Source organism: Cotesia typhae, unplaced genomic scaffold (assembly GCF_013202065.1).
Source record: "Cotesia typhae breed Kobodo isofemale line unplaced genomic scaffold, CoteBio_Ctyphae contig_27, whole genome shotgun sequence".
Taxonomy (NCBI): domain Eukaryota; kingdom Metazoa; phylum Arthropoda; class Insecta; order Hymenoptera; family Braconidae; genus Cotesia; species Cotesia typhae.
Genome location: NW_027423733.1, coordinates 2,388,600 through 2,965,315, shown reverse-complemented (window position 1 = coordinate 2,965,315; position 576,716 = coordinate 2,388,600). Strand labels below are relative to the sequence as shown.

Here is a 576,716-nt window from a genome sequence, read left to right as displayed (position 1 = left end):
TGCATCTTCTGGCATTGCAGCAACTTTAGTAGATGGAGGCAGAACAGCTCATTCAGCATTTAAGCTGCCGTTAAACATTCAAAATAATCCAGATGCAATGTGCAACATAAAAAAACAATCGTCTATGGCCACAGTGCTGAAACAATGTAAAATTATTATCTGGGATGAATGCACTATAGCACACAAACATTCGCTTGAGGCATTGAATAGGACATTAAAGGATATAAAAAACAACGATAAACTATTTGGCGGCACTTTGTTACTCCTTTCAGGTGATTTCAGACAAACACTTCCCGTTATTCCGTGTTCAACCTACGCTGATGAAATCAACGCGTGCTTAAAATCATCGCGACTATGGCGTAATGTTGAAAAAGTACAACTGACGGTGAACATGCGCGTTCAAATGCTTCAGGATCCATCCGCCGAAACTTTCTCTAAACAACTGTTAAATATTGGCGATGGGAAAGTTGCTGTACATGAAAACACTGGATGCATAAAAGTACAGACGGACTTCTGCACAATCATCGACTCGCAAAACAGTCTCACCGATAACATATTTCCCGACGTACACACACAATATGCAAATCATAAGTGGCTGGCAGAAAGAGCGATCTTGACAGCTAAAAATGTGGACGTCAATGGGTTAAATTTAAAGATACAACAGCTGTTGCCTGGGGACTTGGTGTCATAGAAATCTATCGATGCAGTTTGCGATACCAACGAGACTGTGAATTATCCAATTGAGTTCTTAAATTCATTGGATTTGCCAGGCATGCCACCACATCATTTACAATTGAAGGTTGGATCTCCGATTATTCTACTTCGAAACTTAAACCCACCACGGCTATGTAATGGCACACTATTAGTCATTAAAAAATTAATGAAAAACGTTATTGAAGCCATCATCTTGAATGGCAAGTTTCAAGGCGAAAATGTGTTGTTGCCACGAATCCCTATGATTCCTACAGATGTGCCAATTGAATTCAAACGCACTCAATTCCCAATTAGATTGGCATTCGCTATGACAATCAATAAGTCACAAGGACAAACATTATCTGTATGTGGCTTAGATTTGGAAACACCGTGCTTCTCCCACGGACAACTATATGTGGGATGTTCTCGCGTGGGAAAACCGTCCAGTTTGTTTGTGTTGGCTAAAGACGGACTAACCAAAAATATTGTACAGTCTATTGCGCTAAGAGATTAATTTTTTTTTTTAACTGCCATAATTGATAGTAAAAATATAAATATTTATTTTTGATGTTTAGATAGCTATCAAAGACTTATTTAAAATATATTCGTTACTCTAATAAAGATTTATTTATTAACCTAAATAAAACATACTTTTATTCTTTATAATGCATTCGATTATAAATACTTCCCCGCACACTTATAGTAGATAATTATTTTTATTTAACTATAAAAATGTTTCCTAGAAATAACATACATGGCAAAAAAACGTTTGCCGGGTCAGCTAGTCTATATATATATAAGCGAATTACCACTGACTCGCTCATCACGAGATCTCCGAAACTATTCGCCCGATTGATTTGAAATTTAGCATACTTAATCCATTCGTGATGTAGACGCTCACTAAGAACGGATTTTACGCAATTCCTAGCTATAATGAATTTTTCGTCTACCATCACGTATGCTACTTCCTCCCCTTCCTCTCATTCTTCCCCTCCCCTCCCGTGACTTCTTCGCCCTTCCCTATATCTCTCTCTCTTTTTTTTTTTTAGAAAATGTCATTTCGATTCGCCAATCTAAGAAACCCATCAAGTGGCACCCATCAATTATAGAACTCACCCCCCCCTCTCCCCCAGCGCAACCACCCACACTAATCAACCGTTGCCATGGTTACCGTTGCCATGGTTACCGTTGCCATGGTTACCGTTGCCATGGTTACCGTTGTCACGGTTACCGTTGCAATGGATAAAGTTGCCATGGTTTCCATTGCCATGGTTACAGTTGCTATAACAACTGTTAAAATGAATAAATTGTAATAACAAATTCGGTTGTAAACTAAATTCAGAGGAATGATTAGAATAAAAGTAGAAAGTTACTAAATATAAATATTCTATACAATTATTATTCAACAGTATTATTCTATACAATGTTAGGCAAATACATCGATTTTTATCGATTGATTGTTGGGACAGTAGGAATTCATAATCATACTTTTTTTAAGAAAGAATAGCTAAATCATTAATAACTGAAATAGTTAATATGTATTGGAATGATCATGAAGGATGAACTCCATTATATCATAAAACAGATAAATATAACATAAATATTAATGTTGATATTTTTAAATGATTATACTGATTTTAATGATTAAAATTAAAATGGTAAATTGTGTTTGATGTATGGGTTTAAAAAAATAAAAAAAAAATATAATATATATTTATTTTCATGTTGGTAATTTTTACATGGTTTAGGTCTACTGGGGACCCGCCATGTAAAATAATGGGAACGCATCTTACTATACAGTACCTCATGGGTGATGCGGAAATCTATGTAATGACAGATTTAATGACTAACTGACCCATTGATTGATTGATTGATTATTAATAATAAAATACTTTTCTCATATATTTAATACTTGCTAACACCGGTCATCACAAACAATCACTTTTCTCTAATTCAAAATTTATATTCATTATCTTTTTGAAATTAATCATTTTGTTTATATTTTTCGTCTAGGTTACACCATAAAATTTTATTGTATGCCCAGCGAAGCGGGCGGGTATCAGCTAGTATATATATATATATATATATATATATATATATATATATATATATATATATATATATATATATATATATATATATATATATATATATATATATATACATATATAAACTTTTGAACCATATGTATTTTCTGACTCAGCTCGTCGAGTTAAGTCGGAATATAGCAAAATTTTTCAAAAGTTCCGTCATGAGAACCAATGCAATAGTTAGATTTCTATGAAATCTACTAAAAAGATGTAATGTGTGAATCTGTTGACAGATATTTCGGCAAAATCAAATTTATTTTTAAATAAATCAAAAAAAGAACTTGGAAGATTTTCCCGATTTTCTGTAGTTTAAATATGCCACTAAGTGGCGAGAAATTCTCACTTGGCGAGACTAGTCAAAAAATTGTTAAAAGCAATTTTTATTGACGGAAAAGTCAACCAAGTTTCCCAGTGGTTACAACCTTCCTAGTAGAAGACCATTTACCAGGAAGTAACCAAGGTACTCCTACCTCGTCTCCGATCAGGAACCAGGTAAGTGCTGACTTGACCATTTGGGGAAATTTGGCCACCGCGTAGCCGGAAAGGGTTGCTTTCCAAGCACTCGAACGGGACTAGGGGTAAGTAGGGCCGGAAATGGTTGCTTTCCAAGCACCCAAATGGGATTAGGGGTAAGTAGGGCTGGAAAGGGTTACTTTTCAAGCACCCAAACGGGATTAGGGGTAAGTAGGGCCGGAAAGGGATGCCTTTCAAGCACCCAAACCGAGACTAAGGGAAAAAAGGGCCGCGATTTAGTGTGTAACCGTCGGTACAGTAGGAATACTACTTTGTAAAGGTAGTAGACAGAGTTTGGCCACCAGGCGGCACCAAAAACGAAAAACAAACGGTGTGTGCGGGTTATGTTCGAATATTGTTTAATTTTGACCTAAAGTTTGTATATATTATCCGAACAAAAACAGCTTCACTGTTAAAAATTGCGCCAAGTTCACGTTCATAAAACTCATCTCAATAACATCTGCACTTTGCAAAAAAAATAAGACTCGTTACAATAATTTTCATTCTATACAAAAAAAAGTTAAATACAAAAAAATACCAAGAAACCGTCATAATGTTGAAAAAATTGAAAAAAATTTGTTGAAAATTTAAAAATTCAGAAAAAATTTTTTTATCGTACTTAGCGCGCGTCATTGAGTACCCCAAATTTTTTCAGGATACATGAACATCCTTTTAATGTTTCAACATTTATAAGTAAGTCAACCTATAAAATGCATAAATGTAATTAATGAAATATGATTTTATGATACGTTTAACAAAAGTTAGGTAAAATCAACATGGCATACGTATTTTATTTGAAATTTTTAAATTTTCCGCACATCGTTTATGATTTCAATAAAACGCCCTCTCCGGTTTGGTTATGCAATTTGCTTACAAGTGAATACGCCTGCATACGTTGACTCTATAGTGGAATCACTGCGAAAATTGAGTTGACTAAAAAATAAAACATATGGCCGACTAAATTAAGAAAATGCGGTGTGAATGCCAATCAAAAGGTGTTAATTACAATTAAACGAAGCGCGATCAAGTTTCTTCATGAAAGCTTAATGACGGAACTGAAAAAAATTGAATTAAAAAATTTTGTGTTATTTCAGATATCTTCACCAGACTACCATATTGACAGTTATTTTCACTAAAAATCTGAAAAAAATTTTCGAAACTGATTTTTTTACTGAAACTGATATTAATCCAGTAAGCAGTGTTTTTAATTCATTGAGTATACTTCACTGATGTGAATCAATAAACATAACAATGTATGATATCATATATTATATAATTAGAGCTGATAAGATATAATATATATATATATAGATATATATATATATATATATATATATATATATATATATATATATATATATATATATATAATTATACATATTTAAATTACATAAATTCAAGCGAAATCGTTTTTTCTCTGGTTCAAATTCGTCCGAAAAAATTTGGGGTACTCAATGACGCGCGCCAAGTACGATAAAAAAATTTTTTCTTAATTTTTAAATTTTCAACAAATTTTTTTCAATTTTTTCAACATTATGACGGTTTCTTGGTATTTTTTTGTATTTAACTTTTTTTTGTATAGAATGAAAATTATTGTAACGAGTCTTATTTTTTTTGCAAAATGCAGATGTTATTGAGATGAGTTTTATGAATGTGGACTTGGCGCAATTTTTAACAGTGAAGCTGTTTTTGTTCGGATTTCATATCTTTTTGTTAAGTGTAATTTTTTGCTCGGCTCTTAATACATTCTTAATTTTAAAATTGAACTTTTCCCGCGCAAAATTAGAAATATCTAAATAAATTAATTAATGCAGGTAAAGCTATTGTCATATAAAAGGTTATTTGTTCGTTAATTTTGAAAATCAAATCCTAACAAAAAAATTAAAATTCTGTTTCTCTCATAGTAGCTAGTAACATTAAAAAACTTAACGTGACTGACCCGTGTAAACTCTTCGGTTTCAATCAATTAACTAGCTTATCAATGGGGATTTTAAATTTTTTATGTATATATAGTTAAAGTTTAACATTTTTTTGAATTAATATCTAGATTTAATCTAGGTTAATCTAGATTTAATGCTCTACTACACATTAATTTAACAATAACAATAATTATTTTGGTAATGATAAATAATGATAATGATACTTTTAACATCAATTTATCATTACCGATATAATAAATTTCATTTTTATAATGATTATTATTGTTATTGTTATAATGACATTTGTTTTATAATGTTAATCCCTTTTCGTTATTTTCATTTTTTATAACAATTTTTGTATTAGTATAAATTTTTCGTCTCTAATATTATATGATTTATGATACCCTCATGTCTAGCATACTTTTTGTTTAGTTCATCATTTTTTAGCTTACCATATCTTATGTATCTTGCTTTATTACCTTCTAAACTTAGTGTTGTACGATTGTAAATTCAAGCGGTAATGAGATTCGGGTTCGTTTTATTTTACAACTTAATCCTCTACTCCAAGGTCTTCTAATCCTTCTATTGTAAAATATTTTTTCCCAAAACGCATCTGTTTTTAATTGTTTTATTGCTTTGGTTTTTTCCTTGGTTTCGAGTATTAGTCATTTGTACATCTGTACATCATATTGGCATCTAGTTATCTAAGTCCTTTTTCTCTCTCTAACTCACTCTCGATATTTTCCCTTTTGCTTGAGTCCTTACCTGTACATCCACTTTTCCTAAATTACCAATCAAGGGTCTTGTATATCTTTTACTCCACCCCTTACCCCTAGAAGATCTTAGTAGTACGAAAAATTTGGAACTTGTCATCAAGTTCAACTTCTGATCAGAAAATCAGTTCCTCTTAACAGAGCACCGTAATAGCAACTAGCATTTTTGTTCAAGACGTACCGTCTTATTACCGTTTGAATTACTTTATAACTTTGTTAATTTGCCTCGCATTTAATATTTTTATAAGTAAATTTTAACTACATTCTTGTATAAATTCATACAAATAAATTATTAGTAGAACGTTAATTTGGTCTACTAACTTTATCAATTAATGTAACCTGGAGCTTACAACTCCGAACTCCCAATTTTAGTTATACATTATTTTTTAAAAATACAACATTATTGTTAATAAAGGAGACAATGTATCATACGCATAATTGTAATACCTATGCCCTAAAAATTACAATTATATTTGAAATCCGCTCGATTGAATAACAATGCCACCTACAGGCAACGACTACAAAGTCGTAGAATGTGTACACTATCCAATGAGAATTTCCTAAATTTTGAACTGCTGGCCTGAAGGAAGAAAGTAAAACTCAAACAATCCTTAGCCTGTTGTGTATTTAGTCTAGTTAATAAATGAAATTCAATAGAAAGAATAGGTTTGAAAACCATCCACATATGAAGTTGTTTAATAGTTCGTTCTAGAAATTTTGTATTTATAAAGTATTTTAACATTCTTAATTTCAAAATTAAATTTTTCCTGCGCAAAATTAAAAATTCATAAACAAATAAATTAATGCAGGCAAAGCTATTGTCATATAAAAGGTCATTTGTTTGTTAATTTTTAAAATCAAATTCCTAATAAAAACTTTGAAATTCTTTTTTTCACATAGTAGCTAGTACCATTAAAAAAACTTAACGTGACTGATCCGCGTAAACTCCGCGGTTAAAAGCGATTAACTATCTTATTAATAGGGATTTTACATTTTTATTTATATACAGTAAAAATTTTAACATTTTTTTGAATTAAAAAAGTTGTTGATTTGGATTTAATACTCTAATACACATTAATTTAATAATAACAATAATTCATTCAGTAATAATAATGATAATGATATTTTTAACCTCAATTTGGTATAAACGATATAATTAATTTCAATCTCATAATTTTTATTATTAGTGTTATTGTTATTATGACATTGTTGTAAGTAAATGACACAATACACCACGCGCATAATTGTAAGACTTTTCACCTAAAGATTAAAATTATTTGAAATCCACTTGATTGGATAATAATGCAACCTATCGGCAACGACCACAAAATCATAGAATGGTACACTATCCAATGGGAATAACCTCTGTTTATGATTGTTCATGTACAAAAAACCTTTGTTCCAACTTCAAATTGTTTATTTCTTGTTTAATTAACATTTTTAATAAGCTGAATATTTGTATTCTAAATATTTGCACTGCGCATGCGTCAACTTTACGTTTAGACTTTCAGCGCGGACTTTTGAAAATTATATTGACCAGCACAGTGATTAGAGTAAGTGTATTTTTCTTGTAATTTCAATTATAGAGGTCACAGGACAAAAGAGCAACGTGTAGTTTTTAATAATTTTATAATAAGTTTTATTTTGATAAAGTATTGAAATTTTTGTTAATTGTTATGGATTTTTTTTTTTTTTTTTTTTTAATAGTTCGCAGTATTCATGAAAATAGAATTGATGAAGATAAAAAAAAATGTACATGCATTGATTAACAATTCTCTCGATATTTTTTAAGAAATTTAGAATGAAATGAATATTTATTCGTTATTTATTTATGTACTTAATGACATTGATATTGGCTGACGTCTAACAATTTTTTTTAATTACTAGAAATTCAAATTGCGCGCATACGCGTGCGCTCTAATCTTAAACCAATAAGGAATCAGGGTCCATGTTTTCGATACTAAGCTAACTTCATTGTACCATCAATTTTAGTATAGAGGATTTGAATTAATTAAATAGTAATTCCTAAAAAATTACACTCGTAAATTTTTTAATTTTTTACACATGAGATGTGCTTGTTACTATAATTTTCAAAAGACCGCGCTATGAGTCTATATACGTAAAGTTGACGCATGCGCAGTGCAAATATTTAGAATGCATACATACAGCTAATTAAAAATGTTAATTAAACAACAAATAAAAAATGTGAAGTAGGAACAAATATTATATACATTTTATATATTTTAACAAATGTTAAAATATACATGAACAATCAAAAATAGAGGCTTAATGACCCAAATTGCTACCAAAATATTAAAAAATGCGACAGGGCCCTTGCGACTTTCAAATCATTCTGAAATCAGTCTGAAAAAATTCTGGAAACGTTATGGAATCATGATGGTTCCAGAGTGGTTTTGTGCCTATTTTCCAGCATGAAACCAGAGTGAACCCAGACTAAAGCCAGAGTGGAATCAAAGTAAACTCAGAATTAAATTAAAGTGGAACCAGAGTGAACCCAGACTAAAGCCAGAGTGGAATCAAATAAAAAACAACTGTTACGCTCGGGAATCGAATCTGGGACCTGACGCTTGAAAGACTAATTCTTTACCAGTTTAGCGATGAGAATTACTTGAATATCAGGGTTTTTAACAACTACAAGTAATGCAAATCGTATACACGATCAATGCGTAATGAACAAAATTTTTTATTTCGTTTGTAAATTATTAATTATCAATATACACTGATAAAAAGATTTATTAACTATTAATAAATTAATTTATTCGAAGACAATTATTTAATTGGTTAAATTTTAATAATTTAAAATTAAAATAATTTAAAATTTAACTCGATCAAATATTAAAAACAAATAGTTATATATAAATTATATGTAATTATATGTAGTTATATAAAAATTATATATAATCTTAAAAACGAATATAAGTAGTGACGTACAGTTATATATAAATTATTTGCAATTATATATAGCTATATAATTACATATAATCTTAAAAACAAACATATGTAAAGACATATAGTTATATATAAATTATATGAAATCATATATAGATTATATATGGTTCTATAGAATTATATATAATTTTTTTTTTCCCGGGATCAAACTGATCCCTATGTGAATTTCTAGTATTTTCAAAATAAAATCTTTTTAAGTCATACAAAAATTCATAACATTTAAAAATTTTTAAATAGGGAACCAATTAATAATGTATAATACTAAATTCACCTGTTGACTTCATAATTTAATATAATAAAGATAAAAATAGACCTTTAACTAATTGAAAGTATTTTCAAATTACAAAATTTGTTATCTCTTATTTTGTAGAATGAAATGGTTGTTAATTATGTAGTCGAAGGCTATATGATTATCAATTTATTAACCATTTGTCGTCTAACTGTTAATATAATTAGGTAAATTATGAAAACTCAATACACTACACTCGTGTTAAAGTTATCATAAATATACTAAGGACAAAATTGAGAATTATTCGAATTTACTCTGAAAAGCGCTAAACCCACGTTGAAAACATTTTCAAGACATACTGAAAACACTCTAGTTTCATTTTGAATTTACTTTAGTTTCATTTTGAATTCACTCTGAGATTACTCTGAATTCACTCTGAGATTACTCTGAATTCACTCTGAGATTACTCTGAATTCACTCTGGGATCACTCTGGATTCACTGTGATTTGACTCTGGAAAAAAGGCACAAAACCACCCCAGTAAACAATATGATGTCTTTAGAGGTTCTTGATGAACTCCTATTTAAGATTTGGACGTCGTAATTTTTAACGGAATGGTGTCTCTAAGACGTCTTGAGGACGTCGAATGCGCCAGTTTAAGAGTAATATAAGACTTCCACAAATATTCTCAAAGAGATCTTTTTCTGAGTTCAAAAAAAAAAAAGAGTGCTTACAGAAGTTAGAATTAGGAAGTCTTTTTGAGTTCAAAAAAAAAGATGTCTTGCAGAAATCTGAATTAAGAGCTCTTTATGACTTCAAATAAAAGAGTACTTATAGTAGTCAGAATTGAGAGCTCTGTCTGATTTCATACAGAAAATTTGCAGAATATTATTATTATAAATTAATAAATATTATTTATTCATGCTATAAATTTATTAATATTAATTGTTAAATTATTATTGTTGTTATGTAATACTCATAATAATTATAATAATAATATTGATTTTCAGTCATTTTGTGACTTAATTTAAGTAATTTTTTATCATTTAGTCGCCATCCTTTCGTCCACGAAGTCAGTATTTTTTTTGATACTCCTTGACAAACAAGATGCATGTAATCCACTGGAAATTGAGACACCATACCAACACCAATATCTTCAAAATCTGATTTTCCTAAATGATGATCTTCATTTAAACGATTTATAAAATTCGAGTCAGTGCGTAATGGTGCATCCATATCAAGAAATAACATTCGATGGTCACTATATTCTCCTTCTTGAATGCACTTACCGCAACCATAAAAACCACCATGACCTTTTGTGTAGGTTACAAAAGCTCTCGCTGGTGAATCACAAATGACAGCCCTTATAATTACTTTAAATTTATGACTATCATACTCGAAACCTTCCTCTCTCAGATTTTTGTACTCATTAATGAAATCTTGAAGAAATTCATTAGTCATTTGGTTTGTTCAGTCCATGGTATATACCAATAACGAATGGTACAGAGACTTTTGGAAAAATTTCTCCCAGTATAGGATACAGTTGTCGTTTTGAACTCTTCGATATTGGCAAACCATCAATGTGTATACTAATCTGGATAATATCTGTAATCTGTTTTATATCGACAATTTTTAATTGATCAATTAATCCTTCTTTCAGTCCATAGTGGAAATATTCTCCTGGTGCAACCTCACGAATAGTAGTATCTGTAGGAGTATCAATTAAGGTACGACTGTCATTTGGAAGACTTTTTAACTCTTCTATTGACTCCACATTTCTAATAATTTTTAGTAAAGCACTTGATCCAGCTTGAGTAATGTTAAATTCGCATTTCCATTGAGCTAATTGTTTGGTTAAAGGAATTGGTACTTCGATATCACAATTATTATTATTATTATTATAAGTGATAGAAGTTGTAGTAGTTGTTGCTGTTACTGTTGATGTTGTTTTTGTTGTTGTACAATGAGAATTATCATTATTATCTATGTAAGTCTTTAAAGAGATATCGGTTACGGTATTATCTAAATGAATCGACTGTAAACTGAAATCATCACTGTCATAATTATTGTCGTTGTTCATTACACTGTTATTAATAACTGGATCATTATCAAACGAAGTATCAACCGATGCTTTTGCACGTGCAGTCTCCAAAATTGCCTGCTCACAGCGTTTTTTCAATCTTCGATTTTTCTGACTCTTAGACAGTTCACTGAATCTTTTTCTTTCAGACATCTTGAGAAAAAAATATTTTAAATTAAAAAAATCATAATTTATATTTATTTTTGGATAAATGTATACGTTACCTTTAAAATCGAATGATTTCTCAAATTTATCACTGATAAAAACATGAAATATCATACACAGTCAAATATTAATTAGCTAAGAATATGCACTTACATTATTTTTAGAACTTTTAATTTACAAATTACGAAATCACTGGTTATAAATAATTAATTGATTTCACTAAATTAAAGTTTTGCAATTCGACGATGAATGTAAACAGAAAACGTACCATACACTTATAGGTTATATTTCTATCGTTGTGCGCATGCGCCAATACAATTCAATCCTACCTTAGCAAAAAGACCTCTGAAAGAGTTCATATTCATGACATCTTACGAAGTCAGAAAAAGACCTCTTAAAAAGCTCAAATTATTGATGTCTTATGAGTTCAGTAAGTAAACTACTTGAAGAGCTCATATTTTAGAAGTCTTACAAAGTTTGTCAAAAGATTTCCTGTCGACTTCTTGATTAAGAGTTCTGATTGATGAATTCGTTAAGACATCATATTTAGACTTCTTATGGACGTCTTTGAAAAGACTTCTTCCAGAAGTCTTTCTGATTTGGATGCTGACTGGGACTCTGGATCCACACTGGTTTCAATATGATTTCACTCTGACTCTGAATACAGAGTGATTCCAGAGTGAGGTGAAGGTTGCAGGGGGGGGGGCGAACTTAAAGATACATTATTAATAAATTCTTTTTAAAATAAATAAATGGAGAACGATCAAATGTTGAGAGTGAATAATAAAGAACAAACGAAAAGCTGAAAACGTGATAGAAAAAAAAATCAAAAATTAAAAGAAAAAAATTTGGGGTTCTAACTTCAGTGAGCTATCCCGTTGAATCTACAGTTTATGTAGAAATAATTCCAGTGCACTCTGGTGGTTGTAGATGCAAGCTGTGAATTAACTTTTTTCAGTGTAGTTGCGTATTTATAGTAAGATTACTACACATTTTTATTTTATCTAGTCTGTGGCGGTGACTTTTCTCCATGAAAAAAAGTCAGGATCGAAATTTCTGGGCTTACTATAGTTTGTGCTGATAAAATTTAATAATTTTAAGTGAATTAAATGTTATAATTGATTATAATTAATTAATATCAGTAAAATAGAGTATGACTTACTTTTATGATATATCATTTTGGAAAAAGGAGTACCATATAATTAAATAAAATTTTGCAACCTCGAAATACCATTCTGCTTACAGTAAACACAGTCGGTAGTCTGGCGCTCCGTTTACAACGGAATTTTTGAACGGAACTTGGCCCCAGATTCTACTGTTACGTCGAAAACGCAACTAAAATTTAATTATTTTTATCCTAGCCGTTAGGCTAATAGATAAGGATCTGAAGCTTTATGGGAAGGGGTTGAAGTTATAATATAAGAAAATGAATTCAATTTAATAAATATATTATAAAATTATCATACAAAGATTTGAATTATTAAAACAAACATAAAAATCTTAATTAAGAACTTACTTAGATGTCATTGTTACCGTTTCTTTACATAATTGAAATTTACTTTACTAACAATTGTTTTTTTTTTTGAATCTGACGCGTGGTTTCATTAAAACTTATAAAAACTTTTTCGATGTTAACACTAGGACGTCAGGACAACGAGAGAGATATTTTTTGTTGAAAAATCGTAAAGGTGTCGAATTTTAGGGCGTTACTTATTTTTACTAGATGGGAGAAATAATGTCCAATTATTTTTCTATTTCCTTGAGCCCTTGCCCTCTCTCTTAGATTTTTCTATAATGTTGCATGAGTCCCCTCTACTTGGGTCAGAGTACAATATCGCTTCTCCTTTACTCTTATGCTCTATTATACATCTATGTGTTTGTGTATACGTAAGCGCATTTATGCATAGACAAAGGCATACATGTGTACTATTTTACATTAAATTATTTACTGTGACCAAATTTTTATATTAAATTAGTTAGATAAAAATTAATTTGTGCATAGATTACAAATTGTCATTAGTTTTTTAGATCTAAATTTTTCTTTTTATTTAAGTCGTTATTTTATTCGAAAATAAAAGAAAACATTTATTTATTTTTTTTTGTTTAAACTTAAATTATAGTTATTAAATTTTGTTCCTTAAATTATCAACATATATATATATATATATATATATATATATATATATATATATATATATATATATATATATATATATATATATATATATATATATATATATATATATATATTTTTTTTTTTCTGTTGATACTAGAATTATCATAACATTCCTTTTTATTTTTTTCTTTTATCATTATTTACTTTTATTTTATTTAAACTATTGTTTATATATACATTTATTTTGTTATCAAAAACTTCTATTTCGGATCTCGACAAAGTTTAAAATTCCATTAGGGTATTTGTTCAGGCTCAAATCCCTTAGTATGGTCAGGCCCAACTAAAACTAAATTTTTCAAATAAGTTTCTTTTGAAAATGCTATTGATAAATTTGAAGATAACAAGATTTTAAAAATAAAATAAATGTATGTAATTAGTTGTAAGAACATATAATTATTTATGAATAATTAAATTTTATTTGTTATAAAATAACAATGTCGGACGTTGAGTCCGACATAACACTACCGAATCTGTGGATGACAACGTAGGTAGTGACATCTGAAAGCGACTAAAAATATCACACTGATTTTTAAGTGTAGTCTAAAAATATGAAACATTGGAAATTAGATTTTTAGTTAAGAAGTGTTTCTATGCAGAGATTTTTGAATAAAAAAATTTAATTTAAACAGTTATATTCAACGTTGTCTGAATCGAAATAATTCTGATTTATAAAAATAAATCATTTTTTCATAAAAAAATTTCTCCCTAGCCCTTTTGCTATGGAAAAATGAAAAGATGAATTTAATTTTTATATTTTTGTAATAAAAAGATAATTTTTTATTTTTCATTTTTTATTTCTGTGATAAGAAGAATACTTATCATTCAAAATAAAATATAAACTTATTTCACGAAAAAATATAAGTATGAAATGAAGAATAGTTTATATTGATGAACTAAATTATCAATTAGAAGCTTTCCATTTCAGATAAATTTTAAAAGAAAATTAAGTAACTTTGAATTTAATAATTCAATGATTAATGATTTAATAACAATCATGATAAGAATGGAGATAAATATTTTTATTCCTATTATTTTTGTCATTAATTTAGTATTACCATTATTATTATTTTCAGTATTATCGTTACTATTATCATTATTATTATTATACGGCTCCGTATACATGCGAAGTTTTTCGAGTAAAATTTGAATTTCCTGGAATTTATATTGCTCCGTACACATCCGGAGCCGTATCGTTCATTTGCCGTACCTTTAGGCACATTCAATTTGAATTTATTAATACTTTCTCGCTAAAAGTTTAAAGTAAATCAAAGCAATTAAATAAGAAGGTAATTGTAAGCGAATCACCGTAGTTCATTAGAACATATGTGTGTGAGTCCCTTCAAGATTGGAGTTTACTTGAAGCTACAGTATATGTAGAAAGAATTCCAGTGCACCCTGGCGAGTGTAGATTCAAGCTGCGAAATATTTTTTTTTAACTGTAGTTTCCCATCTATCGAAGGATTACTATGCATTCTCGAATTATTTAGTCTGTGGCAGATCACCTTGCCCATTGAAAAAAAATCAGGATCGAAATTTTTGCGTTGCTATAGTTTGTGCTGATTAAATTTAATAATATTAAGCAGATTAATTGTTATAATTGGATATAATCAATTAATATCAGGAAAATAAGGTATGAACTACGGTTATAATACAAATTTAAGGAAAGAAAGGACCGTAGAATTACAAATCCGAACAAAAACAGTTCCACTGTAAAAAATTACGCCAAGTACACGTTCACAACTCTTGATTTACAAAAATGCCAAGGAGAAATTATCATTTTACAAAAAGATGTAAAATAAAAAAAAAACAGACCAAGTAGCCGTTATGATCTTTCATAATTGAAAAAATTTTGTGATAAATTTAACAAATAAAAACAATTTTTTAGACGTACTTGGCGTGCGTCATTGAGTACCCAAAATTTTTTCAGATGAATCGTGATAACGTGATAATACCCCTCAGGTAACTCATTGATGTCAAATATCAGTAGTTCAATAATCACTTTATCTCCTGTTCTTTCCCTCTTCACAGCATTACTGCATGTCTGATAGAAGTTTGATTAAACATCATTTTTAATGTACAACTTTTAATAACTTTCCAATGAATGAACTGATTTTCAAGTGGCTGGCAGCATTCAACGCCGTTTTTTAAGCCCCGTAAAGAATTTTTAAGTTCGCATTGATCGAACGTTAAAATTTAGGAGTACTTCCGAAAAAACACTTTTTCGGTTTTCTTTCGTTCACGATATCTTTTGAACGAATTAACCGATTTTGACTGGTCAAGCGGCAATTGACGTGATTTTTCAAGATCAAGAGCTGATTAGTTTTTGGAGATAATCGACTCAGCCGTTTAAAAGTTATTCCAAAAAGCAACTTGAAAACAAAAATTTTTCTGAAATTTTTTCACGGTTTTTTGAGATATCTTGAAATTCATCTATCGGAATCGGTAAAATTGTATTCAAAAACCAAGTTCGTTCATGTTTTTTCAAATGGGCCAACCACGATGAAATCGGTAAAGTCGTTCATAAGTTATGAGAGGTTTACACACACACACACACACACACACACACACACACACACACACACACACACACACACACACACACACACACACACACACACACACAGTGACACACAGTGACACACAGTGACACACAATGACACCCTTGTGGGGATACTCATGTAAGTTTTCTGTGACCTTGAAAAAATTTTCAATTTTCTTAGCGGAAGTTCAAAATATACTGGTGGCAAGAAAAATGATTACTGAATTAATTATAAAAACTGCTTAGTAAATTAATGATCAAATTTCGTGATAAAATCCTATTTTTTTTTTAATTTATAGTAGAAATAAATCATACTTTAAAATAGAGCTCCGGTGTTTCTTAAACATTTATTAATGCTATATTTTCTAATGAAGTCAATTTAATTAACATTTCATTCAATTAATAAACTTATTCATTTTTTCTCGATCTGAACGAAATGCTCGGAAGCTATTTAGTTGTACAAATATCAATCTTATCCATGAAATAATGAAAACAAGCATGAATTTCAATTGTTATCGATTCATATGGTTGCATCAAAATGATCATCAGTAGGGTTAATGACTTGGTGAGGAAGGGCTGAAAGAATTGTCCGTAAAATCGCTTTTCATATCAGTTCTCTGGCTCAGTTGTCATAAATGAAAAAATTTTGGGTACTCAATGACGCACGCCAAGTACGTCTAAAAAATTGTTTTTATTTGTTAAATTTATCACAAAATTTTTTCAATTATGAAAGATCATAACGGCTACTTGGTCTGTTTTTTTTTTATTTTACATCTTTTTGTAAAATGATAATTTCTCCTTGGCATTTTTGTAAATCAAGAGTTGTGAACGTGTACTTGGCGTAATTTTTTACAGTGGAACTGTTTTTGTTCGGATTTTACATCTTTTTGTGAAAATTTCTCCTTTTGACGTGATGAGCACTCGATTTTCGAAACACGAGGTAAAACCAATGACTTCACGATTTTTGAAAATCTTTGATTTTCTTAACGGATAGTTAAAAAAATCATCAAAGTAAATTTAAGATTTTTTTTAGAAATTATATTTACATTGAAATTTTTTCTTAATTACAATTTCCGCCATTTAGAAATACAGAAATTACATATTTCATAAAAAACGTTGCATTTGTTCTTTCGTTTTTTACATTCTCACAGAGTATTTAAAATTTGTCCCTTGTAGAGACTGAAAAAAATGGATTTATCAACCATATACATAGGCAGGCTTAGTAGAGGGTTATATTCATAATTTACTAACAAATAGTTGTTACATACATAATATCTCGCATTTTTGTTACAATCACATCTTTTACGCTCTTATTCTCGTTGTACTTCACTGTAAAGAGAGAATGATAATAATTACATCAAAGGAAAAAAACAAAAGTCGAGAAAAAATTACTTACTGATCATCATATTATTCACCATGTAATAATTCACCGTACAATATTTTGCAAGCTTTTCGTGCTTGGTATATATAATCTATACTCGATATCATTAATGGTAGCCAGTAATTGTTGCGCATGATAATTTCCATCGTTTGTTAACTGCGGCAATTTTTCATAATTCATTGTCTTAATCATATTATTATTCAAATTAACACTCGAGAAATCAATAGTCTTATCAGCAAACGAAACAAAATAATGTGATTTAAAATTGATAGTAAATTTTGATTTGTACCTGGAAACACTTAAATGACTTACTGTACGTAATTTTAGTCGACTTATAACGATACAAGTCATACAAATAGTGTATGTACATCGGTATTAACAAATAATAATTATTATTTTAGTATAGCATCCTTCCCCTTCAAGGAATAAGGTTATAAATATAATAATAAAATTTTGATTGAAATTTTGAAAATTGAATTTTCGCGCGCTATTTGGAATAAGAATGAATAATTTTCTTAATAACTAATAATTTAGCATCCTCTTCTAAACAGGAAGAATTATAATTGCTATTATTATTATTGCAATGATAATAATAAAATTTCATATGAATTTTTAACTTTAAAATTTCCGGCGTTTTTTGAAATTATAACTACAATAATTTATATTAGTCTTCGCGATGTGTTTACTCAAAATTCCTTCGACTGAGGGCCGGATGTTAGATTAATTAAATAATAATCTTCATAACTATAACAATAATAATAATAATAATAATAATAATAATAATAATAATAATATCTCTATAACAATAATTATGATAAAAACAGAAATATACAAGTATTAAAAAAAATAAAATAATAAAAAGTTTTCTAAAATAAAGTTGTGTTAATTATTTTACAAATACATGTAAAGAAATAGTCAATGAATTTAAATTCAAAATAACAGCTTAATTTTTCAGACATGCCAGGTGCATCTAGAAGCAATACAGCTTACAGCTGGGCATATATTAGGATTATGTATGAGTACAATAAATTTGAATTAATTTTAATATAATATTTAAAATGAATTCAAATTCGCGCCTTTCTGGCACATAGTGACACCTACTGGATACATTTAGAAGTATCCCAGTTCAAAGCTGAGAAAGTAATGAAAACGATTCACACTATATACATTTACATAAAATATCTACAAAAAATATTCATTATTATAACAACTTTAAATAATGATAACAATAATATTAATAATAACAATAAAAAGAATCATGAAAATCAAACGTTAAATAGAATAAAATTACAATTTTAGATAGACTAGATTTGAATTAACCGCCTATTTTATCAAACTTTCAATGGGAATGGAACAACTCTGATACTATACAGTAGTATACTATTCTAACAAAATGAAATGTACCAACTTGAAAATAAAAAATCTGGAGCAGAGTAACTATCCGGAGAGGATCTCAGGCGTCAAATGGAAACGAACTAACTCTCATACTCGAAGTGGTATACTATTCGCAGAAAATTGAACAGTACCAACTTCTAAATTAAAATCTCGACCGAAATTAGTAAAATCTCTCGTAGTATCGAAAAACGGGGGAGCGAAAATATTATAAATTAAGATAACGCTAAAAAAGGAAAAAAACTATATAATTATTGCTGTTTTATCGAAAGAACTAATAATTAAACTATTCAAAGCGCGTGACAAGTGTTGACATGTATATAGTAATAAAATAAATCAAGTTGAAAATAGAGTGAGGTTATGTTGACGTCTGACTCGAGAATAGAGGCACTGTAGCTTTACGCCTACACATTCACACACATTTTATGTGTGTTGTTGAACGTGTACTTGGCTTGAGGCACGACAGTGCCTCCGGATTAATCGTTCAACGTTAATAAATAAAGAAATTAATTTATTAATCGTCCAACGTTAATAATTTAATGAATCAAATAGTTAAATTATTATCAGAAACAATTCCAGACATTTGTTGCTTTATGATCTTGGTATATTTTAACAGCTGATTGAGTTCACTGCCACCTAGTGAAATAGTACATAATAACGGAAAACCTGTCTTAGGTTTCCCCTCCAGAATACAATTTCCGAACATTCCGAGATTGTGAGATTCGCATTAATAAAGAAGAGATATCAATAATAATAGTTTTAGTCAATAATAATAAAAATAAAAACAATTATAATATTAATAATCAAATGTGAAATAAAATGAAAATGTTTCATTTAATTATTTTAAGACTCCTTCAGATAACATGGCAATGAAAATTAAATTTGAGCGGGAAGTTAAAAATTTTTATTAAGGAAATAGTTGACTTAAATTCCATACTCTAATGCTCAATAACTTGATAATAATAGCAATAATTTTAATTTAATAATGATAAATATTATTATTAGCATTATTTTCATTATTAATTCATTGATATCATGGAAAATAATATCAATATTATTATTATTATGATTATTATTGTCAACATATGAATATTTTGATTTTCGCTTTTTTTTTTAGAATAATAATATATATTCTGGTTTTCGCTTCTTTACTGGAATAATAATATGTTATAATTATGATAATAAAATTTTGATTGAAACTTTGAAATTTGAATTTACGCGCGCTTTTTGAAATAAAAAGGAAAATTTTTATAAATAACTAAAAGTTTCACATGCTTTTTAAAATAAAAAGAATAATAATTACTAATATTATTATTATTGTTATAATAATAATAATAAAATTTTAATTGAATTTTTAAATTTAATGTTTCGCGCGTTTTTTTAAAATAAAAATTATAATAATTCACATTGCGTTGCATCTACTCAATATTACTTCTACTGAGAGCCAGTTTTGTAATTAATTAAATAATAATAATAATAATTATTATTATTATAATAATATACAAATAATGTGAATGATAAAATAATGATGGAAAATTAAATAAAATAAAGTTATATTTAATTATTTTACGAATACCTGAAATTGAATAGTAAATTAATTTAAATTTGAATTAATCGCTTAATTTGTCAGTCCTGCTGGGTGAATCTAGAGGCAATACAGCTTACAGCTAGACATGTAATAGAAATTATGCATAAGTACTACAAACTTGGATTGAAATTTAATGAAATATTTTAAACGATTCAAATTCGCGCCTTTCTGACAAGTAGTGTCACCTGCTGGATGCATTTAGGCGCATCACAGTATATGAACTGTGTATAGCCGGAAAAGAAATGAAAACAATCCAAGCTATATATTTATAACAAATATTTATTAATTATTATTATCATTATTATTATTATTATTACAACTATATTCTAATTTTCGCATCTTTTTTGGAGTAATAATATGTTATAATTATAATAATAAAATTTTGATTGACATTTGAATTTTCGCGCGCTTATTGAAATAAAAATATAAATTTTTACAAATAACTAAAAGTTTCACATGCTTTTTAAAACAAAAAGAATAATAATTACTAATATTATTATTATTGTTATAATAATAATAATAAAATAATAATGAAAAATTAAATAAAACAAAGTTATATTTAATTATTTAACGAATGTACGAAATTAAATAGTAAATGAATTTAAATTTGAATTAACCGCTTAATTTGTCAGTCCTGCCGGGTGAATCTAAAGGCAATACAGCTTACAGCCAGACATGTAAAAGAAATTATGCACAAGTACTACAAACTTGGATTGAAATTTAATGAAATATTTTAAACGATTCAAGTTCGCGCCTTTCTGACAAGTAGTGTCACCTGCTGGATGCATTTAGGGGCATCACAGTATATGAACTGTGTATAGCCGGAAAAGAAATGAAAACAATCCAAGCTATATATTTATAACAAATATTTATTAATTATTATTATCATTATTATTATTATTATTATTACAACTATATTCTAATTTTCGCATCTTTTTTGGAGTAATAATATGTTATAATTATAATAATAAAATTTTGATTGACATTTGAATTTTCGCGCGCTTATTGAAATAAAAATATAAATTTTTATAAATAACTAAAAGTTTCACATGCTTTTTAAAACAAAAAGAATAATAATTAATAATATTATTATTATTGTTATAATAATAATAATAAAATAATAATGAAAAATCAAATAAAATAAAGTTATATATAATTATTTAACGAATGTACGAAATTAAATAGTAAATGATTTTAAATTTGAATTAACCGCCTATTTTGTCAGACGTCCAATGGAAATGGAATGACTCTGATACTATACATAGTATACTTTCCTTAGAACATTTAATTGTACCAACTTAAAAACTTAAAAATCTAGAGCAGAGTAACTATCCGCAGAGAATCTCAGACGCCAAATGGAAACGGACTAACTCTGATACTAAACATGTACTATCCGCATCGAACTAAACTGTACCAACTTCGAAATAAAAAATTCGACCGAAATTAGTAAAATCTCTCGTAGAATCGAAAAACGGAGGAGCGAAAATTTTATAAATTAGGATAACGTTAAATAATGAAATAAACAATATAAATTTTGGTGTTTTACAAAAAGGACTAATAATTAAAATATTTAAAGCGAGTGTCAAGTGTTGATATGGACGTAGTAATAAAATAAATCGAGTTGAAAATATGATGAGGTTATGTTGACATCTGACTCGAGAATAGAGGCACTGTAGCCTCACGCCTACACGTTCACACACATTTTATGTGTGTTGTTGAACGTGTACTTGGCTTGAGGCACTATCGTGCCTCCGGATAAATTTGCAACCTCTAAAAAACGTGATGCTTACAGTAAACACAGTCGGTAGTCTGGCGCTCCGTTTACAACGGAATTTTTGAACGGAACTTGGCACCAGATTCTACCGAATCTGTGGATCACTTAAGTTTTTGATATTTGTTGTTTTAAATAAAAATAAATAGTGTATCAATTACATTTAGGCTCAAATTTCATTTATAAATTATATAAGCTATCCCTGAAAAGACCCTGGACTTCGGCGAGCAAATGTCGAGCCGGAGATTTGGTGAAAAATAAGAAAACGTCAAAACGGACCCGTTACAAGATGGACGAAGGAGTTGAAGAAAGTCAAGAAACATTTCATTCAATGTCAGACGAAACTTATTGGGATAAGATGATAATTTGTTTTATGAAATCTACTTTCCATGTCGGATGTTGCCGAATAACGTTTTTACTAGCATGATAAGATTTGTAGCAAAATCGATCTTCTATTTAAATTTTCATTATTGAAAACGAATTATCAAAAACTAAAATCTCATCAGACTTCGAGTTATTTTTATTCCGGGATTCAAGATTGTAATCTCAAACCGCAAATCTGATGCAAAATTTAATTTATTTAAACAAGAATTTTAATAAAAACTCGATTAGTTAAAGAAATATCCTGACGAGTAATTCCTCGCCACCTTGAACGAAGGTTTAAAGTAGCTATCTCTCAGTTCGGAAGTTCGGCAATATAATATTACCATTGCGTCACTCAAGACGTAACAGGGAAGTATATTTCCTTAGAAAAGAATATTTAAAATCTCATGGTATGTTGATTTCAGTATAAAATATAAAACTACAGGCAGATTATGAAGTAAAACTACACTGCTTGATTCAGTCACTTTAACCACTTCCATAATACCTCTTTTCTTATTTATTTATTTAAAAATTTTCTTATTTCTAAACTATTCGGCCGATTCAGCTAATTTTCATACCAGATTTTTTTGTCTTTTTAATAATTATTCAGAAATAAACTGATTTACTGAATAAATTTCTATAATTATACGTTGATAAAATTTATTTTTCTCATGTTTCATCTAAAGTAAGGCTTAAGATGCAAAATTGAAATCTCCGACGGCAATATCTGTTTATTTATTAGCGGAATTTTTTGTATTAACTTGTAAAAATAAACTTATTCTCGATGAATGTAATATTAATAGATTATTTTTCCCTCTTTTTATTATATTTACATACCAATGAAAGACTCTTCCATGATAGAGAAGCTATCACTAATTTCAACGTTCAACTTATACGTTATCAACACTTCAATGTAGATTACTATTAATTTTTATGATTGCTAATTTTCATTTTAAAAACTTGACATCAGTCATACTCCTTAACATTGAACTATTCACATAATCTTATAAGATGTGCTTACGAGTAGAGAAAACACTATCTTTTGATTTCCGGAAAAAAATTAAACTTTTTTATTTCGCTATATTTCTTTCGTTACCGAATTTGTCAAGTTGTAATGATGATAAATTTCCAGATGATTTTGTACTCGGTGTTGGAACGTCTGCTTTCCAGAGTGAAGGTGCTTGGAACGTATCGAGTGAGTAATAGAATTTTTAAATATTTTATAAACGTAAGTTATCATGAAAAATTTATTCTTATGTCATATTATAAAGACAAAGGCGAGTCTATTTGGGATGTCTTGATTCACGAAAAACCAGATATCGTGTGGGGGAAGGCTAATGCTGATGTTGCAGCAAATTCTTATTACTTGTACAAAACTGACGTCGACCTTGTTGAAAAAATTGGAGTAAATTTAATAATTTTTATTATTGTAAATAATGCACAGTAAAAAATTTTGCATCAATGCGCTAAAAAAATTTGTGTTAAATACTTCACACTTATTTTGTTAATTGAAGAGAATTAATAAAACTGTCAAATAGTTTACGGCAAAATTTTTTACTGTGTGAGTTTTCTGCATAGCTAATCAAAACAATTAAAAAAAAAAAAAAAAAAAAAAAAAAAAAAACGAATTTAAATTTTCAGGCCAATGCTTTCAAAATATCAATATCATGGCCACGAATTTTACCAAATGGGTTCAACAACGAAATCAATTATGATGGAATCCAGCACTATCATGACGTTATTGATGAAATATTGAGTAGAAATATTACTCCGTATATTAACATGTATCACTGGGACTTGCCGATAAGACTACAGGAATTGGGTGGTTTAGCTAATCCGTTGTTTGTAAATTGGTATCTTGACTATGCCGAAATTTTATTTAGATCATTTGGTGATAAGGTAATCTCTTGATTTCTATTAAAAAAGTTTCATGTAATTATGTGCACTTAGAATTAACTGTTTTTAACCACCTAAAAATAAAATTGAGATGAAATGTATGTGGCATCAAACTATTCGTAACGTGATTGGTCGAATATATCATGAGCATGAAAATATATGCAAACGCTATAGTAAGGCGCGCACTTGCGCGCGCAAATTTGAATTCTAGTATATGATAACAATAATCTAAATTTTCAAAATTTTCTGGGTATTTAATTCGGAATATGAATTGTCACGGGGCTCCTTCATTACCCGTTGAAGGTCCTCACCCTAGCCGCGGTTAGTTATCGACGGATCACGGAGCGCTGTGGTCTAGGATGCTCGCGCAGTAGAAATAAAATTTACATAAGTTCCGGGGCCTAGAAAATAAGTGTTCCGCGGATGGGGATAATCCCACACGAGGGACGAGTGAAGTTGCCGAACGGAAAAACGACATTGTGAAGCCGGAGCCCGAGCAACCAACACGAGATTTTGGAAATACCAGGTAAATATTTATATTCCTCTGAGATTCCTGTGGAACCTTCAGAGCGATTATTTTAACTTATAAAATTGATAATTACTGCTAGGCATTTAGCCAGCCTAATTATCCAATAAAACTGTTCTAACTATCCTGAATTTCCAGATAAAATATTGCTAAATATCCCGAGCTGCGACGCAGTGAACCCGAGTACCGAGAACACCGTGATTTTGGCTGACAAAGTTACCTCTATTAGAAGTCAACGAGAACAACAAAGAGTTTAACCTCGGGAAATTATTGCGTTGTCCCCGGAAACTCTAGGCACAGGCCAGGTTCCGTCTTCCAATCACCCTACTTGATTAGTTAATTAATTATTCGAATTAATTAAAACATCTAAATTATAAGTCGAGGTTAAAATTAGTTAAAATAAAATTTGAACAGATAGAAAATTCAATACGTTGGAAAAATTTTAAATTAAAAATAAAAGAGGTTAAACTTAGAATTAATATTATTATAAAATTGGTCAAATAAAGTAAGATCAAAATTTACAAATCAGAAATTTTGATATCTACAATTTTGAGTTAACTGCGTCATTTATATAAGCGATATTCTGTCGATTAAATTATTACAAATTGGAAATTAAAATAAAACTAAAGGAAACTAAAATTAGAAAATTGTTCAAATTAGATCAAAATTGACCAATAAAATCAACAAGTAAAAATGAATTAAAATTTAAATTAAAATGGAAAATTAAAATTAATAATTAAAATTTATTTTTGGAAAATTATCAAAAATTATAAAGTAAAATTATCATAGACACAAATTCCTTAATTTAGAATATTAAAATTGTTAAATAGTAAATTAATTTATAAAACAAAATTACAATAGAAAACTATCGACAAAAGAAAATTTGTTCAATAAACTTCGATAAATAAATTTGTCAAATTCCAGTACGATGATTTCAAAATTAATCAACATAAAATTTAGCCTTGGGAAATTTTTACCAAGTTGAAGACTAAGTCTCAAATCTTGACTGAAATTCAAAATAGACATAAGCCGATTATTCAGGCAGTTTGAATTCGAGTAAATTTTAATTAATCGAACATTTTGGTTGAATAAAACGCTACTGTGATATTAATAATTAAGCAACCAGGATTTAAATAAAATTATTTATCGAAGTCAAGTTAGGGACCGGGAAGTTTGATTCTCAGAAAGTTATGTTGTAAAGAGTATTTTGGATTTTAAAGTAATTGTAAATTAGAGTCAAGTGCGTATTAGATAAATTGTTTTATTGAGAATTGTGTGTGTGTGTGTGGAAAATATTTTACAGTATATACTCCTCGTTCACGGGCTGTCGAGGAGGTTAGAATTAGCAGGTTGTCGACTAGTGTCATGGTATCCTCCTCTGTCCTAGTCGACTTCAGGTTCCTTAGTCCCGTAGTGAGGGTCCTGTGGACAGCGAAAGGGCTAAGGACGGTATGTACCTTGGGCAGGGGTCCGGGCGACCACCCAGGGCATATCTAGAGTCTTAGAGAGTGAGGGTCCTGTGGACAGCGCGACTTAGTTAGAAACTGCAGTATAGACGCTCCTTATGAGGGTACTGTCAGGAATAAGAACCTATGATAGAAACTACGATATAGACGCTCCATATGAGGGTATCGTAGGAATAAGAAACTTTTATAGAAACTGCAGTATAGACGCTCCATATGAGGGTACTGTCAGGAATAAGAAACTATGATAGAAACTGCGATATAGACGCTCCTTATGAGGGTATCGTAGGAATAAGCAACTTTTGTAAGTATGAGAGTGTGTGTGAGCATTAAATTGAGATTAAATCATTGTCAGTTTGCCAAAATAAATTGATAATTACGTCTATTTCAATAAGCAAGTAGAAATTTTAACGACCTCTCTCGAATGATAAAATTTTATATTACATGTGAATTGATTATTTAAGTTGAATACTACGCAATAAAATTTTACTGCTGATAATTATTTTAAAAAATTTCATTTATCAACAAGTAGTGAGCACTGGCAGTGCTGCCGTACGCCGTTAAGTTCGTTTCAAACATATAGTCTACTTTAAGGTAGTACCCTCGCCAGAGTTGTTTTCTTAGGATTTTTTTAACTTTCCGCTAAGAAAATCGAAGATTTTCAAAAATCGAGAAGTTATTGTTTTCACCCCGTTTTCCGAAAATCGAATTTTCATCAAATCTCGACGTTTTAAGGGCCTATAAGCTTCCCCGAATTTTTTCGTGATGTGCGTGTGTGTGTGTGTGTGTGTGTGTGTGTGTGTGTGTGTGTGTGTGTGACCCTCTTATAATTTTGGAGCGGCTTGATCGATTCCATCGCGATTGGCGCCATTCGAAAGGGCTTGACCAAACTTCAATTTTGAATATAGTTTGAATCGATTCGGATCAGTAGATTTTGAGAAATCTCAAAAAAACTACAATAAAATTTTATTTCAAATGTGGTTTTTTTGAAATGACTTTTAAACGACTCTACTGATCAATTCCAAAAACTAATCGGCTCGTAACATCAAAAAACCACATCGATCGTTACCAGCCCGATCAAAACCTACTGATTCATTTGTGAGTTATCTTTGTCGACAGAAAACCGAAAAAAGTGTTTTTTTGCAATTACTTCGAAATTTCTAGTTTAATTTATTTGAACTTGAAAAGACATCACAAAGCTTAAAAAATTGCGTTGAATGCCGCCAACCGCGTGAAAATTGGTTCATTTATTCAAAAGTTATTGCGGTTTGAAAATTCCAAATATAGTGTTTTATCAAACTTCTATTAGATTTTTGAGCTTGGAGAGTTCAAAATGACTCGAAAATTATATTTTAGAGCTCGTAGAGCTCAGAAACGTAAGAAGTGAAATTTTGAAAACTTAAGAATAAGCGGGAAGTTGCAGGGATGGCCTTTAAGGTCAACCGTTTTTCTAATTTTTTTAATTATAGCAGATTAATATTCATATAATTCTACATTGATTGACGCAAAATGAAAATTTTTGACCATCTAGTTTCAGAGATATTTAATTTCAAAGTTTGAGTTTTTGAATGATCTTATACAGAATGGTATGTGGGATATCGAAAAGTTTACCTACAAATATTTTTATATCTCAGATACTTTTCTGAAGATCTTCTTAGAAAACTAGATTAATGTTAACTATCAACTAAACAATTTTTTTAAAATAATTTCATTGACAACTACCTCACAGTTTCAGAGATATTTATAATTAAGTACACGGAAAGGAAAATATCGTTAGAATAAAGATACGAATCGAGATACTATAACTTTTATTCAGTTTTAAAATCAAATATTATCAAATTTTTAGGTTAAATATTGGTCGACATTTAATGAGCCAGGTTTTAATTGTGTCATGGGTTACCAAGGATCTTATGCGCCTCTAGTTAATCAATCAGGTATCGGTGAATATTTTTGCCTTCATCATTCATTGTTGGCTCACGCAAAAACTTACAAGATGTACAATGAAAAATTTCGTGAAAAACAACAAGGTTTATCAATTTTTTACGGCTTATAATTTTTTATCAAGAAAGATGAAGACGTATTAACAAATCAAATAAAATGTTCCTTAGGTAAAATAATTATAGCTTTTGCACTTACATGGCCAGTCCCTAAAAATCCGGAAGATATAAACGAATTAGAGCTAGGTGAGCAGATGCTGAAATTTCAAGATGGATGGCTTTTGCATCCGTTATTTTCGAATGAAGGCGACTATTCAGAGTTCGTAAAAGATAGAATTGCTCGACAAAGTTCACATCAAGGCTATTCTCGTTCGCGTTTACCAGAATTTACAAAAGAAGAAATTGCATTGATTAGGAATTCAGTTGATATACTGTCTGTCAATTACTACCATGGCTTGGAAGTCAAGAAATTTTCAGCTGATGATACAAAACCCATTGTTTCTCACGATGCAGATATCGGTATAATAATGCAGATGCTGACTAGTGTTTATGAAACTGGAAATAACAAATGCAGTATCGAAAGAGTATGTGAAGATGATATTATGTTGGTTAAGGGATCATTGTGGTTCTGGAGCTTGAAAAAAAGCAAATATTCAGTTTTTCACACAAAAACTATTATAGATATTGAGATAAGGTTTATTCAGTTCAACACATACACTCTTAAATGTGTTAAACGCGTTCATTGTTTTTTTTAATTAAAAAAAACCTTACCTAAAGTCAATTAGCGATGCCGGCATTGTACAAAATCTTTTCAGTCTGTTTAAAAATTTGATTTTCTTTCACTCGCACATTCGCATAAGCATCGTAAAATAGTATATTACACCCCTAGGGAAGAAAAGTAAGAAATGTCTCAGATCACATGCAATTATTGGCCGAGGCGAAGCCGAGGTCAACAAACATGTGATCTGAGGCTTTCTTATTTACTTCCCGAGGAGTGTATACTATTTTTTTCCCCGACAAAGGCGTAAAGCGGAAACTTCGTTTAACGCAGCGGGGCTCTATTAAATTATCTATCGATTAATGCGCAAATTAATTGGACTACGTGGATTACCAATCGTGTAATTAATTAAGTAGTTACGAAACCGAGCTAAAACAAATTATTTGATCGTGAAGCACTATCTGATGCTTCGCATATGTCATGCAAATTCGTGCAAAAATGATTTTTTCAAAAGTTACAAACGAAATTGATCCCTTAAATTAATTATTTATGATCTTTTTCATGATTTGATATTAAAGTATATATCTGTTTCAGTGTCATCCATGGGGTCTTTCAGCGATTATTCGTCGCATAACTGCAAAGTATAATACGCCAACAATAGTAATCGGTGAAAATGGCTACCGAGATGAAGGTCAACTGGATGACATTGATAGAGGTCAATTTTTCTACTATCATCTTAAAGAAGTTCTCAAGCTTGTGAAAGAAGGTTTTAACATTCAAGGATATTTTACTTGGACACTTTTCGATATTTTTGAGTGGACACAAGGTTATGAGCACCGATACGGACTTTTTTCGGTAAATTTTACGGATCCAGAACGTCCAAGAATACCTAAGCTGTGGTCGGCGAAAGTTATAACCGACATTTACAGAACCAGATCGATACCATCATCTTTTGATTCGTTCTCACAACGATAATTCAGACGGAATAGTAATTTTTAACTTCGATAGACTTTATTGTAATAATTCGAAAGGTGGGATTTGACATACAATCGCTTAAATTGCATAAAATAAAAACATAAAATATTTTTTTTCTTTAATTATTCTAAACGATGTATTAAAATTTATTTACTGGTTTTTGTGTTTCTAAATTTATTTAATTGACGATATATAAATATATCATAGTACTTGTGTGACTGTAAAATTGTTTTGTATCTTTGCCACTCGGCTTTCGCCTTGGTATGTAGTAAAATCAATAAATATAATAAATAAATGAATAAAACATTGAATTAGACATTGAGTACAAGAAGAAAATGGTCGATTTATTTGAAGATAAGATAAGTCAGCTAAATGTAGCGAGATATAATTTTTGAAATATAGAATAATAATTGCAGAACAGATAAAAAAAAAATCAAAGAAAAAAAAAGGATCAAATTGAAGCAAAACATTAGGAAAACGGTTGACCCTAAAGGCCATCCCAGCAACCTCCCGCTAATTCCATATACCTAAGCATTTAAAACTGCACTTATCACGTTATTGAGCTCTTCGAACTCAAAAATATAATTTGTATTGTTTTGAGCTCTCTGAGCTCAAAGAATTAGCTGTACTCAGTTTTTGAGCTCTTCGAGCTCAAAAGTTTGATAGACGTTTAATGAAACAAAATTTTTTGAATTTTCAAGCCGCAATAATTTCTGAATGAATGAATCGATTTTCACGCGGTTGGCAGCATTCAACGCAGTTTTACGAATTCTATGATATACCTTTAAACACAAATTGATCAAACCTGAATTCCGGTGTAATTCGAAAAAATCAATTTTTTTTTATTTTTTTCGTCAATGATAACTCACGAACGAATCAACCGTATCTACTGTAGCTATCCCCACTTAAGTAACTGTTTGATTCTTACTAGATCCATCTAGTAGATCGCTCTGACAGGAATACTTTGTAACGTTGCGGAAGGCTGGAAGGCCTCACCCCGAATATTTATCGAAGTTTCCTCCGGATGGACAGCTCGCCAGACCCAGAGTTCGTTTGGAGGATCACACAACTACAGCTAACTTTACTAATTTTAATCTTAAAATATATCAGAGTCATGTTTTTATTACTATAGGACTGGGGTTTATTCGACAATCAAAAATAATTCAAATAAAATAAGATGTTATTTTATTAAACATTAGTGATTAAAGATAAAAGTGATAAAAAAAAAAAGGTTATTTTAATCTCGCAACTTAGACACACCTTACAAATTGAGAACTCATAATAATAATAATAATAATAATAATAATAATAATCAAATGATAATAAACAATATATATACAACAATATATACATAAAACCTTTATACACGTGTTTATGAGAGACGAGCCGCGACCTATGTACTTGGGACTCACGACGCGTTCCACGATAGACTAACCCCTACTCGATTCTAACGGACTTGTACCCTTCCCTCTATCTACAGAGTTAGGCCCTGTAGCCAAAAGAGTCACGGGAGACGTAGGGAATACCCACGATCTGTCCGCACCCACCTGAGTACTTCGACTGGGAAAGCCAATCCAGGAAATACCCCGCCTAGGTTTTGGTCAAGAGACGCGATAATGGAGATACGTCTGGAAATGCCTCGACGTAATCTCCAGCTACAACACGATAAAGAGGTACTACCTCGGTGAGCGTGATACCGCCCTCCTCGGCAACCTCATCTACTAGGGTGTATATTCGATCGCAGGGAATACCCACGACTAGAATATACACGGACATTCGGCGGTCAAAAAGAGTGAAGGGATACTGGAGCACAATACTTGTTTCCGTCGATCCACGACACTCTGCCACTGTTCAGCGAAAAACACCACACTTCACAGCTCAAGTTAGAATGACCAAACCGGCCGAAGAAATCGCTCTTAAGTACTTGGTGAGCCGCTCCACCTTGGGACGGCGCGAACCCTAATTGCGACACCTAGCGGCAGGTAGTGAATTAATTTTCGCTTTCTCTCTCTAACAGTGGCGCGCGCGCGCCAGCTCTTATCCCTACTCTTCTTGATCCTTCCTCTTCCCTTTCGTTCGGTACGCTGGTCTCTCTGGTCGCTCATGGCTCGTCTTTTTATCCTTCTCTCTCTTTTATTTAAAAATAGATAAAATATATATATTTCTTTTTCTCTCACAACGTTTAAAATAATAACTAAACTTTTATTAAATAATAGAAAATTACGTGCTCGCCACACCCCCCTTTCTTAAGAAAGAAAAAGGCTGTGAACCTTTTTTCGAACTTTTTCTTTACTATATTAATAATGACTGGGGTAAATCAATTTTTCGTTCGTTGTCAAAATTCTTTATTATAATAACTAATTTAATATCACATGACCCTTTCCTTTTTTTTTGTTTTTAACTTAGATTTAGCTGTTAATCTCTCATCATCTTATATTTTACAGTAAGGTAATACTCTTAGTATATCACGATACTTAACATCTAAAGTACAGGTACATGAGATATTTTTTTCTTGCTTCTTATGTTAAACACGCGAAGAACAATAAATAGAATAAAAGGAAAATACAAAATACAAAATAAAATAAATAATAATAATAAAAAAAAATATAAACTCTACGCAGTTTTTGGGACTACGGTTTCCTTAAGCTGAATTCCTTCTGTCGTCTGCTGCTTACTTGGGCCATTTTCGTACTCCACTAGAGTACCATCTCTTCTGAGGTACGACTGGATTAGTACACCATCTTCCCTCACTCGGATGTGGCGCTTTTGACGGTTGGAATGAGGCTTTCTTTTCCGTTTCTTGCTACACAGTGTTGGTGGTCTCGGATCCGAATCAATAATAATTGATGGAGGAATTACTGGTGGATTCATTCGATGTGGAGCACTTAATGGAGTCGGTTCATAAGTTCTAGCTTCTTGGAACCGTTGCGTGGGTATAACGCCCATTACTAAACCCGATCGAGGTAGTAAATTTAGAATGGGTTTACTAAGCGAAAAGACAGCAACTTCCTTTACTGACAACTGACTAAGTGGATCAACCTCCATCACTTCAACTTTGGCTACTAGTTCCGTGACATCCTGCATTTGAACAGATGATTGAGTGTGCTCGATGCGTCCTGGATTTACCTCTTTCAACAATTTGGCGGATCGTTTAGTTCTTGATGGTAGAGGCGGATTATGGATTAAAATCGCCTTCTTCCCTGATGCAGCCTCATTAATCGGTTTACCAACCGATCGTTTCTGGACCGGTGCTGCGGACACGGGTTGGAGAGCACATTTGTCGCGCCTTCGGTCTGTTTGGACGATGGTAGCATGACGGGTGAAATCTTTATTCTTGGCTGGGGCAGATTCACTCACTTTCGGCTCTTTTGGGGCCTTTCGGTCCTCGGCTATCTGCTGTAACCGCGCGATAGTTTGCGCTAAATTCTGGGTTTTAACTGACCTCTTGCATTTATGTTCCTCAAGACGCTGGTTGACGCGGCGTTTGAGGATTTGTTTCTGCTGCTCCCATTTGTGATTCGCCAATTCTTGTTTCAAATTTTTCTTCTTCCCGTTTTCTTTCTTTTTATTAACTGATTCGTCGCTTCCTGCGATACCGACCACTGCTTCTAAAGCCCTCATCTCCTCCTCTAATGATCCTCCTTTGGCCTCCGTTGGTGAATTTTCTCTGTTCATTATGCTGTTTCGTATTTTAAATCAAAGAAAAGCGAAACACACAATAATACAAGCAATAATAAGAAAAATACGAGATAATTATTAACAAAAAATGGTTGTGTCTAAGCGCTTAAAAATCGCTTTCAAATGAATCTAAAATAATCAATGGAGTCTCTCGTTCAACGAACGGTTTGAGATCCTTTATATGTACTACGTGTGATTCCTCATCTTTGGTTACTTCGAATACATTCGGGCTGATGACCCTTTGAACTATAAAACCACCCGTATACTTATTCGCAAGTTTTGCTGAGAATTTATCTACAGCTGATGACAAATGATGCTTTCTTTTTGCGACTAGATCACCTATCTTGGGTTCCCAACAATTATGTCTTTGATCATAATGGTAACTCTGTTTTGAAAATGCTTTGGCTAAGTTTAGACGAACTAAATCCATCGCTTCTGCTAGTTTACTGAGATTATCTTTATGATTATACCCTGCAATTGGTTGCCCTTTTTCTAATCTGTCGCGTAGAGCGTTTGGGGGTGACAGTTCACGTCCGTAATTTAAGTACGCGGGCGTGAATTGCGTTGATTCGTGTTTGGATGTGTTAATCGCGAAAGATAACTCTGGTAACAATTTGTCCCATGACTTTTGATTCTTTTTTATGAATTGTGATATCATTGTACCTACTACTTTATTCATTCTTTCCACCGGGTTACATTGTGGTGAATAAGGTGGTGTTCGTAGGTGTTCGACTCCATATTCTTTTAATAGTGACGTAAATTCTTTACTAATAAATTGGCTGCCGTTATCGGACATGACGACTCTGACTCGACCGAAACGCAATATGACTCTCTCCTTCAGAATTTTTACTACGGTTTCTGCTTTTGCTTGCCTCATCGGCTGTATTTCCACCCATTTAGTAAACTTATCTTGAAGAACTAATACATAGCACATTCCATTTGAGGATCTAGGTTTTGGACCTATTATATCGACCGAGACTACTTCCCACGGGCGCGTAGCATTCACTGTGCCCATTTTGCCTGGACTCAGTGTTTGTGCAGGTTTGTACTCCTGACATTTCTTACAACTACATACGTATTTCCCGATGTCTTGATACATCTGCGGCCAATAATAAGTTCTCGCAATCCTGTTAATTGTTTTTGTGATTCCAAGATGTCCTGTTGTAGGTAGGTCATGATTTTCGTACATGACTTTAACTCTTAAATTTTCCGGAACGCATAACTTCCACACATCCCAACGATCCGCGTAATTTAGGCTGTGGTGTACGTATCTGTACGAGTTACCGTTTTTCAAACAAAATAAAGGGTATTTTTCTGGATTATTCGTTACTCCCTCAATGACCCGGGCGTACCATTTATCTTTAACCTCTGAGAAAGCCATCACTATGGTCTCGTGTAGGTTTTCATTTTCTTCTTCGGTTTGTCCTTCATTGCTTCGAGATAACGCGTCAGCTACTTTATTTAATTTACCCTTTTTATACTCAATAACAAAGTCGAATTGTTGTAAGTATAAACTCCATCTGGCTACTCGACCTGCTGGGCTCTCCAGTGTCGTTAGCCATTTTAAACTCTGGTGATCGGTGATCACGGTAAAAGTATATCCTTCTAAGTATGGGCGCATTTTCTGTATGCCCCACACTACTGCTAAGCATTCTTTCTCAGTTACTGTGTAATTAACTTCACTTTTATTTAAAGATCTACTCGCATATGCTATCACGTGTTCCTCACCCTCTGACTCTTGGGTTAACACAGTACCTAAACCTTCTTTACTTGCGTCAGTCTGTAATTTGAATGGCTTATTAAAATCTGGTGGTATCAAAACAGGAGCAGTTTTTAATCGATTCTTCAACTCGTTAAATGCTGTTTGTTCTCTCTCTCCTCACTGCCATTTCTTACGTTTTTGTAATAGAGCGATTAGCGGTTTCGTCAGATCGGCACAGTTAGGGATAAATCTACTATACCAGGACACCATCCCGATGAACTGTCGTATTTCTTTAATACAAATGGGTGTTTTCAACTCATTTATTGCCCTAACTTTTTCTTCATCTGTTCTAATCCCGTCACCGTTTATTACATGACCTAAGTAAATTAATTCCGTTTCTAAAAATTTGCTTTTTTCTTTATTTACTTTTAAGTTGGCCTCTTTCAGGCGTCTAAAGACTTCTTTTAATACTTTCATATGATGTTCCAACGTATTGCCAATGACTATGATATCATCAAGATATACGAATGTATATGGCTCTAATTCTGGCCCTATTATACTATTTAACAATCGTTGAAACGTCGCGGATGCAGAATGTAATCCGAATGGCATTACTTTAAACTGGTATAACCCCCTACCCGGTACGGTAAAAGTGGTTATCGGTTTACTTTCTTCGGATAATGTCACCTGCTAATAACCATTCTCTAAGTCGATTATTGAAATATACTTAACATTCCGTAATTTGTCGAGGGTAGCGTTGACTTGTGGGAGTGGGTAGGCGTCTCTTTCTGATATCTCATTTATTTTGCGAAAATCAATACAAAATCTATATTTTTTATTCTTTTTCTTCACCATAACTACTGGTGAGCTCCATGGACTACTTGACGGCTCTATTACTCCTTTTTGTAACATTGACTCTACCTCATCATCGATCACTTTCTGCATCGCTGGGTTTCGAGGTGAATACCTGAATTTTATCGGTTCAATACCTGCTTTGACCTTGATTTTGTGTTTTGTTAACATTGTTGGTCCTTTGACCTCTGAATTTTTACATAACTCAGCCTGAATCTCGTTTTTCGCTTTATATATGGGATCCACGAATGTGTACATGCTTACTTCTGGTTGCGTATTACTAATATTATGCTTCAATTTAACACTATACTTGATTTCCCCTAGGTTATCTACTCCGAGTAGGATGTCTCTATTAAATTTGGGCATAATAAGGAATGGTAATATGTGATCCTTATCTTTAACTTCCATTTTTACGTGTGTAAGACCTACGCACTGTACTTCGTGGCCGTCAATGACCGTGGCTGTTTGGTTAATCGGAACGTGATAAGTGTATAAATTTTTCGATCTAATGTAATCCCATAGTTCCTGGCTAATTACTGACTTTGTTGCCCCCGTATCGACAAGACACCATAGCGTTTTATCCCCTACTTGAGCAACAATATGCGGCCGGGGATCTATTGGTTTTGATTCGGCGTTGAATCGGTTGAAGACATTGACGGTTGGTCCTGTAGATGTTGATGGGATTGTTGACTCTGGGATTGCTGGTTTAATGCATGCGGATTCTGTGTTTGCCGGAACGACTGATTTTGATTTCGAGGGATCCACCTTTTTCCTTGCGGTTTCGCGAAAGACTGGCTTGTTTTCAGGTTGTTTTGACGTTCCTAACCACTTGTTTCGTTCTCTTCTCGGTTTTGGGGCCGACCCCCCTGTCTCGTGTCAGCCCTCTGACCGATTCCCGATGGTTTACAGTTACAATTCCGCGGGCTTATCCCTTTTGTACCACAGAAAACACACATCATCACTCTGGGATTTGGACATCCTATCTGTCTGTGTCCTTTTCCCCCACATCTCCAACAATCTGAGCGATGATCGTATTCATTTATTACTATGGGTTCATTCTCTTTACATTTCTTCGATTGACTACTACTGTAACGCGTTTCTGGCATTACTGATTGATTTTTTGGAGGTTTATACGCTGCTTCTTGTACCAATAGTTGCTCGTAGGAGTCACATAGCAACATTAAACCATTAACATTCGTGAACTCTGTACGTTTTATGTACCGCTTGTATTCTGGTCTTAGATTCTGGTATAGACGTTCAATTTTCGTATTTTCGCTCATGTGACCATGTCTGCGCATTAAAATCTGGAGCTTCGTAATGTATTCTTTTGCGGGTTCTTTTAATCCTTGCATTCTATTACGAATCTCTTCTAATTGTACGTCTACACCCGCTGGGATGTAAAACCTTTTAAGGTCTTTCACGAATTCTTCCCACGCTTTCCATTCCCGTTTGTTATTTCTGTACCATAATAATGCCTTCTCTTTTAATAAAATTGGAATACATTTAACTAGTTGATCGCTTTCGATCTCGTAGCTTAGACTGATTTCTTCTATCCTTTCAATAAAATCTAAGATACCCTTACCCCCGTCAAATGCTACTCCCCATTTTCGGATTTGATCGCGAATATCTAAGTCGTTGCGTCTAATTGGTACATAATTTGTTGTAGCCTGACTAACTACCTGCTGACTATTTTTGGAATTGTATTCTTTTTCTAATTCTGCTCTTATCTCTTTTTCTATCCTTGTACGCATTTCTTCTGGACTTTCCGTCTGTGTCTGCGTGGTTTGTTTTGAATGTTTCCCTAGTAACCCTAACAGTTTTTCTCTTAACTCGGTTATCTTACGTTTCCTGTTATTTTTCTTCTTTCTTTCGCGTTCTTCGGCTTCTTTTCTTTCGAATTCTACTCGTAACCTCTTTTCGGCTTCTTGTCGAGCTAACCTTTCTTTTTCTAAAGACTCTTCCTCTTTTCTTACTTGAGCCTCTATTTCTTTCTCTAATTCGCGGAGGGTTGCTTCCTCGTCTTCCGACTCCTCGGAAGAGTAGAATTTTCTAATATCTTCGGCTGATGCTGAGATCTGCGCTGCGTTTTTATTACCTTCTGACCTACATAATACCGGTGTTGACTGTGTTGAATTTGTTTTGCGTGAAACGCGTACATCTATGTTAAGTGGGAAATCGCTTCTATCATCTGTATTGTCGGTCATTGTTTCGTCTTTGTCTACTAAACTCTCTTTACTACCTACTCTGCTACCAGATTTTAAAAAATCGCGTAGTTTTAATTTTAATTCTGCCAGCGTTGCTGCTGGGTCAAACTCTATCTGATGCTTTTTTAATTCCTCGATAATATCTGCTTTTTTCAAATTCCATAAGAAAGACGTTTTAACCGGGGTACTATGTCTGACCGACATTTTTGATGAGTAACTTAGTTTTCAAAAGAGGGCAATCAATTTATTACTTACAAAATCCGTAAAATAAGAAAAATAAAAAAAAAATTTTAATTCCTTACTAAGATTGTATATCTATCTATTAATGTCCCTGTTCGAGTGCCAAAAGTTAACCTGTAACGTTGCGGACGGAAGGCTGGAAGGCCTTACCCCGAATATTTATCGAAGTTTCCTCCGGATGGACAGCTCGCCGGACCCAGAGTTCGTTTGGAGGATCACACAACTACAGCTAACTTTACTAATTTTAATCTTAAAATATATCAGAGTCATGTTTTTATTACTATAGGACTGGGGTTTATTCGACAATCAAAAAAATTCAAATAAAATAAGATGTTATTTTATTAAACATTAGTGATTAAAGATAAAAATGATAAAAAAAAAAGGTTATTTTAATCTCGCGACTTAGACACACCTTACAAATTGAGAAATCATAATAATAATAATAATCATAATAATCAAATGATAATAAACAATATATATACAACAATATATACATAAAACCTTTATACACGTGTTTATGAGAGACGAGCCGCGACCTATGTACTTGGGACTCACGACGCGTTCCACGATAGACTAACCCCTACTCGATTCTAACGGACTTGTACCCTTCCCTCTATCTACAGAGTTAGGCCCTGTAGCCAAAAGAGTCACGGGAGACGTAGGGAATACCCACGATCTGTCCGCACCCACCTGAGTACTTCGACTGGGAAAGCCAATCCAGGAAATACCCCGCCTAGGTTTTGTTCAAGAGACGCGATAATGGAGATACGTTTGGAAATGCCTCGACGTAATCTCCAACTACAACACGATAAAGAGGTACTACCTCGGTGAGCGTGATACCGCCCTCCTCGGCAACCTCATCTACTAGGGTGTATATTCGATCGTAGGGAATACCCACGACTAGAATATACACGGACGTTCGGCGGTCAAAAAGAGTGAAGGGATACTGGAGCACAATACCTGTTTCCGTCGATCCACGACAATCTGCCACTGTTCCGCGAGAAACACCACACTTTACAGCCATAAACGCATCACAGCCACGGGTCAATGTATATGACTGAATGACTCCTATGTGTTAATCGCTTCGGCATTTATTAACGTGTATATCTTCATGTGTGAAGAATACATTTATTCAACACTAATCGACTATCGCAGAGGATTACAGCCTCACTGTAATAAGGGCCTAACGAACCCTCGAACCTCGAGTTAACCCCATAAGCTAAGCTGTACTAACGTGGTGAGAGCTGAATGGCAGGGTGGGTAGATCCCTGTCTCTAACGTAGCGGTGCCGGTTCTGGTTGGCGACCTCCGGTTTCGAGAAACACAAATGCTGGGTGTAAAAGGCTCTCTCTCTCTCTCTATAATGTATTGTCTCGTGGGAACAAAATGGAACAAAATAATAACTCAAAAACCAAAAAACAAAACCAAATCCTCTTAAGGAATCTCAAACAAGTGCGTATTTGCTTAGAAAGGCTTGATGAACTGACTCATTCAGTAAACCAATACCAAAATGGCTTCAACCAGGCACTAGCAGAATCATCAACTGCTGTACAATCATGATATGAAACTAGCAGGGTAACAGTGCTTGAGCAACCAACTTTACCGACTGTACCAGTTACCAACAAACAGGCCAACATGATCAATCCAGATGCGTGGAAAGATCTAAGGCAAATAATCACTGCAGCTGATTACCTGCCTAAACAAGATGCGAATCCAATGCAAATAGAACTCAAAATTGCACAAATAAATATGATGAACAAAGCGACAGTGTGTGATGAGATACATGACATGTCAATAAAACATGGGATAATTGTAGTTGCTATGCAAGAACCATACAGTCACAAGGGAAAAATACCATGGTATCTCCACAAGAGTCACAGAAAGTATACAAAAAGGCAACCGAGTAATGGCAGGCACTGCTATATTAAACAAGAACACAGAAGTACTCAACATAGCACACCTGAACACTACACACTGCATAGTAACACAAATAATACACCAAATTGGCAGAATATATCTCATCAACATGTACTTCCAGCACAGTGAAGACATAGAACCGCATCTTGATCAATTACAAAAAGTTATGGAAAAACTCCATGGCGAGAAACTGCTTATAATGGTTGACTCGAATGCTCGATCACCCCTATGAGATAAAAATGCGATGGACAAATCCAAATCAGGATTTGAACAAATTAGAAGGCGCTCTGACAGGCTGGGCGAAGCCATGGAAGAATTTATTCTATCCAGAGAACTAGTACTACTGAACGATATTGAATCACCTTTCTCAACGTATACATCAAGCCAGCACGAGTCAAATGTTGACCTAACTCTTTGCACAACTAACCTGTTACCACTTGTCAAAAACTGGGCAGTCCATGATAACTGGGCAACAAGCGATCACCGAGTAATTGTCACCACCCTAAGCAATAACATCAACGAGGAACAATGCCCGCAAACTCCAAGGTTTGTTACTAAAAATGTTGATTGGGATAGCTTTAACAGTTCCATCACGAGCAAGCGGATAGAGAGACTAGATAACCGCACAATTGATAACGCGGAAGAAGTGGAGCAATACGCAGGTACGCTAGAAGAAGTGTACATTGAAACCTGCAACGAGCTACTCAAAAAGAAGCACCACAGAAAAACATGTAGACCATATTGGAATACAAAAATCACCCATCTAAAAAAGAAATGTAACAAGGAGCGAAACAAGCTCCGCAAACTAAATAAAATAAAAGACATTATTCCTACTGAGGAACTAAGAGCACAAAGAGCCAAGAGGAAAGGTATCTTAAATGAATATCAAACATCAATCAAGAGAGCAAAATTAGAAAGCTGGGAAGAATTTGCCACATCTGCTAGTAAGAAAAATGCATGGGGCATGCCATACCGAATAGTAAGCGACAAGCTAAAACCAGAGCAAGCCCTTGCCAGTCTGAAGGCTGACCAAGGACACACAAAAAACTGGGAGGAATCAGCACGAATCTTACTCAACGGGCTCATTCCAGATGACATCCCAGAAACTCACCCAGACCAAGTGACTGCAATAGAGACAGTTGCAAACAGAGAAAACCTGGGTCCTAATGCCCATGACTTCACAATCAAAGAGATTGAGCAACTCATGAAAAATCTCACAAATGGCAAAGCCCCAGGCATTGACCTTATTGAAACTGACGTGATAAAATATACCAGAACATCCATGTGCAGCTGCATAACCCACTTATACAACGCATGCATGGAATTTGGAACCTTTCCAAGAAAATGGAAAGTTGGCTCTATCATTACTCTACTTAAAGGACCTGGAAAAGATCCAAGTGATACAAAATCATATAGGCCAATATGCCTACTACCAATACTAGGAAAAATACTCGAAAAAGCGATAATTACAAGATTAAAACCAACTCTCATTGAACACGAGCAATCATCTCCTAACCAGTTCGGGTTTCGACCTAACCGTTCAACCACGGATGCAATTTTCGAGCTAAGAAAACTCGTAGAAAATAAAGATGATAAATACATCTTAGGAGCACTTTTTGATATATCTGGAGCATTCAACAACGTATGGTGGACTAGCGTACTGAACAATCTAATCATCAGACACTGTCCCGAAAACGTCTATAACGTAGTCACAGACTACTTCAGGAACAGAATAATGACTATCGACGGAAAAGGCACTAAAGTAAGCAAAAATGCGACTAGAGGATGCCCACAAGGCTCAATGGTCGGCCCATACTTCTGGGATCTTATCTTCGATGAACTACTAAACCTGATCCGCGAATGCGGTTTTGACGCGCTAGCGTTTGCAGACGATCTTATTGTCATAATCAGAGGTGAGACCAGAGTAGATCTTTCAATGAAAGGCCAACTAGTCACTAATGTCATATTAGATTGGTCCACCAAGCAAAAGCTTAAAATCTCACAAAAGAAAAGTGAGCTTATAATGCTTAAGGGGAAGTTCAAGGAAGGCCCGCATGGGTTAAGACCCCCAAAAATACACATACAAGGAAAACAAATTGCCCAAAAAAAGGTTGTCAAATACTTAGGGGTCAATATTGGCGAAGGTTTAAAAATAGGCCCGCACATAAAAGCAATAAGCCAAAATTGCTCAAAAATTATCGGCAAAGTCACGAGACTCAGAGGGCCTGAATGGGGATTGAAATTTGGCGCTCAAAAAATCATATATAAAGGTCTACTTCTATCAAACATGACTTATGCTGCCCCGAGCTGGGCCGACTTGATGACAAAGACAGACAAGGTTAGTCTAGATCGAACACAGAGAAAAGCACTGCTATGGACAACCCAAGCAGCGCGAACAGTGTCAAATGATGCCCTGCCAGTCATTGCGGGGGTCCTACCAATCAACCTGGTATTACAAGAGAGAAGATGTAGGTATCTTCTGAAAAAAGAAAAACCGTTTACAGTTGGAGACTACAGCTTTGAACCAACCATTGAATACCGACAAAGTGAAGTTACCATGGAAATAGATAAAGCTCTTACTGACCAATGGCAAAACGCATGGACCAATTCAGAAAAGGGCCGTGTAACACATGCATTTTTTGAATGTGTCAAAAACAGAATCAACACGAAAATAGACTTGGATTACTATTCAACCCAATTCATAACTGGCCACGGCTAGTTCAACCAACATCTACATAAGTTCGGAATGGCGAACTCAAGTTGCTGTAGATGTGGCGAAGAAGAAACAGCTACACATATAATCGAAAATTGTGAAACTTATGAAGATGCTAGAGAAAAAATCAAGTCGGTCGCCACAAACGAACAATGGACCGACTTGAAACACAATGTAGGAAAGGGTATCCTACTGCAAGAATTTAAGGAGTTTGCAAAAACTACCTTAAAAAGGAAAAGAGAAGCAGATTTTGACGATTTCGAAGGCGGCAATGGACGCTTCAATAAGTTTCCGAGATCATCAAACAAGGCGTCAAGGAAGAGAACCACCAGCGAGCCTCCTGGCGGCGAAGAGAACGAGTCGGGAATCATGACCCGCAGCAAAAGCAGAAAAGAACGACGCGCAACATAAACAATTCTAATACATGCATAGAAAAATCCACAAATCTCAAATAATGCCAACAAGAGTAATAACAACAGTAGTCGTGCGGCTGCACCTCCCCGTATGGGCCCCGCTGGTAACTGGTCAAGCAATTATAATGTTGACCAGGCTAACGCAGTCGCTGAAAAGAATTGACACAAACAAAAGCTTCAATCAACAGTAAACTTAAACTTAAACTTAAACTTAAATTTCATGAATCTAATATTTATTTATTTTTTTTTTTTTTTTTGTCAATTCTTATCACATTCTGTCCCTTGACAGCTGGAAAGATTGAGGACAGGGTTTTTCCTTGCTCGAATCCCCTGACTGTGGTGTAGTGAAAGTGAAAAGGGTTTAATAAAAATCGTAATATATCCAATAGGACAACATGTGCGGCTCGGAAATGTATATTTTTGATTATATATATACTGTAACAGGCCGCTTTTAGCGACACCTGTTAATAAGTTGTTTTTATTTATTTTCCTTATATTTTAATTTTGAAATGAATATTTTCCCAGTTAGGAAGGTCATTGGTTGGATTCGCCGCGACCGAGTCGCCCTCGCGCGGAAGAAAGATCGATCGAAGCTCAACAGCGCGCGAAAAAATATTTAAACTTGCGGTTAATTATTTAGTTTAGATAATAAGTTAGTTTTAAGTTAAAAAGCATTGTTTGGTACGATAAACGACGACCACTTTACCCGAGAAGAGGATCATCATCATCGAGCATCATCGACGTGGGATCACACCAGGTGCATCACCACCGACGGGAAGTTGACCGAGGATAAAACGACGGAATGGTCAGTTCCCGGCTGAGCGAGCCAATGCTCCAGCCAAAAATATCAATGAGCTGTCGATAATGAAAAATGGGATAGGAAGAGCCATCTTCGGAGAGCCAACAGAATCAAGGGCCAAAAGAGAGGGGAGTGCAGCCAGGCGGACTACAACCACGCGATGCTCTCCCTTCCACGTTTTCCCTCGACAATAGACGGACGCTAATTTTGATTATTTTGATTATTGTTGATTAATTTTTTTTGATTATTACGATTTGTGTAATTGTGACGGAGTTTTGCCAATTGCTGTGCATATTTTTTTTGGATAAGTTTTGATTAATTTTGATTATTCTGATTATTGTTGATTATTGAGAATTTTGTTTATTTGTCGACGGAGTTTGTCAATTGCTGTGCATCTCTTTCTGATTTATTGTTAATTATTGCGACAACGGAATTATTGAGACGCCGTGTTAAATCTACTCGGAGGAAAATTCGCCGTGGGAGCCGAGGGCGACGGAACCGTGCGACCCAGCCAGGAGACTATCTAATTGTTGATTTATTTTGACTGCTGTATTTACCTGGAGAGACCGACGCCTTCTACCAGGGTAAGTGGTCTCGTCTTCACGATATCTCGTGGGATTCACCTACTCGGACACAAGTACGAGTGACTTGATTATTTTGCTTGAAGTTAAAAATTTTCTTTTTTATTTCTTCATTTGTTTTATTCTTTGTTAATTATTCTGAAGATTATCCCACGAGGTATTTCTGGTACCGATTTCATTGTTGTATTGATTATTTACATTATTGAGAGTTTGTGTTATAATCCCGATTATTGAGCTTCGGTCGGGCGGCAAAGCGACGGTTGAGAATTTTGTGTTGACAAAATAAATAAACTTAACTAGCATAGTTTGACGTTGACCTTGTTGGAATTCCGGACTTAATTTTTTTTGGATAATTGTATTCATTGCGACGGTGTCCGAGGTCTTAATGATACTGTAATTTTTTTTATTTAAAGCCTTGTTAATTTAATTAATTGATGTTTAATTTTAATTAAGTAATTAATTAAAATTTATTGAAACCTTTGCGACGATTAATTTATTTAATCCAACTACATATTATTAATTCAACAATTTTGCGACGAATAAATTTTCGAAATTAATTAATTATTATCAACGAATGAAAATTGTATTTAATTTGATCACGATTAAGGTTCGACGAGTAATTTTTTTTTGGGATTTGTTTAATTAAAGTCGATGCTGATTTTGGTTTTTTTTTTTTTTTTTGTTAGCAGAAATTTAATTACGACGTACTAAATTACTTGCGGCATACGAGTATTTTTTGTTGTTAAATTTTGTTGTTGGAGGTTTGATTAATAATTCAAAACGTGTGATTTTTTTTTGTTAATTCCGACGATCATTCATTTTGTTAATAAATTAGAATTAAACATAAGTCGGCGAATCATTAATCCCCAGGTTGTTTTCCTAGTTCCTTTTTTTTTTTTTTTTTTGTTTGTTAGGTCGTAACTTTTGACCCGCCACCCTGACTAGGAGTCCCGGTTCGAGTAATCCGGACACGACGTGAGTGGAGCCTAGCTCCTGGCGCCCAACAAAGAAATCAGCAAGCAGGCCAAATTGTATTTATTTCGGACTTCGTCCTCGCTAACGCACGAGGTCGGAAAACCCGTTATAATACATGGATGAATAGATTACCAAACACTTCGCAGCTCAAGTTAGAATGACCAAACCGGCCGAAGAAATCGCTCTTAAGTACTTGGTGAGCCGCTCCACCTTGGGACGGCGCGAACTAAATTGCGACACCTAGCGGCAGGTAGTGAATTAATTTTCGCTTTCTCTCTCTAACAGTGGCGCACGCGCGCCAGCTCTTATCCCTACTCTTCTTGATCCTTCCTCTTCCCTTTCGTTCGGTACGCTCGTCTCTCTGGTCGCTCATGGCTCGTCTTTTTATCCTTCTCTCTCTTTTATTTAAAAATAGATAAAATATATATATTTCTTTTTCTCTCACAACGTTTAAAATAATAACTAAACTTTTATTAAATAATAGAAAATTACGTGCTCGCCACAACTTTAGTAAGTATTCCTAAAGTAGCTAAACCGTATCGCTGGGAGAGCGAAATGTTGTTGCTGTGAACAGTAAACGCCTCGCAGTCTTGTGTGTTGACATATTTCATAACCTCAAAAATATTTGTTTTCACTGGTGTTCAGTACTAATACCGGTACCTTCCCTCAAACTTGGGTAGGTTTTCTTACAAGTAGAATTATTTGTTGGTCTTGAGAAAGACCGTTTTGGTTAAGACTACGTAGTAGCCTTGAGATGACTTGTTAGTCACACGCTCTTAAATAAGAGCAATGAATATTGAGCTCTGAAAAGAACTGTTTACTATTTAGCTCTTAAAAGAGCTGGTTGGATGATACTCGAACGTAGCTGTAGTTGAGATTGACTAAGTATATCTAAGATAGTCTGAGATGACTGATTAAAGACCTTCAGTTGAGGATAGACAAGCTTTGCACGCTTGCTATCCTAAATACTGCACTGTAGATGGTAAGCCTTGCTCGCTTACTGTAGATATTGGAGTACTTCGTTCTTCTTCTTCTTCTTCTTCGCTCGATGGTTTAAAGTGGACTGTGCTAGTAGGTCTCCTCGCTTCCTCTATTAAACAGTCTGGTGATTTGAGAGGGGATTGGATTATGTGAATACATTGGCTCGCTAGCTCCGATGGACTGAGTGGGGGTTTCGAAGGTAGCGGCCCAATAACAATTTAGAATGATTTCCCACTATGAATAGAATAATTTTCCATTAGCTCTCTCGTTATGGTCCGTGCTTTTGTTAGTACCATGACTAGCTCTCTAGTCATGGTCCGTGCGATTGTTGATGCCAAATGATAATTTTGGGTTTTTTCAACAACTGGTGACTACCAAATAAAATATTATTCATTGATTGATGCAAATTTATTTATTATATGAAGTAATAAATTAATTTTATAGTAATGGATAACCAATAAATTAGTAGATAGCTCGTTTTTATTTTTTCATTTTTAAACAAATTTAAACTTAGTTTAAATAAAAAAATTCACAAAAATTATACTGATATTTTTTTTTATAATTTTTAGACGTTTTTTTTTTAATTGTTATTTTTGTATATAATTTATAACTTTTTTAAAATTGTCAAACTTCTGGTTATAATTATATTTAATGACATTAAAGTTAACAGTCACTTGATAATTTTTTAATTTTATTTAACAAATAAATTTTTTCTGAAAAATTAATTTTCAAAAAATTTATGATTTTTTTAAATTTTTCATGTCAATTTTTTTTTTCATATTTTTACCATAATTAATTTGTTAAAAAAATGCTAAAAATTATTAAATATCTAGTAAATTAATTTTCATTTATCTTTATTAGTGATTAATAATATGGAACCATGTTTTTATTTATATTATAATTTATTATGATGGTTATTGAATTTTTTATTGACCTTTTTTATGTCACTTAATTTAATTTTTTTATTCAATCATAATTAAATAAAACATTTCAAATTCAACAATTAATAAATATAATTTTTGAAATTATTATTTATAAATATTATCATATATTAAAATCATTATTTATAAATATTGTTATTCAGTTAATAAATATTGGTACGTGTGTATGTAGTTATGTTAGATGGCGCCGTTAAAAAATGTAGTTAGCGATTCTAGCTAACTAAAGTATTCCTACCAGAGCCATACCATATTAAAAATGTAAAAATGTAAAAATTTATTGCGTGTGAAAAAATATTTTATAATTATGCTATCACTTTAAGAAAAAATTTCATGAAAATTATAATATACGATTACTTAAGAATCATTCCTATACCAGTATGAGTATCATTCTCAAAATAAAATAAAGAGAAAATCTTCGTGCGGAGTGAGTTCGATATGATTCCTATAAAATATACACGGAAAAAAAAAATTGGGGCGGCCACATGATTTTCAGTAGCTGATATTTTCATGTATGTAGTAATAGTTTTCTTTTTAAACATCCATTAGCAACCTCTAAAGATATTTCCATCGCTTTTTCTGCTTGATCAAGAAAGTTGCTTATCGGCCGAGACCCAATAACTGCATTTGTATCTATTTCAAGACAAGTACCAGTTGAACCAGAAACTGGCCATGATATATTTACAAATGGATCCAATATCATTTTTGGTGTTGGATTACTGGAAAATATTAAAATAATTGTTTAATAAGACTTTTTTCAAAAGTCCACACACACACACATACACACACACAACCGTAAAAATAGTCAGAGAAGATTTCTAGAACCTTTGAACGTCGAGACCTGATGAAAATTCGATTTTCGCATAACGGGGTAAAACCAATAGCTTTCCGAATTTTCAATTTTTCAATTTCGGACACACCCAGCAAAACTAGCACAACAGCGATTTAGATTGTGAACACAAAGAACGTTATCGCCAACAACAGCGAAAATGGATTTTGTTTGGATTCAAACCCCCATAACCTACTTCATGAGCGTCTATCTCTCACCTAATGAAGGGATTAGTGTGTTCCGTCAGAAACTGACAAATATAGAAGATGCCATTACTAAGCTCAACGACAAATTTAATGTAGCTGCTGATTTCAATGCCAAATTCGCTGACTGTGGCTGACACACAACCTTTTGAAGATCGGGGTACCAGGAATCCATCCTCGCCATTTCGCCGACGACTTTAAGGATTGCCAACATGATTGAAAACTGGACTGTATTCAAAGAATACAGTGGCAGTGATCACCAGTATGTAGTATTCAGCGTTTGACTTGCACCTGTTTTGGCTCCACGTCGTCTTCCAACAGCGGAAGTAGAACGCCAAGAAGCTTGATGTAAAAGCATTGCGAACGACATAAATCAACACGTTTTACAACGAAGGAGCTACAAGACACAGCTAAAGCTACGACAGGAAAGGCACCTGGCCGTGGAATACCCAAATATACTTCTGAGTGCTTATAATGCGTGCCTGGCAATTGGCACGTTTCCCGCGGTCTAGAAGCGGCAGAGATTAGTTCTTTTAGACCAAAGTAAGGGAACCCTTGTAACACCTTCGTCGTTTGGACCACTCTGCATATTGAACATTGCCAGAAAACTGTTCGAGAAAACTCATTCAAGGAAGACTTCACAATGACATTGACTGTGTTTGAGGCTTTGCCATCAAGCAACACGGCCTCGGGAAAGGTCGATCGACAGTCGGTGCTATCAGGAAAGTCATAAAGACAGCAACACAATCTTGGTCTGGTAGCCTCAAAGCTCGTAAAGCATGTCTTCTCCTCACACTAGACGTTAAAAGCACCTCTAACAGCGCAAATTGGGGAGATATTTTAGATGCTCTGAAGCACAAATTCGACGCGGAGTTAGAAAATCTGGCAATAGTCGACAACTACCTTGACGAAGGAAAGCTAATAGCAGAAACTACGGAAAGTCCACAAGAATATGCTATAACGGCTGGCGTGCCGCAAGGCTCAACATGGGACCTGGCTTATGAACCGCGGACTACGACGAGCTCCTGAAAATTCCGTTGCTAAAACAAATAGAGCTAACGGGCTTTGCGGACGACGTTGCGGCCACGATAATAGTAGACAGCGTAGAATAGGCCAAATTACTGGTTCGGGGAACGATTCACGCTGTCGAAACTTGACTTGATAAACACCACCTGAAACTCGCCAAGCATAAAACAGAGATGGTCATCCTGACACGCCAAAACCATTCGCTGTTGACATAGCAGGGATAATACTGACGTCAACAAGGGCCCTGCGCTATATAGGGGTAATGATCGACGAGAAACTGTCTTTCCGCGAACACCTCAATAGTGCATGCAGGAAAGCCAGCAAGACGGCATCTAGCCTAGCAAGAATGATGACCAACACTATGGGACCAAGAACCGAAAAAAAAAAGTCCTTCTAGAAGCAGTCCATTCAGTACTGCTTTATGGAGCGGAGATATGGGCAAATATATTAAAGCAGAAGACCTATCGGTGGAAGATTAGAGCAGTGCAGTGGCGGGGCGCTCTCAGAATTGCCTATACCTAACGCACGGTTTCCGAAATTTTGAATTAAAACTTTCATTATTTAGATAAAAAAAAATTATTGAAAATATATATATATATATATATATATATATATATATATATATATATATATATATATATATATATATATATATATATATTTTTCAAAGTATGTCCATGTAACCCCTTAACATTGTATCGCCAATTTCAGCGTACAAACATTTCTCACTTCAATCGGTTGCATCAAAAATAACTATTGTAAACCGAAAATACAAATTGAAAACTGTAAGATCTTATTTGTATGAAATATAACAAATTGATACCTATATTTGGCAAAATTCGTCCACATTCTAACAATCTTGCCTCGTTGAATTCCTATATCACTTAGCGGATCAAGTGACTGATTTTTATTTGGCACCCAAAATATGTGAGCGATATCATCAGCATGGGAAGTTCCATTCAAATTTATACCCCATAATTTATGTAGTGATTGACTATAATCAAATGAGTTTCGATAATAATAAACTGGCGCAGTATTACCAGCAGCTAGGAACCGTTCAGTTCTGTCAATTCCATAGTTGAAAAGTATATCAGATGAAATATTCAATATTTGGTACAGATCACTATTGGGAAGATTTATGATACCTTCAGTTTTATTTCGTATTTTCTGCAAGTATTGTATTTCCTGCGTTTCTAACAGTTCTGAAAAATTTTGCACAGCTGCTAGAGTACCATCAATTAATTCTATTCGTGACATTATATCTGTTGAAAAAATGGGACAATTATTAAAATTACTCCACAATGATTTATTTTTGGTTATTTTTCGAATGAAAATATCTTCAATTTTAGAAAGAACGATGGATGATGTTCACTGGAACTTATTAAAGCTCTTGAACTTAAGCTACAATATCTTATAATATTATAAACATCTACAGGTACGAACCCGAGTCAAAATAATGAATCTACATGAGCCTACAGGAAAATTTTTAATTGTTGTAATCGATATTTTTATCTTTAATTATTTTGATTGATCAATGTTACCTAACAAAATACACTCATACTAATATTAAATAGTACATTACAAATAAATTCAAATAATAACTAAAAATTTATTGATAAAAAAACTTAAAAATTTAATTTATAAATTGAGTAATATCGATCAAAACCATTGAAAATTGTTCTGTAAGCTCATGTAGGTTCATTATTTTGACTCGGGACAACTGTTCACATTTTTATATACTCACCAAGACCAACGAATGATAAGGTTTCAACGTTAACAAATCCAATTATTATAGGAACATGATTAAAATGACCTGTTCTGAATTTCTTAACTGTACACTCGGTTATGATCGGATTTACAGCGATTTCAGAATTTTCAATTGTTGGAGTCAGGAAGGGTACGGAGGGCTTAAAATGAAAAGTAACTTATGATTAAAATAATTTGACTGATGAGAAGAAACAATAGATTACAACTCTCGGAATGCTCCATTTTAACTTGTTTAGTTTATAAATTACTTGATATAAAAGATTATAATCTTTACAAATACGTACAGTTGATAGAAAGGTAGCAGCTAAAGTAATATGATCAGCAGAAGCATTATACAATTTCTCTAAAAGAAGTGATGCATTAGTTGTTTCAATGCCCATTGCATTGCCGATAGAAAAACTGCGAGCAATTGCTTCAGACATATCGAGAAACCCCCAGGCATTCAACGGAGATCCACTCACAGCAATCGCTGATCTAAATAACCCTGAAAAAAATCAATGTAATAATCCATGTTTGTTGTGATGTCTGCTAAAATTTAAAATTTTTGCTTTTCTTTTAAATATATGTATCTTCTTATATTTAGTTCACAACTTATCATACCCTTGAAGTCTATGTAAGAGAAGTCCGGCCCAATATTCCCACAATTTGATGACGTTCATACGAATCACCCAGATCTCTTGGTATTGATCAGGATTTAACGACTTTGTTTTTTTAACTTTCAAATTTGTAATATGGTGATGTCACCATCACCTTTTCCGCTTAAAGTCGTAAAAGCAAAACCTATAAGGCAATAGTTCAAACTACGCATAGATTTATCCGGGTTTTCAGAAAATCTAGAAAACACGATGAAGCTTGTTTTCGGCAGATACCCTTGAGCTCTCTTTCATTTTTTTTAATTCGTTTACCTATGAGTCCCATACAATCACCGATGTTGCTAACCCCATATAAACTGCCCGAAAATCATTTTTAAGTAGTTCGATTTAGACCAGGATACCACTGATTAGCTCTGCGTTAATCGGCTCCGGGCAAATAATTCTTCGGAAACACAAAAGACTCCGTAAAACACGATTTAGTGCCTTGCTCGTGGTTAGGCTGCATTTAGTAACACTAACATGGTAGATTCATCGGCTATTCAATATATGCCATAGTCATATTCCGATTTTTCTTTTATTAATTTTCTGCCATTGAGCGTTGACTTTTTTCACGTAAATCGCGAACCCAAATTATAACTGACTAACTGGTTTGTCTCAATAAATTCAAATAACATAATAATATTCTTTTTACTTTGAATTACATCATATAATAAAATAAAATAAGATATCCATTACCAATAAAATTACAGTTAAACAATAGAATAGGCTACTCGTTACCGAAGTCAGCAAGGATCCATCATCCTTACTCTCTAAGTTAACTCTTAGAGACAACGTTCGAGGTTATGTACCTTTCCACAATCTAACGCAATTTTCAATTCAGCTCCCGAATGGACAAAATGACCACTTTCGGATATTTGAGAATCCTATTTCATAAGTCCTTATGCCCATCACTCCGTTCGTGACATTGTGAACAAAAAAAATAAAATTTAAACCTTAAATTATACTGTTCACTTAAATAATGACTTATTTCATTGCATGTGAATCAACTCATTTCAAAAATCATTATTCTAAAGTGAAACTTTCTTGTAACTGATTTCGAGCATATCAGATCACTGTCCCGGCAACCCTTATAATAACCACAGTTACAATAAAATATGTTATGATGAAAGTAACCGACTTATTTCTGCTGCTTCTATATTCTTCTGAATAGAGTTTAAATTCAAATTCAAATTCAAAAATGTTAAAATTTAAAATTTTAATAATTCAGTTACGGATTTCGTCGAAAATAGTTTACACGCCAGGGAGAAAATGAAATATTTCAATACGCGTGTATCCCACCCTTGCCTTTGATTCGGGAGTCAAAAGCAAGGTTATTTTACACACACATAAGCTTTCTTCTAGGAAATTTTAAAGCTGAACGTCATTAGCTGAGAAACATTATGTGACCTTCATAACTCTTTCTCAATCACTAAGACTCATGGATGATAATTGGTCGTAGTTGCTTATTATTATTATTATTATTATTATTATTATTATTATTATTATTACCGTTTGATTGATCTGAAAGAACATGATACAATGTCGCAACACTTCCTGCACTTTGCCCAAAAATAGTGACTTTCATCGGATCACCACCAAAATGTTCAATATTCTGTTGTACCCATTTCATTGCTAAATTTTGATCTTTCAACCCAGCGTTTCCAGTAGCATTGCTGTGGTTGAGAGATAAAAATCCTAAAGGTCCTAAACGATAATTCATTGCAACAACTACTACATCATCTTCAATCAAAAAGTCCGGTCCATATAATTCGGGGCTACTAGACCCACTGTCAAAACTTCCACCATGAATCCAAATCATTACCGCCCGTAGTCGTATGTCAATAAGATCTACCTGTATTAAAATAGAAGATATTAAACAAATAATATAATAAAGATTTTTGACAGCTGCCAATTACTTTTGGTGTATACACATTGAGATAGAGACAGTCTTCATTCCCCATAGGGAATTCATTAACAGGATTTTTTTGAAGACATATATTCTTTTCTTGTGTTGCTTGATAGATATCCTTCCAGGCATCGACGTATTCTGGTGGCTGCAATGATTTCATTTTTATCATGATTAAATAAAAATTACCACAGTAACTACTTGGCATCAGATTTTTATTTATTTACTAAAGTAGCTTACTATCAATTTGAGAGACGCAGTTTAGCAAAAACGTTCGAATATAACAAGTGTCTATTAACTTAATGTCAATTGACAGCAACAGTCAATTGATTACCTCCAAAAAAAGTTTCATACAGGCATCCGTCCGTCTATATAAACTTTTTTTTTTTCAAAATAGCAACATAAAATGATTTTTTAGAAAATATAAGTTTAATTATTTGGTGTTTTTTGGATATGTGTCTATCTATATTTACAAATCAGTTATGACAGCTGTTTATGACCACAAAATAGCTAGACTTTGACGTGTTGAGAGATAAGAATTAGCTTTAATGCGTTGAGGTTATGAAACGCAAAATAGGCGCAAATATGAATTAGAAATAAACTATAAATTTTGAACAACTAACATTAAAAATCAAACTATAAAGAATAAAATACTTCTATCAACATTTACATTGCAATATTATCAGCTAAATCATTTTCCACCGAGTTGTACTTATACCAAATCGTTTAGACTTGAGTTTTTTAGACACCAAGTTATTTTGATATTGAGTTATTCGGACTGAAGTTGCAATATCACCGAATTGTTATGACAAAAATGATAAAATGGTGAATATTTTTAGCCTGCGTGTACGTAAACTAACAGCAAGTATTCTTTTTCTAACTCTTGGTTTCTATCAACATCTCAAATCGATAATAAACTATATTGAGGAGGTTCGAGCAAATCTAATGTAAAAAATAATTTCCAACTTTGAGCTTTCAAATTAAGTATATTGGGAAAACTAAAATTAAAAAAAATTTCAACATTATTTCGACTCATTAGTTACGCTCGAACTTCCTTAACAAATTGACATAACTTTCTCAGCATACCTTTATAGAACATGTTAAATACCTGAAATCTTCTATACCCAACAGGGGGTTTTGCATAAGGTATTCCTAGAAAACTTGAATATTGTAATTTTTTTCCTATGGTATTCACGATTTTACCCTGAACTAATCCTATATTAGTTTTCACAGGTTTCGTCAACTTATATGCAGTCAAGATGGAAAATTCGAAAAGCATGAAGAAAACAGTTGTTTGAATAATTGTGAAGAGTAGTTTCATTGTAAGTGAGCAAAAGAAATAAAAAATAATATATAACTGGCATGAAAAATATAATTATGCGATTAATAATTCAACTTATTTTATTAAGATTTTCTTAAGATCACTGCAATTTAAGAAACCAACTTAGCTATTCATTACTGACTAATGAAATTTTCATTCAAGTAGCAATATGAAATGTCACTATAGTCAACAAAAAAGTGTTCAATGTTTATAATGTAGTGATAATTTCCGATACAGAAAGATTAAGGTACATTGATATCGAAACTTATTTCATTGATAATCAGTTATTGTTATTCTTATCTAATTATCTATTATTATTAAATATATAAATTTCTACTTAAAAAAATATCGATAGCATCTTAATTTCTGGGTAATTATAGCAAAGAAGACATGTAAATTATCAAATCGATCAGTTAAATGGCATTTATTTTCATATATTAAGCTAGGTCACAGTAATAAGCCAAAAAAAATCACTAACAACTGAACGCCTGTGCATGAATATATGATTAATTTGACAAATCCAATATATATCTTTCATTTATACCAGGATAAAGTCTAATCGACTAGAAATAGTTTGTTTGAAGACCTAAATATTTATTTTAGCTTAAGTACTAAAACCAAAAACGGAGAAACTATCCAGTGCGGGAAGCTTTGAGAACGATTGATTAAGAAATTGTATACTAGGGCAGAGGCGTAGCCTCGGGCATCATGGCGCACAGTTTAGAGCTCTCAAACTTCTGCCCGTGTGGTGTATACTATTTTTCTTTATAACCGGTCGAAAGTACGTAAATATTATAATGTACTGGATCGAAAAAAAATTGATGCCTGCTCCCTACATTTGCGGCACGAGCGAAGCGAGTCCTGCTGGTCGGGGAGGCAGGCATCAAATAAAAAAAATCAATGTAGATAATTGACCAACATTTTATTTAAAACGTTTTGAGCTGAAATTTTTGGAATTCAACAAACATAAAAATAAAAAAGACGAGCACATTAACTGAAAATTGACAATAATTCATAATAATTAAATAAAATTTTTGTTACTGCGTACATTTTTTTCTCATTTTCGCCATGGTTACAAGCATAATAAAAATTGTTTATTATGTCACCATGAAACACGCAGTTTTGAAATAAATTAGGTGGATTTTCATTATCAGAAAGACATTATGATTTTTGCTATCCCGAAGCCTAAAATTATAAAATTTTATAATTTTTGACGAAAATTCAAGTTTTTTAAAAGAACTGTCGTTGCTCTGACGAAAAATATTACCTGGCATTCTGAATCCCGAGATAAGGTAATAATTGGAAACTTTGATTTTGATTTCTTGCTTTCATTCCATTCTTAATTTAATCAGTGCATCATCTCCTTGAACCTAGTTTAAGCAAGGCGAGCTTTATTTTGTTCCGTTATACATACCTACAAACTACCTTATGATTATCAAAGGATCAAAAGGATTATCAAATTGTACATTCTCTAATGGTATGGAAAATAAAAAACATTCATTTATTTTATTTATTAATTTGACAGGCTAAAATTTGGTAAAACTGCAACTCTAGACAAAAAAAGCACTTAGCTCTGATGGTATCCCGACATCGGTGATCAAGATTATAGTCCTGGAATACCCAGACTTACTCCTGAATGCGTATAATGCATGTCTGGCAACTGGCACGTTTCCCACGGTCTGGAAGCGGCAGAAATTGGTTCAATTAGATAAAGGCAAGGAAGACCCTGTAACACCTTCGTCGTTTAGACCATTCTGCAGGTTGAACATTGCTAAAAAACTGCTCGAGAAGCTCATACAGGGAATACTTCGAGGAGCTATTGGGGAGATACCCTTGAATACAAATTTGACACAAAGCCAGAAATTCTGGCAATAATCGATGACTACCTCGCCAAAAGGACGCTGATCACAGAAACCATGGAAGGCCAACAGGAACATGATATCACAGCAGACGTGCTGCAAGGTTTAATTGTGGGGCCCGACTTATGAAACGCAGACGACGACGACGAGCTCCTATGAATCCCGTTGCCGAATCAAGTAGAGCTCACGGGCTTTACTCAAACAAAAAGATAACTTGTCAGCTGTCACAGCCTACACGTAGCATTTTAAAAGAACAAATGGCTGAAAGACAGCAGTAATCAGAAGCAGGCGTCGTGAGACGGAACACGAACTGGATTAACCTAATGCTAAAGCGGATCCGATCCAATTTTCTGAGATTAAAGTAAATTTCCGTCTCACCGGTCTCAGCTGGGCGTCCTCCTACGTAACAGTCTCTTTAGCTTTCGCTCTTTAATTTTATATGTAACTCAGTCTTCTATTAGTATTTGATTTCTGTAAGTAATCGGCACAATGAATAATGAAAAATTGCTAAATTTTTAACTTCCCGCTAAGAAAATCGAAGATTTTCAAAAATCGGGAAGTTATTGGTTTTACCCCGTTTTGAAAAAATCGAGTTTTCATCAGATCTCGACGTTTTGAGGTCCTAGGAAGCTTCCCTGACTACTCCTGCGATGTTGTCACTGTGTGTGTGTATGTGTGTGTGTGTGTGTGTGTGTTTAGAATAACTTCTAAATGGCTTGACCGATCATTTCCAAAAACTACTCCGCTCTTAAACTTGAAAAATTACGTCAATTGCTACTAGTCCTGTCGAAATCGGTTCATTCGTTCAAGAGTTATCGAAACCGAAAAATTTCGAAGAAAGTGTTTTTTTTTACATAACTTCGAAATTTCTTTGTGGATCGTTTTTGATGTAATGAAATAATTATTAGAACTCAAAAAACCACGTCGATCGCCACCAAGAACGTGAAAATCGGTTGATTGGTTCGTGAGTTACCATTATCGAAAAAATTAGGAAAAAGTGAATTTTTCAAATTTTTTTAAGATTTTCGGTTTGGCCAGTTTGTATTCGAAAGTATATTCCAGAATTTAAAAAACTGGGTGGAATGCTGCCAACCGCGTGAAAATCGGTTCATTCATTTAGAAGTTATTGCGATTTGAAAATTCAAAAAATACTGTTTTATTAAACTTCTATCTGACTTTTGAGCTCGAAGAGCTTTCTGGTCCATTAGCTTTCACAAAATTAATAAAGCCAGTAATAAACTATCTGCGCTTGCAAGGATGGCTCTCAGTGGTTTACTTGGACGACTTCTTATGTTTAGGTCGTTCAGTGAAAGAATGCAGTGAAAATCTGACTCAAACCATTGAGCTACTCGTTAAGTTAGGATTTATCGTTAACTCCTTTTCCTAACCGGGAGCTCCGCAACCGGAACTGAAGTTACCTTCCTTTCATGATCGGCCTGAATTATGCATTGCGCAAACCTTCAATCGGTATTTATCGGTGACGAAAAATCTTCGAGGGAATATAGATTTTCTTTTTATTTCTTTCAACAAACCGCATAATGTCGTTACGAGTGAGACAGTCAGCCGTTGGATAAGGTCAGCGTCAGAACATTTAGGAGTAGACAAAAGGTTTACTGCGCATTCTACGCGACATGCTTCAACCTCCAAGGCATGTGAAAAAGGTGTAAGTATCGCAGAAATTAAAAAAGTGGCTGGTTGGTCTCCTGATTCAAAAGATTTCGCTGATTTCTACCAACAACCAATAAATATTGACAGCAATAATTTTGCAGACTCAGTAATATCTATTGGTACATCTGGATAATTATTGTAATTTTTTGTTAAGTTAAATTACTATTATTCTTATTTTTATTATTCTGATTAATTCATCATTAATTTGATTTTTATCAATATTCCATTTGTTTGATAAAAAATACTTGATTTATACAGAAATCTATTTTATTTTTTTTCTTTCATTCTGTTCTGTATTATTGAAATAAATATTTACGAGTAAAGAACGATTGCTCTAAACAACTACCTTCGTAATCTCGAAGTGCGAGAGACGAAGGATAATTGAAAGATCTCACGAGCCTGCCGAAGGCAGGCGAAGTTTAATCTCAATTATTCGAGTGTCTCGCACGAGAAATTTCCACCCACATATACTAACAAATATTATCCGCCCTCGATTAAAAAAAAAAAAAAAAAACGGAAAAGCTTTATACAAAAGAGTGAACAGTTGCGGGAAAGCGTCACGGTAACCAGGTAACGCTAGTGTTATTACTTTTTATAGCTCTGAACTTGTGGTCAAAAACATAGAAGTAGTGATACTACCTTCATAAACTCGTGGGCGAGACACTCGAATAATTGAAATCAAACTTCACCTGCCTTTGGCAGGCTCGTGAGATCTTTCAATTAGACCTTCGACTATTTTCTATTTTTAAAGTTTTCTTAGTTTTTATTGATTTATGTGCTGATCAATAATTGTTCGTTGATAATGATTAAGCTAAAAAATGAACAATTATTTTATTTTTTTGCAAACAATAAAAATCACATTAAAAATAAAACAGTTTTCTTGAAGCTCGTGTAAACAGGTTGTACACAATTATAATTATGATTCGATTCAATTTTATAGAAATATTTTAATTTTTGATAATTTTCAGTAATTGTCTGTGAATGTAATTGTACGTAATTTTCTATAACTAGAATAAATTTTATATGGTACACCCATGGCTCACTTTTATCATATACCTAATCTAATTAACTGGGATCGACAATCTAACTATTTTTTATCAAAGTTGACAGGGTTAAAATGACCCAGGGTAAAATCAAAGAGTTTGTGATCGATTTGTTTACTTACTTGAACTTCTGGTGGGCATGACGATAGAATAGAAAATAGAAGCATTATAACAATAATTGCAAGTAGAAGTTTCATAATTGTTGTATTCGAAATTAGTAGCCAGATGAATGGTACCTGAAAATTATGTTTTTGATCAAAAAATTTAAGCCCAGGTCGACAATTAAGAGATTGTAAAAATCCGGGAATTTAGATGATTAGTAATTCAGAGAAATTTAGTAATTTGGAGAAAATTTTGAATTAAGTTAGCGTCCGGTGGGCGATTTTTAAATGGAATTTAGTGAGTGCGTGTGAGTACAGTTACTTAGGAAACGTTGTATAGACGCCCGAGTCCGGGGGGGGGGGGATCAACGGAATAAGTTAAGAAACCGCTGCGTAGACGCCCGAATCGGGGGCGCAGTCGGAAATAAGGTTTTAATTGTAGTTGAGATATTGTTTGGTAGTCCGTCAGGTTGACGAGGTAATTTTTGGTATTTTATGGTATTCCGTCTGATTGACGAGGTTTAGAAAAATAAAGAGTTAAATTATATTTAGTTGTAAGATTATCTGGCAAGTGCCTGTGTAGGTGAGAGGTTTTCACGATTAAGATAATTTTTGAAGATTTGTTAATTTTATTATTAAAATTGAATAAATAGTTTTATTATTATTAATAAATTTTCTCAGTATTATTTACAGCCTTCTCGAACTTCTCACGACCTTGTCTTTCCCCTCTCATGCTTTCCCGATTTCTGGGACACCGTATCTAAAATCCCAGTGGCGCCCTTTTCAAAGAGAAAACGGGTAACCAATTGGACCAGGATAAACACCCTGGATACAAATTTCTCGAACCGATAGTTCTGCCTCCTCACTGCAATCTACTGTTATTGAAACTATCGTCAACAAAGCCCATAAGCTTAACTTGTTTCGGCAACGGGATTTCTAGAAGCTCGTCGTGCTCAAAAGTCTGATAAACGTTTTATGAAACACTATTTTTTGAAGTTTTAAACCCCAATAATTTTTGAATGAATCGACCGACTTTCACGAAGTTGACGGTATTTGACGCAGTTTTTTAAGCTTCATTAAGAATTATCAAGTTTTAACTGACCGAGCTAGGAATTTTGAAGTAATTCCACAAAAAATACTTTATTTGGTTTTTTTTTGTTCACGATATCTCACAAATGAATTAACCGATTTTGACCGGTCTAACGGTGATCGACGTGGTTTTTTAAAGTTAAAAGCTGACTAGTTTTTGGAAACGATCGGTAGAGCCGTTTGAAAGTTATTCCAAAAAAAACAATTAAAAAAAAATTTTGTTTTTGAGATTTCTCAAAGTCTACCGAACGGAATTGGTTCAAATTTTCAGAAAATTTAATGGCTTCGATACTTTTTGGATCGCCACTAAATTAGTTCTGATCGGTCAAGCCGTTTCGTAGTTATAAGCGGTTTATATACATACATACAAACACACACACACACACACACAGTCGCATGGACCCACCGTAAAAACCATGAGGAAAGCTTCCTAAGACCTCAAAACGTCGACATCCGTTGAAAACCACTCGATTTTCGAAAAACGGGGTAAAACCAATAACTTTTCGAATTTAAAAAAATATTTAATTTTCTTTAGCAGAAAGTTAAAAATCCGAAAAAAATCTTTCAAACCCCTCCAAAATTTTCGGTCTGATTATTTTGTGGATACGTTAGATAATCATTTTAACAATACTTTTTTTTCCTTGGAGTGTTTTATTAAACTTCTATCAGACTTTTGAGCTCTTCGAGCTCAAAATCATAGAACAGCTAACTCTTTGAGCTCGGAGAGCTCAAAATACACATAAATTAAATTTTCGAACTCGACTAGCTCATAAGGGCAATTTTAAGCGCTTAGGTATGGAGTTAGCGGAAAGTTGCAGAGATGGCGCTTAGAGTCAACCGTTCTTCTAATTTCATTGTCTCAATTCGATCCCAATTAAGACAAAAAGTCAAAAGTAAGCCAAATGTTATAGAAATTTTACATTCATACAAGAAAATGAGTAAGTTGAAATCTAAGGATTTTTACTTAAATTTTAGGTCAAAAGATTTTTTATACACTCGGGAACTGACATGGTTTGTCGTAAGATATTAGCCATGGTTAATAAATGCATTTCAATAATCAATATAGTGACACACATAAAAGAACTTACCAAAAACACAAAATTTTAGAAAGGAGAATCAGTTCTAGCTTTTGAAATATGATATTTCGTGAAAAAAGCCAACGTGATAGTAATGATTCATTGTCGCTTAAAAAAATTTAATGACGTACAGTGATAGGCGAGTTATTATTAGATAATAATGACCCACCTACATGATAAGAATACTATCAGCAATTTTTGAGTTTGCTTTGCCACGAACAGAGTAATGGGCGTAAGGACTTATGAAATAGGATTCTCAAATATCCGAACGTGGTCACTTTGTCCATTTGGGAGCTAAATTAAAAATTGCGTTAGAATGTGGAGCGGTACACAACCTCGAAGGTTTGTCTCTAAGAGTTAACTTAGAGAGTAAGGATGATGGATCCTTGCTGACTTCGGTCACGAGTAGCCTATTCTATTATTTAACTGTAATTTTATTGGTAATGGATATCTTATTTTATTTTATTATATAATGTAATTTAAGGGGTTATATCCACTTGTAAATTCGAAAAAATATGTTTTTTTGTTAATTTTTTCTGGAGAGGCTTCTTATTGAATATGTACATAAAATATATGAACTGTAACCGTGGTGTTTAACCAGGTCCAGTTAGCTACCCCTTTCCTCTTTAGAAAGGGCGCCACTGGGATTTTAGACACGGTGTCCCAGAAACCGGGGAAGCATGAGAGGATAAAGACAGGGTCGTGAGAAGTCCGAGAAAGGCTGTAAATAAACTGAGAAAAGAACTAATTATAAAAATAAAATTGATTTAATTCACCAAATCTACAAACTTAATAATTTCCTTAAAACTAACTTAATTGTGAGAACCTCTCACCTACGTTGACCCTTGCCAATTTATTCTTACAACTTAAACTAACTTAATCGTGAGAACCTCTCACCTACGTTGGCCCTTGCCAATTTTTCCTATAACTAATTAACCAATTTCTTCAACCTCGTCACTCCGACGGAATATCCCAATATCTTAATTTCCTCGTCAACCTGACGGAATACCATACAATACCAACTAATTACCTCGTCAACCTGACGGAATACCAATTAACATAATTTACCTCGTCAACCTGACGGAATACCAGTTAAAACCTATTCCCGACTGCGCCCCCGACTCGGGCGTCTACGCAGCGGTTTCCTAACTTAATCCGTTGTACCCCCGACTCGGGCGTCTATACAACGTTTCTAAATACTCACTAAATTCCATACAAAAATCGTCCACCGGACGCTAACTTAATACACACTTTCTCTAATTACTCAAATTTCTTCGAATTACTAATTATCTAAATTCCTTAAGTTTTACGCTTAACATTTCTTTAATACAAAATACCAAATTCACTAATTTAATTCATTACCAAAATTTCTCAACTAAATTCTTTAACAGTTTTCTCAAAAATTAATTCACTAAATTTACTAAATTAATTAAATTCAGCCCAACGGCCTAGAATTAATTTTACAAAATTTCAAATTTCAAATTCTACAAGTTTAACAAGCCTCATTAAATATTCAAACTTCATATATTCCAAAGTGACCTTGACTATCTAAATTACACAATTGCTTCTACTATTTCAACTTAATCAAATAATTTTAACTAAATAATTTCCCATAACTAAAAGGCTTGTAACAACTAATTAATTGACATTTATGAATAATTTACTTATAAAAGAATCTACTAAATTAAAAGTGACATCTGAGACAATAGCGATCATTAATTGACAAATTTTATTACAGTTAATTCGGCCTCTCAATTTCCAAATTCAAGCTCGGCCTGAAATAATTGTAATAATAATACCTGACTTAACTTTTACAACTCTCCAAACGTTAAGTGAAGTCCAGGTGGAAACGGGCGAAATCAGCGGCTGATTGGTCTCTCTCTCTCGTCTTCAATGAACTATCTGACTCCAAGTAAAGGGTTCCCAATCCCGGATCGTCCATTGACTTCCTTCTTGATGGTCCCAAATCTTGATGACAGAATTTACTACACAGCACTACACTGACTCACTGTTTTGCCAAAAGCCTCACTGTCTCAAGGCGTCACTGGCTCAAAAGCCTGGCTCAAAAGGTGTTACTTGCCCCAGGGGCTGGGTCAAAAAGTGTTACTTGTTCCAGGGCCTGGCTCAAAAAGCCTTGATGTTTCTTTTGTCGGATCTTTTATAACCCTTGACTCCGAGTTCTCGAACTTTCCTATTGTCAACCCCGCTTCGTTTTTTGGGGACAGCAGTGGGGACTTTCGATTTGCACGCCCGGTGACAAGTCTGAACTACTTGTCAAAATCGAACGGTAAGGGAAAACCCTCATTTATCGAGGCGTCAATAAAGTGGTCGATAGCGACCATGAGAAGTTCAGTTTTCCCTGTCACACTCCCCCCTGCCAGACTTTCGCCCGGGTGTATGCAACAGAAAGGCCTGACACCCACTTCAGGTGGTCAGGGTGCGGCCAGTTCGTTCAAGGGTTTATTACCGTCTAACCAGCTTCCGATGAGACCGCTCCTTCGGCTCATCCACGGCTCTTTAAATGTACTTGGAGCTTTAACCAATCTATAACGCATTCGAAGCCACTCAACTAGCCCTCGTCCTTCTCCAGAAATAGCGGTAAGGGGGATGGACTCGGGGCCCACACGGACTTGGTGGTATGCTTCCTTTCGGTTCCTTGTGTACATCCAGCTTGCTTCGTGAAGAGCACTCGTTATTCGTAGCACATTTGGTGGTGAATCCGCTGGAAGTGTCGTTGTCTGATAGATTGGTCTCCAATCTTCACAAAATCTCCAAGTATTGTTGTCCTTGGACGCTATGACTGGAAAACACGTCCATACTTTATCGCTCGGTTGAATAAACTTTTCCTCCTGGAGCTTGTCGATCTGTTTATCAAGTTCCTCACTTGGATTCCCCGATCTGGCCTGATCCTTATCGGAATAGCCTCGGGTTCCAATGCTATCTTATGTTCAATAATATTCGTGAGTCCCTGCCTTGACAAACCTTTGGACTTTTCTAACTCATGTCTGAAATATTTCTGAAAGTCTTGGTCTTGCTCTGGGATAATTTCGACACAGTCTGAGAGCCTCTCTTTACAGGAAATCAACTCAAATGGGTAGAACTCTGAACTTCCACTGAATCGCCAAGTCCTGTTTTTGCTGTCAATTATCACTCCAAATTGGAGAGCGAAATCCATGCCCAAGACCATTGGATGACCAAGATCATCCAGTACACTTAGATACTGTTCTCCAGCAACAGAGCCGATCTGGATAATAAATGACGCACCACCCCGACTTTTACATTCAGTCTGATTTGCCAATAAAATCCATCGTTCCTGGGATAGATCCATCCTAAGTTCACCCGAAGCAAGTTCTTTTATAGCCTCATATATCTTGCTATTAATATACGATCTCTCACTGCCAGTATCTAAAATACCACTCAGAGTAACTCCACATATCCACACGGACACAGGGACCCTAGCCGTAATGCTTGGAGGCTTGGGACCTGTTCCTGGAATAAAAAACTTTCCTTCAGTTAGCTTGGAGTTGACCCTCGTTGACAAAAATTCACTCTGGAGTGTTTCAGGAATGAAAACTGCCCTCGCTGTCGTTTCCGGTGTGTTATTCGGGGCCTGTTGATCCGAAAACCAGCCTTCGAGGCCTGTGTTTTGGGACCACAGCCGGGTCTTGTCCTCTTTAACTTCAAAACCTCGGTCCGGTTCATCTTCCCATGAAGTTCCGGATTCATTATTCTCCTGATTCACTCCTGAAGAAAATAAATTGCAATTAGTATAAGTCTTACTATCAGTGTTAATCATAGTACAACTAGGATCATCAGATACCCTAATACCCTGTTGGAGAAATGCTGGTTGATTTTCTGGCTCAGGTGATGTTCTGGTCGCAGAATGATAGCTGTGCTGATCATTTTCGACCCAAGAGATACGTTGATTAAAGTTTCCTGTGTCCGTAGACAAAGTCGCGGTCGATATTAATGGGCCTACTTCAGAGCAATGTTGCTCAAAGGCTTGTCCTGGTTCTGAGCAGCCAGATATCTCATTCTGTATTTTATCATTACTAGACCCCAATGTTGCTCTTTTAATGACCTGGACCGACGGGGAATTCGGGACAGGTGGAGTTAGTTTTTCTTTCTCCTCTTCAATCCTAGGTTCATTCTTATGCTCACTTGATTTTGGACTAGTCTGAGGACTCCTTGAGCGAATATCATTCGAGAACAACGGACAATTCTGTCTAGTATGACCAATCTCGAAACAGTTATTGCATATATCTTGTCTGGAATTAGTGCAGGTATCAAAAGTATGTCCCAGGAGACCGCAGTTGTGACATGGTCTAGGAAATTTTAGGGACTGAGGCCTATAAGGCTGGCGATAATCGTTCTGGTTAGCTCTGACTCGAACCCCATACTTATTATTGTATGATGTGGTCGGTGATGCCGAAGCGTTGCAACCTAGCAGTTCCAGCTCTTTCTCCTGGTAATTATCTTTATCAACATCCTGCCCCATTATTCCAAATCTGGATTTGTCCTGGAGTTTTACTGATTTTTGATTCTGAAAAGGCTGTGCAGCCTCTTCAAGACACCTCGTGGCTTCGTGTAGAGCGTACAAAAGATCTTTATAGGAAAAGACCGGCCTGGAAAAGACCAGAGTTCGTAGTTCGTCCGTTAGGTGGTTTATAATATTTGCCACCTGATCCTCTACAGGTGGAGGTCTTATCATGGTCAAATATTTTTCTTGAAACTTAAACACAAACTCTGTGACGTTCTCTCCAGGTTTCATCCACAGTTTACCAATGTCATGTATGATTTGATAATCTGTTGACGCACTTCCTAAGGCCTTACGAAATTCTGTTTTGAATTGCATATAAGATCCCCATCGCTCGTAGTTGTTATCAAACCAGCGTGCCGGAGTTCCACGTAGCATATATCCCATGGAGCCCAGGATTTCATCCTCTGTCCAACCCTCGCGGTGTGCTCTGCTCTCCACTGCTCGGAGAAATTCTTCGGCCGAAATTCCATCTTGTGGGAAGATCAAGTTACCCACCTTCAAGCTTGATAAGATGTCCTTCCGCCTTCTTTCGTGCAGGAAATACCTGGTACCCATGTTTGGGCTTTGGTATTGACTTTGGAACGGAGATGGAGTCATCCCCGGCCCTGTGTTTTGGCCTTGGGAGTCTTTGCCTGAACCTCGTCCAGAGTGGTCTTGATTATTAACCGAAGAGTCGCCTCGTGTATCTGTTTGTTGTTGATTCCAGGACAGTTGAAGCTGATTTAGTTGCTGTTGCAGGTAATTGATCCTCTCTGCTAAAGGAATCGTTTGGTCATCCTCAATCCTGACCCTGTTATTCTCCGATTGATTTCTTAAACTAGGCGGTGGAACCGTTCCTTCCCCCCCCCCAAACCTTGACCCGGAGGGGCCAGGGTTGTACCACGTAGCTGAAAATCAGTAGCGTTGAAATCAACCGGTGAATGTGACCACACAGAATTGTCACAACTGCTGAGCTTGTTCATCAGCTCCCGTTGGGAATGAAACATCTCTTCCAGCATTCGCGACAAACGACCTATGACAAGATGATTTTCTTCATTTATTGTCCTTTGGTCCGTGCCCATTTGTCGTACCGCATCTGATGCTCGATCCATACGGTCGAAAATTCTCTGCATATCCGGAGGTACAACCGTTTCCTCTGAGCGATGATCCACTGGAGGTTCAAGGTATTGATTGTAGTTATGGACAGCGCCTCCAGCCAGAGTACTCTGTGGAAGTGACTCATTATTGGCCTGTGAGGTGTGTTGGACCATTGAACTATCAGAAACTTTACTACTCATCGTAGGTTTGACTGTTGAAGTCGTAGTTGTCGCTGTTATCAACGTTGGAGTTAGTGGATACATGTCTGTCGAGCCTGGGTTAGCCATGGCAGTATGCCGGCCTTGCCCATGGCCTGCAAACATTCTACATCCATCCCACTGTGTCTTTGGCATGTTTGAATTGATCATTATCTGATGTCTCTTTTCAATCTTTTAAAAGATAATAATAAAAATTCTTAAAATTGTTTGAGACTAATTATTATCAAATTTTAATTTTAAGTAAGTGTTATAATGACTCTAATTAAATATTTTGTATTCAAAATTAATCCCCAAATATTTTAAATAGAGATAAATTATCTACCTTGAAAATAAAAATTTTACAAAATTAATTTCTAAAAGAGATTTTTCAGAGGATTTGTGTCCATTTAATATATTTTACGAAATGACTCATAACTGTCGGCAAAATTTATTTCAAGAATTTTAATCTCTAATATTTTATTTTTCACTTTTACTTTTACCAATATTACTTTCTTTAATCCCTAACTTATTCGGTTTTTCTCTTCTATTTTTATTCACAACTAAAATTTTCTAATCTCTTCTTTCTACTTATTTTCTTTAATTTTCAACTAACTAGATTTTTTTTTCAAAAATTTTTCTCAGAAAATTTGTAACCCTTCCCAAACTTCTCAGGGGTTGTTAGAGTAGTTGGGCGCCAATGTAACCGTGGTGTTTAACCAGGTCCAGTTAGCTACCCCTTTCCTCTTTAGAAAGGGCGCCACTGGGATTTTAGACACGGTGTCCCAGAAACCGGGGAAGCATGAGAGGATAAAGACAGGGTCGTGAGAAGTCCGAGAAAGGCTGTAAATAAACTGAGAAAAGAACTAATTATAAAAATAAAATTGATTTAATTCACCAAATCTACAAACTTAATAATTTCCTTAAAACTAACTTAATTGTGAGAACCTCTCACCTACGTTGACCCTTGCCAATTTATTCTTACAACTTAAACTAACTTAATCGTGAGAACCTCTCACCTACGTTGGCCCTTGCCAATTTTTCCTATAACTAATTAACCAATTTCTTCAACCTCGTCACTCCGACGGAATATCCCAATATCTTAATTTCCTCGTCAACCTGACGGAATACCATACAATACCAACTAATTACCTCGTCAACCTGACGGAATACCAATTAACATAATTTACCTCGTCAACCTGACGGAATACCAGTTAAAACCTATTCCCGACTGCGCCCCCGACTCGGGCGTCTACGCAGCGGTTTCCTAACTTAATCCGTTGTACCCCCGACTCGGGCGTCTATACAACGTTTCTAAATACTCACTAAATTCCATACAAAAATCGTCCACCGGACGCTAACTTAATACACACTTTCTCTAATTACTCAAATTTCTTCGAATTACTAATTATCTAAATTCCTTAAGTTTTACGCTTAACATTTCTTTAATACAAAATACCAAATTCACTAATTTAATTCATTACCAAAATTTCTCAACTAAATTCTTTAACAGTTTTCTCAAAAAATTAATTCACTAAATTTACTAAATTAATTAAATTCAGCCCAACGGCCTAGAATTAATTTTACAAAATTTCAAATTTCAAATTCTACAAGTTTAACAAGCCTCATTAAATATTCAAACTTCATATATTCCAAAGTGACCTTGACTATCTAAATTACACAATTGCTTCTACTATTTCAACTTAATCAAATAATTTTAACTAAATAATTTCCCATAACTAAAAGGCTTGTAACAACTAATTAATTGACATTTATGAATAATTTACTTATAAAAGAATCTACTAAATTAAAAGTGACATCTGAGACAATAGCGATCATTAATTGACAAATTTTATTACAGTTAATTCGGCCTCTCAATTTCCAAATTCAAGCTCGGCCTGAAATAATTGTAATAATAATACCTGACTTAACTTTTACAACTCTCCAAACGTTAAGTGAAGTCCAGGTGGAAACGGGCGAAATCAGCGGCTGATTGGTCTCTCTCTCTCGTCTTCAATGAACTATCTGACTCCAAGTAAAGGGTTCCCAATCCCGGATCGTCCATTGACTTCCTTCTTGATGGTCCCAAATCTTGATGACAGAATTTACTACACAGCACTACACTGACTCACTGTTTTGCCAAAAGCCTCACTGTCTCAAGGCGTCACTGGCTCAAAAGCCTGGCTCAAAGGTGTTACTTGCCCCAGGGGCTGGGTCAAAAAGTGTTACTTGTTCCAGGGCCTGGCTCAAAAAGCCTTGATGTTTCTTTTGTCGGATCTTTTATAACCCTTGACTCCGAGTTCTCGAACTTTCCTATTGTCAACCCCGCTTCGTTTTTTGGGGACAGCAGTGGGGACTTTCGATTTGCACGCCCGGTGACAAGTCTGAACTACTTGTCAAAATCGAACGGTAAGGGAAAACCCTCATTTATCGAGGCGTCAATAAAGTGGTCGATAGCGACCATGAGAAGTTCAGTTTTCCCTGTCACAGAACATTTAGCGAATTTAACGTATTCTAAGAATTCATATTTTATTAATAAAAATATTGGGTTCCGTTGTTCCTGTAGAAGATCTCCTGAAGGTTCTCCACAAAAAGGTGTCTGGCGGTGAGGAAGATATCTCTGATCCAAATTATTTGAAATAAAAAAAACCAAAAGGATTACTTTTAGGATAGATAAATACAGGTAATGATCGAAGAAATAGTCAAAATTTTGATTTTAGACAAAATGGCGGCTTCCCAACAAAAAAATCTTTTTTTGCACGAAAATTTACACTTTAAAGTGACTTAAAAAATCGAAATTTTTATCAGAAACTTTATTCCTTCGACCATTACCTGACAAAAGTATCTAAGAAGATCCTGTAAAAATTTCAAGTCAATCGGTCAAGCCGTTTCGGAGAAATATTCCTCACCGACTTTGAAAACATCGTTTCGAGAAAAACGCATTTAAAGTTTTGGCTATTATTTAAAGTTACGGTTCCGCCTACTTTCAAACGCTCGGAGACGTCTTTACAAATACGCTCATCACTCCGAAACTATTTACTGGATTACTTTGAAATTTACAGACAATATTCTCGAATATATACATTCAAAATATGCAAAAAACAATTTTGCGATTTTTTCAAAATTACAAGTGGTTATAACCCCTTAAAGTAAAAAGAATTTTTGTTTTATTGATTGAATTTGTTGAGAAAAACGAGTTAGCACATTACAAACGGGTGTACAAATTATAAATGATAAACAAAAATTGACATAAAATGAACATAAATGTTAGATAAAAAATATAAGTTTAGAAAATAATGTTTTACGCTTTCCCTGGAAATCTGCTCTTTAATTAAAGAGTGGCCCAAGTTTTATGGGCCTTTCACCCTCTATGGGTATTGTTCACTACCTAATTATCGTATCTCGAGTATCCCGGAGAAGTTAAGTAATTGAGATAATGAATTTAAAATATCATCAACGCTTCTGCGGAAATATTTCAATAAATGAAACTTTTTTAGCATTTTCTGTGAAAAAATTGCACTCTACTTGAATTTTCTGTTATTATTCACTTATAATTAATATTAAGTTATCTGTGTTACGAGATCCCCAACCAAGCCCTGGACTACGACGAATTAAAGCACGGGGAAGTCGCATAAAAACGCGGCGAGGTTTTAATGTAAAATATCATAATCATGTCAATAATATTTATATCACTTTACTCTCCTTCTGTGAATATACAATCTACGATAATTTATTACAATCATTATACCATTATTTCTTAAAAAGATAAGAATGAATTCAATATCATCCAAATTTATCAATTTGACGACCCATAAATGATAAATTTTGTAAAATAGTTCATTTTTATGTGTAATTTATTGAAGAAGGTTAGAGCGAATTTATTTAAATTGAAAAGACAAAGATAACAAAGTCATTAAAGGCTGACTGCTTACCATGAAATCTTAGCACTTCAAACGGTAGACGGCTTTATCTTCCTTAGGTTCCTCGTGGTTTTCCTAGCCACTGTGCTAAATAACACAGGATACGCGATCGTACATTAAAAAATTATTTTCTTGATTTTAATTATTTTTTTCTCTGTCTGGGTACAGTGAAATATAAGTCAGCCACTGCTGCGACGGGGGGGGAAAAAAAATATTTATGTATGCAAATATCGAATGTCAGAGTGATGCAGACTCGTGAAATGGAGGATAATGTAAAAACATTTCTTAAAAATTAAAAAACGCTCCAATAATTTGAATTTTAAAAAGTAATAGCTATTTAAAAAAAAAAGGATAAAAAAAAATTGAAAATATTTTGAAAAACTTTCTTTATAGCGTAGGAAAGGAAAAAAAATTTCAGCCAAATTGAAAAGGGTCAGAGTCGAAAATAGTTGATTTGACGTAGAATTGTACATACACAATTTCACAGTTATAAGTATGCCACTTAGTATACTTATAGCTGTGAAACAGTGAAATTCCACTGATTCATTTTTCGCTTTGACGCACCTACATTGACCTATGCCTGAGTTAATGCTGGGTATTCAATCATGGCCAACCCAATGATTACTCGAGCTTGGGCCAGGACTGGAATCTCCAGCCTTGGCCATTCAATGGCAACCCAAACTTGAGCTAGAATTGGGCAACCTAGTCTTGGCCAGTTAATGAGAAACCCAAACTTGGGCCAAGGCTGGGTAGCCTGGCTTAAAAAAGATAGTGCTTATGATATATCTTGACTCAAATACACAGAAAAAAAGGTTCACTTGAGCCAAGAAAATATTTTTCTTCCTAATTACTTTCTTGAGCGAAAGCGGCATGATGGCCGAGCGGACTAAGTCATTATCCCGTTAGTTCATCATGCCGTGAGGCGAGGGTTCGAGCCCCGACGGTTGTTAGAATAGTTCCAACACCAACCGTCAGGGGTCGCTCCAGTAGCCGAACTGTACTGGCAAGGATTTTCTCTGTGGTTTCCCCATCGCCACTATTCCAACAACCGATCGAAAGGGGTGAGGAATAGGGTAAATGCGGTACAGAAAGCACAAGTCGGTTCACAGCCGCATGGAGAATAATGAAAGATATGTGCAGGAATTTGAAAGTGAGAGCAGATATGTTGATAATAAAAAAGTGGAGAATATATTGATAATATGTGATTATAAAGAAAAAGACGTTGAATGTAGTGAATATGTTGATAATAAAAGTGGAGAATATATTGATAATAAGAGCTGAAAGATTGTGTTGATAATATAAAGGCGGTGAGCATACGTTGATAATAGAGAGTTTAGAAAAAAGACTATATGTGGAGACGCTGAGACAATCAGCCTTGTAAAAGCCAGAAATGGTATACAAGTAAAAACTCAAATATATATATACTTTCTTGAGCGAAAAAAAAATTTTTTTTTGATACAAGAAATTTCACTTATTCCAACAAAATCAATTCTCTTGTTTTAAGGAATACGTATCTTGATCTAAGAAAATTTATTTAAGCCAAGAAAATCTTTTTGTTTTGAGAAAATTCAGCCTCTTGCTCCAAAAAATTTAGTTCTTGATGGAAGTAAATTTTCTTGTCTTGAGAAAATTTCTCTTGCTCTAAAAAATCAAATATCTCGATAAAAGTAAATTTTCATTAATATTTTTATTGATTAAAATGTAAAATGGGAAGATCAAATAATATTGAATCATTTTTTTTCATTCAATATGAATAATTGCACGCTAAAATAATATAAAATGGGCATCAAATATTCAAGAGAAAAATTTTCTCAAGGTGAAAAAATTTTTGTCTTAGCTGAAGTAGGTGGCGCTGCTTCCCTGAAGTATCTAAAAATCTTGGTCAAATATAAATAGTATATTACACCCCTAGGGAAGAAAAGTAAGAAATGTCTCAGAGCACATGCAATTGTTGGCAGAGGCGAAGCCGAGGTCAACAAACATGTGATCTGAGGTTTTCTTATTTACTTCCCGAGGAGTGTATACTATTTTTCTCCCCGACGAAGGCGTAAAGCGGAAACTTCGTTTAGCGCAGCGGGTCAAGAAATTTTTCTTTCTGTGTAGAATTTTGAACAGTAAATATTTACTGTTTTTTGAATATTTGTTAGCAAATGCTAAAATTGAGAATTTATAAATTAATAAAAACAGTTGCACATCGTTAAAATTGATATGGTCTGAAAAAATTAATGTAAATTAATTTACAGTTTAATTTTTAATATTGATAATTTTCAAAATTGAAATTTATAATAAGATATTAAAAATATACAGAACGATGTACAAAGTCTGAAGTAATGTGAGAACTTGACTTTTGCATATTTTTAATTAATAAACATTTGTCAAAAATAGCTAATTTTCATGAAAACACAATATTAAATAACATAATTTATATAAATAATAGATCGTCACACTCAGTCGCTGTATAGATTTAGCTTATAAGAATAATGAGATGTGCTTCAACTATCGGTCGTACAGCGTAAGGGTTAGTTATCAGTCTGGTAAACGCGCGTTTCGGGTTTGAATCTCGATTAGAGCAAATGCGATGTTCACTTTATTTCTATAATTAACAAAAGGTAAGTCTAAATTAAGAGTCAAACGGCCTAAACTTGCGTTAGCGCTACATCAAAATTAAAACAAATTAATGACAACCAAACAATTCTTTTTTTTTATCACTTCAACTAAGAACTATCCATTTTGTACAAAATAATTCAACCCTTTCATAGAATTTTACTATTTTATTTCAGAGGATTCAATTTATTCCAAGTTGGGTAATTAATACTAATTTGGCTTAACATAAAACAATTAAAATCTGAATATATCTTACAATCTACTTCTTCTAGTAAATTCTATAGCGGTGAATAAGCCTGGGCTGGTTTTGGTTTCAAAACTTGAGCGAGTTCTCATTAACAAACTTGGACTAGTCTTGATTATCAAGCTTAGTACCCTGTTTTCAGTCCAGACTTCTACCAAGGCTGAGCGAAAGCTGGTTTACACAAAGCTGTAAAACATAAATGATTGTGATACAATTTAAACACTTATTTAAAAAGAAAATTTCATTTAATTACTCTTTTTATTGGATTATTAATAATTATCAACAGTTAAATTTGTTATTTGATTGTAAATAAAAATAATGAATTTTAATAACTATTAGAAGAATTTAGAATACTAAAAAATTAAAATCACTATTTTGACTCATTAGTTCCGCTCAAACCTCCTTATGAAAAAAAGAATATACTTCAGAGGTGACTGATAGTCTGAACAGTGCATTACTATAAAGTAAATGATAGATATACTCGATAACTTATTGAAATGTATAATGTTATTATATATTTGTTTAAGAATATAGAATATAAGATATTCACAATCTGAGCATTTCTTGTTTCATAGTTAGGTGTAATTGATAAATTGGGTTTACATATCCAAAAAACAATCAAAGTCATAAATGTGTATTATTAACTTCAATTTCTTTTTTTTCATCGTTAATCATACTTCAATAAGTCGACTGCTAACGAAAAAGTTTAAGTACAGATACACAGACTTTAATAGTTAAATCCAACAGTCCTGAAACAACACACAGTAAAAAAAATTAATGGTTCTAGAATAAATTTTCTCTACTCAAGAAAATATTTAGAAAGAAAAAATTCATCTCAAATTGAATTAGAATTTCTTAAACCGAGAATATTTTCTTGTCACAAGAAAATTTCTTCTTACTCCAAAGCAACTTCGGTCTTCCTTAAAATTTTCTCGGTTTAACCCTTTGTAGGTTGCGTGATTTTACCGATCGATTTCCGTCGCGTGGTGAGTGTTACCCTGCTGTGTGATTTAAATGGGACAGCAGTTACACTTATTCATAGCAGAATTTAGAAGTCTCTATCGTTCACTCACACCGTACATCACGGCGCCAACCATGTTGAAAAATCAATTTTAAATATTTTTTAGAACATTCTAAGACATATTTACTGCTTTTATATTTTCAGAAAGGTTCAAAAAAACAATGACATTTATTTTAGAATTTTCTTTTAAAATATTATTGATGAAATGTAAAAAAAGCAGCGCGACGCTTATTACGCGACCTACGAAGGGTTAAAAATACTTTTTTGTCTGTGCACCAGAAGCTGTTATCTAATTAACGTATTTTTTTTGTGCTTATATATTTTTTTTAATTGCATCACAGATACGTCGTTGTTTTCAAGAATAAAAAATTCAATGGAATTAAAATTTTTTTAATAAAATGTATTAAACTTTAAAATTGCATTTTATTAATATTCAATATTAATGATAAAATTAGTTTCTTTGCGATTATGTTAAATAGACATACACATTCAACATTGCTAATTACTAAGTAAAGTATAACATTCAATATTTTTCAACGGATTTTTCTCTTTTTACGCATTTCGCTTATTATTACAATTAATCATTAAATAGTTGATTTCGATAAATATGATATAAATATTAAATAGTTATAGTTCTTCAATATGAATTTTTTCGTTTAGTTATAATTTACAATCATTTTTTAAACATTTTACGCAGAAATTTGTCACGAAAATATTATTTATAAAATAGATAACATCAACTTTTTTTTAAAATATGTGGAATTTTTTTTTTTTCTTATGCGTTTTAAAAAAATTGGAAACAAAAAGTTAATACGAAGCATATATTTTCATTTTTTTCAATACAGTAGCATATCATGTTATTTATTTCAATTACAACTATTAACCTCAATACTAATTGTACATTGTGTAATGAGGTACAAAAAATTACGCATGGTTAGCGTTTCGAGTTATACTTTAAATTAACCACAATTTTCAGATTTTCACTTCAAGTTAAAATACTACTATTTTATGTTCGTAAACTTATACTGCTATCATGTAATAAACAGTTATTATTAATCTCAAAATTGGTTTTCAAGACGAAATAGTTAATCAAGACATACTTTAGGGTGTTATGAAGAAACGGCAAAATTTCTTTTTGAATCTTCTATGAAAATATGTTAGTTAAATGTGTTTTTAAAATACTCTCCGAAAATCAGCTAGATTAGAAAATTTTTAGAAGTCACTTCTATTACCGAATGAATTGTTCCTATGTTAACATAGTAAAAATCCCTACGTCAATGTAGGAATTTTTTCGATGTTATAGAACTACTTTTGCAATGCTCGTGTGGTAAAAATTAGTAGGGGAGAAAGGGGTCTATTGAACCATGGGGCAATTGAACCACTCGACTTAAAAAATCGAAAAAATTGAAAAAATGCTTCATCCTCTCAGAATTAGATTCTAATATGTTAAACGCAGATATGATCAAAATTTGAAATCATTGCGATTAATAAATTTTGAAAAATTGAGATTTTTGTATTTTTAGGTATGTAAACTTTTTTTTCGGCTAGTTACAAATTGTTTAATAATATTTCAATTTTTGAATTAATTGATAAAGTTTGAATTGTAGTCGTTGTATATACTTTTACTTTATAATCCTCAACTTTGCTTATGGTGATATAATAGTTTATTTATTTATTATTTACTATTAATTGTTATAAAATTAGATGGGATCAATTGAACCAGCAGTCCCGGGGATGATTGAACCTTCCTCCCCTATATTATAATAAGAATTGTTCTTTTCTTATTTCAACGGAGTATAAATTTATATTTTTAGATAAAAATCTCTCTTATGTTACATAGTTGTTTTTCAAACGCTGGCATTGTAAAATTTAGTTGTAAACATAGGAATATTACCAATAAAAAACAATTTTCTTTTCCGTATTTACGTACTTAGTATAGATTAACATACTAAAAATTGAGATTTTTATCAATTAATTGTCTTAACGTCCGATAAACCTTGAGCAACCGATATAAATTTTTTAACCAATTTTTTAAAGTACTTTAAGAACATAATAAACTGACATTTTTTCCAAGGACACAAATTAATCGGTTTTTTGCATCGCCGTCATAAAGAATAGTCCTACTGGAGGTATTGAAACTCAAAGTTCCATTCGAGAATTATGTTGAAAAAGAAACATACAACTACATCTGCGCAAAACGCATAGGCCACTGAAAAATCCATGTAACATTTATATAACAAAGAACATTTGCTTTTTATTAAGCATCGACAAAGTTAACTGCTATAAATTTAACTATTTATTATTATTTTCTTTCATTCAAAACTCAACTTTGTTACTGTTAAAATATTAGATATGTAATTAAAACAGGTATTTTTATTGGTTATAGTTCCTTTTCATTTTTCTCCTAATTTTCATCGAATATTGTTTTCATTTAAAACATTAAATATCCTTACTAATTTTTTTTCATCTCATGTTATTAAAACCGGCACTCATTTGTACTTGTGTGCCACTTGTTTTGTACGAAACAAAACGTGGCAAAGTTAGCATTCTCTCTCCACTAATGCCAGTAATTGAGTACTACACTTGTGAAAAAATAATTTAGGTAACGGAACACATTTTAAAATAAGTATACATTTGTATATAAAATTTTATGATGATATAAAAGTATCATTAATAAATGATTATCATATTAATATTCACGTTAACTTTTTAAAATTAAGTTTAATTTCAATAACTAGACTAAAAAATTCAAAATGCCATGACGCTAATTAATGAATTCATAAATTCAATATCAGAAAGTTTCAGTTTATAATTATAACATTCCAGTATTATATATTGCGAATCACAAAGTTTATTTTATTTTGGTGTACTATTAATATTTATTAAGAGAACAAGATTTTTCGGGTTGCATCGGTGGATAAAAAAAATGAAAAATAAATGTATTTCAAATAAAAAAAGTATGAAAAATTGAAGAACAAATTTAAGCGCTAACGATTTAATCGTAATTTTCGGATTCTTGTTGAACGAGTTTAAAACGCCGTGGACTTTTAACTGCCATCGAACCGTGTCCTTCTAGTGACAAGCGACCTTTTGTTTGCAGATACTTGGTAATGTATCGTGACACTAAAATTTGTGGTCTCTTCTGCCACTCTTCTAAGACTTCTTTCGGTGCCATAAGCTAAAAAAAGAAAAAAGTGAAAAATTAATGTACAGAATTACGAATCTCTATTGCACACCTCAGTAGATATTGCATACTCAATAGATTGTGTTTGAATGAGAATGTTTTAGAAATTTCTAGAATGATCTAGAAAGTTCGAAAATCCACGTTATTACGATTTCTAGTATAAGTCTTTAGTCGTAATTTGTTTGTTTATATTTACCTGATCACCTTTCAGTCTATCTAGCAAAGTAACACATACAATGGCAGATCTAATACCAGCATGGTGCGTAAGCGCTGCAAAAGCAACAGCTTCCATTTCAATATTAACAACACCCGCTTTCTGCAGCTTTTGAAGATACTCCATTTTATCATTTTCCGTAAACTCGCAGAATGCACCATCAAGACGACCTTGGCCTTCATAAAAGTCGTGCGTACACATGGTTTTTCCGATTACTGTGTCGTACGGATCCTCTGGATGCGCCATTGCGTTCAACTCCTTAACCAACTGTTTGTCCAATTTAGCTGGTCGTCGAACCATTTTTCCCAGTATTGGCTGTAAATTCGAAACAAAAAAATATGTATTGCCATGCTCAAGGGATAATAAGGAAAAATTCGCAATTTTATTCCACTTGTTACTACCTCAACTATTTTCAATCATAGCAATCAAATTTTCCAAATAGAAATTATTTTCTAAAATTATAAATAATTTTGTTGGATGCCTCAAACGCGAGCGCGAAGATGCATACTTTCTTATCGCCTAAAAATCAAGATCCCAAAGTTTTTAGCACATTGAATCGTTCCTGACAGTCATATACATGGTAAAATAATAATAAATATATATTTAAAAAGAAAAAGAAAAATGATCGCTGAACTTGTCGAAGAAATTTTTTTAATAATTAATTGCTATTTTACGTAAAAAAAAAAAAAAAAAAAAAAAAAAAGTTGTTGCAATAGCTTTTAGATTGGATTTCTCAAGTCTTTATGAGAAACTATGGATAAAAATTTATTTTTTAATACACCTTAAAGACATTTAATACTATAGTATATACACTCATTTGTTTTGCGGCAACAAAAGAGTAGCCAACATGTCATTGGAAGGTTCTGGGTTCGAGTCCCAGTCCGAGCTATCTGAATTTTTTTTTCCATATTCTATTAACTCATTAAGGTCTTTTCCAATTCCTTTCTCAATCCCTATTTCCCCATATTATCTTGTTACGTGAATGTTGGAACGTTTCACGTAATAATTACCGGAACTCCTCTTCTTTCCCACTTCATATCATTATTTAATTTTTCGCTTATTCAGCCATGGCTGACAGCCGATCATATAATCTTTAATTGGATCTTTTTTAATGATTCTTGCATCGGAATGAGAGACGGCGCTCCATTTATATAAAAAAATATTTTCCCTAGAAAAAATTTAGACGAGCTTTAAATTGAATTTGAAATAAAATGAATTTTCTTGTAATTAATTTGTAATCAACCTATTGTTAAAATTATTTTTGTCGTGTACAGTAGATAATTATATTTCTTACCTACGTTTGATATAAAATTCTTGTAAAGTTCAAAATAACGTTAAGGTTGTTAGTGAAAAGTTTTTGAATACTTAAACTTTACTTTGATCAATTTACGTATGACACGAGCGCTTAAGGCATGCGTACTTGGATTTACTAAAATTTTTTTAATTTCTTATCAACAGATTCGGTAGAATCTGGCGCCCAGTTCCGTTCTTAAGCCAGACTACCGAGTGTGTATATACCATAAGCAGAATCGTTTTTAGTAGATTTCATAGAAATCTAACTATTGCATTGGCTCTCATGACGGAACTTTTGAAAAATTTTGCTATATTTCGACTATACTTGTCGAGCTGAGTCGGAAAATGCATATGGTTCAAAAGTTTATATATGTATGTATATATATATATATATATATATATATATATATATATATATATATATATATATATATATATATATATATATATATATATATATATATATATATATATATATCAGATATAACGCGGCTTGTCACGACGATAGCGTCGCCAATTTACGTCGGATCTTTACCAAACTCAACATAATTATTCTACAGATAGATACCGAAGTCAAGTTCGTAGATGAACTTAATCGGTCAAGTAATTTAGAAATGCCAGGATTTTGAAATTTTCAAAATCATAAAAATTTATATTTCTTCACTTTCTTGCTCGAATAACTCTTGAATGGAATAACTTGTCGAAATTCTGTTAATTGCATCTGAAAGCTCTTCAAATAAGCTTTAATTTGAGTACCATTTCATATGTGTAGACTTGAAATTATTCAGAAATGCTAGGATTATAAAATTTTCAAAATTATAAAAATTTACATTTTTTTACTTTCTTACTCGAATAACTTTTGAATGGGATAACTTATTGAAATTCTGTAAAATGCATCTGAAAGCTCTTTAAATAAGCTTCAATTTGAGTACCATACTATATGTTTTATCTCAAAAGTAGGTCCTATTCCGCTATACCAAATATGAAATTTGCTGTTGCACTCGTTTTACGAAACGTCATCCAAAACTTTAGATTTTTACATTCATTTTCATGAAATCTACTTCCATTTCGGCTGCCGAATGGCCTTTTTGAGGTTACAAGTTTTTTTTCAAATTTAATTTGATTTTTTTTTTATATGATATTTTATAATAGTAGTTCATGCTTTTTATTACGGGTATTACTTGATTATTATCAATTATCTTTATAATTTCTATTTAAAATTATTAAAAATAATCAGCACAAACTATAGCGACCCAGATTTTTAGATTTTAACTTTTTTCTTATGTAAAAAGCGGACGGCCAGAGACTAAATAATATAACGATGCATGCTAATCTTATAGTAGATGGAAACTACAGTGAAAAAAGATATTTGACAGCTTGCAATTACACACGCCAGGCGGCGCAAGAATAACTTTTACATGAACTATAGCTTAAAGGGGATAGTTTGCCACCGGAAATGTATTAAATAAAAATTGTCAATTTTTATTATAATTACAAAAAAAACTGAAATCCGAACAAAAACAGTTTCACTGTAAAAAAATCGTGCCAAGTCCACGTTCATATGACTATTAAGAAAAAAAAATTTTATTTCTTTACAAAAAGATATAAAATAAAAAATTAAAAAATCCAAGTAACCGATATGGTTGTATATGATTTTCGAAAATTAAAAAAAAATTTTTGTAAATTTAAAAATTAAAAGAAACAATTTTGGAACGTACTTGGTGTGCGTTATTGTGTACTTCAATTTTTTTTTAAGTGTCCTATTAGATACAATCCGAACAAAAACAGTTTCACTGTAAAAAAATCGTGCCAAGTCCACGTTCATAAGACTATTAAGAAAAAAAAATTTTATTTCTTTACAAAAAGATATAAAATAAAAAATTAAAAAATCCAAGTAACCGATATGGTTGTATATGATTTTCGAAAATTAAAAAAAAATTTTTGTAAATTTAAAAATTAAAAGAAACAATTTTGGAACGTATTTAGTGTGCGTAGTTACGAAATATTTCACTTTTTATGAAATTCCTAAATTGTATCTACTAGGACACTTAAAAAAAAATTGAAGTACACAATAACGCACACCAAGTACGTTCCAAAATTGTTTCTTTTAATTTTTAAATTTACAAAAATTTTTTTTTAATTTTCGAAAATCATATACAACCATATCGGTTACTTGGATTTTTTAATTTTTTATTTTATATCTTTTTGTAAAGAAATAAAATTTTTTTTTCTTAATAGTCTTATGAACGTGGACTTGGCACGGATTTTTTACAGTGAAACTGTTTTTGTTCGGATTTATGGTTAGCAAAATAGCGTTTGTTGTTGTTATTATATTAATATTAGGTTCTCTTTGCAATGATTTGCCAACCGAGAAATAATCAGCGCCATTTAATAGTAACTATAGTACTGTAATACGGAAAAAAAAGGGAGAAGTAAACTTTGCGGCCTAGGTCGTGGAAAAAAGGCGGTATGGTAGAGTCTCTAAAAATGAGAATCTTTCTGGACGCCACGCAGCGCTCGAAAGATGAACTTCCGAATCAAGTATGACAAATAGTGTATTACACACCGAGGGAAGTAAAGTAAGAAATCTCTCAGATCACATGTTTGTTGACATTTCTTACTTTACTTCCCTAGGTGTGTAATATACTATACTATCTCGTCAATCCGCTTGTTGATATTAGGTATCAATTTTAATCGGAAACTTACTCATAAATTTGAACAGTTTTTTTTTTTTCTTATGGTTTCCCCAATTAAATATAAAAAGAGGAAGCAAAATATTTTTAATATACGTTGACACTAATAAGCTACGTTGAATTATACATGAGTAATTTGACCTCTACAAAAAATCTGCAATATTTTTTATTTAATTGCCTGTCTGTGGAATTTGGTGATTTTTTTTTTTTTGTCAATTGTTGTTCGTAACATGTCAACCGAACTCGTGGTTGCAAAAAAATGGGACATTTAATTTATTTCGATCTTTTTTATATTCCAATGCTTGAAATGATAGTACAACGAATTGTTGAAATTGATTTGATAAAGATTTAAATGATTTAATTATTTTCATCTATAACATACAATTTTTTAGTTGCAAAATAATTTGGTGAAAGTTAAACCGTGATAAAATTCTAATCAAAATATAAAAAAAGATATTGATCTAGTCATTTTTTATTATTAATCAAATAATAATAATTATTATTTTTTATATTGATAAAAAAATTCTGAATTTTTATTTTTTCAGTTTGATTTTTTAAAAATTAAAAATTTTTAACTATTTTTCAATATTTTCTTACAAACTCGCCAAATTTCTCAGAATGTTACTTATAAAACTTTAAGTTCTCTCAAAACAATTATTTTATAATTCTAAAAAATAAATGTACTAAGAATATAAAAAGTAAATATAATACATCTATTATAATATTTTCCATTAATATATTGCTTATCTAATTATCTAAGTTGAATATTAATAATAAATAAATAACATATTTTCAAAAATTGTAAAATATAAATCAAAAAAATTATATAGTTTAGTATTATTATTCTTTTGAATTAATAATTAACAGCGCACACATTATTATTTAAAACCTCAAACACTACCTCAAGTACACAAACAAATTAAAGTTATGTATATATATATATATATATATATATATATATATATATATATATATATATATATATATATATAAATGTATAAATAATTATTTATGAAAACAAAATACGTTTACAATAGCAAGAATTCAGTCACATGAGGCTAAGTGTCATTTGTAAGATTAATTAGAAATATCAATGGTCTTTTGTTGGCCTAAATCAAACAAATTGCTACTCTGGTATTTTGCAAGAATTCATGCAAGCTATACATGACCATGACACATTTTTAGTATGTACAAATAAAGAAAAAACAGTATCTCAAATTAAAATGTATCGATAAGAAGTTTATCATCAATCATTTTAACCATTAAAAATTGAAATACTAATGATAATTAAAAAAATAATAAAATAATGTTGAAGATAAAATATCAAATGTCATTAACGTACTATGTAGAAAATTATGAATATATATGTACATATAATATAATCAATCATAAAACAATTGTTTTATGTATGCTTTGCCTGACAATCTGATGATGGCAGTTAATAAACAAATAAATTAAAATTAATAAGTAGAGCAATTATTAATATTAATAGTGATAATAAAATTTAATATGTCATAAAGTATCTCAATGAGAGTACTTATATCATTTATTGATATTTGTAGCGAAATAAATAACTCCCTGGCGGATCTGAAATACCGTAGAATTACGGTATTGTACGGCAAAAATACGATCGATATACCGTATGGCCACCGTAGATTACAGTAGCATTCTACTTGCACAGTAGAAACCATAAAACACCGTAATGTACAGTAAAGAACGGTGATAATACGGTAGCGTACGGTGAAAATATGATAGAATATATACTTCTGAACTTTCCGCATTACCGTATCTACATAACCGACAGTTATTGACAATCGATAAGTAATGAAACGAGTAATTTTTCCCTGATAGCCACCTTACCTATAACTTACTGTCAATCTACGTCCGCAATTTGAAGCAAATTTGACGGAAAGAGTTGGCAAAGCGAGCGATTACCTATTAGTTACCTATAACTTACTCTGCAAATAGACGTCAAAACTTGCTGTACAAGTATTTCCTTCAAATTGTAGTAAAGTTGAAAGGAAATTTAACTACAAGTTTGATTGTTAACTTGTATTCAAGTTGCGGCCGTAGATTTCTGTCAATTTGCTTACAACTGTTGTTGAGTGAAGAATTACCGCCAACTTGATGTATAACTTAACCGTAACTGCTGGGAGTCAACACTTACTGAGAAAGCGCTGGCTATCAGGGGACACTTTCCATTAATTTTTTTTTTTTTACTATCATTACGTTTTCCAGCGAAGAGCTTGATGTATTACTTGATTTGTTACAATTTCTAAACATTACTTAAGTAGCAAATGATTTTTTAAAAAATTGTGTTGTATTAAGTATCTTTTTGTAAATATGATAAAGCTTAATAAACTACATAAATTAGTATAAAATGTTATTGAAGTATTATGCTGTTGGAATAATTATCGATTTTTTCTGAAATTTCAGTTAAATATTATGTAAGTTAAGATGTTATCTGTTTATAATGTACCAAAAAAGTAATAGAAATTTGTTTGCATTTCAGTTCGCATCCAGTTGACGATCAACTAGTTATTATTCGATGATTATCATCAAGTTAACGTAAACTCTGTGTCAACATTAGACCCTAAATTAAACATCTGATTTAAAATTACTAAAAACAATTTGAAACAATTCAAAATGATTTGAGTTGACTAATATATAAGTATTCACTGTGCGAAAATTGAATAGTCTCATTTAAAATAAGACTTTTTAATCCGGGAAATTTGAAACATTATGAACTCAACTTAGTCAGTAAGTTGACGTCAAGCTACTGCCGGAGATAAACAGAAAGTTGCTCACAAAGTAGCAATTAAGTTCACATTAACTCATTCATAAGTACATTTGTTGCTTGAATTCCTATTCCAGTCGTAACTTTATTCTATATCAAATCGACCAATGATTGAAATCAATCCCTTTCAATTAGCATGTATTTTTGGTCAAAAGTCTTCATCTATTGTGTATAAAGTTCTACCAAAAATGAAAATAAAACAATTTCTTTCTTTCGAAGATTTTAATTAAATTGTTTAAAGAAGTTTGAAAAATGCAAAAGCGCACGTCTCAACACTTATTTATCACAAAAAAAAAAAAATTAAAATAACATAAAACTGAGATAATCGGAAGCGCCCATGTGTAGCCGAAGATTGAACTATTTTATTTATAAATACATATGTATAAGATAAACAAAAAAGACTCTTCACTGTTAATGAATTTATTCATTTTGTAAGTAAATTACATTGAATTACACGATAATTTTAAATAGGCTATAGATATCAATAGCTATTACTTGGAATCATATTGAAGCGAATGAAAGAAAAAATGGGCTCAAAAACTTAAGTTTTTTGGGCGTGATTGTGACTACATATATCATCCACGCATAGGGACAACTCGACGTCCACTGAAATATTTTTCCAAAACGGTATTTTTTATACTATCTAGACAAAAAAGTGTTTTCTAAAGTATCTACTGTCATAAAAAAGTGTTATTGTTGATATTAGTCCACTCATTTAATACTCAAAGTGCAAAAAAGTTCGGATGCAAGCAATTTAAGCAGATAAAAGCAATTTAAAATAAGCCGAGGTAATTGCTTGACGAGAGAGTGAGAGTAAAGCTATTTTTTAAAATAGCTTAAATTTTAGGCCGCTGGATCACCCGGTCCCCTTAACGAATAATTTAAACAGGGAAAATCAGAAAAGTGATGGCGACAATAGTTCTCCGTCTCAATGGTCCGAAAATTTCATGCGAGCACACATAATCATACTGAGTTTCATATAGATTCATTGAGTTATATCGGAACATATCACTATATTAAGCCAGACGCATTCTTATTACGACCTAATAAGGTTTTTTTTTTTTTTTTTTTTTTTCCAACTATTTAATTTTTTTTTTTCGGTCCCATTGTGAAATTTTGTTGCAAGTACCTAAAACAAAATTCCCTGAAAGTTTGAGCCCTTAATATTAATATTAAGTCCTTGACCAAGGCGGGTAGAGATCTTATCTCCCATTAAGAAAACATAGAAACTCTGATTTTTTTATCTTTAAATTTTTATATCTCCGTGGCATTTCATAGCATCGTTTTGACCATAGACGAATTTTTTTCAGAATTTAATGTTCTACTAAAATGTTCGTTGCAGCTAAGCTGATAAAAATTTTAAATTTCAAAAAATTTATCATTCAATATCTCCGGGAATATTGATTTCAGTGACTGGGTGCTCAGGATTTTTTTCGTAAAAAATTAAATTTTCTACAAGTTTGTTCTCTGCATTTTTTCTGTAGCTCTTGTCATTCACGAAATAAATGCGAAAAAACGCGAATTTGATGGAAAAAGTTAGTTTTAAGGCCCTGTACTACCAGCTTAGCTGCAACGAACATTTTAGTAGAACATTAAATTCTGAAAAAAATTCGTCTATGGTCAAAACGATGCTATGAAATGCCACTGAGATATAAAAATTTAAAGATAAAAAAATCAGAGTTTCTATGTTTTCTTAATGGAAGATCTCTACCCGCCTGGGTCAAGGACTTAATATTAATGTTAATGGCTCAAACTTTCTGAGAATTTTTTACCCTACATGGAATGGATTCATTGGTATCCTAAAACATCAATAATAATATATTCCTTTACTAGATCATATCAGGCCATATATAAAAATACGGAATTTTTTGTGAATTTTCGCACGAGAAATTGAAATCATCTGCTTTGAATACATCAGTGCATATCATTCACGAAACACATATACAACATTCTGTAAGTAAACAAGCATTGGATATTCCACCAATAATTCATAACTTAACTTACTATACCTTTTAACAAAATACCGGTAATTCCAATGATTAAATATTAAAAATTCCACGTGTAATTAAATGAATACTCGCGAAAATGTTATCACGGAGACAATTAATGTTAAAATTATTCAATTTGGATGTACTTAGCATGCGTCATATGGAACAAACAAACCGTGTAATTATCATCCATTCAATCAAATAATTATCTAACTTACGAGACACGGAGTATTTCTTACCTCAGATGTTTTTGCAGTAACGCTGCGGGCATCTGATAAGCAGTCAGGAATATTATTGTATCTGTTTCGAGCTTCGTTATATTAAGCTTTTTAGTTAAGATATGGATTCATTTAAATTTTGGCGATGGCGACGTATAGTGACAAAAGAACAAACAGTTAAAGCACATCCTAAATTAAGGAGATTGATATCAACTCGCGAGTAAGTACTCTATTATTTTTTTCCTTTCACTTTTGTAATTAATACTCACTATTTGCTAAACCAGAACTCGGTGTGAACATTATTTATGTTCATTGAGCGTTTCAAAGAATAGAGACAATAATAAGCAAAACAAAATTTTGTATTAACAGGCATATCACGTACGTAGATTAACTGTTGAAAATTCAATTATAGCTTTATTAAATTTCCTGGTAATGTGACATAAAAATATATTTCTTTCGCTATAGTTCATGACATTAAGTTTAATTTTTTTCTCCGTAGAGAAAATTAATATTTTTTTTTAATGGCGAAAATACGTGACGAATTTTAAGAATTTTTTGTTAATTCGGTTACTTGGATTTTTTAATTTTTTATTTTATATCTTTTTGTAAAGAAATAAAATTTTTTTTTCTTAATAGTCTTATGAACGTGGACTTGGCACGATTTTTTTACAGTGAAACTGTTTTTGTTCGGATTAAAACTTTATGTAATTATTTTCAGTTATGACATGTCTTTGTATATAATATTTCAAGCTTAAGTCAATAAATAAAATCTCTATTTAAGAAAATAAAATTTTTGCTACAAAAAATCCTGCAAAGATTTGATAAACAAAATTTAGATTGTAACAAGTTATTGATATGTTATAACAACAAAACAATTTTGTTATTATAGCAAAATCTTTAAGTTGATTCGACAAAATACTTTAGTTGATATAAAAAATTTTTTTGTTGAAACAACAAAATTATTCTATTAACATAGCAAAGAGAATTTATTGGAGTAACAAAGTCATTTTGTGACAGCAAAAAAAAGATTTTGTTTGAGCAAAAATTGATTTTGTAATTTAACAAACTGGTTTGTTAGTATAACTTGAAACATTTTGTTAATGCAACTAATGGATTTGTTACTCATTTGTTACCACAACATACATATTTTTCAGTTATCCCGTCTTTGGTTATTTCAACATAATCGTTTTTATGCATGTGATAAACCGAGTAGCTAAGTACACAATATATGGAATGAAAAAGCTCTTCATTATTAGTTTTCAAAATTAAAGTATATTTTTGATAAATGGTTAATAAAACTTTCACTTTTTAAAAACAAAAAATAGCAACATAAGAAAAAATATATTAAAGCGATAAAATGAAACAATGGATAAAACAATAGAATGTTTTCTTACCACTTCATAGTATGATTTGAGCATTCCATCTACCGCCTCTTCACTGATAACAACAGTACCACCTTCAAGGCCAATTCCACCGCATGTTCCGATTCTGATGAATATAGGATCGCGAACTTTTGCATGATACATGAGTTTGATAACTTCGTGCAACAATATTCCGACAGACGGTATCCCCATTCCATGCTAGAGAGTATAAAGTATCAATATATTATTATTACTAATTTTGTTCTTACAATAGAGTAGATTTTAAAAAAGAGCAATACTTGAATCAAGTAAACCGGATTTATTTGAAGTCAGTTTGTTCTTGGATTGAAAATTTTCCTTCTAAGGTAAGTATTATTATTATTTTTTTTTTTTTTTTTTTTTTTTTCCCAGTGTACCTTGATATTTTTTTTTTTTGTAAATTTGGATTTGACATTTTTTGTAAATTTGCTTTCAATTTTTGCAATATAGTGAACTGTGTCTTTTTATCTGAGTTGTTTTATTCACACCAGCAATGAAATGTTAATTTGAAATTCACACGCCTCAATGAAATTCATTAGTCAAATTTGAATATAGATTGCTTTCAATTATTTACTCAAGAAATTTAAGAACGTATTATTCTCAATTCTAAAATGTGTCAAATTTATAAATAAAACAATCTTTTACAATAATATTATTAGCATTCTCTTCAATTTGTTTATCAGCTTCGTCTTAGATTATGGCGTTATAAAATTTTACGATAGTAGGTATTGTATGAATTAATATTATATTACACGTGCGAGTTTGAATATATCGATAAAATAAAAGAAAAAAAAATAGATATAAAAGTGCAGATATCATTTCAATTAATATAGTCATTTCGTTATTATTCAAAGTGTCAATATATAATGGCAATTGAAATACTTACGCTGATTGATAAGACTGGACCAACTTTGTACATAGAGTAACGATAAGAATATTGGCTGATATCCAGTAGAGTAGTACCAGTCGGAAGCTTATGACCTATTTCTTTCATAATGAAATTGGCGAAATTCTCTATCCGCTTTGGTGTTCCTCCCATGCATACAAACTGTGATTCAATAAAAAATAAAACAAAATTAATTTTTTACATCCAGTATCAAAATGTATTGATTTATCTTTTTTAAAAGCGAAATTTTTATAATTCAGTTTTATATTTGATCGTTTAATTGATCTTAAAGCTATAATTAATTTTCTCTTCGAGCTCAAAAACAAAACTTTTGTACTTGAACTCTTCGGGCTCGAAAATCTCACGGTTGTGGTTAACATATTTTTTTGAAAAATTTTAATAGCGATATTTTCCGATTGAATCGATTGTTTTTTATGGGGATTACCGTTTTCGATGCAGTTTTTTAAGCACAAAAAGATTATTTATTACCTATCAAACGATTCGACGTGAACTTTTAAAATTATGTTAAAAAATCACTTTTTTCATCAACGATATTTCAACGTAATTTTTTTAGGTTAAAAATTAACTGAATTATGGAATTAATCGATACAACAGCTTAAAAATTATTTTGAAAAAAATAATTCCACCAATTTTTTTTTCGGTTTTTTTCGAATTTCTATAAATCTATCGCACTAAATTCGTTCAAATTTATGTGGTAGTCTAAGTTTCGTTGAACTCTTCCGAACGTCTTCAAGTTCGTTCAAATCGGTAAAGCCGTTCAAGGGTTAGCTTCGAGAATCACAGTGAAACCACTAATTTCCCGATTTTTGAAAATCATTAATTTTCTTATCAGGAAGTAAAAAATGATTTAATTAATAGATGTTTTTATCGTATTTTCAAGATTCATATATATTACGTTCCGAGAAAAGTATTATAGACTTTTGAGATTTTTTTTTATAAGGTAAAACAAATTTCAAAAGATTACAAAATTAATTTTGGTTAAATTATCACTTTAATGGTATGCTAACTATTTAGGTTCTGAGAATCAGCAAATCGAAATAATTAATGAGAAAATGCGAAGAAAATTTTTAACTTCCCGTTAAGAAAATTGAAAATTTTCAAAAAGCGGGAAGTTATTGATTTCACCCCGTTTTTCGAAAATCGAGTTCTCATCCGATCTTGACGTTTTGAGGTCCTAGGAAGCTTTCCTGAATGTTTTCGCGATGATGTCCGCATGTGTGTGTGTGTGTGTGTGTGTGCGTGCGTGTGTAACCCTTTCATAACTTTTGAACGGCTTGACCGATTTCATCGCGGTTGCTGCCATTCGAAAGGGCTTGACCAAACTTAGATTTTCTAAGAATTTGAACTGATTCGGACCAGTAGATTTTGAGAAATTGCAAAAAAACTACAAAAAAAAATTTTTGAAAAGTGGTTTTTTTGGAATAACTTTTAAACGGCTTTACCGATCAATTCCAAAAACTAATCAGCTCTTAACATCAAAAAACCGCGTCGATCGCCGCCAGTCCGGTCAAAATCGGTTGATTGTTTCGTGAGTTATCGTGAAAGAAAGAAAACCGAAAAAAGTGTTTTTTCGGGATTACTCTGAAATTTTCGGTTCGATCAATTAAAACCTGGAAATAACTGATAAGGATAATAAAACTGCGTTGAATGCCCCTAACCGTGTGAAAATCGGTTGATCCATTCAAAAGTTATTGCGGTTTGAAAATTCAAAAAATTGTGATTTATTAAACTCCTATCAAACTTTTGAGCTCGGAGAGCTCAAAACTACACGAAAATTAGATTTTTGAGCTCGAAGAGCTCAAAAACATAATAACTGCAATTTCGACCGCTTAATTACGAAAGTAGCGGGAAGTTGCCGGGATGGCCGTCAGGGTCAACCGTTTTCCTAATTTTTTTTATAAAGCTTTCTTTAATGCTTTGAATAATAAGTCGTGTAAAATTTAATAGTAAATAAAATATTTTTTCCAAAAATGAAAACTTGAAAAAAAATTAGACAAATAGAAAATTTAATTTTATATATTTCAATAATTTAAAAATTTTCAAAACAACTTTTTCGTTTCGATTTCTGATTATTCTTTATAGAAAGTCAGTGACTTGAAGAAGAAATAAATATAAGAAATTCTAAATATTTAATTCGATATTCTGTATCTCTTATTAGTGAAATCAGTATTAATGCGATAACACTAAACTCGTTATTGCATACTATATCATTATTATTTTAATTTATCGCAGTTTATTTATTAAACTATTGGTCGAGGCCACTTTTGAATGATGTCAGATAAAATTGCGCTAACGTCTTTATCGCAATTAAAAGAATTTAATCTATCATAAACAGATTACAATTAACAAAATGAATTAACAAAATGAATTATCGACATATTCCATTCATCTTAAATGCTAATAAAATTACTTTCAATAACTGAATATTGTACCTTAATGTCGCCAAACATTTCAACTAGATCATGAGAACCACTTCCAAGAGCTAAATGGTAAAGAATGTCTTGGTCCATTAATTCAATGTTAGGATTCCTTAGCCGTACTGATCCATCGCTGTACCTTAGATAAACATAAAAAATTATTTAAAAACTTTTAAAATAACATTATTTAATAGGTAGCACAATTATGATGAATTTCTGTAGATTGCATTTCATTACAAATAAATGGATACCTTTACTTTCATTGCATAAAATTTCACTTATTATTACACTAAAAATAAATTACTTGATTCAAAAGAAATTTTTATTTTAAAATTTCACTCTTGCTTAAAGATATTTTACATTTGAATGTATAAAAAGAGTTCACTCTTAAAGAAACTAAAAATTCTACGAAAAAGTGTTATTTTATATCTTAATTAACTAAAAAGTCTGAATACAGTTCTGAAATACAGTTCAAAATATATTGAAGCAGAAAATTCGTTTTTTTAAACAATTTTCTTTTGCTATTTCAAATAAAGAAACAAATTCTTGAACCTTGAAGCCAAAAAGTCAAAATTCGTGAAGGACAACAACGGATTTTCTTTATAAGTAGTTTCTTGGAAAGAATGTTTATTTTCAATCCATCAGAGTTTTCTCCATCAGTATATCATAAGAAATACTACTAATTCTAAGATTTCTTAAAACTAAAAACAATATTTCGTTTATCTATCTACATAAAAATGAATTTCTGTGCGTTAGTATCGCTAAAACTCAAATATGGTTTAACCGATTTTAATAATTTTTCTTTTGTTTGGTACGTTATAGTTCAAGGATTCAGTATTATCAAATTTTTACGCTTTAAAAAATCGGCAACAATGGCCAAATCAACGTATAAACAAGTTGTTTTTTTTTTTTTTTTTTTTTTTTTTTTTTTAAATTACTTACTTTTAATAAATTTTGTGGAAAAAGAATTTTAGGCCTAAAAAATCGTTTTGTATAAATTTAGTCGGACACCTGCAAATATTATGGTTTTCAAAAATTTTTACATTTAATTATTAAACTTTGAAGATTTGTTGTCGATAAATTCACAAACTGATAGAAAAATTAATTGGATTCAAGAAACAGAGTTTTCAACCAAAAAAGTCAGTTTGACTTTTGATTCTTATGAATTAAATTAATGATCGAACGAAACTAATCAATTAAAGGTAAAAATTTTACGATCGGTATTAGTAATAAAATATTCTTCTACTATAATAAAAAAATTAACTCGATTTAAGGGGAAAATGTTAAACCAAAAATGTCTTTTCGAAAATTACAATAATTTTGAATTATGCAAGAAAAAAAAAAGAATTGTTCTCAATTCAAATAAATTTTACGTGGTTTAAAAATTGTTCTCTTGGATCAAGTCAATTTTTTGCGAGTGTATTACTTGAATATCCACCTGAGTAAAAATTACAAACTCATACCTAACACTACTTTTCAACATCTTTAAGCCACCAAATTCATTTTTATTTGAATCAGATTCACAGTCACTTGAAATTTTAAGCTGACAGACATGATTTGTTAACTCATCTTGAGACAAATTTTCGCACGTGCAAGTTGACATTTTTGGTCGTGAATAATGAAGCTTACTCTATTGAAAACAAAATTCACATAAAAATCACAAAGTTTATGATAACTTATATTCACAAGCACTAGATTTGAAATTCGAATAAAACTTGGAAGTTTGTTTTGGTTGTATAATAATTCAAACTACAAAACTAATATTCTGAATGCACTGCCCTGGTTAAAAATATTGATTGAAAAGGATTGAAAATGATGAAATTAGAATACTTTTGAATAATTTCAATTCTTTTTCATGTATATATAGATATACAGTTCACATAGGGTGACTGATTCCCAATCCTTTTCAATCAATATTTTTAATCAGGGTGACGCTCTCCGAATGGACTGATTCGATTGTAACAGCAAGTCTTATGTTACCCCACCTTTTTCAATTCTTTCGTCCTTCACTTCTTCGTAATTATCTTCCCCCACTGGTTTAGCTACTGACTTTTTTTCCCCTCGGAGTTGCATCAACTTTTTTTCGTTCGACATTCCGATCACCGATCACTCGAAAATTTTACACCTACAGAAATTTACTGGATTTATTGTTAAAATTATATATACATATTTATATATGTATATGTATATATTTTTTTTAAATACTCCCAAGATTGTATTTATCATCCATGGCTATAAATTACAACATGGAGACAAGTTTGCATTAACAATTGACCTGATTTAAAAAGAGCCTCAATAATGCGGGCACTAACAAAAGCTCATTCTCTGTATCAAGATTCAACTTCTTGACTCGCTTGGAAATTTATACTCCTTACAGTCGCTGGTGCTTTGAAAAGTTTATAACTTTCATAGAGTCACGAAAAATTTCATTTATTATGTTTATTGTGTACACGCATATTTACACACTTGGCTAGATTCTAGGTGACAGAAACTATGGTGCTATTATGAAACATGTTACGATTAACTTTATAAATAACATTATACATTGGATTCTATATACAATATTTAAACAGGTAAAATAGAAAGCAATTTTTATTATAAATTATAACTTATAACCATACAAAAGTTTGCTGACTAATATTAAATAAAAAGTCTAAAATAGTTTCGAAGATTAAAATAGAAAGATAAAAACCGGAAGATTAAATTAGAAAATGATGAGTTATCTTACTTTAAGAACTTGACATTTAAATTTTGAATGAAAAATTCAAAATATGGAAATTAGAGTAAATCAAAGCACAGTTGATCAATAATTTATTACTTTTATGTTTATATATGATCTAATTTATTTTTATTCTTAAATAAACAATATATGATAGATAAAAACATATTTTTTATATAAATGTCACGTTATAGTCTTATAAATAAAATATTGAATATCACAGATGCAGGTAGAAGGAAGGACAAAATGAGGTACTCCAAAATTTCATAAAGAAAATTTTGTTCTCTTAAAAGCTTATAAAATGTTTAAAAATATATCCCAGCGTCATTTTCCGTTATTAAAGAAAAAAAAATTTTTTTCTGTTCTAAAATATTTCTAAAGAAATTTTTAACAGTATTATACATCATAATAAATTTTTTTCTCAAAACACCGTTTTTTTTTTTAGATCTTTCTTAAGAAACTTGAATGAAATATTTTCATTGAGTCTTTTTTAAAGCAGGCGTTGGACAATGTTTGAGGAGCAAATCTTAGTCCTTTAATTCTTCATGAGACTTTTTTCAATCGACTTAATAGTATATTACACCCGTAGGGAAGTAAAGTAAGAAATGTCTCAGAGCACATGCAATTGTTGGCAGAGGCGAAGCCGAGATCAACAAACATGTGATCTGAGGCTTTCTTATTTACTTCCCGAGGAGTGTATACTATTTTTCTCTCCGACGAAGGCGTAAAGTGGAAACTTCGTTTAGCGCAGCGGGGCTAAAGTTGACGCTTTACGCCCGGAGGAGAAAAAAATATAATACTTACAGTTGAATTTCTAATATTGATTATTTTAAACATTAAAATTTATAATAAGATATTAAAAATATACAGAACGATGTACAAAATCTAAAGTAATATCTCTGTTTAAAAATATTGATTGAAAAGAATTAAAAATGATGAAATTCAAATTTTTTTCAATAATTTCAATTCTTTTGTTTGTATATATAGATAAACAGTTTGCATGAAGCGACCGCGGTACTGGCCCAAGCCTGACCTCTTTGTCAACTCTGGGGGTTTCCTGCATGGGCGCTTCTCAATTCTTTGCAATCAGTATTTTTAACCGGGGATACTTAAGAACTTAACTCTTGCATTTTTTCAACTAATATACATTTATAAAAAATAGTTAATTTTCATCAAAACACGATATTAAATCCCTACAATAAAAATACATGAGAAGGTGAAATTAAGGAGATCCAAGTACCCTCCTAGTGTAAAGAATGTCTATAAAAAAATAATATGTAGAAATACTTTTGTTATGTATCTTAAAATGAATATTTTAATTAATTAATAACATTTTTGCGGAAATTTCCGAAAAATTTACTTATTAAATAATTATTAACATTTAATTGACTAATAAAAAATATAGCACTCTGAATTACCGGTATACACTTGGCAACGCCGCAAGAGTTCGCTAGCCTTAAAATTTATTTATATTTACTGTCTAACTAAAATGACTAAAATCTTCTAGCATTTAAAAAACCGCGGTTATTTATGCGCCGAGTAACTGCGCAAGCGGTGTTGCCAAGTCAAATGCAAGACTTTTAAGAATGGAAGTTCCTTATTGTGATTTTTCATAAAAAATATATAATATCTCCGTAATACGTTCAGAAACCTACTTTTTGATTATTTTGATTGAAAATTTATAATTTTCTCAATCAAATCCAATGAAAATAAAATTTTTTTAAATCATTAATTGCATTAAATTCTTAACCAAACACACGGCTGTTGGAATCTCCATTGACCTAGATGTAAAAATTACAATTTTCAAACCTAATTATTTTATTTAATTTCTCGGAAACCTACTGTTTTTTAATTTTTTTATTAATTATTAGCCTACGTTAATTGAATTTACAAGTTTTAAAAAGTTGGCTACTTCGCGTGGATCTCTTTAATCAATAGTCGAACTTAGCAAAAAATGAGACCTGATTCCTTATTGGTCGGAAGTAAGGCAGATATTTTCATGGATATCATCGCATTCAGTAATTATTTCAAGACGAATCATTAAAAATACGATAGTTATCATTTTTTAAGGAACCTCCTTCCAGTATAGTCAGAATATATTCTGTTGCCAGAAATTAAAAGTCTCGGTACACTGATACTAACACATACTGTCAAATATTCTCGATAATAGTGACCTGGCAACGTTGCTTTGAGCACAATCATAATAAAGATAATGTAAACCTGGCTTTTACCATTTAAGATTCAAAATTATACTTTACGCTACGCTAATCGAGATGACGGTGCGCACAACATTGCCAGATCACTATAAATCATAAAAATAACTGTAGAGTTGTAAAAATAGACTGTAACTTATTTTTTTTAGTTTTATGATCACTGTAGAGATTTCACTTTTGTAACCAAGGGTTTAGGGTATCGTAAATTATAAGATTTAAGTAAGTACGTCGAACATGCTGTTTGCAGATGTTTTGACAGATAGGTAAGATTGTTGTAAGTAAAATTGTGAGAGTGAATTTTAAAAGTATTTTGGAAATGCGTGGGAACTTTAAGTTTAAGTTAGTTTTGCGCATTGTAAAAGTATGACTGAGTGGGATGAGAGGCCCAAGTAGTAGGTAGAGTAATTAAGAAAAAGGACTTGAGAAGATAGTCCTGAAGAACTATTCATTGTAGACAGACCTCTGTATTCTTTCCTAATAAACACAACACTTAAATTACCTGACCTGTGATATCCTTTTTAGATATTAATAACATCAATATCCTATCCAGTATTTCTGATACTACATAACTTATTGAAATTTATCAATAAATAATATTTCACATTATTATATCTCAAAAATAAAAAAGCAGAGCGTTAATTTTTTTTATTTATTAATAAAACATTTCGTTGATTTGTCTTTACTTTTTTTTTTTTTTTTATAATTCTATTGAGTAATTTTTTTGAAACAATCCAAAATAATTCAGCGAAATAGAAGGTTTAGATGCTTGAAATTAAAATTGACCTCGACCATTGCAAACTTTGATATCAAATATCTTGCGTTCTCAATGAGCAAAAAGTTTTGTAACTTTGAAATTTCATATTGAACATTATTGATCGACTATAAAAAAACAATGACCAAAATCTGTGGTAAAGTGAGTTTACCCCATAACTGTCTTCAAAAAAACTAATAAGTCAATATGTAACGTTTCATTAAGATTCATTAAGAATTTTGAAAATCATTTTGGACAAGCTCAGTAGGAAAATAGCAAAATTTTTAAAAAGTTTCGTTGTAAGGCCAATGCGATAGGCGGATTTTTACAAAATCTACAAAAGAGATCAATTAGAATAATAATATGGGTATAAAAAAATTTTTTTTTGCTTTTTTTGTAATTATTGGATAAGACAATGTTTTATGAAAAAAACTCTTTTTCTAATAGGTTTTATTGAAAAAAAACAAAAGTGAGTGTTTACGTTATGCAACCCTTACAATAAAAAAAAATACATGAGAGTGGGAAGTTGGTCGAAACTCGCAAAAAAATGGAACCTTATTCCTTATTGGTCAAAATTAAGGCGCGCGCCTAGCGTGCTATTCAAATTTCTAGTAGCTCTTAAAATATATGTTTATTATATCGTATAATTAAGGACATTACGTTCATACGTCAAATAATTCAGCAAGCAATGATATTTGCATTACTAAAAAATAGTTTAAAACACAATTTATTGTTAATTTTAAGTTAACTGCATTAGCAAAAATACCACAAGTTATAGTTGACTTCTACGATTTATTTTTACCGATCAATACTTATCTGCATATGGTATTTTTTCAGTCGATAATTTACTCAGAACCAATACCAAATGAAATATCTCCCGATGTATTATAAATTTTTTTCCCCTCCGGGTGTAAAGCGTCAACTTTAGCCCCGCTGCGCTAAACAAAGTTTCCGCTTTACACCTTCGTCAGGGAAAAAAATAGTATACACTCCTCGGGAAGTAAATAAGAAAGCCTCAGATCACATGTTTGTTGACCTCGGCTTCGCCTCGGCCAACAATTACATGTGATCTGAGACATTTCTTACTTTACTTCCCTCGGTGTGTAATATACTATTTTGTCTTGCACTCAGGTCATAAAAAGAGCTACTCTTTATTCACCCTTATTTTGAAAAAAAAAACGTTTTAGTTGCGACTGGGATAAAATGTGTCGTGCTATATGTAATATATTTACACATGCTAACATATAGTAAGGGTGTGGCATACTTGAGAAACTTCTTTTATTAAAATTCTATGAGAGTAGAAATGACCGAGCATAAAAATGAGGGTTGTGCGTGAGTTTCTCAGTATTTAATTTCCTCTTTCCCTCTTGTAGATAAATCTAAAAATATTTTACGTTACACGCTTTCATTATTGAATAAATTAAATATAAAATGAAATAATGGTCTATAAATTTTTTCTGTAAAAATGAAAAATTTACTCGATATAGAAAAAAATTCTTGTTACAGTTTTTCTATTGAATCAATAGAATTTTTTTTGTAACCGAAAATAACTTAATTTAGACTTTATTATTACGCAGTTAATGAATTAACTACGTAAACATTGTTTATTTATACCCATATAGCTAAAAGCGCAACTTTCTCGTGGCTTATAAAGAAGGGTATTTTATAAAATACATTTTTTTTAAATTAAAATGTATTTTATAAATATTTATAGATATTTTTATATAATAAATTTTATTTTCTGTATTTAATGCATAATATTAAAATAAAATTAATCTTTTTCATTTGTATAGAGGCTCGCTTTACTAGTTTAATAAATCTGTAATGAAAAATTAGATATTTTAGTAGTTTATTTGTTCAATCTTTCTTATTAATTATGAACATTATTACAAATATTTAAGAACTTTGTAACCCATTTCACGACAACCAACGACTTTCACAAAATCTGTTTATTCTTATAACTCATTTGAACTTTATAAAACGTTAAATGGTTTAAAAGTCTGGGAGCATTAAACAAACCCTTATTAATAGACTCTGATCGATTGGAAACTGTTGCCAACGAATTGATTCAAGCTTTTGTTATTTTACATTTAACTTGTGGGATATTTAAAAAGAATATTTTCTTCTAATTTATATAAATTCATTTGAATGATAATTTATAATAGTGAATTATTGAAAAACATGGTAGAAAGTTAATAAGCTTCTTTAATTTTTAAATTTTCAAAAAAATATAAAAATTTTAACATAAGTTAATTCCATCTAAACTCGATTTTGTTCTTAAATAAATAATCAAACATAAAATAAGACATTGGAAAAATAATTGTTTAAAATACAAAGCTGTCGACTTGAAAATATTTTTAATTTAACATCTTTATAAAATTTTTTCATTTCGCAATGTAAATAGAAAATGAAATACCAATAAATGATAATACAATGAATAGGAATCAGATCACGTCATTGTGAGAAATATCTAAAAGCATTGTGATATTTGTTCAATTTCTAACACTCGACTTTTTAAAAATACATTTATTTAATTTACTTAGAAATAAATTAAAAATTTTCATTCTAAGACTCCTTGAAAATTTCAAATTGTGTTTTTTAGAATAATTTAATGCAATAAAATTTTACTAAATGAGTATTGAGACAGAATCCCTTGTCAACTAAAAGGCAGATAAAAAGTTACAGAACGTACTAAAATTATCAATAAGAAACACATTTTAAAAATTTCAATAATATTACAAAAAAAAAATGAATGAACAATAAAAAAAATGTCGATATTTGACATGAAATTATTCTATATTTAATTCACTTACTCGTCAACTTCATCTTCTTCAAGTAAAAGACTCATGGTTTATTTATGAATATAAACAAATTCTTGAACAATTCAAACTAAACTTTTATTTTTTTCTTGACGGAAAAATAGAAAATTTTTATTCAAACTGGTCACGTTTTTGGCAGTGAATTATTTCATCGATTTTATTTTTAGTGTTAAAAATTAACGATAAAAATACAGAATTTGTTTGTTATAAACTTATATATTTTTATTGTTTGTTGATTTTTGCAATTAATTTAAAAACAAGAGTTGCTTAAAGTGATATGACTTTCCGAGAAAATAGTGTTCATGAGAGCAGTTTGTTAAAAGTAATAAAGAGCTTGTGTTATATTAACGAAGTGTTACAGTCACTGCATTGGTAGGTAAGGGTAGTTGTATCGAGAATTAGAGGATATGTAAAAAAAGTTAGCGCATGCGTTGTTGAAATCTTACTGGAATCCGCATGAGCAGAAGAAAAGCAGGAATAAAGATTTAGGTTTCTCACTATACTGCTATGCCTTAATTTGTATTAAGGTTGTAAACTAATCACCGTATTATAGTTTTGTAGCTAAACAAACTATTTTTATTCAAAATATTGCTTTTTTCCAATGACATAACAACTATAACAATTACTCATCTTCTGTTGAGAAATATAGAAATTTACGTTGACGTAATATTTAAATCAATAATTTTTCGCGACTAATGGATCCTATAGTTTTGATTATGTCTACAGAAATAACGCGGGAGTCTCGAATGATTGAAAAAATATAAATTTAATTAATTATCATTCTTAGTGATGACGATTTATGGTTTTAACACGCTTTTTTGCTTGATCTGGATTTATATATGAGCGTATCTATATTATACAGTATCAGAAAAAAAAAAATTAGGAAATCAGTTGACCCTAAAAGCCATCCCTGCAACTTCCCGCTAATTCTATACCTAAGCGCTGAAAACTGCACTTATGACGTTTTTGAACTCTGTGAGCTCAAAAATATGATTCATGTTATTTTGAACTCTTTGAGCTCAAAAGACTGATAGACGGATTGTAAACTTTTAAGCTTAAAAGCCTGATAGAAGCTTAATAAAAACTATTCTTGAAATTTTCAAACTGCAATTACTTTTAAATTAATAGACCGATTTTTATGCAATTGGCAGCATTCAAAGCAGTTTCTCAAATCCGATGATATACTTTTAAACTCGAATTGATGAAACTGAAAATTTTAGAGAAATTAGAAAAATTCACTTTCCGAATTGCAAATCTTGATTCTTTAACAATAAATACAGAAAAGCCCATGAAACACTAGAGTGATTGTTTGGACATGATAATTTGTGAGACTCCATCGGTGCAATGTAATTTGGATGGATGTAACAACTGTCCAGGGGTATATGAGTTGAGTAACATTCTACTAACATGTTTTGAGAATCAGGAGATCGAGAATATTACGTATAAGTATTGGATATCAAAACCGAAAAGTAGTTTGAAAACTTTTATCAAGCCTACAGAAGAATTTGTTGAAAACTTTTGCAGTGAACTAAAAGTTCTTTTACCTCACTCATTTATTGCTAAAGAACAAGCCAAATTTTTGAAAACATTGAAATAAACACGGAAACCAAATGAATTTGTCATTATTTGTGATTTTGCAGAGAATTATGCGTTCGTAGTACAAAATGCAGCATCTGGTTTTCACTGGAATAATAACCAGGCAACAGTTTTTCCGGTGGTTATTTATTACAAAGTAAATGATGAACTTGAACACAAAAGTTTAGTAATTATTTCAGAATGTAATAATCACGATGCCATTGCTGTTCATGTTTTCATCAAATTAATAACTGATTATGTAAAAATTCTTCCTGAATGCTGTAACAAGATTTATTATTTTTCTGATGGGACTCCTCAACAATTCAAAAACTTTAAAAATTTTGTAAATTTATATTATCATGAAGATGATTTTGATATTCCTGCTGAACGGCATTTTTCTGCGACTACCCATGGCAAAGGTCCGTGTGATGGAATTGATGGCATCATCAAACGACATGCAGCAAGAGCAAGTTTCCAACTTGCAGTTGATAAACAATTTACAACACCGATAGAATTTTTTGAATGGGCTTCTAATCCGAAGAACTTACCAAATGTCGTAACTACAAGGGATCAGATCTGGGGAGACATGTCTAGCCCCCCACTCCTCGACCCTGGCGCCGGTGTTATCTTTCCCCCTCCATTGGGCCCAGGGATTTTCCCATCTCCTCCAGTGGTTTAAAGGAATTTCCTGGTGTAGTCAGGGCATGGGTCCTCTTTCACACGCCTAGGGTGGCTGTTTGTTTAGGCGCTAAGTGGCGTCTTGAGATGTATGCAGGTGTAGCTTGGGGGGTAATAAACATTCTTATAGGTCATAAAATGATTTGAAAATTTTTGTGGATAGGTACGGGGGGTCTAGGATGGTTAAACAAGAATGATAAGATTGATATTTCGTTTTTTTCTTTTATTTATCAATTTTCTTCACGCACACATTCATACTTATAAAAACAGATATTTTTTTTTAATTTTTTTAAAAACTACAATTATAAAATAAGAAATTACATATCATAAATTTGTTGAAAAAAAAAAAGTAAGTTATTTATTTCTTTATTATAATTAATAGGATACATCATGGTCATCATTGTTTACGCAGTAGGTGTCTTGGTAGTAGTTCATGGAGGTGGAAGGAATAAAATATTTTTCAATTTCCTTGTGTATATCTTGAATTAGCCCATCATGGAAATATAATAGCTTCCAAAACATTGAATATCCTTGATCGGCCATATGGATTCCTATGGTTGAGCTTCTTTCACAGGATTTGAAGATATCTTCAATTTCATACTCGATGCATTTTACCAGTGTATCGATCTTTGGTATTTCTCTACTGTTTTTCAGCGTATTATTTGTTAAGTACGAAGCGATACTGGTTGTAATTGATTTTTTATAATTATCAATAGGAAGGTTCTGTATGTAGTCCAGTCAGTGGTTGACTGCTGCGATAGATGATTTTAATAATAAGACAGTACTCGTCAGCAAAAAAATTCTTGTATCTTGATGATACAATGCTATACAGCGCTCAGTCTTGAATTCACAAAATTGTATGATTAAGCCTTCAAAGTGTATTTGAGAATATTTACGATACAAGTTTTTTGATATTTCTTCGATACAGTAATCATTTATCATTGGCAGAGAATTGCAGAGTTTCTTCCATTCTCTTACATTTAAATTTATTTTATTTCGAGATGCAGGACTATTAATTTTAACTACTGGCTTGAAACTATTTTGGCTATACCACTGAATGGACTACATACAGAACCTTCCTATTGATAATTATAAAAAATCAATTACAACCAATATCGCTTCGTACTTAACAAATAATACGCTGAAAAACAGTAGAGAAATACCAAATATCGATACACTGGTAAAATGCATCGAGTATGAAATTGAAGATATCTTCAAATCCTGTGAAAGAAGCTCAACCATAGGAATCCATATGGCCGATCAAGGATATTCAATGTTTTGGAAGCTATTATATTTCCATGATGGGCTAATTCAAGATATACACAAGGAAATTGAAAAATATTTTATTCCTTCCACCTCCATGAACTACTACCAAGACACCTACTGCGTAAACAATGATGACCATGATGTATCCTATTAATTATAATAAAGAAATAAATAACTTACTTTTTTTTTTTCAACAAATTTATAATATGTAATTTCTTATTTTATAATTGTAGTTTTTAAAAAAATAAAAAAAAAATATCTGTTTTTATAAGTATGAATGTGTGCGTGAAGAAAATTGATAAATAAAAGAAAAAAACGAAATATCAATCTTATCATTCTTGTTTAACCATCCTAGACCCCCCGTACCTATCCACAAAAATTTTCAAATCATTTTATGACCTATAAGAATGTTTATTACCCTCCAAGCTACACCTGCATACATCTCAAGACGCCACTTAGCGCCTAAACAAACAGCCACCCTAGGCGTGGGAAAGAGGACCCATGCCCTGACTACACCAGGAAATTCCTTTAAACCACTGGAGGGGATGGGAAAACCCCTGGGCCCATTGGAGGGGCAAAGATAACACTTTGCGCCAGGGTCGAGGAGTGGGGAGCTAGACATGTCTCCCCAGATCTGATCTCTTGTAGTGTCGTAGTTAAGTTTTCTCCAGAAGAAAATTATAATACAGCATTAACTGATTTAAATGACAGATTTTTGAAAACGAAACCAATTGTAGAAACTCAACAACTACATTGTATAATTCCGAACAAAAATGGTTGTTTGTATGTTAAAAAATTTTCAAAATCTAATGAACTCAGAATTTGTAAAATATTGAAACACTAGAGAGAAAATTAATAAATAATTTTTTGTATTGTTTTTGTGAAATCATTGGATATTAACTGTATTAATCATTAAACTTAGTCATTATATTCGTAAATTAAATCTATAAATTGAGAATTATATCATAAAATCATTGAATTATATTTATTCTATGATAGTGTGGGGGTCATATCTTCCACCACTCTTTTGTAATTTAACTCAATTATTATTATCATTATATTATTTAGTTATTATCATTTATAATTGTTTAATCATCACTATTCGTTAGTATAGTGCATTAAATAATATAGTTAATATTTTATTATTTAAGTTGAAGTTTGTCTACAACGCTATTAAGTTGGAAAAGCGTGAGTTGTATCGCATCACCATAAATTATACCGGATTATAATTTACTTGGGGATGCCAAGCAGCTAATAGAATCTCGTCCGCTACAAGGACATTTTGGGAAATTTTATTTTATTGTAATTGCATTGCAAGTAATAAAATCCACATCCGCAGCTGGCGAGACCCTAATAAAAGTATTGTATTAGGATTAAAAATAGGTATAAGGTTGTTTGTAAGAAGTTTAAGGGTTTTTCCCAAACCTTCCCATAAAATTCCAATAACCTTTCGTTTTCTAAAAAGCAATTAAAGGATTGGAAACTTATGTCGCATGGCCAGCGACCGGGTTCTTGAGTCCACTGATTGCTTTTACATATACTTCTACCGATATTCCTCAACTATACTTCTACTTCTGTAATTTTCCATACCTTCAGAATATACATCTATACTTATACCTACTTGTACCTAGACCCATACTTTCGTACAAGTAAGTACTCCTACCCTTAACTTACTTCCTCGATACTTCCATCGAGTACCCCCTACCTCTGGAGAGGTCAGAGGCCTAGATGGACACTTGGAGAAAGTTAGTTAGTCTTGGAAACCTATGAGCTTCACCTCGTATCTTAAGTTACACGCGTGTATTAATAGTCAGGTTGTAACCGGGGGGTTTTAGCCCAGGTTCAGTTAGTTACCCCTTTCCTCTTTAGAAAGGGCGTCACTGAGATTTTAGACACGGTGTCCCAGAAACCGGGGAAGCATGAGAGGAAAAGACAGGGTCGTGAGAAGTCCGAGAAAGGCTGTAAATAAAACTGAGAAAAATTATTTATAAAAATTAAACTGATTTATTCAACCAACTCTACAAACTTAACAATTTCCTTAATACTAACTTAATTGTGAGAACCTCTCACCTACGTTGGCCCTTGCCAATTTTTCTTACAACTAAATAACCAATTTATTCAACCTCGTCACTCCGATGGAATACCTTAAAATCTAATTTTTCCCCTCGTCAACCTGACGGCATATCAAAATTCTCAATTTTCACGTCAACCTGACGGATTCTCAATTAAACCTAATTCCACGTCAACCTGACGGATTCCTTATTCTATCATTTTTCCTTACTTATCTATTACATCGTCCACCGGACGCTAACTCAATCTCTCTAACTTTTATTACTTCTAAATTCTCCGAATTTTAATTCCAAATAACAATCAAATTTTTCCTACAATTCTTAATACAAAATTTTCAAATTCACAAAATTTATTACTTGTCGATTTTCTTAATTTATTCATTTCAATACAATCCTAATCACAGAATCTACAGAATTACTTTTCCAAATTTCTTCAACTAAATTTCACCAAATTTCACTAAATATCTTCTGACAATTTTTTCTTTAATAATTTCCTAATTCCCAAATTTCCTCAAACTCAATAATTAAAATTGCTTCATTAAATTTAGCCAAACGGCCTAAATTTATCCTTCCACAATTGCCAAAAATTTAACACATGACTATAAATGACCTTTATCCTAAACTACGTACTTATTCAAATTTATTATCAAATTTTCTGAACTAATTTTTAAATAATTTTTTGATAATTATAAACAAAAGACCGAATTGAATTTATTTAATTTCTCATTTGCAGTTACTTAATAAATGTTTTTAGTTCTATTGTCTTAATTACTAAATGACCTTGATGAACTTAACTCGATTGGAATTTGCTAATTATGTAAAGACTACTCGAGACGCTTATTTTATTCTCAATAAAAACTTAGATTGGTTAATTCGGCCTAATGACGATTAGAATGGCCTGAATAACCAATTTACCTGAAGTTCCAATTATATCTGTCAACGATGGAGTTGTCCCAGAGTAAGTAAAATTTTGCGAACAGCAACTTCCTTCAGCTTCTCGAGTCCGTAAATTCCTTTCCTCGTCTCCTCGATCTCAATTTTCTCTCGTACAAATTATCTCTGTAAAAGCCGATAAATAAATAACGGATCAAATACAAATTCGTCAGCCTAACGGCCTGACGGAATGAAATTTTAATAAAGAATTAGAATATAACGGCTCGCTTCGTTCCTCTTTCGTGAAGCCTCGAGCAAATTTCTACTTACGTTTATTTTGATGGTAAGTCACTGAGCACCGTACAACCACAAGTCTCGTCCGCCAAAAGGTCCTGTTTTCGTTTTCGCCGGCTCTTTTATAACCTCTCTCTCAGGCTCTCGAATTTTCCCATTATCTCGTTCCCGCTTAGATTTTCTGGGGGACAGCGGTGGGGACTTAGCGACCCGTACGACCCGGTAACGAGTTTTACAACTAGCTACTCACGCTCAGAAGGTACGGAGTAGTCCCTACTCACCGCGACAAGATAACAGTGACACAAGCCCCGCGCGGGAATTCAAATTCCCTGTCACAAGGTTTATTTAAATAAAACTTCTTAAACTTAAACTTATTAAATATTTCTATTCGCTCACTCACTAGCCCGAATCCCAAAATAGAAATAAAATTTACGGAAAAAATTTTTTTTCCACTTTTGAAAATTTGACAATTTTTTGAATAAATAAAAAAAATATAAAAAAAAATCGGCCCACTCCCGGATTAGCGGGGATAGTTGTCAAATTAATCGAAGTTTTTTTTTAGGAAAAAAAAATAAGAAAATGGCGGACTTCGAAAAAATGATGATTTTACTCAAAAAAAACCGATTATTTTATATAATTGATCATGTTAAATTTTTTTCGTGTATTTTTTCGAAAAGTTCATTCAAAAACAAAAATTTAAAAAAAAAAAAGGTACCCAAAAGTCAATTTCTAAAAAAGTTATGGCTATTTGAAAATAAAAAAGCCATTTTTTTGAAAAATTCATACCTTTCTTTGGGTTGGACAAAAAAATTTGAAAAAATTCTCAAAAGTGTTTTTTAAAGGGTAGAAAAGAATGATAAAGTTTCAGCTAAATCTAAAGGGGTCGAGTTCAAAAGTGGTCGATTTGGCATGGAATACCCTATATATACTAGAGTGTGCCAAAATTCTATTTTCGTGAAGGACCTTTTAAAATTGAAATTTTGAGTTCTGCTTTCAACAGAAGCTGTGTTTGGGCATTTCCTGAGATATTTTAAGGTGAGCCGATTTATTTGACTTTTCAGAATTTTTAACAAGAGTTGGACACTTGTAACGGGTATTTTTCCGGTTTTTATCCAAAAAATAGACTTTATTACTGTTGTGTTACAGTCAAGGCTTACCTCTATATCTATATCCCCTAGCTCGAATGAAATCTCGTCGGAGTCCAGGATCTTTTCAGGGATAGCTTATATTACTTATAAATGAAATTTGAGCCTGATTATAATTAGTACTCTATTTATTTAAGACAACAAACAACAAATATCGAAACTTAAGTTATAAAATTTACAAACTTTATGTCAAACTTTACTATATCGCACATAACCCGTACAAACCGTTTGTTTTTCTGTTTGTCGGTGCCACCTGGTGGCCAAACTCTGTCTACTACCTTTACGCAGTAGTATTCCTATTTTACCGACAGTTGCGCACGGCCCTACCTGCCCTTAATCCCGTCTGGGTGCTTGGAAAGCAACCCTTCCCGGCCCTACTTGCCCCTAGTTCCCTCTGGGTGCTTGGAAAGCAACCCTTCCCGGTCCTACTTGGTGGCCAAATTTCCCCCAATGGACAAGTCAGCACTTACCTGGTTCCTGGTCGGAGACAAGGTAGGAGTTCCTTGGTTCCTTCCTAGTGAATGGTCTTCTACTGGGAAGGTTATAACCACTGGGAAACTTGGTTACTTTTTCCGTCAATCAAAATCGCTTTTGTCATTTCCTAGACCTTTCTCCAAGAGTGAAAGATCTTGGAAAATTATCGCCATCTATCGCTCGTCATCAAACTTCAGATTTTTCCATTATTTAAATCTGATCAAATATCAAATTTATCCATCAATTTCAATAAATTTCAATAAATTTCATACAAAATCAATTCCAAACAAAAGTCGTTCGGGACTTAGAAAAAAAATAACATTTGCCAAATAATAATTTTCACCAAAATAATTTCCCATACTAATTTCATTTCTGGGACTTAGTACAAACAAGTTAATTCACAATGAAAGTAATTAATTAAATAATTATTCAGATATTTTGAATCTGTTCGAGAATTCAATTAATTCTTTCTTTCAGGTAAAATAAATTTTTGTTCTTTAAAAGAACAAAAATTATCGCCACGCAGTTTCGCTTATATTAGCTCGTCGGTTTTTACTGCAAACGAACGAGCGGCGAAATTCTTCGCCATCTCTTGCCGCGGTGGCGTACTCAATAGGGTGGGTCAAAAAAATCGAATAATTTATTTTTGACTTTATACTCTGAAAAATAGGTTCGTAGACACCTAAAAAGAATTCTCTCCAAGTATAAGCTCTTAATTATAACGGGAAGGTCCTCCGCTTTGCGGGTTTCTATTTTTTTCGAATAATCAGATAAAAAAATTTATATCTCGCTTCCAACTGCTTGGAAAAATATTCCGTGGCATAGATTTTGTGAGAAATTGAATGCTTTACAAAAAAGGTCTCTTATGACTTTTTCAAAAACTCAACCGATTAAAAGATATTCATAGTTGAAGTTTGGCTATTTTAAGGAAAATATTCGTTTTTATTATGAATTTTATAAGTCGATGAAAAAAATTATTTCGGATTGCGGAACTCATGATTTTGTAGGAAATTTACTGCTCTACAAAAATGGTCTCTTATGATTTTTTGATTAAGTGAAGCCGTTACGAGATATTCATCGTCAAACATTAACGAATATCAATATTTCCAGTTTTTGATCAATAATTCGATAAATTTTAATTTAAACTATGAGTTTCAGGAAAATTTACATAAATTTGAGTTTCGATCGATAAAGAAATGTTATAATAAGTTAGATAAAGAATTATTGGAATTATCATTGATTTTCCTTGGAGAAATGCCTCAAGAAAAGATTTCTTTCAAACGTCCTGGTGCTGTTCATCATGCTAGATGGATGGCTAAGGCCATTTATAGTTTGAAAATGTATCTATTCAGAGATGAATTCAAACTCTCTCAGAAAGAATTGCATGGTCTTCGTCATTTCTGTATTTTTATAGTCACATTGTATTTAAAAGCTTGGTTTTCATCAACTTCTGCAACAACTGCTGCTTATCATGACTTGCAGTTTATGAAAAATTTATTGGAGTACAAACATATCAATCCTTTGATTTCTTCAGCTACGTGTGAAAAAATGATTTCGCACTTATGGTATTTGAGCGATGAACTTGCCATTTTATCACTGTTTGACGATGGCGTTCCATTAGAAGTAAAAAAAAGTATTGTTGAAGCTGTTAATACTCGTGAAGGTACAGATTCTAAAGCTAAAAGATTTGTAATTGCTAAAAAGATTTGAATTCATTGGCGCAGAGAACTCTGAGTGACTTTGTGTCTAAAAAGTCATTAAATCTTTTCAAAATCTTCGATCTACCGTATGACTTTCTTGATGTCGATGTTGAATTATGGCCTACTAATGAGAGTTATCTCGAAAATAAAGAATACTTTCAACAACTAAAAGTTGTCAATGATTCAGCAGAGCGAGCTGTTGCATTAGTTAGTGAATATAATCAATGCTTGACAAAAATGAAGAACAATTCCAGTACTTATTGCAAGTTGTCAAAGAACATCAAAAACATTCCCAAATTGTAATAAAAGAAATTATTTATAGTAATAGCGTACTGTTATGTTAAAAATATAGACAATTATATTGCAATTGATAATTCAATAAAAAATTTATCTATAAAAAAGTTAAATACTGGTTGTTTCTCACTTGATTCAATACTTTTCATATTAAATTTGACAAAGAAATATGTCATTCACTTCAAATTAAACTAATCATTGGCTATATGTCGAAAAAAATGCTCTAATTTCTTGTTTTAATGCAATCAAACAAGCTCAAGACTGAAAACAATATTAAAAAAATTGTTTATAACATTTCTTTATCGATCGAAACTCAAATTTATGTAAATTTTCCTGAAACTCATAGTTTAAATTAAAATTTATCGAATTATTGATCAAAAACTGGAAATATTGATATTCGTTAATGTTTGACGATGAATATCTCGTAACGGCTTCACTTAATCAAAAAATCATAAGAGACCATTTTTGTAGAGCAGTAAATTTCCTACAAAATCATGAGTTCCGCAATCCGAAATAATTTTTTTCATCGACTTATAAAATTCATAATAAAAACGAATATTTTCCTTAAAATAGCCAAACTTCAACTATGAATATCTTTTAATCGGTTGAGTTTTTGAAAAAGTCATAAGAGACCTTTTTTGTAAAGCATTCAATTTCTCACAAAATCTATGCCACGGAATATTTTTCCAAGCAGTTGGAAGCGAGATATAAATTTTTTTATCTGATTATTCGAAAAAAATAGAAACCCGCAAAGCGGAGGACCTTCCCGTTATAATTAAGAGCTTATACTTGGAGAGAATTCTTTTTAGGTGTCTACGAACCTATTTTTCAGAGTATAAAATCAAAAATAAATTATTCGATTTTTTTGACCCACCCTAGTACTCAACCATTCGCGCGCATTTTCAAATAAATCTCAGTCAAGTATTTAAAACTCAATAAACTTTTTCATTAAACAAAAATAATTCGTGATGTTGGATAAACATTATAGTTAAATGATAATTATTTTTAAACAAAATACAAAAGAAATGTAAATGAACAAAAAAAAACATTTTTAGTATATTAAATACGCTCCGGTATTAATAATGATAATAATAATAGTAATAATAATGATAATAATAATAGTAATAATAATGATAATAATTATAGTAATAATAATGATAATAAAATTAACTGCAGTCGCTGCGTTTTCGTCTCGCTCGCACTCATACTCTATACCATCACACACTTCCGGCCAAATTTTAAAGTTTCAGCGGAAATGCCCAAAGAAAGCTCTGGCAAAAGTTTAGAATCCCGGGAAAATTTCGTCTTCAAGGAGTGCAAAAAGTACTTATCGATGTTCTAACCAATCCAGGATAAGTGCTCTCTGTGGTTGTCAAGGTAAGAATTTTTACCTGACAACTTCACTGCTGGGAGACTTACCTTTCTGAGTCACTACGTTTATTTATTTGGTATGTATTAACCCCCAAGGCCTGATTAAGTTTGAGAAGTTTCTCACCACTGGCCATCTATCGCCGCCTATGCAAACTTAGGAAAACTCATTTTTTTCCCATCAATCTTTTGAATAGAAAATAATTATTTTTCGTGCGAAATTTTGCCACGATTTGAAAAAAAAATACTCACATAAATAATTATTTCGTCGATAATTATTTTCCAAAAATGTTGGCAAGATAATAATTAATAATATTAATTATCAACATAGTTAGTAATAATGAACGAAGTAGTAATTAAGAAAACACAATAACCGTAATCTTAACTGACAATAATAATCGTAGTAATAAACAATCGATAATTGATAGAATAATCATAAAAATAATAATCACAATAGCCATGATAGAGTCCAAAAAAACAATAAATAAATCGGTATAAATAAACAAATTCCGGCGATCTCGGCTGGCAAAGTATCAGGCGAACAAAAACTCAGAAGAGCAGGTAGCCACTAACTTTCCTCTCTGCTCCGTCGATGCCCCATTTTACGGGCCCCACTTAATGCAGTCCCTTCTCTATACGCTAGTTCTTCCTCTCTCCCTCACAGCTTTTTCATAGCAAAGTAATAGTCTTTACTCAGCATATTATTGAATGGAATAAAGTTTTGTGAAAGGAAATCAATAATTTGATCATTACCAGGTATGATGATATAATTAGACTAGAATGTAAGAATTGAATATTAAAATTCAAATTTAAAACTAAAAAATAAAGATAACAGTATCCGATATCGAAAAATAGATTTATAAATTTTTCTTGATATAGTAAAAATCGAAATTCAGTTGATGTCGGGATTCTAAAAATAATACACGGAAAAAAAAAAAGATTTTGTTAAAATGACTATCCAACGTATCCTGAAATGACGTTTCGTCAAAATAACAATCCGGTTGTCTGATTCAAGAATTAATTTGCTTAACTCGAGCATATAGAGAGTAGCTCTTGTTAGTACATTTATTTTCATCAAAACAGGTAACTGTTTTGTCACCGTGAGGATCTGGTGTGGGTAAGTCAACTAAATATAACCCCTAAAATAATAATGCGGATCGTTATTTTAATGATCCGCTGTACGACAAATTCAGCTACTCAGCATATATCTTTACAAATGACTATACGGTGTATAGTCAGAATAACGATGCATATCCTTATTCTTACAATATTTTTCACTCGGTGTAGGATTAAAATTATACGTTAATTTGATACCATTTAATCACTTGACCAGCAAGATTAAAGCAGTTAGTCCCTGGTCAGGTTATTTGACCTTCTAGCCCGATACTAAAAGTGTTGCGCCAGTGATTTTCCTGGACGTTCATTAACAAGCTTAATTGGTTGAGAATGTGTGCATCGTATAATGAAACATTGTTATACGAAGGACCAGCAGTGATATCACCTACATCAATTATCCGGGCATCGCACGAAAGTTTTGTTCAATGTGTATTCGATAATGCTGATTACGATGTACGCACAATTGATGGAAGAAATACCTTTCATTACACACGAGGTATTGAATTCATTACTCCTGCTGGTTCAATAAAAATAAGCTTGAGTATTAAACGTTTGAACCCATCACCGCAAGCTTCAGCTATTGCAAATAAGTATAAAGTAAAAATGTACGATTATACAGTTCCTGATGTTCGAGGATTTAGCAAGACAAAAATAAAGGATGTACGTGCGTTGCGATGTTTGCAGAGTGAAAAAACTATTTTTCTTCATACCTCAGAAGGCAGGAAAGAAAGTTTAACATGTACTCCCTGTGAGAAGTACACGCGCGCCCTCTGTAACGGCGGGAGGAAAGAATTTCTCATGCGTAATTACACTTATAACTAGGGACTGTTTATTCCGTCACTATAGCAAATTCTTAACCGCTGTAATTTCTATTGCTACCTCTAACCTTAAAAATATTTATCAATGTTGTTTTGTCATCTGTTAAATAAGAAAAATTTCTGAAAATAATGTTCCTACCAGTAAACTATCATCAGAATACTCATCTAAAAATTTTAATTTGAATAATCAAGTTATGAATTATCAAAACTGTATACTCAGTGGAGATATAATTTTTAACTGCTCCAATATCAAGTTTGAAAACTGTGTATTTTATGGAAGGATTATTAATAATTGCGATCATTCAAGAGAAAATTGAAACGATTAAAAAAAATGCAATAAGAGTTTTTCGCTTATAATATGTTTTGTTTGATAAATTTTATAATAACTAATATACACTAGTCACAAAAATTAAGGGATATAAAAAAAATTCCAAATTTTTTGGTGATTTTCAGCGAGTTGTAACTCCGAGGAAAATGATCACACAGAAAAAAAAAAAAGCAAATTGTAGCTCCAAGTGTCTAGTTTTTAGATATGACCATGAAAATTTTTTGTCATCGTCAGGTCTGGAGAAATCCTAAGAAAACTACTGAAAAAAAATTTTTCGAAATTTTTTTTCGTCTTAAAAAAGGTCTACGGGCTTCAAAAAAATTTTTTCGATTGTTTCGTTTAAAAGCATTTTTAGTAAATTTAATACCTTTTAATTTGACGTAATCAAAAGCCTGTACGATAATTTGCCGCGGAGTTATCGTCAATCAAAGCAAAAAGTTTTTTTGACTTTGGAAATCAATAACTCTGGAAATAATGACCGTATAGGAAATCGAAGGAGGGTTTTGAAAACTACACAATATTCTCTATAAGAAAACGTAAACCGCTTTTGAAGAAAAATTTTTTTGAATTGAAAACTCGGACTGAAAAAAAGACAAAAATTCGCATAATTAAGGATATTTGGATAACTTGGTATAACTTTGGATAAAATGGATGAACGAAGGATATCGTTGGTAATTTTTAACTTCAAAGTGTCCCCTAAAATCCCTAAGAAATTCAAAGCGCTGCGATTTTTTGTTCATAGTGCCCAGAAGCTTCAAATTCTGTGTTTTCGCAAAAATCACCATTATGAGCAATTTTGTGATTTTTATTCATTTTTCCATTGAAAAAATTTTTTTCAAAATTCTTTATTTTTCGATCAAAGAGATTGATTTTTCAAGAAATTTGAAAAAAAAATTTCAATTTTTTTCGAAAATTTTTTCGAAATTTTCTCAATTTTTTTCGACTGTTGTTTTACCGCCGGCATTAGCGTTACCCAAAGCGTACCACGTGGAGGTTGCTCGGTCGGATTTACGCTTCTCACATACACGCGCGCGCGCGCGTGTGTGTGTGTGTGTGTGTGTGTGTGTGTGTGTCTTTGTCTGCGTGTTTGTCTGTTTGCAGCTGCCGAATGACCTCTGTACGCACGGCAGTAACTGCTCAGTACCGTGTATTGCCACCTCTGTTCCGAATCACAGCTCGTAAACGCTCTTACATGTTGATGCATCGTCGAATATCACGTTGCGAAATTCCTTGCCAACAACGTAACAACGCTTGAGTCAACTGATGAAGATTGTGCAGTTGCGGATAGTCTCGCCGCAATCGACGCCCAAGCATGTCCCAAACATGCTCAATTGGGTTCAAATCAGGACTCATCGCTGGATGATTAAGCGTTGTTACGTTGTTGGCGCGGAGAAAAGTTCGCGTACGAACTGCAGTGTGAGGACGAGCATTATCCTGCATCAAAATGAACCGTCTTGCCCCCATGCATGTGCGCATAGGCAGGACGTGTGGCTCCAGAATTTCGTCGACGTACCTATCGGCAGTCAACGTCCCACGAACGATGACCAACGGGGTTCTGGTATTGAAGGACACGCCTGCCCACACCATGACTGATCCACCATTGAAAGCTGTAACTGGTCTCGTAAAACTATCCCGATCTCGTTCTCTACGACGGCGCCAAACGAGAGATCGTCTATCGCTGCCATGAAGACAAAATCGAGATTCGTCAGTCCATAATACACTGGTCCACTGTCTACGACCCCAATGGTGATGATCATGAGCATAGGCCAATCGGGCTCGGCGATGTCGTGGAGTGAGCATAGGCACGCGATTTGCGCGTCTAGCGCGTAGTCCTTGCTCTCGAAAGCGATTTCGAACCGTCGATGCCGATATGTGTTGTTGGGGAGGACGTTGTCGACGATTGCGAAATTAATGAGCGATCGTGTGGGCATGCGCAGTAGGGTTTCGACGAGCTTCTCGAATGATAGCTCGATCATCACGCTCGGTAGTGATTCGTAGTCTACCTTGACCCGGACGACGATCGTAACTTTGAGTCGCGTTAAATCGGGCATAGGCCCGACTGATAACGGACTGGCTCACTCCCATAGAAGCTGCTACTTCCACCTGACTGTAGCCCTCTTGAAGGAGGGTAACAATGCGAGCCACATCTGTGGCAGCTAAATGTCGACGAGGCATATCAAAAGGTGCTTATCAAAGAAAAGCTTACATAAAATTCACGTAAGGAATTTAGGCTAAAAAAGAAAACGTAAAATTCAAGTTTTGTGTGAGGAAAAGCCGAACTCCGCGGGGGTATATCAATTTGTTTTTATTGAATTTTTAAAATGAGATTTAAAACTAAGGCAGTTGTAGCGGAAAGAAAAAATTGAGTTAATTTTTTTGAAAATAGTGAAGCATTATGAAAAAGAAAAAAAAAAAAAAAAAAAAAAAAATTTTTGATAAAAAAATTTAAAAAAAATTTTCGAAAAAATTGAAAATTTTTTTTTTTTTTTTTTTCAAATTTCTTGAAAAATCAATCTCTTTGATCGAAAAAATAAAGAATTTTGAAAAAAAAAATTTTTTTCAATGGAAAAATGAATAAAAATCACAAAATTGCTCATAATGGTGATTTTTGCGAAAACACAGAATTTGAAGCTTCTGGGCACTATGAACAAAAAATCGCAGCGCTTTGAATTTCTTAGGGATTTTAGGGGACACTTTGAAGTTAAAAATTACCAACGATATCCTTCGTTCATCCATTTTATCCAAAGTTATACCAAGTTATCCAAATATCCTTAATTATGCGAATTTTTGTCTTTTTTCAGTCCGAGTTTTCAATTCAAAAAAATTTTTTCTTCAAAAGCGGTTTACGTTTTCTTATAGAGAATATTGTGTAGTTTTCAAAACCCTCCTTCGATTTCCTATACGGTCATTATTTCCAGAGTTATTGATTTCCAAAGTCAAAAAAACTTTTTGCTTTGATTGACGATAACTCCGCGGCAAATTATCGTACAGGCTTTTGATTACGTCAAATTAAAGGGTATTAAATTTACTAAAAGAGCTTTTAAACGAAACAATCGAAAAAATTTTTTGAAGCCCGTAGACCTTTTTTAAGACGAAAAAAAATTTCGAAAAATTTTTTTTCAGTAGTTTTCTTAGGATTTCTCCAGACCTGACGATGACAAAAAATTTTCATGGTCATATCTAAGAACTAGACACTTGGAGCTACAATTTGCTTTTTTTTTTTTCTGTGCGATCATTTTCCTCGGAGTTACAGCTCGCTGAAAATCACCAAAAAATTTGGAATTTTTTTTATATCCCTTAATTTTTGTGACTAGTGTAGTTTGTTAAACTAATGAAAACAAATACATCTTTGAAAAAATGAAATTAATTTATTTTTAAAAAATATGACCAGACTTGACTCTTCGAATGTATTTGATGCCTGCCCCCACGACCAGCAGCACTGGCTTCGCTCGTGCCGCAAATGTCGGGGCAGGCATCAAGACATACTTATCTGCACTTAAAGTTAAAAAAAGTAAAATTGATAACGTATTTTCAACCGGCTATGAAGAAAAATTGTATACACTACACAGGCCAAAAGTTTAAATCTCGGTCCTGCGCGTCATGGTGCCCTCGGCTTCGCCTCAGGCATCATGACGCGCAGGGCCGAAAATTCAACTTTCGGCCCTAGTAGTGTAATATACTATTATTACCTGGAGAACTATTGTGGGTAGCAAGACATTTATTAAGAGTACCAGAACATCCCGGCTGGAATGACTTCATGGAATGTTTTTTTTTTTTTTTACTTTTAATCAACAATTTTATATAAAAACACGGGAAATTTTGGCAGAAATTCAGTTGAAAGTTGTTCCATGTAACAAAAATATAGATCGTGTATTTATAAGATTAGGTGGTTTTCACCTCATCATGTCCTTTCTTAATTGCATAGGCAAAATAATGGATGGTAGTGGACTTGAAGAAGCTTAGAGTTTAGTCTACGCTGAATAATCTACTGAAAAAATGATAATCGGTAAGAATTATGCTCGTGCTGTTCGTGCTTATTTCTCTAATTAAGTGATGATGAGAAAAAAAATTTGATTTATGTTCTATCGATCGAACCTCAAGAAAATGAATTCAAAATAAATCGGGATGAACAGACAGTTCTTGAAAAACTCGAATCTAATCCGACAGTTTAACAATTTTTGAACAAAATAAAAATAACGATGAACACAATTGCAGAAAAAGGGAAGACTGCGATGCTTTGGATACAATACATCAAAATGGTGCAACTATTCAATTACTTTGTAAAAGGCTGAAAGGTCTGGCGATTTTGCTCTTCATTTATCAACTATAATTAAAATGCTTCCGTTTTTCCATAGCTGCAATCATTTCAAGTATACCAAAAGTCCCCATTGGTAGGTGCAGAATCATTTAAAATTAGAAGAAAAGTTGATTCACCCGAAGAATTTAAGCGCTACGTAATCGACCGCTATTTCACTATACGCAGAAGTGATAAGTTTTTCAGTGACATTAGTTCGGATATGATCGTCGAACAAACATTGATGCATCTTAGTTTAATACTCTAAATTGTTCAGCTGATATGAATGATGACTTAGAAGAATTCTGCCAAATTGAAAGTATTTCTAATGAGCAGCACAAAGATTTACGTGAGTCAACAATGTTGAAAGATCTATATGATTTAAGAATAATGCGAAAATGGTATGAAGAACATTTTCCATTTATTATAAGCACTCAAATAGTATCGTTATTAACAGGAGTAACTAGTGAATCAGATGTGAACTGTTACAATGCCGAATATTTTGGTCTTCAATCGTACGAGAAAATTATTCCAACTTTTTCAACTGGGCCCGACGGAAATGTTACTGTAAAAGAACAATATTTTGGTTCTGTTATTAATTAAGAAAAATGATTAATTGGAAAATTTATTGTTAATATTGGAAATGGAAAATAGTGTGTTTGTGTGTGAGTAAAGAGTCTGCCTCGGTTTCATGGTATACTCCTCTGGCTTCGGGGTAGGTTTCTTAGAGTAATGTGAAAGTTTGGGGGACAGCGTGCACTGTGTGGACAGCGTGTGCAGTAATGTGAGGGTCCAGCGCAGTGACGTGAGAGTCCGTGAGACCATGTGAATTAAGTTAGAGTAGCGGGATGGTCCAGGAGACAACGCGAAGTAGATAGAGTAGTGTGAGAGTCCAGTGGACAGCGGGCACTGCAGCCACATAAGGGTGCAGCTGCACAGCACGATATATACCGTATGAGAGTGGGGTGTGAATGTGTCTTATTCCATGAAATTTTATTAATTGTTATATTGGCCTTTATTTCAATTGTAAAAAGGATTGGAAATATATAATTTTGTAAAACGGATTTCTATGTTTAAAGTTTGGTTCCTTTCAGTAATCTCTCACGACCCTGACCTATATTACTCCATGTTCTGGTACAGTTCTGGGTACTGAGTCCAAAAATCCAATGGTGCCATTAATAAAAAATTAGGAAAACGGTTGACCCTGACGGCCATCCCATTTTGCTACGTGCTACTTGCTCGTTGCTACGTGCTTGTTGTGATTTGCTACTTGCATGTTGTGATTTGCTACTTGCTTGTTGTAATTTCTTGTAATTTATCACAAGTTTGAGATCAAATACATTAGAGATATACTTTTTTCCGTGGGCCATATTTCACAGCTGGATTTATCGATTATCAACAAATTTAGAGAGGAGGAAAAAAAGAGAAGGGGAAAGAGGAGACATACTCAGTGGGTATCACTTTCAGTTTCTCATTACTAGCGAGCCTTCTATAAGAACCTTTATGTAATTTTATGATTTTCTTATAATTTTATAAAATCATATGAAATAATATAAATTTTTCTTAGACTTTAATTTCACACAATTCTAGCACTTAAATTTTATGAAATTCGAGAATAACTTATAAAATCAGTATTTCCCGTCACTCAAGCCTTAATATATCAGTTAGCTGTCAGAAGTCATTGTTCATGATTTAGACGAGTAAGCAGCGATTCAGACTTTGATCCGAGGGGACCCCAGTTCGAACCTACCATATTAAGCCTCGAAATTTTTCATTAAATTTACATATAATTCTTGCTTCTATATTTGTAATGAGCCTCTGACATAATATTCAATTTCGGAAATTCGATCGTTTAATATTATTTTTTTGTTGTGTGAAACGGGATGTCTTTTGCTCGTTGGTCGCCCCTTTTATTAACTTCCCGCTAAGAAAATTGAAAATTTTCAAAAATCGGGAAGTTATTGGTTTTACCCCGTTTTTCGAAAATCGAGTTCTCATCAGATCTTGACGTTTTGAGGTCCTAGGAAGCTTCCCTGACTATTCCTGCGATGATGTCCGTATGTCCGCGCGCGCGCGCGCGCGCGTGTGTGTGTGTGTGTGTGTATGTGTGTGGCCGTATGTAAACCTTTCATAACTTTTGAATAGCTTAACGGATTTCATCGCGGTTAGTGCCATTCGAAGGGGCTTGACTACAAATTGAATACAATTTGGACCAATTTGAACCGGTAGATTTTGAGAAATCTCAAAAAAACTAAAAAAATAATTTTTTTCAAATATGGTTTTTTTGTAATAACTTTTAAACGGCTCCACCGATCGACCCCATAAAGTAACCAGCTCTTAACATCAAAAAACGACGTCGATCGCCGCCAAGCTGCTCAAAATCGGTTGATCCCTTCGTAAGTTATCGTTATCGAATGCCGCTAACCGTGTTTTCACACGGTTTTCATTAAACGATTTTCATCGGTTCATTCATTCAAAAGTTATTTCAGTTTGAAAATTCAAAACATAGTGTTTTATTAAACTTCTATCAGACTTTTGAGCTCGGATAGCTCAAAGTGACACGAAAATTATATTTTTGAGCTGGAAGAGCTCAAAATCGTAATAAGTGCATTTTTAAATGCTTTAGTATGGAATTACCGGGAAGTTGCAGGGATGACCTTTCGGATCAACCGTTTTCCTAATTTTTTTCAATTTGATCTGATGATAATGAATAATAATAAATTAAATAAATGAATAAAAACTTAATGAGTTTAATTGAATAATAACGATAGATGATTTTTAATGTAAAATAAGGCTTTGAATAATATTTCATTAGATATGATAAACTATTCGACTTAGATTGATGCTATTGGTTGCATAAGGTTTAAAAGTTTGATTTATTTTATTATTTCTTTTTTTATTAATATTATATTAACAATAGGTAAATATTAACACCACAAATCAGTGTATTATACACCGATCAACACCTATATAACCATAAATAAATCATAAATTATGCAAGTATTCTCTTAGTACGTCTTTTGTTTGGATTAGAAATATTTTATGATTTCACCTTTATTTTTTATCAATTTTTTTATTGTTGTGTTTTCCAAAGTATTTTTTAAATATCGTTTTACCATTGAAAACCACAAATGATTTCTCAGTTCGGTTATTGTAGGGAAATAAATTTGTTTACCATTATTATCGAACTGTAGAGAATACCAGCTATGGGTAGCGCGCTGGCTAGTTTGAGCGAGCGCAGGCAGTGAGCAGTTTAAACCTTCATACATTGTATGGTAATTTTAATTAATTAATTAATTTATTATTATTATTATTATTATATAAATACAAAATGAGCCAGAAACATGCGCCTTGTACGTATTCTTAAGTCTGATCCCAGTTAATTATTGATTTATTTTATTTGTTCAAAAGATAACGCACTGGAGGCTCATGTCCCTCTCTGATGATTCGCAACACACACATACACGCACACACACCAGTGATACAGGGTTTTTGAACTAAACAATTCCTAATTTATTAGTAATAATTTTACTTTTAATTTACCGAGGAAAAATGGTCAATCAGAAGTTTATTTCATTGAAGTTTATGATCTTGAAGTCAGCTTCACTAATTTAGGGTTTTCTTCAACTTATGAATAAAAAAAATTTACAACAGTGGATGAAATTCAAAGATTTTTATACGTTAGTTAACTTCAGGATCATAAAGTTATACATGACTATATTTATTAATATGTGATCCCTCAAAATTTTTAAAATTTTGAAATCAAGATAATTGGATCATTTCAACTAATAATATTATTTTCACGGAAGGATTGTTATATTCTTTTAAAGTAATTATTTCACTACTTTAGAAAATTTTTAAACTTCATTTCTAGTTATTAATTGGAAACGGAAAAATTTTGACAAAAATATGACCAAACAAACAATCAAAGACCCTCAAAAGTGTGTCTTAATTGGGGAGTTGAGTTTCAAAACGGTATCTTTTCATTTTTGATTAATCGAGACAAAAAACTGGTTATCTTCAATTATAAATATTTTTATTGAACTTTTTTATTTTAGCTACAAGGTGCTATCAGTTTTGAAGCTACCATTCGATTTTTATCCCGAAATCTTTATAATTCTTGAAGTAATTACTATTAAAAAGTTCAAAAAACTGCTCTTTTAAAATATTAAAATATACCTCTTTGAAAATTAGCTCCTCAATTAAGTAAAAAGATAAAAAATGTTGATATAAATATTTCTTTGTAAAAACAGTTAATTATAATCATAAAAAAAATATGCAATACTGATATTCCTTCCTTATTTATATTCTAACAAAAAATATCCACATTACTAGAAAGTCTTAATTTCTGTAAGATAATTTTCAGGATTTTGAAAAAATTGAAGAAACATATATGTAACAGCAGGACCAGAAAAGTGATTTTTTTTCTATTTCATTGCATTAGAATTTTTGGAAGTCTTCCGTTGTTTATCATTAAAAATACGACGCCTCAAAGGAAGATGAAATTTTTTTTGAATATTAAATTGTATTATTTAAATTGTTCAAATGATATTTGCTTGCAAAACATCATTCATAAAAATAAGAGAACGGCTTGAATTTTTTTCCTAGAGATAAATCCCACACAATTTTACTACTCAAAAATAATTTTACTTTTCAAGATGACCCAATTATATCATTTGATTATCAATCACTTCTTCGATGAATAATTTTTTTTGCATTATTAATATACTCATCAACCAAGAATTTATGAAGTGGCTTTACCAACGCTCGATTCCTAAAAAATTCTTTTTCTATCGTTGATATTTAATTTTCTTTTATTAATATTAATCTATTGAACTTTATATGTTTAAAAAAAATTTTCGAAATGGTTTACTCTAATTAGGAATACTAAATCAATAATTAAAATTTATACAAACTAAAAAAAAATAAATATCTAAAAGCTTATAATTATTTTTCTATTATATAGACAATGAAATAGACTTCAAAATGATTTCATAGAGCTTAAGAAAAATTATCCAAAAATCTTTCAATTAAAAATTACAGTGCTAGGTCAAGATTAATAGAAAGCACAACGATGACAGTAATTATTTTTACGGTTATCAGATATATAAATGTTACGATTGCGGAAAATTTACTTGAACATATACTCTCTTTTTATTTATACTAACAATTATTTAGCTTTAAATGTAAACGTTTAATCAATTATTAGATTGTCTTTGTGAGATTGATTTCAAAATTTTACTCATTATTTATTATTAATTGAGGTTGATATTCATTTTTATAACTTGTCATGTATCATACGATTGTTTTTAATTAATTATTTATTTCAATTTTAAAAACACTCATGTTCCGTCTTTTGCTTATTTTTGATAGATGAGTGCATAAATATTTGCTTGGTAATATTTTATCATGAAATTAGCGATAAGGTAATTTGAAAGCAACTTTTATTTTGTTAGATTCAAATTTCTTAAACACTTAATAACTTTTGAGAATGTTTTTTTTTATTTATGTTTATTATTTCAGTAATAATTTATACGTCTAATAAAATCAATACTTTCAGATGAAGGAATTGTTAAAAAGTAAATTTTTGCAGACATAAAAATGAAATTAAAAAAAAAAAAACATGCCGTCCAAAACCCTTCATATGATAAAACCACAGTTTTTAAAATAATTTTTCATGTTATGAAAATTTGTAGAAAAAATTTTTTTTTCATTTTTCTTTAAAGTTTGTGACGTAATTTTTGCAATGGGTCATTTTTTATTTTTCAATTCCACAAAATTTTTAAGTTTTTCCAAATTTTATTTGTCAAGAACCTTTTGGAAAAAAAAGAAAAAAAAAGAAGGGGACCATAAAATTTCTTAGGGAAAGTTTAATTTATTTGTGTAATTTTAACTATCAATTCGCATGCTTTCAGAAATATTTTCAAAAAATGCATAAAAAAAACTATTCACGGCAACGCGTGTGGCTTTCATAATTTTATTCTGATGAAAAATAAAGAATAAATTCATTTTTATTCTGTGATTTATGAAAATTCAATTTTCAACAATTCTATAAAATCAGGATAAAATAAATGAAATCTGAATTTTTGATTCCATTTAATGTCTAGTCTTATGAAAAAAAAAAAAAAAAAAAAAAAAAAAAAATATTAAGTAAATGATGAACGTTAGATTCAAAGATTCAATAATATCATATCACATTTAAAAGTTTTCGTTTATTTTTGGCTATATTTCATGTTGTAATCAACAAATCTTTTTGGTGTTTTCAGTACAAAGTTTAAATTAAATTTAAAAAATTCATCAAGCATTTAAAGTCATTAAATTAATCCTTCATTTTTTTCAGTTAAAGAAAAATGATCAATTACAGTTTGTGTTACTTAATGCTACGAATAATAAGTTACAATCACTTAAAAATAGTTCTGAGGTATCGAAGAAATTCAATAAATTTACTTTAAAAAACAGTTTCTGGTAATATTTTTTCAATGTCAGGTAAAGAAATAACAAATATTTTTTTAATACAATAAATATGCAAACAATGAGTTACAAAAAATTGTTATACAAACTTTATCTTACTCGCTCCGAGTTCAACTCATAAATTAACATTTTCTTCATATGATCATGATCGGTCATGAAGTTCCGTCTTTTTATGCAGAAGTCAAGTCTTATGAAAAATTATATGAAAATTACTGGAAGTGAAGTTCTCGGAATTGCCACCTCTGGTGCTGTTGCCTTCGGAGCGAATAAGGAAGATAGATTTTTGTGCAATCATTTGATCACGGGACACGACAAAAATATGACAAAACCTTTAGAATTTGATTAGAAATATCTCTGAATCATTGAATCTAGCGCTTGTCCACACAATTATTCACCTTTAAATAATATTTTTACAAATGATAAAAAAATGGCTTTACAAGAAATTAAATTCGCTTCTATATTTAAAGAAATTATATAAATCTTTGAATATGTTCTTCAAAATAAAAATTAATAAAAATTTATAACTGAGATATAACATTCTTACATTAGTAAATTTTTTAAAGTATAATGTGAAGATAATTAAAATGCTATTTTAAATAATTACAAATGAGAAATGCTACATTGGTAAATATAATCCAGAAAAATTAAAAAAAAAAAAAAAATTAAAAAAAAACAATAAATAAATAAATTAACAATATTTCTTATCTTATTTTTAAAAAGCACTTTAAACAATTTATTATTAATTATAATATTGTTTTCTAAAAAAAAAAGTTACCATACACACTTATATTTGATTGTATGTGACAAATTAGTCAAGTTTATAATTTATATAACTAAATTTACGCATATTATATAATTTTATATATAATTTTCCTATACACGTATAGTATTATATTCATATCCATAATAATAACTGTATTTCATCGCACAAGTAGTATTATATTTGTGCGTTGAAATAGTGAATGTGTAATGTCCATAATAAAAATGAATAATCATCATTAAAAATATGTTCAGGGATCTACGTCCTTGTTATTATAATAATAAAAAAGCCTGTGTAAAATTTAACCTTAAATATAGGTCAGCCGTTTGTCGGAAAAGCTCAACCATTATAAATAATATTACTAAATTTAGTTTCACATACGTTTATAAATATTTACATATGAGCATATTTTACAATTTATAATTATTATAATTATAATTAATAATAGACTATATATAAATATAATCGTATATTATACTTCGTATTTTAGATAATACGTAAAAAACAATTATTAAATTGTTAAATTATGTGATCAATTGATTACACATGACCATTTTAGCTCGGATTCAAAAGACAGCCCCTGATTACACATTTTTGTGCAGGTCACCATGAAAATGGGAGAGAGCAGTCTTTTTTATTTTCTAGTCTCTCTCATCTTCTAATTATTTTATTACATCAAATAGATGATTTCTAATTATTTCGTAATGTAAAAGATCATTATTATTATTATTATTATTATTATTATTATTATTATTATTATTATTATTATTATTATTATTATTATTATTATTTTCATTATTATTATTATTATTAAGGGCGGGGTGAATGAAATATTTATATTCGTCACAATCTTCATAATCTTGATTTTCTTCTCAATCTTAATCTTTATTTCCTTCTGTTAATCTTCATTGCTGCATACAGACATGCTATTCTATGTTTCATTTGTTTTATATATTAAATATTTATTTGTTTGACTGGCAATTTCTTAAATCACGTTTATAAATTCTTAATCTTATCTCAAAATGTGATAAATTGCATAAATATAACAAATATTCATATAACTTAAGTAATACTAGTTATTGTTATCAAATAAAACGGATGTAATATATTTTTATGTTCTGTTATTCATTTTTTATATTACTTATAATTATTTTATATTAAGCGTCCTTATATTCATATTTATTAATTCACAGGCGAAGCTAAACGATCCAGCAGTGTTCATAATGATTACTTAAAGCAATCAATGAAAACTGTACTTTTATCGTGTCTGAAATATACATGCTATATATGGAAATTATTGTTCAGATTATTTAGAAAAATAAAAAAACAAACAGATGTTTGGCTTATTATTAAGACTCCTTTCTAAATACTGAACGAACTTATTATTAATATTTCATATTATAAATTATAATTCAATTTTTTATGAGAAGTTATTAAATAAAAATTTTTATGTTAAAAATTAAATAATAAAAATATTGTTATTGACAAAAACAACAATAACATTGTTAATAATGATAATAATAATTAATAAAAATAGACTGATTGCACTGAAGTCGAATGAATTTTATTATTTTAATGCAATTTACCATTTTTTGAAGTAAAATTAAAAATTTAAAAAGGTGTGTAAAAAAACCATTCTAATAGTTATTAATATGACAATATTTATAAGATGAATTTTAAATTTTAGTTACATGCAGAAAAATCAATAATTATTGTATTGTGTTTCAATTTTACTTATAAAAAAAATAGTTATTAACAGTAACAAAAAACACTTTGGCTTGGCATTTAATGCACAACTGCAATAAGAATAAAATTAAAAAAAAAAATAATAACACCACACTAGTAAATGGCACTAATTGTTCTCACTTGTTGATAATTTACCAACTAATAATTAATAATTTAAAAAAGCTCATTGTCTATTAATCGTTTTATTTTTATTTTAATTATTATTTTGTATTTTATCTAGCTCACAATAATTTATTATTTGTAATATTTTTTTTTTTAATTCTATACGAGCTAAAAAGTTTCGAGTTTGAGATCTCACTGTTCGTGGCGACAGGTATATATATATATATATATATATATATATATATATATATATATATATATATATATATATATATATATATATATATATATATATATATATATATATATATATATATATATATATATATATATATATATATATATATATATATATATATATATATATATATATATATATATATATATATACGAATCTCATATCGAGTTCAATGTTTTTTTCATTTGTTTATTCAATTTTTACTTATATCATATAGCTTTTAATTATTCATTTAATGTCTTATCATTTATCGTTAATGGTATTAATTTCAATTTGTTTATTGTTATTATTATTATTTTTTTTTTATTATTATTATGTTAAAATTGTTATATAAAATTCAGACAATGTCGCATACAAACGACAGGCTTGATCGACTAAGCTAAGCTATAAAAAGGTAACAAATTCAACAAATAGAGTTTTAAATAAAATCAGTTTTGTTGGTATCGACAGTGAAAAATTTTATTTAGGAAAGAACATACGTTCTGATTTTTTTTTTTTTAGGTCTTTATTTAAAAAAAGAAAAAAAAACTTTAAAATATCTTTTTCTTTTTTTTTTTTATTTTCTTGTCGCTAGAGTTCCCGTATTCATTATTATATATATGTATTTATATTTATGTATGTGTTTTTATGTATAATAAATCTAACTAAAATTGGTACACTCGTATGACAAATTATGTAAAACAACATTACGAGTCAATAATATTCAGCATTTTATACTTTTCAATCGTTTTACTTCCAATTTTTGAATTATCTTCGCTTAGTTTTTAATTTTTATTAAATGTATTATTACCACGGAACATTATTATTTTTTTTTTTTTTTTTCATTATCTTATTACTCTTATTAGTTTGTTTTATTATTATTAATTTTAGTTTCGAACTCTCAACACCGTTCATATATTCACACATTTCATTTGTGCGTTTTGAGGGTCGTATAAATAAAGTTGAATAAATTTTTAATATATCACAACGGTCATGCCTACACCAAATTATACTCCTTTAAATTGAATTGAAGAATTGTATCTTTCACAGCTGCGAACACAAATCTTATGTTTTCGGTATCTGTGGATTAAAAAAAAATACGATATTATTTTAGTATTATATAAATAGCTTATTTAAATGTAATAAACTAAATTATTGTTATTTCATGATAGTTTTGGTTAATTAAATTCCACTCACCGATGTATTGTAATTTCTAATATTTTTTAATTTTATTAAAAAAAATCAATTTGTCATTTATTATAATTAATCAAAATTTTATACTGATTACAATTTGTTATATTCATTACAGTAAGTGATAATAGAAATTAATTTTATTTTTATTTAATTTATTTCTTGGAAACAAATTAAATTAAATATTAGTGAACTCTTGTGCTAATTGGATACTAATATAGTTTAATTAATTCTTTAATTTCAACATTAAATGACTTGATAACTGCCGTAATGATCACAATTAATTACTTTTATTAATAAATCTTCAAAAATTTATCTTTTTTAATGCAATGTATTTCATAGGAAGAATTTTTTTTTTTTTTTTTTAATTCTTTCCAAGTATTGTTAGTAAAATGACAATGAAAAAATATTTTATGCAATTTATACACAACGCGTTCCAGGAGCCAAAAGGGTTGGTGATTTTTTTTCTGGAAATCTTTTTTTCTTCAAATAATGCATATGTTTTGAACGGTAACTTATTTAGTCTCATGATTGAAAACATTTTCATTATTATGGTAATGAATTTAGGAAACACATTTCAATTTTTAGATTTTTTAAATAAGTAAATTATTTAAGGAAAATGTTTATAAAATGTTGCGTTCGTAATTTTTTCAAGCTTCTGAAGGTTTACATTTTTTTAAATATTATTTTTTTCATAAGTTGATTGTCAAGGAAAATTTAAAAAAAATGTCAAATTTCAATTGATTTGTGTATCATCAATTATAAAATAAATTTTTCTAAAAATCAATTTAAAAGAAGAAAATTATTTATTAACAAATCAGATAGAAAAAAAATTAACCTCTACTGCAATTATTAAAACCCTTTAATAAAAATTAAAAAAAAATTGAAATAGTAAAAATAATGTTGACATTGATTTTTGCTCTTTTTTATAAATTATATAAGGAAAAATTTTCTTTAACATTTCAAATAATGAAATTATCTTACAACTAATTTTGACCTTTTTCTATATACTTATAATTCAATTTTTCACCTAATTTCTGCATCTTTTAATATTATTCTGATCTAAAAATTGTGAGAAGTTTTATTCCAATTTTTCGTACCAAAACTTGAATTTTTTTTTTAGTTACCCTTTTGACTACTGGAAAGTAATAAATTTTCGATTTGTATGAACTCACCCATTTTGATAATTGTTAATTATTAAAAATACAATAAAGATAATTGTTTCTAAAGAATAATTTTTCTTCATGCAAGTCCAATTCTGATTTAGAAAATTATAAATTTTAATTAATAAATTTAAATTATGATGCATGCATTAAAATTGAAACAATAATTCGTAAGCGTGCATTTAAATTTATTTCTTAAAGAAAAGAAAAAACACAAATTTTTCAAAATGATGACTTTAATATTTTAGTGAAAAAAAATTAGTAATTAATTTGTAAATAATACATGCGATATTTAATAGTTATCACAAATTAAAAATTTAAAAACTAAAAATATTCAATTAATGTTTGGTGTTTAATAATTCGATGATTAATTAATAAAAACATGCTGTAAATTAGAGACAAACTATTCAAAATCGGAATAATAAAATTAATTAAATAATTTCAATTAAATGGCAGTTTAAATTTTTATTAAAATTAATTGCTTAAATAATTTCAATAAATTTATGTTAATGTGATGACACAAAAATTTATTTATTATAATTCTTTTTTTCATAAGCTATAATTATAATAAATAATTAAAGTTTGTGTTAAACATTTATTTAAGCAAGATTGAATTCTTTGAGTGCGCTCTGCATAATTGTATCTTTAACAGCGCAAAACACAAGCTTGATGTTCTCAGTATCTGTGTTAACAATCCAAAGGTAGGCAGCATGCAAAAATTTAAAAATTATGTTCATTTTTAAAAATTATAAAAATAATCACAGAAAATCAATAAATTCCCAAAATATCAGTTTATTGGTTTTCTTATTTTTATTATTACCATTAATTGCAAATAATTATTTCTTACCGCAAGAGATAAAAGCTTTGTAAGTTTCAACAGCTACAGATATAAACGATAAAAGCATTCACAAATAGGATTAATCATACAATGCATGAAAAAGTGATTATTTGATTTAGCAAATAGCCTACCTGTGGCGCATGTGAAATGAGAATAAATAATTTTTTCGCTATCGGGATTTAAATCGACAAACATCCTTAAAATGAATTCTCTAGCAGCAATGGCTTCTCTTTGTGGGCCTGGAAAAATTCGTGTTAAGGATACAACTTGGGTTTTTAAATATTCATTTTATGATTATCTGTATTATTAAGTTAATGTTGAAATAGAATGATAATCATTATGATTAATTAATTTTATTACAGCGATAATATTTCGATACGAGCTTAGGGTTTGAGACGGAAAAGTTCGAAAAGGGTGTAATTTTAACGTCCGAAGTGAAGCCGGGAAAATGAGACTACACAGAAAGAAAAAAAGTCTTGAGTCAAGCGTAAATTTTCTTAAATCAAGAAAATCTTAAGGAAGATTGAAAATTTCTTAAACGAAGTTAAATTTTTTTAATCGTTCAAGAAATTTTTTTTCTGTGTATGAGACGTGCATTTTTGGATTTTCCAAACCTTTTTTTTTTTTTTATATTTAATATACAATTTTTTTTTTAAATTGAGTTAATTATAAAAAAATTTATTTTCTTAACTTTTTAATAATAATACTAAACCTTTCAATTGCTACCAGTGATCAAAATAGCCTTTTCCGACATTTTTACTTTAACTTTACGAAATATCATTCTCACAACCTTGTCGGCGATGTAAAATTACGAAAAAATATTCAAATAATCAAAGAATTTTTTCTACATATAAAATTTTGAAATAGATTTGTTATTTTGTATAAAAATTTTAATTATTTACATAATAATAGATATGATATTTATAAATAAAATGGAATTAAATAAGAAAGATAACTATAAACAATTGGATAAACAATGTGAGGTAAATGTCCCAATCATTATCGAAACCTAGTACTGACAACATTGTTTATTTTTTATTGTAACACAGCTGGTTAAATTATTTTAATTTTTTAATGATTACTGTTCCAAATAATTCTTTACACGCTTATTTAAAATCTGTTAATAATTTCAGAATTATTTTTCTAACGATTACAAAATTATTAGCAGTAAGTTTTCTAGTAGCTGACATGAGATTTTCTAAAAAGATTACAAAAAAAATTAATTTAAAACATCGAACAAATAGTATTTAAAGAATAATGATGATTAATTTTCAATTTATGACTTCAAAATCACTAAATAAGGTCATGATTTCATTTATAAAATAAATTATAATTAAAAAAATAAAAATACATTTAAAGAATTGCGCTGATATTTTTTTTTAATTTCGACAAGTAAAATTTATTTAAAATAAAATAATGAAATGATTGTAAAAAAGAAATTTAGGATTTAGCGTAAATGGTGAAGCCTTACAATTAATAAGTGAAGATATTTCATTATGAATACATGTGAATTGTCAGATATTTTAATGATAAAAATAAATTGTTTCGAAGGACAATTTATTGTATTAGCTTTAATACAAATCTATGAAGCTTTATAAGAGTATAAAGTTAACAAGCTGTATATTTTACGTAATACTTGAGAAAAATACTCGGAAATCCAAATATCACTGCATACTTCTACTTTTGTTAGTTCTTTAAATATGTCAATTTAATTACGAACAAATATCCCACGATCTAACTATATTTATTGGATAATTATTTTTGTTTTCATCAACCAGACCTGTGGCAGTAGTAAAATGCGAGTAACAACTTCGATCTGGATCGGGATTTGACGACAGATAAATTTTTAAAATGTACTCTCTTGCTGCTACATGATCCTGTTTTGCGCCTAAACCATTTTAAATTGTATTGCCATTGTTTTTTATTACAATACTATTTCAACGATTATTAATATTAAGAAAATTTATAAACATAAATCGGTATGTGTTAATGAATTAGTTTTGTATCAAGTATATTTTATAAGAAGTCGTAACTTACCATCGTATTCGGGAAAATAATCGACAAGATGAGAGTACATTATTTTTTCTTCGAGCAAATCCTTCTTATTTAAAAACAAAATTACTGAAGAATGTTGAAACCAGGGATATGTGATAATTGTTTTAAATAACGCCTTACTTTCTTCCATTCGATTCTATGAAATTTAATATTCAATTAATAATTATTTAAAAATATATAAATGTTTATGGTGGCACAAAAAAACACTTTTTTTCCTCGAGTTTTTTCTTGATCATTAATTTAGATTAATTTATAAAATTAAAAATTAAAAAAAATTTTTTATCTTTCAAAAATATGAGATTTTATTAACATGAAAACGAATAAATACCATAAAATTTTTAATTGTTTTTTAAGTTTACAATTAAAAGACAGAAAGACAATTGCTTCTACTGCATCACATAGTTCACTTCTTTTTCAAATCTTGATTGATATTTATAGAAAATATAAAAAAATTTTTGAAAAATTAAGAAAATTCTTCATTTGTAAAAACTAAAAATAAATTTTTTTGCAAAATGGCAAGTCACAAACAAACCTAATTTTTTGCTTTTCTTCATAATGGTGATCATGAATCAAGATTTTATTTTTTTGAATCAATTTAACTTTATTATCAGTGGAGGTATATAGAGAAAGTTCATACCAAATTTCAAATGAACCAGTCGATTAAAACTTGTGATATTATTTCATCCATGTGAAAAAAAAAATATATTTTAAAAAATGCTTTTAAGGTTTGTATTTTCAATTATAAAAAAATTTTAATTTATAGTTTTTATATCTGGTAAATAAAGGGCTCTAAATTATTTTTAGTAAAAAACAAACTTTGTACAACTTCTATAAATAATAATATCAATTTGCAATTTTTTATACAAAAATCAGTCTTTTTGCGCCACCCTGTTGAATATTTTACTTGATCTTAATATTTACCTCATTCTCAGATTCAAACAAAATTTGATCATATTCACTTAAAGCTACTAAAAATATGATTGAAGTGACGTTTTCAAAACAATGAATCCATTTTCTTCTTTCCGATCTCTGGCCGCCGACGTCTACCATCCTAATAATACAACAAAATCATTTAATATATTAACAAATTCATTTAAAAATGTAGAAAAGGAACTTGCAGGTCGATAAATAAGCTGTGTTATCGCTTTTGCAGAAATTCATTATTTCAAATTATTTATTTGATTTGTATTTTTAATATATAAAAAGCACAAAAAACTCAGGCAATAGAAATGAATAATTGAATTTTAAAAGCTTGAAATTTAATGATTCATTGAATGTTAATTAAATTCAATTGCAAAAAAAAATATTTTCCATTGTCGAAAAGTGTAAAGAAAGTATATAATAGTTATTAGAGATCATAAGCATTCCATATTATTGAAATATTGGATGTTAGTTACACACAAAAAACATTAGAGATAATAGAGTAAAGAAGAAATATAGTTACTAAGTTTTTTAATACTATTGAATATTTTTGGTTTAGTGTTTAGATTTAAACATTTGATTTTTTTTAATATGTGTAATCTACAATAAAATTTTACAAGACAAGAAATAATATCGAGACGATACTTGGAATCGTTTAAATTAAGATTCCCCGAACTGTCATTAAAATACTACTAGTATTATTTAACAATTAACTAAAAATTAATTGGCAACGTTAAAAATATATTATCAGATGTAAAATTAACGATTACATGTACTATATTTATTAAATTAGAGTTTTGTGGTACTTAAAATTTCTTTAACAGAATAAATACTTCATTATAAATTATACAAAAAGGTAAGTATGTGTCACATTAAAACCAAACATAAAATAGGTATGTAGGTCATTTCATAAAATAAATTTATTATCACAGGTGCGACTCCCATTGATCTTTTGAAAACTTTAGAAAAAATACAAAAAAAAATTTATTGGAAATTTAAGCATTTAATATTGAACATAATTAAAAAAAAATATGACTGACTCACTGCTTAGGTCTTCCAAGAAGCCAATAAAATATTCGGTCATTTTACACAAATTAAGACTTCTTGTGAAGTGGATAATTTTGTTAAAATAAAAATAAAGAAAAAATTTTAGCACTGTATTATCTTTTTATGATATTAATGAACGTAGAAATATCTATTAAAACGTTTTGTATCTTTTGGAATCCGAATATTGCATGAATTTCTTTAAAAGTCTGAAGATTAAATTGAATTTTCGATTTCGCAAAATTTATGCCCAGAAAGTTATTGAGTATTATAAAATTTAGTAAGAATTATTTTGAGTTTAAAATTGTATAGAATTTCTTGAAAATTTTAATGTTTTACTCCAAGAATAATATTTTATGACTATTTTTCTTAAGAATATTCTCAATCAAATCAACGTTTGAGTTTTCATAAAAATCAACGTCATATTCGAAATTTTTTACTTATAATCCACGCAAGAAAATGTTACTTTGTCAAAATAATTCAATGAGATAATGGAAAAATAACATAGCGCTGACACTTTTCATTTATTTGTATTCGAAAGAAAAATGTATGCATTCTGCAAAATAGTCTTATTTTGTTCAAGAAATTCTCGATATTCATAAAAAAATGTCCAAATTCATTTATATAACAGCAAGGCAGAAAAATTGTTACAAAAAACTGTATTGGTCATATTTTTGTTAATATTTTTTCTGTTCGCAAAAAATAACTAGAAATAAAGTTTGAAAACGATCGAAATAAATGAAATGATTAATTTAAAACAACTCAATATGAAGAGCTCAAATTTCAAATGAATTATTTTTTTTTGTATTGTAAATGTTTGTTCAAAATTTAAAGAAAATTAACAGGAGTTCTTCCGTGAAAATAATCTTATTTATTGGAATGACCCAAACATACTTTTTACTAAATTTTAATAAACGGCAAAAAAAACTTGATTCTAGAAAAATATTCGTAATCCAAGTAAATCATTTGGAAGAGAGCCAGTTGTCTTGATTTAAGAATTTTTTGTTGAACTAAATTTTTTAGCTTGAGAAATTTAAAATTTTCGGTCAAGAGTATGCTTATTGTCTTGTTCAGATATAACCAAATTTTTCATTGAAAAACACAATTCTCTTAAACTAAGAATAATTTCGTTGTCTTGTAACAATTTTATTTTCATGATTTAAGAAAAAGTTTCGTCGTTTAAAATACAAAAAAAAAAAAAATTTGAACAAAAAAATTTCTTTTTTCCAAGTCAATCTCCTCTGAAACATATTTAAGGCTGTTTTTGATAAAATAAAGACTACTATAAAATTATAATATAATGAATTAATGTTACAAGAAGAAAATTTTCAGGTAAAAATATTGAATGAATTAATTAAATTTGTAAAATTATAGCATGAAGAGCTTTTATCTTCATCCTCGAATTTTGTTATCTTGATTCAAAAGTGAATTTTGTTAATTAACAGAATATGATAACGCAAGAATGGATTTTTTTCAGAAATATTATTCTTGAATCAAGTAATTTTTTATCAGTGTCACGTATATTAGTACCTAAATATGATGCTGTCCAAATCAAAAGGATATTCAATAATACCAGTTGTAGGAGCTCTCGCTCGAAGAATGTCTTGTTCGGAAGGAAGATATTCCGGTTTACTAATATTGTCTAAGTCAGAAAGATAGCTGCAAAACAAACGAATACCAGGTGATAGTGCATGCCATGCATTAAAAGATTTGTTAATTAAAAGAAGAATTAATAAAATAATAAAATAAATAGAAATAAAAGTACAAATATAAAGTTGATTAATCAATAAAATTCCACTCCATTGCAGACCACAGCCGTGCATTGTCACTCAGCATTCCGATTTCCTAAAAAACGAATAAATCTAATTTGGATCTAGTAAGTATATTTTTTTATTAAATTAAATTAAATAAATAATTGTGCAAAGAGTGGAAAACACGTATTAAAATATTAATGAGAATTAGTAGCGATAACAAATAGAGATGCAGAGAGACAAAAGAGAAGAAAAAGAAGAAAGAAAAGAAACCAGGCGAAGATAACCAAATGCAGATCACAGATGCAGACAGGCTGATCCTTTCGATTTGTTTGAGTCATCTGACATACCTAAATCGAATTTCTTCCAAGTCAAAGGGATATTCAATTATACCCGTAGTAGGCACTCTCACACGCAGAATGTCCTGCTCTGTTGGAAGATAATTTGGTGCCGCCACTCGGTCTATTTCCATAAGGTAGCTGTAACAATATATTCTCAACATCTGCTTTTTTCACTCTACATAAATTATCAATTTAATTATATTATACATATATAAAATAGATATAATAAAATTATTAATTACGATTTTAAAATTGATGATACATAATTGTTTATATAATTTCATCTTACAATAAAATTAATTTGATTTTATTAAAAATATTCAATGATGAATCTTCTCAAAAATATATTGAAACTGTACAATGTATTTAATATTGCATGTCAAAAATAATTTTTTATTCAAATAAAATAAAATATCTTAAATTAAGACAATTTTTTTTATATAATTTTATAACTGAAAACGGCAAGTTTGAAATAAAAATAAAATTTTAACCCTTAACTAACATCTTGGGATTAATGTGATTCTAACTAAAAATCATTAATATGCAATGAAGATATTTAATATTCAATATTTTGCTTTAAAATTTGATTTGAGTAGAAAAGCGTGACGTCTCCTTGGTCATCTAAGATATGAAACTTAAAAATTATTAAAATTATTTCTATGAAATAAAGAAAAGGAAATTATCTTGTATTTTGAAATCTGGAGAACTGGATTCACTAACTCAAAAATCTAGGGGTAAAGATTGATAAAATTATTTTAAGAACTGAAAAAATAATGAGTATGACCAGGATGACCTTACATGTCGAGTCACCCCGGTTACGATTAAGGTAGTGCCTTGGGTTAGAAATTTACCGTTTAGAATTTAATGAAATTTGACGTTTTAGTAAAGTACAGAAATAACAGTTTTTATTTTATTTTATAAAAAATGACTGGAGAAGGCTATGTATAGAATATTTGACACTTGTAGTATCTGTAGTACTACTTTAATTTTATTGTGAAAATTAAACAATAAAAATTGTATCAGATATAGCTTAATTTTGATAATCATTCTAACTCTAACTCTAATGTAGCTTTATTATCTCTACTTATTTTCTGCCCTAGTCTTTTTTTGGTCAGCTGTAAAGGTCTTTTTACCTTCAATATCAAGTTTTGACAGAGAATTTTTTATAGTCTCAATATAGCAGTGGCAAGAATTTTAGTTTGCTAATTTCTACACTCGTTTTTCGTATTCGTTTACGAGGCATTGACAATTTATTTGATTACTTAAATTTATGTGTATAAATCAAAAATATAAAAAAAATTACATTATGTAACTTTTTTTTTATTTAAAATTTTAAGAAAGCTTACCTTAACTAGGGGAGAAAGGGGTCAATTGAACCACTCGACTTAAGAAATCGGAAAAATTGCTTCATCGTCTTAAAATTGAATTCTAATATATGTTAAACTCTGATATGATCAAAATTTGAAATCATTGCTATTAATAAATTTTGTGAAATTGAGATTTTTGTATTTTCAGGTATATAAACTTTTTTTTCGGCTGATGAAAAATTGTTTAATAATATTTTAATTTTTGAATTAATTGACAAACTTTGAACTGTAGTAGTTGTATATACTTATACTTTATAATCTCTAACTTCGTTTATAATGATGTAATAGTTTATTTATTTATTATTTACTATTAATTTTCATAAAATTATATGGGGTCAGTTGAACTTGCAGTCCCAGGGACGATTGAACCACGGAGAAGCATGAGACATGCGCGCGTATCTTGACTTTACGTAAAAAATACTCAGAAAAAAACCTAACAATTTGATGAACTGAATTTATAATGAAAATTATTTTTAAATCCATTCCTAATTTATTTAATATAATATCTGTGCATTAAAAATGTGCAATAGTAATATTAACGAGTAACAATTAATATATTATTTATTAAAAGTGCGGATTTGAGTTTTAAATATTATTGGTTCAATTGCCCCAAGTAGAGGACAATTGAACCACTCGACGCGATTGCATAAATTAATCACTTTTAAGAATTAACGTTGTTTATTGACTAATTTATATATTGATAATGATAGTATACATAATAAGGTACCATTCCAAGAAAAAATTATTATTATTTAGTTCTAATTCGAATAATCAAAAATTGCTAAGCTTTTTTTGATTCAATTGACCCCCTCCACCTCCTCTAATTAATTTTTATAAGGTATATAAGATATCGGTTAATGATAAATACGTCAATACGTCGAAAATCAATTTAATTAATTAACCGATGTCACCCGAACCGATATTTAAAAAAAAAAACTTGAATTAAGAAAGAGGGTTGATAATTACGGTAAAATAAAAATCACAAATAATGAAGAAGTATTTGTAGATTAGATACATATTAATTATGTTTTTTTTTTTTTTTTTTTTATAAAAGATATTAAAAGCTTTACGATAATGATCATGATTTTTAGATCAATTTTTTAGGTATTAATCATTTTTACTAAATGAGTTATCAGCTGAATTTTAAGACGATTAATTACTCGTATTAAAATGAGAGTTTTTCTTTTAAATCACATTTTCCGATGAAATAGAAGAGATGTCAGCTATTAAATTTATTTTTAAAGTGGTTAAGAAATTAAACAATGGATTATTTTTCAGAATGTACTGGAGCGCCAATAACCTTAGTGCTAGTTGAGGGTTCATAAAAAATTTTTTCAACTGTAAGTTAGGTCTATTAGTAGTCGACAAAAAACTGCATATCAATTCAATGCAATGAATGATGTGGGTAAAAATTTTTCATTAAAAAAATTTATTTATTTATATTTTCTAAAAAGGAATCATAATTATCATTGGAGTATCCGAAAACTTCTGTTTCAGCCCCTTTACTTTCTCATTTCGTCATTCAATTAATGGTAGATAATCACATAATAATTTCTCTTAAAAAATTTTTTCTTTAATAAATTCTTGCAGTTAAAAAAAAAAAAAAAAGGCAGTAAGCCGTAGCAAATTTTGGAAGTAATTGCACAATTTATAAAATTAGATAAATAAATTTTTATTCTTCATCACACTTTTTTAATAAATAATATTTCTTAATAAAATTCAAATCCATTAAGTGTAAAATAAATGATGAGAAATTTAATAAATTTGAGCTGTATTAATTTTCGTTTAATAATAACTTTGTTATTTTTCATGAATAGCTCAATTTAGATTTATCATTTATTCTATAAATACAACTGTATAGCATAGTAATTTAACATGAAGAATTTCTATTAACTATGTATTTTCATTAAACAAACATTATCGAACCCGAATGCATTATCAAAAAATTTTGTTCAAGATATTATTACTTATTATAATTATCACCAAAGTAATTCTAAATTTATAACTTCAAAAGTAAACAATATAAAAAAATACCATAGATTTTACTGTTATGAATTTCTATAAACTAAATAATAGTATAATTAATTACTTACTATTTGGCAGAATCCGTAAGTTGGTACTCTCGTCGTCGATCATAACATTCCTGAATACCGGAATCTGCCCACAGATCCTTAATAGCCTCTACATACGGACTTTCAAATGTCGTCACAGTTTCAAAATCTACGCTCCTGACTAACTCTGCTTTTTCCTGAATCAAAAAGTCATTAATTAGCCATGCAAAAATAAAATTAGAATTTAAAAAATATAATGATTTGAATTCATACTTGACTTGAGCTATCACCGTATGAAATTTTAAGGAGGTCCATCGCCCTTATCATTGACTGCATTGCCATAAATATATTTTGGTATACAAGCTTGATAAAGCCTCTTTTGTCTTCGTCCGAATAACCAGAACCGTGAATAATTCTCATTTGTTTGATGAATGTTGATTTCCCTGATTCACCAGTACCTTTAATCAAATAGTTCATTTCCATTTAATTTTTTATGCTTTCAATTATTAGGATGAAGATTACATAAAAATGAAGCTATCAATTTTAATAACTACATGTCGGCATTTGAGATCAATAATCATGTTAATTTCGAAAAAATACTCTTATTATTGATCTTCTTATATGTTAGAGATGATTAATTATGTTACAGTAGGCCTTATCATCAAACTTAAATAAAATAACAAATTTAATTTTCATTGACAGTAAAAATGACCTCTTTTGTTATATTTCACAGAAAATGTACTAAAATAATGATAAATACCAAAATTTGTTGATTAAATTGAATGTTCTTCATTTTCTTCAACAGAGAATTTTGGACTCATTAAGTCTTAAACCAAGAATTATAATTCATTGATAAAAAATTTTGTTTCAGTATAACAGTTACATTTAGTTTTGAGAGTAATTTATTTAACTATTTTTCGTTCACAAGTGTATTCTAATTTAAAATAATGAATCTCTAATATTTGAAGAAAATGATAATTTTATTTTTAGTTTTCTTGACGTCAATTTATTTTATGAACGTCTGTGAGTATTTATAATATTTCTAAAAAGAGACAATTGAGTTATAACATTTACTTCTGAAAAGAAATTTATTTCTTTATAGTTTTCATAATTAAGTAATTATTCCAATATTTTACTTCTCTTGCACTGAATCCTCACCATTTTTCACAAAAAATATGAAAATTCGAGTACTGTCATATTTATTCAAAATTAAAATAAAATTTTTATCAGACAAGTTTTAAGCAAAATTTTTGTTAAAATAGAAGACTAAACATGATCTATTACAAAAAAAAAAGTGCTATTCGGCCACACCCGACATGGATAGGTAGATTTCTTGTTTAAATATTGAAAAAAAAAAAAAAAAAAAAAAAAAAACGTTATTAAAAGGCAATAATGTCGTAAAATTTATTTTTTATTCTATTTTTATAAAAAACGATATGACACCGACTACAACAAATAGATATTTAAAGACATCTACCCAAAAAATAGAATTTGTAACAGATGAAAGTCATTTGATGATAAAAGCTAAAAATCAATGTCTTCTTGATTTTTTTAAATTTTCCCAACTGCGAAATAAATTGAAAAAAGTATCAAAAAGCGATGAAAAATAGCTCAAATTGAAGATAGTTATTTGAATTTTAACATAAATTTGATAGATTTAAACTATCTTTTTCGGCTTAAAAATTATTTGAAAAAAAGGGCCGAAAAACGTTGATGTAAAATTTTTTCAAATTTTCAAAATCACGGAATTAGTTAAAAAAATCCTCAAAACCAGACAAATTATAGTTGAAATTGAAGATAATGAGATGAAGTTTGAGATAAATTTGATAGATTTTATTTATCTTTTACATCTGGAAAATTATTTTCACAAAATATACGAAATTCAAAATTTTTTGAAAAGGAAAAAAATTTTCAAACACCCACAACTCGTAAACTAACCGGTCAATTTTTGCCCACAAAATTTCATATTGATCGTTTGAGAACTGTGGGCGCAATCCTGCTAACATGGCGCGTTATATCACATAAACTTTTGAGCCAATGCCATTTTTCGACATTACTTGATGAAATGAAGCATATTATGACAAAATTTTATTAAAATTACGACATGAGACCGGCTACAATAGATAGATTTCTGAAAAATCTACCTAAAAATCGATAGCGAAATTAACAGTTACATGCAAGTTCAATTATTAACTATGAATTTTAGTTTGGTTATATTGGAACATTGTATTAAATTAAAGTATTAATTAAGTTAGTCCTTATGCACAATTGAAACTAGTGAAATATTGTATCACAAAATCTATTTTACTAAAAATTTGTCTTTCTTTTATAACATTTTAAATTCTTTCAACTTCACAGATCTCAACTTTTAGCAACAAATTATAGTTTCAAAAATACTTGTAGCTTCTTTCGATTGATGCATTACGAGGTATTCTTTGAGCATTTCTTCAAAAAAAAAAAAAAAAAAAAAAAAAAAAAAAAATATCTTTCCATTCATTTCATAATCAAAAAAATGCCTTTCGTTTATTAAATACCGTTGCCTGAATGACGTTTTCCAGAAGGATATCTTAGAAATTTAGTGACTTCATATTTCGAAGCACTACGGGTATCTAGAATTCAGTACAACGACAAAAAGCCACGGAGAGTAAGTCAGACACCGGAAATCAATATCGTCAGATAATTTACCTCTGCACAGAGTATAAGCAAATTTTTTCATAAATTTATTTATTGCACGGGTATAGATATCATAAAGTTATGAAGAATTATCATTCAACACAGTATGTATGATGAAGTAGTTTTCATAATATTGCACGACTTATTGGGTGGAGCAGTAGACACTTTTATGAGAAAAATTTGTCCCTATTTTCTCCTTAATTATTATTGTTATACTACTAATAGTTTTAAAAAACGAAGACGTTTTGCATACTAGCAAAAAAATAAAAAAAACCTTCAACATGATATTCGAATTTCTGAGTTTGGTATATAATTAATAGATATCTAGTCGTAATACTTGGAAACATCTATGAGAAACGAAATAAATGATTTTTTTATGAGAGGTCAAATGACCATTATAAGTCGTGCATTTTTGAAATATTTAAATGTTGCATTTTATTTTTTGTGAATTAAAATCATACAGAAAGTTAGATTTTTTAATTTTTAAAGTTATGTACGATGTCTACCAAAATCGACTTTTGCATGAAAGTAAAAGAAACAAAGAAGATTGCTAATAATCGAATTGTGCTCTAAACAGCATTTCATACTATTTTCCATCTAGCTCGTTCTCTTTGAAACTATAGTTACATACTTGAATCTTACTTTATCTTACACTAGTCTATTGTCCAGGGCGTGTCGCTGTTGTCGCTCGTGCAAAAGCATGAATGAAACTCCACCGTCACGCGTAATTCTTCGATTTTTCTGCACCGAACACAGCTTCTTCCCTCTGACCTCTTTGCCCATCGTCTTCTCTTCTATTCTCAACATCTTCGCACATAACAAGGTATCCATTCTATACACTTTTCATACTCCATATTATTCAATTACTCTTTGCTATTATATTACTTAACACGACTGTGTAAAATTCATGTATCATAGATATATATTTATACACTTATATATACTTCGTGTTATTTTACCGTTATTCTCAGATATAATCATAATCAGACATATAAAATATATTAGTATTGATTGTACTTGCAATTTTTTTTACCATTATCTCTTCTAATGTAATCTCTTGATTACATTACTTTTCACTGTTCTATTATTTTTCTTCGAAAGTAACTTTACAAATTGAAATTACCGTTTTTGTTAACCAATTGCAATCAAATATCAGCAATTGTAATGAATCTTAACAGTCTTCTATAGTACTTTATTTCTGATGACGTTTATATGAAATTTCAGATTTTCTGATAGGGAAAAAATACCGAGGTCATCTAAAAACTGATCGAGGCCTTCGGGTTTAAAAATAATGAAGGCATAATGTGGAAAAATGAACGTACAACAGTCCAGTGCACGCGGGAGATTTCAGGCGAAACGAAATGCGATAAAAAAAATATTATACTAATATTTTTTCTATTATTCTTTGTCTAAGACAATTACATTTTTGAACAAAGTAATAGTCGGATTGTTTAAATAATTTTTTTCATGGTTTAGATTAAAAATTAATTACAGTTTGTTTACAAGATACTTTATTTAAAAAAATTAAACTTCAGAAATTGTAAGCGATGCGGGATTTCATTACGATGGATATCGTTACAAACGGACCGTGAGAAAATTTAGTGCGTTCATTTTGAAGGAGTTTTTTGATCGATTTTTCAGAAACAGTGATCAATTGAAAAGATAAGTTTTGTTACTTTAAGAGTTCAATTCCTGTAAATAAGTTACTACTTAGTTTTCTATGTTTTTTTATGTGCAAGTAATTTTGAAATAGAGCATTAAAAAAAATAATTAGTTCAACTTCAACCATCACATATAAATTTATAGACCATTAACCAAGTGTCACTTCATTAGATAATATCTCTGTCTTATTTTAATACAAAGCATAAGCAACACCATGCGCATGTGTAGTAAAAATGAAAAAAAAATTTTCACAGCCATGTATTTATATGCAAATTGCGATCGATAAAGATTTTTTTAATCGCAGTTATTGTTTATAATAAATAAAAATTTAACTTTATTAGTTTGAAAACTAGAATTGTGAAAAAAACCTGATTCGAGAAAAAAAAAATAATACAGATTATCTTGTACGTAATATTATCACCAACTGTCAAATGTCTTAAATATTTAAAAGATATCGTAAACATGAATTTTTCAAAAAAGTGATTTGTTAAATAAAGTTTCACATATTTTCAACTGATCAATTTTACAAAAAAAAAAAAAAAAAAAAGAAAATACTGCATTTCTTCATTTTGAAGAAAGTAAACTGTTTAAAAAAATTTTTTTTTCAAGTTTAATTATTTCTTGCGATTAGAAAATTTATAACCAATTCTATAAGCTCGGTAAAAACTGATTATTTTTTTTTTTCAAAAACTACTGTTGGTGGAAAATTTCCAAACTATTGTTGCTTAGCTCTAATTAATTTCTACAACCTCATATTCCTTTTATTTACAAGAAATTGGGGCTATTATCATTAAATTCGTAAATTGATGTGGTCCTATGAATTTTTAGTAAAAATATTTAACGAAAAAACAAACCTTAAATTTTCAATTGATTGATGTTTACTATATGATCATTTGCGTTTAAAATTCTGAATCAAACGACCTTTCATCAAACAAAATTATGAGAAAAATGATTTTTACTTTGAGGAGTTCGAAAATTCTAACAAAAAACATTTTAACTATGACGAATGTAATCCTTGAAAAGTCTCAAGAGGCGTTCTTTCATATTGCAGTTTAATAAATTTCTTCTAAGCTTATAAAAATTTCCAGAAAAACGCTCCAACACTTAATAGATTATTTATATGTCTATCTTTTAAGAGTTTTTTATTTTTCTTTTTAAATTTCAAGTTTTTATTTACTGTACAAGTCCAACAAAGAAAGCACGATTTCTCTCAATAAATGCAAGAAAAGATGGAAGAGGTTGTAAAATCTTGAGAATATTTGTAAGTTTTAAAACTAGGCTACCGGGTCAATGATTTTTAAAATGTTTTTCTTTTACAATAATGCATTTCTATATAATCAAAAACTATAAATCGACGACTTTTATAGATATTGTCTCAAGTTGATTTAGACAATATTCTTTGCATGATTTGATAAAAAGAGTAAGTTCAATATCTTTGAAATTTGATCTAATCTTTGGTATGTATTAAGGAATATTTAAGGTAGTATTAAAAAATGAGAAGTAATTATAAATAGAATTATTATATTTAAAAAATGGTCAGAAAATAATATTTAAATAATTATCACAGAGGAGGATTTTTCTAAGTAAAAATTTAATAGTAATGAAGTAATTTTTCACTTACTTAAAAAAACTACAATAAGTTATTAGTAATAATAGTGTGATAAATTATCGAAAAATGAAAGACAAATATTGCACGACACTCGTTATTAATTTTTGATATCATAAAAATTGACAAAAGGAAATAATAAAATCAATACAAAACACATCATCGAAACCGCATTAATTTGGAAAAATCAAGAGAGAAAAAGGGAGGGAGAAAGAGAGAGAGAGAGAGAGAGAGAGAGAGAGAGAGAGAGAGAGAGAGAGAGAGAGAGAGAGAGAGAGAGAGAGAGAGAGAGAAGATAGTAAAATGGATCGATAGATGTCGACGAGCACCTCACCATCGTATCCCCAGCTACAGAGTACAGCTGCCTTGATACTCGTTGTCTGCTTGCTCTAACGCTCCTCTTTTCTATTCTATCCTATCCATATACACTGATAGAATATAACCAGTATACGATCTCTTACACTGTACAATATACACCACAGTGTACTGAAAAATCAGTCGTACAACATGTTCTTCTATTCGTCTTCTCGATTTTACTTCTATTCTCAGTTAACGAGCGTGTAGTCATCATCAATACTACCATAATATAAGACATTCCTCACAAAATCTTCGATAAGTTTTCATTTACATTCATTTTTTCGGATTCTGCGTTCATGATCAAAAATTGTCTAATTATTTTTTTTAACTTGTTTTATTTTTACTATGATCAAACCATTAATAAAATATAAAATTTTATAAAATATCTTAAAATTTTTTTTAAATCCATATCAATAAAAAAAAATCAGTCAAATACTTTCATATTTTTTCATCAATTTCATATGATAGGAACGAAAATCTAAAAATAACTTTGTTGAATCAGAAAGTCAAAAATTTATAGAAATAAACAAGAATTCTTCACCAACGCACTTACATTTTACTAACGTGACAGCAGCTGCTTAATAATAAATTGACTATCTCATTCAAATATTCGGTGTGATTAAATCATTGAGAATTTGCAGAATCAAATCTATTTTCTTCCACACGGAAAAAAAAAAAATAGAAAAATTACAGTATACAATGTAACGTGGCGCTTCGTGATGAAAACTGGAAAAATTACAATTTCAGATTGCAAGTATTACAGATTTTATAAGAATTACATTGTAAAATGTAATATCTACATTAAAAGCTTTGAAAATTAACATTCAAAGTTTGAATTACAAAAATGTTATTTCAAACTGTAAGTTTTCTAGTTTTGAATTCGACGGGACACTTATTACTATTTATCATGTAATTTTTCAAGTTTTCTTTTTTCCATGCATGATACATTTCTTGAAAGAGGATTTTCTCACAATTAATTCTTATTGAAGATCTCCTCAACTCAAGATACATGTTGAGCAATTTTTTATCTCGAAATCATTATTTAAGGACATTAATTTTTTTCTGTACTAGACTTAACACGCTCGCTTCGCTCGCCTTCATTATTTTAAAAATCCCGCCACTATCTCAGTCGACAAATCAACAACCGAATAAAATAGTCACAGAAGTGACGTAAAACGATACGACATCCGGCCATCAACTTTTTAGAAGAGGATTCACTTCTTATAAGTTTACTTAGAAGCCAATTTTCGCAAAAACTGTTTTTGAGGATTAAATATTTAAAAAAAAAACATACATACATGCGAAATTCCAAGTCTCAAGGTGTTTATAATTTTGAATAATTCTAAACATGTTCATTTTTAACATTCTTATAACTTTTTATCTTCAAGAGACAATTTATAAGTAAAAATCTAAGAAGTAAAAGACTTCCCTGCGGTCTCTATTGTCGATCGCTTCCGCAAAACATGTTCTTAATGAATCTCTACTCAATACTGCATGTAAGATGTATATTTAATCAGGAAAATAAGTTGATTTGAATGATCTAATGACCAAAAACGGTCCATCGATATACAGGTTGTTTGCTCATCATTATGACTCATACGGAGGAGATTTTAATACTTTGCTCAAAAAATTCAACTTCAGATTTTATAATTTAATTTTATAATACGTTCCAGGCTGGACAAGAGTATATGCTTTGTTATTGTTATTTATTTGCTTAAGAAAAAATTGTAATTGAAATTTATAAAAGTTTAGTACATCTAAATGAGCATGCTATTAATGCCGTAAGCGCTTTATTCATACGTAAATTGATCAAAATAAGGTTTAAATATAAAAATTTTCACCAATAACGGTAATATGATTTTTAATTTTATCATAATTTTTTATCAAAGATCGATGGAAAAAAAAATTATCTACTGTACACTACAAAAATAAATTTAAAAAAGCCATTCAGCAGCCGAAATATAGATAGATGTTAGATTGAATTATTTGAACATCTTCTGAATCTATTGTAAAGTTAACATATGAATAATAAAACTATTATAACTTAAATTACAACGATTAATTATAATTAATAATTACATTTATAATACATAGATATTTAAAAATTTACTTCTTCACTTAAACAAATAAGAAAAGAAAGTTTATTGAAAAAACAAATGGCAAAACGAATGCAACAATAAAATTTAATTATATTACCATATAGATTAAATGATTATAGGCCTAGACTGATAGTAAGGTATGCAAATAAAAGCTCATTTAATGGGCTTTCATATAAATTTACAAAAAGTCGATAAACTGACTCAATCAACAATTATTTTAGGGAGAAGGGCAAAAAAAGTGGTTTTTGAAAATTTTTTTAATTTCAAAATGCTGTCTTTCCTAAATATATTGACGGATTAAGCTCATCTTCGAATTTGATCTTGGTAATCGTCCAAAATTTAAGAATATTGAGTTCCATTGTGATACGTTAAGAATTGGAGACGTTATCGTCTTTACAAGCGGCGTTATATCGTATAAATATATAAATAGATACATTTGTAAACTTGTGAACTAATGGTATTTTTTTAGACAAGCTCGATGATAGAGTCAGAAAATAGTAAAATTTTTCAAAAATTACGACATGAGGACAAATGCAATAGTTAGATTTCTATTAAATCTACTGAAAATAATTATTATAAATTAATTTTTAATAATTTCAATCAGCTGTCTTCAAGCTGTATTTAAAAATGAATTTTTATACATGACTACTCAAAGAAGAAGAAACTTTTTCCAACTGTCTGCCGAAAAAAAATAATTGTGATTAAACAAAATAATGTTGAGACATAATTTTCATTTTATAACTTCCGATAAATTAGATGATCAAATTAAAAAATAAATTAAGTTAATAAATTGATTTTCAGAAAAGTTATTTCCCCTTCATGCAGACTTTAAAAATCCACACCATAAGCCATTAACACTACTTATTTTCATGTAAAAATAGTAATTTGATGAACATTATGATTCTCAAGTACAATTTAATGAAGCTAAATTTTGGGATTTTTACTTTTAGGCGATAATGGAACATACCTCTTGCTCTGTGCTCGCACTTGAGACATAAAAATATTTAAAATCACTAAAAAATCAAATTCTTTTTTAAATAAAATATTTTAGCAGCTAAATTTAGTAAGATTAAGCTGAAATTTTAAAGTCCACCTAATTTAAAAAGCCTCTTTGTTTTACTACTCAATTTCATACATAATGACATCTCCTTTTCTATTTTTTTTTATTTAAAAGTGACTTTAACAAATGTTCATTTTGCAATTTTTATATTGAGATTTACAATACGTAATTTTTTTCTCTAATCTATTAATAAAGGAAAAAAACTGCAGCTAAATCAACGACCCACACTGGAAAGGTTTCGTCGAAAAGTAATAAACTAACTACATATGTATATACATAGTATCACTTTTTATTATCGATAAAAGAAAAGAGAATACTGTGTTTCATTGTTCCGAACTTATTGATACACGTGTTTAACAGACGAGAGGTACAATGTCGATTTGTGTGGAATATATTCTAATTTACTAAGGTAAAAAAAAATATGACTAAAGTGTGAAGCTATAACTCTTAAAATTTCGATTAGTTGTTCACGGTATAGTATTTACAACTAAAAGAAACGTACTAATGTACGTTAATTTATGAGAAAATTATTCAAAAGCAAAATAAAAAAATTATTTATGAAAAAGGAAATGAATAAAATGGAAACATAAAAATAATTGAATTTTCTATAGCTGGATGAATAATAGTAACGTTATATGCCTGAAAAAATAAGGATTTATAAATTGAAGTCTCTAATTAATCATACCAATTGTGGACTTTTATTTTTTAATATTAAAAAATTATAATTATCACTATTGAAATCTTATTGGATTTAAATTTCATCGTTAAGATTATATCGTTTTTGTTATATTTTGTCTACAGTAGTTTAAATATTGATGTAGCTGTAGCAACTGCATACATACATTGTAGTAAATTGTATAAAGTATGTTCTCTCTATACATCGTTACTAAACTCCACTTGCAGCTCATTTTAGTTTATTTTATTGACACTCGTACTTACGTGGATACGCCCTAAATATTCAGCGTATTCTATAATACCTCCCGATCTATAATATTATTTATTATTTATTACGTATCCGTACCATAAAATTTACTATTACAGACAAGTATATGAGCAGAGCGTAAGTATAATCACATCAAATACCAGTTTGGGTAGAGAATATCCCTTGGAATTATTTATTATTTAATCGAACTACCTAAATAGTTACCAACAAAATTTCTTGAGTTATTAAACTTCAAAAATTATTCTATTTGTAGCAACATTTTATTATTTAAAAGGAAAATAAGAAATATAATTTAGGAATAGCAACCATCTTACAAATCATCATTATAACAACACCATCGACAACTCATTGGAGCAACCTTAAACTCGAATTTATAAATTACCAAACTGAAATCAATTCTTGCTTATTTTACATAATAATATTGTATCAAGCTGCTATTGTACTGTATAACATTGACAGATTGAAACAGGAACAAATTGACTTTAAACGAGACAATGTTGCATGCATTAAGCTTCAAGTGCTAAGATATATTCTTGACACCTAAAAATGAAATCTAATTGATTTCAATACACAATTCGTTTTTAAATTAATCATGTCCGGTTAAACAGTGAAGAATTCATACCAAAACAATTAAAAACTTCAAGCACATTCCTAAAGAAATCACTTTTGTTTCAATCCGTGAAATTTTGAATACACATACTTTTAAGTGTCTTCTATAAGTAAAAATTTTGCTAAATAACCCTTGCGGTACTAAATTTGTTATTATCGACTATTAAAATTTGCATATCTAACATGTGAACTCTACCCCGATGAGTGTTGTAGCTCACATTTTTTTGAATTACAATAGTAATTTTCTTACACAGAAAAAAAGGTTCACTTGAGCCAAGACAATATTTTTCTTCCTAATTATTTTCAGGAGAAAGAAAAAATTTTTTTTGACACAAGGAATTTCACTATGCCAACAAAATTGATTTTCTTGCTTTAAAAAATACGTATCTTGATCCAAGAAAATTTATTCAAGTCAAGAAAAGTTTCTTGTTTTGAGAAAATTCAGCCTCTTGCTCCAAAAAATTTAGTTCTTGATAGAAGTAAATTTTTTTGTGTTGAGAAAATTTCTCTCTTGCGCCAAAAAGTTAAATATCTCAATAGAAGTAAATTTTATTAAATAATTTTTTTTTCATTCAATATGTATTATATTTCATTCAATATGCAATTATACAATTGCACGCTAAAATAATATAAAATGGGTATCAAATATTCAAGAGAAAAATTTTCTCAAGGTAAGAAAATGTCTTTCTTAGCTGAAGTAGGTGGCGCTACTTCCCTAAAGAATCTAAAAATTTTGATCAAATACAAAAATTTATTGTATCACGTATTTATGATAATTTGAATTAAGAAAAAATTACTTCCACCAAGAATAGAATTTAAGAAAAATTTTTTTTTTGGTATGATCTTATAGTTTCCGATTCCTGTATAATAATACTCCCTTATGGCATCTGTAACACGATATATTTTTGTAAACAAAGTTCTCCACAAAGTCGGTTTGCGCATGAAATTTTATCATTTTCAATTAAATTGTCACAACGTGTTAAGGTGTTCAACTCGCAAGATACTTTCTATCTGTGGGAAAATGTAAAAAAACGTAACAAAAATGAATTGTAAAGAAAGTTGATTTTTTAGAATTAAATTATTAAATAAAGTATTTTTTTTTTGTTTCTGCAATGTATAGTAGATCATTTTTATTCTAATTGACGTTTGAAATGACTGAGAAATTATAAGTAATATTCAAGTTTTTAATGAAAAAGTTATGTATGAAAGCATTAATTTAAATCATCTCGTTATGATGACATGGCGCTCAAGTATACTTTGAATTTACACCTTTGAATTTACCAACTTTTTATGAATACTAGGGCCACCCTGAATCAAGTGAAAATTTTCTTGGTTAAAGAAACTAAATCTATCACATTAAATATTAATTTATGTTTGAAAATAAAGTTAGTTTTCATTAAGAAATTGGAGATAAAAATAGTATATTACACACCGAGGGAAGTAAAGTAAGAAATGTCTCAGATCACATGTAATTGTTGGCCGAGGCGAAGCCGAGGTCAACAAACATGTGATCTGAGGCTTTCTTATTTACTTCCCGAGGAGTGTATACTATTTTTTTCCCTGACGAAGGTGTAAAGCGGAAACTTTGTTTAGCGCAGCGGGGCTAAAGTTGACGCTTTACACCCGGAGGGGAAAAAAAGTTGTTATTTATTGTCATTTATTTAAGCTTAAACTGATGATAATTATCCCTTAATTACGACAATTGATTAATTATTGTTAACCTTATTTCGTAAAATAAGTAGCTTCCAAAAAACTGTAATTATTTACAAGTGGGCCATAACTGAGTGAAAAATTAACATTTTCCAATTTTTTGTTTTTTGATTCTGCTTGTTTTCACGGCACATTTATGGTAAAAAATGTCGAGAAAGAAAAGAATAAAGATTTCGATAGCTTTTTGGCCTTAAAAAGTTGGAAAAAATTTTGGCTTTCATGTTTTTGGATAAAATTTCTATTTTATCTTTTTTCTATGTATTTTTTTTTTTTTAAGTAGATAAGAAAACGAACAGTTAAATAAAATTCATCAATTTGATTTAAAAAAAAAAAATAATAATAATAATAATAATTAACATGGCCCAGCATGGGTTGACCCCACTTATGAATGATTGCCTAAAAATCAAACATTATTTATTTCAACATCGTTCATCCCTAATTTGCATTTCACCTATGAATTTCTTCTAATCTTACTTAAACAGGTAAATCTCTTTAAAATTGCCGGACTTTCCATTAAAGTTAAACTCGGAATTCTAATTGATCGCTATTAGCAACAAGAATTAAATAATTTTGCTTTAAAAAAAAAAAAAAAAAAAAAAATCGTAACCTTCAAGAGCCGGGCCCAGCTATTGCAGCTTCATGAATTTCTCCTAAACAGAGAAAAATTTTAGAAAAAAATCTCTGTTACTCGACAGATTATTAAATTATCTATTTTCTATCAAAGCATTTTTTACGAAATTTTCATTTGTTTAAGAATAATTCATGAATCTGTAATGGCTTTACTGTTGCGAGTACGACATAGATAGTACGGTTTTTTTCGATGAGTGCAAGAAGAGAAAAAGATGGAACCCGTTTTTAAAGTAGTTGTAACACCACCCATACTGGAATCCCTAGAATTGAACAACGGGGCTATGCCTGGGACATTATTGGGAAGCCTATCTTGGCAAACCTAAATTGCCTCATACCCGGGCCATAACTGGGCAATCAGCCTTGACCATTTCAATGATGACCCAGGCTTGGGCTAAGACTAGATAACCCAGCCTTGGCCAAATCTAAAGTTACCCTAACTTGAGCCAAGATTGTGTAACCTAACCTCGGCCGTTGGATGGTAACCCTAACATAGGCCAAGACTGAAACACCTGGCCTTGGCCGTTGATTGGTATCCCTAACATGGGCCAAAACTGAATAACCCAGCTTTGGCCAAACCTAGAGTCACCGTATCCGTACAGGAACTGCCAGAAAATAACCCAACATCTTCATTAACCTATGCTTGAATCAAAACTGGGTATTCAATCTTGGATTCTTGGCCAACCGAATAGTTACCTGAGCTTGAGCCAGCACTGGGCAACCTAGCGTTGCGCGCTACAAGCGTGCGGCTCGGATTCGAATCTCGGTTAAGGGAAATGCGATTTTCACTTTATTTCTATAATTAGCGAAAGTTAGGTTTAAATTAAGAGTTAAGCGGTCTAAACGCGTTAATTCTACGTCAAAATTGAAATAAAAGAATGACATTTAAGAAATTCCTTTTTTTTTTTTTTTTTTTTTTCATCATTTCAACTAACAACTACCCATTTTATACAAAATAATTTAACCCTTTCGTAGAATTTTACCATTTTATTCCAGAAAATTTAATTTATTCGAAATTGGGTTTTTAATACTAATTCAATTTAATATTAAGCATCTAAATTCTAAATATATTTTATAATCTACTTCGTTTAGAATATTCTATAGTGATGAATAAGCCTGGGCTTACTTTGGCTTCAAAACTTGAGCCAGTCTTGATTAACAAGCTTGGGCCAATCTTGGCAAACAAGCTTGGCACCCTATTATCATTCCAGACTTCTACAACATCTGGGCCAAGGTTGGTTTACAAGCCAGGGCTAGAGTTTTACAACGTTGCACCAAGCCCGAGCCAAGCTTGGCCCCGTAGTAATTTTCTGTCTGAACAGATGCACTTTTTGAGGAATTTTTTCAAACTATCCAGCATAAATTTTGTGCTCCGACAGCCACGATTCAACTACCTTAAACCTCCCTCAAGTGTTTGAAGCGGTCTATCTAGCAATACGCCTGATTCAAGCAAAATGAATGAATTGACGTAACGCCAAAAAAATCAAGGTTCATCTCTTTATATATTTTCTATGTCATCTTTGATCCATAAATATTATACGACAGCTATAAGCGATGTCAATAACTGTTAAGTTACTTGTTAATTATCAATTATTCCGATAGACTCCGAAGTCATTGACCCGCAAACGTTAGTTTCCTTTTATAATTAACCATTTTAAATAATCAAAAATACAAAACGAGAAGCCCTTCAAAAATGAAAACTAGAATAATTTCTACAAACAGCAAATATCTGCGAATTTATATATTGATAAAGATACGGAAAAATGACTGACGAGATATACAAGTACATAGTTCGTGTACTCAGGAACAAGGTTTATCGACCTGTACTGCAACTATTGCCAGGCTGCTTACAAAACATTCCATGTGAATAAACTGTCGGTCGAAAGTCACGCAATCCAACGCTCAGTAATCGTTGGTGACTTCGACATCCGACCCAAGTTTCACGCCGATCGATCAGTCCAAATTTTTTTCTCTTTCTTCCTGGCTTGCTAGCTCTATTACCCGATTTTAAAGGCTTCATTTTTTGCAACTGTGATGTGTTTTATTTTATGGTTTTCTTTCAAAAAGTTCTTTTTGTAACATTTTTTTTACGCTATTGTATCTCTTTTTCAAAAGATGAAATTCGATAAATGTTGGCTTGTATTGTGAATTGTCAATTGAAGAACTGACAGCGTTCGCTTCTAACTTTTTTCATTTTGTAGACAGTAAAAAATTTTGCGCCATTGCGTCAAAAAAAATTTGTGTCAAATATTTAACACTTTTTTGAGTTAATTTAAAAAAGTTAACACAAAAAGTGTGAAATATTTAACATAACATTTTTTGATGCAATGACGAAAAATTTTTCACTGTGATTGTGTCGAAATCACAAGAAAAATATCGTCTTCATTAATTTTTATAAACCAAATAAAAATATACTCCAATTGTAATATATTTAAACAATACAAAATCAGTATGCTTACGAGCAGTGAGTGCATAAAAATTTATTGAATTTCCAAAAAAGTTTAAAAGTGAGTTTGCTCTAAATAATTTTTCAATAGTAAAATATAGCTCAAATCTAATGAATTTATATTAAAGTATAAATACTATTTTGTTTTTCAAATTTATCTAAGAAATAGGCCTATGCATGTTGGATGTAACCGAATGGCGCATACTCAACTTATTTCGAAAAACATATATTGAGTTCAAGTCGTGTAACGTTTTTTAATTAAAATTTATAACAAAATTTGTAATCACTTAAAAGTAACAAGTGATCAAAATTCCTGCAACAAAGTTCATTATAATGTTTTATAGACTTATTAATATGCTGAGGAAAGTTTGATATTTTAAATGCTATTAATAGTGACTAAGAGGGTTAAAAATATTTTCCAACAAAGTAAAAAGACACAATTGATGGTCTTATTTGAATATATTCAAGTAAAAGTCTGGATTAGGAGTTATTAAAAAGTAAGTTTATATATTTTCTCAGATACTGCTTTTTATTTCAATCTCTAGTACTATCACAAATGAAAATTTTTTTACTACTACTTAAGGGAGTAACCCTGTGTAACGGGGTTTTTCACCTTTTTCCAGGATTTTTTTTTCTTTGACAAAAGATAAAAACATCTCACTTTGAATTTTTATCGTATATTTGTTAATATTTTAACAGTACACAGAAAAAAAAAAATAACCAAGAATATAATTTTGAAGAGGGTAATTGTCTTGAATCAAGAATTTTTCTCCTCAAATCAAGAATATTAAGCTCTTCAAAAATATATACTTGATTCAAAAACATTTTTTTTCTGTGTAGGCAAAAATATTTTGAGATGAAAATCTTTATTACAACGTGCGTTATATCGTTTCAAAAATCTCTAGTAAATATCTAATTATTTTTTGATAATGGTATTTAAATTGAGCTCTCATAATCAATGATAAATGATTAAAAATAAAATCTGACGAATCATTGACAGATAAACCAACAGCAAGAAAACACAAGTTATTACTTGTAACGACACTTAATAGATAAAACGACCTATTAGCATTCCTACCATTACAAATTGTCTATAATGGTGTAATTAAATTGTTGATACGATCAATAGATATTGTGGCGATAACCATACTTTTTTAGCTCATTAATAAAAAATTAATATAATGAGAAAAAATTTTATTTTTAATTTATGATTAATAAAATATGAAGTACTCTTAATGAATTTAAAGAATTGTTATGTTGAGTAAAATAAACACAATTTTTTATGACATGAACGGATACGAGTTATTCCATGAAAACGATATCACTGTGATTAACTATTCGAGATCTAATATCAATATTGAAGCCATAAGACCAAAAAGCTATCAATTATTGCTATTTTTTTGAACTATTAACCAATTAAAATTCATTTTACATATCAAAGAGTTCCTTGAACTTTCAATTTGTATGATATGAAACACTTTTATTATTTTACAGTCAATACATTAGATGGAAAGTTATTCAAATTGAAAGTTGTACTTATGAAAAATTCTATTATCTTTTCTTTTACACCTTTTAAAAAAAAAAAAAATTTCTAGAGCAAAGTATGTTTGATCGAATCAAAGACCTTTCAAAAATTTATCACAAATGCATCCACATTACTGTCTTTCTATAATATTCCGGGTAGTAGTGATGCTAATAAGGCAAAGATACTATCGACAGCTTTTATTTGCACAAAAGCTTTCTTGAGACTCAGGGATGATAGTTGGTTTTACTGTTCATGCATGTAAGATATGCCGGAAGATAATAGTGAAGAGCGAACAAATCTTATGTATCAGGAATAAAATAGATTTATAAATTAAATTTGTTAATTAGTCCAAAATGTAAAAATGATTGATAATTGTAGATTAACTAACTTTTGGGTGTCATTTATTTGAGGGTGTTATTGGGCCATAATCTATAATATATAATTTTGCATTTTTAAAAAAAAGCTTTGAAATTTTAATTGACTGAGATTTTTATCTAATACTATACTGTTTTTAGATGTATCAAACTTCTATAAGCTAACATCACGATCAAGAACTTAGTTCTGGGTAGGTTTGTTTACTAAAAAAAAAAAAATCAGGAAATCGGTTGACCGCGCAGTCCAATCCTAGAACTTCCCGCTAAGTTTGAATTTTAAGCGCCTTAAAATGTGTTTTTCGATTTATATTTGAGGAGTTGAGTTTCAAAGGGGTATCTTTTCATGTTTGATTAATCGAGACAAAAAAACTGGTTATCTCTAATTACAAATATTTTTATTGAACTTTTTTAAATCTAGCTATAAAGTGCTATCGGTTATGAAGCTACAATTCGATTCTCATTAAGAAATCTTTATAATTTTCGAAGTAATTAATGTTTAAAAGTAAAAAAAACTGCTCTTTTAAAATATGAAAAGATACCCTTTTGAAAATCAGCGCCTCATTTGAGCTTTTCAAGCTCAAAGCACCGTTTTCCACATTTCAAGCTCTTCGAACTCAAAATGTATTTATTGAACAGCTGTAACTTTTGAATGCGCCGTTCGATTTTCATTTTCAAAAATTTATTCGATGCAGTTTTTTAAGCACAAAAAACGTTTACGTGGATTTATAATGGTTTTTCCGCATGCTTTAAAGTTATTTTGAAACAACTTAAAAATTCAAATTTTTTTTGGTGTTTTTTTTAAATATCTTCGAAATGGATCGATGGTTTAACTCTCAAATCTAATTAGATCTAAATTTCAATAGACCCTTTCAAATGACGTGTCGTAAAATTCAATCGGTTGATTTATTTATAAGAAACCGTACGACAAAAATTTATTTACACACTCACACACGGCCGGACATCTCGGCGGGAATAGTCAGAATGGCTTCCTGGGACCTCATAAACGTGGAGATCCGATAAAAACTCGATTTTCGAAAATCGGACCGAAATCAATAACTTCCCTTTAGTGAAAAATTTTCAATTTTCTTAGCGAAAAGTTAAAAAAAAAAAAATAGAAAAACGGTTGACCCTAAAAGCCATCCTTGCAACTTTCCGTTAATTCCATAACTAAGTGCTTAAAATTGCACATGCCTTTTTTGAACTCTCCGAGTTATATAATGTTTCACGATTATCGTGGCTTTACGGTAATTTTTTTCCGTGCATTCATAACTTAGTCATTTTTAATTTTTTTGTGTGGGTATCCATATTATGTGTTGAAAGTTGGTGAATTTAATTTATATTTTTGATATTACAATCAAGTATTTTTTTTTCCGTTTAATTATTGATTTAGTTATTTTTTTCCACATTTTTTCGTAATTGTTGACGATAATTTTCCATGTGTAATAAATTTAAAGGTTACATTTAAGAAAAAAAAATTTTTTTCAAGTCAAATGAAGAAAAAACAAGAATCAATTAAAATATCAATAATAACAGAATTGATATTCATAAATTTCTGTTAATTATTTTTTTTAACTTAATCGCTAAAAAAATCATATTATTTTAGTGTTAATAATTCTCGAACCATGTTTTCATCTTAAAATCATTAAATTATTACACCAAAATATGATAGAATCATCCAAGTCACGAATTTTGCGGATGTCTTGAGATTCACCAAATTTGTTAGTAACCCATAAGAAGGTGTGGCAGAACACCAATAATCTCGGATATGTTCAAGTTTTTTTCAAGCTTTTCAAGTTTTCAATGTGGTTAAATTTATCTTAATGCTTTGATTTCAATAATTTAAGTTTTTTTTTTCACGTTCATTTTGAAAGTACATTTATAATAATTTTGTATTAATTTGAACTATCAAGTACCCTAAATTTGGATTACTTTTAATAATTACAAGAATTTTATACATTTTTTTTGTTGTCTTACACAGTAAAAAATTTCGCGTCAATGCGTCAAAAAATTTTGTGTTAAATATTTAACACTTTTTTGTGTTAATTAACGCAATGACGCAAAATTTTTTATTGTATAATTTCTCATAAGACGCAATGTTAAATGCAACAATTTTGTTAATATTTTTTACTGCCTTTAGAGTTACTAACCATTAATAATAAGCACATCATAATTTTTGATAGCTTGTACAATCTTTTACAATTCTCAATGCTAAGTACAATTTGAAAAAATAAAATACTATTAAAAAATATAACTACTTCATAAATAAATTAATCCAAAAAAATTTTCAACCGATGTGCTACTTTTCCGCCATGTGTCGATGGTAAATATTTAAATATTTTTATGACTAAACAAGATGCCGGTAATTTTATCTGAACAACATATGGTTATGAAAACTAAATTTTTTTAAATGTATACATTTAGTATGATTCGTTTGTTGGATTATCATTGTTAATCTATTATTTTAGGTGCTTCAGTTAAAACTTTGTATTCGATTACTAGTAAAGTTCTCACGTTTTTATTTTTTTTTTTTTTTTCTATTTCAAACTACATTCTAAAGGCAAAAATATATTTTACGTTTAATAAGTAACTTAACACTGAATAATATAAATGATTTCATTCAAATAACGATGACAAAAAAAAATTTAGTTTCCACTGTGAAATGAAAAAATAACTTTGTCTTCAATATCATCACTACGTTGAATATTTAATCAATATTTATTCAAATACCTAAATGAATATTTCTAAACTAAAACAAATTCAAATATAACCAGGCATATTTCGACTTTAATGAATAGAATCATTTCGATATTATCATTTATCATAATTGAAATATAAAACAAAAATTAATTGAAATCAAAATTAAATACGTAGCAACTTAACAACCTAATAACTGCCTTTAGGCACACGTTGTTTGAGTGTTCAAACTGACAGAAATAGACTGATTAAATACACAATGTCAAATTTTTATGGTTCGATTAATTAAATAATTTTTTTTCTGTTTCTAAATAACATAATATTATATTAATAAAGTGTTAAGTTAACATGACAGTTAAGTCTATGTTAGATTCGAGAATATAAATTTTGCGGAATTGTCACGGCCTCCGCATGAATCATAATCTCAAGGGCGCCTGATCACGAGATACTCGTTTTTTTTTTTTTAATTTAATTCTATCATCGGTAACTTTAAATATTTAATTCAATAATAAAAGTAATGTAAATGGACAACTTTTGATTTTATTTTTGTTTACTAATACTCAGATATATTTTTAAGCATGTAAATCATAAAAATCACGATTTCTAATCGGTTTGTTGTAATTGTAATCAATTATTCATTGAGTACATAAACATAAAAAAAATTAACTAAATTTTATTTTATTTTCGGTGTTAATTTATGTAATTACTTAAAGTTTTAAAAATAGTATCGAAAAAAGTAAACAAGTTTTATCGTATTTAAATCAATCTGTCAGATACACTCGCCGATTTCATTCAACTCGTTCTATTCTATTATATTCTATTCTATTCTACTCTATTTAAATACGCCGAGTATGGTAATAACAACATCAATAACAACAAAACTTTTAAGTATTAGTACAATAATAATATTTTCTACTTGACCATACATCATTATAAGTAATGAATGAGCAAATAAATATGATTAATAAAAATTCAAGCTTATTAGATCAACCATATCGTAGATACAGTAATTGAATAAATGAGCGATTTTTTTAAATTTATGTACTTATTAGAATAAGTTAATTATTTAAATCATTTTTACTTTGAATTTTTATTAATTTTAAGTGATTTCCAACACTTTTTGTTGGTTTCGTTGGTTATTACGTCACTTATTCAAAATCGAACTTTACAGTGATATTTGAGGAGCTGATTTTCAAAAGGGTATCTTTTCATATATTGAAAAATATTTATTATTTTAAAATTACAGAGCTTACAAAAAAATATTTCCTGATATAAATTAAATATTCTAGAAAATAATTCATAAATGACAGATTAGGTGATCGTTCTTTTATTATGCATATTTTTTAACTTTCCGCTTTGAAAATTATTAATTTTCAAAAGCAGAAAGTTATTGATTTCAGTACAATTTTGGAATACAAGGTTCCATCAGATCTTCATGTTTTGGGGTTCTAGGAAGCCGTTTCGACTATTCTCGGCTGAATGTCCGAGCGATCACGCGCGTGCGTGCGTGTAACTGTGCCTCTCTCCTCTCTCTCTCTCTCTCTCTCTCTCTCTCTCTCTCTCTCTCTCTCTCTCTCTCTCTCTCTCTCTCTCTCTCTCTCTCTCTCTCTCTCTCTCTCTCTCTCTCTCTCTCTCTCTCTCTCTCTGTGTGTGTGTGTGTGTGTGTGTGTGTGTGTGTGTGTGTGTGTGTGTGTGTGTGTGTGTGTGTGTGTGTGTGTGTGTGTGTGTGTGTGTGTGTGTGTGTGTGTGTGTGTGTGTGTGTGTGTGTGTGTGTGTGTGTGAATAAAAATTGTCGTACAGTATCTTCTGAACAAATCAACTGATCGAAATGAGCGATATGGCGTTCGAAAGTGCTTATTGAAACTTCGATCTGATGAGATTTTGAAATCAATCAGTCCAGCCATTTCAAAGATATTCTCAAAATAGAAAAAAATATCATCTTCACAAGTTTTTTCACAGCAACTTTTGAAATATATGTTAAATTAACTCCAGACATCAGAAATAATTTTTTGTACTCAAAAAGCTGCATCAAATTTCGCCAATCAAATCAAAATCAAACAACGGGTTCAAAAGTTATAACAATTTAAAAATTTCAGATTTTTAGTCTTAAATAATCTCATCATAATTTTCGAATTATAAACAATGTTAAGAAATATGGTGATCATCACATTGTTCATTCATCTATATTAGGGTGTGCCAAAATGTAACTTCTCTGAAGAACCTTTTAAAACTGGAATTTTGAGTTCCGCTTTTAACAGGGGCTGCGTTCGGGCGTTTTCTGAGATATTTTGGGGTGAGACAATAAATTTGATTTTCATAGAATTTTTTAACAGAAGCTTAGTTTGGACATTTCCGCTGAAAATTCAAAATTTGGCCGGAAATGCCCAATTGAATCTCCTGTTAAAAATTCTATGAAAATTAAATAAATCCTCTCGTCCCGAAATATCTCAGAAAATGCCTAAACACAGCTACTGTTAAAAGCGGAACCTAAAATTCCAATTTTAAAAGGATCTTCACGGAAGTTACATTTTGGCACACCCTAATCTATATACATGAATATCAATAACTATGTTCAAGAAAATGTTTAAATAATTTATGATTTTTTTATAAAATGTACTAAGAAATAAAACATTCTTGACAACTTAAAGACTCACTTTCTAATTTAAACAAATTTTTGTCAAGTCTAATACAAGAATAAAAAAGATTTTTAATTTTAAGCTTTCAGAACTTCTGTACGGTCATCTTCTGATGTTTAGTTCAAACTTTAAGGGGCTTATGTATGCATATATGCATATATACATACAGTAACTTCTGTCAAGCTTTCTATAAATTACCAAAAAGTTAGAAGTTTATAACTTTTAGAAACTCTGGGTTCATTTCAACTTTCGAGTCCCATATTTAATGGGCCCAGATATTTTTAGTAAACTGTAGACTGAAGAATCGTTAGTCAGACCAAGTTTTTTAAAATTAAAAAAAAATAACTTTATAGCCAATAAATACCTATTAACAGATTTAAAAATTTATATTTTACCAAATTTATGTTCAATACTCAATTAAAATAACTCATAAATCAATATACCCATGATTGAGTTATACTTTTTATAGACCACCTCTGAATAATATTAAAATTATAAACATGTAGATGTATATATTTATTTATAAAAAATAAGTATTAACGATTGTTACTTTAATTGATATTTTATGACAATATTCGATATTTCAAATCAAAAATATTCATCTTTTCAAATTCTTTAAAAATTTAAGAATAACTTTAAGTGAGATTGTAACAGTGGATATTTATCAAGCTTTTTTACTTTCTTTGGTTCCAATTACATTAGTTTTTTTGATAAATCTTATCCAATTGCAGTATTACTATTTAAAGATTCCTTCAATAGTTTTTCAAATTTTTTTAAAAATTAACAGAATCAAGTTAAAAATATTAATTTAAAATAAAAAATATAATAATTATAGTGTTGCGAATGTGAAGATATTTTTTTATATTAAAAAAAAATTATCAATTCAATTTGGAATATTTAAATAAAAAACTATAAAATTAGGTTTAAGAACCTCAAATAAAATATAGGTTTGAAAACTTTTAATAGATGACTCTGAAATCAACTGATAATTTTAGAATTTTTTTCTAAAAATAGTTTAGGTATTATGAAGATAAATTAAAAAAATTTTCCATATCAATGCAATCCTTGAAAATAATTTTTTTGTACAAATTTAGTTTAACAATAAAACTATAAAAATGGTCAAGTGTCTGCTGATTTCAGTTGCCTTTTAATAAAAAAATTTTTCAAGACAAGAAAATATGATATTGATGTCTAAACGAATATTTTTTTTTTCTGTGCAGACAAAAATTACTCATTTTACGTAATCAAAATAAATATTACAACTTGACAATATAGATATTTTCTTTTCTAGAAGTTTCAAATAAAAAATATAACCAATAATAATAATAATTCAAAGTTGACTGAGTGATTATGAATAACAATTAAAAATAATAAAATTTCTTACCAAGAAGCAACAATTTGAGTTCCCGCCTAGCATCTCGCTTGTCCCTTCTAAGTTGTCGCTCAATCTCCTGGTTAATACGTTTTTGTTCCTTGGCCTCTTCCGACAGGCAGCACGCCATGATTTAAACCAGCCAAATCCTCACGAGGAGGTTGTCAAGGTTAATGAGTTTGATGATGATAACAATAATATTATGGATGACAATTATGGTGAGAGTAAAGATGTAAAAAAGGAAGAGGTGAGGGGTAGAGGTAGCGCGAGTTAGCGAATTTAGTGTGCCTGCTCTGCTGCTGCCTGTAAATGTTCAATGCAGGCGGCAGGAGGCGGCTGCTTCTCGGCTGCCTCGTTTCGCCCGATATTATCTTGATGCCACGGTGATAATGATCAATGTCGTCGTCGTCGTCGTTGTTGTTCTCGTCTTTATCTCCGCCTTCCTCGTCCTCGTCGTCGTTTTCGTAGTAGCAACTGCCAGCAGTGCACCTTGTCGTTTTATTCAACACGATTATTTCCTTTTCACTTGTACACTTTTTGTTATTATTATTATTATTATTATTATTATTATTATTATTATTATTATTATTATTAATCCTTTGTCACTTGAATATTAATATTCATTTAATTGAACAAAACTTTGTGTCCATTATCGCGATTCTCTCACTCGCAGCCAACTCCTTCATTTGGATATGTACCACCACGATGACACATCAATCACCCGCGTGCACGAGAGAGCCAATCACTGAAGATAAGAAAAAATATTTCTTTTTAATTACAAATATAATAAACTTAAAATATTATCAATAGTAATAATTAATAATTAAAATATGAAAAATATGATGGTAAATATGAAACAATAGGAGCCCAGGACGAAAAAGAATATTTTTTTTTTAACTATGACGACTACTGCTGCTACTGCTGCTGGTGGTGCTGTCGGTAATAATTATTTACCCACATAATATCCACGTACACTTGACACACATGCATAAATATGTATTGATACACGCAAAATATGGAGTAAAAAATCTAAAATATATGTAAAATATTTAAAAATTGACACTCAAATAAAAAAATCTACTTAAACGGTTTTTTTTTTTTTAATAAAAAAAAGACTAAACTGGATGAGAGCTAAAAGCTGAGGATACGATAAGGACGATGAAGATAGGTACTGGAGAGCGTAAACGCACGCGCGCGTATTTTCACCCCGCGCAATGTGTGTTGCCTCTTGCTCTTGGCTTTAACAGTACCTCTTATTACATTACATACATACATACCATACATATATAAACATACAATCCACCAGCACAATCAAATTCATAGGCATAATCCATATCGCGAAATCAAATGAAAACTCAACCGGTTCAATGCCCATTTAAATAAAACCTCCCTAAAATACTTATTATCACTACATTATGTTAAATAGAGTTGCTAAGAACAAAAAATAAAAACGTAAATTAATAATCACAATAATAATGATGATAATAATAGATAAAAATATTTAGAAATATGAAATAAATGAATAACATAAAATTCAATAAAATCTATAGTTTTAACTTGAACACACAATAACTAAAACTAAACTACACAACACCTAAAAAACACTGTCCAGAGACCCTTGACCACTCGGTGGTCTCTGGGTCCCTCGGTCACTATTTTTTCGACTTTTATTATTATTTTTTATTCACGTAAACTCTTTACTTGTTTTACTCGTCCATTTCATTCGTTCACTCACATCAGCTTCACGTTTACTCGGCTCCCGGCGCGGTTGGGTGTGGTAACCCACCGTGCTCTTGCTCACGCCGTGTTCGTCTCTTTCTCCCTCTCGCTCATTCACTCCCACTCTTTTGACACTACACACATACACGACAATTACATATACATACTTACTACATACGTTTATACGTATAAACATATATATATATATATATATATATATATATATATATATATATATATATATATATATATATATATATATATATATATATATATATATTTATACAGTAGAGCATGGAACGGAGAAGCTAAATGATACTAGCAGTAGCAGCACCATGCAGTAAACGAACACGGTACGTAGGAATACGGGGATAAAGTATCGTGAAACTCGATCACTGGTTCTCCGAACGTTCGTCAATGAGTCGCCTCTTCTATTATAATTGTAATAAATTCATTTTTAATTTAATGAATAATTATAAAATAAATTATGCGACATTAAAAAAACACGACCTATTTGTGAATATAAATAAATAAAATTAATAATTTATTTAAATATTTAACACTTTTTTGCCTTAATATTTTATTTAAAAATAATAATTATTTACTTTACTTAATAGAAACTTGTAACTGGTGGTTTTAACTTTCAAGTGCAATAGCAAGTCGGTGGTACTCTGACGCTGGGTTTTTATCAACCCGGTTGTCCACGCGAATCTTGTTAGCCAAACCAGATTGACAATGAAATGAAGCCCCGGCAGAGTTCTGTGTGATCTGATGGAGTCAAGCGGTGCGCACGTGTTCGCTAACGAGATTAAAATCGCGATACTTGCAACCGCTCCGCTTTATTAATGGTGGGGTAATGGGCGATGGGCGCTGGTGATGATGATGATGATGATGATGATGATGATGATGATGATGATGATGATGATGATGATGATGATGATGATGATGATGATGATGATGATGATGATGATGATGATGATGATGATGATGATGATGATGATGATGATGATGGTGATGATGATAATAATGATGATGACGGATTAATGTTTTTTTTTAAATAATTTTTTGAGAAATTTTCAGATATCTTACATTTTTTAGAATTTTTTGCAACGAATAATTGTGAAGAAAAAAAAATTTACTCATAGAAACTTTAAAAATGATGGAGTTAATAAAAATATTTGTTTTTTATAGAAAAATTCTAAAAAATGGTTAAATGTCTTCTGATTTCAGCATTATTAGAAAGTTACTAATAAATAAATGAATAAAAATTACCCATTAAATCGTTTAAAACCAGAAATTTTATTTGACTCTCACATCTGGTGATATTTATTCATTCCTATTCAATCAATGACAACCTTTACTTCGTTAAAGTTTGATTTTTCTCGACAAATCTGAAACATTAAAATTTTGATGATAGTTATTATCAAAAAGTAAATAATTGACTAATTTTTATGAAATTGATATAGTAGCAAAATCTGAAAATTTTTTGGTTTTTTTAAACAAACAAAATACAATTAAAAAATATTTCTTCTAATTTCTAAAAGTGATATTTTTTGTATAGATAAAAAATTCTCAGATGTCTACTATTCTCAGTCTCAGATATTTAGAGTAAAAATTAATACTGATATCACTGGGCATCTGATTAATTTTTGATATTATTTCCAAGACAAATAAGTATTTAAAAAAATGGCATTGATAGTTTTTATAAATTTTTAAAAGTAGAAGAAAAAAGTAATTTTAAAATTTGAAAAACATCTCTTAAATTCATTGAACTCAAGTCAGATAATTTTCATAATTTTTTAAATAAATTAAGAAAATATTCTATGCATTGAAATTAAAGAAACTATGAACAAAAATTTTTAGCAAAATTATTTAGCTCCAATTGATTTCTTAAAAAAAATCCAAAAATTTTCAGATGTCTGCTGATTTCAGTATCATGTTAATTTAAATTTAATTGTAAAAAATGATATCAATTAAACCATTCAAGTGTTACAGATGCCCATATTTATAATAAAAATAAGTTTCTGTAATTAAGAAAAAGAAAAAAAAAAGAAAAACCCGAAAATCCGGAATATTAATTAATGAAAATGAATGATAAAAACAGTATATTGTTCTATAAGATATCACCTCAATACAACTTTTATATTCTTTTTTATAGATATTGTTTCGCGTGCGCACCATAAATATATACTTATATAGTAAATACTATAAATATATAGACGTATATAAGTATAGCTATCTCTGTTTAAAGAAATTCTTCTAGTAATATTTAATATTTAATATACAATATATAATATAATCGTTAACTATAGTTGTTGTATACTTTGGTTAATCTATTCGTATTTCGTATTCTTTAACTCTTCTCCTGAGCATAGTAGCTAGTACCGTGCCTCTTTCCGTCTCCGTCTCACTTCTAAATTCCCTCTACTCCCTCAGCACATAGACACTAAATAAACGCGTTAAAATCTACATCTCGGTACTGCCCTTCCACGAGCCTAATATCCCAATGGTCTTTACTACCCATCAGATCGGCTGATTAATGGCCTTACCCTCCAGTGCTTTAAAAAACTTTATTTTACTATATTATATTTATTTACGTTATTATTACACACATCTACCGTATATTTTCTTTTCTTTATTATTATTATTTCACTGTAATCCACCGCAGTTGTCATATTTATAACAAATAACACAACACGCAAGTTTATTTTAATATTACTTAATTATCAATAACTATGATTACATATATTAATATATTATATCATTTATTATTTTGGGTAAATATTTTTTCAACAACACCGTAGACTTGCGGCTCCACGGTGCTGCCTCTCCCACGGCAACCGCCTATCGCAAGATGGCGTCTGACATTACTCTTTCCCTTTCCTCAATTCATAATCTATCTCTGTCTACCGCGGGATACTTTAATCTCTCTTTTGATTTTAGTACATACGCATTACACCTTACACATACAATAAACTTTTGCTGTACATATATACAATTATACGTATTATCTGCACTATATTTTCCCTAGAAACCCTCAACACAACTTCAACTTCTAGTTACTTTTTACTTTTGGATTTATTCGTCACTGGGGCTATAGATCGCGCACGCTCACTCTCCGCTTCAGTTTTCTGTTTGTAATAACTGTTTTTGATTGGATACTGGAGCAGGGATGAAGGGATACTAGCTGCGCAGCGCACAGTTGCTTAATAGGCGCTTTTTGTCCATCGTTTCCGGTTCTATTTGAATTTCATAGGATTTTTTTCAAAAAGTAAATTATTGATGACACTTAAGTTTGCAGACGTCTGAAAATTTTTGATTTTTTTTTTATTAATTAAATTACAACTAATAAGATATTTCTACAAAAAATTACACTTACAGTTTTTCAAGTTTTTTTCCAGGCCATATATAATAGCTAAATTTGTCATTAAAGACAAATTTTTGGGAACTGGGGAAAATAAAGGATAAAGAGGAAAGGGGAGGACCTTCACTCAGTAGGAATTTTCGGTAACTGAAAAAGTAATTCGGACAGCCCAGACCCTTTCCCTTTCCCTTCCCCTTTTTTTTAATTATTTAGGAAGTTTTTTTTTTAATTATTTAATTGAAATTTTTTCAATAAAAAATTTCTAAAAATTTTGAAATGTCGACTAACTTCATTTTTATAATTATTGAAAGAAAACAATCCCAAAATTAAAATATTTTTTTTTTAATTTATGAAAAATGATTAAATTATGTGACGCATTTTTTTAAATTTGTTCAATTTTACATCTCTAAAAAAATAGTAATCTACGAATTTCAATGAAAAACGAGACAAACATTTTTTTTTTACTTTAAAATTTTTTCATTGCATTCTTCGTTGCAGCAAAGAATACAACAGAAAAAAACTTCAATAAGTAGAGTTGTCGACTCTTTAAGGTAAAAAAAACGATAAAGCCCTCTTATCTCTTAAGCCGTCTCCATATCTAAAAATTTCTAATGATAAAAATTAAAAAAATTCTATCATCAAATGAAGTTTTAAATAAAAATTTTTTTTAACGATAACTTCAAATAAAATAAAAGAATAATAATTTGAATAATTTAAAATAAAAATTTTCAAATAATATTTATAATATATTAGATTTAAACTATCGATAACTAATTCTAAAAGTAATTTTCATATCATTTGAAAATGTCCATTCGATTATAAATACTTGTTCAAATAATTTACTTGAACGAAGAGAAGCAAATGGAGGCGTCAAGGGAATAATGAAATTTTTCAAATAATAATAATTTTCCACCTTTTGTGGACTGAACTAGGATGATTCATCTTTTCTTTCCTTCTTTGATGTGAATGAAACAAATTTTCAGTTTCTGTGAGAAAAATTTTTTCTCAATGTGGGACGAAGCAGAGTAGTTTTGAATAAACTAAAAAAATCGAAAGACTAATTTTATATGACATAAAGTCGTTTGTATTCAAAAAAAAAAAAAAAAAACTTAATTTACACAAGATTAGAGTCGATTAGAAAAGATGATAACCAGAAAAAAAATTTTCTGTATTTTCAAACTGTCCTCTATGTTAGCCTCTAAATTGTCAATCTAAATTAAAAAGAAAAATTTTTGTATAATGTCAATTTTTCGTGCAAAAAATTGTCAAAAAAAACAGTTGGAATTTTCTAAAATTTTTTTATTCAAAATTGTTCGATTTTTGTAACAGTAAAAAAAATAAAAAATATTCAAATATCACAAAAACTAAACTATAAAAATTTCAAGCATCAATATCAAAATGTCAACAATTATATTCTTTGAGTTAATAATAGATTTTGATTGTAAAAATTTTAATTTTATCAAATAAAATTAATCAAATCATGTATTGTTAAATGCGCCAAAAAATAAAATATTTTTAATTATTATAATTTATCAGTAATTTAATTTTCTGTTTTTTTTTTTTATGTTCAAACGTAATTGGATACTTTGTTACTTATCAATTACCAAAATAAGTTTAGAAAAAAAAAAAAAATTTGATCTAATAATAATTTTTAGAAAAATAGTTTTGACAAAAACAGAAATTCTTCAAATTGCGATATATTCTTTATAAAAATTAGCAAAACACCTGACCCTGAAGGCCATCCCTGACAACTTTCCGCTATTTTCATATCTTAAAGCTTAAAATTGCCCTCTCCGAACTCAAAGAGTTAGCTGTTCTATGCTTTTGAGCTTTCTGAGCTCGGAAGCCTGAGTTTAATAAAACATTCTTCTTAAAATTTTCAAACTGCAATTACTTTTGACTGAATAAACCGATTTTCACGCGGTTGGCAGCATTCGACGCAGTTTTTTTAAATCCTATGATTGGGTTTAAAACACAAATTGATCAGACCTAAAATTTTTGATAAATTTGAAAAATTCACTTTTTCCGAATTTATTCGACAACGTTAACGCACGAACCAATCAACGAATTTCGAGGTTCTTGAATAAAATCGACGTGATTTTTTCAGCTCGTGTAGTGATATCATTACATTAAAAAAGGTCCGAAAAGAAATGTCAGAGTTGTGTTAAAAAAATACTTGTTACCAAATTTTTCGTCAACGATATCTTTCGAATCAATTAACCGATTTTCACGTTCTTGACGGTGATCGACGTGGTTTTTTGGGCTCTAATAATTATTAATTTCATCATAAACGATCCGAAGAGAAATGTCGAAGTTATGTAAAAAACACTTTTTTTGAAATTTTTCGATCATAATATAGCTCGAACGAATCAACCGATTTTGACCGGATTAGCGGCGATCTTCATGGTTTTTCAAGGTTAAAAACCGATTAGTTTTTGAAGTTATTCGATAAAACCGTTTAACAGTTATTCCAAAGAAAATCACAAAAAAATTTTCTTTAGTGTATTTGAGATTTCTCGAAAACTATCCGTCCGAATTGGTTCAAATTCTCAGGAAATCTAAGTTTGAAGGAACTCTTTGGAACGCTTTTTCTTCGATTTTCTTTGTGGGAAGTTAAAAAACTTAAAAAATTGAAAATCCGCTTTGAAAACTATTCGAATTCTCCGGGGGAGTTACAGAAGCTTCAGCTATGAAATCTTTAAATAATTCAAATTGTTTCAATCATTGAAATAATTTTTACCGGAAAAATTCGCAAATCTCAATATTTTCTTCAATTAATAATAATAATAACAGTAAAAATAAATCAATTAGATAGATATATTTGTCCTCGTAGAGACCATGAAGCAGCATTTGGTATTATTTTTCTATAAGTAGATTATCATTTCAATAGTCAATAAATAAGGCTTCATTCGTTTTTAAAAATAAAAATAGAATCCAAATACCACACTTATTTCTTATCCACCTGATTAACTTTACACTTTGGGCAAATATCTTGTTCTATTTTGTACCCTGCAACTAATAAAAAATAACTTTTTTATTACAACTCTTTTATTCGTATGAAAGTCTAGCTCGAATACCTTTACTTAAATCGTGCAATACACAATCACCAATTAATTTGAACAATGTTGCTGTAAATTTAATATCTTGGTCATTGTAAAATTGGGTAATCATTTGCAGTCCTTGAGAAAGAGAAATTAATTGCCTGCACAATAAAATGACAATCAAAATACTGTCCTTTTATTTTTCAGTTTTCATACCTACAGTCGCATTATTTTTGGTAACTCCATGTCCAAATTTTGACGACTGCATTGAAAGATATTTAAAATAGACTCGTATTGCCGAAGTAATTTCTTCATTTGGGAAGAATTTAACTTCGACTTTGAAAGTAAACTTTTGAAGTTTTTCGCCGCAATTATCATGTCTTCTCTTTTTAGTAGATGATTCTTCACCATTGTTTGAAATTTTTCGATAACTGTCATGTCAATCGAACAAATTTCGATTATTTCTTTCAACTGTCGTAACTGTTTTTCCTTGTGTGTTTCTGCCTGGATTAAAAAAATTAAAAAAATGATAATAGACCAAAATAAAGTTACTTTTACTTAAAAACTATTTAATAAGTAAAAATACTTGATGAAGATGATAACTAAAATTCGCAACTCCAGTAAAATTAGATTCTTCAGAAGATGAAGAAGAAAGCTGATGACCTAAATTGAAAATTCTACTGGCAGATAAATGTAACATTTGAAGCGACTGTAGATGATGTAGTAAAGCTTCAAGTATGCTTATTGCTAAATCCAAATGTTGAATCAATGCCATTAGCTTATCGTTTGCAAGTGATTCATCAACTTGACTTGCAATAAGCTGCAACTCTAAGGACTCTTGAAGTCTTTTAGTTTCACCACTAAGATTATTCCGACTTAGATTTTGTACTAGTGGCTTTACTTTTGATTTATTTTTTTCAATCTTCTTCTCGTTACAGCACATGCAACAACCAGCTGTTATTTGTTGCTGCTGTTCAAAGGATTTTGTCATTGGTGATGTTGATTGCGAGTGCCGTACTGATGAAGATTCGTTTTCCGATGTCAATGGCAGGGGTAAGTGACGGTGTAAAACGGGCTCGCTCCAACGTAGATTTTTCGTGTCTTGCATTCGTGACATTCTAATCTACAATTTCAAATAATTTTCAGGTTATGAATTGTGAAAGAAGAAATCATCCTGAAACTAGCAAGTATCTGATAACAAATTAAATTATTAAAATTTTAATTCTTAAAATTTTTTTCATAATTTGATTTTTAGAAAAATCCTTAATTTTATCATGTGTCTGTTAATTTCAGTATCATATAAAATTTTATTTTTTGTACTTAATAATTACTGAAATTTTTTTTATCTAATTTCAAACTATCAAAATTAAAATTGTTGAAATAAATTAGATTTACAAAAATATCTTATAAATAATTAAAGTATTACATTTGATAGTTAAAAAGATTACTTACAATATTAAATTCCTGAAAAAGTATCGTGAAATAAATTTAACAATATTTATAAAATAATATATGATATAAAAATAGATAAAATATATTTATACAAACAATCATCTATTTATTGTTAATTTATAATATAAATTGAATAAAAGGCAATAGAATGAATGATAGACACATTATGAATTATTAATGCAATAATATTTGTCTTTAGGTTATGGTTATGAAGATATGACTTATGGCGCTTTCAAGTAAAATTAAACAACGTGACATTAAAATGACAAATGACATAACAATAAATCGATCCATTGATACACTACATTACAACAGTATTTATATTAAATGATATATAATAATCAATTTAATAAGTTTATTTTTTTTTTTTTATTTTTAGAGGGTATAAATTAATTTCTTAAATGTCAAAGCGACTAGATGTAGCACCGCGAAATCAAATAAAATTATAATACATAAAATATAGTGTATCAATAGATACTATTAACTATAAACAATTATTTTATTTTAATTTTTAACTTGAGAAAAAAAAAATTTCAAATAAAAAAAATGAAAAACACAATCTTTTATCTGTACTTTCGGTCTTCACAAATCAATAGATTATAATTGGACATACAGTTATGTCGAAGCATTGTAAGTATTACAATCTATAATTTCTTTTCTTTTAAATCTATTCACTATTTTAGTATTTTTTTTTTTTTTTTTATTACTACAATTAATTGCAACAGATCAATGAGTTATAGAGTATTCTTCAATAATTATAATTAAAATTTTTTTGTTGGACCGCTATTTTTATAATTCATGTTTTCTTTTTATAAATATGTATAGCGACAATGTCATATTTAAATAATAACTCCATTGTCGGAAGCTCAATTAGTCATGTATTTACTCCATTCCTTTTCATTCATACAGAATGAAGAAAAAATTCCTGCTTACACTTTACTTTAATATTTTTATTTTAATATCGAATTGTATAGTACTTTAGATTGAGCTAAAATTTATTCGCTCCGAGCTCAACTCGTTAATATTTTCTGTGTCTATCTGTGATCGATCATAAATTTCGGTTTTTTTAGGCAAAAATCGCGTTTTATAAAAAATCATATGCAATTTATTGAGAGCGAAGCCCCAAAAATCGCCACCTCTGACGCTAGTTCTGTTGCTCTCGGAGGAGATAATATTTAAAGTACATTTTAGAGCGATAATTATTTTAATATATATATATATATATATATATATATATATATATATATATATATATATATATATATATATGAAAAATATCTATTTTATTAAAACGATTTAATTTTAAAATCTCATTTATATAATACAAGAATTCGCCATAAAAAACTTATTTTTATAAAAAAAAAAAAAAAAAAAGTTAATTTTTTCATCCAACTTTCATTAAGTATTAGTACAATTAATTAATTCTTTTTTACTTCTGAAAACTATACAAGATTTTATCTAAATGATGTGGTAGATAATTAACATTATAATCAATAATAATCAATAAAATTAATGTTTTGAAAATTTTAACTATACAATAACAACATTAAAATAATGAAATAATTTTAATATTTGTTTTTCATAAAATATTGTTTACTTTCTTTTAGTAAATGAATACATTGTATATTTGTAGTTTTATTTATTATTTTATAAATTGGACCATTGTTATTTATAATTTAACTGCATAATCATTGAAAAGGCGATTCAGATACGTTTTTTTTTTTTTTTCAATTTGAAATAATTTAATTCGACAGTATTACTTAAGTGTTATTGGCAATCGACAAATTTTTTTAAAATTACTTAACCGCAATCTTGGCCTCAAAGATATATTTTATAAAATAGTCCTAAAACTCATAATTCATTATTCTATTTACAATCTCATAAAATAATATTTTGTTTAATATGTAAATATTTAATTACATATATTTTAATTTAATAATATTTTGGCTGTTTGAAAAAGAATCTCTCATATCTAATTTAGAGACACACTAGGGGAAATCACCCGATTGATCAAACTTTTCATTAAATAAAAATTATAAAACAAATAAACAAACAAAAGTTATAATTATCATCAGACAAAAACAGTAGCTTAAAAAAAATTAATAATAATAATAAACAAAAAATAATACTTTTATAAAAATTAATTAAACTCATTGCTAATTGCTATTACATACAGTCATAAATAATAAGCTATTTCCCCGCGTGTTAATTTATTCCAATTGACAATTAGTTATGAAAGACGTATTATAAATATTATTCGTTCGCTCGCTCTTTCATACAACTCCATTATAATTTTACTGATTTTTTTATTTGTTCTTTATATCAATTTCATTTATAATAATTAATTAATTAATAATATTAAATAAAAATCAAATACACCAAAAATTTCATTTGATTATCGGTGATGTATATTTGTATATAAATATTTATTTTATTGTATAAGAGGATTATGTGAAAATTATTTTCATATAACCAGTGATTGGCACAGATATTCGGCTGGATTTTTAAGGCACTTTGCGACCGATTAATCGTTAACATGATCCGCAGTGAGCAGCCTCCAGCATTTAGTCCTCTCTTTTAATTTATATATATATATATATATATATATATATATATATATATATATATATATATATATTAATATTTTTATTTTTAAATATAAATTTTTAAGTTGTTCGCTTTCAATTCTCGTTATAACTAATGATTTTTTAATTACTTTTTTTCGGATTTTTTTCAATTATACAACGATACAATTTTTGTTCGTGCAGTTTTCGACGCTTTTTGAATTCACAATTTAAATATTTTTATTTTTTACAGATTATAATATCTTATTATTAAAGACGCTGGTTGTGAGCAGTGGAGTGTACGTCGCAAATTGAGCTTTAGGCTCACAGTGGCTTTGTGAAGTTTGCTGGAAACATTCCTTTTTCATTAGTGCCTTCTTTAATACCCATTAACCATCCTTCCTCCTAAACAAAAGTAAAAAAAAAAAAATTAATTATAGTTGAGTCTCTAGACTAATCATATATATAAATTAATTAAATGTAAAATTACTTTAAAGAAAAATGCAGAAATTGTTTGAATTTACATAAAAATTATTTTACTTTATTCTAATTCACTAAATAATTTAAAAGTTGAAATACAGAGAGCTATTCATCGTCTTGATGTAAGTAGAAAAATTCTTAAACTAAAAAATTTTTCTCGGTTTAAGTAAATTTTACTTCATTAAAAAATTTCATCATTTCCGTTCTCCGTAACTTCATGAATCTTGATTGGAACACGGAAAGAAAAAAATTACACTGCATATCCTCCTATATTATACTTGTAAAATTTTTACAAATTTTACAATTTTTCAAAAAAATTTATAAATTAAAAAAGAAAAAAAGTTGAATATTACAATTTTCAAAAAAATTATATAATCCAACATTCTACTGAGTATAATTCAAATTATATGGGATATTTTTTCGGATTATATCCAGTGTAATCTGGGGTGGTATAATCAGAAAAATTACTTGGTCAAATTGGAGATTACACTGAGTATATAATTATAATAATTATAATACAAAAATAATTTAGTATAATCTGGATTATATTTGATATTATATGAAATTAATTTTCACCACAGATTACACTGAGTATAATATAGGAAGATATGCAGTGTAATTTTGTTTTTTCCATGTACTTTAGCTTTAAAATTTTTATAATTTATAAACTAATGGAGATACGATCAAAATTTCTCGCAAAAGCCTATGAATAGGGTAGTTTTAATACATAAGAATTGAGAATGGAGACTCTCAAGGCGGTCCAACAAGTCATGGTTGGAAACCTGCAAAGGCTCGACGATACGATTGACATCTTCAATTACGAGTAAATGAGGTACTCTAATGAATTGAACTCAGCCTCCGGGAGATAGGCCCTTACCGGGGAAGAAGTAATTTTTAAATTTGTATAACTGCTTTTAAAATTGAAATGAATCAGCCTTGACGTAAGCAATAAACTTTTTTTTTTTTTTTATTATTACAAAAATGATTTTTTTTTAAATTATTGATTAACGATGTAAATAAATATTCTATTAAATGAAATATGATAAATCCTAGATGATACGATAAAAATTATTATAAGAGCAGCCTGTTACATAAATAAAGAAGCGGCATATCGAAAAGAACGGTTAATTATGTATTTCAAACGGTAACATTTTTATTATGTTTTTATGTGCATAACTTTCATGATAGAGGTAAAAATAATTAAAGTGCATATTTTTATAGAAAATTTCACATTTTAGAAAAATACGTTCTACTCTAGTTACTGAATTGAATCTCTTAGGGTAGTCATTTAAAAGTTTTGTTTAAATTTTACCTCCAGATTTTTTTTATATTTTAACTTTAATAAATTTTTTTTTTTTTTTAAATTAATTAACTGAGTAATTAGTGTTAATTAATATTATAGTACATTTTTCTAAGTTGTGAATAAAAAAAATGTTATTTAAAAATACTAAAATTTATAAAAATTCAATTTTTCAATTAGACGTATTTATGATATTAATCATTTTTGTATGAAATATTTATAAAAATTGACCTATGAAAAGTATTTGGTAACTTTTAAATCATCAGTTACTCCCAAGCAGTTATAATTAAATTATCTATTCTCATTAGCTTTGATAAGGAAAATATTTAGATAAATATAAAAGAATAAGTGTTGTTTAATATAACAAAGGTGATGAATCATATCTTCGGATGCACCCTTTCTGTATTAGTCTTATATAATTGTGTGTTTAAAAAATATTTCTTTTACATCAAAGACTAGCTATTTTAAAGATGTAAGGAAGAAAAATAACGAGTATGTTTTTACCAGTCTAATAAAGAATAAAAAATAACGCTGATTATAAATAAATAAAATGATTGAATAATTATGTAAGAAGTAAATACCTGTTCTTCAGGGTCATCGTATTCAACAACTTGTATAATTTCCCCGACGTCGAATGATAATTCATCCATATCTTCACGACCATACTTGTAAGTAGCCTTGACCCTGTACAAAACGCCAGCTGGCAAGTTTTCAGTAGTCGCTCCTATAGAAAAATTTGTACCATTTTCATATTCCACGTCTAAAAAATTTTTTAATTTACGTTATTAGCGATGGACCTGTGATCTGAGTTGTTTTTTAAACCCATCAGTTTCATTGAAACGTTTGTGTAATTATTAATTACAATTACAGTTACAATTACATACATCAACAGTAATCAATTACACGAAATGAACATGCTTTATGCTAATTTAACCATTTAAGACAAAAGTTTATTCTCTCAAATGATTTAAAACTTACGAGCAATACAAGTAACGATTAATAATTAATAATAAAATAAAATAAAATAAAAATCAATAAAACACAGCAAAACAACACTGATACGCTGAAGCATAGGTCCTTCACTAATTGACGATTATAATCTTGATATTCTTGATTTTCTGATGATTACAAGGTCATCAGCCCATCATCATTTTTTTTAACTCATTTAATGCTTACCCACTGGTATATCATACAATTCTTCAACACGTTTAACAGCCACTACTGAGCTTTGTGGTGATACATCTTGACTATTCACTGAATTATCATTGCTGTTAGCATTACTATTTGCATTGCCGTTCAATTGAGTTGTAGGCGATGAATTTCGTTTTTCGATTGTCTTCGTTTCGAGAGCTGCAACACGCCACAAACAACACTCGAAAAATTCCACAAAAATGTTAAAGAAGTCATTTTTTAAGTCCCATTAATGTGAATATTGTTATTATTACTATTTTGTTAGTTTACCCAAACTTATATTACACGGAAAATAGGTATTAGATACAAACACTGATTTATAAAGTTTAACGACGAAAATTTACAACAACAACTAGTTGATAAAAATTAATAATGATTTATCAGCCAATCAAAAATTTGAAATATTTCTTTAAAAAAATTTAATTTATTTATCTTTGTGTGATTACCTACACAGAAAAAAAAATTTACTTGAATCAAGTAAATAATTTTGAAGAATTTCATCTTCTTGGTTTGAGTTGAGAAATTCTTAAACTAAGAAATTTCACTTGGTTTAAGTACATTTTATTTGATTTAAGAATTTTTTGTCTTGATTCAAAACAATGAGCTTTTTCAAAATTATTTTCTTGGTTCAAGAATTTTACTCTTGATTCAAGTTAATTTTTTTTTTTCAGTGTATATTGAATTTTTAATTTGAGAAATGATAAAAAGTTATTCAACTCAACTGATTTGAGTAGTAGTAATACTGTTTTCTATTGAGTAGTCAATCTCTATGACATAAAAAAATCAAATATTATATAGATCAAAAGATTTTAATTAAGACTATTAAAAATTTACTTAATTTTTGAATTTGAAAAAAAAAATTCTTTTATGTATTTGATAAACAAAAAGATCAATAAAACTATGAAAGAAAAAAATTTTTATCGTATTTTAACTGTGGTTTAAGCGAACTTTGTAAAAAATCAACTATTTTCACTACGATAACCAAAAATTTATGTTCCTTAAAGATATTTACTGAGACAGTTCGGTACATTCAAAAGTAATCTATTATTTTTTTTTTTTTTTTTTTAAATTAAGTTTCCAATAATCACGGTACGCATGTGAAATTTTCAAAAAAATAAATTTTTTTACCGATTTTTATTTTCTATACTTTTAGAAAGTATGAAAAAAATGTATGAGAATGTTTTTGAAAATATATTTTTTAAATTTTTGTTTTCAATTTTTATATAGTCTGAGAGGTTTTAAAACTTTTTCGTTTAATAATAATTCAACACAAATTTTCATTACTCCAAAAAAAAAAATCGACTAGTTTTAAATATATTTATAACTTTTGTGATGTATTAATGGCATAATTTTAAAATGTTGTATTTTCTACTCAAGGTCACTTGATATTTTTACAGCAATTGAGTTATTGATCAACTTTTATAACTTAATTTTAAAACATAAAAAGCTAAAAATATTTAAAAAAATTAAAGCTTGCTTTTTTGTGACATGCCCAATTTGAGATTATTCAAGTGAAAATTAGATGTTCTGATTAAAATATAGATATGAAGTAAACGCGCATAGATTTCTTCAGTTCAAACTAGATATGACCGAATATAGTTATTAGACAGATAATTTAACAATTCAAATTCTAGTTCTTAAAAGTTAAGATAATTTTTATTCTTTCATAATATTCGCTCAATCCTCTTCAAGTAACGTAGAAAAATTTGAGAATCAATTTAATAAATTATTAATTATATATTGAATGTAAATAGTTAAAATAAAAGAAATATTTCAAACGTAAAATAATTTATAACAATTGGAAATGTATTTTACTAAATTTTTTTTCCGTGCATTGCTTGTTATTATTATTTAGCACATGCTGGTTAATAGAAAATATATTACGCATTTTTTTTAAAATAACATGAAACGCTTGAAAAAGATAAAAAGTGAAAATTTACCAGGTGAAATATTGTTTTGAGATGGTGCTTGCGTGTTGATTATCAAACTGAAATGAAATAATATCATGATTAATTAATTAATAAATAAAATAAATAAATAAGTAATGATTTTATATAATGATTATATGAAAAAAAAATAGAAAGGAAACTTACGACGAGTTTGCGTTCGGAGATTTTGGTGATTGTGGCTCTGAGTTTTTTTTTAATGTGTAAGAACCTCTTTGACTATCATTTGCAAGTTTATCAACGATCGCTTCTAATTCTGAGTAAACCTAATAAAAATAGAAAACAATTGGCTTATTAATTAAATCCATTTACTATGTATTATTAATATTTCTTATTGCATGGTTGAATAATAATAACAACAATTGTTTATACCTTGGCACTTTCCACGTGGAATACTTGTTCAGCCGCAAAGAGAGTCTGCAAATTGGTGACGAGGAAGAGTACACGTGAATCATAAAGCGCTGGCAATTCATCATGAAGCTCTGAATTAAGTTGCTCGTAAGTTCGTTTAGCCTCATCCAATAATTCTTTAGCTTTCATCACTTTAGTCTCGTCACGCTTCTTTGGATTGCATTGTAATGATTGAAAGTTGTGTCTTTGACCGTCGTAATCTACCAATTTACGGCCACGTTTGTCAATTTTTTTCTACCAATTAAATTTTTGAAATATTATATTATTAACACAACTCAATTATTTAAGTATTAATGTCAAATAAATTAATTCAAATTTCTATTTTACTAAATGTTTGTAAAAATAGGACTACGTATTAAACAAATATTGAAATAACAAATGAAAAAACTACGTAGTAAAGTTATTTTTTGTAGCCAAGGAATAATTTTTTTAAAATTAATAAATAAATTGAAACAAATTATAAATTTGGTTACATTACACTGAAAACATTTAATTTTTTTTTCTTTTCCATAATTTTACTATGGTATCAAAATGCTCAATTTTCTTAATTCAAAAAAACATTTCTTCAACAAATAAATGGAGTTTTTTGCATGAATAAAAAATTTTTAGATAAATTCTGATCCAATAAAGCACTTCATTGTTTTTAGATAAGACGCACATGTTCTTCGTCTCAAAATTACTTTTCTTTAAAAAAGATGAACAGTGATTCTCGGTTTCTGCTACTTTAAATTTATGCACAAATTTTTCATTACTGAAAAATTTTTGTTGAAGTAACAAATCAATCATATGGGTTAATTTCGAATTTTCATCATTTATCATATATATTTAATGACCCTGAAGTTGACATATATAAAAATTTTTTTAGATATTTATAGCAATTAAATTTTTATAACAAAAATTAAATTAAAAAGTTTCACACGGAAAAATTAATAAAAATTACGAGTAAAAATTTTTAGAAGCATTTTTTATTGTAATTGATTTATTAAAAAAAATTTTTAAATTAACAGCTGACTGCTAACTTTAGTATTATTATATTTATGTGTTAAAAAGAACTTTGTCTATAAACAAAGTATATGTAAATTTCTAACTTTTGTTAAATCTCTGTTTTCAAATCATAAATTAAAAAAAATGTTGGCTTGATAAAGTTGAAAGTTTTTATATTAATATATTTATTTACTCTATAAGACAATGACTAATTATTTATAATAATTATAACGCTCTGAAGAATATTTCTTTTTTTTTTTTCCAAAGTAATTTCTTCGTTCTTTTCTATTATCAAAAAGGGATATGTAATAAAAATGAATGTTTTTAATAAGAATAATTAATAGCTAAATAATATAATAATCTTACCCGCATTTCCGGAAATTGACATTGATATGTATTAAGAGGCACAAGGACCTGATCCGCAAGTTTATGAGTAAAGTCTTGCCATAGCACATCTAAACTTTGTGCTTGAACGTACAATAAATCGTGGCCAGTCCATTGGCTTTCATAAATCTCATTAAGGGAATCCATAAGGGTTTTAGATGCTGCTTGGACAGCTGCAAATACAAAACAAAACAAGAATAATTAATATTATTTTGTTACTGCGATGATGATGATAATAGTTGTTATTATTTAACTTGCTTAACTACGTAACCTTTGGTTAAAATGAAATGTCACGATATACGGTTTACAGCTTCAAAGACTCTTTAGCAAACTTCTACAAATTCTTATGTGTTACATAACAACATAAGTTTATAGGTAATTACTTATCAGCCTAAATTTTTTCGAATAATACTAAAGAAAATAACACGACGGAAAATAATTTTCAAGTATTTTCAGTTTAATAGGTTGTATGGTTTCTGTTTAACAATTTATTTACATTTTATCGGAAGAGAATCATTAATTTGACCTACATTGACACTATTGAAAGTGCATTCACTCTTGACGCTTACAATGAAAATATCGTAGTTGATCATGAAAGAAAAAAAAATTATAATATATTACTTGAGTTTCACAGCGAAAAAATTACTATATCCTCAGAAATACACACACAGAACAAAAGGTTCACTTGAGCCAAGAAGATAGTTTTCTTCCTAATTATTTTCTTAAGCGAAAAAAAAATTTTTTTTTGACACAAGAAATTTCACTTATTCCAACAAAATTAATTCTCTTGCTTTGAGAAATACGTATCTTGATCCAAAAAAATTTATTCAAGTTAAGAAAATCTTATTGTTTTGAGAAAATTTCTCTCTTGCTCCAAAAAATTAAATGTCTCGATGGAAGTAAATTTTCATTAATATTTTTATTGATTAACATGTCAAATGGGAAAATCAAATAATATTGAATCATTTTTTTTTTCATTTAATATGTATAATTGTACGTTAAAATAATATAAAATAGGTATGAAATATTCAAGAAAAAAATTTTCTCAAGGTGAGAAAATTTTTTTCTCAGCTGAAGTAGGTGGTGCTGCTTCCCTAAAGTATCTAAAAATCTTGATCAAATATAAAAATTTATTGTATCAAGTATTTATGATAATTTGAATAAAGAAAAAATTATTTCGACCAAGAATAGAATTTCCAGAAAAATTTTTACTTCGGCCAACACAACTTTGGTCTTCCTTCAAGCATCCGAAAATTTTCTTTAGTCAAGAATTTTGTTCTTCAGTCAAGAAATTTTTTTTTCTGTGTAAAGCATTTGCGGGTAACAAAGTTTAGCTAACGGATAATATTATTTTTTAATAAGTAAAAAATACTTAATTTAATAAACAAGTTTTAATTTTATTCATTACTTAAATTCATTTATTATAAAATATAAATAAAAGTATTGACTTCTGCACTGGTAAAAACTAAAATTTGATTGAAGAAAAAAACTCTCTTAAAACAAGAAAATCATTTTTAAGAGTTTCGTCGTTTTGAATAGAGGCTAAAAATTTTTGAATTAAATAATTTTTAGTTCCCGAGTTGAAGAAATTAATTTAAATGAACTTAACTGCTTGAGTGATAGTTTACTTTAAAGTTTACTTTAACATACATAAGTAGGTTGTATTATACATTGCCTGAAAAAGGTTTAATTGGACTCTTAACTTTGATAAGAATGGTAAAAATGGTAAAAATTTCAATGCTCTATACGTCAAATTAAAGGTAATTTCATGAGCTTTCACATGAATTTATCAAAAATTAGCCATCTTTTTTCAATCAAAGGTTATACTTCAAGGAAGTCACCCAAAATGTGATTTTCACTATTTTGATAATTTTGAAGAGCTACCATTTCTAAACTTATTGACGGATTTCGCTCATATATGTATATATATGAATATATAAATTTATATATATATAAATATACAGTCGAGTCGCGTTATGAGCCCGGCTAGTTGTCTTCTTCTTCTAACCAGATTCGCGTTAATAAGAGAGAGACACTAAGAGGGCTCATAACGCGACTCGACTGTATACATACATATGTAAATTTTTTAACTAACGGTATTTTTGAGCTTTACTCTACTAATTAAGAGATATTACGACAAAATTCCGAGTAAATTCCGACATGAGGACCAATGCAAAAGATTGGTTTCTATGAAATCTACTTAAGAACTAGGAAAACTGTTGACCCTCAAGGCCATCCCTGCAGCTTCCTGCTAATTTTATACCTGAGCGCTCAAAATTTCACTTATTTTGTTTTTGAGCTCTTCGAGCTTTTTAAAGATTTTTTCTACTATTTTGAATAAAGAAACTACTTCTTGAACCAAGTTCTTTAATTTAAAGGGAACGAAATAATTCTTAGTTCAACAAAATTTTTGTTGACGAAAAAATTTGATTGTATCATCAAAACCACGTTTGGAAAATTTTTTATTTTAGTTTTTTGAGGATTACTTGAAATCTACCAGTCTAAACCGGTTAAAAATTATAGGAAAATTAAGTTTAATGAAACTCTTTAAAACGCCACTAGTTTAGTTCCAATCGGTCAAGTCTTTCAGAAGTTATAAGCAGTCTACATACGGCCACTCAGACATACAGACATCATCGCGGAAATATTCGGAGAAGCTTCTTAGAACCCTAAGACGTCAACATCCGTTGGAAACTCGATTTTCGAAAAACGGTGAAAAAACAAAAAAACTTCCCGATTTTTGGAAATTTTCAGTTTTCTTAGCAGAAAGTTAAAAATTTCTTAATTGTGCAAAAAAAATATATTCGACAATCAAATAAACATTTGACTAGTGAACTCAATACTGATTTAGTTTTTTCAAATAGCTTTAAAATTATTTCAAAAACTCGCTACATTAGTCAAATTAGTTTTAATTTTTTTATTTTTCAGGCAAGAAGAAAATTCGATATGAATTGAACTGTGACAATTTGAGTATTCCCATCACGATCTAATGAGGTCATGGTGACGCAAGGTTGCTCGCCCACCTTCTTTATCATATGTATAGGTATATACGTATGTATGGATGTATGTATGTATGTATGTCTTTGTCGATATAGTGGCACATAGTCGACTCGTATTTCACGCGGATGTGTTAATTTAAGTTTTGCTCTATTAATACAGACTCTTTTCCATGAGCTATGAGTGAACACATCATCATTATGTCTTCTTATTCTCTTTAGTTATTTCGTAAATTAGGTTTTACTTATAACTTATAACCTATCGATCACATGAATTGTTTAATCTTAATGTTGTGTTCATTTTTTGTTTTTTATATAATTCAGTATTTTAACTTCCCGCTAATAAAATTGAAAAAAGTTTGGAAAATCTAAAAGTGCACGCTTCATAATCTCATTTTTCACAATTAAATTGATTGTTTAATGTTTTATTGCTAACTAAAAGAAAATTGCGTACTTAGGTAATTATGCAGAAGTGGGGTTCCACCTATTTTTTAATGTAAAACATCGAAAAATTGATCTTTTTGAATATTTTTTCTTTTTAAATTGTGGATTTATGATAAAAAGTATGGAATGATGACGATGCTATTTTTTGTCGAAGCTATGGTAACGTAACGATTCATCCGCGGCTGATTGATCCGCACAACAAATGATCATGGTTTTTGTGTGTGTTTATCTAAAAATAATCCACTATATAAGCTTGTTATCGTGTTTTGCCCTTTTTTGCGGATCAATTGTCTGCGGACGAGGGGTCGTGTCACCGCCTAAACCGGCCACTGATTTACTCGAAATTTATATTTTTGAAAATAGACGCTTACAGTAGTGATGTTGTTATTCCAGTTCAAGACCGAAAAATACCATCTCAGCAACTTTTTCTCAGCGGCCTACAGTTCATATTTCAACACGACGATGTTTACTACAGACTTGAAAAAGAGCAAAAAAAATCGCATTGAGATTCAGAATTTCACTCCTGAACTCATCACTAAAATACTGAAGTACTTCTACACTTTCAAAACAAATGCTAGTAGAGATGCCGGTGATGTCTTGAAAATGATTCCAATGGCAGATATGTGTCAGATTGAAAGTTTAAAAAATATCTGTGAAGCTACGATGTTGAAAAAAATAAACATTAATAATGTACTCGATGTTTTATGTAAAGCTGATGAATACAATATTGTTCATTTGCTTAAGAAGGCTATAGGTTTCATGATAAAAATAAATACAATATCGCTTAACTTTCAAAATTTCAAAATTGGTGCTTGACTAAGCCGCAAATTATATATGAATTTACTCACGCTATGGGAACTCTGTAATTGTTTTTCTTGATGATGTTAAAAAATTTTTACACAGAAAAAAAAATTAACTTGATTCAAGACAAAAATTCTTGAACAAAAAATATAATTTTGAAGAGGATAATTGTCTTGAATCAAGACGAATAATTCTTGAATCAAGTAAAATTTCCTTTAATCAAGAATTTTTCCACTCAAATTAAAAATATTAATATTAATTATAAGAATATTAATTATAAGCTCTTCAAAAATATATACTTGATTCAAGAAAAATTTTTTTCTGTATACAAATTGTTTGTTTTTGTAACGAAAAAATTAAAAAATACACACATTTTTAACGATTATTTTCATGAGTGTTAGTTCAATGAATTTTTTTGGACATTAACAAGAAAAAAATTAACTGGGTTCAGAAGAGATAATCTTGAATAATTTTTTTGTTTTGAACAAAGCAAAAAAGTTCTTGATCTAGGAATTTTTTTTTATTCAAATAAACTTTACTCAATTCAAGATCAAGAAATTCTTTAAAATATTCTTATTAGTTCAAGCTGTTTTTTCTAAAGCCAAGTTAATTTCTCTATCAGCTTATGAAAATGACCGGTCACACAATTTAAAATGTAAAGTACAGTTACCATTTTGAATATTTATCTAAAAGACAGTAAAATTTAATTTAATTTTTACATATCATTGAAGTAATGTTAAGTAAGTTCATAACTTTTTTTAATAAAATTGTAATCTTAAAACATTTGGCATAAAAATTTATAACATTCATTTTGCTGCCGATAAACTTGTTGCTGATTCAATTTATTTATAGATACAAGACTTGATGATGTGAAATCTTACTTCATGACTGAAACAAAGCTTACCTTAACTAGATAAGGGTGCTTCTAAAAACTATATCGGGTGTAATAACCTATGTACTCTTTCACACAAAAACATTGAAAATAATGCAAGTAATTAAATGTAAGTGTTTCTCTACAATATAAGTTTATATGATAACAATTATTGACGAATGAAATAATTTGTTAATTAAAATAAAATATAAGTATTTATTGTGCGATGCTGAATAACTTACCCCTAACACATCTGATGTAATTATTGAACTCTTTTTGAAGTCTATTTGCTGCATTCTGTTGGCGTGTAAAGTTTTGAAGATGCTCATCAAATATGTCATCTGCCGTCCTATCTACTTTGCCAAGGTTTTGAAGAAACTGAAAAAATACAATAAAATATATTATAATTTAATTGAAATATTTCCAAATCAACTTAATTACTATTTCAATTTTAGTTTTAATTTTCAAAACATTGAATATAAAATTTGTTGCATATTATATTTTTTATTAAATTAATCTAGACTAAATTTTTTGTCTATTCAGTACTGAAAAACGTATTACAATTTTATTTATTCATTTATTATTATCTTTCTCTTAGAAATAATTTAGGATGAAAAATATAATGATTAATGATGGTTGGAAAGCTAAAAAATAATGATCTTTTATTGATTAAAAAGTTTTGTAATCATGTTTTGGGAGAAAAAAATTTAATGAATTTTAATGAATGAAAGATCAAAGTAGACCATGTGATCCTGTTGATGAACAACAACAAACACTAAATTAAGGAAAATTGCAATTAAAAAAAAAAAAAAAGTACCATTCGGCAGCCGAAATAAAAGTAGATTTTATATTAAATGTAAAAAATCTAAAAATTACTTTGATCGGAAACGACAAAAGCCATAATAAATACAGATCATTTTTCAAACTTAACATACTTATTCTACAGATAAACATGAAGGTCATGTTCGAAGATGAGCTTAATTAATCTTGTTATTTTCACCTTAGGATAATAAGTCTTATTATTATATTTATATTAATATTTGCGGATATTTTATTTATAGTATGAAATTATACAAATTTTTGTTCAATAGTGTCAAATTGACAATATTTTATTGATAATAATTTTTTAACAAAATATTTGTTTCACTGATATATATTTATGAAAAAATATGACATTTACAGATAAATTATGTTGTCATAATTTACTGACTAATTATAATATTTTTTCAACAATTTTTTGTTAATGAGAGATCATTTTTCGATGACTTGTTTCAAAAATTTTCTTTCTTCAAATTAAAAATTGCAGAGATATTAATTATGAAAAGACAAAATTACACAATTTACTATTAAATATCATCAACTTTATTGAAATTAGTTTGTTCATATGAAAATAAAAATGAACTTTGTTTAAGAAAATAATCCTAGAATCAAGAAAATTATTTAGAAGAATATCCATTATCTTGGATTATTTTATTTTCAAATTCAAAAACGCTTGTTTGGATGTACTCTAGTTGTTGTACTTCATACCTAAATTTTTTCCTGTAAACAGTAAGGAATTTAAAAAGCAAAATAATTACATTCACTAACTATGTACTATCTTTCAAAATTTTCCAAAAGTTCCGTCATGAGGACCAATGCAATAGTTAGATTTCTATTAAATCTACTAAAAAGGAAAGGTAAAATACAAGTGTGAAATTAAAAAAGAAAATTAAAAACTTGATAGAGCCATAAATAAAGGAAAGAAATTGAAAAATATATTAATATTATCATTACAAGATCATTTACAAAAAAGTAATTTATTAAGATAAATTAATTATTTTTTCATATACTTGAAAAATTATTGCCTCATATACTATTTGTTTGTTGAGTGATATTTATATTAAACTCGAACTAAATTTTCCTCTTTTTTCTTTCAATTATTAGACTTTACATAAAATTTTGATAATTTATTTCTTATTTGTTGAACATGTTGACGGAATTATAGTTTATTTTATTATGATTGATTTATATTTCATCATCGAAGAAACATTAAAATTTGCCTCATTGTCTATCTAGTAAATCCTGTTCTCGTAAAAGAATATAAAAATGTCGAATCCCATTTTATAGTTCAATATAATCAATTGTTTATTTATATGTTTCTTTTATGAGATAAACCATGCATAAAGAACGAATTTTTATGCACAACTAAAATCAGTTGATTGGTATTAAATTGAATTTTGGAATACATGTTTTATATCGAATGTACACATACTATATGAGCATATGTATAATTGCGTGTACCGTGGTGTAGCATATGTATAGCGAGGACGTGTATGCGATAAATCACCCCAGTCATTTCCTGGTCCCGAGAAAATTCAAAAATAGACAAACCAAAGAAAATATAAGTATGTGGCCAACTTAATCTTAGTTGAGAACTATCTTACGTTATTTGCTGATCGAAATGTTTCAAGGAATATTTGATTTTCAAAATTTTCAGTAGTCATTACTTTATGAATGAGTGTAAGTGAAATTTCGCCTTTACAAATCACGAAGTATCAATCAATAAAAATTTAAAAAAAAATTTATTTAAAGCGTAAGAAATGAAACAAATAGTTTAATCAATTTATAACTAAATCATTAGTTTGTAAAAGTTTATTTTATTGTTATAGAATGATAATACTTTTATATACACATGAATATAACTCAATTGTAGTCATAAATCACAAATGAGATCAAAGTGATAACAGTGTCTTGAACTCTTTATTATTTCTACACTTAAATTCGACATTTACATCTTTTTTTCAATGTTTAATGCTTTAATAGGTAAAATTAAAAATTTTTTAAACCTTGTGAATTTTATATATATTTAAGAAATATAGACAACATCTTAACTAAGTATTATTGTAGTTTTAATTTCATTGACCTTTAATTTAAAGGTACGAGAAAGTTAAAACGTGCAATATCAATAGCCGCAGAAAAGCCTGTAGATACTGATTAAGTTAACCAATTATTTTTTTTTATTTATAATTTATAATATTTATTTGTTAGCATTAATACAAAAGTAAAAATTATGACAAAACTGAATAAACATTAACCAGAAAACCAAACTTCTGATCTAATTATATCATAGATTCTGACGTTACACAAATCTTTTGTGTACACTTGAAAAAAAATGTTAATGAGAATCACTGTAAAGTGGCACGGTTTACAAAAACGTGTTAGGATATCTAAATTTCTGACTTGCTAAGCCTAAAAAAATAAGATGCTCGTGCAAAAAAAAATTCTGATTCAAAATGAATTTAAGATTGAAATTCATATTTTGACAAAAATATGAATTAGTTTTGAGATCAATCCAAATTTTAAATTGATTTGTAAATAGAAATTAGCACGCCTGTAGAAATTTCGATCCTGCTTTAGAATATTAATAAAAACTTGAGAATATTTAGGATAAATTTTATCTATAAAATATTCTGAAGTCTTTATTAAAATTCTAAAGCAGGATCGATATTTCTATAGGCGTGCTAATTTCTATTTACAAATCAATTAAAAATTTGGATTGATCTCAAAATTAATTTATATTTGTGTCAAAATATGAATTTCAATCTTAAATTCATTTTGAATCAGAATTTTTTTTGCACGGTTGAAGTCCCACTTTTGCACAACTATTGAAAAAAAATCAACGAAATTTAAATAATTTTATTATTTTTAAGTTAATTGTTTTTAATAACGAAATTTATACTTTAATTAAACTTGACATGTTCGAGAGCCGAACCGTGGACCTAACGCTTACGAGACCGATTCACTACCTGTTTACCTGACAGACTTATTTGAATTAGATACATTTATAATAACTACAGGTAATGCAAATCGTATAAATGATCGATTCGTAGTGAACAAAATTTTTATATAACCATATATAATGTTTTTGTTTAATTATGTATAATCATATACAATTATATTTAATTTTATGTAATCATGTATAATTTCATATAATTGTACATAATTATATTTTGTTTTTTTACCCGGGAAGCCATAATAGATAAAAATTATTTTTTTCCTTTACAGAATCATGATTTCTTTACAGAACCTTAGTTGTAAGTTAAAAATAATTTTTTTCAAGTTTAAAATTTTATAATTGTATGAAATATAATTATTGTATTGAAGAAAATGCTATGGTTTTTATTTTTATTTTTTTACTAGGTCTTAAAATGTATTTGAAAAAATAATGACGTTGAAATGGATAACAATATCTCTATTTTTGTTGGATTAGTAGAATAGTGATTACTCATTTGATTGATTTTTCCCAATTGATAACTTAGGTATTACATTGGTCAAAGTTAAAAATTTATATGACCGTTTCTTTTATTAGATGTAAGATAACTTTAGAAAAATCAATTATTTGTCATAAGTTGTCCCACTATAAATATATAGATTGGAAAACGATGTATTAGATATCGAAAGACTACACAAAAAAAATAATTGTTGTGGGTGTTAACCGTTTTAAGGATGAGATAATAAATAAAAATGTAAATTTTTTTATCCAAGCTTCACTCTTGAATTGAATGAAGAATATTTCATCGCATGATACTTAATAAATAGTCTCTTTAAATCGATTTTGACTTTTTACTTATCTGGGTATGACGGTGGTTTATTTTTTTATAAAATATTATTAATTTTAGAGAAAAATAAATTGAATATTACAAGAAACTAATCCGAGTATTCAGTTTACAATTTATAAATCAACTTATTGCCCTCAAAATAACTTCAAACATCATAAATTTTTTTTTAATAGTTAAAAGATTGTAATTATAGTACTAATATGTTTTTCTTCAGTTTCTTACACTGTATTTTCATGCATAGTTAAAAATACCAAGTAAATTGATAAAAAGTAATCGTAAGACTATTGAATGCTCTACATTACATTATGAATATACTATAAAAATTTTGCACTAAATTTTACCATCAATACATAGTATCAATGAATTACAAGAAAATTATCAAAAATTTTCCGTTGAAATTTTAAGGAAGGAATATATAACATTTAGAAATGCCGAAAGTTGATAAATATGAGTCATAGTTCTAGAGGAAATAGAAAACTTTCGTTAAAAACTTAACAGTTAAGCACTTAAAAATATACTTCTAATTTATTTCTGAGTTGAAATTGTTCAAGTTGATCAGTAGGATACAAAGTCCTAAGTTTTTTTTTTAAATCCAAACCATCATTAATTTTATCATTTTCATCTAGATTGAATTATAACTATAGGATTAATAACATGAAATGAATAACTTAAGAGACGTGATTATTTGGCATTACCGATTCTTCTTTTCCCTTTAAGTGCAAGATAACAACCTGATGTATGATCAGAATCTACCCCGTGATCATTGTATACTACACTGATAAAAAATATAACTTGACTCAAGAGAAAAAATCTTGACCCAAGAATACCATTTCCAAGGAAATAAGTTTTTTATATGAAGAAAAAAAATTCTTGAGTCAAGAAATTATTCTTCATTTAGGTAAATTTTTCTTATGTCAAGAATTTTTTCTCTTGACTCAAGAAAATCATTTTTCTTAATTTTTAGTTTCAGGATTTAATTATCGTGCAATTAATTGTATCTTATTTATGATATATTTCTTAAGCCCGCCCCTACGAGCAAAACCACGGCTTCACCTCAGCTCTGCAAAAACCAGAAAATCCAACTTTTTTTTTTAAGTTTATTGTTATTTTATCCCAAACAAAAGTTACATACAATGTTCTTACAGATTAAGATTACAATAAAAAGAAATTTTTCCTGATTATAATAACATAATATTAATTTATCTTAGCTGGCTACAATAAATAGATCTCATTAAGAGATCTCATTTTGGAAATTGCATTTATATAGTGTCAGGAACATAAATAATTTTACTATTCGTATTTAAGCCATGTAGTTTTATGAGATGCAAAAGTTGTGGAATATAAAAGAATCTAAATACCAACTTTCTGATCTAGGGTCGTAAGATACTATTCTTCAAAATATTATACTTAGTTCATGAACTAAGTACTGAACATCTTGCAAGATTTTTTTTTTAATGAAGTTAACTTTTTTATCAGTATACATTGTATTTCGAACTATATACTCACACCATTATTAACTTAAAATTTAAGACAATTGTCTTTGCAACATATAATAATTGAATCTATTGATAAGTGACGGTAGTGAAGAAAAAATAAAGAGCGATTTATATAAAAAAGAAAAAAAAAAGATAACTCTCGCGAGATTCTTTCTGATATTACTTATAGGTGTAAGTTATGGTAAATGCTTAACGGGACATAGCTACGTGTTGTGAGAATAAAAACACATATCACCTCTTTTGTATATATATATTTCTTCTGTGCGTGTGTTTGTCTCTAAGCTCTTTCTAAACGGCTGGACCGATTTTAATGAAATTTTTTGAGTCTTCAGGTGGATTCGAAAATGGTTTAGATTCTCAATTCAGTTCACGGGAAAATGTTTATTTAATTGATTTTTTATTTAAAAATTGTTGTTGATCTTAGAATGTTTTACATTGGATCTAGCAGGCAGCGTTGCGATCGCAGTATCGAATATTTCAAAACATTTTATTTCAATTTCAATAAGACCCGGTAGTACACAATGCGAAGAGATTCAAGAAAATTTTATGTTAGTGGTAAAATCAATGACGTACTAATTGATATATTAGATTGTAAACGTTTTAATGATAAATTTTTATCAAAACGGTCCAAACTGGAACATCTTATTCGAATAAGCTTAAAATTTCTAAATTTAAGACGTGTGTACAGAACAACGCTAGTATATTTATATATAGTAAACTAATTTATAAATTATAAATCATTAAATCAATAGTGTTTACGTTTTTGCATTATTTTTTTTTTTAATTTTTGGCATTGATGTCAATAATAAGCTAAAATTATTTTGCAAGTGATACTCAAATTTACTATGTACAAGTAAAATTAACTCTGTAACAAACTTCTTATTATTTAGCATATGTAAAAACTATTAAGAGTTTTGAATCTGATAGAAAATTAGTAACAGAAGAAAAAGTGAGTGTTCAATTGGTTTACTAATAAATGAAGAACGATCTGATAGAAAATTACAGTTATTAGCGCTAATAACTGTTCCACTTCTAGGCGCGAAAAAAAATCGATTTTCAAGAGAAAAATTTTTATAATCAATCAATTTTTCATTAGACATTAATAAAATCAGTCAACGCGAATTTTCGGTCTGACTACTTAATATGAGTCATTTTTATTCGAAAATGATCAATTCTAAACAAATGTATAAAATTGAAAATTAAGCTCAAATGTGAAATGAAGGCGCTCTCTTTGTTTTTCTGATTAGACAATAGACACTTATATGGACGTTCTAATTGGCAAATTGTTTAAATCCAAATATTTTAGGAGGTTTTTCTTCACGATTTTTAATAACATTAGCCTTAATACATATTATTTGGGTAACTTGACTGAAAACATTTTACATATAGCAGATATTGAATTAATTTTTAGATTTAAAAAAATGTTAGTTCGTTGTTTCAATTTTGCATAAATGTAAGATTTTCTGAAATGAAAAAGAACATCAATATTATCTTTAAATTAATACCTAATAATCGGATTTAGCCTAACATTTCATTTAGAATTAATTAAACACTAATTCTATATGATTATTACCATAGTTCATATTTTCATGATGATTAATAAAACAGACACAACTACTTAGTCAGCAAACATTTATCTCTTTGTGATAACTGAATGTTGTGTTATTTTTACGGTTGATAAAAAAAAAAGAGTTAAGATAACCTGGAGCACAATCTGTCAATCGAAATCAATTTATCTAGTGTTAGTAAACAAAGGGGACACGTGAGTCACGCGTTTAAATTTTTAAAATTTTCTTGCTATTTTTCCAAAAAAATTCCGTAACTCATCACATTTAAATGAATTTATTTGCAGAAAAAAAATTTGATGTTTTTATAAAATAAAACTTATTTTCTTCAAAAAACAATTTACAAGTTTTCTTTTTACAAGATTTTCTTTAAAAAATTTTGCCTATTGATATTTAAAAAATAATAAAAGTATTTTTCAATGGCAATATCTGTTTTTTTTGCTTTCAACTGTGTTTCCATTAATAATATTTAATGTCACCATCAACCGCAGTCGCTACTCAAACTTTCTTTTGTTTTTGATTAGTATGCTGCAACTTAAAACGCATACCGTGTACCTATCCTAGATCTCAAGTTTCTTTGACGCAGATCCGGTCAACCTGACATCGTACATTTCCTTCGTTTACATAAAAATAATTTGGCACGTTATATTACATACGTTACTAATGGAAAATAATTCGACATTTCACTATACTGTCAACTCCAAGGTAAATCTTATTTAATTTATCATGGAATATTTGTTATACAACAATATAACCGTATAATAAATAAAAGAAAAAAAAAGGAAGTATCGGGTTTGTGACCCCTGCACTGAAACTCATATCTTACATTGAAAACAGTATAGTGCTAGCTTGAAAACCTATTAATAGAAGAGGAGGTGCTTACATCTATTATTGTACAACTCAGACCCGGTTTTTGCTCGTTCCAGACACTTGCTACATTGCATTTCCTTCTATTTTAAACAGAGAAAGTATTGATACTTGAATAATTATAATTATTGATACTGGTTACTATTTAAAATCAGTTTACCGGAATTTAATACTCATACTGATAATTAACACTAAAAAAAACATTAACTACTGTTTAATAAAAGACGCTTTTGTAGAAATATGTACGAAATTATCAAATAACCAGACTCGTGTTTACGATAAGATTATGGATGATGTTTAAATATTTTTATCGATTGAAATAAAGAAGTTCTTTTACCCGAATGCACCCACAATATCAGTATCTACCTAACAAATGCTTATTCATTAATGTAAGCTTTTTCTATTTATTTCAGCGAGTAACATTGAAAAGATTCGAATAAAAAATAAAATGAAGTTATACACTGAAAAAAAAAAAAATTAACTTGATTCAAGAAAAAAATTCTTGAACCAAGAAAATAATTTTGAAGTTTCATTGTCTTGAATCAAGGCGAAAAATTCTTGAATTAAGTCAAATTTACGTAAACCAAAAAATATTTCTTAGTTTAAGAATTTTTTTACTTAAATCAAGAAGATAAAATTCTTCAAAATTATTTACTTGATTCAAATACATTTTTTTTTCTGTGCATAATTTGATATTTAAAAAGCTATGATTGACAACAATGGTAGACATTAATTTATGCACACGTATCTTATAGTTAAACTGGTATTATTTAATTTAATAAAGACGCTATTGATCAATTAAAAAAAAAAAATTTTATAGTGAAAATAAGATCGAAAGTATAACTTAAAAAAATTGTCACTAAAATAAAAGTATAACTTAAAAAACTAAAATTTTTCAAATAGATCAAAATTCAAAATAAGAAAACTAAGAAAAAAATTGAGGAGTACATGCAGTATATTGAAAATAATATTGTTTAGTAATTGTTAGAAAGTCAGGAATAATCTCTTTCTGGCCATAAATAAACTTAATTAAACTTTTCAACATTTACTTATTGTTTTTTTTTAATTTTAAAGTAAAATAATTATAAGTATAGAATTTCTAAAAAAAAGTCAATTGCCAAAAATTTTTATGATTATTTGGATAATTATATGGATGATCAAAATTAAAAATTTGTTTTTCACTATTTTCATGGCTAAAATGTTAAGTTTGGAGTAAAAAAAAATAATTTGAAAGAAAAAATAAAGACGTTTTATGGAAAAAAATTTTAAAACCAAAAATTGTTGAATAGACAAAAAATTAAAACCGGCGACGTTAGCCAAGTGGCCAAAGGCGCCACTCGAATTAACTCATCTGCCAGGCGTGGGTATCGAATCCCAAGCTGGTCTTAGAAACCATCTTGGTTGAGATTTGACCCTTGCCGCGTAGATTAAAATTTTCATAACTCAAAAGTCCCCAACGTACCACTCCCAAAGTTAAAACCGGCGATACAACCACAGCAATTAAAACCGACTTTAAAAAAAAAAAAAAAAAATGACGCAGATATTTTTTGATAGATTCTGAAAAGTGTTGAAAACTGTAAAATGATAATTTTTGAAATTATTTGATTTGGCGTTGAATGCCCCGTATATAAAAATACTATAATTTTATTAGCGGACTGTTACATAATAAAACTAAAAATATTGGAGTAACTCTGTCTTAATATTTAAATTTATTTTAGTTTTATGAGAATAAAAATATAAAACATTTTATCTCAAGTATTGAACTGAGAAATATATAAGAAAATAGTGACCACCAGGAAGAGACGAAGACTCGGAATGTTGGCGTGAGGTTCGGACATCAACCTCGAGCGAGAACCGGGCCGACTCTGAGAACTGGCCAATCTCGAAGTATTCGCGGAGCATTAAGTACATGTTCGATACCTTGTAAATATTGTATTGTTTATCGTAAATTAAAATAATAATTACTGATTCACTTAACAAACAATATTTCAAATTTGTTGATGTTGCGTTACAACTTTAAACTGATAAACAATAATTATTCAATGTATTAATATAATTATTAATTATATGCAAATAAAGCTAGAGTTATCGTTCTTTCTCTGTTGCAGAGTAATTAACATAACTCGAATTATATTTCTAAGTACTGAGAATCACGTGTTATCGATTAACAGGAACAGAGAATTAAATGAATGTATTAAACGAAAAATAATTGATATTTTAAAACTTTTTGGTTGATTATGTATTCCTTAATTATAGTCTTTAAATTTTATTATTTTTAGCTTCTGATTATTAAAAGTAAGTAGACAAATCAAAATTGAATAATATTTATTTGTTGGACTTATGAAAAAAAGTAACCGACTGAAGTAACGTCTTGGGTACGTTATCGTGGTGGTCGAGAGTTAACGGAACAGGTTGCGTGTACATGTTTATCGTATGAGAAAAGATGTCCCGTTCCGTTTCATTCGGCCAAGAATGCCCGAAACTACATACTTGTATAGGTACCGTTCATGATAAACTACTTATTTTTATAGGTACCGTTTATAAACTAAAACATTCAAATATAGGACAAATAATTCGATTTTAAAAAATTATTATTTCATATTACTATAATTTCAAGAATTAATTACTTATTTTTATAAGTTAAATTGCAATATGTTTTTCATATCTATAAACAAAAATTGAATGGTAATAAGTAGTAACGTCTCAATTTCAATAAAATTTATAAAAAAGTAGTGCTCTTCTATTTGAAAGAAAAATTTTTTAGTTTTTAATTGTCAATAAAACTATTTCCTTTATGTTTATAAACATCTATTTGAAGTTATAGAAATTAAAGTTGATAACTGAACCTTTTTTAGAAGTCAGAATAAAGTAATTTTAATCCGAAATATCCTTATAGTTATTGAATTATTTATTGAAATATTCTTTATTTTTAAGCAATTCAATTGAACGAAGACTCAAATTTTTAAAAAGTTTTCTATAGAGATGCTATGCGACTTCTATATTCTTGATTGATTTTTTATTTCTAGCTACTAAACACTTCAAATCATTCGGTACCATATTGAAATATATATTCAACTGCCATAAAACTTGCACTTCTACTGGCGATCACCTCATTCATTTTAGGGGAAGAAATAGACCGATGTTTATTATTTACCAAAATTTTTTCATATTTTATCTTACATTATTTATAATATACACCGGGATGTAATTTATAATAAATGTTTTCAAGTATCAAGTACACAGAAAGAAAAATTTCTTGACTGGATAACAAAATTCTTAGCTCAAGAAAACTTTCGGGTGCCTGAAGGAAGACCAAAGTTATGTTGGCCGAAGTAAAAATTTTTCTTGAAATTCTATTCTTGGTCGAAATAATTTTTTCTTAATTCAAATCATCATAAATACTTGATACAATAAATTTTTATATTTGATCAAAATTTTTAGATACTTTAGGGAAGCAGTGCCACCTACTTCAGCTGAGAAAATAATTTTTTCACCTTGAGAAAATTTTTCTCTTGAATATTTGATGCCCATTTTATATTATTTTAGCGTGCAATTATACATATTGAATGAAAAAAAATGATTGAATATTATTTGATCTTCCAATTTGACATGTTATTCAATAAAAATATTAATGAAAATTTACCATCGAGATACTTAATTTTTTGAAGCAAGAGAAAAATTTTCTCAAGGCAAGAAAATGTACTTCTATCAAGAACAAAATTTTTTGGAGCAAGAGGCTAAATTTTCTCAAAACAAGATTCTCTTGTCTTAAATAAATTTTCTTGGATCACGATACGGATTTTTTAAATTAAGAAAATTAATTTTGTTGGAACAAGTGAAATTTCTTGTGTCAAAAAAAATTTTTTTTTCACTCAAAAAAATAATTAGGAAGAAAAATATTTTCTTAATTCAGTGAACCTTATTTTCTGTGTACAGTTTTTGAATTATCCTTATTACTTATTTTATTGATAAGTTTAATCTGTATAATAACTAGAGGATCAATTATTACATTGTGTATCGATTTATATTTAAAAAGATAACAGATAAACTTCTTCACTGCTTACGCTCCTAATTTTTGTAACTATTCAAATTGGAAATTTTGACAAATCATTTCTTTTAAAAAATATTTTATTTCATGGCTCCAAATATTTTCTTGAAACTTAAAAAAAAAAAAAATACAACAAAATAAATTTTTTACCACCGACTCTCCTGCGGCTAGGGTGACATTATTGCGCATATCTAAGCACATGTATTCTACTTTCATCTCTAAACGCATAATATACTATTTTATAATAGGCTTGAGGTCTATGTCTCCTTACACCCAGTCAATTTACAAATGATGGAATCATTTAAATATGACTTTCTCTGTAGTAAATCGAGTAGCTAATTGACACGGTATCTATAATAAGAATAGGAAATTGTATTCGCATAAAATAAATGAATAAGAAAATATATAATAGAAAGAAGGAGCGGCTTCATGGACTGACTCTGTTATCGAGGTTTAGGTGCAGCAGGTATCGCATGTATATAAGAACTTTAGACATTCAAGACCAGAAGATCACAAATAAATTTTATATAAATATTTAACCTGTTGTTTAACGTTCAATAATCTATAGCCACTATGATAGGTTAGTTAAATTCAACAGCAGCCTCCAATAAAGGTATGAATAGTGAGTACCGCTAATATTTGTGTAGAATGAACGGTTTAAATTCAAATAAGTAGGATTTACAAGCAAAGAGCTATAAATAACTCTCTGTTGATATAATTGTTGTTACATATGAAAAAATTTTCTGATTTGACCTATTTTTATATCGAGACGAATATATGGCCATGTCTGACTATATATGAAAATAAAAAAATAATTTGTTATAATTTTCTATTTTTTAATTTTGATAGAAATGTATATTTCAATTAATGTTTAGTATTAACCAAAAATTTTTTCATTATTTCATTAAACTAAAGACCAATTTCTTGCAAGGAAAAGATTCAGCGTTCATCCCGCATGGAAAAATATATAGGTGAAAAATATATGCGAATATATATTTTCCATATATTTTTTTGCGCTAAATATATGCAAACTTATATTCCGCAATAGATAATAGAATTTATGTCTACATATACGTTCACATATATAAATATATATGTCAACATATATGCACGCATATAAATGCAGTATATATGTCTAAATATATACAAAAAAAAAATTTTACTTGAATCAAGTAAATAATTTTGAAGAATTTCACCTTATTGATTTGAGTATAAAATTCTTAAACTGAGAAATTTTAATCCCCGGCTCGAAATTTGTTCGCCGGAGTCCAGGACCTTAAACGGGGATCGCGTCAAAATAACAAAACATAAACAAAACATTTCATTTTAATAAATAAATCAAAGAAAAGAAATAGTATATTGGCCTGATGATGTCAATAAATAATATACCTAAACAATATAAATGACACACACGGATAAAAAATTTGACTTGACTCAAGATCAAGAATCTTGAAACAAGAACACCATTTTGAAGAAAATAACACTATCGAGTAAAGAAGAAAAATTCTTAAATCTAGAAATTTTTCTTGAACCAAGAATTATATCTTGACTAGATAATTTTTTTTCTTGACTCAAGAAATTCTTTTTCTTCAAAATGGTGTTCTTGGTTCAAAATTCTTGCTCTTGAGTCAAATTAAATTTTTTAATTGACCATTATATTCAAACATACACGATGGTATTCGCGGTTCAAACTCAAAAACGCGGTCTACAAACACAAGCTGGTTCCCCAGTAAACCCCCCCCCCCCTTCCCCCGAGGGCGATTAGTCGTCAGCCCTGGGGGCCCTAAACTCTACCCCGAGAGCAAGTGGAGAGTATCCTCGTCGTCCCCACCTACACGGCTTATGATCACCTACCGTACCTCAGCTGAAGGTCTTGGCACGGGGGGTCGCACTTTCATCCGGTGGGTCCACGATACTTACCTGGGTCTTGGTCAGACTCCAGGTAGAGTATCATCCTCTAGAATTACTTGGTGAAGAGTACTCAACCGAGTAATTCTCCCGAGAAAGAATTGCTTATCTAAATTTATTTTCAAAACGATACTTAACATATTTTTGAACCACACTACAAAAGAGAAATTTTTCGCCCTCTATCGAGACTCGCGCAAGCTCAACAATCGTCAAAAATTTCTAAGTTCTTATTTTCCTTATTTTCTTATTTTCTTATTTTCCGTGGACCAAAATCTATATAGCCTGATATATTATATATGCGACATCTATTTTTGACATATATATTTCTCCATGCGGTATACGCTATCTATTGGAAATATTAAACACTACCTTTGGTCGAAAAATAATATATAAGCATGTATGAACATTTTTTCACGGGCAGATAATTTAAAATGAAACTTACAGTACGAATTTATTATAACGAGTAATGAATTCTCTAATAATTTTTAAGCCTCAATAAGTACGTCCGTTGGCCGTCAATTTATGACCTTAATACTGTTGATGGATCATTTTTGTCATCGTAATAAGATGACACAAATTTTATCATTTCTGTTTCGTTTGTTACGCATGTAATAGTTTTTTATGAATTTAATTACATTTTTTGAATACATAAAATTTGATTATTTTACAAGATATCAGAAACTGAATTGGTTGTTCGATGAAAAAAAGTTTTCAAGTTTAAAAGTAATTTGGAAATAAAGAAATATTCAAGCAAAATGTTACTTAAAATATTAGAAATTAAATGCTTATCTAACATGAGATAATATCAATAAAAAATTGCAAAAAATTGATTTGGCTCATCTTCGAACTTGACCTCGAATCGTATATACATACATAAATTTTGAACTATGTGTATTTTTTGAATCAGTTTAACGAGCTGAGTCAGAAAACAGCAAAATTTAAAAAAAATTCCGTAATGAGGATAAATGCAATAGTTAGATTTCTATGAAATCGACTAAAAACAGATAAGTCAATTTTTCGATTCTTTATAATTGAATCCCAAGCGGCACAAAAATTTTTTTGGTAATATTTTGTTAAATGTAAGTTGACAATTATTAATTTTTGAATTCTTGTTGAATAATATTTACAAAAAAGTCAACAGTTTTTTATTTGACGCTTGGGATATAAGTGGATCCCCACTATTATGTAATTAATACATTACTTTATTTTTTTAATATTTTAATATTTGTGAAAAAAAATTTAGAATAAATATAACGAATTTGGTAAAAGTTTCATCTGATTTTAGTCGTTTATAAATAGTACAAAAATAATTTGCGTGCGTAAATTTAATACTTTATTTGACCATTCTCAGCCACATTAAGTACATTGCACACAAAGCGTGCGAGAGATAATTTGGTTAATTCAACCAGATTAACGTAAATAAATAATTCTCATAATTATTTCTATTTATAACAAAAAAAAAAAAAAAAAAAAAAAACATTTTTGTTGTATCTTTACTGAAATAACGAAATTGAGTTACATAAAGAATTTTTATTATTAGTATGAAAATAATAATAGTAATAATAGCTATAGTATGCAAAGATCGGTTAAATTATGACAGTACAGTGTAAAAAATAAAATGACTCATCTGACATCAGTCAACTTATAACATTATCATTTGTATTTAGATTCATACTAAGTGAATATTGTAAGCGTAAAGTTATTAACAGTTTTTTTTTGTATATTAAATAAATTAAAAGATATAAATTATATATATTTCTATTGAGTTTCGTATGCTCACGAGAAGTGATTGCACTAAACACAATTGGCAATGACAATCATGAAGGTCAGTACAATTATCTCAGTCTATACACACTCTACCTTTAGTATATGCATATAAAAATTAGATTTATCTTTTAGCGCAACACATATTGCTATTTGTGTGCAGGTTTTATCCGGAAATTAGAATTCTGATCTCGCAAGCTGATTTTATTATTTAACAGAATGTTTTTTTAATCTAAAGAAAAGGAAACCGTTCTAGATATTAAGATTTAATGTATTCTGATTAATTTCAATGGATTACTACTCATTTTCCTAGCAAATTATAATTAACCTTCAGAGATTTTACTGAGATAGAATCGAATTGTAGTCTTTTATTGAATAACGAATAATTCTTTTCAGAAACTAACTTTCACCTTATTGTATTGATTGACTTTTAGAGAAAGAAAAAAAAGTTATATTTTTATATATATTAAAGATCTATTGAACTGGGCGTCTAGACAACTTGCCGAGAATAGAGACAGATCGGTGAACTAGGTCGTGACCTGGTTGTATTAGAATAAAAAAAATAAACTGAACAAGTGCATTTATGACGTGGTAGATATAATAATCATTACAAAGTTTAGATCATTTTTATTGAAAAAAATGAATTTTTGTTAACTAAAAGGGAAATTTTTAAATTATAAAAGATTGTTTAGTTTTAATTTACAAAATTAAAAAAATTGTTTTTTTTTTTTTTTTTTTTTTTTTTAAAAAGAAATACTTTAGAAATTATTAAGAGAAATTTGGATTATAATTCGAGAATCTACATTAATTTCATAATTTATCATCAATTTTATTTATAATTTAGTACACAGAAAAAAAGGTTCACTTGAGCTAAGAAAATATTTTTCTTTCTAATTATTTTCTTGAGTGAAAAAAAATTTTTTTTTGACACAAGAAGTTCACTTATTTCAAAAAAATTAATCCTCTTGCTTTAAGAAATACATATTTTGATTTAAGAAAATTTATTTAAGTCAAGAAAATCTTGCTTTGAGAAAATTCAGCCTCTTGCTCCAAAATATTAAATATCTCGATAGAAGCGAATTTTCATTAATATTTTTATTGATTAACATGTCAAATGGGAAGATCAAATAATATTAAATCATTTTTTTTTTTCATTCAATATGTAAAATTGCACGTTAAAATAGTATAAAATGGGTATCAAATATTCAAGAGAAAAATTTTCTCAAGGTGAAAAAATTTTTTTCTTAGCTGAAGTAGGTGGCGCTACTTCCCTAAAGAATCTAAAAATCTTGATCAAATATAAAAATTTATTGTATTAAGTATTTATGATAATTTGAATTAATAAAAAATTACTTCGACCAAGAATAGAATTTCAAGAAAAATTTTTACTTCGGCCAACACAATTTCGGTCTTCTTTCAGGCACCTGAAAATTTTCTTGAACCAAGAATTTTGTTCTCCAGTCAATAAATTTTTCTTTCTGTATATCAATATACAGATTAAAGAATCTAAAAATTTCAATTTTGAAGTCTAAAAAATTGGAATTTTGGCTTAATTAACAAATTTGAAGAGGTGCATTAATTATTCAGTATTATTATAATTTATCTTCATATTGCAAATCGAAAGTAAAATAATTAAACATAAAATTGTTAACATGTTAATCTTCACTGTCCTTAAAGAATACATTAAATAAAATGAATCGTGAGTTTACATTAAATACTGTTAAAAATAATAATTTTCATCATAAAAATTATTTTTAAATCTCTCAATTTCTATGATTATTTATCAAGTAAGATAATCATAATTGATAAATATACCATAAAATTATTATACAATAATAATTATCTATTTTAGTAGTATTGTGACCACATGACAAATATAATTATGAAATGTCTTATCATTTATAGTCCTTGTAACTTCCTGCTGTAGAATGAATTCTATATGCAACGGATGTTGCACTCACCGTCAATGGCATTGAATCAAATCTTACTCTACACTTGCTTGTATTGCCAGTGACTCGCTTTACTTGTATGTCTACCGTTAGTACGCCAAGTGCAATACGAAAATAAAAAGAAAAAGAACAAACGATAAAGAATTTAAAGTAGATAGTAAGAGCAGAAGAGCACGCAAATATATAGTAATAGGTAATGGTAATGAGTTAGTAACACAATATATACCGAATATTGCTTCCTAAACTTATTACGCTAATTACTAAGCGGATTAATGCTGCTAGTTGTGTTTAATTAAAAATTTTCCGTCTTATTTTCTTCTTTTCCAAAATACGAAACAAATTTTTAAGAAAAATAAAAAGCTTGATTTTAAATAATATTTATTTCGATTTACTATGATGTAATAAGAATTTAACATCCTGAGGATTAGTTGAGTTATGAATTTAATACGTTCGTTCACTACGTAACTGACATAAAAAAAAATCCCCAGTAAAATATCACGAGCAATGTTTCAAAAAGAAATAAATAATTACAAAAAAAAAAAAAAAAAAAAAAGAATTCGCTAGAAAAAAGTTGAGAATTTAGTAGAGAAGGATAAAGTGCTAGAAGACATGACAAGAAAAAAAACTCTCGATGAGAAAAGCTTTCGCACTTTTTGTTTTTCTTTTTGTAACTTCTATGCATTTGTCGTAAGACATTCTGTATTTATATATACGTTTGGTGAAGATTCACTGGAAACCAGCCAGATTCGTTAGACGACTACTAAGAACGAGATTTTCACTCGGTCAATTTTATCAATTAATAGTAAAATAAATTATTTAAGATATTAATTAGTTTGAAATGTATATTGGAAATAAGTAATTTTTTCTCCCAGTAAATTTTTTTTTTCCTTAAAAAAGTTGTTATTTTGTAGGAAAAATACCAAAGTTCAATCCCCACAGCAGTACATATTTGGACCTGAGCAAAGCAAGATTTCACTGTGAAGAAAATACAAAATTAAAATTAAGTAAACTTAGCCTTACTTAATTGACGGATAAATGTTCTTACAATGAAGGTATAATTTTATTTTTAATTAATAAACTATCAAGAATTGCAGATAATTAATTGATAAACATTATCTAACATTTTCATAGCTGTGTGAAGACACATTTTTAACGTCTAACAATTTGTAAACAAATAATCAACATTACTTATGCGATGCGATTATAGTATGGAGAATTAGTCCCAGGATTTAACTTAAGATTGCTGTAGGGATTATGCCAGTTTCTTTACAGTAAGCATGTGTATTCATACTGTAAAAATATTCTTCCAATAACACTTTGTATTCTGGTAGGAAAATGAATTTTTTTCAGTGTACATGAATATATCAGAATATTTAACATTAAAATTATTTATTTCTTCTATAAAAGATTGTCGTTAGTTTTCATTAACGGTTTGCATTTATTCTTAAAAAGTTAATTTTTTTTAGGAGAATTTTTTTTTTTTTTTTTTTTTTCAATTTCTAACGAAAGTAATATATATAAATATATATGGCAAACATGTATGAAAACATACAAGCAATTTATCTTCTCGCATACATTTGATTTTTGGAAAATTCATAAGTTTTTCCTTTTTTTTATATTCGCCTTCATTTATTCAATGAAAATAAATATCTATTAGATACATCCGGGGATATAAAATTTTTATGCACAAAAAAAAATTTATTTGAATCAAGTAAATAATTTTGAAGAATTTAATCTTCTTGATTTGAGTAAAAAAATTCTTAAATTAAGAAATGTTTTTTGATTTGAGTATATTTAACGTAATTCGAGAATTTTTCTTTTGAATCAAGTTAATTTTTTTTTCAGTGTGTGTTTTCATATATATTTTCTCCGTGAAGATTATTGTATAGATTAATAGTATGTATTAATTTTCAAAACATTAAATTTGATCATAATATATCGAGCAGTGATGTTTGATACAAAATTAATAAATATACTACGTCGATTATTTGATTAGGAATAAAGACTAAAATTGATTGAACATTTTATTAAAATTACACCAATCCTCATTCGGAAATCTAATTATAATTATTATTTTTTTTTATTAATAATAATTAATAATAATAAAAAAAGGAATATTAATATCATTTTTTGATCATTTTTTAGTAAATTTAATGAAAATTTTGCTGTTTACAGAGAGTCTAATGATACGACTTATAAAAATTCAAACATGATATCATCAAATTAATCCAGAAAGTACGAAAATAAAATTGGCTCACAAATTTATGTATGTGAATGTATATTAGCATGGAAATAGAAACAACTTCAAGCTTCTGCCTTCCATAAAATTATTAATTATGGATCTATACTATGCAGTAAATATTATAACTTTTAAATCTACACCAAAATTTGAAGTCATCAAAGCATAAAAATGAAATGTTAAATTATTGGAGAAAAAAATGCTGATGTATGCGAAATAAATATAATAATACCAACAACAATAATAACTGAGTCAAGGCCTAAATTAATTTATAACACTAATAAAATAAAAATAAAAGATACACTATCTCGTTAAATAGTTTATTATCATATTGCGTCTACGTACGCAAAATATTTTCTCAATAAAGTGATTTATTTAATGTAAATATTGTTAAATACATAAAGTTATTGTTTACACAATATTTAGACCGATGATGATGATGATGATGAGTATCTAGAAAAGCAACTTCGCTGAAAAAAACTTTCCATTCGGAAACTCTTTGGGGCCATTCGAATGCAACCTTTTCATTTCTTCTGACTAGAATAACAATAAATTGCATTGTCATGGAATAAATCCCTCAGAATTCTTAAGCTATTTGGATTTTGACATTGCAAATTATTTGTAGCAAAAACAAAAAAATTCCATTTTCTTATTCAGAACGTTTTGAATTTTGTGGAAAAAAGATTCAAAATTTCAAGTCGACTTTAAAAAAAAAAAAAATTGTTTTTTTAACTTCAACTCGACTTAGGTATTCAACTTTGTATTTTGTGCAACTGTATAATTTTATCTTTTATTATATACTGATATATTAAGCGTAAGTCAACAATATCTATTCACAAAAAAAAAAAAATTTAATTAAACAAAACTATTGTTTTAAATTTTTTACGAACTCGTTTTTTTTTTTTTCGTTGATCAGAATCAGAAAATTATTATTCTGGATCCAAAAAAACTTCTTTTCATTTAAAAAAATAAAAAAATAATTTTTCCCATTTTATTCAAACGATTGAAAAACAATTAGTTGTTTTATTTGGGCCATCTCAATTAATAAGTATTATCTTACACATAGCGGTTAACATGTCATATTTACAGAGTGTACGACCGGCAGAAAGAGCTTAGCAGATATATTTGCTGACTTGCTGCAGGGTAAAAGCGCTCCCGGGACTTGAGAAGACAAGAATAGTATCGGGAAGCAGTCGAAGTGTGCGAAAATGAGCAGTGGACAAAACTTATAAGATGTCTTTGCATATTTTAACTTGATCTTCGAAAACAGTTAATATTATGACTTTTTCTTCTATCTTTTCTTTCAATTTAATTACCCTCAATATTATTCAATATTCAATAATCATTTTTTAATTTAATGAGTAATCAACATAAAACATCAAACAAAAAAGGGAATATAGAGTAGTGGAAAAATAAATAACTGTATAATTAATGGTTGTAAGAGTAATAATCGTTTTATAAATACGGTTTATAGCTCGTGAATGTACTTTATGTTCTCGAAAACGGTATCTATGATTTTTATTTAAAGTTGAGTCTTATCTAAGGAATGAGACTCTATACGATGCTGAGAGCAAGAAAAATGACCTTCAATTCTTTTTTATTTATGTATTTATTGTGAATATAAATGTGCAATTCGTATTTTTTTATTAATAAATATAATTGGCGTGGTTGTGGTCAGTGTAAAATTTTTTCTTGAATTGTTAATTTTTCATCAGTTATTTATTTTTTGACTCGATTTTGATTTTTACTCTTATTATTATTATTATTATTATTATTATTATTATTATTATTATTATTATTATTAGTGCTTGTGTATTTTGTTTATTTCATACAATTTTCTATAGCTACTAATAATTATTATTATTATACAGAGAAAAAACGAATACCTTGACTCAAGAATTTTTTCTTGGCCCAAAAAAATTTCAGCATTTCGAACTGGAAACTGAAATTTTTTTATGTCGAAAATATAATTTTCTTGCTTTCAAATTTTTACGATTAAGCCAATAATTATAATCTCATACCTCGCTTAAAATAATATTATCTCAATTCAATAAAATAGTATGTAGCTAAAAAAAATTTTCTTCAAATAAAATCAAAAAATTTTTGCTGCAAAAATTAAAAAGTATAATTTAATTGTTATATTTTAAATCTCTTAGAAAATTATTACTTTAGAGTTAGTACAATTTATTAAGTAAATAAATAAATAAATAGTCCGTAGCACTCCCGTGACTAGACACGTTTTTAGATTATTGGAGAAATAATCATTTCTAGTGTATGATTCAACTTTAAATTTCTGATAAAAAAATTATCAATGAACAATTAATATTTCTCAATAATATTATTTCATATTCATAAAGATAAATAAATATGATAAATATATTTGTTATCAAATCCAAAAACTACACTCAATTTATGAACTATTTGATAGGCAAATTGGTCCGATAAATTTATCACTAAAGATAAATCAAATGAAATAAACGAGTGACTTTTAAGTGAAAATATTTAATTAATTTGTTTTTTCGAACTCAAATGAGCTATGTTTGGACAAAGTCAAATCTTCGTAAGTCACGTAATGTGTAAAAACCGTATAAACCGGTTGTCAGTGAACCGTCTTGAGCGACCCGATTATACGTTTTCTAACGGACAAATCATTTTATCACCATCGTGCTCGATTAATGGATCGTGTAAGCAAAACACCATTTTCGTTGCTTATTATATTATCCCATTTTATTCTTTTTAATTCTATCTTGATATATTTTATCTCATAGATATCTAAATATTGTTTTTTTCTTTTTACGATGGGGCTTCCAACTAAGATTTTTAAGCGCTTTCCACTAAAATAAAACTACTTGATTCATGAAAAATATATTTTTTTAATTTCACACTTGCTTTAAGAAATTCAGTTTTTTATTAAATCAAAAAATTAACTCGCAAATCAATAAATTAAAATTTTTGGGTGACCTGAGAATTCTCGAGAACATTTATATTTACTCTAATAAAACACTTTACTAATTAAAAAAAGATGCACACATACTTTGCTCAAAAATTTGGTTAAAAATCAAATACTTACAAGAATGTGATAAAGTGATAATCTTGTTGTTAATGATTTTTTTTTGTATTTTGAAAGTAAAAACTTTTTCCTGAACCAAAATTACAAACTTTTTGAAAGAAAACGATAGAATTCATAGTTGTTGAGAATTTTTGTTGGGTGAAAAATTCAATTACATCGATTGAAGATAATATTTAAATAAATTAAATTACAATAATTTTCAATTGGAGATAAAGATTTCTTATACCAAGAATTCTGAATTCAAGACAAGAAATTCTTGAAACGTGACAACCGATAGTCTTCAAAGTAGTGATTTTTATAAAAATTTCTCTTGAATTAAGATAGTTTTTCTATTAGTACAGAAAATAACGTGATAAAAATATAAGCTTGATTTAAAAGAGAAAATCTTGAAACAAGAAAATTATTTTGAAGGATTTTATTGTCTTTAATCAGGTAAAAAAAAAAGAGTGTGTTCTCATGTACACGCGTTAGAAGTTATACTTCTTTGGCGCATAGAAAAAAAAACTAACTAAAATTCAGTGGTGATTAACGATAAATATTATACTAAAATTAATTAAAAAGATTACATTTAAATGAAAAACGTTTTATTTACGTGAAAATATGACTACATAGTAAAAATATACAATCATTATGACTATGAATTAAATATATTTATAAATATTTTAAATAAACTATTTTATACTTGTAGATTCTTCTCGTAGTGACTGAATAGGGACGTGAGTAACAAGAGGTTTGTGGTAGCTAAAATATGATATAAATAGTCTTGTTGAAACTGTAGATAAGTACCTTGTAAATACACCATCAATAGTGGTGCCATGCCGTGTTGTTGAAACTGAAGTGTCATTATTAATTGATAGATTTAAATCGTCATTAAAAATTTTATCAGTGGCTCAGAAGTCTTTGAATTAAAGTTTATATTAAAGTCTCCACTCAAAATCATAGGTAACTTATGCTCATTTTACCCATATAAGATGCTCCAATTGTTGTGAATGGAAATAATGTTCTTTTCAAAAAAAAAAAAAAATAATGTCTTCAATTTTTTGATTTGGAGAAATATAAATTGCAACTAAAACAATTTTATGACCATCTTCCATTACACACTCCGCTACACAAAATTCACCTACGGTCGACTTTGATGAACTTACAAATTCGGACTGTCTGACTGTCATATCAATGCAAGGAGTAATAATATTTGTAGTATCGTTTGCATTGTGATAAATAGCAACTAAATAAATAAATAAATGTTAAGCTGAGTGCTCGTAATTTTTAGAGTTACTTAATAAAATTTATTTGTTATAATAAGAATATAAAAAAATAATTAAAATATCAATAAATCAAATTTAACGAATAGTTAAGATCAAAGACAGTATGAACACTCAGTATTTAGGGTTTATATAAACATGTATAGAAAATAAATTAATTTTTTTATTTATACTTAAAACTTATTAATGTATCAGAAATAAAACAAAACATAAAAAATTATTTTTAAATAATAATAACGTAATAATTTTTGATTAATGATATAAATAAATTATACATACCGACAATCAACCTTAAATCTATAAATGCACTCAAAATAGTTTATTTAAATCAGTTTTATCACTAATATTCAATTTATATATATATATATATATATATATATATATATATATATATATATATATATATATACACATGTATACTAATAAATTATTAGTATATACTATCACCGTCGTGTATAAAATTGATTTAATAAAAACACCAAAACGTTTATTTATTCACACTATTTGATTATACTGTAACGAAACACGTGTTCTAACTTAGGGATGCACGATTCAAAATCGATTCTTACTAGAATCAATCTTTTCCTGTTGTCGATTCGATTATTTAGATCGATTCTTCAGAGCAAGTTGAATCGACATATCGATTCTTCAGAGTCGGAATCGATCGTCTAAGAATAAAATGGCGACGATGACCGGGAATTTTGAAAGAAAGTATTTTTTAAATAATTTAAAAACTTGATTCTAAAATTGAGATAAAATTTTTTTTAAATATTATAACAAATTAATTGTAGCAGTTAAAATGAGAAAAAATCCCACTTATAGAAATTATTCAAATCAACAAGTGTAATTTTTTAACTCATTTACTATAAAATAAAATACAAATATGGTGAAATATCTAATAAATTCTGTGTCATTGAAAATTTTTATAATCGTATTAGAAAAAAAAATTTATCGATAGTCCTTCTCAAGAAGATGAAAACGCAATTGAGTTTTGAACCGAGAAAAAAAAATCTGCACCAGTTTTATCATAGATAGCCTTAGAACACCTCACGATTCCTGCAACTTCTGTCCCGTGTGAAAGACTTTTTTCTATTGCTAGTCATATTGAAAATGCTATCAGAAATCGATTAAGTGCTGACCATTTACAGCAAATATTGTTCCTTAAATCCCTACCAACAGCGGAATGGTATTTCTAATAAGAAAAACTTAATTTTACTTTCTTTTAATAATTTTATTATTCTTTTTGAAACTAGAAAAAAATATTTATTTTTTTATTAAAATATACATTTAACTAATAATACTTTTTATTTGATTAATATTTAATAGCAGTATTAATATTTAATTAAATCAATTTAATTAATAATTAATTAACTCATTTAAATATTAGAAAGCATTTAGTAAAAAAAATTATAATTCACTGTTATTAAGTGCAATAAAATATTATTTTCAATCTAGAAGAAATGTCTATTTTAATAATTGAAAATGCATTAGTATAAGCCATATTAATTTTTAAATTAGTTCATTATAATGATATGGAATTCTTTAAACTTGAAAATTACGCCTTCATTCAAACGATCGATTATCAGTGGATCGATTCTTTCACACTCGATTTTATCAAGGATCAATTCTTTCGATAAAATTTATCGCGATTCTCGAGATCGATTTTTCTTTTGGAATCGTGCATCCCTATTCTAACTTAGAACTTCTAAGTACAAAAATACTAGAATATACAACTTGAACATAGCTATCGACTTTCATGCCACCTAGAACTAATTTCATACTGTTAAATTTTGGAGTCGGTGTGCGCGCGCATCGTAAAAATTCACCCTCATCAATTTTCTCCAACGCGCCAAAAGAAGTATAACTTCAAAAAATTGTTAGATTAAGTTAAATTTATTTGAACTGAGATAAATTTATTTATTCAAGAATGTTTTGTTTGATTCAAGATGGTCTCATTTTCCCAAATAAATTGTGTTGACCAAATCTTTTCTCTTAAATCAAGTTAAATTTCATGTCAATGTATTTATTAAACATACTTTAATTGTTTCTTTTCGAATTGACTCGTCGAGTTTTGATCAAGTTCGATCAAAACCTCATTGAAAAGTTTATTTATTTAATTGCTTATAATACCTTTACAATTTTCTAGAAAAACATTACTTCCATATTGACTTCGAATAAATATCAATGTATTAAAATTACTTTGTATTGGATACTTTTATGGAAATTTTATGGTGTATCGAAATTCAAAATTTCTTCGCTCTCAGTAAGGGGTGAAAGAGCGTAGTTTAGAGAAGAATATCACTCGAAAAGAAAGAAAAAGAAATCTTTTCGTAGACGCAATAGTGAAGACCGGTTCAACCAGAGAATATGTGTATAAGTTTGTTTTATACACACTAATACACGTTATCCCTACTTTAATAGCACCGTTCTTGCCTTATACGCCCACGAATCACAAACTTACTCAGCAATTTTTATTTTACAACAAATCTTGTTTGTATTTGATCATTAATTAAATGACATTAATAATTAATTAATATTTTTATAATTTTTTAAAAATACGACAAATCTTCAGACGAATTGAACATAACTGCCGGATAAGGTGTGGGTTACGTATATACATACATATGTATATATAGGACAACACCTGAATATAATATGCATAAATAGCCCACGCACTTCCGTTAACAAATTAATAAAAGCGATTCTCAATGATTCTTCTCCTATTTATAAAATCGTCAACAGCTAAATACTTTTATAGTAACTATGTACCATTCATTACAATTTATTTATAACAATATAATAGATATAAGCTTTTGGTCAATATGTACCATTCAATAAAAATATAATGATTATTGTCGCAATGATATGATTTCGTTGTTTTGTTATTAATTAATGGTGAAAATTGTAAAAAAAAAAATTTTATAAATTCTCAACCAGTATTCGCACTGTGGATTTTATTTGTTGATAATACTTTAATCTACTTAAAAGTAATTTGACATACTTTTCAATTCAGCTCTAATTTATTACAGACTGTGGATGTTTCTTTCTATCGAACTGCACATGACGACGACGCAGTCATACCCATATCAATTTTATCATTGGCATCTGTTGGTTTTTTCAATGTTAACACAATACTAATAGAAGTTTAATTTTTTTTTATCTCAAGAGAGAATTCAAAAAACATGGCAATTTTATAAATTGAAAGAAAAATTTTAAAAATTAATTAAAAGAATTTGTGAATATTATTATGACACTGAAGTTGACAGATATAAAAATTTTTTTAGATATTTATAGCAATTAAGTGATTATAAAAAAATTAAATTAAAAAGTTTTACATGTAAAAATTAATAAAATTTACAAGTGAAAATTTTTAGAAGCATTTTTTATTGCAATTAATTTATTAAAAAAATTTTTTTAATTAACAGCTGACTGTTAACTTCACTATTATATATTGTTTTACATTTTTAATATTATTTATTTTGTATATTGCTCATTGAAAGTAAAACAATTTTTTCATTATCAATTTTTTATTTTTCAGAGTAAAGAAATTATTAGACATTTCTCTTACAATTTTTTGAAATTACCAAAATTTTTTCTAATCGAATATATTGATGTGATACTAAAATCAACAAACATGTGTGACAATTTTTTAATTTCTAAGAAAATTAATTTGCTGTTTTTTTAAAACAAAACTTAGATTATCTAACAATTTGCAATTTGTTAGTACTTTTAATTAACAGATAATTTAACACAAAAAAATTTTTTTTTCAATTTGATCAGGTTGAAATTTTTAAAAACTATGAAAGAAAATTTTTCTTGCTCCAAAACAACTTCGGTTTTCTTTATAATTTTCTCGGTTCAAGAAATTTTTTTCTGTGTACAATAATTTATTTCAATCCACTTTCACGGTCATTATTTATATTTACAGTATAGTACAAAGTTTTCAGTAAAAAAATGCACTAAAAGGATAAACTGTCTGTAACGAAAAAAAATTCACATGATAATTCACAAAGATATTAATAACGTCGTTAATTAAATAAAATTTATCAATGAAACTAGTTGAATGGCATTACGTATTAGAGTATCAAGTGTATAGTGGACCAAAAGCTACAATTAAATAAATTCAATTTAAAGATAAAAATTAATATAGCAGACATGTGTTGTTACACTAAGCTCAATCGTGGATCGTAGTTCGCGGTGTCCTCAACATTAACACATGGTCGCTGAATGAAGGATTGCATAAGTAATTGTCATTTTAAATGAAATAAAAGTTTCATTTAGGTGTGCGCAGTGTTGAACATGAATAGTTCAATTATTATGTAATGATAGATATATAAATATATTTTTATTTTTATAAGTGAGACCAAATAATACGACAACAGGAAAAATATTATGAGAAAAAAAAAACATGAATACAGACACGCGAAATAAAAAGAGTTGTGCCTACTATTGATATTAGATTAATGTTGTGTGTATATATGCAATGATGCTAGGAAAAGATAGAGCATATTAATATGAGAAAAAAGTTAAAGAGGTCGCTTCAAATGCCCGCGTGTACACAATTAAATGTCAAATCTTATAATAAATCTATCTAACAAAATTTTATGCTAAATAATTCATTGTTCCGGTTGGAGTTAAAAAAATGTTTACAAATAAACTTAATAAAAATTCGAATTTTTTTGTAAAAAGAATTTTAGAATAAAAATTTTTTCACATAAAATAAGAAGTAAGTGAAAAGTTAGATAGAGCATACATTTTTATTAATTTAATTGTTATTAAATAAATAAGTACCTTCTCTTTTGCTCTGCCTGCATGTTTTTGCACTGTTTTAGCAATTAACGCACCTTTACTTTCAGCCATTTTTGTCACTTACGATTTTAGCTTTTCTATAAATGATTGTTAATTTGTATTATTTTGAAATTATGTTAATTATAGGTGTACTGTTAAATTGTAAACACTAACTCAGAAGAATTTTAGCCGTGTGGTTGCTTAGCACTTAATCATTAAACTGTATCAGAATATAATGCCAACTGTACCGACCAAAGCGCCGAGAGGTACTGATACTATTTTACAGGAATGTCACAGACGTGCGGCCATTTTGATTTAGTTTATACTTTTACCGTTGTAGTTATTCAGCAGTACTTGTTTGGCGCGAAAATTATTTTAATTGGTAATTTTAGAGTAAAACTAAAATTTTTCGATTGAAAGTCAACTTATCAAATAGTTTTATTTATTGAAAAATAAAAGTTATTTTTTTATAAATTTACCGAGAGAATTTTAATAAAAATAAAACATAACACTGTAGTTGGCAGACATTAAAAATTATTTTAAAATTTTATAATAATGCAATTATTAAAAAAAAATTGATTAAAAAGTTTCACATGTGAAAATAAATAAAAATTACATGTGAAAATTTTCGGAAGCATTTTTTTATTGTAATTGATTTGTTATTAAAATTTTTAAAATTGACAGCAGACGGCTAATTTTAGCAATATAATAAAACTTGAATATTCATAAGAATAAAGTATTTATTTATTCATTTAACGGACAATTTTTAGGAATATTTCCTTGTGATGTACGGTTATAAGGGTAAAATCAAAAATCCCTTTTTTTGTTATGAAAATCAAATTAACAAATAATTGATGATTTTTTGCGTTTTTTTTAAATTTGTAAAAAAAAATATTTTTTTCTAGTACAAATTTACAACACTGAAGTTGACAGATATTTAAAATTGTTTTAGAATTTTATAGCAATTAAATTATTTAAGAAAAAATGAATTAAAAAGTTTCACATGTGAAAATCAATAAAAATTTCAAGTGGAAATTTTTAGAAGCTTTTTTTTATTATAATTAATTTGTTAAAAAAATTTTTAAATTGACAACTGACCGCTCACTTCAGTACTATACAAATTTAATTTTCAAATAAGACGAATAAAAGATCAAATGTTGATATTTCCATTATAGTTTACTCACCTTTTCCAAAAATCTTAAATTAATATTTAGAATTTTTAAACACTACTATTGTGTATGATTTATTTCAATATAATGATTAATAATTCCAATTTAGAAAATTATAAATGTTTTAAAATCGAGTAGGTATTTTTTCAATATCTAGGTTGCTCGAAATTTCTTAAATTTTTAAAGTAGTGGACTTGAGATATTTCTAATTGATCAGAATTTCAAAATAGCTCTTTTTGATTATTACAATAAAGATAGAGTTCTAAATGCGCTACTAATAGCTGTAGCCCAAGCGGCACAAATTTTTTTTTGTTAATGTTTTGTTGAATTTCAGTTGATAATATTAATTTTTTAACTACTTCTTGTTGAGTGAAATCTACCAAAAGTCTACATTTTTTTGTGACGCTTGGTAGCCGTTACATTTTGCTACGCTGCAGCTATTGTAGCGCATTTAGGAATGTACGCTAACTTGTAAAATTTTCAAACAAAATCAAAAACTGTAATATTATGAATTATGAAGTTCATTTGTGGTTTTTTCGCGTTTGTGATTTATTTATCAATACAATGAATTAATTGATTTGTTATTCGATACCGAATCAATATTTAGTTGTAATAAATTATCTTTCCGTCTTTTATTTGCATTTGATACGTTATTTCTATTCATTAGTAAGTCCATTTTAAGATAATGACATGAAAATTTTTAAATATTCATGTTCACAGATCACTCGAGAAGTTCGACATGGATTAAAAACTAAAAATCAAATTTCTTACTAGTTTGGAAACTTTTTAGAATCTTAAGCGATCTTTAGAAATTTTTTCACCAAAGGCTAGAAAAATCGTCAGTTTTAAACGTTTATGAAACATCCAGAAAAATTAATCATCTAATCTCAAAATAAAAAATTTCTCCAATGTTATATTCGATTTTCAAACATTTGATTGTACTTGAAGAGCCATTGGTAAACTTTCACTGTACACTGAGAGAAAAAATTTCTTTGCAGGAAGTAAGCATTATTGTGACAAGAAATTAATTTGTTGAAAATTTTAAACAATTTTATTTCCTAGCTAAAAAATTAAAACTTTTTTCACAGTAACTTTCTTGTTGAAGAAAAATTTTTTTTCTGATTTGGAAAAAAACAAGTTTAGATAGACAACTAGCGAACTTTTATCCAAAATTGTTTTTTCCAAAATCTAGAAAACTTATTTAACAAAAAAATTTCTGTGAGAAAAATTTTTATTTCTCCAGCTAAGAAATAAAATTGCTTAAAATTTTCAACAAATTAATTTCTTATTACAATATTGCTAATTTTTTTTCAGAAAAAATTTTTCTATCAGTGAAGATAAATTTTTACTGGGCTTTTTAGTAGATTTCATAGTAATCTAACTATTGCATTGATCCTCATGACGGAACTTTTGAAAAATTTTGCTATATTTCGACTCAGCTCAAGCGGATTCAGAAAATGCATATGGTTCAAAAGTTTATATATTATAGTGATCAGTTAGGGTAAAAAGTTATTCAAGATCAAAGTTCAATTTTTCAAAAATTTGATCGAATTTTGTAAATTACACCGAAACTGTTGGTTTCAGTGTCAAAATAAGGATCAAATTTTTTGTCAAACCTAAATTGGACTTCTGATAAATATTGACCTGATTTGAAAATGTTCTGATGAATAAATATATTAAACTACGTTAAAGAATATTCGTGAAACACGTAGATTATTACACCGAGAAACCTTGTTTCATTTCAACAGTTGAGTGCCGTTTCTTTGATTACCAAATTCCATTTCTTGACTGAATAAATACATAAAATATTTAATCTAATAAATTATGTAATTCTATAAAAATAATTTAAGCCATTAGAGCATTTTTATAAATTTTCTACTGCAAAATTTTATTTGCACATAGCCATCATTTTGAAATCTATAAAAAGGTAAGTTAACCTAAAGCAATAATTTTGCTAAAAATAATCCTTGTTTTGAAAATTGTTTTTAAATATAAAACTGTATTTTTTTTTTTTTTTTTTTCCCAAAAAAATATAATATTTTACTATCTACAATATTAAATCACTTCATAAAGACAAATCAGTTATTATTTCAATGGATACAATAAAAAAAGTATTAATTTACTTATAAGCAGAAGTAGTAGCTTTAATAAACATTCTGAGTTTTCAAAAACAATTAATTGCTTAATTTAAAAGTGAATTATTTATTTTTTTAGAAAAAAATACTCCTTGAATAAAAATTTTTTACATTTCTAACGGAAAATGAACTCACAAATAAAAATATCACTGCATAGATTTGTAAATGGTTTTATTAATAAATTATTCTTTCTTAATTTTTTTTTTTTTTTTTTTTTTTAAATAAGGATTGCTCGAAACAAACTAATTTCTTGTTTACGGTAAAAATTTACATCAACAATTAAAACAAGTAGACAATGGTTGTACTTTATTATGTATGGAGACTATAATATTAAATCGGCTAAAGAAAAAAATAGACTGCCGTACAGAGAAATTGTTCGAGAGAGATACAAAAAAATTACAATTGATAGTACTTATTACAGATTGCGCGGAATTATTATCAGATAATAATTTATTTTATTCTTATTTACTTACATCATAATTTATAATTCATAATATCCACACAAGCTGTAATCAATAAGGGGTTTACAGAATTTGGACCTGTACACGTTAATTATTCATGATACCTAATATAAATTTTCGTTTTCAAAGTCTTGGAAAATTTGGATAAGGCCATAACCAATCTGGCAGCAAGAACGCGCCAGGTCCTCGTGTCTACCACAATATTTTACTTTACTTCATTTTTTTATTTATTTATTTTTTTTATTTATATTATAAAACCAATTCTCTCCTACATTCTCACACTGTCTTTTCGTTCATTCATTTTTACAGTCAAGTAGTTTTAATTCCATTGATTTAATTATTTATTTTTTAAGTTAGTGCCGTCCGTTAGTCGTATAAGTCTTCATTATTTAAATAAACAATCTGTCATATAATCTTTTTTTCTTGTGCCGATTAATCAATAACTTAACTATATATTTATTAATTAATTATTTCTTCTTGAATCAGCAATTATTAAATTAATATTAAAATTGTTTTAGTCAAAGTTAAATGATAGTATTTTTTATATTTTTTAGTTTCCCTCACACACCATTCACAAAGCAGTAGATCAGCGCAAAGAAAAGTTTTGGGACAGAAATTCAACAGTTATCTCCTTTAAAATTTCAATAAATTTTTAATAATCGAAATTTCGTGTCATTAAACCGTAAAAGGTCGCATTGATTGTCACATATTTTAACCGAAATATAAATAACTTCATAATAGATAAAAATTTTTTTGTTGAAAATTATTTTTTTAATAAAAATGTAACATTTAATTACAATTTAAAATTCGAAGAAATTTAAGCTTTTAATCAAGTTATATCTTTAAAATAATGTTTAAAAATGAAGAGTAATAAAATAGGAATATTTGTATTAAGGTGACACAAAAAAACTGTCAAATTTTTTTCGAGAGTCCTATGAAAATATATTATTAGTTGTTTCGTGTTTTAAGAGCCCTCTCTCAAAAACCAACTTGATAAAAAATTTTGAGAACTTCCTCAAGATTTTATCAACATTCAAAAATGCTGGATAAGCATTTTTTAACGAAAATACAATAACAATAATTACTTTTCTGACTTTTATTAATATTTCACATTTTACTTTCATTCTTCATGCTTCAGAATTGCAATTTGATAGAAAACATTGTGAATACTCTACTTTGAAAGTTTAACAATTTTGAGTGACTCCTATAAAATTTTTTATCAAGCTGATTTTTGTAGAAGACTCTTAAAGTATAATAAACTAATATATTTTCATAGAAGACGAGAAAAATTATTCCGTTTTTTACGCTACCCTAATGTATATAAATATAGAAATAAACCTTAAAAATATCAGTTCGATCTTGTAGCGATATTTTTATCTCTTAGACCGAAAATTGCACGTTAATACTTACATTCTCGCAATTAAAATAACAAATTTTTTATTGTCAGTCAATTTCAATATATTTCTAATTTTGAAATAAAATACAAAATAATTAAAAAAGAAAAAAAAATACACAAATAATCTTTGTAAAAACCAAAAATTAATTAATTATAGAAGAGCATTCACTCACTTGAATGATCAATACTTGATTAAACGAAATGATATAATGTATATTATATATAATAGATAAAAAAATATCGAAAATGGAATTATACAATTAGTTTCAAAAAATTAATAATAATAATATTAATAATTTCATTGTCGCTTTGGTAGGCGCACATAAGTGGTCCACAGAGATCACTTTTCATTTAATATAAAACAAAAAGATAAAACAACAACGATAGATTGAGCCTTTTCTGGTTTCTATAAGTTAACAATAACATTCGTATTGTTGCTGACATGATTTCGTTATTAAAAAATTTAATTAAAAACTAATGAACCAATATGACAACGACCGTACAAGTGAGATGGCTGCTCAATTTAAAAAAATTTTAACATTTAATTTATTTAAATAAAATTATTAAAAACAATTTAAAATTATCGTTGAAATATTGATCGAACAGTATTTAAAATATCTATTAATAATAATTATTTCTGTCCCAAAAATATAGTCTCATGCAATCTCTATTATTGTATTGATATCTAATTTTTTTTATTTATCATTTTTTTTTATTTCTTCATTAAACCTGTACAAAAATTGATTCATTTTTTTTTTTTTTTTTTTTTTTTTAATACTTATTTGACGTTATCATTATAATGTATTTAAAATGTAACTTATGTAATCTTATTAACTGTTTAACGACAGCTGCATTCCAGCATGACCAGCCTTTGGTCGACTGGAGCTAACAGACAAATACGCTCCTTCGAGAGTTTAAATCCCGTCTCTATATTATAATCATAACTCTGCATCATATCATTATCATTACATTCAAACTTCGACATTACTATTTAATGCACTGACAACATTTCTAATTCTCTATCTATATACTCTATATAAAATATCGTTAGTGTAACTAAAACGTGTTGGGTCTAGCTGGAATGCAGCCCTTATTTATCCTTAAACAATTCATTCTTACATTTCATTCCATTGTCAATAATATTATATCAATATCAGTTACTTTTTGTGTTTAGTTTTGCATTTACTTGCAATTACGTCCTTCGTCCTTATGTATTTCATTTTTTTTATGTTTTGTATAACTCCACAGACAATTATTTAATTAATTATTAATTTTTTTTCTCTCAGTCAATGATTTTTGTAATTCATATCACTAACTGTAGTTTGTCATTGGTCAATAAAGTTTGATTCCCAGCTAGTCTCACTTGGCGGCGTAATTATTAATTAATAAATTTATATACGAATTTTACACTCATTCAACATTATTTATTTATTAGCAAATCCTTATATCTAGGTTTTAATTCCCAGGCTCACTTCCGTCTTCATGTTTTCTTTTCTTTCCTCGGGCTGGTGGTGATTCTAGATAATGAAATTTAATTTTTACTTTATTAGTTCATTTTTATGAATTATTCTTTTATTATTAAATTAAAAAAAAAAAAAAAAATTTCAGTCTATTTATTGTGAATTTTTGTTAAAATTAATTTTTGTTTTTTTCAACAAAATTAATCAAATTTTAAAATTCAAGGGTTACTTTTGAAAATGTAAAATCTTAACTGCAAAAAAACTAATTTTTGGAGCAAATTGGTAGTCATAACTTGAACTGATAATAATATTGAAATATTCAAAAACTTTTAGTAAATGTATTAACTATAACTACCAATAGAAAAAATTTTATTGAAAAAATTAACAATAAATAAATCGAGATTTTTTTTTAAACTAAAGAAATAATGCCTTTTTTGCATTGTGATCGCTTCATTTTTATTAAAAAAATTTCTTTCTCTTGATAACTTGTTAATTAATTTTCTTTAAATTTTAGAACGTGAATGCGAGTGAAAAAAATAAACCATTCAACTTTTAAAGTATTCAATTTTGTTAAGATATGAAGATTACTTTACAGTTATAAAGTTAATGTTTAAAAAAATATATATATATATATATATATATATATATATATATATATATATATATATATATATATATATATATATATATAGTTGAAACTGTTGTAGAATTTTTCGGTATTTCAATTCATAATTTATTTACTGTGACTATTATGTTATGTTAAAATTTATAAGCACTATGCTTACTCATTTAATTATGAAAATATCACAAGGCAAAATTATTTTTTTACTGAAAAAATACTCCAGATAATAAAAAAATTCAGTAACAATTAGTGATTAACTAATAAACGCACCTTCAATATCATTGCCGTCTTCTACGTCTTGGTTACCTTGATATTCTTCATCATCGTCTTCATCTTCTTCATCTTCATCTTCTCCTCCATATTCGTCATCTACATCACTGTCATTCTACAATATAGAAATAAAAAAATAATTAAAATCGTAAAGAAATAAATAAAATATATCAAGATTTAAATGAATTATCAGCTATCACTTACAATATCTAAACCACCCTCCTCATCATTGAGGTCTTTGTCGTCTTCATCCGACCCTTCACTGTCGTCGTCAGAATAATCTTCATTGGCATCATCATCACCATCATCATTTCCATTTACATCCTCATCTTCACTACCTTCTTCATTACCCTCCTCACTCTCAGCATCATGATCATCCATGTCAAATCTAAAATAAAAAATTCAATTAAATAAAGTATTTATAAAACTGAAAATTTTTTAATTATATTATGTATTACTATTTAAAATTCTTACCCATCCAGAAATCTTAAACTAGGAAGTAATCCGAATACTTTGTCTCTATAGGTATCCAGATTTGTTACACCATTATTGAATAAATCTAAATTCTTGAGGTTTTGGAATTCTTTCTATAGAAACAAATAAAAAACAATCATTTAGTATTTCAATAATTATAATTTCATCATTTTCATTAGGTGGACAAACCGAGCCTCTACATTGATGAAAATTTTACTTTTTGTGATAAAATTTACAAAAAAACATCCAACACCCAGCATCTAAATATTAACTTGAACACAATTAATTATAATCATGAGTAAACAGGATTAACGGATATTTATTAGTGAAAAACAGTTAAGATTTGCTGAGGTTAGTTACTAATGTTTGATTGTCTATTTTATTTTATTTATTATAGCATGTATTTGTTCATAATTATATTCTTAAAAGGTTGATAAAGTTTCAATAGATAGAGATGAAACTTTTTAATGCAACAATTATTTAATTGATTCGAAAAAAATATTCTTTACACCCGTGATCTTGCTTATTTATTAAATAGATCTGGAAGTGATTAATAATTAATAATTAATAATTATTGATACTCATGTCTAAATAAGTTATCAATTATTATTTATGAAAAAAGTAATTCGTACAAATTAATAAAATAAAAATTTTTCCTTTTGATGCATGGCTTGGTGAGTCGTTGCAAAGTTGTGCTTTTAGTAAGTACAGTTGAATATATTTTTGACTTACTAATGGTTGTAGTGTTTCAAGATCTTTGATTTTATTTCCACTAAGATTAAGATGAGTTAACTTAGCGCTTGACAGCAGAAAATTCAAACCTCCGGAGATTCGATTATCACTCAGTTCTAACTGTTGTAAGAAAAAAATACAAATAATTAGTACATTGTAATAAAATTATATAATTTATATAGAATAAAAAAAAAATTTTTTTTTATAATTTATAGAAATTAATTAAGTTATTTATTTTACCTTTCGGAGATTTGGTAATACAGGGAAACCTTTGAGACTTGTTAATCCTACATTGATTAAACTTAAGGTCTTTAATGCCACGAATTCATCTGTTAGACCCACGATATTTGTACTCCGACAATTGTCAAGTGTAAGATCTATTATCTGTAAAATAAAATGTTTATTAGTATTTATTCAAAAAAATCATTAATAATTATAATTTATGTACAACTAAAAATTTATCATCATCATCATCATCAGTTTCATTGAAATGTTTACATTTTAAATAACAAGATTAAAAAAATTAAATGATACATTGAACGACAGAAATAAAAGCAATTATTAAAAAGCATAATGTAAAGTTAAGATGATTAACGAGCATAACGTGTTAGCTATAAAATTGTTAATATTTTATTAATTTTATCTTATTAACTTAAATTCTGAACTTATATCTTGCAATTTTGATTATTTATAACTAGTGAAGAATTTTTTATTATTTTTATTGTTTTCCGATAATAGATTTTAATGCAATTGAAAAATTAAATACGAAACTTGCAGCTTAGATTTTAATTGTTCCCACAACTTTAAATGATCTTTAAATTTCACAGTAAAAATTGCTGATATCGAGTATAAAGTAAATCACTCTGTAAAAAATTTAAAATATCAATAGATTGAATTCTCTTTAAAAACTATGTATTGAATTTCTTAATTTTTAGAAGTCGCTTTAACAAAACTATTGAATTTTTTCTGACTCAACTTTTAGAAAATTTAATCATTTTCTAGATCAGCTTTCCTGGATAATTTTAGAGTATAACAAATTATTGCATCTATGTAAAAAGCAATCAAAAGTAATTATTCAAGTTGAATCTTATGGGAATGTGAAACTGAGGCAAGTTGATTGTTTACATGATAATCAGTTAATTTATGAAAATTATTGGATAAATTTAAATAAGTTGTTGAACAAAACTTTAAAAAAATTACACGTAAAGACTCCTTTGAAATTTCTAAGTGCATTTTTAAAATTATTATTTTTACCATGATTAAATTATTTATATATTTTTAGAAAAATATTTCAAGTCTGCTAAATCAATGACATTAAAGTTAGCTGTCACTTGACAATTTTATAATTTTTTTTAACAAATAAATTTGTCCCAAAAAATTATTTTTAAAAAATTGCATTAGTAGTTTTTTTAAATTTCTAAATGTCAATATTTTTTATAAATTTTCTTTTGCCATAATTTACTTGTTACAGAAATTCTTAAAATTATCAACTATCTGCTAAGTTAATTTTCATGCTAAATCATATTAATTTGTTTTTTTTATATTCCTAGACAGAATTTTTCCTATTTCGGTTGTCGAACGACATTTTTTTCTTCAATTTAATATATAAGCGTATATTCAGATTTTCGATTAAATCTATTTTATTTAGCAAACGAGCAATTCAATCCTTATATTATATAATATAAATCATAAGTTTATTTTTAGTCCAATCATAGACCTTGACATCAGCAAATTCAAATGATATTCTTGTAAAAATAATTCGCATTTTTATCTTTTGTTTTATTTTTGTTTATTATTATTATTATCAAGCTTATACCTATCGGCTAAATAAATAATAAAAAAAAAAAAAAAAAAAAAACTATTGGTCCTATACAATTGTAATAATGATGGCGCTTTTTAAAATAATGAAGACCCCGCGCATTTATTTATTTATTATATACACCACTGGGTCATTCAGACAAAAATAATATATTATTGTAAATAATTTTGTAAGATAACAAAAAAAATTGTTAGATAGTAACAATAATTATCAATAAATTAATATAATTTTTTAAAATACTTTTAATAAATAATGTTAGTATGCTAGCCGGTATACTCGGCACTTGGTAACAAAATGGACTCGTCCAATGTGGCGATCGAGATTCCGTCATTTCACTTGTCACTTAATTTGAATATGATATTACAATATAAATTGTTAACCTAATTGTAAATAAATAAAAAATTTTAAATCAATAATAAAAAAAAACTGAGTAATAAATAAAAGAATTGTCTGAATATTGGGCATTTAAAACAATTTTTTTCAGCTTTTATATATCAAGTTAAGAGTGTTGAGTTGAGTTTGTAAACACCAATATGTCGGCTAGTTTGTGAATGTAATGCGGCATAACAATCACGACGATCATTTACACGCGCACGCTTCTTATATCTAGACGACTGCTCATGGCACACACAAGCCTGTAATATTCACTACACGCTTCTAATTGATTTACATAATACATTTTATTGTTATGTGCTGAAAATTTCTTCCTGAACTGTCTGTTGTACTAATAGTTCATTTTTTTATTCTACATCATTTTCTTCGCTGTCATAAAACTTAAACGCCGAAAAAATTATAAATAATAATAATATAAATTTCATTGATTCAACATGAATATGATTGTAAAACGCCTGATTATTTAAAAAAATATACTTGAAAATTTAGAAAAATTCTACAATTTTTAATTCAATCTAAAAAATTTTCAAAAATTAGCTGACTTTACTAGAAATTAAACTTTTATGAGTAAATTATTACATTTTCAAAGTGTTAATGGGTGTACTGATCGATTTTGGATAAAATTTTATAGCGAATTGTAATTATTACGAAATTGACAAAAATTATTTAGTTATTTTTACGTTGTTACATTCTAAAAACTTTAGATTTATAAACTTAGCACTAAATAAGAAATTACAAGAAGTTAAGTTCAAAAGTTACAACTCTAAGATATAAAATTTATAGAGAAAAGTAATATGTACTTTGAAAGCCATAACTTTTCAATTATTTTTTATCTATAATTCAATCACCTGTGAAATTTTATCTTCAATAATCAAAAAGATATTTATGATTTGAGCCTTTGGAGCCTAAAATCATTAAAAGTTTTTTTTTTTTATTGAATCAATGACAAAGAATGGCAAAAAGTTTTGAATGTAGTATTTAAATACATCGGTTAAAAAAAATATTATTAGAGAATTTTTCAGGAAATAAATCGGTCATAATATAAATGAATTTTTTTAGTGACCTAGTTTCCAGAGTATTAGGACTATATGTCACTTGAGAAAGTGAGCATGTAACTTAAGAAAAGGAGTTAAGAGATAATAAAGAGAGAGAGAGAGAGAGAGAGAGAGAGAGAGAGAGAGAGAGAGAGAGAGAGAGAGAGAGAGAGAGTGAGTAAGTAATTAGCTAAACGTCATAAAACTGTGAATTTTTTATTATTGCAACGTCTTTAATAATTTTATTATCTCCCATTACGAGTTGATAATTTAAACCCTTTATCTATCTCGGTGTTTTATTTATGAAATTAAATAGCTTTAAAATCAGATTTGTTGACACGAATACGAGTTTTATGGCTAAAAAATTGTGATTAACATCAGCTATTCAAAAATTTTTTCATATTTCAAATCATTTATTTGAATATTTAGTGTAAAAATTAAAAATATATAAAAATCTCATTTTAGAATTTCATTGATATCAAATATTCAAAAATTTTTATCTGTTGATACAGTATAAAAAAATTTTTAATTTTATTTACAAAAATGCATATAAAAAATTTAAAAAAATTTGTACATGTATTTTTTTTTTATTTTCTTTCTAAAATATTTAACAATTTTTAAATCCCCCACTATAGAAATCCAAAATTTGAAAAAAAATACAAAGGAATTATTTAGTAATAATTGTTTAGAATCTGTATTAATATTTTTTTTCGGTGCATTTAATAATGGAAGTCAATAAATTTATATAAATTGTAATTTTTAAGATTAAATTAAATTCGTAAACTTGAAATAAAGCACGTTTTTTTTTTTTTTTTAAATTAAAGAAATGGTGGTTTTTTTTTCGAATTTTTCTTCTTGAACTATTTCTCTTCTTCATCAACTTTAAGAAAAAGCTGAATTAAATTAATTTTTTTTTTAGTCAAAACTATTTTTAGTGTTATAAAATTTAAGAAAAAATAATAAATTTTTAATGAAACAAACTAATAAAAATAAAATATTTTATAAAACTAAATAATACAATATCACAATTTTGCACTGAGTAATAAAACAAACAATATTTTGACCATGATAACTAGACGCGTGGCAAGTGTATACTGATTAAACACAAATAAATAAATATTTGCGAGTAAATAAATAAATACATAAATAAAATTAAATATATAATACAAAAGGATCTAGTTTAAAATATCAGCGTGGTGTAGGCATTTAAGAGTAAGACGTCAAGCGACAGAAACATCTGGCAGAATTCTTAACATAATGATAAGTAAACTCGGTATAAATCTTGAAGCTTAGTAGGTACAGGTACAACTCATAAATAGTAGTGGTTGAAAATCTGAAAATGAAATAAAAAGATAATCGAAGAATGATAGCCATTTTGAAAAGAGAAGTTAATATTAAAAGGTAACCACGCCATGGTTGCTCATTATTTAATTACATTAATATTTTATAGTATATTTTGCTGTTGGTATTCTGCACCAGCTAATTCACTCTCATCGTGTCGACCTCTAATAGTAAAATTTACAAAGCCACGCGGTTGTTTCGCGCCCATTAAATTCACATAATTTAACAAGTACTGCTCGACAATGAAATATATAAATTTCATTAATATTAATTAATAATATTAATTTTAGATATTAATATTTATATCTCAACATTTGAGATTTAACTGGAATTACTTGTCTTCGATGAATTGAAATGATCGAGTAATCGCACTCATGTATTTCGTTTGATCTAGACTCACATACATATATTCGCAGTAGTAACACAGAGCAGGAAAGCCGATTGAACACGCACGTACACTCTTCACATACTTCATTGACTTTTAAGTGTACACTTGATGTTAAAATAATAAATATTAGTCAATTCTTTATTAATTGTTTTGATTAATTGTAATAATAATTAATATTTGTGGTAGAAATAAAAATTAAAAAAAAATGATGTGTATATATAGACATACGAAGATGATGATAATAATAATAATAGGAATAATAAATAAATGCAAAAACTTACTTCAGCGGGATTTCTTCCTCGTTTTTCAAGCTCTATTCGTTTCTCCATGGCCGGTAAACCTGCTCTTTAGATATTTAACTTTAATATATTATTACAGCTCGAAACTAAACACACACCGTTCACTGCACCTTCCTGCGTCGCAACAACTATTCGCAACCTTGCTTTCAAACCGGGAATATGACGGAACTGTACACGCTCCGTTTTCTACTGTATCGTGTGTAATTGTGTGATATGATGTTGTACTATGATTGTTTGTGTATGATAGTGTCAATTCACACCACACGACATTTTGATGCCACCACTGTGTTCAGATAAACTACCAACAGTCAATTGACTTTCGTTGTATAAACTGTACACAAATAAACAATATTGTCGTTAAAAATTATTTATGAATTGATTTTTAGATTCATTAGCAGATGGCGTTGCTGTACAAAGCCTGATATAATTTGCGGAGACGCTGACTTTTCATAATGGCGCATCGTTATGAATTAAATTCATATAACATTAAAGTTAGCTGTCACCAGACCAATTTTTAATTTTATTTAACAATTGAATTTATTTTTAAAAAATTGCATTTTTTATTTTTTTAAATTTCTAGATGTCAATTGTTTTTTCTCATTTTTTTCCTATAATTTATTAGATAACGAAAATTCTGAAAATTATCTGAAACTCTTAAAAAAGATAAAATTATTCATTTTTGTAACTACTTAATTTTTATTAATTAATAACAAATTGAATAATTGTCATACATATAAAACCACTATGCAGTTATTTTTCGAAAGATTTAAATTAACAGAAATAATTTTTTTTTAATCAAAAAAGTCATGACCCATTTATTTATAACTAAAACAAGAAAATCTGCAGTAATACCCACACTTACCCTAGCAGCCACTATAATATAATTTTTTAATTTTATTTAACAAATAAATTTTTTCTGAAAAACTATTTTTAAAAAATTGCATTTTTTATTTTTTTAAATTTCTAGATGTCAATTTTTTTTTTTATTTATTTTTGCCATAATTTATTTATTAAAAAATTCTAAAAATTAACAAATATCTACTAAATTAATTCTCATAAATTACACACTTTTAAATAATCGGAATATCAATGTTTTTAATGTTCAATTTTTAGCTTTGATAAATAAAACTTTAATTTAAAAATTTTGCTATCAATATTTGACGATAAATTTGTAAAAAATTCATTAGAGTTCAAAAAACAAACATGTCCTATTTTTTTTTTTTTAATTTTTCGTTTTTGCAGTGCATTGAAAATAAATATTATAAAAGAAGTCAACAATAAAATTTTTCTATTAGTTTTGAATCTTTTAATGATGAAAAGAATTCAGCGTCGGTGAGGAATATTTCTCCGAAACGGCTTGACCGATTGACTTGAAATTTTCACAGAATCTTCTTAGATACTTTTGTCAGGTAATGATCAAAGGAATAAAGTTTCTGATAAAAATTTCGATTTTTTAAGTTACTTTAAAGTATAAATTTTCGTGCAAAAAAAGATTTTTTTTGTTGAGAAGCCGCCATTTTGTCTAAAATCAAAATTTTTGACTATTTCTTCGATCATTACCTGTATTTATCTATTCTAAAAGTAATCCTTTTGGTTTTTTTTATTTCAGATAATTTGGATCAGAGATATCTTCCTCACCGCCAGACATCTTTTTGTGGACCTTCAGGAGATCTTCTAGGAACGACGGAACCCAATATTTTTATTAATAAAATATAAATTCTTAGAATACGTTAAATTCACTAAATGTTCATATATTTTATGTATATATTCAATAAAAAGCCTCTCCAGAAAAAATTAACAAAAAAATACATTTTTTCGAACTTACAAGTGGATATAACCCCATAAGCAAAGACTACTGAAATTGATTCAAGAATGGTATTAATTTGTAAGTGGGATCCTATACAGAATTTTTAGTCAAAGAATCCAAAAGTCAGCGTTTTTATAAATTATTATATTTTTTGGTGCATTTAAGATGAGAATTGATTATTTAAAAGATTGAAATTGAATTTTTACATATCTATCGCATTTAGTATAACAATAGTAATTATTTTTTTAATTCTTCTAATTTCAATAAACTATTCAATAAGGAGAAAATTCGTGAAGAATAAATAAAATCTGTTTTACAAAATTTTTGTTAAAAAATTGCTATAATTAATATTTTTGTTTTAAAGCAAAATCTGGGATGCTCTCAACTTTAAATAATTACCATTGTTTATACTACATTTTCTTATTATTGATAAATTGAGAATCAATATTTTTTTTACTAACAATATTGTTGAGCGAAATATGTCGTATGTTTAAATCAGTCATAAAAGTTTGAAAAATACAATCGGTATATGTTTAGAAACTACTTAACTAATGACAATTAAGACATATTATGGAATAGATTATAGAGCGAAATTACATCATAAAAAAATTATAATAGTTAAAAATTTTCAGAGCAAAAAATTACATTAAATAATCATTTGAATTAAAATATTGATGTCTTAAAAAGTGATACAACAATTAGAAAAAAATGTATCACTTTTTGAATATTCAATTTTTTATTTTTTATATCTTTTAAATAAAAAAATTACGTAAAAATTAGGTATTGTAACATTACTTTCAGCATAAACAGCTTATATGATTTATTATTAATATTATAATCTTCGACATATAACAATTTCAATAGAATGAAACAAACGTTATAGAACTTACTTGAGCGTAATTTATATGTATATCTATATAAGTATATAATATATATTTCAATAATTGCTGAATTTAAATATTAAAACTATAAATATTTTATTGTACTCAAAATTTTTTCACAAATATTTTTAAAATTTTAAGAAGGGTAAAAAATTTACAAATTTATTTAATACAGTATTTATAATAAGTTTTTCCATTCAATTTTCAATTTTTTTTTTGTTTTTAATTAAAAACTTTTATGTGTAACTACCAAAAAGTTTTTAAATTTTTAATGTAAAAAATAAATAGAAAATTTTGAATTTGACAAATTAAAAATTCTATAGAATGTCATTTACAAAAAAATTTTACAATTATCATTATTTAAGTTTCCTAATATAATTACAAAAATATAAGTTATAAAACAAAAAAATTTTTTTAATTTCTTCAGTAAATGACATTTAAACTTTTGTCTCTCTAAAATTTCAACTTTGTTTTTTTATAATACATATTTTTACAAATATTTTTTAAAGTTTAAAAAATAATATATTTATATATGTATACACCATAAATAATTTTTTTTTACGAATAATACAATTTTGTCATCGCTTATGAAAATTCGACCCAATAGTAATTAATTGATCCATCACGGAATTATCGCAACTTTGATAACACTGGGAAGACGTTTGAATTTTAATATGACAAAAAGTGTTTGATGAATTATCATCCATTTGTTCTTGGCTACATTGTTTTTTATTATAAATAGAATCGTATTCAGTATCATTAGTAGCACCAGTTCCACTGGCAGCACCAGGAGCTTTACGTTTAAAATTTAAATTATTTGAATCATGTTTCATAGATGTAGCAAAAGATGATCTTGTTTTGCGTGGCTGATAATCAGGCATTGCTTGCATTCTTTCTAATGCTGCATGAAGTGGCAATAACCCTACAGCAAATGGTATTTCTTTACTCATTGAGTATTCAGGTATTTTAGTTGCACCATCGTGATTTTCAATAACATCCGACATATCACCCCATAATGCACGTTCCACTGATGCTATTGTATTTAATTTAATTGGAGGATACCCATCAGTATCTAGAGGTTCAACTTTTGTAATCTTGCTATTTTTTATTTTATTTTTTGACTTGTCGTCTTTCATTTTAGCTAGACAACGTGAACTACCAGCATTTTTAGATGTAAGTTTTGTATTATTTCTTGGACGTGGATTATTTACACTTTTTTTCGAAACACTATTTTCATCAGAGACTCTTCCATTATTTGACAATTCTTTTGTACGTTTAGCTTTAGTTAATGATTTACTCAAGCTTTTAAATTCAACATGCTTATCCTTAACCTTTTGTGTTTCTTCGCTATTATTATTCATAGAATCATCAGTTTCTAACTGATTAAGACGAACACTGCGTCGTAGTATTGGCATCTGTCCCATAGAAATATTATCATTGTCTACAGAAAACAACTCTTTGATCTGGCGTATACTTTTGTGATTAGGAATAATTGTCCTTTCAGTATCTATTTCTTCATAAACAATCCTTTGCCGATCTCTTATCAATGCATTTGTTTGATTTAATGTGCTACCTATTATATAATGAATATTATCCGTATTCATACTCCAAACTCGATCAGTTGCATTTATATCTAAAGCTAAGGACGGCAAAGTAACAGGTGCTGTATCACATGATAAATCGATACAATCGATTTTATCTGATTTTATTAACATATTTGATGTACAGAAAGATGAAAATTTTTTAGAATTTGTTAATTTTCGCTTTTTGTACGTATAAACTTTTGAACACTCACCGACTTCACTGGGGAGGTCTGATAAATCTAAATTACTCTCTAAATTTTCTAACTTATTATTACAGCTATGTGAACATGTTTCATCTTTATTCTCATTATTATCAATATTGCATAAAACATCGTTCAATATTAAATTATTGTTATCCATAAATAGTGCTTGATTGTCACAATGGATATAATTATTTAGTTTCTTGTTGTTTAAATTATTAACGTTCTCTTGAAACAAATTTGCTGACTTATTTTCATTTGATCGTGTGGCTAATTTGTTTGTACCCTCAATAATATCGCAAAATATTGTAGCTTCATGTTCATTATTATCTACAGATGTATCGATTAAGTCTATTAATGTATCTTCTAATTCTATGACCGTATGTTCTAGTTCCACTTGTTGATTATGTTTTGAATTTTTACAGTCGGATAGTTCAGTTGCTGGTGATGATAGCTTCTCTACTGGCTCTCTACCGCTCAACTTAACTTGAACACAATTATGGGTCACTGAGCTATTATTTGTGTTGCTTGAATCTTGGTCTAAATTTGATGATTTATCGGTATCATCAATGTAATTTTTGTTGACATCATACACTGAACAATGGACTCGAGATCTTTTACCTGTAATAATTAATTGTTAATTATCGAAAGTATCGGATAGTAAATTCTCTGAAAATATTTTTATTATAATATGAGTTATTGTAATAATATAACACTGGTAATTATTAAGATGTGTAACTTAACCGTTTTTTGGCCACGAAAAATTGAGAAATCGTTAATAAAATAATTCAATTAATTTCGTCCTTTCTCATTATGGATTTACGAATCTTTCATTAAAAATTTACAAATTTTTTTTTATAGTTGAAAAATTAATAGGATGTATACTTGTTTTGCTTGTTATTAATATGTTTTAAGGTGGTTTAATATTAATTTTTTTTTCTTAAAGAACATGAACAACTTCAGAAGAAAAGGAATCATGATATCATGTTTCAAACATTTTTTATAAATATTTGAAAAACCGGTGGAGTTGAACATCTCAAAAATTGCCATAGTATTTTTAATATAATAAGTAATATGTAGATGTTTAATTTATTAATAGATTTAATGGATAATGAGTTTATAAAGATGAACTTGTCCATCAAGAAATTAACATGATAAATTTTCGACTAATTCTAATCTATTAGTTAAAAAAACTACTTTAATAATATTAATAAAAATAGACTGATTAATTACGTAATCAAAGCATGAACATAAAATGAAAATTTTCATCATTTTGTAGGCGAAAAAAGAAGAGAAACTTTCCGAAAGTCATAAATGATTTTACCAAATAAAAATTCTACTTATTCAGTCTGTCACATGTCTCACAGATAAATTTTCATTTCAATTAAATATTTACTATTGTATTTATTATTCTACATCTCCAGTAATATTTGTTGTAATTAAAAAATCACATTTAAAATTTCTAATTTCATCTCGTTATAATTAACACACTTTTTGTTATTTCATTTTCTCACCACGGAAGACTAAAAATAGATTAAAGATTCCAAACCAAGAATACAAATCCAGATATTACAGTGAATAAGAAAAATGAATGTAAAAATATCTATTATCATAAAAAAATTTTGAAATATTATCTGAAATGTACCTTCAACATATAATAATTAGCCTCCAATTAATTAAATGCTGACAGGATTACAATTGATACTGCTATGTTTAATCAATTGATTACATCAAAACCTCAATAATCATAATTTATTAATTATTACTTACTTTAAAAACATGGGCAGCTTCTAACAATGGCTTTAAATGGCAATGAGCTATTGTAGTTTCACCACAATACATAAATTCAACCATTGCTTTAAGAATATCAAAGTCCAAGTCTTTCAATAATATTATTGGCTCTTGACCTAAATCTTGCTCCAGCATTTCCTAAATAAACGAATGATTAATAATTATCAGTTATTGTATAATTTAATCAAATATTTGATTAGTTAATAAGTCAAATTATTACCTTTTTTTCGCATTAATAATAAATTAAATTGAGAAGCCGCAGTTCAAAAGTATTTTTTTTCAATTTTGAAACAATCAAGAATTTAGATGAGTGTAAAATTAGCAGACGAATAATTTTTGAAAATTTTTGAGTAATTTTAAATAGAATGGTGGTTAAAAAGTTTTTCAGTCACACAAAAATAGTTTTTAAAAAGTTCCAGGTGCATTTTTGTATTATTATTTTTGTAATGAATATTTATTCGTAAATTTGAAAAGAATTGACATATGTCTGCTACAATTATACACATGGATTAAAAAACTACAATGTTAAGTTTTCATAAGAGAAAGAATTTTAAAGAATTGAATTAACATTACTTTCCGAAAAATTCACCAAAATTACTAAATCATTTTGTAAAAAGTATAGTAATTAGTCTGACGATAAAAATGCTTCAAAAATAAAAAGTTGACATCATATCTAGCCATAGGAGGACCATAAATTTAGTTTGAAGAATAAAAATAGTCTAACCAGATTATTATATAAAATTATTTAAAAATTTTCGCAGATAAATTAATTTTCATTGAAACTATTCAATACATGATGTTGAAAAAAAAAAAAAAAAAAAAAAAAGACATCTTACAGTTTTTAGAACTTCAACTGAAAAAAACAAAGTATAAATAGGAATTTCAACGAGCTATGATGGTAAGTTTTTTTAAATATTTTTTTAGCAACTAATTTATTCTTTAACTAAAAGCAAACAATGGTAAAGTATCTCCTGATTTCAATATCACTTAAATATCGATGAAAGTGAAACCAACAGGTGGATAATAATTTTCTAAAATTTTTCTCAATAAATAAATCATCGAAAACAAAATTCTACTTCTGAAAATCAAAAAAATTTATTTATGTAAATTTCAAAAAAATTTTTCAAGCAGTAATTTATTTACTTAAAAATTAAAAACCAAATAGATATCTGTTGATTTTAATACTATTTACATGTCGATGAGATTCATCCAAAAATTCTCCAATAGTTTAGAGAAAAGTAACCTTTTGAACTTCAGCTCCTCAATTGTGATCATTTAAGTAAAATGAAATATACCTCAAAATAAAGACTACATGAAGCTAGTACTAGTTTATGTACACGTAGTTTTTGTTTTTGACAAATCAAAGTAACATCCACAAGTGCTTGTTTAGCTAATAAACCACTGAATCTCTCGGTGATACTTGCTGCATGGCCGGACCACTGCAAAATATACTCTTTGCTCGTCTCCTTCATTGCTATTTCTGTGAAAGCCTCTAATCGAGGACCACATTTCATTATAAATTTATAAGCATCAATATATATATATATATATATATATATATATATATATATATATATATATATATATATATATATAAAATTATATAAATATATTAATATATATGTATTAAAAAAATTTGCAAATCATAACATACAACTAATCAATTAATTACAGATTTCGTAAATTAATTATCTAAAAATATGTGACGTTATATTCATAAATCTAAAGTAATATGTTATATGTTTTATACTATATTGAGCTGAGAGAATTAATTTTGGATGCAACGAAATCTGCGATTAAAAGATAGAGTAAAATGATTTATATTTATATTGATAGATGTACAATAAAATATAATTTTTTATTACCTGTTAGAAAAGTATCAACTCCAAGTAGCTCGTAATTATTATCACCTAAGGTTGATGATGATGATGAATAATTATAATTATTCAATTAACGTATGTGACAAATATTTATAATCATCGAATGAAAATATTGGACAGTTTTTTGATAGCTTGAAAAATATTCAAGGAACATTATACCAGCTGAGAAAGTTATCTCAGTACTTTTTTATTTTTTTTTTTTTATTTAATATATTTTATATTGTATATGTATGGTCTATACCCTATGTCTACGTCAGAAGTTGCAAATTTCACTGACGATACTGATGATTATGATCATGGTTGCGATAACAAGTTAATAAAGATAATAATGACGACTGTAATGATATTGTTCGATGAAAATTAAGACACGATCTCACCCATTTTTTTTGTATATCATACACACACAATCTGATCATCACAAACAAGCAATTGAGGCAAGCCTTCGACGTTTAGTAAACGATCAGTTCAGTTTCAGTGTATATTCAAGTATACGTATATTTCACTATATATATATATATATGTGTGTGTGTGTGTGTGTAAAAATATATATTGTGGATATTTTTTTGCAATTGTGATTTTATTTAGGGGTTCGAGCAGGTTCAACCAACCAATTTTTAATGATAATTATAATTTTACTGACGTTAGTTCATTTTTTTCATTTTGTATCTACGATTATGCAGTTTTATTTACTGATATATTTTTTTGGAGCAAGAATTTAGGTATATTCATTGTAATAAAAAAAAAAATAATAATAAACATAATAATTATGACAGAAGTATAGTATAGAATATAGAAACTAGAAACTCTCCGACTAGTGACTAGTGAAAGGAAGGAGACACTTCGCGTATCTTCGGCTCTTACCGGAGCGATGCTACGACAAATTAAGGTCAACATTTTTGTTATGGATAGAGAGTATTTCTAGAAAGATAATGGTGGTGCTGTTTATGAATAAAATTTGCGCGCGGAAGTTCAAATAACGATTTATAAAGCTATGACATTAAAGTTAGCTGTCACTTGACAATTTTTAATTTTCTTTGACAAAAAAATTTGTTCTAAAAAATTATTTAAAAAAATTGCATTTTCGATTTATTAAAATTTCTACAAATCCATTTTTTTGCTATAATTTATTTATTAAATAAAATTAAAAAATTGTGAAGTGACAGCTAAATTTGATGACATTCTAAAGCTGGGAATATCGGTGTCCTACAGTTATTGTTTAAAATTATCAAATTGCAATGTCATTCTGTACTAAATCATCTGGTTTTAAAAATTCAATTTTTTTCAATATGCTAGTTTTTTTAAATTATTATTAAAATTCTAAAAGAAGCGTATTTATTTCTTTCAGATATTTGTTTTAAATTGTGATTTCATCGATTTTCGACTATTAAAAATCAAAAAATTATCAGAAAAAAATTTTTTCAAAAATTAAAACTTTTTATTTTCTTTTAATTTATTAAAAATAAAATAATATGTTGTAAAAAAATTTTTCTAAAGGCATTTTTTTTTATTTAAAATAAAAATTTCTTTATTTATAAACCATAAAAAATCAAAATATATTTTTTTGCAAATTGTTACCAAGAATAAGTATATAAGCATAATTTTGAGAATATTAAACCATTTCTTATCGCTATCTCAAATTCCTTTAAAAAATTATCGCTTTTAAAAAATAAGAATTTCTTATGGATTTGATAAAATAGAAACATGATGGAGTTTATTTTTTTCGTGCTGAAATTTTAGTTTAATAAAATAAGCAGCAAAAATTTTTCTATTTTTTTTAAGTAATATTTTACTATTTAGCTGACTAAATTGGTAATCAAACCTAATCTGGTTTAATTAATATATATAGTTTAATACATATATATAGTATTTGAAAAAATTATAATTTTTTATATTTGAAAAAAAAACTTCATATCTTCTAACTCACTTCAATTGTACTAAAAAAATTGTTGTATACAATTTTAAAAACATTTTTTGTTCTACCCTCTGCATCAATCAATTTCAGCGACAGAAATTTCGAATACAACTATAGATTATTTTTGTTTTAAACTGGTCTACGAATTAAAACTCTCAAGTAAGTGATCCTGGTGTAGTCTGATTTGTTCAAAACAGTTTTTTTTTTAATTTTAAATAAATCGTACGGTATACAATAATGATATACGTTAAGTCAAGTTCTGTGAAACTGTTGCATTTGCAACAGTTGACGCGAAGTTTACGTGAAGTTGACATTGAACATCAACTAGTTGATTGCTAACTCATGCTAACTGGATCGACTTCCGAAGTGACAGCGAATTTTCTATTCTTGATCAGCCATGATCTTATATCTTTATTTAAATAAGTTTTAAAATTAAGTTATAAATAGAATTTTTGTTGATGATTTTTTTTCTATAAACGTTTAATATAGATTTTAACACAATTTATATGTATGTAATACAATAATATAATATATATATAATGAGTAATGAGTGCTATAGTACACTTCAAGCAAAAAGATTTTTTCAAAAACTATCTTTTGTATTGATCAGTGGGTTGCAATTCACCGGTAGTAATTGAATCTAACACCCAAAGTTCCTTGGTCCCAGTGGGCCCAATTGTTATTTTAGCTTTCTTAGGATCATCGATAGTCTGTCCTCCAGCTGTTTTTATTAATTCCTTTAATAAATCTCGAGGTGGAGTAGTGTTATTCTGAATATGTATCAAACCACAGGTTGTAAATAATTCGGGAACGTAAGAATTCCCAAAAATTTCTCTGTCTCTCCGATTTTCCTGTAGAAAAAACAATTTATTAAAATAAAATAAAAAAAAAAATAAGAAATAAATAATAATCATTATAAAAAAATAAAATTACTCTGAGAACTTTAGAGAAATGTTGAATTTCATATTCATCAAGAGGAAGCCAGCTGGAAGCTTCAATTGATTTTTAACCCATTCGAATGATATCAGCCAGCATCCTCTTATTATACCTCTTAGTAAATTAATAGTACGAACTCCAGTGGTAACAACATGAGTTGTTTTTTTAGTTACAGTTGACTCCAATTTGGCACTGCCAATTTTTTTATTGCCGCTTTCACAATGTCTTTATCACTGCAAAAAAATCAGTAAGTAAATCAATTAAATTAATTTTATAATAATAAATAAAAAAATCTTACCCATTGCACAGGCCTGTAGCAACAATAATGATAGATTTGTTGTGAATACGGCTTTTTCTAACGAGTCTTTTATTTTCCATGAATACACTTGATCTCCTGGGACTGTCATCACTGCAAACTACTCTTTGACTAGCTTTTTGACTAACTAGGCTCAATAAATTAGTTCGTTTTGTTTTAGTATTTACAATCTTCTTACTTTTTATAATTCTCTTTCTCTTATCTTTTTTGTCATTTTGTTTGTTTTTCTCGTCATTATTATTTTCAATCCTTTCCTCCTGTTGAACTTGTAAATTTGGTTGAGTAGAACTAGACGCCAAAGCTCTTTTTAAATTAAAACTGTTACTATTACTACTATTAATACTAGATTGAGATCTGGTGCAAACTGTAGGTGCAATGGTGACACTTTTTCTGATTCTTCTTCTCTTCACCCATTTTTTTTTCTTGGGACTCAGCATCGGACTCAATCCACTGGACATGGGACTTATCGAGGATAAAGCAACTGGACTACTCTGCTGCGTAAACAATCTTCGTTTCCCTATACTTAATTTTTTCTTAACTATTTCCATAATAAGTTTATTTCTATCAGCATCACTGTCATTACCAGAGTCCTCAGAAGTTTCATCAATTATTATTGTTCCTTTTTTAGAAATTTTATGATTCTTATTGAGAGTTAAATCATCCAGAATGATAGTACTCTCCAACTGGTTACTGTTTCTATCTTTATCTTCACGATTTTCTTTGTTATTAATTAAATAATTATTTTTTGGTGTAAGCAGTTGGGAAATATTTCTTCGGATAAGCAGGTGACTTCTTTGAGTTAATTCTGGCGTACCTTCAACAGCGTCTTCATGATCATTGCTCTCTTTATCACTTGTTGACAATTTATTTACTTTATTTTCAATACTATTATCAATAATTAATCCATCTTCATTTTCTTCATTGATTACTGTCATTTTAGTTTGTCCGTGCTTTACATTTTTATCATTATTATCATCTTCATTATCAGGACTATTGCGATAAATATTATCCAGTGAAGTATTTACGTCCATTGAAAAACGATTAATATCTGATAATTTATTTGTGGAAAGTTTATCATTGTTTGTGTTACTTAAAATACAATTACCTTGAACGGGAGTTAATTCCATTGTTTGTTGGTCAATTATTGTATTTAATTCATTTGAATTTTGTTTATTTAATAAATAATTACAGTTCTGAATATTTATAATTGATGGCTTTGAATTTATTTTATTGGCAGAATTTACTTGTGGTGTTATGTTTGTTGGTGTTGCGGCTAAAGTTCGGGTGGGTGCTATTGTGTTTTTTGATGATGTACTAGGCAAATCATAATTAGTAAATGTTGAACACGATATCGGTACACCGATATTAGATAAATTAAATGAATTGTCACAGCTAGTTAATACATTTTTAGAGAAAGTACGTGATCGTGTTTTTCGAGGTGACAATAATAAATTTTTATTATTATTATTATTCTTGACAAGCTGGTTGCAGTTTTTGAGTATTGTATCAGTTTTATGATATAAGTCATTGTTTTTATCAAACAACTCATGAGTTTTATTCATTATTATTTTTTTTAATTGTGAACAATTTGTACTAAGTACCTCATCTTTAACAGCTAATTGGTTACGCGTCTGTATTATATTTTCGGAATCTGTATCACTTTCAGACAAAAAATTATTATTTTTAACAATTGAATTGTTTTTGTCATTATTTAATATTGATTTTAATTTATCATCTGTTGTTTTATTATTTATTTTATTACATTTTACTTCAAATGACGTTGCTGATGAATCTGATAAACTTTTTACTTTTGTGTTAACATTAATTTTATATTCAGTCACTTTTTTAGATAATTTTGATTTCTGTTTAACATTTCTTCGATACATTATAATGAATTTTATAGATTACGGTTTTAAATTTAATATAAAAAAATGATATAAATAGTATTAAGTAGAATTTAATTTTGTGTTTTTGTTGTTGTTTACTAACATCTAACCTCTGAGTACTTTCAGCATGTCACACAATGTATACCAGTGGTAAAACAAACTTTACTCTTACCAACTTGTGAGAATTTTTTTGACAAAGCTCGCATCGTATTTTTTTGAAATTAATGCGCGACATTTATAATTATTTCTATACAATTAAAATATAATTTACAGTTATTCAATCTTTAAACTACACAAGTTAATAGCACATTTTTCAATAATTGTTTAATTTTATGGTCATATGTTTTTTTTTGCATAAAAATTAACGTTTTGAAATATTTTTATTTTAATTTTTCAAATTATTCCATTTCACGGTGGACTTTACAATAATAATCATAAAAATTTGTAAAAATACATTTTTCAATTAATTTTAAAGCTTCTTAAATTGAAAAAGAATTTATGTCAATTGAAAATCGCTAAAAACTAAGCCGACATATGTAGAGGGGAGTGAGGGGTCACCCCGGTCACCTAAGAAGTGAACTTAAAAACATATTAAAATTATCATTTTCGAATAATAAAAAGACTTTATTCAATTCTTTGACATCTAAAGAACTAGATGCAATGACTTAAAAATATAAGTATAAAGATAAATAAAAATATTTGAGGAGTTATAGAAATAATGAGTTTGACCGGTCAGTATTAATTTTATTTTAAAAAATAGAAATTTCGAATTATATTGTTAAAATTTAATGAAAATTTGAAATTAATCTTTTTATTGAAATTTTAGCAGCAAATAATATTAAATATTGGTAATTTTGAATATTTAAACTTTCTGTTTTTTAACTAATTCGCGTTTTTTAGGCAATATTTGAGATTTATCCGTCGAACCAGTGGAAGTTTTTCGTTTCCTTGAATTCTTTTTAGGTTCTTCTGCTGATTTACTTATTGTTTGGAATTTTTCATTGACATTATCGGGCAGTTTAACTTTTTTTTGTTAATACCTTTAACTGGCTTCTCTTGTGATTTTTTCTTATCCTTCATTTTATTTTTTTTATCTTCTAATTGTTTTTTCATCGGAGAATCAGTCAAAATAATTAATTTTATTTTCGTCTATTAGATTTTTTTGAGACTGGTGGTGTTAGGGCTCTACTTTTATCACTTTCAAAATTTGAAACATCTTCTATGAATAATTTTTTATCAGATTCAACGGTTTTTTTGTAAGTATTCGTAATTAATTCAAGTGATGTTATCATCAGTGGATTCTGAGGAGATTTGGACCAGTTCAACCGGAGTAGAAAAATCAAGAATATCTCCTCGAATCGCATAGGAACAAAAAGGGTTGATTGTAAAGTTATTGTTCTCTTCAGGTGGCAATAGTACAATAAGGATGTCTATTATTTCAATACTTTCCACATCACTGGTTTGTAAATTTTGTGTTGCATTATCGTTTGGAGTTGAAGCTTGCATTAATAAATTTATCGGTAACATATTGTTAGCTTCTTTTAAAATTTTGGAAACTTGGAATTCATCTTTTAAAAATTTATTTCTATTCAAGGGATAAATTCCCTAATCCTTTTAATATTGTTCAATCATTTTAAGTCGATTTTTCTGATTGAGATAATTTCATCATAAAATAGGAAATCATATATCAGCAATTGTGAAGACTAAGTCATAATTAAAATGTATTTTCAGAAATTTTATTGTTCAATCACATAAAATAAAGTTTCGAAAAAGAACTTATGGTTAACTATTGCGAAAGTTTTATAATACTCGATTAAAAAATTTTTTCAAAAATTAAATAAGTAAGAAAAATAAAATTTCTGAAAAATGAATTAAATACCTATGTACGGCCTACCGATAAATTGTTAAATAATTATTTTAATTCATTAAAATGGATAGCCAGTAGTTTAGTTTTAAATTACAACTGCTGCCAACATAATTTTTGTAGGAGGTAATTTATAACCGTGGTAATTCACTCTACTTTCCTTCATTCACAACCATCTGTAGTGCCGAACATCATATTCATATTTCATATTATTTGTTAACCTCAGATGCTTAGAAAAGTTAACTTTCAAAATAAAAGTAACTCTATTCAATATTAATTATATAAAATATTTGTTTTATTACTTGCTCTTAAAAGTTTACTCATTGTATATCAAAATAAAATTGACAGTGGTTGAAAGTTTTTTTGGCTCTATAAACATTGATAACTATTTTTTTTAATATAAGTAATTCGATATTATATATCTTTGATTGCTTCAAGTTATTTTTTTAATAATATATAAAGTAGAATTGAAGATTTTTAGAAAAAAAAACTAACACTATAATCGACAGCTATTTTGAAATTTTTACGTTTTTATTTTACAAATATACTATTATAAAGAAAATAAAAAATTGCTAATGGTAAAAAAAAAACTAAGAATGAAAATTTTCAAAAATATTTTTCTAGTTAAAATTTATTTTTAATATAAAAAAGAAAAATGATCAGATGTATAATTTTTATTTTTATCATTAGATTATCTCATTTAGCAAAAAAAGTATAATCAAAGCGATTAATAAAAAAAATTTTACAAGTTTTAGGTAGCATCCATCAAAATATCAAAAACAATATGAGTACATCAAACCGACCGGTTGAAAATTCAATGAAAAAAAAATTAGAAAAAGATCTAGAACCATCACATTTGGAAATTATTAATGAGTCAGCTATGCACAATGTACCTAAAGATTCAGAATCTCATTTCAAAGTAGTAGTGGTCTCAGATAAATTCAAAGATGTACCTTTAATTAAGGTAACTATCAAAGTGTAATATGGCAAAATGTCATGCTTAATAATATTAAAAATTATTTTCCAGCGTCATCGAATGGTTAATGATTTGTTGAAAACTGAATTGGAAGAAAGTATTCACGCTTTGTCAATAGTCGTAAGTATTATTTTATTCTGTTTATCAAAAATTATAATTTAATTGTACAAGTGTACTTACTAAAAGACATTTTCTTGCTTTTTTTTATTTTTCAAGGCAAAAACTCCTTCTCAATGGGAAGAGAGTAATAAAGTTATCGCACCTAGTCCAGCGTGTAAAGGAGGATTTGGTAAATAATTAAGTACAAAATTATTAAACTTCGGCCGCTGTACATATTAAAATTATGGATTCAATAAAAGACATGCACTTTTATTTGTCATTACTATTATAATATACACGTATTTTTAGCAAATTTCATAGAAATGTAACTATTGCATTTGTCCTCATGGTGGAACTTTTGAAAAATTTTATTATTTCCTGACTCAGTTCATCGAGCTGGTTCAGAAAATACATACAGTTCAAAATTTTATGTATGTATGTATATATGTGATATAACGCGGCTTGTCCGGATGATAGCGTCTTTAATTCATAATGGATCTTTTCCAAACTCAACATACTTAATCTTCAGATGAATACGAAGGTCAAGTTCAAATTTGAGCTCAATCAGTCAATTAATTCACGAGTTATAACATTTTATAGTTGTGAAAATGATGAAAATTCAAACTTTTACTCATTATTTCTTATATAACTTTTGATTAAAAAAATTTATAAAAAATCTGTCAACTCCATCTTAAAGCTTTTTTAATAAGCTTTAATTTGCATCCATCACTGTTATAATTTAGCCAGAAATCATGTATCTTACGTTATAGTTTAATGAAATTTTTCTCTTGCAGTCGTTTCTATTAGATTAAATAGTTTTTTTTTTTTTTTTAAGACAGTCTGTCATTACACAGATTTCCGCACGATTCATGAGGTACTATGTAATCGGACGCGTTCCCTTTCTTTTACATGGCGGGTCCCCAGTAGGCATATATTATGTTGAAATTACTAATACAATTTAAGATATATTCAAATTTTTTTTTTTTTTTTTTATTAATCCATGATATGGGAAAAATTATTAAATCTAAAGAAGAAATCTACTTCCATTTCGGCTCCCGAACGGCACTTTTTAGTTTTGAAATCTTCGGTCAATTAATCATTTACATCTTATACAGGAAAATTTTTTTGGAGTTGCTCGGAACGATAAAAGGCGCCAATAGCGTTTTATCAAACTAATAATAATATATATTTCACTTTTACTGACTGAGAATAATTTACTTAATTTAATCTCAGAGAGAATTGATGCATGTGTTAATAATCTTGAATTATTCGATTAATTTTAAATATTTAAACTCAGTTTTAGAATTTAGATATGAAAAAAATTTCGTTTCATCAGCGAAGAAATAAGATATAATATTATACGCTGCTACTGATTAAAAATATTTATGATTTTCAAAGATGTGTTATGTTATATTGAATGAGTCAATAACTCTGGTTAACAGTTTGAAAATACTTTATATCATTATCAAATCTTTTTTTATTACATATAAAAAGTTATAGTTATTTGTAGAGAACATGGTTTCTGATTTTTTTCGCTGTATATTATATGTTTAGGATATTAATGAGTAATGAAGCAGAATGATTTATTGTTTCTTACAACAAAATGGCATTCTCAAATTCTTCTCTGGCAATACTTATCAAAGCTGACCAATAAAAAATCAAAATTTTGTAGATTTATATTTGCATGGAAAGAACTTTTATATGTTGAAACAATTAGTTTTTCAAATACCAATATAAATATCATAGGAGTTATAATTTAAAAAATTTTTTTTAGATTTTTAAAACTTTTTAGACTTTAAAATTTTTTTCATTGTTTAAATTATACTTTCTTCAATGGTAGAAGATTACAGTTAAATCCACGTTGAAAAATCACACTAAAGTTTTGATAATAAATATTTAAATTTCAATTTGATTATTTATTCATCTTTCAAGTAATGAAAAATGAGTAGCGACGAATTACAAGCTCATTACATGAGTGAATCTATTTTTTAATAATTCTTGTTCGGTGTACTTATACACTAGTAATAATAGAAAAACAAATAAAACTGAAATAAAAAATTCATTAATGTCATAATGTGAAGGTATCTAGTCTCAATTTTCCATCATTTTCATTCAAGTAAAGCATGTCGGCCATTGACTGTTCAATCATTGTTTCTTCAGCTTTATCACACATCTGAAAGTAAAATTAAAAAATTTTTCTAACTCATAAAACTGAAGTTTAATAAATAAATAGACAATAATTACCCCTCGGAAATTAACATTTGAAGGTGCACACTTAAAATTAGGCCCAAAGTTCACAGATACCGTTGCATTTTTATGTATCGATAAAGTCGGATAATAAGCCCCTCTATACATGTCAATAAAAGCGTCGCCTTGACACTCACCGTTTTTGTAAAAAACAATTTTACTTCCATGAAGTGGCTTGAGAGCTTTTAATGCTTCTGGAACTTGATCTTTTTCTTCATAATATAAGTGACTTTTGAATTTTACAAGGGGCTGGTTAAAAAAAATTGTTTAAATAATGATAAATCAATTAGATGTTATCAATATATAACATTACAGTAAACTCACTCTGTCTTTGTAAGGATTAGGTATATGAGACGCGTCATATGTATCTGGCAAAACAATTAAAAAACCCAAAGTATCTCCTTCGCCATATCCTGAACTGTAATGCTTTCCACGGCTTTCATGAAATCTTGTACCTTTTCTATAAAACAAAAAATTGATTATACCTATTGTAGAGTTATCATTATCGTAATATCGAATAAATAATTTTAAAATGTGGCTATTATTCTGAACATGACTTCTCGCTAATTAAACGTTAGTAACGTAGAATTGTATTGTGTATAAATCTGGCCTATAATATTTATTTTCAGTGATAAAGGCAAATAATATTAAAAAATATGTTTATGCAATGATTGTTATTTTTAAGTTTTAACATAGAGATATTATAATCAACAAATCTGTCTACGTCAACTGCAGCTTAAGAATTAATGATAAAAGTTTAGAATTCATAAAAATTTTATAATTATTTGTAGATGAGAGGAATTTTGAAATTAAAATTTTTCGGTTGCTTGTATTGGTATTGGTTGAAATGTTTTAATACTTAAATCTATGAATTTAATGATATTAATTAATTTATGAATCAATTTGACTTTTAACATGTTAAAAACAAATTTTAATCTGATCTACGACTTAAATCACCAGAAAATATTATTAAAATTTTCATTTGTTATGATAGTTACTGTCTCTCTAGATTTTTAAATGTTCATCAATGGCATGTTCAGAAGTACTTTCATTATTTTGAATAATGATTCCGTTTTGTGAATGTTATCAAAAGTATTGTCGTTATATTTATGATGATAAACAAATGAAAACTATAATCGACTTTTTACGAAAAAAAAAAAAAAAAAAAAACGTGATTAAATATTTACAAAATTATCCGATTTGAAAGAATCGGAATTATACTGAGTAAAAAAAAAATTTCAGATAGTAGCTAGTACAATCTATATAGTAGCCAGTATAATCTAGATTACAATAGGTATAGTCCAGATATCACGCAGTATAATCTGGATTATACTAGCTACTATCTAAAAATTTTTTTTCACCACAGATATCACTGAGTATAATCTGGGATGATATCCAGTATCACCTTATTCGTTCCGTGTAGTTACTGCTAAATTTTAAGACTTGATATTTTCAGTATTATTGCATTTCTTATTACTTTGAGTACTTTTAAAACTGATATTTTTTTTTCTTAATCTTTTCACAACATTTCTTCGATTAATAAATTGAGTTTTTTTTATCCATCTTAAAATGTATTTTTTTATAAGAAAAATTTTAAGAAATCTAAGAATTTTTCCTCAAAATAATTAAAAACTAAAATTTTAATATTTTTAACTATTCTATTTTTGATTAACTTAAAAAACAATTTTAATTGTTTGAAATAAATTTTGAAAATTTTAAATAATCTTACTATAAAAGTGCATTTTTGGATTTCACAAATTATTTAAAAAACTCAATATTTCGATTGTTTACGGCCAAAAATTTCAAACAATTACTAAGTTTTTTAAATTGTTCATCATCACTTTAAAAACATACCTTGATCTCCAAGAATAACCAAATTTGTCATAGCCAAGAGGAGCCTGCAGATTAGCATATTCTTGTCCCCAACCCAACCTCGTAGCTGATCCTTCGGGCATTTCTTCAATAGTTGCTTCCCAATACCAAGTACCACGACTGACAGAATGCGTACTTCTTACCATGCAGTAACCTTTGTCCCCGGTTGCAGCTAAGCGATCTTCTGAAATTTTCATTTGTGGTGCTCGATCATGAAGAGCCAACAAGACAATACTGGGACTTAGTGCTCGATATAGCCAGCCGGGAATTGGTTTTCCAGCCCAATCACTGCTTTCATCAAACTCCTATTAAATAAAATTAATTGTATTATTCCATTCTATGGAATTAGAAAAAAAAAAAAAAAAAAAAAATTAACAAGAACAATATTTTTAATCAAAGGTTTAAAAAAATTTAGCAATTAGTAATTTGGGTTATTACTTGACGAAATGGTGCGTGGGGGTCTGGTTCGGCTAAGATGTACCTATACCCGTCCTTATTAAAGGGATGCTCCAGTGGGTATCCGTGGGCTGGTAGCTTTGGAGTAGATAAATCAGATCCTCGACCTTTTTTTCCCGGACCAGCTCCACTACCTTCTCCAGGTAATTTACGCTTGGCATTACGACCACGTATTCCAGGTGTTACGGGTGCTGAAAGTTTTATTTATTACGTTAGTAAATTATACTCTGCAGGGACATAATGATGTGTCTGTGTCAGAAAAATGATTAATTGGATTAATTAAGTGGCGACAACTTATATTTAATTTCATCAATGCAATTTACTTCTTAACGATAAATGCTATAAATAAATACAAAATAATATACACGATGGTATATGTCAGCTCACAACCTACCAATTTTCATAATGCTGTCGGTTAAACTTGAAAAAAACTTAAGTGTACAAAAAGTTATTATACCATTTAACAAATAATTAATATACACTTAAACGATAAGCTTCGATAATGATAACTCTCACTTGCTATAATAATTTTAATCCAACATAATAATTTTTTGTATACATTAGCTTCTTGTTTGAAGTTCGATCGACAGTATAAAAAAGTACGTTCTGAGCCTGCATTTCCTACATGTTAAACAATAAAATAAAATCAAGTTGTATAAATGAATAATATATTACAATGATTTTAATTATTAAAATGTAAGAATTTACTATTTTTTAATTGTTGAATTCGATTTGAATCTCATACTATAACGAAATTTTTGTTTAAATCAATTCTGTAAATTCATGAAAATAATATTAATTTTTTTTATCTCAAAGTAATCAACAACGTACCGTCTTTATACATGAGTTAATATATATTATAAATAGATCTTGAACTATTAGTCATCTATGTTATGCGATATAATAATTTGCTATATTCATATCTTATATATATAAAAATCAATTGCTGTGCGTTAGTCTCGCTAAAACTCAAAAACGGCTGGACCGATTTTCAAAATTTTTTTTTGTTTTGTTCGTTATAGTTCAGGGATGGTTTAGAAAAAAAAATTTTGGAATTTTGGAATTGAAAAAAATTTCAGCTTAAAAAATAAAAAATTGTTAATTTTGTATCGAAATCGCTATTGTTACGCTTGAGCCTCAAGGTTGCAAGAGTATACAAAATTGTCCAATATACAGGAAGATACGTACAAGTATACTTTGGGTATCTTTATATATATATATATATATATATATATATATATATATATATATATATAAACTAGCTGACCCGGTGAACTTCGTATCACCTACAAAAATTTTTTTTTTTACAAATTTTGATTTGTGATTTTTAACCTGTAAACTCTAATTTATTTTTGTCAACAACTAACACTGGTCGTATTGTAGACGGTTAAGTTGGTATTAAGTTATTAAATGAAACTTGTTGGTCATTTTAATATGTTTTATGTGTTTTATTTATATAATAAATGTATAACAAATTATAGAGCCTTTGGCGCGTAACCAAACGATCCGGGTTCGATTCCCGGTCTGGGCTGTCCGAATTACTTTTTCAGTTACCGAAAATTCCTACTGAGTAAAGGTCCTCCCCTTCCCCCTTTATCTTTTATTTCCCCAGTTCCCAAAAATTTGTCTTTAATGACAAATTTAGCTATTATATATGGCTTTTATATATATATATATATATATATATATATATATATATATATATATATATATATATATATATATATATATATATATATATAAAGATACCCAAAGTATACTTGTACGTATCTTCCTGCATATTGGACAATTTTGTATACTCTTGCAACCTTGAGGCTCAAGCGTAACAATAGCGATTTCGATACAAAATTAACAATTTTTTATTTTTTAAGCTGAAATTTTTTCAATTCCAAAATTCCAAAATTTTTTTTTTTCTAAACCATCCCTGAACTATAACGAACAAAACAAAAAAAAAAATTTTGAAAATCGGTCCAGCCGTATTTGAGTTTTAGCGAGACTAACGCACAGCAATTGATTTTTATATATATATAGAATTAAATATATATATATATATATATATATATATATATATATATATATATATATATATATAAAAGCCATATGTAATAGCTAAATTTGTCATTAAAGACAAATTTTTGGGAACTGGGGGAAATAAAGGATAAAGGGGGAAGGGGAGGACCTTTACTCAGTAGGAATTTTCGGTAACTGAAAAAGTAATTCGGACAGCCCAGACCGGGAATCGAACCCGGATCGTTTGGTTACGCGCCAAAGGCTCTATAATTTGTTATACATTTATTATATAAATAAAACACATAAAACATATTAAAATGACCAACAAGTTTCATTTAATAACTTAATACCAACTTAACCGTCTACAATACGACCAGTGTTAGTTGTTGACAAAAATAAATTAGAGTTTACAGGTTAAAAATCACAAATCAAAATTTGTAAAAAAAAAAATTTTTGTAGGTGATACGAAGTTCACCGGGTCAGCTAGTAATATAATATATTGATGTATTAATTAATAAGATATATGAATATTTAATTGTAATGAAAATGTTGATATTAAAATGATAGATATCCAAAATTTTTAGGATTTTTTTTACATTTTAACTTTTATAAAAGAATTTAGAAAAAGAAAAATTCTACCTGTAAAGTTGTTTAAAAAAAATAATTTTTTTTAATGACAATTTTAGTGCTTATTGAACTTGTAATATAATCTAGTTTTGTGATATTCAAGTTATGATATAAAATTAATGTTATGGAAAAAATCATAATAAATTTTACAGTATTGATAGATTTTCAGTTGAACGTACCAATATGCTGGACACCCATCTCAGTAATCTTGATCTGTCCACCTTTTATCATCGCCTCGTAGTTTGGCTTAATTAATACTAAATCTGGTGTTGTTAATCCGAATAATTGACCATCTGTATTATTTTCATCTATTGTAAAAAGTGTACCGATGTCTTTCAATAATGTTTTATGAATCTGAAAAATAAAATTTTTTTAAAAGTTACTGTTTCATCATACAATTATAATTTAACTAAGTACTTATGACATCATAATCTTTGTTTTAATTGTTAAAATATAAAAAATTCTTAATCATACATACCGTTCCATGCCATGATTGAGTTACACGTCGTGGCATTGTTGTCATACTTTCCCAATTGCATTCGATGAATGGTATTATATCTCTGTCTTTATGGAATAACATTCGTTGTTCAGGATCTCTTTGAGCAAGCTGCGAGAGATTAGCTATTGCTGTTACACACATTTGCGGAAACTCTGAAAATAAAATTAGCATACATCAATAACTAATCTATTCAGCTGCTACTTTTTATCGCTCATCATTTTTTTCAACAGTTGGAAACGCTTAATAAATATTTTCTAGTTATTTTAAATGTCCCATATTGAAACAGCTTGATATTCATCAATATTTAGTCAAAATCAAAAGTAAACATATTAAATTTCTGTGAAAAAAGTTACTCGTCATGAAAAATTTTTATCACTACACAGAAAAAAAAAAATTCTTGAACCAAAAAAATTGCCAGGAAGACCGAAGTTATTTTGGAGCAAGAAGAAATTTTTTTGACTTAAAAAAATTTAACTTCGTTCAAGAAATTTTAACTTTATTCAAGAAATTTTCAAACTTCCTTAAGATTTTCTTGATTTAAAAAATTTACGCTTGACATAAAAGAATCCCCTACTGAACTAATCTATCATTGAGAACCACCCCAACATGAAATTAAATTAATTTTCCCCAAAAATAACAAAAAAAAAAATCAATAAAGATATAATCTTTCTTTCTTTCTGTGTACTTTCGATAAATTATGAGGTAAAACCCTCCACAATAGACACCCTGTTCAATTTTATTATTTCGTTAATAAACTTTGTTAATTGTTATTTATTTGATACTCTCAAAATTTTTTTTATTTCACTTGTAATTTAAGATTTAATGACAAATGTGAATGTAAGTTTGTTTATTACGCTTTCACGCAAAAACTATTTAACTGATCATGATGGAATTTTGTACACATATTGTTGGATGTATTAGAAGTAACGTAGGACACTTTCTATTAAAAAAAAATTATTTTTTACGAAAGACAAAAAAATTGTTTGTCAAAAAATTAGAATTACATTAATTCAGTTCTATTGGAATGTAATGATCTTTGATACTTATCTAAGGGCTTCAACGCGAGTGAAGCCGCGGATAAAAGTTAGTAAATTGTGATCGTAAAAAATATACTCATACTAGCTGTAAACATCCGCTTTGCTGGGTTATTTTTAATAGTACATTTATTATTCAAATTTTAGTTAACATTCAAATTTTTTAGAATGTTTTAAAAGTTTATAAAATGATCCAGAATATTTTCGACCGATTAGAATATTTGAAGCTTTCTAAATACATAAATTTAAAGCTTTCTAGATCATTCCAAAAATTCTAGAATAATCCAGACCATTTTAGTCCAATGATAGTCTCGCATTTCTAAAATTAACATGTTTCAATCCCCGTATCTTTTACACCCTTAGAACTATCGACTCGCAACCACCATAGTGCACGATGGGGACTTTGTACCTATTGCCACATACAATCACTGTTTGTCTGCGATACGTAGTTTTGGCTGCAAAGAAAAATATCGGGACACACACCTCCAACATATATATATATATATATATATATATATATATATATATATATATATATATATATATATATATATATATATATATATATATATATATAGATTAATATGTTAATTAAATTAAAATTTTAAAAATTTGTTTCAACTTTAAACGAATTTTTGTTTTTGTATTTCAGGATTTAAAAATTGTAAATTCTTCACATTTCCACAATAGTAACATTTGATAATTTAATTAATTTTTATGATTTGAATATTTAAAGTGTGAAAAAATAAATATAAATCATGAAGGAATTTTCATAAGAAAATCAATATAATCCTGAAGCTAACTTACAATTTTTTATTTTTTTTTCATCAACCAATTTATGAAGATGTTCTTAAAAAATTGTATTCATAGTTTATTTGTAAATTTTCATAAGTGAAATTTTTTCTTCAACTTTTTAATAACAAATTATTTGATAAAAAAAACGATCAGATATTTATTATTGACTTGAGGAAAAATAACGATTTTAATTGAAAAAATTACGACTAAAAATATTATTGCTGGTGTTAAAAAATAATGATTAATTACTTACGGGCTTGAATTTTTTTAAAACTTTCGATACCACTCGATGAACAATTTTTACACATGAACACGTAATTCATCATGAAGGGAACCAATTTGCCTAATTGATAGCTGACACAAGACTCGTGAAACCACTTTGAGCAGCCAGCACATAAAAGTTCAGCAATGGTCAAATTTCGATCTTTTCCACTAGAAAAAAATTACATTTTTAGCAATTAAATGTCTAGACAACAATTGATGCTTATTAATGCTAAAAAAATTAAAATTCAAGTTACCAGTAACAATTGATGTTGTTAGCATCATTAGTAACATTAGCAATAGCATTGCCATTACTATTGACGCTGACGAGCCGGTTTGATTTATCGCCATTTCCTTCAGTGCTTAACTTTTTTTTCTCCGCATCTTCTGTTACCTCTTGCATTTTATTATTAGAAACAATTGGAATAATTTCATCCGGCTTTTCTGTCATCCTAAATATAAAAAAATGTTTAATCTTGTAATGAGAAAAAGTAATTCTAACCTCTGAGAACATGCATAAAATTTAATTTGTTTAATCAATAGGAGAAATTTATTGAAGTAACAAACAATCAACTTACGGATTTATTTTTTCTTCGGACATCATATTAATAAACTTAATTTTATATTTGTTTACATTTATATTTCAATTTTGATACTTGTCTTGTTATGATTAGTTTATAAGATTGTTTCTTTTTTATCGATAAGTTAAAGGTTCAACTACACAGCAGATGGCGCTTGAAGCATTTGGTGGTAAGAATTCTACTTTACCCGCGTTCTGATAATTTTTTAATTTTTCATCTTTTTGGCGGGAAAATTTAAAAAGTTTTAAAAGCGGCGGGCTGTAACCGCAAAAAAAGACAGTTAAGTAAAAAATGTGTAACAAATAAATTATTAAAGTTTCAATATCATCTGATTATATAATATTATGACTATAAAAAAAAAAAAAAAAAAAAAAGTCGAAAATTTGCATTTCATGAATGATAGTTTAAAAAATTTTAAGAAATTATTGATGCTTTTTTCAAAAATTATAAAAAAAAATATCAGATGAATAAGGATTGCAATATGTAATAAGACGCTGAGTTGCCATGGAATGCTCCATATATTTAAGAGATTTGTTTTGTTGTCAAGAACTTTCGACTAAGTAATAAAACTAGGGGTAATTTAATCCAAATTAATAGTTAAACTGGAGTAATAAGAGTTGGTGATGACAGAGCGTTTATAGATGCAAAAGAGTGAGAATAGCTTTATAACAACATTACAGTCAGTGATGGAGATAATCTTGACATCATTGTAGGCTTTAATTTTTTTACCAGATGAAGTAGGATTGTCTTGATTATTTTATTTATTGCTGTATTTAAAATTATTTCAAATTAATTTTTGAGTTCATTTAGGATAGTTTGTTGGATTATTCATCAATTTTGATGAGAAACGTATATGATTTCTATGTTTACTTTATACTTATAATTTTCTTTACTCTTCATTAGAATTAAAATTAAAATTAAAAAAAAAAAAAAAACTGATTTATGTATATTTTTAACGTTATTTTTTTCTTATAATTTTATAAGCTTTCCTTACATAATATGTCATGAAAAATAAAATTAGTTTTTTCTTAATAAACAATGATAAAATTTTAAATTTCGTTGTCGCTTTTAAATAATTAAAACTTACAGAGTGGGATTCATGTCAGTCATAAATAAATTTAGCAAAAAAAAAAAAAATTTCAATTGTCAAATTAAAGACTTAAGCACTTGAAATAATGTCCAGTATTATTAAAGATAAATATTATAATATAAAAATAAATACTAAAAATTTAATAATGTGGAGTTATAACTATTAGTTTCAAATGAAAACTGTTAAGTAGGCCATCATCGTTGGTGAGCTACGCTGTATAGTGGAGATTTATCATCCAAAACAGCTTTAAAGTTTTTATTTGTGCTTGGCTTGTTGTCACAATAGATACACGCAAGCGCGTGTGATTTTTAAGCTTTTTGCGCGTGCGTAAGCAGTCATTCAAATTCTATTAATTCCCGGGAAGTGTCTTGATTGTCTGCTAACCCGATTGCATGGAGCTTTCTTTCCATTAACCTTATTGTTGTTTCGATAAAAACTTTTCAACGGTTATGCAGAAAGTTCAACAGTGAGTTGACAAATACCTGTTGTAAATTATAGTAAAATAAAAATAAAATTAAATAATCAATATTATTTCTGTCAAAGACGTAGTGATATTCAATAGCTCAAGATGTAACCCAGATGACAACAGTTGGAGCCTGCGCTTTACATAAATTATTTTAGTTTCTCTAAAATGTCTGTTTTCATCACAAGTAACAAATAAATACAACAAAAATAACATGAAAACTATTCTTACCACGAGTTGCCGATTAAAATGTGATAGTAAAAATGTGGATTAACATCCTAATGATAGTAAGAGAAAATAATTACGATGGTCTTTCAGTAAGCGAACTATTTCTGAATTCAAACCATCGATTCAAGAAAATTTCTTGAATTTAAGCTACTGATCCGAATGAGACATTGTGAGATATAAGTTTATTCTGAACCTCCGATCATTAGTTAGCTCGCGGGTGTCGTTTTCTAGTAATAGTCAGCAGTGATGCGCCGACGCGTTGAGAGTAGGTGGTGTAGTTATTAAAATCGTGGTGGGCAAACGGGTAATGAGTTTGTTCAGCGTGGAGCTGAACGTATATCGATGGTGGGAATTACGTGGTAGCTTTCACAAGAGGGCGCTTTGAGAAGACAAGGACAACGAAAAATCTACGTCAGGAAAAGCTCAATGCTTATTGGTCCCGGTGCATTGTTACGTATTGATTGCCGCAGAGTGTGTTAGTTGTGTGGTGGCACTATTTTATTATCGTCATAGTAGTCGAAGTCATCGTCGTCGTCATCCTCGTTGTTGTTGGGAATCACTTGATCGTCGTCGTCGAACTCGGTGACGGTTATGGCGAGGTGGCGTCCAGTCAAGTCAACGTGATAATAACTTATATATTAATAAAATAATCTTAATACCCTAAACTAAATAAAAAAAAACAATAAACAAATATAAAGTAGTCAAATAATTATAAAGTTTTTTCGTTAATTTTTTTTTATTTTTTTTTTTCAATTATCAGCAAACGTTTGAGATAAGTGGTAATCAGTTAACATGTCTGCCTTGAATTAAACGTGAGCTATAAGTGGCTGTGTACTTGGAAAAAGTGGTTAAGGTCGGCTTTAAGACAGCAACACATTTTATAGTTGATTAGTTGATATTCGTATACAATAAACCCTTGTTGCCGTGCTGAAGTAGTGGGAGAATAAAACGGCACCACCGTCGACGAGGGTGGGCACTAGTGGTGTATGTCAGTAGTGTGTCAGTCGTGCTTTGCTAGTTGTGCTTCAATACAAGTGGTGGTTAAATTGATAAGTATCATAAGTTGGTGGTGGTGCTGGTAGTGCTGGCTCTGTCAATAGTGGTGACTAGTGGAATAGGAGCTTATTCTCGGTTATTATACGATCCACGTTTGTGACCTCCTTTGTTCACGCGTGAAGGCTATCAGTTAATGTTTTAGTTGTCATATCAGCGGGTGGTCTATCGTCTAATGATAATAATAGATTGATAGATTGTTATAGTGGTAAAAAAAAACCGTGCATTACGTTATAAAATTATTTTAACTTTAACGTTTTTTAATTTTACATTGTATTAAATCATTAATAAAATTCTTATTTTCATTATTATTATTATTGTTGAAATAAAACTGGTGCAAGCAACAGTCACGACGTGGACGTACTCGTCGTCGTGACTGTCTTCGCGCATTCGTCAACTTCCGGGTCACCGCACCAGGGTTAAACGTGGCGCTGGCTATGCCTTTTTATATCAACATCATCATCATCATCATCGGTGTCATAACTTATGACGTTGTTTTGTAGTTAAATGAAAGATATTATTGCTATTGCCTCACAATAAATAAGTTACTGAGGCCTTAATAATAAACCTTTGAAAAAAATCTAAGAAAAAGATAAGCCAAGCCAGTTGTTGATAAGAATAATAATAATAATAAGGTAATTCTGGTGATAAATATATATTGTGGGGAAAGTGGTAGTTGTAAAATAGCCTACCTGGAATAAATTATGAAGCATCATCGTATCAAACGTATTATTTTAATAATAAGAGTGGCTGGTGATAGGGGCCGGTGAATGTGTGATCCGGGGGCAGAGATCTGCTGGAATGACGTGCGACGAGACAACCGAGCAGCCTCCGGTAGACGAATGCCTCCTGGAACGGAAATGGTGGTGCTTTATACTATCAAGCATCTTCACATTTCTCGCCGGGCTGTTGATCGTCTTGCTCTGGCGAGCATTTGCCTTCCTTTGGTGTCGAAAGGAGCCGGAATTCGCTCCAAATGACCCAAAGCAAAAAGAACAGAAGGCGGCTCGCCAGAGCAAGGAGTTCGAAGGTACGTTTATGACCGAGGCTAAAGATTGGGCTGGTGAACTTATCTCTGGACAAACTACTACTGGTCGAATTCTGGTAAGCTCATATATTATATCTTTATTGATTTTTTTTTTTTTTTTGTTATTTTTGGGGAAAATTAATTTAATTTCATGTTGGGGTGGTTCTCAATGATAGATTAGTTCAGTAGGGGATTCTTTTATGTCAATTTTATTGATGTCCATAGGGATATTATAACATTTATTTCCTTAGAAAACACCATTTAGTTTGTGTTATATAGAGGTGTCGATATATTTTACTCGTTATTCTTCATTTCAGGCTCTCTCTATTTTACTCGAGTGTGCTATTTATCTTGAATAGGAGATGTGCAATCTCGAAATTCTCTCGGGTATATCGCGAAGACTAGGCGACATCAAATTAATGTCCACACAAATTCCCCTTCGTGTTTGAACGATGCTGAAATTTAACATCCTTTAAATTAACTTTTAGCTGAGATTAGATTAGACTCTCTTTCAATTAACTTAACTTGGAAATTTTCTCACTCCTTCAAGTAATTGGGAAATATCATTTAAATAAAGTAATTTTTTTTGTACCGAGTTTAAGTTGTAGTTATTTTAGAAAAACATTTTTCCAATTTACGGAAAAAACACCTTTAAGGTAGCTAGCTGGAATTTGTAGTCGTAGTTAAATCTTCTAAAAATTGGGTGGGATTAGTTTAGTGGCTTGAAAATAACTTCGATCTTTGTTTCGATGACAAGCATTATAGCTCTAAATGAGTATTTTTGGAATTCCTGTTTGTCATCGGAACATTTTTGGAAAATTTCCAGCAGATTAGATGATAGTCATAGTCATAGTCATAGTTATAGAATATTCACTGTGTACTGATTTAACACCGATATTAAATTATGTCATGTCTTTAATGCCAAAAAGGTATAAACTGTGCTATAGATTTTAGATTTATTAAAAGAGCTGTAAAAGAATATTTTTTTTTGCTCAACTGCTTTGAAGTGAGTTAATTAAATACATGTGATAAAAAAAAGTTGAAATCAAAAAAGCCTTTTAGTCTTGAGCAAATGACGATTAATGCTTCAAAGGCATACGTCCTTTTTCCGGATAAAATTAAACCCGCTATTTCAAATTTTAATATATATGTTGCAGTGATGCAGGAAAGCAATATAGATTTTTTTTATGCAAGGGAATATTTTTATTAAATGAACGAAAACATAGACGCTGAAACCCGACTAGGATTTTAGTGGCATGCCGAAAAATCAGTTCGCAGCGAAGTTGGCTTTCCGAATTAAGCTAGCCCAATTCGGATCTTATTTGTTTTAAATTCAAAAACTAATCCACTCTTAAGCTTAATTCGGTCAAACCCGGTTCATTCGTTCGGGGAGATATCGTGAACGAAAGAAAACCAAAAAAAGGTGTTTTTTTTTTTACATAACTTCGACAATTCTTTTCGGATCGTTTTTGATGAGACATAATAATCATTAAAACTCAAAAACCCGCGTTGATTGCTGCCAAAAACGTGAAAATCGGTTGATTGGTTCGAGAGATTTCGTCGAAGAAATATTTGGAAACAAGTGTTTTTTTAACTCCGACATTTTTTGGAATAACTTTTAAATGGCTAATAACTTCAAAACTGCCTCGAATTCCACCAACCGTGTGAAAATCGGTTGATTCATTCAAAAGTTATTGCGATTTAAAAATTCAAAAAATAGTGTTCTATGAAACTTCTATCAGACTTTTGAGCTCGAAGAGCTCAAAAGCATAGTAAAGCTATCTCTTCGAGTTTGGAGAACTCGAAATAACACATAAATTGTATTTTTGAGCTTGAAGAGCTTAAAAACATCATCAGTGGAATTTTAAGCCCTTCGGTATGGATTTAGCAAGAAGTTGCAGGGATGGCCTTCAGAGTTAACCGTTTTTTTTTTTTTTTTTTTAGTAGATTAAAAATATTTTTTTAATGTGTAAATGGCATAAAATTTAGACATACAATTAGTTATTGAAAATGAATTACTTTCAACATCTTGTTATAAAAAATGGTAAAAAATTGGCAAGTTTGGTTCTCACGGATTTTCGAAAATGTTTTTTTCTGTGAATCTTAGTTACATTGAGTAAATTATTATGAATTATTTCCATGAGATTATTTTAGCAGTTGAAGAACTACTTAATAATTTTTTAACGCAAATTTTTCATTATCTATGGCGAGTTTAAGAAAAATCATTCATGTCGATTTTGTGGAGACTTTTAAGATCTGTTGATTATGATTCAACTTTTGTTCCATCACTTTAGTAGTTTTGGAAAAATTTGCATAAAATTGATTTTTTGGGTGGTTTTTAGTTTTTATTACTGCCCTTGGATCGTAATTATTATTTTTCATATCTCGGCACTTAAAAAGTAAATAAAAATAAATCAATTGTGAAATCTTATCAGCTTTTCAGGTTAAAACAAATACGTCAAATGCTGCAAAGAGCTTTAAAATCGGTTCATTTAGGAGCTCATTCTAAGTTGGTTCAAAAAATATAACTCGAAAATTTAAAAAAAGGGTTTTTCTTTATACATACTTTTCAAATGTTTCGAATAATTATCATATTTTTAAGCTAAAAAAATTTTCTTTGTTCAAATTAAAAATGTGTGGTGACTGACTTGTTTATATTTTATATCGCGAGCCTTTCTTCTATTCTTGAGTTGCGACAATCATAACCCAAACACATTTGGCCTATATATGTAGATTTTTTTTTTTTATATTTTAATGAAGTACATGAATATATGATATTTTTGTTACATTTATTTCTGTCAAAAAACAGTTAGCGCGATTTATTCAGTTGACCTAGTTTACTAGCTTTTTTATCCTCTCCCTAGTTTTTCTTTCTTTTTATTTTACAACAAGAAGTAATATAAAGAGAGAAGATTAGGCAACCTTTTGTCATATAGAAGAAATTGATTTTTCTACGCACTTTAGGGTGTCTCTACTACTGTAATAATTTTTTATCTCTACTTCTTCTATCAATACAAAAGAGTCATTTTTCTTTTTAAGTCTTGATTATAAGAGATACTTGGAGTTTTCAATTTACTTAGCAAGAAAGTGAATTTAGTTGGATTTTCTAAGAGTACAAGAATAAGACTTACAAAAAGAAAATGGAAAAGAACAGTAAAAAAAAGTAAGTTCTGGAAAAGCTAAATTGTCAGACTATTTCCTTTGTAACTTTCATATTGAAGTTTAAACGAAAAATGTTTTTGTGCTCAGTAAAATCCAAGGAAATAAACGATAAAATTGAGATAACAATGTATTTGTTTAGTAACTGGGTTACATGTCGAGTAACTTTGGCTTCTGTAAAACATAATTCTGTTGTCCTTATGAGTTTCACCGAATGATTGACATGAGTGTAGTTATTTATATTAGTTTATTTGAGTACATAATCGAACAATCCACTCTTTCTATTATTGCTTTATGATGTATGGTAATCAAAAGAATTTATACTCATGATCAGAAAGTTGATTTAATTTGTTTAGAGTAACGTTCAAGGAGTTTTTAAATGTTGAGTACGTCACACGAAAAAGTTGGTATTGATTTATATTTTCCAGTACGTTGGGCTTAAAAATAACAGAAAATTTTAGAGATAAACTGCAAGGTCAAATGTTTTTCAGGTTTTTTAAATTCAGAATCTGCTTCATAGCTTTATTTTTGAAAAATTTTAAGTTGAATATTTGTTAAAATATTTTATTTTACACGAATAAATAAGATTAAATTAATTAAAAAAAGTAAATACAATAACATGAAATATGACAATATCTTTTGTCTAGAAAAATTTAAGTTTTAATGTCTGCTTATCCAGTCAAAAGGATACTTTTAGAGTAGCATAAATTAACGAGTAGTAGTATATATAAATTCGTTCCTGAGGAAGAAACTGGCTTATTTCTACCCTAGTTGATCTGTCCACATCAATTCTAGAGTTAATTCCAGTGTAGTCAGAATTTATCGTGTTTACTTTGAACCTCGAAATTACTGACCAAGTTGGCAGTTTAATTAACATGCGATATTAGTTTAAAATTTTTTTAGTCCTTCTTCAAACAGTTTTATAGAATTGAAGCTTTAATATTAAAACGATGAAAAATATACCTGTGTGTTGTTTGATACTAATGGATAAATCACGATTCTCAGTTTCCAATGATATCAGCCGTCGTTTTCAGCTTGGTTAACTGCGCCCTCATCCGAAATAATCATATTTCACCCGTTGTCACATTGAACATTCTACCCGAAAAAATTCATTGTGTTAATATAATATCATTACTGCAATGAAATTAGTGTCAGGAGTTTGTTATTCTAGACTTAGAATAACAATGATACGAATCCCGAATATAAATGTAACTGACGACTATGTTTACAATGAATAAGGAAAATTATTTTGCAATAATTCTGTCAATTCGTTGATATTAGAATAATTTCCTGTTTAAAAAAAAGATTTTAATTTAGTGAAAAAGAATTAATCTTTTGCTAGTAGTTTCTGAAATTATTAGTAATTGTCTCTTTGTTTTTGTTTTTTCGTTATAACTATTCAATTTTTTTTAATTAGAATAAAAATTTTTCGGAGCTGTTTGTTATTTTTTTAGCTTACAAGTTAACAGAACATGTGCACAGAAAAAAAGGTTCACTTGAGTCAAGAAAATATTTTTCTTCTTAATTGTTTTCTTGAGCGAAAAAAAAATTTTTTTGACACAATAAATTTCACTTATTCCAACAAAATTAATTTTCTTGCTTTAAAAAATACGTATCTTGATCCAAGAAAATTAATTTAAGTCGAGAAAATCTTCTTGTTTTGAGAAAATTTAGCCTCTTGCTCCAAAAAATTTAGTTTTTGATAGAAGTAAATTTTCTTGCCTTGAGAAAATTTCTCTCTTGCTCCAGAAAAATCAAATATCTCGATAGAAGTAAATTTTCATTAATAATTTTATTGATTAACATGACAAATAGGAAGATCAAATAATATTGAATCATTTTTTTTCATTCAATATGTAAAATTGCACGCTAAAATAGTATAAAGTGGGTATCAAATATTCAAGAGAAAAATTTTGTCAAGGTGAGAAAATATTTTTCTTAGCTGAAGTAAATGGCGCTACTTCCCTAAAGTATCTAAAAATTTTAATCAAATATAAATATTTATTGTATCAAGTATTTACTATAATTTGAATGAAGAAATAATTACTTCCACGAAAAATAGAATTTCAAGAAAAATTTTTACTTCGACCAACATAACTTTGATCTTCCTTCAGGGACCCGAAAATTTTCTTGAGCCAAGAATTTTGTTCTCCAGTCAAGAAATTTTTCTTTCTGTGTAAGTTATTCAATTTTAAGAAAATAAATTTTCATTACTTTTTACTGTTCATTAATTTAAATCATTTTAAAAATGATTTACCCTGTAAGTCAACCCAGAAAATGCTATTGATAATGTGTCCTTAGAATTTGAAAATATCTCAAAAACATCACCCACACAAACATCAATTCATATGATCAGATGTATTTTTAACTTTCAATTTCGGAAATGTTTAGAAATTATGGAAGTTAATGATTTTGGTTCTATGTACGGTACAAATGTTTTAAAATTCCATGAAGATATTTGACTATTTTCAGAAATACACCCCTGAGTGAGTGCTTAACATTTCTTTTCGCGAATAATATCTTGAGAACCAATCCACCGATTGAAAAGTGTGAGATGACAACCAAAGGGGCCTATTGAGATTTAAATCTAATTAGATTAGAAGTTAATCGGCCAAGTCGTATCAAATATAATCAAAAGATTTTTTTCTGATCAGTTTATGACCAAACTCAAAAAAGTGTTGTTCTGAAACAAGTGTTGTTCTTAGATTTTTAAATTCAAAATGTAAGTATGTTATATTTTAAGCTCAGAAAACTTGAAAGAAAATGAAAATCTATATTTTTGAGTTGATTCAATCTCATTGTTCATCATTTCATATTTTATTCTGTGTTAAAACTTACAGAAAAAAATTTTTTAAAAATATCTGAAAACATTTTTTAATTTAGAAAAAAAAAAAGTATATTTAATGAAATCATCAATTTTAAAGGAGTTTTTTTTCTTGATGTTATTTTTCGAGTGAAAAAAAGGAAAATTTTAAAATTAAACTATTAAGAAATTTATTCGAAGAATTTTTTAATAATATATTCTCTGAATGAACCGGTTTCGATTCGCTTTACTACAGTTAATAATCAATATAGTTCATCAAGTGCGAAAACTATGTAGATTAAAACTATTTTTTTTCTAACAATAGTTTCAATCACAACTTGTAAGTAAATCACGAACTGGATAACAAACTTCATCTACGGAGATATTATTTAAAAAATCTTTTGTTTGTTACAAATTAGTTGAAAACATGCATGTAGGATAAAATAATTGCAGTATTAAATTGATGAAAAGAAAGTGAGCGGAATAAGGAGCAGAACAAAGTCGACTTAAGCTTGTATGCACATTTATTGGAGCAAATCTGACGTGCGCGCAGATAAAAGCACCTCATCCTTTTGTTCTGTTGAACAGAAGACCCCCGCGGCTGCTGTCCACATTGAAACTAGTCACTCTTTATAATAATACCTACTCACTAACTTCCAGAGAGTAAATTTATCCTCTTGTATGAAAAAATGTCACTCATAAAAAGCCATAGGGAACTAGGAGGCTGATTATTTATATACTTACTAACAAACTATAAACTATTACATTTGCACATGAGGATCAGTTCAGTTTAAGTATTGACTGAGGTTGTATGTGTAAAATAATATTTAAATTTATTGTAAGCTAGCAACCTGCAATCACTATGTAACTACCGATACGTGACTTACTAATTTTGAATAAAATAACTTCGGCTCAATAATTTTTGAAATGTTTGATCAAAGTATAAACAATTTGTTTAGTTTTTAAATAAATTTGATTATTTATTGTTTATCTTTAAAGATACATCTTGTAAAAGTATAAATGAGTTCAAGTTATACAAAATATAAAAAAAATACATGCATACTGCAGTGCTGTTGAAATCAAAATCTATTAGACATGCGCTAAGCGAATACACATCTGAATCTCTTACTGGAGCAAACTGGAGCAAATGACACCCTTGCCCATTTTCTGCTATCATGCCTCCTATGTAATCAATCGAGAGCTGATTTTTTGATTCGAATTAATCTAGCTGCAAACGATGTGAGTTTGAATAAAATCTTGAATTTGTATGACCCAAAACCCTTGAAAACTTTTTTTTATTATGTCGGAACTTTATGTAAAATAACAGAATATCGCAAATAAAAAAAAAAAAAAAATAAGACAGGGTTCATTACTGATCATGTAATAATTTATTGAAAAATGTCATATGCACAAACTTATAAAACAACCAACAAAAATATTCAAAACTTCTCAACGAACTTATCATAAAACATTGAATAACACTGAAAATAAATAAAATCGTGAGAAGGTACAAATTCAGATCACGATCTTTTTGATGATATTATATTTAACTTTAAAAAGTTCATTTTATGGTGATAAAAAAATCATCTAGATCCAAGAAGGTTATATTAAAGACAGCTGATCTTCTTGCTTCAAGACTTTTTTGTCTTAAATTTTGATTTAATTTAATTTAATTTTGATTTAATAGGATTTAGTAAGAGTATTATTTTATCGACTTCTACTGACATAAGCTGTAATTATTAAAAAATTAGTTGCATAAGATTTTTTAATCAAAAATAGTAAATTTTACAATTTAAAAGTGTAATTTTAGTCATACACAGAAAGAAAAATTTCTTGACTGAAGAACAATATTCGTGGTTCAAGAAAATTTTCGGGTGTCTGAAAAAAGACCGAAGTTGTGTTGGCCGAAGTAATAATTTTTCTTGAAATTCTATTCTTGGTGGAAGTAATTTTCTCTTCATTCAAATTATCATAAATACTTGATACAATAAATTTTTATATTTAATTAAAATTTTTAGATACTTTAGGGAAGTAGCGCCATTTACTTCAGCTAAGAAAAATATTTTTTCACCTTGAGAAAATTTTTCTCTTGAATATTTGATACACATTTTATATTATTTTAGCATGTAATTATACGTATTGAATGAAAAAAAATGATTCAATATTATTTGATCTTCCCATTTGACATGTTAATCAATAAAAATATTAATGAAAATCTACTTCTATCAAGATATTTAATTTTTTTGGAGCAAGAGAGAAATTTTCTCAAGACAAGAAAATTTACTTTTATCAAAAACTAAATTTTTTGGAGCAAAGGGCTGAATTTTCTCAAAACAAGAAACTTTTCTTGGCATCAACTACATCTGAAAAGCTTAATCCATTTTTATTATTTTTTTGTAACAAAATAATTTAGTTCAATAAACATGTCTTTATAATAAATAATGTAATTTATTGAAGTTATAAAAATAAAGACATGTTTATTGAACTAAATTATATATGGTTTGTTTTAATTACTTTATAATAAATAATGTAATTTATTGAAGTTATAAAAATAAAGTAATTAAAACAAACCATATATCATGTTATACTCTAACAGATTTTTTTATAGCATTTTCTTTTTCACCATTCTCATAATCAGTATCTGAATTATAAAAATTATTTATGTTTCCATAATCAGATGAAAAAGATTCACTCGTTTTTTTTTTTTTTTCAGTTATTAATTGAATAATAATTTAAAGATATAATTAACAGCACAAAAAAAAAATGATATCGTGAAAGAAATTGGAGGTTATACGGGATAGTAGTAGTAAACAACTCACTGTAGCGGCAGAAACGGTAATTCCCAGTACATGAGAAAGTGTTTGCTCCCGCTGTTATAGATGGCGCGCGCGTAATTCTACCCGGAAACAAATGTTAGGCTTTCTTCTCTACTGTCGAGGCTGGAAGTACGTACTTTCGACTGAGATATAAAGAAAAATATTTTTCGTTTTTTTTCTTGTAATTTAAATATTTAACAAGTCTCATTTCATTAAAATAAATATTCATTTTTTGTAACTAATTTAATTTCAACCTAAAATCATTGACACATAACAAAACAGATGCATTCATAACAATCACAAGTAAGGTTAGGCTTGTATACATAAGCAATAGAATGAGCACGACTACCGATTTTCGGACTTTCTGCCGCCTCGTGTCTTGTTGTCAATGCATGAATACATTTTTTCGACTCCTCGTCGTAGAGCGCATGCGTGACTCGACCACGGCATAAATGTGAGGCTTTCTGCCGTAAAATCGCAGCGGGAACCCCGTACTTTTGACCAGCGTAGAAAGAAAATATTTTTTATTGTGATAGATATTTTCAAATAAATAAATTCATTATTGAACAAAAAATTATTTGAAAAAATACACAAACAGATTTTTTTCTTAATTTTTTTTTTCTATGCATTTTATGATTATTATTTCATTTTTCCGTTTTTATTTTTTTTTTTTAAATCAGAGTTAATTTACAATATATTTATAACTTTAAATTTAATTAATTAAATTAAGATCTTTTTTCAAAAGAAAATAGTAATATGATTGATTATATACATATGTATTAATATCTTTATTGACAGGTATATTTGATGCCCCCCCCCTCCCCCCGACCAGCAGCACTCGCTTCGCTCGTGCCGCAAATATCGGGGGCAGACATAAATTTTTTTCAACGCAATTTTTAACGTACTTTCGACCGCATAGCAAGAAAAAAACTAGTATACACTATATGGGCAGAAATTTGAGAGCCCTGAACTGCGCGTCATGATGCCCTCGGCTTCTCCTCGGGCACATGACGCGCAGCGCAGGAATCTCAACTTTCTGCCCTTGTAGTGTAATATACTATTCTTGGCTCAAGTGAACGTCTTTTCTGTATATAAGTTTTAAAGCATTACTTATATTTTACTTTAAAATATTAAATTTTCTTAGTGATATATTTTTTGATTGATGAAAAAATATTTTGAACTTTCTTTTATTATAAAAATTACACTGTAAACTAGAAAAAGCCAAAGTTCATAAACAAGCTAAAAAAAAATCACAGCCTACACAGTAATTCTTCCATTTTCAGTTGCAAAGTTTTTCCACTATTCATATTAAACAGTAAATGTGATGATTGTAAAGAAAATAGTTCTGAAAAACTTGAAATTAAAAAAATTAATTTTAAATTCGGCAATTTTTAGTAAATCGTTTAAATATGAGAATAACTTTCATGGTTTGTATACGTAGATTGGCCGTGTTTCTTTCTTACTTTTCCAATGACGATACAAATACTATAACTAACAAAGATCCTAATATCATCCCCATTTTTATTTGAACTATTTTTTATTCGAGAAAAGAAAAAAAATGACTCAATTCGAAAGTTTTAAAAAATTGTTAAAGAAAATCCTGAATTCGATAATTTTTTGACGAAAAATCCCAGTTTAAGGTTGTAACTTTTTAATCATGATGAAAAACTGATGAAGTTGCAAAATTGAGAGATGTATTATTTGAAACTGTAATATTCGCTACATCTAGAAAATAATATAATTCTTCGGTTACAAAATAGACTAGTTTCTCTAGTATCAAGTTGTAACAAATTATCAGTACGAGTTTACTTATTCGACTGTTTTTTTCCGTGATTGAGATAGATTATTTGACTTCATGAATAGATCTGACTTTATGGCTGATGTTTCTATTGTTTCTGGAGCGATAAAGAGGTAGAACTATTTTTTCTTTGTGTTTGTTTATCCCTTTATTTGAAATTCTGAAGCTTGCAAATATTTTTCTGTCATCGATGCAAAGATACCCAAAAAATAGCATCAAGTAATGCGATTTGATGATGTATACATAGTTGAAAAAAAAAAAAAAAAACGAGAAATTCTTTAAAAAATTTGTGAATTTTCCGTAAAAAATACTTTTTTACAATTAAGAATTTCTAACTATCAATTACTTGAAGAAAAAAAATAATATGTGCTATTAATTAAATATCTAATCATAATTTCAAAAATGATGGTGATGACTGGTAACTAAACTTTGTAGCTTATACTGAGTGGTTCAGAGATGCATATAAAAGTAAGTTAAAGTGTCGAGACTGCGAGTTTAGCAACACTAATAGCATCAGGGCTAATGAATGTTGCAATGCATCTATCTATAAGGTGCCTTTGAAATAAATATACGTTGAATATGTTATAATTGACTCACATAGTTATTTCGATGAATTGAAAATAGGAGTACGAAGCAGTAAAATAGATTCATTGAGATTTGCTAAGTCTATTATTTTTCATCAATCCACTCGCTGTTTCATTTTTTTTTTAATTCTCTACGAAAAGTATAATTTTATTACTATTATCCCTCATTAAAAAAAAAGAATTAGAAAGAATTCAAAATGATTTGATTTTTAATCATTTTTATTATTTTCTAATCCTTCAAATCCTTTTTAATACTAGCTCTTGTGGGCATTTAATATGTGAAATAATTTTTAATTCTTTTTTTTAATAATTATTAATTATTACTTTGTTAAGAACTGAAAATCTGAAGTTAATAGAATAAGTTATCTATTTTTGTCTAAAGTGTCGTCTGCGCATACCGTTTACTATGGGAACTTGTAAATTATGTACCAGTTTTCTTATCGTCCGGTGTTACTATGCACCCATAGTAAAATTCAATGGAAATTTTTTACCGTGTATCGTTAGAAATTGTAGATTATTAATGATATCTAATCCTTCCAAATAATCATTATTGGTGACCCATATCTCAAAGTTAATTTCTAGCAATTTTTTATTTAAGTCTAGTCAAACAAAAAATTTGATCGAATTTGAATAAATAAAAATTAATTTATTCAATAAAAAAATCAATATCGTTTTTTTTGGAAATTGATTACTCCATTATTTGAATGAACTATATAGCGTTCAGGGAGAATCAAAATCGAAATCATCACATTTTAATGCTTCACATTTTAATGCTTCAGGTAATTGGATTCTACAAGGCACATATCAAAAAAATTATAAAATTTTTTTTATCTATAGATAAATATGTTATTAATTTACCACCAAAATTTCAGATCGATTCATCACACCGTTTTTAAGTAATTAATTTATGAAATTACATCATTTATACGCAGAAGTATGGAGATATGGTAAAGTTGCACAGAAAAAAAAGTTCACTTGAGCCAAGAAAATATTTTTCTTCCTAATTATTTTTTTAAGCGAAAAAAAAATTTTTTTTGACACAAGAAATTTCACTTTTTCTAACAAAATTAATTCTCTTGCTTTAAGAAATACGTATTGTGATCCAAGAAAATTTATTTAAGTCAAGAAAATCTTCTTGTTTTGAGAAAATTCAGCCCTTTGCTCCAAAAAATTTAGTTTTTGATAAAAGTAAATTTTCTTGTCTTGAGAAAATTTCTCTCTTGCTCCAAAAAAATTAAATATCTTGATAGAAGTAGATTTTCATTAATATTTTTATTGATTAACATGTCAAATGGGAAGATCAAATAATATTGAATCATTTTTTTTCATTCAATACGTATAATTACATGCTAAAATAATATAAAATGTGTATCAAATATTCAAGAGAAAAATTTTCTCAAGGTGAAAAAATATTTTTCTTAGCTGAAGTAAATGGCGCTACTTCCCTAAAGTATCTAAAAATTTTAATTAAATATAAAAATTTATTGTATCAAGTATTTATGATAATTTGAATGAAGAGAAAATTACTTCCACCAAGAATAGAATTTCAAGAAAAATTATTACTTCGGCCAACACAACTTCGGTCTTTTTTCAGACACCCGAAAATTTTCTTGAACCACGAATATTGTTCTTCAGTCAATAAATTTTTCTTTCTGTGTGGTGTACACGATAAAAGCCACAATTTTTATCTGAAATCAATGGTTCTTTTTTATAAAATCATGCGACGTTTGAGTGGCTAATTAAGTTATTGCGGTGACCTTAATACCTAAAATCGTTACCTGTTATAATTAAGTAATTTTTATATACATACATAAAATTTGATGAATTTGATATAATATATATAAGCAAACTCATCCTCATTGCTTTCGTAGCCCTAAAAATAGATCGGATGTCAGATAATGTGTATTATTTACTATTTCCATATTACAGAGCAAGATTTTTTTTTCGAGATTCAAATATTACATTTGTTGGTAATTAACAAATCTGATTTGACTGAAATATATGATTTTAAATTATGAAGGAAAGATTTATTAACTATTAATAAATCAATTCAAATAAATACATTGAATAGACCATATCTTTGCCTCAAAGAAAATTAATTTATTCGTGTCAAATAAGTATTGGTTGGTGGTATTTTAAAAAGAGATTTATGTATAATAAACGAGTCTCATTTGATTTCAATAAAATGCTTTTTCAGTGCATATAAAAACAGCGATGACGCTACGTGTGCGGAATTGTATGGTGTTTCATTGAAGTTGATAATTTATCAATTGATAATTAATTATTGGAGTAAAATATTATCACAGCTGTGATGCGTATTCTGTACAGAAATTTTTTAGTTCATGAACTCTAAAGTTTAAAGTTCATTTTTTAATTTGAATTAATTTTTAACCTCTTGCTAGGAAAATCAATGATTTAAAAAAAAAATAGGGGTGTTACCCCGGTTTTCGAAAATCGAGTTCTTATTAGATCACTTTTCCAAGTCTTATAAAGCTATTCTGACTATTTCTACGAGTATGTCTGTGTGTGTGTATGCTCCTTATAATTTGGAATGGCTTGATCGATTGAAACGTGATTCACGGCATTCGAAGGAGTTCTATTGTTATTAGATATTTCATGTCAATTTGAATCAATTCGTATCAGTAGATTTTGAGAAATCTCAAAAATATAATTTTCAAAAAAATGTTTGTTTGGAATAACTTTTTTAATTAGTGGATCGATTAGTGAGTTCGAAAACTAATCAGCTCTTAACTTCAACAAACAACGTTTATTAGCGCCAACCGCATCAAAATTGGTTGATGGGTTAGGAAGAGAAGGTCAAAAAATTTCAGAAAAACTTATTTTTCAAATAACTTAGGAATTTATTCTCGGATCATTTTTGATGTAATTATTCAACTAGTAGTGTTTGAAAAACTACGTCGAACACCACCAAATTCATCAAAATCAATAGATCCGTTCGTGAAATATTCAATTTTTTTTTTAATTAAAAAAAAACTTGATTTTTTAAATATAATTCATCAATTCTTTGTCAGATCGGACTTCATTCTGAGAATTTTGGTAAAGCTTTCTTAAATATGCTAAATGCCATCAAGCACATTATAAAATCGATTGATTTGTCTCCGTCATTGCAGTTCCAATATTTTCAAAAACGAGTCTTATTGAACATAAACTACACTTTTGAGATTGAAGGGCTCAAAAAAGTTGTAATTGATAAAATTTGGCGAACTCTGTACTTGAAATTAGTGGGTAAAAAAAATTAATAAAATAGTTGACTCTGCAGGCAATCTCTGGAATTTCCCACTTTCTTCGAGCATGAAACGCCCGAAAATCATTAAATTAGTTAATTTTTGTACTGTTCGACTACTCCATAACTTATTGCTTATTGATTCTTTTGAAGTATTTATAAATTCACTGCATAAAACTTAAATGGCTACCTTGAACTCTGATCTTTTAAATACACTTCGGGCATACTATTTTTGAAAATTAAAAAGATCTCCAGATACTTCTAGAGCTCACAAAATAGCAACTTCAACTTTTCAGAATAATTAAAAATTACAACGAATAGAAAAAGAAAATAAAGAAGGAAAAAATAATTCTTTTTTGATGATTTTGTAAATTTATGATAATTTTAAACAACAAAAATAAAAAATTTTTTTCGAGAGATGAAGAGATAATGTAAAAAGCGGCTTACCCTACTGATCATTTCCGAACTTTTCCGGTTTCTTCGAGTCCAAAATGCTCAAAAATTTTCAAATTGGTTATCCACAAATCTGAGAATAGTATCAGATCAACATTTTTTGGAGATGTTCATACGGCAACCTTTCTTCTGATTTTGATTTTCTCGTCGGAATGTATCACAGTTTTTCAAACACATCAGTTCTCATAAAAATTGGTTGATTCATTCTAAAAATTTTGACTGACACACACACACATATTCAGAACTTCCTCACTCTACCTCGTGTTGCTCCCCCTTCCCCTATAGATCAATCGATAGCGATGGTACAGCTTAAATTTAGTATCTTTCAGGACAAACAATTATTTGTAGGATACTGAGTTTTCGTTGACGCTCTAAAAATTTTGATCGTCCATTAGTGGTTTGCAGTTTTAGTGCTTCCGAAGGCAGCTATTTACAACCATATTCGAGTACAACCAAAGTGCGAAGGTAGATAGTAAAAGCTGAAGTATGAGAAGCATCGGAAAAAAGAAGTGTACTTAAAACGTTTTATAGTAAGAGAGAAAAAATCGAAAAAAGTTACAGAAAGAGAAGAGAAAAGTGCAAAGGTTACGGCGCAAACGTATAGTTGGAATGGTAATAACTAATGGGAAATGTTGGTCGATGACAGTACCTGATTTTAAAAATAATGTTTTAAGCAAGTAGAATTCATTAGCTGATGATCATAAATTAACTTTTTTCATCAATACCCGAGTTGAAAAAATTAACTTAAATGAACTTAACTGCGATGCTAAAACAATTGATGTAAGCTCATATAAGTTCATTTTTTCGACTTGGGTATCAAAATCTTCTATATAAATAAAAATAAAATGCCACATGTATGTCCACGCATCACTTGAGAACGGCTGGACCGATTGAGCTAAATTTTTTTTGTTGTTTTCAGAATTTTTAGGAGAAGGTTTGTATGTAAAAAAATTTTTTAAAAATCCTCCCTCAAAGGGGATTGCGGGGGCGTTAATAATGAATAATTTCCGTTTGTAAACTATAGATCCTATAGCTCCCAAATTTGGTAGAAATCTTCCGTAAGAGATATATAAATAATCTGTGAACGTATTTTACGATAGCTCGCTCCACAGGGGGTTGCGGGGGTGGATATTAACAATGAAAATTTTTAACTTTCAAGTTGTAGATCCTACAGACGGCAAATTTAGTCGGAGTTTTCTATATGTGGTGCAGAAATGATCCAAGAGCGGGTTTTACAACAACCCACTCCCAATAAGGATTGCGGGGGTGGGTGTTAGAATGTTAAATTTCCATTTCCACATTGTAACTTCTAATACAGACTTGAAATTTGGTAGAAATCTTTTACTTGACAATGAATAATGTAAAATTTATTACTTATGATATTATTAATTTCAGTTATTACTATAGATTAATTATTATTGTATTGAACTTATTGTTCGAATTTAAAAATTAATTGATCATCATAATAAAATAAAAAATTATAACAAAAACTTTAATCATTTTGACTAAAGTTTTAAAATTACATTTTAAAATTATTATGATTTAATTTTCCTTGCTCACAACCTGGGTTGAAGAAAGAATTTAATTAGTAAATTATAAACTTCTCCGGTTTGAAATACCTATACGTTATTACAATCTAGCTAAATTATCTAATGTAAATCACCTTATGGCATTTGTCAGAATCAATTACGAAGTAAATAATTGTTATATTGTTTATTCTTATGGACCATTCCATGTCAAATCAACCAATAGTTGGAATCGACCCCTTTCGATTTGGACAAATTTTGGTTAGAAGTTTTCTTTTATCATATAACGAAGTTCTGCCAAAGGAAAACAAAAATAAAATTTTTTACAAAAAATTTGCTGAAATTTGTAAGTAAGTAAGTATTCGATAGAACAAAAAATTTGATATTTTCATCAAATTATTTTTATTGTAGATTAATATCTGTTCAAGTTATTTGGAGTTGAAAACTGTAATTGAAGTAAAAAAATGGACGAAATGTATCATGCGTTAAAAAAATAACAAATTATATCATGCGTTAAGGATGACTCCAAGATTATGTCCAAAGGATAAAAAAAAGTTGAAATTAATTTATAATGTAAAATTTTCACATCATGCATTTAATTTTTTAATGCTCAATATTAAAATATGATGTATCTGCGTAACTTTACCTCATTTAGAAGATGCACAAAACAAACAAAAATTTTTTTTGAAATTCAAAAATTCATATTTAAAAAAAAACCCTTTATAAAAGTTTCAGGATCTTTTAAGATCAGTACTAGGTATTATACAGAAAAAATTGAGCTAAAATTTTAATGTCACTTTTCATTTTTGACGATTTTCAAAAATTCAAAAATTGACAAATTTGGCATTTTTCAACATTTTTTTTCAATAGTCCCAAGTGCCCTCTTTCAAACAAACGAAAGTCTATTCCTGTATCTATAATAGCGTTAGAGGTATTACAAAAATTAAATTGAAAAACTGGAAAAAAAAATCGGAAAATTTCATAGGATGCAAATTTTATAGGAAAAATAAATGAGAACAAAGAGAGCAGCTTGGGTAAGTTTCAAAAATGTGACTCAAAATTTTTGAGGAAATAAAAAAAGCAAAAACTACAGGACGTTAGTATACTGTAAAGAATTTCCAATGAATTTTACTATGGGTGCATAGTAACACCGAACTATAAGAAAACCGGTACAAAATTTACAAGTTTCCATAGTAAATGTATGCGCAGACTACACAATCCTGTCCGAAATAAATATATTTATTGTAATCTATTGAAAAATCTAAAAGCATATAATGATTTAATTTCTTTAGTTGATCGCATATTTCTATTCTTTAAATTTTCAAACGGTAATTACTTTTGAATGAATAGACGGATTTTCTCGCGGTTGGTAGCAATCGACGCAATTTTTCACATCCTATGATTTACTTTTGAATAAAAATTTATAAGACCAAAAATTTCAGAAAAATTTGAAAAATTAACTTTTATCAAATTTTTCGACAATGATAACTCACAAACCAATCAATTGATTTTGATGTTCTTGGAGTAGATCGACGTGGTTTTTTAAGCTTGTATAGATAAATTATTACATCAAAAACGATCCGAAGAGAAATTCGGAGTTATGTTAAAAAAACATTTGTTCTCAAGTTTTTCGTCAACGAATTCTCTCGAATTCATCAACCGATTTTCTCGTTCTTAGCGGTGATCAAGGTAGTTTTTTGAGCTCTGAAAATTGCCATAAAAGTCTTCTAAAGTGGTCATAAAAGAATCATAAAATTGTCCTCAAAAGTACTCTTTACAACATTTTTTTTTTTTTTTGAGTAAGTGCGACAATATTTTTCTAAAATTCAAATTTCATTTTGGTTTGGTGTCATAAAGTTGTCATAAAAGTGTCCTAAATTGTGTCACGTTTAGGATCATAAGCTTATGACTCTTTTATGACAATTTAATGACAAGTTTTTTTTTTACATGGGCTATTCCCGGACCATATTTGGGACATAATTGGGCAACTAGCCTTTGCCATTCCAATGATTACCCAGACTTGGGCCAAAACTAAATGACTTAACCTAGCCTTGGCCAAACCTAGAGTCACCTTAACTTGGGCCAAGTTTGTGTAACCTAACCTCGGTCGTTAAATGGTAACCCTAACATGAACCAGGACTGAATGACCTAACCTTGGCCGTTGAATGGTAACTCTAACATGGGCCGAGACTGAATAACCCAGTTTTGGTCAAACCTAGATTCACCTTAACTTGTGTTTTGAAGTCTCTATTTTCACGTGACATCGTGGTAGGGCAACCTAGACTTTGACTAGGACTGGGCAATCTAGTCTTAGCTAACCCAATGATTATCCGAGCGTGGACTAGAACTGGGTCCCCCAGCCATGACCATTCAACAGCGACCCAGACTTGTGCCAGGACTGAACAACCTAGCTTTGGCTGACTCAAGCGTTAAAAATTTTAAATTTTCAAAAATCGGGTAGCTATTAGTTTTACCCCGTTTTTCGAAAATCGAGTTTTCTTCGGATCCCGACGTTTCGAAGTCCTAGGAAGTCCCGGACTATTTCCGCGATGGTGTGTGTGTGTGTGTGTGTAACCACTCATAACTTTTTAACGGCTTGACCGATCGATTTTAAAAACTTATTAGTTCTTAACATTAAAAAACGACGTCGACCGCCGCAGGCCCGGTCAAAATCGGTTGATTCGTTCGTGAGTTATTGCGGTTTGAAAATTTGAAAAATAGTGTTTTATCAAACTTCTATCAGACTTTTGAGCTCAAAAGTATACAAAAGCTATTTCTTTGAGGTCGGAAAGCTCAAAATAACACACAAAATGTATTTTTGAGCTCGAAGAGTTCAGAAACGTCATGAGTGCAATTTCAAGCGTTTAAGTATGGAATTGGCGGGGAGTTTCAGAAATGGCCTTCTGGTCAACTGTTTTCTTAATTTTTTTTTAATTTATCAACATTTGTAAAAAATATATAATTTTCATCAAAATACAATATTAAATAACATACATCATAGAAATAATAAACTGTCACGCTCCGTCACTATATAGATTTAGCTTATAGCAATGATGAGATGTGCGTTAACTTACCGGCCGTACGGCGTAGGGGTTACTTATTGACCTAGCAAGCGCGCGGCTCGGGTGCGAATCTCGGTTAGGGCAAATGCGAATGTTCTGTTATTTCTATAATTAGCAAAAGTTAGGTCTAAATTAAGAGTTAAGTCGTCTATTTACGTTAGCTCAACATCAAAATTGAAAAAAATCAATGACAATTAAAAATTTCCTTTCTTATCATTTCAACTGACAACTACTCATTTCATACAAAATAATTTAACCGTTTCGTAGAATTTCACTATTTTATTTCAGAGAATTCAATTTATTCGAAATTGGGTTCTTAATACTAATTTGGTTTAACATTAAACAATTCAATTCTAGATATATTTTATAATCTACTTCTTTTTGTAAATTTTACATTGGTGAATAAGCCTGGGCTTGCTTTGGCTTAAGAACTTGAACCAGTCTTGGCAACCAAACTTGGCACTCTGTTATCACTCCACACTTACATGGCTAGGCCAAAGCGGGTTTACAAGCATGGGCCAGAGATAGACAGCATTGCGCCAAGCGTGGCCCAAATCTGGCTCCGGTGTATTTTCTTGTATGGGAACTTCCCAATTTTCGAAAATCTTCCATTTTCCTAGCGGGAAGTTGAAAAACATCGAAGTATTTAATTTTCATAGCCTATCAGATCCGGCCCTTGCTTACCAAAGCATTGGACCGGTTTCGAGTCCGGCGTACATCAATGAATATTTTCAATATTTAAGCGTATTATTCTGCTCAGCCCAAAAAATAAAACGAGTTCCAATCTCAAAAGTTTACCCCCTACCGTAGTCGCTCATGACCTTAGTAGTTTATGCGACTTTAAACAATTAAAAAAAAAAAAAAATATATATATATATATATATATATATATATATATATATATATATTTAAAAAGATCAATTTTTCGATTATTTATTTTATTCCAATTTTATCTAAAATAGGTGAAGCTCCACTTTTGTATGATTACTGAAACTCTTCAATTTTATTTTCTTGGTTCAAGAATTTTTTTTTTAATTCAAGTTAGTTTTTTTTTCTTTGTACTAGAAATTTAAATTGCGCGCTATAATTCTAAATCAATAAGGAATAAGGGTCCATTCTTTCGATTAGTTTCGAGAATTTCGATACTAAACTAACTTTACTTTAGTCTCTAATTTTATAGTATAGGATACTTCAAAATATTCTACAATTATATTATAGTCCAGTAATACTTCACATGAATTAAGATCTTTATTTCATGTTTGGTTATTCTGAAATAATATAATAGATGAAACGAAATCAAAGACTGATAGAGTCAAGTTTTTTCGAAAAATACTTTTCCAATCGGTATTGTCGCCAAAAAACTTTTTATATGATGAGTCATAGGAGAATATCATTTTACATTAATGAGGAAAATTAAATTGGTCCTAGTTCTCAGATAATTAATCGATTTAGTCCATTTTAGAGCTCAATCCAAGTAATCGCTCTAATGATGGGCCAATCTATTTTCATTAGAATCCGATGAAGGCTGCCAGTGTTATTAGAGTAATGAGATAAGAAAGTAAGTCATTGATGTTAAAAAGGTTTTCAAACAATTCTTTTAATAGTGTTAGTTTGGCATTTACGGATAGGAACTTATTAAAGCGTAATGTAGCAAAATTATAGTAAAATTACATCATGAGCAGTGTGATTAAATGTTCCTGAATAAGTTTCATGATGAGCTTAATGTTTTTAGACAAAGTTTTAATTATATACTCTATGGATATTACAACAACAGGTAATCAATCAGGTTTGTGTATTTATCAAAACTTTGAACTCTTGTAATTTACAGAATAGTTTCTATGAACTCCATGATTCGGAAACGCCCAACAAAACAATTATACTATTTGCATGGAGAATCACTGCATTGCTCACCCACCGGAACCCAAATAAATGATCTGACTACATGGTAGAGTTTTAGCTAACTAATGCGTCTGTGCATCACAACGAATTGGAATAAGACTATTCAGATTAAAATATGCCGAGCCAAATGACATCATTAAAGTGTATTAAAACATAGGTACCGGTATTACAAAAATAGTAATAAACTAAATTATAGTTAATATAATATTACCAAAAAATTTTGTTGAATGATACTGACAGAAGCTTGAACAATCCCCCCCCCTCTCTTCAACTTATTGTTACAAAGATAAAGATGAAAACTTTTATTCGTATGAATAAAATTTTCAGTCTGTTCACTGAATTAGGGTTTCCAGAAAGGTTATTGGTTTTTTCAGAATTTATCAAATCCATAAAAATTTGTTTATCAGAATAAATTGTTCCAGGATATTCTTCTTCGATAGTCAAGTAATGAATTGAATGTTTCATCATAATGTCCTTATCAATCTGTAGTCCTACCATTTGCCGAGCAATGACTCATTTTACTTGAAAGTCGTTCGGAATTCTCCCGAAAGAACAGTCTTCAAGTCGACTCATCAGTATCCACATCACAGGATTTAAAAAGAAAATTTGAACCCTCAATCAAATGCGTTATGTAATCAGTTGAATTATGCAATGAATGATAGTGTTACGTCCAAATTTTGGGCGTAAATTGATTTATTCTGGTTCTGGTATTTCTCAACCACTAGACCGGAAACTCAGAAGGATCAAGGAAAATGGTGCGGTTGTCTATAGTTGATATTTTTATATAATTGTTAATTTTTGAATTTAATTTAAACAAAACGTACATTGACAAAGCATTTATGGTTTAAAAACTTAAAGTTTACAAATTCACTGTTTACAAATTTAATTTTATCATATTTATAGATCTATATAGTCGTCGACACACACACAGTTGTACATAATTATTTCATACTCTTTAACATTTTTATTATTCCGATTTATTAGTGAATAAACTAATCGTTGGTTTATTATTTATGAGATTCTGGATTATGTTGCAATTTAGAACTAAACCATTTATTTATATTCTACTAATATTTCTTCATTATTAATTGTATCTATTTGTTATTTTGTTATTATTTAAAATTTTATCGTTTAAAATTGGTTGTCTGAGCATCACTAAATATTTTATCTTTATTTTTTTAAGTTATAAAAAATAAAAAAGAAATTGTTTTTTCATTTTTTTTTCTTATCTCTGTTAATTTTAGTTAATTCTAAAATGTTTTAAAAAGTTCTACATTTACTTATGTATTTAGATTTTTTTTTTTTTATTCTTTTTGGCTTTTACTTATTTTTGTCATATCTTATTTAGTGATACAAAGCGCAATAAAATTTTCATTTATTCATGTATTTAGGGTCAAGCCCTTGAAATCTGGGACCGGCCAATGACGGGAAAATTTTTGAGGGACCGGACGAGACACTTAATGTATTTTTTTTATTATTCTGATTCCTCCTTTTTTTTTTTTTTATTAAATGTTAAAAAATAATAAAATATCGTTATGACGTAACAATAGTTTTGGTTTCATCGTTTTTTGGAAAATGAGTATTATCATGAGCGTCGTTTTTACCAAGAATTTTATAACTTTCAGAAGTAAAATGTTCGAGAAAGTAATAACAAAAATATATACATAAAAAAGTTACAATTTATATAATATTTTAACTGTTGTTACACTGTAAAAAATTTGCGGAGTGAACGCGGAATGAATGATATTTAATTGATTCACTCCCAGCGGGAGTGATCTTTACTCCGTGAAGGAGTTAATTTTGATTAATAATAAAATTCACTCCGCATTCACTCCCAAAATAAATGAATTTAGAAATAAATAAATTTTTGTAAAGAAAATATTTTTATAAACCCTTTTTATATTTAATTATTAAAAATTTAATTTATTATTTTTAATAATATTTAATTTTAATTATTATTATAATGTTTTTATAATTTTTTTTCATAAATTAATTATAATTAGATAAAATTTTGCTTTATTAAATAATGATTTTTGTTAGAATTGCACTGTACTTTTTTAACTATTGACGTTGTTAAAGATATACGCTCATCCCGCTGTTACACTGATTAAGAGCTTTCATTTCAGTACCCACATGCATTTTGATATATTTTTTATATATACATATATATGATATATATAAATATATTAAAAATTGATGTGGGTACTCAAATGAAAGGTCTTGGTGAGTGTAATATCGGGATGAGCTTATATCTTTAAAAATATTATTAGTTGACAAGATACAATGTCATTTCTTAACTATTGACATTTTCAAAGCTATAAGCTCATCCTGATGTTACACTCATTAAGAGCTTTCATTTGAGTACCCACATGCATTTTTGATATATTTTTCATAAATACATATATATAATATATATAAATATATGAAAAATTAATGTGGGTACTCAAATGAAAGGTCTCGATGAGTGTAATGTCGGGGTAAGCTTATATCTTTAAAAATGTTAATAGCTCACGAGATGCAAGGTCATTTCTTAATTATGTATCGAGAGAGTATTTTCGACTGCAGTCTAAATAGTAAATACTTATCATAATAAATTGGCTATTGGTGAGAATAATATGAAACCATGAAAAGGCACAACTCCAAGTCAAGAATTTTCCTAGGATACCAAATTTAACCATAAAAACCCATTTCATCATATAAATACACAGGCCACAAAATTTTACTTATTCTTTTAATAATATAGATTATTATTATTATTATTATTATTTTGTTATTAAATGCTCAGGGGGGTTATCCCCGGAGTCCGATTCTCCGAGGGCCCAGCCTGAGCTCCATCCGTTACTGCTGGACCACTCCGCACAACAAGGCGGTTAGTGATCACAACAGGCCAAAGTCATTTCCCTTAAGAGACGGAGAGAACCAAGTATAACAGCCTTCTGCATCCTAACTGCCAAGAACTCAGCTTTTGATGAGCAAGCTGGAACTTTGGCAAGTGAGGATACAAAAGACTGTTTCATCCCTCCTAGGACGCCAACAATCAGGACGACAAGCAAGCTTGACACGGTAACCTGGGTAAAACTTACCAATTTCAAACGGGAGATCCTGATATATTTGTCTTTTGTGCTCTTCTTAGGCTGAGATGTTGTATTCAGCCCGGGCCGAGAACTCAATGACATAAATGTCACGAGTGGCCTTGTCGAAGAGCACAATATCAGGTTTGTTGTGATCTATCGGCCGGGTTGTTGCAAATGGCATGTTCCAATAAATTTTGCAACTGTCATTCTCAACAACCTGGGGAATATCTCCTGGCAAATAAGGCAGCACTGGTGTCACGTCAATACCGTAGCAATGACGAAGATAGTAGTACAGTACTCTCAGGGCAGCATTGTGACGCTGGATATATGCACCTCTCGCCAGCACAGGACATGCCGACAAAAGGTGCATAAGCGTCTCCGGATGTTGTCTACACCTCCTACAGGACGTGTCCGGAAGGTGCACCTGGAGCACCTTGCTACGGTACTCAAGAGTGTTAATGACACCATCTTGGCAGGCAAATATGAACCCTTCAGTCTCGGACATCAGGCCAGCTGACTTTAAGAAGGAAAACGTCAGCTGGGTGGACAAGCCATGATCACGCACGTGTTTAAAGAACACGCTGTGCATGGACTTGTCCATCAGTTCGCCAAGGAGTAGTTTTTCTTCGGTGTTCCTGATGACGCTATTAAATTCCTCCTTTCAGAGTTCCATAAGAGCGTTTATTTCTCCAAGACCAAGGGTTCTTGCCGCATATATTGCTGCTTTATACAAGAATGACCCCTTATGCGCATTTTCATGTTTATGTACAATTTGCATAAGAAAGTCATCCTCATGTGCAGTGAAATTGACAACTTCGTGTGTTAAACCCAGGACCAAACGGTCGTGAAGCCGCTCCAAACTCTGCAAACCTCTCCCACCGATGGACCGGGAGAGGTATAATCTGGTGACTGATGAATTGGGGTGCATGCTCCGATTCATATTAATGATCTTACGGGTTTTGATGTCGAGATCTCGTAAATCCTTTCGGGCCCATTTCAGGACACCGAAAGAGTATAGTAAGACTGGGACAGCGAGCATGTTAGTAGCTGAGACTTTGTTTTTGCCGGAAAGTTCGGAGGACCAAATTTTCCGGAGTCTCCTAACATACTCGCTCTGGAGAGTTGTTCGGACTTCAGAGACCGCACGCATGCGGTGCTCTTCCATTCCTAGATATCTATACAACTCCCCGGCGTCTAATTTTCTTAAGACACTTCCATCTACTAACTCGACATCATCACCAGTATCAGAGCACTTACCCCTCGCCAGATGTACGACCGCACACTTGTCCAACCCAAAAGACATTCCGACATCTCGTGTGTACTCTGCTACGATGTTGAGGGCTGCTTGTAGATGATCTTCATCAGCACTATATAGCTTCAGATCATCCATGTAAAGCAGATGGGTGATCGAATATTTTCGATCACCCGGAGGCCCCACAGAGTACCCACGAGTTTTACGGAGAGCAACAGATATAGGCAGCAGTGAAATGCAAAACAGCAGAGGGCTCAAGGAATCGCCTTGGAAGACCCCTCGTTTGTACTCTACAACTCCGGTTACGTGCAATGCGTTTTCACTTCCAATGTGAAAACGCGTTCGCCAGAGCTGCCTTTGGCGCGTAACCAAACGATCCGGGTTCGATTCCCGGTCTGGGCTGTCCGAATTACTTTTTCAGTTACCGAAAATTCCTACTGAGTAAAGGTCCTCCCCTTCCCCCTTTATCCTTTATTTCCCCCAGTTCCCAAAAAATTTGTCTTTAATGACAAATTTAGCTATTATATATGGCTTATATAATTATATATATTATAATTATATTTATTAATATATAATTAATAAATTACTAAGAATTTAATAATATAATTATAATAATTAGTAAACATTATATATGGCTATATATATATATATATATATATATATATATATATATATATATATATATATATATATATATATATATATATATATAATAATAATAATAATATATAATGTTATTATTATTATTATTATTATTATTATTTGTTGATTTATAATCAATCATTTATAGTAAATTAATTTTGAGATTTTTTTGTAGAACGAAAATTCATCCTTATTTTATTTTTTTTAAAAACTCCGAACGCGGATGTTTTTCGGAGTGAAATCCGGAATCACTCCGCAAACAAAAACTCCGGATTCACTACCTACGCGGAGTGATTAATTACTTCACTCCGGAACTCCGAGTGATGGGAGTGAAATGGGAGTGAAATTCACTCCCGATTCACTCCGGATTTTTTACAGTGTATTTCATTGATCAGCTTTAGAATGTCTGAAATTTGTTTGATTAAGTTTTATCTTTGTTTTCGTACACAGTTTGAAACCATTCGACTGTATATAATTATTTTAAAAGATGAAATCAACAATTTATTACTTTTAGGCAACATTTCGCGCTTAATAGATATAGAATATAAAAAAAATTCACAATTAAATTTTATTTCAGTCAATTAACGTCATTGGTATTAATTGTTATATTTGTCTTTATAAAATATATTTAATGTGAAAAATAATTGAAGAAGAACTCTTTGGTCAATTTGTTTATTTGTCGAAAAACATCGGTATTGTAATCGTGTGAAGCTAAAGTGTATATTCGTGGATGTCTCAACTTTGCTGCTGTGTAGTGGCTTCTAATTTTAAAAGACTGCTTTTTATATCTACGTGGCTATTTTATCTCTTTTCATGTCGTTGCAATAAAACACGCATGCGGTCATGAAGGTTTCTCTGGGGCCGAGACCTCTTTCTCTAGTTGTTGACTTTGCAATCAATTACTTTCTGGTTCATATGTTACATCGTGATATAGATATTTTAATATAGGATAATAATATCCAAGTATAAATGAAATAATAATATTCTAATGTAATTAAAAATTTATCAGTTTTTCTTGCGAAAGACGAAATAATTTAAATTAAATGGATGAATTACCAAGTTTGAAAAAGTTAATGTTCTTATAACTCGGCAAACCCACTCTTCCCATCAATTATTTTTTAACCTATCAATATTATTAAGAAATGCTGAATTTTTATTAATAAAATTCCTTTTATCAATAATCACTCATATTTTTAGTCAAGTCATAAGCTCATAGAACTATTTACATTTATATCCTAAAAAGAAGGAAATTGACGAAAATTAATTTCGAAAATTTACTAATATCATAAAGTCATATGTGGTAGAAAGTTGTTGACAATCCTTGGCTATCGGCCAGTCGGTGATTTCAAGCGTAAAACAAATTGGTCATATCGAGCAGAAAATGAGAGGATGGCTTAATATCTGCAATTAGGAGATAATCAGTAATTTATGATTTTTTTCACTTAAAAAATGCATCAGTTTGATTTTTGGCAAGGTCTTATTGGAATTTGTCTCCTGACGACTCCAATAATCTTATAGATTAAGTTGACGTTCCGGTAAGCTTTTTCTGACCATCACAAAAATAATGAAAAATATAAAATGAAACTTTTGCCAAAATATCATTTGTTAAAAAACTTGATCAATAATGCATGTCAAACTTAAATATATTAATACTTTATATGGAATAGAATATAATGGTGTAGGAAAAGGGAGAAAGGCAAAACGGGATATTTAAGGAAATCTTAAGTTATTGAGGAATAAAATACGATGAATCTTATTTTTTTAGGTTGTTTTCGAAGGAAAAAACAAAAATTTTTAGTTACCGTCAAAAAATTTTTTTTATTTTTTAGGAGCAAAATGGGGTACTCCTTAAAAAAATTTTAAAAAAATTAAGAAAACGGTCAACTGAAATGGCTATCCCCGCAACTTCCAGCTTATTCTATACAAGGAAAGAAAATTATACGAAAAATGACGATGAAAGCATCATAATTTTTAGTATAGGACATTGTAGTGCCCGACCAGAACTCAAATATCATAATTTATACGATGTAACATTGTAAATTTTTTTTTAAAGAATTGTACTGTTCAACCTTACCCAAAGTCTCATACATTTCAAGAAAAATTAAGTTATAAATTATGTTACTACAGTACAACCTGGTTATAAGTGATATTTCTTTCTCTCTTTTACTCACATGGAAAATTTCATATGTAGATATAACTGCCGTGAGAGTGAGTAGATCATCTGATGTAACTTATAACCTGGTTGAACTGTATAATAATATTTTTTGTATTTTTCAAATTAGAAAGAAGTTTCGGTCACCGAAAAAATAATTCTGAATCACCAAAGAATCGACCTCGATTTCCTCTCCGTCACAAGTCCAAGGATTATTCCCTTACGCTATTGAGGGAATGTCTAAACTTTCTGTTCAGTCACATAATAAGACCCTCCATACAGTAGTTGGTAATCTTTCCGTGGTGGCGTCACAAATTACTGGACTCTGTCTCTCTTTTATTAAAATATATATAGTATACAATCGCCATCATTAATGCCTGGGTTGGAATTGGTTATAACTTACTTGTTACGTGCCCAGGCATTAATGATAGCGATTGTACGAACTTGTTTACTCGCTCTTACGGAAAAAAAAATTTATTAGCAAAAATTCATAAGCAAATAGTAATTTTTAACTTATCAAATGTAGAAAATGACGTTGAAATATATTTTAGAAAATTGTAAGAGCTTTTTGGATGAAAACAATTTTTTTTACGAAATTTTTGAGGTACTCCAGTTTGCCCACTCCACTTCGTTTCCCCCTCCCTTTCCCCTATTTTTTTTAATCTATTTTCTGAAGTCAATTTTAATGTTTTTGATACTAATTAAAATAAATTCTATTATATTTTTAAATCTTAACTATTAATAGTTGAAATAAGCTTTAAACTTATCTTCTTATAAAGCTTACAGTAAAAAATTTATAATCAATTGAATAACGAAAAACTCTAATCTCTATTTTAGTTTTAATTTTTATATTGTAACCTAATTAACTTTGGAATTAACAGGGAAGTAACTTTGTTACATCCCTAGTTACGTTGTTCATTTTTAGTTTCCTTTCTTCCGAAAAAAGATCTTGGTTATTTTGTTAGACGTCAATTTGTGTCATAGTTTTGTCAGGTACGTAAAAAGTGTTCCACGTAATATTCGCATACCCTGCTGCGCTTTTTTCTTTGTCTTTAATGAATTGTTTTACTAAAAGCCAATGCGTCAATTTTACCTTGGTAGATAAAGCACCATTCAGTGAACCCGATATATGTCGTATATAGTCATCTTGAAGATAAATTACTTTCGCAAAGTTTTGCTGGTACCTTATTACTTTAGGCGCCAATATGAATCTTAAGCTTACTATAAATCAGAATTTAGAGTAATCTTTTGTAAAAAGCATTCCGTACACAGTTGTATGAAACGTTCTTTACACTAAAGCTATAAATTTTAAATTCTTTATATATTGTTTGTTATAACCCAAACTTAATCATTTTATTTATTCTAAAGCTTATTTGTATTGTACCTACATTTCCATTTTAATTATATGAGAGCATATCGAACGATCAAGCCTTGTCAGTGACATATCGCATCTCTTTTTTTATATTATTCCAGTTCCAGTGAAATAAATTATTCAGTATAAATGTAGTGATTATAATGTCAAGTATTAAAATAACTTTATTCAATGAGACATTTATTATCATTTAACAATAGTTTCTCCAAATTATACTTTCTTTTAATTATTTACATTCAAATAAGTTTGGATAAGAGTTTGAATCAGAGGCTAGATCGCACTGCCCAGAACAACAATTTCCTCGGCTAACGTGACACTAAAAAAACAATGAAAATGTTTATTCACTCTCTCATTTTTAATTAATATTCACAAATATTCTTACATACCGATTCTCCTTTTTCAAGACACATCTGAGTTTGCATTGCATTAATCATTACAACAACAATTACTACTAAAATTTTTTTTAATAACTTCATTTTAGTCTTTGTTTTGATTAAGAATATTATTTTATAAGATGTAAAAATTTAAAATTGTATATATACGAATTAGTATTACAACTAACTGATCAGTAATGAGCACTTAGATTTGAGGTATATATTTTAGATATTTCAAAAGAATTTAATAGCTTCAAGGCTATTAATTTATATCAATATATATTTGATAAAAATGTAAACTGCTGTTATTATTTCATTAAATAGGATAATGTCATTTCTATTTTGATAGAAAAATAAAGTTAATATATTTTTAAAATTTAATGATACAAACATGAGTATGTTAAAAAAAAAAAAAAAATTGTTTTTTTTAATACATTTTTGTGAATAACAGCTTAAATAGTTTTGTTTCAATAATCAAACATGCCGAACAAAAATCATTTACTTGGGTAATAAAGTTATAGAATAATTGTTGGAAATTAACGAAAAAAAAAAATCTGGGAAACGGTTGACCCTAAAGGCCATGCCTGCAACTTCTCGCTAATTCCATATCTAAGCGCTTAAAATTGCACTGTTATGACGTTTTTGAGCTCTTCGAGCTCAAAAACATAATTTATATGTTATTATGAGCTCTTCGAGCTCAGAGAGTTAGGTGTTCTAAGCTTTTGAGCTCTTCGAGCTCAAAAGTCTGGTAGCAGTTTAATAAGGAGTATTTTTTGAATTTTCACACCGCAATAACTTCTGAATGAATGAACCGATTTTCACGCGGTTGGCAGGATTCTACGCAGTTTTTTAAATTCTATAATATACTTTTGAACACTAACTGATTAAACCAATAATTTTAGAAGAATTTGAAAAATTCACTTTTTCAGAATTTTCTCGACAACGATAACTCACGAACCAATTGACCGATTTTCACTTTCTTGACAGCAATCGACGTGGTTTTTTAGGCTCTAATAATTATTTTGTTACCTCAATAATGATCCAAAAAGAAATGTCGAAGTTATGTAAAAAAACCGGTTTTTTCGAAATTTTTATTTTTGAGATTTCTCAAAATCTACTGATCCGAATCGATTCAAACTGTATTCAAAATCTAAGTTTGGTCAAGTCCTTTCGAATGGCACCAGCCGCGGCGGAATCACCGAAGCCGTTCAAAAGTTATAGGAGGGTCACACACACTCACACACACACACGGGCATCATCGCGAAAATATTCAGGGAAGTTTCCTAGGACGTTAAAACGTCGAGATCCGATGAAAACTTGATTTTCGAAAAATTTTTGAAAATTTTCAATTTTTGTAGCGGGAAGTTAAAAATTCAAAAAATTATTTTATATGGAAAAAAGTTTTTGAATTTTTCTCGTACATAAGTCATTTTCAAAGAATATATATAGGTAGTTTTTTTTTTTTTTTTTTTTTTTTTTTTTCAGTAAAGTCATGAAGACTAAATTTTTATAGTAGTTACAATTAGCATATCTTTTTGGCTATTCTTTGTTGCGATCTTCAAATTCAGTTGGCAAAGTCCCAATAACGCAACTATTACTAGTGTAAACTCTTAAATTTGCTTTGGTTCATGATAATAATCTCATGACTCAAAGTCATAAGATATTCATAGTTGCGTGTCAAGAAACGATTAGCTTTTGTAAATCTACAAACTTTATTTAGAAATGTCGGGTGTTGTCGCCTCCGTTTGTGTGCATTACTCGTTTTACCGAGAAATTGCTTTGGCGCTCATTAATTCAACCGACTATTTTATTGTTATATGTTCTGTTTGAAGCTTAATTTAGTCTTTGTTAAATTAATTTTCTGTTTTCATTCGATACATCCAATGGTTATTTCATATAATATTTTAATATATAAGAATTTACATAACAATTGGCTATTTTTAATCTATATTGTTTATAGAAAAAAATGTTTTTTTACATTCTTCTATTGGAATATCTTAGTATATTATAATCTAAGAGCCCTGTCCAAAATTCAGTTGTCCAACAATAGTATATTACACTAGCAGGGCAGAAAGTTGACATTCCTGCACTGCGCGTCATGAAAGCCATCTCTGTAACTTCGCACTAATTCCATACCTGCACTGATAGAAAAACAATCTTGATTCAAGAAACTTTTTTTCTTTAAAATTTGAGCTCTTGAAACTAGATATATTTCTTTCAAGAATTTTTGTCTCTTGGTTCAAGCTAGGCGATAACATTGATTCAAGATGTTATCGACTTGTTTTGAGAATGGCTTTTTTTGAGTCATTAATTTACTTATTTCCAAGAAATAATTTTTTTTTGGTATAACAATTAAAGACTATGTAGTTTTTGAAATATACTTTGATGAATTATTTTAAGTTTTTTAAACGATAATGTTATTTTGGTTGAAAAACTAAATGTATCGATTGAAGATAATGTAGCTCTTAAGCCAAGAAAATCTAAATCAAGACATGAAATTCTTAAAGCAAGATAATCATTCGTCTTCCAAGATAAATTCTTAGATCAAGAAAATATCTCTTTAGTCAACATAAATTTTCTATCAGTGTGGGCACTTAAAATTGCATTTATGACGTTTTTGAACTCTTCGAGCTAAAAAATACAATTTGTGTATTATTTTGAGCTCCCCGAGCTCAGAGAGATAGTTTTTCTATCCATTTGAATCCTTCGAGCTCAAAAGTCTGATAGAAGTTTTATAGAACACCATTTTTTGAATTTTTAAACCGCAATAACTTTTGAATGAGTCAACCGATTAACACGTGGTTGGCAGCATTCGACGCCGTTTTTTTAAGCTTTATAAAAAATCTCTAGGTTTAAATTTATTAAACAAGAAATTTCGGGGTAATTCCGAAAAAACACTTTTTTTCGGTTTTCTTTTGTTCACGATATCTCTCGAACGAATCAACCGATTTTGACCAGATTGGCAGCGATCGACGAGGATAGTCAGGGAAGCTTCCTGTGACTTTCAAACGTTGAAATCCGATGGAATCTCGATTTTTGCAAAACGGGGTAAAGCCAATAACTTGCCAATTTTTGAAAATCTTCGATTTTCTTAGCGGGAAGTTAAAAATTGTGTGTGTCAGCTTCGACGCACGACTGGAATTTACTCCTTACGAACGATTATATCGTATATGTAGATTAGTAAATGATGGCAAATAAAATTAACTATTATTTTACTCGAAGCAGAAGTCCAAAAATATTTCCATTGCGTCGTTTTCTCTTTCTCGAGTATGATTATAATATAAAATTTCTGTGAAACAACTTACTATCAGTGTTGAGATATTTTAAGATAGGTAATTACGAATTAGTTTTAAATTGAAATTAAAATAAATTGACTGTGCACTTGAAATATATTAAAAATGTCTATTGGATACCATGAGTATTTTAAACGTGAGCTAGGGCATTTGCGAGTTAGAAGACATCGAGAATTTTTCCAGCTTCAAGATGAAAATGCTCAAATGATTGATGGTGATCAAAATTGTTCAACTATTTCTAGTGATACTGAAAATGCAGCTGAAGCTATTGATGATGAAAAGAGCTTTTTTTTGAGTGATGCTCTTGATGGAAATGTATCAAGTGACAATAATGACGAAATTGATAACGAACAAAATGATGATGAAGATATTAATCATGGTGATTAAGAAGAATTAAATGAAATTAAAGAGTTATCGGAAAATATTTTTGGGTACAGCTTCAGCATCAGGAATTGTTTCAATCGTATTAAAACTTAGATTTTTTTGCACCCTTTTAGCTTTAGGATGCTCGAGTTTTTTTTTTTTTTACAGATCTTTGCGTTTTGAATGATTTTATTGTGTGCTCTTTTAGCATGAATCCCTACTAACCTGTAGCAATGTGCTCTTTTAGCTTTTCACATGCGACATATGCTTCTATTGAAGAATTAGAGTGTGAAAGAGAAATCGATTATAACATTACATATATGATAGCAATGTCGCGAGTAGAAATCTATTGACTGGTACTATTGCGTTGTGAAGGAATATTCAGTATAAGCTTTAAATAATAAGGGTAATTTTTTTCTAATTTTTTTCTGTACAAAAAAATTTGGTGCAGCGTAATCTTTATAGGGTGATCGATCTGGAGTTAATTACGAGATCCTCTTGACTCAGCATTAAAGATATTATTATACGATCTTCCTTTTAACCCATAAATTACTATCATCATTTCTGCCACTGACCGTAATCCCTCAACGGCTGGTTGTAATATGATTAAGCGGTAGGGCAATATAGCCTCAGTGATGAGTTACGTAATATGCAATACGAACATTTAATTGGCTTATACAATAATAAATTATGGCTTACGAAGAATTACAATTTAGTATATTGCAATTTTGAGTAATAACCATCATTATCAAGACAAATCTTTCATTCAATGTTGTCATTGATGACTTGTCATTGTTGGAACTACACTAATTGGAGGATTTCTAAGCATTTAAGAAGGTTTCAATGTATTTGAAAAATCATTTCCTAACGAGCAGTATTTAAGATACATTTCTTGGTAGTTAAGGAATCTTTTCTTAAATATTATTTCATAGTATTTAAGAAATATTTCTTATCATTTGGGAAATGATTTCTTAACATTTAATAAATAAATTCTTTCCAGTCAATGAGCAATTTTTAATATTAAACACTCATTTTTTGATATTTAACAATTACATATACATTCAGAAAATAAGGTTACACTTTACAATACGTTGAACAGTTAATATTATTGGTTTTCTCAATATTTTTGATCCAGCGCTTGATTTTCCAAAAATCCACCAAAAGCCCTTTTTTTATTGCATTTCAAATTCATGTGACAAAAAGAAAAATGTTTTTTTTTTTTTTTTTTTTTTTTTTTTTTCAAAAAGCAATAGCTAGTCTTTAAAGGGAATCCATTCAAGTTTTTGAAATTCACCTTCAACTTTCTGTGCGATCATTGGTTGCTGAGATATTGATAATCAAAGATGATATGATTCTTTTTAATTTTAAGACCTATATCTCGGCGAGAAGTGGATGTATCAATGTCTATAAAAAAGGAATCAAAGCTAAATGATGAAAGTATCCGAAAGTATACTCATAGTGGTTAAGCAAACAAAAATTTTTCCATGCCCGTAGACCAAAAAATTTTGAAAATTTTTTTGTTGCTGGTTTTTCCAAGATTACTCAAAAACCTCTGACGCTACAGCATTTTAAAGTTTGAATCCAAAAACTAGACACTTGGAGCTATAATTTCCTTTTTTTGATTTCTTGTACGACCATTTCTTTCAAAATTACGGCCTGTTGAAAATTTCCCAAAAATTTAGAATTTTTTTTTTGATCCCTTAATTTTTTCCAGTCGTGTAAATTGTAGAATGGGTATGACTACGACCCCCACCAATTACTTTTACGTTGGAAAGAATGATTTGTGAGTGTTAAGTAGCTCGAAGCATTCCTTGTCAGGTATTCGTTTAAAAATCTCTATAGATCGCATCCTCCCGAATATTCATTTAAATACAGATTAGCGCGGTCCCCGTTACCCTGAATGAAGGCTTTAAGTAGCTAGTTCTAAAACTTGAAACTACATAAACATAATATTGTGATTGTGTCACTCAGGACGTAACACTAGCTATCTGATAGAAATTACTATTATATCTTTCTTTTTTTATTCTCTTATTTTTTATGTACAACTTTAATTTTTATGGATATAAAGACGATAAAGGTCTTAAGGGGCACACCTAGTGTAACGGCCTAAAAAAAACGTGATTTTTGGGAATTTTTATTAAAAAAAATACTTTATCAATTATTTTAAAATTTTAAGAATATATTTATACATGTTTTAAGAATACATAATGAAATTTTTGTAGAAAAAAATTAAATATTTTTTAAGTTATCGTCGATCTCTAACGGCGCGAAAAAAAAAAGGTCCTTCACTGCTGCAGTGATTCCGGCCTTCTCCGTGGATGAAATCTAAAAAAATATCTCGTTAAACTAGATAATATTGTCTGTACAATGACCTACGATAAAAAAATCAAAAATTGACAATATGGCGGCGTTTTAAAAAAAATAGTCGAATTTTACCTAAAATTTTGGTCGTTTGTGGCCTGCGAAAATTCGATTTTTGATCAGATCAAAAAATCGATAGGTCATTGTACGGAGAACTATATATAGAACATGTAAAAAAAATTCGATAGTGATCGGATCATTTGTTTTTGAGTAATCACTGCAGCAAATTCGGAAAATGCTGTTTCGAGAAAAACGCGTTTAAAGATAAAATGATCGTTTCCACTGTTATAAGTGGTTTAAAATCATATTTACAGCTAATCTGCTATTCCAGGGCCATATAATACACCTTCTTCTTCTTCGAAAAGGGCTTGTTCAGCTGAAGAAGCTTTTCTTCGAGATGATCGACCTTCTTTTGAAGAAGCCCTTTGGCGATAATCAGCGATTCGTATTCTCGTGTCGTCCTTAAGAGCCGCAAAATCTCTTGCTGCAGGTCCAACTATCACTCCCATTACATTGAATATCTTCAAAATTGACGAATAACCGTCATTAAATATTGCAGTTGCAAAATTATTTGACAATTCAATAGTTTTGAAGCCATTATGAAGATGCTTGGGTGAAAAGTGCCAAAGTAAACCGTTGTAGCTTTCATTGTTGTTTTGAGTATTGTTACCTTTACATCTATCAAGCAATTCATATCGAGATAAGTCTTCATAAATAGGTTTTATAGCTTCTTGTACTTGTGGATCCAGTGGGAGGTAATCGTGTTTAAATGTACTAGTGATTCCTTCAGCTTCCGCGCGGCGATAAGCGCACCAACTTTCAGCGCCTTCTGGACAATTTTTATGATTTGGGTTTTTGTCAGTTGAACAGAAATGATAAAATGTTGCCCAGATTGCTTTATACATTTCATCTACATTATCTTGATTCCTCATAATTGCTAAACCATAATATTTTTGGAGTTTATTTATAAAATTTACAGTTAACTTTTGTGATGTTTTACTTTTTCCTCCTAATTTCTTATTAATGTTCTTTACACTTCGGCAACGTGTTCCCATTATTTTTTCACATGTAGATAGCATTCCAATTTAGCAACAGGAATATCATAAGGATTCAAATCTATAAGTCCTTTGTGGGTAGCGCTATCACCATCACCAATATAGCGGGTATATTTTACACCATATTTACTAATGGAACGACCAAACATGTCTTTTACACTATCCACTTCCATTTTTGAGGCAGATCCTTTATGATTGGCATCACATTCTTCATCGTGTAATGATAGCCATTCCTCATAATCTTCAGGTTCGCTATCTTTTTTTTCTTCCAAAAACACAACTCTGACAATATGTAGATTTTACACATGAATCAAGAATTTTCTTGCTGTATTTTCCTGCCAGCGTAACTACTCCAAAACGGGAAGTATGGCCACGTTTTTTCCAGGTACCATCGCCGCTAACAGTCAAATTTGTCTCCGAATTTTCTTTCTTTAATGTAAGCTCTTTTTCTTCATTTATAGCTTGCTGCATACTGAGCTTACAAACAGTTTCGGCTGCAATCTGTAAATTCGTAAAACATCCCGCAAAAGTTTGGTCGTAAAATTTGCATGCTAAATCCATTAATCCACAGAAAAGATTTATCCCATTTATTCCGATGCCCAATAGACGCATCACAGCAATAATACGTTTATTTATTTCAAATGCGTTATTAATCATTGGTCCAGAATTAATATACGAATTGCCACATTCACAAATAATAGCAATTTTGAACCCTAGGCCTCTTGAACTTGCTTGATTGAAAGTAACTTTTTTTTTGACAGGTTTTACACACCACTAAATTACTAATTGCACTAAAAACTGATAAAAATTGCAAAATACAATATCCATGAGATGGGTCAATCACAACATTATTGTCATTATTTTGTAATAACTTTTCTGCGGACGTACTGGTATTCGCAGTAGATTGCTCAAATGTAAATCTATTTCCGGTAAACTTGCGTTTTTTCGCAATTGATCGATGCTTAGGAACATTGTGAGTTCCTTTTTTATTTGAATATGAAGATTGATCACTCATTTTCAAGAAAATAGCACGTGTAAAATTATGATGCGCTCGATACAACGATCACAATGAGACTAAATGTGTCTGGCTCCGAAAATAATTTACGTGGCAGTAAACGAAAAATTTCTAGAAATTTGTAGAAATTATTATAATGATATATTTTTGTATACCTGAGAGCCAACAATAGAAACTGGAATCGTGTTATAGGGGCTAGAAGAGACAGTAGACTCTGAACAATACTTCAGGTACGTCTCGCAGCTAATGACACTCTAGCTGCCGAGCGGCTGCTCTTTAAAATGTTATAACTCAAAAACTATTTGATATATCGATTTGAAATTTTAATATGTTATTTTTAAAGGTGTAATCTACCGAAATATGAAAAAAAAAAAAATCGACTTTTTCGAAATTTCACACTAGGTGTGCCCCTTAAAAATTATTTTTTGGAGTAAAGTTAATTCAATTTTTTCTAAGGAATATTTAAGGATAATAATTATCACTCGGTTTATATCGTGTTTTAGTTAGTTTGCCCAAGGCAATTAATAACAACGAGAAACCTTCCAGCGATTATAATAGGAGATAATAGCCCTTATGCCATGAGCGTCTATTAATTTGCATTAGATCGGTTTTCTGGTTGAGCCTCCGGCAAGATCTAATGACTTCGTTGAGGGAGAGTGATAGGATATATTTTCAGAAATAGATAGTTCCCTTCCGAGGATCAGATATAGGAAGATAATCGTGTCCTATCGTCTATTAGTAATTTATTCTACCGACACAGATTATTCAATACCATGGGATATTAAATATGTCAGTATTACTCTAGTTTAGACTCTGACTCCCTTAGGGGTAGGCGCTAGCCTCACTACATAGTTCGTTTGTGGTTATAACTCACTTCAGGAGGGTTTTCTGGTTAATTGATTCTTATATTGGCCAGAGTACTTGACAAAGTTTTTGTAAAGAATTGGACAATTATTGACTAAGACAATCAATGAAGGCTGTGTGTCCTGACTAGCGCCATACTTGAGTAAGATTTTGAAAGCAAAGTGTTTATTAATATTTTGTCTAGTCTGCAACAAGAAATTAACAACATTCTTGGTTAAGGAGCGCACATATCTCCCTTCTTTCTTACTAAGACATAGGAAATAAAGCACTTCATCGATTCTCATTTGAAATCTTACTTATAATCTTTTCAAAAAGTACGATTTATACGTTAAATAGAGTAAGAACTTTTACTCTTATAAAAGAGTCTTAGAATGTCGTAGTGGGGAGCGTCAGATTTCTTGCTGTTTTTGTTACGTTCTTGCTTAAGAGGTTTACATGGGTTTACTCCGTGAAAAAACGACATGTTTTCAAAGATTTTTTTGTTACGATAAATGAAATTTGGAATCCAAACTTTTTTACATTAAAGATACATATTTAATGAACATTCTCTGAAATTATTATTATTATTATTATTATTATTATTATTATTATTATTATTATTATTATTATTATTATGACAAATTATTTTATTATCAATTAAATTTCAATGTTACTCAATGTTGAGAACATTTTAGATGAAAACCACTGTACCCGGGCTTGCGCGCGCCACCACCTCAGTTTCCATAGTTTTTTTACCGACCGTGTAATAAAACGTAAACAAATAATTTTTTTTAAATTTCATCAATTTTTTACGCGAATATAATGAACTTTAGGGATTTATTTTTATTCATTCAGATTCAGAATTTTTCGCCCTTTAATTCAATTATAATATTAATAGGGCTTTACATTAATATAAGTAAGATACTTGAAGAAAATATACCGTGTCTTGGCGACCCGAGTGTTATATTTTTTTATTTAAAAAACCCGGGGATTTTCAGCTTTCTAATTATGATTTTCGTAATCTACGAATTTTTTTGCATAAGATGGAACAATGAAATTCCGCTAGCAAATTACTTCCCACAACGGTGAAAAGTAAAGTCAGTGGACTACACATTTTGATTTTTTTAAATTAGTTGCAGCTAAAAAAAGTTTAAATTCTTCGACCAAGTTCTTGTTAATAGTATTTCAAAGACTCATGCTACATTTCATCAAGATCAGATCAATAGTTTTCGAGAAATCTTGACAACTGACTTCAAAAATATCGTTTAAAGTTTTGAGCGCTCAGACCAACTAGTCTTGAGAGTCAAAATCTCAAGCTCTATTTCCTAAAGCCTTACTTCGATCGACTTGAAAATTTAGGATATTACAAACATATTGTAGAATTTAATGAGATAAAAAAAAATTATTTTTTTTTTAAGCTTCCAAATCTATGTAACCCCTCAGGACTTGTCCAAGTATCTTTTGATCAAACTAGTTAATGTTATATAGAGGTACTTTGCTACATATAAAACATTAGCAGTTATCTAGTTGTAATATTAAAGTAGTATCATATCAAGAAGCTCAAAGTGGCAGAGGGGAATACGAAAGTTATCTTTCTCAATCATGATGATATCCACCATGATGCTAGAACGGAGAAGAGGCTATACTTTGGAAACTTAAAAGAACAAAAAAACCAATATACCAATTAAAATGATCGAGAATCGTAATACAATGCAACGAATTCATATTCAAATTGATGATTTAATATCTATACGCATTGTTTGATAAAGGACTTGAAGTAAAATTTTACATTCAAACAGGGACGGAAAATTGAAAAGTTTCTTGACCCTTGTCTCTAGAATCGTTAAGCTCTAATAGCGATGACGCTTGCTTATAAGCCAATATCGTATGACGCGATTTACATAGCTGCGGGAGCAGTGTCCATTTAGCTAGTGACAAACAGCTGTCGTGCGCATTACAACCTTCGTATTAGTAAATAGTCTACTCATAGATTGATTACAATCAGCTGGATGATGAAGAGCACATTGTTGTCCTTAGTGACGAAACCAGAGCCGGTGGCAAGAAGAGTGGAATGAAACAACAAAAGGATGAATCACAAAAGATTTCTTGTCGTGACTGAATGTCTAGTGAACAGATAGGTCAGCTCTAATTTCTGGATTATCCAGATTTTAATCGGTGTTCGATGCTTTAGTGATTGACTGGTTAATTATAGTCCAAAGAAAATAAACAGAAGGAATTCATATACGTCAATTATATTCATACATGTCAGAATGATTGTGTTGCGTGTTTATTAGCTACATCCCATGCAGGAAACCCCCCGAGTTGACAAAGGGGCCAGGCTTGGGCCAGTATTGGGAAACCTAGCTTCGGCGAACCTGTATCGGCCCATGCGTGGGCCAGGCTGCTTAACCCAGCTTTGGCCATTCATTGGAGATCCAAGCGTGGGCCAAGACTGACTGACCCAGCCTTGGCCTTGCCAATGATCACCCACTCTTGGGCCAACCCTGTTTAAAAACTCCAATAGGATCTCATCAAAAGCGACAAAAGCCACTTAGAAACCAATAAATATTTATTGGTTTCTAAGTGGCTTTTGTCGCTTTTGATGGGATCTTATTGGAGTTTTTCAACAGGGAAGACTGGCTAACTCAGTCTTGGTCGTTTAATGGGGACCCTTTTTTTTTTGAAAAAAGTTTATTTACTTTTGTAATTAGTTGCATAAGTTTTACAAAAATTTTGGCTGCAATTAACTTAAAAACTAGCCATTATAATAAGTTTAGTTGTAATTAGATATTAGTCTCCGCGTGTGAAGCTACTCATATCTATTCAGTAGGTGGGTCTGGACTCCAGAACCCTAGTATTTAATGTTATTTAAATATTTATTTTTAAATTTCCATGAAGGTAATATAATATTGTTTGTAAAAAGCGGTGGAAAATTAACAAAAAACCCCCGCATATTCAATGGAGTCCCAAGCTTAAGTCGTTCGGTAACATCCGGCGTGATTCGGGTATTTTCGTTTAGTGTCCCATCGCCAGCCACACTTGTTTTCATTATGCATCAAATCCAAGCTGCAGTTATTCAGTCAGTGTAATTACTACTAAAAATAACAATGTCTGATGTATATCTCAGAGTTCAAAGGTGGCGAGCGTTAAATAAAATAGAAAAAGTTGTAAATAATAAAACTAATTCAGTTGTGAACGGGCAAAGTTCAAACATCAGCTGTGTGAGTGAGGTTACCGATCTTAGTGATACAGGCTCGTGCAATAATAATAATAATTTTGATAATGATAATGATAATGATAATAATATTAATATTAATGATTCTACCAGTATTAGAGATAATGATTCTGACAGTAGTAGTGAAAGTGATTCAAATAGTAGTAATAGTGATAGCGTAGAAAATAATAATCATGACCAACTTCCAGGCGATGCTGGTTCACAGCTTAATAATGAAGAAGTGACAACGAAAAAGACATTAAATGAAAAACTTCGCTGTTGGACATTAAATAATCTAAATATATTAACATTAAACGTCATAACAGAATTACTTACAATATTGCGAGAAGAAGGGCACGAGGATTTGCCTAAAACTTCGAAGCAATTGTTGAAAACAAAACACTGTCGACCGAAGAAGTCATTTTTAAGCAAGCGTGAAACTAGTGGGAGCTACATTTATATTGGGATAAAAATTGTGCTAAAAAAAATAATATCTCCTAACATATATACTGGATTAAGTGATGTTTTAAATTCCATAGCAGAACTCTCTGAATCTAAATTAATTCGTTCCAACGACCATTTAGAAGCTGAGAAGAACGATAAAGCTGCGTTTGAAAATGCAACAGAACCTAAAGGTATTTCCTGAATTAGTTATCATGTAATAATAATTGAAATATGATACATGTTTTTAAAATTACCCGTGATAAATATAAATTGACATTGAATAAACATATTAATAATAATAATAACAATAATTGAGGATTATATTATTGTTTTCGTTATTATTATTATGATTATTATTATTATTATTATTATTATTATTATTATTATTATTTGTTATTAATTGCTCAGGGGGGTTTTCCCCGGAGTCCGATTCTCCGAGGGCCCAGCCTGAGCGCCATCCATTACTGCTGCACCACTCCACACAACAAGGCGGTTAGTGAGTGCAGCAGGCCAAATTCATTTGCCTAAGTAGACGCAGGGATCCCAAAATGACAGCCTTTTGCATCCGCACTGCTAGAGACACGGCTGCTGAACTGCAAGCCGGTATCTTCGCAAGTGAAGACACAAAAGACTGTTTCATCCCTCCAAGGACGCCGACAACCAAAACGACGAGCTTGACACGGTAACCTGGGTAAAGTTTGCCAATTTCAAACAGGAGATCCTGATATATTTGTCTTTTGTGCTCTTCTTTGGCTGAGATGTTGTATTCAGCCGGGGCCGAGAACTCAATGACATAGATGTCACGAGTGGCCTTGTCGAAGAGCACAATATCAGGTTTGTTGTGATCTATCCGCCGGGTTGTTGCAAATGGCATGTTCCAATAAATTTTGCAACTGTCATTCTCAACAACCTGGGGAATATCTCCTGGCAAATAAGGCAGCACTGGTGTCACGTCAATACCGTAGCAATGACGAAGATAGTAGTACAGTACTCTCAGGGCAGCATTGTGACGCTGGATATATGCACCTCTCGCCAGCACTGGACATGCCGACAAAAGGTGCATAAGCGTCTCCGGATGTTGTCTACACCTCCTACAGGACGTGTCCGGAAGCTGCACCTGGAGCACCTTGCTACGGTACTCAAGAGTGTTAATGACACCATCTTGGCAGGCAAATATGAACCCTTCAGTCTCGGACATCAGGCCCGCTGACTTTAAGAAGGAAAACGTCAGCTGGATGGACAAGCCATGATCACGCACGTGTTTAAAGAACACGCTGTGCATGGACTTGTCCATCAGTTCGCCAAGGAGTAGTTTTTCCTCGGCGTTCCTGATGACGCTCTTAAATTCCTCCTTTCGGAGTTCCATAAGAGCGTTTATTTCTCCAAGACCAAGGGTTCTTGCCGCATATATTGCTGCCTTATACAAGAATGACCCCTTATGCGCATTTTCATGTTTATGTACAATTTGCATAAGAAAGTCATCCTCGTCTGCAGTGAAATTGACAACTTCGTGAGTTAAACCCAGGACCAAACGGTCGTGAAGCCGCTCCAAACTCTGCAAACCTCTCCCACCGATGGACCGGGAGAGGTATAATCTGGCGACTGATGAATTGGGGTGCATGCTCCGATTCATATTAATGATCTTACGGGTTTTGATGTCGAGATCTCGTAAATCCTTTCGGGTCCATTTCAGGACACCGAAAGAGTATAGTAAGACTGGGACAGCGAGCATGTTAGTAGCTGAGACTTTGTTTTTGCCGGAAAGTTCGGAGGACCAAATTTTCCGGAGTCTCCTAACATACTCGCTCTGGAGAGTTGTTCTATTATTATTATTATTATTATTATTATTATTATTATTATTATTATTATTATTATTATTATTATTATTATTATTATTATTATTATTATTATTATTATTATTATTATTATTATTATTATTATTATTATTATTATTATTTGTTATTAATTGCTCAGGGGGGTTTTCCCCGGAGTCCGACTCTCCGAGGGCCCAGCCTGAGCGCCATCCATTACTGCTGCACCACTCCACACAACAAGGCGGTTAGTGAGTGCAGCAGGCCAAATTCATTTGCCTAAGTAGACGCAGGGATCCCAAAATGACAGCCTTTTGCATCCGCACTGCTAGAGACACGGCTGCTGAACTGCAAGCCGGTATCTTCGCAAGTGAAGACACAAAAGACTGTTTCATCCCTCCAAGGACGCCGACAACCAAAACGACGAGCTTGACACGATAACCTGGGTAGAGTTTGCCAATTTCAAACAGGAGATCCTGATATATCTGGTGTTTGTGCTCTTCTTTGGCCGAGATATTGTATTCGGCTGGGGCCGAAAACTCAATGACATAAATGTCACGAGTAGCCTTGTCAAAGAGCACAATATCAGGTTTGTTGTGGTCAATCCGCCGGGTTGTTGCGAATGGTATGTTCCAATAAATTTTGGAACTGTCATTCTCAACAACCTGCGGAATATCTCCTGGCAGATAAGGCAGCACTGGTGTCTCATCGATACCGCAGCTATATCTGAGATGATAATAGAGTACTCGCAGGGCAGCATTGTGACGCTGTATGTAGGCACCTCTTGCCAGCACAGGACATGCCGACAAAAGGTGCATCAGCGTCTCCGGATGTTGTTTACACGTCCGACAGGACGTGTCCGGAAGCTGCGCCTGGAGCACCTTGCTACGGTATTCGAGAGTGTTGATAACACCATCTTGGCAGGCAAATATAAATCCTTCGGTCTCGGACATCAGGCCAGCTGACTTCAAGAAGGAGAATGTCAGCTGGGTGGACAAGCCATGGTCACGGACGTGTTTGAAATACACGCTGTGCATGGACTTGTCCATGTGTTCACCGAGGAGTTTTTTTCCTCGGCTATCCTGACGACGCTCTTGAACTCCTTTTTCGGGAGTTCAATGAGAGCGTTTATTTCTCCGAGACCTAAGGTATTTGCCGCGTAGATTGCTGCCTTATACAAGAACGACCCCTTCCGCGCATTTTCATGACTATGAACAAATTGCATCAGGAAGTCGTCCTCGTCTGCTGTGAAATTGGCAACCTCGTATGTTAAACTCAGAACCAAACGATCGTGAAGCCGCTCCAAGCTCTGCAATCCTCTCCCTCCGATGTTCCGGGAGAGGTACATCCTGGCGACTGATGAGTTAGGGTGCATGCTCTGATTCATATTGATGACTTTACGGGTTTTGATGTCGAGATCTTTCAACTCATTTCGAGGCCATTTCAGGATCCCAAAGAGTAAAGTAGGACCGGGACAGCGAGCATGTTAGTAGCTGAGACTTTGTTCTTGCCAGAAAGTTCTGATGACCAGATCTTCCGGAGTCTCCTAACATACTCACTGCGAAGAGTTGTTCGGACTTCAGAGACGGCATGCATTTGCCGCTCTTCAATCCCTAGATATCTGTACAACTCTCCGGCGTCTAATTCTCTTAAGACGCTCCCATCCACTAATTCGACATCTCCACCCGTATCAGAGCACTTACCCTTCGCCAGGTGTACGACCGCACACTTGTCCAACCCAAAAGACATTCCGACATCTCGTGTGTACTCTGCTACGATGTTGATGGCCGTTTGTAGATGATCTTTGTTGGCACTGTATATCTTTAGATCATCCATAAACAGTTGGTGAGTGATCGAGTATACTCGATCACTTGGTAGCCCCGCAGAGTACCCACGAGTTTGTCGGAGGGCAACAGATATTGGCAGCAGTGAGATGCAAAACAACAGAGGGCTCAGAGAATCTCCCTGAAAGACGCCTCTCTTGTACTGAACAGTTCCGGTTACGTGCAATGCATTTCCACTTCCTATGTGAAAACGCGTTCGCCAGAGCTGCATCGTACGTTGTATGCATCCCACTGTTTGGCGATTGATTCCGAGGCATTTGAGCAGATAGAGAATCAACTCATGTGAAGTTGAGTCAAATGCCTTACGGTAGTCAATCCAGGCCATAGACAGGTTGCGTTGGTAGTAGATTGCGTCTTGAATGACGCATCTATCTACCAACAAGTTGATCTTGCAACCTGACACGCCCTGTTTACTGCCACGTTGTTCGTATATCTGTTGCCACACAGGCTCTATCTCCTGCAAGATACGGTTATTTAAGATTTTTGTAAAAATCTTGTAAACCGCATTCAAGCAAGTGATAGGCCTGTAGTTCTTTGGGTCGGACAAGTCACCCTTTTTAGGGATGAGTACGGTTCGCCCTTCTACCAGCCAGTCTGGAATTGGTTCGTCGCCCTGAATGTATGATGTAAAAATCCGGGCCAGATGAGCATGTGTAGAAGAAAATTTCTTCCACCAGAAGATGTTTATGCCATCTGGACCCGGGGCAGCCCAGTTCTTGCTGCCATTCAGGGCTTTACGAACCTCTTGCACACTGACTGCAGGGCTCTCTTCGGCGATATCCTGCCGTCGGTGTTCTCGACAGAATGCCTCGAAGTCGTGCAGAGCTGGAGTATCCGGGTTGACGTTTGGTTGATCTCCGTTTATTATTATTATTATTATTATTATTATTATTATTATTATTATTATTATTATTATTATTATTATTATTATTATTATTATTATTATTATTATTATTATTATTATTATTATTATTATTATTATTATTATTATTATTATTATTATTATTATTATTATTATTATTATTATTATTATTATTATTATTATTATTATTATTATTATTATTATTATTATTATTATTATTATTATTATTATTATTATTATTATTATTATTATTATTATTATTATTATTATTATTATTATTATTATTATTATTATTATTATTATTATTATTATTATTATTATTATTATTATTATTATTATTATTATTATTATTATTATTATTATTATTATTATTATTATTATTATTATTATTATTATTATTATTATTATTATTATTATTATTATTATTATTATTATTATTATTATTATTATTATTATTATTATTATTATTATTATTATTATTATTATTATTATTATTATTATTATTATTATTATTATTATTATTATTATTATTATTATTATTATTATTATTATTATTATTATTATTATTATTATTATTATTATTATTATTATTATTATTATTATTATTATTATTATTATTTGTTATTAATTGCTCAGGGGGGTTTTCCCCGGAGTCCGACTCTCCGAGGGCCCAGCCTGAGCGCCATCCATTACTGCTGCATCACTCCGCACAACAAGGCGGTTAGTGAGTGCAGCAGGCCAAATTCATTTGCCTAAGTAGACGCAGGGATCCCAAAATGACAGCCTTTTGCATCCGCACTGCTAGAGACACGGCTGCTGAACTGCAAGCCGGTATCTTTGCAAGTGAAGACACAAAAGACTGTTTCATCCCTCCAAGGACGCCGACAACCAAATTATTATTGTTATTATTATTATTATTATTATTAATTGCTCAGGGGGGTTTTCCCCGGAGTCCGACTCTCCGAGGGCCCAGCCTGAGCGCCATCCATTACTGCTGCACCACTCCGCACAACAAGGCGGTTAGTGAGTGCAGCAGGCCAAGTTCATTTGCCTAAGTAGACGCAGGGATCCCAAAATGACAGCCTTTTGCATCCACACTGCTAGAGACACGGCTGCTGAACTGCAAGCCGGTATCTTCGCAAGTGAAGACACAAAAGACTGTTTCATCCCTCCAAGGACGCCGACAACCAAAACGACGAGCTTGACACGGTAACTTGGGTAGAGTTTGCCAATTTCAAACAGGAGATCCTGATATATCTGGTGTTTGTGCTCTTCTTTGGCCGAGATATTGTATTCGGCTGGGGCCGAAAACTCAATGACATAAATGTCACGAGTAGCCTTGTCAAAGAGCACAATATCAGGTTTGTTGTGGTCAATCCGCCGGGTTGTTGCGAATGGTATGTTCCAATAAATTTTGGAACTGTCATTCTCAACAACCTGCGGAATATCTCCTGGCAGATAAGGCAGCACTGGTGTCTCATCGATACCGTAGCTATATCTGAGATGATAATAGAGTACTCGCAGGGCAGCATTGTGACGCTGTATGTAGGCACCTCTTGCCAGCACAGGACATGCCGACAAAAGGTGCATCAGCGTCTCCGGATGTTGTTTACACGTCCGACAGGACGTGTCCGGAAGCTGCGCCTGGAGCACCTTGCTATGGTATTCGAGAGTGTTGATAACACCATCTTGGCAGGCAAATATAAACCCTTCGGTCTCGGACATCAGGCCAGCTGACTTCAAGAAGGAGAATGTCAGCTGGGTGGACAAGCCATGGTCACGGACGTGTTTGAAATACACGCTGTGCATGGACTTGTCCATGTGTTCACCGAGGAGTTTTTTCTCCTCGGCTATCCTGACGACGCTCTTGAACTCCTTTTTCGGGAGTTCAATGAGAGCGTTTATTTCTCCGAGACCTAAGGTATTTGCCGCGTAGATTGCTGCCTTATACAAGAACGACCCCTTCCGCGCATTTTCATGACTATGAACAAATTGCATCAGGAAGTCGTCCTCGTCTGCTGTGAAATTGGCAACCTCGTATGTTAAACCCAGAACCAAACGATCGTGAAGCCGCTCCAAGCTCTGCAATCCTCTCCCTCCGATGTTCCGGGAGAGGTACATCCTGGCGACTGATGAGTTAGGGTGCATGCTCTGATTCATATTGATGACTTTACGGGTTTTGATGTCGAGACCTTTCAACTCATTTCGAGGCCATTTCAGGGTCCCAAAAGAGTAAAGTAGGACCGGGACAGCGAGCATGTTAGTAGCTGAGACTTTGTTCTTGCCGGAAAGTTCTGATGACCAGATCTTCCGGAGTCTCCTAACATACTCGCTGCGAAGAGTTGTTCGGACTTCAGAGACGGCATGCATTTGCCGCTCTTCAATCCCTAGATATCTGTACAACTCTCCGGCGTCTAATTCTCTTAAGACGCTCCCATCCACTAATTCGACATCTCCACCCGTATCAGAGCACTTACCCTTCGCCAGGTGTACGACCGCACACTTGTCCAACCCAAAAGACATTCCGACATCTCGTGTGTACTCTGCTACGATATTGAGGGCCGTTTGTAGATGATCTTTGTTGGCACTGTATATCTTTAGATCATCCATAAACAGTTGGTGAGTGATCGTGTATACTCGATCACTCGGTGGCCCCGCAGAGTACCCACGAGTTCGTCGGAGGGCAACAGATATTGGCAGCAGTGAGATGCAAAACAACAGAGGGCTCAGAGAATCTCCCTGAAAGACGCCTCTCTTGTACTGAACAGTTCCGGTTACGTGCAATGCATTTCCACTTCCTATGTGAAAACGCGTTCGCCAGAGCTGCATCGTACGTTGTATGCATCCCACTGTTTGGCGATTGATTCCGAGGCATTTGAGCAGATAGAGAATCAACTCATGTGAAGTTGAGTCAAATGCCTTACGGTAGTCAATCCAGGCCATGGACAGGTTGCGTTGGTAGTAGATTGCGTCTTGAATGATGCATCTATCTACCAACAAGTTGATCTTGCAACCTGACACGCCCTGTTTACTGCCACGTTGTTCGTATATCTGTTGCCACACAGGCTCTATCTCCCGCAAGATACGGTTATGTAAGATTTTTGTAAAAATCTTGTAAACCGCATTCAAGCAAGTGATAGGCCTGTAGTTCTTCGGGTCGGACAAGTCACCCTTTTTAGGGATGAGTACGGTTCGCCCTTCTACCAGCCAGTCTGGAATTGATTCGTCGCCCTGAATGTATGATGTAAAAATCCGGGCCAGATGAGCATGTGTAGAAGAAAATTTCTTCCACCAGAAGATGTTTATGCCATCTGGACCCGGGGCAGCCCAGTTCTTGCTGCCATTCAGGGCTTCACGAACCTCTTGCACACTGACTGCAGGGCTCTCTTCGGCGATATCCTGCCGTCGGTGTTCTCGACAGAATGCCTCGAAGTCGTGCAGAGCTGGAGTATCCGGGTTCACGTTTGGTTGATCTCCGTACAATTCACTCCAAAAGGCTTCCACTCGCTCAGATGATGGATAATTCTCGGGAACAGCGGTCTTAGGTGACAGAAAGCGTGAAGGGTTGGATCGAAACAAAGAGTTGTCGATCAACCGCTTCAGCCTTTTCTCTAGTGACTTTTTGGAAGCCACCAGAGCCCGCAACCTGTTAAGAGAATCTTCTTTGATGACAAGAAGAGTACTCTTGTTCAGTGTGTGATGTCGCCTTCGAAGTTCTGCCGCCAGGCGACGAACTTTGGCGTGTACGGTCTTTGAGTACTAACATACTCTATCACACACTGAATGCGGGAGACTTGTTTCCGAGAAATGTCAATTTTGTGTCCAAGTTGAGCGATGCGCAGCTTCAACTTCGCCTCGAAGGAGAGAGAATGTCTTCTCTCTATCGGCAGAAGCGAAGCCGCGGCACCGTAGACAACTTGGTTGACAGTGAGCAGAGTGGAGTCCTCTTGAAGCTGTGTGGGGAGATCTTCGTTCACCGTGTCGAGCTGTTGTTTTGAGTGAGACATCTTTTTGGAGATGCTCACTTGTCGACCTGTAAAGAGGTTGTTGTTGTCCTCGGAGGAACGGTGCCGTTCTTGGTGTAGCGGTGCTGGAAATGAAGGCCGATTAGACAGCCTTCTATTTGGCAGCAGCGATCGTCGATTATGCCGAAGGTATGAGGCGTAATTACGCAGGTGTTTGGGCGTAAAATGTCTGTGCTCCGGATGCATGCCACACCAAAGTGTGTGCATCCGGGCCATATACCCTGATACCTCCGGCTCGCTGTTCTGCCAGCACACCAAGAGATCGGCGCGAAGCTCCTCCGTCCACTTAAACTTAATCCTATAAGCGCCGGGGTCGTCATAAGTCATCGGGTCCGGTGTGCTCCTCCCACCTGATGACTGGTCCTCATCCGAAGAGGACCGGTTGTGGGGAGCACTTCTGAGATTATACTGTTTTGGAACTCAGATATTACGGTGCAACGGGTAGTTGGCCCGTTGCTCCGGTTACGTTGTTAGCCTACAGACCAGATGTTGCGGTCTGCGTTTCCCGCGGTGCGCCACTAGGAGGCCACGTAACAAGCACCGCTTATTATTATTATTATTATTATTATTATTATTATTATTATTATATTTACTTATTGTCTGAAAGTATTGCTGAATTTGAATTTTAAAATAATATTAATATGATCATTTATTATACAATTTCTAGGCATCACAAACTACGATGATCTTGCGAAATATTTGCAGCGTATTATTTGTAGTGAAATGTCTAAAGTTAAAAAAAGCGTCAATTACACCATTGGACAACAAGTTAAAAAAATATTAGAAGTTGTCCAGCAGTCAGGAGATGCACCAAATAAACAAAAAGCTTGGAATATCATCGGCGACGACTTGCCATACGGAGACATTGCAACATTCGTAGAGTTCGATGAATCTTTAAAAGATAACGAGGAAAAACGTAAAGCATTGGTATTTACAAATTATTTAAATATTATTTACAAAGATTTACAAATTATTAAAATATTATTTGCAAACGATTGAAATATTATTTACAAATTATTAAATTATTTGTTACAAATTACTAAAAAATAATGTAAATGTTAATTATGAATGAATTACATTTTATGAAACAAAGTATTCATTATTTATAGACTGAAATATTTCAAATGGTTGCGGCTGGATGTACTAAATATGAAGATGACATCTATAAAATAATGGAAAAAATGATAAAAAAAGAAGTTCAATTGAAATATAGCGGGTGTGGAAAAAAAATAAAAGGCGTAGGAAAACTAAGTTTCAGGGAAACTGAAACTTACCAAATTATGGAAAGTAAGTTAATACTTTATTCAAATATGAATTAATTATATTATTATAATTATAATTATTATTATAATAATTGTTTTAGAATTTATAATGGTAAAATATCAAACGTCAAAAGAAAAAATAGCGGTAATAACTGCAGTAAGTGCCTTTTTATCCGGAGCAAAAGACAGAGAAGGTGGACGCGCTCAGCGCAACAAAGAAAATTAAAATTGAGTTACAGTATAAAATAGAAATCGTTGTTTAATAATTTTATTTTATTTAATTGGTTAATGATAGTTTAAGTGACTTGAATAGTTAATTAGTATGAGATAGAAATGGTTTTTTCATAATCTTATTTTATTTAATTTGTGAATTATAGTTTAAGTGATTTGACTGATTAATATTTTTATTTAATTATTAACATTGTATTGTTGATGACAGTCAGTGAAAGATTAAGTACAAAATGTATATTTGCTTATTTGTTAAATTACGAAAAAGTAATTATATCAAACAAAAAATCAATATAATTGAATAAAAACGATTTCTGAAATAATTTAAGAACTTTATCTAATTTAACTAGTGCACCATTATATGAGTCATAAAAATAGAGTTACTGTTATTATGTGTATACAATTATCAATCCCATTTTTTAAATAATGAAAAATACTCGGCATTTAATTTTCTGCCAGGGATAGTATTTAAGCAAGGTCCAGTATTGGCAATCAAGCATGGCCCAGTCCTGGGAATTAGGCATGGCCCAGTCCTTACAATTAAGCATGGCCCAGTCTTGACAACCAAGCCTGGCCCAGTCCCGGCAACCAAACCTGGCCCAGTCCTGGCAACTAAGCCTGGCCCAGTCCTGGCAACCAGGCCTGGCCCATCGTTATCATCCCATACTTCTACCTAGACTGGGCCAAGCCTGGCCCAGAGTTCTACATAGTTGGGCCAAGCCTGGGCCAAGCTTGGCCCCGTGGTACTTTCCTCTATGGGATATCCCCTTTGAATTTCTCAAAGGTTTTAGCTGATATTTCCTATCATAATGCCTGAACAAAAAGGAGAAACAACTAGAACTGCGGTTTAGATACCCACCCGTGGTGATCTCGAAGTGACTGATGGTCTCGAAAGTTACTTATTTCACTAGTTATGGGGTTCCTCCAGATTGATCGTGGCAACTAAAGGCAAATGAGAGTACGTACAAGATGAGATTTCAAATCTAGTAGTTCATTGTTTTACGTAAAATATTTATTTGTCGTTCCTTGACTGATTTGTTTCCTCAATTTTAGGATGTTTTTGTAATCTTGACTTAACTTATAATACCGACTCTAAAAAAGCTGAAAGATTATCTAATAAGAAGATGGTCGTAATTTAAATCTAATAGTGATATAATTTAATAACAATCTTTAAAAACATAAAACTCTTTGATTAGTGTAAAATTATTATGAGTATCAGTATACCTAATGGTTTTCTAATATCATTCAACCATTTCGGAAAACCTAGACAAAACCTTGCGTAAGAAGAGAGAGGGGAGCCTGAAAAATCTTATCTTTCCTTACCTGTGGACGAGGAGGAGGTTCGGGGTTAGAAATATTTAAAATCATCCTCACTCAAATAATAAATGACCGTATAGCTATATTTCAAAGTTTGTAACCAGGGTGTTTAGCCCGGTCCAATTGGTTACCCCTTTCCTCTTTGAAAAGGGCGCCACTGGGATTTTAGACACGGTGTCCCAGAAACTGGGGAAGTATGAGAGGGGAAAGACAAGATCGTGAAAAGCTCGAGAGAGCTGTAAATAAACTGAGAGTTTATTAATAACAATTTAATTATTTATTTAATTTTAATAATTTAAAATTAACAATTGGCAAATTTATAGCTTATAAATTCTTTTAAGAATCAATTTAGAAATTACTTAATTGTGAGAACCTCTCATCTAATCTTTACAGGCCACTTGCTAGAAAATCTTACCAACTAAATATCACCTAACTCTTAAATTTCCTAAACCTCATCAACCTGACGGAATACCATAAAATACCATAAATTATGGTATTCCGTCAGAAATAATTCAACATTTATTCCGTTCAAAATAATTGAACATTTTTTTTCAATACAAAATTCCGATTCACAAAATTAATTCATTGACCAAATTTTATAACTTAATTCTTTAACCAAACTAATTTATTAAATTCATTAACTAAATTAATTAAATTCAGCCCAACGTCCTAAAATTAATTTTACAAAATTACTAATTTTAAGTACTACAAACTTAACACATCTCATTATACTTTCGAACTACAGAAATTTCCAGAAAGACTTTCATTATAGTCTCCAATGAATTGACATTCACTAGTCTCCAATGAATTGGCTGGCCCCAGATAAAGGGTTTCCAAATTCTAGTTTACAAATTGGCTACCTTCCTGATGGTTCTGTATCTCGATGACTATTCTTCACAGCACTACACAGACCCAACTGCTTTTCCCAAAAAGGGCCACTCTCTAAAAAGTGTTACTGGCTCAAAAGCCTCGTTGTCTCTCCTGCCGGCTTTTTTATAACCCCCGACCTCCAGGTTCTCGAACTTTCTTATTGTTATCTCCGCTTCATTTTCCGGGGACAGCAGTGGGGACTTTCGATTTGCACGCCCGGTGACAAGTCGACACTACTTGTCGAAATCGATAATGACTGGGAAGTTCAACTTTCCCTGTAACAACTTCTTGACATCAAATTATATAATTAAGCATAAAAACCTTTATTTCATTAATAACACTGAATTTTTGTTTCAGGTCGTCTTGGTCTTTATCCTCAGTATCGCGTCATTGATAATATATTTCATTGATGCCTCCAAGTAAGTAAAAAATATTTCTTAACATGAGTATTGATTAATAATTATTCTTCGTAAATTATTTCATATTTTTACAATTTACTGAGATCGTATTTCTTACTAAGAAATAAATTTTTTTTCTTTTCAATCCCAATCAATTGTGAAGACAATATTTAACAAATAAAAATGCAAAAACATTGCAATTTATAGATTTGTTTTTTCCAATAGTAAAATTTGAAATCCAATAAAAAAAAATAAATAAAAAGGCAATTTCATCGAAAGTTCGCTGGTAGTAGTATCATGATTATTCAGACAACGGGCCAAAGTCGATATCCTATTCGGATATCCTCGCGAACCTCTCTTCCACCACAACTTATTTTTTTTTCTCTTTATTGCCGTTTGCTCTTTCCTTATCTGTACATCTCACTTGGCATCGTTTTCAATATCTTGCTATCTCAGTCATTTCAAACAAAATAGTATTGATCAATTGCATACTATTTTTGTATATTATTATCTTTCGTTTTATTGTGTTACAGTGAAGAGGTCGAACGTTGCCAGAAGTGGAGCAACAACATTACTCAGCAGATAGACTTAGCTTTTAATATATTTTTTATGGTCTACTTTTTTATACGCGTAAGTATTTTTATTATGTATGTTATTTCATTCTTTTAAAAGAAAATTTTCTCATTACTTCTATTTAATCGTTTTTTCATTAATTATATGACGAGTTGAGTTTCAAAAGGGTATCTTTCCATTTTTAATTAATCGAGACAAAAAACTGGTTATCTTCAATTATAAATATTTTTATTGAACTTTTTTAATTTAGCTACAAAGTGCTATCGGTTATGAAGCTACAATTCAATTTTTAGTCCGAAATCTTTATAATTCTTGAAGTAATTAATATTAAAAAGTTCAAAAAACTGCTGTTTAAAATATATAAAGATACCTTTTTGAAAATCAGCTCCTCATATATTAATCATATTATCATATATAATCTATACTAATATTATAAAGAGGAAAGATTTAATAGTTTATTCGTTTGTTTGTTTGCATTGAATAGGCTCCGAAACTACTGAACCGATTTAAAAAATTCTTTCACTATGAGGAATCCTAATTAATAAATCTAATTTGAAATGATTTAAAAGCATTGGATTTGAATACTACATAGTAGAATGTCTCAAAAAAATCGAAATAGACTATTTTTTTTTCCAATGAACAATGAGAAATCTTCAGAATATCTCTAGAAAAAGATCCTCTGAAAACATGAGCTCTTAATATTAATATTTAGAGGTGGCGTTTTGTGATTTTCTATTTCCCATTTCCATTTCCTATTTCAATAGTCCCAACTGTCCCCTTTCGAACAAACGAAACGCCATTTCTATATCGATAATAGCGTTCACAAAACGCCTTCGAGAGATACTCTGACGATTTTTCAATGTTCATTGAAAAAAAAAAATTTTTTTTCGATTTTTTGGAGACACTACTATATAGATAAACAATTAGCATGAAGGTAATCATTTCAAAAAATCTTTCTGAATCAGGGAAACTACACTATTCCCGGGTGACATAGGTTATATTATATTTTCAAAAAAATTAGGGATCCTTACTAAAACTCTAATAATGTAACCCAAGGTATAAAAAAAGTACCTGAAATATTTTCTAGATCGCGGGCAATGTAAAAACTATTCATGATAGAATAAAATTGTCTGCTACGACATTGCAGAACACATCATTATTTACAAAAAGTGTCGTGACAGTATATATATATATATATATATATATATATATATATATATATATATATATATATATATATATATATATATATATATATATATATATAACTATTATAGGTATGCCACAATAAGTGTTTTTTTATTTTTAAAATTTAATTGAAATGATGCCGCTAGAAAAAGCTCTTTATTTGTATCTCGGTATTAATCCTTATCAAAATAAATTACTTCATATTCAAGACTGTTTCAATACCTTCATATAACTTTTGAAGAATTAAATTCAGACATTTAATTTGAAAGGTATCACGAGTTTAAGAATGTAAGTATTACAAAAAAGTTGTGTGGTCGCCACTCATCCTGCTCTTTCGTTTTGTATGTATGATCTTTTTACAAAAATTATAAATAAAAAAAATAATCAAATCTTTTAAAAAAATAAAATATAAACAAAAAAAAATCATTAATATAAAAATAAAAGTCCATTGAAATAATAATATTCAAACTTTCTTTATAATTTTTTTTTTTTTTTTTTTTTTTTTTTTTTTTTAAGTAACTTGACCCAAATAGAAGGGTTTATGTGTGTGTATTATAATTTTTAATTTTGAAATTTTTGTTAAATACACGTACGAAGTCAGGAAGGGCTGCTAGTTGTATATAATTATATATAGTTTTTTTTACTCGGGTATGCCAGGATATAAATATATCAGACTACTTAGCCTTATTAAAAAAAAAAAATTAAGAAGGATCTCACATGTTAAATGCCCATAACAGATAGTATTAAAAAAGATTTGAAAGATTAGAAAGTATTCAAAATGATTAAAAATCAAATCATTTTGAATTCTTTCTAATTCTTTTTTATAATGAGGGTAGGTACTGATAAGGGTACATCAGACTATATGAAGCCATATCAAGCTATATCAGGCCATATCATGACCTATTAAGAAATAATATAAAATTATATATGAGCTTATCAAGCTATATTATGTCTGATATAGACATATCAAATTGATGAGGCTTGATCTGGCTTGATATAGCCAATTTTCATATCAGACCATATCGGGACATATCAAAAATTTTTACATGGCCTTATCAGCTCATATCAAGCCCGATCAGAATATTTTTTCTCGGGATTATATACTATTATATATGATTGATGTATAATTATACACTATTATATAAAATTTTATATAATCTTACAGAAATAATACATAAGAATATACAATTATATATAAATTTTTTCACCCGGGCATGGTACTAACAAATATTTCTTTTGTGTTAATAAAGCTTTGTTAGCATTAAAAATATTTCTTAATAATAAACAAGTTACTTATTTTATTATAATAAATATTGTTGATAATTACTAAACACTTGTTATTTCTAAAAAAGTCACTTGAAAAAAATTCAATAAATCAATTTATAACTCGTAAACAAATCCATTTATCAGTGTATGAAATTGTGCATACACAATGATAAACCTAGCGAAGCGTATTATCATTAGCTAGTTATCAATAATAAGCTGCAAGGTAAACAAAAATAATCATTAATAAAAGCGAATGAAAGATAGTCGGTGAAAAAGGCAACTCTAGCGAGTCGACAGCAAAGTAATATCACAAGCTATGTATCGTAACTTAACTATTTTAAGTTCGATGTAAGCCCCGAGTCAAAATTTAAATCGTAGATTTAACATATTGAACGTTCAAATCGTTGGTTGAGCGTATTAGACGTTGAAAACGTACGATCAACGTATTGAACGTTAAAATTGTCATTTGAACGTAATGGACATTAAAAACGTATATTGAATGTACCTAACGTATTATAAATGTGAAGAAAACTAATAATGGGTGAAAATAGTAATATTAAAATTACTCAAATAGCTATACATTTTTAATTTTCTTAGCGAAAAGTTAAAAATTTTAATTTTTTTTTTTTTGCAAAAATCCAGTGGTCAAAATTTTATGAAATTGTATTAAAAATGATTAGTTTATATACATATTTATGAGGCCCTTTTTGGTATAAAATCGAATGAATGAAATTTCATAAAATTATACACAATTTTGGAAACCATTCCGAGGGTAAAAAATTTCGATAAAGTATTTCCATAAAAAAAATGATAAATTTAAGCTACGAAATGTAAAATTTCTCTAACAAAACTGAAAAAAATTTCTTTTGTCTATTTACGTTTGAAGCATCTGTAGTTATTTAAGTAGTTGTAATATTACTTATTTTTACCCATTATTGGTTCTCTTCACATTTATGATACGTTAGATAGGTTCATCACACGTTTTTAACGTCCATTACGTTCAAATGACGATGTTAACGTTCAATACGTTGATCTTACATTTTCAACGTCTAATACGCTCAACCTACGATTTGAACGTTCAATACGTTGAATCTACGATTTAAATTTCGACTTAGATGAATTTTTGAAATAATAATTCGATTTTAATACTACATAGATATAAATTTTGCGTTGGGGTAATCTTTTAATATCTCTAGTAATAAGAGAAAAGATAAAAAAATTGCTTAATCTTGACAAGTCCATGGCAGAGTTTTCTGTTTTTTATTATTTTGCTTTTTACATTTTATTTTAATTCATTTTTTTTTTTGTGAAAAATGAGATTATGAGGTGTGCAGTTTTGGATTTTCCAAACTTTATTTGTTTTTTAGTGCAATATTTATGGGTAAACCAATGTTTCAGTTTATCGCCGCCAGTGACAAGCTGTGGTTCATGCTGGAAATGTACTCGTTTGTTGACTACTTCACGATACCACCGTCTTTCGTATCGATCTATTTGGACCGAACATGGATCGGACTGAGGTTTCTTCGAGCCCTACGACTGATGACAGTTCCGGATATTCTTCAGTACCTCAACATTTTAAAGACATCGAGTTCCATTCGTCTCGCTCAACTCGTCTCCATCTTCATTTCTGTTTGGCTTACTGCTGCTGGCATCATTCATTTGGTAAAATGAAGAAAAACTACTAAAAACTAAGACACACTTTACTTTATTTTTTCTATCATTTTTTTGTCTTTCTAACAAAAGTTTTTTATTGTCTTGCATTTAAACATTTCTGTTGTGATCTGTTCTTTTGTGCTTGTTTTTATTTTCAGTTCTTTTTTATGTTTGGCTTTATCATTCTTTTTTTTTCAATTAAAATTTTCTCTTCATACTTATCACCCGATAATTGCAGCTTGAAAACTCAGGGGACCCTTTCGAGTTCGCAAATCCACAACCACTATCTTATTGGACATGCGTTTATTTTCTGATCGTCACAATGTCAACGGTAGGATACGGTGATGTTTACTGCAATACCATTCTCGGCCGTACATTCCTAGTATTTTTTCTACTCGTCGGTTTGGTAAGTTCATTTTATCATAATTTTATACGCCATCAAATTACAACGTATATATAAATATCTGTAAATCTATTATATTTGTCTTTCCTAAATTTACTTAATATCTATACTTTTCACATTTTTCTTCTTGATACAGACATTTTTTTTTATTTTTTATCAATTTTCAATGCTCAATTCTCGAGCAAAAAAAGCAAAAAAATTCCAGTTCAAAAATTTTTCATAATTTTTCATTAGTTAAAAACTATAGTTTTCGAACATTTTGTTTATACACAAAACTTCTTGATTCATGGAAAATATTATTTGCAAAGTTACATTGCTGTTTTAAAATATTAATTTCGAATTGATTTAAGATATTCATTCTCAAATCAATAAAATAAAACTTTTGGATAAAGAGAAAAAAATTCTTAATTAAAGAATTTTCATGCATCATTTTACTGTTTTCGAACAAGATTACCTACATATATTTCAATTAGACCTATTTAGATATACAATCTGAAATCAGCTTCTTTGACTGATGAAATAATTTAATTGAACCTACACAACTTTGAACTTTAAAGTTAACTAAATTGGATTTAAAGTAAAGTAATTAAGCAATAATTGAATAATGGTGTAGATGAAAATTTGAAAAAAAAAAAAAAAAAAAAGAGTACGTTCAATCAATGCCTAAGATTTCAAGTCGAATCACCCAAAAATTTCTTCTTCGAAGATTAAGATAGATGGTCGCAACTCTCCGATTTCTGTTATTTTTAATATCATCAAAAATAATTCTCAAGTACCTTTCAGAATGTGTTCAAATAAAATTTGTTTTTCTTTATTGAAGTTCATTCTTACTATTTTGATTTTCGAAACTTTTTAGAACCAAAAATATAGAATACTCAATAATAATTTTTTGATTCGCGTTCTTGGAAAATTTTTGATTATATTCTTAAAAATGTAGAATTTCTCGAGCTAAGAAAGTGAGTTTCAAGATAACAAATTTCTGAATTAAGATAGCCGGTCCTCTTTAAAATAATTTCCTTGAATCAAGTACTTTACTTTTCAGCGTAATTTTCTATTAAAAAACCAAAAGTAAATAATACGATATAGTAAAAATCACAACAGGAATTTTTTTCAGGATTTATCTCGTGAGCTTGCAGAACGAACGATCTTTCAACTTTTTTTTTGTTCAAGCGTTTATTGTAGATTTTTTGTTTATGTCCTTAAACTTCCGTGTAAAATTTCTAATTTATTTTAACTCATTTCCTTTTTACTGCTCTTATTTTCATAGCCCTTTTCTAAAAATGTTACTGACAAACAATACTTATAAAAGTTTGTTTAAATGATATTTCATTCTAGCTTCTTTGGTTATCTTTGTACCGATCCACCTGAAATTGGTCCATATACAACTGGTCCATGTACCAAGTTGACCTGTACATTGCTTAAAATTGAAATATAAGGTGTTGTATCTGTAACTAAGTTAATTTAAGCTAAACAATGCGCAGAAAATTGCATATTCATGCGTCCTTTAAATGTTAATGTGCTGATAGACTGTTGAGTCTTATTCTGTAATTGACTAGACTTTTCTTTACCTTTACTATATCTGTGAGCTGTTGATCTAGATTTCGTCTTCATCTTACAGAATTAAATTTTATCACATCTATAGCAGGTATTTTAAATATAAAACTGTACCTATGAAAATCTGTAAAGTTCTCGATAATTGGATCAATATTCACTGGACCAATACAATGATTACCGGGTTTTTTAAAAATGGCAATGAGAGATTCCGCTAAAATTAATAATTGAGGTAAACGTTGGTCGTTCGTTTTACATGCTCTGCTAACACGAGTACTTGTCAATTCATCTTGAATAGATTATTTTATTTCTGGAAGCCACGTCAATGCGCATGCTCTAAAAATCGACGATAAAAATAAGTTTATGGATACAAAACTTTTGATTTTTAAATCGTTTATTAATTAAAATTTTTTAAACAGTTTTTTTGCAAATTTTATCTTTTAAAAGAAATTTACTAATCAGTCGCTATTTTTAATTGGACGGTATGTTTTTTTTTGTTTAGTATAAAATAATCTAAAATATTTAAAAATAAAATTCAAATAAACAAAATAGTCGTTTTTTATTGCACCACCTCATACTGCTCAAATTAAAAAAAAAATACGCGTTTGACAAATTTATTTCCAGAAAACGTTTTATAAAAAATTAAAGAAAAATAGTAAAATAATTTTCTCTTTTAATAAACTAAATTAGTAGATAAAAGATAAAATGTATAGCATACGTAAAACACATCTAAATACGTTGCGCTTGAGCTGTGTAAAATTCACGTGGTTTTGTCTATATTGATTTTGTCTTAGCAGCTGGTTCATTGACGTGACTTTCCAACCAAAAACTAAAAAAGAAATTCAATAAAACTAATGAAATCATCTAAAATAAATCACATGAGTTGACAATACGAAATTGCTAATTATAATTATCCATAAAAATGTCCTATGGGCTTGATTTTTTATTTTTTTTTTATTTTTATAGAAAGTTAAATTTAATATATATTTTTAAAGGATAATTTTGATAATTATTAATCCAAAAATTTTTACAGTGATATCACAGGACATTTTTAGAAACTATATATAACTAAATTAATACCGAGAAATGAATGCTTTGTTTGAATGGTGATGCATGGTGTATGCATGACTGCCGAAAAATAGATAACAGCTATAGCAGCGTGAATTTATTGGAAAGCTATAAAAAAGCTGGTATAAATTAAAATTTATCAGAGAGAATAATGTACCTTGAAAAAATAATCGCAAATTAGTATTTTATATACATTATTATTAAGATTATAATAAAACTTTGAATAATTTTTAGCAGAATTCATTCGCCTAGTATCACTGTTCAAATGAGGATTTTATTCATGATATTTATCAACAAAATTTTAGATAAAAAATAATTTTAAAATGAAAATATTAATTTAATTGAGAACAAAAGTTATCTGACCACAATGTTATTATTTGTTAATTGACGACAAAGTTGATAAATGTCGTGAAGCGGTATCGAAAACTGTAATAAAAAATAAAAAAAGTAATGTATAAAAACTAAATTCGTTTCGTTTACATATGAAACCGCATAATCCAAAAATCGTCAACAAATGAGAGGGAAGTTGTTCGTCAAAAAGGGTTTGCGTCGATTGCTGTGCATTATATAGATTCAAAATAAGATATAATTATTAAAACAATTAATTAGAATTGTTTATGGTTGCTAATGCCAACACAAAGATCAGCTCACGTGTGACGCCCGATTGTTTGAAAAATATATCATCTCCTGATCATTCTCTTACTTATGGACCAACCGGTTAACCGAACATGACCTGCACCTCGAGCGGAGCAAGGCAGCACGGGAGACAATCAATATATGAGAATAAAAACACAAATATTAATGATCTATTTTTTTTTTTTTTTTTTTAATCTGTATATATAAATCGGTTTATTTAGTAATTTTCATTCCGCAATTTTCATTATCGCAAAGTATAACATGAAGAAAACATAAAAAGAGAGAGGTCGACCAACTTAGTTCTTGTTTTTACTTAAAACTTTTGACATTCACAAAGTTTATCGAATGAAGAGCTTTCCATCTAATTTTATAATTATATTGATATCGACAAAAATGTTTTTCTTTATTAATGACATTAACGATCTATTTTGACATACTAACAACTTACATCTAATGTTCTGTGTGAAAATAATAATAATATTAACAGTAACTTATAATCAAGCGGTTTTTTGACAACGTCATTATCTTTTAGCACTAGTACAGAAAATTTAATTTTCTGTACACACCAATGCGTGCAATTAACAAGTTAACAACGGATTCAGTTAAATTCATATGCACTATAAATTTAGATTAACTTATTAAAATATCCAATTTGTCGAGTAGTCTAAATAATAATTGCTGTTATAATTTTTTTTTTATTGAATTATGTCATAAATTTAACAGAACAGATTACAAAAAAAAAATTAATAAGAAAATAAATCTTATATATTTATACTTTTATTAGAAACCATGCTTTTAAAATTATTTTGCTTTAGTGATTTGCATAATGTTTGTAAAATAAAGAAATATTATTTTAAGGAAAATGCTCTTGAGTGAATAAATAAGTATAGCGTTAAAATTTCGTGGCGATATTTTTTAGCTAAAAATAACTTAGCAGTGTAGAATAAGATAACTAAAAAAATGAAATTTATAAATATCTATAGAGACAGAAAAATAATTAAGAACAAATTGCTCAAATTTTCGTGTACTAAAATTAGACGTCTTCATGAGATCAGTTATAATCATGTTGGGCGAGGGTAGGTCTTATAACGAAGTTGGATCAGGTTTTAGTTTGCAATTTTTTATTGTAATTTGACAGTCGAAAAATTTAATTAATCCCGAGAACTTAAAATAAAAAAAGAACTACTTTTATTGACAAAACATTTTATATTGGAGAGTGAAGAAACTTGACTTTTTTATAGGTATTATGATAAAAATCTATATAAATAAAAAGTACTGGAAATACTAGGTAGAATATTGAAATTTGCGCACTCACAAACTGATGACACTTACCGTCAATGACAACCTAGCGATTGGTATAACGATTAGGCGCCTGGTTTATTTTAGTAAAGTACTATTCCGTTCAACAATGCTTTGTCTTTGACTCCAAAATGCCTTTTCCAGCTGTTTTACTCGCGCAGATAGTGTGTGTACGTGTAGATGTTTATTGTTGACATTTTTATCGAGTAAGAGGGAGAAAATTTCTGAAAGAATATGTTTTAAAAACTTATTACACAATAAATTAGTAAATTCGGTGAAAAATTTTCAAAGTTTAAATGATTTTTCATTTATATTGTAATAATCTATTGTTTCATAATTATTGGACAAAAATGTTGTTCATTCAAAAAATTACACGGAAAAAATAGTGTTGAACTTACTGAAAAATTCTGACATGATTATTTAGTTTTTAAAACTGTAACTTTTTTTTTTAATATTGGATATTCATGAAATAAATTATTTGATTTTGTGCTAAATTATCGAGAGCAATAAATTAGATATCAAGTAACAATTGTCACTGTTGAGCCAAAAAATATTTTTATTTCTATTTCATTATTTTCATTTTTTGAAAAAGATCACTTAGAAAAATTTATTTCTATAATTTGTCGGGCATAATGGCGATTAAAAAAATATTACTCACTTCATTTATATTCAGCATCTATTTTCCTGAAAATATGATTACTAAGAGAAAATGTTTGATTAAGAATAGTTAAAAAAAAATGACTAATTTTCTTCAAGAATTAATAATTAATATTTAAAATATTTTATATTAATAATTAAAATATTTTAGTTGTTTCCTAAATAGCAAGAGATGTAATTAATTTTTTTGAGAAAATTCTTGCTAATGATATCCTTAACTTGCGTCATTAATTAACAATTTGCTTATAAAAAGAAAATAAGAAATCAGTGAGGGTAAAAGTTGTACATTTTCCATCTTTTACTTGACCGGGTTGATAGTATTGATCCGATTTAATTATAGAAAAGTGATTAAATATTAGATTGTAAAATAAATGGAAGAAATGGGTGCAATTTTTTTTTTTATCGTAATCACTCATTATTATGTCAACGAAGTTTGATGTAAATTTAACAAGACATTTTTTTCCGTGTTAGTAGATTTTCAGTGATAAAATAAGTATGTCGGTCATCTTCCTTCCAGTCGCTTCTGCTAGTAGTTTAACACGGCTGTCGTTGTTCAATGTCAGGATTATTCGTTGATATACAGTTAAAAGAGAAAAAAATTCAATTACTATGTTCCATAATAACAGTGGAATAAATTATCTCCAAAATCAATAATCAGAAAATGAGAAGCTGCGCGTGAGATATGTCCCTCGTCTGTATGAGCTGATTTATTGTCTGAGTATTACTATTCGACCGTGCATGACTAAAATTCCAAATTGATTTATTCGACAATGATTACTTTCATAATTCAAATTAAGTGATGAACTGTAAACAGTCAAGTACCATTTTAACTATAATTTAACAAAACAACAAAAACTTGTTATAAAATCCTTTATCTTACTTGTGTTATAGAAAATTTGTTTTTCTTAAAAAAAAATATTTTTTCATATTATTTCATATTTTCATATTATTCATATATATCAATAAATAGAATAGCTATCACTTTATTCTCTTCTAAAAATTCTTTATCAAAGTTATTTCAATAAAAATTTTTTTGATTTTTCTAAAAATTAACCTGTAAATAGAATTTTACCTTTGTGAAAGTTCAAAAGAAAATAAATACTGAAGAATTATATAATGTAAGGGTATCTTATAAAAGAAAATTGGAAAAATCGTTGACCCGGCGAATCAGTTCTAAAGCTTGCCGCTGCTTTCTAGTTCAGAGAACTTGAAAACATTATTGCTTCTTCATTTTCTAACCAATTGGACTTAAAATTAATCTCTTAGATACGAGTATGCTTGAGCTTTTCGATCTTATAAACTTTCAAATTATTATTCAACATTATTCCTGATGAAATACATTATGAAATTAATTCATACCTAAATTATAATTATAAAATAATCGTAGTAAACGTGAAGATTTTCTCATATATCAAGCAAATTTAAATTATTTCACTAATTTATTTAACAGTTACACAAGTATAAAGTATAAATTTTATAGCTGGGGAAAAGGAAAATTTCTGTTTAATTCTTAACAATAGTCTAACGGTAGTAATTAAATTTCTAAAATCTGCTTAAGTAATTTGAAATTGTTTTCAAGTAGATTTTAGGGATAACTGTCGAGTAAATTCACAAAAATTAAGTGATGATTCTATTTATTGTTACTTTTATAAGATTTGTCGAAAAATACTATTAATTTATTGTAATAAAAGAGTATTTAAATTAATGAAATGTAAAGATATGATTCTGATAGTCGTTTTAGTAGAATCATTTTTAGATCTATTTTTGCCCAGAACAAATATAGTGAACAATTTTTCATAAAATTACAATGGAAACCATTGATATTTCATACATGCTGAGATATTCATATATGTACCAACGACATTTGTTCTCGTTTTTGAAAATAGATTTCGAGATTAACTTAAATAATTCATATGCCATTTATCATTTTTAAAAAGCCGCAAGTTTCTTATGAATATTTAAGAAAACAAATGACAATTGTTCCAAAATATATATGGAGCATTATTCGTTAACTCGGATACTTTTGCTTATTTGCAATTGCCATTTTTTGGCATCCTTGATTATTTTCAATTTTCTTTAAATTACAAGACATTAAATTTGAGACGACAACGATAAATTTTTGGGGAAATACCTATAGCTGGTAAAAAATAAATCTAATAAAGTCCAATTATTTGATCATTAAAAAATTGAGCTTGAAGATATCACAGAATTGAAAAAATAAAATTTAGCAAAGATTATTAGTACATTCTGAAATATTATGATATACATTAAGTCATATTTAAAATTTTGAAAAATGTGTTTTCAAAATTTCTTTAATTTTATTTTTAACAAAAATATTCAGATGGAAAAATTAAAAAAAAATAGTTAACGATATTATTCGAAATAATGAATCTTACAAAAGTTTTCTTAAGCTATTGTAAGTAATTTAATGAAAAATTCTTACATTATTCTCGGATTAGCCTTTATTCACAAACATATGATAAGGAACTTCGTTTCAATCATTTCTTCGGTTCAAAGTTATTTATCATTAATCATAATTATTTTTCTTATCAATATTATAAATAATAGAATATTTTCAAAGAAACTGATAATTAAAATGTAAACTGGTTTACTATGGGACGCGAAATATCATATGGATACAAATAATTTGTATTGAAAGAGAAATACAAAAAAAAAAAAAAATAAAAATTTATTTTGAAAATAATAAAACTAACCATTGAAGTGTTCTTATATTTAAAATAAGGATGGCATTAAATTCAGCTTTCAAAAACAACTAAATCTCTAGTGCATTATATTTTTACATTTCACGGAAATCAATCAGTTTTTATTTCAACCACGTTTATATATGCGTGTCAGCGTGTGTATGTATTTGCTTGTAGTCAACACTTTTTTAAGGAGAATTGAGAACCATCAAATAGCCAATTTATATTAATGTAATAGAGTAACATTAATTTTTTGATAAAGTTTGCTTTTGAGTTCCCGTGAAAACATTTTCTGATATGGCTATATCGGGCTATATATAAGAATAAAAAAATCATTTTTCAATTTTCTATGATTTCTAGAGATATGTAAAAAAATTGAAATGGTTTATTAAACGAAAACTGATTAAGTAATTGATAAAACTAACAATCAATGTCAGATAAGCTTCTTAAGAGTTAATGAGTTAATATTATGTTCGTATTTAGCTCTCTAGAAAGGAGACAATTCGGCGATCATGTGCCCCCCATTAGAGTTTTGTAACACTTTGGTCGAAAAGTTTATACATGGGAGTATCAGATCATATCAGAAAATTTTTACATGAGTTAATTAAAGTAATTATTTTTTTTTAAACAAATAAGTTGAAGTGAAATAAAAAACATTAAGAACAATAAATTCTTAAGTTCTAAGAACGTAAGTACGTCTGAGATGTATTAAATGAGTTTCCAAGTAAATTTAAATTATTTTATTACTTCTGTGAGATGAAAATGAATCATGATTTGGCAAGACAATACACTATAAACGTATTTAGTGCATACCCATACAAAATGTGAGAGGGATAAAAAATTTTCCGAAATTCTAAATTACCCTACTTTTACTTGTGTGCTTCTATTAATTAATTAGCCTCGGCTGACTGAAATTGCTTCTTGAATTTTATCGTGCTATATTTTTAACTCTTCGCTATATTTGTCTCTTAAGCTTGTTAAAATAAAATTAAATATACCAAGCTCGATAATCTTATATTTTGTAAAATAACCAATTTATGGAATGATTAAACAAAAGCTGGGAGATTGGTATGGAGAGATGATCAATGAATTTGCAAATATTATTTAATAATTCAATTTTTATAAACTTTTTATTGTATACTCAGCCGTTGCTTTAAATTGCTTATTATCAGTAACCACTTGTACTCTAGCTCTGTTCGTTAATTTTTCAGTGTCTCGATCTTTAATATGTCTTATTTATCTTATGGACACGCTTGAAAAAGCAGTGACATTGATCAATATTGATTGTCAGAATTATTTTTACCAAGAAACTGAGTGATGTATACTCGATATGGATTGAAAATTGTTTATTCACATAATTGATGGTCAGTTTTAAACTTACACATTACTTTCAACGTGCAAGTATATATATATACGAGTATTGCAAAGAAAAATATTTTTTGTTCAATTCAATTGACGTCAACATTGTCGATACAATGATTGTTTCATAGCCCTAAATATATGCACATAAAGTGCTTCGTTGTGATATTCGAATATATGAATCTCTGCTTTCGCAATCGAGAATTTATTTTCACAAGAATAATTTTGATTAACTGTAATAAAGTATTTAATATTTAAATTTCCAATTGAACAAGTTATTTTTGACATTTGCTATTGCAGAAAAAAAATAAATTTATCAAAGTTCCATTACTTTTTGCTTCCCTTAATTGTTTTGAACAATTTCGTCCATTTTTTCAAATAAAAAATATTTTGAAAGCATTAAAAAAAATATTAGTGTTTCCATGCATAATTGAAAGCTATTTGATGTTCAAATAAAGTACCTATAATTTAGAAAAATTATCGTCCATAATACTGTTCATGAAAGCTTTTTTTTATGTGAAGATATCTATTTTTGTATAGAGCCATTACATGTTAAATCAGTCGCTTTTGAACTTTGTACTTTTTGATTTAGTTTTCAAAGCTTATTTATTTTGAAAAAAAAAAAAAAAAAAAAGGAAGTTTACATTTTCAATTTTAAAATATAATAACAAAGTACCTGCAAAATTTGTAAATCGTGTTTTAAAATGAAAATTTGTTATTGCGATTTATTTTTGGATTGTCTTTCTATTAAAAACTGTGATATTGAAAAATGTAATAGGTACAAATCGAAAATGTAAGAATATTACTGTAATTTTTTGAGATTCGTATCTTAATAAGAAATAAGAGATTTTTTTGAAGTTCAAGATAGTGGAAAAGTAGAGGGTCCTTTTTTGAGCTCAATATCTTGTAAAATTATTAGCAAAATAATAACATTAAAAGTTCAATAGTGGCAGCTTTCGCATGGAATATTCAGTGTACATCACAAATAATACTACTATGTATGTAATTTGTAATATCAACAATAGAATCCTTCAGTTATTTTTATTTACAGGCCATTTTTGCTAGTAGCATACCTGAGATAATAGAGCTCGTAGGCAGTAGGTCCAAATACAGCGGCGAGTACAAGCGGGAACATGGAAAGAGGTATTCATATATAACATCCATCAACCTCCATGTCTCTCATCTTTTTTTCCTGTGAATTAAAAAAAAATTAAAATTCAGAAGATATATAATCAAAATCTTGAAGTCATGCAATCTTTGTATTCTACAATTAACTTTAAAATCGCGTTTACCCAAAAAAAATAAAACATCAATTATTTTTGCATTTTCAAACGAAAAATTTGAGAGCAAAAATTACCAAATTAAAAATCAGTTGAAGAGATAGAGCTAAAAATTTATGTGACCACAAGATTTTTACTCTCGTATATTTGTTATAGGCAAAATATACATAATATCCAAACATACAGGCAATTACAATATCAGTTAGAACAAAGTTTCAATTTTTAGAAGGCTCAATTATCATGCTCAAATTTATTATTTTTAAAATAACTATATGTATTTCGGGAGAAAACTCGATCCTTAATATGTCTATAATAAATTCATGGAAGTGTACATTAACATTTAATCAAGAATTATTTCAGTATTTACTCTTAGTGGTTTCTTCCATTTAACTTTATATTTTTCAACAATACTATTTGCTATTTTAAAGGTAATCAGCCTTATTTTTATAAAACCGAGAGCCGGTTTTTTTGTCTGGTTATACTGGGAAAACTACTGAACCGATCGAAATAATACTTTTATCATAAGATGCAGCGTGGTACGGAGAAGGTTTTAGTATATGATATGTTGGTGATTACTTATCCGGAACCTATATTTTTTTGACTTAAAAATAATGAATTTTTATTATAACTAACTTTATTCTATTCGGTTGTCATTTGTTTAAAATAAATTGTTTAATTCCATTGGTTATGTTTATATACTAGGCGGATTTCTTAACTTATGACCTGCAATTTCTTTAACTAAAACTTTCAACGCTCATTAAAAAAAATTTTTTTTCACATCAATTATTCACTTTTGTAAAAAAGACACGGGAATGTTAATAATGATTATACATGATAATCATCATTACACATTGTAATGATTAGACAATACTCTTATTAAATTTTAAGTCTAGATTTTAAAATGCAATTCTATAAAGCGCACAGCGAAGCGGGCGAGTAACAGCTAGTAAATAAATAAAATAAAATAATAAACATAGTTTTTCGTTATCAAAGTATGCTATTCTTAATTCAAATTAGTTCCGATAAATGCCCGTGGTTTGTAATTGCCACACTATGCTTGATCGGTGACAAAACAGTTTTATGATCGTTACAAAAGTGAGTAAAGAATTCGTCACACGATTAGTACACTTTTATTAACTGATAGTTTCATCGATTAAATAATGAAGCCGATTAGCAAGAGTTATAACAATGAGGCTGTCATAACTTACTAGGGAAGTAAATGTTTGATTTGATGACATTAACTTGTAACCGGAGAATTCAACTATATATTGAAACTCGAATGTCTAATGAAAATCTTAAAATTTTTAACATATATTTTACAATTATAAAATGTAAAAATTGTCTACAGGAATTTTATCTTTTTTAATTTTTGTGTAAGTGGGAAGTAAACTAATCATTTTAATCAAGCGTTTTCCAATTAACGTATGTAATCAAAATCAGTGTCAGAAAATGACACAGATCTAATATTAAAAGTTACACAAACAATTTTTAAAAATATAAGCAACTAAACGATTTGATATGTTTTGTTCGTCTCGGCAATTTTTAAACAACGCAAAAGAATTACTTGAAAATTTAATTTCAAAGTGAAATGAGAATTCATTTATCGAAAATTTTATATTACATGTAATACATTTTGATTTAACTGATTTAATGTGAAATATATATTTTGTCTTAAGATATTTTGCTTGTAAAAGAAAACACATAGACTCTCTAACGACAATTATTTTGATCTGAAATTTAAGCAAATATTAACAAACTTAGCGAATTGTATATTTTGGTATTGTCCTTAAAAAAAATCAATCTTTTTGCAATATTATTTTACTTTGTGATAAGATGAATGAAAAAAAATTATTCATTGAATAATATTAAATAATGACATGATAGAAAATAATCAATAAATAAAAATTAACGTAGATATCTATATAGAATAGAAGATAATAAATGAATAAAAGCAAAATGAGCTTGGATAATATGCAAAATCATAATAAAAAACATACAGTAGTTAGGTTTTTTTGAAATCTTACGGCAACGGATTATTGTGGGTGTAGGCGGTGTTTGCCAGCTGGATCCCTGAGATCACGGAGCTCGCGGCGAACCGCTGCAAGTACGGTGGCCAGTACAAGCGCGAGCGTGGACGCAGGTATCCCAAAAATAAATAAATATCCACCTGAATGTGGACACAAGCCTTTTATCTAAAAATAATGCAATTGATAATTAACACCCTGTTATTAAATTAGCTCCGAATAATTTAACGTTTATAAATTTATTTTTTATTTTCCCTATAACCTTTAATACCTTTTAGTTTCGATAAATCTTCTTTTTTACTTCTACAAATAGTGATTGATTTAAAATCTTTATTTATTTTATGTTACTAACACGTTTATGAAGTTACGAATGATGATCATAGATAAAAAAGTGGTCAAGTTTAGATTTTTAATCATGTTTATCATCGGAAAGAATTTTATTGGTTTTTAATATTTAACTTATAAAAAAGTCCAAGTCCTCACAACAAAGTTCTGTTAAAAATTTTAATTCATTTTTAAACAAAATTATTTTTAATTTGACGATAATTGTTAATAAAGTAAATGAATTATAACAATTCAATGATTTTAAAAGTATTAGTGGTTCTAAATGTACGGTGAAATCTCTTTAACTTTTACTGGGACGTGTATCAAATTCCAGGAATTTGAGTTAGAGAATATACGGTAGTAAAGCTTATTTTACTGTGTCAACATCGAAGTTATATCCATGTGATAAAGTAAAATATTTAATATTATCATGAAAATTATTCTATGGTCAACTCTCTGTGACGGGACTCTTTCACTAAGAGTTACAGGATACATTCGTTAAAAGTGAACAAATATTTTAGATGTTCGAGAACTCACATTTTAGATTGATTCGACTGCATTAAAATATACTTATTTTTACTATTGCAATGCTAAAATAATTAAGCAGCTTTGAAAAAGTTCTGATGTTAGTATAGGAATAATTTCTATGACAACATAAAAAGTTTCATGTTGACATACGAATTTTTGCTATTTTGTTATAGGTGCTGTTTATGTGTCGACACAAGAAAAATTGTATCTTAATATAAAAATTTTTTTTATGTATACAAAAAATTTATAAATTTTTTATTCTCCAATAGATTAAATATCTGGTTGTTAGTAGATTTCAGTCACACGGAGATTTTTCGTATGTTGTCATAAAAATTCTTCATAAGCTTTACTTGAATTAAAAAAAATGATTTTAATCAATTCGATTAATTATTCGACAAAAAAGTATATTGTTGTAAATATTCAAGAATATACGTTCTTGTGTTGATAATATTAATTTTTAAAAGAAGCATTTTTTTAGTATGTGATAGGTGGAAATCCTGTAAATTATTACTGTCATTTTATTACACGAATAACACATATATTAACGTTGTAAAAATTTATTTGCAAGCAAAGAAATTTTATCTATATAACAACTGGAAAAATGTCTATTTATTTTTCTCTGTGTCTTCTTTAGTGGAAAATAGTAAGGAGTTTAAGTCAGAGAATGGAAAGTTATAGAGACTTCGCTGTATATACTTTGAAATTCGTAAAGCATCTATCTCTGTTAGTGGAAGACATTGACTTGGAGGAATGTTTATTTTTAGTATAGCGACAACTTTAAGAAGATCTGTCACATATAACTTAGAATAAACTCAACTTTCTATTTTAATAAATCAAATATTTTTAATCGAGTTAAAATTAATAGAATTCTTTATTAATTTTTTTAGTGCTGTAAAATTTTTGATAAATTTTTTCTACAGACCACTGTGGTTATCAATGATTCTCACTCTTAGGATTAAGTTGACTTTGATGAATATAAATCTTCATTCTCTTTTTGCTCTTTTGTTATTATTTTTTTTTTTTTTTTATCATAAACCAATAACAATAAAAATAATATTATTTCTTTTTATCCTCTGCTTCTATTTCACTGCTTCTCTATAACTATTATTTCTCAAGTTAGCAAAATTTTGTTTTGTTTATTCTACACCTACTGATAAATATGCTTGAAAAATTTGATTGTTACTAAAATTTTCGAATATAATTTAACCTATGTTCTGAGTCTGAAATACATATGTTCATATTTTTATTGTTCAATCAATTTTCACTAAAATTTAAAATAGAGTAGGCAAAATTTACCATACACAAGTAATATTTTATAACTGCATCTAATTTAATTATTAAAATTTTAATTGTCTATATAATAATATATATTTTTCATGTTTTCTATGATTGCCTTCTTTTGACATTTTTGCGTAGTCTAATTTTACTTCAATTTTATCTTTTTATTCACGCAAATAACTAAACGATATGTGTATTTATATTCAATTAGTTTTTAGTTCAAATTTACAAAATCAATCAAAGTTTTTTGTTCACTTTAACAGAGTTTGTTGTTTATATTTTTTATATCAGTAAAAACTCGATCATTTTTTACTTATTATTTATAATTTTGTAATATACATTATTTCGATGTAATAAAGATTGTTTGAGATAGGATTTCTTGGTGGCATGAGTTAGCGTTGTGTATTAATAATGAAGTGTGAATTGAAATTAATTAAAGGGCATTTATTATTAAATTAATAATGAATTAATCTATCAATAGTTATTTTATTATATATTATTATATTATATTTTTTAAATTGTGGTAATAATAATTAGTAGTTGCGTTAGTACATAAAGACTTGAGTATCTACAAACATAGATAATATAAATTATTATATCATAACTAAGTGTATTAAATAAAACTGGCGTTTCTTTAATTAGGTTCCAATAAAATTTGCGAATTCTGTGATGTTTTAATAAATTTTAAGGTTTTATAAATTGATCATTTATTTCTTATGAACAAATGTTATGATATTTATTTATTTAGAAATCTAAGTATCAGTAAATTATTTTCTTAAAAACTATGCATTTCTAAAATGAATTTAAATATCTAAGCGGTTGAAAAAAAAGAACATCTCTAGGGAAAATTTATTTAAGTGATCATGAATGAAGTTATGGGTTGTTTTGAACGGAGATTTTAAAAGTATAAGTATTCTCACCGGTACCTATAAAAATAAATGTCAGCTTTTCATATTTTGAAAGTTAAAAAAATGTTGAACAACATCTCAAAATCAAAGAATCAAATTAAAATTCTTAGAGTATATATAATGTTAACGTTAAAAACAATAAATTTATAAGAAAGATAATTAAAAACAAACGAATTAATTTTGGATGATTTTGAAACGTTCTAAAAACTATGTAAGTTTCTTTGAAAAATTTCTTAACCGAGTTGATTTTGGAAGAAAGTTCTGAAAAAATGATAAATTCACAGATTTTTATGAGAGACTTAAAAACTATAGAGATGTCAGCAGTTTTTTAATTAATGCGTAGAAAATACAATGTTCAATATATTTTAAACTGACTATGTTTTATAAGTATTAAATGAAAATTCTAAAGATATATCTGAGTAAGATTTTTCACTAATTAAACTATTAAAAAAGTCATAAAATTATGAAAATCAGAAAAAAAAGTTTAGAAAATCTAAAAACGACCAATTTGACACGTTAACTTTTTTACAATAGAAATTTTTGTGAATACCTATTTACATTATTATAAGTTAACAGACAAATAGCTTCACTAGATTAATATAATAATTATTTAAATCAATTCGACCAATTCTTGACACGAGAAAAAATTCTCCAGATAAAAAAGTATACAATGTTGGAAATTTGCTAGAATATACGGTCTTGTGTCAGGAACATGAATTTTCAAAAGAAGTGTTTTTTTTTCTCAGTATATTTTGTCTTTTTAGTAGAAGACAAAATTTTCTACGCTTAATGATTTTTAATGAACTCAAATAATTCTTTAGAGCGATAAAAGCTAGAGTAGATTGTAAAAAAGTTACAACGTGATGTTTAGAGTAAAATGAATTTACTTGATTCAATCCTTCCGGAGTAAAATTAACTTTGAGAAATATTCTATTTATATTATCATTAAAAAACCCTGCAAAGTGAACTCTTCATTTATTTATTTATTGTTTTTTTAATAAATACTGAAAACTGAAGACTGTAATTCTATGGATAGTGTATGATTGAACTGTAAGAATTAGTCATTTTTTACATATGGATGATTCTAGACAAGATAATTGGATAAAGTTGGTTAAAGGTAAAAATGATTTAAAAAAATTTCGTTACGTTGATAGAAACATAGAATCGATTTTGAAATATTAAACGATGGTTTGTTCATAAGATATAAATATAAATTTTGAAAATGATACACTAAAAAAAAATTTGTATTGTCTCATAAAAAGTCAAGAATAGACAGCTATTTGTTATGACTACAAAATGATATTGGTTAATGCAATAAAATGGCATTTGTTACGGTGAGTAATGTACACATGTTGTTAAAAAAAATGATATTACTTGATAATAAATTTAATTCATACTTGATCCCAAAGATGAACCTTTAAAATATCTTGACACCATTTTATTTTTGAAAAATTAAATTTTCAGAATCAAACAAGTGCGCAGTTTTTTTTAATCAATTGATCAGTTATTGAAGTCAAATGTAAAAAAAGTATTAAACACAAAAGGTTTTCTAGAATCCGATTTTTTTTATCTAGTGGAATGAACTATCAAATTACTTTATTCATCATTTTTTCAATTGATTTTCTACACGTCACAAAAATTTTCAAGGTGATTAAAAAAGAGAGATTTTTTTCATGCCCTGTTGAGATCTATCATACAATACTTAATGCCCTAGACACTTTGAGTTTTCTAACATCGTATAATAACTGACTCGTGGTTTACGTATGAAAATGAAGAAGAAAATTTACTTTGAACATTTTAAATTTTCGATCTTGGAAATAAATTTTTGTTAATTTTAGTTTATTTTGTATAACAATAGTCTAAAAATTTTTTAGAATGTTGGGAAATCCTTAATTTTTGAACAATAATTTGAATAATTGATTAAAGAAAACGGTACTTCTTTTTCAGATGTAAAAATTTTATTTTTCGAAAGTAAAAAGTTGACGAGATATTTTGAAGGTTGATCTGTGATCTATTTTTTAGAAACATATTCACATTACTTACAATAACAAGTGCCATTTTTCGTTGCACTAACCAGTATCATTTTGTTGCTATAACAAATCGTTGTGTATTCCTGACTTTTTTTAAGACAACAAAATTATTAATTTTGGGTAAATTTTAATAAAATCTTATTGTTCGTTGAGTCCTTATTTTTATATTATTATTATTACGTTACCAAACATATTTGTTCATATAACTGAAATTTTTCAATGCTACCTAATAAAAAAGTTTTCATTTATTTAATACACATACGAACGTCTATACGTATATTTTTAGGGCTTGTAGAAAACGCACGTCTTCATTTATTATTTACACAATAATTTTAATAAATATAATTTTGTAGATCAATAAAGAAAACAAAATCGCAATTCGTTAAAAAAAATAAATATTTTTAAAGTTTAATATTCTGTTTAAAAATAATATTTTATAATATATTTGAGCAATTTTGTTTTCGACATTTTATAAAAAAAATGTTATTGCTCATTAATTAAATAATATCACTATTTTGCTGATGTGACGCACTCGGTAGTCTAGTAAAATAGTCACGATTTTTATTTGTCTGAGTACATTTGAAAATACATATGAACATTATCAAAATATATCTAAACAATTTTAACACGCACTTGCATACAAATCTTCGTCAGTCGCTCTATTCTTACTTATACTTTTTTATTTGCACTATTCTCGATGATAAAAAATAACTTCATAATCTTAATTAAGATGATTGATAAATCCGTGACTAACGAGGATTAATAAATGCTTACTTACATATTTTTTTAAAACTATCATAACAACAGTAATCAAATCATCAATACACAAATAAAATATTATACAATTTATTTATTACATTATTGTTATTAACTATAAAAAAAATCGTCGATGATCGGATCATACGTTAATAAATATGTTGACTGTGAATTTCAATAGTTGATGATAACTTAAGTATCTCTTGTTAATTACAAATTAATTTAATGTACTCGATACTAGCTAATGTCCCAAGAAATTTTCTCGTTTTTCTCTTATTAAGCGCCGCTATATAAAATACTTTTATTTATAATTGTATATTTAAATATTTATCATGACGATTCATGAATCATTTATTTTGCTATTCATACTGTTTTTATTTTTGTTATAATTTAAATTATCATAGAAGTTTCATCTTTATGAATATACAACGTTACCATTTGAATATAATATAAAACTTTAATTTTTTTTTAATTTACGTAACTAAGTATGCTATTGAATTCATAGCAACTGCTTTAAGTCATTAACTGAAGTGAAATATTAAGTCGGCGAAAAAATTAATAAGTTTTTTGAATTTTAAAAGTTAAAAAATTTATTATAAGCATGAAAATTTTATTATAATAATAGGAAATGTTTTTTCATTAAATTTTCACAGAATGAATTTCTAGTAAAAATTTATTCAAAAATTACAGTGCTATAAAAAATAACTTGAATCTTCCAAAAATTTATAACAAACTTGACTTCAGAATCTGTAAAAAAATTTTTTGATACAGCACAATTTTTGTCAATTTTATTACTACTTGAAAGTTTATAAAAAAGTACTATAGCTTGTAATTGAAACTTATTTCTGTGTAAACTACTGGAGAGGTATGAAATGTTATAATAATTTTCAAATATTTTCCACCATTTCAAATTTTTATTTGAATCAGTTTGGTTAATTATGTGGTACTGATATCTCTAATTATAATAATAAAAATTATTTTTAGATTATATCCATAACTTTAAAATTTTACTACCCTACTTTATTTGTTCTCATTCTTTCTGTATGATATAGTTTTGGTCCTGAGCTTATGTATTATATATAATCTATTGAACGACTACTTTTAGTTAAAAATAAAAAGGTTTTTGTTGGCGTATAAAATAATATTCGAAGTATTGAATGAGGACAACAAAAAAAAATAAATTTTATTTCGACTACTTTCATATTCATTGAAGTTAATGATTAATTTATTCAATTAAATACATATAAAATAAATTAATTTATTGAAAAATATTATCTGCACCGAAAAAAAACTTCTCGATTTAAGAAAATATATTTTCTTTGAAATTTCTAGTAAAAAAAAATCTGAATATTTTGAGGTAAAAATTTTATCTTTAAATATGATTTTTCTCTGCTATTTTGTATAAAAAAAATGATTCTTGAATAAAAACACAAAATTAATGAGAAAAAAAATAAAATTATCGTAGCTGTTAAGAATTGTTCTTGCAAGAGAAATTCGGTTGCATCGATGAGAGGTAGTATACTTTTGATCGAAAATATAGACCTTTCTATCTAACAAGACGAAATTCATGACAAGAAATTCTTTGCGCAAGATTACCAGCTGTTTTCGGAATAAGTTTCTTAAAAAAATTATTTATCATAAATCAAGATAGTTTTAACTTCAGTATATAAATTTTGATACTAAAAGTAAAGTTATCAAAAACAAAAAAAATATATGGGAGAGCGAGTAATTTGTTAAAATTAAGAAGCTTTATTATCATGGCTCTTAGAAAATATCAATTAATATTATCTACTACAGTTGAGAGACTAAGTGTTCATATGTTTATATAAGTTTATTCGTTATGGAGTTAAGTTGATAAAGTTTGGGGTATTTGAATTTATAATTGAATACCGATGCGAGCTTATGTACGTATAAAATATCGAGGGCGGACATATCTTGATTGATAAGTATTTAGAATATTTAAATAACAATCATAAGCTTATTGAAAACATAATACTGATAGGTGTTTATATTATGTATTTTAATTATCAAGTCTATTCCTCACAAATAAATAAGTAACAATCCAATTTGAACCACAGTGCGTGAGTGATGAGCATAAACGACCAGACGCCAGGATGACGTTCATTTATTTTTCATAATTTGTTAATATTAACAATAAAACATTTGTGAGTTAATTATAAGTAAAATGATTTTACAATAAATGAACAATCTTTGAATTGAATATTAGCGTGCAAACTTTAGTGATTAGATCATTAAATGCTCCCTCTATTCACCAATGTCTTCTTTATTTAGAAAATATAAATCTTATTCAACTTCATTTTTTTTTAATTGATAAAATTGTGCAATTTTTTATGTAAAAATAAAATATTGAAAAGTGCAATGTGCGTAATTATTGAAATTGACATTAGGAGTTCGGGGATTCATAATTTATTCGTGGAGCTCTGATTATTTATATATAGTTTAATACAGCATTAGACGTGTCGGCACTTGTAGAATTATTTTTAGATCCGTAAGTAGGTTTAGGACTAGGTAAAACCTTATTCCAGGTATCGATAAACTAAATAAATTAGCACAGAGTGATTAAAAATAAATATTTATAAAATAAGTATGAAAATGGGTCACAGTACATCACACTGATGATGAATTTTGGGTCATTTTAGTCTAAGCTATTTCTTATATCCCCTCACATTTTAATAACTCCATGTGCAACCCTCTATTGATTTTTATTTCCACACTTTTTTTTATGTTCCTTTTACGTATATATAAATATATATTAAATAACAACGATTACTAATGATGATGACGAATTAAATATTTGACTGTTTGAAGACAGATAAACGTGACTCGACATAATTGACAATAAAAATATATCAATAAATAAAAATCCTCTCTAATGTATATTGATGCGAGTGTTGTGTTTTGTTCTATCACGTGGTGTAGGCCATATTCGCCAGTTGTATCCCCGAGATAATTGACCTGATCGGGACGCGAAACAAGTACGGCGGCACTTTGAAGAACGAGCGAGGTCGCAGGTGAGACACAAACCAATTAGCTTCCCTCAAAAAAAATTAAAAAATAAGTAACCACTACACCAACAATGTTGTTTAATCCTGTCTACTTCCTTAAGAGTGCTATCCTGTCAACTATCTTTCAATTAACCATTTATTTCTTTTATCAAAATTTGATTTATTCGTTTTTATTATTTTATATATTTATATCATCTAAATTATAAACTTGGAAGATTTTTGAATCGATTGTTCGGATAAATTATAAAATTATGAGAACATTAAAACTTGCTAAACTTAAGATATGACTTATGAGATCGAATAACTTAATTAAGAAGGGGTATTTGAAATAGTATATTCTTACATAGACTTTCAAAAGGAAGTTGTTTTAAAATAAAAATAAAATGCCTGAACTTATATTTTTTAGAGACCAGATTTACATATATTTTGTCAAGTTTGATAAAAAAGGAATCAATAATTATATTTACCGAATATTTTTACTAGATACTTATGTCCATTTTCCGAATATCCATAAAAATTTTCAAGAACAAAAACAAAATTTCTACATAACTCGAATAAGGGCTACAGAGGAATATATGGAGAAAGTTCACACAAAATTTCACGTAATTAGTATCGTTTGAAGTTGAAATATTATGTCAACCATGATAAAAAGTCGTTTAAAAAAATTCTATAAACAATTGAAATTTTGGAAATTGTTTCAAAGATTATTTTTTGAAGTTATAGGAATAAAAACTAAGCAATAATAATAGTAAATAATTTCTTAAATATCGGTATCTGAAATTTTAGATTGAGCTATCATACCGGAACTAAATTTATTACGTCATTTTCATCAATAAAATATTTCTGATATCGAGTAATATAGTTACAGCGAAAATGTGTAGTAAATATTTTGATATTATTCTTATGATTTATGATGATTACAATTAATTTTAAACAGTCAGATACGTTTATAACAAAAACTACTGTGAATCATTGTGATTAAATGTAAAAATTATAAACCCAGTTTAATCACATACATTATTGATTTATATTTTTCTTTTGATGAATTTTCGTGATTGCCGGTAGATTTATAATTGATACTCAGAAAATCAAGAATTTTAATTACAACTATCATTTTATTTTTTTTTTTTTAAATATTATACCAGAAGATATCTTTTTTTATGAAGAGGTTATCATAATATTTATAACGAGTGTAATTACTAGATTTTTCAAAAATTTTTATTTATTTAATATAAATAATGTAAATAGATTTATTGATATTTAAGTTTAGATAGGATACATTGAGGTATCCAAGTTCTTAGTTACGTATTTAGAGTTTGCTTATATAACTACGCTGATGAAAAAAAGGGATTCAAAAAGATTACCACAATGCAAAATATATTTGTATGAAGTAGTTGAAACAAACCGTTCTATATATTTTATCGTTCCGTATATCGTAGATTCGTCAATATTTTTTTTTTCTTTTAACCCCGTTTTTAAAATTGTCGGTCTCGATGGGGGTCCGGCTGAAAATTAACTTTCAGCTCACACCGGGACTCGAACCCATGCCTCACCAGTCTCTAGCAAGCATGACAAGCGTTATATCTCTTAGCTATGGGACTGGCTCTTGATTGATCAATATATTTTGAGTAAATCTACGAAAAAATAATAAATACAATAATATTAAGGTTCTCTTGATTCAAAATCCGATAGTCATTAATTTAGGTGATAAAATTATTTGAATTATAAAACTAAGAATTAAAAATTTTCGAATAAACAAAATTAATGGAGACTTTTGTACATCCATTTTTTAAGTAATTCAACGGTTATCATAGTATTTTAAGCTGAGCTTTAACTTCTATTATATTGTGTTTCATCTAACTGATTTTTGGAAATTTTTATCCGTATACTGACCTACAACCTCTGACCTTAACGTCTGAGTACCTATACTTCTCTATTGTCTTTCCCTTTACGTACAAAGACATATATAGCTCATTATATGTCTTTACTTTTGCACATGTTCATTCAATAATATTTACTTTGTTCTATATCAAGTGTACAACCCTCCTCCAATCACTACCACAGAAACTAACCTACACCTAGCAACTGGTGTTAGCTTGTTTGTTCACACAGACGGCACTTGGGAGAAATACAGCTGCTTACATATTTTTTTTTGTTTATATAAAGATTGAAGACAAGTTTAAAATTTTTTTAACTTACTAATTATTTATGATTAGTTCAATAGAATTTCTATAAATTTTTTTTTCATAATTTAGTGGGAAAATAACTGTTTTTAAATGTCATGAAAGATTATTTGTAAACTTGACATATTCTTAACCTTGCATTAATCATGAGAAAGTGGTTGTTCTTTCAAAAAAGCTGATAGTATTGCTCTGAGAATAATATATTATGTGACTAGTGTACTAATAGAGTGTTTATATAACGAGCGCAATGTTTTTAGCACCGGTCGCAGGAACACATGTTTGGGCCTAAGGTCGAAACTCTTAAGAATCTATTTCGATTCTCCATAACTTATTAAACGTCTTCAGTCTGCGCATGTGCGCCTATGGCTCATGCTAAAAGCATTCTGTTTGGTACATAAGGACTACCTTAGTAACTTAGTTATGTAATATATTATTTTCGAAAGCTATTGATTTACTAATAAGCAATGAAAATAAATCGATTTATTATTGAATAAAAATAATATAAAAATTAGAAAAATGAGCTGTACTTATCTTAAAGTAACGTCATTATATGTTTAGCATGTCCTTTATTTTCTTCAGCATCGAATGCATATATAAGTTCAGTGTTGTAAATCACTTAAATGTTCATAACATTGATATTTTAGTCATCTGTTATATATAAATGATTATCGTTTTCGTGTGCGTTAAAAAAATGATAAATCATATTTTTGTTATTTGACAAAGAAATAATAACCACAGTAACAATAATCAATGAATACAACAGAAAATGGTCTTTGTCGCAGGCTATGCGTTCATTTATAAAATTGAATATGACAGTAGTTCAGTACGTTTTTATTGATATGAAAAAGCTATAAATCGTCAATAATACATAGGAATAAGGAGCTCATCAAAAACGATCATAGATTACAATCACTAGCGTTTTCTTATAGCTGATTCTTATTGTGATAGTCAAAACCAATAAACGACAATAAATAATTTTACTCATAATTAAACATATTCGAAATAGAAAATAATTTTAATCCTGCAAATATTTAATGATTTTTATCAATAAGTTGAGACTGTTTTTCAAATATATGTTACTTCATCGACACATAATGTGCACAATAGTGATGTGCCTATAATAAAGAATCAATAAAAAAAAAGACACGAATTATTACATTCACGCTTTACACAGTATCACAAAAAAATAATGTTACCTGTTTATGCTCTTTTATTGATTATATCTTATTTGAATTATTCTTATTATCAATGATTCTTAAGTAAACAATTCATTTTTATCTTTTGAATATAAAACTGTTTTAAGTTCATTCATATTGTTAAAAAGTCCGTAAACAATTGAGAGAATGATTATTACTCGCTTCGGGACTCGTTCTATACTACTCGGAATAATGCAAGTAAATAGTATGTTGTACTGATGAGTGAGGATAGACTTTTTGGCAAAGATTGTACATTAACACCAGAAATCACCGACAAATAGTGCCAAAATACAAACGTTAAATTTGCTTTCTTTTTTTTTTCCGTTTTACTATCAAAAGGTGCCAGAAATATTTTTTGTTGTATAAATAAGTATAATATAAGCGTGTGTATGAATAATAGGAAGGGTTTTCCGTGACCATAAGAAACGTTTTTTTTAATCATATTTGTAGACAGATTTTTCTTTTGCAATCATTCGATTTATTAAGAAGAGTAACCGGTTTTCTTCATTTCTAAAAGTAAAATACGGTAATCTCATTGATCTTTCGACTTGGATATTTATAAAATAGAGTAAAGTAAAATTGGATATAATTTCAAATAAAAAGTGTTTTCTATATGCTAATAAATTTATTCTAACCGCACTTGAAAAAAAAAAAAAAAAGAAAAAAAAAGTGAGACAACTTAATCACTTTAAAAAAGAAAATACCGAAAAAAATGGTTTTGGCAGTGCGCTTAATACTTTTACATAAAGAAAACTGCATGTCCAGAAAGTAAATCACAATGTCCTCGACATTTAGAGCCAAAAATGATAGTGTGGTTTTGTAAGCCTATGTATTTATTACGTTGATATATAAAGTAGTTTTATTTTTCAATTAAATATCTTATATAATAAAAAAAAAACATTTTTTTTCTTTTTGAATTTCAAGACAGTTAATTGATATTCTGTGGAATGATCAATTTATTCGATAGAAGTAATGAATAGTATTTTAGAAAATGCTTATTTTTATTCAATTAAGTTTTTTTCATATGATTTTACTCTTTGATGCATTTTAGTGGATTATTGCTTTGTGCAAGATATTAATTTGGATAGTTTCTTGAATAATTTGTTTCCTTACTTTCAGATATTGTTGGAAATCTAATCTTTAATAGTGATTCCAAATTCACAAAGACTAAATAATTATCTAACAATCATATAGTCGTAATCTAAATCCAATAATATAATTTAATTAATATTAAAAAAATTCAAATTCTTTGATTTATGTAAAATTACAACGAGTATTAGTGTACCAAATCGGTTTTTAATAACATTTAATCAATTCTAAAAATGAGATAAGACTTTATGGAAGAAGGGAGTGGGATACCGAAAAATCCTACGTGTCGTTAAATGGGGGTAAGGAGGGTCAAAATCGCAAAAATCGTTCTTACGTAAATAATGAATGGCTTCTTAGCTTTTTTTTTCTGTTATCGATTCTATTTTTATATAGAGTATTTTTAGTATTACATTTGAGTATTTTTTTTTTTCACTCGTTAGTTAACCCATGTAACTTTCTAGCCCATAAAAATTGCAACTTAGTGTAGATAAATTTTTTTCCACTTAATTTCGTTCTAATGTAGGGAAGATCGTAATATTTAACGACAACTGTCTTGACTTCAATTGTCCATTCTAAATGTATAAATGCAAACAATACAGTGAAACATTTTCTGTCACTGCTGTAGTAACACAATTATGTATACGAAATTTGTGTGCATATTGTGTCTATGATATATTAAGCGTTTACCTAAAAATGACACGAAATTTGTGTACAAAATGGCGCAAAATTTTTTATTGTGCAAAAAACAATACTTAATACAATTAACAACGATTATACTTCTTCAAATATAAATTTACCTTCAAAATTCTGCATATAAATAGTATATATAGGGTCAATCGATCAGTAAAAATATCCAATGTCTGGCATTAAATTAATGTTTTTTATGTTCAGAACAAACCCCTCCGTTTTTAATGTACTTTATTTTTCTGACGTCAAATATGGTTTAGTTTATTGACTATTCCGCAGCTAAATTTGGAATAAAACATTTTATATTTACAAGCTATACGAGTAAGAGTATTGTATAAAACTTTTTTAATATTCTGGTACCATTTGTTAGTAAATAACATAATATTTTTATTGCATAAGGTGTGTAAATTTTTCTTATAAAATAATTTAATCATGTACAATAGAAGAAACGCTCTGTAATGAATAATGAATGAAAAGATATGTCAATATTCACTAATATGTGTTAACGCGTATATGAATTTTCTCAATAATACCGAATGAATAGCTGCCCTCTTTACTTCGCTCATTTTAACTTACTTTAATACACATACTTTAATGTCTATTTTATTGTTGTACATTATTATCTTTACATTTTTTTTTCACTTATCATTTTTTTTCATAACCGCACGTATCGTTAAATCGATCAAATGGATAAACTTTGCCTTTTCAATTAAGCTATTTTCGTGCAACTCTCAAATAACTCTCATGCCTTTTAAATTCATAATAGTTTAAAGTAAAGATACGTTTTAATTTGAATTCTTTTTATTTAACCGAAGATTGAAAAAAAAAAAAAAAAATTGAATGTATCTCGCTATAACAGTGTTTATGGAAGGTTACAACTTATATTGACCTATCGATTGGTATAAATTTGTACTAGAATTGCGTAAAAAAACTTTACATATTTTTTTTTAAGGCATTATTAAAAATATATTAGTTTACTATGCATTTAGATATTTCTTCAAAAATCAGCTCGATACCAAAATTTTTAGGGTTCTTTTAAAGGGTATTTTAATAGATATATATCCGTCATCTCTGAGGATTGAAAAAAGTGAGCGTTTTCGAGAAATCAAAATTTTGGACGTTTTTTGAAATTATTTTGAATCTTAAAGCAATCCCTAAAATTTTTTCACTAAGCTGGCATTTGAAGAGGGCTCTTAAATGATGACAAACAAACATATTTTTATAAAAATAATCGAAAATAATGGTCGGTTTTTTTATTCCTTCCTGATCTGTACAGAAAAAAAAAAATTAAAACAAATTATAACGAGGAATATTAATTAATTTCAATTATTATGACGCATTCATAATATTGCGATGTTCTTATGTTTTTTTAATTATTTTTTAATCGAAAATTTATCACATTTTTATTTAAAATATCGTGTAAAAAACGGTATTAATTAAAAATTAATTTTATTAATTTATTTTTTTCATTTTTCCAATTCAACAATTATATAACACACATATAATTAGTATGATAACACAAATATTCACAAAATTACGATAAAATTAATTAATAACATCATAGTAGACCTAGATCAAGCAAAAAATTTAGCTAGAGATGCTTGAAATTTTAGTGATTTATTGATAATAACGTAAGCTATTAAAATTACAAACAAGCCTGCACCTTCACTAATCATTCCTGATTGCCTACGATCTATGATGAACAACCATAGATGAATAACACCATTGACTAATACACTAATAATCACAGTATATCTCACTGTAATATGTATAATATACACGACCTCGATTCACTTAATGTGTATAATTGTAATATTCAAAGCGATTGTAATTAAGTCATTGTAGAATTAGTTTATTATTGTCGATTAGAATTAGCTTATTTTCGCGACTAACAACACAAAATTTCTAATGAATAAATCTTGGTAAGTTTTTAGACATTTGAGTAATATCTCCTGCATCTTGTAAATGGGATTCTCAACAATAAAGTATACATCGATACTGTCATTCTCATACGTCCTATCCCACAAAATTTGGCATATTGTCTTTTTTTGAAAAATAGAATCACAACAATGTTATGCAAGCCATATTAAAAATTTAAAGGTCAAATAGTTTAATAACTATTTTTAAATAAATATTTTCATCCGTTGAATCTCATTTAATCAATGCTAAAAATGAACTGTTTTCTAAATGTGGGGTACGATGTATAAGAATGGCAGTATCGATATATTTAAATGAAGTAATTTGTAAATTTACATTTATAAATTCATTTGCAATTATTTTTGATTACAGAATCCTCGTTTATTTCATTATTGATATCTTTCGCTGGTTGCTAAGAAATTTTTTTTTACTTTTTAAGCCTCTCGTCAATCTTTATGCATTAATAATACTTTTTTCAAACGTACATTAAAAATTCTGACTTTAATGTTACAAAAATAAATTATTTAATTCAATCATCTGATTGCTAGCGGGGATATCAATATTTTAGTATCTGGTTGTAGTGGCTTGTAAAAAAATTAGTAGATTAAAATCGAACAACTGTCTTATCAATTTTTTATTATTAATTTTTAATTTGAATAAAATTAACATACTGATTGTGTTGGTAGACACATTGTTGTGTGCGGCCACATCACCTACGAGTCAGTGTCGCACTTCTTGAAGGACTTTTTACACGAAGATCGTGAAGATGTCGACGTTGAGGTCGTCTTCCTACATAGGTATGATTAAATTTTTTTTTTTTTTATAATATTTATAATTGAAATTGTTTTGCTTAATTATTTATACGATGCAAAAAATAACTAATTGTAATTTGTAATAAATTGTAAGCATAATTATGAAAGTTTTTTCCTTTATAGCGATTTCGTAAGTATATAATAAGAGTTTTTTTTTTTGAAGCAACTTTCTTCAGGGAAATATTAAGTGTGACATGCGTATGCGTAATATTGAATCCAAATAAAAAGTTATTGAAATGAAATTTCAATGTTGAAAGCATTGAAAAAAGGCAATCCATGAAGCTATTTTATCCGTGAATCATAAGAAGTCACCTGTGTTTTCAGAAAAGAACCAGATCTTGAATTGGAAGGTCTTCTAAAAAGGCATTACACCACTGTGGAGTTTTTTCAGGGTACCATGATGAATGCTGTGGACCTAGAGCGCGTTAAGGTATCCTCTCAAGATGAGAGCAACTCAAAACAGACAAAAATATAACTATCCGGGAAATCGTTTTTTAGAACTACGTAGATCTAGTGTGATCATGTCATTGGGTTAATAAGATCAATTTCAACTCACTGAATTTTATCTGCGTGGGTCAATTCAATCTTAGTAGATTCAAAGTAATCTGCTTAGATTGAAGTTAAATTTGAGCTTAGTTGACCAAATTTAATCTTAGTAGATTTCTGTGATGGTTAGATAAAGTCTACGTAGATCTAAAATATTTATCCTGAGTATCACTTTCATTCGCATTTCCACTATTTTCCAGAATAGTTCGAACAGGGACACTATGGTTTACGCCCCGAAAACTTGATGGATCGATTAGCTTTTTCCTTAAAAATTTGAAAAAATGAAGCCATCAGGACAGAATCGAAAAAAATGTTTTAGCTATTTTGTGATTGAGATATAGGATGCACTCACATGAAATTACTATTTAGAACAATATGTGGAATCGTTGTCTGACGGAAAATGAGAATTTTTTCTATCACATTAATTATAATGTTCTTGCTCATATTTAGAACTATCTAGATACGTTATTTTGAGATTAAACTGAGCTGGCGTGTTCACATCGATTATAAAATTAATCGGATGGTAGATTTTAAATAGTTTAATTTTACATTTATACGTTTTTACAGTTACTGAGTAAAAATATGAAAGACTTTTGTCTGTTGATTTAGGAAATTATTCATACTTTTTTCATGATGTTGAAAGAAAATAAATGTAGCGTACTTAAAAATGTTATCATGTGATATCAGATTACTCTTTCCTGCGATTATTATTATTATTGACTATATTTGGGTTATATTACAAGAATCGATTCAATACCAATTCAAAATGCATAATGATGTTTGATTATGTTTTTATTACGCTAGCATGATTTTGATAAAAAAATTGACCAACTTTATTAAATACTAATAAAGGTAGGTAATAAAATTAACTTTTTGCATGCCGTAAGCGCGAAGCGCATAGTTATGTTCTATTATTGCCTAAAATTAAAAATTCATTGATTTCAACACATAGTTTTTTTTCTTTAAATTAATTACATTCGATCGAAGAGTAAAAAAATATATACCGAAACATAGAAAAAACATTAATGAACAAATATAATATATTTGAGAGTCGATTGATAAGCAATTTTATAAAAAAAATTGATTAAAATATATTTTGTAAAATTTTCTAGGTAAGTATCGTGTTTTTAACACTCAGGCTCTCGAACAACGCAATTATTTGATCTGATTCTTTTCATTTGATTAATCTGGATCATGCCTAAGAATGTTGTAATTTTTGAATCATTCTTAGGCATGATCCAGATTAATCAAATGAAAAGAATCAGATCAAATAATTGCGTTGTTCGAGAGCCTGAGTGTTAAAAACACGATACTTACCTAGAAAATAATTACAACTCAATAATTATGCGTTTAAGTGTAAATAAAATATTTCTATCATCATGTCCTCGTGATGTTTACTCATTAGGCAGCTATATAATGATATTGTTTTTTTTTTTTTAACTAAATTTCTTATAGAATCTATGTTCGCATGCGTTACTGTCATTTGTCATCAACTGTCAATTTTTCACGGGAAAATTCAAACAAACAATAAAAAATAATTTAAACAAAATTTACCAAGATAATTTTTGAATTTTCTCATTATTGATATTTTGTTATTTTTAGTATATTTAAACTATTACCTTGATAAATTAACGTCTAACATGAATGGGGCAAGCAGATTTTTTTTTACTTCTGATACCAGAAAATTGGTTGCTAACATTGTTAGATGGGTATAAGCTATATACTTAAACGTATTACGATGGGACTTGAATTTTTTAAAGTGGAACCTCTTTATCGACATATGAGAGAAATTTTATAGCAATGTAAAAAAAATTTTCGGTTACATGCCATGTTGTTTTTATTTTTTTTAATCAAAGTTCAGTATAGCGACGTAGAGAATAAATCTAGTTAACATTATTAATTCTAAAATCAATTAAATCATAATTAAAAAATTAAAAAAAAAAACACAATTAAAAAATTAAAATAAGTATACGTATAACTTTTTTAATTATTCATTTTTAATGATTTATTTATTCATTTTGAATTTTAAAAAAACATTGCATGTCTACCAGATTAACTGTCATCATATAATTGTATTACTTTAAATAGATAATTCCAATTATCCACTCATCACTTGTGTGATTGAGTAAGTTATTAAATATCTGCTTTGAATTATTTTTACTGTTATGACATGAAATATGAATATTAAAGTTCGTTATGTTATTTTTGTAAACTGATTAACTAATGGCAGACTCTAAATAATGACAACAATGGTATATCTATAAGACTAAAATAGCTTTAATTTAATACGGAAAAAATTTTTTTTCTTAAGCCTTATCTACCTAATTTTCGTGAAGTTGTAAATAGTAGGAAAATGATACCTCATAAAAAAGTTTCACTTCTTACTTCTGTACTCTGATACACATAGATATTTTTTTTCAGTGTAGGGACTTTATTATTTTAATCTCTGCCTTATTCAGAAAAAGTCATGGATAATAATTAATTTTCCATCTAGAAAACATCAACTCACAATTAGGAATTTTTTGTTTATTATTATTGATTAAAATAATTATTATGATTTATCACGACGATTATTATTAACTTTCATTATTGTGTTATTTTAATTAATATTATTATTACTGTAAGTTTGATGAAATTATAAATTTGAAGAGTGTGAGAAATTATTTTAAAGCTGAGCGAGTTTAGGGAGTAAAGAAAATAATTGTAAAAGAATGGGAAATTATTTTAAGTCCCAAGCCGCTTTAGTATGGAAAAGAAATTATTTTAAAGAATAAGTACTTAAAATTTGGCCGATGGAATGGATAGATAATGAAAAAATGTTGATTAAAATAGAAAATCATTATAAGCGACTCGACTAATTTATTTTGCGGAAATAAAAACTTAGAAATTTTCAACGATTTGTTGAGCTTGCGCGAGCCTCGATAGAGGGCGAAGATTTCTCTTTTGCAGTGATGGTTAAAAAATATATTAAGTACCGTTTTAAAAATAAATTTGAATTTATTAATTCAAATTATTGTTTAGATAATTAATTACATTAACTTTGAAAAAAGTATTTTTTTCTCTTGAGAATTACTCGGCTGAATACTTTTCACTAAGTAATTCTAGAAGATGATACTCTACCTGGAGTCTGACCAAGACTTAGGTAAGTATCGTGGGCTGACCGGATGAAAGTGCGGCTCCCCGTGCCAAGGCTTTCAGCTGAGGATCATAAGCCGTGCAGAAGGGGGCGAGGAGGAAACTCTTCACTCGCTCTCGGGGTAGAGTTTAGGGCCCTTAGGGCTGACGACTAGTTGCCCTGGGGAGAGGGGGATGGTTTACTGGGGAACCAGTTTGTGTTTGTAAACCGTGTTTTTGAATTTGACCCGCGAATATTGTCATGTATATTTTGGATAGAATGTTCTCTTGTTTTAGTTTATATTGCTTACATTGTTTATATTGTTTATTGATTTTGAACCGCGTTTTTGATTCTGAACCGCAAATATTATTGTACACATGTGAAAAGAATGTTCTAATGTATCGTAATATTGTTTAAATGGTTTATATTGTTTACATTATCTACTAACATGATCAGGCCAATAGAGAGGTTTTCTTTTCTTTGATATATTAATTAAAATGAAGTATTTGTTTATGATTTGTCATTTTTGATGCAATCTCCGTTTCAGATCCTGGATTCCGGCGAGCAAATTTCGAGCCGGAGATCAATTAGATTTTTTTTTAAACATTTATGCTTTGGATATTTTTTGTCGTAAATATCAGATTATGTACAGTTACGCGAAGTTAAATAATTCTTGTAGAATAACCCAAATACAATCAATAGAGAGCGTCAATTCCGATGAATTTTTAATACTTTTAAAATATTAAAATCCTAGTTATTAGAATCATCATGAATTTTGATGAAATTGCTTCTGTTCATTACAAACGGTCAAATTAAAGAATTAAGTTGACAGTCATAGTATATTACACTACAAGGGCAGAAAGGTGAGGTTCCTGCACTGCGCGCCATGATGTAGGATGCACTACATACATGCCCGAGGCGAAGCCGAGGGCATCATGGCGCGCAGTTCAGGGCTCTCAAATTTCTGCCCTTGTAGTGTATACTAGTTTTGCTCCATACGTTTAACTTTTGAGGGATAGGAGACAAATAATGACATATTAAAATCTTATGAAGTTTCACAACGGCAGAAAAACTTAATTTTATACTAATTATCTTTTTAGTAATGTTTATTTATAGCGGGGTTGTCACTTTATTAACATTAGGTCCGCTTCGTAATAAACTGCCAGCAAAGAAATAATTAGCGCCACTCAGTAGTAACTGAGTTTAAATTGACTTAAAATCATCGGTCAGTACACTAGAATTTGATTTATTTCGTTCTAAATTTCATTCGATTGCATAAAAACAGTATGGAAAAAAAGGGGGAAGTAAACTTTGAGGCCTAGGCCGTGGAAAAAAAAACGATATGGTAGAGTCTTTAAAACTGAGTATCTTTTCGGACACCACCCACCGCTCAAAAGTTGAACTTTTGGAACGAGTATAACAAAATAATTTACGATCGCTCTGAATTTTTTCATCTTGTCTGGCTCCAGACTTTTAAACTTCAAGTTTAAATTCAAGTAATGAAAGAAATATTTTGTCTGGTATGGGTTCAAATACCATTTTACGGAATGCAGGGTATGAAAAATTTCAGTGCTTATTTTGTTCAAACAGTTAACTCGCTCACTTTTTTTTGAGAATGTTTAATTTTATCCGCATTTATTAGAAACTTTTTTAAAGTTTGTTAACGAATAAAAATATTTTTAGAAGGGACTAGATAATAGATAATGAGTAGATTGTTTTGTCTAGAATTAAGAAAAGTAGACATGCAAGAAATCTATCATGCACGGTATAAAATATTGACATCCATCTCTAGGTTTACGCATACTGGTAGAATTTAGTGCCATTAAATTTATATAAATCATTGAATGCAGAATTGGAATCAGCCAGAAAAAGCTGTAATGCTCTGAAGCAATGAATAATTAGTTGTTTTTATTTTTGCATAATTATTCTTTATGATAATTGCTAACTATATCTATTTATTGCTCTTACAATTTTCTTATTGCAGCACGATAAATTGAACTATTAGAATTAGTGGAGCAGAGGAACGGAAGCAGAAGTTATTAAGCTTACTATTTTATAATTTTTATTTTTTATTATTACATACTGAATTTAAATATTTTATAAGTATTATCATTAACAATTAAAATATAAGTCGCTCCGGAAGGATCCGTGAACTGTGCAATTAATAGAGGTGAAAGTTACACTACAAATTCTTATATATCAAACCAAACAGGAAGCCACCAGATCTTGAGTTGGAGGGTCTTTTCAAGCGGCACTTCACCACCGTCGAATTCTTTCAGGGAACCATCATGAACCCAATTGATCTGCAACGGGTTAAGGTGAGTTGTATTAGTTATTTAGATTATAGATAAATCAATATTTTAATTTATTCAACATTATGTTAGAGTTTAAAATATATTCATTACTAACTGCGTGCATCCAATGAGTGAATAAGTTACAAATAATGAAAGTCAAAACAAAGTTCTCTGCAATTATTTATGGCTTCTAATAAATATTCATCGATAAAAATTAGTATTGACAATAAACTTAGAGCGGAATTAGAATTTTTTTAAATTTGACTTTATCACTTTCAGTTCGTTATTGGAGGCTATTCTCAAAAAAAAAAATTTACTTATCGTTAAATAAGGTGACTTGGCTTCATTAATATTAAATAGGACTGTACTGGAGAAAGATTGCAAGTCCGGGACAGGGATTACAAAACAATTATTAAAAAGTTTTAGTGATTCATAAGAAATTTTTTTTTCTGAACTGATTTTTGAAGAGGACTTTCAGAACATATTAAACCAACATATCTATATTTATAGGAGATTTAACTTAATAGTTAATTTCTTGCGCCACCTTAATATATTTTTATATTGTATTATAAAGTAGATGCGATAACTATATATTGTGAACTAGTTTGTTATACGTATATCTCAAATAACTAGACTAGGATTGGTTAAATTGTTAAAACTTTTAAGTCTATTTATCTTCATTTACTTTCAAAACTTTCTTCAAAATTAAATTTTTTTCTATGAAAAAAAAACTACCTACATCTCAAGTTATCCAACTTTTTTTTTTCTTTATATACACAGAAAAAATGAAATACGACTGGTTGCTGTGTTAAACAAGAATTAACGAAAAGAATATAAAATAGTTATTTTTGAAACATATGCGCAAAGGTCGATATTTTGGTAAGCTTGAAGTGACGTCACAAGGCTGAGATTATGGGTGCATTCTCAACAAAATCGAGCACGTTGTTATCGGTCGAGCGAAGTGAGACCGGATAAAACGTACTCGGTTTTGTTGAGAATGTATCTATGATCTGAGACGAATGTTATCACTTCAAGCTTATTACCAAAGGGCCAAACTATGTGGATTTGTATCCAACAAAATTTTTTGTAATAGGAACGGCGAAACTCGGATTTGAGAGGATGCAAATACAATTTTTTCGATTTATATTCTCCCTGGCGGACGATTGTACCAGAACTAAATAAGATTTTGTTACAGTAACTCTACAACGAACAGTAAACTGTGTATAGTTATGGTAACTCTACAATTAGGTTACCAGAACGAAATTTTTTTTTCCGTGTATGGGTGTTGTGTAAGTAACCGAATGAGTCACCTGACAAACGTTTATCATTCTCGTCCATCACAGTGACCGTTCCTGTGCTAAATAATTGTCACTAAGGATCACATGGTTATGATAGTAAAAAAACGAAACTTATTTCATTTGTAAATATTGGCAACATTAACTCGTATTTTTATTATTCGATATATTATGACTTACAATTAGAAATTATAATAGAATAAAATAAATTTCGTTTACATTGTTCACATCCAATTTGCACCGTGTAATTGTGAAAAAATTTACACCATGTCGATACTGTAATCCTACTCTAAGTTGTAAAAATATCGATGCTGTACAGAATTTACACGAGAGTTACAGAAGGTTTTGAAAACAGGAGTTACACGATGTTTACACCGTAATCCCACTGTATTATCTATCTAAACCCAATGCTTTTTTTTTTCTTTGAGCTCAAAAATATAATTTTTGAGTCATTCAGGGAAGCCTTCCTAGGACCTCAAAACGTCGAGATCTGATGAACACTCGATTTTTGAAAAACGGGGTAAAACCAATAACTTACAGATTTTTTTAAATTTTCAATTTTCTTCGCGGAAAGTTAAAAAAAAAGTAACACTTAAAAAATTCTTTTTTTATCATATTTTATAAAATGGCATGGGCCGGACTTAACTGTGGTTCAACCCTGGTAACCAGGAATGGGCCAGTCCTGATAACCAGGCTTGGGCCAGCGTTATCATTCCAGACATAAACCAAAACTGGGCCAACTTTGGCTTACAAGCCTGGCTCAGAGTTGTACATAAATGTTGTAGGTTTTAAATTATTTTAATAATTTGGACAGAAGTTCTCACGCGTGCCAGTTAATTTATTTTACTTACTTACAATTTAACTGCGGTAAGGATTCTGCGTCCTTGATTGATCCTTTTGATTGAACATATGTGATCGTAGTAGGTAGATCGTGGTATTACAGTAATGAATTATAGTTGGATACGAAGATTATAATAAACTTGTTTTTTATTACGCAGATTATTTACTTTTGGTACAAACTTGGGAATAACTCGGTAACGCAACTTAATAATAAAATAGAGTATTTGTAACAATAAAATGTATATTGCTTAATACTAGAAATATAATAGAGAATTAGAAGTAAATTATGGTGAGTGATCACTTAATAGTGGTAAAAGAAAATATAAGATAATTAGAAGTAACTTTTGGTGAGTAATCACCTGATAGTGGTAATAGTAGTATAGTGGTAACATTGACTAAGAAATATCTAACGTGGTGGTTGACACCGGGGGATAGATCGCAGTGTCGATCATCGCTCAAGTTTTGAGGTTCGTAACTTATTTTTTTCTTTCCGTGTCGTCTTGTGACGTCACGGGAGATACACATTATTTTAGCTAGAGTCGGTAACGAAAATTTCGGGTGGTAGTTCACTAGGCTGATAAGACCGAGGCATTTTGTAGTGCCTCAACGGACTATAGTCTGATTTTGTTGAAAGATCGCACGAGAGGTTAAGAGCAGGGTTTTTCTTTGCCTGAAATCATGTACTGGTTCATTTGTCTTGTCAGAAATATCATTAGGTAGAAAATGCCATTTAAAGTTCATAGAGTACTCAACTGGGTAACATATGCGGCACGACGATATCAAAACCATCAAATATATTATTAATTTGAACTTAAATCCTAGTCTAGGTTATCCAAATGAATTATAGGTACAATAAAAAAAATTAACTACTATTTCTCAAATCAATAGAAAGTCTATTATGTATACTTGTGTGTGTATACTTAGGGCATGCTTTCTATGAATGTTTTTACAACCAAACCAAATCTTGCACTGATTATTAACATACATTCCTTGCCATTGACGTGCACATATAAAATTTTTTTGAAAAAATCCATTGTTGTACCATTCTATATGTTTTACGATTTATACCCTATAATTGGAACTTGATTTTTGAAAAAAAAAAAAAAAAGTTTAGATCTGCTCAGATTTGGTTTTATTTGCATTTTAGTCATGTCTGTATAGATCTGATTATACCCAACTAACTGTGATCTATTTTAAATTGAGTCTTTGGAATCGCAACGGTTTTTCAATCAGGTTTTCATGATTCAATTAGCCCAGCTTGCTGGTTATTTCAATTTAAGGTTAAAGTAATGCAAACTTTGGGACAGCCAACTCAGTTTAGATTAAACTAACTCGAACGAAACAAATCAATTCGTATTCGAGTTGTTATAACAACTCCAGCCAAAACGACAAGAGAAAATGAGTCAAGCATTGATAAATGGACTTATAAATAGTTCTCAATTAGATTTTCTAAACAATTATAATTGTTTTGTAAAGAGTGGAGGCTTCGTTCTTACACTCTATATTCTTGTTTTCTTTCAGGAGAAAAGTAAGGAGAATTGGAAAACAGTAACACGAGAAAATCGTGAAGGGAGTGGGATCTGTTTTGACCGGACTTAATTTTATATCGAGTTGTTTTGACTGAAGTTGTCAAAGATCAAGTTATTTTGTTTGGCTCACTCGGCTATTATATTCACTTGTTGATTAATGAATTATAATAGTTTACGGAATTACTTATTGAATATGTGGGGTTTCATTGAAAGATCAGAGTAAAAAAATACAATCGATCTAGAATATTGCCGATTTTCTTCTCAAAGTTTCTTATAAAACCACGAATGTTTTTAGTTAGAATAGGAGCATAGTTTTTATTACAAAAAAAATTTATTTTCCCTGAATTAAGTTCTGGTAGAAATTAAGTCTAAGCAGATCTCAGCTTTTTTGTGGCGTGTTTTTCTTTAATCAAATAAGTTCCGTAAAAACTCGAGAAATTTGTTGTCAATTATTTCGAACATTTGCTTATTGTTTCCATCTCACCATTGCTTATTACATTTGTCTATCAAAACCAACCAAATATATCATAAAAACTCTAAAAACTTGAATAGTATTTTTTCATCATGATAAAAATGTAGTACACAAAACCAAGGTATGTCCTTATAAGGTATGTTCTTATGGATCCATGCCTGCTGTCAATCCAAGTGGGTAAGTGTTCGTGATTCTCTCCTTTTCTTTTTATCTCTTTTTTGTATTATTAAGCCTGATGTATAAGGATCGTATTAGTATGTAGTCGTTAGCATAGAAGTGCACTTAGTTGAAATTTTTAGTCATATAGATATTATTTTATTACAATATGTAATATCGTTGTTTCCAAAATTCATTAACTTGTATCTAAGATTTTCCTGTTCCTTTTTTAATATACGTTAACAACTGTTTGAGTAAGGTTTACTTGATTATTAAACAATTTATATTTATATAATTGAAAAACAATCAATTGCTACTTTTACAGGATCTGATTCAACAGCTTAGATACGATGAATTAATTTTTCGAGTCTTTTCCATTAAAATTAATATGATACATAAAATTTGCTTTGAAGGGATGTTTTCTAGAAAATAAAATTAAATATTTACAGAATCAACATTTATTGCTCGATTGCAAAATGAATAGTTCTTGTGAACAGCTACAGCTGGTTTGATTCTAAAAATATTGACTTAATTTTTAAGATCACGTGTTCAGTAATTGTAAAAAAAAGGTGTCTAATGAAATTTGAGTTTTCAAACTTTTTATTTATTGGTCATTAGACGATAAAAAAATTATATTCAAAATTAAGAGTTCGTTTATTGTATTTTAGGTGCGCTAAGTATAATTCGAGTACATAAGTCGCTTCGAGGATTATTGAGGGAAAGAGCGGCTCTGCTAAGCCATGAGATAATTCTTTTTATTCTGAAAATTTGACGGGCGAGAAATATTTTCTATTATTTTTTGATAACTTAATTTTGTCGTAATGTATATAGTTAAAATGATCTAAAAACGATATTTTTGGCTTTGATCACTTATTTTCACGCATGCCTTTGTGTTAAAAGTTTGCTTAAATCTCAGTGTCAATTTCTCACCTGATCTTATCTAAAAAATCTTATCTTTTATAGAAATTTTTATTCCATTTTTTTTTAATAAAATCAATGCAAATTTGTCATAACAGAGGAAATTTTCTTTATTTGTTTTCTGTATACTTGTCTACTATACTTGAATACCACGCATATGACTGCGCATAGAGGAATAAAATTTCGAATTCGTGCGGATGTAAGATGTCAAGTAAAGGGAGAATAATTCTGGCCTATCGTGTTAACTATAGGGAGATTCCACTGTAAATAAAACTTTTCTTTCACAAATTGTTTAATAACAATAACAATAATAAAAAAAATAATAACAATGGTAATAATAATAATAATAATAATAATAATAATAATAATAATAATCATAATTATTATAAGAGCTGAAATAATAACAGGTATTAGTTCTCGGTTATAAAAAATGACAGATTTTTTTGAGTCAATCTTATAGCTACTTAGTTAAATAAAGTAGTTGCCCACTCGGCCGTGAAAAAAGTGGTTTATTGTACACTTTTCGACAAAATGGTCCGATTTTGAACTTTTTTTTTTTAAAATACTCAGAAAAATATTTTGAACATTTGTGTGTACGGGGAAGTGTTGCTTTTTTTTTGTTAAAAAAATAGCGTTTTAGCGTTGAGCTTTAAATTAAAATATCTCAGAAACTACGCAAAAATAGTTAAAATATGCTGCGTATGAAATTTAGAGAATTAAATATGGAACAAAATGAGCCAAACTCGATGTCTCTACGATCAATAGTTTACGAGATATTAATTATTTAATGAAACAAACGTGGTTCCGCTCAAGTGCTTGTCAACAAATAGCTGTAACTCCGCGAAAAATCAATCAATTTACTTTTTTATTGTTCAAATCATAGCTTTTGTTGTTTTCAAAATAAATTATTTTTTTTTCATTAAAAAATTAATATTTCGTAAACTATTGATCATAGAGACATCGAGTTTGGCTCATTTTGTTCCATATTTAATTCTCTAAATTTCGTATGCAGCATATCTCGACTAATTTTGCGTAGCTTCTGAGATATTTTAATTTAAAGCTCAACGCTAAAACGCTATTTTTTAAACAAAAAAAAAAGCAACACTTCCCACGTACACACAAATGTTCAGAATATTTTTCTGAGTATTTAAAAAAAAAAAAAAGATTTCAAAATCGGACCATTTTGTCGAAAAGTGTCCAATAAACGACTTTTTTTCACGGCCGAGTGGGCTATACTAACAGTTAGTTTTATAAATATTGTGAAAAAGTAAATTAGTACTAACAAATAACGGAGCCAAAAAATGAATTATGATATTAATGATTTCGAGTAAATTCAAAAGAATATGACAAGATTTATCAGTTTTCGTTCTAGAACATTATTCGTTTGTTGGTAAAAAATTAAAATTTTTTCTATTAAACTTTGATCTAATCAATTGTAATAAAAAATACTACTATCTGACATATATGATAAAAATGAGATGCCTGGATGATTTGAGTAGATAAGGCTTTACCAAAATACTCGATTCGGTAGTAAATAAGTCACGAATTCATGTGTTCAGCTCAAGGCAACTAAAATTCTATATTTTAAGCATATAAGTATCGAAAATATCTATAGTTGATTATTATTTCGAATTTTTCTCAACACTTTGATGTTACTAGTTCGCCCTTCACCCACGGTTGTTTTATTTGCATGCTGTAATAATGCTTCGCGTTTCAAATACGATAACTCTGATAGTAGTTTTAAAGTAATATATAGCAAAGCTTTACACATTATTAGAACTACACATATAATATCGCATTTATTAATAGCATAAATTTGTATAAATGATGTATTTCTATATGATAACGCAAAAACTGTTAAGCCTTCGGTAATTTGATAGAGCTAGTATTTTCGACCTCCATCAAGTTTTATCATCTAGAGGTCAATATTAAGAATTGTAATGTAAACGATTTCGATTAAATTTTATTTTTTTGTTTAATATTTAACAATCACTCAAATAATTTTAATCCAATGCAACTTTGAATTTAAAATATATTTTAAACTAGAAGTTCTGAATTAAAATCGATTCATCGAGTTAAAATTTTTCGGCACTCTCATATTCCATAAAATATTTCATATACAATTTTCATTAGGGTATAATAAATTTGAATCGATAGATTGATTATGCAATTGTTTTTAGGTTCATGAAGCTGACGCCTGTCTGGTCCTTGCTAATAAATATTGTCAGGATCCTGATGCCGAAGATGCCGCTAATATTATGCGAGTTATCTCAATTAAAAATTATTCTGATGATATACGAGTTATCATCCAACTAATGCAGTATCACAATAAGGTAATGTTAATTATTGTTAGCTTTTTTATTTGATTGTAAAAAGAGATCGATGCAATGGATTATACTGAAGAACATCATTCTCAGAATAATACGGAAATTATACCTGTGTCTTGAATTATTTAAGATGTGGTTGAAATCAAGTAAAAACTTTTAATCAACTATTATGATTATATTGTAGTTTAAAAATAATTTATTAATGCTTCAGTAGCTATGGTAGACAAGATTAGTACCAAACACTAAAAAGCAGGATATAGAGATACAGCATACGGCTTTTCTAATTACTGCTTTGTTACGATCTTAAAATTTATCAAGCCCGTTTACGCGATGAATAATTAATTAATCGATGAATAATTTATAATTTTCTAAGATTTTCAAAAGTTGCTTTTGGACTCAATTTGCGTTAGAACCATGTCGGGAAAAAACTTTTGGATATAGTCCGATAAATTATAACTGATGACTAATTTTGCAATTTGAAAATAAATAAAATCATTAAATAAAAAGTGATTAATGTTTTAAGATATGATCGTGAGTAAAATATTCATAGCATGAGCGCGGGCGGTTTGTTATAATTTTTTTCAAGCAATTTAGAACTTTAAATTCAACGTTAAATTTATTATACCAATATTTTTTAGGCCTATTTATTAAACATTCCATCATGGGACTGGAAACAGGGGGATGATGTGATCTGTTTGGCGGAACTCAAGTTGGGCTTTATAGCACAGTCATGTCTAGCACCGGGATTTAGTACTATGATGGCAAATCTATTTGCTATGCGATCCTTCAAGACGGTCAGTATAATCGTCCTTTTATTAATTTATAAAAAACATTATTATCATCATCTGTGCATGTGTGAACGTCGTGACGTCGATATTAAATTATACAGTTTATTTTCAATTCACAGTGATAGTTTCACTTTCAGTGATATATAACATCCAATAAATGAATTATTGATAAGAATGAATTTATAACAATAATAATCATAATAATAATCCTCTAAATTAAAATACATGAAACTTAGTTATAGGCCGAAATTCGAAAAAAACGGGCCACGATTCATTATTGACTCTTTTTCTATTCTGGTTCATTTTTTTGAATAAATCCGTGCCATATTTCAAAAAATCTGAAATCGCTCAAAGGTTACATTTTGATTGCTCACCTGTTATTTTTACTAAGGCTTTTTTGAATCCATCGAGTCTGAAAGTTAAATATAATAGTTTCCCATATTATCAATTTTTTGGGTCATTACATAATAACTGTTTAATATATGAGAGAAATAAATTCAATACGTAGAATGTGTTACATCAATCATTGATTTTTTTTTTTCATTAATTCGGACAAATATGATCAGAAATATGAGTTTTATGGATATTTGAGTAGGAATTGAATCACTCTTACGAAAACCTTCTCAATCTTTTCTTTACTCGTCAGCGGGGGTCCAGTGGACTTCAGCCAAAATTGATCGTTATCACATAAAGATTTCTCAACATGTTGACAGAGAGTTATGTACAGTCGACGCTCCCTGTACTGGACCTCCCTGTATTTGACGATCTTACACAGCTCTTATGGACAAGGACGAGTCAAGTACAGGAAATGGTCCTGTATGGGCGAGTAAGATATAGGGAACGTTGACGGCACTTAGTATCGGTTAAGCATGTAGAGAAGCTATTTGTATCCTGGAAATTCACGACGTAAAGCAATCATAAGTTTGAAATCGTAACTACTCGTTGATTTTCTGTTCATCATGTCTTTTTTTTTAAACCGAGTCAACGTAGTTTTTAGTCCTGCTGCCAATTTTTCGTGTTTATCCCGGAGTCCTTATTAAATGTAACTAATAAAACTGGTTACTGGTTCAATGTTGAAATCTACTCAACAAGGCTATACACTACATTTAATACATATTTGTTCTTAGATGAAATTCTGTAACCGAAGTTCTAATCCACATAGGCACTCGCAGCGTTCTGACTTATCATGCCTTATATCTTCTTTCACGAAATCCTAAATAGTATACTACACCTCTTGGGAAGGAAAATAAGAAAAGCCTCAGATCATATGTAATTGTTGGCCGAGGCGAACTTTGTTTAGCGAAGCGGGACAAAAGTTGCCACTTTCCGCCCGGGGAGCAAAAAAAATGTAGCTATCAAATTTACCGTACCAATATCTGATGCCCTTTTGAAAAGTATTTAGCATTTTTCCGTAAAAATAATTCTTTCTTAATTAAGCCGTATTAAACAGCGCTATCAACATCTTATCTGATAGATAACCTAAGAAATTCTTGCATTTCACGTCATGATACCGAAATTATGTTAAAAATTATATTTTACTTCAATTGCACGGCTCATTACACGAAGCGGTTGAGAGAGTGCTTTACTTTCAACACGACAAGGTCAAACCTTTTTGTGGTGTTAAAATGCCTTTATCACAACCATATTGCACTTAGACGATAATATAAGTAGACGTATACCAAGAGAACACTCCATGTAATCTGTCTAATCTTTTCTAAGGAATCATTTTGTTGGTCCTTAGAAAAAATTTTATGTTGTTGTTTAAAAAAAATTTTACGTAGATGTCCAGATATCTGTATGTAATTCGTAATTATTTTTGTATAGTCCAGATAACTCCTCGAAGAAATTTACGTATCAAGATCAGAGTTTTTTTTTTAATAGCTTTAGAATTAAATCACCTGTTTTTGTACTGCAGATTCCTCGATAATTACGTGTCGTTCAATTATCATTAAGAAAAAAACTCGAATTAAGTGGGCTTTTGTCTATTTGTGTGTATGAAAACTAAGACTAGTCTTAACTCACGTATTGACGCTCGGTCATCTGTTCAATGATGAGCTTGCACCCTATTTTTTTTTTTTTATCTAAAATTAAAATGGCGTGAAATATTTGAATTTGAAATGAACGTCTAATTTGTTAAATAGTCTATATTATACCAAATGGTGACCCCTCATATTTTCTTAGCCAATAATGTCTCATCAAATATATCTTGGCAATCATATCTATAGCTAAAAACATCTCCACCAAAACGGCCTCACAAAAAACGTCTCATAACAAATTTTTCTCGACTCTCAACATCTCATCATTATAGTAATAAGCTTATGTGTTGATCTAATATCAAATAAACACACCCAAAACCATGATAAAAGGGCACAACACGGTAACAAACTTATGTGTTGGTCTAATGACGAATCAACACACACAAATATTATATCGATAACAATAATGTCTGAGTAGGGATTATTAAAATGCCTTCGGTAATTTCTAGAAGAGTTGCCGATAATAGACGTCTTTACCGCGAGCACGATCGCCGTATTTTTAATGTTATTGAGCAGTTTGATCCAGCAAATATTTTACAGTATTTACGTAGTGTTGCTCAAAGTTTAGATTTTTAATGAATATTTAACTGAAATGGAGTATTATATAGAATTACTTTATATTATTGTCGTGAGTGTGTGGCATCTCATGATGGGTGACTCGATGTTGGGGTCCAGGGGCGAAGCCCCCTACTAACAAAAATAATTTAATTTAGTTGATTATGGTTAGCTAAAGTTTATCATTCGAACATCCGTTAATGATGATAATGTAAAATGAGGCCTTTTTAGTGGACATTTTTTTGGCTAGAGATCTTTTTGTCTTGAGATATAATTGCCGAAATATATTTGTCTGAGATCCTATTACCGAGATTTATTGACGTGGAACCGAGGTTAACATACACGCGGATTGGAATATCTTACTTTTGTCGCTGGCACGTATAATTTTTTCACCATAGTTGTAACCAAAGTTTACATTCTGTGCCATTGATTTTGTGGGGTTAGTGCAAATGTCAAGCAAATAATATGTTTGTACATGTTATTTCATAAGGTAAAAGTCACCCTTTCTTTCCGCAAAACAGGGTAGAAAGTTGCAACTTTCAAAGAAACTCGTTATTTTTCCATTATTTCATAGGAGTTTTCTATCTCAAGTTAGTTTCAAATAAGGATAGATTTTCAGTGGTTGTGGTTAGCTACCAATACGTCGTGAATCTTCAGGTTTCAGGGTTAATGTCAGTAGTGCATTGTGATTCTGTTGAGACATTTTATTGAGTAAGACCAGAGGTCCTATAACGAGCAGGTATTACTTTCTTAGTTCTAAATTTCAATTTGCTTCAGAGGATAAGCACAAGCTTTACTGTCTAGTTGTTGACTATTTTTAACTTGAGTAAATTTTTTTTTTTTTTTTTTTTTTTTTTTTCAATAGAACAATATTTACCAATACATTTTTAGTGCAATTTTTTTGTCCGAGTAAATAAAGTAAAGACTTTTTAATTAAGATTGTATTATTAATCAGGGTTATGCAGATATGGAAAAAAATGCGCTGATACAACAATGAACAGAAATGTAATGATCAGTTGTTACAAATAAATCATAAATGTAAACGCAACAAATTAAAGTTTTTTACGGTAAAGAAAATTATATTGTTACTTCATCAACTAAATTAACTTGAAAAATAGAGTAGTAAGTGCTTAGGTAGATACTTACAATAAATTTTCATGTTGATAATTATGCAAGTATATTTTCATTAAAATAAAAAAAAAAATTGGTAAATTTTACCACGAACAAAATTAAAATAAAAAATTTTAGAATAATTAGACCTTATTTCATTGTAGGTAGATCTAAGATCTACTTTAATATGATTAAATGATTGATCTATATTTTAAACATTTTGAGTGAAAAAATTTTTTGATCAAATATCGAACATATTAAATATAGTTAAATTATTTACGTATGCTTAATTCTTAGGTATTATTATTCTACTACAAATAAAATGTTTGATTTTTTTTTTAATTTGATATTAAAAAAATGCATTTTTGTGTTTATATTATTTCATATAAAATGTACTTGAATGATGAATAACATGAAAATTTACGGAGAGAACTTATTAATCAATATTAAAATTTAGAGTCTGATGACTAGTGTGTCGAAAATCACACGATAAAAATAACGCGTATGATTGTGATCAAACACTTGTGAAAATAATCCTTTCGTTGCATTGACGAAAACTGTTTTATTCTCATTTTCCCGTCACGTGTTATAACCACAAATTTTTTTTTGTCAGTAAATAAATCACTGTGGAAATACAAATACATACACACTTGTACATATATCTATAAATCTATATATAGTCGCGCGTATAATTAAGACATAGTTGGTTGATTGGAACCAGTCACCCGATATATACAGGCATGGCAGAATGACTACCTTCGTGGAACAGGAATGGAGATGTACACCGAGACACTGAGCTCTACCTTCATCGGAATGCCCTTTGCCAAAGCCACCGAGTAAGTCGTTTCCTCGACCAAATCAAAATCATTTTAACAGAATTGTGTAAAGGCTCTGATTCAAGAGACGAGATTTTGTTGATACTAATGCCTCATATTTTCGCTCATTTCTTCCTATCAGAATCTTGTAATCTTCAATAACTTTTTTTTTCTAAAATTTATCCTGTAAGCATAAATATTTGATTGTTTGACCGGTTTTTTTAAGCAAACTAATAATTTACATATATTTAATTTTTTATAGAACTAACAATCTGTATATGGGGCAAGAGTTGACTTTTTGCTTTGAATTTTTTTAGAAAGACATCAAAATAGCGTACTATTTAGTCAAATTATTTCAAGAAATTATTCAATCAAAGATTCTATTTCAGTATAAATTACTAATTTATTTATACCATAAATTTGGCTACTTCACAAATATATTTATTAATTAAAAAAAATTCAATTACTGTGCATAAGTAGGAGTCCATTTTAAAGAAAAAAATTTTTTTTAAACTTTTAAACAACTATACTAATCAGTTTCGAAACTCAATTAGCAATTTGTATACATTAATACTTGTATACAACATTAAAGAATAATGTTGATTGCTGCAAAACCCCTTAAAATCATTTCTGGTTATTTGATTTGGTCACGAGATATCGTGATCGAAAAACATGCAAACAAAGATTTTTCGAGAAATAACTATCAAGATTGTTTTCAGATGAATTTTTAACGAGTTACTTCTAAAAATTGTATCTAATGTCGTAACTGCATGGGAATCGGTTCGGGAAATTCAAAATTTCCAAAGAAGTTTTTGATCAATACGATTACCAGATTTTTAAGCACAAAGAGCACATATGGTTAGCACTAGAGAAATTTCGAGTAGACATGGCATTTTGTCTTTACATTTGTGAACTAATTATATCAGAATTATATACATTATGATACAAATCTCGGTTGAGTCTTTTATTTTCTCATTTCATAATACGGTTATTCACAAATTCTATTGTTAGAATTTTTTGAAAATTTGATATAAAACATGAAATTTTGAATTTTTTGTAACTTTGAAGACCTGAGACTTTCTAAATAGTTAACAATTTCGACCTCGCATTTATGGAAATTTCGGAAAATCAATCTTCAATACAGATGGAGCCCTTCTTATGCACATGTATCAAAATCGCAAATTTGATTATATTAAAAAAAAAAATTACACTGCTAAGATAAAAAAAAAAATGATGCTTGATAACTTCATTTTCGGGAGATAATTTTAAATAAATTACATTTGCTTTCGTCAATTAGTGGAACAGTTTAAATATAGAAGACAAATCAATCCACATAATTGCTGTATACTTTTATGTCAATATTTTTCGAATACTATCTTTGATCTCTTGAATCGGATATAAAGGGATAAAAGCTTCGCCTCGCCTATGTCTATTACACTACGCTCCACTTTGCTGTAAAATATTATTGATATATACAGATATATACATATAAACGTATCATACTACTAATGTTTATATTGTATACTCTATTATATACAATAATAATTATTTATAATTGTAAAAAAAGTCGTCTATGTGCTACACCTAATTGATGTAAACCACTCCTAAAAAGCTTCAGTATCTCCGTGTTTCACTATTGTTGATGAGCATAATTAAATAAGACTAAATGTTCAATAATTAATTGAAAGTCCGGTTGTATTGAATAGTATTGATATAATAGCTTGAGCTAAAAAATTTTAGATACGCGCGAATGTTCACCATGCTCATTATAAAGAAATAATATTTTAAAAAAGAAAAACAATGAATAAATAAAAACAAAACATTTATAATACTCATGTTATATGAATATAAAAAATAATGGAACAAGTTAGCCGCGGTTTTGAAAAGTTTTGATGACGTGGGTTGGTTGGTTGGTGTTTCAGTCGCCGGACACTCAGGCGTGGCAGAATGATTACCTGCAGGGCACAGGATGTGAGATGTACACGGAAACCCTCTCCCCGTCCTTTACAGGGATGACTTTTCCCCAAGCTAGCGAGTAAGTTCTCGCTGACAGCTGCCATACACTTGCAACAACAACTTACTGATTACTTACTCATACTTTTATATTTTTTTTAGTACAAATATTTTCTCTTTAGATATTGACTCACACTACACTTACCAATTTTTTGCCATGAAATAAATAACTTTTATCTATTTATTCTTACACAAATTACACATACACGGCATTTCTTTTCTCTTCTAATTTTTTTTTTATTCATTTTAGAACCCGTAGTGTAATCTGAAAAATTTTTTTGTGTTTAAGGCCCTGGGATAATTAATGTATCAAAATTTATTCAGGTTTTATCATATCCTTAGATTGTATGAATTATCTCATATTAATTTTGTTTATATTAAATTGACATTCTTTCTTAATATATCTGTACTCTTTTTTGAAAATGCTCATTTGTCATATTCTATTAGATTTATGGTTCAATTTAACGTGAGTCTTATTAAGATATTTACCTTTTCATACATTCATATAAAATGTAGAAAGATGTTTAAAAAGAATCAGCCTTTTCTTCTTTTTTAATTCGTATATATGTATTATTTTTTTTATCTAAAATATGTGCTTATCACAAAAAAAAAATTATTTTTATTTTTAGAATACTATCACTTTTTATTACACTGAGGGTATACGGTAAAAAATTTCCATTGAATCTTAATATGGGTGCATAGTAATACCGGACTATAAGAAAACTGGTAAAAAATTTACAACTTCCTATAGTAAACTTTGTACCAGTTTTTTTATAGTTCGGGGTTACTATGCACCCATAGTAAAATTAAATGGAAATTTTTTTACCGTGTATAAAAAAAAAAGATTAAATTAAAAATATGAATTAAAAAACATAAATTTCATTAAACTCATTTTATGAAATTTCTGACAAAATTTTCGTAAGTCGTAGTCAATAAAATTGATTATGTCTCATGTTAAAAAAAATTTTCTGTACATTTTACGATTTTTTTTTGTTTCCAATAATATATTTTATTTCTAAATTGAAATTACAATCATTCAAACTTACATTCCTATATTTTCCAAGGGTCAATTATATCTTCTTTATCTTCATATTAGATAGTCTGATTTAATGCATTTTTTAAAAAATTTACTAGATTATTAGTTACTTTTCTTAAAAGAAAAAGATGGGCTTAATTGATAATATCAATTTTGAAAACATTATAAAGTTTTATACCAGGGCTCTTGGATCCCTTATCGATTACTTTACTAAATATTCTTAGCTAAAAAAAAATTTTTTTTTAGTGGTTAAAAATATTAAAAAAATGAATAATAAACTTATTTCAATATTTTATCCACTCTCTTAAATCGAAATAGTGACTATAGTGACTATTCACTATTTTTGTAGTGCAGAGTCGATCACTAATTCAAATAGTGGTATACTTTTCACTACTAAATAGTAAATAGTCATTATTTCATAGTGGACAGTCACTATTTCGATTTAATGCATTATTTCAGATTTAAAAAATAAAAGATAAGAATAATTTTGGTATTATGATTATTACAAACATCAAAACACAATTCTCAAAGTACGCTTAATTTCATTTCTATCTTTAATAATAGATTTGATATAAAACTTTATTATAGATAAAATTTAATAAAGTTTTAAATTGTATCTAATACAACAAATTATCTACATAAATTTCAACAATATAAACAAAAATATACATTTTAATAGTGTTTGTTGTTTAATTTTTAAAAGTCAATTCTTCTTTTCTCAAATATTTGTTAGTTATCATTTAAGCCCTTCTTAAACTATATGCACAAGCATGCTTGCTGTTCATTTGTCATAACAGCAAAATCTATTTATTGATTTAACTTACTCCGGACGTTTTAAGCAGCATTGAGCTTATAAAAATTTTCAGAAGATACTTTAATTTTTGTTATCTTTTCATCACAGTAGTAGCAGCAATACTAAGTATTTACGATATGGTGACAGCAATGATCAAAAACTATTTTAATAACTAATATAATCATAGGGTATAAATCGTATTCGAAAAGTTATATATTGTATCTGGAAAAACTAAAGATGAATACAAAGATGATTTCTAAAATTATATTACAGATAACAGATCCTTAGATTACGCAGATGTGAATCAATTTTCTGTAATACAATCGATTAAGAGATAGTCAATGAACGAGTGTCGCGTCAAAGAGTAAATCTTCAAGTGGCTATTGATTGATATATTAATAGTATTTCACTCTACGTAAAATAAGCTAACTTAGAATAAAAATATTGTACAGCTCAATTTGTATATCTCGCTTATTATGTAGTTGCTTTCTTGGCTACTTTTTCGCTTTAAATGATTACAGTGTCAATAAAACATTAACATATTTTAGGCTAAATTTTGACATATTTTTCATCTGGTTATATTTATAATTATTGACTAATTGTTAGAAATCAGCTATTTGTAATAGATTCACAGTGTTGAAGTTAATGTTTGAAGTTAAATGCTTAATGTTGGTTTGATGATGTTTGTACAACTTTATGAATTCTATGCATGGCACGATTTTTTGTTTTTATGCTTAAAATGTATAAACTAGTTGAATAGTGTTATTTAAATTTCACAGCCAAATAAAAAATAGTATAAAAGTGGATACCCTGAATTTGATATTTCTCTTGACTCAAAAATAATTTTGTTAGCTCAAGAGAATTTTCAGGGTGATATAATTTCTTGTTTCATTATAAAATACGGTATTGGTTCAGGATTTTACCAACAAATCAAAGTAAAAACTAAATCTTAGAGAGATGAACTCAATTTGATAAAATGATTTTTTTGCTTTTGTTGAATTATTCTTAGAATGCTGACAAAATTACAGTCAAAGAAACATCTTTTACGATAGCCTTGTTACTATCACAGCTAAGCCCTCTAAAGTTGCACTCTCCGTAAGGTTGTTTCTTTTTCTTACACTCACCATGTGTATTTATTTTCTTCTGAATATTCAAAACATTCAAAATGCAACTAACATTTATAATGCATCATCTAAATTTCAAGAATAACAACATTCTCATAACTATAACGAATGTATTCTGTCAACTTTAAAGCGCGTGCAACTTTAAAGGGCGTGAGCTTTAATTTTTAAAGATCTTATGTTGTAAAACTAAGAAAACAAGAAATTTTATATTTGTAAATAAAAAAGTCGCTTATCTTAATAGAAAAATAAATGTCTGATGAATAGGTTCTTATGACATAAAATCAAGAAAATTTTATTGACTTATAATCTTGATTCAAGTTAACTTTTTTTCCGTGCACATGTACAAACTAAAAATATCATCCTTCTCTATAGTCATTTATATAGTGTTTATTATTTCCTTCTGTGACCAATTTAGATCGATAATTTTATCAATTTGATATCTTATCCGCCAATAAATCAATGTGTAATTGTAAAAATGATTTAGTATTGTGATTGATAGGTTCATTAGTTTACAACATGTTCTATATTTTTTGTTTTTAAAGTGATGTGTGAACATAGTTATGTAAAAGTAATAACGGTTCGAATATGAATTTTTTTCATTATTTGGCTTTATTGGATTAAATTATTTTTTCTTGCTGAAACAATATATATATATATATATATATATATATATATATATATATATATATATATATATATATATATATATATTAATTTTCATAAATAAACATCAACTATTAAATATCCTGAAAACAAGAACCGATGTATCGTATTATAAACCATAGATAAGAACGCGAATAATATATATAATGTTGGGATCAAAAGCCAATTAGGAATCATATTTACATTAACAACACATTCGACTGCCCCATATTAAAACACCGAAACTGGAAAATTTTAAAGCCAGATTTTTTTCAGTATTGTTACTTACTTCATGACTTTGAGTATACTGACGTTTTTTAATTAAAAAATTTTTGTATCAATATAGCTTCTTTTTACAACTTTTACTTTATCTGATAAATTTTAATAAAATCTAATAATTTATTAATGGTAAAAAAATTAAGATTATATTTATATGTAATTTTTTACAATACTTTTTTTACACATCACTATAAATTTTAATATGTAGAAGTTTGATTTGCTATTTAATATTTTCTCTTATCGTATATTCTTTTCTTTATCACATAATACGCAATCCCACTACTCTAACATAAACATTTGTTATTTTCTAGTGAAACATTAAGTCTAATAACATATAAATACTAAACTCATACATTAACAAAAAACTAAGTATTAATACGTAAATTTATGGTAGGTTATGCTTCACTAAATTGAAGTTGCTGCTGCTAGCAATTGAGATCAAAGGAGAAGGTGGTGCCGACAGTAAGATTTCCATAAACCCAAGAGGTGCCAAGATCGCTGCCAATACTCAGGGATTCTTTATTGCTCAATCAGCCGATGAAGTCAAACGGTTTAGAATTTAAAGTGTTTTATACAAATCACCCGAGTCAAAATTTAAATTGTATGTCGGACGTCGTGGACGTTAAAACTGTAGGTCCAACGCATTGGCAATTAAAAACGTAAACTCAACGTATTGGACGTTAAAATCGTGAGTTTAACATATTGGACTTACGATTTGAACGTCCAATACGTTCGATTTACAATTTAAATTTCGACTCAGACGATCAATATATCAATAGTGGAATTACTTTATTTACTATGTTTTTCATTTTCTTACTTTAGGGCATGGTTTTATTGCAAAGCATGTCATGAGGATATCAAGGATGAGACACTTATCAAGAAGTGTAAATGCAAAAACTGTAAGTTATTCTATTCAATCAAATAATAAAAATAATAATTACTTAACAGAATAAATTTTGACAATCGGATCTTTACTCACTTATACTAGTCTTTAAATCTATTACTTTAAGAACTTAATAGGGATTTACTTTGCGAGTCACATGATGGTTAACTATAAGTTAATATCTTGAAAATCTTAACTTTGCTGAAAAATACCTGAATTTTTATGGACCTCTCAAATAAGTGTTGTATCCAACCTTTCTCGAAGGATGCATAGTTTTATTATAACTTCAGATTTATCAAAAGAAATTTATTTAATGAAAGGTAATGAGTTATTGAAAGGTAAAAATTGTCTCTAAGAATTGAGAAAAATAACATTTGATAAGTATTTTTGCTGCAATTACAGTTAAAGTTGACATTTTTAGAATTATTCAACCTTTTTTTAACTGCGTTTATGTAGCTATCGATTTCTTTATCCAGCTAAAAATGTTGCGACAGAAACTAGTAAGGGATTTATTTTGAAATTTTTCCATAAGATTCGAAAAAGTATTTGATGATCTTTTCTGTACCTGAAGAATTGTATAAGAATATTTTGAAAGAATTGTTAGCTCTTTGGTGTTTGGCCTTTGAATGTCACTATTGACTGTCGGACTGAAAAAAATTAACTTCTGATTCAAGAGAGAAATTCTTGAACCAAAAAATTCATTTTGAAAAATTTAATTGATTTGAATCGAAATGAAAAAATCTTAAATCAACTCAAATTTACTTAAATCAATGAAATTCCTCAAGATGATTTTCTTGATTTAAGAATTCTTCTCTTGAATCGAATTAATTTATTTTTCAGGGCAGGGACATTTCATAAGAAAATAAATATTAGCAGAACTTCGATATCGATACTTGTTTTTAACTGCGGTACATTCAATGTATGTCACGTGGGATTAAAATTCATGAAAAAGTATTTCATAGAAACAAAACTACTCTTAAATTAAATTTCATTCATACAAATAACTCAAAGATAGACGCATTACTTGTAGCAGAATGGCTTGAATGTTTTACGCATGATTTTGGAAGAAAACATAGATTATTGATTCAAAACATGCTTTAACGATTCTTCAGATTACATTTTTCACAGATTTCTTTAATAGAATTGAAAATATAACGAGGAAGTAGGCTCTCAAGGGTTTTTATACAAATTTGCTCCAAAAATTTCTTATGAAAGTTACTTATTTAAAAATTAAAAAAAGCACATTCAAACGAAAGCGAAGATATACATACTAACTTCGCACCTTTTAGTTTTATGATTAAAAAATTTATGTTAGCTCTTACTAGTATTATTAAAATAAATGAAGAAAATACTCAAGTGACTCGCAAAATATATTAATATCGGATGTACGTAATACAGAAATTAGTTATTTTCAGAGAAACAGTTTTCTTGCTGCTCAATAACCTTCATTTTTTTTAATTAATCTATTTCCATTATGAAATTGATTCAATATTTATTTATAGACTTAATTTTTTGAATATTTCTCCTTCTTTATAACCAAGTGCTATTTATGCATGTAATCAAGAATTGAATAAATGAAAAAAATTATTTATAACAAAAAAAAAATGACAGACGATAAAAATTATTAATATATATGATCTAGTGGGGCAGCAGCAGCGCTCCTGGGGCCGTGACTTAGGTAACGTCTCTCAATCGTTCGTTTATTCTCAAATTTTAAATTCTTCTCTCCTCTAAGTATATTCTACTTTTTACCACTGTATTTTTGCTCAATTGTATATTCCTATATTATCCGGCCTGGCCTTATCCGCTCTTCATTTATCACGTTCTATTGTGTTTATTCTCAGTTTTACTTATTCTTTCTATATATTTATATATTTTATTCTTATTCTTACTTTACTATTTCTTGCTATTTTGATTATTCGCGCTTTCTATTGCTGCCAAAACTTATCCAAGCATTCGTCTACGCGATAATTTTTATGAATTATGACTTAATTATTGTATTTAATATGCCCTATACCATACATTCATTATAACTCTATTTATACTTTATAGTGATTAACTCAGAGAACAATAAAAAAATAAACAAACCAAAAATATGTTTTTATAAAAGAAGAAAAAAGAACCTAGTAATACGAAAATCTTTATTATGAATTTATCTTTTCTGATAAAGCTATTTTCGATATTTTAACCACGAATCAAAAATAAATATACAAATTTAATTATAATGTAATCAGGGTATTTAGCCCTCGTTCAATTGGTCACCCCTTTCCTCTTTAAAAAGGGTGCCATTGGGATTTTAGACACGGTGTCTCAGAAACCGGGGAAGCACGAGAGGGGAAAGACAAGGTTGTGAGAAGTTCGAGAGGGCTGTAAATAACACTGAGAAAATTGTTTATAACAATAAAAACATTTATCCAATTTCATTAATAAAAATTAACAAATGACAGATTTATTACTAACAATAACTTTCAAAATTTAACTTAGTACTTAACTGTGAGAACCTCGTACCTAATTTTTCCACTAGCAACTTGCTAAAAAATCTTACCAGTAAATATCGCTTAACTCTTTATTTTCCTAAACCTCGTCAACCTAACGGACTACCATATAACATCTTAACTACAATTAAAACCTAATTTCCAACTGCGCCCCCGACTCGGGCGTCTATACAACGTTTTTTAAGTGACTGTCTAGGAAACAGAAGAGGATACCATGAATACCTAGACAGCACTGTACTCACACGCACTCACTCAATTCCATATAAAAATCGTCTCTTGGACGCTAACTCAATTCACAATTTTACAAGTTTCTAAAATTCTTTTAATTACTAATCAACTAAATTTCCGGATTTTCATACTCTTACAATTTACAAAACTTGATGCCTAGCATTTATTCAATACGAAATTCCGATTCACTAAATTAATTCATTACTAAATTCCTCAACTAAATTTTTTAACTTAATCCTTTAACCAAATTAATTTATTAAATTCATTAACTAGATTCATCAACTAAATTAATTAAATTCAGCCCAATAGCCTAAATTTAACTTTACAAAATTTCTAATTTCAAATGCTACAAATTTAACACGTCTCATTATATTTTCGAACTACAGAAATTTCCAGAAAGACCTTTATTATTCAAACTATACAATTACTTTTACTATTTTAAATTTTGTCGTGATAATTTTAACTAAAATAATTTAATAATGCCAAAATGTCTGTGGAAAACTAACTAAATGACCTTGACGAATAATTTACGTATAAAAGAACCAACTAATATAAAACTAACGCCTGAGACAGTAGCGATCATTAATTTACGAAAAATAATTACAATTACTCTAGCCTCTTAATTTACCAAATTAAATTTTGGCCTAAAATAATTGTAACAATACTTGAGACAACTTTTACTGTTTTCAACGGTGACTGGTACTCAGCAAAGTAGCGGGATCAGCGGCTGGTTGATCTACCGGACTTCCATCGATGTGTTGGCCTCCAGTGATGATGATCTCCACGTTGAACACTCCTCGTTCACACACTGGTTCTGTATCTTGAAGACTATTTTTCATAGCACTACACAGACGCAACTGTTTTTCCCACAAAGGGCCACTCTCTCAAAAATCCTCACTGGCTCAAAAGCGTCGTTCTCTCTCCTGCCGGCTCTTTTATAACCCCCGAACTCCAAGTTTTCAAACTTTCTTATTGTTATCCCCGTTTCATTTTCCGGGGACAGCAGTGGAGACTTTTGATTTGCATGCCCAGTGACAAGTAGAAACTACTTGTCAAAATCGAAAATTAAGGGAAAGCCTTTATTTACCGTGGCGTCAATTACGTGGTTGATGATGACCCTGGGAAGTTCGATTTTTTCTGTTACACTCCCCCCTTTCAGATTGTCACCCAGGCGTATACAACAGAAAAGCCTAAAACTCGTTCAGGTGGATTGGGTGCGGCCAGTTCTTTCAAGGTTTTTCTACAGCCCATGTAAACCTTTCAAGGTTTTTCTACCAGCTTCCGATGTAACCACTCCTTCGACTCATCCACGGCTCTTATAAACGCTCTTGGAGCTTTAACCAATCTATAAAGCATTCGAAGCCACTCGAACAGTTTTCGTCCTTCTCCAGAAAAAGCGGTAAGGGGGATGGACTCGGGGGCCACACGGAGTTGATGGTATGCTTCCTTTCGGTCCATCGTGCTCATCGAACTTGCTCCGTAAAGAGCACTCGATATTCGTAGTACGTGTATTGTCGCAAACTCTCCACTAAGGAGAATTTCCGTAATTCTTCTATATGTAGTTGATTGGTTGGGAATTGGTTCAGGATCTATCTATTTAAAATAAAAAACTCGGTGTTGGGGTGAATAATTATGATTAATTTATTCCCCAATGGGAGAAAACTCTAGCAATTGCTAGAGAAAAACTTCTCGAAGATGAATACAATTAAGAGATATGTGAGTGTATATGGGTCATTCCATGCCAAATCGACAAATTTATTACCTGACCTCTTTCGATTTCGCTAAAAATTTTCTATCTTTTTCTACCCCCCGAAAGACATTTTTCAGAATTTTTAAAAATTTTTTTTCCAAACTCAAAAAAAGTTACGAATTTTCGAAAAAAACCGCTCTTTTTTTTTGAAAATGCTAGAACTTTTTTAAAAATTGACCGTTTGGGAACTTTTTTTTTTCAAAATTTTTGTTTTTAAATGTAGTTTTTGAAAAAAAATATGAAAAAATTTTCAGAATCCCAGATATATGAAATATTTTAGTTTTTTTGAAAAAACCGTGATTTTCTCAAAGTTGGACCATTTTTTTTTTTTTTTTTTTCTAAAAAAACTTCAACTAATTCCGCAGTGATCGCCGCATATTTCAGGATGTGATCGCTATTGCTTCTAATTTTTTTTACTGTTTAAAAAAAAAGTTTTTTTACAATTTAGTTTATTTTTTTTTAGCTTTTCGGCCAAATTTTTTTAGCTTACTCGTGAAACTTCAGAAGTTGAAAAATAATGTATCTTTCGAAAATTTTAAGTCATTATCTTCCAAATTTTTTTTTTTTTTTAAATTAAATGATAATTATGTTTTTGTTTCATATTTGTTCAATTTTTTTGTACTAAAAATCACAACTGCACTATTGAAGTGTGCAGAAAAATATCCTCAGCCGATAATTTTTAAACTGTCGTCTATCGGTAAAAAGAGATCATCTCTACTTTATTCTGTTAAAATGAAGGTTATGTTAAAAGAATAATCGTATCGTTGATGTGTTCAAAGTGTCACAAAGATATAACATTATTAAATAAATTTACACAGTTTGACGGAGAGTTCTTTTTATTGAATTTTTGTTTACAAGTGATTACAATGCCAAAGTTTCGCGATCGATGTTGTAATCCACATAATTTGGAGAACCATCGGAAAACATCATCTTTGCGTAATGTACCACAAAATTTAGCTAATCGATACAATTTGTCAACTGTTGATCGAATATGCAGTTCATGCTATAAAAAATTACTTCATCATTACGCTGAAAGTCTTTCTGATGAAAGTGATGACAATGAACCCGATGAGCGTTCTGAGAATGATAAAAATATTCTTACCGGATCTATAGAAGTTGATAATTCCGGAGGCAATAACCTGACAGGTATTTTTGAAGCTTTTATGTTTCGATGTTCAACTATCATTGTTCTTTGTATTTTCTATTGATTATTTTTTTAGATCCAACAACAAGTGTTGGAGAATCACAAATTCAGCAAAGTAGTTCGTCGTTATCTGAACTCAGTTTGGAAATAACTCGTCCGATCGTAAATGAAGCTTTATTATTATTAAACCAATCTCCATTGCTAGCTAGAAGAGTAAGTGATGAAACGTATTTAAACAATAAAGTTTCTCGTGTTGCTGATAGTTTGAAAAAGGCATTAGGAATTCCAAATCCTGTAGATTTTCAATGCAGCAACACAGATGCTGCTGAAATAATTAAAAAATTAAGAGAAAAGTTCCATGATACCAATACGACCAAATCTTTACGTATACAAATGTTGACTCTTATGCCGTCAAGTTGGAGTATTGAGAAGATTGTTGAAGTAATGGGCACAACTACGTATATGGCGCGATTAGCAATAAATCTTGAAGCTGATAAAGGAATATTATCAATACCTGAAAAGAAAATGGGTGAGATATTGACTTACTAACTAATTTTTGTTTGAACAATTTATACGTATTTATATATAATTTTAATCATCACTCAATTTTTCAGGGCATGGATTATCTGTTGAAGTGTCATCAGCTGTTATAAATTTTTATAATGACGATGAAATGAGCAGTCCTCTGCCAGGGAAAAAGATTTTGTTTCATTGCGTAATGATGATGGTACGAAAATTCAAATTGAAAAACGCTTAGTACTCTGTAATTTGAAGGAGTTACATAAGATATTTCAATCAAGATTTCCCGGAATTAAGATCGGATTTTCGTCATTTGCATCTTTACGTCCAAAACACTGTCTCTTAGCTGGTGGTTCGGGGACTCATACAGTTTGCGTTTGTTCTATTCATCAGAATGTCAAATTAATGATTTTAGGAGGTAAATTAAATCGATTAACAGAAGGTTCAAATATGCCATTGAAAACTTACAGCGACTGTGTGAATGCTATTATCTGTGACAATCCCAAGACTGAGTGCTATTTCAATACATGTCTAAATTGTCCAGGCATTGACAACATAAAACAATTAATTTTCACAGAAATGGATAATCATGCAATCGATGAAATTCGTTACAAACAATGGGTGTCTACCCCAAAAGTAACTCTTGAAACAACGCTGAAAAATGCTTCGGATTTTGTTGATGATTTTTGTGATAAGCTTGTTGGTCTATTACCACATAATTTCATTGCAAAAGAACAATCGGCATATCTAAGAGCGCTAAAAGAATCGATAACCGATAACGAATTCATAGTAATTGTTGATTTTGCTGAAAATTATGCGTTTATTGTTCAAAATGCTGCACCGGGATTCCATTGGAATAACGATCAAGCAACAGTTTACACAGTCGTTATTTATTATAAGGTTAATAATCAACTAACTCATCAGAGTATGGTTATAATTTCAGACTGCTTAAACCATGATTCTATTGCTGTCCATGTTTATTCTGGAATTATTTTCGACTTTATCAAATCTCTTTCGCCCACAGTCTCCAAAGTATTTTTTTTTTCGGATGGTGCACCGCAACAGTATAAAAATTATAAGCATTTTAGTAATTTATCCCATTATCGTGAAGATTTTGGTGTACCAGTTGAATGGAATTTTTTTGCAACGGCTCACGGCAAAGGGCCTTGTGACGGAGTCGGTGGGACGGTTAAAATGAGGGCCTCGAGAGCAAGTCTGCAATTACCACCTGATGAGCAAATATTAACACCTGTACAATTTTTTGAATGGGTGTCAAAAAATTTGACAAATATAAATGTGCGATTCTCAACAGTTGACGCCTACAATCTGATGAAAGACAAACTAGAAGATCGTTTTAAAAATGCCAAAACCATCCCAGCAACACAGAAAATACATAAAATTTCGCCGTTGGAAGATGGTATAGTGGAAGTTAAGTCATTTTCTTTTTCGGATCAGTCTTTAACTCATAGCACAGTGAAAAAAGAAGACAATCATTAAGTAAAAAGAAATAAGGAAATAGATGTTATCATAAAGAATAGATGTTATTGTAAATAAATAAACTAATTAATGAATAAATAAATCAATAAATATTAGAACCTGGTCAGAAGAAAATGTTTTATATGAAATACATTCACGGATAAAAAGGTGATGTAAAATTTGTATCACTGTAGACGCTAATTTTGTATCTAATGTATTATGTCCTATACTTTACTATACTATGATACAGCATTTTCTATAGTAGTGAACCGAATATAGCATCACCTGACGTAAAATTTGTATCACTTTTTTTCCGTGTTGATTTCAGGACAAGTAATAAAAGTGATTTTTATTTATGTAGAAATATGAGGTTGGAAGTATGAATTAAAAAAAAAAAAATTTTGGAAGATAACGACTTAAAATTTTCGAAAGATACATTATTTTTCAACTTCTGAAGTTTCACGAGTAAGCTAAAAAAATTTGGCCGAAAAGTTAAAAAAATAAACTAAATTGTAAAAAACTTTTTTTTAAACAGTAAAAAAATTAGAAGCAATAGCGATCACATCCTGAAATATGCGGGGATCACTGCGGAATTAGTTGAAGTTTTTTTAGAAAAAAAAAAAAAAAAAAAATGGTCCAACTTTGAGAAAATCACGGTTTTTTCAAAAAAACTAAAATATTTCATATATCTGGGATTCTGAAAATTTTTTCATATTTTTTTCAAAAACTACATTTAAAAACAAAAATTTTGAAAAAAAAAAGTTCCCAAACGGTCAATTTTTGAAAAAGTTCTAGCATTTAAAAAAAAAAGAGCGGTTTTTTTCGAAAATTCGTAACTTTTTTTGAGTTTGGAAAAAAAATTTTTAAAAATTCTGAAAAATGTCTTTCGGGGGGTAGAAAAAGATAGAAAATTTTTAGCGAAATCGAAAGAGGTCAGGTAATAAATTTGTCGATTTGGCATGGAATGACCCATATGTGTATTGATATGAATGTATATAACAATTGCACTGGTGTGCAATGAGGGGTGAGAGTTGATCTCAGCCGCCGTTGGGTTATTGTGGTTAACCGTCAACCGTTAATATCTCAGTAGAGATATAAGATGTAATTATGTTCAGAAAGGATCGTGTTTGTAATCGGAAGAGAATTGACTGTGTGTTTGGAATGGTCTGAAATGACCAGTAGGTTTAAGTACTGAATTTGATCGCTGGGATCAAGTTGTATTGTGATCCGAGAGGATCTGATTTATTTTTGATTTAAATGATTTGAATAATTTGTTTAAATTAGTAGTTGAATATAATTTTCTATTTGACGCGAGAATTTACTATTTACTTCAATTATTTTCTAAATAACTCGACAATTATTAAATATATTAAATTATTAACGCACTTTGTTTCTTGAAAATCTTGATTTGATTTTAATAAATAAAACGATTAAAATTAGTTGAATAAAGCACATCAAATGAAGTTAATTTAATAATGACGACTGAATAAATTCAATTAATAATTACAAAATATAATTAAATGATATTAATTTCAATTATAATCAATTATTATAAACGGAACTGAAGATATTAATAAATATTTAAGCTGAATTGAAGATTCTTGACAAACTTTGAACAATGATAATTTATTGCGTCTAATTTATCACGCGACTACAGACAATGGCCGCGATGCTAAACACTAAGTAAGATGTACTTTTTATTAGCGTCTTAAATATTTGACCACGAATTTATGTTGAGTTTGAAAATAATGCACAAATGTCGAGTTAATGAATTTAATTAGGTATGAGAAATGATATTTAACTGATAATTAATTACGTTAGCAAATAATAAAAACACAATGGAATAATTTCTAAGTCAGAGAGAACGCAGGTATATTGCACTAGTCACAAGTTCCAGTACAACTGCCGCATCATGGCGTCCCCACCGGCCTCGTGCCCCGGGCTCGCCGGTCTTCTTCCCGCTAAGTCATGGGGCGCATGTGCAGCCGCCATTTGACATCGCGTTCATAAGAACGATAATAGAAATTACCATGAGAATGACCCATGTTAGATATTGAGTATAGGTGTTTAAAGTTTGAGTATACTCATGAGAGCGCTCTAGTCAATCTCCTTTGTACCGACATCAAACAGTACGTTTGATCGTGAATAAGCTGGAAGTATCGTGACCTGATAGATTTTTCTACAATCTCCACAAAATCTCCAAGTGTTGTTACCCTTGGACACCATGACTGGAGAGCATGGCCATAAGCTGCCGCTTGGTTGGATAAACTTTTCCTCTAGGAGCTTGTCGATCTGTTTGTTAAGTTCCTCACTTGGACTTCCCCGATCTGGCCTGATCCTTACCGAAATAGCCTCGGGTTTCAATATTATCTCATGTTCAATAATATTCGTGATTCTCTAACTTGACAAATCCTTGAACTTTTCTGACACGTCTGAAATATTCCTAGAAGTTTTGGTCTTGTTCCGTCGTGGTTATGCCGAAATCTGGGTGTCTTTCTAAAAAAAAAAAACCAACTCGAACGGATGTAGTTATGGACTTCCATTGAAGTGCCAGGTCTTGTTCTTGTTGTCTCCTATGACCTCAAACTGGAGATCGAAGTCCATGCCCAAGACTATTGGGTGACTGAGGTCTTCAAGAACATTTAGATATTGTTCCCCAGTAACTAAACCGATCTGGATAATAAATGGCGCACCACCCCGACTTTTACATTCAGTGTGATTTGCTGATAAAATCCCTCGTTCTTGAGTTTCATCCGTCCTGAGTTCACCCAAAGCAAGTTCTCTTCCTCAAGATCATCACATATCTTGCTGTTGATATATGATCTCTCACCACCATTGTCCAAGATACCATTCAGAGTGATCCAAATATCTACAAGGACACAGTGATCTTAGCTGTAACAATTGGAAGCCTTGAACCTGTTCCTGAGATAAAGAACTTTTTTTTCAGCTAGCTTGGAGTTAACTTTCGTTCATTTAACTTTTCAAAAAATTGTCCTTTCAAAGTAGAGTTTAATCTTGTTGGCGAATGAATTTTCAAAATCAACTCCTATACCCAGAATATACATTTTCAGTTTATATGTTAGTTTTGATACAATATTTATACCTACTACATGAATAAAATATGTGTAGTTACTTTTGATTGAATAATAATTGGATAAAAAAAACATCTCAGCGCATAATTATACTTACATGAATTCATGATAAAGATTCTATAAAAAAATGTTTTAACTTGGATAACTACATAGCGAATATACTATAAAGTATCGATTGAGTTGTAAATAATATGACTTGTATAAATTTCATTAACGATCGGAGCATAATAACCCAACCAACCCTAAGACAAATTTATTAAAAAATTAGATTGCACTATAGCGTGTGTATCCTCTCTTAACCATCTTTACTTGCATCGCATGAACTCTGCTCGGGTGTGTTGGGTTTCTCTTTTGAACTCAATAAATTTTCCAACCTCAGAAGTAGAAAATATTCTTTACCATTTTTAATTACAGCTGGTCATTGATAAAACTAATAATCATTGTCATAAATATAGCGGAAAATAAATTTTTTGCTCGACGGGCAGAAAGCGTCAACTTTCGGCCCGCTGCGCTAAATGAAGTTGCCACTTTCTGCCTTCGTCGAGCAAAAAAATAGCATACACTCCTCGGGAAGTAAATAAGAAAGCCTCAGATCACATGTTTGTTGACCTCGGCTTCGCCTCGGCCAACAATTACATGTGATCTGAGACATTTCTTATTTTACTTCCCTCGGTGTGTAATATACTATATCTCATATGAAGTCGAAAACATTATGCTGAAATAGACATGACATTCTTAAAGGATTTTGATAACTTTATACTTTTAAGAGTTTTAAATAAGTTTATAAACTGTACGAGTTCTCTTGCCTATTTTATTGAACATCAAACATGATTAGATATATCATCATTCTATTAGTAAATACAAGTATAATGAATGAATTGTGATCAATGCATTTGTTATAAATCAATTGTATTTACAGAATGTTGCCTTTACACAAAAAAAAAAAAAAAAAAAAAATTAAATTCCTGTAATTATACTTTAAACCCTGGGCAGTAAAAAAGTATTATAATTAAATTAATCTTAATGAACCTCGTTGTAGCTATTTTAATCACTGTTTTTTTTACACAATGAATAGTGCTCGAATTGAATTGATTAAATTCAATTTTATGAATTTGAAACGTTAACTTTAAAAAATCGCTTTTTATTTTCGAGTGCAAAAACTTGAAGCAAGATTGAAAAACAGGAATTACTTAAACTGTCTGTAAAATACTGATAGTAATGTTCAAAGACAAGTAATCGAGTTCTTACTAAGAAATGTAAGAGTTTTTCTGATGGAACACAAAGCTATGGATCGGAAAATATTTGGTGGAGGCTGTAGACTAATTTTAGATTGATAATTATTTTTTTACAGATGTGGGAATGATGTTGATGCAGACTGGAATGGTGAAAGGAAATACTATCTACCAAAGTTACCTAGATGGTACGCTCAAATTCTTCCAGTCACTGTTTCCCTGTATTTTATTGAGATAACAACAATACGTAAAAATTTACGAAATATATGAAAATTCTAAAGCGATAATAAAAGGCTATTGAGCGTTTTGCATTTCAAGCTTGCTTAACATTTTTTCGATCGCAAAATACGTATCGTCACTTAAAAATTGAAGACGATTTAGAAAATAAAAATGATGTCCTGAAGGCTATAATATATTTTTTATTGACTTTCGTGATAGTTTTTACACAATATTGATTCATCGATCCTCGTTGCATTTTCAGCCAAAATATATAGCTTTTTTGGAAAAACATACATTTTTCAGCTATTCATACTGCAAAGCGTTAAAGTCTCATGGTAGGTCTTTTATGCTTATCATACTTTACAAATTCAATTTCCGGAGACATAACCTAACTATTGCGGTTATTGGTAACATATTAATTTTATATTCTAAAGTATAGATGACTAAAATTTAACATTCGATAACTTTTTTAGTAGAATAGCAGTATAGTGCAAGATATAATATTTTATTGAACGCATGTCTGATTGCTGGGTTTTATTATAACAGCGAATCAAACCCTAAATGGCTGCTTATATTAAACGATATTTAATAAGTTATGAATAATCGAAGCAGATATTTTTTTTCTATCTGTGTGATATTATTACGTGATATAATAAAAAAAACTTAGCGCTCATAAATCTATTCTGAAAAATTTCGGCTCAGTGGTCTCTACTGTTATCTGACAAATAAGTCAAACCCTTGAGATTTTTAGACAAAATGTTTCTTGAATTAGTAGTACATGAAATACTGCGACTTCTATTCAGTTTTTGTAGAGTGTCTTATAGCGTGCGTTTCCTTGTAAAATAATCTTTTTGAATTAATTTACGTGTTTGTGTGGTATCTCTAAACTACCACATATTTTGTTTCGAAGATTATAAATCTCCAAAATTTACAAACAATTGCTGAATAAAATACAATCGACTTTTGCTAAAGGTGCTCTTACCCGGCCGGGCTTTTTGTTCAAGGTGTTTCTACCCTGATCTTGAAGATACGTAATTATTTATCAATGGGCGTTCTGGATCCTCGATAGTAACATAAGTTTTCATATACATTTAAATCCCGCGTTAAATTTGTCGATTCTAATTTAATATTCAAGACTCAGGTTAGAATATTCGTATTCCTTTAACAAATGTTATTTGTAACTTTTAGCAAACAATTAATGTCAGTGAAAGCACCTTTAAAGGAAGTTGTGTCTGTATATTGCATAGCAGTGTACTAATCCTTATCCAACAATCGTTACTATTTATTTTTAAATCTCTTTTTTACTTGTGCTAAAAATATTGCACTCATTGTATAAGGACTATTTTAACATTTTAGCTGTATAGTATACGATTATATTATTTTTTGTGAAACAATGTAACATATAGTATAAATGTCGATTTCTACTCTTTTGCGCAAGCCTCCGAAATTGGACTTTTGAAATCGAAATTTCATCGATTTTTTTTTTTTAGAAATTGTTCAAAACAAAATAGTTTTATTAAATAGTCATACGATTTATTCGTAAGAATCCTTGTTTATTGATCAAAAGTACTCTGATTATTATTGCTATTGTCAAACTAGTCGAAGTTTTTGGTTGAGGAATATTTTTGTTATGCAATCGTGACAAAATAAATTAGAGTAACATGTTGCTATTCTCGCACAATGAAGAACAGCTCGAAATTTTTTTTTTTTATTATTGTCATGTGAATAAGGTACACGGAAGCCTCATTTACTCCTAGGTTTCCAAACTTTGAATCTACGACATTCAACTAAATCAGCCTTCACTATTAAAAATGTAAAGACTCCATTGTACTAAGTTCATGGCACTAATATATCGTTTAATAATAACTGGAACAAAATGATTCTTTAAAAAAAAAAAAAAAAAAAAAAAAAAAAAAAAAAAAATTGATACATACTTTAAGTCAAATTTTAGTTTTTGTTAAATATCGTACATTGTTATAATATTTTTTTCAATCATTTGTACTAAAATTTCTAGATTCAAGGTTTGAAACCATATTTGATGGTATGAAAAAATACGTTTTAATTTTCTGCATACGTTGCGACTCGAATTTTTAATGGAAATGATATAAAAAAATGATACAAAATGATTACCAAGTTTTGTAAATCAAAAAGGAATCAATGCTTTTTAATAACAAAAGTTTTTAAGAGGAGCATATTGTTGAGCACGTTGTTTGATTGTTGTATTCTGCGTTCACATCATTGTTGCGTACTACTAATCTATATTATTAAAAATAGACACGCTTTTGTTTAGTACTATTTGTTATTATGTAGGAATATATGCTTAAAGTGAAAATGATTCAATTTCAATTGGAATATTTTTTTGTTATGATCTCAGTGATAAAATAATTGTTGCGTTTAATATTTTACAGTTTTGTGCAGAAATTCGAAGCTAAAGTTTAAGCTTATTGTAAAACACTTTTATGTTATTTAAATGCACTTCTCACAAAAATTAAGGGAACAAGAAAAAAATCCAAATTTTCAGAGGTTTCTCAACAAGCTTTGAAAATTTTCCTTTTCCGCAATTTCCAAGAAGACGATCCCCGACTTATCGATAAGTGTACCCTTCTTGAGTCACTAACTGAGCGACTTGTGGCGCGGATAAATGCCTCCTAGGCATTATAAAAAAATTTGCGATTAGAAAAATTAAATTGCGAACGAGGAAAATGAGTCGCTACATTTTGTTAATTTTTAGCCAATTGAAAAAAAAATGTATTTTTTTTATTTTCTAATTTGTGCTTTTTTTTTTTTATTTCAAATTTATCAAGTCGCTGATGCAGTATTGAGAGAAAAATGAAAATCTTTTTTTTTTTATTTTATCTGTTTATTTCAAATTTACCAAGTTATTGGTAAAAAATGTATTTTAAAAAAATTATAACCTCTTCGGAGTAAAACTCTTGCTCCTTTAATTTTTTCAAAAACTCAATCAAGTGGTACAAAAAAACAGTTGGCTGAATCAAATTGAAATTTTGTAGGGTTTTTATAGGTATATTGAACGGTAAAAAGCACACATTAGTGGTTTCCGCCATATTTTGGAGTAGGCGCTTGATTTTTCAAAAAATCAATAGCCAATTTTTGCAGAGAACTTATTCAGGTTTTTGAAACTCAACTTGAATTTCCTGTGTGATTATTCAAAGACAAAATGATTCTTTTCCATTCAAACATTGATATCTCAGCAAGAAATGCTTGTATCGAGGGCTCTAAAAAAAACAAATGGAAGCTGAATAAACAAGTTATCCGGTCCACATAGAAGCTAAGTCAAAAATTTTTTTTCTTAGTCTGTAAACTAAAAAGAAAAACCAAAAAAATTTCGAAATTTTTTTTCTCCGTGGTACTCTTGAGATCACTCGGAAAAAATTTTGGAACTCAGATCGAAAAACTAGACAGTTGAGGCTCAATTTTTTTTTTTTTTTTTTTTTATATACATATTTGCTTTACGACTATTTTTCTATAAGTTACAGCTTGTTGAAAAACCCCCAAAAATTTGGATTTTTTTCTTGCTCCCTTAATTTTTGTTAAAGATGTACATTGAAAAAAATTTTAATTTTTTAGTTGAAAAGATCACTTTATTTTCTTTGATATTAATCAAATTATTTAATAGTTATTACTGTGTGAATACGAATTAACACTTAAAAATTTGCCAAGACAGTATTAAAAATTTTTAGGGAATCACACCAGTGTCAGAAAATTCTGAATTTCTTATGATATTTAAAAATACTAGGGTAAGTGTGGGTATTACCACGGCTTGATGTGTACGTCTAACTTTAAAATCATATTTCAAAGATTCACTATAAAATATCGTCTTAATTTTTTTTTCTTATCAATAATCAACTTATTTTAAACTTTGAAAAAAATTAAGAGTATGATTTAATGTTGAATTTATTAAATAATCAACATTTGAAAAAAAATTGCAAGTGCTAGTATTACCGCGGACCTTAAAATGACTTGTGACAATCACCGCGCTACAATTATCGTGGATGTTACAATTACCGTGTGACAATTACCGCGGAATCTGATGAAACAAAAATTAATAGAATAAATTATAAGGACAAACGTTTAATAAAAACAACATAGTTCTTTTTTAAAAAAATGAACTTTTAACTTTAATAAGGCACATCATGTTTCAATTTTGGTATATCTGACTAATACAATTAAAACTATTAGTTATATAAAAATATTTAATTCAGTCAATATCATTATTTTTCATTTCTGCTTCTTTTTTTTGAAGTTCAGCGATTTGTCTTTTTAATTCAGCTGCTTCTTTTTTTTTCAATAATGATTCTTCTTTTATTTTGTTTTTAAATTCAATTTCTTTTATTTTTTGTTCTTGTTTAATGATTTTTTGTTTCTCTTTCTCGAGTTTTATTTGCTCCTTTCTAAGTATTTCTTCTTCTTTTCGAACACGCTTTTTTTCTTTTTCTTTTTTCGTGATCTCCTGTTCTTCATTTTTCATTTTTCTTCTTAAAACTATTGCTTCTTTCTTTGACTGTATTTCGTTTTCTTTGGCTTTTTTAATCGATTGCCATTGAGTACTGGTCAGCACAGATGGAATTTTAATCGAATTAATTGCACGTTTTTTATTTGTTTTTGAAAGATCACACCTTGGCCAATGTAACAATTTTTGAAATGGATCAGAGAATTTTCCAACTTCTAGGTCACAATTATTAGACACATCTTCAAGTGGAAGAATTTTTTCACTGTCGAAATTTTCAGAAGTTGTTAGAGCTTCATCAAAGCTGGGAATCTCTAATTCTAGAATGTTTGGTCTTATGACTAGTGACTTTTCAGGAATAACTTCTCCTGATTCAGGTACTTCTTTCTCCATAGCGTCTGAAGCGACATTTGGAGTTTCTTCAATCACCAAAAGTCGTGGTTCTAGTGGTATTAGTGAAATGGTTGGAGTTTTTTGATTGGAGAGGACAGAATCTTCGGGGACTGGTGTTGAGGAAAGAATGTCTGTAGATTGGTCAGAGTCAATCACAACTGGTAATTCTGGGGTCAGAAAATTCGCAGTCAATTGCTCTGTTGCTTTTAAATCTTGAATCAGATTTCCATTAATATCAAACATCAATCCCAATAACAAATCAACGTTATCATTTTCCATGGTCTCATCATCTTTTGACACATCCTGAAAATTTTTCATTAAAAATATTATTATAGATGAATAATAAAATAGCCTGTATAATTCGTAATTATTTTTTTTTTATTTGAAACATGATTTATAAATTTCTTAAATTCTATGAGTTGATATTCAAACACACCAATGAATGATCTAGATTATTATCGTGGCAGAAATAAATAGATTAATATTAAAAAAAATTGATTAATATAAATGTAAATTGATAAATATTCAAAAAAAATTGATTAATATACATATAAATTGATTAATATTAAAAAAATTGATTAATGTAAAGATAAATTGATTAATATTCAAAAAAATTGATTAATGTAAATATAAATTGATTAATATTAAAAAAAAAAAATAGTGCTAAATTAATTTTTTTTATAAGTATCAAATAACGCAGCAGTAAATCATTATTTAATTATCGTGTAAATTGATCGTATAATTAATAATATTTAATAATTATCGTACTATTGGATCATTCAGTGGCTCCAAGTTTTGTTCTAGTGGTATTGTTATGTTGTCAGCATTTTCTAGGTGGTTTCCTTGGAGAGACATTGTGGTTCCTTCAAGTGAAAAATTCTCCTGAAATATAATGAAGAAAATAGTTTTGAAAATTTATAAAATATAACAATTCTTTAATTAAATAAGTTTAAAAATAAACCAAATATTTAATGTTTTATGCATCTCACAACTTACCTCAGGGAAATCAACAATTTGATCAATCTTTTTGTTATTCGTTGCTAAATACCATATTTCAAAGAGACTTTTATCTTCTTCTGGTCCAGTCCAATTAGAGCTGCCATAATTTTTAAACGATTCCTGTTTAGTTTTATCGATTAAACTTTCCAAAAAAGTTAATCCTTCAATATTCTTTGTATTTTCTTCTGTCTTTTCTAAATTATTTATTGTTTCACTAGATGAAGTTTTTAATCTATTGAAAACGTTTTTAAAATCAATAGCATTTACATCCAAGGGACATAGTCCACATGTCTTGAATCCATGTCCCATGATTTTTTTAAGATCTAATTTTTTAAAAGTTTCTTCTAGCACAAGTGCAAATTGACACTTTTTAATACTTACAGTACCGCATTTCTGACAAAAAGCTTGAAAGAATTTTTGCCAAGCCATTTTAAAAGTACGGAATAAAGCCACGTCCAAAGGTTGAAGAATGTGCGTAGAATTAGGATACAATGCAATTAGAATAATTTTTTTCTCACGACAAAATTCACTTAAAGGCAAAGTATTGTGTGAAGAATGTTCATCAATATATAATATAATTGGTAGTTTTATCTTCTTGTCTATCAACCACAGATAAAAAACATTTGCTATGTACTCATAGAAATTTTTAGCTGTCATCCAACCATTCTCCGAGTGACCAAAACTATAATTAGCTGGTGCTACTTTAACAACATCTTTGGGTAAACTTTGTCCACTAAATAACACCAAAGTCGGAGTAAGAGTACCTGCTGCATTGGCTGTTACTAGCACAGTGACATTTTCTTTTTCATTGTTATTCACAACATTATATACATTTTTTAAACCTTTTGGAGCAAGAACAGTTGGTGGCTTTGGATTCAATGAAACAGCAGCTTCATCAGAATTAAAAATCCTGGTTGAATCAATTGAAAGTAGATCTTCATCACTTAAATAAGACTTAATTTCTGTAAACCATGAGCGTATGTGTTCCTCAGATACTTTAGCTCGATTCAGTGATACATTTTCAGCTATTCTTTCAGACACAGTTGGGTGACGCTTTAAAAAACTATCATACCAACCTCTTCCTGGTCGATTAGTATTGAAAGGAGTTTTTCGCTTATCGTGATCACATATTAGTTTTACACTTTCAATTAACTGATGTTTTGTAACTGAAAATCCTCGGCTAGTACACAAAAAAATCCAAGCAACAAGTTCACATTCTTCTTTAGCACTAAGTACTGTTGATGGTCCTGGTGGTTTGTCTGCATATTTACCAATTTTTCTATCTCTTATCGTTGATTCGGGTATTTGATATTTCCTTGATAGGTCTGCAATACTTTTTCCTTCTTGCGCTTCTTTCACTGCCAATAGTAAATTTTCATGCTTGTAATTACACTTTTTTTTTTAAAGCTTACATTTTTAACTTGCTTATTTTTATTTTTAGAACTTTTGTTAGTTTTTGCCATTGTATCTGTTTACTATAAGATCAACAACACGAGATATTTTAATTTTAAGGTTATAACTAAGTACATTTCAACCGCGGCAGTTGTCGCATCCGTCTGATATTACAGATGTTTCTATTACCGTGGTAAAGTACAAAAACCGCGGTATTACTGACATGCTTCAAAAGTTCGTGACAATTACCGCGGCAGTAAATTAAAAGTGAGAATCAATTAAAATTCAATATTTGCTAGATTTTTTGAGCATTAAAAAGTATAATCTCACTCTGAGATATAATAAATATAGATATCAAAGCATTATTTCATAGAAAAACACATTTTATTCGAACCTACAAATGTACACTAACTGCAAAAAAAACGATGACATTTTCTTTTCAAACGATCAATCAATTTTTAATCATTTATAACAAACTAAATAATTAAATTTCATACCGGGTCGTTTGTTACTTACATTTTAGAAATAATATATTTATTGCTGAATTTTTTTGAAATTACAAACAATTGTGTTCAATTAGTTTGTAATGTAATGAAAAAAATCCGCGGTAATACTCGCACCCGCGGTAATACCCACACTTACCCTAAAATACCAAATTTTTAGGTTTTTAAATGAAAGAATTAGTTAGATTTTTGTGAGAAATCGATATTTGATTAAACACTATACTTATCATTACTCTTGAAAATTGAGAAATCCGTATATACATAGTTTTTTTTTCAAAATTATTAATGAACTTGTAAAGTACAAAAAAAAATAATGATAAATTAAAATAAGAGAAACATATTTAGCGGGTAAGAAAAAAAAAACAATAGCACAAACTATACATTTGCAGTAATTACTTTAATTAGGTTAAAGAGGTTTTGGACTTTTAAACAAATGGCAATACAATAATTTGAAAATTGTTGATTTAAAACATTTTACGTCATTACGACTAAGATTATAGAGGTTCTATTTTACTTACTAGATTCTTATTATTTAAATTTAAAAAAAATTTTTTTATTGCCCAGGGCTTACCTTTTCACATCACTTCATCTCGTCATCTATTGAATGAAACTATCAGAATGAAGGATTATGATGGACGAAAATGTGGATTCACTATGACAATTTGAGAATACAAATGCCTTGTGTTTGTCCATATCGATTAATGATGCAACTAGCGTGAATATAGAAATTCACATCTTACATAATCAAGCGTTGAGTGAAGAAAGTTGAGGTTTTTTTTTTTTTTTTATCAAAGAAGCTTTTGCAATACATTCATTTAAAATGAAAAAAAAAATTTTTTGTTCAAACAGTCTGATGGAGATTTTCCTCTTTCTTATAGGTCTTCTTTAGAGGATGGTTAGAACTGGTTAGATCCCAAACCATTTTGTTAGGATTAATTTGCTGTTCTGTTTTTTAATTCCACTCAGGTTATGATCAGTCGTCGTAATCTTAAGAATGCGAGCAATTTTGATGATCATAAGAGGATCGAATTTTTGTGCAGGCAATCTGTATACAACAAAATTGGGGGGAAACTTTAACAGAGGATTTTAAAATTCACCTTGCTGTAATATATCAAAACGTACTAGATTGTACTTATTATAAAATAATTTGAAGATATTTAGTAAGGGTTTTAAGAAGGAGATCGTTGTCTGAAAGTCAAGATGATTTAATTTTTAAGTACTTTAAGTACTAAATTTCATGTAACATATATGTATTTGAAAATTATGTTTTCCTATGGATATCATTTTTTGCAGTAAAGTTTTTAACAAGCGAGTAAATACTTTTCTACTTGTAAATCCAAAGATTTTATTCTGTTTAGCAATAACTATATTTAAAAGAATAATTACATAAACCACTATCTTCGAGTATAATGAATTTTTGAATACTATATTAAATAGGATAATAATAATTACATAGAGCTAAATGTTTTAATCGGTACAATCAATGCGACTTTACAACGCTGCTATAAGTTACATTTGATAATGCAGATAATTTTATGACTAGTAGTTAATATTATCATCAACATAACCGTGATTTAATCATTTATTATAATTTTAACAGTGTTTATAAATCCGCATTGATTTAAATATACAATTATAAAATATTCGTTACAACCATAATTGTTGACGAATTTGTTTAAATGTATAAACTAATGGCTGTGATTCTTCTCCCTTCGGGTAGTGGCTACATTCCGGAAAGGCGTACGAGCCGTTCAAATGGTCGGAAGAGCAAGTACGTATCCCACGAGACTAGAAATTGTGTCACGTATCTGTATATTACTGTCACACACCATTTCGGTGATTCTTCTATGTAAAGTGAGAGTATTATATTACAAGTAATACTTGGATTTCTTATTATGTGATGTTGTCTCACAAGTGGATTTTGTCAAAAAATATTGAAGTAGCTTTTGACTTGTTATTCTTTGTATTTTTTTTTTTAATGTTTTATACTTATTTCTTAGCAAAGATTTTTAAACATTCATGTCATTCAGGTCATTCTGTCGGAATTTGATTTGAATATTTTAAATAAGCGGTAGAAGAAAACTAGAAAAAAAGTAAAGTTTTTAATTAAAAAGAAAAAAAATTGAGGGTTGAAGTGCCAATTTTGATAAAATATTATTCTACTTTTTTGTTGACGGGAATAAATATTTCAAGCATTACAAAAACTCGATAGCATCTCGATAACAATTTTTTTCGTCTTGAGCAAGTTTGGCTTTAAATTTTTGATTAAGTTACTGCATCCAAATTCTAAAAATTTTAGCGTAAAATTCTGTCGACAGATTCTTGCTCAGGAATTATTGAAAAATTGCTACAAATACTTCTTCAACATTCTTGGGTAAGAATGTAACAAAAAATCTGATGCGTCTCACTACTTTGCTTAGAGATTCTCTCGTAGAAGCAGTGGTCTCCATTGTATTTAACTTATAAATCATAATTGTTGATCAGACTCTTGACAGAATTACAAATGTTTAGATAGACAAATCTATATATTGATGTTCCAATTTTAGTTTGATATTTACAAAATCTACAATTCAAAAGCTACTTCAATGATTTGAATACGGGCAAATACGAATAGCACTCATTATTTCATCGGTCATTAGCTTAAAAATTAAACATTTCATCTTAAGGAAGAATTTAACTGCAATATTTATAATAATCTAAATATTCATATTTAAGTATTATAACTGATAAATAATTACATATCACGCTTCTAAGAAGGAAATTGGATCATTACGAAATATATGTGATCTATATTCCTTCTTCAATACCTTTTCATTTTTTCATCACACCAGTCCAAAAGTTCAATTATAATGTAAATAATTAATTCAAAACCGTAGTTACAGCTTAACAATAATAACACCGGCACACAAAAAAAAAAAAAAACAAAAAGTTTGATGTACATTTGACTGAACCATACACTTATGCGTATGTATTTCAACCCGCTGAATCCGAATTTGGAGTCAGTTTGGTCCCTACATCCTCAAAATGTTAAGTAAATTGCAAAAAACCCTAAAAAAAGGCAAAAAATTGCAAAAAACTGCAATCACGGCGATGATAAAATTCTTGTGGACCCAGATTGAGTATGATTTTTATGTATTTTAATCCACTGAACTTGAATCTGAACTTTAATTAGCTCGTTGAGCCCTCAAAATTGGAAATTGTTGCGAAAAACAAAAGAAAAAAAAAATTGCAAAAAGTCATGAAAAACCGAAATTAGCAAGACCAAAAAAAATTTTTTGGATTTAGATTGAGTTATTTTTATGTATTTTGTTGCACTGAATTTTAAACTAGAGTTTTTTGGTCCATTAATGTTTTAAAATTTTTTAAAAATCTCAAAAAACCAAAAAAAAAAAAAAAAAACAGAAAAATTTCAGTTACAAAAGGAATTTTATCTTAGAATTTAAAAATTGACAAACTTTTGAAAACTGTAAAAAAAGCAAGTAGAAGGTAGGAAACCATATTTTTGAATTCACTAGTGTGGCAGCTGGTATACAATAAACAAAGTTGGAAGTGCATTTGAATTCTAATCTTTTTTCGTTTGTATCAAACTCTTTTATCCTCAAATAACCTACGCAGCGGATTCTTTTTTCGCTTCTGATTTTCTTCGGGTACACAGTAAAAAATTTTCGTAAAATTTAACATAAAATTTTGAGTAGATGATTTTTTTACATAAAATTTATGTTAATTCTACACAAACTGTTTGTATTAATCAATCTATCCATTTTTAACACACTCAAGTGTTAATTCAAAGTAAAACTACATTTTTTTAATGTCTAACTACTTTTTGAATGTCAATTCAACATAAAAGCTGTGTTGATGTCTTCTATAGTAACACAAATAATATGTTGAATTTACACAAAGATATGTTAAATTATGGTGCCGCTTCGCTTTTTTTTTGCGCGGGATCTCGGGAGTACGAGCATAGTCACGTATGCCACACCCGTTAGACATGTGAAAGTGCCAAGCTCAATATCATTTAATTTTAAAAATGAATTTATAAATATATATATATATATATATATATATATATATATATATATATATATATATATATATATATATATATATATATATATTAGGGTGGGTCAAAAAAATCAACTATTTTTTTACAATTAATACGGAAAAATGGGTTACTAGGCACCTTAAAAAAATTCTCACCAAATATGAACTCTTAATTTTAATAGGAAGATCCTCCGCGTCGCAGTTTTTCATTTTTTTCTCAGTCCAATAGAAAAAAATTCATTCCTCATCATTAATTTGTCGTACAGAAAAAATTTTTTAAGAATTTTGTAGGAAATTTAATGCTCTACAAAAAAGGTATCTTATGTTTTTTCCGTAAACCTCACCATTTCACTAATATTGAAGATTTAAGATTGATTATTTTAAGTCAAATGTCACTTTTGTTTATGAATTTTATAACTCGACAAGAAATGGCTATTATTGAATGGGCAATAGAAATTTTTGTAGCAAATTAACTGCTCTATAAAAATGGTATTTTATGTTTTGGCGATTAAATTAATCGTTCAAAAGATATTCATCATCAAACTTTCATGTATATCGATTTTAAGAGTTTTTAATTAAATAATCGAAAAATTTCAATTTAATCTATCAGTTTTGAGAAAATTTACACGAAAAAAATTTTTTTTCATCAACTGAGAAACTTCAAAATGTTTTTCAAGCTTTTTTTTGTGTAAGTATTTTTATCTACATTTAAAAAAATAAATTGTACATTATTTATCGCTTAGTTAATCATTTATCAATAAAAAAAGCAAATTTTTCATTATAAATATATTATGATTTCAGTTTTAGAGAAAAAAATGTCCAATTAGTTATCAGAAAGTTATTTATTTCAATTTTCAACTGAGCTATTTATTTTCAAACAATTTTTTGTTGGAAGTAGGGTAGTTTTTTCGATGCTCTTTCACAACTTGCAATAAAAATTGAAATTGCTCTTCGTCTTTCGTTAAGCATTGGTTATATTCACTTACTAATGCGACACCTCGCTCTGCCACATCATTAACAACTTTCAATTGTGCGAAAAATTCTTTATTTTCATTATAACTCTCATCAGTAGACCATAAATCAATATTTTTGTCAAGAAAATCATACGGCAGATCAAAGATCTCAAAAATTTTAATGACTTCTTAGAAACAAAGTCACTTATATTTTTTGCAGAATTAAATGTAAATTTTTTCTATCAATAATAAATCGTCTTGCTTTAGAATCTGTACCTTCGCGAATCTTAACAGCTTCGACAATATTCTTCTTTATGTTTAATGGAACGGTATCATCAAAAAGTGATAAAATAGCAAGTTCATCACTTAAGTACCATAAATGTGAAGTCATTTTTTCACATGTAGCCAAGGAAATTAAAGAATTAATTTTACTGTACTCAATTAAATTTTTCATAAACTCTAAGTCGTGATTAGCAGCAGAAGTCGCAGAAGTTGATGAAAACCAAGCTTTTACATACACCATAACTATGAAAATACAAAATTGTCGAAGACCATCCAATTCTTTCTTAGAAAGGTCAAATTCATCTCTAAAAATAAACATTTTTAGGCAATAAATTGCCTTTGCCATCCATCTTGCATGATGAACTGCACCAGGACGCTTGAAGAAAACTTGCTCTCGTGGCATTTCTCCCAGAAAAATTAATGACAATTCCAATATTTCTTTATAGTCATCTCGGGGTTGCGATAACTACCAAAAGTAATCAATTATTCGTAAAAATCAAAAATTACCCTCTACACTTAAAATTGTATTTAAATAATACCTGTAAGTATCGCTTAATAAATGAAGATAGATTATTTTTTTCATTCGTAATAATATTAGCAATAATACTATCTTCAACACCAGATTTATACTTCGTTTTATCGAATGTGTCCCAAAATTTTTGAATCTGCCAAATATTGGAACATTTGGTCCGGATGATACTGGCCAATAGACTTCGAATGCACTCCTTAAAATGATCTCATAAATATGATGGCGACATGGTAACCAAATTAATTCTTTTCCTAAGGCCTTTTCAATTTCTTTACGTGTACCATGATGGATTCCTGTATAGTAAAAATAGATAATTACACTTTAAGTTCTGTATTTAATAAAAATTGTAACGCATATTTAAAATCTATAAATAAATAAAGAATTATAACTAATGGGCACGTGTCGAAAATTTAATTAATGTATGAAAACAATTCAACTAGAACGATGAAAATAAAATTTTCTTTTAAACATTTTATCATTGATTAGTTACCCGTATTAACCGCAGTCGTGTCAAAACACATCGCCTTGATGTAACTAATAATACCCCATTGATTTAACGTTGACAAGATGGTTGCTGTTTGATTTTCTGCCGATCCACTATTCATTTTTAGAACTCCAAGTAACTGCTCAGTACCAAAAGCAGTCAAAATAATCGGTAATCGATCCACAAATTTCGATTCAGAAATGTCATTCAGTATTTTCCCATCCCAATGCACGACATATTTATCATGAGCTTTGAAGTTATCTTTTAGTCCTATAGCAATGTCTTTTCGTAAGAGCATGCGAGTTCGTTGAATTGTTCGATAACTAAGAGTTGTATCTTCTACATTAACACCAACACTTGATAGAACTCGAGCAATAATGAACATCGCATTTCTACTACTAACATTAGCTCTGTCGAGTGCTGAGATAAGCTCTGGAGTTAGAATATTTATTTTTGCTCGTGTTGTCGGTATTTGAGGCACATACTCTAAATCTGAACCGAAATTTGTAGCTTGACTTAATGTAAGGGTTGAAGATGACTCTGATTCCTCACTTCGAACAATCTCATGGCTGGTTGAGGGTTGATTCATATCTAAAATAAGCGTTGTTATTTAATTAATGGAAGCAAAAATATGGAACTCATTCATTTTGACATCAAATAAGGAACACAAAGAGTTTTTATTTATCATCTACGAACATATTGACATTTATGATATAATTAATTAGAAAAACAATAATATACTTTATTATTCATAATTTATAATCAATTTAATTTATTTTCAATTCTGATTAAAATTTATAATAATTAAATGTTGTAAATACTCACGACTTTCATCTACTTCCATCGTATTCATAGTACGGTTTAATTTATTTGGGTTATTTGAAAGAATTTCTTTCCGGGTATCACTTTTTTGATTTGAATATAGTTCACGAATATCATTATCAAGCAGTTTTATTGATTTATGATCTACAATATCAAATAATGCTTTGATTTCATTCTGAAATATTATTACATTTTTGTTTTGGGCTGATGATTTTTTCGCACAAAAGATTTTTGCAATTTCAACCATCGGTTATGATAGCGAAGAATTTTTGTATTACATTAGTTGATCCACTAGTCGGAATCTGGTTGTTTTTCCATAGTTCAATAACTTGATCAGTTGCATTTTTAGCACTTTGTTTGATAGAACATTTTAACACTTTGAGCTGATAAAAAAACACGCATAACCTCTTTCACTGTTGGCAACTTACGATCTGAAATTTTTGCATGGGTTTTCCGATCAAATGAATTTCCTTATCCATATTTTCGATAAATATATAAATTTATGTAGTGACCGCAAAATTTGTAAATATTTAATCGTTTTATCACATATACACAAGATCATAACTTGTGGAAACACTAGAAATGCTGTAGAAAATGTAAACAAATAAAAACAATATAACTATAAAGAAAAATGTAGGTGGCGCTAGTTCACAAGGGAAACAGAGTAAATAGAATACAAAACAAAAATTCTCTACAGAAGAAATTTTCCCAAGGACAATATACAGCTGTAGTGGAAAAATTTTTAAGACGTTTTGAAGACGTTATAAAAAAACAACATGATCGTGATTTCTAATGATGAAAAATAAAAAGTTTGGAATTATTGAATAAAAATTTTGAAAACAAAATTCAAATAATACTTACATTAAAGACAAAAATGAAATTTTCTCAAAACTGATAGATTAAATTGAAATTTTTCGATTATTTAATCAAAAACTCTTAAAATCGATATACATGAAAGTTTGATGATGAATATCTTTTGAACGATTAATTTAATCGCCAAAACATAAGATACCATTTTTATAGAGCAGTTAATTTGCTACAAAAATTTCTATTGCCCATTCAATAATAGCCATTTCTTGTCGAGTTATAAAATTCATAAACAAAAGTGACATTTGACTTAAAATAATCAATCTTAAATCTTCAATATTAGTGAAATGGTGAGGTTTACGGAAAAAACATAAGATACCTTTTTTGTAGAGCATTAAATTTCCTACAAAATTCTTAAAAAAATTTTTTCTGTACGACAAATTAATGATGAGGAATGAATTTTTTTCTATTGGACTGAGAAAAAATGAAAAACTGCGACGCGGAGGATCTTCCTATTAAAATTAAGAGTTCATATTTGGTGAGAATTTTTTTAAGGTGCCTAGTAACCCATTTTTCCGTATTAATTGTAAAAAAATAGTTGATTTTTTTGACCCACCTAATATATATATATATATATATATATATATATATATATATATATATATATATATATATATATATATATATATATATATTTATAAATTCATTTTTAAAATTAAATGATATTGAGCTTGGCACTTTCACATGTCTAACGGGTGTGGCATACGTGACTATGCTCGTACTCCCGAGATCCCGCGCAAAAAAAAAGCGAAGCGGCACCATAATTTAACATATCTTTGTGTAAATTCAACATATTATTTGTGTTACTATAGAAGACATCAACACAGCTTTTATGTTGAATTGACATTCAAAAAGTAGTTAGACATTAAAAAAATGTAGTTTTACTTTGAATTAACACTTGAGTGTGTTAAAAATGGATAGATTGATTAATACAAACAGTTTGTGTAGAATTAACATATATATATATATATATTATTTTCATTATTATCTCTAAATAAAAAAATATTTACTTTCCATTATTATATAATTAACGAGTTTATTAATAATTAATAATTAGAAATTAATAAAGAAATAAATTAATTAATAACATCATTAATCCTAATCATCTATTGCCACTGACTTGTAAGAAGATAGCAACTATTGATTAAAATTCATTAATTACTGTTTAAAAATTTTGAATTTTTTATTGAGTTTTTTAACTTTGTATTTATGGAAAACAATTTATCTTTTATTCAGAAATTAAAATCTATTTAAATATATATAGGGTTATGTACGTATGTTTGAATTATTAATAAAACTCACATATCTGACAGCTGATCTGAGTAACACAAAGAAAATGTTAAAATCAACACTTTATTTATGTTATGGTTAAAATTTGAGTGTGTAGAAATCCGAGAATCAGCCGATGAAAGTTTTAACATATTTTTGTGTTACTTTTAACACAGAATTATGTTGATTTTATTAATACAAACAGTTTGTGTAGAATTAACATAAATTTTATGTAAAAAAATCATCTACACAAAATTTTATGCTAAATTTTACAAAAATTTTTTTACTGTGTACTTCCCTTTTTAACATTCAGTAAAAATCTGCCATCATGTTAACATTCGAATTTCCTTAGTACCTACATTCCATTTCACTTATGTCTTGGTGAAATCGTTCTCCCTGTTCTTCATTATAATCTCCACAATTGTTAGGGAAGTGGTTAAGATGGGAATCTAAAAAGTGCAATTTAAGATTCATTAAACATCCCTGATTAAAAATATTGATTGAAAAGTATTGGGAATCAGTCACCCTATGTGAACTGTATGTCTATATATACATGAAAAAGAATTGAAATTATTCAAAAGTATTCTAATTTCATCATTTTCAATCCTTTTCAATCAATATTTTTAACCAGGGATGCCAAATTTTTGTAGATTTGTAGCAATTCGTTAACTAACGTGGTAATTCTCATTTCTGTTGTTTCTCAAAAAGTTTAGTGAAATATTTTTGAAACTTTCCCAAACTACTTTTTCTGTTTCGTTCATTGTCCCTTAAAAATTTGTATCCTGAAACAAAGTTCGAATTTAGGGTCCATCAAAAATTTCCCTCTTTTAATTTCGCAACACTTATTGCAAGGAACTTTTCATTCAAATACTTAAAACAATCACCATCTTTGTTCAGAGCTTTCACATATTGTTTTATAAGACCCAACTTGATATGTAGTGGTGGTACCAAATATTTGCTAGGCTCAATCAATGGTGATCGTATAACATGATGGGAACCTGGATTCAATGTCACTAATGTCTACCACCGGTCCGATCAAATGTATATCAAACTTTTTTTTTTGTGTGGCGGTGTAATTGTTTTAACTTTTTTTTCACACAAATTTGCATCTAAGTAATTATTTATAGAAAAGTAAATAAAATTCGGAATATTTCCAGTAGACAAAGTGTATTTTAATCGATTAATTAAAAATTAAAATAAAATTTTTAAAAGCAATTTATTATTTCTGTTTTTGTAAATTTATCGGTTTTTCTTTTCATGTTTGTGTCTTCTGTATTTTTATTAGCTATTCAGAAACCGTTATTGTTACAAGTTTTGAAACGTTAGCTTCATAGCAATGCCGAATTATTGTATGTTTCATATCGCTATTCGATCAATTTTTTTTGTCAAACTTTTTCCGAGTCGAAATCTCCAACGTTATTCCAACATTTCCAACGTCTCAAACGTAATTCCAACGTTTCAAGTGTTAATTCAATGTTTTGAACTCTACAAACAAATAAAAATGTATCTAGACATGAAAGACAAAAAATTTGTATAATGTATAGTGATCATTCCACGCCAAATTGAACACTTTTGAACCTGATCTCTTCCAAATTTTTTCAAAGTGGGATTTCTTTATTTAATATTTGTAACTTTCCGCTAAGAAAATTGAAAATTTTCAAAAATTGGGAAGTAATTGGTTCAACACTGTTTTTCGAAAATTGAGTTATCATCAGATCTTTACGTTTTGAGGTCCTAGAAAGCTTATTTGACTTTTCCAAAGTATTGTATTTTATTTAAAATTGTTGATTGGATGAGTGAAATTTTTCAACGAAGATATTAAATTATAAATCAATCCATAATAGAGCTTCCAATAATTAATTATTAAATATGATTTCAAGTTCATTCTTTTTTTTATTTTCATAAAAAAAAATAATATTAGATCTCACATAACTGGAGATATGCCGCGCCAATAAAGTTAGCAGTCAGAGTAGGTCCTTAGGACCTCAAAACGAAAATATATGATAATCTCAATTTTCAAAAAACAAGGTGGAACCAATAACTTCCCGAGTTTTGAAAATTTTCAATTTTCTTCGTGGGAAGTTAAAAATATTAAATGAAGGAATCCCATTTTGGAAAAATTTGGAAGGGATCGGGTTCAAAGGTGTTCAATTTGACGTGGAATGATTACTATACATTATATAAATTTTTTGTCTTTCATGTCTAGATATATTTTTATATTTAATTGTTTTATATTTATCTATTTGCAAAGTTCAAAACATTGAATTAATGTTGGAATCACGTTTGAGACGTTGTAAACGTTGAAGACGTTGGAATCGCGTTTGAGACGGTGGAATCGTTGCAATAACGTTAGAAATTTCGACTCAAGCACAATTTTATGAAATTAGAGTTTTATTCAAATCTAGGTAATTTTTTTTTTATTTCTACTTCTAACGGGTCAATAATTAATTTCTATCATCAGGCTACAAAAAAATTTTTTTTATCTTATGTAATAATTCAAATAACTAAAACTTACCAAGCTGGATCGTCTGTATTGCTAGATATATTGAGACAATTGTCGATACATAACAAAAACATGAACTTTCGATTAAGGTGTGATGAAAGTTCTAATTTCATTATTGGTAAACATTTGGTTGATGGCACGTAAACTTCAAGTTCACCTCCAATTGAAATAAGTATTTTTTGATTACTAACAATTTTAAATCCGTCGTCAATTTTTCCATAATTTCTCTTGTTATACTCGCAATTTCATCGAGTCGACGGATATGTAGACAGTTTGTAGTATAATTAAATAAACGTTTTTTTAATATACACATTAAAAACAGCTTTTTGCTCGACGCGTAGAAAGCATCAACTTTCGGTCCGCTGCGATAAACGAAGTTACCACTTTCTGCCTTCGTCGAACAAAAAAATAGCATACACTCCTCGGGACGTAAGTAAGAAAGCCTCAGATTACATGTTTGTTGACCTCGGCTTCGCCTCGGCCATCAGTTACATGTGATCTGAGATATTTCTTACTTTATTTCCCTCGGTGTGTAATATACTATTCTGCTCGGCACCATTGCTACCGTAACTTACGGTCCGTAAGTAAACAGTTTCCTAACCTCCTCTAGATAACAACGTATGGATCGTGACAGTAGCAATATCGTATCGTGCAGAGCAGAAAACTTTTTTTCAGTGTATAAAGTAGAAGACCCTGTACAGTACAAGGTCAAAGATCAATATTTAATCCGGTATTCAAATTATTAATATTTTTACACAGCAAAAAAAAAGTATAGTTGGGTTAAATACGATCTGTGTTGAAAATTTTTTGTATTAAAATATCACAAACTTTGTGTAAAAACAACATAAAGTGAGTTGAATTTGAACACAAATTGTGTGGACCGCATTTAACACATTAATTGTGTTGACTTTAGACAATATATTCTACTGTGTATAGTTAAATTCTTCCTGAAAGTTTGTTTTCATTTGTACTGGTTACAAAAGTAATTATTGACAAAACAAAAATCAGACTACCGATGGAGTATTGAATAAAATCGAAACATTGAGATCGTTTATTACCAAATAATTTAAATACAACAATTTCGTTGCAACAAATTATGCGTGTGCGTAGTACTTATTAGTGTATTTTAATTTTTATATGTGATTTGATTCTAATTGTTATAAAAAATAATTTTTAATTGAACATTTCTAGATTTCATATTGAAAAATGTAGTAAATGAAACAAAAATTGTGAAATTACTTAAAATTAAAAGTTTTAAAATCAGCTACTTGCTCGATTATCATCGAATTGTTTTTTATTTATTTTAAAAAAAACTTTTTGATTGTTTTATGTACTACAAATATATTTTATAGTAAAATCGCTATAGGTGTTTATATACAGAAACCAGTTATGGTGAACACGACATTAGGTAGTTGAATAACGAGTGATGCGTGCATATAAGAGATTCTTTCAAAAAAATTTCATGTCATACTTTATTATACGTAATACATAAAGAGAAATTTCTTTGTATGTCAAAATAATGAACATAATTATGCTTTATAAATAAGATAAATTGCAATAAAAATTTTACAGTGATTTTTTTTCGTAAGTTTTTAAATTTATTGCGTTATAACAACATTACAATTAATGGTCTAAATTACAAAAATTTGATTTTGCAACAATTAAAACGATATAATAAATGATAAGCAAATGCCTTATCTAAGTTTTATAACTATAAAACAGTGAGTTTAGCAATAAATCTGCATTTATAAATTTCAAAATAATATTCATTTGGAAACATGCTTCACAACATTTTTCCCAGCACGGTGAGATTAAACTTCCCTCATCTATAAAATTAATTAAAAATAAATTTTGGTTTAATAAGTCATCTAGTAAGATATAAGCGCTCATTATTAACACTAAGGAACATGATCAATATTAATTTGTTCAATTGTTGAATTATTCGATAGAAAGAAATCACAGGCCCTTTATGATTAATTTAGTTTTCGGAACAAGGCTACTTATCTCAAGTTTGCGAATGAAGGCTAGATTGACAAAAGTGAAATGTTTTGAGAGTTTTGACACTTTTTGGTAATGATTACCACAACAATGGTTGGTGTAACCATCGTCACGATAGATTTTTCGCTGGATGTAATACAGTAAAAAATTTTTAAAATATTTCTCAGTATTTAAGAAATATTTGTTAAATACTAAGAAATATTTTTTAAATACTAAGAAATGATGTTTAAGAAATAATTTCTTAAATACAAAGAAATCTTCTTAAATGCTAAGAAATCCTTCCATCAGTGTACTGACGATTGTGATGAACTTGAATAAATTTTTTCTCTTTAGTCAAGATTTTCTACTTATTATCGGTTCACAGTTTTTAAAGTTTCTAAACTAGTTAATAAGTAATAAAAAAGGAACAATAGTGTTATATAATGAAATAATCCGCCAAATATAGTAGAGAGTCAATAACTAATATACTGTCAACCAAAAGTACCTGTATTTCATCTGTTCCAAAAATAAGAATTATATTGAAATATTTCTTACCAAATTTCTTTTTATGTATTACAAATAAAATAATCATTTTTTGTCCTTATACTTCCGCATAAACAAATAACAAAAATTATAAACACACATCATAACATATTCTCCATAAGTACAAATGAATAGTCGCAAAAAATTACCATAAACTAACTGTCTATGTGTCTATGTGCCTGAACCTTTCATCTTCCATGTACTACGTAGGTGAAGACTTCTCGTACTCAAGTAAGTTTCAGCTTGAAGGATACTCATTTGCTCGTATAATCGAATTCATGATTGTCCAATTGAAATAGGCTAGGAAACTATGAATTAACGTTTATAATTGCTAATGGTTCTTCTAAAAACGCAATATTTATAATAGATAAATAATTTTCAATAACTTATAATAAAGCCATTATAACATAAGATGCGTATCTTCGACCTTAAATAATACATACATTTTATATATATATAAATTTTTTTCTACTACTACACCTCATACTTTAATAACGGTGTTCAGCATTACTGTTCGCAAATGTTTTTTTTTTCCAATGCAAATTTCACGTCTGTGAAAAACACTAGTACGAATATTTATAATTCATTCGATTACATCAACTCAAGAGCTATTAATTCACAAAACAGCTACTTTACATATTCACATTCAAAATAACAGTTTAAAATAAATTGGTAAATTCGACGCAGAAAAACTTCAATCCTATATCAACTCCGCCCGACATCAGCTTCTAAATAACCTTATTTATACTGTAGATTTGATAGATATCAGAAAAGAAGAACTAACAGTACTCTGTTTTTCATTCTTCTTACTTATATACTCTTCTGTCTGTTATATTCTAAAAAATTAGATAAAGTTATTAGTAATAATAGTAATTTCTACATTAATAGAATCTTATCTGCAATTACTATTTCTGATCTGCATGCTCTATTATCAGTTTTAAACACCTATTTCTATTAAAAAACTATAATGTTTTATCTGTAAACAACACGCACACTACATTCAATAATGTAGAGTTTAGTAATTATGTATTTGTAATGTAGATTGACGTATTTTCGTATCAGTATTTATTACTTACTGTTTAGCTTACAATAGTAGGTATTGATGCACGAGTATAATTAAATATTTTTTATTAAAATGAAAGTTATATTAACCAAATGATTTTGTCTACTATGAAAACAACTTTTACTTATATTCACTACCCTTATTTTACTAAAATTGATTTTGGTCGAAACTACTTTTCATTTTAGTAAAATTTTCTTTGGTTAAGCGCACGGTGCATGAATTGAAAAAAAATTTTACCTTTCATTAAAAATTTATTATTGGTATTTTGTTTAATGACAATAATTTATTCATGAAAGAATGTAACAAGTTTTGCAGATATAAAGAAATAATAATTATAAAGTAATTCAATTAAATTAAATAATTTAACTCACAAGAGAAACATGTTAAAATTATTGTCAATAACATTAGCACTGAAAGTTTTAGTGTTATTTGGAAAAAATATGTATACAGATACAGTTAAATTCCTCGAAAGTTGACAGGATACATCCGTTTAAGTTGCAACGATATTCTCCTTCCTTAAATTTGAATAACAATTCAGAAGAGTTTAAGCGCGCGTTTTAAATGACAGTAAAAACTGATTTTTCTTGCGCACCCAGAATGCGCATGGAAAAATAAATTCCGATGGTGAGAAGGGGAGGAAGTATCAATTTCAACGATAGAGTGCAACTTTGAAGAACTTCGACTATCGTTCCAGTGTATTTAACTTAATATATCGCATAGAATATACAATTAATCAATTTTTTAAATGTTAATGAAATTTTATGATTGTTAAAAATCAGAACTTAGATTTATGAAATTGTTATATTTGAAATTAACTTGACTCGTTTTACGTATTACAGAGTACTTTTTTCCTGAGAACTATACACATTTAAATTTCTTCTTAAAACGAAAAGATGCTTAAATTTTGATTTAATCTATTTTATGATTTAATCCTCAAGTATAATTAATTAAATACACTGAAAAGTAAATAAGAATTGATAAATCGGTTAAATTCAAATTTTATGAAATTGTATTAATTTTTAAAATTATCAACTGGATCTTGTGTACAACTCTAAATGCAATAAAACCAAATAGTCTAGAAAAAAAAGCTAGGATTTAGTTACGTAATACTAATTTAATTAGATAGGGTAGCTAATATATGTAGTGGTTTGTTACAGACGACCATCATCCTCCCCCCACATTCACTCCGCCAGAACTGCCCAAGATGGTTCACGTGAGAGGTACAGTTAAACCTCAGTCAAGTCATGCTACAATCTTGCAAGCTGCATTCCTGTTGCCAATAAATGATCATATGATAAATCAAGACAGTTACATAATAATAAAAACAGTTACATAATGAAAAGAAAAGAAAAGAATGAAAAAAAATAAAAAAATAAAAAAAATAATAAATACTCGAGCGTTTAACTAACGTTTTGATCTTAGTAGTTTATGCGACTTTAAAACAAACAAAGAAATAAAAAAAAATAATAAAAAACTAACGCTTACTTTACGACACATTTACGATTTTTTCGTACTTAAATTTAAATCAAACTTATCAAACTAACTCATAGTCATTAGTCATCCTATAGAAATTTATGTTTTATCGTCATAACTTTTTTTTTGTGAATTTATAAGTACTTATTTAGATCTTTTATTGATTTTATTTCTACCGAATAAATAGCTATTAGAATTGTTCAACCCGCTTCTTATCTGTCTAATCGCATGCTTTTTTCATGTTTAATTGTTTTTTCTCAGTACTGTGTAATTTTCTTTTTATTTTTAATGTTGATTTAATGTTATGCTGCCTACAAATGCCCGAGATCAGATATGCGCGCCTGTAAGCATGATGCCGTAGGTTAATGCGCGAATTACGGGGGGAGTAATATGCCACAGTATAAGTAATGACGCACACTTGATTACCGATTATTTGTGCTTATTTCAATTGATTATATTTGTAATTAAATTATTATCGATTAACTCTGATTTGTTAATTTTATAGGTGAGATCAGTCGCGATCGAGACGATCCTAACGGTAAGATGATTTTTTTATATTTCATTATGATTTTTTATAGTTTGTAAATGAAGAGACCATGATTACCCGCGTGGAAAATCTAAATGTTATACATATATGTGGCATACATTCACGCAAAAAAAAAAAATATGACGACATACATTTTTGAATGTTATGTGTTCATAAATGTCAAAATAAATTTGTGCACACTGAAAAAAAAAGTATTTTGTAAATCAGAATACAAAGTATAATCAAATCAGTATTTGTAATATTAAAAGAAGTATTATTATAAACAAAATATCAGGTATTTTGATAATCAAAATACCCCGTACTGTAAGTCTAAATGTATTATATTTGAATGTAATTGTATCTAAATTTAAGTCAGTTCTAGACCTAAACTTTGTCCAGTAATACTGTAGTATAAGCGTTGTCACTGTCGTCGACGTTTTAACACTATTAGTCAGATCAATCGATTTAGGTATTGATGCAAAAAAAAAAGTTCAACTATTATTTTTTACGGTAGCTTGAAACAAATTTATTGTTACACTTTTAATTTTAATTTTAATTTCTTTTGTTAGTTTTATAAGTAAATTGATTTATGCCAATAAAGTGAAGTTATCAACATTTAATTTTCTGTTCATTTATCTGACTATAGTGAATTAAAGTTTAGTGGTAATCAGTATATACTTAGGTTTTTTGATAATCAGTAAACTTATTGTGATCATCAAAATATCACGTTTTCTAAGCAACACAATACTAACCTTTTGATTATAAAAAAAAATATTCTGACCAGAAAAAAATTTTTTTTTCTTTCAGTGCATAAATGTATAATTATGTCTCAAGTTTCGTTCTCGAGATCACTATGTAATACCGTTTATACGTACACATCACATCACACAGTTTAAATAAAATAAAATAAAACAGAGTAGTTACCTAGCAACTGCTTGTTTATTCTTCATAACGTTTTTTGTGCGCTTCGAGTTAACATCACATTTATCTTATCTATCAAATTTAATTATTTTAATACCATTTCATTTATTTAATTTACTTATTAATTGTTATTTACAATGAATAAACGTAAAGGAGATGTTAAATATCCTCTTGATTTACTTAAAAAGAAACTTAAGAAGTATCAAGACCTCATTGATATCAGTGAGCTTTCTGATGATCCAGATGAGGTTCTTGTAGACCCTGGATTAGATGGTAAATACATCCTGTTATTTTTTTTTGGTTTTTTGGGCAATAAATTCATTTTTTATGATTTATTGTACCTTTTTTGACTGGGTTAAGTCTCTCGATATAACAAATGAAGTTCTGGATTTTATAAAATCTTTGATTATATGTTTTACTTCATTTGAATATCTGCATCAGGAAGTGTTACTATATACCTCTTACTTTCCTGGTCGCTATCTTAACCTAGCTCTTTTATGCTCTTGCAGACTCGCTTGATGACGACCATAGTCAGAGTGTTTTAACATCTGACTCTGATTCCTCCTCAGAGGTTATCAAAAATGTCACGAAGGTGTCAAAGCAGTCACATGAGATGACTGAGGCCGAAGTTCCTCATCTTAGTGATGCTGTTCGTAAACTTTTGGGTTCAGATAAACGAGCAACGAAAGACAAAACTTTCAATTTTCATCCTGAATTAGTGGGATGCTGGAATGATGTCCTTAAAAATCTGGTTTGGATAAAGAGGAAAAATAGCGTATGATTGATACATACCCTAATAAAGGTAATTGCCCTCTTTCTGCGCCGGTTCTTAATCCAGAGCTGATCCCTCTTTTGCATAAGACGGCGCGTTCTCGTGACAAATATCTTTCTAACGACCAGGACATGTGTGGTCGTAGCCTTGTAGCCCTTGGTATGGCTATTTGCAGCATTTTTAATGACAATTCAGAACCTGTGGACAAGGATGAGCTCCTCCAACTTCTCTGCGACTCCAGCAGCATGCTTTGCGAACTAATGTTCCAATTGTCTAAATCTAGACGTTTTCAGCTTTATTCTCAGGTTGACGAGAAAAAGAAGACTGTCCTCGAGGAGGCTGTCACTGATAGTTTTCTGTTCGGCGAGAATCTGGGGAAACGAATCAAGGATTCCAATGTATGCGAGAAAACTGGATTATCTCTAAGATCTCAGTTTTAAAAAAATAATTCTGTTAAACCCAGAAATTTTTTAAACTTCAAAAGCCCGTCTGCTCTTCGGAGTCAGTCAAATCAGGCGGGCTACACCCGGTCCTCTTTCAAACAGAACTTCCAACGGGGCAATGCGGTATCGACTCGCTCTCGCACACGGAATCATACTCCTGCAGTTCAGGCCAACCAAGCCCAGTTCCACCCTCCTGCTCCAAAGTAGAGGTGAGTGTTATTGCTGGTCGTCTTAAACATTTTTCACAAGCCTGGTTAAAGATAACCTCTGATTCTTTTATTCTTGAAACTATTTCTGGATACAAAATTCCATTTAATTCTACACCAGTTCAATCATTTATTCCAACCAATGATTCTGTTTGTCTTAATAATAAATCTCAAATGCAAGATGCTTTGAATGATCTTTTATCTTTAGGTGCAATTCAAGAATGTAACCCAGAAGAGGGTCAATTTTTATCTAGTATTTTTTTAGTCCTTAAAAAGAACGGGAAAATGAGATTTATTCTTAATCTTAAAGAACTTAATAAATTCATAGAGACAACTCATTTCAAAATGGAGGATTTTAGAACTGTTTTAAAACTAATGGTAAAAAATTGTTTCATGGCTAGTTTTGACTTGAAAGATGCTTATTTAATGGTACCAGTTCATCCAAAATTTTAGAAATTTTTAAGATTCACCGGGAATAATCATCTTTATGAATTTTTTTGCCTGCCCTTTGGTCTCAGTACTGCCCCGTGGGTTTTTACAAAAATCATTAAGCCTGTGATCAATCACTTAAGGAGCTTAGGCTGGTCATCTGTCGTTTACCTCGATGATTGGTGGTTATTAAGCTTAAATTTTGATCTTTGTTCCCAAAATGTAAAAATTTCTAAAGATTTTTTAGAATCTTTAGGATTTATTTTAAATGAATCAAAAAGTAATTTGATACCATCGACTTCCTGTACGTTTTTGGGCTTCTCTTTTAATTCACAAGAAATGTCCATCCATTTAACCGATCAAAAAAGATCTCACATTCATGATCTACTTTTAAAATTCCAAAAATCATCTGTCTGTACCATACGAGAGTTTTCTCAGCTAGTAGGAAACCTAACTGCAGCTTGCCCAGCGATCAACTATGGATGGTTACATTCAAAGGCATTTGAACGTCAACGTTATCTGGCTCTTCTGGATTCTGGAAACAGTTACGACAGTGCTATGCAAATTTCTCCTTCTTTGACTTCAGAGTTCAAATGGTGGACAGATAAAATTCTTACTTCAAAAAATTTTATTCGTAATTCTAATGGAATATTTAGATATTCCATTACTATCTTCTCTGATGCTTCATCTACCGGTTGGGGAGTTTTCTGTGATGGAAAAGTGTCATATGGACATTGGAATTCTTATGAAAAGAACTTTCATATTAATTACCTGGAGCTTCTTGCAGCCTTCTTTGGTTTAAAAACATTTGCATCTGATTTAAATGACTGTGAGATCTTGCTACGCATAGATAACTCAACAACAATTGCGTACATTAATAAAATGGGTGGTACAAAGTACAAATATTTAAATGATTTGGCTTATGATATTTGGTCCTGGTGCGAGGATAGGAATCTCTGGATATTTGCTTCTTACATCCCTTCAAAGGATAATATAGAAGCTGAACGAGCATCTAGAGTGAATAATATCGACAATGAATGGGAACTGGCTGATTGGGCTTACCAAAAAATTATCAATTCTTTTGGTAGACCAGACATTGATTTATTTGCTTCTTCTTCCAACTTCAAGTGTAAAAAATACTGCTCATGGCATCGTGACGCTTATGCATTTTGTATAGATGCATTTACGATCAACTGGAGCCATTTAAACTTTTTTGCTTTCCCACCATTTTCATTGATTTTAAAAACATTAACAAAAATTCAATCAGATCAGGCTTGTGGAATTGTAGTGGTTCCTGACTGGCGTGCCCAACCGTGGTACCCTCTCTGGTTATCATTACTAGCTTCAGATCCTATTATATTTTAACCCGACAATAATTTACTCCATTCTCTTTGTAGACAAATTCAACACCCGCTATCTCAAAAATTATCTTTGATGGCCGCTCTGTTATCAGCCAAGCCTTCAAACAAAGAGGCTTAAATGAAGATTGCATTTCTTTATTAATTAAATCAATTTCACCTTCAACATTGAAACAGTATTCAAAGCCAATTGCAGATTGGGCATTTTTCTGCTCTTCTCAAGGTTTCGATATCTTCAACCCTGAAGAGGAAGTTATCATGACTTATTTAACCAATAAATTCAACGAAGGTTCCGGTTATAGTACTCTTAATACTATACGTTCTTCGCTTTCTCTTATATGCAATTGTAATATCGGTACAAACCCTTTAATATCGCGACTTTTAAAGGGCGCGTATAATTTAAAGCCATCTCGGCCTAAGTATGACAGAATTTACAATTTAGATCCCCTATTAAAAAAATTAGAAGCTCTAAGACCTTTAAATTCATTAAATTTAAGTGAAAACTTTTCAACTGGTTGTCTTACTAACTATTATTACTGCACATCGTCTTCAGACGATTGCAATTATAAAAAGATGTAATATTAAAAAAAGAGGAGATGATTATGAAATTGAGATTCCTGACAAAATCAAAACCTCGCGACGTGGTGCTTTCCAACCTCTTTTATTGTTACCAAAATTTAGAGAAAATCCGGACTTATGCATAGTTAATACCTTAGAAAAAAACATTGAGGTTACGTCACCATTAATTGCTAATACCTCAAATAATAATTTATTTATTACAATAAAGTCACCATATCGTAATGCATCTAAAGATACTATTAGTGGTTGGGTCCGCTCTTTTTTAGTTAAATGTGGCGTGGGTGATAATTATACACCACACAGTATCAGACATGCATCAACTTCTTCTGCTCTAAAGAAAGGAGTTGACTTGAGCATTATTAAAAATTTGGCAGGTTGGTCAGAAAAATCAAGTGTTCGAAAAATTTTATAATCGTCCTATTGTTACCGATAAAAATATTTTCGCTACTTCTATCTTATCTTAATAATACATTTTTGTTTCGTTCTATGTTAATGTTTTATTCGAATAAAAATTTAATTTTGCTATTGCATACTATTTATCTATTTCATTCATATGTTTATATATGTTTATATATATATATATATATATATATATATATATATATATATATATATATATATATATATATATATATATATATATGTCGGAGGAAGAGTGGTTCGGGCATCGTTAGGGTCCTTTGGATCATTATCAGCCATCTTTATTTATTTTTACAATAATCAAATATAATAAAGACTTTGATTTAAAATATAACGTACACTAACTCGTACAAATAATAAATTTAATTACAAATATTCTACTGCGATTGATATAACAGTTAAAGACGTTTTGGGAATAAGACCGAGAACGAATCCGGGGTCAGCAGGATGTATGCGATCCTTACTTGATCAATGCTCAACGAGAACTACCCTCCCAAGTACCCTAAGTACTTATTCACTCAAAAATTATTTCGACAGCCCTCATTGTCTGTCGATATTTCTAACTATATACTTTTTACTTCTATCCTGTGACCTCGGCTACGTTTGGTGACCATTGTCACTCCGGACTTAAGCCCATCGTTATAACCATAAAAAATATAACTAGCTTAAATCATAAATAATATCTAAATATTCTATGCTTTACGATTTTGCTTAAAATTAACAGACAAACTAAAATATTGGGAATTTCCAATCTCTGGGAAAACCCAGCTCGATATTATCTCCGATATTATCTGTTCATTGCAGCTCTGAACATCTACATAGTGATCTCGAGAACGAAACTTGAGACATAATTTAAGAATTAAGCGAACTCGCCGAAGGCGAGTGAAGCTCAATTATAATTATGTCGATAGTTTCGTTCGAAGAGATCACTCCCTCCCTGGATTTTATATGTGTAACAAATATGTTACAAAATATTGTCCCACCCAGAGATCTCTTCTTTACAATACTTGGCTGAACTTTATGAAGAATAAACAAGCAGTTGCTAGGTAATTACTCTGTTTTATTTTATTTTATTTAAACTGTGTGATGTGAAGTGTACGTATAAACGGTACTACATAGTGATCTCTTCGAACGAAACTATCGACATAATTATAATTGAGCTTCACTCGCCTTCGGCGAGTTCGCTCAATTCTTAAATGTATCTATATTGTATATGTACATATATATTGACATATATGTTTATATATGTCGGAGAGTAAAGTACAGTGGAGTATTTTCTGACGAAGCGATGAGAATATTCTTGAGGATATTTCTATTTTTTTAGTTATTTTAAGAAATGTATTGTTACTTTAATATTTTGTAAAATAAGATATAACTAAAATGTTTTATTGCGGTAGGCTTAGGCCTAGGTAGGCACATGGTTGTCAACGTAGTCGGGATCCCAGGACGATAGGGGTATCATAAAATTAATAAGGAAAAGAGAAATGTGCAGCAGGCAGACTATTTGAGAATAGTTTTTGAAAAGACATTCTTGCTTTGAGATCGAGATCGAACGGACGTCCTGGTGATCGCGAATTCGTTATTTCCTAAGTCTCGGTCAATCGCAAGATATTATTAATATTGTTTGCGGCCTGAATTAACTTAACCTTGTACGAGTTTATCTACTCATTCGTAATAATTGATCTTTTTGTAATTGTGAATATTTATTAATTGTAATAATAAAAATGAGTGAATCACAAAATACCGAATCCCCAACAATAACTCATGCCTCTCTGACATCAGAAGTGGGATCGTCTCCATCTGGTCCAGCACCCGATCAGTGGAATACATTTTTCGAGCTTATGAAGAATTTTTTACCGAAGCCGTCTTTGACAAAGAATAATGTTCCTTTACCGCGGTTCAATCCAGAGAGTGCGGGATTGGATCCTGTTGCATGGTGTTCAGCAACGGAATTGTGCCTATTGGAAAACCCTCTCCAAGGAAGCGGATTGATATCGGCGCTTAGTAAAGCTTCGGAAGGCTCAGCGGCTCAGTGGCTGTCTTAAGCAGCAATTCCGGGTATACAGTGGCCGCAATTAAAAGAACTTTTCGTGTCACGTTTTGGTGGACAGGAAACTGCGACAGCGGTCGTGCTGAAACTTCACCAGGAGTTACCAACCAAGGATGAAAGTGTCGGTGCATTCGGCATTCGACTTCGATCATCGCTGAAGGCTCGCTGGAGGTCTTTATCGGTCGACGAAATTATCAATGCGGTTGTGCTTGCGCGATTGACTCACCTTGACAATCGGGTGGAGCGCGTGGCATTGACTACCGACATCAAAACGGAAGTTGACTTTTTGAGTGAAATGCGAGGCTTTTCCTACACTCGAAAAAGACCCGTGTCAGCGTCAGATAACTCTTCTGCACCGGATTCAAAGCGTTTCAAGCCAGCGGTGTCAGTGAAGTGCCATTTTTGTGGAGAAATAGGTCACAAGAAGTTTGAGTGTCCTAAACTTAAGAAGAAACACGTAGAGCAAAGCAGTAACTATCGTGGCAGCCAAGGATCACCCTCGTCATCGCGTCCTGTGACGTGTTTCAAATGCGGAGCAGCTGGCCATATTGCGCCAAACTGTACGGCTTCAGGCAGCGGTCGTCGTAGCGGTCCAGGAAACAACAAGGACAACGGTGGCGTCGAACGTCGTGTAAATCTGTGCACAGTAGCAGCTCCTACGGGTATTCTGAACCATCTTGGTGAGTCGTTTCCATATTGTTTTGATTCGGGAGCGGAATGCTCACTAATAAAAGAATCGATTGCTCTCAAGTTCTCGGGAAGAAGAGTCAACGAATTAGTAATTTTAAAGGGTATCGGAAATGTTGCAGTAAATTGTAATTTGCAAATTTTGTCTACCGTTATTATGAATTCGTTTACATTAGAGATTCTTTTTCACGTTGTCCCGGATGAATATTTGAACGAAAATATTTTAATTGGTCGAGAAATTTTAAGCTTGGGATTTGACGTAAATATTTCCCAACTTAATTTTAATATCGGTAAATCTAAAGTCATAAATGAATGTAGTAAAGTTGAAATCATCAATTTTGATACCGTTGATACCGATGTTAATAAAGACAATAAAATAAGATTAGTTTCAATATTAAAAGAATATGAAAGTTCTTTTATCACGGGCTTCCCTCGTACTCACGTTAACGGTGGTGAACTTGAAATACGTTTAATTGATCCGAGCATTACAGTACAGAGAAGGCCATATAGACTTAGTGTAGAAGAGAAACAAATAGTTAGAAAAAGATTTAATGAATTGCTTGAAGCGAATGTTATTCGTCCTAGTAATTCACCGTTTGCTAGCCCTATTTTACTAGTTAAGAAAAAAGATGGATCAGACCGCTTATGCGTTGATTATCGTGAATTAAATAAAAACACGATAGCAGATAAATTTCCTTTGCCGCTTATTTTAGATCAGATACCGCGACTTAGAAAAGCTAAATTTTATATTAGTTTAGATATGGCCAGCGGTTTCCATCAGATTCCCATACATCCAGAATCTATAGAACGTACGGCATTTGTCACTCTTGATGGCCAATTTGAATTTTTAACAATGCCATTTGGGCTTAAAAACGCTCCTTCTGTTTTCCAAAGAGCAATTTTAAAAGCACTAGGTGAGCTCGCGTATACTTACGTTGTAATTTACCTAGACGATGTATTAGTAATTGCGGATACAATAGAGGAAGCGTTTGAAAGACTTCGAATGGTATTAAAAATTCTTATAGATGCGGGATTCTCATTTAATTTTTCAAAATGTTCTTTCCTTAAAACATCTGTTTCATATCTCGGGTATGAAATTAAAGATGGGGAAGTTCGTCCAAACCCTCGTAAAATAAATTCTTTAACGTTGTTACCCGCTCCTCGGACAGTTACCCAGCTTAGACAGTTTATTGGCCTTGCGTCTTACTTCCGACGATTTGTCCCGAGATTTTCACAAATTATGAAACCTTTATATGTACTCACCTCAGGTAAAAAATATATTGAATGGACTGAGGGACATGAAAATGTTCGACAAGAAGTAATTCGTATTTTAACCAATGAACCCGTTTTAATTATTTTTGACCCGGATTATCCCATAGAACTGCATACCGATGCCAGTTCCGATGGGTACGGAGCAATACTTATGCATAAAGTAGATGGTAAAAATAAAGTCCAGCCGAGTCCAGGTATCATTCCTATGAACTTGAAACTATGGCTGTTGTTAAATCAATAAAACACTTTCGGCATTACTTGCACCGACGACAATTTACCGTTGTGACTGATTGCAATTCTTTAAAGTCTTCCCAAAATAAGATTGACCTTAACGATAGAGTACATAGATGGTGGGCTTATTTACAAGCTTTTTAATTCAATATAGTTTATAGAGAAGGCAAATACATGGCTCACGCGGATTTCTTCTCTCGAAATCCTTTGCCTGATTTGTCAAAACAAGTTAATAAAATTGAAGAGAAACGTGTAAAACTCGCAGAAATATCAATTGATTGGCTCCTTGCCGAACAACGGCGTGATTCAGAAATTTCGGAAATAGTCACTAAATTACAAAATGATGAGCTATCGGAAGACCTCTCAAAATCTTACGAGATTAGAGCCAGTACGCTTTACCGAAAAATACAAAGAAAAGGTGAAACCATCTGTTTGCCGATCGTACCTCGAGCTTTTCGGTGGTCCGTTATTAACCACGTACATGAGTCTGTGATGCACTTGGGTTGGGATAAAACACTAAATAAAGTTTATGAATATTACTGGTTTGAGGGTATGTCTAAATATGTACGTAAATTTGTTGACAGTTGTATTACTTGTAAACTCTCTAAAACCCACTCAGGTAAAATTCAAGCTGAGTTGCATCCCATCCCCAAGACCCGCATACCTTGGCATACTGTGCATATAGATATTACAGGTAAATTGAGTGGTAAAAATAATACCAAAGAATACGTTATTGTTATTGTTGATGGTTTTACCAAATATGTCTATTTACATCATACTCGCAAAATTGATAGTCATAGTGTTATCAAAGCTTTAAAGGCTGCAATATTTATTTTTGGAGTCCCAGCTCGTGTGATTGCCGATCAAGGTAGATGTTTTACTGGAAAAGACTTTAAAGGTTTTTGTGAATCTTTAAATATTATTTTGCATTTAATAGCTACAGGTACTAGTCGGGCAAATGGTCAAGTAGAGCGTGTGATGAGTACGCTAAAAATATGTTCACTACTGTTGAATCTAATAATCGCCCATGGCAAGAGGCCATTGGTGAAGTCCAGTTAGCTTTAAATTCAACCCTGAATCGTGTTACCAAATCTAGTGCGTTAGAATTATTAATCGGTAAGAAAGCAAGACCTTATGGATTGTTAGTTGATGACAACGAAAAAGAAATTGATATCTCTAATGTAAGACAACGAGCGATCGATAGTATAGAAGAAAATGCTAATTATGAGAAAATTAGATTCGATAAAAATAAAGCTAAAGTCAATAGATTTAAAATCGGAGATCATGTTTTAATTAGAAATGAAGAACGTAATCAGACGAAACATGACAGAAAATTTAGAGGTCCATTTGTGGTAACAGAATTACTTGATAATGATCGATACAAACTAAAATCTTTGAGTAATAATAGGAGTTTTAAGTATAGTCATGATAAGTTGAGAGAAATGCCTGAGAATCATATTCCTATTGAGTTGGATGTCTGCTCGGACAATGAAAATTGTGCAGGAGAGACTGTTGATGCGGGTCCTGAAATAGGGACTTTGGTAGAAAGAGAGACCACCAATGACGTGGCGCACTGATGGCTGTAGGTCGTGGACCTGAATTGTTTTTGTATTTTTGATCACGCACATGCATCAGTGTGTAGTCGCAACTGCAAACTAAATTAGTGGCTAATGTTAGTTTGATCAGGGTGCGATGGGCAGCTGATGATGTGACGGCAGGTAGTTGTGGCAACTACAAGATGTGTTGGATACTGTATGTGGCATACAGGGTAGCCTAGAGATAGTGCAAAGGTCTATTGGTGGAGAAAAAATGAAATGATGTTTGATGATTGGATGATAATGAATAATGATTGACGGATTTCGATCTCTTGAGTACTATACGTTAACTCCTTAGTATAATAAATGATTAATGGATTTCTGTTACTGGAAAGGACTTCTGAAATTTTCTTATGTAGTTTACCTATTGTAAAATGTTTTATGATAAGCGAGGCCAGTCAAGATCAAAAACTAAAATACCACTGTAACTCAATGTTTTAGATACACCCGAGGGCGTGTGATTGTCAGAATGGCCGTGTCGGAGAGTAAAGTACAGTGGAGTATTTTCTGACGAAGCGATGAGAATATTCTTTAGGATATTTCTATTTTTTTAGTTATTTTAAGAAATGTATTGTTACTTTAATATTTTGTAAAATAAGATATAACTAAAATGTTTTATTGCGGTAGGCTTAGGCCTAGGTAGGCACATGGTTGTCAACGTAATCGGGATCCCAGGACGATAGGGGTATCATAAAATTAATAAGGAAAAGAGAAATGTGCAGCAGGCAGACTATTTGAGAATAGTTTTTGAAAAGACATTCTTGCTTTGAGATCGCGATCGAACGGACGTCCTGGTGATCGCGAATTCGTTATTTCCTAAGTCTCGGTCAATCGCAAGATATTATTAATATTGTTTGCGGCCTGAATTAACTTAACCTTGTACGAGTTTATCTACTCATTCGTAATAATTGATCTTTTTGTAATTGTGAATATTAATTAATTGTAATAATAAAAATGAGTGAATCACAAAATACCGAATCCCCAACAATAACTCATGCCTCTCTGACATAGATAGAAGCACATTGAAAATATATTTATACAAACATGTACACGTACGAATATGAGGCATTCCTACTGATTTTCAAAAACAGATGTCACTTTATTTTAAATGTTTATAACTTTGTAAAAAATGGCCGATGGAGACGTATTTATAATACACACATATATATGAACATATTTGCAAACTTATATGCGATAATATATTTCAAAATATAAAAAAGTATGTACCCGAGTGGAGATCTCCAACGTTAATCCCACGTTTCCAATGCCTCAAACGTGATTCCAACGATTCCAACATTACAAGCATTAATTCAATGTTTTGAACTTTGCAAATAAATAAACCCGAGTCAGAATAATGAACCTACATGAGCCTACAGGATAATTTTCAATTGTTTTTAATCGACATTATCCAATTTATAAATTAAATTTTTAAGTTCTTCTATCAATAGTTTTTTAGTTACTATGTACATTCATTTGTATTGTACTATTCAATATTAGTATGAGTGTATTTTGTGAGGTTGCTTTGACCAATCAAAACAATTAAAGATAAAAATATCGATCAAAACAATTAAAAATTGTCCTGTAGGCTTATGTAGGTTTATTATTCTGAGTCGGGAATATAAAACAAATAAATATAAAAATATATCTAGACATGAAAGACAAAAAATTTATATAATGTATAGTGATCATTCTACGCCAAATTGACCACCTTTAAACCCGATTCCTTCCAAATTTTTTCAAAGCGGGATTCCTTCATTTAATATTTTTAACTTCCCACTAAGAAAATTGAAAATTTTAAAAAATCGGGAAGTTATTGGTTCCATCTTGTTTTTCGAAAATTGAGTTATCATCATATATTTACGTTTTGAGGTCCTAGGAACCTACTCTGACTGCTAACTTTATTGGCGTGGCATATCTCCACTTATGTGATATCTAATATTATTTTTTTACGAAAAAAAAAAAAAAAATGGAACTTGAAATCATATTGAATAATTAATTATTGGAAGCTCTATTATAGATTGATTTATAATTTAATATCTTCGTTGAAAAATTTCACTCATCCAATCAACAATTTTAAATGAAATACAATACTTTGGAAAAGTCAAATAAGCTTCCTAGGACCTCAAAACGTGAAGATCTGATGATAACTCAATTTTCGAAAAACAGTGTTGAACCAATTACTTCCCAATTTTTGAAAATTTTCAATTTTCTTAGCGGAAAGTTACAAATATTAAATAAAGAAATCCCACTTTGAAAAAATTTGGAAGAGATCAAGTTCAAAAGTGGTCAATTTGGCGTGGAACGATCACTAAACATTATACAAATTTTTTGTCTTTCATGTCTAGACATATTTTTATTTGTTTGTAGAGTTCAAAACATTGAATTAACACTTGAAACGTTGGAATCACGTTAGAGACGTTGGAACCGTTGGAGATTTCGACTCGAATGATTACCGCAAATAAAAAAGATATGTCAAAATGTATTTTTCATACATATACTTTGTCCATGTGGGTAAAGCACTATTAAAAAACTATATTAATTAATGAGAAACAATCTTTCCAACAAATTTATTCTTCAGAAAACTAGCTGTCTTGATTCAAGAAATTCTTGTTTCGACTTTCGTTATTTTGGTTCGAAAAATCTATATCTTTGATCAAAACTACATGATCTTCGACCAATTCAGTCGAATTTTTGATTCAAGATTATCTATTACCAAACACCGGTTACAAGAAAAATACTCGCGACGACCGACAGCGGAGTTATCGGTCGCCTCGCATCATTGTCCAGTTCACTCGAAATGAATTATGTCGAGAAATAGAGGATTTAGGAGAGGCTCTCAACCTCCTTAGCAACACTGCAGTTGTAACACAGGTTGGGTTAATGCCCGTTTGGACGCCAGTTATTTTTTCTCTTCGCGAGAAATAACAAACCCTTTGTGTTCAGGGCCAATCCGCAGGTATCCGTGAGGAAAGAAAAATAAAGTTTGTAACGGGAGTGTGAGCTTCCTTTCAATTGGTCATCCCTTTCGTCTCCTGAAAAAGACGCCACTGGGATTTTATTATACACGATGTACTAGAAACTGGGGAGCATGAGAGGAGAGATCAAGGTCGTGAGAGGTTCAGGCGGCTATAAATAATACTGAGAAAAATAATCAGTTTAACTTCTATTATTTATTTAAATTTAATTTAATTATCAATCGATAGATGAATCTTAACAATAATTTCCTTACAATTACCTCAATAATTAAATATGTAAGAACCCCTCATCTAATCTGTAGACAACTTGCCAGAAAAGTTTTACAAACACCGATCATCTAATATACTTAAATTCTAGGTGTCAACTGAACAAAAAATTCACTAGCACTTATCCACCGAAAAATTCCTAATTAACTACGTCAACCTGACGTAAATTAATAAATTAAAATCTACTCTGTCCACCGGACTTAACTCAATACAAAAATTAACCGCGTCAGCGGACGGAATTTCCCATAATACTTTACTTAAATGTTCACTGGACTCCCTAAATTATCCTCTAATATTGTTCACAGGACGGAATTAGCTATAAAATTTTTCTTAAAATCGTCCACTGGACGCTATCTAAAATTTATTATCTTCCAATCACTAAAATATTCCTTAGTACTAGTTTAGCTAAATTCACCGGGTTTCTACACTTTCATCACTTACTACATTAACGCCTAGCACTTATTCAATTAAAATTTTCAATTTTCACTAATTAAAATCAGTTAGGAAGCTAAAAATAACTTTCACAATAGTATATTACACTACAAGGGCAGAAAGTTGAGATTCCTGCATTGCGGTACGAGCGAAGCGAGTGCGGCTGATCGGGGGCGGACATCGAATGCATCTAAATAGACAAAAATAATAACTTTTCAAAATTAAATTAATTCAATTGAATAGCTTTATTTTTATTAATTTTTGATTTCTCAAATAAATTTAAATCATTAATTTTATTAGAATGTTAATTATTTCGAATAATTTATGAACTATTTTTAATTAATTATTGCATATTTTGTTTTTCATCACAATTATTACCAGCACATGAACAATAAAAATTATTTATAATGTTACTATTAAAAGTGCAATTATTATAGGTGTAATTTTTATTATTTTTCACTTAATATAATTTTTTAGATTATAAATATCAACACAGAACGACATAAGAACCCACAAAAGCAATTTTAAGGTTAGGTCTGAGTGCACAATAAACCGATTCAGCTGTAGTGAATGCTGCTTTTTCGCGGCCTCGCACATCAATTCAGTGCACAAATAGTTTCTTTCAGCGCACTAGAGCAGTGCGCATGCGTGCTCCTACCAAAGTATAAATGTCGGGCTTTCTGTCGCCCAACAGAAGCATCAAGTGCGTACTTTCGGCCGTGGATAAAGAAATAGTAGATTACACTACAAGGGCAGAAAGTTGAGATTCCTGCATTGCGCGACATGATGCCCGAGGCGAAGCCGAAACCGTATCAAATCCATCTATAAATAAAGGACAATATATTTTTTTGGCCCCCCGAAAAGTGGCAACTTTCGGCCTGCTGCGTAAAACGAAGTTGCCGTTTTTTGCCCAGAAACAAAAAGTAATGTATTATAGCCATGAGATCTATAACAAATTAACTAAATGACTTTGAGCCAATGATGAATAATTTAACATGACAACCAACTACTATCATGGAAACGCTAGAGAGGGAAGTGATTATTAATTTACAAAATTTATTACAATTACTCCAGCCTCTTAATTTAAGAACTAAAATTTGGTCTAAAATAATTGTAAAAATACATTAGACTCAATTTTGCTAACTTCCAACTATGGCTAGCATTTCGGTCAAAATTGGCGGGAACAGCTACTTGTTGATCTCACTAGCTTCCAAGTAGTTGGCTGGTTTCCGATAAAAATTTCTCTAATTCTAATTAACGAAATAGATTCCTTGATAATTGCTCTGTAAAAATTTGATTAAATAAATATTACGAATAACACCAGTTCATGATGATTCGGCATGAAAATTCGAAGTTGTTCCAAAAATCGTTTATTTTGAAACCTTCTGTCAACGAAATCTCCCGAACGAAGCAACCGATTTCAATGAGGTTTTATCAATCGACGGTGTTTTTTTTTAGATCAAAAGCCGATTAAATTATTAAAATAATTGATGATTAAAATGTTTCATTTTTAATAATTCTCAAAATCTCTCGAGTCGAATTTTTAGCAAATCTAAGTTTGGTCAAACCCTTTTGAACACTGTTGAACGTGTTTCAATTGGTCCAACCGTTAGAAAGTTATGAGAACTAGGTTTACACACACCTTTTTTTTAATCACTGATTTTTATAGCAGGAAGTTGAAAGAGCTAAATATCTTGAAACAAAATGAAATTCTAAAAAAAAATATGTTTCTTGAATCAAGCAGTTTTTTTTCAGTGCAATTAATACAACAGTAATATTTAAAATGCCATAATGATAATAATAATAATTATTATATGCTGTAGCTCTGAGAAATCATCGAAACTCCGTAGGAATGACGACAATAAATTCGACGAAACAAGTAAATAAAGTCAAGCCAAATGTAAATAGAACAACCAATGACAGTTTGTTGAGCCAAAATCAACCATATAATCAGAGGTATGCTATAGGTGGTATTACTATTTCTTATTCATTCCACGTAATTCTACTTCTAACAGATGAATCAATAACATAATTAACTTACACGTTCATTGAAAAAATGGCATCTGGCATTATTTTTTGAGGTTAAATTTTGCTAATGATCAGCCGATTACACAGTAAAAAATTTTGCGTCATTTTTAACACAAAAATATGTGTCAAAAAAAATTTAACATAAATTTTGTGTCATTTTAACGTAAATGTTTTATGTTAAAAAAAATAACACATTTTTGTGTTAAATGTTACATAAACTTATGTCAAAATAATCCATGGTTCATCCGAAGATTTTTGACACTTGTAAGTGTCGAATATTTACACAATAAAATGTTAAGAAGTGATCTCTCTAGATTGACGTAACGATAATGCTTAACCTCAATTATTTTCAATAAAAAATATTCAAGTTATCAAATATGTGGAACTTTTGTATCAATAAAGGGATTAACTGGTAATTCGTTGAAATAAACATTGTAGCAACAGGGCATTTTTTTACGGTTTTATTATAAAATAGTAAAATAATTATTTACATGAAATAATCAATTAAAATAACCAATTCTTTTTCGTAAGTTTCATAATTTTTCTAAATAGATATCTGCCAATTTCAATATCATCTAAACAATATTGTAAAATAATTATATTAATTAAAAAACTGTTTTATATTTTGAAGAAAGTAAACGTTAAACAAAAAATATAAAGGCTTTGGAGGTTAATTATTTTTATTAAAAACATTTCACACTAAATTAAATTGACATTTACGGTTGATACACTCAAATCACTTTCCACCAATAAAACATTAAATTTAACAATCACTTGAATATTTTTAAAATATACTTTTAACAAAAATAAAAATTTTGTAAAACAAAATTTTTTTGATGTTTGTATGAGAGATGTGGAATGTACAAGATGGCGGCGTTTATCTCGCCTAAAAAAGTAGAGAGCAGTTTCTGACACATGTTTATGTAAAATCAACACAACTTAAATGTTGATTTTATAATGACAGTTTTGAAATGTTACTTTTTTATAAGATAACACTTTTTTTTGTGTTAGAAAAAATGCGAACTAATAACACAATTGTATTATGTTAAATTGACATAAAAAAGTGTTAGATATTTGACACGGAGAATTTTTGACGCAATGACGGAAAATTTTTTACTGTGTAGATTTTGCTAATGATCAGTACGGTAGGATATGAGTTCTTTGAAAAAACAAAAGATATTTTGAGTTTTATATTTGAGATAAACTGAAGGCAATTATAAACCATTCTCGGATGCAAAAAGTTATGTTTTGATCGGTCACATCGTTCAAAAAGTATCCGAGCGTTATTCATAAACATACACACACACACACGCGCACGTACGCATCCGTCAGTACATCATCTTGAAAATTATCAGAATTGCTGTTCATGACCTACAATTATCGAGATTTAATAAAAAATGAACTTTCGAAAGTTTGGTTGAGAATAATAACACTTCAATTGTATATAATTAATAATTTTTATAGAATTCATATTTTTTTCTTAATCAATTAACTAAATACACATTTTCCCGTACTATTACAGATTGCTTTTATGCTACACACGATCAGTTGTTTTACTTTTTCTTTCATTTGACAATTTCCAGTCAGCGTTTATGTCTGCTAAATCAATTAATCCAAAACGTTTACATCAAAACAATAGTAATTAATAAACGTGATGAAAATATTGGGAAAAAATTGATGAACAAAGTTATATGACAAAACAATCACTTTGGTGATGCTAAGTTAAAGACCGTACATCACCTTTTGATTGCAGATCACAAGAGGACACTGCATACTCTGGCTACCATCTCGCCTACGAAGTCAAAAAACTCATGTACGCTTATGCTGTTAACATATCAAACGTATTGTGATTTTTATACATATTTTCATATTATTACATGATTGTAACCGATTTTTCTGTGTTGTTTCATGAAATTGTTTGCTTCAAGTAAAATTAGAAGACAGTTGAGTCACATTAGTTTTTAATTTTTTTTTTAATTTTTATGTATTATGCTTATTAATGATACGATTTTTTTTAATGTGTAAGCTTTGCTAAGTATTATATGTTTATTAAATTCATTATAATTTTGATATAATTATGAGTAAGTTCAGCAATTAAGTAAATAGAGTAACTCATATTTTTTGTCGTCATTTCACTTTCTTTTTTTTTTTTTTATTGCTATAATGTTTCCATATTTATGATAAGAAAATATCTCGAATCAAAAAAAAAAAAAAAAACAATTGACTACTTGTGGTCTCTAAAAACCAAAATTTTGTAAGCAGGGTCATTCCATGTCAAATCGATCAATAGTTGGAATCGACCCCTTTTGATTTGGACAAATTTTGGTAAGAAGTTTTCTTTTATCATACATTGTATAACGAAGTTCTTTCAAAGGAAAAAAAATAAAAAAATTTATTTCAAAAGATATGTAAGTACAAAATTTCGCGATTTTTCCAGTTTTTCAATTTTGCTTTCGTAATATCTCGAACGCTAATATAGATACAGGAATGGCTTTTCAGAATCTTTCAGGATTGATACAGGTAGAATACAAAAAAATTTATTGTCAACCCCTTTTTTTGACGATTATCAAAAATTAAAAATTTGGCATTTCTTATCATTTTTTCCAAACATTTTTTTTTTCAATAGTTCCAAGTGTCCCCTTTCAAACAAACAAAAGGCCATTCCTGTATTTATACTAACGTTCACGATATTACAAAAACAAAATTGAAAAACTGGAAAAATCGCGAAATTTTGAATTTGCATATGGGGTATTCATACCAACTCGTCCTACCAATGGATTTTGCATCTCCGATTTCGCTGAAATTTGGACACTTTTTTGTACCCCTACTCTCTTAAAAGAAATCAGTGGAATTGCACTGATTCCAACCAGTGAATGCAACTTCACTGGTTGAATCAGTGGAATTCCACTGATTTCTTTTAAAAGAGTAGAAAAAGGTTTTTATGAATTTTTTCATCCACCTTGTCAGGAGATATGAATTTTTTTTGATATTCTTTTTAAATAGCCATAATTTAGTGGAAAATTGTGCGATTTAGATCATTTTTTTTAATTCGTGTTTTTTGACGAATTTTCTAAAAAATTTATGCAAAAAATTATTCATTATGAATTTGATTGTTTTTGGTTTATTTAAAACTTTAAAACAGCGACTTTAAGATTGTTTATATCCTTCGAATTTTTTTTTCAAAAATATGACTCTCCAAGACACGAATTTTGAGCCTAGTCTCGTAAAGGGAAAATGATGATTAAGAATTTTTTTTTAATTTTGAAATTTATTTTATTTTGTTTTCTTTTTTTACTATTAATGCATTAGCGGTTTATATTATAGGCGGTTTTATGAGATGATATCTAAAGAAATACCATACATCATTATAATAAACATTTAAAGTCAAAATTTTAATTCCTAAGTTACATTTTATTTATAACTTTTACAAAGTTTTTTGTATTTTTTTTTTTTTTTTGGTTTAAATATTTAACAAGAATAAGTCTTTACTTACGAAGAAAATTAAATAATAGGTGTTATCATACTAACTTTGTAGATCCAATCATCTAGGATGATTAAAACATTTATCAATCCACAGATGGTTAGTGTTATTATTTTTTTATGTAAACAGTTACCATTTTTGATAGTAACAGTTACAAGCAGAATGATAACAGTTACTATCAGGATGGTTATATTTTCTATCAGGATGATAATATTCACTATCAAGGACAGTAATTAATATTATTGAATTCTATGAAAAAATTGGTCAAAAATTTAATAAATTTCAAGTACACGGAAAGAAAATCATATGGACTTTTCCCATTCATTACGGGCATAGATCTCATAATCATGTAGAAATTTTTCTTATACTGCTACCGAAATAGTTTCCATGATAGTATTGAAATAATTCCTATAGTAGTATGGAAACTTTTAATGTTTACTGTCACTACAAAGGTCTTGACTTGAATTTGTATCTTTTCAAGGTTTTATATCATTCTCACCGATAGTCAATTTATTATGATAAGTATTTAGTCTGCAATCGAAAATGCTCTATCTTTAGATACATAATTAAGAAATGACCTTGTATCTTGTGAACCATAGACATTTTTAAAGATATAAGCTCATCCTGATGTTACGCTGATCAAGACCTTTCATTTAAGTATCTACATCAATTTTTCATATATTTATATATATTACATAGATGTATATATAAAAAATATATCAAAATGCATGTGGGTACTCAAATGAGAGCTCTTGATGAGTGTAATATTAAGATGAGCTTATATCTTTAAAAATGTCAATAGTTAAGAAAGTACAGTGCAATTTAACAAAAGTCATGGTTTAATAAAGCAAATTTTCATTTATTTGTTGTTCACAAGTCACGGCTCCTACAAATTATAGAATCAATTCCTGTAAATGTAGGAAGCACTCTATCAATTCGTATCGGAACTATTTCCATAAGTATTGGAAACGATCTTATAAATTCTAGGAACACTTCCTAATATTATGGGCGTCATTCCCACTATCATAGTAATCGTTTCTATAATCAGTATAGGAAATAATCCCATAAGTTTATAGGAATAACACTTGTATTTTTCTTTCAGTATATATTTACGTTTTTGACCGTGGTTTTTAAACGGTGATGTTTAAATTCTACTTACTGCCTTAAATAGTAGCTGTTATGATTCCTGATGGTAACTGTTATCATCAGAAATTATAAATAAAACCATTTAAGATGATAATAGTAATTAACTCTAGTTAACATACAGGATTGTAACAATAATTATAAATATGGTAAATGCTACTATGTAGATGATTTCTACAATCATCTAGATAGTATTCTGTATGATCGGGTTGATGGTAAAATTTTTTACCATAACTAGATAGTAACTGCTATTATTTAATTTTCTCCCTGTAGAGCTAGAAATCAGTTTCATCGTATGATATACATCTGTATTTGGCATAACGCAATGATACTTTTGGGTAATTTTGTTAATTTTAGCTTTATAATAACGTATATTTAAAGTCTCCGTTGCTTTTTCATAATCTGCAGTAGTTGAATATCTTACTCCGACTTTTGGCAAGTTATTTGGTTGCACAGCCCATTAATACGATTTTTGGGAGTTTGATATTTGTTTGTCAAATGGTAGTTGAAGACTAGCTCTTGCTGCAGCTCGTTTAAGTGTTCCTCTTACATCGTCACAAGGTCATTTGCCATGGTAACTGGCAAAAAAATGCCATTCAGCACTTACTCCAAAATCTTCTTTGTGATAATATAAATTAACAAAATTTTTATAGTTTGTAAATTGTAGCGGAGCTCCACTGGAAAAGTAGTAGATCTTTTTAGCTGTATCGGACAAGGACTTTATAAAATCAGTAACGATTTTGAAAAAGACGTTAACTGCAGTCGAGTCACGTATGTTTGTTACAGTTACAGTTTGATATGATCACTAAGCTTCTGTGTAATAATTCGTTATTTTTCATAAAATAAATATCCACTGCAAATATTGTCGATTGATCATCATTCCAGTAGAATCCTGGTATTGCATTTTAGATAGCAAATTTGTAGTTTTCGGCAAAATCACAACTATAAAAAATTAATCGGTTCCAAGAGCCACCTCTTTAAAACAAATCATGAATATTGCTTGCAATTTTGCAATAAAAGCATAAGGCGAAAGTTCTGTTATTTTTTCACAAAAGTCATTGATGAATTCTGATGAAACTACCGTTTCATTTTGACTTTGTTGAATGAAAAATAAATTTTTATTGCTATAAACTTAAAAAAAATAACTAATTTATATAATTGGCATATTAAGATCCTCTTAGTTATTATTTTTGATATCAAAATTTCGGTAGAAAGTCGCCAGTGATACATAAATAGTAAAAAAAAAAAAAAAAAGAGTGTGTGTACTCATGTACACGCGATAGAAGTTATACTTCTTTGGCGTATAGAAAAAAAATAACTAAAATTCAGTGGTGATTAACGATAAATAGTATACTAAAATTAATTAAAAAGATTGCATTTAAATGAAAAACGTTTTATTTACGTGAAATTATGACTACATAGTAAAAATATACAATCATTATGACTATGAATTAAATATATTTATAAATATTTTAAATAAACTATTTTATACTTGTAGATTCTTCTCGTAGTGACTGAATAGGGACGTGAGTAACAAGAGGTTTGTGGTAGCTAAAATATGATATAAATAGTCTTGTTGAAACTGTAGATAAGTAACTTGTAAATACACCATCAATAGTGGTGCCATGCCGTGTTGTTCAAACTGAAGTGTCATTATTAATTGATAGATTTAAATCGTCATTAAAAAATTTTATCAGTGGCTCAGAAGTCTTTGAATTAAAGTTTATATTAAAGTCTCCACTCAAAATCATAGGTAACTTATCCTCATTTTTACCCATATAAGATGCTCCAATTGTTGTGAATGGAAATAATGTTCTTTTCAAAAAATAAATAATGTCTTCAATTTTTTGATTTGGAGAAATATAAATTGCAACTAAAACAATTTTATGACCATCTTCCATTACACACTCCGCTACACAAAATTCACCTACGGTCGACTTTGATGAACTTACAAATTCGGACTGCCTGACTGTCATATCAATGCAAGGGGTAATAATATTTGTAGTATCGTTTGCATTGTGATAAATAGCAACTAAATAAATAAATAAATGTTAAGCTAAGTGCTCGTAATTTTTAGAGTTACTTAATAAAATTTATTTGTTATAATAAGAATATAAAAAAAATAATTAAAATATCAATTAATCAAATTTAACGAATAGTTAAGATCAAAAACAGTATGAACACTCAGTATTTAGGGTTTATACAAACATGTATAGAAAATAAATTAATTTTTTTTATTTATACTTAAAACTTATTAATGTATCAGAAATAAAACAAAACATAAAAAAATTATTTTTTAAATAATAATAACGTAATAATTTTTGATTAATTATATAAATAAATTATACATACCGACAATCAAGCTTAAATCTATAAATGCACTCAAAATCGTTTATTTAAATCAGTTTTATCACTAATATTCAATATATATATATATATATATATATATATATATATATATATATACATGTATACTAATAAATTATTAGTATATACTATCACCGTCGTGTATAAAATTGATTTAATAAAAACACCAAAATAACGTTTATTTATTCACACTGTTTGATTATACTGTAACGAAACACGTGTTCTAACTTAGGGATGCACGATTCAAAATCGATTCTTACTAGAATCGATCTTTTCCTGTTGTCGATTCGATTATTTAGATCGATTCTCTAGAGCAAGTTGAATCGACATATCGATTCTTCAGAGTCGGAATCGATCGTCTAAAAATAAAATGGCGACGATGACCGGGAATTTTGAAAGAAAGTATTTTTTAAGTAATTTAAAAACGTGATTCTAAAATTGAGATAAAATTTTTTTTAAATATTATAACAAATTAATTATAGCAGTTAAAATGAGAAAAAATCCCACTTATAGAAATTATTCAAATCAACAAGTGTAATTTTTTAACTCATTTACTATATAAATAAAATACAAATATGGTGAAATATCTAATAAATTCTGTGTCATTGAAAATTTTTATAATCGTATTAGAAAAAAAAATTTATCGATAGTCTTTCTCAAGAAGATGAAAACGCAATTGAGTTTTGAACCGAGAAAAAAAAATCTGCACCAGTTTTATCATTCCTGCAACTTCTGTCCCGTGTGAAAGACTTTTTTCTATTGCTAGTCATATTGAAAATGCTATCAGAAATCAATTAAGTGCTGACCATTTGCAGCAAATGTTGTTCCTTAAATCCCTATCAACAGCGGAATGGTATTTCTAATAAGAAAAACTTAATTTTACTTTCTTTTAATAATTTTATTATTCTTTTTGAAACTAGAAAAAAATATTTATTTTTTTATTAAAATATACATTTAACTAATAATACTTTTTATTTGATTAATATTTAATAGCAGTATTAATATTTAATTAAATAAATTTAATTAATAATTAATTAACTCATTTAAATATTAGAAAGCATTTAGTAAAAAAATTATAATTCACTGTTATTAAGTGCAATAAAATATTATTTTCAATCTAGAAGAAATGTCTATTTTAATAATTGAAAATGCATTAGTATAAGCCATATTAATTTTTAAATTAGTTCATTATAATGATATGGAATTCTTTAAACTTGAAAATTACGCCTTCATTCAAACGATCGATTATCAGTCGATCGATTCTTTCACACTCGATTTTATCAAGGATCAATTCTTTCGATAAAATTTATCGCGATTCTCGAGATCGATTTTTCTTTTGGAATCGTGCATCCCTATTCTAACTTAGAACTTCTAAGTACAAAAATACTAGAATATACAACTTGAACATAGCTATCGACTTTCATGCCACCTAGAACTAATTTCATACTGTTAAATTTTGGAGTCGTTGTGCGCGCGCATCGTAAAAATTCACCCTCATCAATTTTCTCCAACGCGCCAAAAGAAGTATAACTTCAAAAAAAATAAATTTCAAAATTAAAAACAAATTCTAAATCACCATTTTCCCTTTACGAGACTAGGCTCAAAATTCGTGTTTTGTGGAGTGATGTTTTAAAAATTTTGAAAAAAAAAACCGAAGGATACAAACAATCTTAAAATCGCTGTTTTGAGTTTAAAATAAACAAAAAACAATCAAATTCATAACAAATAATATTTTGTAAAAATTTTTTAGAAAATTCGTCAAAAAATACGAATTTAAAAAAAAAAAAAAGATCCAAATCGGACAATTTTTCATTAAGTTATGGCTATTAAAAAAAAATCCCCAAAATCTTGAAAAATTCATATCTCCCGATTGAGTGGATGAAAAAATTTGAAAAATCCATAAAAACCTTTTTCTAGGGGTACAAAAAAGTGTCCAAATTTCAGCGAAATCAGAGATGCAAAATAAACTAGTAGAACGAGTTGACATGGAATGCCCTATATCTTTTGAAAAAAAAATTTTTATTTTTTTTCCTTTGAGGGAACTTCGTTATAGGAAAAAAGAAAACTTCTTACCAAAATTTGTTCAAATCTAAAGGGGTAGATTCCAACTATTGGTCGATTTGACGTAGAATGACCCAGCAATAAATCGTTTTTATTAATGATTTTGAAAAGTAAGAAATATGATTAGTTCAGTAAAATTTTTTACTGATTTGATATTTTTTTTTGCATGAGTAATGCGTCTAATTCTTTATTGCTAAATTTTCTTGCATTCTGTAATCAAAATCGCACACAGAAAAACTTCCATAATATTCGAATGATATTCATTTTATGAACTAATGACGTTGTTAAAATTTCTAAATACAAGTAAATAACTCTTAAGCATGTTAAAGTGATAAAATGTTACTCTCTTCAAATTAGCTTGAACAAAAATAATGGTTTATAGGCCAACAAGTAGAGGCTCAGGAGGTACAAATGTTAACAACAACGGCGGTCTTCAGGTTGGAATTGCTGATGATCAGGCCAAAGACTTTGATTTTGAGAAAACTGAAATGAAATACGACTCCACGGGAATGTTTCACTGGAGTCCTTCACGCAACCTTGAAGACTGTATACTTGATCGGAACCAGGCGGCAATGACAGTACTCAATGGTCATGTCGTAGTTTGTTTGTTTGCCGATCCTGATTCACCTTTAATAGGACTGAGAAACCTGGTTATGCCCTTACGAGCTTCCAATTTCCATTACCATGAGCTTAAACATGTAGTAATAGTTGGGTCTGTTGACTACATACGACGCGAATGGAAAATGTTACAAAATTTACCAAAAATATCTGTACTAAATGTACGTAACTTATGAATTTTTCATCTATTCTCTGATTAAAACGATTTTTTTAGAACTCATTTCAGAGTTTTTTTTAAAGAAATCGAAAATTTTCTGGTAAATTTGATTTTTTTTTTTTTTTTTTTTTTTTTTTTTCAGGGGTCACCTCTGAGTAGAGCAGATTTACGTGCTGTTAACGTGAATCTTTGCGATATGTGTTGCATCCTGTCGGCAAAAGTGCCTAGCAATGACGATCCCACCCTCGCTGACAAGGAGGCGATACTTGCATCCTTGAACATCAAAGCCATGACTTTTGACGACACTATAGGAGTATTAAGTCAAGGTAACCAATTAAAATTGTGTTTAAATTACAGCACTAGATTATTTAGGCAATACTAGGGTTGACCTGAGAGGCCATCTCTGCAATTTCTCGCTGATTCCGTACCTAACCGCTTAAAATTGCACTTATTACGTTTTTGAGCTCTCCGAGCTCAGGAATATGGTTTAAGAGTTATTTTGAGATCTCTGAGCTCAAAGAGTTAGCTGTTCTGTACTCTTGAGCTCTTCAAGTAGTTTTTTGAGCTCTAAAGACATTGTACAAAATAAAAAATCGATTATTTAATGAATCCCGAAGTTATTATTAAAGAGTCGAGAGAAATATTTTTTTCGAGATCTGTTGACTACATCTCACTAACAAATAAACCGATCTTGATCGCCAAACGGCATTCGATGTCATTTTAAAAGTGAAGATCTGATTCGGTTATGATGACGATTGGTTTGGCTGCTCATAAGTTATTAAAAAAAAAAAAAAAGGCCATTTGGCACCAGCCAAGATGGAAGGTAGATTTCATGTAATCCATGATTTTAATAACAATCCTATAATAAAATTAAGATGAAAAATATGTGTTGCAAGCTATTCGTAACGTGATTGATCAAATATATCATAAGCGTGAAAATATATGCAAAGTCTAGTCAGGCGCGCGCAAATTAAATTCTAGTATTATAAATAATTATTCCTCAAGTATATGAGAAAAGTAAATCAGCTGCCAAATTTTAAAATACACTGATTTTTTCGATATTCGAAAATTTTAAATGGCTGTCATTTCTAAACTATTTGATGGATTCAGCTCACTTTTGAACTCATCTAAGCTAATTGTCTAGAGAATAAGTCTATCAAGTTTCATAAAGATTCATTAAGAATTGTGGGAGTTATAATGTGCACAAGACGCGTGTGTTGTGTGCTTCTCTGAAACTGATATATGTAGAATGGTAACCATTACCATGTTACATAGTAACGGAAATTTTTGTGAGAATCTTGTGTAAATTTGATAATAAAAATCTTAGAAATTGTGATAAAAATATGAACAATCATTCATTCGATGCGGAGTTAAATTCTGAAAATAATGTTGTTAATTTTTTATTTTTTTGAGGAAAATTTCAATTTAATACTAACAAAAAATATAACCAAAATAAAAAATCTCAGTTTTTTGTAAATAACTCAATAACTATTGGCGATATCAAAAATCGAAAAAAATATCCTTGAAGAGGAGGAAATTTCTGAAAACAAGTCTTGACTCCCGGAATTCTAGCTTGAAAAACAATCATTTTTATTTAATGTTGAAAATAGGGTTCCACGCGACTTTTGTCACACGGCCGCACCGATGCTAAAATACGACAACAGTTGAGAGTTCTTCATTGTTCATGCTCCCGCAATCCCTTATAGGATTTAATTCTATCTATCTATCTATCTATCTATCTATCTATCTATCTATCTATCTATCTATCTATCTATCTATCTATCTATCTATCTATCTATCTATCTATCTATCTATCTATCTATCTATCTATCTATCTATCTATCTATCTATCTATCTATCTATCTATCTATCTATCTATCTATCTATCTATCTATCTATCTATCTATCTATCTATCTATCTATCTATCTATCTATCTATCTATCTATCTATCTATCTATCTATCTATCTATCTATCTATCTATCTATCTATCTATCTATCTATCTATCTATCTATCTATCTATCTATCTATCTATCTATCTATCTATCTATCTATCTATCTATCTATCTATCTATCTATCTATCTATCTATCTATCTATCTATCTATCTATCTATCTATCTATCTATCTATCTATCTATCTATCTATCTATCTATCTATCTATCTATCTATCTATCTATCTATCTATCTATCTATCTATCTATCTATCTATCTATCTATCTATCTATCTATCTATCTATCTATCTATCTATCTATCTATCTATCTATCTATCTATCTATCTATCTATCTATCTATCTATCTATCTATCTATCTATCTATCTATCTATCTATCTATCTATCTATCTATCTATCTATCTATCTATCTATCTATCTATCTATCTATCTATCTATCTATCTATCTATCTATCTATCTATCTATCTATCTATCTATCTATCTATCTATCTATCTATCTATCTATCTATCTATCTATCTATCTATCTATCTATCTATCTATCTATCTATCTATCTATCTATCTATCTATCTATCTATCTATCTATCTATCTATCTATCTATCTATCTATCTATCTATCTATCTATCTATCTATCTATCTATCTATCTATCTATCTATCTATCTATCTATCTATCTATCTATCTATCTATCTATCTATCTATCTATCTATCTATCTATCTATCTATCTATCTATCTATCTATCTATCTATCTATCTATCTATCTATCTATCTATCTATCTATCTATCTATCTATCTATCTATCTATCTATCTATCTATCTATCTATCTATCTATCTATCTATCTATCTATCTATCTATCTATCTATCTATCTATCTATCTATCTATCTATCTATCTATCTATCTATCTATCTATCTATCTATCTATCTATCTATCTATCTATCTATCTATCTATCTATCTATCTATCTATCTATCTATCTATCTATCTATCTATCTATCTATCTATCTATCTATCTATCTATCTATCTATCTATCTATCTATCTATCTATCTATCTATCTATCTATCTATCTATCTATCTATCTATCTATCTATCTATCTATCTATCTATCTATCTATCTATCTATCTATCTATCTATCTATCTATCTATCTATCTATCTATCTATCTATCTATCTATCTATCTATCTATCTATCTATCTATCTATCTATCTATCTATCTATCTATCTATCTATCTATCTATCTATCTATCTATCTATCTATCTATCTATCTATCTATCTATCTATCTATCTATCTATCTATCTATCTATCTATCTATCTATCTATCTATCTATCTATCTATCTATCTATCTATCTATCTATCTATCTATCTATCTATCTATCTATCTATCTATCTATCTATCTATCTATCTATCTATCTATCTATCTATCTATCTATCTATCTATCTATCTATCTATCTATCTATCTATCTATCTATCTATCTATCTATCTATCTATCTATCTATCTATCTATCTATCTATCTATCTATCTATCTATCTATCTATCTATCTATCTATCTATCTATCTATCTATCTATCTATCTATCTATCTATCTATCTATCTATCTATCTATCTATCTATCTATCTATCTATCTATCTATCTATCTATCTATCTATCTATCTATCTATCTATCTATCTATCTATCTATCTATCTATCTATCTATCTATCTATCTATCTATCTATCTATCTATCTATCTATCTATCTATCTATCTATCTATCTATCTATCTATCTATCTATCTATCTATCTATCTATCTATCTATCTATCTATCTATCTATCTATCTATCTATCTATCTATCTATCTATCTATCTATCTATCTATCTATCTATCTATCTATCTATCTATCTATCTATCTATCTATCTATCTATCTATCTATCTATCTATCTATCTATCTATCTATCTATCTATCTATCTATCTATCTATCTATCTATCTATCTATCTATCTATCTATCTATCTATCTATCTATCTATCTATCTATCTATCTATCTATCTATCTATCTATCTATCTATCTATCTATCTATCTATCTATCTATCTATCTATCTATCTATCTATCTATCTATCTATCTATCTATCTATCTATCTATCTATCTATCTATCTATCTATCTATCTATCTATCTATCTATCTATCTATCTATCTATCTATCTATCTATCTATCTATCTATCTATCTATCTATCTATCTATCTATCTATCTATCTATCTATCTATCTATCTATCTATCTATCTCTATCTATCTATCTATCTATCTATCTATCTATCTATCTATCTATCTATCTATCTATCTATCTATCTATCTATCTATCTATCTATCTATCTATCTATCTATCTATCTATCTATCTATCTATCTATCTATCTATCTATCTATCTATCTATCTATCTATCTATCTATCTATCTATCTATCTATCTATCTATCTATCTATCTATCTATCTATCTATCTATCTATCTATCTATCTATCTATCTATCTATCTATCTATCTATCTATCTATCTATCTATCTATCTATCTATCTATCTATCTATCTATCTATCTATCTATCTATCTATCTATCTATCTATCTATCTATCTATCTATCTATCTATCTATCTATCTATCTATCTATCTATCTATCTATCTATCTATCTATCTATCTATCTATCTATCTATCTATCTATCTATCTATCTATCTATCTATCTATCTATCTATCTATCTATCTATCTATCTATCTATCTATCTATCTATCTATCTATCTATCTATCTATCTATCTATCTATCTATCTATCTATCTATCTATCTATCTATCTATCTATCTATCTATCTATCTAATCTATATAAATAAAAATCAAATGCCGCATGTATGTCCACGCATCACTTGAGAACGGCTGAACCGATTGAACTAAATTTTTTTTGTTGTTTTTAGAATTTTTAGGAGAAGGTTTGTATGTAAAATATTTTTAAAAAATCCTCCCTCAAAGGGGATTGCGGGGCGTTAACAATGAATAATTCCCGTTTGTAAACTATAGCTCTTATAGCTCCCAAATTTGGTAGAAATCTTCCGTAAGAGATATATAAATAATCTATGACCGAATTTTACGATAGCTCGCTCCACAGGGGGGTTGCGGGGGTGGATATTAACAATGAAAATATTTAACTTTCATATTGTAGATCCTTATTGTAGTCTCCTCAAATTGTAGTCACCAATTCTTCTACTAACGTCCTATAGTTTCAAGGCTTCTTTCAAGTCAACAATCGGGATTCACAAAATATCTATGGATAATAATGGTAATTAGTTCCAGTACTTGAAAGAAAAGTTTCCTGCGAGAAGTGATGCAAAATGAAGAGAAGGAATTTTTAATGGTCCCCAAATTCGAACTCTATTTCAGGATGCAAATTTTATAAGAGAAATGAACGACATAGAGAGATAACGAAACGGAGAGAGCAGCTTGTCCACAAAAATTTTTTCATTTCTGTGCTTGTACTTTCTTGCAAGTTTTGGGGTTTTTTGCATTTTGCTCCAAACTGGAGGGTGACCGGCCCAAACGGATTTAAAATTCGGATTTAGCGGGTCGATATACATGTCGGTAGGTAGGGCTGGTCTAAAGTTCATACCACTTTTTTTTTGTGTGCCGGTTTTATAATATAACATAGCCTACGTCTCTCGGGGATAGTGTAGCTTCTAAACAGTGGAAGAATTTTTCAAATCTGTTCAGTAGTTTCAGAGCCTATTCAATGCCAACAAGCAAACAAGCAAACAAAGACTCAAATCTTTCCTCTTTATAATATTAGTATAGGTAACTGTTTATTTTAAACAATTAAAGTAACTAAATAATAGCAACGCATAACCTAACCTCAAACTCGCGGTATATCGAGGTTCACGTGTAGCTACAAACTGTTGAATATTATTGATTTTCACAGCCTGGAGTTAATAGTTATTGAGAATTTTAATTTTTTTGTAGTATAAGAAAATTATTTTTTTTCAGTCGGCAGTCCTATAGTGCTGCAGCGACGAGGATCAGTTTATGGAGCTAATGTGCCGATGATCACAGGTAAATTTGAATATTCTTAAGAAAAAAAACGATAACCAATGGTTTTTTTTTTTTCATTATTATGAACATATTATTGATTCGTGATCTTTTTTTTTCAGAACTTGTAAATGATAGTAACGTTCAATTTCTTGATCAGGATGATGACGATGATCCCGATACGGAACTCTACCTCACACAACCGTTTGCCTGTGGAACTGCCTTTGCTGTCAGCGTATTAGACTCACTCATGTCGACGGTTATACATTAATATATTTATTGATTTCACTAGTTCAAATGGACATAGATATTCATTCTTTATAATTAGAGCAAAATATCTTTAATGCATAATAAAACATCGATTAATTTACTAATTATCGATTTATATTACAGACCTATTTTAATCAGAACGCACTAACCTTAATTCGGTCATTAATAACCGGGGGAGCAACACCTGAATTAGAATTGATTCTGGCTGAAGGCGCAGGATTAAGAGGTGGCTATAGGTAATTCATTAATTACTAAATAATGAGTAATCGATAAGCCCAGGAATTTTGCTTACATTCAAATGAATGTTCATATGTTTAAACTTAAATTCAAGCAGATCAAAAAACGCAAACTTCCTGGTTATTATATTGCTAATCAGTAATATATATTAGGAACACAATTCGCTTATAGTAAAATTTCTAAACCTGTATAGTATTAATATCTTTTTTATATTCAACAGCACTACAGATAGTTTGGCCAACAGAGATCGTTGTCGAGTCGGTCAAATCTCGCTTTACGATGGTCCATTGGCTCAATATGGCGAAGGAGGCAAGTACGGTGACCTGTTTGTTGCTGCATTAAAATCATATGGAATGCTGTGCATTGGATTGTACAGGTACAGGTACCGGAATTTTTTTTTTCTTCAATGGTATTAATTGGATTAATCGGGGAAGCAAGGTTTTTGTTACAATACTCTAATTTTTAGTAAATTTGAAGTACAATTGCTTGCGAGAAAATAGTTGCATAACATCGTAATATTTGTAAAATCGTACCTGTTACTTATATTTTTTTGAAGAAAGATAACATTGAGATAAATATCTAGCACACACTACTAAGAAAAATTTAAGTTGTGAAAGAAATTTTTTTCAAGTTTCAAAATTCTATAATTCAGATCTCCTGTCCAATAATTTTTAAAAACTACGGTTTCACACAATTCTAAAAACTATTCCGAAAAATAAAATTGAAAATTAAAAAAGATATTTTCCTAGTTAAATAAGTGTGTAGACTAAATCACTTATTTATCCCGATTTAATTTTTTTTTTCGAAGTTATCAAACCTTAAATGAAAAAGTGTCCGTCTGTCTTTTACGATTAATATCTTAACAACCAATAATCGTACAAAACTACAAATCAGGAATTTTCATTTGCTGGCCTAATTTTGAATGTCCTCTTTAAATATATTATTGTGATTCTATCATTGTAATATTTTATATTTTTTGTATGCTTTTTTTACTCAGCTCGTTATTCTCACGATATATTTTATTTACTAAAATTTCTTAACTTATATTGAAATCAAAATGTTACTCATCCGATTTTATCGTTAATTCAAACTCAGTTAGTATAAAAATATAAATAAAATGAGAATCATTTTTGATTAATCAATTTTTAGTATATATCAGTTATATAAAATTGTTTCAAGCTGTTCTTTCGCAAGTTTTTTATGGCTATGATTGCTATTTCGTGCTAAAAATATGTGTTCATGTTACATAAAAATAAATGTGGTATTTCACGTAAAGTTAACATGCTTTAGGAATTTGAAAACTTTCGGACAAATATATTTTCTGGTAGTTAATTAAACATCGTCATATTATGATATTGATTTGCAAAAACCAAAACTATAGCCTTGTTAACTGAATATAGAATATCACTTATATACGAGATATTTTATACTGAGTCGACTGATCTAAAAACTTGACTAATCTACGAAATTTAAATGGATAAAATACAAAATTAATACTATTTCAATGTTTCTCATTCATGAAATCAGGTCTTAGTTACTAAAATTGGTCTAGAAGTGTTTCTTTCGGAATATTATAATCGTGTTCGGTTTTAATACCGGTACCTTCCCTCAAACTTGGGTAGGTTTTCTTACAAGTGAACTTATTTAGTGGCCTTGAAAAAGACCGTTGTGATCAAGACTGCGTAGTAGTCTTGAGATGACTTGTTAGTCACACACTCTTGAAGAAGAGCTTTGAATAGTGAGCTCTGAGAAGAACTGTTTAGATTTTAGCCCTTAAAAGAGCTGTTAGGATAGTACTCGAACGTAGCTGCCGTTGAAACTGACAGTGTATCTAATATGATTCGAGTTGGCCGAATAAAGACCTTGAGTTGAGGATAGACAAGCTTTGCACACTTGCTATCCGAAACACTGCACTGTAGATGGTAAGCCTTGCTCGCTTACTGTAGATCTTTGAGTTATTTCTTCTTCTTCTTCTTCCTCGCTCGATGGTTTGAAGTGGACTGTGGTGCAGTTCTCCTCGCTGCCTCTTTTAAACTGTCTGGTGAGTTGAGAGGGGATTGAATTTTATAAGTACATTGACCCGCTAGCTCCGATGGACTGATGTGCAGATAAGCATTCCGCTGACCATCGGTTCCAGAATTGTTGAAATCGTTCTTGGATCCGTTGAAATCGAGATAGTCTAGACTCGTTCACGGAAGTTAGAGATGGTTCAGGTATGAAGTTGAGCGCAGCTCCTCGAATGAAATGGCCTGGATTTAGGGCTGAGAGGTCCTCTGGATCATCTGATAGAGCACTGAGAGGTCTTGAGTTGAGTACTGCTTCAACTTGTGCTACGAGAGTAGAAAAATCTTCAAATGTGAAGCTGGTTTCCGATATTGACGATTGGAGATGACGTTTGACAGATTTCACTGCAGCTTCCCATTTTCCTCCCATGTGCGGTGCTCCTGGGGGATTAAATTTCCAATTGGTACCATCATTGGTGAGTAGGCGTTGAAGCTCTTTTGATTCCGATGTAGCCTGGGAGAAGAGACGTTTCAATTAATTGTCAGCTCCTTTGAAATTAGTTCCACAATCGCTATGTAATGTTTTGCAGATTCCTCGTCGACTAGAAAATCTTCAAAATGCCTTCAAGAAACCTTCGGTTGAGTAATCTGAGACTGCTTCAAGATGAATTGCTGACGTTGAGAAACAGACGAAGACAGCTATCCACCCTTTAAATTTTCTTGCACCTCTTCCTTGGAACGTTTTACGAGTTATGGGTCCAGCGTAGTCCACACCAGTGGTTTCAAAGACTGGTGATGGCGTAACTCGAGATGCTGGAAGAGGGGCCTTAAGTTGTTGAGTTTTAACTGCTCGAATTCGAGCGCATGTTAAGCAATGATGGATGTAAGATTTAATAGGAGCTCTGCCACCCAGAATCCAACATTGACGTCGTAGATATGCCAAAGTAAGTTGTGTCCCGCCATGAAGGGTTCGAGTATGAGCGTCAGCGATAAGAAGTTCGGAGAGTTTGCATTTACTCGGGAGTATTGGTGGATGTTTGCTCTCTGGATCAAGTTGAGAATTCTGAAGACGTCCTCCTACTCGAAGTATGCTTTAATAATCTAATCTTGCAGTTAGTCTAGAGAGGGCATGAGACTTCGCCAGTGGTTTCCCTGACATGATGGTGCTGATCTCAGATGAAAAGTATGCTTGCTGCGTTGCTTTTATCCAGAAGAGTTTTGCTTTTTCTAAGTCTGCAGGTCCAATTGGAGATGTTGATACGTTTGAATGGGAATCCGTTTGAAACATGAGATGGCTCTTTGACAAAGTGCTGTTATTCGTAGTAACTTGTTAAGATCCTTGTGGAATGTTTTTACACATGGAAGATCGATCAAGTCCCAAATTGTTGGCTGTATAACTGCTGTTAACGAGATGCCAGGTCGTTCCTCGAGATCTTCTGTTGGAGATGGAGCTACGGAGATTGGCCAATATTCAGGAGATTGAGCTAACCATGGTGGGCCTGTCCACCAGAGATGATGCTGAATTAGAGAAGCGTTTAGACCTCTTGAAGCACAATCTGCTGGATTGAGCTTTCCTGATGTGTATCTCCAACTTGCATTTGGAAGTGTCTGATGAATAGTTGAAACTCTGTTTCCAACGTATTCTTTCCATTTCATGGGGTTATTTTTAATACATGCAAGTGTTATTGAAGAGTCGGTCCATAGAAATACTGGGACATCTTGGAGTTCCAATGTAGATTGCGTATGTCTTATAAGTTGTAGCATTATAAGAAGTATAGCAGCTGAAAGCTCTAATCGTGGAATGGTTAGCCGCTTGATCGGAGCGACTCTAGTTTTTGAGCAGACTAGAGTAACTTTCGAATTTCCTGTATGATCAGTGACTCTGAGATAAACAACGGCTGCCATTGCTAGCTGAGATGCATCGGAGAATCCATGTAGTTGGATAGAGTACGAATTAGATTGCAGATTAATCCATCTGGGTATTTGAAGTTCAGTTAGTTTCGAGATGTCTTGTCGGAACTTGGTCCATTGATGAATTGTATCAGGGCAGAGTTGCTCATCCCAGTCTAGCTTCTCAAGCCAGAGCTGCTGGACTATAATCTTTGCTCGAATTACTACTGGTGAGATGAGTCCTAATGGATCAAAGAGCTGAGCTACTTCAGAGAGAATCGACCTTTTAGTTATTAAGTCCTCTTCTGAGATGGTACCTTGGAACGTAAACTGATCTTGAGAGGACGACCACGAGATGCCCAGTACTTTTGATGACGAATCATCAAAGATATGAACTGTTGACTCATTTTTTGATTGAGATGCTGATGGTATGATGAAGTCCTGATTGTTGCTTTTCCACTTATCTAATGGTAGGCATGCTGAAGCGCACATATGGTTGAGCTGCTGAGCGATTTCATTAAGAAGTTCAATCGTGTCAGCTCCACCGGAGATGTCATCTACGTAACTTTCTTTCAGGATTGCATCTACTGCAAGTGGATAATTCTCTCGTTCGTCTTCCACTAGTCGCTTGAGGGTCCTGCAGGCAAGATACGGCGCTGATCGAGTCCCATACGTAACAGTTGTCAATTGATATGCTTGTACGTTACGCTGCTTGTTGATCCAAAGAATTCGTTGCAAGTCCCAATCTTTCTGATGGACTTGAATTTGCCTAAACATCTTTACAATGTCTATCATAAAGATGTATTTATAGCGTCTGATTTATAACAATACATCAATGATGTCTCGTTGAGTTTTTGGGCCTGTGTGTTGAATGTCATTGAGAGAGACTTGAGAAGTGGTCTTGCACGACCCGTTAAACACGACTCTGAGCTTTGTTGAGGTGCTCTGTTCTCTGAGAACTCCATGATGACGTAGATAATAAGGATATTGAGGTTCAAGGGCATCCTTAGGAACCGCTACCATGTGGCCTAATGTTTCATACTCTTGCATGAAGTCCATATACCGCTGTTTGAGAAGTTCGTCGGAATCCAGACGCTTGAGAAGTCGTTTAAGACACCGGTAAGCGATAGCTCTGGAATCTCCCAATTGCGAGATTTCAGCTGATAGTGGTATTCGCACCACGTAGCGACCTTCTTGGTTTCGTGAGAGTGTGCTAGTGTAATAGTCTTCACATTGAGCCTCTGCTAAACTGAGAGATGGCTTTGTTTGATCTGGTACTTTTTCCTGAACCCAGAACTTTGTGAGCGAGTCTTGAAGCTCATCGTTTGTCACAGTATGAAGCGACCTGAGGGGGTGATTTCGTGCTTGAGATGATGCTGGTCCAAGAAAGGCCCATCCAAAGATTGTGTGAATAGCTAATGGCTCATCTGATTGCCCTTTAATTATTGGAGATGGTTCTAGTATTTGATTAAGCGTATCTGCCCCTATGAGGATTTCAACGTGTCCAGGCTTCAGGAAGTCTGGATCTGCTCGTTCTAGCTTGCTCAGATAAGACCAATGCTGGTCTGTGATGGAGACTGATGGAATCTTAGTAGTGATTTGAGGCAGGATGTATGCTCTTAGATGGACTTGCTTATGTGAGATGCAAGATTCAATAGTTAAGTTCGTTTGACCAAGGGTTTTACTTGGAGACTGATTACCCACGCCTAATATTGGTATCACAGCTGCTAGATGGTTGAGTTTTGCATCTTTAACTAGCTTGGCTGAGACTAATGTCAATTCTGATCCTGGATCGATGAGAAGACGAGTTGTATATGTTTTCATGTTAGGAGACACTACAAGTGCTTTGCAAGTAGCCAGGATTACTGCGGTTCTTGTGTTAAATGCTGATAAAGCTGTCGCCTTTGCCTGAGCAGGGAATTGCTCTGGCTGAGATGACTTGGAGATGTCAATGGTCTGAGAGGACTGGCTGTATTTCGTGATATTGGCATCAGTTTTAGATGCTCTTGATCTGAGATGACTTCCTGGCTTGAGATGACTGCGTGGGATTCGAGAAGACGGCTGCCACCGTCATTGTGGAGTTGATTTGTCTTCTGTCTGTGAATGTTGAGACAGCGGTGTTAACTTTTCAGAAAAGGCTGCAAGAGGTGCTGGCTTTTCCTTGGGTTTTGTAAACAGGCCGTGCAACAATGTATGATGGCGCTCTTTACACAGCTTACAAGTTTGAGTGTTACTGCACTTGTACAAGTTGTGCCTACCTAAGCAGTTGTAACATAACCGCTCGGTCTTGACTAACTGAAGTTTTTCAGCATCGGGCTTCGCTGAGAAGTCTGGACAGAAGGCAAGGTAATGATTCTTGCCACAGTACTTGCAAGTGTTGTTCAAATCCTTCATCCATGGCTTTGCCTCAGTTTGAGATAACGTTCCAGGTTGATCTGAGATGAAGTGATGAACCTTTGCTGGTTGAGATGGCTTAGTATCTGGTTTTGTCTTTCTTAAAGCGGTCTTGGACTGTTCTTCGATGCTTTCCAGAGCTCTAGCAGCACCAGTAAGAAAACCAGTTAACTCATCTAAAGATGGGTACTCCGTTGCTGACCCAAGGTGCATCTCCCAATCTTCACGAGTCTTGGGATCCAGATGATGTGTCATGAGGTGGACTATGAGTGAATCCCATTGGTCAACTGGAAGTCCAAGGGCTTTTAGTGAGTTAGTCGACTCAGAAACAACATTGAGAAGTGCATTGAGAGAAGCTGATGACCGAACTCCTGGCGTCTTCAAGCGTAGAAGCTTATTCAGTTGAGCTGCTATGAGAAGTCTTTTGTTCTCATACCTCTTGACTAGCATGTCCCAGGCTACTTGGAAAGAGTCAGCTGAGATTTTGATGTTGGAGATGAGACTAGCAGCATTTCCACTGAGACTATTGGAGAGATGGACGAACTATTCTGCGTTTGAGATGGCTGTGTTTTCACCAATTAGTGAGACGAACAAATCTGAGAAGGCTCTCCAATCTCCGAAATTACCAGAAAATGGTGGAATCGGAATCTTGGGCAATGATGATGGTCTGACTGTTGTACCTCCGGTTAAACTTACGTTGGCAAGGCTAGATCCACTAGGAGGGTTAGCTGCTTCTAGCTCTGAGATTTTTTCTTCCAGGGCAGCTTGGATATTCACAACGCACTGTATAGCCATTTCGTAAGCGTTGTTTTTGATGTACGGATCGTCTGGTGGGATCTCGACCTTGGATAGGATGATTTTTTCGTGCTCGGCTTCAAACTTCTCCCAGTTTGTCTTGAGCATTAGCAACTTTGCCTTGGCCACGTGAATATTGAAGTTGTGGTGCGCTTCTGCCTGGACTTCCTTCTGAAGGGACATGATGAAGGCGTATTTGGACTGCTGCAGTGACAGTCTTGCCTGAAGTGCCGACATTCCTGAGGATTTGAATAACAAAACTTCCCGCAGCACTTAGTGCTCCGCAATGCGCAAAGTTGTGAAATCCAATCTCAAGAAACGTCACGCACGCCCAGAGATATGTCTTGAGATGTCGCTGATAACTACCCAAGCTGAAGGAAGATCCAGCTCGAGGGACCATAAAATGTTCAGTTTTAATACCGGTACCTTCCCTCAAACTTGGGTAGGTTTTCTTACAAGTGAACTTATTTAGTGGCCTTGAAAAAGACCGTTGTGATCAAGACTGCGTAGTAGTCTTGAGATGACTTGTTAGTCACACGCTCTTGAAGAAGAGCTTTGAATAGTGAGCTCTGAGAAGAACTGTTTAGATTTTAGCCCTTAAAAGAGCTGTTAGGATAGTACTCGAACGTAGCTGCCGTTGAAACTGACAGTTTATCTAATATGATTCGAGTTGGCCGAATAAAGACCTTGAGTTGAGGATAGACAAGCTTTGCACACTTGCTATCCGAAACACTGCACTGTAGATGGTAAGCCTTGCTCGCTTACTGTAGATCTTTGAGTTATTTCTTCTTCTTCTTCTTCCTCGCTCGATGGTTTGAAGTGGACTGTGGTGCAGTTCTCCTCGCTGCCTCTTTTAAACTGTCTGGTGAGTTGAGAGGTGATTGAATTTTATAAGTACATTGACCCGCTAGCTCCGATGGACTGAGTGGGGGTATCGAAGGTAGCGGCTCAATTACAACTTAGAATACTTTCCCACTATGACTGACTCTCTCGTCATGGTCCGTGCATTTGTTTGTACCTGATGATGACTTTGAAGGTTTTTTCAACAAATCGAGTTTATTTTTTTTTTCTAGAAGCTTATTGGCAGTTACAATTAAAAGTCAATAAGCTTCCAAAACAAAGATACTAATGTTCGTTGAAAATTTAATAACAGATAGACAACTAATTGTAGTTTTTAACATATGAAAAATTTCAGAAGTGACCTATAAAGTCAACCGTATTGAAGCTAGTACAATAAATATTTTACAGCTAACTGAATAAATAAATGGAAATAAAGTCCATATATAAGATAATTTAAATTAAGTTTACTCTGCAGTATATAAGGGTTATGCACTATGAGTTTTATTATAGACAATAAATTTTTTAGTTTTACGATTTGGTATAAAATGTCCAGTATATATTTGTGTTGTTAATTTAATCGCACATACACTGTATTTTTTGTTAATTTTGATTCATGGGTATGATTAAATTTGCAATGATTCGTTAATTGTTTCATCCAATAAATATCATTTATATTTTCACCAAGTACATACTTTTGCTGTTACGTTGTATTCAAATTTAAATCTTTGCTTAAAAAAAAAAATATTTTGACTTCATGTTTGCTCAGGTAAATATTTGTGATAATGTGATTAAAAAATAGATTTTGATAGCTTTTTATTGAAATTGCAGGTTTCGAGATACAAGTTCGTCAGCTGATGCATCGTCAAAGCGTTACGTTATTACTAATCCACCCGATGATTTCACATTACTACCGACTGATCAGGTAAGGTTATTTAGTGATTTCCGAGTTCCTTCATTGATATTAAAGAACTACTTGATTTGAGAAAATTTATGTCCACCGGATTCTCCTGTTATTTTACCTAATTTACGCTATTCACCGGACCCTCACGTTGCTCCATCAAAGAACTATTTCCGACGATACTCCCTTAATGGATGTTTATACTGCGGTTTCTAACTTTTTTAAATAACTGTCTAGGAAGCATAGAAAGATACCATGAATCTCTAGGCAGCACTATCATAGACAGCACCCAAACTATTTTATAAAACCGAATTCTTATTACTAATTGTCCAATTTATAACCTAATCTAAAATTCACGGGATTACGATCTGTACCGGAGTCTCTTAAATGCTAATTTACCGTCGCGGTCTTAATCCTACCACAAGTAAATAGGGTAGAAGTACCGTTTGTGGCCACTGTACCGTTTATGGCCATTTATTGTCCAAATAAACGATAGAAATGAATTTATATTAATAAACCATTACAAACTCAATTTGTTTTAATATAAATTTTTTAAAACTCAACAAAAACACGGTTATTATATTACAATTTATTATAAATTAATTCAAATGCTAACTGAACAAAAACGGTGCTAAGATGGCCCAAAACGGAACTTCTACCCTATTTAATCCAAGGAGGTCTTCATGTCCTTAAACTAATCTATTAAAGTATGACAGAGGTATTAATAATCTGCCTACATAATGCTAATTTTATTCAATTTGTTTCGACTAGTAACTAAACTATTACTTGGATCTATTCATTTCAATTCTTAAAACTGAGTTGGTTCATCTTATTCGTATTTATTATTTAGTCATAAATTGAGACTTCAAGTCTGCCTTGAAATTATTTTCTCTAAGTTTTGAATTGAATTTCTCTGGCTTAAGTCAACTTAATAAATTATTTGATGATCAGCATACAAAATTACACAAGGTCTTCAAACTTTTATCAATTAAACTAGCTGTTATCCACCCGCTCTACAAGACGTTTCATAGAATTGCATTCTTAGATTGAAATTGCATTCTTAATTTGATTATTTTTCTGACTTGGACCTATTCTAAATTCCATCAAATTGGCATTTACCTTTTATCCATGTGATTTTTATAGCTAATATTCATTGTAACTCTCAATGAGCAAATACTACAACATTCCTGTGAATTTCTTACAAAACAAATAATAATTGACGCAAAGAAAAAAAATTACGACAATGGTTGACCCTAAAGGCCATCCCTGCAACTTTCCGCTAATTCCATCGTGCTCAAAAATATAATGTTCGTGTAATTTTGAGCTCTCCGAGCTCAAAGAGATAGCTGTTCTATGCCTTGAGCAATTCGAGCTCAGAAGTCTGATAATAGTTCAATAAAACACTATTCTTGAAATTTTCAAACTGCATTTACTTTCGGATGAATAAACTGATTTTCATGCGGTTGATAGTATTCGACATCGTTTTTTGAATCCTATGATTTACTTTTAAACACAATTCGATGAGACTGAAAGTTTTGGATAAATTTAAAAAATTCACTATTTTCTCATTTTTTCGGCAACAATAACTCATGAACCAATCAACCGATTTTGACATTATCAGAAATGATCGACGTGATTTTTTGAAAAATACTTTTTTTGACATTGATTAGGACCGACTTGGTAGCGATCGACGTGGCTTTTGGAGGTTAAGAGTTGATCATTTTTTGGGTTTGATCGATAAAGCCATTTGAAAGTTGTTCCAAAAAAAAAAACGATTTTTCGAAAATTTTGTTATTGAGATTGTTCAAAATCTAGCAAACCAAATTGATTTGAATTTTTAGAAAATTTAATGGCAATAGAACTCTTTGGAACGCCGCTTATTTCGATTGAATCACATAAGCCGTTCAAAAGTTATGAGAGGTTTACATGTCCTCGCCGAGATCCACACACACACACACACACACACACACACACACACACACACACACACACACACACACACACACACACACACACACACACACACACACACACACACACACATACACATTTTACCCTTAAATGCTTCAGTGAGGTTTTCGAGGGTCAGTTTAAAATTTGAAGATTTAACGCAAAAAGCAGTCTTAATTCGAACCTTAAAAAGTGAAACTTCTTTAGCGACTAGGAGGTACCCGGGTAAAAAAGATTGTAAATAATTACTAGGGCCAGGGACTTCGTAGGGAAGGGGAAATACTAATACATGTAAAAAAAAAAAAAGAGCAATACGTGTTCGCGACAATATTAGGTAAATGCCAAAGTTCAGACTTATCAACGACAAAATTCAGATGTCATCGAGAACTGTCAAAATTAAATGTGAAATATCTAACCTTGTTACACAATGAATATAGGTGACATTCAGGGATTAAAAAAAATTTTTTTTTAAATGATTTTATGAAATCGAATTATTCTCAGACTTTCAAGTAATTACATTTTTAACTCGCCAACATAAATTTTAATATGACAAAATATGACCTGCATCGATGTATATATATATAAAAAAATTTTGCATTGGATTAATTCTTTTATATTCTTTTCTTACAAAAAAAAAACAAATTCGCTCGTGATCTCGCTCATCATCTCGCTCGTGATTTCCTCGTGATCTCGCTCATGATCTCGCTCGTAATCTCGCTCATGATCATGCTCGTGATCTCGCTCGTAATCTCGTTCGTGATCTCGCTCGCGATCTTGCTGGCAGTCATGCTCGGGATCTTGAAGGCGATTTCCCTGTCAGTGATGATTGAGTCGTTTGTGAGTTACAAATTTTTAAACATTCAACATTTTTTTTTTTTTATTAAACGGGAAATAGAAATCTCCCATGAGTTGTCTCTCAAGATCAATATCAAGTTATTTACCTTTAACAAGCGTTTGAACTCCACCACCTGCAAGTATTTCCTAAAGAGTTTAAAAAAAAATCGATTCTTTTGAACCAATCTAATTTGATCACCTTTTTTCCATTTTTTAAAATTATTATGATACATTAAGTGTAATTATTATAATAATAGATAATTGAAAGTTAAAAAATTCTACTCGCAATTGTGTATACATCAACATCAAGTTTTTCATTAGTCTTGAATATTTTAAATTTTGACTTATTTACTTACATGTTTTTTCACTTGTTTTTTAAGTTGTATTTTTATTGACATAAATTTTATATTTACACCTAAAATTTATTAATCAGTTCGTACAAAACTTTGTATATTATTCAATATTCTTTACTTTTTATTGACTTTGTTCGGTTCTCTCTTATTTGTTGAATTTTTTTCATCTAATTCAACTAAAATGAATGATCCGCATTAAGCTGAAATTTTAGAAAGATGGGTACGAACTTGTGACAGGCTTAATATTGAACCTGAAATATTTCAGGTAAGGCTTTAATATTTATACTTAACAGTTCTAAGAAAATTCTCAATGCTATTCTATGGAATTTTTCTTTTTTAGTTGAATTCATTTCTTTGTCTGATTAATTTAAATATTGTTTAGATTTGCTACCTTCATGTTCGGTGTTTATTATGCTGTTCCATTCTCCGCACAGTTACTATAGACAGTGTACAACGTCACTTTGATACGTTGAAACATTCAAAAGCACTGGATCTTCGTAATAATCCAGAAGGCCCATCAGAAGAGTCGTGGCAATCCTGTACAGATCGGGAAAATCCATTTTTCCAAGAACTTACTGAGTTCTTCATGGCCAGCGATATACCAATTGACAAACTGAATAATCCAGTTTTTGTTCAGTTTATGGAACGTTGTGTTCGTCGCCCTCTACCGGATGCTCGTACACTACGAGAAACATATGTTCCCAAAATACATCAGAAGAATGTCACGCAAATGCAGCAAGAAGTCGACGATAATCCCATTTATATATCCATCAATGAAACGGTTGATGCAGAGCGTCGCTGTGTTTTTCATGCGATTGTTTCTCCACTATACTTGGATGAACCAGGAATACCAAGGCTCTTGAATGAAGATTTCTACGATGTTGGAAATGGAGAGAATGTCATCGAATTTTTCAATAACAGCTTGCAGATTTTGTGGCCACGTGGCATTCAGTACAATAAGGTACTTCTTTTTGTTACTGACGCAGCACCTTACATGGTCCGAGCAGCAAACATGTTGACAGCGACTTATCCGAAGCTGAAACATGTCACATGCCTTGCTCATGGACTGCATCGAATCGCAGAAACCGTAAGGGAATGTTTTCCTGATGTAAACGGAATCATTGCTAATACCAAAAGTGTTTTTAGTAAGGCCCCATTAAGAGTTCGGCTCTTTCAGCAAATGTGTCCAAACGTGATGTTACCGCCAGCTCCAATTATCACTCGTTGGGGTACATGGTTGAGGACGGCTTCTTATTACAATGACCATTACAATGAAGTCAAAGCTGTTATTGACGCCCACCAACCAGATTCGGAAAATGTACGAAATGTACAAAGATATTTTCAAAGGCTTGGAAATCGTCAAGACTTCATAACGATTCATAATAATTATTCTATTCTTGCGGATTCTATTGTAAAACTGGAAGCACAGGGCCTGGATTTACATGCATCATGTGAAATTGTCCACGTAGTGAGTAACAGGTTGTTACAAAGTCCAGCAGTCAATGATCGTGTAAAATTAAAATTAATTCAGGTGTTAACAGCTAATAGTAACTTTTACGATGTTTTGGCTTTGGCTGAGAGATGCTTGGTTACCAACAATTTTGAAATTGTTCCGTACAATTGGAATGTCAACGACGTCAGGCACATAGCATTCGCACCAATTACATCTTCTGACGTAGAACGATCTTTTAATCATTACAAGAATATTTTACGACCGAATCGGAGAAGTTTTACCCAGGAAAATTTAAAAAAATTTGTTTACGTTCATTTTAATAAAGCCTAAGCTAATGATTTCGATTACCAACCTGGGGACCTCACCACTCAAGTCACAGAAGCGACCCAAACACTCCCTCGACCGGCTACTGGAATCTCTGCCACACCGAATCTAGTTTCTGTCTTTTCTGCCACACTATAAGCGACAAATGTACATGGCATACATTGTCTATTGCGCCTATTTAAAAACTTGACATCAATTTTTGTAAATCTAAAGTCAATTATTGTACATTTACAGTTAAGATTATACATTTATCTATAATTTCTTAAGCTAATGTTATTGTAGAGTCTTACTTGGCTATATTATTGATATATAGACAAAATTTGAAGTGAATTCTTACATGATGAGGTTAAATCCAATAGAGATCCTTTCTTAATCTACCTTAAAAAAAAACTTATAGATTTGTTCACCAGCATTCGAAAATCAATTACTGTTGAAAAAAGCCAAAATCATCAATTGACATCAAAAATCGCACGGACCATGACTAGAGAACTAGTCATGGTACTAACAAAAGCACGGACCTTAACGAGAGAGCTAGTGGAAAATTACTCTAATATAGTGGGAAATTATTCAAAATTGTTATTGGGCCGCTACCTTCAAAACCCCCACTCAGTCCATCGGAGCTGCCGGGCCAGTGAATTGACCGACTCCAATCCCCTCTGAAATCAACAGACTGTTTAAAAAGAGGAGCGAGGAGAGCTACCACACAGTCCACTTCTAACTACTGAGCGAAGCAGAAGAAGAAGAAGAAGAAGAAGAAGAAAGAAGCCAAACGTCTACTGTAAGCGAGCAAGGCTTACTATACAGTGCAGTATTTTTGGATACCAAGCGAGCAAGGCTTGTATATCCACGACTCAACAATCGGACAAACTCGGATCATCTCGGCTACACCAAACGCTGACTAGCATCGTTAAATCAGTTCTTTTGAGAACTAAACTTTAAACAGTTCTTTTCAGAACTAATCAATTCTCACTCCCATTTTGAGAGTGAGAATAAGTCTTCTCAAGACTACTAAAGGCTCTTATTTAAGAGCGTGTGACTAACAAGTCATCTCAGGACTACTACGTAGTCCAAAACAATCGGTCTTTTTCAAGGCCAAAAAATTATTATATTTGTAAGAAAACCTACCCAAGTTTGAGAGAAGGTGCCGGTATTATAACCGAACAATTACGGTTAGTCGTAATAATGACAACGTTCAGTTAACTGCAAGAATTATTAATAGTGTCAATAGTTCATCTTTTGTTTTGACGTTTCTATTTTCTTATGTTATTTTAATCGCCTTTATCGTCTGATATTTGTGAAAAGTTCACTTTATATAAACCTCATAATTACATTTATTGAAAATGTATGCCCTTATTTTCTGGCCTAAAGAAAAAAGAACAAGTGTCATTGAGTCAAAATTAATTAATAAGCGATACGAACTCAATCGTGTGACTGTTCGATGGTGGAGAAAATTCATATCAGCTATGATCATCGCTGAGAGCGGTAAATTTTGGACTATTGTATTTGTTAAATATTGATTTATTTCTTTGACTAATTCTTGTTCAATCATTTGCAGAAGATATTGATTGGCTAGAAAGTTTTATAGTTAATACTTCGGGAACTATCACGGGCCGTGTTAAGAACAGTTTAACTATGGATGCCTGCATCCAAGCTTCACCAGATTCTAGCTGTGTGACTGTCGGTATTCTTGGCGGCAATGTTTCTGGTGGTTCACATTGTGGTTCCGGCTCAACGATTTCAAACACTGACTCCGAAACTTCTCTTGATCATCCTGATACAATTAATTATTCAATTTTTCGGTTCTGACGACTCATTAAATGTTCATAATTCAGCTGAAAATCTTCTAAATGCTACTGCTACAACTTCTAAAATTTATTTGAACTCAACAAGTAATGTTCCGACTGTTACAACTGCTCTGACTGCTATTACGTCTACTACTACTGGTACTACTACTACTACTACTACTAGTATGACAACTAAAAATATAACTAGGGTTACTGCTGTTGCTGAAAATAGGACTACAACTTCTAGGATTAATTATAATGTTGTTGATGATAGTCCTATTACTGGCACTACTACGACTAAACGTTTAATGTCTTTTGGAATGACTTTTAAAGTAATTTACAACTCAATTTGGAATTATATTTCATTCTATTTTATACGTACGACTACTATGCCTACGACGACTCTAAATTATGATAAAGTCGAATTAATTAAAAAAAGTGGTGTATTCTTGGAATACATTGAATTGAAAGACATTCTGCGTTTTAAGATTTAATAGCAAAAAAAAAATGACTGAAAATTCTCATTTTTTCGAGTCTCTGACGACCCCTAACCCCTTAACAATAACAATAACTCCCCAAGATCATATAGGAAACTCAAAAGACATAACTCTAACAATATGACTAAAGGCGGCGTCACGTGCCGACAACCAGCAGTAGCGTCGAATCTCAAACCTAACTCTAAAAAAGTGTGAAATGTTAGCAATGACAAGCATTACTGCCATTTATAATCTTCGAACGAGACGTTTTGTGTAATTATGATCGAATTTCGTTCGCCTTCGGCGGGCTCGTTTGATCTTATAATTATACTACACGTCTCGTTCTCGATGATAAATTGTAAACTTTTAGAGCGTAAATTAGAAACTCAAATGTTTTTTCCAGTAATTTTATTTTATTGAAATACCGTTCAAATGGTGATTTATAGTTTCTGTACGAAGAAGGGAGTGTTAATTTTATTAACTATTTTGATGAGATTGTCTTAGTAAAGGTGACGTTGTCCTGTATTGGTCGATTCCAAAAGTTTGCAAAGGTTTTGGAGTCTTTTGACCAGCCGGCCGTTCGCCTGATTGTGTCGACGTCGACTCCCTCGGAAATGCTGTGGATACAACTGCATGTTTCGTATTGTATGCCGTAAATTGAGTTGTATCAATCCCTGCTCTTGATAGTAGAGATTTTATCCAGTGGCTTATTGTTTGAGTTGACACGTTCTTGAATGGTTGTTTAGTTGATATGAATAGACGATCGTTTTCCTTGGTTTTGAGCTTTTCAGTTTTTTAGAGGTAGCTTATCACTGTCGAGGTTACACAGATTTTAAGTTTTTAAGTTTCCCTGGTCCCTCGACTTTAAGGCTGGCGTTTTAGGCACAGTTTTTATGTTAGCGCATGCTTTTTTATCATCTTTTGCTTCTTTGACTGCTTCTGCGAATTTTTTCCCGTATAACCACTCATTGGCTTTAGTAGCGTCAACGGTTGGCTTGAATGATTTATTCCTCAGTGGAGTTATGTAAGATCTTCTGACTAGAGAGAGTTGATAGAAGACATCCGTCAGTAGCTTTCCCGAATCACAGAGGTACTTTACTAGGACTTGATCTATTGCATCTTCTGGTTTATTCATTCAAAAGTTATTGCGGTTTGAAAATTCAAAAAGTAATGTTCTGTAAAACTTCTATTAGATTTTTGAGCTCGAAGAGCTTAAAAGCATTAAAAAGCTATCTCTCTGAGCTAGCAGAGCTCTAAAATATCATTAGTGAAGTTTTAAGCGCTTAGGTATGGAATTAGCGGGAATTTACAGGGATAGCCTTCAGGGTCAACCGTTTTCCTAATTTCTTTTGGAATAACTTTATGACGACTTTACCGATCGATTTCAAAAACTAATCAGCTTTTAACGTTGAAAAACCATGTCAATTGCTATCAATTCGGTCCTAATCGGTTAATTCGTTTGTGAATTATTGAAAACAAAAAAGTCAAAAAAAGGATTTTTTTTACATAAGTTCAACATTTCTTTTCTGATCGTTTTTGATGAAATGAAATAATTATCAGAGTCCAAAAAACTTCTTCGATCGCTGCCAAGAACGTGAAAATCGGGTGATTGGATCGTGAGTTATCGTTGTCGAAAAAATTCGGAAACACGGGCTCTTATAGCGGACAAACTTTTTTCGAGACTTTAATTATTTTTTTCAATATTAATCTTCTAACTTTAATGGATAAAAAACTATGCACTTGGATTATTGCAAAATACAAAAACAATTCAGTAATCATATATTACCGACATAATTTTTGAAATACTTAAAGTTAAATTTTATGTTTGTAACTCGTTTATCGTCAGCTATTTATTCGAATAAAGATTAGACAACATCGCGTCAATAGCTAAGAAAAGGATAGAAATATAGTTACAGAGAGAGTATTTAACTCACACACTCATCTACGTCTCTGTAATGGGTATAAACAAAAGGGATATTGCCAAATTTGTTTATTTATTCCAGCAAGTAATAAATACGAAAGTTATTTTATTACTTTACTTTATTAAGTAAATAAAAAATTATCAATTATTAAATTGTTTAAATTATTTTAAATTAAAATGAAGAATTTCAATGAGTATTAGGAAGAGTAAAATTGAGAAAAAAATTTAACATTCGAAGAGTTTAAAAACGTAATAAGTGCAATTTCAAGCGCTTAAATATGGAATTAACGGAAAGTTGAAGGGATGGCCTTTAGGGTCAACCGTTTTTCAAATTTTTTTGTTTACGAAATCTACTTCCATTCCGGTTGCTGAATGGTCTTTTATTTAGTCTAACGCATAGCTAATTAATTATTAGTTAAGATAACGTCCTTCGATGCGTTAGACAGAGAGAGCACTAGTGTCCAGTAAAGTGTGTTCCAAACGAAGACGCTTGAACGTGTGAATGTGTAAGTAAATGTGTGTGACTACGTTAGCTACAGTAGCTAGTTAGTCTTACAGTTTATTATGCCTTTGTTTGAATTTAACAACATGAATTTAATGTGACGGTAAAAGCTCTCATACTGCCAGTCTAATTACTTCAATTCCTCACAATTTCTTTCGCAATTATTGTCTTTAGTTATTACCATTGTCCTTAAGGTTGCCTCGTAATTGTAGTTGATAAATAGAATGATGATATTAATAAAACTTGAATTTATTTGAAATCATTGGGTCACCTTTTACAATGTTAATGGAACATTCAATAATAAACAACTTCTATAAGATTTCGAAGGCAATCGAACACTTTTATAATTATAATTGATTTTTAGTAATTATATTTTATAAATAGTTTAATACAAAATTAATAAGAAATTTTAGCAAGTAATGACCTAATATTATTTAATATAAGTTATTGGCAAAAAGTCACCTGATAGTAGTTAATTTATGAAAATTTTTGAAATATTTCTTTTCTAAAAAGTTGATTGCGGATGTATAGTCACTTTTCGTCACTTCTGTGTCTTTTTTATTTGGTTGTTGGTTACTCGCCTGAACAATGGAGAGATTTTTGAATAAATGAGGGTGAGCGTAGCAAGCATGATCTGTCTAGTATGAATAAAATTAATACATGACAACTCGTGTTAAGTGTAAGATCGAAATCCCTGATCAATGCTCCAGTTTGTTAAGTCTTCAATTATTCGTCCTCCCTTCTACCACTTGTGACGTCACGAAACTCATTTTTTAATTAACCAGTAATGGTACAATTTGTCTTGTCGTAATGAACATGAAGAGATCGAAATTGTTATGCAAGTCTATAGTGGAATCTCCTGATACTTAACCTCTGCATACTTGCATGTTTTCTATACTTGGTAGAATAATTTTTGTACTCTTTATAACCCTGTCTTTCGACACGAATCCTATACCCAATGATGAAATTAAGATGAAAAATATGTGTTGCAAACTATTTGTAACGTTATTAGTCACATATGTCACAAGCATGAAAATATATGCCAACTCTATATTTAGGCGTACGTGCAAATTAAAGTCTAGTGAATAATAAAAATTCTACGTATTGGCAAATATCTTAAGGCTTTGTAAAGCCTCTACCCAGCGCGCATTTGAGTTTGCATAGAGGAATATGATCTTGAAATAGTAAGGTCTCAGAAAGATGTAAACTATAGGGAATGGCTCTTGTCCAAAGTGTCAAGTTCGAGAAGATTCCACTGTATTTACTAAGGTACTTACATGTAAGATATGACGGAGTAAGTCGAGCAATTGAATTTTGTCAAAACCTAAGTAACAAATTGTAGATATTACGTTAACAGAACAAGTTGTATTAAATAAAATTAGGAAAACCGTTAATCCTGAAGGCCATCCCTGCAACTTCCCGCTAAATCCATACCCAGGTGCTTAAAATTACACTGGTGATGTTTTTGAGCTCTTTAAGCTCACAGAAATAGCTTTTCTATTCTTTTGAGCTATTCGAGCTCAAAAGTTTGATAGAAGTTTCATAGAACACTATGTTTTGAATGTTCAAACCGCAATAATTTTTGAATGAATTAACCGATTTTAAAGCGGTTAGCAGCATTCAAAGTAGTTTTTTCAGTCTCATAACAAATCTTTAAGTTTAAATTGATCAAACCAGGAATTTCAGAGTAACTCCAAAAAAAACAATTTTTTCGGTTTTCTTTTGTTCACAATATCTCTCGTATGAATCGACTGATTTTGACCGGCTTGGCGATGATTCACGTGGTTTTTTCATGTTAAAAGCTGATTACTTTTTAAAATCGATCGGTATGCCGTTTGAAAGTTTATTTATTTATTTAAACGCTCTTCGGTAATTGTACATGTATAATATGTGTTGTAAAAAGTGACTGATTTAAATATACATCATTATTAATCAATATAGCTACTCCTATCAATATTTTAACAAAACAAAAACAAAATACTATTACTATTAGTAACAAAAAATAAAAAGATAATACAATATCAAGAATAACAATTTCCTCCTCAAAACAGTCAGTTTTCTAGCTTCTTTTTTGCACTTATCAGTAGTTGCACCTAATAATGTCATTCCCATTGCTCTTTCATTTAAAAGCCTAGATATTCTGTACATGGGTGATCGCGTAAGAAAGTGTGATTTCACCAATGGAGTATCAACAATTCTATTCGTCCTGAGGTTGACTTTAGGCACCACGAGACTCAATCCATTTATTAACTCAGAGACATCAATAAAACCATTTATGATATAGAGCCCACAGCATAGAGTAAAGTATCTCCTCCTATCAGTCAAGGTGGACAGTCCACAATATTCATAGGCTTGATTTCTATCCTGTTGAATTCCTTTCTTACTGCAGCGATATCGAATATGATTTATAAATCTTCTTTGCACTGATTCCAGTTTATCTATCTGATAGTTGAAGATGGGATCCCACACTATGCAACCATACTGGTCTAACTAGACTATAATATAGCTTAATCAATGTATTGTCAAACCTAAAGTCATTACTTGACCTCATCAAACCACCCAGGACTTTGTTGACCTTTGCAATTATATTGTTCAAGTGCCCATTAAATGTTAACTTGCTATCAAGATAAATCCCCAAATCTCTAATTTCATCTACCTGAGGCACCACATCATTTTTAATATAATAATGGTGTAGATTATAATGAACACCCGTGTATCGGCCAAACTTGATTATAGCACACTTTTTGACATTTAACTTGAGTTTATTATTATCACACCAACTCGTTAACTTGTTAATGTCATCCTGTAATACATAGAGATCATTCACATCTTTTATACATCTGAATATCTTAGAATCATCCGCAAATAACGAAAATTCAGATACCAGCTTTTTACCAATGTCATTCACAAATATACAGAACAATAGTGGCCCAAGAAGAGAACCCTGTGGAACGCCAGAAGTAACCTCAAATTTCCTTGATGAAAAATCCTTTACTTTCACACTCAACTTCCTTCCGACCAGATAAGACTGAAACCAGCAATGTAGATTACCCGACATACCATAGTCTTTTAGTTTAATCAATAGTACCTCATGGTTTACCATGTCAAAAACCTTGCTAAAATCCGTATATAGAGCATGAATGTCACCTTTCTCTGACAGGCCTTTCATGATATGCTCTATGTAGACCATAAGGTTGGTAGTCGTGGACCTCCCTCTAACAAAGCCATGCTGTTGATCAATCAAGTTGCTCTTAAACCAAGATTCCACGTACCTATAGATTAATTTCTCAAACAGCTTAGGCAATGTTGATTGAATACAGACTTGTCTATAATTACTCATATCACTCTTATTACCTGACTTATATATTGGAACCACATACGCCTCCTTCCAGCTGCTAGGAAAAGCTCACTGCTTGAGTGATTTGTCTAGGATGAACCACAGTGGTTCGCAAAGTCCAACCGCGCATTCACGAAGAAAAATGTTCGGTATCCCATCAGGTCCTGGACCCTTATTTTAATTTAGCGATAACATTATCTTTAGAAGCTCATCAAAGGTGAAATCAATACTATCCATACCAGTGTGATTACTAGACATGCCCTCCAGGATATTTTCAGCCTCATCTTTAGATACAGTATTCACATCAGTATATATACTGCTAAAAAAATCAGCAAATAGATTACAAACATCTTCAGCACCTTCCGCCGTGCTGTCTAACCACATCATCGTCGTTGGTATCCCCTGGTTCGTATTTCTTTTCTTCCTTAAGTAACTCCAAAAGTACGCCGGATGATCGTTCAATCTTTCCTCAGCTCCTTGAGTGAACTCTTCATAACACAGCATGCTTAGCTGTTTGCATTCCTCCCTTAATCTGCTAAAGGTCTTATAATGTCGGTAGTCCCCAGTTCTCTTATATCTACTATGAGCAGCTCTTTTCCTTTTTATTTTATTTATCAGCGAGTCTTTAAACCAACAAGGGTAGTTATAATCTTTTTTTACCTTCCTAGGGATATATGTACTAATACCTTCTTGTATGGACTCATAGAAGTACTCCACAATGCTATCTACGTCCGGGAGTTCATATATGGGTATCCAATTTCTTCTTAAGTATAAATTATTTAAAGCACCATAGTCTCCATTCCTGAAATCCAAGTATTCAATTAATTTATGTTTCAATACATTCGCTTTTATGATTTCCAAACCTAGCGTGGGATGATACTTATCCTCCGGCACCATTGGCATAGTTCTGTGAGATGGCATATTACAGTTGGTAAAGCATTAGTCAAGATACTTGGCATCACAATTTTGTACCATATTGATTTGTGATAGTCCATTTCATATCCATTTCATATCCGGTATATTATAATCCCCAAGAAGAACGATCCTGCAACCCGGGTATCTATTTATGATGCTAACTACGTCCTGTATATGCTTTTCATAAATGTTTACGTCACTATTCGGAGGAATATACACACTGCCAACGACAAGGTCCTCTTGGTTTAATTTAACCTTGATAAATGTTTGTTCAATATCCTGATGAATAACCTGTAGTTGATCAGCTTGATACTTTTTTTTTATCGTAATTAATACTCCACCTCCACGTTGCTTTTGGTTTGGTAAGATATCCCTGTCTCGTCTAAATAGAAAATATGTGCTATCCACCACCTCACCATTAGGAATACTATTATTAAGCCAAGTCTCTGTAATGCATACAATATCCGTGCTACTAGTTGCCAGCGATGTTATGAAAGTTTTTAATTTGGTACGCAGACCCCTGACATTTTGATAGGCAATTGTAATATTTACTAGTTTATCATTATCTTTGGTTGTACCCGCCGAAAATTTTCTTTTTTTTCATCGACATACGATTCACCAAAATTATACTTAATGACTAAATTGCTTTCTCCAGCTTCCTGCCTACTATTTAGTTCCTTACGGACCTCCTTAAGTTTATCTCTCTGCATTCTAGTAAGATCCGGTTTGAACCACACTGTGCCATCCTTTGGTTTTACTTTAAGAACTTGCCTGGCTTGCTCCTTAGACTGTAAGACTATTTTTAAAGGTCGAGCCTTATCACCCACCATTTTACCAATTCTATTAACCTTAATTTTATCAAAGTTAATTTCACAGTCTTCTGACACTAACTGCTTAAATCTGTCCTTATCTTCCAATTGTCTGTCAATACCAGTATCCTTCTTAAACTCAGGAATATTAAAACCGATGATGCTATCCTCTCTGCGCTTCCTATCCTCCGACTCACGCAACACTTCATTCACGCTAGGATTTATTTTTTCCAGTTGATCCAACCGTTTGCCAAGCTCAACTGGACCCTTGTCATTCTTGTTACCTAGCTTTTTCACGTCAGAGTTAGCCTCCTTGAGAGATCTAATATCCTTTTCCATTGTCTTCATGTCCTCTCTGATGCTTTTTAACTCTTTCTTAAAGGGATCAAGGTGTTTGCATAGTAATGTTTCCATACATTCCATAATCATTTTCTTCGATGAAACCTCGGAGTCTTCATCATCATAACACTCCTCATCCTCAGACTCCACAATACTAACCTCCAATTTACAACTACTGCACACCCACCTATTGATGCCTGATTTTTTGAAATCAAGGGCTAATTTATCAAACACCTCGTTACTCAACCCACTACACTTTTTGTGGTACCATTTTTTTGCAATTAAAACAACTTATACTATTAGAATTTGCTTTAATTATTTTGTCACATTTTACACACATATGCTTCGTAGGCGCCATCTCGCCAATTTGAAAGTTATTCCAAAACGTGTCGGAGGTATTTTAAAAAAATTTAATTTTTGCAAAACGGGGTGAAAACAATAATTTCCCGATTTTCGAAAATCTTTGATTTTCTTAGCGAGAAGTTAAAAATTAATTTTAGCCTACAGAGCTTTAAAAAACTAACCAAAATTAGAGCCTTTCCCAAAAATCAACTCAATGGAAAAATTCAATGAATCAATAAACATTTTTTAAACTTAACAAAAAAAACATCGTACTTTTCGAAAAATTCTGAAATCTAGAGCGATCTCCCTAAAACTGAGGATTTTTCAAATATTAAGAAATATCTGTACTTTGTAACTAATAAACTATGATTTTACAACAATCTTATTTATTGAACAAATTTTTTTTTTAGGTTTTCGTGCTAATGCAGTTTGATCCAGGTCTTGAATACAGACCGAATAGAGGAACTCGTGGAAAAGATGATGCTTCCTGACTGTTGCTGTGTAGCGCCCTCACCGATGGACCGTACTCTTACATCTAAATTGATGTAAAGGACTGTCAAGTTACGTATATCATTTCCCGATTGTCTACAATCTTTATCTTAAATAATAATGAAAAAAATATCTCGTGATAAATTATAGATATCCAAGAGTTTTTAAATTTATCGTAAATAGAATTTTAAATGCAATTAAAAACAACTTGTAATAAATTAAATTGTACGTATTGCTTCACATAAATCATCAGCAATGTTGGGTATAAATAAATTTTTGATAATTACATTCATGAAAAATTGTCTACCCAAATAATGCAAGGGACTGGCCGAAAAAAATATACTAAAAAAAAAACAAAATACATACCTTTTTTCTCTGGGGAATTTTCAATTTTTGTTTCTTTAATGATGATAATTATTTTACACTGATGAGAAGTAAACGTTGCTCATACTATAGTCGTTACGATTGAATTATATTTTAATTTTTACAAAATTGGTCAAAAAATAAATTTTTATAAAAAACGACATTAAAAACACTATCATTTCAATAGTGCAGCTTCCTTAAAAGCAGCAGAAATTTTTCGAGTGAAATTGATATTTTGTACTATGTAAGTAGCAATTTTATCTTAAAATTAAATTTCCGATACATATATATATGTATATATATATATATATATATATATATATATATATATATATATATATATATATAAATATAAATATATATATATGATTTAAAAATGATAATAAATATAAAAGACTGAAGATAAATAATCGGGGAATGGTACCATAAATTACTCAATCCTGAGGGCTGCTACACTTCAAAAGTAGTTAAGTAAAAAAATAATTAAAATCACATCTACTGAAAGAATAAATTGCTCATTCTCCATCTACTGACAAAGAAATTCGAGAGAGGATGCATATAAATATATCCGGATATATATGCGTATGTATATAGTGTATGTGTATATATACATACACATATACAAGTATATGTGGATGTATATATGTATGTAGAAAAGCACGAACTCTTTCCATCTAGAATGGCGTCCACACCCAACCATCGTTTTTTTCATCATCTGCTGACAATCGAATAACCAGTTTCACTTGTTAAACATTTTAATTTTCACTGGCTGACCCTTTTAAATGGAATATACGATAATAAAACGTTATAATTAAAAGAAAAAAATCTAAAAATTGTAAACAAATTATAGGCCTCGATGAAAGTGTTAACTTGTGAAAATATGATCTACAGTTATTATATTCTAGCCTTAAGCGATTTAATTGAGATAATTAAATAAACCTATGAACAAAATTTGTAAATTAATACCGTTGTTTACAATCCTATAGAAAAGTTCATTCATGATCATTTTCAAAAGATGTGAAAAATAGTGATAAACATGAACATATAGAATGGAATAAAACAAAATAAAAAATTTAAATAATTACGAATTCTAATATAAAATCAACTTAGCAAAGTGCGGGACGTATTTTTACCTCGTGTGTCTTGTTTGCGACTGACGAAAATATAAATAATAATTGATAAACATAAATTAAATTGATTGTAATAAGTTTATTAAACAATGGAAAAAAATCTACAGGAGCTTATGTGTCTCTATGTATTTACACTGATAAAATTGATTAGACAAACACGAAAATCGTAATTAATCTAAGTATAATAACTATAGTAATATTTAGGAATAAAAAATTTAGAATTAAAATAATCCTTTTCCACAATGACGCGTAAATAAAATCGGTTATATAATTATAATTGTACATGTCGTAAAATCATGCAGAATAATTAAGGTAATATACTTAGGCATACATGAACACTTTTCGTCTCTTTTATATATTTTTGTGAAATTCACGTATGTATATATGCGAAAATAATTATAAACTTAAATATATGTATATATATATATGTATATATATATATATATATATATATATATATATATATATATATATATATATATATATATATATATATATATAGGCGATTATAATTGTATTATATGAAATATAATTATGTAATTATAATTATTATGTATAGTATAAATTTAAATAATTTAATAAGGATATAAAATACGTATAAACAAATCGTACACTTGAAATTCTGAGAAAACTAAAAAAAGCACGCATAATATTTTAAAATGTCCAAAGTATGATCAATTGGAATTTGCAACGTTGTTGAGTGTTTTAAAAATTTTCAGTGTGTAATTTATGAGTGATTTAGCTATTATTATGGCTATTAGCGGTTCATTTTATTAACGATTGAAATTATACTGTTAAAAATGACTAAAATGAATTATAATATATGAATATAATTAATATAAAAAAAGAAACATTACATTTAAGATGAAAGATACCGAAAAGAATTAAATAAAATAGCTGTGGTAAATGCTGCCATGTCTGTATAATGCATCTACTTCTGATACCGTGTATAACTGCTACCGCTGCTGCTACAGCTGCTGTTGTTGCTGTTGCAAATATTCACGTGCACTGTTCACTGCCATTGCAGTACGAGTTAAATATATATATGACAAAATTTTATTTAACTTTTAAAAATTCACCTTCGGCACATAATAATTGAGATAGAAATTGAAAATTAGAAATAAACTAAATTCTTAAAAAAGTATAAATTCTTGATCCTGCAACTTTATGCTCATGAAATGTCATGAACTTAAATTAGTATTGGAGTATCAAAAATGTGGTCTCCAATTCCTTTAATGTTATATATTATTGAATCTATTGAATGTGACTTTTAGCTTAATATTATAATCCGTAAATATACATTGAAACTCCAATTATGATTCGAGACATCAAATTAATTACATATTCCACGTTCAATTATTTTTAAGTCAGTCGTGCAATTTAACTTGTTTGAGGAAGTTTCAACAGAATCAAGATAAAAAATAATATTGCAAATCAACAATTATTTGATTATTTTGACATAATTTTTCTAGTATCTAGGGAATACTTAAAGTAATTTCGATTTTTTCAATTCATATATTATTGTCTAATAATTTTGCCTTGAGAAAATGTTTGAAATTATTAATAGGAGTTGATTATCAATATACTTCCGGATTAAAATTCTTTACATATCTTCGAGTTTTGTATAAAGATTTGATTTAAAAACGTAAAAAAAAAAAGTTGTTTTTTTTTTTTACGTCAACTGCTATGGATCAAGAATTCTTGAAGGATCAGATAACCTCTACATATAGTAAAATTGAATAATATTTCGATAAAACCATAAAAATGACTTTATTAGAGTGCCGTAGGCTTAGAAAAAAATTTTAAAAGTTAAAGAAAAAATTAGTACCTTACGTAATTGAATATTTTGATTTAAGTTTGAACGTTTTACATGGCCACTTGAATTATTATAACAATAATGATGTGAGATGATTTATATAAAAACCGTCTGTGTTAATAATATTTATTGTGTGAATTTGAAAAATAAATTTATGGAAGGTTATAATGAAACGTTTGATATTACAAAATAAATTTAAATGAAGACATTAGCAAAATTTAATAAGTATGCTTGATATTATGACTAACGTGAATTTGATCAATTATTTGTGAAACACCACCATCCATTATAAGTAAACCATAATTGTATTTATATTTTGTAAGAATTATGGAAATATCGTTTGTTTACAAATTAAAATCATGAGATTGGATTCAATTTCAGTCAAAGGGCAATGGATTTCTACAAAAATTTATTTAACAAATTAATTTATTAAAATAATATAGTCACATTATTATACTGACTGAAGTTTATGTACACATTTATTTGTATATTCCAGGATCATTTGTGGGAATTAAAGAATTTCATTCTTTCAAATTTAAGAACAAAATAAAATATATGAAAATTTCACAGAAAAAATATTTAATTAATGAAAATGACTACAATGAATTATGTACGAAAAAAAAAAAAAAAAAAAAAAAAAAAAAAAAAAATTATTAAATTTGAGTAATATTAAAAAAAATGAATTCGTCTCATAATATACTGATCCAATTTTGATTTTAATATTGATAACTATTTTTCTTCACATAGCATAAATATTATTTGTATTTTCGTTAACATCACAACGTTTTATTTTAAAGCAACTAATTATTTTTCATAGGAGCTCATTAAAGAAATTAATCGATTTATTTAATTTTCACGTAACTGACACAAAAAATTTTGTTGCGTCCTCCGACGCTGATCGTTCAATACGTAAGTATGATTAAAGATATACGAGCAAGAAACAAAAGTGGGAATGTGCTTCAATTGTTGTACACTGAATAAAACGCAGTAACCGCTCTACTTTTAACAATATAGATGTTCATTTGATATTAGTTGGTGATTTAATGTATTTTTATGTTAATCATCCTTCTTTGTTAATTTATACATTTTTGGCTAAAAATAATTGTTAATGTAATTACTTGTATAATTATTTTTTTTGTTCATTTTCACTAGTAATTTTCGAGCTACAAAGGTAAAATAAATCTTCAGGGATCACTTCATAAAATCAACATTTAAAATACTCACGTTAAGAGTTAATCATTGAAGTAAAGTCCCCGGTTACCAATTTACAAATTTTCAGGATATATTTAATCGTATTGAAACTTCAAGTAAAACGACTTGTATTTAAAAGATGCTATACATGCTGCTCATACATCTTTAAGATATAATTTTATAGAGTACTAATATTTAATAATTTATCCTCTACATTGTACATGAAGTAATTGTAATGACGTAATGAGCTGCAACTAAGAAAAGTAATAGTTGTTTTTGTAAAATCTTATTCATCGTATTCCTTGATTAAGTAATATTATGTGAAATATTTCAATAATGCACTAATCAAATCCATTAATTCTTAAAAATCCATAATCATTACTTATCAAAAATGATATTAATTACCACTAATCTCTTGCGTTATGGATAAATGTTATACTACATAATACGTTTATATGAGTATATTTGGAGAAAAGTATGTGTCTGGAATAAGCCTGATATGATAAAAAATGATAAAATAAAATATAAAATTTACGATGAAGGTTGGACATAAGTAAAAACAATCGATTAGTCTCAACGTTGTTTGAGATTAAGATAGATATATAAAAAACAAATTGGCGCGCAGAGCGCTTGCCATTTTCAATGCCTCATTGACCTCATCTAATGCTTTTTTATCTGTAATTTTACAATTTATGTACCAATGAGGAACGTTGTTTTATCATGTTGTTGATGTTATTGTTAAAGAATGAGATTCAATATTGTAAATAACTATATATTCATTATAATTGATAATATAAATAATAATTATATACATATAATATAAAAAAAAAAAAAAAAAACAAAAACAAAAAAAAACCTGATACACCTTTCTTTCCTGTGTTTCAGGTATTATTGGCATCTGTATTGAATAATTCAAAAAATTTTCGTTATTAAAGCAATACTTTTTATGTTATTCTACAAATAAATCAGATACTATTTTGAATTTTGTCAAAATAAATCAGTTTATAATTCAAAATTTCTTTTTTTCACTGTTTTATTTTAAAATTAATTCATTCCACCTATTTTGTAATTTTAGTAATTTATTTTCAATAAGTGTCATTACACACTTCAACTTAGGAAGCATAACATCTGAGTTTTTTTTTATTTCTTGTGTTTTGTAACGTTACATTTTATGTTAGAGTATTGAGAACTATCGTGATTGTGTGTTGGTAAGTGAGTTGTCTCGATGATGTCGAACTGCACTGCGGAAAAGTGACCCATGTACCATGTCGCCTGGTCAGTTACCGACGACTGAAATTACCCTGATAGCCAGCGCTTTCTCAGTAAGTGTTGACTCCCAGCAGTTACGGTTAAGTTATACATCAAGTTGGCGGTAATTCTTCACTCAACAACAGTTGTAAGCAAATTGACAGAAATCTACGGCCGCAACTTGAATACAAGTTAACAATCAAACTTGTAGTTAAATTTCCTTTCAACTTTACTACAATTTGAAGGAAATACTTGTACAGCAAGTTTTGACGTCTATTTGCAGAGTAAGTTATAGGTAACTAATAGGTAATCGCTCGCTTTGCCAACTCTTTCCGTCAAGTTTGCTTCAAATTGCGGACGTAGATTGACAGTAAGTTATAGGTAAGGTGGCTATCAGGGTAGGTTCCGCCTCTTGGAGTGAGGTGATTACTGCAGAGGAGCAACTGAAATGTCGTCGCCTCAAAGTACGGGAATTGGGCAGGCTCATGCGGTAGCTTGCGGTTACCAGGCCTTGATTGCGGTATGCTCGAGGGTAGTCGCGAGCGCTGTTCAAGCTCCCAAGGGAGTGGAATTACTGGTAGGTCTGGGGCATTAGTTGTGTGGGAAAGTAAATGTAGGAGTATGCGTGTCCAATAGTAGCGTGAAAAGGAGTTGAGCGCATGTGGCATGAATGTAGTGGGGGTATCGTAGGAGGCAGTCTGGCTGGAGTAGTGAATGAGTAAGGGTTGTTTTGTGTAGAAGTCCGGCTTGGGACCGGATTAATGAGGAGTTTTGTAAAGATCCTCGTAGAAGATAGACGTACCGTGGCTGCTAGGCAGCGTAAAGAGGGAGTTAGTTGCAAGCTCTAGTTGAGTGAGCATCGTGCTAGAGAGTTGACAGGCTCTCGTATCGAAGCTGGCATGTCTCACGCCTGCTTTTATCGTAGATGAATGGCCCGAGCTATTGTCTTTGTTTCGGGTTCTTTTGGGACTGCTTCCGCAATATTTTAGATATCCATTTAATTTATTTTCCGATTTAGAAGATGGCATTTTAGTTGGAAAGGATCGATTTGTGTGGTAGATACCGTTTAGTCTCGTTTTGTAAGGAAAATACTTCCTCTGAAAGATCAAATCATGACCCTCTCTTCATAACCAGCATAACTGAGCGGCACCGCGATATTCTGTTATCGTCGAGGCCGCTCTTGGATTTCTAGGAACATAAAACTCACGTTCTCGTATCCCGGTTGCCGATATCGGTGAAACAAAAGTCGGTTGGCGCTTGTCGGGGTTCCGAGAGGATTGAGAGGTGGATGAGGTGGACGAAGTGTGACGTAGTGAATTATGGACTGCCGTGAAGATCTGCCGCGTAAAGAAAAATCGACGTTACAGTTTGCTCAATTACTCTTCTATTATTTGTTTTATTATTCTTATTATCGCTTTATTTTAAATCGCTTTTAAGATTAAGGTCATTAGCGACTTCTATAGAAAAAATAATTTACATTGAATTATATTACATTACGATAGATAAGATAATTTACTTTTAATTAGCTAACAATATTTTAATTAAATTATTTCAAATAATTTGATCAGTTTTAGAAACGAAATTGCACGATAGCATTGATCTTGGTTTTTGAATATTGTCTTCATGTCATTTGACATTCCTTCATTTGATCTTTCCTGGATTAGTTTTTTACAGTCAATCATGAGCTGTTGCACAGTTAGAAAATCTCCACACTTTGGACATAACTCTGGGTTGGTTTTGGTAATCAGATAAATGTGTCTTAGGTTTGTGTGACCATTTGCATTAGAAGAACCGAAATCACCACTGCCTTTGTTTACAACAGGAAACAACCAAGAAATAATTATAATTGCTAACTCTGAAATAGCAAAACCTTTCCTTTTTTTGAAAAAACCGCCTATCTACGTTTTTCCTCGTGAAAAAGAAAATGAACCACCACTTAAAAAATTTAAGGTCCAAACAACAAGTCCTGCATCAAAAAATCAAGAATCGGCATCTACATCTATAGATAGTATATACTAATAATATAAGAAATAAAAAAAAATCAGAATCAACATCTACTAATAGTGAGACAAATAATCTGGCATCAAAAACTACATCTTCAAATATTAATACAAATGACCTGGTATCGAGATCTAAATCGACAGGTTTAATTACTATCACTGTTAAAAATTTCTATTGTAATTTTACAAAAAATGTATTGGAAGCTAATAGGCAAAACATTCATTTAAAACTACAATCGGGTATTGTAATATTACAAAACATATATACCTCTGTGAGGTTACTAATTTTACAAAACGGTTTTGTAATTTTACAAATATTTTGAAAATTAGCAAAGTTTGCAAAATTACAATACTTTCCTTCAATTTTACTTGAATTGAAATAATAAAAAAGAAAAATTTGACTTAATATTTGTTGTGGTTGATTTTTATGAAGCGCTGACTAGATTTTGTACCTTACGTAGACCTATTTTTTACAACTCAGATGATATAATGTGAAAATAATATTTACTCTAACTAAGAATCGAACGCGAGCCGCGTGCTTGCCAGACCGATACCTAAAGCCCTACGCCGCACGACCGATACGTGGTTTAACATCTTATTAATCTTGTAAGCTAATCCTATGTGGTGATTAAACATTGCGGCTTAGTATTTATTATTTACATTATTTGTCTTATTTAATGATGTTTATTGATGGAAAATAATTAACTTTTACATTATTTATAATTTATTGAACATTATCAAAATTAAAGTCTAACATATATTCATTCAAATATATAGATTTCGAAATGATCGTTTTAGCGTAATATTAAAATTTATAAAATATAAATGATGCCTCGAATTTATTATTACAAATAAACAACTATAGACTAAAAATTAGTAAAAATAAATATGAAGGACATTGTTGTTTTTTGATACATCAGTCTCATTTTTGTAAAACTGAAAAGTATTGTTTTTAAATTTGGAAAACAGTGAAGTAGAATTACAATTCGTGTAATATAATAAAAATTGTCTGGTAACATTACAATGTACTGTGTAATTTTACAGTGAAAATTGTAAAAATAAAAAAAAAGCTAACCGGTGATGTTAGCCGAGTGGTCTAAGGCGCAAGGCCTATAGAGCACTCGGGACTGGCTCACCGGCCAGGTGTGGGTTCAAATCCCAAGCTGGTCTTAGAAACCATCTTGGTTGATATTCGACCCTCGCCGCGTAGATTTAAGATTTTCATAACCCAAAAAGACCTCAACGCACCACTTCCAACAGTTAGTCGGCGATATGACCACAGCAGTTAAAACCGACTCTAAATAATAACCAATTAAAAAAAAAAAAAAAAAAGCTTTTAAAATTTTTTATGAAATTATTGTAATATAAATTACAATAATTTTTTGTGATTTTACATACAATTATGACGAATCAGATCACAAATAATGTTTGCAAAATTAAAAATCTTTTTCTTACAAATTGACGAACGGTTCTGTAATATTACAATGCGTGTGAGGTTTATACATGAAAATTGTAAAATTACAATACATCTTAATAGATTTCCTGACAGGTGTTGGAAAATTACATCAGTTGTATTTTATTTTGCATTGCTATACGCTGATTTGTAATTTTACTTATTATTTCTTTTTAATGTGATTGAAATTTTACGAAAATTTTTAACAGTGTAGCAAAAATCCAAATGTGAAATATGAAAACTGTATATTTCACGGCAATATAATTAATAATTTTTATCTTTCTAATAGTAAAACTACTGAGATAAATTTATAATTATATAAGTTTTTATTACATAAGTTTCATTTTAATTATAATACATGTGGTGTAATTAAAATTAATTCTTATTGTTGCGAAAATACCACATGTTCGCGCCTGAAGTGTGGTAAGTCCGCAATCAACCTCACCAGAGGTGCAGCGACTCACGCGCACTCTGTACGTCATTTTCCGAATTCAACATCTGCCGGTGTGCCAACCGGCATAACACACCAAATCTACATGCTGCAGTGACCATCACGTGCATATTTCATTTCAACTCAAGTCTCAATTTATTTTCTTTGTGCTCAACTCTTTTACACAAGTGTTCCACGAAGACGTTCAACACCATTGGCAATTCAGGTATTAATCTTAATTGTACATCAAAATAATTCTCATCTTAAACTCGTTAAATAATTATCAGTGAAAAATGCCGACCTTGTAACTTCACATACCGGTAAACCGTTGAAATTTTGGCAATTCACGATAACCTTGTGCTCAAACACTAATCTCCAGTCAACAGGGATTACTTTTATTCGTTTTTAATATATTAATGAAATATGATTCATCATTCAACAATTCAGTAATCAATTTTCTTGCTTATTATACCTGGCTGAGGTGATGTCACCAAATACCAGACACTCTCTTAATAATTCAATACGCTGGTTCTCTCTGATGACTGCAGATTTGTATCTAGAGTTCACATTCAGACTTCGATCAGTGCTCATCACTCGCTTTATCGCTCGTAATCATATTGTCGCGTCATTAATAGTGATTAATGTAATTCGACGTGCTTAATTCATGCAATGAAACGTTATAATTTCAATGTTAATTTCGTTAAAGTAAATAATTATCATCGCTCTAAACAATCTCAATATTAATATCGGTGGTTGACGTCACGAATATTAATAATCAGTTCTCAAAATTCTCGTTCAATGATGTTAATTAAATACTATTAATACTCGGGTCAAATTAATCAATTAATTAAATACAGTATTGTTAATAGTTTAAGATTCATGTGTTCAGTAATTTAAAACTGTGATATTTTATGAATAAACGATAAAACACGAATTAAAGTGAGAATATAGCTTCTTTCCAACATCCCGATCCAGTAAAATAAATATTTAATGATAAGATAAATTACACTTATTAAAAAAAAAAAGACTTACAAATTCAATTATAATAAAGTTAATAACTTAGAGTGTTATAAAATGAGTTTTATAATTATGGTAAAAATATATAGTCATATATAATAGCTAAATTTGTCATTAAAGACAAATTTAGGGAACTGGGGGAAATAAAGGATAAAGGGGGAAGGGGAGGACCTTTACTCAGTAGGAATTTTCGGTAACTGAAAAAGTAATTCGGACAGCCCAGACCGGGAATCGAACCCGGATCGTTTGGTTACGCGCCAAAGGCTCTACCAGTTAAGCTATCCGAGACACTGTCCGTAATTACTATTCAGTCACCTAATAAGGCCTATCGAGTAATAAACACCACCGTCCATCTTACGGTAAAAAATATATAAAGATACTTATATAAATATAAGTAGTGTAATATACTATTTTTATCTCCCTACGGAAACATCAACTCAACATAATTCAGAAATCTTCATGAACAAAGTGTCAATCAGTAAATTTCTTTAAGTGATTGAAAATCTACAAAAGTGCTCACAAAAAGACACCAAAATTTCCAATTTTTTTTTTTCAATACACGTAATTTAAAAAAATTAATTAAACAGTGGTTTCATTCCAAAAACTCACAATTTTTTTTTTTTTTAATTAAAAAAAGAGCTAGTCAAAAATTAAAAATAAAAGTTCAAAGTGTTATGACTGAAAAATAGAATCTTGGAATTCGGTAGCTGGACTATCGGAGGTTCGGATAACAGATGAATTTCCCTAACGAAAGGATCGTTAGGTTTTAATTTATGGATTTGCGAAGGTGAAAACCCCAGATAGGGCCCCTTGGAATAGACAATGACTCGAATAATGATTCAGCCTTGGATTAGACGTTTATCTTTATCTTCTTCCGCTGCTTGGCTGCTTTCTTCTTCCTGCTGACTGGAGATCGAAGATTGAAGGTTCTTCTTAGCTTCGAAATGATGATACACTTCGATTCGGGTATTTAGTTTGTATATTCTGATTAGATGGCCCTATGGGCAAACACGTCTTAATTTACACTATTCACTTATTAACTATTAACCATATAAAATAAAGATTGAAAGTTTATGAGTTCGTAATCGGAGTAATGACTCCGGCAAACAAAAGTTCGCCATTTAAAGTTCACAAAGAAAAATGTAATTTGAAAGGGGACCAGGTCACCGGAACTGCGAGAATCTCGATTATCGTAAATACGAATCGTGGCTCGAAGAATCACTATCACAGAACTCGGAAATACCGTTAAGGAAATCGAAATGAATAATTAGGGAAAAGATGATTTGTGAAGACGGTATTATAAGCGGGGAGGCGGAGGGGTGTCGCGAGCAGCGAGAGCCGACATCACGGGACACATCGACGAACGTGAGCCACCGCTACAACTTATGTTTTTAGTTCAATTATGTTTAGGAAGTTAATTATGTTGTTTATTATTAATTATTATTATCATTATAACTATTATTATTATTAAAAAATTGTTTAGGAAAAAAAAAGGATATTAATAATCACATCGTTCCATTAAGAATATTTAGAGTAAAAAATTGTTGTGATTAGTTCGCCATCGCTCCGATAGATGGCGGACAATTTCGTCGTTTTGTAGAATGTTATGAAGGGTAAAATTCTACTTATTATTATTATTGTTATTATTAATAACGTGAACACAGATTTATATTACTGAGATATTTATTTAATCAAAAACATTAGCACAGGTATTGTAACGGTATTATACTATATTCAAAACAAAAACTATTATTATTAATAATAATATAGCACCATAGCTCTGGGAGCTGAAGAAGTGAGGTTTTTCCTCTGGCCGGTGGTAGGCGCTCCGAGTGCTTGGTTGCGACTTGCTGCCGGTAGAGGCGTGACCGAGGAGTCAGTGCCGCCACAGTTTGTTCATTCGTAGTAAAAACCGTCGAGCTGATATAAGCGAATTTGCGTAGCAATAATTTTTGTTATTTTAAAGAACAAAAATTTACTTTACCTGAAATTAAGAATTAATCAAATATTTTGAATAAATTCGAAATATCTAATTAATTATGTTTTGTTGATAATCTTTTATTTCGAAAATTATTTTCTCTAAGTCCCGGCAAAAAATTGTATGGGAATGAATTTGGTTGAAATTTGTAGTGATCTGATAAATTGTTTGGTGAATCTGATATTTGATCGAAGTGAGATTTATAATTATTTTGGGAATTTTCCGAAGTTCGACGGCGAGCGATAGATGGCGACAGTTCGCCCAGATCTTTTGCCTGTAGTAAAAACTTTTGGGTTGATAAAGCCCAAAAGTTTACTGTCGATAGGCAACCTTTTGCTGGTTCAATTTTCTTGTCTGGAGACTTCTAGCCGAGGAAATTGAGAAGAGAGTCCACTTTACCTGGTGTGGACTACCACAGGTAAGTAAACTTGTCTACCCACGAGTAAAGGCGACTCTCCATCTGGAGGCCTTCCGCCGAAAAGTGACATCCACAGCCGAGTAGGTGGGGGAGAGGTGGATTATATTCACTCTTCCTTTGGGTATCGCGAATAGGGCCTGCGGGGCGGCACTAGTCACCTGTCAGGAGATGGGCACCAGAGGGCCGACGAAGGGGTGTTAGCGACGCGTTTTTGTAAGTACGACGGGAGAATGTTTTCCTTTACCGACGATGGTAAAATTAAAGTTTGTAATGCCGTGTATGAGGGAGATTTTGGGATAATTCGCCGTTTATTGTAAAATGTATATAAGTTTATTTTGTTTAAATTAGAATAAAGAGGTTCTGTTTTGTGTTCAATGTTTAAATTTTTGGTTTTGATTTGAATAACATTCATCCTCGTTAGAATCCTGGATTCCGGCGAGCTAAATCGAGCCGGGGGTAAAATAAGTTCGAGAAGTACCCGTTACAGACTAATTAATTTAATAATTGAAGTCCGCCTATACGTGTCAGGGTATAGGACTCACCCGAGCTTTAAGGCAGAACTGTTACCTTGTAAATAAGCTGTCAAATTATGGTGTTCGCGATTTTTATCACCTCCGTCGCGATTTACAAGAGGGGCTACTAATTAAACAATTGGTTCTTTTGATGAGGTGACAATGCGCGGTAAAATGTATTCTTCAGCGACGAGTGAGTTGTCGCGCAGTTCTGGTTGCTGTTCCATAATTATGCAAGCGCTGCACTTCGGCGGGAATGGAAGGCCCTGTATTATATACGGTATACCGGATATAAAAGCATCCCCCCCCCCCCCCAAGGAAGGGTGCTACAGCATCTTTTCTTTCGCGAACTCGGGCGTCTCATTTTGATGAAAAGTTCATGCTTGCTTACAATTTTGTTTAGATAATTTTTAACTTCCCGCTAAGAAAATTGAAAATTTTCAAAAATCGGGAAGTTATTGGTTTTACCCCGTTTTTGGAAAATCGAGTTTTTATCAGATCTCGACGTTTTAAGGTCTCAGGAAGCTTCCCTGACTACTCCCGCGATGCTGTGTGTGTGTGTGTGTAACCCTTTTATAACTTTTGAACGGCTCGACCGATTTTATCGCGGTTGGTGCCATTCGAAAGGGCTTGACCAAACTTAGATTTTGAATATACTTTGAACCGATTTGGAACGGTAAATTTTGAGAAATCTCAAAAAAACTACAAAAAATTTTTTTTCAAATGTAGTTTTTTTGAAATTACTTTCAAACGGCTATACCGATCGATTTTAAAAACTAATTAGCTCTTAACATCAAAAAACCACGTCGATCGCCACCAGCCCGGTTAAAATCGGTTAATTCGTTCGTGAGTTATCGTTGTCGAAAGAAAACCGAGAAAAGTGTTTTTTCGAAATAACTTCGAAATTCTGAGTTCGATCAATTTGAACTTGAAGATTTCTTACGAGGCTTGAAAAACTGCCTCGAATGCCGTCAACCGCGTCAAAATCGGTTCATTTATTCAAAAATTATTGCGGTTTGAAAATTAAAAAAATAGTGTTTTATTAAACCGGGAAAAAATGATCAGACCTGACCATGCCTATTCATGTATGATCAGGCCTGAAATTAAACCTGATCAGGCCTGTTCATGTATGACCAGATCTGAAATTAGACATAATCATGCCTGATCAGGGCTGTCCATGCCTGTTCATGTCTGAAGTGTTAAATACGCTCAGGCCTGATCAGACCTGTTCATGCTTGTTCATGCCTGAAGCGTTAAATACACTCTGGTCTGATCAGGCCTGTCCATGTCTAATCAGGCCTATAATAGCCTCTGCATAGTCAGAAATATAATGAAAATTTTTTCATTGACGAAAAACACTTTTTTAGTGATGAAAAAATGAGCAAAATTATTTTTATCATTACGTTTAAATAATTTTGGAATAGAAAATTTGTTACATTTCCTGTAGAATGTCTTGGTCTGCTCTGCTCCTGCCTAATATTAAAATCATTACTGATTTTATTATTTAAATAAATGTGATGTTATAATGAGATTCGGTTAAATAAATAAATTAGGACTATCAAAATATTTTATTAAATCAATTTTCATCTTATATTTATGATAAACTTATTCGATACGTTATGTACTTCATAGAATTGTTGTCACATAAGATAGCAACACAACAGGCCGGAACTTCAAGGCACACGGTTATCACCGAAGTTAAGCAGCATTGAGCGTGATTAGTAGTTGGATGGGAGACTGCTGGTGTTACAGCCGTATAATTATTATATGTAATCATTTTTTTTTTAATTTTAATTCATTATAGAGAATTGCGTATGACTCTATCAAGTACTATATCCATAAAATAAAGCAAAATAATTAATTAAAAGTTACAATGGGCTTTCAGACCTGACCATGTCTGATGTAAGCTATAAAGAAAAAATTAAAAAAAATTAAGAATTTGTGTTAGCATGGATGCATTTTTGAATAAACTTAAAGCAGCTATAGTGTAGTGAAGTGCACAAAAAATAGTGATTAAATTCGGATTGAATTTATATTTAAATTTTTATTTGTCTAAAACAAGTTTCAACACCAAATTTAAAAAAAAATTGAAATTTCCAAAAAAATCAAAATTTTCAATAAAATCCAAATTAAAAAAAAATGAAAATTTAAAAAAAAATTAAAACTTCAAAAAGGAAAATTAAAATTTCAAAAAAAAAAATTTTAAATATTCAAAAAAATCACATCTTACAAAAAATGAAAATTTAAAATAAACATAATTTTTAAAAAATCTATGAAAAAATAATTATAATTGATTAAATTCATTAATAGTATATAATGAAGCTTAAAACTTATTATTAATCATAATTAATCTAATTATTCAAATTAAAATTTTCCCGTCAAAAATTGCAATTGAAGAGAATATATTCTTTGCTTGTTTTTTAAATGTACCGAGTAATTTTTCTTCTGCTCAATTGTATAAGTGATGAACTTCACGCGGTGTCATATGTGTAAACATAACCTATAAATACTGTTTATTTCTTGTGAACTCATGTAAGTATTGTCGATGATTTAATTATATCTAATATTTCTGCACTCAATTTATGAGGTTATGTTATGACATATATAAAATTAAATAATTAATTTTCAGTGAAGAATGAATTATGAGTTTAAATAAAATTGGATGTGCTCGTGAAAAAATGGAGTCAGTTGGTGAACCTCCTGCCAAAGTAATAGGACAAAACAAAATTAGTTTTAGTAACGTGTATATATTTTATTCAAAATTAATTAAAATTATTTGTTCGTTTAGAAAAAGAAGCAAGTGGAGTGTAGCAGATCTTCAGATCCGGGTGAATCTATTACTCGTTCTGATAGTTTCACTTTGAAGAACATGTCTGGTTCACTGCCGCGTATACTCGAAGATCAAATTATAGATCTCAGTCATAATAAAGATAATAACAATAATAATAATATTATTTTATTCGATGAGGTCTTATCTCAAATTGATCTTCCTGTTGATAGTAATAATATTGTACGTAGAGTAAAATAAGTTTGAAATACCATAGTTTTAATTTATTATATATATTATTTTTATATTTGTGAAAGAAGTATTTATTTATTTATTATAATAGTTTGAATTTTTCAAATATTTTTACAGAATCATCCTGAATTATCCAAAGAAGTTTTATCTGCTCTAACGGTATTTTTTATTCTTCGACATTTTTGCTATTTTTTACAATCGTCTATCTACCTTGTTATAAAAATTTAAAATATCAATTAATTGATTATATAGGAATTAGAAGAGGTTCTCTGGTCCAGAGCTGAAGGAAAAGGGATTTTCCGTTATTATAATCAACATAAAGCCTTCGATGAAATCCACCGAAAGAGGTTAGCCAATTTGATTATTCAATTTGAAATAAACAAATCTTGTGCTGGGTTATCTTTAAAAGGAGAGGACAAATTAAAGGACTTTGTGTAAGTAATAATATTCAATAATCCTAAAATAAGCAGATATCTGAAAACGTTTCAGTTTAATTAAATAAATAGATTACTCCAAAAAAAATCTTTTGAAATCTTTACTTACGTTTGTTCAAAATTTTTACTTTTGAAAATTTTTTTTCATTTTTCTGACAATAATTTACTTGCTAAAAATAATATTTTTCATTTTATCTCTCTGTTAATTCCTATACTATTATTAATATTAGTTGTATTCATCACCGTTCAATTGACTATTCATATTTTTAATAACAATTTATTATTTCATATTCTAGTATAACAACAAATCAGTTGAAAGAATACGCAGATTTGAATACTCATCTTTTCCCGAGTGAAGTGAACGAAACTTATTTTATACCTACTCGGAGCACAAAGAAAAGAAGAATATTGGCCTCTGGAAGACTATGGAATTGTTATAACAACGCGAAAGGGCGACTGAGGGAAGACTGTTTGTTACGAAGAAAAATCAATAATCATTATAATGAAGATATACCTGGAGAAGTTCTTTCTAGTAATTATAACAAATTTATTATATTTTAATTCTTATATATTATAAATTATATATTATTAATTGCATTTTGCAGGACAAGTAAATCATAAGATTGAGAGATTAAAGGCGGGAATAACACTTCAGCTTCATGATTTATTAATATTATGGAGTGAAACTTTTGAAATTTTATTTATTTATTCATTCATTGTTGTTTGGCCATGGAGTCTAGGCTCCTAGCGGCCATCATGGATACAATTATTTATTACAAAAAGTATATCGTATTAATATATAATCGTATATAAAAATATAAAAAAGTAAAAAGTAAATAATAATGCACTATCATCATCACAACATTACTCATTTATCATTCATTATAATTTATCAATCATTTATCAATCAATCAGTTATTCTTTTAAATTCGACAGATAGAAATTAAAGCATGAACTCCGAAATTCCTTAAAAATACATTCATTTGTACAGTCTATTGATAGTTTATTCTACGCCCTTAGTGCGCTAACAATGACCGACTTATCATATTTAACACTATGACAGTTAGGGAGTACTAATAAGTCTTGTCTATCATCGCCTCTCCGAAGTCTAGGTTCAATTGTAAATAATTCACTATGGAATAGAGGCATCTGACGCATTTTAATTGCCTTGTAAATCAAGCAGCAATAAAAGAATTTACGTCTAGTTTTAAGTGTAAGCCAGCCTAAATCACGGTAATACGAAGTAACATGTTCATATCTGTTTATCTTAAAAATATAGCGCACACAAGAATTTAACTTTCTTTGCATTTTAAGCTGTTGTTGTGCAGTTACATCGCTATAAACTGCAGCACAGTAATCAAAGATAGGCCATATTAAAGTGGTAACAAGTTTTTTCCTTGCGCGTAAGTTAAAAATGTTACCACACATTTTTAATTGAGCAAGAGTTCTCATACTTTTATAACATACATCATTTACTTGTTCAGACCATGATAATTTATCATCTAAGATTACCCCTAGGTATTTTACTGATTTAGAGAAGTTAATTTCTATGGAATCTATCTTAATTTTAGGCGCTAAATTACGTAATTCATCGTCAACTTTAAATACACTTCCAAAAATTGCTGCTTTTGTTTTACAAGCATTTAATTTTAGACCATTTTTGTCACACCAATTATTAATTAATTTAATTTCATCATTGAAAGTAATAATAGAGTATGGAATTTCGTTAAGTTTATATTTTAAATATATTACTAGATCGTCCGCATAAAATTCGGCAAGAATATTTTAAAAATCAATATCAATCACCTTTTCCGTATTTTCAAGAGTTTCCGCATCTTCAATCCGACGACGGAAAACATTTGGTATTATAAAAAAATATAATTTATGATTATAATTATTTAAAAAAACAAATAATTTATAATAGATTTAAATTATAGATTATAAGTGATTTTGATCGATTATATTCCGGTCATGGTGATTTGTTTAAGAATCGTTTTCCCTTAGTCAAAACAAAATTGATTTCAGTTCTGAATGATGCTAAAAATATCAAAGGTGATAATAAAAGTTTTTTAACAGTAATCTCCAAATTAGATTCAGGTAACCATGTAGTTGTTTATAATTAAATATTATTATAAAGTCATAATATTGCTTAATATTATCATATTTACTTTGTATTTTTATTTAGATCACCAGGTTGCGGTAATTTTGTATTTATTGCCATACATCATTCCCATTGGACGAAAAGGAAGGCCGAAAAAAAATGAACTGAATTCAGAATCTACCGAAAATGCTGAAGTAAATAAAGAAGAAGCAACTTCAATTAACAATGTTAACGTCCGACAAAACTCATTCACTGTTATTGTGCCAGTAACATCAAGATTATAATTAGTGTGGAAAATTTTGCTAATTATGTAATATTTATTTCTTGTTTAATATTCGCAGGAAAATAGAACGATTCAAGCTGAACATAAAAAATTAGTTAACCAGCTGAAGAAGAAAAAAGAATCTTTACAGCCTACGATTTTTATCAGTGGAAATATCATTAATATTCTATCTGTAAAAGTTTACATTGATGAAACGGCATATTCCGTGAACTCATACGTTGATGCTGTTGATCTATGTTTCAAGTTGTTCTTCGTACTTGACTGTACATATCCATTCCCTGCAGCAACTGTATGGAATTTTATTTAATGGACATTTTATGGGATTACAAGTAGCAAATTATCATCGGGAGCTTATGCAATTTATGGTCATTTAAAAGAATTATTCTCTAAGGATATATCTTTATAAGATACAACATAAACATATTATAATCATTATCTTCGTTTTAAGGTTTAATAATTATTTTGCAGTAATTAAATGTTGAGAATTATTGTTGTTAAAGTGATTAAAAAAAAAGTGTTTCAAGAAGTATTTAAAAAAGTTTTCGAAATTAGTATTCATTAAAAGAAATAAATTCAATATAACTGAGTCCTAATTATATTAAAAAGATCATACTAAACATATAATCAAACGCATTGGTTCATGAAAAAATTCTTACCGCAGAAGGAGATAAAATAACAAAATGGATCCTGAAAAATCTTTCAAAAATATTTTATCAAATGAGTAGATTTTGTTGCTCTAAAATAATGTCACCGAACAAGCTGAGTCATTCATTCCATATCTTTTTAATATGAATGATATTCCGAGAAATAAAATTCAATTTATTATTTCTTTAACCGCTGAATTGATTCAGAAAATTTTTAGTGACTCATTAGAAAACATCAATAACATAATTGACTCAAAAACTCAAAATTTAGAATTAGTGAAATATCAAGTCAACAAAGTGTTTAAAGTGACGTCTAACCCTTTTAAAAACTTGAAATCTGAGTGAAAGCAATTTAAAATTTTCAATGATAATGGAACCTTAATTATGCCAGAGCCGATAAAGATTGGTGAGAGATTTGAATACAAAAACATAGACGGCTCAAATAATCTAGTCTCTACAAATATATTTGTAGAGAAGATTCCTTTAGCACGAGTATTAAAATATTTTTTCCAATCTTCTAATATATTAAAGGAAACATTAGAGTTCATGCGATCATTGGAGTGTGAAATGAATATCATTAGTAATTTTGTTCAAGGCACTTCATGGAAAAAACAACGGTCATTACTCACTGGAAAAATTGTTTTTCCTTTGTTTCTGTTTTTTGACGAATTTGGAACTAACAATCCCTTAGGGAGCCATAAAGGTATTAGCAAGTGTGGTGCTCTGTACATAAACTTACCAAATATTCCTCCTCAGTACAAGTCAAAATTGGAAAACATTTTTCTTTATATGATGTTTAATCCATTAGATCGACATCATGTGACCGATGATGTTCTTTTTGATAAAATTATCTTAGAGTTAAATAATTTAAGAAATGAAGGAATTAATATTGAATTACCTAATTGCTCCATAAAAGTTTATTTTCAATTATCATTAATACTTGGAGATAGTTTAGGTGTTCATTCACTTTTTGGACTTACCGAAAGTTTCAATGCCAAGTATTTCTGTCGATTCTGCAAAACTGAAAGATCTAATATTCAAAAAATTACACACGAGAATCAGTGCAAGCTTCGTGATGTAAATAACTACGACAGTGATCTTTTACGAAATAATATATCTGATACTGGAATTAAAAATGCATGCGTTTTTAACAAAGTTGAAGGATTTCATATAATGGAAAATTTGTCAGTTGATCCAATGCATGATTATCTTGATGGAATTTGTCCTCATGATTTAGCATTAATATTACACTACTTTATTTATCAAGAAAAATTATTTAACATCGATCAATTGAATTGTCGTATTCAAGAATTTAATTATGGATGTAATTATAATCAAAATAAGCCCCCAGAAATTCTTGTTAGTCACCTTCGGCAAACTATGCGCTTGGCAATGTCTGCAGCAGAAATGTTGGCTTTTGTGCGTAATACTTGTGTGATATTGAGTGAATTTGTAGATGAAGATGATGAATATTGGAACCAATTGAAATATATGAAAATCATGATTGAAATTGTCACGAACGGAGTTTGTGATGGGGCGTAAAGGCTATGAAATAATGCCTAAAACCCAACCACTAGTTTCCGTTTGATAACTAAATTAATTTTTATAATTTTATACGAGTATATAGAGCGGTACATATACCGTATAATTCCCGAACCTTACTATGTTTACAAATAGTGGTTAAGAAATTTAAAAGGATGTTAGGATCTTGCTGACTTCGGCCTCGAGAAGCCTATTCTACTGTTTATGAATTGATGTAAATTAACTCTAAGTAAATCAAAAGAAGAAGAGATTTAAAATTTCAATAGATTAAGTTTTATTTTGGAGACAAACTTGTACATTTGAGGGAAACAAAATATAAATCATGCATTAAAATGTTAATATGTATATAATAGAAAATTTTAAAATTAAATAGATGAATAGGTTACCTTTTTGACTTGTTGCTACCTGCTGAGACAATGTAGGTTACTAGAGTAACGATTAGAAACACTTTACTACTGGATGTTTACTTAAAATTTGACTTCGCGTTTCGCGACAATTTAAAATGCGCCCTTTTTGGCGGAAAATTATATTTTTGAATCAACGCTTTTTGCGGAAATTAATGCGTACAAAGAAAGTTAATAAAAAAACTATTTAAACTATAATCTGGTTCACGTTTCCGACCAAATAAATTTCTGACTGATCCGTGATGCAGCTATTTGAATTTATTTGTTTCGTTGTGCAAGACTTACTTCTATATCGGTTCGAGGTACGTCGATCACCGGGAATAGAATGCTCTAGTGATAACAGATTACGTTAGTGCTCTTTAAAATTTTTGAAAAGCCTAACCACGAACATCAAAATAATGTCCGGAGCACAATAAAACTGTCGGCGTCAAGAACATCGAGACTTCCGAAGATTACTGTAGACTGATTGTGATAATCTTTTAATGAGCTTATAAAGGGACATCAATTTTGATGTAGTGGGAAGACAGATGGTACCGATGCATTGGAAAATTCTAGAAGTCTCAATGGCATGACTCAAATTCATGTGCGTTTCACGTGACATTGAGCAACCATCGAACATGCACTAGAATGCGGTCATAGGCAAATACAGGTGCTAAGGGCGATACGATTCTTCACCGGAAACTCGAAGTCTAACCGTTTCCCAAGACAAAATGTTGAATTTACTTGCGTCAGAAGGTAGCATCAAGTGTACAACTATTATAATATTTAATAAACGTGTCAACCACTTAAGTAAATAAGCAACTGAAAATTAAGAAATACAAAAATCAAATACATATAAAAAAATGAATGGAAATTTAATATAAGAAAATTTATAGGAGTGAAAAACAAGATGACAAAATTTGGCACGATATGACCCCTACATACGTCACAAAATCATCAGAAGCAAGGTTGTGTCTACTGATACCTCTAAGTACTTCAGTTCGTACATCGAAAGCTACTTACAATCTCACATCAAATTATTCCCGGGTAAAATGATACCGAAACATCATTTTCTTATACATTACCCGAGAATCTTTGAAGAAGTTGGTGTCATTTCACACATTTCCTGTATACGAAATGAAGCAAAACATCAGGAACACAAAGCATCGGCTAGTAGTTCAAAAAATCGAATAAATGTAAATTATTCAATGTCTCTACGCAGTCAATTACGGTTAAATCACCGTTTTACTGTGGGAGAAGAATTCAATGTTAACGTGAAGACTTGTCATAAAAAAGACATTGAATTAAATTACATTCTTAAAGCTATTGGATGTAATGAATATTTACCTATACAAGATATGCATTCTGTTGAAGAAATTCAATGTACAAATCATCAAAATGATAGAATTGCAATCAATTCAATTGTAATGGAATTATCAAATGATGGTCCATTATTTTACGTTGTACAAAAAATATTAATAATAGATAATAATAAGACTTTTTTGGTTACTCAAGTCTTGGATGATTGTTATTTTGATAATCACACTCAATCATTCAAAGTAATTAATAGCAGTTCTAATATTTGGAAATTTTTATCATATATGGATTTAAACGATTGTGTGATTACTTATTTTAATATTTTAAAGGAAAAAATGTACATAGCTAAAATATGGATGTTAATGAAGGATTTAATTAACTAAATTTAGATTATTTTTTCTTTCAGAATTTTTACAATAATTACAATTATTAAAAATATAGTAGGTAGTATAACTAATTTTTCTCCGTGTACAGATGATTTGGCTATGGTGGGAATAGTAACATCGACAATAGTTATAGCCTTTATTTTTGAAATAAACGTTTTTTATTATTTTAAAATATATTCTTTGTTTAGGTTTAAGTTCGAAAGACACAAACACCGCCTATACCAAATAACAACTGAACGGTATTATCACCACCGTTAAATTAGCAATTCTGAACACAAACCAGCGCAAAAATTTAAAATAAACACTAAATTAATAATAAATATTTTGTAAACACACTATATTATAAAATTCAGCCTTTCTTTTATATATACTTGTAAAGGGCAAAAACGCGCTCAATAACAAAAGGAAAATTTACATTGTTAGAAAAAGACTAATAAATATTAAACAATTTATAAAGAGCAACCAAACTACGACTTTCTATCGAAAAAGAGACACCCGTTTTTTTTCAAAAGCAGAGATGCCGAGACACCCCTTCTTTGGGGGAAGGGGGGGGATGCTGTTATATCCGGCGTTACCTCATATAACACACAGGGTCTCTCTTCTTCGACGAAAAGCGCAGCGCCTGCACTTTATAAATTTCGACAATCACTCTGACAACACCTCGATTAAGAAATGAGCACACTGTCCACGTTCTGCCAAATTTGCATTTTTAGACCAATAACAAAATTTAACTCACTTCCGAAAATCGCGATCCGGGTGTATAAAAACTCCAAACACCACGGATCAATCGTTCAGTCTTTTATTAAAGAATACGAGGGAAGGTATCCTCGTAGAACCCGTGTGTGTCCTTGTACTGCGTTACGTACGAGGCAGTGTAAAGCACTAGGTCGCTTACACAAAACTTTAAATTCAGTAATACCTTTTGACTCTTTAAACTATATCTTAGTCAGTGTGCTCTTCGAGCTGTACCGAAGGCCCCGTTGTCCATAGTGATATCATTAGCTAAAGTTATAACATTTCGATTTATTATTTAATTAACGGCGGATCTAAGTATCTGCCGGAGTGGTTACTTTGTTCACAAACTCATAATAAAACACTGTTAATCATAAAATCTAATTATAAGTGAATAGCTATTAAGTGAAACATTGTGCATTGAGTGCGTCTCGCCCATAGGGCAAATAACTGAATAAATTACAAAAACCAGAACTTCTTGTGTCACTCCATCTTAAACTAAGATCCTCGACCTCTTCAAGTACACCAATCTCTACCACGAGAGGAGAAGGAGAACTCTACCCAAGATCCACTGACCGACCAAACCAAATTCTGATCAACAAAAAGATCATACAGGACGACTGTTTATTCAGCATTTGTTACCGACTTCCCTTTAAATTCGCCGTTGGAACTTCTGGTTATCGGGAGGCGTTCAAAATCCACAATAAAAATAAAACTCTTGTAGCCTCTCTACAAGACAAAATCTATCTAAACGTGTCCGAGCCTCCTCAAAGCCTACTCTACCAATTAATTATTTCACTATAATTAATCCGGACATAACACAGTTAACAAATATCCATTAACCATTAACAAATATTTATTAACTGTTAATAAATATTTATTAAATTCTATGATGTTCAAAAATCATTTACTAATAGTTAATAAAGCTTATTAAATGTAAACAAATCCTTCTATCAGTATGTTCGATGAAAAATATTTAAAAATTTTGTATTAAACTAGTTTAAAGTAACAATTAATTTCAAATTAATTAAACATAATTTAGTAAAAGGAGAAAAATGAACAACGGCGTATGCAATTAAAATGAACATTGCTTTTAACTTATTTTTATTTCTAATTATTATGCAGCACATATATATTACAATATTTTTTGAGTTATATTTATGCTTGTGATATATATATATATATATATATATATATATATATATATATATATATATATATATATATATATATATATATATATATATATATATATATATATATATATATATATGAGACACTACAAAATGTCCCGACTTTATCAGCCTGGCGAACTACCACCCGAAATTTCCGTTACCGACACTAGCTAAAATAATAGGTAGTCCCGTGACGTCACAAGACGGCAGGAGGAGGGGAAAAACGGTCACAAACCCCGATACTTAAGCGGTGATCGACACTTCGATCTATCCCCCGGTGTCAACCACCACGTTAGATTTATCTTAGTCAATCTTACCACTATTACCACTATACTACTATTACCACTATTAGGTGATTACTCACCAAAACTAAATAATTATTAACAACTACCAAATCTACTAATTAATTAATAAGTTTATATCATCATTATTACTACTATTCTGTATTAAAATATCATTGCGTTATTATAAATAATTAACCATCGACAACCTAGACTATTGGTAAAATAATCATCCTACAAATTTATTGTATTTCGTCACCGAATATAATAAATATATTTCAAGTGTTGAGTTAGTGAAATAAAATTAAGTTTGTTGTAATTTTGTCATCAATCAAGTTAATTTATCCACTACACTATTCACCTTGCGTAATTCAATCTAATCAACAACAACACCAAACATGGAAGAAGGACCATCTGCACAGTAACTTTTGTAAGTAAGTAAAATAAATTTAACTGGCACACGTGGTAACTTTTGTCCTATAATCTTTCTAATCGAGCTCTCTTAAAACAAAAGACAATCATAAATACGGGAGCGGAAAATCCCAGGGCAGTGGACCAAAATTATAAACGAAATCCAGGCGACTATTTCTTATCCGCGAAGTTTAGTGGCCTGGAAGCTAAGAATTTTCATAAAAGTAAAAATTCTAGTGTTTCAATATATATATATATATATATATATATATATATATATATATATATATATATATATATATATATATATATATATATAACACACACACACTTTTTTTTAGTGATGTTTTATTATATGCAATGAATTTTGTGTCAATCATTAAATTTTGTTTGACTCACGTCTTGTATGACTCAACTGTTTTACAACAAGATATTATATTTATACATAAAAAGATAATAACTCGAAAGATGTAATCTAATCATGAGATTTTTTCAATGCCGAGACCATAAGCTCGAGTTTGGAGTACTTATTTTATTTCATTCGAAAATAATACTTTTCAACGGTTGGTTAATAAATAAAATAACTTGGTGTTTTATAAGCGACATTTCAAAAATTTGATACTAGTGAAAAATTTTTGAGTTATAAATTTGAGTTAAAAAAAAAATATGAGGCATCTAAATCGAAAGCATTTGATGTATTCGATGATACAACTCATAATATATGGTACATTGCTACAGTTCAAGATCAGAGAAGTAGCTTCAAACTCAGCCATATCTAGCACTCATCGTTTACCTGATTATGTTAAACCTATTCATTATGCTATTAAAATAATGCCTCTCCTGAAGGAAAACAATTGGACTTATGATGGTGAATCTGATATCGAAATACAAATAAAGCGAAAAAGTAATTTTTTAGTCTTATATGCAAAAAGTCTTGAAATTAGCGATCATATTACGATAGAAAATGAAAAAGGAATGCATCAATCTGTTAACCATAAAGTTGACAATGAAACAGATTTTTTCACAATTACATTTCAAGAAGAACTATCTGAAGGAATTTATACTTTACATTTGAGATATCGAGGTAGAATTAACGATGAAGCACAAGGACTTTATCGCAGCAGTTACATAGATTCTTTTGGAAAAAATCGGTAAGTTTTATTAATAGTTATTGCATATACTAGAAGATATGCTCTATTGTCACAAGAATTAGGTTTTCGATAAGGGCATATTAAATCATGTCTACTACATAAATCAGAATTCACATATAACTTAGTTTATAAATCGGTTTACCGATTATTGAACCCCAGACAATTTTTTCCGACAGTAGAATTGCTAATTATATACAAAAACATTAAAAGTATTTTTGACAGTGACGAGTGGTAGGTGTGCGTTATCAAATCCAAGCTGGTTTCCCGTATAGATTTTTTTAATAGAGTAGATCGATTCAAAACCGGTAAATGAAAAATTAAAAAAAAACTACAAAAAAAATTTTTTTCAAATGTAGTTTTTTTTTTTTAAGTAACTTTTAAAGAACTTCACTGATCGATTCCAAAAACTTGTTAACTCTTGACATAAAAAAATCACGTTGATCGCCGCCAACTCTGTCAAAATCCGTTGATTCGTTTCTGAGTTATCGTTGTCGAAAGAAAACCGAAAAAAGTGTTTTTTCGAAATTACTTTGAAGTTCCTAGTTCGATCAATGAAAACTTGAACATTTGTCATAATGCTATAAAAACTGCATTCAATGCCGAAAATTGCGTGGAAATCAGTTAATTTATTCAAAAATTTTTGCGGTTTGAAAATTTCAAAAATAGTTTTATTAAACTTCTATCAGACTATTGAGCTGAGAGAGCTATGGAAAAGCTATCTCTTTGACCTTGGACAACTCAAAGTAATACATAAATTGTAATTTTGAGCTCGTGCAATTTTAAGCACTTATGTATAGAATTCACCGAAAATTGCAGAGATGGCCTTCAGGGCCAACCGTTTTCCTAATTTTTAACTTTCTTTTAAGAAAATCGAAGATTTTTGGAAATCGAGAAGTTATTGATTTTTTTAGTACAAAGTATGATCCGAAAAGAAGTGTAGGAGTTAAGTGAAAAAAACACTTGTTCCCAAATTTTTCATCAACGATATCTCTCGAACCAATCAACCGATTTTGTCATTCTTAACGGCAATCAATACACGGAAAGAAAAATATGGGAACAGTTCCCAGGCAATTATAGGAACTGTTCCCATAATTATAGGAAATTTTCCCAAAATTATGGGAACATTTCCTATAACGATGGGAATGGTTCCCATAGTGGTATAGGAATGGTATCTATAATTATAGGAATGATTTCTATACTATTATAGGAACTATTCCCATAATATTATGGGAAATATTCCCATAATGATATAGTAATGGTTCCTATATCATTATGGGAAAAATTCCCATAATGATATAGGAAAAGTTCCTATATCATTATGGGAATATTTCCTATAATATTATGGGAATAGTTCCTATATAATTATGGGAACTATTCCCATAATGGTATAGGAAAGATTCCTAGAATATTATAGGAAAAAACATGTCTTTTTAATTTCTCTCATTTTCTTATGCAGACAAATTATTGAATGTTTATTATTATTATTATTATTATTATTATTATTATTATTTTGTTATTAAATGCTCAGGGGGGTTATCCCCGGAGTCCGATTCTCCGAGGGCCCAGCCTGAGCTCCATCCGTTACTGCTGGACCAATCCGCACAACAAGGCAGTTAGTGATCACAGCAGGCCAAAGTCATTTCTCTTAAGAGACGGAGAGAACCAAGTATAACAGCCTTCTGCATCCTAACTGCCAAGAACTCAGCTTCTGATGAGCAAGCTGGAACTTTGGCAAGTGAGGATATAAAAGGCTGTTTCATCCCTCCTAGGACGCCAACAATCAGGACGACAAACTTGACACGGTGACCTGGGTAAATTTTGCCAATTTCAAACAGGAGATCCTGATATATTTGTCTTTTGTGCTCTTCTTTGGTTGAGATGTTATATTCAGCCGGGGCCGAGAACTCAATGACCGTTTATTTCTCCAAGACCAAGGGTTCTTTCCGCATATATTGCTCCCTTATACAAGAATGACCCCTTATGCGCATTTTCATGTTTATGTACAATTTGCATAAGAAAGTCATCCTCGTCTGCAGTGAAATTGACAACATCGTATGTTAAACCCCGGACCAAACGGTCGTGAAGTCGCTCCAAACTCTGCAAACCTCTCCCACCGATGGACCGGGAGAGGTATAATCTGGCGGCTGATGACTTGGGGTGCATGCTCCGATTCATATTAATGATCTTACGGGTTTTGATGTCGAGATCTCGTAAATCCTTTCGGGCCGATTTCAGGACACCGAAAGAGTATAGTAAGACTGGGACAGCGGGCATATTAGTAGCTGAGACTTTATTTTTGCCGGAAAGTTCGGAGGACCAAATTTTCCGGAGTCTCCTAACGTACTCTCTCCTGAGAGCTGTTTGGAATTCAGAGACCGCATGCATACGGTGCTCTTCCATTCCTAGATATCTATACAACTCTCCAGCGTCTAATTGTCTTAAGACGCTCCCATCTACTAACTCGACATCATCCCCCGTATCAGAGCACTTACCCCTCGCCAGATGTACGACCGCACACTTGTCCAACCCAAAAGACATTCCGACATCTCGTGTGTACTCTGCTACGATATTGAGGGCCGCTTGTAGATGATCGTTATCAGCACTATAGAGCTTCAGATCATCCATGTAAAGCAGATGGGTGATCGAATAATTTTGATCACCCGGAGGCCCCACAGAGTACCCATGAGTTTTACGGAGTGCAACAGATATAGGCAGCAGTGAAACGCAAACCAGCAGAGGGCTCAAGGAATCGCCTTGGAAGACCCCTCGTTTGTACTCTACAACTCCGGTTACGTGCAATGCGTTTCCACTTCCAATGTGAAAACGCGTTCGCCAGAGCTGCATTGTACGCCGAATGCATTCCACTATTTCGGGATTGACTCCCAGGCATTTGAGTAGATATAAAATCAACTCATGAGGAGTTGAGTCAAATGCCTTACGATAGTCAATCCAAGCTATTGAGAGGTTGCGTTAATAGTAGATCGCATCTTGTAAGACGCATCGATCCACTATCAGGTTCTCCTTGCAATATGACAGGCCTCTTTTACTGTCACGTTGTTCATATATCTGTTGCCATACAGGCTCTATCTGCTGCAAGATACGGTTATTTAAAATTTTTGTAAAAATTTTATAAACCGCATTCAAGCAGGTGATAGGCCTGAAATTCTTAGGGTCAGACAAGTCACCTTTTTTAGGTATCAGTACGGTTCGCCCTTCTACAAGCCAGTTCGGAATCGGATCGTCAGCTCTAATGTACGATGTAAATATACGGGCCAGATGGAGGTGGGTAGAAGTAAACTTCTTCCACCAGAAGCCATTAATGCCATCTGGTTTCAGGGCAGCCCAATTTTTGCTGCCGTTTAGAGCTGAACGAACTTCATCCACACGGACTGCAGGGCTCTCTTCATCAGCATTCTGCCGACGGTGTTCCTGACAGAATGCTTTGAAGTCGTGCAGAGCTGGAGTATTGGCGTTCACGTTTGGTGGATCTCCATACAACTCAGTCCAAAAAGCTTCCACCCGCTCAGGTGTTGGATAAGTCCCGGTAACATCGGTCTTTGGTGTCAGAAACCGTGAAGGGCTGGATCGAAACAACGAGTTGTCGACCAACCGCTTCAGCCTTTTCTCTAGTGACTTTTTGGCAGTCACTAGAGCCCGCAATTTATTAAGAGACTCTTCTTTAATGACAAGAAGAGTACTCTTGTTCAGGGTGTGATGACGCCACCGAAGTTCAGCAGCAATGCGTCGAATTCGGGGCGTGTATGCTTTTTGAGTTGTTTCGAACTCAATCACACACTGAATGCGGGAGACATGTTTCCGGGATGTGTCAATTTTGGAGCCAAGTTGTAAGATGCGCTGTCTCAACCTTGCCTCGATCGAGAGACAATGTCTCTCTCTCGGAAAAGCCGAAACTGCTGCACCATAGACAACCTGGCTCACGGTGAGCAGGGTGGAATCCTCCAGGACGGTTGCACGGAGATCTTCGTTTACCGCGTCAAGCTGTTGTTGGGAGTAAGTTATCTTCTTAGATATACTTACTTGCCGTCCTACAAAGGGATTGTTGTTGTCCAAGGAGGAACGGCGTCGATCTCGGTGTAGTTACGCCGGAAAGGAAAGTCTATTAGACTGCCTTCTGTCCGGCACAAGCGATCTTCTATTTCGCCGAAGATGAGCGGCATAATTACGCAGGTGTTTCTGCGTAAAATGCGCTAGCTCCGGATGCATATCACTCCAAAGAGTGTGCATCTGGGCCATATAGCCGCTTACCCCCGGCTCGCTACGTTGGTAGCACACCAAGAGATCGACTCTCAGTTCCTCTGTCCACTTAAAGTAAGTCCTTAAGGCGCCAGGGTCGTCATCTTTCATCGGGTCCGGCGTGCTCCTCCCACCTGATGAATGGTCCTCATCCGAAAAGGACCGGTTATGGGGAGCACTTCTGAGTTGGTATCTTGTGGTAACTCAGTTATTTCCATGCAGGGGGTAGTTGGCCCACTGCACGGGCTACGTCGTTCGCCGACAGACCTGATGTTATGATCTGCGTTTTCCGCGATGCGCCGCTTAGAGGCCACGTAGCAAGCACCGCTTATTTATTATTATTATTATTATTATTATTATTTTTATTATTATTAATATTATTGATATTAATATTATTATTATTATTATTATTAACATTTTCGTAAATATAAGCTCATTCTAATTTTATACTCATCGAGACCTTTCATTTGAGTACCCACATAAATTTTTGTATATATCTTATATATATAATATTTATGAAATATATAAAATATATGAAAGATGCAAGTGGGTACTCAAATGAAAGGTCTCGATGAGTGTCTCATCGGAATGAGCTTATATCGTTAAAAACATCATTAGTTAACAAAATACATTATCATTCGTTAATTAGTAACATTTTTGTAAATATAAGTCCATTATGATTTTATACTTATCGAGACCTTTAATTTGGGTACCTATATGAATTCTTTTCATATATCTTATACATATATGATATTTATAAAATATATGAAAAGTGCATGTGGGTACTCAAGATCAACAACAATTTATAAATAAAAAATCTATCAAATAAACATTTTCCCGTGGACTGAATTGTGAATCTAAACAATTCTGGAATCTACCGGAAGACACACAAAAAACTTCATTAAAATCGGTCCAGCCGTTTAGGAGGAGTTCAGTGACAAACACACGCACAGAAGAAATATAAATAGAGAGATTATAGGATATTATAAGGATATTATAATACTATATAATATTATAGGAAATTTTCCTATAATAAAATAGGAATCACTCCCATTACATAACAAAAATATCCATTTCAAAGTAGTGAAACAAAACAAGGATTATTCATGCATAAAAATAAAAAAATAATCAATTTTCTTATCAAAAAAATAATAGATTTTAACAAAAAAATTTTTATTATTTACACAAATATGTCAATTTCTTTTTTACAATAGATAACAAAATCTTCGGAAAAAATCAAATCCATCTTTTTGATACGTATTGCTTGTTTTCTATATTTACAATATTACTAATTCTACATATTTGATATGTTTCAATTGAAACACAAGTAACATTTATCAAATTTTCAACGATTAGAAATGCCTGAAAATGATCTTCGAATTTACAAATAAGCTGAGTTGTGATGATAAATATTTCATTCTCAATGTTTTTGTTTTTGATAATCAACTCGACTTTTTGGAATTCCGGACCATTTTTTGAAGGCATTATTAGAATAGAATTTGTTAAAATCCTGTGATTGCCTATCCATTACAAGTATTTGATAATACTGAAATTATTTTCATGTGACGGAAGAGATGAACGAATGAAATTAAATTTACTATGAGTTTTGAGAGAACAGTTATCGATAGAGCCGCATTTAAAAAATGATATTTCATCTTTTTCATACAATAAATGGTGATTCAGCTGAAGTTGGTTTTTTATAGCAATACTACGATAAATATTTATTCTACTTCCGCAAACACGAGAATATTTTCTGGCACGTTGGTGTTTATTTTCAAAATTCATGGAATTTATATTTGATACTGGACCCATAGAAACAAATACTTTACGGTAATGAAGGAGCAAATGGTGTTTAATAGTCATTTTATTCGGAAATAGAGTAGAATATAATGTTAAAAAATCTGAAATTATATTTTCCATATAATATTCAGTACCACGTGTACAATTCTTAGATGTTGTAATGTCAATAATTTTTTTTAATAATATAAATAACTTCCAGTACTCATCTTCCACAGAAATATAAAGACCAATTATAAGACTAAAATTTCTAACCAAACATAGCATTTCTGCCGATGATATAATAATTTTCTGGTTTTTAATTTGAGTTTCTAAAATTTCGGGTGGTCTTGTAAGTCTATCTTGTAAATCATGGTAATACAAAAATATCATTAGTTGACCAGATACAATGTAATTTCTTAATTATTGACGTTTTTAAAGACATAAGCTCATCCCGATGTTACACTCATCGAGACCTTTCATTTCAGTACCCACTTGCATCTTTCACATATTTTATATATTTCAAAAATATTATATATATAAGATATATACAAAAACTTATGTGGGTACTCAAATGAAAGGTCTCGATGAGTATAAAATTAGAATGAGCTTATATTTAGGAAAATGTTAATAATAATAATAATATTAATAATAATAATAATAATAATAATAATAATAATAATAAGCGGTGCTTGCTACGTGGCCTCCAAGCGGCGCATCGCGAGAAACGCAGACCATAACATCAGGTCTGTAGGCGAATGACGTAGCCAGTGCAGTGGGCCAACTACCCACTGCATGGAAATAACTGAGTTACAACACATCAACTCAGAAGTGCTCCCCACAACCGGTCCTTTTCGGATGAGGACCATTCATCAGGTGGGAGGAGCACGCCGGACCCGATGAATTATGACGACCCTGGCGCTATAAGGACCAACTTTAAGTGGACGGAGGAACTCAGAGTCGATCTCTTGGTGTGCTACCAACGTAGCGAACCGGGGGTGAGCGGTTATATGGCCCGGATGCACACTCTTTGGAGTGATATGCATCCGGAGCTAGCGCATTTTACGCACAAACACCTCCGTAACTATGCCGCTCATATTCGGCGTAACAGAAGATCGCTTGTGCCGGATAGAAGGCAGTCTAATAGATTTTCTTTTCCGGCGCAATTACACCAAGAACGACGCCGTTCCTCCTTGAACAACAACAATCCCTTTGTAGGACGGCAAGTAAGTATATCTAAAAAGATAACTTACTCCCAACAACAGCTTGACGCGGTAAATGAAGATCTCCGTGTAACCATCCTGGAGGACTACACCCTGCTCACTGTGAGCCAGGTTGTGTATGGTGCAGCAGTTTCGGCTTTTCCGAGAGAAAGACATTGTCTCTCGATCGAGGCAAGGTTGAGACAGCGCATCTTACAACTTGGCTCCCAAATTGACAGATCCCGGAAACATGTCTCCCGCATTCAGTGTGTGATTGAGTTCGAAACAACTCAAAAAGCATACACGCCCCGAATTCGACGCATTGTTGCTGAACTTCGGTGGCGTCATCACACACTGAACAAGAGTACTCTTCTTGTCATCAAAGAAGAGTCTCTTAATAAATTGCGGGCTCTAGTGACTGCCAAAAAGTCACTAAAGAAAAGGCTGAAGCGGTTGGTCGACAACTCGTTGTTTCGATCCAGCCCTTCACGGTTTCTGACACCAAAGACCGATGTTACCGGGACTTATCCAACACCTGAGCGGGTGGAAGCTTTTTGGACTGAGTTGTATGGAGATCCACCAAACGTGAACGCCAATACTCCAGCTCTGCACGACTTCAAAGCATTCTGTCAGGAACACCGTCGGCAGAATGCTGATGAAGAGAGCCCTGCAGTCCGTGTGGATGAAGTTCGTTCAGCTCTAAACGGCAGCAAAAATTGGGCTGCCCTGAAACCAGATGGCATTAATGTCTTCTGGTGGAAGAAGTTTACTTCTACCCACCTCCATCTGGCCCGTATATTTACATCGTACATTAGAGCTGACGATCCGATTCCGAACTGGCTTGTAGAAGGGCGAACCGTACTGATACCTAAAAAAGGTGACTTGTCTGACCCTAAGAATTTCAGGCCTATCACCTGCTTGAATGCGGTTTATAAAATTTTTACAAAAATTTTAAATAACCGTATCTTGCAGCAGATAGAGCCTGTATGGCAACAGATATATGAACAACGTGGCAGTAAAAGAGGCCTGTCATATTGCAAGGAGAACCTGATAGTGGATCGATGCGTCTTACAAGATGCGATCTACTATTAACGCAACCTCTCAATAGCTTGGATTGACTATCGTAAGGCATTTGACTCAACTCCTCATGAGTTGATTTTATATCTACTCAAATGCCTGGGAGTCAATCCCGAAATAGTGGAATGCATTCGGCGTACAATGCAGCTCTGGCGAACGCGTTTTCACATTGGAAGTGGAAATGCATTACACGTAACCGGAGTTGTAGAGTATAAACGGGGGTCTTCCAAGGTGATTCCTTGAGCCCTCTGCTGTTTACGTGACACCAGTGCTGCCTTATCTGCCAGGAGATATTCCCCAGGTTGTTGAGAATGACAGTTGCAAAATTTATTGGAACATGCCATTTGCAACATCCGGCGGATAGATCACAACAAACCTGATATTGTGCTCTTCGACAAGGCCACCCGTGACATTTATGTCCTCGAGTTCTCGGCCCCGGCTGAATACAACATCTCAGCCAAAGAAGAGCACAAAAGACAAATATATCAGGATCTCCTGTTTGAAATTGGCAAACTTTACCCAAGTTACCGTGTCAAGCTTGTCGTCCTGATTGTTGGCGTCCTAGGAGGGATGAAACAGTCTTTTGTATCCTCACTTGCCAAAGTTCCAGCTTGTTCATCAAAAGCTGAGTTCTTGGCAGTTAGGATGCAGAAGGCTGTTATACTTGGTTCTCTCCGTCTCTTGAGGGAAATGACTTTGGCCTGCTGTGATCACTAACCGCCTTGTTGTGCAGAGTGGTCCAGCAGTAACGGATGGAGCTCAGGCTGGGCCCTCGGAGAATCGGACTCCGGGGATAACCCCCCTGAGCATTTAATAGCAAAATAATAATAATAATAATAATAAACATTCAATAATTTGTGTGCATAAAAAAATGAGAGAAATTAAAAAGAAATGTTTTTTCCTATAATATTCTAGGAATCTTTCCTATACCATTATGGGAATAGTTCCCATAATGATATAGGAACTATTCCCATAATATTATGGGAAATATTCCCATAATGATATAGGAACTTTTCCTATATCATTATGGGAATTTTTCCCATAATGATATAGGAACCATTACTATATCATTATGAGAATATTTCCCATAATGGTATAGGAAAAGTTCCCATAATTTTCTCTCCGTGTACGGTTATTCAAGCTTTTATAGATCTTTTAATTATTTCATTACCCTTTAGATCAAAAACGATCTAAAAAGAAATGTCCGAGTTATGTGAAAAAAACGCTTGGTCCCAAATTTTTCGTCACCGGTATCTCTCGAACCAATGAACCGATTTTGATGTTCTTGGAGCCACTCGACATAGTTTTTCATTGTTTAGAGCTGATAAATTTTTGGAGTTGATCGGTAGAGGCGTTTAAAAGTTATTTAAAAAAAACCACATTTAAGAAAATTCTTCTTGCAGTTTTTTTTAACAACTTTTATAATCTACCGGTCAGAATCAGAATAAATTGTTATGAAAATCTAAGTTTGGTCAAGCCTATTCGAATGGCACCAACTAAGATTGAATCAGTTAAGCCGTTCATAAGTTATGAGAAGGTTACACACACACTCACACACACACACACACACACACGCGCGCGCGCGCGCGGACATCATCGCGGGAATAGTCAGGGAAACTTCCTAGGACCTCAAAACGTCAAGATCCGATGAGAACTCGAATTTCGAAAAATGGGGTGAAACCAATAACTTCCCGATTTTTGAAAATTTTTAATTTTCTTAGCGGGAAGTTAAAAATTGTCGGTTTTTTGCGCCGTCCTAGTATATATAATTCCATAAAAAGTAATCACAGTGTATACACCATGTACACATCGTGTATGCACGGTGGATATACCGTATATTTACTATTAACACACACTGTGTATACACCGTAGATGGATCGTGGATACATCATGTATGTGCTGTGAATATACGGTGTGCACACCGTGGACACACGGTGTGTACGCCATCTATACATCGTGATTTCACCGCTGATCGACTCCGTGCAGACACCGTGTATACACGGTGTATACACTGTGTGTCCACGCTATACACACCGTGTAAGCACTGTGTATCTACCGGCTATACACCGTGTGTGAATGCCACAAATTTATGGTGTATAGACCATGTATACACGGTGTAAGCACGTTGGATTCACTAACACGGTGTATACACCGTGGACTCAAGGTCGCGAGGGAATTCTTGAACAGCCAATGTAAGTACTAATAACATTTCTAGTATTAATATTATTGCATTGTAAATATTATTTAATTCTAATCTAAGCTATATTTTGATCTGTTTTATCATGTATAATGACAAAAACTTTAAATTATTATGTTCTATCAGAGTACAGATTTATCTTTGAATAAATTTTTGTTTATTATTGCTTAGCATTTACAACCCACCAGTGATACCTGATATACAGGACAGTCATGGTACATATTTGCAAAATAATGACGCTGAATACCAAGAGTGAGTGAAAAAATTTTAATTTTTGATAACTGTTTCACGTTATTTTTTTTACTCACGATAATTTATTTCTAGAATGATTGATAAGCTTGGTCAAAATCAATTTTCTGGATTTGATATAAATGCTTACGATGAAAATTTATTGAATGTACGGAATATTTTTGAAGTTCCTGATATAGAAAATGAAGAATTAATTGACAATGACGATGAGCAAGATAACAGGAGACAAATTAATTAGAACGCTGATGATAATATTCCGTTGTATTATGAAACAGAAATTAGCAAACGAGAAAGCATGTTGGACATTTTATCGTTGTGCTTAAAACATCATTTAACTCAGACATGTGTGGCCGATTTAATCACACTCATAGACTTGCACTGTCCTAGTAGAGATTTGATTAAAAACAGCTTGTATAAATTCCAGCAGTACTTTAATTTGGATAAAGATGATATCAAAAAACATTTTTACTGTCCATCCTGTGCTAAACAACTGAATAACGTCATCGAGCTATGCCCAATGTGTCCCGAAACCAAAAGTTCATATTTTATTGAAATGCCTCTTATTAATAATCTGCAAGAAATGTTTTCGCGAGAAAATTTTTTCTACTCTCTACAAAAAAAATTTGAACGGCCATTAATTAATAATGTCATAACAGATATTTACGTCAGCAAATTATACACAGTATGGACAAATAATGGATTTTTATCAAACCGATAGTATTCCAGTATTTAAATCTTCGAAAATTGGTACGTGGCCTATTTATTTGACTATAAATGAGTTACCATTTGAAGAAAGAAAAAAAAACTATAATATTTTACTCCTAGGACTATGGTACGGTGAACAAAAACCACACTTCAATGCATTTTTTTATGCTTATCGGGATATTTTTGAGAAATTATATACAGATGTCAAGATAACTCTACCTACAGGAAATGAAGTTACTGTTAAAGCTGTAGTGTTGATGGAAGTGTGTGATTTACCAGCAAAGACTGACTGTTTGAATTTTGTTAATTTCAATGAAAAGTATGGATGTCCTGTATGTTTTACTGAAGGTGAAATTTTACAAATCGATGCTAGATCACATTTACAAATATACCCGTACTTTAACAATCTGCGACTAAAAAGTTCTGAGGAATGTGAAAGACTGGCTTTAGAAGCTACACCCGATAACCCTCAATTTGGAATCAGAGGGCCTACAGCACTATCAAAATTAATGCCAGATTTTATGAATGGTATGTGCATTGATCGTATGCACGCCGTTCATGGTGGTGTAATAAAAAAAATTCTGACTTTAGTGCTTAATGTTACCTACAGAAATAAGCCATTTTCTTTATATGAAAGTACAGACATAATAAATAACCGTCTGAAAGTAATTAAACCACCTAAATTTATCCATCGTATGCCAATATCAACAAACGAATTCACTGGAAAGCCTCAGAAATGAAGAGTTTTTTCTATTATTCTTTTATGTCAGTATTCGAAAGAATAATGGAAAATGAATACTTTAATCATTGTTTGCTGTTAATTACTGCCATCTATGATTTGAGTGCTGATAGAATAACGAACATTATGATTAATGTAGCTGAAGATTTATTACATAAATTTGTTTGAGAATTTGAGCAGTTATACAGTAAAAGATTTTCATCTATAAATGTTCATTTGTTATTGCATTTGCCTAATTGTGTACGACTGCAGGAACCGCTGTGAGCTCATGATTGTTACGCCTATGAAGATTTCAATGGACAGCGATTACTTCAAATTCATGGTACTTGATACATAGGATCACAAGTTGCCAATGGTCTTAATAATTTAATTAAAATTGTTAAGTACATAGAAGCAATTGAAAATGAAAACGTTCGAGATTGTTGCAACAATAAGAAAAAACAATCAAAAATTACGGAAAAAATATGTGATGATGGATACAGCGTGGGTTGCTACAAAACTATTAATGAAATTGCAAACATGATTGTAAACGCTTTGAATGATTGTAGGATAACAATAAATAATGCTTATGTGTGTAAATTTTTTCGAATGTTAAAAAAAATACATTACACGTTCAAGAAGAATATACAAGAGAAATGAAGACATGTACGTCTGTAGTAAAATATATTGATAACAATATTGGAAAAAATTGGCAAAATAATTTGCTTTGTTAAATATTTGAAGTGCGAATGTCAACGAAATGATTAACTTTGCGAGTTTCAATACTTTGCAGTAATCCGTCAAATGCAGAGGAGTAATTTTTATGAAGCTCGTGAAAATAATTGTAGAATTGACAGCTGTAATCTATTTAATAGATCTACAGACACCAATATTATCCATTGTTTTGTCGCAAACTCCCCAATAAGGAGAATTTCCGTAATTCTTCTACACTACTGGAAAAAATTAAGGGATCAAAAAAAAATTCCAAATTTTTCGGTAGTTTTCAACAGGCCGTAACTTTGAGAGAAATGGTCGTACAGGAAATAAAAAAAAAGGAAATTGTAGCTTCAAGTATCTAGTTTTTGGATTAGAACTTCAAATTTTTGTAGCCTCCGCGGTTTCTGAGTAATCGTAGAAAAACCAGCAACAAAAAAATTCTCAAAATTTTTTTAGTTTTTTTTTTTGGTCTACGGGCGTGGAAAAAGTTTTTAGCTTAACCACCATAAGGATCGGATACTTTGTTCATTTAGCTTTAATTTCTTTCTTTAAACACCCTGATACGTCCACTCCTCGCTGAGATATCGGTCTTCAAATGGAAAAGGATCTTTTTGTCTTTGATTATCGATATCTCAGCAACCAATGATCGCACAGAAAGTTAAAGGTGGGTTTCAAGAACTTGAATGAATTCCCTTAACGACTGTCCATTGGTTTTTCAAAAAAATTTTTTTCTTTCCGTCACATGAATTTGAAAATGCAACAAAAAAGGGCTTTTAGTGGTTTTTTGGAAAATCAAGCGCTGGATCGAAAATATTGAGGAAACCACTAATGTTAAGTGTGCCTTTTACAGTTCAATATGTCCACAAAAACCCTACAAAGAATCAAATTAATCCAGCCAGCCGTTTTTTTGTTTCACTTGATCGAATTTTTGAAAAAATTAACGGATCACGTTTTTGCTCTGAAAAGCTCATAATTTTTAAAAATGAGAAAAAAATTGTTTTTTCGAGCTTTTTCCACATTTTCGTTCCAGAAAGTGCTTAAATTGAAAAAAAAAAAAATTCAAACCCGGTGGCTCGTCAGTTCCACCGTATTTAATGACTCCAAACTCATTCTCTGAAGGTTTTTGTTGGTTCAATACCGGGTATTACCACCCCTGTTTTCAATAACGGCTCTCAAACGTTCAGCCATGTTTATGCAGACGGTAATTTGACGCTGCGGAATGGTATTCCAAATGTGCTGAAGCGCGCGCTCCAAAGCAGCTAAGTTCTGCAAATTTGGATACTCTCTGCGCAACCGACGGCCCATTATGTCCCAAACGTGCTCTATGGGGTTGAGATCTGGACTCATTGCTGGGTGTCGCAACAATGTGATGTCATGCCGCTCAAAGAAGCGCCGGGTAATGTTGGCTGTGAGATGTAACGTCTAGCTGTCAAATTTTCGCGTACAATTACCAAAGGTGTTCTCCAATTTCGTGAAACGCCGCCCCACACCATAACTGATCCACCGCCGTAGGCAACGACTGGACGGACAAAGTTCTGGTGAAAACGTTCTCCACGACGGCGCCAAACGAGAGGACGTCGATCGTTGCCATACAGATTAAAACGAGACTCATCAGTGAATAAAACATTTGTCCATTCCCTCAAGTTCCAATTTCGATGATCGTAAGCATACGCTAAACGAGCTCGACGATGTCTTGCTGTCAACAGGGGTACACGATTAGGATGTCGTACGTGTAATCCAGTTTCACGAAGACGGTTGATGATTGTTCGAGAGCAAATGTTTCGCACTTGATGCCGTCGTCGCTGTTGCTGTTGTTGTTGCTGTTGTCTGCGATTGGGGAAGTTTCGAGCGACAATATTCGCATTGACGAAAGGTTGTCGTCGAACTTCTCTAACAATTGTTCGATCATCGCGGGCATTAGTGACTCGATGGCGACCTTGTCCAGGGCGACGATGATATTGATTCGTTTCTTGGTATCTGGTATAAGCTCGAGATACGACAGATTGACTTACACCCATCCGGATAGCAACTGCATGTTGAGTGTAACCTTCGTCGATAAGAGTCACTAACCGAGCGACTTCCACCTCCGATAAATGTCGTCTAACCATGATTAAGAATCAAAAGTCAGAAATTTTCAATTTTGACCAAAAAATTAAAAAAATTTTTTTAGCGCAGAGGGATTAGTTTTGAAAAAACTGTTGAATGAAGCGATTTGCTAAGGATTCACAAAAAGAAAAGAAAAAAAAACTCCGAAAAGCGTATGAAAAAATCGAAATTCGATTGGGGGTATTAACTTTTTTTATTAATTTAATTAAAAGGAGATCAGTAGAATCAAGGAATGCAGCGGTGGAAAGGTGATAAAAATCATTGGGCGATGGTTTTTGAGTTTCCTTAACTTGTTAAAAAAAAAATTTTTCCAAAAAAATTTTTTTTTTAAATTTTTTTTTCGAAAAAATTTTTTTTTTTTTTGAAAATTTTTTTTTGAATTTTTTTTTTTTTGAAAATTTAAGCACTTTTTGGAACGAAAATGTGGAAAAAGCTCGAAAAAACAATTTTTTTCTCATTTTTAAAAATTATGAGCTTTTCAGAGCAAAAACGTGATCCTTTAATTTTTTCAAAAATTCGATCAAGTGAAACAAAAAAACGGCTGGCTGGATTAATTTGATTCTTTGTAGGGTTTTTGTGGAGACATATTGAACTGTAAAAGGCACACTTAACATTAGTGGTTTCCTCAATATTTTCGATCCAGCGCTTGATTTTCCAAAAACCACTAAAAGCCCTTTTTTTGTTGCATTTTCAAATTCATGTGACGGAAAGAAAAAATTTTTTTTCGAAAAAACAATGGACAGTCGTTAAGGGGAATTCATTCAAGTTCTCGAAACCCACCTTTAACTTTCTGTGCGATCATTGGTTGCTGAGATATCGATAATCAAAGACAAAAAGATCCTTTTCCATTTGAAGACCGATATCTCAGCGAGGAGTGGACGTATCAGGGTGTTTAAAGAAAGAAATTAAAGCTAAATGAACAAAGTATCCGATCCTTATGGTGGTTAAGCTAAAAAAACTTTTTCCACGCCCGTAGACCAAAAAAAAAACTAAAAAATTTTGAGAATTTTTTTGTTGCTGGTTTTTCTACGATTACTCAGAAACCGCGGAGGCTACAAAAATTTGAAGTTCTAATCCAAAAACTAGACACTTGGAGCTACAATTTCCTTTTTTTTTATTTCCTGTACGACCATTTCTCTCAAAGTTACGGCCTGTTGAAAACTACCGAAAAATTTGGAATTTTTTTTTAATCCCTTAATTTTTTCCAGTAGTGTATATGTAGTTGATTGTTTAGGAATTGGTTCAGGATCTATCTATTTAAAATAAAAGACTCGGTGTTGGGGTGAATAATTATGATTAATTTATTCCCCAATGGGAGAAAACTCTAGCAATTGCTAGAGAAAAACTCCTCGAAGATGATACAGTTAAGAGATGTGCGTGTGTTGTAACATGCCGCTTTTAGCGTCACCTGTTAATAAGTTGTTTCCTTATTTAATTTTAATTTTATTTTAAATAAAAAAAAAAAAAAATTTCCAGTTGTGAGGAAGGTCATTAGTTGGATTCGCCGCGACCGACTCGCCCTCGCGCGGGTAAAACCGATCGAAGCTCAACTGCGCGCGAAATAAATTTAAATTACGGTTTATAATTTAAGTTAGATAATAAGTTAGCTTTAAGATAAGGAGTATTGTTCGGTACTATAGACGACAGCCATTTTACCCGAGAAGAGGATCATCGACGAGCATCATCGACGTGGGATAACCCCAAGAGAATCACCTACGACGGAAAGCTGACCCGAGGATCAAACGACGGACTGGTCAGTCTACGGGGCTGAACGAGTGGCGCAGGCGCGGAGTTGTCGAGCTGGTTGTTGAGCGAGCCAATGCTCCAGTCAATAGATCAAAATAAGTCGATATTGGAAAATTGGACAGGCAGAGCCATCTCTGGAGCATCAAGCGAATCAAGTGTCCAGAGAGAGGGGAGAGCAGCCAGGCGGGCAACAACCAAGGGGCATATATAAATTTACCGAAATATAAAAATACCGAAAGAAGCTCTCTACTTTATCGACAAAAAGAAAAGTTTAAGAATAGAATCAGATAATTCTAAGAGATGGCGCAACAGGTGTAGCTATGAGATTTTAAAAGGAATTTTAAAAGCAACAAAATATTGTCACGAATCGTCAGGGTCAATACGACTAAATTTTACCCCAAGTATCACTCAAGTAAAATTATGAAAGTACCCGTTTTTATTATTACTAAAACGGGAAACTAAAAACCTTATGTGTAAGAGAATTAAAGTTAAGTACACTTCGGAAGGTCAAAAATTAACTAGTCTCGATCCATAAGGGTCAAATCAGATAGTTTTTTTCCAAAGATATGGCGGGTAAAACAATGAACGCGCCCGTTTTTGTATATATAAAAACGGGTAGACGAAATCCTTATAAATTAAAGGAAAAAAATTTCTTCCTTCCCAAAAGAACAAAAAGTTACTTGACTGCGACCGTCAGGGTCTATAATTGTTACTTATTTTATCTCCGAGTATGACTCAGGTAGAACAATCAGAGTACCCGTTTTTATTTTTGAAAAACGGAAAGCCAAAGGAAACCTCAATTAATGGAATAAAATGTATTTCTTCCTTAAAGGTCGGAAAGCGATTCTTTTCACATTTTGAGAGAGAATACTACTTTTTTTCAGTAGAGATCACTAGGGTAGAGTAATGAAAGTACCCGTTATTATTTTCAAAAAACGGGAGGCCGAAGGACACTTCAATTTATAGGAAATAAATGTATTTCTTCCTTAAACGTCCAACAGCGATTCCTTTTTCCTTTTAAGAGTGACTACTTATTTTTTTTTCTCCAAGGCATACTCTGCTAGAATAATGAAAGTACCCGTTTTTTTTTTTTAGAAACGGGAAACGAAAGGAAACCTCATTTAATGGAAAAAAAAATATTTTTTCCTTAAACGTCCAGAAGCGATTCCTTTTCCCTTTTCAGATAAAATACTGATGTTTTTTTCAGTTGCGATCACTCGGGTACAATTATCAAAGTACTCGTTTTTATTTTTAAAAAACGGGAAGCCAAAGGAAACCTCATTTAATGGAAAAAAAATATATTTCTTCCTTAAACGTCCAGAAGCGATTCCTTTTCCCTTTTCAGATAAAATACTGATGTTTTTTTCAGTTGGGATCACTCGGGTAGAATTATCAAAGTACCCGTTTTTATTTTTAAAAAACGGAAAGCCAAAGGAAACCTCATTTAATGGAAAAAAAATATATTTTTTCCTTAAACGTCCAGAAGAGATTCCTTTTCCCTTTTCAGATAAAATATTGATGTTTTTTTCAGTTGGGATCACTTGGGTAGAATTATCAAAGATTGCTATAATATATTAGATTTAAAGCTATACATACTGTGAAAATCATTCCCATAAATTATAGGAATAGTTTCCATGATCATAAATAATCAAGAAATGACCTTGTATCTCATAATCTACAGTCGACTCTGTCTAAAGGTTCCACGTCGGGACAGGACCATTGTCTAAAGGTTCCCTCCCCTCTCTGAACATTGCGCGTAATGGGTGAGCAATAGAAATCATTAGTCTTTATGGGCATTTAAAACGCGCGCTTAAATTATTAACTCTGATTGGTTGTAGTAGTCAAGCGTAGGGGGATATCCTGGAACCTTTAGCGAGCGTATCCGTGGAACCTTTAGACAGCGGGAACCTATAGACAGAGAACCTTTAGACAGAGTCGACTGTATTGACATTTTTGAAGATATAAGCTCATTTCGATGTAACACTCATTGAGACGTTTCATTTGAGTGCCCACATCAATTTTTCATATATATATATATATACACTAGTCACAAAAATTAAGGGATATAAAAAAAATTCCAAATTTTTTGGTGATTTTCAGCGAGCTGTAACTCCGGGGAAAATGATCGCACAGAAAAAAAAAAAAAAGCAAATTGTAGCTCCAAGTGTCTAGTTTTTAGATATGACCATGAAAATTTTTTGTCATCGTCAAGTCTGGAGAAATCCTAAGAAAACTACTGAAAAAAAATTTTTCGAAATTTTTTTTCGTCTTAAAAAAGGTCTACGGGCTTCAAAAAAATTTTTTCGATTGTTTCGTTTAAAAGCTCTTTTAGTAAATTTAATACCCTTTAATTTGACGTCATCAAAAAGCCTGTACGATAATTTGCCGCGGAGTTATCGTCAATCAAAGCAAAAAAGTTTTTTTTGACTTTGGAAATCAATAACTCTGGAAATAATGACCGTATAGGAAATCGAAGGAGGGTTTTGAAAACTACACAATATTCTCTATAAGAAAACGTAAACCGCTTTTGAAGAAAAAATTTTTTTTGAATTGAAAACTCGGACTGAAAAAAAGACAAAAATTCGCATAATTAAGGATATTTGGATAACTTGGTATAACTTTGGATAAAATGGATGAACGAAAGATATCGTTGGTAATTTATTATCTTCAAAGTGTCCCCAAAAATCCATAAGAAATTCAAAGCGCAGCGATTTTTTGTTCATAGTGCCCAGAAGCTTCAAATTCTGTGTTTTCGCAAAAATCACCATTATGAGCAATTTTGTGATTTTTATTCATTTTTCCATTGAAAAAAATTTTTTTTTTCAAAATTCTTTATTTTTTCGATCAAAGAGATTGATTTTTCAAGAAATTTGAAAAAAAAAAAAAAAAAAAAATTTCAATTTTTTTCGAAAATTTTTTTATCAAAAATTTTTTTTTAAAATTTTTTTTTTTTTATCGTCTTCAGAATGCTTCACTATTGTCAAAAAAAATTAACTCAATTTTTTCTGTCCGCTACAACTGCCTTAGTTTTAAATCTCATTTTAAAAATTCAATAAAAACAAATTGATATACCCCCGCGGAGTTCGGCTTTTCCTCACACAAAACTTGAATTTTACGTTTTCTTTTTAGCCTAAATTCCTTACGTGAATTTTATGTAAGCTTTTCTTTGATAAGCACCTTTTGATATGCCTCGTCGACATTTAGCTGCCACAGATGTGGCTCGCATTGTTACCCTCCTTCAAGAGGGCTACAGTCAGGTGGAAGTAGCAGCTTCTATGGGAGTGAGCCAGTCCGTTATCAGTCGGGCCTATGCCCGATTTAACGCGACTCAAAGTTACGATAGTCGTCCGGGTCAAGGTAGACTACGAATCACTACCGAGCGTGATGATCGAGCTATCATTCGAGAAGCTCGTCGAAACCCTACTGCGCATGCCCACACGATCGCTCATCAATGTCGCAATCGTCGACAACGTCCTCCCCAACAACACATATCGGCATCGACGGTTCGAAATCGCTTTCGAGAGCAAGGACTACGCGCTAGACGCGCAAATCGCGTGCCTATGCTCACTCCACGACATCGCCGAGCCCGATTGGCCTATGCTCATGATCATCACCATTGAGGTCGTAGACAGTGGACCAGTGTATTATGGACTGACGAATCTCGATTTTGTCTTCATGGCAGTGATAGACGATCTCTCGTTTGGCGCCGTCGTGGAGAACGAGATCGGGATGGTTTTACGAGACCAGTTACAGCTTTCAATGGTGGATCAGTCATGGTGTGGGCAGGCGTGTCCTTCAATACCAGAACCCCGTTGGTCATCGTTCGAGGGACGTTGACTGCCGATAGGTACGTCGACGAAATTCTGGAGCCACACGTCCTGCCTATGCGCACACGCATGGGGGCAAGACGGTTCATTTTGATGCAGGATAATGCTCGTCCTCACACTGCAGTTCGTACGCGAACTTTTCTCCGCGCCAACAACGTAACAACGCTTAATCATCCAGCGATGAGTCCTGATTTGAACCCAATTGAGCATGTTTGGGACATGCTTGGGCGTCGATTGCGGCGAGACTATCCTCATGCAACTGCACAATCTTCATCAGTTGACTCAAGCGTTGTTACGTTGTTGGCAAGGAATTTCGCAACGTGATATTCGACGATGCATCAACATGCAAGAGCGTTTACGAGCTGTGATTCGGAACAGAGGTGGCAATACACGGTACTGAGCAGTTACTGCCGTGCGTACAGAGGTCATTCGGCAGCTGCAAACAGACAAACACGCAGACAAAGACACACACACACACACACGTGTGTGTGTGTGTGTGTGTGCGAAGCATAAATCCGACCGAGCAACCTCCACGTGGTACGCTTTGGGTAACGCTAATGCCGGCGGTAAAACAACAGTCGAAAAAATTGAGAAAATTTCGAAAAAATTTTCGAAAAAATTGAAATTTTTTTTTCAAATTTCTTGAAAAATCAATCTCTTTGATCGAAAAAATAAAGAATTTTGAAAAAAATTTTTTTCAATGGAAAAATGAATAAAAATCACAAAATTGCTCATAATGGTGATTTTTGCGAAAACACAGAATTTGAAGCTTCTGGGCACTATGAACAAAAAATCGCAGCGCTTTGAAATTCTTAGAGATTTTAGGGGACACTTTGAAGTTAAAAAATTACCAACGATATCCTTCGTTCATCCATTTTATCCAAAGTTATACCAAGTTATCCAAATATCCATAATTATGCGAATTTTTGTCTTCTTTTCAGTCCGAGTTTTCAATTCAAAAAAAATTTTTTCTTCAAAAGCGGTTTACGTTTTCTTATAGAGAATATTGTGTAGTTTTCAAAACCCTCCTTCGATTTCCTATACGGTCATTATTTCCAGAGTTATTGATTTCCAAAGTCAAAAAAACCTTTTTTGCTTTGATTGACGATAACTCCGCGGCAAATTATCGTACAGGCTTTTTGATTACGTCAAATTAAAGGGTATTAAATTTACTAAAAGAGCTTTTAAACGAAACAATCGAAAAAATTTTTTTGAAGCCCGTAGACCTTTTTTAAGACGAAAAAAAATTTCGAAAAATTTTTTTTCAGTAGTTTTCTTAGGATTTCTCCAGACCTGACGATGACAAAAAATTTTCATGGTCATATCTAAAAACTAGACACTTGGAGCTACAATTTGCTTTTTTTTTTTTTCTGTGCGATCATTTTCCTCGGAGTTACAGCTCGCTGAAAATCACCAAAAAATTTGGAATTTTTTTTATATCCCTTAATTTTTGTGACTAGTGTATATATATATATATATATATATATATATATATATATATATATATATGGAATGAGCTCGCATCTTTAAAAATATCAATAATTGAGAAATTACCTTGTATCTTGTGAACTATTGACATTTTTTAAGATCTAAGCTCATTCCGATGTTACACTCATCACGACCTTTCATTTAAGTACCCACATCAATTTTTCATATATTTATATATATGTTTATATGAAAAATAAATCAAAAATGCATGTGCGTACTCAAATGAAAGCTCTTGATAAGTGTAACATCGAGATGAGCTTATATCTTTAAAAATGTCAATAGTTTACAAGATACGAGGTCATTTCTTAATTATTGATATTTTTAAAGATGTCAGCTCATTCCAGTGTTACACTCATGCAGAGCTTTCATTTGAGTACACACATGAATTTTTGATATATCTATATATATATATATATATATATATATATATATATATATATATATATATATATATATATATATATATATATATATATATATGTCGGAGATAATATCGAGCTGGGTTTTCCCAGAGATTGGAAATTCCCAATATTTTAGTTTGTCTGTTAATTTTAAGCAAAATCGTAAAGCATAGAATATTTAGATATTATTTATGATTTAAGCTAGTTATATTTTTTATGGTTATAACGATGGGCTTAAGTCCGGAGTGACAATGGTCACCAAACGTAGCCGAGGTCACAGGATAGAAGTAAAAAGTATATAGTTAGAAATATCGGCAGACAATGAGGGCTGTCGAAATAATTTTTGAGTGAATAAGTACTTAGGGTACTTGGGAGGGTAGTTCTCGTTGAGCATTGATCAAGTAAGGATCGCATACATCCTGCTGACCCCGGATTCGTTCTCGGTCTTATTCCCAAAACGTCTTTAACTGTTATATCAATCGCAGTAGAATATTTGTAATTAAATTTATTATTTGTACGAGTTAGTGTACGTTATATTTTAAATCAAAGTCTTTATTATATTTGATTATTGTAAAAATAAATAAAGATGGCTGATAATGATCCAAAGGACCCTAACGATGCCCGAACCACTCTTCCTCCGACATCAGAAGTGGGATCAGGATCATCTGCTGCATTTTCTTCTGAGCAATTTAAACTGCTTTTGGAAATGCAAAACCAAAGTCTTGTAGAGTTAATAAAGTCTATGACAAAACCAGTGTCACCGAGTCGTAGTATTTCACTACCGAAATTTAACCCAGAAAATTCAAACGCGGATTCGTGTGCTTGGTGCGCGACAGTGGATATGTGTTTAGTGGAACGTCCTCTAGAAGGTAGTTCGTTAGTTATTGCACTAAGTGAAGCTCTTCAAGGATCTGCGTCTACTTGGTTATCTCAAGTGTGTTACCCTGGGATAACCTGGACTGATTTCAAAGATCTTTTCATTACAAGGTTTGCCGGAGTGGAGACATCAGCAGCAACTTTAATTAATCTGCAAAATAGTCGTCCAAACGACGGTGAGTGCTTAGCATCTTACTCGAGTCGTCTCCTGGCGTCACTCATGTCAAAATGGAAATTTAACTGCGGAAGAAATTGCAGTATCAGTTGTTCTTGCGCATAACTCTCAGTTTGATAGTCGTCTTCAACGTTTGGCGTTCACCACAGACGTCAAGACCCGTATTCAACTACAGAAAGAGTTAAAGGCTTTTTCTTACACGCGCAAGAGACCTACATCGTCGCAAGATGAGCGATCGTCTTCTGATTTCAAGAAATTTAAGTCGGCTGTGCCTATTAAGTGTCATTCATGTGGGAAAATGGGGCACAAGAGTACAAATTGTCTCTCAACGGCAAATCAGAGGAAACCGGAGTCATCACCAAACAATCAGGTAGCTGTTAGACATATTCCAATGCACAACAAGCCTGTTACCTGCTATAAGTGTGGGAGAACTGGATATATCCCTTCCAAATGTCAATCTACGGCCAGCAGCATGAAGGATCAAGGAAGCAAGGAATTTAGAGAGCGACGAGTCGATTTCTGCACAGTGGCAGCTCCGTCAGGTTCCTTAATACATCGTGGTGAGTCGTTTTCATTTTGGTTCGATTCAGGAGCGGAATGCTCATTGGTTAAAGAAAGTATTGCGACTAGGATCGCGGGAAAGAGGGAAAATAAATTAATAATTCTTAAGGGTATTGGAAATGTTAGCGTGAACTGTACGATACAAATTTTATCTGAAATAGCTATTAATAGCCATACGTTAGAGATACTTTTTCATGTTATTGCGGATGATTATTTAAAATGTGACATATTAATTGGTCGTGAAATTCTTGGGCAAGGATTTGATGTAAATATAACTTCAAATAATTTTAGCTTATCTAAAAGTAAACTGATTAATGCATGTAATAAACTCGAATCTATTAGTAAAATACATTTTAATGATATTGATACTGACGTAATTGGAGATGATAAAGAGAAACTCATTTCTATTTTAAAAGAATATACCGATTCATTTATTCAGGGGTTTCCAAGTACTCGTGTTAATACAGGGGAGCTTATAATACGTTTAGTTGACCCTAATGTAACTGTACAAAGGCGACCGTATCGTCTTAGTGCCGAGGAAAGGCACGTAGTACGGGATAGAGTAGATGAACTATTGAAGGCTAATGTTATTCGTCCGAGTTGCTCTCCGTTTGCAAGTCCTATATTATTAGTTAAAAGAAAGATGGTTCTGATCGTTTGTGCGTTGATTATCGGGAACTGAATTCTAATACGATAGATGATAAATTTCCCTTACCCCTCATAGCCGACCAAATAGCGCGACTCGCTGGTGCAAAGTTTTTCACATGTTTAGATATGGCCAGTGGATTTCATCAAATCCCTGTTGAGACAGAATCAATTGAACGGACAGCGTTTGTAACGCCTGATGGGCAATATAAATATTTGACCATGCCATTCGGGCTAAAGAACGCACCCTCTGTCTTTCAACGTGCTGTTATAAAAGCTTTAGGAGAACTTGCATGTACATTCGTTATTGTGTATATGGATGATATTATGATTATAGCTTCAACTATTGAAGAAGCTTTAGACAGACTTCAAAAAGTAGTCAGTATTCTCATTAAATCCGGATTCTCTTTTAATTTATCGAAATGCTCGTTTCTCAAAACTCAAGTACAATACCTGGGCTATGAAATTTCTGCTGGGAAAGTCCGTCCCAGCTCACGTAAAATCGAAGCCTTAACTGTCTTACCTGCACCGAGAACCGTAACTCAGTTTAGACAATTCATCGGTCTCTCTTCTTATTTTCGTAAATTTATTCCAAAGTTCTCACAGGTAATGAAACCCTTATACCGTTTGACCTCAGGTAACAAAAAAAAATATTGAATGGACTGAGGTACATGAAAATATCCGTCAGAAAATAATCTCTGTATTGACTAATGAGCCTGTACTAATGATTTTCAATCCGAATTTTCCTATAGAGTTGCACACAGACGCTAGCTCTGAAGGCTATGGGGCTATATTAATGCAAAAATTTAATGGTTCAAATAGAGTTGTCGAGTATTATAGCAAAGCTACAAGTTCAGCTGAGTCACGATATCATTCATACGAATTAGAGACTCTAGCTGTATTTAACGCAGTAAAATGTTTCCGTCATTATTTGCATGGTCGACCGTTCGTAGTAATTACGGATTGTAATTCGTTAAAAGCCTCTCAGAAAAAGGTTAACCTAACACCAAGGGTTCACCGTTGGTGGGCTTTCTTAAAGACTTTTAAATTTGATATTGTGTATAGAGAAGGTAAAAGAATGGCTCACGCTGATTTCTTTTCGCGTAATCCTGTTACAGAACAATTGCGTAGTAATTCAAATAAAATTTTACAGAAACGGATAAATTTGACGGAAATTTCCGATGATTGGCTTCTTGTTGAGCAACGGCGTGACCCAGAAATTAGTAAGATAGTAATTGATTTAGAAAATGATGAGATTTCGTCCGATCTTGCTAAAACTTATGAAGTACGGTCAGGGTTACTCCACCGAAAAATCCAAAGGCGAGGTAAAACATTATGTTTACCTATTGTTCCACGTGCTTTTAGGTGGTCGGTAATAAATCATGTACATGAGTCAATTATGCACTTAGGATGGGAGAAAACACTTGACAAGGTTTGCGAGTATTACTGGTTTGAAGGAATTACGAAATATGTTCGTAAATTCATTGATAACTGTTATACTTGCAGAGTTTCCAAGTCGAGCTCAGGCAAAGTACAAGCAGAGCTTCATCCTATTCCTAAGACCAGCATCCCTTGGCATACAGTACACATGGATATTACAGGTAAATTAACGGGTAAAAATGATTCAAAAGAATACGTTGTCGTGTTGATAGATGCTTTCACTAAATTTGTTTTATTATATCATACTCGAAAAATAGATAGTGTCAATACTATTAAGGCTCTTAAAAACGCTATATCATTGTTTGGCCCACCGACCCGCATAATTGCGGATCAAGGTAGATGTTTCACAAGTAAAGAATTTCAAGAGTATTGTACCTCACAAAACTCAAAATTACATCTTATAGCTGCAGGTTCTAGTCGAGCTAATGGTCAGGTAGAACGCGTAATGAGTACCCTAAAAAGTATGTTTACTGCAGCCGAAACGAGTAGAAACTCTTGGCAAGCAGTTGTAAATGAAATTCAGTTAGCAATGAATTGCACTACCAATCGAGTCACTAATGCGAGTCCATTAGAATTGTTAATTGGTAAAGTAGCCAGACCTTTTGGAATGGTAGTTGGCCAGGTAGATAAAGAAATAGATATCTCTGACGTAAGACAAAAAGCTATTAAGAACATAGAAATAAATGCTAAGTATGATAAGTATAGACTTGATAAAAATAAAGCAAAAATTATACCATTTAAGATAGGAGATTTCGTGTTAATTAAGAACGAAGAGAGAAATCAAACGAAGCTTGATCCTAAGTTTAGAGGTCCATTTGTAGTGGCGGAAATTCTCGATGGCGATCGGTATACTTTGAAGTCGTTAGAAAATAATAGGACTTATAAATATAGTCATGAGAATTTGAGGAAAATGCCGGAAAGTCATATCCCTATTGAATTGGATATACCAGATGATCATGAGGGTGATGAACAGGAAGTTTCTCAGAATAACTCTGAGACAGAGTCAGAAACCACCGGGGGAAAGACCGAGCACTAATGGTAGTTGATGAAAGTCGCATCACTCGCATCAGGCTGTAGGTCATAATGGCAAATCAATGGTGGTTTGGCCAGAGTGTGATGGGCAGTAGATGATGTGGTGGCGATAAGAAAATTTTACTTCTGGGGGTCAAACTACTTGAACCAAGCTGTAGTCGTAACTGCAAATCCAGGGTGATTTGAATCAATCTTGGTTGCTAAGATTGTCAGGGGGCGATGGGCAGTTGGTGAGGTAGCGGGGGCCTGAGAAGAAAATTGTGTTGTACTACATGTGTCATTGGTTGACAATGTAGAAAAGATTTTGAATACTGGTGTACATAGTTGAGTAACTATGGTGGTACACAGTTTTGCTGTATGTAATATACAGTTGCAGACCATTGTGTGCTAAGGGTCTATACCTGGGGTGGTGATGAACATAGCCTGCATGATCGCTGGGATAGACAATCGTAGAAATTTTGAAAAGGCACCTTCAAGAAGCTAAGTCTGTTAGATTTGATAGTCGAGAGTTTTTGTAGCTTAAATGAGCCTCTGAATAAAGGAAAATTATTTGTTTAAAAAAAAAAAAAAAAAAAAAAAAAAAAAAAAATTGACACGGTTTGTAATAACATGTTTACTGATGCACCCGAGGACGTGTGATCGTCAGGTTGGCCGTGTCGGAGATAATATCGAGCTGGGTTTTCCCAGAGATTGGAAATTCCCAATATTTTAGTTTGTCTGTTAATTTTAAGCAAAATCGTAAAGCATAGAATATTTAGATATTATTTATGATTTAAGCTAGTTATATTTTTATGGTTATAACGATGGGCTTAAGTCCGGAGTGACAATGGTCACCAAACGTAGCCGAGGTCACAGGATAGAAGTAAAAGTATATAGTTAGAAATATCGGCAGACAATGAGGGCTGTCGAAATAATTTTTGAGTGAATAAGTACTTAGGGTACTTGGGAGGGTAGTTCTCGTTGAGCATTGATCAAGTAAGGATCGCATACATCCTGCTGACCCCGGATTCGTTCTCGGTCTTATTCCCAAAACGTCTTTAACTGTTATATCAATCGCAGTAGAATATTTGTAATTAAATTTATTATTTGTACGAGTTAGTGTACGTTATATTTTAAATCAAAGTCTTTATTATATTTGATTATTGTAAACATAAATAAAGATGGCTGATAATGATCCAAAGGACCCTAACGATGCCCGAACCACTCTTCCTCCGACATATATATATATATATATATATATATATATATATATATATATATATATATATATATATATATATATATATATATATATATATATAATTTATAATATATATAATTTCAATTTAAATCAATAAAAAATCGAACAATTGTGGCATTGTGGGGTTGCCTCTCGGTGTTTATGGGGTGGATTCCAAAATTTTGATTTTTTAATTCATAAAAAAGGTTAAACTGGAAAGAAAGATAATTTTCTTTGAGTTATTCCGAGTTGACACCGAGAATTTCAACTTAACTTCACAAATAATGGAGAAATCGCAGCTTTATGGGGGTGTATCTCAGTGTCTATGAGGTAGTTTTTATTTTTTTCAATTTTTTTGGTCTACAGTAGTGTCACTGATTATTTTTATTGCTTTTTTTTTTTTAACTTCAAGTGCACACTGATCATTTGAATTTCATCATTAAATAATCGCAAATTTTTGGCTTTATGGGGCTGTATCTCAGTGTGTATGGGGTACTTTTATAACTTTTTTTTTTTTTTTTTAATTACAGGGTATCATTGAATATGACTGTTGGCTTTTTTTTTTCATTTTTCGGTGACACCGAAAATTTGAGTTTTAATTATCAAAAAATCGCACATTTTTTATTTTATGGGGCTGTCTATGGGATGATTTTTCTAATATTAATTTTTTTATTTACAGGAGTATCATTGATCATTATTATTGCATGCGGGCATCCCGCTATAACTGAGCAATGATATCACACGTGTGCAAGCGAGCGCGCACTCATTGCCTGTCGCGCTTCCACTCGCTCGCTCTTGCGCCTACCGTTCTGCCGCTAAACCGCGCTCCTCATTGGTCTATTTTCATAAATTTGTAGTAATTTTTCTATGGGTCTGATCGAAAAATGGTAAAGGACTTTTCTATTCAGAATCCAATTTTCTACCACACCCTGTCCGGTGGCTCACGACTTCTGAGGTATATATATATTATATATATATATATATATATATATATATATATATATATATATATATATATATATATATATAATGCATATCGTACTCAAATTAAAGGTCTAGATGAGTGTAACATCGGAGTGAGCTTATATCTTAAAAAATGTCAATAATTCAATATCAATGTCAATAGATTAAGAGATACAGGTCATTTCTTGTTTATGTATGATTATGGGAATAGTTCCCATATGTTTCTTTCCGTATAGTTGAATGTAAGTAAAACATTTTTGTATCAATATTGTTAAGAAATACTGATGGTAATCACCTGGACATGATGAAAATAACACCCTTTCAGCACTGCTTTCTCCAGAAATTTTTTTACCGAATTCCTCATCGCTTGCTCGTAATCACACATGACATTTTTATTAAAATTTTCAAAATCTTTAAATATTATTTTAAAAATTGAATCATACACTTGTTCCGTTCGTCCGTGCACAAAAACCCAAGCTATCGGAAATACCTGAAATAGCAAATTAACAAAAAATTTTATTACAAGCATGTAAGAGGGTCACACACACACACACACACACACACACACACACACACACACACACACACACACACACACACACTCATGGTATACCGCCGAAAAGAGCAGATGGACGTATCGTCTCTTACCGAACATCGACGTTTGGCTGAACCGGAATTACGGCAAAGTCAACTATTATCTAACACAGATGTTATCAGGTCACGGTTGCTTCCGGGCTTACCTACACCGCTTCAAGCACGATAACTCTCCGAAGTGCTCGTCCTGCTGAGAAGTTATTGAGAATGCGGAGCATCTTTTATTTGAGTGGCCACGATTAAACCACCAACGAGAAGAACTGGAAACGAACCTACATGAAAAAATCCAACCAGAGACTACAGTAGAAGCAATGCTGTCATCAGATGCCACCTGGAACGCCATCAACACGTTTGCGACGTGGTCGTCACAGACTTGCGTTCTATTGAAAGAAGAAGAGCGAATGACGCCAGTTACACGACAAGGAAGAATAACTCCTTAGGTAGCAGAAAGAAGAGTAGTAGCTAGATCCTCCGCTCACGAAGTAATGCCTGACGGCGGTTCTCATGTGGGATTAGGGGAAAGAGGAAAAAGAGGTTATGGGTTTAGTGGGTAGGGGTGTTAGCGTCTAGTTTTAGTATGACATCCATACATACATCAATACATAAATACATACATACATACATACATACATACATTTTTTCCTCCAGCAAAACTAGATTGACAATTTTGATTTAGAGAGCAGGTAAGATTATAGTAAGATTTTAATACTCACACTATTTTCATATTGAGCGTGAATCGTAAATAAGCTGTGAGTACGAAGATCTTTCTTAGGAGCTATTAATGGAAATCTTGAATATGTTCTATCCATAAATAGATCACAATCAATAAATCTTTTTGCAAATGTTGGGTTCCAGAGAAGTAAAGAATTGTCATTACCACTGGTAATTAATTCTACTGACAGTTCACCACCTTGATACTTTAACAGACTACTCCATTTCTCTGTTTTCAGTACATTGTAAAACTCTACAATACCTCCTAGCATTTTTGGCATAACTGGTTCTGACCCTTTCCAGTGGAACATATTCACTTCCATTGATTTAAAAGTCATTTCAATAGCTGCATGCGGATATCTATTAGATAGATAGATAGATAGATAGATAGATAGATAGATAGATAGATAGATAGATAGATAGATAGATAGATAGATAGATAGATAGATAGATAGATAGATAGATAGATAGATAGATAGATAGATAGATAGATAGATAGATAGATAGATAGATAGATAGATAGATAGATAGATAGATAGATAGATAGATAGATAGATAGATAGATAGATAGATAGATAGATAGATAGATAGATAGATAGATAGATAGATAGATAGATAGATAGATAGATAGATAGATAGATAGATAGATAGATAGATAGATAGATAGATAGATAGATAGATAGATAGATAGATAGATAGATAGATAGATAGATAGATAGATAGATAGATAGATAGATAGATAGATAGATAGATAGATAGATAGATAGATAGATAGATAGATAGATAGATAGATAGATAGATAGATAGATAGATAGATAGATAGATAGATAGATAGATAGATAGATAGATAGATAGATAGATAGATAGATAGATAGATAGATAGATAGATAGATAGATAGATAGATAGATAGATAGATAGATAGATAGATAGATAGATAGATAGATAGATAGATAGATAGATAGATAGATAGATAGATAGATAGATAGATAGATAGATAGATAGATAGATAGATAGATAGATAGATAGATAGATAGATAGATAGATAGATAGATAGATAGATAGATAGATAGATAGATAGATAGATAGATAGATAGATAGATAGATAGATAGATAGATAGATAGATAGATAGATAGATAGATAGATAGATAGATAGATAGATAGATAGATAGATAGATAGATAGATAGATAGATAGATAGATAGATAGATAGATAGATAGATAGATAGATAGATAGATAGATAGATAGATAGATAGATAGATAGATAGATAGATAGATAGATAGATAGATAGATAGATAGATAGATAGATAGATAGATAGATAGATAGATAGATAGATAGATAGATAGATAGATAGATATAGATAGATAGATAGATAGATAGATAGATAGATAGATAGATAGATAGATAGATAGATAGATAGATAGATATAGATAGATAGATAGATAGATAGATAGATAGATAGATAGATAGATAGATAGATAGATAGATAGATAGATAGATAGATAGATAGATAGATAGATAGATAGATAGATAGATAGATAGATAGATAGATAGATAGATAGATAGATAGATAGATAGATAGATAGATAGATAGATAGATAGATAGATAGATAGATAGATAGATAGATAGATAGATAGATAGATAGATAGATAGATAGATAGATAGATAGATAGATAGATAGATAGATAGATAGATAGATAGATAGATAGATAGATAGATAGATAGATAGATAGATAGATAGATAGATAGATAGATAGATAGATAGATAGATAGATAGATAGATAGATAGATAGATAGATAGATAGATAGATAGATAGATAGATAGATAGATAGATAGATAGATAGATAGATAGATAGATAGATAGATAGATAGATAGATAGATAGATAGATAGATAGATAGATAGATAGATAGATAGATAGATAGATAGATAGATAGATAGATAGATAGATAGATAGATAGATAGATAGATAGATAGATAGATAGATAGATAGATAGATAGATAGATAGATAGATAGATAGATAGATAGATAGATAGATAGATAGATAGATAGATAGATAGATAGATAGATAGATAGATAGATAGATAGATAGATAGATAGATAGATAGATAGATAGATAGATAGATAGATAGATAGATAGATAGATAGATAGATAGATAGATAGATAGATAGATAGATAGATAGATAGATAGATAGATAGATAGATAGATAGATAGATAGATAGATAGATAGATAGATAGATAGATAGATAGATAGATAGATAGATAGATAGATAGATAGATAGATAGATAGATAGATAGATAGATAGATAGATAGATAGATAGATAGATAGATAGATAGATAGATAGATAGATAGATAGATAGATAGATAGATAGATAGATAGATAGATAGATAGATAGATAGATAGATAGATAGATAGATAGATAGAGATAGATAGATAGATAGATAGATAGATAGATAGATAGATAGATAGATAGATAGATAGATAGATAGATAGATAGATAGATAGATAGATAGATAGATAGATAGATAGATAGATAGATAGATAGATAGATAGATAGATAGATAGATAGATAGATAGATAGATAGATAGATAGATAGATAGATAGATAGATAGATAGATAGATAGATAGATAGATAGATAGATAGATAGATAGATAGATAGATAGATAGATAGATAGATAGATAGATAGATAGATAGATAGATAGATAGATAGATAGATAGATAGATAGATAGATAGATAGATAGATAGATAGATAGATAGATAGATAGATAGATAGATAGATAGATAGATAGATAGATAGATAGATAGATAGATAGATAGATAGATAGATAGATAGATAGATAGATAGATAGATAGATAGATAGATAGATAGATAGATAGATAGATAGATAGATAGATAGATAGATAGATAGATAGATAGATAGATAGATAGATAGATAGATAGATAGATAGATAGATAGATAGATAGATAGATAAACAACTAACTTTGGAGCTAGTTCCTCATAAACTCTTTTTGGCTTAGACCCTTTAGACATTTTGGATTTTAATGCGTCCTTGAATTCCAATTTTTCCTCTGCATGTTTATCCCGTCCACAACTGTTGACATGTGGTATATTTTCATAATGCTTGCCATTTAGCCACAGGAGTGTTCCATTACACAAAATACTTGGTACTTTCTTATTTTGACAATTATAATATCTGCAAAAACGAAAAATATTGATTATTTTTATCATTCAAAAATTAATAACTCAAAAAGTTCATACAGTTTCATGAAAAAAAAACTGAAGTTTAGAAACAGCGGCTATTTAAAATTTTCAAAATATTGAAAATACAGTAAGTTATCGGAATGATTTAGTATTTTTATTGTTTAATCACTCGCAAAAATTTATGCGAGGAGATTATTAATTGTATTTAGTAGCAAATAAAATACCTTCTAAAGGGAACACCATTATCATCATTATCAGTGTGCTTACAATGGTATTTATGACCATTGTAAGCAAGCGGCATGATTAAATGCAATTAACATAAATTAAATGATTTAATTAAAGGAAATAAATGTCACGTAAGGTAAAGGGCCCTATTATGAGACAGTGTCCATATTTATGATACAGGACTGAATTATGCGATAAATAAAAAAAAAAGATCGAGTTAACTTGAATATAAAAATTATAATAAATCGGTATTTAACTAAGTTTCTAAGATGATCCTTTAATTTTATGATTAATTTAATAGATATAATTAAAAAAATATTTGAAATTGCTTGGCTTAAAATTTGCGCTCTTACAGACCTTTAAAAGGAGTGAAACAGCGACGAGTATCCAATTTTGTAGCCTGGTAAAAAACATTGTTTTTGTGACTTTTATTCACGTGTTACATATTAATTGAAAGCTAAAGAGTTGTAAATTGAGTGAGTATAAGTATTTTTAAGTTATTTTTAACAAAAGTATTTAATTTTTGGGTGTCTCATAATACGTACAGTTATTTGCTTGCATGTACGGTTTTATGAGACACTTTATTAGGTGTCTCGCGCAACATGGACATATGATTTTGTTTATAGTCCCAGTTAGTGAGACAGTGAGTTTTAACAGTCATAAATATAAGTAGTAATTAATAATTTATAAAAAAAACGGTGTGTATGTATAACTGAGAACCTAATTATTGTATAAAAACTCAATTTAATATTTCTTAGTAAGTATGTCACATTTATTAGTGAAAAATTATGAATCTAACCTAAAACTCTGACAGCATGCTGATGTACAAAATTCATTTTTTAATTATTTCAAGTACTTAAATTTTATAATTAACTTGTATAATATTCGAAACATTACTATAAATATTGATTTTTCTTATATTTCAGATTATATAACAACAAATACTTATAAAAATTTTTTTTAAAATATGGCTAAAAAATCAACACAATCGAAGTTGAAAAAGAAAACAAATCCTGCAAAAAAATATGTAGTAACGTCTGAGAATGTAATTAAAAATTCAAAAAAAAAGAAAATGTCAACGATTGAATTACAGTACAGAAAATGTTGAAAAAGCTTTAAAAGCTATAAAAGATACCGGAATGTCTTTAAGAAAGGCTGCTGTTGCCTTTGGTGTACCGGTTGTAACTTTGGGGAGAAAGAAAAATTTAGATCCAGGAGAAACCAAAAGTAAAACTGGCCCAGGCATAGTTTTGAGTGATGATGAAGAAAAACAGATTGTTACATGGATATTACATCGAGTAGAGATTGGAGTGCCTGTTACCAAAAGTGAGTTATTGGACAATATCCAAAAGTATGTCAAAAGTTAAGAAAAAAACACCATTCAAAGACGATCGTCCTAGTCGATACTGGTACGAAAACTTTAGAAGAAGGCACCCCGAATTGTCAATTCGAAAACCCCAAAAATTGAGTATGACTCGAGCAGCAGTAACGCAAGAAGATCTTCAAGATTGGTTTGCAAACAACAAAATATATTTAGAGAAAAAAGATTTATTGAGTATTCTTCCGAGTCGAATATTTAATTGTGAGGAAAGTAGCATTAGTTGTGTCCTGATGCTGAGAGTGTGTTGGCAGCAAAGGGGACTCGTGCGGTTTACAAAGTTGTTGACGGTGGTAAGGAAGCTTTAACAGTATTATTTATGTACAGAGCTGATGGTATTCATGGTCCTCCGATGCTCTTGTACTCTTATAAGAGAACTGTACTAAAAAAAATAATTGAGAATACTCCAAATGGTTGGGGGATTGGAATTTCGGACAACGGCTGGATGACAACCGAAACCTTTTATGAATATATAACAAACGTATTCTATCCTTGGCTAGTCAAAGAAAATACGGAGTTTCCAGTAATAGTTTACATGGATAACCATTCAACCCATCTTAACTTGCCATTAGTAAATTTTTGTCGAGAAAAAAGATCGAATTGATTATGTTGCCGCCAAATTCCACCCATATTATGCAACCACTGGATATATCGTTTTTTTGCTCGACGGGCAGAAAGCGTCAACTTTCGGCCCGCTGCGCTAAATGAAGTTGCCACTTTCTGCCTTCGTCGAGCAAAAAAATAGCATACACTCCTCGGGAAGTAAATAAGAAAGCCTCAGATCACATGTTTGTTGACCTCGGCTTCGACTCGGCCAACAATTACATGTGATCTGAGACATTTCTTACTTTACTTCCCTCGGTGTTTAATATACTATTTCCATCCATTTAAGGAATCGTGGAGAAAATGTGTACCTAAGTGGAAAAATGAGCAGAGTGAGACATCAGTAACCAAAGAAAATTTTCCTCTTGTTCTTCAGTATACTCTGGATAATATGCCTAATGCTGAGAACGTGGTTCAGAGTGGTTTTCGAGGATCAGGGCTCTATCCATTTGACTCTAAAGCGGTAGATTACAATGTTTTAAATAAGGGGAAGAAATCAAAACAAAAATTTGAAAATAATGACATTTTTAAGGCCAATGAAGTTACAGAAGAACAAAGATTTTTACATGAGTTTGAAAAAAATTTACAAGAGGAACTACTTTTGGATTTTTATGCGGCAGCGAGTAGTGGATCATGGACGGGTGATGTGGAGAAGAAAGCTTTGTTTGATTATTGGTTACAAATTTACAAAAATTCAACGGGTATTTAAAACAAATAATTACATTAACTTATTTTACAATTATCAACTTTAAGTATAATCGAACTATTTTTTACTTCATTTACAATTAATTTATTTTTACTATTGATTTTTTGAAATTTTATACGTACAACTTTTTTAGAATTTTATATATTCGAAATCAATTTTTCAGCTAACATAAATTTAATCTATTTTAAGTTTGTACTAATATTAACACCTTTTTTTTTTTGTAGAATATCTGTTTGAATAATTTGACATAAATTCTCTTTAGTATATACATATAATCATTTCAATAATAGGTGAAACTCCAAGAAAGAAACCAATTATCTTGAGCAATGAGGTTTTACATGATCCCAAAATCCTTGATATTCTTAAATATAGGTCGCGTTCTAGTCAAGAAAACAATGTTGAAGATGTTGATCCAGGAATCAATCCCTTAATAAATAATAGAGCAACTTATAATGAAGAATATGAAACAAATTTCAAAGCAGAGAGTTGCAATACAAGATGGCAATCTGTCATTATTTTCGATAATCAGACGAGTATGAATAGCGACGAAAATGGTGTTGGGGCAATCAATGATACTTATGACATTGTATGCGATCTGCCAGTTCAGATAATTGATCAAGAATCATTAGTTAGCACTAATCCCATGCCAGACACACTTAGCAAACATTCTCCGATCGCTGCAAATTCAGGAGTTGCTTCTGATAACAATTTACTATTACAAAATCAAAGTGATCCTATTGACGTACAATCACTCCTTATAGACAAATGTTCATATAACCAGGATTATCAGCAAGGTACATACATTTCAAAATAATACATTTCACGTATTATTTTGATTTTATTAATAAAAATCATAAACTTTCAGGACTTGAAAATAATCAAGAAAACATTTGTAAATCAATCGATCGACAAAGTTCAAGCGTGAAAAAAAATTCTCCAAAAGCAGACAAAAAAGGTAATGTGAAATTTTTTTTTTAGATTATAATTATGTATCAAAAAGGTATTTAATAAAATTTTCGCGATTTTTAGTTTTAGATAATTCGCCTAAAAAGCCATTCAAAGAAATATTTACATTACCTGTCGAATATTTACCGAAAAAAAAGGTGTAGAGTTGAAAAGTCGGGTAAATCAAAATTACCTTCTGTTGGAACATCTGACGAATGGTATCAGTCTGAATTGGAAAAAGAAAAAATTAAGAAACAGCAGCAAGATAAAAAACTAAAACGGAAAGAATTACAAGACGAAAAAAAAAAGCTCCAGGAAAAAGTAAAGGAAATTCAGAAAAAAAAAAGAAGAGAAATAAATTATTTATTATGTGACTATTGAATTGTTATTTTGTAACAATTTATCTAATTTCTTTGATAATTGTGAAAAATGATCTCATATTAATAAAAAAAAAAATCATATAGATATCGCTTTACTTATTTTTCAGCTGTCTCATAAATAGGGACCTCTTTCATGAGACATTGGGGTCATATGTCTTAAAACTGTCTCATAAAAGGGATCATAAAGGTTGTTAGAAAAAATGGTTTATTTTTATTTATTTGTTAGATAAAATTGAGTTTAAATACATAATAGCTGTCTAATAATGACAGAGAAATGATATAATACCATCCAAATGGTATTTTTCTCTTAAATACTTTTCTAAGCAGTGAGAATGTCCCACCTACCTTAGAATCTGTCTCATAATAGGGCCCTTTACCTTAATAAACTTTACACACAAAGCGTAATAAGGAAAATTGTGAACTCAATGAACAAAAAAGCATCGGTCTGAAGTACGTAATTTTATAAAATAAAAAACAATCGGCTGCAGATGTTTGAATTTGAATTATTTTTAATATATTCTACACAAAAGAAAATGAACTACGTCAACGAAAAATAATTTAAAATAAAATAAATTAGTTTTTTGATTCTTTAAACAAAAATATTTGTATATAATGAAGATTGATTTCTTAGATTATTTTTGTAATAACTTTGTTAATAAGGTCATATTTATTTCTCAACAATTTAAAAATTATAGGAATTGTTTATTGTCATAATAAAAATATTTAATGAAATAATTGTTGAATACTTACCTTGAAAACTTCATGATTCTATAGATTTAAGAATCTTAAGGCATTCTAAAAAAGAAAAGAGTAGGAACTAATCAGGGGAACCAAGATAAATCATTCTTTGAACCTCGAGGATAGATGACATTATTCTCCTTTTAAATAAAAAAGAAATAATCTACCCTTTTTTATAAAAAGAAAACGGGTAATTTAATGGATATACCCAAGTGATCCGGAAAAATAAGTAGTACAGACGATTATAGGCCGAGACAAGTAACTCCTTGCCCTTTCAGAAGAGGAGAATTTTTCTTCTATTGATTAATAACAATTTCAAGTACCCGTTTTTTCTTAAAATAATAACGGATACTTTGATTCTCCTTCCAAAGTAATGCATGAGAAGAAAAATAAGTAGTAATGTCCCTTATAGGTGAAGACAAGTAACGCTTTCACCATTCCGGCAATAAAGATTATTTGTCATGCAATCGATGTGCATTTTGCTTCCCGCTTCCTGAAAATAAAAAAAGGTAGTGCAATTCTTATATTCACTCTTCAAAGGCGAAAGGAATCGCATTCAGACATTTAAGGAATAAATACATTTTTTATCCATCAAATGAAGTGATCTTTGGCTTCCCGTTTTTTGAAAATAAAAACGGATACTTTTATTTTTCTACCCGAGTGTTTCCTAGAGGAAAAAAAATTAGTAGTTACTCTTAAAAGGAAAAAGAAATCGCTTTGAGACCTTTAACGAATAAGAATACATTTATTTTCCATTAATTGAAGTGTCCTTCGGCTACGCGTTTTTTGAAAATAAAAACGGGTACTTTGATTACTCTACCAAAGTGTACCCTAATAAAAAAAAAAATTAGTATTGTCTTTTAAAAGGTGAAAGGAATTGCTTTCCGACCTTTAAGGAAGAAATATCTTTTTTTTTCCATTAAATGAAGTGATCTTTGGCTTCCCGTTTTTTAAAAATAAAAACGGTTGCTTTGATTATTCTACCCGAGTAATCCCAACTGAAAAAAACATCAGTATTCTCTCTTAAAAGTCGAAAGGAATCGCTTTCAGACCTTAAAGAAAGAAATATATTCCTTTTCCATTAAATGAGGTTCCTTTGGCTTCCCGTTTTTTAAAAATAGAAACGAGTGCTTCGATTATTTTACCCAAGTGATCCCAACTGAAAAAAACATCAGTATTTTATCTTCAAAGGGAAAAGGAGTCGCTTTTGGACGTTTAAGGAAGAAATATATTTTTTTTCCATTAATTGACGTTTCCTTCGGCTTCCCGTTTTTTGAAAAAAAAAAAAAACGGGTACTTTGATTACTCTACCCGAGTGATCCCTACTGAAACAAAGTAGTATTCTCTTTAAAAATGTGAAAAGAATCGCTTTCCGACCTTTAAGGAAGAAATACATTTTCTCCCATTAATTGAGGTTTCCTTTGGCTTCCCGTTTTTAAAAATAAAAACGGGTACTTTGATAATTCTACCCGAGTGATCCCAACTGAAAAAAACATCAGTATTTTATCTGAAAAGGGAAAAGGAATCGCTTCTGGACGTTTAAGGAAGAAATATATTTTTTTTCCATTAAATGAGGTTTCCTTTGGTTTCCCGTTTCTAAAAAAAAAAACGGGTACTTTCATTATTCTAGCAGAGTATGCCCTGGAGAAAAAAAAATAAGTAGTCACTCTTAAAAGGAAAAAGGAATCGCTGTTGGACGTTTAAGGAAGAAATACATTTATTTCCTATAAATTGAAGTGTCCTTCGGCTTCCCGTTTTTTGAAAATAATAACGGGTACTTTCATTACTCTACCCGAGTGATCTCTACTGAAAAAAAGTAGTATTCTCTCTCAAAAAGTGAAAAGAATCGCTTTCCGACCTTTAAGGAAGAAATACATTTTATTCCATTAATTGAGGTTTCCTTTGTCTTTCCGTTTTTCAAAAATAAAAACGGGTACTCTGATTGTTCTACCTGAGTCATACTCGGAGATAAAATAAGTAACAATTATAGACCCCGACGGTCGCAGTCAAGTAACTTTTTGTTCTTTTGGGAAGGAAGAAATTTTTTACCTTTAATTTATAAGGATTTCGTCTACCCGTTTTTATATATACAAAAACGGGCGCGTTGATTGTTTTACCCGCCATATCTTTGGAAAAAAATTATCTGATTTGACCCTTATGGATCGAGACCAGATAATTTTTGACCTTCCGAAGTGTACTTAACTTTAATTCTCTTACACATAAGGTTTTGAGTTTCCCGTTTTAGTAATAATAAAAACGGGTACTTTCATAATTTTACTTGAGTGATACTTGAGGTAAAATTTAGTCGTATTGACCCTGACGGTTCGTGACAATATTTTGTTGCTTTTAAAATTCCTTTTAAAATCTCATAGCTACACCTGTTGCGCCATCTCTTAGAATTATCTGATTCTATTCTTAAACTTTTCTTTTTGTCGATAAAGTAGAGAGCTTCTTTCGGTATTTTTATATTTCGGTAAATTTATATATGCCCGATAATTGAGCTTCGGTCGTGCGGGTAATGCGCCGGTTGGGAGTGTTGTGTTGACAAGGTCAATCTAAATAATTGGAGAAACTTGGCGCAAAGTTTGGTTGAAAGATTTCCAATGCGTATTTTGGATAACTACATTTATTGCGCCGGTGTCTGAGGTATCAAGGACACTTTATTTGTTTAATTTAATTAATTAACCTTAATCAAAATTTTTGCGACGATTAATTTATTCAATTTCATTAAGTATTCGTAATTAACCAATTTTGGGACGCATAAAATGTTGGATTTAATGAATTATTAGTATTGAAGGATTTTTTTTTATTTAATTTAATCCTGATTATTGACTAGTAGTGGTGCGACGATTAATCTGCCTAATCTGAATTAATTATTGTCAATTAGATTTCTTTTGTTCTTGCACTAAAATAAACTGTTGGTTAATTACAAGTTGCTGATTGCACAATTTAGCAGCGATTAATTTGTTGACGTAATTAATAATTAACAATTAAAGTATTTGCGACGAGATTAATAGTCAATTTAAATAAGTACTAGTAAGTGAACCATTGTGCGACAATTAATGGTGTAACTCAACTAATTAGTGTGAGTTAAAGTTTGCGACGCTTATTTTTTTTTTGGATTTATTTAATTATAAGTGAAATTAAATGCGACGTTGATTTTAGTTTTTTTTCCAAAAAAAAAAAAAACAAATTTAATTACGATCTAGTAAATTGAACGCGGCATACGATTTTGGCTTATTTTTGGGAATTTTATTGTTGATGGATGAACTGTGATTTTGATATTGAGATTCTTTGGACATTTAGTTTTGTTAATTAAATCCTTGCGACTTGTTCTTCAATGAAATTAATTATTAATAATTGAATTAATTGCGGCGTGCGAAATTTGATCTATTGATTATTGTGATTATGTTATTCTGGCGACCATTTATTTTTTCTTGTCAATAAATTAGAATTAATAATAAGATTTCGGCGAATTATTAGTACCCGGATGATCGTTCCTAGTTCCTCTTTAATTTAGGTTGCACCTTTTACCCGCCACCCCGACGAAGAGTCTTGGTCCGAGTAAGCCGGACACGACGTGAGTGGAGCCTAGCTCCTGGCGCCCAACAATAATGAAGCAGGTAGGCCAAATTTATTTATCTCGGACTTCGGCCTCGCTAACGCATGAGGTCGAAAAACCCGTTATAGTGTATATGCGTATAGACGTGAATGTGTATGATAATTGCACTGGTGTGCAATGAGGGGTGAGAATTGATCTCAGCCGCCGTTAGGTTATTGAGGTTAACCGTCAATCGTTAAATCTATAGCAAGATATAATGTGTGATTATGATCAGAAAGGATCGTGTGTTTGTAATCGGAAGAGAATTGACTGTATGTTTATAATGGTCTGAAATGACCTGTAATTTCAAATAGTGATTTGATCGCTGGGATCAAGTGTGTAGCGATCCGAGAGGATCGAATTTTTGACCGCTGGGATCGAGTTGTATTGCGATCCGAGAGGATCGAATTGTTGATCGCTGAGATCAAGTGTGTAGCGATCCGAGATGATCGAATTGTTGATCGCCGGGATCAAGTGTGTAGCAATCCGAGACGATCGAATTTTTGATCGCTGGGATCAAGTTGTATTGCGATCTGAGAGGATCAAATGTTAAAATATTTAAATTGATCCTTAAGGATCTGATTTATTTTTCTGATTTGAATGATTTGAATATTTGTTTAAATTAGTAATTGAATATATTTTTTCTAATTGACGCGAGAATTTACTATTCAATTCAAATTATTTTCTAAATAATTCAACAAAATTATTAAATATATGAAATTATTAACGCACTTTGTTTCTTGAAAATATTAATTTGATTTTGATAAATAAACGATTAAAATTAGTTAAATAAAGCACATTAAATGAAGTTAAATTAATAATTACTACTGATTAAATTCAATTAACCTTTGTAAAATATAATTAAATAACAATAATTTTAATTATAATTAAATATTAAAGAACTGAAGTGAAGATATTATTAATTATTAAAAGCAGAATTGAAGGTTCTTAACAAACTTGAATAATGATATTTTACTGCGTCTAATTTATTCACACAAAAAAGATAATGGCCGCGATGCTGAACACCAAGTACGCCGTAATTTTTTATTGCGTCTTAGATATTTGACCAAGAATTTACGTTGAAGTTAATATAATGCGCAAAGTTCGAATAAATGAATTTAATTAAGCACGAGACTGATAATTAGATAATAATTAATTATTTTAGCAAACAATGAAACTCAATGAAATAATTTCTATGTCAGAGAGATCGCAGGTATATTGCACTAGTCACAAGTTCCAGTACAACTTGTCTTCTTCCCGCTAAGTCATGGTGCGCATGTGCAGCAGCCATTTAACGTCGCGTTCATAAGAACGATAATAGAAGTTGCCATGAGAATGACCCATGTTAGATATTAAGTATAGATGTTTAAAGTTTGAGTATACTCATGAGAGTAATCTAGTCAATCTCCTTTGTACCGATATCAAACATCCATGCTATTGAGATTAATAACTTAATTGCACCTTGTATATACATTAATATTAATAACATTTCATATACATATGTACATCTATTAACACGAAAGAACTTGAATAAAGTGAAATATGCAATTACAATTAAAATATGTTAGCGTTTTTGTTTATAAATATTTCAATAAACACCTGCGGATGAATTCATTCCACAATATTTTTTGGCGATTAATAAGAAAATCTTTTTATTACTAGAAGTATTTCTTTTTTTATAACAATCTTAATTCGATAACAATATTAATAAATAATAGGTCATTTTTATTTACCCTAAAAAGTTGCATGTAATTTGCGTAAAGGTATAAAAGATTATGAAAATATTAATAAAAAATAATACTACTTTGAAACTGATCAAATTAATTTTTTCAATAAGCTCAATAAGTTATATGCGTTAGGGTTTAATCCATTGCCACAAGACTCGTATTTATTTATAAATAAAAAGAATAATAAGTGCGGCATTATAGCTATTTACGTTGATGATATTTTGATTGCGTGTGATCATGATGAATGGATGAATGAAATAAAGTTATCGTTATCAAAATCTTTCGAAGTTAAAGATCTAGGAAAAGTAGTCTTCGAGCTCAAAAATCTGATAGAAGTTTCATAGAACATAATTTTTTGAATTTTCAAACCATAATAGCTTTCAAATTAATCCACTGATGCACGCAATAGGCGGCATTTGATGCAGTTTTTTTAGTCTAATAAAGAATCCTTAAGTTTAAATTGATCAAACTAAGAATTTCAGAGTAATTCCAACAAAACGCTTTTTTCGGATTTCTTTTAAACGGCTAAACCGATCGATTTCAAAAACTAATCAGCTCTCAGCCTTGAAAAACCGCGTCGATCACCGACAATCCGGTCAAAATCGGTTGATTCGTTCGAGAGACATCGTGAACGAAAGAAAACCGAAAAAAAATTGTGTGGTTTTATGAAACCACGGTAAAAGTGAAACTTTTAACTAAACATTTGACTAAAAATTTTTGGAATAATATTCCATTAAGGGTATAAAAATCGCTTTATCAATCTTAATTTTATACTTGGAAAATTGGAATGATAATGGGAAATAATGAAAGTAGACTAAGTCTCCAACTAATATTTTTATTAAATTCTGTGTGTTAGCTAAGATTCTAGAGTACGACATACATAATACATAACAATTATTTAGATAATATACACTTATTAAAAAACTGAAAACTATATTTCATTATAGTTGAGTGATTTTGATCCGTTTTTCAATTATTTTCAACCATTATATTATCAATTTCATCTTCATTATAATTTATCACCATTCATTTTTGTACTATTCTTTGCTTTTTCCTCGTTGATCAGTTTTTTCCTCGTTGATCAGTTTTTTCCACGTTGATCAGTTTTTTTAATAACAATATTAACATTAAACACTGACAAAATAAATGTTTCAATTTAAAACGAACAAAATAGCGTGGATCACTGGCACAATAATATATAAGTGTTAGTCTATACACTACACGCTCAGCTGCTGTAAACTGTAGGCACCGCCATATTGGCCTTGGCTGCTCTGACGAGCGCCTTTCACTTTATCCCTACTCCGCGGCCGACCGTAACGCGACATGCGACACACAGCCCAAAAAATCTGAGACGATCCAATAAAAGTTTCACTTTAAAAAGTGTTTTTTCAGAGTTACTCCGAAATTTTAAGTTTAACCAATTAAAACTTAGAAATTCTTCATGAGGCTTAAGAAACTGCGTAGAATGCCGCCCACCGCGTAAAAATCGGTTTATTCATTCAAAAGTTATTGCGGTTTAAAAATCTAAAAAATAGTGTTCTATGAAACTTATACCAGACTTTTAAGCTCAAAGAGCGCAAAAGCACAGAAAAGGTATAATTTTGAGCTCGAAGAGCTCAAAAAAAAAACGGCCATGTATTAACGGAATTAGTGGGAAGTTGCAGAGATGGCCTTTAGGGTCAACCGTTTTCCTAATTTTTTATATTTCACACACACACACACACAGAGGCGTATGGATATCATCCTAAAAATAGTTAAGAAAGCTTCTTAGAGCTTCAAAACGTCGAAATCTGTTGAAACCTCACTTTTTGCAAAACGGGATAAAACCAATAACTTCCTGATTTTTCGAAAATCATTGATTTTCTTAGCGGGAAGTTAAAAAAACACCTGTGATATTTGTCATATTACGATTTTTGCAGGTGGTTGATATCAACTCGATTTTTTCCATCTTTTGCTCGCCAAGTTTTTCCGTGCTGGGATGAACCAGCGATAAAGGCTACTTTCAAACTTTCCCTACAACATAATTTCAAACACACTGCGCTGTCGAATACACAATCCAAAAATATTACACACGTAGATGATGGTAGTAACCAAAATCGAGTATGGACATCCTTCGAGACGACTCCTCCGATGTCGGCACAATTGATAGCATTTATTATTGGTGATCTGGAATATTTATCTAGCAGCGATGAAGAGACACTCAAAGTATGGACAGGAAAAAATTCTGTTGGTCGAGTTGGCAATTTGCTGGAATTCGGAAAAAAAGCACTTGATATTTTGGAAAACTATACTAGTATTCTATATAAAGATCATGGATGTAAAAAATTAGATTTAGTTATAGTTCCAACACTGGGAAGAGATTTAATAACCGTCGCTAATTGGGGTCTTATTTTTTTAAAGTAAGTTTCAACTTATTTAAAGCAAAATAATGATATCTGGTAAAAAAAGTATATAATTAATAAAATGTTTTATTTCCAGTGAATCTCAATTTTTTTTCGATCATAAATTATCAAATATAGAAGAAGAAGATATTTTTAGGTTTGTAGCATCTGAATTGAGTTATCAATGGTTTGGAAGCTTAGTTACTTGTGAATCATGGCAATACTCATGGTTAACTGAAGGGTTGGATGCTTATTTTTCTTATTTCATCAATGATCAAGTAATCAAATAGAAAAAAATTATTCATTGAGAAGAAATATAGCGGAATATATATGTAAAATGTGCCCACGCAGCTTCAAAATTCCAGGTCTTATAAGATTATAATCTCAAGCAGTTTTATTTCGAGTTTTTCGAAAAAACCTGTTTTTAAGATTTTACTTTTTTCCAATGGTGAAGGTAGAAATTAATAATTACCAATTTTTTTTTCGTAACATTAGCGAGTAATAAGCATAACAATAATGTATTATTGTCATGATTCGTAATTTCTTATATTCCTCTTAACTTAAATACGTTCTAAAGAACTAAGTAACATAATTCTCTACTATTTCGAAATCGCGGACTTAAAGCAACAGGATTTCGATACGTGCGAAGTTTTTAAGTGCCATTCCAACTTGAAAGTGCCTAGAATAGTTATTAGTTATTTGTTGTGTGTGAAAAAGTCTATCACGAGGGTGATTTTAATAAACATTCCAAGGGTAGATATGTAAGTGAAATTTTAGTTATATTTCCTAAATATCAAATTTACGCCACAATTGATAAATCCAATACGGATTTAAATACACGGAATGAAAATGCTCGACACATGATTGCGTATAGGTTGACTTTTATCATAAAGAGGAACTTAGAAACGACTTACGTCACAACTTGTCATTAAATTCGTCTTCGTGTCTTTATTTATCCGTAACAATTTCTCGAGATAAAAATTTCTCATCGAATATTTCTCAGACAAAAATTTATCACATTTAAAACATTCTCGATTAAAAAAATTCTCAAAGAGCAAAAAATTATCCGTCAAAAATTTCTCAAATTTCGAATTGTAAATTGACAGTTATTGGAGGTTTATAAAATATGCGAGAATAAGTTATCATAGTAAAATTTCTCACATATAAAATCGAAAACCCTTCAATGGATTAAAATATTACAAGACAGCAAGTAATGTAAATGAAAATGTATTTGACAAAAAGGTATAGTTTTATGACATTTTAATACATTAGACCAACACATAATCTTAACATAGATCTATGTTATTAAAATGGGGGCTCCGCCCCTCCGATCCTCACCGGAGCTTCCCCCTGGACCTCAACAATTTTAAAGTAATATAATAAATGTTACCGTGTTGTGCCTTTTTATCATGGTTGTGTGTGTTTATTCGATATTGGACCAAAACATAAGCTTGTTACCGTGTTCTGCCCTTTTATAATGGTTGTTATGTGTGTTTTTAATTTTTGTATGAGAAATTTTTGTCATGATACATTATTACAAATTAATAAAGACACGGAACTATGTTGGAATAAATTTTTATATAAGAAAATAATACCGAATAAAATTTGACAATGAGAACTAATGCCTTTAAGAAAATATTGTACAAGAAATTACCGCTGAAAATTCATGTCGCGAGAAATTTTTGCGTGAGAAAAAAGAGGCAGTCACCATCAAATTTGTCTAAAAATAACCAGAAAATTACTAATTCAACGGAGCTAGATGATATATCTATGTTAAGAATGGAAAATGAGCTTTCGAAAGAATCAAATAGTTAACTAAAAAGTAATAACAAACTTCTGGATAGTATTGTTAATGAGGTAAATAATCAACTGAGTGAACTGTCTAATGTTAGTGTAATTAAAAATGAACCAAAAAAAGCTGAGCGAGTGCTCAATATTTATGTAAAACCAAAAAATAATAATAATAAAGTCTTGTGACTATTAAATGTAAAAATAATATTGATGTGTCCAAAGCTTGATCCATGCTGATTGATTAACTTGGTTATGATTTTAGTGTTGAACTGGAGCATCTAAATCTACCAAGAATTAAGGTTATTAATGTTGATTGTGACTTAACTACGGATGAATTGTGTGATGATATTTACAATCATACTTTGCTTTGAGATTGATTACGTCTTACAAAATTACGTATATAAATTCATTGAGATTTTTGTTTAATAATTAAATACCAGGTTTTGACACCTTGGGTAGTCGATCGACCCCCGGTGTGTCGTCACAGATGAGCTTACTTTCTTATTATTTTATTATTGACTTACCATTATGGGCCCCATAAATCTGCCCAGATAATCCCCTGGGTTTCTAACCATTTAGCTTCAAAAGGCGGAAAAGTGTCGTGACCCGTATTACTGAAGAACTCCTCCGAATAATACCTGTACCTGGGGTCGTTGATGGGAATAATGCCCCCTGGAGGGTGAACCTCTGGAACCTCGATTGGGACCAGCTTCCAAGCCCTGGTGATGTCAGTCCAATAGGCAGGGCGGTTGTTGCTGACAAAGATGGTCTGACTCGGCGGACCTCGGCTCGTCAGTGATCCCGGTGAGTCTTCCTCAGCGGTTCGAACCACCCTTACTTGGGGTTCGATTAAGATCTCGTCGTCGGTTATCCGCACTACTGGTCTCGCGTTCCGCACTACTTCCGCTCGCGGTTCGGCTAAAGTTTCGACGGCGATTGTTGGCAACGATAAATAGAATAGCTGGGCCAAGCGACGACGACCTTCTTGTACCGAGCGACCTGATCGGCGTGACTGTTTTCCATGAGGCATTTACGTACAGGAATTTGGTGCTGGCCGAACACTGGCTAGCGCTCTTGTCGAAGATTTGGGACCTGGGAATACGCTGATTAAGCGTTCGCCCAGCAGGATTTGGACTATATGTTTTGGTGTAGTTGGTTTATTTAGAAAATAGGATCTGGAGAGGTTCAAGCCTGAGGATGGAGATCTCTGCACTTGAGAGTCTCTAGATCTACTGACTTGAATGAGCTCCAGATTAGTTTTTATAAACAGATTTTCAGTCATGTTTGCAGCTCAGGTTACTCACTGAGAGAGAGTCATCGAGGCCCTGGTCCCATGCTGACGTAAGGTGTTTGGACTATCTGCGGCCACGGCGACTCTCTGCTGATGTCTTATCGCGAGATTTCCGTTACTCAGCTGCTGATAAAACCACCATCTAAGCAACAGCTATCTCTTATTGTGCATTCGGAGAATTTATATTGAATATGCTTATTTAAAATATAATGTTTATAAAATAGTAAAAAAATAATTTTAGGCGAAATTCTGAGAACGTAACAAATTTCATCGTATTTTTAGCTAGGCAGATTTCAACTTCACTTATGAGACCTGCAACTACTTTAACTGAAACTTTCAATGCTCATTTCAAATTTTTTTCTTCGTGTCAATTATCGTTCATTTTTGGAAGGAAGCCACGGGAATGTTATAGTGACTGTATATTAGGGTGTGCCAAAATGTAACTTCCTTGATGGACCTTATAAAATTGGAATTTTCAGTTCCGCTTTTGAAATCAGCTGGGTTTAGGCCTTTCCTAAGATATTTTGGGGTAAGACGATAAATTTGATCTTCATAGAATTTTTTAACTGGAGCTTAGTTAGGGCACTTCCGCTGAAAATTCAAATTTTCGCCGGAAGTGCCCAATTAAACCTCCTGCTAAAAAATTCTATGAAAATAAAATTTATCGTCTTACTCCAAAATATCTTAGGAAAGGCCTAAAGACAGCTGATTTCAAAAGCGGAACTGAAAATTCCAATTTTAAAAGGTCCATCAAGGAAGTTACATTTTGCCACACCCTACTGTATATTAAAAGTTACAATGAATTTTAACTAGAATAATCACATAGATAGAGGATACAGGCCAATCCGATGGAATTTGGAATCTCTGCAAATCAAAACAATACTCCAATTTCATTTCAAGTCTAGATCTAAAAATACAATTTCATGAAGTGCCCAGCGGAGCGGGCGGGTAACAGCTAGTAACTTGAATGAATGAACGAATCGATTTCCAAGCAATTTACAGCATTTGACGTAACTTTTTAAGCTTTTCAAAGAATTTTACACCTCGAACTAGTCAGACTAAAAATTACATTAAAATTCTGAAAAAAAAAAAAAACATTTTTTTTTGTTAACGACAACTCACAAACAAATCAACCGATTTGAACCGACACACACACACACACACACACACACACGCGCGCGCGCGCACGCACGCACGCACGCACACACGAACATCATCGCGAAAACATTCGGGGAAACTTCCTAGAACCTCAAACATCAACAACCGTTGAAAACTCGAATTTCAAAGAACGGGGTCAAACCAATAACTATTCAATTTTTTTTAATTTTCAATTTTCTTAGCGGGAAGTTGAAAAAGTGATTTTCTTTTAATTACACTGGAATTTCAGGTCTGATCAATTTATGAAATTGACTAGAACTCTGATTGTGACATCGAATAACTTTTGTACCAATTTATAGGTCTCATTTATTTGATTTTCACTTTCTTACACCTAACTACACTAGCGCTAGCAGTGCAAGACCCTAAATCTACTGTGCACCGTAAACGTCAGAATTTTCTTTACTGGAAGCTAGACCTGTTAGCTAATATACTAGAAACCCCGTGGTAATCTCGAAATATGCTTGAGATAATGACTTTAAAATTTTGCTTAACTATTGTTATTTCATACCAAAGCGATCTGCAAAGTCATAAGGGCATATTTTCCATATATATCCAGCATGACTCTTTATAATGCTTCCTAAAATTGAAAAATTAATTGTGTTTAAAAACAAGATACATAGATCCTGGCACGTGATGGATACGTTTTTGGTAGATCGAGAATCAATGTATATTTTTGATAGTCAAGGATTCATTCCTTCTCTTAATTCTTCTGTAAATTCGTTTGATGTATACAGTTTTGAATATTTTAAATCAAACTATATCAAAGGTACGTACGAAACAGCTGTTTTCAGTTAAAGTATTTACGTTATTTTTTTTATTTTAGCTGTGTTTATAATACGCATGATAAAAAATATCCTTGGGGGTGAAAATTTCCGAATTGGAATCAGGAATTATTTAAAACATAAGTGAGTAATTAATCAACCAAAAAAATGCTAAATAAATAATTTGATGATAATTCAATAGCAAGTTTCAAGCGGTCACTTCTGATAATTTTAATGATGAGATGGTACAAGTATCAGGGAAAATGAATAAATCGTTAGAACAAGCTCTTATCAATTGGGAAAACACTTCAGGATATCCACTTGTCACGATCAGCCGAAATTACTCAACAAATACAGCGAAAATTACACAATCACGTTTTATGTTAAATCACGCATTGAATTCAACAGACAGATATTGGATTGCTCTGAATTTTGCTTTTGAAGATCAACCGGATTTTGATAATACTTCCATAACTCATTGGTTCGATCCATCGACAACTTCATTGGATGTTTCGGCGCCGGAAGAAAACAAATGGCTCATATGCAATAAACAACAATTTGGTAAAATAATTTATTGAAAAAAGGTTAATAATTAAAAATATAAATCATAACAATTGATTTTCAATATAGGATACTATCGTGTGAATTATGATGAAAAGAATTGGAAATTGATTATAAATTTTCTAAATTTTACGCAACATGATAAAATTCATTACTTAAATCGTGCTAAATTGATCGACGACGCTTTCGCGCTGGCCGAATCTAATTATATTCCTTATGCAATTCCATTCGAATTAACGGATTATCTTGAACAAGAAATAAATTATGTACCATGGGCTGTATTTTGGGGGCACATGGATCATTTGTACTTTGAATCAGGGCTGCGTTACTCTTCTTATTATGAAAATTTCAAAGTAAAATTCAAAAAAATTTTTTAATCACTAAATATTTGATAATTACAAATTCTCTCATTGATTATTTCAGAAAAACGTTGTAAACTTATTCAGTAAAGTGGAAAAGAGTGTCGTTTATGATACAATAAGTCATGATATTTTTAATAAAAAATCTATCAAAATGATGTTATTGACTATGACCTGTGCATTTGGCTCTGATATCTGTAAAGATTACACGCTTGCTATGCTTTCAACATGGCTAGCCGATTCAAAGAACAATGTGTAAGTAAATTAAAAAAGAAAATAGAACTATTACATTAATCATGATTTAAGTATAATTGAATTTGGATCATTAATGATTTCACTTTAAGTCTCCCAGAAAATATACACCCAGATATCCTATGTGGGGGACTTCGTTTTGCTCATGAAAAAATTTGGAATATAGTCCTATCAAAATATTCCCGCAGTAAAGATGATAAGATTTTAGTATCATTTGGTTGTACGTCAAATTACACACTGCTGCACAACATAATGTTTGATACAATGAATGTTATTAAAAACGTCTCTAACGATGAGTTATGGAACTTACTCACATCGATTATCTCTAAAAGTGATATAGGTGTAGGAGCCATTCTAGATTTTGTCGAAAATTATAAAACTTCAATAAACTATACGTGAGTTTAAAATAAGATCTTCATCATGTTTAGGTCTAATCTAACTGACAAAACAAAATTCTAATTTTAGGGACTCTCGTTATCCATTTATAAGAGCTGCTATCATATTAGTTAGTTATTATATTAGGACAGAAAATGATTTTGAAAGAGTAAGTAATCTTCCTTTTTTTTTTTTTTTTTCATAGGTATATAATAAGGGAAGCTGAAAAATTAATGTATCGAATTTGTGAATTAGAAAGGAACTCTATGTCGAAAAAAAATTTTTCTGTTTTGAAAAAATCTTATCTCAATTTTAAAATGAGGTGCAGGCCATTTACAATGTTTCAACTAAATAACCCGTACTCATGACAACTTGATTCGTGAAAAGTGTTTCAAAATTTTATTAATCGCAGTTTTGAACAATAATCAGTATTTTCTTTTAAAATAGTTTCAAATTCGATTATTAAAATTGTATGAACCCTTGCTTTGCTAAATTATAGTTCGCGTTTTTTAATTATTAAGATTTTTGATAATATACCTCTAAATTTCATTTTTCACGGATCAAAATTTTAACAGGGAAAATCGAACCTCCCGCAGTCTTTATCGGCCACATAATTAACGCAACGGTAGTGGAACCTAGGTTATTTAATTTGTGTATTGGGAGTTTTTTATTTATTATTATGAATTGAAACAATTATTATAATTTAACACGACGAATATTGTTGACTTCTGTTATTGTATTATTGCTTCAATCAGGTCTAAATTATTCTATAATTAAATAAAAATCAGGATGATGTAGACCGAATTGATGTTTTGTTTTTTGGTTTCATTTATTTTAACATTCGACGTTTCGTCAGTTTTATTCTGACATCATTAGGCATCTATGTGTTGATAAACAAATAAACTATTAACAATTTTTATGTCTAATTAAAAACTCCAGACAAAAGTAAAAAAATTTAATAAATACCTTAAAATTTCACAATACAAAAACACATAGTCCTTAATTTACAAAAATTACTGTGAATGATGTTTTTTAATATACAAAAAAAAAACCATATCTAATTAAATATATTTAAAAACCTCATTAACAATATAGTTAAAAAATTCGTCTATTATTATTTGGTTAATATTGATAGAAGAGCTCGAAAGAGCTCAAAAACATAATAAGTGCAATTTTGAGCGCTCAGGTATGGAATTAGCGGGAAGTTGCAGGGATGGGCTTTATGGTCAACCGTTTTCCAGATTTTTTTAAAACAAATTTTAGGGTGAGGGAGAGATAGGAGGTCGAACCAATTGGTACCTGGACAGTAACCAAAAAAAAAAAAATCAAAATTTTTGTCCTATCCGGAAATCGAATCCAGAGCTCTTTGTCGGCAGACAGAAACTCTCCCTCTAAACTATCTTTTTTTTTTTAATTTTAAAGTTGTATTTTTATTTCTCTTTCAATGACATTAGGAGATAAAATTAAACTTATAAATAAAAATCCTTCGATCTAATTTTAATTAGTGAAAAACCTATAAATATATGGCCGTTGTCAGCGGCATCTCAATATTTTCCGTTCTTTGTACTTTGGTACTGTTATGATTGTAATCTTGGTATATTTGGAGATGATTTATATTCTAGGTCCGTCTCGTTTATTAAATTAAATGTGGAAAAATATAATTAAAAAAAGGCTATTCGGCATCCGAAATGGAAGTATATTTCACAAAAAAAAAAAGATAATTGAAGGAAGATTTTCAAACATTATTTTAAATAATTTTTTTCTTGATAAAGTCAAAGATGATGGAAATTGTTTATTTCGATCATTTGCTGAAATTATTTTAAATGACGAAGAGAGATTTTATGAAATAAAAATTTTTGTCATTCATAAAGTAACAATGAATTTAAGCTTTTGCGAAAAAATATGTACAGTAGAAGAGATTGAAGTTAGAACTGGTAATGAAGAAAACGATGTATTGGAAAGTCCAAGTCTAGATGATTTTTAAGAATGGTTGCTGCTAATAAAATTTGGGGTAACGAAGAGACTTTATTTGCAGTTAGTCACGCTTAACAAACTAAAATCATTTCATTTAGTGTTAATGGTGTCTATCAACAATTAATTAGTCTTATAACAATAAATCTTGCCACTATAAAGACATCTACAATGTTGACAATAATTTGGATGGATAAATCTCATTATGTTCTTTGTCGGTTTAAAAATAAAATTATCAATATTAATCAGTACATTGAAGAAATTCGTAAAATAAAATATTTAAGTTTGATTGACTATAATATGAATAACTTACAGCAAAGACGGTTTTTTTAATGACATTATATAATAAGTAGGTTCAAATTATCAAATTTGTTATAATAATTTATCCTTGCTGAATATTTTATGACTTATTGAGAAAAACATTATCTAATTATAAATTGAATCGCCATAGATTCTTTCTGAGATATGAATGGTTTGCATTTTGTGTTCTTACCACGATACTAGAAAATTTAAAAAACAAAAATCGTAAATTATAAAAAAATGAAATTAAAAAATTGTTTTTTTTTTTTTCAATTTTAGTCTTACTAAGTGCTAAAAAAACTAAAAGAAATTAAAAATGATAAAATTATTTAAATTATAATATCAATAATTAAATTGAAAATTATAAACTTGAAAGAAATAATTAATTAAGAAGAAAAAATAAATAGATACTAAAAAAAAAATAAATACTTGAAAAAAAAAAATAATTGAAAGAAAAAGAAAAAAAGTAAAAAAGATATGAACATTAGGAACGGCTGAGATGGAGCAAAATCATTTTTTTTTATTAGTAGATCGATTAATCAGATATCAAATTGAACATAGTTGATTTTAAACCTTTATAATGTTTATAGAGTAACGTTTTTACTCCTCTCTCTCCTCTCTACGTGGTAGAGGCCTACTGGGAACCCGCCACGTTAATGAAAGGGGATGCATCTTACTACATGGCACCTCATAGGTGATGTGGAAATCTGTGTGATGAGTCATCACTTTTGAGTGATGTTTTAATATGTCCGATCACTATTTGAAGTTGACTACTTCTGTAATTCACTCGTCCCTCGAGTGCGTTCTAGTACCTGGAATGGGATCTAATAATCCCAAGAGTGGGATCAAATTCTATAATTTGAATATAGAATAAAATGTATACAAGTTAGGAAAAATGATAACCGTAAGATGGACGGTGTGGCTTAATGTATATAGAATAAACGAAAGTAAAATTTAGTATAGAACGGATAGCTTAAATGGTAGAGTAGCCGACATGTCATCGGAAGGTTCTGGGTTCGAATCCCAGTCCGAGCTATTTGAATTTTTTCTCGCATATTCTATACACTCACATTAAGAAGTTCCTCTCCCTAATCCTTTCTCAAACCTTTCCCACCAAAATATCCTGTTACGTGAATGTTGGAACGCTTCACGTAATAATTATCCGTAACTCCTATTCTTTCCCGCTTCACAGCATTATTTTCGAATTTGAAAATGTATACACGAAGTGTATACATAGGATACAGTATATTATACATACTACTATATATATAGTATACATATAGTTATGTATATGTATAAGTATACCTTATATATAAACTAATGGTATAGTATATAATGATACTAAGTAGTATACTTAGTAAACTAGGTAGTATACCATGAACCTAGATTCAGAGGTCCCATAAATCAGGAAGGGACGAATAGTATCTCCAAAAGAATAACTATTCTTTCCCACTTCACAGCATTATTTTCGAATTTGAAAAAATGTGGAACGCTTCACGATTTTGCGTGTCATCCACATTTTTCAAATTCAAAAATAATGCTGTGAAGCGGGAAAGAATAGGAGTTACGGATAATTATTACGTGAAGCGTTCCAATGTTTTCCGGACATTGTGATCAGGATTTTCCTGATTATGGAGTGCTACGCTATGTATGTAGTATACCCTGTTGGTATACTTTGGGCCCATCGTATTTATGGAACTATAGTATACTATATATATTAGGGTGGGTCAAAAAAATCGAATAATTTATTTTTGATTTTATACTCTGAAAAATAGGTTCGTAGACACCTAAAAAGAATTCTCTCCAAGTATAAGCTCTTAATTATAACGGGAAGGTCCTCCGCTTTGCGGGTTTCTATTTTTTTCGAATAATCAGATAAAAAAATTTATATCTCGCTTCCAACTGCTTGGAAAAATATTCCGTGGCATAGATTTTGTGAGAAATTGAATGCTTTACAAAAAGGTCTCTTATGACTTTTTCAAAAACTCAACCGATTAAAAGATATTCATAGTTGAAGTTTGGCTATTTTAAGGAAAATATTCGTTTTTATTATGAATTTTATAAGTCGATGAAAAAAATTATTTCGGATTGCGGAACTCATGATTTTGTAGGAAATTTACTGCTCTACAAAAATGGTCTCTTATGATGATTTTTTGATTAAGTGAAGCCGTTACGAGATATTCATCGTCAAACATTAACGAATATCAATATTTCCAGTTTTTGATCAATAATTCGATAAATTTTAATTTAAACTATGAGTTTCAGGAAAATTTACATAAATTTGAGTTTCGATCGATAAAGAAATGTTATAAACAATTTTTTTAATATTGTTTTCAGTCTTGGGCTTGTTTGATTGCATTAAAACAAGAAATTAGAGCATTTTTTTCGACATATAGCCAATGATTAGTTTAATTTGAAGTGAATGACATATTTCTTTGTCAAATTTAATATGAAAAGTATTGAATCAAGTGAGAAACAACCAGTATTTAACTTTTTTATAGATAAATTTTTTATTGAATTATCAATTGCAATATAATTGTCTATATTTTTAACATAACAGTACGCTATTACTATAAATAATTTCTTTTATTACAATTTGGGAATGTTTTTGATGTTCTTTGACAACTTGCAATAAGTACTGGAATTGTTCTTCATTTTTGTCAAGCATTGATTATATTCACTGACTAATGCAACAGCTCGCTCTGCTGAATCATTGACAACTTTTAGTTGTTGAAAGTATTCTTTATTTTCGAGATAACTCTCATTAGTAGGCCATAATTCAACATCGACATCGAGAAAGTCATACGGTAGATCGAAGATTTTGAAAAGATTTAATGACTTTTTAGACACAAAGTCACTCAGAGTTCTCTGCGCCAATGAATTCAAATCTTTTTAGCAATTACAAATCTTTTAGCTTTAGAATCTGTACCTTCACGAGTATTAACAGCTTCAACAATACTTTTTTACTTCTAATGGAACGCCATCGTCAAACAGTGATAAAATGGCAAGTTCATCGCTCAAATACCATAAGTGCGAAATCATTTTTTCACACGTAGCTGAAGAAATCAAAGGATTGATATGTTTGTACTCCAATAAATTTTTCATAAACTGCAAGTCATGATAAGCAGCAGTTGTTGCAGAAGTTGATGAAAACCAAGCTTTTAAATACAATGTGACTATAAAAATACAGAAATGACGAAGACCATGCAATTCTTTCTGAGAGAGTTTGAATTCATCTCTGAATAGATACATTTTCAAACTATAAATGGCCTTAGCCATCCATCTAGCATGATGAACAGCACCAGGACGTTTGAAAGAAATCTTTTCTTGAGGCATTTCTCCAAGGAAAATCAATGATAATTCCAATAATTCTTTATCTAACTTATTATAACATTTCTTTATCGATCGAAACTCAAATTTATGTAAATTTTCCTGAAACTCATAGTTTAAATTAAAATTTATCGAATTATTGATCAAAAACTGGAAATATTGATATTCGTTAATGTTTGACGATGAATATCTCGTAACGGCTTCACTTAATCAAAAATCATAAGAGACCATTTTTGTAGAGCAGTAAATTTCCTACAAAATCATGAGTTCCGCAATCCGAAATAATTTTTTTCATCGACTTATAAAATTCATAATAAAAACGAATATTTTCCTTAAAATAGCCAAACTTCAACTATGAATATCTTTTAATCGGTTGAGTTTTTGAAAAAGTCATAAGAGACCTTTTTGTAAAGCATTTAATTTCTCACAAAATCTATGCCACGGAATATTTTTCCAAGCAGTTGGAAGCGAGATATAAATTTTTTTATCTGATTATTCGAAAAAAATAGAAACCCGCAAAGCGGAGGACCTTCCCGTTATAATTAAGAGCTTATACTTGGAGAGAATTCTTTTTAGGTATCTACGAACCTATTTTTCAGAGTATAAAATCAAAAATAAATTATTCGATTTTTTTGACCCACCCTAATATATATACTTATATGTATTATATTATACTGTATATACTATGTTTATACTATATATATAGTATGTATAGAGTATAGTATACATATATATACTATAATGTATAACTAATACTTATAGTATAATCTACTATATATATGTATTGAAATGAAATTTTCATTCTGCCAACAATCAAAATTTTCTTATTGAGCCTTTTAGCCTTGCGGATACGCTGGAGACCTAATAAGTTTTCTTACAATTAATGAGACAACACCGTGTAGGAAATTTATCAGCTAAATTTCTGATAACACGACCTGCGATAACGGAGAGTTTTTAGGCTTTGATACTTGTCTTTTGCGTAGAGACCCGCGAAAGAACTCAGACTCGGCCAATATAACTAGCTTTATTTACTTACATAAAGTCCAGTAGTTTTTTGGTGACCTTGGGTGGCTTCTTGGTCGCAAATTCGAGGTGGCGGGTTATTATTATGTAATAATTATACTTATTTACAGCGGTATATTTAATTAACAAATATATTCCGATAAATCAAATAGAAAATATTAACAATAATAACTACACTGATTATAATAAATTTAGTTATGAACCAGTAATGCACTTAAAACTAATGAATCGACAGCTAGTGTCTAGATATAAAGAATCGGTAGTGAATACCTAGATATTATATGATTTATAATATTAATATAAAGATAATTAGTACGTGAGGGATCGACAGCTAGTGTCTTGTTTGTCGGTAGTAAAATACCTAATAATTGAAAATTTGTGTTGTATGTACTATGACTGACGAGGTCGAAGTGCCGGTCGATGCTCCAGTGCGTCGGGTATTCGGTTTTTTCCCTACTTTCCCCTTACGGCACCTAAATATTGACCGAGTTCGATTAGGATAGTACTATTTTCAAGAGAATGTCGCGCAGCTGATCAAGTGGACAATTTGCATTGTCTCAATGTATACCTACCAAACCCTATAGTATAATTAAGAGAAAGTATATATCTACCAAGTATAATAAGGTGGAATGAGGAAATACCAAAAAGAGGAAACCTCAAATTCGAATTAAAGAAAATATCAAATACTAATAATCAAATTCTTGGCCCTAGTGATGACTAACTTGACAACAAGACGTGAAATCTATCAGTATATAGTATCAATTCTTGACAGTTGTCAACCGTAGATTCATTAAGTTTAAATACCATAAACCCTTTGCATGCACAGCGATTCAACTCTTCAAATAAAATTTTAGCAGTGACAGCATCTACAAACACAGATCATTTATTGCACCGATTTTCTTGAATTTTTCTATTTAATATTAACGTACAAACACCAAGCCAGACAAAACGACTTCAAGAGTAAAAATTTCATTCAAATGATCCCAGAAGTGGTACTGTTTTTGCTCTAGAAATACAAGTAAACATGTAAATTGAAGCTTATTTTCTCAGCTTTAAAATGCATTTTACAGAAATCGCATATGTTGACGCATTCAAAAGCTATTTAGAGGAGAAGATGCAAAAATATATCATTTTCGAATTTTCAAAATTTTGAAATGCAATAACTTCTAAACAATTTGACCAATTTAGCTTAAATTTGAACTCGACCTTCGTAACCGTCCATAGAATAAGTATGTTGAGTTTTGTTAGAATCCCTTGAAAATTGTAGACGCTACCGTGTTGACAAGCCGTGTTATATCATATATATATATATATATATATATATATATATATATATATATATATATATATATATATATATATATATATATATAAAACTTTTAAACCATATGTATTTTTTGACTCAGCTCGTCGAGTTAGGTCGGAATATAGCAAAATTTTTCAAAAGTTGCGTCATGAGGACAAATACAATAGTTAGATTTTTATGAAATCTACTAAAAAACCACTTAAGCACTCTGGGTGATACTTAATACTAATTTATAAAAGATCAGACCAGTTAGTTTCACATAGAGCAATTACTGAACGAGACATCAAATTTTTTAAAATTATATCTATGACGAATTTCATTCCCATTACATGTTTTATTCAATTTTATTGACAAGCTGAAATCAATGAACAAGGCATGATGATAGGTATCAATGTTGACTAGTGTTAAGTCTGATCTTTCTACACTACATATTATATTAGATAGAACTAAATCTAAATAATTACTTTGATAATTAGTTACAATATTATACTGTTTACCCTGGTGAAAATAAAATTCTGTGAGTAGACTGAAACATTATTGGGGGACTCTGAATCAGAATGCCACTAGTCTGAATCTCTCTGAAAATGTTCTAATAAGAGTCGGTGTAAATTAACTTATCATTAAATATTTATTTGATGGATCGGGATGTTAGAAAGAAATTGGTTATCACTTTATTCGTGACTGGAGTCTCGCTCCGGTCTCGGCCGGATCCCCATTGTGATAAAAAGTCTGAAAAAGCGGAGTAAGAAAAAAAACAATTATTATGAAGAATTATTAATACGCGTGGCATCATACACCAATATTAATATTCAAAATTGTTCTGAGCATTGAAAATTATTTAGTTAACAATATTAAAATTATCGCATACAATTAATTAAATGACACGAGTTGATTAATGTATTATCACATTATTTAGTAATAAATAACGCGGCAATATTTATTGCGAGCGATGAGACAAGTGATAAGAACGAAGAGAAGTTTGAACGCTAACTGAACATAAGATCTGCAGTCATACGAGAACAGAAGAAACAGATTGGAAGATTAAGTGAGTACCTGGTGATCGGTGATATCACCTTCGCCAGGTATGACAAAGACCTTACTGAATTGCTAAATTGTTGAAAGATGAGTTATATCTCATAATGATATTAGTGAACTATGAATTTAATCCCGTGTGATTGCAGATTATTATTTGGTTACAATGATCAAAGTTTTACATACAGGTTACCGGCATGAAAATTTTCAAAGATGAAAATTATGACTGATGATTGATTTATAAATATCTTTTAAGAAAGGAGTTATTGAATTATGTGAAAAAACAGTACCTGCGGAGAGCTCAAAACTACACGAAAATTAGATTTTTGAGCTCGAAGAGCTCAAAAACATAATAAGTGCAATTTCGAGCGCTTAATTACGAAAGTAGCGGGAAGTTGGAGGGATGGCCTTCAGGGTCAACCGTTTTCCTAATTTTTTTTTTAAATATTTAAAAATTTTACATAGCCAGCACCACCTTGTAAGATTGAACTTAAGATATTTTTTAAACAGAAAAATTTTTTTTTCGGTATTGAGATCCTTTTTAAACAATTAATTTGGTGTTATTTTTCTGGCACTCTTTAGAACAAATATTGATCACAAACTTTCTTTGATATTACAGTGGAGGGAAATCATTCCGAAAATTGTTGGCCAAGAAAAAGCTGAAGAATACATCAACAATATCCAAGATAATATCAAACCGTACTTGCTGCAATTTCATTCGATGGAAAATTACTTTACAAAAAAATATAATTCAGATAATTAGACAGTTTTCGAGAGTCATAACTGTGATCCGAAAATGGGTTTTATTAATTTTTGTTTTATTAATTATTTTTACAATTCCATACCATGTAATTTGAAATTTTAGGGCCTGCTTGTCATTCTGGGATAAAAGATTATCCTTAAAAAAAGTGTTATCAATATTGTAAAAAAAAATAATTAAGCAAAGTGACGATATCTACCATTAGCTCTCCTTGAACGCTGTTACTTATTGAAATTAAAATAAATCCATGTGACACTTAAATAATTACCTCTGCATGATAAAATTCAATTACGTCAAATCAATAAAAATAATTAGAAATATGCAACTTCATCAAACGTAAAATAGCTATTAAATCAACCTCTCAATTTTCTGTTCTTGATCTCAGTAAACCAGCAGTGCTTTGGTGCATTTTAATTACAGTTATTGAAGACAACAAATTTGGTAGCACATTTTCTCAGGTACCTGTTTTTTTTCACTATCAACCTTTCAAGCGATTATGAACTAGTTTCTGTCCTCATAACTATCAGAATCAACGTCCTTGCAAAATGTAGCATTGTTCAGCAGAGCCGAATTAGGTTGTGGTGGCGTAGAGTATACTCTGCGTACCTCTGGCGGCGTACAGCATACATGCATGTTCTGGATTTCGAAAAGAAGTCTACGACGACACTGAAATGAATTAGAGCATCTGTTGTTTAAATTTCATCAGCCCCACAGTAAGACGATCCAGTTGAAAAAGTTTCACTGAAATTTATTTTCAACACGGTAGGCAAACATTTTTGAAAATTTAGTAATACAATCAAACCTGTTTTTGAAAGAATCTTTATGAATACAGAAATTAATTAACGTATGATAGAGAGAAATGACAATCAATGTCGTTGTAAGTAGATAAAGTCGCAATGTCAAATTATTTTCTTCCTCCAGCACGTTCGTTTAATAAATTTTAGTAATTGATAAACAAATTTCGGAATGGTCAAATTGAAATTGAAAGTTTCCATCAAATTTTTTATACGCTGAAAGCTGTTTACCAGAGATAACGAATCGGCAGACAAATGAATTAATTTTCTTATGCGGCCAGAAACGACCATCATAAGCAACAATTATGGTTAAAAATAAATTTTAAGTAAACTTCAATGGAGACAAGAAAATATGTATACATTTCTATACCATAATAGTCTTTGAGTATTACTTACAAAAATTCACTAGGGGAACGAGGTTGATCTTCCACATCTTCCCAATTATTGGAATAAAAATATTCTTCAATGTGGTTCATGTGTTATGAATTGAGGAGTCAATAAACTCAGGTCACCCACTACAGTAAATGAATAGTTTGTAACAATTTTGACTTTCTGTCCAATTGGCTCCTAATCAATTTATAAACAAACTAAAAATTTAAAAAAACACTATAAAAATTATTAGGGTGCCACCAGGATTTTTTAATCACAGTTCCTGGAACCGGTCCAGAGCAGAGAATTTTTATCTTAGGGTAGAGAGAGTGGAGGAAGATGCTGTTGAATAATAAATAATTAATTAACAAATCTGATCAGTTTTTATTAACAATGAAATAACAAGCTTAACAATATCGCGACTTATGAAAAATTAGCAAAATTTCACTCACTCACTCACACTATAATTAACTTATTATCTATAGCCTAACTAACGGCTAACCAGGACTAACTTAAAACTATAGTATAACTAACGGCTAACCAGAACCAACGAATTACTCTGCACAAAGACTGCAGCGCGACAGAGATCGTTTAGCCTTACTAACGACTAACCAGAACTAAACCATTTTTAACACAAGCCTAACTAACGGCTAACCAGAACTATTTAATTACTCTGCACAAGGACTGCAGTGTGACAGAGATCATCTATCCTAACTAACGGCTAACCAGAACCAACGAATTACTCTGTGCAAAGACTGCAGTGCAACAGAGATCGTCTAGCCTAACTAACGGCTAACCAGAACCAACTTAACACTATTAACACTCTCAATCACACATTACCTATACTAATTTTCACACACATAGAGTCGTTCAGGGTAATCGTGCGCATTGGATAACTGTGCGCACCCTGTTTATTTACAAAGGGTAGAAGGGAAGTTCATGTTAAACGTCGGGAACTAAAACTTAGAGTAACAAGGACATAATTAATCTGCAAGATCACGACATCGTGTCGTCCACTTATTTTTTAATAATAATTAAAAGAATTCGTTCTCTCAACTATAACTTTAGTCATTTTGGCAAAGATTGTCACATCCAGTAGAATATAGATATTGAGGTAAATGAATTTTTTTCATGTTAGTGGTTTATTCAAGTATTCTGTATATAAATTAAAGTTATGTTTAATATGGGTGAAGTTATAAAAATATAGATCAAAAATCTCGGTCTGGGGCAAGTGTGCGCGGGTAAGTGTACGCGTTCGCAATACACGGAACCTCCGACAGAGAAATGGATACGATGTACTAAATGCATGGACTGATGGCATGAAGAATGTACCTTTTATGAAGGAGGTAGTTTTGACTGTGATCGCTGCCAAAAATATTCTTCATGAAATGAACTCATTTTAAACTTCTATAATTTCTTTTAACTTTAATTTTAATCATCTGATTTAACGTAATTTTATGTTTTGTAAGTTGATCTCTTATTATTTATTTATCTATTCTTCAAGATAATTAGTAAGTAAGTAGATTATAGTTATAAAGTTATAAAGTTATAAAGTTATAAAATTAGTATATAGTATATAGTTGTACAGTGAGGATGTATATTTTTTTGACTGCATTCGAATTGTAAAGTCTGTGATGGTATAGAGTGTGAATGCGAGCGAGACAAAAACGCAGCGACTGCAGTCAATATTATTATCATTATTATTACTATTATTATTATCATTATTATTACTAATTTTATTATCATTATTATTACTATTATTATTATCATTATCAATACCGGAGCGTATTTAATATACTAAAAATGTTTTTTTTGTTCATTTACATTTCTTTTGTATTTTCTTTAAAAATAATTATCATTTAACTATAATGTTTATCCAACATCACGAATTATTTTTGTTTAATGCAAAAGTTTATTTAGTTTTAAATACTTGACTGAGATTTATTTGAAAATACGCGCGAATGGTTGAGTACGCCACCGTGGCAAGAGGTGGCGAAGAATTCTGCCGCTCGTTCGTTTGCAGTAAAAACCGACGAGTTAATATAAGCGAAACTGCGTGGCGATAATTTTTGTTCTTTTAAAGAACAAAAATTTATTTTACCTGAAAGAAAGAATTAATTGAATTCTCGAACAGATTCAAAATATCTGAATAATTATTTAATTAATTATTTTCATTGTGAATTAACTTATTTGTACTAAGTCCCAGAAATGAAATTAGTATGGGAAATTATTTTGGTGAAAATTATTATTCGGCAAATGTTATTTTTTCTAAGTCCCGAACGACTTTTGTATGGAATTGATTTTTGTATGAAATTTATTGAAATTTATTGAAATTGATGGATGAATTTGATATTTGATCAGATTTAAATAATTGAAAAATCTGAAGTTTGACGACGAGCGATAGATGGCGATAATTTTCCAAGATCTTTCACTCTTGGAGAAAGGTCTAGGAAATGACAAAAGCGATTTTGATTGACGGAAAAAGTAACCAAGTTTCCCAGTGGTTATAACCTTCCCAGTAGTAGACCATTCACTAGGAAGGAACCAAGAAACTTCTACCTTGTCTCCGACCAGGAACCAGGTAAGTGCTGACTTGTCCATTGGGGGAAATTTGGCCACCTAGTAGGGCCGGGAAGGGTTGCTTTCCAAGCACCTAGAGGGAACTAGGGGTAAGTAGGGCCGGGAAGGGTTGCTTTCCAAGCACCCAGAGAGAACTAGGGGTAAGTAGGGCCGGGAAGGGTTGCTTTCCAAGCACCCAGAGGGAACTAGGGATAAGTAGGGCCGGGAAGGGTTGCTTTTCAAGCACCCAGACGGGATTAAGGGCAGGTAGGGCCGTGCGCAACCGTCGGTAAAATAGGAATACTACTGCGTAAAGGTAGTAGATAGAGTTTGGCCTCTAGGTGGCACTGAAAAACGGGAAAACAAACGGTTTGTGCGGGTTATGTGCGATATAGTAAAGTTTGTAAATTTTATAAGTTAAATTTCGATATTTGTTGTTTGTTGTCTTAAATAAATAGAGTATTAATTATAATCAGGCTCAAATTTCATTTATAAGTAATATAAACTATCCCTGAAAAGATCCTGGATTCCGGCGAGATTTTATTCGAGCTAGGGGATACAGATATTTGAGGAAGTCTTGTCCAAATCACCAACGGTTAAAAATCACTCCTTTTGGAAACCAGGAAAAATACCCGTTACAAGTCTGTTGTTATTAAGTTGTTTTAGTGGTACATATTTTTGGTTTTTGTTGTATAAGGATCTGAAGTTCCTCGTGTAATAATAAATTTGAACTTTCTTTGCTATTTTTTATATTAATTTTAGTGAAAACTTCTTCGTATTCTGTGGTAAGGTTAGGAGTGCTGCAACGTGATTGCTTTTGGTTACTGCTCCCTGCTACCACCTAGAAGATTTCTTCACAATGTCGATGTCGTGTGCATTGTGCCTTAAGTTGATTACGGAGCAATCTGCAGCGGTGCGAACTAATGCTGAGTGTAAACACTACTTTCATGACACTTGTGTAAAAGTGAGATGTGGTTTGCCGTCGAAATTGCGTGCTGCTGGGAAAGTAGCTGATACTTGCCCAGTTTGCTTTGTTGATGTTTCCAAAGCGCTTAATGCCATTAATGCCAAGTTGGATAAAATAGACGGTATTGAAAGGAAGATAGATACTGCTGCAGATAGAATGACTGCACTTGTTACTCAGGTTGACAAGTTAGTAAAAGGTTATGATATATTAAGTAAGGATGTTAAATCACTTAAAGCAATTGCAAAGGAATTGCAGAGGTTGAAAAGCGAGAGCGGGTGGTCGATGCAGATCAAGAATTGCTGGAGGAGGTGTAGGCATCCTGCGTCTCTGTATAAATTTCGTCAGGAAATTCGTAAAAAGTATCCTAACATAGCGGCTAAGAATATTTAGATTTCATACACTACTGTGAATGTCAGATATGATGAGAAGAAACAGCCAGTTAAACTATTGCCTTCTACTGGGCTTCAACCGTTGGCTGATGCTCTTCAATAGCTAGTACCTGCTCCCTCTTCGGCATTACTCTCTGCTGCTGCTGCTACTACTTCACCGCGCCATTGTTTAAATAATTGCTTAAGAGTTTGTCACGTTAATGCCCAGTCTCTTAGAAATGAGAAGATTTGTGAACTTTTTCGCGAATACTTCAGATGTCATCAATATGATATTATAGCTGTCTCAGAAAGATGGTTAAATCATCTTGTGTCTAATAACTTGATTGCATTGCCATTATTTACCTTACATCGTCATGATCGAAGGCTCAGGAGTGGAGGAGGTGTTGCTCTTTATGTTAGAAACGAATTACATTCTAAATATGTAGCATCTTCTCCTAATGATGAAGACAAACATCCAGAATATCTATTTATTGAAGTATCAGCATTATCTCAAGAAAAGTTACTGGTTGGTGTGGTTTACAAACCCCCGAATATATTACATCTGGATGAATTGGAAGAAGAGCTTGAGGCTCTTATGGCTTTGTACAGCAATGTTATTATAATGGGTGATTTTAATTCTGATTTGAGCAAGAAGTGCTACTTTGGTGATCAGCTTCGTAGATTTTGTGTAAGCCATGATTTGCATATTGTTGAGTATCAGCCAACTCATCATTTGCAAGACTCAGATTCATGGATTGATACTTGTATTGTTGATGATTTGGAGAAAGTTTTGCATTCTGAGCAATCGCAGCAGCCATTTCTGTCAAATCATGATTTGATTTCTATTACTTATAATTATAAAGTTAAATTGCGTAAAATGCAAAGCTTTTTGTACAGAAATTGGAGTGGGATTGATGAAGATAGGCTGCGTGAATTGTGTTTTTGTGCTGATGCTGATTAGGACACGGCTTATGGGTCAGTTGATGACATGAATTATGCTTTACATGAATTACTAGATAATATTATTAATGATGTTGCATCTGAGAAGACTGTTCATCCACGACGGCCACCAGCTTCATGGTTTATACCGGAGATCAGGGATCTCCAAAATCGTCCTGATAGTCTATATCGTATTTTTAGGAGAACTGGTTATGCGTACAAGGAGTATTCGAATGTCAGACGGCTTTTGAAGCAGAGACTTACTAAGGAGAAGAAAAAGTATTTTGATCAGCAGTTGAGTAGTGCGAAAAATTCACGTGCGTTATGGAATGATCTTAGAAGACTTGGCTTGATTAAAAGTAAAAGTGCTCAACAATTGTTGAGAGTTGATATAAATGAATTAAATGACTATTTTATAAATTCAACCAACAGTGCTAATTGGTCGGAAGTTGTGACTGATGACATTGTGTTGGGAGATATTAACAATAATAATGAGTATTTCTATTTCCGGGAGCTTAACATGGAATCGGTTAAAAGATCAATAATGAGGCTACTGTCCTGCTCAGTAGGGCCGGACAATTTCTCTATTAAAGCTTATAAATGTGTTTTGCCGTACTTTCTACCGTGGTTTACTGAATTATTCAATATGTCACTGGCTACTGGTGAGTTTCCGACAAAATGGAAATTATCACATGTTGTACCTATTCCCAAGGTGCCTCATCCGGTTGACTGCGTCGATTATCGTCCTATTTCTTTGCTATCTAATTTATCCAAAGCATTGGAAAGATGCGTCTATGATCAAATTGTGGATTATATTAATGCGAATAATTATACTGATAAATATCAATTGGCCTATAAAGATGGATTGAATACTCAAACTGCGGTGATCAAGTTGTGTGATGACATTTGTTTGGCTATTGATGAACATAAAGTTACGATTGCTGTATTTTTTTATCTCAGTAAGGCGTTCGATACAGTCAGCCACCAGAGATTGCTACGTAAACTTCTTTCAATGAACATTTCTGATGAGGCTACTGATGGATTAGATCATATCTATCTCAAAGGAGTCAGTCAGTTTGCTATAATAATAACAGCTCAGCGTGGAGAGAAGTTTTGAATGGTGTTCCACAAGGTAGTGTTCTCGGCCCACTACTTTTTACGTTGTATATTGCGTATTTAGCGAAGATTATAAATTGTCATTATTTGCTTTACGCCGATGATCTAGTTATATATATATGTCTTGTTACCCTGGTGAGGTCACTGATACGGTAGTGAGGTGAAATAATGAAATTCGGCAAATTGTGAAATGGTGTGAGCTAAATTATCTTAGATTAAATTACTCAAAGACTAGCGCAATTATTATTGGCAGTAGGCTTAAGGTGAGCAGTGATGCCTGTTTATCAGCAGATAATATTGTTGTAGCTGATTGTGTTATTCCTTACGTGAAAACTGTAAAATATTTGGGAGTAATTATTGACAGCACTCTTTCTTGGGAGTATCAGGTTACGAATGTGTGTAATCAGGCTATGAGATCACTGGCTGAGCTAAATATTAGTAATGAAGTGTTCAGTGAGCGGTTGCGTATAAAGCTTGTAACAACTATTATTTTTCCAATTTTTGATTACTGTTCTGCAGCATTTACGAAAATGCTAATAAGTTACAAATGAGGTTGCAAAGGAAAATGAATTCTTGTATTCGATTTATTTTTAAGCTGTCTAGATATGAGCACGTGACTCCATATTATAAAAGATTGGGCTGGCTAAAGCTAAGTTCAAGGAGGGACTATTTTATTGCGTGTTTATTTTTTAAAGAAATTCGATTAAATTATCGACAGTTGTTTGGTCCGGAGCTGCAGTTCTTAGAGGTTGCAATGCGTCGAGGTGATCTTAGGCAGGATTACTTAAAATTGCCGAAATTCACCAGTAACGTGTATGATCGATCATTCTTAATTCAGGGTATACGAATTTGGAACTCGTTACCAGCTGGGCTTACAACTGTTGATGATTTAACAGAATTTCAAAGCTGCTTATTTGCATTCTTTCTTCAGAAAGATGACTAGCTGCTGTTCACTTATTATTACTGTTACTAATATTATTATTATTACTATTACTACTATTATTATTGTATTGCATTATATTTATTGTACATGACAAAACAGAATTGCCGAAGGGCAAAATTATTGCCATTATCATTATTGTTATTATTATGGTAATTAATATCAATGTTTTCACTACTCTTATTATTATTATTATTATTATTAATATTATGATTGTGTTATTACATTATAATGATGATCGCTGTCTTTTTGTTTTCTATTGTATACTGTATATTGCTATCATGGCCTTGAGGGAGCTTAGGCTCTAAGGTCAAATGAATTTGTTTATCTATCTATCTATCTATAAAAAAACAATGCGCACACTTTCCTCAAGTACGCACACTTACCCAAACGAATGCGTACACTTACCCGCAAAGCGAGTCAAGTGTGCGGATTTTGAGTTTCTCTCATTAATTGTGTTTTCATTCTAAGTATAAAAGTTTTATATAATATTATTTGATTTTATTATTAGTTCAATAAATAATTTATAGTATGCATGGGTTATTCTGTCTTTATTTGTTATTGTTTAATTATAATATTAGTTTAAATACTTAAGTGCGCACACTTGACCCGAACGACTATATCCCACACTTGTAATGACTTTATTTGAATTTAAAAATTGATAATAATTAATTTGATTTCAAAATTATTTTAATTAAATCATTCAATCATTAGCTTCAATTAAACAATATTTCAAATTAACAACCGAATTCCAAATAACTTTGAACTAAACATTCCAATTTTCAAATTCCGATTGCTAATTTATTTTTGATTAATGATATATTAAAATAGATTAAAATGCCTAACTAATTTATTGTCGGGGTCTTAATAATACAACAATAAATATTCAAAACAATAGGTCTTAGTATCTTGTATTCATAGATTAAAATATGAAGACAGAGGTTTTAATAATCTGCCGACATAGAAATTGTTCTTTCCGGGAATTTACAGAATTATTTTGATAATTAATAGAATTACAATAATAATTTTTGATAATCAATTTCAAAATCATTCAAAAATCGACGACAAGAATTAATTAATTACAACCAAAATTATCAGTAAAATTCTTTAACAAGAAATAACTAGACTACACAAACTAGACTACTATAACTACACAAACCTAATCACTCATTCTTAAATTACTTGTTTATAAAGCTATAACAATTAAATAAACGAATTTTTCAGATGTTAATTAATTTAATTGATTAATTTTTGTTAGTTAAAATTTCTTCCGAAGAATGTAGAAAGAATTTATCCCTCAAGGTCGACTGAGTGACTCTCGGGTATAGATCCCCATGAAAATCATTCAGTCCAAACTAACGAACATTATTAAATTCTGATTAATTAAATAATCGTCGATTAAACGATCAAATCAATAAATAAAAAGGAGAAACAATCGGGTATTAGGTAAACCGCGGTCCATTTCATTCCCACAGAGTAATAACTGATACATTGACGAATAAAACGATTATCTAACTCAATAACTGAGGATGAAGTCCTAGTTGTAGTTGGCTTCCTTCGTCTCGTCACTACTCCGGGGATCGGTCCTTCTTGATTTCCGTGGCACTCTCTTTAGCGGTCACACTACTTTTCCCTTTTCCACTGCACAGCTCACCTATAATAACCCAAAACTTCCCCCTCCTATTCTCCCTTTAGGCCCGAAGATCGAGACGCGCCAGTGCTATGTCGAATAATTATCGATATCCGGCGACTTACCGATTTAGGGTAATTTTACCCTGTTACAAGCTACACTAATGAAAAAAAAAAAAAAAAATTGATTTGATTCAAGAAAAAAATTATTGAAATAAAAATATTATTTTGATGATTTTGATTATCGTGAATAAAGTGAAAAAATTCATAAAGAAATTGGTCTGGGTTCAAGTAAGTAGGTAAACAGGGGGTCTGACTCTGTCGGTAAAACAGATTTGTGGGTTCGTGTCCATACTAAGGGATCTGTATAACCGACTGTAGGTTCGTGGTGGGTATCGTCTGTGGGTACAGGCGACCTGTTTTACCGACAGTTTGAGGATATGGTCGAGGTTTTGCAGGTGGCGCTGGTGGTGAATTCCGCCGCCATCTTACTGTCCGCCATTTTCCCGCCATTTTTAAAATTTATCTGCCATTTTGAATTGTGAATCCGTCATTTGAATCCGCCATCTGGTGGCTGCTATCCGACATCTGGTGGTTGCTATCTACCATCTGATGGCTGCTATCCACCATTTTGAATCTGATTTCCGCCATCTGGTGGCTGTTATCCGCCATTTTGAATTGTGAATTCACCATTTTGTTAAAAAATGCACCTGTGATCTAACCATCAACTATAGTTGCTTAGATCACAGGTGCATTTTATTGTTCATAATCTGAAAAGGTTTATATATTCAAACTGCATGTATGACGAGTACATGTGAGAAGATACACCATCTGGTGAGGTTTTTGTCAACCTTAGGTTTAAGCCTGTTCAAGGTCATACGCAGTTTTCTTTGTTCTCCTGCGTAGTAGATGACGTCATCAGATAGGTTTGAACCTGTTCAAGGTCGCGTAACTGCGTAGTTTTCTTTGTTCTATTTCTAACTGCGTAGTAGATGACGTCATCAGACAGGTTTAGACTTGTTTTGTGAAAGGGGTGGGGAAATTTCCACGAACCAGATGACTCATTCTGTTCTAGAATTTTCTAACTGCACAGTAGATGACTCATTCTGTTCTAGAATTTTCTTACTGCGCAGTAGATGACGTCATCAAACCGGTTTCGAGGTAGAGGAGTGGGGATAACTACGCAGTATTTTCTGCCTATATAAGCAGCTTGCTGAGAGCGTACTTCATAAAAAACGAAGTACATATCTCATGATTAAACAGTATTCAGTGTTATATAAAATATAGTGAAGTTTAGTGTTGTGAAGTACGCGAGTATAGTCCAGTGTGCAAAAACTATTGTGTGCATAAACTGTAGTCCAGTGTACCAAAAACTATCGTGTAAATTCAGTGTGTGTATAAACTATTGTGAACATAACCTATAAACAGTGTATATAACCTACAAACAGTGTATATAACCTATAAAAGTGTACATAACCTATAAACAGCGTATATAACCTATAAACAGTGTGCATAACCTTCAATATTGTGTAAACAGACAGTAGTGAAGTGTGCGTCTTCCCAAGATGGCTCCACCTAACCTCATTGAGGCTCTCAAAAACTTGGTGGACACTATTGCTGTCTCATATGCTGATCTGTTAGGAGAGCAGCTCACTGATAATCATCGTCAAAGGTGTTTAAGGGTGTGCAATGAAACTATCCAGTACTTCAACACTATATTACTCGATCCTGGAACATCAATTCAAGTGAGACGAAGTGTTCAAGCACACATCAACCAACTCAACTGGTTTGCCGATCAGTTCTCCAGACTCGGTAACCTAGTTGTTGGTGGAGATCTCAACCAAGGAGTCAAATGGAAGGACTTGGAGAATGCTTTTGCTGGCAACATCCAGACTGGATGTGTTATCAATCAGCATCACAAAGATCCAGCAGCATTCCTCCAGGCCTCACGAGACACCATCATTAACAAGGTGCAGAGTGCGTTGAGAGATTTGGCAGGGTTGAAAGTGAATGTGGAATTCTTCTGCACATTCCGGAAACATCAACAAGA

At 30.3% G+C, this 576,716-nt stretch overlaps 25 protein-coding genes and 2 long non-coding RNA genes across 71 annotated transcripts; 15 read left to right on the top strand and 12 right to left on the bottom strand.

The window, feature by feature from the left end:
• Positions 1-772: 772 nt before the first annotated feature.
• On the top strand, positions 773-1,207 carry LOC141525692 (ATP-dependent DNA helicase PIF6-like). Its single transcript, XM_074240255.1, has one exon. It carries the CDS (start codon positions 773-775, stop codon positions 1,205-1,207), a length of 435 nt encoding a protein of 144 aa, XP_074096356.1.
• Positions 1,208-10,063: 8,856 nt separating this feature from the next.
• On the bottom strand, positions 10,064-11,669 carry LOC141525797 (uncharacterized). The gene is made up of 2 exons (XM_074240429.1): positions 11,491-11,669; positions 10,064-11,419 (listed from the first exon to the last, which is right to left on the bottom strand). The coding sequence occupies exons 1-2, from the start codon at positions 11,533-11,535 to the stop codon at positions 10,640-10,642; spliced, it is 825 nt and encodes a 274-aa protein (XP_074096530.1). The 5' UTR covers positions 11,536-11,669; the 3' UTR covers positions 10,064-10,639.
• An 11,894-nt stretch (positions 11,670-23,563) lies between these two features.
• LOC141525745 (myrosinase 1-like) lies at positions 23,564-32,010 on the top strand. The gene is made up of 6 exons (XM_074240353.1): positions 23,564-23,836; positions 23,913-24,046; positions 24,283-24,540; positions 28,373-28,553; positions 28,635-29,047; positions 29,776-32,010. Exons 1-6 carry the CDS (start codon positions 23,653-23,655, stop codon positions 30,154-30,156), a joined length of 1,551 nt encoding a protein of 516 aa, XP_074096454.1. The 5' UTR covers positions 23,564-23,652; the 3' UTR covers positions 30,157-32,010.
• Positions 32,011-48,239: 16,229 nt separating this feature from the next.
• Positions 48,240-54,454, bottom strand: LOC141525776 (cholinesterase 2-like). The gene is made up of 5 exons (XM_074240400.1): positions 54,116-54,454; positions 52,259-52,458; positions 51,952-52,114; positions 51,031-51,469; positions 48,240-48,868 (listed from the first exon to the last, which is right to left on the bottom strand). The coding sequence occupies exons 1-5, from the start codon at positions 54,423-54,425 to the stop codon at positions 48,658-48,660; spliced, it is 1,323 nt and encodes a 440-aa protein (XP_074096501.1). The 5' UTR covers positions 54,426-54,454; the 3' UTR covers positions 48,240-48,657.
• Positions 54,455-76,672: 22,218 nt separating this feature from the next.
• Positions 76,673-101,926, bottom strand: LOC141525837 (uridine phosphorylase 1). Of its 6 annotated transcripts, none has more exons than XM_074240490.1 (7): positions 95,211-95,322; positions 94,844-95,010; positions 93,396-93,519; positions 90,943-91,104; positions 90,051-90,236; positions 79,650-79,982; positions 76,673-79,447 (listed from the first exon to the last, which is right to left on the bottom strand). In XM_074240490.1, the coding sequence occupies exons 2-7, from the start codon at positions 94,981-94,983 to the stop codon at positions 79,265-79,267; spliced, it is 1,128 nt and encodes a 375-aa protein (XP_074096591.1). In that variant the 5' UTR covers positions 94,984-95,010; positions 95,211-95,322; the 3' UTR covers positions 76,673-79,264. The 6 variants fall into 6 exon arrangements, with proteins under 6 accessions (XP_074096591.1, XP_074096590.1, XP_074096593.1 ...); XM_074240489.1 differs by having other exon boundaries at positions 94,844-95,129; positions 95,211-95,229; XM_074240492.1 differs by lacking the exons at positions 94,844-95,010; positions 95,211-95,322 and adding an exon at positions 101,877-101,926.
• A 27,845-nt stretch (positions 101,927-129,771) lies between these two features.
• On the bottom strand, positions 129,772-171,228 carry Galphaq (G protein alpha q subunit). 13 transcript variants are annotated; one of them, XM_074240507.1, is made up of 11 exons: positions 170,432-171,198; positions 169,577-169,695; positions 166,598-167,330; positions 142,466-142,650; positions 142,235-142,389; positions 138,784-138,912; positions 138,213-138,341; positions 135,639-135,768; positions 134,700-134,853; positions 132,794-132,901; positions 129,772-130,550 (listed from the first exon to the last, which is right to left on the bottom strand). In XM_074240507.1, the coding sequence occupies exons 3-11, from the start codon at positions 166,713-166,715 to the stop codon at positions 130,468-130,470; spliced, it is 1,191 nt and encodes a 396-aa protein (XP_074096608.1). In that variant the 5' UTR covers positions 166,716-167,330; positions 169,577-169,695; positions 170,432-171,198; the 3' UTR covers positions 129,772-130,467. The 13 variants fall into 13 exon arrangements, with proteins under 13 accessions (XP_074096608.1, XP_074096605.1, XP_074096604.1 ...); XM_074240504.1 differs by lacking the exon at positions 138,784-138,912 and having other exon boundaries at positions 170,432-171,199; XM_074240503.1 differs by lacking the exon at positions 138,213-138,341 and having other exon boundaries at positions 170,432-171,171.
• Positions 171,229-173,251: 2,023 nt separating this feature from the next.
• LOC141525840 (uncharacterized) lies at positions 173,252-177,382 on the bottom strand. The gene is made up of 5 exons (XM_074240508.1): positions 176,162-177,382; positions 175,296-175,832; positions 174,930-175,213; positions 174,746-174,870; positions 173,252-174,683 (listed from the first exon to the last, which is right to left on the bottom strand). Exons 2-5 carry the CDS (start codon positions 175,824-175,826, stop codon positions 174,616-174,618), a joined length of 1,008 nt encoding a protein of 335 aa, XP_074096609.1. The 5' UTR covers positions 175,827-175,832; positions 176,162-177,382; the 3' UTR covers positions 173,252-174,615.
• A 398-nt stretch (positions 177,383-177,780) lies between these two features.
• Amph (amphiphysin) lies at positions 177,781-220,355 on the bottom strand. Of its 3 annotated transcripts, XM_074240485.1 has the most exons (9): positions 220,091-220,355; positions 190,776-190,911; positions 185,404-185,594; positions 184,015-184,287; positions 183,790-183,908; positions 183,637-183,683; positions 181,682-181,855; positions 181,087-181,229; positions 177,781-179,130 (listed from the first exon to the last, which is right to left on the bottom strand). In XM_074240485.1, the coding sequence occupies exons 1-9, from the start codon at positions 220,157-220,159 to the stop codon at positions 179,050-179,052; spliced, it is 1,233 nt and encodes a 410-aa protein (XP_074096586.1). In that variant the 5' UTR covers positions 220,160-220,355; the 3' UTR covers positions 177,781-179,049. The 3 variants fall into 3 exon arrangements, with proteins under 3 accessions (XP_074096586.1, XP_074096587.1, XP_074096588.1); XM_074240486.1 differs by lacking the exon at positions 181,682-181,855 and having other exon boundaries at positions 181,087-181,265; positions 220,091-220,354; XM_074240487.1 differs by lacking the exon at positions 181,682-181,855 and having other exon boundaries at positions 220,091-220,354.
• On the top strand, positions 206,186-211,283 carry LOC141525841 (uncharacterized). The gene is made up of 4 exons (XR_012478912.1): positions 206,186-206,840; positions 209,640-209,780; positions 209,860-209,999; positions 210,904-211,283. It is a non-coding gene; the product is annotated as an uncharacterized LOC141525841 (long non-coding RNA).
• A 2,654-nt stretch (positions 220,356-223,009) lies between the features above and the next one.
• On the top strand, positions 223,010-226,106 carry LOC141525782 (uncharacterized). The gene is made up of 2 exons (XR_012478901.1): positions 223,010-223,183; positions 224,407-226,106. It is a non-coding gene; the product is annotated as an uncharacterized LOC141525782 (long non-coding RNA).
• A 544-nt stretch (positions 226,107-226,650) lies between these two features.
• Mapmodulin (acidic leucine-rich nuclear phosphoprotein 32 mapmodulin) lies at positions 226,651-234,492 on the bottom strand. Its single transcript, XM_074240404.1, has 7 exons — positions 234,063-234,492; positions 229,047-229,190; positions 228,807-228,926; positions 228,075-228,187; positions 227,805-227,988; positions 227,601-227,715; positions 226,651-226,765 (listed from the first exon to the last, which is right to left on the bottom strand). Exons 1-7 carry the CDS (start codon positions 234,108-234,110, stop codon positions 226,704-226,706), a joined length of 786 nt encoding a protein of 261 aa, XP_074096505.1. The 5' UTR covers positions 234,111-234,492; the 3' UTR covers positions 226,651-226,703.
• Positions 234,493-236,935: 2,443 nt separating this feature from the next.
• On the bottom strand, positions 236,936-242,904 carry LOC141525809 (uncharacterized). Its single transcript, XM_074240448.1, is given in 5 exon segments — positions 236,936-239,116; positions 239,119-239,172; positions 240,322-240,480; positions 241,638-241,832; positions 242,208-242,904. Coding segments are annotated over 4 exon segments (2,160 nt in total). The 5' UTR covers positions 241,815-241,832; positions 242,208-242,904; the 3' UTR covers positions 236,936-237,346.
• A 964-nt stretch (positions 242,905-243,868) lies between these two features.
• On the bottom strand, positions 243,869-247,392 carry LOC141525741 (uncharacterized). Its single transcript, XM_074240341.1, is given in 5 exon segments — positions 243,869-244,985; positions 245,068-245,138; positions 245,141-245,278; positions 245,281-245,303; positions 245,369-247,392. Coding segments are annotated over 5 exon segments (2,397 nt in total). The 5' UTR covers positions 247,273-247,392; the 3' UTR covers positions 243,869-244,724.
• LOC141525744 (bolA-like protein DDB_G0274169) lies at positions 245,183-250,505 on the top strand. 8 transcript variants are annotated; one of them, XM_074240350.1, is made up of 4 exons: positions 245,183-245,317; positions 249,886-250,100; positions 250,164-250,232; positions 250,329-250,505. In XM_074240350.1, the coding sequence occupies exons 2-4, from the start codon at positions 249,921-249,923 to the stop codon at positions 250,407-250,409; spliced, it is 330 nt and encodes a 109-aa protein (XP_074096451.1). In that variant the 5' UTR covers positions 245,183-245,317; positions 249,886-249,920; the 3' UTR covers positions 250,410-250,505. The 8 variants fall into 8 exon arrangements, with proteins under 8 accessions (XP_074096451.1, XP_074096453.1, XP_074096452.1 ...); XM_074240352.1 differs by lacking the exon at positions 245,183-245,317 and adding an exon at positions 246,685-246,824 and having other exon boundaries at positions 249,892-250,100; XM_074240351.1 differs by lacking the exon at positions 245,183-245,317 and adding an exon at positions 246,686-246,802.
• Positions 250,506-251,646: 1,141 nt separating this feature from the next.
• Ash2 (set1/Ash2 histone methyltransferase complex subunit ASH2) lies at positions 251,647-260,746 on the bottom strand. Of its 2 annotated transcripts, XM_074240342.1 has the most exons (10): positions 260,591-260,746; positions 260,270-260,464; positions 260,005-260,183; positions 257,902-258,074; positions 257,603-257,777; positions 254,769-254,977; positions 254,313-254,635; positions 252,783-252,918; positions 252,456-252,707; positions 251,647-252,384 (listed from the first exon to the last, which is right to left on the bottom strand). In XM_074240342.1, the coding sequence occupies exons 1-10, from the start codon at positions 260,614-260,616 to the stop codon at positions 252,280-252,282; spliced, it is 1,773 nt and encodes a 590-aa protein (XP_074096443.1). In that variant the 5' UTR covers positions 260,617-260,746; the 3' UTR covers positions 251,647-252,279. The 2 variants fall into 2 exon arrangements, with proteins under 2 accessions (XP_074096443.1, XP_074096444.1); XM_074240343.1 differs by lacking the exons at positions 257,603-257,777; positions 257,902-258,074; positions 260,005-260,183; positions 260,270-260,464; positions 260,591-260,746 and adding an exon at positions 255,181-255,354.
• Positions 260,747-262,044: 1,298 nt separating this feature from the next.
• Positions 262,045-475,358, top strand: Slo (calcium-activated potassium channel slo). 13 transcript variants are annotated; one of them, XM_074240305.1, is made up of 27 exons: positions 262,045-264,531; positions 319,829-319,890; positions 320,403-320,499; positions 324,295-324,558; positions 324,788-324,955; positions 346,293-346,384; positions 354,137-354,247; positions 360,136-360,241; positions 367,608-367,760; positions 368,393-368,548; positions 374,981-375,093; positions 379,340-379,495; positions 379,768-379,844; positions 401,459-401,509; positions 414,219-414,239; positions 416,229-416,291; positions 417,050-417,082; positions 433,531-433,663; positions 435,489-435,548; positions 443,170-443,566; positions 443,705-443,888; positions 449,526-449,591; positions 449,690-449,826; positions 449,961-450,073; positions 450,295-450,450; positions 458,825-458,918; positions 474,644-475,358. In XM_074240305.1, the coding sequence occupies exons 1-27, from the start codon at positions 264,229-264,231 to the stop codon at positions 474,722-474,724; spliced, it is 3,447 nt and encodes a 1,148-aa protein (XP_074096406.1). In that variant the 5' UTR covers positions 262,045-264,228; the 3' UTR covers positions 474,725-475,358. The 13 variants fall into 13 exon arrangements, with proteins under 13 accessions (XP_074096406.1, XP_074096403.1, XP_074096407.1 ...); XM_074240302.1 differs by having other exon boundaries at positions 450,295-450,456; XM_074240306.1 differs by lacking the exon at positions 374,981-375,093 and adding an exon at positions 372,982-373,079 and having other exon boundaries at positions 450,295-450,456.
• Positions 300,407-301,673, bottom strand: LOC141525807 (uncharacterized). 2 transcript variants are annotated; one of them, XR_012478906.1, is made up of 2 exons: positions 300,757-301,662; positions 300,407-300,645 (listed from the first exon to the last, which is right to left on the bottom strand). XR_012478906.1 is itself a non-coding variant. In XM_074240444.1 (2 exons), exon 1 carries the CDS (start codon positions 301,611-301,613, stop codon positions 300,996-300,998), a length of 618 nt encoding a protein of 205 aa, XP_074096545.1. In that variant the 5' UTR covers positions 301,614-301,673; the 3' UTR covers positions 300,407-300,645; positions 300,994-300,995. The 2 variants fall into 2 exon arrangements, 1 of the variants encoding a protein (XP_074096545.1); XM_074240444.1 differs by having other exon boundaries at positions 300,994-301,673.
• LOC141525658 (uncharacterized) lies at positions 306,702-317,557 on the top strand. The gene is made up of 5 exons (XM_074240218.1): positions 306,702-306,850; positions 306,923-307,443; positions 316,462-316,721; positions 316,904-317,081; positions 317,158-317,557. The coding sequence occupies exons 1-5, from the start codon at positions 306,702-306,704 to the stop codon at positions 317,280-317,282; spliced, it is 1,233 nt and encodes a 410-aa protein (XP_074096319.1). The 3' UTR covers positions 317,283-317,557.
• On the bottom strand, positions 406,026-407,006 carry LOC141525657 (uncharacterized). Its single transcript, XM_074240217.1, has 2 exons — positions 406,853-407,006; positions 406,026-406,618 (listed from the first exon to the last, which is right to left on the bottom strand). The coding sequence occupies exons 1-2, from the start codon at positions 406,878-406,880 to the stop codon at positions 406,026-406,028; spliced, it is 621 nt and encodes a 206-aa protein (XP_074096318.1). The 5' UTR covers positions 406,881-407,006.
• On the top strand, positions 418,525-421,465 carry LOC141525729 (uncharacterized). The gene is made up of 2 exons (XM_074240315.1): positions 418,525-419,415; positions 421,239-421,465. The coding sequence occupies exon 1, from the start codon at positions 418,769-418,771 to the stop codon at positions 419,201-419,203; it is 435 nt and encodes a 144-aa protein (XP_074096416.1). The 5' UTR covers positions 418,525-418,768; the 3' UTR covers positions 419,204-419,415; positions 421,239-421,465.
• LOC141525730 (uncharacterized) lies at positions 424,019-429,136 on the top strand. The gene is made up of 2 exons (XM_074240316.1): positions 424,019-424,928; positions 428,475-429,136. Exons 1-2 carry the CDS (start codon positions 424,544-424,546, stop codon positions 428,492-428,494), a joined length of 405 nt encoding a protein of 134 aa, XP_074096417.1. The 5' UTR covers positions 424,019-424,543; the 3' UTR covers positions 428,495-429,136.
• Positions 475,359-490,709: 15,351 nt separating the features above from the next.
• Positions 490,710-492,931, top strand: LOC141525764 (uncharacterized). The gene is made up of 7 exons (XM_074240385.1): positions 490,710-490,810; positions 490,908-490,986; positions 491,067-491,288; positions 491,415-491,456; positions 491,550-491,731; positions 492,028-492,263; positions 492,337-492,931. Exons 2-7 carry the CDS (start codon positions 490,921-490,923, stop codon positions 492,477-492,479), a joined length of 891 nt encoding a protein of 296 aa, XP_074096486.1. The 5' UTR covers positions 490,710-490,810; positions 490,908-490,920; the 3' UTR covers positions 492,480-492,931.
• An 8,618-nt stretch (positions 492,932-501,549) lies between these two features.
• On the top strand, positions 501,550-565,249 carry LOC141525800 (aminopeptidase N-like). 2 transcript variants are annotated; one of them, XM_074240431.1, is made up of 11 exons: positions 501,550-502,137; positions 548,254-548,733; positions 548,813-548,993; positions 553,568-553,721; positions 553,779-553,860; positions 553,919-554,277; positions 554,347-554,630; positions 554,701-554,891; positions 554,981-555,283; positions 555,354-555,432; positions 564,845-565,249. In XM_074240431.1, the coding sequence occupies exons 1-11, from the start codon at positions 501,653-501,655 to the stop codon at positions 564,986-564,988; spliced, it is 2,742 nt and encodes a 913-aa protein (XP_074096532.1). In that variant the 5' UTR covers positions 501,550-501,652; the 3' UTR covers positions 564,989-565,249. The 2 variants fall into 2 exon arrangements, with proteins under 2 accessions (XP_074096532.1, XP_074096534.1); XM_074240433.1 differs by lacking the exon at positions 501,550-502,137 and adding an exon at positions 531,737-531,753.
• Positions 512,408-513,285, top strand: LOC141525804 (uncharacterized). Its single transcript, XM_074240441.1, has 3 exons — positions 512,408-512,638; positions 512,815-512,895; positions 512,968-513,285. The coding sequence occupies exons 1-3, from the start codon at positions 512,550-512,552 to the stop codon at positions 513,128-513,130; spliced, it is 333 nt and encodes a 110-aa protein (XP_074096542.1). The 5' UTR covers positions 512,408-512,549; the 3' UTR covers positions 513,131-513,285.
• Positions 513,470-514,915, top strand: LOC141525802 (uncharacterized). The gene is made up of 2 exons (XM_074240438.1): positions 513,470-513,639; positions 513,718-514,915. The coding sequence occupies exons 1-2, from the start codon at positions 513,588-513,590 to the stop codon at positions 514,335-514,337; spliced, it is 672 nt and encodes a 223-aa protein (XP_074096539.1). The 5' UTR covers positions 513,470-513,587; the 3' UTR covers positions 514,338-514,915.
• LOC141525801 (uncharacterized) lies at positions 535,744-544,470 on the top strand. Of its 4 annotated transcripts, none has more exons than XM_074240436.1 (6): positions 535,744-536,732; positions 537,183-537,927; positions 538,527-538,938; positions 539,234-539,737; positions 539,809-539,898; positions 539,973-544,470. In XM_074240436.1, the coding sequence occupies exons 2-6, from the start codon at positions 537,610-537,612 to the stop codon at positions 540,050-540,052; spliced, it is 1,404 nt and encodes a 467-aa protein (XP_074096537.1). In that variant the 5' UTR covers positions 535,744-536,732; positions 537,183-537,609; the 3' UTR covers positions 540,053-544,470. The 4 variants fall into 4 exon arrangements, with proteins under 4 accessions (XP_074096537.1, XP_074096536.1, XP_074096535.1 ...); XM_074240435.1 differs by having other exon boundaries at positions 535,744-537,013; XM_074240437.1 differs by having other exon boundaries at positions 535,746-537,927; positions 538,527-538,700; positions 538,770-538,938.
• Positions 565,250-571,030: 5,781 nt separating the features above from the next.
• Positions 571,031-572,098, top strand: LOC141525691 (uncharacterized). Its single transcript, XM_074240253.1, has one exon. The coding sequence runs from the start codon at positions 571,031-571,033 to the stop codon at positions 572,096-572,098; it is 1,068 nt and encodes a 355-aa protein (XP_074096354.1).
• Positions 572,099-576,716: the final 4,618 nt, after the last annotated feature.

Bases quoted from the DNA above. Each gene is read 5' to 3' on its own strand.
- LOC141525692 (XM_074240255.1), top strand. From the start codon at position 773: ATGCCACCACATCATTTACAATTGAAGGTTGGATCTCCGATTATTCTA.
- LOC141525797 (XM_074240429.1), bottom strand. From the start codon at position 11,535: ATGTTTTTATCAGTGATAAATTTGAGAAATCATTCGATTTTAAAG. The intron at 11,420-11,490 runs GTAACGTATACA...TTTTTTCTCAAG, and splicing joins GAAATCATTCGATTTTAAAG to ATGTCTGAAAGAAAAAGATT.
- LOC141525745 (XM_074240353.1), top strand. From the start codon at position 23,653: ATGTGCTTACGAGTAGAGAAAACACTATCTTTTGATTTCCGGAAAAAA. The intron at 28,554-28,634 runs GTTTATCAATTT...AATGTTCCTTAG, and splicing joins ATTTCGTGAAAAACAACAAG to GTAAAATAATTATAGCTTTT. The intron at 29,048-29,775 runs GTATGTGAAGAT...TATCTGTTTCAG, and splicing joins ACAAATGCAGTATCGAAAGA to TGTCATCCATGGGGTCTTTC.
- LOC141525776 (XM_074240400.1), bottom strand. From the start codon at position 54,425: ATGATTTGGATTCATGGTGGAAGTTTTGACAGTGGGTCTAGTAGCCCC. The intron at 52,115-52,258 runs GTACGTATTTGT...TTTCATTTTAAG, and splicing joins CTGCTACCTTTCTATCAACT to CCCTCCGTACCCTTCCTGAC. The intron at 51,470-51,951 runs GTGAGTATATAA...TTTTTTCAACAG, and splicing joins CTTATCATTCGTTGGTCTTG to ATATAATGTCACGAATAGAA.
- LOC141525837 (XM_074240490.1), bottom strand. From the start codon at position 94,983: ATGTCAACTTGCACGTGCGAAAATTTGTCTCAAGATGAGTTAACAAAT. The intron at 90,237-90,942 runs GTAAGTATTTCA...TATACTCTCTAG, and splicing joins GTCCAGTCTTATCAATCAGC to CATGGAATGGGGATACCGTC. The intron at 79,448-79,649 runs GTAAATATAAAC...TTCTTTTTTTAG, and splicing joins ATAGACTGAAAGGTGATCAG to CTTATGGCACCGAAAGAAGT.
- Galphaq (XM_074240507.1), bottom strand. From the start codon at position 166,715: ATGGCGTGCTGCCTGTCGGAAGAGGCCAAGGAACAAAAACGTATTAAC. The intron at 138,913-142,234 runs GTAAGTAATTAA...ATATTGTTACAG, and splicing joins CTTACGGATTCTGCCAAATA to CTACCTTATGGAAATAGACC. The intron at 134,854-135,638 runs GTAAATATTAAG...TAAATTTCATAG, and splicing joins TGTTTGAATCTGAGAATGAG to AATCGAATGGAAGAAAGTAA.
- LOC141525840 (XM_074240508.1), bottom strand. From the start codon at position 175,826: ATGTCACGAATGCAAGACACGAAAAATCTACGTTGGAGCGAGCCCGTT. The intron at 175,214-175,295 runs GTATTTTTACTT...TTTTTAATCCAG, and splicing joins TTAGTTATCATCTTCATCAA to GCAGAAACACACAAGGAAAA. The intron at 174,684-174,745 runs GTATTCGAGCTA...ATTTTTTATTAG, and splicing joins ATTGCACGATTTAAGTAAAG to TTGCAGGGTACAAAATAGAA.
- Amph (XM_074240485.1), bottom strand. From the start codon at position 220,159: ATGGCTGAAAGTAAAGGTGCGTTAATTGCTAAAACAGTGCAAAAACAT. The intron at 185,595-190,775 runs GTAAGTTATTCA...TTGTATTTGCAG, and splicing joins TTACATCAGATGTGTTAGGG to CTGTCCAAGCAGCATCTAAA. The intron at 181,856-183,636 runs GTAAATTTTCAC...GGCGTGTTGCAG, and splicing joins TCAAAACAATATTTCACCTG to CTCTCGAAACGAAGACAATC.
- Mapmodulin (XM_074240404.1), bottom strand. From the start codon at position 234,110: ATGGAGAAACGAATAGAGCTTGAAAAACGAGGAAGAAATCCCGCTGAA. The intron at 228,927-229,046 runs GTAAAATAAATA...TTCTTACAACAG, and splicing joins TATTACCAAATCTCCGAAAG to TTAGAACTGAGTGATAATCG. The intron at 228,188-228,806 runs GTAAGTCAAAAA...TTGTTTCTATAG, and splicing joins TTGAAACACTACAACCATTA to AAAGAATTCCAAAACCTCAA.
- LOC141525744 (XM_074240344.1), top strand. From the start codon at position 249,363: ATGCTTAGAAAAGTTAACTTTCAAAATAAAA. The intron at 249,394-249,885 runs GTAACTCTATTC...AAATTTTACAAG, and splicing joins AGTTAACTTTCAAAATAAAA to TTTTAGGTAGCATCCATCAA. The intron at 250,233-250,328 runs GTAAGTATTATT...TTATTTTTCAAG, and splicing joins TTCACGCTTTGTCAATAGTC to GCAAAAACTCCTTCTCAATG.
- Ash2 (XM_074240342.1), bottom strand. From the start codon at position 260,616: ATGATGTCCGAAGAAAAAATAAATCC. The intron at 260,465-260,590 runs GTAAGTTGATTG...TTTTATATTTAG, and splicing joins TCCGAAGAAAAAATAAATCC to GATGACAGAAAAGCCGGATG. The intron at 257,778-257,901 runs GTATGTATGATT...TTTATTTTTCAG, and splicing joins CTCAATCATGGCATGGAACG to ATTCATAAAACATTATTGAA.
- Slo (XM_074240302.1), top strand. From the start codon at position 264,229: ATGACGTGCGACGAGACAACCGAGCAGCCTCCGGTAGACGAATGCCTC. The intron at 346,385-354,136 runs GTGAGACACAAA...TTGTGTTGGTAG, and splicing joins AAGAACGAGCGAGGTCGCAG to ACACATTGTTGTGTGCGGCC. The intron at 416,292-417,049 runs GTACAGTTAAAC...TTAATTTTATAG, and splicing joins CAAGATGGTTCACGTGAGAG to GTGAGATCAGTCGCGATCGA.
- LOC141525807 (XM_074240444.1), bottom strand. From the start codon at position 301,613: ATGAGGAATCAAGATAATGTAGATGAAATGTATAAAGCAATCTGGGCA.
- LOC141525658 (XM_074240218.1), top strand. From the start codon at position 306,702: ATGTCTGATGTATATCTCAGAGTTCAAAGGTGGCGAGCGTTAAATAAA. The intron at 306,851-306,922 runs GTGCAATAATAA...TGATTCTACCAG, and splicing joins GATCTTAGTGATACAGGCTC to TATTAGAGATAATGATTCTG. The intron at 317,082-317,157 runs GTAAGTTAATAC...TAATTGTTTTAG, and splicing joins AACTTACCAAATTATGGAAA to AATTTATAATGGTAAAATAT.
- LOC141525657 (XM_074240217.1), bottom strand. From the start codon at position 406,880: ATGAATACGATGGAAGTAGATGAAAGTC. The intron at 406,619-406,852 runs GTGAGTATTTAC...CGCTTATTTTAG, and splicing joins GATGGAAGTAGATGAAAGTC to ATATGAATCAACCCTCAACC.
- LOC141525729 (XM_074240315.1), top strand. From the start codon at position 418,769: ATGATTGATACATACCCTAATAAAGGTAATTGCCCTCTTTCTGCGCCG.
- LOC141525730 (XM_074240316.1), top strand. From the start codon at position 424,544: ATGCGAGGCTTTTCCTACACTCGAAAAAGACCCGTGTCAGCGTCAGAT. The intron at 424,929-428,474 runs GTGAGTCGTTTC...TCAATGTTTTAG, and splicing joins GGGTATTCTGAACCATCTTG to ATACACCCGAGGGCGTGTGA.
- LOC141525764 (XM_074240385.1), top strand. From the start codon at position 490,921: ATGAGTTTAAATAAAATTGGATGTGCTCGTGAAAAAATGGAGTCAGTT. The intron at 491,732-492,027 runs GTAAGTAATAAT...TTCATATTCTAG, and splicing joins GACAAATTAAAGGACTTTGT to TATAACAACAAATCAGTTGA. The intron at 492,264-492,336 runs GTAATTATAACA...TGCATTTTGCAG, and splicing joins ACCTGGAGAAGTTCTTTCTA to GACAAGTAAATCATAAGATT.
- LOC141525800 (XM_074240431.1), top strand. From the start codon at position 501,653: ATGAGGCATCTAAATCGAAAGCATTTGATGTATTCGATGATACAACTC. The intron at 554,631-554,700 runs GTAAAATTCAAA...TGATTATTTCAG, and splicing joins CTTATTATGAAAATTTCAAA to AAAAACGTTGTAAACTTATT. The intron at 555,433-564,844 runs GTAAGTAATCTT...TTGATATTACAG, and splicing joins CAGAAAATGATTTTGAAAGA to TGGAGGGAAATCATTCCGAA.
- LOC141525804 (XM_074240441.1), top strand. From the start codon at position 512,550: ATGTATACACGGTGTAAGCACGTTGGATTCACTAACACGGTGTATACA. The intron at 512,639-512,814 runs GTAAGTACTAAT...ATTATTGCTTAG, and splicing joins GGAATTCTTGAACAGCCAAT to CATTTACAACCCACCAGTGA. The intron at 512,896-512,967 runs GTGAGTGAAAAA...ATTTATTTCTAG, and splicing joins AATGACGCTGAATACCAAGA to AATGATTGATAAGCTTGGTC.
- LOC141525802 (XM_074240438.1), top strand. From the start codon at position 513,588: ATGGATTTTTATCAAACCGATAGTATTCCAGTATTTAAATCTTCGAAA. The intron at 513,640-513,717 runs GTACGTGGCCTA...TTTTACTCCTAG, and splicing joins ATTTAAATCTTCGAAAATTG to GACTATGGTACGGTGAACAA.
- LOC141525801 (XM_074240436.1), top strand. From the start codon at position 537,610: ATGTCAAAAGTTAAGAAAAAAACACCATTCAAAGACGATCGTCCTAGT. The intron at 538,939-539,233 runs GTATTTAAAACA...TTTCAATAATAG, and splicing joins AATTTACAAAAATTCAACGG to GTGAAACTCCAAGAAAGAAA. The intron at 539,899-539,972 runs GTAATGTGAAAT...CGCGATTTTTAG, and splicing joins TCCAAAAGCAGACAAAAAAG to TTTTAGATAATTCGCCTAAA.
- LOC141525691 (XM_074240253.1), top strand. From the start codon at position 571,031: ATGAATTATGCTTTACATGAATTACTAGATAATATTATTAATGATGTT.